The sequence below is a fragment of the Callithrix jacchus genome, chromosome 9, assembly GCF_049354715.1.
Source record: "Callithrix jacchus isolate 240 chromosome 9, calJac240_pri, whole genome shotgun sequence".
Classification (NCBI taxonomy): domain Eukaryota; kingdom Metazoa; phylum Chordata; class Mammalia; order Primates; family Cebidae; genus Callithrix; species Callithrix jacchus.
The window spans coordinates 41,349,933-41,926,648 of NC_133510.1; the positions used below are offsets into that span (position 1 = coordinate 41,349,933).

The window sequence follows — 576,716 nt, forward strand, 5'->3', positions numbered from 1 at the left end:
CTAGTTGTCATAAAATAGTCCAGAGGGTCTACGACTTTAAGGAAGATTAAAAAGTACTGCCTAAAAAGAGCGGTTACCAAACTCTGGCCAAATGTTAAATACAACTTGCAAAAACAGCAACATTGACTTTCTTACCCTGGAGCTTTTCAGCCTCAATTCAGACATGGAAAAGAATTAGCTTCGTGGGTGGCATTCCTCTTTGTATACACAGCATAGTCTTTTAAGACTTATAACCTCATAAATAGCAATTTTATGCCTGTCAGTATTGTTTCGGCTTAAGAAGGTGGGGTTACAAATTTTGCTGGCCTCATTCCAGGCCCCTCATCTTGCTTCCATGGCCTCTGTTGAAGACAACCAGCTTCAGATTCTAACTTAAAAAATATATACACATAAAGACAAATATACATGCACACAGAATGTCACTCAAGTCCTTAATGCTCCTTTCTTTTATTTCCTTCATCTGCAAAAATCCCCACCTTTTATTTTTTATTTTATTTTCATTTTATTTTATTATATGTTAAGTTCTGGGGTACATGTGTAGAGCATGCAGGTTTGTTACATTGTTATACATGTGCCATGGTGGTTTGCTGCATACATCCCCCGTTATCTGCATTAGGTATTTTTCCTAATGTTATCTCTCCCCAATCTCCCCAACCCCTGCTATCCCTCCTCTAATCCCCCACCCCCTCACAGGCCCTGGTGTGTGATGCTCCCCTCCCTGTGTCTATGTGTTCTCATTGTTCAACACTCACTTATGAGTGAGAACATGCAGTGTTTGGTTTTCTGTTCTTGTGTTAGTTTGCTGAGAATGATGGTTTCCAGCTTCATCCATGTCCCTGCAAGGGACATGAACTCATTCTTTTTTATGGCTGCATAGTATTCCATGGTGTATATGTGCCACATTTTCTTTATACAGTCTATCATTGATGGGCATTTGGGTTGGTTCCAAGTCTTTCCTATTGTAAACAGTGGTACAATAAACATACATGTGCATGTGTCATTATAACTGAATGATTTATAATCCTTTGGGTATAGATCCAGTAATGGGATTACTGGGTCAAATGGTATTTCTATTTCTAGATCCTTGAGGAATCACCACACTGTCTTCCACAATATTAACCTTAAATGTAAATGGGCTAAATGCCCCAATTAAAAGACACAGACTGGCAAATTGGATAGAGTCAAGATCCATTGGTGTGCCGTATTCAGGAGACCCATCTCATATGCAAATACACACATAGACTCAAAATAAAGGGATGGAAGAAGATTTACCAAGCAAATGGAGAGAGAAAAAAAAAAAGCAGGAATTGCAATCCTAGTCTCTGATAAAACAGGCTTTAAACCAGCAAAGATCAAAAGAGACAAAGAAAGGCATTATATAATGGTAAAGGAAACAATGCAACAAGAAAAGCTAACTATCCTAAACATATATGCACTCAATACAGGAGCACCCAGACACACATAAAGCAAGTTCTTAATGACCTACAAAGAGACCTAGACTCCCACACAATAATAATGGGAGACTTTAACACTCCACTGTCTATGTAAGACAGATCAACCAGACAGAAAATTAACAAGGATATCCAGGACTTGAACTCAGACCTGGACCAAGCAGACCTCATAGACATTTACAGAACTCTCCACCCCAAACCCACAGAATATACATTCTTCCCAGCACCACATCATACTTACTCTAAAATTGACCACATAATTGGAAGTAAATCACTCCTCAGCAAAAGCAAAAGAATAGAAATCACAACCAACAGTCTCTCAGACCACAGTGCAATCAAATTAGAACTCAGGATTAAGAAACTCACTCAAAACTGCACAACTACATGGAAACTGAACAATGTGCTCCTGAGTGGCTACTGGATAAATAATGAAATGAAGGCAGAGAACTCACCTTTTAAAATTGCATTGCCTTCCTCTCTGTTCTAATGTTGTTCTCAGTGTGGCAAGTGGTGGAATTTTCACCCTAAACACCAAGCAGCATCAGCAGCCTTGGTGCTATTATGTGGTCATTTAAGAATTTTCTTTTAGGCAAGGCACGGTGGCTCACACCTGTAATTCCAACACTTCAGGAAGCCGTGGCAGGTGGATCACTTGAGGTCAGGAATTTGAGACCAGCCTGGCCAACATGGTGAAACCCCATCTCTACTAAAAATTCAAAAATTAGCCCAGTGTGGTGGCCCCTGCCTGTGATCCTGGCTACTTACGAGGCTGAGGCAGGAGAATGACTTGAACCCAGGAGGCAGAGGTTGCAGTGAGCCAAGATCACACCACGGCACTCCAGCCTGGGTGACAGAGTGTGACGCCCTCTCAAAAAAAATTTTCTTTTAAGTCCTAGAGAGAGGTTACATGGAGAGGAACTTTATTGGGAAAGCAGTCATAAAGTTTTAAGGGGATAATCTGTATTGTTTGTGGGCTGATCCAGGTGTCTCTCATTGAATGCCTTAACTAGACAAATTTCATCCCTTATCCTTCTGTCACATTCTTCCAAATTATGGGGAAGAGAGATACGGTCAGGCTACCTCAGTTAATAGAAGGTTGTTGTGGGAATAGATGCAAAAGAGAAACAAACAAACAAAAAACCCTAAGCTACTGTATACATAGAGAACTAGCACCCTCATTTGTAATTGTTCAGTTGCAGTGGGGTAGATCTAATGGTCCAACAGCCACTGTTGCAGGTTGTGGGTCAGTAGGAGGCCAACCCCACATGTGGAAGTCCACTGCATCCCTGACTCTGCTCTTGGGTCTCTGGTCCCCTCTCTCCTGCTTTGTCTTTTCTTAGACTGTCCATAGCTAACTGTCTCTCTTCCCTTTATCAGTAAATAAAATTCATGGCTTTTATTTACTGCTTTCACTCCCTGTATTTTTACATTTTTACCACTCTCCTAACAGGCCATACTCTTTGTATGTCTTCAATTCAAGCTCTCCAAATGAGAGGATGTGATTGGTTTGACAACACTCCCTCTCAGGTAGAATATTTCCATTGGGAAGAACTCTAGAAGCAGTCTTTTGGATGGTCAACCTTTGCCCAGGAGCCTTTCACCTGGGTGAGTAAATGTGGCTGCATTATCAAGAATACATTATTTCGTGAATATTTTTACAATCCTAAAGAAGGAATAGTGGATGTGGAAACTGACTTCATGCTATGTGCATGGCAGACTGTGATAGGCAGGATAATGGCTCCCAAAGGTGTCCAAGTCCTAATCCACAGAGCCTGAAAATATTTTACCTTAGATGGCAAGGGGACTCTGTTGATTTGATTAGGTTAAGTATTTGAGATGGGTGGATAATGCTGGATTATCTGAGTGGGTCCAATGTAACCACAAGGGGTTTTAAAAGGTGGAAGAAGGAGGCAGGAGGGCAGAGAGAGAAAGATTTGAAAATGTTACACTGATGACTTTGAAGGTGGATGAAGAGGCAATAAGCTGAGTAATGCAAGCAGTTTCTAGAATCTTGAAAACAAAAAGGAAGATTTTCCCCTTGTGCCTCTGGAAGGAAGACCTTGATGATACAGATACCTTAATTTAAGCTGGTAAGACAGTGTATTAGTCCATTCTCACACTGCTGTAAAGAATTACCAGAGACTGGGCAATTTATGAAGGAAAGAGGTTTAATTGAGTCACAGTTCCACAGGCTTAACAGGAAACATGACTGGGAGGCCTCGGGAAACTTACACTCATGGCAGAAGGTGAAAGGGAAGCAGGGATGTCTTAACATGGAGGAGCAGGAAAGAGAGATAGTGAAGGGGGAGTGCCTACACTTTAAAACCATCAGATTCCGTGAGAACTCATTCACTATCACGAGAACAGCAAGCAGGGAAATCCACCCCCATAATCCAATCACCTCCCACCAGGATCCTCCTCTAATTCGATGTGAGATTTGAGCAGGGACACAAATCCAAACCATGCCAGACAGTGTCAGACTTCTGATCTTCAGAACTATACGATAATAAATTTGTGTTACATCACTGAATTTGTTGTAATATGTTACCACAGCAATAGGACACTAATACACAGACCCTCAAAAATCTTCTCCCTCGCAAACTCTCCTGTTTATAAAAAGAAAAGAAAATCTTTAATGAGAATTACTGACTGATACATCTTCATTCCATGCTGGGCATAGTTTATTTACCACTTTCCATACTGTGTTCTCATCTTTTGTCTTGGCTCTGGACTAGTCAGAAAGTGTTGATATTCTTTGAAGTTTGGTTGGAGTTGACACTACCTGTCTTCACCCGCTCTCCCACTCTTACGGGGAGTGGGCATATAACCCAAACCTGGCCATAATTGTTGACCCAGGAATAAAGACAAAACACAGCTATGAGACCACCTGGCAGAGCCATGGGAAAAAAATGTTCTCTTTAACTTGGTGGAATATGACTGCAAAGTATTCTTTTCTTTTTTCTTTTTGAGACAGGGTCTCTGTCACCCAGGCCAGAGTGCAATGGTGTGATCATAGCTCACTGCAGCCTCAACTTCCCAGGCTCAAGTGGTCTTTCTGCCTCAGCCTTCCAAGTAGCTGGGACTACAGGTACACACTACCATGCCTGGATAATTTTTAAAAATTATTTGTGTAGAGACAGGGTCCCATTATGTTGCTCAGGCTGGTCTTAATCTACTGGGCTCAAGCAGTCCTTCCACTTCAGCTTCCCAAAGTGCTTTGGTTACAGGCATGAGCCACCACACCCAGCCTAGTGCAAAGTATTCTGTGAGCATGCTATGGATAGTGAGCCACTGCAAAATGAACAGAGTTAGGGTCCTGACTTTATTGCTTTACCTCCTGGATTGAGCTATGCCTGATACCTGTTCCATTCCTGGTCTTTCTAGTTTAATGAGTTACACATTCAATTTGTTGGCATATCCTCTTAGCTTTATTTTCAAAATATATCCAGGATCTAACCATTTTCCACCTCTGTGCTGCTACTTCCTAGTCTCATCCACAATCATCTCCCTGGATCACTTCAGCAGCCTATTACCCAGACTTCCCACTTCTGCTGTTGCCTCTCCTCACTGCTCTCAGCCAGGCAGCCAGGATGATGCTCTCAGAATGTAACTCAGATCACACCATATCTCCATGGTCTCCCCTTTAATTCAAGAGTAAAAATTGAACTCATTTCCATGGTGCACATGGCCCCATGCCATGGACCCTCCTCTGCCTCTTAGCTCTCTGACTTCATATCTTCCAGCTCTTTACTCAGTGGCCATCTCTCCAGTGAGCCTTTCCAGAGTCAATCCATCCTTCCCTATGCTTTAGCTTTCCTTACAGCACTGTCATGATCTAACACGCCCTATATTTTATTACTTTGTCTAGGGACCACCCATCAGCACATTTCAGCAATTTCATGCCTTGCTACAAATTACAAAACAGTGACCTTTCTCCAGGCTAACAATGTAGCCCACTGGGATTCCAGACTTGGCTATGGAGTTCAGGTCTGATTTCAGCCCCCAATTGCCCTCTTATCCGAGTGATTAGCACTGGGTATTGTACAAACTGAAAAATGTATATTGCAGCCTTGTATCTTTTGTCTGTTTCTCCCACTAAAATGTATACAGCCTGAGGTCAGAGATACTTAATTTTGTGTGTGTGTCTTGCTAACTGCCTCAGTACCTAGAAGAGTGGATAGTTTATGGTATGCCATAACTTGAGAAACATTCGCTACAATTATTAAGTTTATAATTTGTATTCTGTGTTTTAGTTAGTTACCCTGACTTGGTTTTCTGTTACCACCAAAATATTCCAGATATACCCAAGCAGTACTCAAATATTTATGTTGAACAGCATTAGTGATATAAAACGCTATCCTCCTGGCCAGCTCATCTTATGGATATTTATGCTTTGAAAATTCTCTCTGATATTGAATGGGAAATCCTGTACATTTTGCTTCCCTGAAAATTCCATACATTTCTTACCTATAGATAGATTAAGCAACATATAATAAATTTAATTCTTCTTTCGTATGACAACTCCCCAAATATTTGAAGGCAGCTATTATTATCCTTGCGTCTTCTCTTTTCTCTGATTAAAAGCCCCTACTTTCATTTTTTAATGCAATGTTGTTTTAAGAAATCCTCATTCTCCTTAACTTCACTTGCATGTCTCAGTTTTTTTCTTGTCTTCATCCAAAATCAGAGCTCAATGCAATACTGACTAAGATTTGATCCATATAAACTACACTACAGCAGAGATGGAACCTCTGTTCGTTTGGTTTGTTTATTTACTTATTTATTTCGAGATGGAGTCTTGCTCTGACACCCAGGCTGGAGTGCAGTGATATGATCTCAGCTTGCTGCAACCTCTGCCCCTGGGTTCAAGCAATTCTCCTGCCTCAGCCTCCCTAGCAGCTGGGATTACAGGCGTGCACCCACTAAACCCAGCCAATTGTTTTGTTTTGGGTGTCTTTTTGTATTTTTAGTAGAGACAGGGTTTCACCATGCTGGCTAGACTGGTCTCGAACTCCTGACCTCAGGTGATCTGCTCGCCTCGGCCTCCCAAAGCACCCGGCCTCTTTTAAAAGATATTCTACTTTCACTAATGCAATTGATGGTTGAATTAATATTTTTGGCAAGTCAAAATACAATAGTAATCTATGTTGCGCTTACCATTAATTAAACCCCTGACATCTTTGTCATGAGGGCTGTTGCTAAGCCATGCTATGTCAATAATTAAACAACAGACACTTCTGACCAAAATTGGCTACATGCAAGTTTGGATCACATATCTGTCTATTCTTTGCAGCTTTGTGTCAGCTTCAGATTTTATAAAATTATTCTATTATCTTTATCCAAATCACTCCCGCTTTTTTCTTCCGAGCTCCTTTCCTTCATCTGAGGGTTCTGAGGAAGAAGGTTGCTAAGCTGTTCTGTATTTGTATGGCAAGTCAGTCTGACCCATTCCAGGAACCACCCATTTCCAAAACCCAGTGTCTTCCAGGCACCACAAGATACTTGAGTTCTTGCCTTGATTCTTTCCTGCTTCAGGAATTTGCTTAGAGCCTGTCTTGTCCTGCCTCTATATGCCTTGTCATGATCTTTTTGTGGTATTGGAGACTTTCTGCTAATCTTTCTCCTGGCAAAAGAAGACCTAGTAAGCCATAAGAGACCGACAACTGCTTGCCAACACTTCTGAACATTAGCTAACCCAAGGTCCCACAACTGTCTTCCGCCTCCTATTGGGATACTCACTATTTCTACTGAGAGCCATATTAAAGAAACATAATTAAACATTATTATTATCTTTCATTTAAAACATGCCAAATGCATGAATACGTAGAAAAGACCAGGAAGACCCAATCAGAAAAGTAGGAGAAACAGATATATTAGGACCAAGAAGGAAAACAATTTCAAAGAGAAAATGGTCAACAATGTCAAATGTTGCAGAGGGGTTGAAGAATTTGAGATCTAAGAAAAACACTACTGTGTTTAATACAGTGTCTGTGATATCTGCAGAGAGGCTTTTAATCCTGATCTTCGGTTCATTCAGGCACAATCACTGCACATCTTGAATACCAATTTAAAGCTGTATCCTTTACTGGATTTAGTGGATCTGTGCTTGGTGTGCAGCTACATAGACCTATCCCATCACATGCAGGTTTCCTACGGCAGGTGAATAGAATAGAAAACTAGAAATTACTGGCTACCTACAAATGACAGAGTGAGTAACTTCCATTGCTTACAGAAGAAAGGAAAAACTCAAAAATCCTTTCTGTTATTCTGTAGAATCAGGGCAACCATGGGATTGTGAGAGGTACATAGGGTCCTCAGGACACCTCAGATCTACATACAGAGAAAAGGCATAGCAGGAGTTCCTAACTGCAGGTTCAGCATCACAGGTTCTGGTCTCTAGAAGATACCCCTGGACACAGCAGTTCCCAGCTGGGTAATTATGGATTGGAGAGGCAATGTAGAAGATATTGATCACTTTCCTACTGGGCAGCATCTATTCTCTTCTTTTGATAACACCAATGATGTTTTAAATAAAAGTGCCCTGCTCACCGAGACGAGAGTGAGAAAGTGACTCAAACAGAACTATTGGAGTTTTTCCCAGAACTTTGAGTCTTGATGTCAGTGTTGCAAAGACAGGAAAACAAACAGTTGATGTTCAACCTTTGCTTCGCTGGACTCTCGAGGTTGTCCTGGCTCCTGTCTCTTCCTAAACCTCACTCTCTACCTCTCTGCTTATTTCAAAAGCTTCCCACAGTTCTGCCAATATATTTCTTTCTTGTGTAATAGTCAGGGTTGGTTCTGCTGCTTGCAGTCAAGGAACCCTTATTGACATAAACATCAATCCAAGAAGTAGAGTAGCCCCCTTTTTTTTCCTCCCAACTCCAAACCCCACTTCCTGAACAGGGACCCTGAACACATCCCCCTGCTTTTTTCCTCTGGTGTTAGAATTAAAGCGATTGCTTCTTCTCTGATCTTGATTCTTTGAAAGCCACTACACAGCCATTTTTCTCATACATTGTGGCTAAAGCCACAGCAGAAAATGGAAAACCTGAAAATTATTTGAATGTAAATTGAACTGAATTTGTAATGAGACAAAATTAGGCACACACGTTATCTGCAAAGGTTGGTAATGAAGTAAAGTTAGACCACGTGACACAAAAAAACAACATAATTTGTTCCAGAGAGAAATGTAGTGACAGATTTGCCAGAAATCCCAACTATAATGATCATGATCATTTTTCTGGCATCACAGATACAGTAAACTCTGAACGGATGCTGAGATATACTGCATTGCTTTCTTTTTGTACCATAGTCAAATATTTCTGCTTATAGTTATACGTTTAAGCAGACCTTATTAATTAGCCTAAGCCAATCATCTAACCTCAAATCTGATTAACAGTCTGCAGTTCTGGTAGGACTTGGGACATGACAATTTTTCATCTAAGCTTTACCCTAAACTTCAATGATATCTATTTGATGAGTGAACATGCAGAGGGCATACCCAGTTCTCAAGTTAATTAAAGGGTGTATGGGTACCTTCTCAATAGATGTGTAAGCTTTGAGAAGATAGAAACCGTCGTGCAATGGAAAAAGCATAGACTCTGGAGTCAGATAGACCTGAGTACACGTCTGCGATTCACACTCTGCTGTTTAACACCTGTATAAATACAGGCAAATGGAACTATTGGAGTTTTTCCTACCCAGCTGTGCCTCTGTTTTTTCAACAGAAAGTGGAGAAAACAATCATTACTTAGTTATCAAATGTTTTACTCTATATTAGTTCTCATCATCATTTATTTGGTTTCTTTTTCATAATGCCTGCTGTAGTGTTTGGCACACAATGAACATGACATAAACGGTAGGCACCATCTATTCAATAACTTTTTATTGAATACTGTGTGCCAGGGACTGCGGTTGGTCATGGGATACACCCATGAAAATAGCGGCTTTCAGTCAGCCTACATTGTCCATCATTAGGAAACATGGATGTTGCTAGCTCTTCGCTCATGGTTACATAATACTGTCATCAGCATTAACTGGAATTTGATCTCTCAGGTGAGATTAAGAGCATTCACGAAGGACTCCAACTGATCAAATTTGAGTGAGGTCCACACCCTGTTCTAATCAATTCTAGGAGTTAAGCTTTTTGCCTATGACTGTTTTAACTTGAATCTGGGACAATCAGCAGTTTTTGTAACAGGGCACAATTGGCACCATTGGCTATATTACCAAGGCCTAGACAGGATTATCATACGTTCAGATATGACCAGGCAACTTTAAGAAACTAAGGTGGACTTTATGGAGCCAATGAAGCCCCTTGGAAAAAACTGGCCTAGTACCTGTATTTAAGGGTTTACCAGCCTTACAGATTGAATAAGGAAGGCCCAGTAAGATTAAAAATATTTTGAGGACCTCAATAAGAGAGAAATTCACCCAAATTTATAGGAATTACAGGCAAAATCTGATAGTAAGTTCTTAGCTTGGCTTCCTAGCCTTGAAAGGTGTTTAAAATTTATATCCGGAATTCCTTATTAAAAGTTTAATCAAAGCGTATCTAAAAAGATTCTATACCATCAATCATTATTTTCACTGTGATTTGGTAAATAATCAGGGCAAGTTTAATGAGACTGGTCCTATTTTGCAAACAAATTGGTTTTATTTTGATTATCTTTGGTAGGAATGGGGGCAGCTGTATGAGAGAAAATTTATGTTCCAGTAGAAAACTATAGTGTTCCTATTATCAAATTCTAGTCTTCCTCATCATCTTTGAGACTTATCATTAAATACTCTGTTCCTGAAGTCCTACAAACAAGTGATAGACAACTTGATATAAATTTCATGAGACAGCATTCATAGCCTCTTATTTGTTGGCAACTCAGGGAGTTCACTGAAATGCTTGTTACCATAGCTAGAGACATTCAGATTGCAAAACAGAAAATAAGCTTTTAGCTCAAATCTAGAAATCCTATCAACTAACTGCCTTCTGGACTTAGACTGAGCTTACAGTTTGATCTAGCCATTAACCGTTATCTTTCTTTGCTTATTTCAGCTCATTTGGTTCATGGAGGACTTGGCCAAAGAGCATACTCCAATCTTTTTGTATTGTCCTCTTAAAAGTCCTCACTGTAGTCTCCCTCATGTTCTGTCTTCTCTCAGAGGTCTTAAATGTATGTTCATAGCCACCGACAGTATGCCAAATGGTCGCACTGTGACTAGAGTGACGAAAACAAAAATGAACAAAAATAATATCTCTCTAATGAGCCTGACATTGTGAATTATGAGTTTCACACTCATAATTCAACACTCAAAAACATAACACTCAAAGACATAACACTCGAAGACGAACTAGCTGTGATGGTGACAGAGAGTGGTGCTGATGACCAAGTTTTGGTCAATCTCTCATAGATGAGAGGCTGATTAAAAAGGGGAAATGTTAAAAATATTTAATTGGAAGCTCATTAGAATGAAACCACTCCAGTCCCTTGGGTTCCTACATAAGCAATAAGAACCCCAACATAAACAGTAAAGTGAAATTTAATTTTAAACAATGAGAAACTGCTAACTAGTCTGAAGAATTTCCATAAGATCATATCCAAATAAGGGAAATGCCTAGCTGTAGCCAATCAAATAATTTATTTTGCTTCTGCATTTAGCTTATAAAAGCCTACTGCTCCTGCTGCAAAGTGGGGCTTTTCAAACCTCTTCTGATTCTGAGGGCTGCCTGATTCATGAATTATTCTTTGTTCAAAAAAACTCATTAAATTTAATTTGTCTGAAGGTTTTTTTTAGCAGCCATAACTACAGCACAAGTTCAGAAAAATAAAGAAACAGTGTGGGATTTAGAAAGGTTAGAGAAGAGATAAGACTTTAATTGGGCCTCCAAGGATGATTTAAATAAGATTTGCTTTAGTGAGGAAAAAAAGGGAGGCATTTCAGATACACAGCATAACTGATGTGTTTATGTGAGAGGGTAGGGAAAAGTGATCCGACTGCAAATAGACCTTACTGGAATAGTAAGGAAATTGTGGATAAAAAAATGAAAACAGTATTGGAGGCAGACTATGAGAACACTAAGAAACAGGTAGATGAGTCTGTTCTTAATGTAATAGTGAATAGGGGTCATATAGGTACTTAAGCAAGGGAGAGACACAACAATGAATGTATAAGGATTAATATTTACAATGGTGAAGAAACTGATCATGAAAATGTTATTTAGAAAATTAGCAGTGAGGCTTGGAACAGTAGGTTAGGTAACAATTACTGATTTTCTGACAGATTGGATATAGAAGCTCTATTATTTCAGCAAAGAGAAATTGCAAAATAATATCAGAATTTCTATAATTAGTGACACAACTGGAATGCATTGGATGGCAGGGAATGGAGCCAGTCTGGTTGGGGTTGGTGGGAGTAATAGATTTCACTTTGATGTGTTGAATTTGGGGAGATGATTTTGGGAGATGGTATATCTCTGACAGCTGGAAGTACCACCCTGGATTTCAGGTAAAAGATTAACATTTAATTTAAAGAATCCAAAAGTCTGTTGATATTTTCATATAACAAAAATTTGTTGAGTCTTTACTAAATGAAAATGTCCGGACTAGGTGTTCTATAAATACAAAGAAGGTACATTTTTTGCATTCACGACCGCCAGCACTTTATTGGCTATTTAGTAAATGCCTCTTGGCTGAAGACTTTCCCATCTTTTCCCCACAGGGGCTCAAGCTGGTGGCATTTGTCATCCTATGGGGTCCAAGGGTCAGGGCGGATGGGGAAGAAAGGGTTGTTTTGCCTCAACTCTCTAGTCTCCTCTACTTGGCAAGGAGTCTTCCTCTTGCATGGTGACATGGGCCATCCATGCTGAGGCAGAGCTGGCAGCTCCAGGGCCTGGGTATAAGGTACCATATTCCACCATTTGAAGGCAAAGGACACCAGGCAGATGGTGGCACAGGCACAGATGTCTCTGACATCTGCCAGGTAGCAGTCGAAGTCACTGATGAAGGTGCACTTGAAGCCCAGGGTCTCCATCAAGCGGCACATCTTTTTTTCCAGGCAGCAGTTGCCCTTGATTTGGAGCTCAAAAGTCTTGGGGATTCCCAGGGTCTTGCCCATCACAATCATCCGCAGCAGGTTAGGGAAGTATGGCGTCATGAAGAGCCTCTTGGGGACATTAGTCAGCTTCTCCAAGCAGAACAGCTGGGGAATCTCAACGATATTCTGCTCCACTAGGCCCAGCTCTGTCTTCAGGATGGTTCAGTTGAGTGCACTTCTCCACGTATTCATTCTGCTTCCTCAGGCTTTCATCAGCCAGAAGTTGGTCGATGGTTTTGGCTTCCCTTCTGTTAGACAGGAGCGGATCTGCTTTAACTCTACTAAACAGAAGAGCATCACTATAGCCTTCTTTCTGTTTCTCTCAGAAGAGTTTGTGTCAGGTGCCAGGGCTGGCCAGGAGCAGCTGGAAGCCCTTTTTGCCCTCACTCTTCTCATCCGTGGGGATGAAACACATGAACTCATCCACGTGGCCAGTCATTAGCCAATCTGGGTAGAGCTCCACTGGCGCTTGGACCTGCTGGGCATAGAGGAAGTCTTGGAGGGTCTTACTCATGGCCCAGCCCTCCACGCTGGGGTAAAAGCTTCTGCCAATGAGGACTCTGCCCAGGGGGTACTCATTCCCTTGGATCTTGACAGGTGGGGACACTATCAGGTTCCCGATGGAATCCATGCTGGCCACTTTATGGTCCTCAGTGTCGTGGATCATGTAGCCAATACCAGGGCTCAGTGAGTATTTCATGGGGAACTCATCAAGACTGGGGGCTCAAGGCATGTTGAGAATCAGGGATGTTGTCTTGTGGGGAGCCTGGGTGTAGCAGAAGGCCATCTCATCCTGGAGCTACTTGCCCAGGCGGCTGGGGTCCTCATAAACAGAGGCCACCTGGCTGTCACTCTTCTCACTCAGCTCAGTCACTGTGTCCACAAAACCAAGCACCAGTTCTATATTTCTCTTTCTGTCACCTTTTTTATTTTTTTTGTCTTCCCTTACACTGAGGTCCTGGAGGCCTTGATAAGGCCCAGCCAAGAGGCATTCTCACAGCTGGGTTTAGAGCCTTTGGGCCCCTTACTCAGTATCCTGGGAACCCCGGGCCAGGAGATTACAGTGGTTATCATCATTGCCGAAGAGATCCTTTCCCCTGCCCCTGGATTCCTGCTTTCGCTCCTCAAGCAGGCACCCAGGCTTTAGAGAAATATAAGGGCCTCTTCCCTGCTGGGTTTATCACACGGCTCTCAGGCCTCAAATCCTTTCACACCTTTATTCTCTTTTTTAACCAAAAACGTTTTTCTTATAAAATAAATTTTGGGCAAACATAAAAAAAAATCCTGCCTTTCAGCATTTCCCTTCAGTTGTGGGGAGATGACAAGGAAACATATTACTATGATACAAAGCAGCCGATGGCTTGTTTGTGTTTCTTAATATTTTCTAACTAAAATGTGAAATTTACACTAAGGATAACATGAAAAAGTGTTTTGAAATATTATGGGACAGCAAAATTTGTATTCAAGGGCTGACATGGCAGCTGAGTTTGACATTTCCTGGAGAAACGTGCACTCGAGACTCTCTGAGCCTAGGCAGTTTTAGGTAGCCTGTGACTGGCTCCAACAGCTTTTCAGGTTTGTTATTATCTTTCCCAACATGGCCTCATGCATGTGGGCAAGCGTCTTGGATAAATATAGCTTTCATTTATGATACTTGTAATTTTTAGAATTAAATACTCTATGTCATTATCTTTTAAATTATTGGAACAACCCACACAAAGCAAGTCTGAAAATGATAAGCAACTAAGTTTAGATTACACAGACAATCTTTTATTCATCTCCTCATTTGACAGATATTCATTAAGCACCTACTTCCTTCCAGACACTGTATTAGGCCCTAGAAATAGATAGTCCTTGACCCTTACAGAGCTTAGAATCTGAAAGGCAAACACATTAACAAATTAATTACAATGCAGTGTTATACTCGTTATTTTAGGGTAGGGAGCCAAGGGAATACATATCAGGAGTAATCTAATCTGGTGTGCAAAGAAAACTTCATTGAATAGGTAAGTGACCTTTAAGCTGCAACTTGAAAGACAAGAGGTATTAGCTGAGCTGTAAGGAGACAGAGAGTATTCCAGGCAAATAAACTAAAACATGTGTCTGCAAGCCTGGAAGGGAGAGGGGAACTGGCTGATTAGAGGACATGGAGAACGTTCTGTGTATTTGGATCATGGTATTGGCAGAAGAGACTGGACCAGCTGAGCCCACAGGTTACTGAGCCAGGTTTACAACGTTGGCCTGTTGGATGCCAATGCTGCTCTCAACATCTCTCAGCAATGCCTGTTGAAGCTTGTAAAGAATCCAGGCTCAACTGCCATTTTCACATGTCCCAAAAGCCAGAAATAAATGGCTCTCTCATTTCACGATGGCAGTATAGTTTGACTGCAAAGGTCTGTAGGTTTGAATAGCAAGAATGAGTGTTTGAATATTGCTAATCCTGGAAATTAGGACTTTCCATAAGCAGCTCTGCTTTGAGATTTAGAGAAGTGAATTCTTGGAGGTTATAAGGGAATTCAGAGGAGATATGTCTGGTGGTTTCTCAAGTTGATCATTTGAAACAACTTGCTGTCAGTGTTCTCTGTATAAACGACTATTTTAAGTTGGAAGTTCTAGTTTATATTATCACTCTGTGAAAATTACTCACATTTTTAGAAGTGGCTTTTTTGAGAACTGAGATTATATATCAGTAAGAGAATCATATTTGGTCATTCTGATATCTTTAAATAGAGGGTTTAATTTGTAATGTTAATCTGATACTTTTCATAAGCTATACCTTGAAAGTATAGGTATATTAGTCCATTCTCATACTGCTATAAAGAACTACCTGAGACTGGGTAATTTATAAAGAAAAGAGGTTTAATTGACTCACAGTTCCACAGGCTTAACAGGAAGCATGGCTAGGAGGCCTCAGGAAACTTACAATTATGGCATAAGGTAAAGGGGAAGCAATCACCTTCTTAGCATGATAGCAGGAGAGAGGGAGAGAGAGAGCGAAGGGGGAAGTACTACACAGTTTTAAACAATTAGATCTCGTGAGAACTCATTCATTATCAGGAAAATAGCAAAGGGAAATCTGCCCCCATGATCCAATCACCTCCCACCAGGCCTCTTCTCCAATTCAACATGAGATTTGGGTGGAGACACAAATCCAAATCGTATCAATAGGTAAGAAGTGACATACCATATGGCACTATTCTATGCATTATCATCTAAAAATAATCAACACATAATTAGAAATGAAGATCTGTGCACATTTTTTTTTGAGACAGAATCTCCCTCTGCCACCCAGGCTGGAGTGCAGGGGCTGAGTCTCAGCTCACTGCAACCTCCCCCTCCCAGGGTCACGTGCTTCTCTTGCCTCAGCCTCCCTTGGAAAAGGGCTAAATGACAGGAGAACTGATAAGGAAAGATTAACCATGACATTATATGGATCTGAGAGGCCCTCACAGATGAACAAAGCAAATAAATCTTGGTGCATTATAGTAGTACAAGTAGCTGGGATTAAAGGGGCCGCCACCACACCACGCTAATTTTTGTATTTTTAGTAAAGATGGGGTTTTACCATGTTGGCCAGGCTGGTCTCGACCTCCTGACCTCAAGTGATCTACCCACTTCGGCCTCCCAGAGTGCTAGGATTACAGGTGTGAGCCACCGCGCCCAGCCAATCTGTGCATTTTTAAGAGCAGTATTTACATTCAAGATTGTATCTTCATTTTACCCTTAGAGTAAGTGAATAGATCTAACACTGTAAGTTCTCAAGGCAACTGTAGGGAAGACAAGGAAAGTTCAGATATTAATCATATTGTGAAACTAGACGTAGCAGGAAAAGAATTGAAATAAAACTCACTGAACCAAAAATAATCCATATTGGAAAATAAAGATTTGCCTAGTCAGATGTGAGACTGAAGTGATATTTGTTTATTCTGAGCTGTATCCTGGCCTAAAATGGAAAGTAGTACTGAACAAAATACTATGTATTTCCCTTCTGGACCAGTAAGCTGAGAATTAAAAGAATATGCCTCATATATTACAAGCACTTCTCCAAAAATTCTTACATAATTTGAGTTTCAAGTTAAGATGAAGCGATTATTCATATTGGCATAAATAATATGAGGATGAAATCGAGGCAATGATTTATACCCTAAGGATATGTATAATATAAAATGACCTGAGGTTATTCAAATAACAAAACATATGATAAACAATTATTCAAAGATTTCTATCACCAATCAGTTATAGGAATTTTATCTTTGAAAATTCTTTTGTTTGCTAAAAATGTTTTCTAATTAAAAGTTTGGTTTATGATAGAAACATCATAAATGTAGAAGAGCTTGAGAAAATTAGGACTTGCCATAAGTAGATTTCCTTTGAAATTCTTGATATTTATGGTGCTAAAGGAATAATGCACCAAGATTTATTTGCTTTGTTCGTCTGTGAGGGTCTCTCAGATCCATATAATGTCATGGTTAATCTTTCTTTATTTGTTTTCCTGTCATTTGGCCCTTTCCCAAATGTCTGAATTGTTTCCCAGCTTTGTTTCCCAATCGAAGCTTCTGTGTCAAACTGCGCAACTCCCACCCTGGTCTCCATCAACCCCACCCTGGAAGACAGCCACCACCCTCTGTTTCCTGCCCACAGCTGCCACTAGCCTGCTCCATGCAATTCTATTCTACAAACAATTTCTGGGGTTTCTTTTTCTCAGTTTTGTAATGTCATTTCCTGGCTTAACTTCCACTATTATTCTCTCTCTCTCTCTCTCTCTTTCTCTCTCTCTCTCTCTCTCTCTCTCTCTCCCCCTCCCACCTCCTTCCCCCTCTCCATCAACAGTTGGTTCTCAACATGGAGGGACTGCTCATGACCTTTTGTGAATTTATTAAGTGAATACACCTTTTGTGTATTCAACAGGCAAGTATTTATCAATATATTGACAGATTAGATTTGTCTTTTGGAAAGACCACTCTGGCCACAGTGTGAAAATTGTCTTGGGGTGGACGTGGCAAGAGACCCAGTGGGATTGTCTGTAGAGCTAGTGAGCTCTGACAGGAGAAAATGATGACTTGAAACAGTTCTGGTAGTAGAGATGAGTGAAATAAATGATTTTGCAGCCTATTGAAGGGGTCTGTCCCCCATTCCCAGGCTTTCGGTAATCGTCTCCTAAAACTTTGACCTCCAAGTTCCCCTTAGAAAACGTCTCTAAGATATATTATCTTAGAGATATATGACCAACTACTCTAGCTGTATAACTTGGGGAAAGGACTTAAACCCTCCATGCCTCAGTGTCTTTATTTGTAAAGTGAGCCTTCTAATATGACTTGCTACATAGGATTGTTTTAAGGTTGAAGTGAGAGATGGTTTAACGTGTTAAGCACAGTGCTTGACCCACAGTCAAAGCACACAGTAAATGTTAGGTACTGAACTACTGCTACCGCCGTTCCTACAACTGAGTCTTTCTTAAGCCACATTCTGAACACTGTTTTTTATGCCTTCAGTTCTATTTACTATATGTGAACTCATATTTAGAAAACAGAATTAAGTAGTTTGGGAGCTGAAAGTTCAGGCTCGAACAATTTATCAGTGCTAGATCCAGAACCAGCATCCTGGGCCCTGACTTCCCAGTTTATGGGTGTTTTTTTATTTATGTTTATTGTATTTGTTCAACCAAAATTTAAGGAAATTGAGGGCTCAGCCCGTCCTCTGATGATTTCCCATTGCTCAGAAGGAAGCTTTGTACCTAAACACACACTGGTAATGCAGAAAGGAAATCTGGTGCTTTAGATTACAAATTAGATTAAATGGATTTATGGGCTAAACAATTTTCAATTCCTGCTTGCCATATAACGAGAGACATTAAAGCACATTCAATGACTATTCTAATACTTTATCTAATGGCTATCTTCCCAGGAGTTCAAAGTCTTTTTGAAGTAATGCTCTAACATTCAGTATTCAACTATTCCTTGGGCAGTTCTGAAAGCGGCAATAATATAGTTAGGGTACCACTGAGTGTATGAATATGAGCACTTCCAAATGGGTTCTTCCTATTTACTGGGACTCCAGGAGAGAATCAGGTTCATTTGCCTCCTTTGTTCTTATGGTCCCCTGTGAGACGTATGTCATCACAACACAGAGGCCTGCATCTTACTGCATAGGTGGAGAGGCCATCTTCTAACATGCTTAACATGGCAGGTTCCCTCAACACGTCAGTGTCATTTCAGGATCCCAGCAGAATTTTGTTCCTTCTGGGACACTTTGTTTTTTCAGTTTTACATAATGTGTTCTCTTCTGTGCTGTTTTCCTCATTTCATAAAAGTCAGCATCCCTCCACATAGGAAGGAAACAAAATCAGTATCTCAAAAACATACCTGCACTCTCATGTTTACTGAAGCATTATGCACAACAGACAAGACATGGAAACAATGGCAATGTCCAATGACAGATTAATGGATAAAGAAAATGTGACACACACCCATACTCCCATAACACACACACAGTGGAATATAATTCAGCCACAAAAAAGAAGGAAATCCTTTCAGTTGTGATTACGTGGGTGGATCTTGGGGGCATTAAGCTAAGTAAAATAAGTCAGAGAGAGTAAGGCAAATACTGTATGATTTCATGTCCATGTGGAATTCAAAGAGTTGAACTCATTGAAACTGAAAGTAAAATGATGTTTTCCCTGGGAAGGGAGGTGGGGAAAATGGGAGATGTTTTTTAAACGGTACAAACTCGGTTATGAGATATGGATCACATATCTGTTCTTATACCACTAACCCATCTATCTCTCTTATTCTCACAAACTCAATTTAAAATTTTTTTCTCACCTATTTTTAACAATTTACCCTGATAAAACCTGGCTGTTAAAAAAAAATTCCTGCAATATCCCCAAAATTATACAACCAATGAAAACAAGAAAGTACAATTGCTGTCATCTTATTATTATAATAGCTAAGTTATGGAATACCTCAAAATTTTCTTAGAATCATGGTATTTTAGAATAGGAAATGTCCTTAGAGAAGTTGACAGTTACAATACAGTGTGGAGTAACTAGAATGCTTTATGAATGGCTCATTCCAACTCAGTAAAGAAATTTTATTTCATTTGTCAGGAAAGGTGTCAATGCCTTGGAAATGGCCAGGAGAGATCACCAAGTGTCCATCAGATTAAGATTGCGATTGTCTAGCTGACTCTGCAGGGTTTAGCTGATTCAATTGGGGTGTGCACCTTGGATTGCTTTTGACAAGGCCATTTTATAAAAACTGTAGTGATATGGTATTACCCTTGTAGAAAACTGGTAAGAATAGGAGTATTTCTCATCTATGGCAAAACAATGGTTTCTGTTCATGGTGATTTAATTTCTTCAGTAGAGAATATGAGCATCTGTAAGCCAATTTCTCATTTGAATCAGTCTCAGTATCTTAAGGGTTTTCTCATTAATCAAAGAATTAAATAGAATCTTTGACAAATGTTCAGTTTGTATTTGTATGGAAATTATGATTTTGCCATTTTGTAAATTATGCTTTAACACAACTTTGTTCTGAAAATGTTTAAAATCTATTAACTGATTTTCTGTCTTCAGTAAATAGTATGCTTTAATATAGTAAACATTATTATATTTTAAGGAATTTGTAGTATTTCAGAGTTTTTATGACAGGCACCAATTTATGGCTATGTAACTATCTGGGGGATGCAGTAGTAAAATGACTAAGCAGACGGTTTAGACCCAGAGTGCTCAGTAAAAATCCCAGCTCTCCCCTTTAACAGCTGTGAGCTCTCTGGCTAGTTAAAAGCTTTTTGTTTCAATTTCTTCATCTTAGGCATGAGTTTGATGTGAGAATCAAATGAATATATATGTGTAAAGCACTTGTAACAATTGCCTAGTTTTACTATGTTTTGTATTGTCATTCTCAAAAGAATCACAGATGAGTTCAACTTCTGAATGCTCAATCTTCCCATGGGGAGAGAGAAACCTTTCAAATATGGAGAAATTATTTTGCCTGTCCAGACATGGGTGAACAAGCCTGTCTCATGTGAGGGTTCACGGAGTAGCTAGTCCCTAGAGCTTCCCCTCTGAGCTGGATTCCAACTTGGTCTCTGTGAGAATTTTGCATTGTCACCTTGGCTAGTCTGAATTGCAATTTCAGTAATTATCCTTCTTGGATATTTTCAATTAGGATGGGTAAAAAAAAGACTCTTGCAAAATTTTTGGAAGGCAAACAGGAGGCAGAAGATGTTTTGTAGTTGACACATCTGTTGCTAGTCCACTGACTCATCTTGCTGGTGTGGGGCAGCAGCTGGGCCTACAGATGCTCTACCTGCCCCTGAATCTTTCCTCAGTTTTTCTTGAAGGTTGTATACCTAGCTCTATTACAAAGGTCCCAGCTTCTGCAAGATACCCTGATCACCAAGAACAGGTTCCAGTCCATTCTTGTGTGATTCCAGCCTATTAGTGAGCTTTTCTTCCCGCCTGTCTGTCCTGGGAACTTCATGCTCCAGCATCAGATACATAGCCCTCCAAGACTGCTTAACCAGCCCCCATGATTGTATGAACAAATCTCCCCTTAATAAATCCCTTTATAAATATACACGTATCTCCCCTGATTCTACTTCTCTTGTTAAACCTGACTGATGCAGAATTTGGTAACAGAAGTGAGGAAACCAGGAAAAGTGTATTCAACTGTTTACTCATTTACTCAATACAAAGGGACCATAATCCACATGTACAAGTTAAATGTCACTTGTCAGAAATGCTTGGGACAAGAAGTGTTTTGAATCTGGTGGCTTTTCAAATTTTGAAATATTTTCACAAGCATAATGAGATATCTTGGGGATGGGACCCAAGGTTATACACAAAATTTAGTAATGTTTTATATATACCTCACATGCATCGTCTGAAGGTAATTTCATACAGTAGTTTTACCAATTTTGTGCATAAAACAAAGTCTGTATTGTGTAACTAGGTGCGGAATTTTCCACTTTAGTGTTATGTTGGTGCTCAAAAAGTCTCTGAGTTTGAAGCATTTTGGATTTCAGATTTTTAGATTAGGAATGCTCGACCTATAATTGTATCATCTACCTTTATCACCTAAAACGTATCATGAACACTTTGTTCTATGTGAATACTTCATCTATTTTTAATGGGTAGATAGTCCCTTGTAATTTATGAACCATAGTTTATTTAATAAAGTACCTAATATGAGCATTCAGATTGCTTCTAATGACAATCCTACAATAAGAATTTCTATACATAGGTATTTGCATACTTTTGTGATTATCCTCTTAGGATAAATTCCAGAAGAGGAGTTGTTTAGTCAAGTGATATACTCAATTAAGTCTTTTATTTATTTGATCAGAATAGTTGTTATGATTTCCTTTCCTACCAGCTGTGTATGAAAGACTCAATTCTTCAGAACTTCCTTGATATTTTAAATCAAGTCATCCTCCATTGAATTTCAGTGGTTTGTTCTGTGAATTGAACTGGATTTATTGTTGCTTTTAGAGATCTCCAAATGCTGTCTATTAAGCCAATTGGCTGCTTTCTCCTTCAGGTGACATCTCCATAGCCAGCTTTTAAACTTTTAGGGTAAATGACTGAAGCCAGAGCCTTTCCAGTTCCAGTTCCCCTGCCCACCTCCAAGAACCTCCACCAGGACCGTCATCCAGGCTGTAAGACTATGCCTAGAGTGAGCAAATAGGCCAGTGCGCTAGCTGAGGAAGTTTTCTGAAAGCAGCTTGCTTGTGGGTAGTGCTGATGTGCTTTCATTCACCACTGTTTGCAAAGTACTAAAGTAATTGGAGATCTTTAGCAGGAAATTCTTGCTGACTGAGAGAGAATGAAGTGCTGAAATCCTTTTAACTCCCACAGCACTTACTCAGAACCATCTGAATGCATTTAAAGTATCTTTTAAAGGATGCTTAGAGGAGTTTGAAAGTTATCACCAGAGCCTACCCAGATGGCAGTGCTCACATAACTGTTTATTTTTCATCCTGTTTAAAAGAGGGTCTCACAGTGCAGGTTTAGAGGTGATGAGGAGCCTCAGAATGACACAATTCATTTTAACTATAAACCATAAATATCCATTAAAATCTCATCCCACCCATACTCTCTTTTTCTTTTCAAATGTAAAGGAATACAACCCTCCTCTTCTCAAAAAATAAAAAACTATGAAAGCTACTTCATTTCAGGTGCAGCAGTTGAAATGGCTTTGGCCTATAATCCATGGCCTTTTCTGTTCAATCTTTCTTCTCTGCTTTTGGTTCAGGAGAATAAACTATATCTTCTTTCTGTAGATATTCACATGTAAGAGAAGGTGTACAATAGCGGTGTTTCAGTGAGTAAAGTGTTAAGGAAGCGCTGGTTAACCCATGAGCACATTTAAGTGTTGAGCCACCAGTATCAATGCAATAGGTTTAAGAGGTTTTATATTTGTCTTGTAGATCAGAAAGAATACTAGAACTGGTGGACTAGAAGATGAAAAAGTGATTGAAATAATGGGTATATGACAAAGATGTAGTAGCATTCAAATAACTCTATTTCAGAAATGTGAAACAGAAGGAATTTTTGCAAGTAAGATTTATTTAAAACACTTGAGAAGTGTCCCACTTCTGAGTGGCTTCTCGAATGTGAGGTTGCTGTCTAATTAGCAAGATAAATTTCAGGGCATATAACTGCGTGGATGCGTTTGTATGCTGGTAGCCATTTAGGTGAAAGTGTCCCTTCCTGTTAACAAGCAAAGCTCCTCTGTCATTTGGAGTCATCTGAAACACTTTTTGGTTTCTCTGAAAATTTTCTGGTCTCTATTATGCATATGATTCAGAAATGAAATGCCGTTTGCCCCTAAGAGCTTTCCTGTTGAGCAGTTTCTTTACGAGTTCCAGTCTGCCAACAATATCAACTATTTTTAAGAGTGAAAACATTGAGTCCCTAGAAATAAAGGTAGTCCTTCATCCTTAGTAATACGGGGCCAGGCAGTCAGTATTCAGGCCTTGATGCAAAGTACTTTCTTAGAAACATTGTCCTGGTGTCCTGGCTGTTTACAGCCAATGATCATTTGAATTTCTCAGGAGTCCGTAACATTTTTTTAAAAAGGTTTGAGGAGAAGGGTAGAGCAAGATGGCCAAATAAAAGGCTCTACCAATGATCCCCCTACCAAGATACCATTTTTTTCTTCAGGTAGAGTCTCTCTCTATTGCCCAGGCTAGAGTGCAATGGTGTGATCTCGGCTCTCTGCAACCTCTGCCTCCCAGGTTCAAGAAATTCTCCTCCCTCAGCCTCCCAAGTAGCTGGGATTATAAGCACCCACCATCATGCCTGGCTAATTTTTCTAATTTTATAGAGGCAGGGTTTCACCATGTTGGACAGACTGATCTTAAACTCCTGACCTCAGGTGATCTGCCCATCTCGACCTCCCAAAGTACTGGGATTACCGGCAGGAGTCACCACACCTGGCCCGAGGACACCAGTTTAACAACTATTAATATATTTGAAAAGCACCTTCATATGAACCAAAAGTAGAGTAAGCACTCACAATTGTTGATTTTAACTTCATGTCACTGAAAGAGGCACTGAAGAAGCCAGGAAAGACAATCATTAATCAACAACACCACTCCTCCCCTTTTCCTCAGTTGTGGCTGCACAGCATGCAGAAAGAGTCTGTGTGCTTGAGGGAGGGACAGCACAGCAATTGTGAGACATTTTACTGAACTTAGTGCTACTCTGTCATAGCAGAAGCAAAACTGGACTGAATTCTGCTGATGCCTGTCCATGAAGGAAGTATGTAAATCAGACCTAGCCAGAGGGGTATTACATATCCCAGTAGTCAGAACTTGAGTTCCAGTGAGCCTCACCACCATGGCTAAAGTACTCTGAGGTCCTAAATAAACTTGAAATGCAGTCTAGGTCACAAATACTGCAACTCCTAGGTGAGTCCTAGAACTGAACTGGGCTCAGAGCCAGTGGACTTAGGAGGTTCATGACCTACTAAGACACCCTCCAGGGTGCCTATGGGAGTGCTTGTACCACCCTTCCCCCAACCTCAGGCTGCACAGCTTATGACTCCAAAGGAGACCCCTTCCTTCTGCTTGAGAAGAGGAGAGGGAAGAGTGAAGAGAACTTTTTCTTGAATCTTGGATACCAGCTCAGCCACAGTACAATAGGGTAACAGTCCGAGTTGTAAGGTCCCCTTTCCAGACCCTAGCTTCTGGACAGCATTTCTAGACACACTCTGGGCCAGAAGGGAACCTGCTTCCTTGAAGGAAAGGACCCAGTCCTGGCAAGATCCATTACCTGCTGAATAGAGAGCCCTGGGGCCCTGAATAACCAGCAGCAACACCCAAGTAGTAGGTTGTAGGTCTTGAGTGAGATTCTGAGGCATCATGGTGGCTTTAGGTATAACCCAAAACATTCCCAGTTGTGGTGGCTATGGGGAGAGACTTTCTACTTGAAAAAAGTAAAGGGAAAATTGAAGGGGACTTTGTCTTGTGCCTTAGATAGTAAGTAGCTCAGCCACATGGGAGTAAAGCACCAAGTGGGTTCTTGGGGGTCTATGGTTCCAGGCCTTGGTTCTTAGACAGCATTTCTGTACCTGCTTTGGGTTAGAGGTGAGCCCACTGCTCTGAAGCATGTCCTAGACTTGGAAACACTCTTCACAAGCTGACTAAAGAGATCTCGCGCCTTACGTGTACATTGATGATAGCCTGGCAGTACTTCCCATGGGCTTGTGGTGATGGCAGCCAAGGGGAGAAAGGCTCCTTTGCCTGTGGAAAGGGGAGGGAATAGAGGGAAGGACCGCATCTCATGATTTGAGTGCCATCTCAGTCTCAGTACAATAAAACACCAGGTAGGCATGTAAGAGTTTTTAACTCCAGTTCCTGGCTCCCAGATGGCACTTCTAGAGCCACCTGGGACCTAGAGAAACTTACTGTCCTGAAGGGAACAACACAACCTTGGCTGGCTTCACCATGTGCTGACTGTAGAACCCTACCTAGGGCCTTGAGTGAACATCGGTGGTGGTCAGGTGGTAGTTACAGTGGGCACTGGGCAAGCCCCAGTGTTGTGTTGGCTTTAGGTCTGACCCAGCACATTCCCAGTGGTAGTGGTCAAAAGCGTGCTTGCATTACCATACACATGGTTCCAGGCAGTTCCGCACAAAGACAGGGACTCCATTCATTTGGGAGAAAGTAAGGGACAAGATCTCTGCCTGATAATCCAAAGATTCTTCTGGATCTTTTTCAAAATCATCAAGATGGTACCTCTATAAGACTCAAAAAAATACAACATTGTTGGGCTTGGAGTGGCCTCTAATGCAGGTACAGCTTTTATCAAAACACCCAACTCCTTTTGAATACTTGGAAAGCCTTCCCTGAAAAAAGTAAGAATACAAAGAAGCCCAGACTGAAAAGACTACAATAAATACCTAATTCTTCAATGCCCAGACATGACAAACACAAATATCCACAAGCATCAAGACCATCCAGAAAAAAATGACCCCACCAAATGAACTAAATATGTCGCCAAAGACCAATCCTGGAGAAAAAATAATGATATGTGACCTTTCAGACAGGGAATTCAAAACAACTGTTTTGAGAAAACTCAGTGAAATTCAAGATAACACAGAGAAGGAATTCAGAATATTGTCAGATAAATTTATCAAAGAGATTGAAATGTAACAAAGAGATTAAAATAATCAAGCAGGAATTCTGGAGTTAAAAATGCAAATGACATACTGAAGAATGCATCAGAGCCTTTTAATAGCAGAATTGATCAAAAAAAAAAAAAGAATTAATGAGCTTGAAGACAACCTATTTGAAAATACATAGAGGAGACAAAAGAAAAAAAGAATAGAAAACAATGAAGCACACCTACCGGATTTAGAAAATAGCCTCAAATGGGCAAATGTGAGTTATTGGCCTGAAAGAACAGGTGGAGAAAGAGATGGGGTAGAAAGCTTATTCAAGGGAGAGGAGAAGATGGCGCTGTAGGAGCAACTCAGGATTTCAGCTCCCAGTGAAAGCACAGAGGGTGAATGGATGCCACATTTCCAGACGGATCTTTATTGCCCACAGACCAGGAGATTCCCAGGTGTAGGAGTCCCATGGGCCACCAATGTGGCTGTTTCGGCTGGCACAGCCATTTGGGCCCATGTGGCTGTTTTGGCCGGTGCCGCAGCACAGCGGCACTCCATACAAAATACACTGGTCTGGTTGCCCTGTTAAACCAGCAATTTGAGATTTGGGAAGGCAGATTAGCACGTTCATCTGATTAAACAGGACTTAAACAGTAAGACAGGCCAGGAGATTCCCAGTCAGCGACGTGGTTTCAGTGAGCGTAGTGGGTTGCTGCACAGAAATCACACAGATCCTGGTGCCCTTTCAGTAGGCGACTGAAACACCTGGGATAGAGTCAACCGTTTAACTTAAAAAAAAGAGCTCGGAGGCAGGAAGCCAGGTGATTAGGCTCGGCGGGTCCCACCCCCACAAAAACAAAGAAAACAGCAATTGGAAATGCTCAGGGTTGAGAGTTTCATGGCAAGCACAGCTGAAACCAGGATGGTGCATCTCTGTGGGGGAGGGGTGTCCACCATTACCAAGACACTACACCCCTATGTAGGTACTCTACCATTGCTGACACAGCCTGCCATTGCTGAGGCAACCCGCCATAACAGAGAGAGTCCACCATTAAAGAGGCGAGGACCATTGCCATGGCAGTTCTAACTACACCCATATAAACAGGACAACAGGGAATTACACACGGCAGCAGGGCAGAGCCCAGAGCAGCTCAGCATAGCCTCGGCAGGCAGGCAGTGACTAGACTGCCTCCTTGCTGGTCAGGATTGTGCAATGGATACTCATAAATAAAGCCCTAACTCCCTGGGACAGAGCACCTGAGGAATAAAAGGGGCTTTATGAGTTCTGCTGCAGCAGACTTAAACGTACCTGCCTAGCAGCCCTGAATGAACAACAGAGCTCACAGCTCAGCACTTGAGCTCCTATAAAGTACAGACTGTCTCCTCAAGCAGCTCCCTGACCCCCATATATCCAAAGAGTCACCTCACAAAGGACTGATCAGACTGATATTTGGCAGGCATCATTCTAGGACAAAGATAGCAGAAGAAAAAACTGGTTGCAACCCTCACTGTTCTGCAGCTGCTACAGGTGTTCCCCAGGCAAGCAGGGCCTGGAATTGACCTCAGCAGTCCTATAGCAGAGGGGCTAGACTGTTAGAAGAAAAACTAAGAAACAGAAATACTTCATCATCAACAATCTGGACGTCCACTCAGAGACCCAACCGGAAAGTCAGCAACTACTCAGATGACAGGTGGATAAAATCCACAATGATAGGATGAAACCAGTGCAAAAAGGAAGAAAAAACCCGAAACCAGAACACCTCGCCTCCTACAAGGGACCACAATCCCTCACCAGCAAGAGAACAAAACGGGACAGAGAATGAGTATGATGAAATGACAGAATCAGACTTCAGAAGGTGGGTAATGAGAAACTTCCATGAGCTAAAAGAACACGTTCTAACTCAATGCAAAGAAACTCAGAACCTTGAAAAAAGATTTGAGGAAATGATAACAAGGATGGACAACTTAGAGAGAAATATGAGTGAATTGATGAAGCTGAAAAACACAACACGAGAACTTCATGAAGCATGCACAAGACTCAACAGCTGAACTGACCAAGCAGAAGAAAGGATATCAGAGGTCAAAGATCAACTCCATGAAATAAAATGAGAAGGCAAGATTAAAGAAAAAATCAAAAAAGGAATGAACAAAGTCTCCAAGAAATGTGGGACTATGTGAAGAGACCTAACCTACGTTTAATAGGTGTACCTGAATGTGACAAAGAGAATGAATCCAAGCTGGAAAATGGTCTTCAGGATATTATCGAGGAAAACTTCCCCAATCTAGAAAGTCAGGCCAGTATTCAAGTCCAGGAAATACAGAGAACACCACAAAGATATTCCGCAAGAAGAGCGACCCTGAGGCACATAATTGTCAGATTCACCAGGGTTGAAATGAAGGAGAAAATGCGAAGGGCCATCAGAAAGAAAGTTTGGGTCACCCACAAAGGGAAGCCCATCAGATTCACAGCAGATCTCTCAGCAGAAACCTTACAAGCCAGAAGAGAGTGGGGGCCAATATTCAACATCCTTAAAGAAAAAAACTTTCAACCCAGAATTTCATATCCAGCCAAACTGAGCTTCATAAGTGAAGGAAAAATAAAATCCTTTGTGAACAAGCAAGTACTCAGAGATTTTGTCACCACCAGGCCTGCTTTACAAGAGTTCCTGAAAGAGGCACTATGCATAGAAAAGAAAAACCAGTACCAGCAACTCCAAGAACATACCAAATGCTAAAGAGCATCAACAAAATAAAGAATCTGCATCGACTAATGGGCAATACAGCCATCTAGCATCGAAATGACAGTATCAAATTCACACATAACAATATTAACCCTAAATGTAAATGGACTAAATGCACCAATCAAAAGACACAGACTGGCAAATTGGATAAAAAGCCAAAACCCATCGGTGTGCTGTATCCAGGAAACACATGTCACATGCAAGGATACACAAAGGCTCAAAATAAAGGGATGGAGGAAGAGTTACCAAGCAAATGAAGGGCAAAAAAAAAAAAAAAGCAGGAGTTGCAATTCTCATCTCTGACAAAATAGACTTTAAAGCAACAAAGATCAAAAGAGACAAAGAAGGACATTACATAATGGTAAAAGGATTGATACAAAAAGAAGAGTTAACGATCCTAAATATATATGGACCCAAGTCAGGAGGACTCAGATATATAAGGCAAGTTCTTAATGACTTACAAAGAGACTTAGACTCCCACACAATAATAGTGGGAGACGTTAACACTCAACTGTCAATATTAGACAGATCAACCAGACAGAAAATCAACAAGGATATCCAGGGCTTGAACTCAGACCTGGAACAAGCAAACCTGATAGACATTTACAGAACTCTCCACCCCAAATCCACAGAATATACATTCTTCTCAGCACCACATCACACCTACTCTAAAATTGACCACATAAATGGAAGTATAGCACTCCTCAGCAAATGCAAAACAACTAAAATCATAACAAACAGTCTCTCACACCACAGTGCAATCAAGTTGGAACTCAGAATTCAGAAACTAACTCAGAGCCGCACAGCTTCATGGAAACTAAACAACTGGCTCTTGAATGTTGACTGGATAAACAATGAAATGAAGGCAGAAATAAAGAAGTTTTTCAAAACCAACGAGAATGAAGATGCAATATGCCAGAACCTCTGGGACACATTTAAAGCAATATCTAGAGGAAAATACATAGCAATAAGTGTCCACATGAGAAGAGTGGAGAGATCCAAAATTGACACCCTATCATAAAAATTGAAAGAGCTAGAGGAGCAAGATCAAAAAAACCCAAAACCTAGCAGAAGACAAGAAATAACTAAGATCAGAGCAGAACTGAAGGAGATAGAGTCAGAAAAAAAACCCTTCAAAAAAATCAGTAAATCCAAGAGCAGGTTTTATGGAAAGAACAACAAAATAGACCACTAGCCAGATTGATTAAAAAGAAAAGAGAGAACAACCAAATAGATGCAATAAAAAACGATAAAGGGGAAATCACCACAGATTCCACAGAAATTCAAACCATCATCAGAGAATATTACAAACAACTCTATGCACATAAACTAGTAAACCTGGAAGAAATGGATAAATTCCTGGACACCTGTGTCCTCCCAAGCCTAAACCAGGAGGAAGCTGAAACTATGAATAGACCAATAACAAGGTCTGAAGTCGAGGCAGCAATTAAGAGCCTACCACACAAATAAAGCCTAGGTCCAGATGGGTTCACAGCCGAATTCTACCAGACACACAAAGAGGAGCTGGTACAATTCCTTTTGAAACTATTTCAAATAATCCAAAAAGAGGGAATCCTTCCTAATTCAGTTTATGAGACAAACATCATCCTGATACCAAAACCCGGCAGAGACTCAACAAGAAAAGAAAACGTCAGGCCAATGTCCATGATGAACATAGACGCAAAAATTTTCAATAAAATACTGGCAAGCCGATTGCAACAGCACATCAAAAAGCTTATCCATCATGATCAAGTAGGATTTATCCTGGGGATGCAAGGCTGGTTCAACATACGTAGGTTATAAATTTAATTCACCACATAAACAGAACCAAAAACAAAAACCACATGATTATCTCAATGGATGCAGAGAAGGCCTTTGACTAAATTCAACAGCTCTTTATGCTAAAAATCCTCAATAAACTTGGTATTAATGGAACGTATCTCAAAATAATAAAAGCTATTTATGACAAACCAACAGCCAATATCATACTGAATGGGCAAAAACTGGAAGCATTTCCTTTGAAATCTGGCACTAGACAAGGATGCCCTCTCTCGCCACTCCTATTCAGTATAGTACTGGAAGTTCTAGCCAGAGCAATCAGGCAAGAAAAAGAAATAAAGGGTATTCAAATAGGAAAGGAGGAAGCCAATTTTTCTCTATTTGCAGAAAACATAATTGTATATCTAGAAGACCCCATCATCTCCGCCCAAAATTTCCTGAAACTGATAAGCAACTTCAGCAAAGTCTCAGGATAAAAAATCAATTGCAAAAATCGCAAGCATTCCTATACACCAATAGCAGACTTAAAGAGAGCCAAATCAAGAATGAACTGCCATTCACAATTGCTACAAAGAGAATAAAATACCTGGGAATACAACTAACAAGCAACTTAAAGGACCTCTACAAGGAGAACTACAAATCACTGCTTAATGAAATAAGAGAGGACACAACCAGATGGAGAAACATTCCATGTTCATAGGAAGAATATGGAAGATATAGGAAGAATCAATATCGTTAAAATGGCCATACTGCCCAAAGTAATTTACAGACTCAATGCTATCCCCATCAAGCTACCAATGACCTTCTTCACAGAACTGGAAAAAAACCACCATGAACTTCATATGGAACCAAAAGAGAGCCCACATAGCCAAGTCAATTCTAAGCAAAAAGAACACAGCAGGAGGCATCACACTACCAGACTTTAAACTATACTACAAGGCTACAGTAATCATAACAGCATGGTACTGGTATGAAAACAGAGATATAGACCAATGGAACAGAACAGAGGCATCGGAGGCAACACAACACGTCTACAACAATGTGATCTTTGACAATCCTGATGAAACAAGCAATGGGAAAAGGATTCCCTGCTTAATAAATGGTGTTGGGAAAACTGGCTAGCCATGTGTAGAAAGCAGAAACTGGACCCCTTCCTGATACCTTACACTAAAATTAACTGCAGATGTATTAAAGACTTAAACATAAGACCTGGCACCATAAAAACCCTAGAAGGAAATCTAGGCAAAACCATTCAGGACATAGGAGTTGGCAAGGACTTCATGACCAAAACACCAAAAGCATTGGCAACAAAAGCCAAAATAGACAAATGGGACCTAATCAAACTCCACAGCTTCTGCACAGCAAAAACAGTCATTAGAGTGAATCAGCAACCAACAGAATGGGAAAAATTTTTTGCAGTTTACCCATCTGACAAAGGACTGATATCCAGAATTTACAAAGAACTCAAACAGATTTACAAGAAAAAATCAAACAAGCCCATTCAAAAATGGGCAAAGGATATAAAAAGACACTTTAGAAAAGAAGACATACATGAAGCCATTAAACATATGAAAAAATGCTCATCATCACTGGTCATTAGAGAGATGCAAATCAAAACTACATTGAGATACCATCTCATGCCAGTTAGAATGGTGATCATTAAAAAATCTGGAGACAGCAGATGCTGGAGAGGATGTGGTGAAATAGAAACACTTTTACACTGCTGGTGGGAATGTAAATTAGTTCAACCATTGTGGAAGACAGTGTGGAGATTCCTCAAGTCCCTAGAAATAGAAATTCCATTTGACCCAGCAATCTCATTACTGGGTATATATCTGAAGGACTATAAATCATTCTCCTATAAGGACACATGCACACGAATGTTCATTGCAGCACTGTTTACAATAGCAAAGACCTGGAACCAACCCAAATGCCCATCGGTGATAGACTGGACTGGGAAAATGTGGCACATATACACCATGGAATATTATGCAGCAATCAGAAATGATGAGGTTCGTGTCCTTTGTAGGGACATGGAGGAATCTGGAGAACATCATTCTCAGCAAACTGCCACAAGAACAGAAAATGAAATACTGCATGTTCTCACTCATAGGCGGGTGATGAACAATGAGAACACATGGTCACAGGGAGGAGAGCACTACACACTGGGGTCTATTGGGGGGAATGGGGGAGGGACAGTGGGGGTGGGGCACTGGGGATGGATAGCATGGGGAGAAATGCCAGATGTGGCTGAAGGGGAGAAAGGCAGCAAATCACACAGCCATGTTTGTACCTATGCAACTATCTTGCATGTTCTGCACATGTACCCCAAACCTAAAATGCAATAAAAAGAAATAAATAAATAAAAAGAGAAAGCTTATTCAAAGGGATAGTAGCAAGAGCTTCCCAGACCTACAGAAAGACATCAATATTCAAGTACAAGAAGATTATGGAACACCAAGCAGATTTAACCCAAGGAAGACCACCTCGAGACATTTAATAATCAAACTCACAAAGGTCAAGAATAAAGAAAGGATCCTAAATGCAGCAAGAGATAGACCCATATATTAGGTCACAAAACAAGTATTAAAACATTCAAAAAATAAAGTAATAGCAAGCATTTTTTCTGACCACAGTGTAATAATACTTGAAATTAATAGCAAGAGGAGTTTTGGAAACTGTACAAACATATGAAAATTAGACAGTATGCTTGTAAATGAGCTGTAGGTCAGTGAAGACGTTCAGAAGAAAATTGAAAGAAAAGTGGAAAAAATTGATAATGGAAATTCAATATAGTAAAACCTCTGAGATACAGTGAAAGCAGTAATAAGAGGGAAATTTATAGCTATAAGTGCCACATTAAAAAAGAAAAAAAGTGCTTCAAATAAACAACCTTGCAATGCACCTTAAGCAACCGGAAAAGCAAGAGTAAAACAAATGCAAAATTAGTAGAAGAAAAGAAATAATAAAAATCAGAGAATAAATAAATTTCAAATAAATATAACAATTTAAAAAATTAACGAAGTTTGTGTTTTAAAAAGATAAAATTGGCAAAACTATAGCTAGACTAATGAAGAGAAGAAAGAGAGAAGACCCAAATATATAAATTCAGAGACAAAAAAGGAGGCATTACAACCAAAACCACAGACATTCAAAGGATTATTAGCAGCTGCTATGAACAACTATTTGCCAATACATTAGAAAATTTACAAGAAATGGATAAATCCCTAGACACATACAACCTCCCAACATTGAACCACAAAGAAATCCAAAACCTAAACAGGCCAACAACAAGTAAGGAGTTTGAAGCCATAATAAAACATCTTCCAGGAAAGAAAAGGTTAGTACCTGATGGCTTCACACTGCTGAATTCTACCAAACATTTAAAAAGCTTCTAATACCAATTCTAATCAAAGTATTCCCAAAAATAGAGGAGGAGAGACTACCTCAAAACTCATTCTACAAGGCCAGTATTACCCTGACAACAAAACTAGAAAAAGACACATCAAGGAAAAATAACAACAACAACAAATCATAGGCCAACCACTGATTAATGTTGATGCAAAAATCCTCAACAAAATATTAGCAAACTGAATTTAACTACACATTAAGATTATTCAACATGACCAAGTGAGATTTATCCCAGGGAACAAGAATGGTTCAACATCTGCAAATCAATTAATGATGCATATCATATAAACAGAATGAAGGACAAAACCCATATGACCATTTCAATTGAGGCTGAAATAGCTTTTGATAAACTTCATCATTTTTCATAGTAAAAACCCTTAACAAACTGAGTATAGGAGGAACATACCTCAATATAATAAAAGCCATATTCAAGAGACACATAGCTAGTATCATACTGAATGGAAAAAAAGTCTTTCCTCTAAGATCAAGAACACTATCTTCACCACTGTTATTCAACGTAGTAATAAAGGACATCCAAATTGGAAGGAACAAAGTCAAATTAGACTTTTTGGCAGATGATGTAATCTCATCCTTGGAAAAACCTAAAGACTCTGCCAGAAAACTTTTAGAACAGATAAATTCATTGAAGTTGCAGGATACCAAATCATCATACAAAAATCAGTAGCATTTTTATATGCCAACAATGAACCATTTGATGAAGAAATCAAGAAAGTAATTCCATTTATGATAGCTACAAATAAAATGAAATACCTAGGAATTAAGGTAAACCAAAAAAAGTGAAAGACCTCTACAATGAAAACTATAAAACATTTATGTAAGAAATTATGGAAGACACAAAAAATGGAAACATGTTTCATGTTCATGGATTGGAAGAATCAATATTTTAAGATGTTTATGTTACCAAAAGAAGTCTACAGATTTAATGCAATCTCTATCAAGATACTAATGCATCCTTCACAGAAATATAAAAAACAATTCTAAAATGTATATGGGACCACAAAAGGCCCAGAATAGCCAGAACTATTCTATGCAAAAGGAACAAAACTGAAGGAGTCACATTATCTGACTTCAATTTACACTACAATGCTATAGTAACCAAAGTGACATGATACTAGCATAAAAACAGACACATAGATCAGTGGAATAGAAAACACAGAGATAAATCTATATGCCCATAGTGAACTCATTTTTGACAAAGGTGTCAAGAACATACTTGGAGAAAGGACAGTCTCTTCTATAAATGTTGCTGGGAAAACTGGATTTCACTATGCAGAGGAATGAAACTAGACCTCTACCTCTCACCATTTGTAAAACTCAAATCAAGATGAAAATCAAATCAAAGTCATGAACTTACGAAACTACTAAAATAAAACATTAAGGGAAACTCTCCAGGACATTGGTCTGGGCAAAGATTTCTCAAGTAATACCCCACAAGCACAGTCAACCAAAGCAAAAATGGACATTTGGGATCACATCAAGTTAAAAACCTTCACAGCAAAGGAAACAATCAACAAAGTGAAGAGATACTTAAGAATGGGGGGAAATATTTGCAAATTACCCATCTGGCAAAGGATTCATAACCAGAATGTATAAGGAGCTCCAACAACTCTACAGGAAAAAATCTAATAATCCAATCAGAAGTGGGCAAAAGATCTGAATAGACATTTCTCTAAAGAAGAAATATGAATGGCAATCAGGGATATAAAAAGGTGTTCAACATCATTGATCACTAGAGAAATGAAATCAAAACTACAATGAGATATGTTCTCATCCAGTTAAAATGGCTTTTATTTAAGGGTCAGGCAATAACAAATGCTAGCAAAATTGTGGAGAAAAGGGAACCCTCATACACTGTTGGTGGGAATATAAATTTGTACAATCACTATGAAGAACAATTTGGAGGTTCCTCAAAAAACTAATAATAGAGCTACCATATGATCCAGCAATCCCGCTCGTAGTCATATACTCAAAAGAAAGGAAATTAGTATATCAAAGAGATATCTGTACTCCGATGTATATTGCAGCACTATTCACAGTGTCCAAGACTTGGAAGCAGCCTAAATGTCTATCAACAGATGAACAGACAAATCAAATATGGTAATTATATACAATGGAGTACTATTCATCCATAAAAAAGAATGAGAGTGTGTCATTTGCAACAACACAGATGGAACTGGAGGTCATTATATTAAGTAAAATAAGTCAGACAAAGAAAAACAAACTTCACATGTTCTCACTTATTTGTGGGAGCTAAAAATTTAAATAATTGAAGTAATGGAGATAGAGAGTAGAAAGATGGTTACCAGAGGCTGAGAAGGGTAGTGAAGAGTGGAGACGAAGGGAAGATTGCTAATGGTACAAAAAAATAGAACGAGTGGGCCAGGTGTGGTGGCTTATGCCTATAATTCCAGCACTTTGGGAGGCTAAGGTGGGTGGATCATCTGAGGTCAGGAGTTCAAGACCAGTCTGACCAACATGGTGAAACCCTGTCTCTACTAAAAATACAAAAACAAAAAACAAACAAACAAAATAGCTGGGTGTGGTTGCTCATGCCTGTAATCCTAGCTACTTGGGAGGCTGAGATAGGAAAATCACTTGAATCCAGGAGGTGGAGGTTGCAGTGAGCGGAGATCACACCATTGCACTCCAGCCTGGGAAACAGGAGCAAAAATGTGTCTCAAAAAAAGAAAAATGGAATGAATAAGACCTAGTATTTGCTAGCACAACAGGATGACTGATATGATTTGATTCTCTGTCCCCACCCAAATCTCATGTTGAAATGTGATCCTCAGTGCTAGAACTGGGGCATGGTTGGAGGTGATTGGATCATGGGGGTACTTTCTCATGATTTAACACCATCCCTTCTTAGTGCTGTTGTTGCAGTAGTGAGTTCTCATGAGATCTAATTATTTAAAAGTGTATGGCACCTGCCCCTCTCTCTTGCTTCTACTCCAGCCATGTGATGTATTTGCTCCCCCTTCACTTTCTGCCATGATTGTAAGTTTCCTGAGGACTCCCGAAAAGCTGAGCAAAGACCTGCAAAACCATGAGCCAATTAAAACTCTTTTCTTTAAATACTACTCAGTTTCAGGTATTTCTTTATAGTAGTGCAAAATGGACTAATACAGAAACTTGCTACTAGGAGTGGGGCATTGCTATAAAGATGCCTGAAAATGTAGAAGTGACTTTGAAACTGTGTAACAGGCAGAGGTTGAAAGAAGGCGGTGGCCTCAGAAGATAGAAAGATGAGGGAAAATTTGGAACTTCCTACAGAGAAAAGTCGCAGGCACTCAATGCCAGCCCTTGAGAGCAACTGCAGGGGCTGTACCCTGGAAAGCCACAGAGGCAGAGTTTCTCAAGACTTTGAGAGCCACCCTGTTGCACCTGTATACCTTGAATGTGAGACACTGAGTTAAAAGAACATTATTTTGCAGTTTCAAGAGTTAATAACTGCCCTGCTGGGTTTTGGACTTGCATAGGCCCTATAGCTCCTTTCTTATAGCCCATTTCTCCCTTTTGGAATGGCAATGCCATTCCCCAATTGTATTTTGAGAACAAGTAACTTGTTTTTCATTTAACAGGCTCATAGGTGAAAGGGAATTGCCTTGTCTCAGATGACTTGGGACTTTTGTTTTAAGGCTAGAATAAGTTAAGACTTTGGGAGACTGTCGGAAAGGCATGATTGTATTTTGGAATATAAGACAATCATGAGATAGGAGCCAGGGGCAGAATGGGGTTTTGTGTCCCCACTAAATCTCAATTAAATTCTAATACCCAGTGTTGGAGTGGAGTCCGGATGGGTTGATTGCATCACGGTGGTGAAATTCTCATGAATGGGTTAGCACCATTCCCATGGTGCTGTTCTCAAGATGGTAAGTGACTTATCATGAGATCTAGTTGTTTAAAAGTGTGCTTCCACTTTGTCTTCCACCATGAGTAAAAGCTTCCTGAGGCCTCCTCAGAAGCAGAGGCTGCTGTGCTTTCTGGATATCATGTGGAACAATAAAGCTCTTTGTTGTTCCTTGAACAATTAAATTATTCCAAAAGATATGCAGGAAGCTTCCGCTTTGCTTTCTGCCATGAGTAAAAGCTTCCTAAGTCCTCCTCAGAAGCAGACTTTGACATGTTTTTTGTATATCCTCTAAGCCAATTAACCCTCTTTTCTTTCCTTTATTTTTATTTTTATTTTTTATTGCATTTTAGGTTTTGGGGTACATGTGCAGAGAATGCAATACAGTTGCATAGGTACACACATGGCAGTGTGTTTTGTTTGCTTTCTCCCCTTCACCCATATTTGGCATTTCTCCCCAGGCTATCCCTTCCCACCTCCCCCTCCCACTGGCCCTCCCCTTTTCCCCCCAATGGACCCCAGTGTTTAGTACTCCCCTCTCTGTGTCCATGTGTTCTCATTTTTCATCACCCACCTATGAGTGAGAATATGCGGTGTTTCATTTTCTGTTCTTGTGTCAGTTTGCTGAGAATGATGTTCTCCAGATTCATCTATGTCCCTACAAATGACACAAACTCATATTTTCTGATTGCTGCATAATATTCCATGGTGTATATGTGCCACATTTTCCCAATCCAGTCTATCATCAATGGGCGTTTGGGTTGATTCCAGGTCTTTGCTATTGTAAACAGTGCTGCAATGAACATTCGTGTGCATGTGTCCTTATAGTAGAACGATTTATAGTCTTTTGGATATATACCCAGTAATGGGATTGCTGGGTCAAATGGAATTTCTATTTCTAGGGACTTGAGGAATCTCCACACTGTCTTCCACAATGGTTGAACTAATTTACACTCTCACCAACAGTGTAAAAGTGTTCCTTTTTCTCCACATCCTCTCCAGCATCTGTTGTCTCCAGATTTTTAATGATCACCATTCTAACTGGCGTGAGATGGTACCTCAATGTGGTTTTGATTTGCATCTCTCTGATGACCAGTGACGATGAGCATTTTTTTTATATGATTGTTGACCTCATATATGTCTTCTTTGTAAAGTGTCTGTTCATATCCTTTGCCCAATTTCGAATGGGCTTGTTTGTTTTTTTCTTGTAAATCTGTTTGAGTTCTTTGTAAATTCTGGATATCAGTCCTTTGTCAGATGGGTAAACTGCAAAAATTTTTTCCCATTCTGTTGGTTGCCGATTCACCCTAGAGACTGTTTCTTTTGCTGTGCAGAAGCTGTGGAGTTTGATTAGGTCCCATTTGTCTATTTTGGCTTTTGTTGCCAATGCTTTTGGTGTTTCGGTCATGAAGTCTTTGCCTGCTCCTATGTTCTGGATGGTTTTGCCTAGATTTCCTTCTAGGGTTTTTATGGTGCCAGGTCTTATGTTTAAGTCTTTAATCCATCTCGAGTTAATTTTGGTGTAAGGTGTTAGGAAGGGGTCCAGTTTCTGCTTTCTGCACATGGCTAGCCAGTTTTCCCAGCACCATTTGTTGAACAGTGAATCTTTTCCCCATTGCTTGTTTTTGTCGGGTTTATCAAAGATTGTATGGTTGTAGATAGGTTGTGTTGCCTCTGATGCCTCTGTTCTGTTCCATTGGTCTATATCTCTGTTTTGGTACCAGTACCATGCTGTTTTGATTACTGTAGCCTTGTAGTATAGTTTGAAATCCGGTAGTGTGATGCCCTCCACTGTGTTCTTTTTGCTTAGAATTGACTTGGCGATGCGGGCTCTCTTTTGGTTCCATATGAAGTTCATGGTGGTTTTTTCCAGTTCTGTGAAGAAAGTCAATGGTAGCTTGATGGGTATAGCATTGATTCTGTAAATTACTTTGGGCAGTATAGCCATTTTCACGATATTAATTCTTTCTAACCATGAACATGGAATGTTTCTCTATCTGTTTGTGTCCTCTCTGATTTCATTGAGCAGTGGTTTGTAGTTTTACTTGAAGAGGTCTCTTACGTTCCTTGTTAGTTGTATTCCTAGGTATTTTATTCTTTTTGTAGCAATTGTGAATGGCAGTTTGTTCTTGATTTGGCTTTCTTTAAGTCTGTTATTGGTGTAGAGGAACGCTTGTGATTTTTGCACATTGATTTTATATCCTGAGACTTTGCTGAAGTTGCTTATCAGTTTCAGGAGTTTTTGGGCTGAGGCGATGGGGTCTTCTAGGTATACTATCATGTTGTCTGCAAATAGAGACAATTTGGCTTCCACCTTTTTTATTTGAATACCCTTTATTTCTTTTTCTTGCCTGATTGCTCTGGCTAGAACTTCCAGTACTATATTGAATAGGAGTGGTGACAGAGGGCATCCTTGTCTAGTGTCGGATTTCAAAGGGAATGCTTCCAGTTTTTCCCAGTAAGTATGATATTGGCTGTTGGTTTGTCATAAAAAGCTTTTATTACTTTGAGATACGTTCCATTGATACCGAGTTTATTGAGGGTTTTTAGCCTAAAAGGCTGTTGAATTCTGTCAAATACCTTCTCTGCGTCAATTGAGATAATCATGTGGTTTTTGTATTTGGTTCTGTTTATGTGGTGAATTACGTTGATAGACTTGCGTATGTTGAACCAGCCTTGCATCCCCAGGATGAATCCTACTTGATCATGATGAATAAGTTTTTTGATTTGCTGTGGCAATCGGCTTGCCAATATTTTATTGAAGATTTTTGCATCTATGTGCATCATGGATATTGGCCTGAAGCTTTCTTTCTTGTTGGGTCTCTGCCGGGTTTTGGTATCAGGATGATATTGGTCTCATAGAATGATTTGGGAAGGATTCCTTCTTTTTGGATTATTTGGAATAGTTTCAGAAGAAATGGTACCAGCTCCTCTTTGTGTGTCTGGTAGAATTCAGCTGTGAACCCGTCTGGACCTGGGCTTTTTTTGTGTGGTAAGCTCTTAATTGCTGCCTCGACTTCTGCCCTTGTTATTGGTCTATTCATAGTTTTGGCTTCCTCCTGGTTTAGGCTTGGGAGGACACAGGAGTCCAGGATTTTTTCCATTTTTTCCAGGTTTACTAGTTTATGTGCATGGAGTTGTTTATAATATTCTCTGATGATGGTATGAATTTCTGTGAAATCTGTGGTGATTTCCCCTTTATCATTTTTTATTTGGTTGTTCTCTCTTTTCTTTTTAATCATCCTGGCTAGTGGTCTGTCTATTTTGTTGATCTTTTCAAAAAACCAGCTCTTGGATTTATTGATTTTTTGGAGGGTTTTTCGTGTCTCAATCTCCTTCAGTTCAGCTCTGATCTTAGTTATTTCTTGTCTTCTGCTGGGTTTTCAGTTTTTTTGATCTTGCTCCTCTAGCTCTTTCAATTTTGACGATAGGGTGTCATTTTTGCATCTCTCTATTCTTCTTATATGGGCACTTATTGCTATATACTTTCCTCTAGAGACTGCTTTAAATGTGTCCCAGAGATTCTGGCATGTTGTGTCTTTGTTCTCATTGGTTTCGAAGAACTTCTTTATTTCTTCCTTCATTTTGTTGTTTATACAGTCAACATTCAAGAGCCAGTTTTTCAGTTTCCATGAAGCTGTGTGGTTCTGGGTTGGTTTCTGTATTCTGAGTTCTAACTTGATTGCACTATGGTCTGAGAGCCTGTTTGTTATGATTTCAGTTGTTTTGCATTTGCTGAGCAGTGCTTTACTTCCAATTATGTGGTCAATTTTTGAGTAGGTGTGATGTGGTGCTGAGAAGAATGTATATTCTGTGGATTTGGGGTGGAGAGTTCTGTAAATATCTATCAGGTTTGCTTGCTCCAGGTCTGAGTTCAAGCCCTGGATATCCTTGTTGATTTTCTGTCTGGTTGATCTGTCTAATATTGACAGTGGTGTGTTAAAGTCTCCCACTATTATTGTGTGGGAGTCTAAGTCCTTTTGTAAGTCATTAAGAACTTGCCTTATGTATCTGGGTGCTCCTGCATTGGGTCCATATATGTTTAGGATTGTTAGCTTTTCTTGTTGTATCGATCCTTTTACCATTATGTAATGGCCTTCTTTGTCTTTTTTGATCTTTGTTGCTTTAAAGTCTATTTTATCAGAGATGAGAATTGCAACTCCTGCTTTTTTTTTGCTCTCCATTTGCTTGGTAAATCTTCTTCCATCGTTTTATTTTGAGCCCTTGTGTATCCTTGCATGTGAGATGGGTTTCCTGGATACAGCACACTGATGGGTTTTGGATTTTTATCCAATTTGCCAGTCTTTGTCTTTTGATTGGTGCATTTAGTTCATTTACATTTAGGGTTAATCTTGTAATGTGTGAATTTGATACTGCCATTTCGATGCTAGCTGGCTGTTTTGCCTGTTAGTTGTTGTAGATTCTTCATTTTGTTGATGCTCTTTAGCGTTTAGTATGATTTTGGAATGGCTGGTACTGGTTATTCCTTTCTATGTGTAGTGCCTCTTTCAGGAGCTCTCGTAAAGCAGGCCTGGTGGTGACAAAATCTCTGAGTACTTGCTTGTTCACAAAGGATTTTATTTTTCCTTCACTTATGAAGCTCAGTTTGGCTGGATATGAAATTCTGGGTTGAAAGTTATTTTCTTTAAGGATGTTGAATATTGGCCCCCACTCTCTTCTGGCTTGTAGAGTTTCTGCTGAGAGATCTTCTGTGAGTCTGATGGGCTTCCCTTTGTGGATGACCCGACCTTTCTCTTTGGCTGCCCTTAGTATTTTCTCCTTTATTTCTACCTTGTTGACTCTGACGATTATGTGCCTTGGGGTTGCTCTTTTTGCAGAATATCTTTGTGGTGTTCGCTGCATTTCCTGTAATTGAGTGTTGGCCTGTCTTGCTAGGTGGGGGAAATTTTCCTGGATAATATCCTGAAGAGTATTTTCCAGCTGGGATTCATTCTCTTTGTCACATTCTGGTACACCTATCATACATAGGTTAGGTCTCTTCACATAGTCCCACATTTCTTGGAGACTTTGTTCATTCCTTTTTGTGCTTTTTTTCTCTGATCTTGCTTTCTCATTTTATTTCATTGAGTTGATCTTCGACTTCTGATATTCTTTCTTCTGCTTGGTCAATTCGGCTATTGAAACTTGTGCATGCTTCACGAAGTTCTCGTATTGTGTTTTTCAGCTCCTTTAATTCATTCATATTCCTCTCTAAGTTATCCATTCTTGTTATCATTTTCTCAAATCTTTTTTCATATCTTTTTTCAAGGTTCTTAGTTTCTTTGCATTGATTTAAAACATGTTCTTTTAGCTCACAAAAGTTTCTCATTATCCACCTTCTGAAGTCTAATTCAGTCCTTTTGTCACAGTCATTCTCCGTCCAGCTTTGTTCCCTTGCTGGTGAGGAGTTTTGGTGCTTTCTAGGAGGCGAGGTGTTCTGGTTTCGGGTGTTTTCCTCCTTTTTGCGCTGGTTTCTTCCCATCTTTCTGGATTTTATCCACCTGTCATCTGAGTAGTTGCTGACTTTTCGATTGGGTCTCTGAATGGACACCCAGATTGTTGATGTTGAAGTATTTCTGTTACTTGGTCTTCCTTCTACCAGTCTAGCCCCTTCGCTGTATGACTGCTGAGGTCCACTCCAGGCCCTGCTTGTCTGGGGTGCACCTATAGCATCTGCAGAACAGTGAGGGGTGCTACCAGTTTCTTTTTCTGCTATCTTTGTCCTAGAATGATGCCTGCCAAATGTCAGTCTTTTGGATATAGAGGAGTCAGGGAGCTACTTGAGGAGACAGTCTGTACTTTATAGGAGCTCAGTTGCTGAGCTGTGAGCTCTATTGTTCATTCAGGGCTGTTAGGCTGCTACGTTTAATTCTGCTGCAACAGAACTCATAAAAAAACCTTTTTTTTTTCCCAGCTGCTCTTTCTGAAGGGGTTGGGGCTTTATTTTTGAGTGTCCGCTGTGCTGTCTTGCCCAGCTAGGAGGCAGTCTAGTCACTATTTGCCTGCCGAGGCTCTGCCCTGCTGGCGTGAGATTCGCCCTGTTGCTGCAGGCTCTGCCCTTCTGCTGCGGTCTCTGCCCTGCTGCCACGGGCTATGCCCTGTGGCGGAGTCTCTCTGTTGTACCGGGTTGCCTCGGCAATGGTAGGCTGCGTCAGCAATGGGCGTGTACCTCAGTAGGGGCTGATTGCCTCGGTAATGGTGGACGCCCCTTCCCCATGGACCTGCCCTTTAAGGGTATCTCCTCACCAGGAGTGTTTGAAATCGTCGTTTTGTTTGTCGCACTGCGCTACCCCAAATGCTGTGTCCCTGGGATTTCCTGGGCTGGCTCACTGTCCAAGTCCCGTTCAGTCTCAAGTTCAGCCCTCTCAGGTCTCAGTTTGCCAGTTCAACAGGGCACCCGTAACGTGCACTTTTTTATGGAGTGCTGTGGAGGGCCTCTGCGCTCTGGCGTGGGCCGCAGCCACATCGGCAGCCAGCTACACCAGCCAAAACCTCTGCCTGGCATCCCGTGTCTCTTTTATACCTGGGAATTTCCCCGTTCTGTGGGCAACTAAGATCCATCTGGAAATGCGTCCCCGACTCACCCTTGCTGCGCATCCAGCGAGAGCTTCAATCCTGGGTTGTTCTCCCCTCCCTTTTTTTTTGAGAGGGAGTCTTGCTCTGTCACTCAGGTTGGAGTGCAGTGATGTGATCTTGGCTCACTGAAATCTCCACCTTTCAGGTTCAAGAAATTATCCTGCCTCAGCCTCCAGAGTAGCTGGGATTACAGGCGTGCACCATCACACCCAGCTAATTTTTGTGTTTATAGTAGAGAAGTGTTTTCAACATGCTGCCCAGGCTGGTCTTGAACTCCTGACCTCATGCAATCTGCCCACCTTGGCCTTCCAAAGTGATGGGATTATAGGCATAAGCCACCACGTCCAGCCCCTCTTTTCTTTATCAATTATCCAGTTTCCAGTATTTCTTTATAACAGTGTGAGAATGGACTAATAAAGTGACTATAGTCAAAATAATTTAATTGTAAGCTTTAAAACAATTAAAACAATATAATTGGATTGGGCCAGGCATAGTGGCTCACGCCTGTAATCCCAGCACTTTGGGAGGCCAAGGCAGGTGGAAGACCTGAGGTCAGGAGTTTGAAACCAGCCAGGCCAACATGGTGAAACCCTGTCTCTACTAATAATACAGAAATTAACTAGGCATGGTGGCGTTTGCCTGTAATCCCAGCTACTTGGGAGGCGAGGCAGGAGGATCACTGGAACCTCAGAGGTAAAGGTTGCAGCTAGCCAAGATGGCGCCACTTCACTCCAGCCTGGGTGACAAAGCAAGACTTCATCTCAAAAAAAAAAAAAAGAATATAATTGGATTGTTTGTTATGCAAATGATAAATTCTTGTGGTGATTAACACCCCATTTACCCTGATGTGAATATTATACATTGCATGCCTATAACAAAATCTCTCATGTAACTATAAATATGTACCCTTACTATGTCCTCACAAAAATTAAAAATTAGAAAAAAAAATCTTATAGGAGAAAGAACGTGAGTTCAGAGGAAGGTTGCTTTCAGTTTTAGGGGTTGGGGTAGTTTAGCTAATGAAAGCAAGTTAAGATGCCTAGCATGCATTGCTTGATGCAGACCTCTAACTCTGTCAGAGAAATTTTGAAGGGTTATTAGACTTCCTTCATCTTACAGATAAAGAAAGTAAAGACTTTGACATTTTCTTTAGCTGTAAATTTTGTTATGTCTATTTACTCAGTAAGTGTTCAGTAAATACATGTGCAAAGAAATAAGGGTAAGGGTAAAGGGATCAGATGAATGATGGAACAAAAGAAATACTGTAATAATTTGTTGTCAAACCTGGCTGGAGGAAGTACTGAAGTTAATTAAATACCTTTCTAATGAAATACTGCACTAGTTTTCTAGGTTGATTAGGAGGCATCGTATTCTTGTATAATCCTTCAGGATCTTTGAGAACATTAGTCACCTCTATACTTTAGGGGCTCTGAAGGGTCATTTGTAGAGGTTTATGCTAGATAGAATGTGAGAGTATGAGTAAACTATAAACTACACCACCACCTCCAGGAGCTTATGAACTAAGTCAAGTGGCCTCAACAGACCCATTTGTTCAGGATGTGTAATCTCTGGATTCCAGATCTGATGCCAATGGTGTGGATTCATTGTTTAAGTAAAAAGATGTATGTATTCTACTAAGACACTTTCAGTTGCTTACCTGGTGCCATGCATTAGATGGTACTAAATGGACGAGTAAGCATGGCCTGGGACTTTGGAATAGAATGCCCTCTTTGCAGAACTAAGTAGCCCATTCGTAGTGAACAAAACTGTATTCCTGACCTCTCAACCACTATACTCTATCCACTTAGTCTTCCACTTTTTTTGACCATGCATGCTCTCATGGCTTTTAGCATGCAACACTGGTGTATGTGTATTTATTTGTAAATTGTATTGTTCTATTGTTTTACTAATATGTAACACTTGCACAAAACTGATATTTAAAGGGATAAGATAAAAATAAATCAAATAGATGTCTATTGGTTTCTTCCTGCAGAAAATAGGGTGGGTAAAACTCATATGTAAATTATTTCTAGCCATCTCTGGACTATGTTCATGATACCTCACTTTCAAGCCCCACCTGAATATTCTGTTTCCTAATACTAAATTATACATTAAACCTTAAATAAAACATACTAAATAACAAGGGAAAAAGATGGAAAATAATAAAATAGGTAGTATATACAAACACACCCATACACACATGCACCAACAACAGCAGCAGCAAACAAAGAAGCAGCTATGTGCAGCTGCTCCGGTACTCATTTCTATAACCCATCACAACCACAAGGTGGTTGGTATTTATGACCTCCTTCTTCTGTTACATATCCCATGTTTCCTTGCCTATCAGCCAGGAATTTAGCTGGCTAGAGTTCTTACCCAAAAAGTCTAAACCTTCAGTTCCTCTTTTCTTTATTGGTTGCTATAGTTTTCAGTTAATATTTACTAATAGAAAAGGAGGTAGTAAGAGTCATCACAGAGTATCTCTTGGGTTCCAGAAACAGTCCTCCCTGTCCACATTTTCTAGCATTAATTCTGTTTCCTCTTGGTTATAAAGATCAGCCACCCAGCCAGAAGAACTCTCTCCTTCCTTGCCTGTTAGCTTGGTGTTAATGAGAAACTCAAAATGATCTGGTAGTTTCAAACTTCAGCTCCATGGAGCCATTGTTGTAAGGATTTCTCTCTTGGGAACCAAGACCTCAGAAGAGCAGGTCTTGTAGATATAGATTCAAAAATTCTTCAAATGGGTTATTTATATAGTAATGAGAGAAGTCATTTTCACTTCAACCAATTTGTTCCTAGACTCATGAATTCTGGCCATGGGAGAAACAGCACCCTGTATTGTTCTTTAGTTGAAAGAAATACACTAAATCCCATATGACAGCACCATATATTCTCAGGGTTTTAGGTTTTTTGGTGCTATTGTCTATGGAAGTTGTAAATTTTCATCTCCATGTTATTTTTGAAGTATGTAACAATACAACCGATTTTAGTATACTAACCTTGATCCTGTGACTTTGATAATTTCATTTATTAGTTCTAGTAGTTGTTTTATAAATCCCTTAGGAATTTCTACATAAACAGTCATGTTTTCTACAAAGAGAGAGCTTTACTTCTTCCTTCCTCATCGTTTTTTAAATTTCTTTTTAATTTTTTCCTTAGGGCAATAGCCAAAACCCCCAGTACAATGTTGAAGAGAAGTAGTGAGAGTGGGTATCCTCTAAGGAGGCTGCACTGCATACTGCTTAGCTGGTTCTGGTGTCCTAAGTTCAGCGAAGAGGGCTGGGACTCAGACCTCTAAGGAGTGCGGAGTGCTGGCTGGCTGTTGCAGGTGTGTCCTGAACCTGGATCTGGAGGCATTAAAAAGAATTACAAATTGGATTCAACTGCTGCTACAAGGAAGAACTGCTGCTGCTAAGATGAAGCATTGCTAGAGGGATGGGCACAGAAAGAGGAAAAGAGGAAAAAGAAAACCTTTCTTCATCCTTAAATGTTCATTCTCCCTCTGGTGCTTGTATTTGGAAAAAAACAGAGGCTAATACAGAATCAGCTGGCAGAACAGAGATGCAGTTTGCAGAATCCCAAATGCAGCTTAACAACACTAAGGTATTGAAGAGTGGATTCGGACCTGAGAGACAACAATTTAATAACAGGCATGCAAGAAGTATGCATAATGGACTTATCAGACCCAGGAATATGTTTTCTTGGCTCCCAGAGTGAGTCTTAGAAGTCATTAGAACTTGACCTCTGTTTTTGTTTTGTGCTTTGGTTCTGCGATTTGTTTGGGAAAGACTCATGCTCTCACACTTTCGCTGTGCTCTGAGATCTGTCTCCTACTGAGATGACGGAAGCTTACCTCTGTGGATTTAAGCTTTCTACCTGCAACCTCTTTCTTGTTTTACTTCTAGTCTAAACTTAGCCCATCTCAGCTTTTCTCCCTTATCCTTTTTATTTATTTATTTATTTTTTTGAGACAGAGTTTCTCTCTGTTGCCCAGGCTGGACTGCAATGGAGTGATCTCAACTCACCACAACCTCCCGGGTTCAAGCGATTCCGATTCTCCTGCCTCAGCCTCCCAAGTAACTGGGATTACAGGTGTACCACCATGCTCGGCAATTTTGTATTTTTTTAGTAGAGACGTGGTTTCACTGTGTTGGCCAGGCTGTCTCAAACTCCTGACCTTAGGTGATCCACCTGCCATGTCCTCCCAAAGTGTTGGGATTACAGGCGTGAGCCACCATGCCACGCTAATTTTTGTATTTTTTTTTTTTTTTTTTTTTTTTTTTTTCAGTAGAGACAGGGTTTCACCATATTGGGCCAGGCTGGTCTCGAGTCAGGTGATCCACCTGCCACGGCCTCCCAAAGTGTTGGGATTACAGGCATGAGCCACCACACCCGGCCTTCTCCCTTATTCTTTTCCCACTTTCTTGACTCATTTAAACTTCCCTCTACAAAGGATTTTATTCTTGGACCTGAAAAACGAAAACTTCTTTTTAGCATCTCCTGTGTTAAATGATATGCTTCCATTCAATATACTACTAGAACAGCAATTTTACCTCTTCCTTCCTTTTTCGTATTCATGCATACACATTTACACAATTTGTGAGCATATGCACACCTGGAAACTTGAGTGTATAAAGCCTGACATTTTTGGCTTAGAGGAGTGAAGGGAATTTCTCACCATTGCACGAGGAGAAAAATTCAGTTAATATTTAGCCTTCACATTGGCTGATTCTAAAGATCTTTTACTTCCCATTTTCTACTCTATTACTCCTCTCTTTTTTTAATACTAAGAATAGTAACTCAACTTACAATACTTCATTTTTCAAAATGTTTTCACCTATCTTGCAGTATTTGACAATCACAACTCCTCTGGAAAGAGGACAGATCACATTATTTTTTCTATGTTACAAGAGAGGAAACTTGGCTTAAGACATTTTCCAATAGAAGAAAATTATTTCCAATAAAAAATGTTCAACTAGTTAGTAATTCTGTCTCCATTTCAGTGCAATTTTAATTAAAGCTCATTTTCAAAACATTTTTAAATTAATGTTACATCTATAATACCTTCAATTTATTTTACTTTCACTGCCTGTGTACTACTGAGCACTGTCTGTGCTTTTGTAGATTGTATTATTTTTCAGGGGAGCATGTGTAAGGATGCAAATGTCTTTGCTGCACACTTCTAAGTCTGAAACTTATCAGTTCCAGACAAGGCCATTATTGGGAGTAAAGTCAGGATAAAATTTGTGTTGAATTTACTTGTAGGAAACTTTAATGTCTTAGAAGTTTATTCCCCACAGTATTAATCAGTACATTTACATTTTTATTCTAGTTCTCTCTTTTCTCTACTTTCATTATTTGGTGGGGGGGGGTGCTGTGGTCTGAATGCTTATGTCTCTCCAAATTTCATGTGTTGAAACCTAACCCCAAAAGTGATGGTATTAAAAATTGGGACCTTCAGGAAGGTAAATAGATGGAGAGGGCAAAACCATCATGAAAGGAAATTGCTCATTTGAAAGAGGCTTAAGGGAACTCCCTGCATGCATCCTCCATGTGAGGACATAGATAAAAGCACCATTGTGCAAGCAGAGAATAAGTCCTCAGCGGACAGAATCTGCTGGCGCCTTAATCATAGATTTCCCAGTTTCCAGAACCATGAGAAGTAAAACTTTCTGTTATGTAGAAGTTATCCAGACTAATATATTTTGTTATAGCAGCCTGAACAGACTAAGACAAGCAGGGGACATATCTTTTAGGATATCTGGTTCTTCACTTCGTGAATTGTTTAGGAAAGAAAAATATAAAATAGAGGGTATGCCCTAATTTCTTACTGCAGTGTTTACCTTGCATTATCCCAGAGCTAGGAGTGTACAGCTCACAATCATTTATGAATCATCCTAAATATCTTCTCTTCTGTTTCGCAGCAGTGGTGTGAGGGTTTCTAACACCGTGTCCTTTCAGGATCTTCTTTTTTCTTTATGAAGGGGAGTAGACAATTTGCGTGATCACTTACAACTCTAGTCTTGAGCAGTGAACTGCCAATCACACCACAATTTCTTAGCTATATTCCTGTCAATTTAAATCACAAAATTTAAGCAAATAAATTCTCTAAAAACCAGCAATTTCATCCTCATTCCTATGCCCCTGGATACATAAAATCATGAGATGATTTTATTGAATGTTTACTACTGTCAGCTTCTCCTGCCTTACAAACCTGACTTCACCGTGATGGCAAACTTATGTCAACCTGGCTACCTAGCTGCGCCATGGTGCCCAGAGAGTAGGTTAAGCAGTTTTTGGATGTTTCTGTGATGGGTAAATGTTAGTCGCATTTAAATCAGTGGACTTCAAGTAAATCAGTTTACCCTATCCAATCAATTGGAGTCCTGAAGGGAATAAAGACTGATCTTCCCCAAGAAAGAAGAAATTCTGCCAGCAGACTACCTTGAGACTCCAGCTGCAGCAATTCCAAGTCTCTAGTCTCTAGTCTGCCAGTTTACCCTGAAGATATGGATTTGCCAGCCTCCACAATCATGAGAGCCAATTCCTTAAAATCTGCATCCCCCATATATATATTTCTCTCTCTCTCTCTCTCTCTCTCTCACACACACACACACACACACACACACACACACACACACACACACACTGTTGTTCCTATTTCTCTGGAGAACCCTGATTTTCTTAATCTTCACAATAATTGTTGAGTATTATTATCACATTTTCCGAAGATAAAACTTAGAGATATTAAATGATATTCTTATGATCATACAGTTAATGTGTAATACGACGAGTATTTGAAGCTCTGTTGTTTGCAAAGTTAACGTTGTAAATACTATGGTATATATTTGCTCTGTAGTGCTACACTATGCCACACTATATTACAATACAAAGTTAAATAACCATCATTAAAACTTAAAAGTGCACTCAAAGATCCAGTGGCATCTTACCTTCCTGAATAGTTTTGAGTTACATGCCATAACCCACATGTTCTGTAGCATGAACTAATGAAACGGACATCGGAGATCCTTTTGCCTGGGGGATGTTTAATGGTGTTGCTCAAAAAGTCCCACTTCACTCAGCTATTGTGACATCCATTTTAACTTTGACTCAAGCAGAAAGAAATTCTTTCCCCCAAATATTTTAAACATCTTTTCTCTTAATACCTTTGAAAACAACACTTATAACATGACTGTATAAGAATATACTACAGATTACATTACATTAATTATATTAAACAAGGGTATATTAAAAATTCTTCAATTTTACCATTCCAACAAACCAAACATTTCATTTTTTTAGTTTTCTTTTCAGTTTTATACAAGTTAAGTGATAGTAGACTTACAATTTTTATTCTCCTTTCACAAAATAAAAAATTATTTTAATAGAGGGAAGAAAAGTGCTTCTTTTTTTTTTAAATTTCAGAAGGAAATTTCAGCATCGAGAAGAAAATATCGGTGTTGAGCTGTGCCTGAAACTTGATACTTTGTGTACCAAGCACCTAAGGCTAAAAATAAAAATTAAAAAATTAAGCTGATCTAAGATCATTTTCTTTGATTTAGTTCACGTAATTAGAACCTGATTTGTACCAGGAGTAAGTAAAGTCAGGAAAACCCAGGAAACACTGTTCTCCAAGCCATTGAGAACATTATCTACTCTAAACTTAAATTTAAGCCACCTGTGTAAGCTTCCCAGCCATTCAGTAACCTGCTGATTTGTATAAAGTACCCTGAGAATAATCAAGAAGATAGACTGTAAGGAAAAGCTTCTGTTAAATAGAAAAGGCAAATCAATAGAAAAATGTGGTGCTGGAAAAGCATAAAAAGCATAGTGGATTATAGCAGAGGGATATAATTCTTCTTTTGTTCTTCCATAGACAAAAGGGAAAAAAAGGAATGAGCCTATGCTCTGGTTAGTGGAGGCTGGAATTTCATGGCTAGGTATATCATGTTATATCATGTGGCCATCTGTTCCGGTCCTATGAAAATTAGTCCTTTGGGAAAACATTAAGTTTCACAACATCCTAAGAAGTGTTTCTTGCAAAATGGGTTAAAATTGGCTTGAGATAATGCAGTCACAAGTATGAGACTGATGAATGCCTCCTCTAGGAGCTGCTGGGGCAGCCAGCAATGAGTCATGGGAATTGGTATTAGCTCTGGTCAGAATTTGACATCTTCACTAATGATCTGGAAGAGGAAGTCAATGGCTTATTAATGAAATCCACTTATAAAGTGGAATGCTGGATTGGTTGGATGCAAGAAAGCAAATAAATTAGTGATATTAGTAAAATGAGATGCAACTTATGGAAACGTTCACTCATCCTTGAAACAGAAAATCACCATCTGGAAGTCATTTAATGAGAGCAATCAGTCCAGAAAGCACCAATGCCAGGGGAGGCCTGGAGATGATGCCAGGAAGAAGGTTAGACAAAGATGGGAGGTTGAGCCAGAACAATCAGAGCTTCTCCTGGAAAGACCTCATGACACTTAGCCAGTGTCGCGGAGCTTTTCACAGCTCCTGACACCCAGCCAGAATCTCTGAAATCCACTCTGCCTCTGCCTGGTAGCCAGCCTGTCCTCTGACTTCTAGCGCCAGCTGGAAAGACGGCTCCAGATGGGCTTCTCATTACTGTTTTCAACAAGGCAAGGTTGATGGTGTCCAACATTTTGCTCCTTTGGGTCCATTAATTAGGCCAAGGCCAGAGGTGCAGGTCCAGCACCAGTATGAAGGATTGAATAGTGTGCCAACTGGGGCCAGGAAATGTCTTCCTCTCTCGCCCATACTTTCATTCTAAGATAGGCGTGTGCTATATTCACAGTCCTGCTGCGTGTGGCGTCAGCTGCTTCCATCACCACATGGCTTGACCACTGACCTGCTGAAGTTTTCAAGGTTGCAGCACTTTGAGTTCCTTTTCCTGACATCTATGTGCCACCACTTCCATGTCCTATGACCTCCTGAGGCACCATGTGGAATTGAACAAATGTAAGTGTCCACCAGTGAAAACCTGTGATTTAGAAAGGCCTGGGTACAACCATCTGTTTCCTCCAGTTCCAGGAACACCCAAGTCTCTCCTCCAGGTCTGGCTAAACTCCTCCCTCTCATCCCCTCTCTACTCTGGTAACTCGAGTGTGAGCTTATCAAAGGCTCATAACCTTCCTCTGATGTAAATGGAGCTCAGGACTCCCAAACTAATGACCTTCTTTCCGTCTTTATGATGTCCTCTCCTCTGTAGAGCAATAAGACACAGCCAATTTCTCTATCACATCACAACATCTTATAATTTCGGCTCATATTAGCTTTCCAAACTCTTGAAAAAAATAGGTCATTTCCTTGTGAAAGCCAAAAAGTCCATTAAATGAGATTTTTCCAACATAATTTTCTTGGGCCATCCAGAGAGCTTATTTCAAATTTATTGTAACTTAACATTCGGAAGAGTTATGGGTTACTGGGTGAACCTGGATGTGAATTGTTACATGATTATTAGATTACCAAATAAGTGGTAACAATAGGCAGAACTGTTATGGTCCCAGCCTTTTAAATCAGAAATACCTGATGGGCCATGAATTTGAATGGAGATAACCTGAATCTGGGCTCTTCAGGGTTAAGGTTAATTGATCACTGTTATAAACCTGAGGTGGAGAAATAAGGTCCTGCTGGTGCCTGCTCACATCACTTTAGTCCACACCCCCTTACCCCCAAAGCTCTGTTTCGGGCACTGAATCCAGCATACACACCCTTTCCTGCTCTGTGACATAAAATGACCAGTTTCAAGGTGCAGCCTTCTGAGAATGCAGTGTTGTGGACTACATCCAATATGAATTTTAGACAGGAGAAGTCTTCACTTGGTTCATAGTCCCTACCAGAGCCAGAAACTTCACTTGTCAAATGTCAACTGGTTGCCACCATCAAGCATTTAAGAGAAAAGGTCTGAAATTTCCCAATCCCTGCAACCTTTGCCTCTGTTGTTCCCATCATGAAGCCTCCACTTGCTCCACTGGTCTTTCCTTTTGAGCCTTTACAGCAGCAGCCGCTGAGATTACCTTTAATGTCACCCTCAATTAACCTGACAGGATACAGCCCTCTCAAACCTCTCCTGGGACTAAGAGAAAAGAAGAGACTTAGGGTGGGAAACTGAAAAGGCTTTTATATTCCTGGCTCTTCTGCAGGTAAATCTCTCAGAAAATTGCTGTTTTATTGTTTCCAGGCACTGAGCTCACATTACACCAGCCCAAGCCAGGAAGGCTCTGTCAGGCCATCCATCAGCTTTTACAGGGTGAAAACCTTTGGGAAACATGGAAACCACTCAACAAATTGAAAACATTAATGAACGGGTTCAAGTAAACACCAAATCTTCATGCCTGGATATTACCTTCCGCTTTCTTCTCTCAGGTAAAAACAACATGAAACTCTATTGTAATAGAAATGAACAGGAAAAAAAAAAAAAACCTCAGAAAGGAAATGTGCCTATGTGTGTGTATATACACAGGACACAGAGCCAAAAGCATGGGGAATTTTGAAAATGTAGTTCCTGTCAACCTTTCTCAGAGAAGCCATTCTTTCCTCTCTGGAAGCTGGACTGTATACAACCAGCAGCATTACTGTCCCTACCAAAGTAATGGGGTGTTGGATATTTATCCATATACAAGTGAGTTTTATTACTTAATTACTTACTTTTCAACCATACAATGTTTGAGTAACATTAATTGCCCAGAAAACAACATTGACAATTTAACCTAAAGACAAGAAAGGACTCTCACTAGCTAGTCTTCTTTCAAGTTTGGAATATGTTAAGCAAATTTTATGATACCTAATGGATTTGGGCTATTATTTCACTGAATTACATTAATCACTACAAGACCAAGAGATACTATTTGCAGATTTAGCTAATGAAACTATAGGATATCCAGTTAATTTTGGTTTTTAGATAAACAAGTAATTTTTAGAATAATAAATATTGTGTGGAATATATACTAAAAAAAAGTATCTGAAATTCAATTTTAACAGGCCATATTGTATTTTATTTTGCAATCCCACAAAAAGACCAGTTTTACCCAAAATGCTTCTAGTGTCTGTATGCATCAGTACTTACCAAGCAATCTGGCTTGCAAAGCAACTGTTTGTTCACAGTTAACCTGACCATTTGGATGTCATTGAGGAACATTTTTTTTTTTTTTTTTTTTTTTGGAGTATAATGGTATGAACTTGGCTCACTGCAACCTCTGGAGGAAGATATTTAGAAAAAAATGAGCAAGAGTGAAGGTTGACTATGTTGTCCTTGCTCCTCCATGTGTCACAGTTTACTGCTCTTTAATCCTTACTCTATTTTCAAATAATAAGGATTAGATAGGTGCTTTTTCTCAGAAGGACTCCTTGACCACAGTCATTTCTTAATCATTCTGAAATAGAAACTTGAACACATACTGAAAGAACAATATGAGAAATAAGAATTTTATGCTGATATTTTGAATTGACAAATTGTATCTGGAAATTTGTTGATTATTTTCCAAAAATAAGATTTCCAATTAGGCAAGTGATAGTGTTTCATTTAATGATAAGGAGAATATCTTGAATTTAATTTTTAAATGCTTTTTCTCACTCTTGTTAAAGTTTTCTAAAGATTGTCTCCATCCTAAGAAGTTAGTATTTTTAGTTTCCCATTAAGAGGAAAAAAATGTATTTTTGACTTGTAAAACTATTATCATATTTAAAAACTGTCTTCCAAAATATTTCTGAGGATATTATGTTTATTGAGTGAAACCTGTGGTAAGTAGAATTATACCACTCTTTATTAGAGTTGATTAAATGTAATTGAATTCAAAATATCCTAAAACTTACAATAAAAATAGCATCCAGTGATGTTTTTTTAAAATTTACTCTAGTTCAAAACTAGTGGCCTTCTAGCAATGATTCATAAAGGAGCAATATGGGAGGATGGGGTGCTTATTTACCAATTTTTAAAGTCTCCATATTATAATGTAAATATTATTCATGGTAAACTTTCAAAATTCAATTCGAATTAATTACAGACAATATCATTCATTCATAAAATGTTAGATTAAAACATCTGTAAGGTTTTTATAGGTCAAAATTGGCTGAATATCTGTAGTTTTTCATGGTTCAGCCAAATAGTTTTTAAATTTCAGTTTATTGAGATATAAGTTACATATTATAAAATGCACTCAAATTAAGGATACAGTTCAAAGAAAAATGGACACATTTGTGTTATCCCTACCACAATCAATATATAAAACACTTCACCACCCCCAAAATGTTCTTGGGTCTCTTTCCAGTGAGTTTCTACTTCCCACTCCCTTGCCCTAGGCAATCACTGATTTATTTTTTAATATTAGAGACTAGTTTTGTCATTGTTATGATTTTATACAAATTGAATAATAAAGTATGTACTTTGGGTATTTAGCTCCTTTTATTCAGACTAATATGTTTGACATTCGTACACATTGTTTTATTTATTGGTATTTTAATATTTCATTATTTTATTAATTGCTGAGTGGTATTGAATTGTAAGAATATGCCACATTTTTTTTACCCACTAATCTATTGATAGACCTCTGGATTGCTTTTAACTTGGGTCTATTACAAAGCTGCAATGATTATTTGTGTCCAGTCTTTGTGTGAATACATATTTTCATGTCTGTTGGGTAAATACCCAGGAGTGGAGTTGCTGGGTCATATTTAACTTCTTAAGAAACTGTCGAACTATTTTTCAAAGTGTCCCATTTCACTTTCCTACCAGTGATGTATGAGAATTACATGTGCTCTATATCCCTGCCACACTCAATAAAAACACTTTAAAATTTTTTAAAAATTTTTTATTGCATTTTAGGTTTGGGGGTACATGTGCAGAACATGCAAGACAGTTGCATAGGTACACACATGGAAGTGTGTTTTGCTTCCTTTCTCCCCTTCACCCACATCTGGCATTTCTCCCCAGGCTATCCCTCCCCACCTCCTCCTCCCGCTAGCCCTCCCCTTTTCCCCCCAATAGACCCCAGTGTTTAATACTCCCCTCCCTATGTCCATGTGTTCTCATTTTTCATCGCCCACCTATGAGTGAGAATACGTGGTGTTTCATTTTGTTTTTGTGTCAGTTTGCTGAGAATGATGTTCTCCAGATTCATCCATGTCCCTACAAATGACACAAACTCATTGTTTCTGATTGCTTATAATATTCCATAGTGTATATGTGCCACATTTTCCCAATCCAGTCTATCATCAATGGGCATTTTGGTTGATTCCAGGTCTTTGCTATTGTAAACAGTGCTGCAATGAACATTTCGTGTGCATGTGTCCTTATAGTAGAACGATTTATAGTCTTTTGGATATATACCCAGTAATGGGATTGCTGGGTCAAATGGAATTTCTATTTCTAAGGCCTTGAGGAATCGCCACACTGTCTTCCACAATGGTTGAACTAATTTACACTCCCACCAACAGTGTAAAAGTGTTCCTTTTTCTCCACGTCCTCTCCAGCATCTGTTGTCTCCAGATTTTTTAATGATCGCCATTCTAACTGGCGTGAGATGGTATCTCAATGTGGTTTTGATTTGCATCTCTCTGATGACCAGTGATGATGAGCATATTTTCATATGATTGTTGGCCTCATATATGTCTTCTTTCGTAAAGTGTCTGTTCATATCCTTTGCCCAATTTTGAATGGGCTTGTTTGTTTTTTTCCTGTAAATCTGTTTGAGTTCTTTGTAAATTCTAGATATCAGCCCTTTGTCAGATGGGTAAACTGCAAAGATTTTTTCCCATTCTGTTGGTTGCCGATTCACTCTAGTGACTGTTTCTTTTGCCATGCAGAAGCTGTGGAGTTTGATTAGGTCCCGTTTGTCTATTTTGGCCTTTGTTGCCAATGCTTTTGGTGTTTTGGTCATGAAGTTCTTGCCTACTCCTATGTCTTGGATAGTTTTGCCTAGATTTTCCTCTAGGGTTTTTATGGTGCCACGTCTTATGTTTAAGTCTTTAATCCATCTGGAGTTAATTTTGGTGTAAGGTGTCAGGAAGGGGTCCAGTTTCTGCTTTCTGCACATGACTAGCCAGTTTTCCCAACACCATTTGTTGAACATGGAATCCTTTCCCCGTTGCTTGTTTTTGTCAGGTTTATCAAAGATTGTATGGTTGTAGATATGTTGTGTTGCCTCTGATGCCTCTGTTCTGTTCCATTGGTCTATATCTCTGTTTTGGTACCAGTACCATGCTGTTTTGATTACTGTAACCTTGTAGTATAGTTTGAAATCTGGTAGTGTGATGCCCCCCGCTGTGTTCTTTTTGCTTAGAATTGACTTGGCTATGCGGGCTCTCTTTTGGTTCCATATGAAGTTCATGGTGTTTTTTTCCAGTTCTGTGAAGAAAGTCAATGGTAGCTTGATGGGGATAGCGTTGATTCTGTAAATTACTTTGGGCAGTATAGCCATTTTCACGATATTAATTCTTCCTAACCATGAACATGGAATGTTTCTCCGTCTGTTTGCGTCCTCTCTGATTTCGTTGAGCAGTGGTTTGTAGTTTTCCTTGAAGAGGTCCCTTACGTTCCTATGAGTTGTATTCCAAGGTATTTTATTCTTTTTGTAGCAATTGTGAATGGCAGTTCGTTCTTGATTTGGCTTTCTTTAAGTCTGTTATTGGTGTAGAGGAAGGCTTGTGATTTTTGCACATTGATTTTATATCCTGAGACTTTGCTGAAGTTGCTTATCAGTTTCAGGAGTTTTTGGGCTGAGGCGATGGGGTCTTCTAGGTATACTATCATGTCATCTGCAAATAGAGACAATTTGGCTTCCACCTTTCCAATTTGAATACTCTTTATTTCTTTTTCTTGCCTGATTGCTGTGGCTAGAACTTCCAGTACTAACACTTTTAAATTTTAACCTTTCTAGTGAGAGTATTGTGGTATTTCACTGTAGTTTTAATTTGCATTTTCTGATAATTCCAAAATGTTCAGTACATTTTAATATGCTTACTGGCCATTCACCAGTCTTATTTTGTAAAGAGTGTGCTTGAACACTTTTTCCAACTCTTAATTAAATTGCTTGTATGATTATTATAACTTCTTTATATATTTCATAAAGGAGTACTTGGACAATATATGTATTAAAATGTTTTCCTCCAATCTGTAACTAGTATTTTATTTACCTTTTTTAAGTGGTGTCTTACAAACAGCAGGAGTTCCTAATGTTGATAGTCTAATATATCAATTTTTTCCTTTTAGTATTCATGTTTTTTATGTTCAAAAAAAAATCTTTGCAGAGCACAAGTTCACAAAAATATTCTCCTTAGTTTTTACTCTAGACTTCGATAGTTTTAGCCTTATTTTGAAGTCTATGATTTATTTGAAATTTTTTTTATTATGTATAAAGTAAGGATTGAGGTCCATTTTTGTTCCATATGGATATCACGTTCTCCTAGCATAATTTCGTGAAAAGACTACACTTTTCCATTAAATTACTTTTGGCCGTTTTGTCAAAGAGCAGTGAACGATATACGTGTGGGTCTACTTCTGAACCTTTTTTATTTTGTTACATTGATCCATAACGTTATCATTATGCTAATATCACATTGTATTTTAATAACCGTTGCTCTATGCTAAGTCTTAAATTCAGATGGTAGAATTCCTACAACTTTATTTTTTCAAAATTTTTTGCTTTTTCTAGGTTATTTATATTTCTACATAAATTTCACAGTGAGTTTGTCAAATCCTACTCTCCCTCCCCAAAATAGGAAGACTTCTAGTAGTTTAATTGGAATTATATTGAACCTATTGGTCAATTTGTGAAGAACTAACAAACCTAGCAATATTGAATTTACCAATGCATTAGAAGGATATATGTCTCTTTATTTAGGTCCTTAATGTCTCTCAGTGATGTTTTCTGGTTTTCTGTTTTTCATGGGGGCAGAGGTTGTTCGTTAGATCTGGAATTAACAATCATGCTTTACTTAAAAACAGGGATATATTCTGAGAAATGCATTGTTAGGAAATTTTGTGGCTGTGTGAATGTCACAGAGTACTTACACAAACCTAAAGGATGTAGCCCAATACACACTTAGGTAATATGGTATAGTTTATTGGCTCTAGGTTACAAACCTGTATAGTATGTTACTGTACTGAATACTGTAGGCCATTGTGACACGGTAGTGTTTGTGTATCTAAATGTAAATACATATCTAAACATAGAAAAGGTACAGTAAAAAATACAATATAAAAGATTTAAAAAAATGGAACACCTGCATAGAGCGTTTACCGTGAATAGAGCTTGCAGGACTGAAAGTGTTGGTTTGGGTGAGTCAGTGAGTGGTGAGAAAAGGTCAAGACCTAGAACATTACAGTACACTACTGTAGATTTTAAACATGGTACACTTATACTATACTAAATTTATTTTTAAAATATAGTTGACCCTTCAAGAACACAAGTTTGAACTGTGTGGGACCACTTATATGTGAATGTTTTTCAATAAATATATTTTAAAATGTTTTAGAGATTTATAACAATTTGAAAGAACTCACAGATAAATCACATAGCCTAGAAATAAAAAAAAAAAAAAAAATTAAAGGACAGACATGGTGGCTCACGCCTGTAATCCCAGCACTTTGGGAGGCCAAAGTGGGCACATCACGAGGTCAGGAATTTGAGACCTGCCTGGCCAACATGGTGAAACTATGTCTCTTCTAAAAATGCAAAAATTAGTTTGGCACGGTGGTGGGAGCCTGTAATCCCAGCTACTCTGGAGGCTGACACAGGAGAATCACTTGAACCCAGGAGGCAGAGATTGCAGTGAACTGATATCATGCCACTGCACTCCAGCCTGTGTGACAGGACAGGACTCCGTCTTGAGGAAAAAAAAATTTAAAGGCATGTCATAAGTACATAAAATATATGTAGATGTTAATCTATTTTTGTCACTTACTACCATAAAATACATACAAATCTATTATAAAATGTTAAAATTTATCAAAACTTATGTACACAAACACAGACTGTATATGGTGCCATTTGCAGTTGAGAGAACTATAAAAAATGCAAAGATGCCATATTAAATCATAACGGTGTAAAGTTAACTGTAGCACATACTGTACTATTGTAATAACTTTCTAACTATCTCCTGTTGCTATTGCAGTAAGCTCAAGTGTTGCAAGTATCTCTTAAAAGTCTGTGATGCTAATCATTTCTGCAGTTTGTCTTTCCAGTAAATTACACATTGCAGTAAAAAGCGAGCTCTCAAAGTTCTCACATGTCTTTCATGATATTTAATGCAATACCATAAACTTTGAATAACACCATGGGACCCATACAAAGAGCCACTAGTGATGCAGAAAGTGTTCCTAAGAAACAGAGAAAAGTTATGACATTACAAGAAAAAGCTGAATTGCTTCATATGTACTGTAGATTGAGGTCTGCAGCTGCAATTGCCAATTCGGAAAGATGATTCATCTTGTAAACAGATGATGTAAATTTATGGTATCAAGAAATACAGTACAGTATTATAAATGTATTTTCTCTTCCTTAGGATTTCCTTGATAACAAAATGTTATGTTCTCTAGCTCTATTGTAAGAATACAGTATATAATACATATAACATACAATAAATATATGTTAATCAAAAGGTTTCTGATTGATCAGCAGTGGGCTATTAGTTAAGTTTTGGGAGAGTCAAAAGTTATATGAGAATTTTCAACTACTCAAGGGTTGACAGCCCTAACTCTCTTATTCAAAGGTCAACTGTAATTGTACTACCAGGTCACTGGGCAATAGGAACTTTTCAGCTCCATTATAATTGTAGGGACCACCATTGCATAAGCCATTGTTTTTGGCCAAAACGTTGTTAGGCTCAGAATGACTGCATTGTATTAAATTATCACTAAGTAGTTCATGTTTGTTTATGTCATTGAAACTGTTGCTTTCTTAATAAATTTTCCTATTTTTTTGTTGCTAGTAGTTAGAAATTGGTTCTGTGATCTTGCTAAACTTGCTTATTCTTTCTAGTAGCTTTTTCAAAGGTTCTTAAGGATTTTCTACATACAAGACCACATAATGTGCTAATAAAGGCACTATTACTTCATCCTTTCCATTGCATATTCATGCTTTTCCTTTTGTTGCTATTTGCACTGAATAGGACAATGTTAAATAGAAGTCAAGAGAGAGCATCCATGATTTGTGCCCAACCTGAGGAAAAAAATAATTAATCATTCATCATTTGCTATGATGGTAATAGTAGTTTTTATACAGGCACACTTTATGGCATTGGAGAAGTTCCTTTCTATTTCTAATGTACTTAAAACTTCTTCTCAAATGGGCGTTTTCAAATGTGTTTTCTTCATCTTTGACATATTAACTTAATGATTTCTAATGTTAAATCCACTTTGCTTCTGGAATAAACATCAGTTACTCCATTACAATCTCAGAATGTCTTGGGATTCACATTACATTTTCTTCTTCATTCAGATCCTCATCTGGTCTGCATTGATCCTTGCCTCAATAAATCACTCAAAATGAAGACACACTGTTTCTGCTATCCTGCCCTAAGAATTTTTCAGCCAAACCCATAAGTAAATTAAGCCTAAAATTAGTAGATAGAAATAAATAATAAAAATAAGAACAAAGTGTATGAGGATAGACTGGAATAAATTGAAAAGAATAAATTGAATTTATAATTTGAAACATTCCCATAAAGAAAATTCCAGGAGCAGAGGATGTCGCTAGTAAATTCCGTCAAATATTTATGGAAGGCGTAATAACAACACTGTGTAAAATCTCTCAGAAAATAGAAGAGGAGGGTTCACTTTTCAACTCTTCTCTAAGCCTAGAATTATATTATTAAGAAAATCAAACAAAGATATTACATGGAAACAAAACTGAAGACCAAAATCCCATATGCACACAGATGCAAAAATTCCAAATTAAATATTTAAAAATCAATTTTAGCGATATAAAAGAAAGTAAAATATGATCATGCTTTTTTTAAGGAGAACTTGTATTGATACTTTGGGGTGGAAGCAGAGCAGGAGGATGTGTCTGGATGGAGTACTGGAGAGAATTCAGCTCATAACAAGAGAAAGGTAAAAAGGTCTGGAGAGATTGAGAAATGAGAGAAATTCATAGCTGGGAGGGAGGGAAGTATTCTAAGCAGGAAGAGTCAGGGTGGAACATAAGAAGTTGCCAGGTTTTAGGTGAAATCAGAAGGCCTTAAGTGTTTCCACATTTTTCATTAACATTGAAAAAAGAATTTCTTTCTCTTTTTTTTTTGAGACAGAGTATCACTCTTGTCACCCAAGCTGGAGTGCAGTGACGTGATCTCGGCTCCCTGCAACCTCCGCCTTTTGGGTTTAGGTGATTCTCCTGCCTCAGCCTCCCTAGTAGCTGGGAGTGTAGGTGCCTGCCACCACACCTGACTAAGTTTTGTATTTTTAGTAAAGACAGAGTGTCACCATGTTGGCCAGGCTGGTCTCAAACTCCTGGCCTCAGGCGATCCACCTGCCTCAGACATGTGATCAGAGTTAGCATGTGAGTTGTAACTATAGCTGATAGTTATCAGTGTGTTTTGCAAAATAGTTGTTAAAATATTGAAATACTTATGTAAAATATTGATGAAAAATAATCCTATACTGCCTTAGCCTGTCTCCTTCCTTGGGACCTTCTCTTCTAACTCTCTAATAAAAGGTTAATGCCTAACCTGGCTGGGGGCTCTCAGAAGCTAGCTCCAGAACCAAGGCTGGGCTCTGTTTTGATTGGTCAATATTAACCAGTGTCCATGCCGAAAGTCATTAAACATAGAAGTATGAGTATTACCTTTGGATGTGATCCTTACAGATCTTGGCTACAGGAATACACAATATCAGTATTTTTTACATTGAATAAGATTTGTGTTGTTTTACTGTTGTTTGTTTATTAGAGACAGGGTCTTGTTGTGTGGTCTAGACTGGAGTGCAGTGGCATAATCATAGCTCACAGTGGCATCAAACTCCCAGGTCCAAGCCATCCTCCCACCTCAGTCTCCCAAGTAGCTGGGACTATGCCACCATGTCCAGCTAATTTTATGTTTTGTAGAGATGAGATCTTACTATGTTTCTCAGACTGGTCTCAAACTCCTGAACTCAAGTAATCCTCCCACCTCAGCCTCCCAAAGTGCTGAGATTTCAGGTATGAGCTACAGTGCCTGATTGATTTGTATTTTTTGTAGAGACAGGGTCTTACCGTGTTGCCCAGACGGGTCTCAAACTACTGGACTCAGGCAATCCTTCTGCCTCTATACAAAATAGTCTTTTAAATAACATTAAATCACATTTCATACTATAATACATAAAATCATATTAAAATATGGAAAAATAAAAGGTAAACACATGACAACATTACTTTTTTTAATGAACTCTTACTGTATTTTTCTGAACCCCTCTCTCATCATTAACCAAGGCTAATTTTCCATGGATGATATAATGCTGATATTTCTTTCCTATTCACTTCTCAAGAGTGATAAAATTAGGCCTTTCTGCTTAACTTTTTGAAGACCAACCATCTGATTCCAAATTCCTCTGTAGGATGAAATCAATTTGCTGTGACTTACTACAAATTGAGCAAAAGACAGTCATCTTCAGACTTGCAACTTTAAAGGAAAAAAAAAAGATTCCCGTGAAAATCCTAGAAAAAGGCTATCTTTGGAAAAATATGTCTTTATTACAGCTTCCTAGTATTTTGCTAGTTCATTTTCACCATACGCTCAGCTTCACAAAAGTTTTTTTAAATGTTAAGCAGACTGAGAAAGGGGATAAACATAAAATAGCTAGTATTAGTAACCATGGGGAAATATGAAAACTTGTTTATGAAGTAAAACACTTAAGCCATGAGATGATGAAGGTTAACGTTTTGGAAAGAAAAGTTATTAAAGTTTCTTTGAGAAACAATTTAATCCTGGCAGCCAAATTAGAAACAACAGAGGAGCTGGGTGACTCATTGGCCAGAATTCCTTACGCATTCTCTGGCACCAGGAATTGGGAGGGTTTATAGTCTCAATCCTACAACTGCAATGAGGCATTTGTGAGTAAAATTAACTGTGGTTGTCCAGAGTAAATGCAGGTTAGGCTGATAACCACATTCTCATTCAGAGTAAATCAATAGATCAGTCAGTAGTCAGGGATTGAAAAGCAGATATTTAATAGTCATTTGGTGGTAGTCATCCCATTTTACTACAATGTCAAGAAATAGCAGCAGTGAGAAAATTGCTAAGGAAAAAAAGAGAGAGAAATCTTTACCCTCATCAGCACATATCAGAACTGACGTGTTGAACGTGCCTTGCTGTGGCACTCTTCAAAGCTCTTGACTTAGCGCTTTTACCCTTCACAACCACCCTCTGAGATTTGCTCACAGTCTAGAAAACTGGAACCCAGTCTAGGAATGATTGGGAGTGAAAGGCCCAATTCTCGGTACATATCTTGACCAGAAACCATGTAAAGGAAAATAATTCATTCAGGAACTGGTTCAAGTGGTTTGTGAGAGACAGGAAAGTTCTTCTTCAAAGTTTGTATCTTAGAACTGCATTATAAGGAGTTACAATTTCTTGCTCTATGGCCATTATCCACGATTAGCATAAGCATATACCCATGTATATACATGATCTAAATCAGCTGTCTTAAATCAGCTGCCTTGACTCTCACTGGCATGTCTGTACAGAACTGGGCAACCTCCAAACCCTGGTGACCCTCCTGACTTTCTCTTGACTAGCTTCCTCTTCTTCCTTATCTTTTTTCCCCCTTTATCTATTCAGGAAATTTCCAAGTTTTTAGCCAGTGTGGATTTTTCCTGAAGTTATATACTCGTTTCCAACAATTTAGTGGCCTGCACGGGGATTCTATTTTCCCTCTGGGGCAGTCCTTGGTCCCTCTTGTGGGGAGGTGCCCTGCCGCCCTATTGTGCTAGCCCCAGCGGAGCGAGCCAGGACTTACCTGTACGAGGAACAGATTTGGATTCTCAGCAACGCAGGGGAGAAGGAGAGACTTGCAAGACCACAGTGACTGGGAGACCCTGTGCATGAGCCAAGGCAGGGAAAACTGCAGGAGGGCAGCAGAGTACTTCCTTGGTGGTCAGCTCTTGAAGGGAATATGTGTGTGTGAGTGAATAGTTAGAGTTAAGATGGAGTGAATGTGGGATGAGTGTGTATAACATTCAGGAGGGAAAATGGAAGGGAGAAAGGTTATCTCCTGAGGAAAAGGATACAGGCAAGGTATTTCTGATGTAAGAAATTGAGGACAGGATAGGCGAGACATCCTGGATCTAGAGGATCTGGGGGATTGGGCCTTCTGGGAAACAGACAGATGAGACATCCATGGTCCGGGAGATCCGGGGTATTGAGTCTGCTGAGAAGTTTTTTTCTCTGGTTTGGGGTGGGGTGGGGTATTAAGTCTACTTAGCACCCTATATGAGAAATACTTCTAGTAAGACTGGGACAGGAGGTAAGGCAGGAAACAAGTGAGATGAAAGTGATCTAATCTCTCCTGACAGTCTATTAGGACTCAAGCTGAAGTACTGGAAAGAGAATGAAAGGCCCAAACATAAGAAAAAGCAACTGATGATCAAATATTATTGCTTTCTTTGGACCCAGGAGCCAATCTTAAACCCTGCTGTTTTCTGGCCAAAATCTGGCTCAGATGGAGACTGGGTCTGCCAACTCTTAATAGTGTATGTTAACAACAAGGGTTTGGCGTCCTCAGAGGAAATAGAGTATGCCCTATGCCAGCAGCCAGGGCCTGTTTCTCTGTACCCCTTGAAGGACTTAAAACAATAAATAGTTGTGGCCAAGAAGTTAGACAGAGAAAGCAACCAATGAGACCCTTTAAATCATCTTCCCCCATTTCTAACTCCTAATGCGCCCACCACATGGCCACAGACAGAAGTCCCGCCTCCCACTGATGGATGATCTGGAAGGAGTGGGCAAATTGATCAGTTTTTAGGTCCCCAGCTATATACCTGGACTGAATTAATGTCCATCTTAGATATTCTCTTCTCGAAAGAGGAACAAAACATGAGACGCAGGGCTGCTATGGTAGCTTGGGAATGAGATCATCCTGCTGGCCAAGAAAGCCTGCTGCAGGCAGACCCCAGGTTCCCTGCTCAGGACCCCCACTGGGACAACAATAATGCTGCCTGCAGAGAGAAGAGAAGGACTTGGGTAAGCGAATTATAAGAGGATTAAAGAGTCAGCATCCAGACCTCACAACCTTACTAAGGCCTTCGATGTACAGCAGGAGAAAGATGAAGGACCCAGAGAGCAAATGAGGAAGTATGCCGAATTAGACCCAGAGAGCCCTCTAGGGCAAGGTATATTAAAATTACATTTTGTTACAAATAGTTGGCCTGACATTGCTAGGAAGCTGCAGAAGATAGATGGAAGAACTGGTCAGTCTTGGAAGAACTTTTAGAGTAAGCACAGAAGGTATATGTGAGAAGAGAAGAAGAGAGACAAAAGCAAAAAGCAAAGATTTTCTGGCAGAACTCACCTGGGCAGACTATGCCAAGGACCAAATTCTGACCGGTGTCCTGAAGTGTGATACACAGAGAGGGAGAAGGTGAGATCAAAATGGGATATGGGGCCAGGCGCGGTGGCCCATGCCTGTAATCCCAGCACTATGGGAATCTGAGGTGGGTGGATCATGAGGTCAGGAGTTTGAGACCAGCCTGGCCAATATGGTGAAACCCCGTTTTTACTAAAAATACAAATATTAGCCAGGTGTGGTGGTGCTCTCCTGCAGTCCCAGCTACTCGGGAGGCTGAGGAAGAAGAATCACTTGAACCCGGGTGGCAGAGTTTGCAGTGAGGCAATGTTGTGCCATTACACTCCAGCCTGGACAACAGAGTGAGACACAGTCTCAAAAAAAAAGGTTGATGGGGGGACATGGGAGGACCATAGTATGTGTTGTAAAAGGTGGAAATGTAGAGCAGATGAGGATAAGCAAAAGCAGAAGAATCCTGGAATAGAAGAGAAAGTGGACAGGATAGATATTACAAATGTAGGGAAACAGGCCATTTTAAGAGAGAATGCCCTGAAATCGAGGCCGCAGAGGAAGTTCTTCCACTCATGCTGGCTTTTGGGGAGGAAGGATAGTGGGAGTTGGGGCTCTTTCTTTTCCATCTTGAGTCCCACCAAAAGCCCTTGATAAATTTGGAGGTGGGACCAAACCATGAAGAAATAACGTGTCTCATAGATTCTAGAGTGACCCGCTCTTCCTTTTGCTTCTCTCCAGAACACTTAAATTTCTATTCTGAAGAATTATTAGTATTTGGGGTAAAGGGGGAAGGATTCACGGCCAAGATTTTAGAAAATGCAGAGGTAAGATATAAAGATTAAATGACTAATATCCAATTTTGCTAAACCCCGAAGTAGGTACTAACTTATTAAGAAGAGACTTGATGCTGAAGTTAGGCCTAGGACTACAGGTAGGGCCAAGGGGATTCTTCCCCTCTCTACATTTGTTGACTACTGTAAATGAAAAGAAAATTCACCCTGATGTATGGTCAAGAGAAGGAAGTTGAGGGAGGCTCCAGATTCCCCTGACACAAATTCATTTAAAGATTCCTGGGGAAGTGGCTAGGAGAAAGCAGTACCCAATCCTCTTAAAATGTCGGATAGGATTGAAACCTGTTATTTAGAGATGGGCTTTTAGAGCCTTGTATGTCTCCATATAATACCTCTATCTTGCCTGTCAGAGCCTGATGGATCCTATCAATTAGTACAGGATCTTAAAGCCACAAATGAAATAGTACAAACCACTCATCCAACTATGCCAAACCCATCTACTATTCTTAGCAAAATTCCCTGTAGTCATCAATGGTTTACTGCCACAGATTTGAAGGATGACTTTTGGGCATGCCCTCTGGCTGCACACAGTTGAGATCTGTTGGCCTTCGAATGGGAGGATCCCCACACAGGGCAAAAACCACAGTGCCAAGAGACCATATTATCCCAAGGGTTTGCAGACTCACCAAATATTTTTACTCATGCTCTAGATAAAATAATAGAGAACTGGAGATCCCAACATAGTTACATTTAATTTGGTACATGGATGATATTCTTATAACTGCTGAGGATACAGAAAAGGTGAGTATTACATGTATGTTTTAAATCACCTGTATTCAAAGGTGCTATGGGTTTCAAAGGAAAAGCTTCCATAAGTTGATCCAGAGGTTAGATATTTAGGTCATCTAATTAGTGCAGGCAAAAGAAGTATTGGGCCTGAACAAGTTGAAGGGATTATGTCTTTACCCTTACCCGGAACAAAACATGAGCTCAGAAAGTTCCTAGGGCTAATTGAATGTTGCAAATTATGGATTGACTCCTATGCATTAAGAAGTAAATGTTATATAAAAAACTAACTTAAAGAGGACCAGACCCACTCATATGATCCTCTGATGAGATGGATCAAGTGAATGAACTGAAGGCACATTTAATGTCTGCCCGTGTCCTGACCTTGCCTTCCTTAGAGAAACTTTTCCAACTTGTTGTGAATGTAGATAATGGAGTAGGCCTGGGGGTGCTCACCCAAGACTATGGAAGTCACCAGCAGCCAGTTGTCTTTCTGTCTAAAGTCTTGGGTCAGTTGCCAGTGGGTGGCCTCAGTGTATCCAATCTGTGGCAGCTACCACCATATTAGTAGAAGAAAGTAAAGAAAATTACCTTTGGAGGGTATGTGACTGTGAGTATGCCCCATCAGGTTAAAGCTATTTTAAATCAAAAGGCAGGAAGATGACTTACCAATTCTAGAATTCTAAAGTATGAGGCCATTCTGCTTCATAACTTAACCATAACAACTGATTGCTCACTCAACCCTGCAGGTTTCCTAACTGGAAATCCATTGTTACAGATGGAGCATTTATGTCTGGACCTAATTGATTACCATACAAAGGTGCGACCAGATTTGTCTGAGACCCTTTGTAAGACCAGATGGCTTGTATTCATAGATGGGTCCTCACAAATGTTTGATGGGAAATGACAATGGGTACTCAGTAGTGGATGGAGAGACCCTTGAAGAAATTGAATCAGGGCAATTACCCAATAGTCACTCTGCCCAGGGTTGTGAATTATTTGCTGTTAGTCAAGCTTCGAAATACTTAGAAAATAAAATAGGAACCATTTATACAGACTCTAACTATGCCTTTGGAATCACATGTACATTTGGAAAAATTTGGGCTGAAAAAGGTCTGATGAGCAACCAAGGCCGAGAGCTTGCTCATGAACCATTGGCTGTGTTTTGAACAGTCTCCAATTAGAGAAGAAATAGCTATTGTACATGCCCCTGGACATCAACATGATTTTTCATTTGAAAGTCAGGGAAACAACCTTACAGACCAGGTGGCCAAAAAGGCAGCCGAGGCCGCCGAGCCAATGTTTCATCTAGCTCCCTGCCTTCTTTCTCCTAAAATAGTTCCTATTTTCTCTTCTATTGAGAAGGAGAAACTGACAGAAATTGGAGCTAAGAAAAATTTGGATGGGAAATGGATTCTCCCAGACCAGAGGGAGATGCTCTCTGTCTCTTATGAAAGAAGTCTTATCTTCACCAAGGAACACACCAGAGTTCTCCGGTCTTGTATGATGCAGTTCTTAGAGTCTGTGGATGTATTGGGATTTACACTCTGGCCAAGCAGGTCACAGATGGCTGTTTCATCTGCAAGAAAACAAACAAGCAAGGCTCTAAAGCAATTATCATTGGGTGGAAAAACTCCATGGTTAAGGCCATTCCAAAGTGGATTACACTGATATGCCACCAGTAGGCTTTAACCTTGGGTGGAAGAACTCCATGGTTAAGGCCTTAACCACTGGTGGAAGAACTTTCATTGGGTGGAATAACTCCATGGTTAAGGCCATTCCAAAGTGTACAAGTGGATTACACTGAGATGCCACCAGTAGGCCAATTGGTGATAGTTGATCATCTCACTTATTGGGTAGAAGCTATTCTTTTCTTGAAAGCTACTGCTAATAATGTAGTAAAGGCCTTAGTTGAGCATATTGTACAGAGATTTGGATTAATAAATAACCTTGACTCAGGCAATGGAATGCACTTTACCACAGATATCATTAAGAAATTGGTCCAGACATTAAACATAGAATGCCAATATCATATTCCTTGATATCCTTCCTCAGGTATGAGAGTAGAAAGAATGAATCAGACACTTAAAAATCACTTAACTAAGTTAATTTTAGAAAGCCTCTCATTGTGGACCAAATGCCTTCCTGTTGCCTTATTAAGGATCAGGATGGCTCCCTGGAAAGACATAGGTTTATCTCCATATGAGATGCTATATGAACTACCTTAATTACATTCCTCAGCTGATGTTCCTACATTTGAAACAAAAGATCAGTTTCTTAGAAATTATATACTTGGTCTCTTTTCCACCCTCTCCCCTCTTCAAACCAGAGGTCTTTTAGCACAGTGACCACCTTGGAATTTCCAGTACACCAACATCAGCCTGGAGATCACATCTTCATTAAAGAATGGAAAGGAGGGAAGCTTCAGCCAGCTTGGGAAGGACCCCATCCTGTGCTGCTGACCACCGATACTGCCATCCCCACCGCCAAGAAGGGATGGATCCCCCATACTCGGGTCAAGAAGGTATCTGCTTCCTCAGGTTCCTGGGCAATTGTTCCCGGACCAAACCCTACCAAGTTAAAATTAAGAAAAATTTGATGTATTTCTACTTCTATTTTTCTTTCCTTCCTTTTGTTACTCCTCATTTATCATTAATATAACTAGATCAGATTCCCCTCAAAGTTATAACCTTTGGTGCTTGCCTTGTGGAAACTTACGTAGTCAAAGACAGTTAACTTCCTCAGAGAAATACTTATGCTTTGGTCCCCTAATCGATTTGGCAGTTCCCAGTCCTCACTGATGCGTCAGGTTACAGTGCAGGAGTCAATTCCTTGTTCCTACTGACTGGCAGCCATACAATAGCTGGGATTACCCAATATGGAGGCTGGACTTCTGCTGGAGGAGTTTGTACTCATCTCAGATCCAGCCTCCACTTCACTAAAGGGACCTCTTCCTCTGTTGCAAAATTTACCAATGCAACCCTATCCTCATTTCTATCATGATTTCTGCAATTACAGGTAGAAACCCTGTTATAAATCACCTTTACGGCGTTGGGGAAAATGTAAACAGGAAAGATCCTGTAGGTATGTTTGAAATATGCCTTCTTCCCTTTCTTCCTTCCCCTTCTCCAACCCCAGCCATCTCAGCCTTAGATTAAACATCAACTATTCAAATTATTCCCACACCTAATGATAAAACAAAGGTATCAGTAGTGCAGATAAATGATCTGAAACAAACCCTAGCTATTGAGACAGCAAATCAAGATGCAAATGCCTGGTTAGAATGAATTAAATATTCTGTCTGCACGCTAAATAAAAGTGACTGTCACACTTGTGCGCATGGTAAGTCAGAGGCACAGATCGTCCCTTTCCCACTGAAGTGGTCCTCTCACCAGACAGATCTGGAATACATGAGTCTTTCAAGATTCCACCGCCTGGAACAATGAACTGTGCCAAGCTCTCTCTCTCTGCTATATCCTGAAGTCCAACACCCTGTGAGTCAGCCCCCAAGGGCTGTTAAACCGCCATCTTTCAAGGTAGAGTTTACTTTATGCCTCTTATGACAGAAGGAGAACTTCATATTCCTTGGAAATTCACAGGAGACAATGAAGTAAGGCACTTCCAAGAGCTAATGCATCAGTCTTCCATCAGCCATCCCCAAGCGGACAGATGGTGGTATTGTGGGGGACCTTTACTGGACACTCTGCCAAATAACTGGAGTGGTACTTGCACTCTAGTCCAGTTGGCTATCCCTTTTACCTTGGCATTTCATCAACCAAAGATAGAGGAACCCCACCAATGACATATAAGAGGAGCCCCAGATGAGTCCTTTGATTCTCATGTGTACTTAGATGAAATCAGGATCCCAAGAGGAGTTCCAAATCAATTTAAAGCCAGAGATCAGAGAGCTGCTGGATTTCAATTAACACTATTCTAATGGGTGACAATAAATAAAAATGTAGACTGGATAAATTTTATTTATTATAATCAACAATGATGTGTTAACTATACAAAAGATGCTGTTAAAGGAATCCCAGAACACTTAAGGTCTACCAGCCAAATGGCATGGGAAAACAGGATTGCTCTTGACATGATGTTAGCTGAAAGGGGTGGTGTTTGTGTAGTAATTAAGACCCAATGCTGTACTTTCATTCCAAATAACACAGCTCTAGATGGAATTATCACAAGAGCCTTACAGGGATTTATGGCCATACCTAATGAACTAGCCAGAAATTCAGGAATAAATAACCCCACTTCAAACTGGTCAGATAACTGTTTGGCAAATGGAAGGACACTTTGGCATCAGTCCTCACTTCCCTGGTAGAGGTATTAGATATGCTTCTTCTTGCAGGATGTTGTTATACCCCGTGTTGGAGGACATGTGCAAAGGCTCATAAATACTACCCAGCTAACCTATCTCCAACTCCTCTTCCACCCTATCCAGAGAAATTGCTTCTATAGGAAGACCAAGCTGAACAATGAAGCAAGGACCTATTAGATAAGTTTGAAGAAGAATTATGAAATAAAAAGAGAAGGGAATTGTGAAAGATGAGAAAGTTCTTCAAAGTTTCTATCTTAGACTACATTATAAGGAGTTATAATCTATTACTCTATGGCCATTATCCGCTATGCATAAACATTTACCCATGCATATATATTCTCTAAATCAGCTACATCTTAAATCAGCTACCTTGACTCACTCCAGCATGACTGAACAGAGCTGGGCAAGCTCCAAACTCTGGTGCATGCCATTCCTTATTTGGAAGCCCTCCTGACCTTCTCCTAACTAGCTTCTGCTTCTTCCCTGTCTTCTTCCTTGTCTTCCTTCCCCTTTATCTACTCAGGAAATTTCCAAGTTTTTAGCCAATCAGGTCAAGCATAGAATATGAGGTCCCATTCTGGCCAATGGAAGTTGGACACAGCAGTAGGGCAATTGTGTCAGGTTATGAAAATTATAAATATCTCTGTCTCCTTTGTTCAGGTGTGGTCTCATGAAAAGACTGCTGGCGAGTTGCACCTTTTCTGCAGAAAGTAAACTAGCCATCCATTGTGAGCAATACATTGTCTTGGTGTGGGTTCTTCCTGATGTTATAAACTCATTTCCAACAAGTTGGAGAATCAAACTTTTGCTATTGTTAGCAAACACAGATTCAATTAACTCTTCTGATCCATAAACAATTTATTTCAATTTGGAGGCCAAAAAACCCCACAGAAAACCCCTCATATTGGGTTTAGTGATGACTAGTTATAGTTAAAACTATATTAATTATCGGGGCCCTTATTTTTGCCTAGATTTCTTTAAAATGGCTTTTAGTCAAATTTTTCATAAATTTTTCAGATTTTTCAGGTGTCAATATTCACAGAAATACTCTAATATGGTCATAGAATCCTTGTATGGTAATTTTCAATTATCTGGTACTATATTTGCAGAACAGTAAAAACTTTTATGGAAACTTACTTAAAAATATCTCAAAGTACAAAGAATGTAATCCTCTTAGTCCTACTTAAAAATGTATCAGTAATACATTTATTCAAATGGAAGTGACAACGTCTAAAGCTGTAAAAACACTTTGTAAGTGCTTGACTTTCATTTATGTAGAAGATGCATCTTATGTTTTAGAACCCATGCCTCCTTGCAGCCATCTTCCACTGGCTCAGGGATGGTAAAGGGGTTTTCACTCACAGGCCAACTGATTAACAGAGAGTGGCAGTCTGGGAGGCAGTGTTGAGAGGGATTTTAAAGTTGCACCTGGAGTTAATGTGCAAAACCATCACAATTGGTTAGTCATGTTTTTTTATGTGCACAGAGAGTCAGTGGATTTGTGGCATGTTCTAGGGGTTTGCTATCACTGTCACTCCTGATGGGAGCTGATATCTGAATTTTGGGTCAAGTATGAAGGGAAGATACTAACATTTGAGTGTTTCTACAAATACAGTAAGGTAGCAATGACAGCATTGCCAGGAAACTCATTTTCTTACAAGTAGGTATAACGCTAATTCTCTGAAAAAAAGCTCTTAGATGAACAAAAATGAGTTTCTAATCTCTTAAACTATGTAACAGAGAAAGAATGAAATCACTGACCAAATGGGAGATGAAAGAGATAGAGGATGTGAAAGAAAGCGTGAAGCCAGAATCTGCTTCTATTTTGTCTTTTAACTGGAAAGGCCACAATATTCAGCTCTTATCCAAGATGTGCAAAAACAACGACTACAACAACGAAACGTGGCTGCCTCATTTATAGTAACATGGCCACAAAGAAAATCTAAAATATAGTTAAGAAGGAGTTTTTGTAAGCTACTGTGGAGCCTGAAAAGATTCATCCGTATTCCTTTAGATTAACTCACACATGGAAAAATAGTCCAAGAAATAAGAGTTAGCAGCACAGCGAGGAAAGATGGGAGATTGTAATTTCTCAAGGGAAAGTATCTGAACTTAGATATAATCTTTATTTCTTGGCAAAAAAACACAAAAAACTAGCATGGTAGATTTTCCAACTTCTTTAATAACGTAAGATGCAAGCCATGTCATTGACTTATGGCAAGTATTTTATTAGGTCCTGGGTTCCCTGAGGCCATTAATTTTGGCTGTCCCAAGGTCATTGTTTGCCAGGAGTATTTAAAGTAGTTGGAGATAATTATATGAAGAGAATTGCTGGTCAAACCAGGCCTGGCTTCACAGATGTGCAAATTTTGAAGTTATACAGAGCTCTGTACTTAGGTGAACTCAGTGCATGGAAGGACTTCACTCTTGGTTGATGCTCCATTGTCACCATCCTGAGATTCTTAATAACTTTAGAGCAGAGGTTCTCTCATTTTTATTTTACATTGGGCCCTACAACTTATGTAGCTAAACATGTTCATTGCATGTTATTTGTATGTAACATGCATATTTTAGGCCTGCTGTCTGTTTTAGCCATGTTTCTGTGTGATCTTTGCATGTTTTGCACACGTGGTTTCCACATTGCAAGTTTTTTCCATGCCACAGGCATGTTTTTGCATGTTTTAAACATGTTTGTGCATTCTCTGATTGCTCCAGACATAATGCTTGCAATTAGTATCCATGTTATTGGCATTGTTTGCACACTATATGTGTGCTTAAGGCATGCTTTTCACATGTTGTTTGCATGCTTTTGGTACATTGTTTCATGCTCTTTGCATGTTTTAGTGCACTTTGTATGTGTGTAGTGCACATGTGGTATGCATGTGACATACATGTAGTATGCATGCAGTGTGCAGAGTATGCATGTTGTACATATGTAGTGTGCATGTTGTGTACATGGTATGTACATGTAGTATGCATATAGTGCACACAGTATGCAAGTTGTATGCATGTAGCAGGCATGTCTCACACATGCGGCATGTATGTAGTACACATTTGGTACACATTGTATGAATATTGTAAGAATGTTGTATCTGTGCATGTAGTACTCACATAATAGGCATGTAGTGTGTGTTTTTTCCATGTTGCCTTTACGTTGTGGGCATGCTGTTTTTCTCCATGTTGTTTGTATGTTGTGGCAATGCTGAACGCAAGTAGTATGCATTTTGTTCACATGGAGTATGCATGTGTGCACGTTGTTTGCATGTAGTGTGCATCTGGCATGCATGTATTTAGAATGCATGTACTACACATGTTTGTTATGGTTTGCATGTTTTGCATGTGACATGGATGTTGTATGCATGTATGTGTGTCATGAGTATGTTGTAGGCATGTTGTATGCAGTAGTGTGCATGTAGCATGCATGTTGTAGGTGTGTTGTATGCATTTAGTATGCATGTTGTGTGCATGTAGTGCATTTTGGGGCAGAGTTCACACATGTAGTATACATGCTGTAAGCATATATCATGCATGATATGCACATACATGCATGTTGCATGCATGCAGTATGTATGTGCTGTGTATGTTGTATGTTTTCTGCGTGTTGCATACATGAATGCATTTGTATACATTTTATATGTGTATTATGCATGCTTATGTATGTAATGTGCATGTTGTATGCATGTTTTACACATGCTGCATGCATGTTGTATACCTGTGCTATGGTTATTTGCTGCACCCATCCACCTGACATCTAGGTTTTAAGTGACACATGCATTAGGTATTTGTCCTAATTCTATCCCTCCCCTAACCTCAGGTGATGCACTTACCTTGACCTCCTAAAGTGTTGGGATTATAGGCATGAACCACTGTGCTCTGCTAGCAAAGCAGATTTAGTTAACATATATGCATGAAAGTTACCAAAGAATTGTGACTCAAGGAGGCAGTTAGAATTGAGGGTTTATATACCATCTTAGGCTAGACAAAGGAAAGGGCTTCATTTCTGGAGGAGAGGGATAAGATGAGGGCAAGGATTTGAGGGCAGCATAGGGATTAAGGAAAGGAAAGTTTGGTAAACAAGGGTTGTTTAGTATGTTTGTTACACAGATAAGCATCTTGTCCAGTACTAAGAGTTGTCTCTGAAGTAGTTCTTTTTTGAGTATGAGAGGAGATATCTTTAAAAACAGAAATTTATGGCCTGCTTTTCAACAAAAAGTGGGAATACAGAGAGCTAGTTGCCTTCACCTCAAAACAATCCTGATACCAAACTGGTATGTTTTGGGGAGGCGTATTCTGTTCCTTTTCATGCCTTTAGTCTCCAGTTCCCCAGAAGAGAGAACTGAGACTCTGTGGCTCAAGGCCCTCACCATAAACCATAGCATTAGACTGTTTAGTCTCCAAAACTCTAGGCAAACAGACATGCCTATGAGGCAAGGGGCCTAGAGGTGCTCTCCCAATTGCTGAGGGCAAAGGCTAGACCTTTTTGTTCAGTAAGGTTCTTTGCTGCATAAGTATAATGAGCACACCTCCCATTACTTATTACTCAAATTCAAAATTATAATACAAATAATGACCAAGCATATTTCATTTGACAATGTGCTGGAGTAAACTCACACTGGTTCACAAAAATTAATTCTTACATTCTTGGGAATTTTGTAAGCCACTTGTTAAACACACTTTTATAAAAAAAAATATAAACCATTTTTATACATTAGATTTAAAATGAATATAAAAATGCTCAAAACCCATCACGTTTTAATTATTTCACCGTTAATATACTCTTGGTCTTATTTATAGCTGCTGTACCTGTTTGGTGAAAATGCTGTAGAGTAATGTGCTATTATATACATCTTCCCATTTCTGTGTTCAGTGAGGTCACATTGGTTGCATAAAATAAAACATGGTGAAAATATTTGCACCATGGAAATCAGCAAATGCTATGAATCAGGATTTTAAAAAATATTCTTTGATTTGGAGAAACATTTCTCTGCTCATTCAACTGTGACTAGAGCAGTTAAGAGTATTTTATAGGCTACAACAACATTGGAATAAATGTCTGATACTTTATTTTGAAATATAAAGTACATCTAGAGCTCTTGATCCAGATGGAATAATTTTCCTTAAAAAGTTTAACTTTTCATTCACATTTGTTTGGTATAAGTCTGAGTTCTATTTAAAATGTAAATTTATACAATGGCACTTTAGTGCTTCCTTTGACATTTCCTGTAAGTTGTAGAGGTTGTATAAGACACTAAAAGTAGCTTTTTGATTTATGTATAATTAAAATATAAAATAAAATGTATGTTATTAAAATTGCATTCAGATAAAAATCGTGTTCTTATATACACAATAATTTATAAGACTTTGAATATTAGCTTTGCAATGTTGCAGCAGTTTTCAAAGCCAGAGATTCCACTCTTTGAAGAATTCTGGCAAATCCTTGATATTAATGTGGTTCAGGACATGCTACTCCAATATATGACACCATGACATATTGAATATTTTAAGCCAAAGGAATTCAAGAAATGGCAGATGCAAGAAGGACTTTCTGACCTTCCTATGAAGCAGGTCATAAGACGCTCATGTGAGAGGTGCCTTTTCTATCTTCTAAGGAGATTGCCCTTATTTCCAAAGCTGGAGCAATGCCCAGATAAATATGAACAAACAGGCCTTGCTAAGGTTCCCCCAGTTTACACCTCTTAGTTCATGCCCATTTTTATCCTATCATACTTTTCCATGTTTCTTTATTCTTCAGCAAACCTACTTTGAAAACAATCAGGTTTAACTATTTCTTAGGGTCTTCAATTCCTTATGAAGTCTCCCATGTCACATAAAATGTATATTAAACAAATGTGTATGCTTTTCTCTTGTTAATCTGTCTTTTGTCACAGAGATCCAGCCAGGAACCAAGAAAGGTAGGAAGGAAAAGACGGTTTTCCTTTCCTGCAATATTTTTTCTTGCAATGTACATTTGTATACTTTTATCTTGTAGTAATATACTAACAGAGTTTATTGCCTGAGTGCCAGAAAATGCAAGGTCACAAATAATTTTTGATACTCGTAAATTTTATTGCTGTGCAGATGCCACAGAGAGACTTTATGGATGGAAGGGAACACAGTTTACCTTCATGAAGAGCCCCTTTTTTTTCCTGCGGCTGCAGCATGCTCCCACTATTGCTTCTGCTGCCACCATTGCTGCCGCCAGTCTGGGCCAAGGTCTGGGCACAGCCCATGGCTGCCCTACACCTGCCTTGCCAGGTGTTGGGCCAGCTTCTTAGAGCACATGTTGTCTGCTGTACCACAGGCCCATGGGGTGGGGGATAGTTTAATTTTTTTGTTCTTATTTCTACTTTTCTGTATTTTGTTCAAGAACAGTAATATTTAAATAACTAGACCACAAAAATTATATTTTAATGCAAACTATATTATTATATCTTTCGTAAACTATATGTTACCTTTGTAACATTGCATTTGGACATTTATGTAGGTTATATTTCAATAGAGGATATCATTATGTTGAAAAAGAGCATAGGGGGCAGTGTTTGTTAAAGCTTGGTAGACTTTATTCAGGACCATTGTGATAGTTATAGGGACCACTGCAATGTAGTCCTTCAGTGGGGAAGAGAGATTGGACTCAACTTCAAATACAGAAAGAACCTCTTATGCTCCATATCTCTTGCCAAACTGACTTAGTAGCATTCTTTGCTAAAACTGGATTTTACAAGGAAGTACACCGATGCCCTAGGAAAAGGTTCAGAAGAATAACTACAGTTTGGTCAAGCAAAGAATCTTTGACACCAGTAATCTGAAATTTGTTGTGTTACAATATGTTGCCCTTGATTTGTTTTTAGTTGTGTCCTGATCTCTTTCAGAAATATGATCCATCTTAATTTGCATGAGTGATTTAATCTATATGAGCCTCAGAGAGGCACTTCTACAATAATTTATGTTTTATTATAAATTGCTTTGAGTGGACACAAAGTGTTTTAGGAGGTAATATTGCTCTAATTATAAATCCTTTAAAAATAATCAGAGGCTAAGTAACAAGAAATAAATCTAATTTACTTTTGGGCCCCTTTATTAGCCAAGATGGGTGTTGCACACTTTGAGAGAGAAGCAGATGGCTTGATGGGTTGGCATATCAATGTAAACCTCTCTCTGACATCAGTACTTCTATACTTTTCCTACAACACAGAGCGATATTGAATTAGGAGATCATAGAGCTCTAAAGGAACTCATTTTAAAAAACATTTACTAATTGATTGTCCTTGAGAAGACTTGAAGTATTTCACTATTTTAATTTAATCTCAAATTTGTCATCTGAGCTAAATTGAATGCAGATACCACTGAACCTAGAGGATTAGATAACCAGGAATCTCGCTTTGAGGTTTCCTTGATCTTTTCTTTTTATGATCTCGTTGGGGTCTCAGCCCTGAGTCCTGTACTATTCTCCACTGTCATGGAGCACTCTGATACTGTTTTCATCTAAAAAAGGAAACAACTCCAGTAAGAAGGGGCTGATCAGGGCTTTTCCTTGGACAAGGGTGACTTAAGGATGATTTGAGGAAGGAAAAAAGACTTTCCCTTTATAAAAGTCTACCACTGGCTGGGCGCAGTGGCTCATACCTGTAATCCTAGCAGTTTGGGAGGCCGAGGTGAGTGGATTACCTGAGATCAGGGGTCCAAGATCAGCCTGACCAACATGTTGAAACCCTGTTTGTGCTAAAAATACAAAAAATTACCCGGATATAGTGGTGTGGGCCACTATATCCAGCTACTCTGGAGTCTGTGGCAGGAGAATCACTTGAACCCGGGCGGTGGAGGTTGCAGTGAACCATTGCACTCCAGCCTGGGCGGCAGAGTGAGACTTTGTCCCCTCCCCCCCAAAAAAAGTCTGCTATTAGAGCCTTTATTTTATTTTTTGAAGTAGGGTCTCACTCTGTAGTTTAGGCCAGTCTTGAACACCTGGCCTCCAGCAACCCTCCTGCCTTGGGCTCCCAAACTGCTGGGATTACAGGTGTGAGCACAGGCTGTAGTTTTTAAATAAATTGCACCTGGCCTAGAGTCACTTTTGGGGGTTAAGACATTCTCTCTAGAGAGTCTCTGTTAATTATAGGTAAGGATTGATACATTGATTTTTTTTTTTTTTTTTTTTTGAGACAGAGTTTCGCTCTTGTTACCCAGGCTGGAGTGCAATGGCGTGATCTCGGCTCACGGTAACCTCCGCCTCCTGGATTCAGGCAATTCTTCTGCCTCAACCTCCTGAGTAGCTGGGACTACAGACACGCACCACCATGCCCAGCTAATTTTTTGTATTTTTAGTAGAGATGGGGTTTCACCATGTTGACCAGGATGGTCTCGATCTCTTGACCTCGTGATCCACCCGCCTCGGCCTCCCAAAGTTCTGGGATTACAGGCTTGAGCCATCGCGCCCAACCTTTTTTTTTTTGAGACGGAGTTTCACTGTTGTTACCCAAACTGCAGTGCAATGGCGTGATCTCGGCTCACCGCAACCTCCGCCTTCTGGGTTCAAGCAATTCTCCTGCCTCAGCCTCCCGAGTAGCTGGGACTACAGGCGCGTGCCACCATGCCCAGCTAATTTTTGTATTTTTAGTAAAGACGGGTTTTCACCTTGTTGACCAGGATGGTCTCGATCTCTTGACCTCGTGATCCACCCGCCTCGGCCTCCCAAAGTGCTGGGATTATAGGCTTGAGCCACCGTGCCCGGCCTGATACATTGATTTATTACATCTACTGTGATTTCAGCAAAGATAATTTCACTATCCCAGCCAGCTGTTAACTTAGCTAGACTTTTATGGTGTTAAACACACACACACACACACTTGAGCAGCTTTGGGTCATCCAACCTATACTTAGCATATTGTAGCACAAAGTGTCTTCTTAATACATTTTTATTAAGTTGATAGGCAGGGAAAGAGGAAACACTATCGTGTGTTATGTTAGGAGATAGACTCAGGTGTGTCTAGATATTAAGGTCTGGATGGTAAGGTCACCAAGGATGAAAGGTTTTGATGAAAGAATGAAAACATTCATGGCCAGGATTTCCAGTTTTATTTCTCAGTCACTAATTTCAAGTCACCAAATAAAGTGAAAGTGAAACGTATTTTGAGTTACAATAAGTTTATCTTAATTCATTGAGTTTTCAACTGTTGAGATATGTCTTAAAATTTTTTAAAAAGTAACTTTTCAGCACCCGGGACAACAGCAGCGGCGCCGGAAGAGATGCCGTCCACCCGCCCGGCACTCTCGTCCAGTCGCCGGCTTGAAACTTTGAAACTAAAAAAAAAAAAAAAAAAAAAAGTAACTTGTTATAGTGAAGAGCCACACAAATACACATATAGTAGAATAATTTCTGGATTTTATTTTTTATGTCGGTGAACTTTTTAAGGATTTAAGGAGGATGAAAATAAAAGGGTGACTTTTTATTTTCCCTTTTTCTATCTGGATGTTTAAAATTCCTGGTAACTTCTAACACTGAGCAATGGAAACTTACAAGGTGACTGAAAGAACTAATAGAATTTTCAGACCTGGAGAAATTCTAGTAGTCATCACTCTGAGACGTATTATTATAATCAGTATTGAAAAAAAGAAAACAATCTTTCAGATAAATTGGAAGTTTTGGAGCCACAGCCAGAGGCCCTAATACAACTCCTCCCCATCCCTGCTTCTTCCCTGCCCAGTACTGAATTAGCAGGACAGTTCACACACGCCCACAGTCCAGGAAATAATGAGACCCAAGTGATCCAGTTGGATAGAAAAAGTAGTTTGCTTGGCATCTTCCAAATTATCTTGAGTTTAAACAAACAATAAAATAAGAAATGTTTCAGAAACCAATTCAGCTCCCAGGCCCAAACCAAAACTCGAACCTGGGACTTTTTGTAAGTGCGGACCAAGAAATGGGCTGTAAAGTTAAACAGCCGGTGGCGACTCTTGAACATCCCCGGGCAGGGAGAGCAGGATGTCGTTGTCTGGGGATACCCCTTCTCCTGGCTTTGGGGAAGCTGCTCTCTGTCCCCGCAGGTTCCTCCGCCGGAGGCTGGGTCCGCGGGAGACAGCGCCTGGAGGGTGAGAGAAAGCCCGGGCAGGAGAGCACGAAGCCGGCGACTTGACGAGAGCGCCGGGCGGGTGGACGGCGTCTCTCCCGGCGCCGCTGCTGTTGTCCCGGGTGCTGAAAAGCCGGGAACTTCCCGAGAAGCAGCGGCACTTTTCTCCCTGGAAGGTGGGTGTGGGGGTTCCAGGCTGCGCACCTGTAAACCGCCTGGTCCCTCGTGGAGGGGTCCGCCAGATGTGCTCTTCCCCAGCCCCATTCGGGGGAGAACAATGGGGGCTGGGGCATGAGGGTGAGCACAGCCGGGTACCCCGGGGTGCCCTTCCCCGCCTCTCCCGGACAGCCGCGCCCCGCGAACCCCGCTCCACCTGCAGGCGAGGCGGCCGGGGGCAGAGGGCGCGGGGCTGTGCGGGGAACCAGCCCTCGTCCCGGGATTGGGGGGTGGAGGAGAGAGCGAGCGGGCATGCGCAGTGGGGCGGAGGAGGTGGCGATGGCCGGGGGAGGCGGGGGGACTGCTGTTTATTTGCAGCTGGGCCAACTCGGAGGCACAGGCGGCGGCGGAGCGCCTGGCGCTCGCGGCAGGTCCAGCTGCCGCAGCACCATGTCGGAGCTCCCCTCCGGGTAGCCGCCGCGCGCCGCCGGGGCCCCGGTAGTGGAGGATGCCAGACGCCCGGGAGAGGCCAGGGCAGCAGCGGCGGCGGCGGCGCGATGGTGGTGATCACCTCTGCCCGAGGCGGCGGCGGGGACCGCGCACCCTCCCGGCGGCGGGGCTGCGGGCTCGCGCGGGCCGGCGCCGCGGCGCTGCTGGCCGGGGCGAGCTACCTGTGCTACTGCCGCTCCCTGCAGGGCGAGTTCGTGCACGACGATGTGTGGGCGATCGTGAACAACCCCGACGTGCGGCCCGGCGCCCCGCTCCGCTGGGGCATCTTCACCAACGACTTCTGGGGCAAGGGCATGGCCGAGAACACCAGCCACAAGTCCTACCGGCCGCTCTGCGTCCTCACCTTCAAGTGAGTCGGTCCCCCACCTCGCGCTAGCCGCCGCCGCCGCCCCTACCCTCCGCCCTCCCTCGGGCCGGGAGAAGTTGCGGGACTGGTTTGGGGGCATTTCATTTTTGCCGCCCTTTCCCTCCACGCCTTCCTCCTCTCCGGGCTGTGCAGGGCACTTTGCTCCGGGATCCAGGGCCCGGCTCTTCTGGGCTCTCGGGGTGGTTCCGGAGGCGCCGGCTGGGGAGTTGGGATCGAGTTTCTCAAGTGTCTGCGCTCTCGGCGGGCTTCTCTCTCCAAGCAGGGCTGGGAGCGGGCTGGTGGAACCGCCTCCGCACCCTATCGCCTGCCGGATCGTGACCAAGTGGGAACAGCGCGGACCCAGAGGTTTCCGGAGGGGTGGCGGTGGTGGCGATGCTTCCAAGTTGAGAATTTCTCGGAGGCTGTTGGGCAGCTTTGCAGATGAGAAGTGTATCAGCCCCTTAAGGTTTTCGTTCAGATGAGACGAGGCGGGAGCCTTGAGCTGCCAGGGCTGCGTGGGTTTAGGGGAGGAGCGGGAAAGGTAGCAGAAGACTCCCCCTGGCCCCCGCCTTGCACCCTTGGCTGCTCCTCGAGGCTCACCAATCTGCCAGACCGCTCCAGATCTAGACTTGTAGAAGGTGCAGAGCGAAGGAACGCAGACCATAGGCTTCTCCAGGGATCCTGGGGTCCCAGCCGAAACAGTTTTTCTTTTACAACCTCAGAGTCATGATTCAGCATTTCTGGTGTGAATAAGTGTAAAGAGAAGGGAGAATATGCCAGGTTTTTGTGGGGTGGAGTATTTTCTTGAATTTAGCTAGTTTCAGAGGAAAAAAGAGAAGCGCTCATTTGAGGGAAGTGCTTACACATCAAGAGCTTGACTCAACCCTTTATAATGTGGCTCAGCATTTAAGCTCATTTTAATGCGCTGGTCAAAACTGTTGAAATAATATTGGTGCGGTATTATGGCGTTTTAAGCCTTTTTCCAACGGGTGTAATAGGAACCCGTGTTTATGGTAATGATTATTTGAGACTGGGTTGGCCGCTTGAAAAGCCTGTTCTGGCTGGGAGGCTTAGGTCTCTTGACAGGTGTCTCTGATGACTCAGAAAAGAAACCATAGCAATCGGCAACAATTCATGGTGTTTTGACTTAAGTCTTACACTGAAAGTTTAATGGTTTTAAGGAGAGTGAGAAAATTACACATTTGACTCTGAAGAGAATATAGACATTTGTCCTCTTAGAAAGCTGTTCTGGATTTCTACTGAAAGATAACCTAGGCTAACCTCGTTATTCCGTTTCCCAGGTGTTTCTTAAAATCTCCTTAGATGGGACAAATATAAATGTTTCACTTCTAGATTGACCTGCTTTTTCATTTATTACAGTCAGGGTTGTTGGTTAATTTCAGGTGTGCAAGTTCACAACATGAGATGTGCTTGCTGTCTTTTTAACAGCCATGGAGACCATCCTGGTCACAGGTCTGAGTACTTTTCAATTAAAAAGGGCAGAGTCAAATGTCTGTGCCTGCTTGCTGGAGAGTAGGGCAGGGTGTTTTCACTTCTTGACTTTCTAGAATGTTTTCTTCTCTTTTCTATGTTTTCGCTCTCTCTCTTTCTTTCTCTCTCTCTCTCTTTATTTTGATGTGGGATCTTACTCTGTCCTCCAGCAAGGAGGCAGTGGCATGATTATAGCTCACTGCAGCCTGAAACTCCTGGGCATAAGCAATCTTCCTGCCTCAGCCTCTCAAGTAGCTGAAACTACTGGTACATGCTATGCACCCAGGTATATTTAAAAATTTTTTTTGTAGATATGGGGTCTTCCTATGTTGTCTAGGCTGGTGTTGAACTCCTGGCCTAAGCAATCTTTAAGTCTCAGCCTCCCAGTGTGCTGGCTTGTGTGCATGAGCCACCGCGCCTCACCTAAAATGTTTTATTTTTCTTTGTAATGGAGACAGCAGGCACAGAAAAGAGAAGGGTGGAGGAAGTAGACAGAGGTAAGGCCATCTATTAAGAGGAAAATTAGCTAGAGGTTGACAGAACAAGAGCAAAGGAGAGTTGAGAGGTTTGGGAGGAAGAGAGCTGAGGGACTTGTGGTAGTCATTGATTGTAACAAGCAGCTTGGTATTGAAGAGGCATGGCTCTCTAGATATTGTATGCTACAGCCTATAAAAGATACACTCTTTTTTTGAGAAGACTGAGTTACAAATCTAGAAAGAGCAACACAGCACTAATTGGAAAGAGACAGCTGCCTCTTCAGAAAGAGAATGTTAAGTAGTCTTTCTGTGCTTACATGTACTGATTTAAATAAGATTGGACAGTTTTCTCTATAGTCAGCCGAGGTGAAACTGCATCTTCTAGTGCAATAGCATGAAGCTGGAGGACATCAATGACTTTAGACCCACATAATTCTACAGGATGGTACAAGGAAGGACAGAAAGCCACATTTATTAACTGTTCACTATGAACCAAGCGTTGGCCTAGATACTTCACATAGATTATGTCTTTGTGATTTTTATTTTAGTGAAAACACAATTCAAGGGGCCCTTTAAATATGTGCAAACCATTTTAACTGAATTTTAAATAATGCTTAAGTGAAAAACTTTGAGATTTCAAACCCATTTAAAAAAACTTTTAAAAATATAATTGTGCATTCCCATGAAGTTTAAAGTAATAATACAGATTCCTTATGCTCTGTCCATTTCCCCCAATGGTAGCGTGCTGCATTACTATGGTATAATATTACAACCTGGAAATTGACATTGATGCAATCTACAGCATTTAGTCAGATTTCACCCATTTTATATGTACTTCTATTTTTTTTAATTTTGCTAAGTGTGTATTTAGTTCTGTGCAGCTTTATCATACGTGTAGATTTCAGAGACTACCTCCACAGTCAAGATACAGAACAGTTCCATCCCAAGGATCCTTGGTACTTCTTTATTGCAGTCATGGACACCTAATCTATAACAACTACCTAATCCATTATCCCCTCACCCTGCTCCATAACAGCCATGAATCTATTCTCCATTTTTATCATTTTGTCTTTTTAATACTGTTGTATAAACAGAATCACATAGCATATAACCTATTGAGATTGGCTTTTTTCACTCAGCATATCTCTGGAGCTTCATTCAGGCTGTTGCATGTATCCATAGTTCATTCATTTTTATTGCTGAGTTGTATTCCATTGTATAGATATACCACGGTTTGTATAACTATCCACCTGTTGAGGATATCTGGGTTGTTTCCAACTTTTGGCTATTACAAATAAAGCTTCTATAAAAATTAATTTACAGGTTTCTGTGTAAACATAAATTTTTATTTCTCTGGGATAAATGTGCAGGAGTCCGCTGGGTCATGTGGTGGCTGCACATGCATATGCTTTATATGAAGCTGCCAAACTGTTTTCTGGATGTTCCTACCAATAGTGTCTGAGTAATCCAGTTTCTGTGCATCTCTGCCAGCACTTTGTATTGTTGCTGTTTTTTACTGTAGCCATTCTGACAGGTATGTAGTGATATCACATCTAAATATGTACTGCATTAATTTACCATTCCCTAGTGGCTGATGATATTAAACATCTTTTCATGTGCCCATTTTCCCTATTCTCTTTGGTAAATGTGCCTTTGTGTCTTTTGCCCGTTTTTAAGTGTATTTTTTTAATGCCAAGTATTTAAGTTCTTTACATATTCTAGATATATGTACTTTGTCAAGTATGTGATTGGTAAATATTTTCTCCTACTCTGTAGCTTGTCTTTTGTCCTCCTCAAAGGATCTTTCCTAATGCAAAACTCTAAACATATGTTTTATTAAAACATACATTTATTTTTGATTCATCGAATGTATGTCACACATACTGAGAGCTAGAAATTTCCTTAAGAATAAATGTAATTTATAGATGCATAATGCTTATTGATATAAAGGTGCTTGTTTGTGTACTAATAAATAATAAAGGTACTTACTTAGGTGGCAAAGATACTAATTATATATTTTTTCAAATAAGGAATTAGCTAAAATTTGAAATGAGGAAATGGGTTATCAGACCATCTACTTTACCAGTTTTGATGGCATGGGACAATGGCATATGAAGGCAGCTTACCAAGATGTGGTGGCTTTGCACTACGTCACTTTAGCTAAGTTGGGACTATGTTTCCTAGAATTGCTTTTGCAGGATGATCTGGGTTAGGGCTAACCATAAGAAAAATTTCTGCAAGATTTGGAGGGTGAAAGTGAAGTGGCCATGATCGCATTCAGAAGGTTGGCATGGGTTTTGTTGCTGCCAGGCCTCGTGCACATTGTCACAGAAATGCTGGTGAACCTGCTGTTGGTTTGCAGCAGCAGCCAGGCCCTCAGCTCCTCCAGTGCTTTCTCTTTCAGGTACTAGGAATCATGTACAGGTGTGGTATGCAGCTCTGCAGGAAGGAGTGCCAGACTTTTTGCAAGCCACTTGCATTATTACAGTTGGAGCCTTAAAGGCAGTGGGAACCAGACATATATTTTAGCTCATCCTTGTGGGTTCCAGCTTGCCCTTGCTTCTTCCTCCTTCAAGTCCATTTACTCTCTCTTCCAGAATGGCACTGCTGCTCTGCTGGCTTTCAACTTGAGTTATAGACACAGAAGCATCACACTTACATAGGCTATTTAACCAGCTCCAGCAATTGTAAAAGGTCAGATCCCTGTAATACATCCCTTCTTCTGAATCAGTCTTGGTAATTCTGCTTTTCTAGTCAAACCCTAACTGGTACAAATGAACATCTCTTTGTGTTACTTGAAGTGGATTTAGAATTATAATAAATTTCTGTTTCCAATCAAATCTCAGATTTTGTCTTTTCATAAGATCATGCCCAAGGGCATTCAGGAGTATTTTTGGACCATAGTTGTACAGAGTCAAAACATCTGTGACTCTGTAGCAATAACTTTCTTTTTAAGATTTTGCTTCTTTATCCTTCTCTGGCCATGACCTGTTTGTAAGCCTGAAATCAAGAAGAATGCATTAAGCTACTCTGTAGACAGTGAATCGACACAGAACCAAACTCTATGATGTCCATAACACCTCCCTGGAAAAAATGGTCCTGAATGGTTTAAAAGAAACTTAACTTTTTAATTGTATACCTCCCTTCTCTTGGGAAGAAGGTATTGCTGAATTGTTTACAGTGCCATTTCATTCAGTAAGCAAGTGGAAGTCTGCTTCAACAAGCAAGAACCAATGATTTTTTTTAATGTTAAAGATGGAGAAACTAAGCAAATTAAAGGACTTTAAACTCCTGATTATCTCTCTATGTGTTTAGCCTATTAGATTATATTTGCTATAATACTTTATTTTATTAAGGGCTTCTGGTGGTATTATGAACTGTAAGAGTGAAAGTGGGTGGTTTAAAACGTCAGAGATAAAAAATAGAACATCTCAATATGCACAGCTGTAGGAATTTGCAACATTTTAATGCTTGATCTTGAAAGTTTTTTGCAACAGTTTGCATCTTTTAGTTACAAATAGTATTCCAACTGCGAAAATAAACACTAACTAACCTTCATGCCCACAACCTTAAATAAATGTTGATATGTTCCTTTTGGTTCTATTCCTTTTCATTTGACTTCTGTGGAATTTCATTTGATACAGCCTGTTGCTACACGGCTGATAAGTTTTCTAAGTCCATCGTAGAAAGCAAATGAAGATTCTCTATGATATGTGACTAGATTGTCTGGGATGTTCAATGACAGAAATAGTCAAGGGCAAATGTGATTGGAGGCAAGAAAACTTTTATAAAGAAAAATGAAAAACTGCCTTTGAAAAATTTTTGCCACGCTAAGGTTATCTTGGAAGCTCCAAGAAGAGGAGGTTGTGGTTATAATCTGGTAGGATATGCTTTAGACTACAGTCTGTAGTGTAGGAGGGATGGAAAGTGAGAGGGATATATTTTTGGACTCACGAGGGTTTTTATAGGTGAGTCCCTGAATGAAGGCTGGGAAGTCACCTTCTGAAGCAGTTTATTATTACCAACCAGTGTCTTTTCTATCTTTCTTTGGAGCTACATTCATATTTTTTCTAACTTTGAGGATGTTGTCATCTCACGTAAAGAGAGGGGTAAGGAATGTCTGATCATGCCCACACAATGGCAGTGTTCCTTTCCCAAATGATAAGATATGGTTTTTGTTCCATAGCATCCTTTTTGATCTGCCCTGTGGCTACCTCTCTGACCTTAGTCTACCATTGTCCACCTCATTCTCTGCACCAGCATTCCAGAGCCCTTGTTCTTTGCACAGGCAAAACCCACTCTACCAAAGGCCTTGCATGTGTTGATGGTTCTTCCTGAATGCTTTTCCCCAGATCTGTGCAGGTCTTGTGTGCTCACCACCTTCAATTTCTGCATAAATGTCACTTCATCCCAGAGGCCTTCCCTGGTGGCCAGGTCGTCTAAAGTAGCAAACACTCCTCTGTGTTTTACCCTTGTTTCCTTATGCTGCTTTGCCTTAGTATTCCTCTGAATGATGCTGTCTGTCATTATTTTTATTGTTGATTTTTACCTCCCATCACTACAGTGTAAGCTCCGTGAGGTTTATCTGTAGCACCTAGAACTAAGCCTGGCTTGCAAAGTAGGGACTCAAGAATAATCACTGAAAGAAGGAATTTTATTTGTCAATTAAAAATAAATTAATTTTTTAAAGAATGAATAAATCCTTTTTGTGAATGTTCAGATTATTCAGGTCAATACTAAGGTAAGGTTACAGAATTATAATGTAGAGAAAAAATTTACTTGGTTTCCTTTTTGGCTAATTTACCTTTGTTCTTTCTCTCGCAAAGAGAAAAGTGGAGGCAGACTAGGAATTTCCTCAGATATATACAGAGGATATCAGTGGATTCTGTTTACTGAAAGATTCTGAAAGGTATGACTGTGACTTTCTATTGTAACTTGCCGGGACTGTAACTCTAGGTAGAGATTGAAGATGTGTAGCACTTTTGGATCTTACTCTTCTTGGGTGGCATATTGAAGTACAGATGGTTGGTAGATGCTTGCTGCAAAGTTCAAGGTGAGAGACAATAGCTGTACCTTCAAAATCCAGAATTATAAGGGGTTCTCACAACATTCTGATCTCAGGGTCCTAAAATTCATCTATGCTTTCTATAAGGAATGGCCTTGTTGAAGTAAATAGAGTACAAGGACCTGAAAATATTTTATCAGAGAAACTAACATGACTGATTTTTTTCTTGTCTTTGTCCTGGATTCTTGGGGGGGAAGTTTCTGATCCCTTGGAATTTCCAAAGTGAAAGGAATGTCATTATTATTCATGATGGACTCCTGGGATCACACCTAAGTTTATGTTAAAAAGGAGTTGACTCATGGTGGGCTCATAGATGGTTACAGGATGAGGACTGGTTGTGGTATAATGAGCAATTATATGATTAGAGGATTGGGGCTGCAAGGCATGTGATATTACTCCTGTATCCCAACCTCCTAGGAGGGAAGAGGGGCTGAAAATTGAGTTGTTATGTGGTCAGTGTTTCAATCAATCACGCCTACATTTTGGGACACCCAATAAAAACTGTGGACACTGAAGTTTGCTTGAACTTCCCTGGTTCATTAATCAATCATAGGTTGATGTGCTGCGAGGGTGAAGCATCCTGAAGAAACAGAACATTTATGCACAGGACCCTCCTGGACATTGTCCCATAGGTTTCTTCCTTTGACTGGTCCTAACTTGTATCATTTATAAGAAAACTATAACCATAAGTATAAGGGTTTCCAAATTTCTGTGAGTTGCTCTGATGAATGATTGAAATTGAGAGTTGTGAGAGGCTCTGATTATGTGTAGCCAGTTGGTCAGAAGTACCAATGGCCTCGGGAACTTGTAGCTGATGTCTGAAGTGTGAGGAGTTTTGTGAGGGACTTTTCCCTTAGCTGGGAAGTCTGTGTAATTCTGGGGAGTTGATGTCAGGCTGCATACACACAGGTGCTCCACCAAGCACACATCTTTAAAAGAAAACAAAGTGTTAAAAATTGACAGCTCAGTTAAAACTGAAATATTTGGCCTTGGTCTGTTCTAATTTTTATTATTTGCTGGCCCTCTTTGTGAGGATTTTCTTCTACCTTCCAGATATGTTTACTGATCTTCCTGCCCTCAGTTTTCTTACCCTTTCTTTGGTACAATTATTACTCTAATAGCTGTACTATTACTCTAGTACTAATGTGACAGTGACAACAACCTTGCTTCCCATGGAGCAGCTTTCCCATGGGGCAGCTTCCTCATAGCCAGATAAGGATGTGATGCATTGGACTCAAATCAAAGCCATGGATTTTGCTTTTGCTGCAGAGTGTCAGTCTCCCCTCTGCACTGTTGTTTGCATCGGTGCCTGGGAATTACATCGTTTGGTACTTCAGATACATTAAGTGATGATGATTTGCTGATTTATTCCTGCTACTGAAGGGAATGCAGAAGAAGAGCAACCAAAATGATTGAGGGCCAGCGGGATTTGCCTTAGAGGAAAAATGAGAAGAACCAGATGTTGTTATTTATTGGTTGAGTGATCTAAGAAGACTATGGAAACCCCTTATAAGCATTTGAGAGCTGTAATGATGGCAAGAGGGGTGGGGGAAAGAAAGATGAACAGTAATAGAGGTAGACAGGAGAATGTGCTGTGTCCTTAGCATTGGGCTGTGGAAACCCACACAGAAAGCATTGGAGAACCCATCACTGTAGACACCAGAAACAGATCATAAAGGGATACTTTTCATTTTTTCTTTACCCTGGTTTGTATATTTTTGGAAAAGAATGTATGTTGCATCATGACTGAGAAACCTGGGCTTTTCTGGCAAGCTGGGCAACCCTGGCAGCCTTTCCTTAAGCTTTGAGACCTGTCTCCCATTGTTCTGAGTATCACCTGGCTTTGAATCACATGGGGTTGTTTGGGGCAGATCTCTGGGCACTAATTCAGATCTATTGCCTTGGAATATCTTGGGATGGAATCAGCGAATCAACAGGTATAGCTACCACTCCAGATGATTAAGATGCTTGAGAACCACTGGGACTCATGGGGGCCCATGTTTAATGAAGTTAAGATGCCAAAATCTCCCTGGCATAATGTAGAGAAAGGAATGCAAAGGCTCACTGAGATAGGAATGTTGGCATACGTTTATCACATGCCACCTGCACACACACCCTCTCATGCCTCCATTGTATTCCCAGAGAGGGCCAGATGACTTTCCCTTTTCTGAAACTTTGAGAATTACATTGGTGAAGGAGCACCTGCAACTTCAAGAAGCTCTTTGGTGAGTCTCTTCTGTAGGCCAGGTGTGATGTGGGAGATGCTGCCATTGAGGTGGACTTTCTGACTTCATGGGGTGATGGGATCCAGGAGTACCAAAGACCAAGTGGCAGAGTTTAGCTGCCAAAGACAAGCTGAATGCTTTGACCATGATGGGCTTCTGGGACACAGTGGTAATCAGAATGTTTTGACCTACAGCAATCATTGGTGGTGGCTAATGAATCATATTGTCCTGAGGAATGAAGCACATGAGCAGCCCTCTAAAATTTTGCTTGATCTTTATTCCAGGAAAACTCCAGGTTCAGGACCAGGAATCAGGCTTGGGTCACCACAATGGAGAGTCATGATGTCTTACCCAGTTTGCAGACTTATGCCAGTTCCTTGAGGTAGAGCCATTTGATTGACGTGGAGTTGGGGTCCTTTTGAGGAAGGACTCTAGTATATAGCTAGCGTGTGTCTCTATTTCACAAATATAGACTGTTACTTTTTTTTTTTCTTAAACCAGAGCTATTGTCAAAGAAGAAACTTAAAAGAGAGTGATGGACTTTATTTTAAGCTCCATGTTGTGGGAGTGAGGAGGCAGAGGACAGTCAATGGGTCTTTCTTCTCCCTTTCTTTCCACCCCACAACCCCCTTTGGTGCCAGATTGTGTGATCCTGTGCCCTTTCCTGGGAAGGGATATGGCAGTGCTGCAAACCAGCTTATCAGATGGCTGAGAACTCATGGCCCTACCTTTCTAGACAGTTTTACAGGAAAGCAGAGAGAGTTCAGATGGAGAAGGGGCAATTTGGGTTCATATTTGCCAAACTCCGGAAGGTTTTCAGTTAGTGAGAGATGGCTATTAAGATTATTTCAGAAAAAAACTATTTTATTTCCTACTGCTTGGCCTGGTTTTAAATGAAGAATGAAGGCTACATCAAGTAAAATGAGAGATTCTTAGAGTCAAAAGGGAAAGATGATCCCATGTCAACTTAATGTAAGTTCAGTCAATTTTTATTTAGAATCTTTTGTGTGCTGAGTGAGATGGATACAATGACAAAAAGAAAATTAGTTTCCTATAGTGTATGAAAAAATACTCAAAACATTTGAGGAATATAGTTAATGACTTTTTTAAAAACTTGGTTAAGTTCTTTCATAAGGGTACATTCAGGGTGATATGGAACCTGAGATTGTTCTTTTTAGATGGTATTTCATGTGGGTTGTCATTTTTCTTCTGTGTGGACATTTCTAGTTATCCAAGTACCTGATGTAATTTTAAGTGTTTAAATGTGTACTAGCTTCAGTGTTACTTCCTATTTGGAGCTGAAGCCTGCCTCTCAGTGCTTTGCATATTAAAAGTTGAAAATTTAAATGCTAAAAGGGTCAGGCTAATCTTAGAGTAATTGAGGGAAGTGAGGTGGATGTGAGGTTATGTTGTAATACTTTCCATTTTAGGCACATGGGAATATTCTCCCCTTCCAGAAATATGCTTTGTTCCATTTTTCTTCAAGCAGTCATTTTGACTGTTTTATTGCCCATGTGTGGTAGTCATGTAGGCTCAAGAAATCTTTCACTTTCCTCTTGACTGTACCAAAAAAATATTGTGTGCATAATGATAAATGAATGCTTTCAGGTTAGGAGTATGATAGGAATTAGTAGAGACTATGGCAGTTTGTGAGCCCTTGTCCTCTTGAGATGGGCACACAGATACTTCCATTTAGCCATGTAGGCCCAGAGTTGTCAGGTCCTCTAATATTTCAAGAGAAGCTGGATTTTTCTTTTCTTTCTTTTTTTTTGAGACAGAGTGCCACTCTATTGCCCAGGCTGGAGTGCAGTGGCATGATATCGGCTCACTGTAACCTCCGCCTCCTGAATTCAAGCAATTCTCTTGCCTCAGACTTTCGAGTAGCTGAGATTACAGGCACATGCCACCATGCCAAGCTAATTTTTGTATTTTTAGTAGAGATGGGGTTTCACCATGTTGGTCAGGCTGGTCTCAAACTCCTGACCTTGTGATCCACCTGCCTTGGCCTCCCAAAGTGCTGGGATTGCAGGCATGAGCCACAGTGCCCGGCTGAAGGTAGAAATTTTTATGTGAAGCCACCTGTTTTTAAAATGCTGGTAAATAAAAAAAAAGTATGAAAGTGAAACAGAACAACCTGCAGGCTAAACTTAGCCTTTGGGAAGCCAGTTTGCAACATCTTTATTGACTTGTGGTTTTTCCCTAGGGAGCAACTTAGAGTAAGTGCATTTCTTTAGTATTACTTTCATTCATTCATTCATTCATGTGTATTCATTCATCCAAATGCTTATTGCATGATAATAATGAATGAGGCATTGTGCTAAACACTGTGGAAATAGCCATATATATGCCAAAGATCTTTTCCCCTGGAGAACTTGGCATCATTTCTGTCATCTTTCTCTAGAGTGAGCATCATCCATTTCCTCAAACCTACATTCAAGAGACATCATTTCTGAGGGTCTTACCTCTCCACTTAGCATCCTGAAGTTCTTCTGGGAAGGTACTCTGTGTTTAAAAACACTCTGAGGGTCTGCTCCCCCACATTGGATACCACCTATCTTGCCTCTCCCATCCTCAGGTAGAATACCTCCCTCTTCCCTATCTCTGCACCTGGTAGGTTTCTCCATTGCCAGAATTCTTTAACATTTAATTAGCTGTTTAATTACCTTGCCTGCTCCTACTACGCTGTTAATTCTTTGGAAACAAATGCCACATCTTACTTCTCTTGGTATCTCTGGACCTTGAATCATATCTGACATGTAGTACATGTTTAATAAATATCTGATTGTGTAAATTGAAATAAAAATTGTTTGACTTGTGCAGTTCCCTGTCTGTCTGGTCTGTTTTGATAACCAAGACACATTAACTGTTTGGGTTGAAGGCAAATAAAAGCTTCAGGACATCATCTATGTTTTAATCTAGACTGCAAGTATTTTGTTCTCTTGTATATCCCCATGTGAGTATTTACTCTTACCACTATTCTGTCTAATCCTGTTAGAATTAGCTAACAATTTCAGCCATTTAAACTCTTTGTGAATGTCAGCTAGTCTTCCAGTATGTTAACTCTCCTTCCCAGATAAAGACATGTTATAATCTTGATAAGAATATACTGTATAGTTTTATTAAACCTTTGATAAAAATATTGGATAAAGGCCAGGTGCAGTGGCTCATGTCTGTAATCCAAGCACTTTGGGAGGCCAAGACCTGCGGATTACAAGGTCAAGAGATTGAGACCATCCTGGCCAGTATGATGAAGCCCTGTCTCTACTAAAAATACAAAAAATAGCCTGGTGTGGTGGTGGGTGCCTGTAGTCCTAGCTACTCAGGAGGCTGAGGCAGGAAAATCACTTGAACCTGGGAGGCAGAGGTTGCAGTGAGCTGAGATTGCATCATTGCACTCCAGCCTGAAAGCAGAGCGAGACACTGTCTCAAGGAAAAAAAAAAAAAAAAAAAATATATATATATATATATATATATATATTATATATATATTTATGACAGAACAGAGGTAATATCAGAACCCTGTGACATACACTGAAGATTTCAGTCCAAGGAGACATTGATTGATTATTCACTGTTCTTGGTGTTGCTGCAAATCTGTCTTAGGCTATCTTGTTTGCAGGGAGATTTTGATAAATGCCTTTGTTAAAATAAAGATGCAATGCAGCTATCACATCCCATTTTCTATTAAATTATGAGGTTAATCAGTGAACCCCCTTTTTGTGAACCCATATTGTCTCTCAGAATCAGATTCTTTTCTTCATGATCACAACATGTAGGATATGCTAGAACCTTTTGTTAGCATTTTGTCTCAAGCTCACTTGTCTATAATTTGGAGAATTCACTCTCCATCTTTTTAGATATTTAAAAAATACTCCTAACTGCAGATTCAGGTTGATTTCATAAGGCTTAGATTCACCAATGTTAGGTTCCAGGTAAGGGACTTTCACACCATTATGTCTACTGCAGGGGCTCCTCATTCAGCAATTTATTTTATATTTTGGCATCTAACTGAATTTACTTCAAACATCAGGCATTCTGGTGTGTACCTTTTAAAGCTTCTGATGCATGAGCCATACCTTCTACAAGTGTGTTTTTTCTGTAACCCCACAGATGCAATTGGGTGCATTATGTCCTGTTATTAAATTTAAGGCAACCTTCAGAAGTCTCTCTGTTTGGCATTTCTGTCTCACAAAAGTATTTTTTTACAATCTTGACTAAGCCTTGACTAAGTTCAAGAAATAATAATGTGGATAGTGCCTGGATATTTTCAGATATGATGCATATGAACCATGAAGGTGACTCATGCCTACCATTTTGTGCTGTTTTTTTGTAGTTGTTTGTCTGTTTTTTGAGACAGAATTTCACTCTTGTTGCCTAGGCTGGAGTGCAGTAGTGCACTCTCGGCTCGCCACAACCTCCGCCTCTCAGATTCAAGTGATTCTCCTACCTCAGCCTCCTGAGCAGCTGGGATTACAGGTGTGCACCACCATGCCTGGATAATTTTGTATGTTTTAGTAGAGACGGGGTTTCTCCATGTTGGTCAGGCTGGTCTCGAACTCCCGACCTCAGGTGATCCACACACCGCGGCTTCCCAAAGTTCTGGGATTACAGGCATGAGCCACTGCGCCCAGCCCTTTATACATTTTTTGGAAGGAGAAAGGGATATATGATAAATACCTGATAAGAGTATGGTAATATACTAACAATGCCATCCTTAATAATGCTGTTTAGATTTCAAATGGTTGAATAATAAATACTTTGCAATAATAAGCCTTTTGTCCTCTTCTAAGAAACGGTGCTATTATTTTTAATCCAAATTTATCATCTAAATTTTAGGATGCTTGAGAATAGTCAAATTTATCAAGGGTTTGGTTTGTTAGATGTCTTGCCTTTCTCACTATTGCCATTTTTACAATTTACACTGTGAGATGCATTCTTGTACATTTATTCTCCATCTTTTACATGGAAAATATATATTTATATATATATTATATGGAGAATATATATTTATATATATATTATATGTACATATATATGTATTTATATATATGCTTGTATATATATTTTTTATATATTTTGTATTTTATACAAACTTTTCTGGTTACTTCCTTATGGAAAATTCCTGGAAGTGGAATCGTCAGTCAAAAGTATAAACCTTTTGAAGCGTCTGATGCATGTTACCAACCAAAAGACCTTCCAATTTGGACATCTACCAGTTGGATGTGAGATTGCCTGTTTTCTCTCATCATCGTCACTGGTGTGAATGAATTTTAAACGAATGGCTTAGTTGGTATGGAAAGCTCAGCCTGATGAAGTGGAAAACAGTGTCAAATCAGCCTCAGAGGGGTGGGCTCCTAAGGAACTGTATCCGAGTACTCCAAGGACTGGCACTTGGTCTTGCCTTTCCTTAACAATTCTCCCATCCCAAGCTTTCTGATTTCAAACAGCCCTGCTGCCTTGCGTGTGTTCCTACACAGGAATGTCATGCTGGTCTCCCTGCTTTAGTTGGACCTGTGAGTTCTCTAGTCCACTGCTTATTCCTTTTTCCCTCTGGATGGGTAATTTCCCACTAGGTTCCTGTATTGAGGATGCTGCAGTGTGTGCAGTCTCATGGGTCTGCCAACATACAGCTGGGACAAATCTTGCATCAGAGCCCTGGAGTTGGATCCAATACAACAATTCATTTTTCTAGGCTTAGTTAAGACTCTGATTACTTCAGTGGGAGTGAAAGTGGAGTTTATTAGTAAGTATGACATTTGCATTCATATGTCCAAATAAAGCTTGAGATGTTTAAAATTCTGTAGATTAAAGCTGTGCACAAATTACGTCAATTATTTAGAATATGCATATGTCATCTCTAAAGATGACTTTTTCATTCTTAGTTGTTTTGGCAAAGAGGAGCTGTTTCTATAAGAGAAGCAGACCAAAGGCCTGAGAATTGAAGACCTGGGATTGCTGTTTTGGTAAAATGGACTAGAGTACAGACAACTATAGTCGGGACCACTTAGGGTATTGATACTCCCTGAAAAGAACCATACCTTGCGCAAGTGTATTTTTTCTGTAACCCCACAGACTCAATTGGGTGCATTATGTCCTTTAATTAAATTTAAGGCAAGCTTCAGAAGTCTCTCTATTCTGCTTTTCTGTCTCATGAGAGTATTTTTTTTACCATGTCGAACAATTGTTTTTCCTTCCCTTTGCTGTTCTCTTTCAGTTTCTTTGCAATGGTCTTAGAAATTAGGTCCTGAGATCTGTGGGAATTTTTGTTAAAATCATTTCATACACATTCTGGAATATGATGCTTTTGCTCATATTTTCATTTCAGCTGCAGCTGGTAATAGAATGTAAGTTCCCTAAAGCTTCCTTTGTGGGGTGGTAATTAGATGAAGCTTCCAGATGCATAATCTGGAAACCTGGTTTCTGGTGGCACCATGGGTGAGAGAACATTTGTCCCAACTGTGACCACAATCATAGTTTCATGGTTTCTGTTCATCTCCAGTGTCTGTGACTCTGGCCCACGGCCCTTTGGACTTTCAACACTCAGTTGCTTAGGAAGAGCCAGCAATGAAAGCAAGAATATTAAGAGAGTGTATTTGCATTAGCCACAGAGTGAGGGACAAACAGGCTCAGCACCTGTTTGCCTCCCTTCTCAGTGAGACCAAAGTTCCCTGAAGTAATATTGTGTTTTATATGCATGGATTTCTGCACATGGGACAATTCTGAAACAGGAAAAATGTGATACATACCCGAAGATAAAAATTAACCCAATGTTGGGAACCATTTAAAAATCATTAATCCAATAGCTTATCTTTTTAAATGATGGATTCCCTCTGCTTTCCTTGTGCTTATGTTGAGTTTGTAAATGCAGTTTTTTTCTTTTCTTTTTTACAGGCTAAACATATTTTTGACTGGTATGAACCCATTCTACTTTCATGCAGTAAATATAATTTTACACTGCTTAGTGACTCTTGTGCTGATGTACACCTGTGATAAAACTGTCTTCAAGAATCGTGGACTTGCTTTTGTAACGGCATTGCTTTTTGCTGTGCATCCTATTCATACTGAGGCGGTAAGTGTAATTGGATCTTAATGAAATAAAAGAATATGTATATATGTGTGTGTATGTATACATGTATACACACACATATATATACATGTATATAGGTGTGTATATATAGATATGTGTGTATGTATATATATACATGTAAGCTAAGTTGATCTTTTTTCCCTTTTAAAACCATGTGAGTCACGCTACTCAAGTGCTTATATTTATATATAAATTATTTTGTTTGACATAATTTCCTTTTGAGTGTTCAAATTGGTTTTATTGCACCGCCTGGATTTAGCTGCTTTTCTAAATAACTGCTGTTATTATTACAGGTAGTAATGAATGGCCACAGTTGGTTCAGTTTTGTATTTGCAGAAAATTTAAGTCCTAATGTGTTTTAAGCAGCAAGGGCCATTTTGAGGCACTTAGCCTGCTGAGTCATTGTTCCTTCTCCACATTTATATTTTACCTTTTCTCACTCTGCTTTATATTTATAATGTTTATTATGCAGAACTGTAAGTGCTGGAAGAGGACTATAAAAAGTTAGACTGACATTCTTCAAGTTAGAAAGACAGACTTAGGAGCCTTATATATTGTTTCCCAAGTTACTTAATAGGAAGGGTAGTTATTGTATGAGTGATGAAAAATGTATTTAAAAGTATTGGCTGGGTATGGTGACTCATGCCTGTAATCTCAGCACTTTGGGAGGCTGAAGGGGGCAGATTACTTGAGGTCAGAAGTTCAAGACCAGCCTGGCCAACATGGGAAACCCCATCTCTACTAAAAATAGAAAAAAACGTAGCTGGGCATGGTGGTGGGTGCCTGTAATTCCAGCTACTTGGAAGGCTGAGGCAGGAAAATCTCTTGAACCTGGGGGGTGGAGGTTGCAGTAAGCCAAGATCGCACCATTGCACTCCAACCTAGGCAACAGAATAAGACTCCATCTCAAAAAAAAAAAAAAAAAAAAAAAAAACAGTATTGATAGTTTGAAACTATGGTGCTCTTTAAAATATCTATTTAATCATTTCTTGAATCAGACGGCATTTTTAAGCTACTTTGTTTCCCATCTCAGTAAACACAGCTGTTTGTTTTATGTGCTTATGGGTAGATGAAGACTTGATGAGAGGTCCATGGGCACCACAGTTTTATAAGACTTTTCCAGAGCCTTAGCTTGTATCTCTCTGGACACGTCCCTTATGCTGATCTGCCTGAGAATACACCTGCAGTAAAAATGTCATGGTGGTTCCCTTTACCCTTTCTCACTTGCCCTCTGCTCATTTTAACAAAGTTAAGGAATACCTTGCATACACCAGCATCTTACTATGCCCCAGGTGTACAAACCTCTGAGGCATCCTCCAATTAAGTGATCACAAACCCAAAGTAGGGCTTTACATCTTTCCCAACTCATATCTCTACGAAGAATACCACATGGCCTTAGAAGTAAGGTAGGGTGGCCTGTGTTAGTGTTCTGAATTCAGAAGTGACATAGTTGTCATGGGGATGCATGATAATATGTGTATTTGAATGGACACAAAAAGTCTGATTTGAGTAGTTGGTTTGATGATGAGAACTAGTTTGCCATTTAGACTATATGATGGGCAATTTCCACCAACAAAATTCTAAATCTGTAAGCTCAAAGTTTTGACAAAAATATATTTTGATGGGGTGATAAAGCAAGATCACATTATAAAAAAATTGCATGGTTGAAGGTCATTTTTCCAACTCTTTGTATTTTTGACTGAACAAGGTGCCTTTAAGTGGATGAGTCTGAGGCATAAGTAATATTCTTTGTTGAGTCTCAGTAAAGCCTATCTGCTGTACTTAAAAGAAATCATGACAGTAAATGACTGTAATGACAGGTGACTCAAATTATGGCTATGTTTAAATTCTTTGCTTTCGATCAAATTAAAGGAGAACTTGATTGCATTGTCAGCTGGTAGATCATTAAAAATTATGTAAGGTGATAGATCATTATGTGATATTTGCCTATAATTTGGAGTTCAAAGAATAAATTCATTGCTATAACAGGTCTACTTCCATTTTCACTTATTTATGTGAGCAGCCTATGAAGATGAAAGCTAGGAATAGTTAGTATGCTGCTGGCTATCAGAGTCTAATAAAAGGTAAGATTCAGCCACAGACAACTGAACTTATTGAAAAGAAATCCGCTATACCTAGATTATTAAGAGGTAATTTTTAAATTTATTATTTATCACTTTCTGCTTTATTTATGATATATCAAACACCTGTGAATTAATAATTAGAGTAGTAATCCAACACTGAGAAGCTTATGGTCAAAAAATTTAAAATATAAATTTAATTGTGTATATGTTTAATATAGGGAGAAGGATGATAAATGCAATATTCTTAAGCATAACTCAAAGCATAACTATGTAATTCACAAAAATGGTGAGGGGGAAGTACAATGAGTGTGAGTTCAAGGAGAAAGGGTATGAAGTATCTACCAATTAAAGAAGAGTCTATTCATGTTTGGGTAAATGGAAGATGATGAGCTTCAAGTTGCTATAGTGTTCAAATTCCACTTTGTAGATTTAAAACAGGAACATTATGGCCTCATTTTATTTTATTTTTTAAATTTTTTATTGGATTTTAGGTTTTGGGGTACATGAACAGAGCATGCAAGACAGTTGCGTAGGAACAAACATGGCAGTGTGCTTTTCTTTCCTTCTCCCCTTCACCCACATTTGGCATTTCTCCCCAGGCTATCCCTCCCCACCTCCCTCTCCCACTGGGCTTCCCCTTTTCCCCCCAATAGATCCCATTGTTTAGTACTCCCCTTTCTGTGTCCATGTGTTCTCATTTTTCATCACCCGCCTATGAGTGAGAATATGCGGTGTTTCATTTTCTGTTCTTGTGTCAGTTTGCTGAGGATGACGTTCTCCAGATTCATCCATGTCCCTACAAACGACACAAACTCATCATTTCTGATTGCTGCATAATATTCCATGGTGTATATGTGCCACATTTTTCCAATCCAGTCTATTATCAATGGGCATTTGGGTTGATTCCAGGTCTTCGCTATTGTAAACAGTGCTGCAATGAACATTCGTGTACATGTGTCCTTATAGTAGAACGATTTATAGTCTTTTGGATATATACCCAGTAATGGGATTGCTGGGTCAAATGGAATTTCTATTTCTAAGGCCTTGAGGAATCGCCACACTGTCTTCCACAATGGTTGAACTAATTTACACTCCCACCAACAGTGTAAAAGTGTTCCTTTTTCTCCACATCCTCTCCAGCATCTGTTGTCTCCAGATTTTTTTAATGATCACCATTCTAACTGGCGTGAGATGGTATCTCAATGTGGTTTTGATTTGCATCTCTCTGATGACCAGTGACGATGAGCATTTTTTCATATGATTGTTGGCCTCATATATGTCTTCTTTCATAAAGTGTCTGTTCATATCCTTTGCCCACTTTTGAATGGGCTTGTTTGTTTTTTTCCTGTAAATTCGTTTGAGTTCTTTGTAAATTCTGGATATCAGCCCTTTGTCAGATGGGTAAACTGCAAAAATTTTTTCCCATTCTGTTGGTTGCCGATCCACTCTAGTGACTGTTTCTTTTGCCGTGCAGAAGTTGTGGAGTTTCATTAGGTCCCATTTGTCTATTTTGGCTTTTGTTGCCAATGCTTTTGGTGTTTTGTTCATGAAGTCCTTGCCTACTCCTATGTCCTGGATAGTTTTGCCTAGATTTCCTTCTAGGGTTTTTATGGTGCCAGGTCTTATGTTTAAGTCTTTAATCCATCTGGAGTTAATTTTAGTGTAAGGTGTCAGGAAGGAGTCCAGTTTCTGCTTTCTGCACATGGCTAGCCTGTTTTCCCAACACCATTTGTTAAACAGGGAATCCTTTCCCCATTGCTTGTTTTTGTCAGGTTTATCAAAGATTGTATAGTTGTAGATATGTTGTGTTGCCTCCGGTGCCTCTGTTTTGTTCCATTGGTCTATATCTCTGTTTTGGTACCAGTACCATGCTGTTTTGATTACTGTAACCTTGTAGTATAGTTTGAAATCCGGTAGTGTGATGCCCCCCGTTTTGTTCTTTTTGCTTAGAATTGACTTGGCTATGCGGGCTCTCTTTTGGTTCCATATGAAGTTCATGGTGGTTTTTTCCAGTTCTGTGAAGAAAGCCAATGGTAGCTTGATGGGGATAGCATTGATTCTGTAAATTACTTTGGGCAGTATAGCCATTTTCACGATGTTAATTCTTCCTAACCATGAACATGGAATGTTTCTCCATCTGTTTGTGTCCTCTCTGATTTCGTTGAGCAGTGGTTTGTAGTTCTCCTTGAAGAGGTCCCTTACGTTCCTTGTGAGTTGTATTCCAAGGTATTTTATTCTTTTTGTAGCAATTGTGAATGGCAGTTTGTTCTGGATTTGGCTTTCTTTAAGTCTGTTATTGGTGTAGACGAATGCTTGTGATTTTTGCACATTGATTTTATATCCTGAGACTTTGCTGAAGTTGCTTATCAGTTTCAGGAGTTTTTGGGCTGAGGTGATGGGGTCTTCTAGGTATACTATCATGTCGTCTGCAAATAGAGACAATTTGGCTTCCTCCTTTCCAATTTGAATACCCTTTATTTCTTTTTCTTGCCTGATTGCTCTGGCTAGAACTTCCAGTACTATATTGAATAGGAGTGGTGAAAGAGGGCATCCTTGTCTAGTGCCAGATTTCAAAGGGAATGCTTCCAGTTTTTGCCCATTCAGTATGATATTGGCTGTTGGTTTGTCATAAATAGCTTTTGTTACATTGAGATATGTTAAATCGATACAGAGTTTATTGAGGGTTTTTAGCATAAAGGGCTGTTGAATTTTGTCAAATGCCTTCTCTGCGTCAATTGAGATAATCATGTGGTTTTTGTTTTTGGTTCTGTTTATGTGGTGAATTATGTTTATAGACTTGCGTATGTTGAACCAGCCTTGCATCCCCGGGATGAATCCTACTTGATCATGGTGAATAAGTTTTTTGATTTGCTGTTGCATTCGGCTTGCCAATATTTTATTGAAGATTTTTGCATCTATGTTCATCATGGATATTGGCCTGAAGTTTTCTTTTCTTGTTGGGTCTCTGCCAGGTTTTGGTATCAGAATGATGTTGGTCTCGTAAAATGATTTGGGAAGTATTCCCTCTTTTTGGATTGTTTGAAATAGTTTTAGAAGGAATGGTACCAGCTCCTCTTTGTGTGTCTGGTAGAATTCGGCTGTGAACCCGTCTGGACCTGGGCTTTTTTTGCGTGGTAGGCTCTTAATTGCTGCCTCGACTTCTGACCTTGTTATTGGTCTATTCATAGTTTCAGCTTCCTCCTGGTTTAGGCTTGGGAGGATGCAGGAGTCCAGGAATTTATCCATTTCTTCCATGTTTACTAGTTTATGTGCATTGAGTTGTTTGTAATATTCTCTGATGATGGTTTGAATTTCTGTGGAATCTGTGGTGATTTCCCCTTTATCATTTTTTATTGCATCTATTTGGTTGTTCTCTCTTTTATTTTTAATCAATCTGGCTAGTGGTCTGTCTATTTTGTTGATCTTTTCAAAAAACCAGCTCTTGGCTTTATTGATTTTTTGAAGGGTTTTTCGTGTCTCAATCTCCTTCAGTTCAGCTCTGATCTTAGTTATTTCTTGTCTTCTGCTGGGTTTTCAGTTTTTTTGATCTTGCTCCTCTAGCTCTTTCAATTTTGATGATAGGGTGTCAATTTTGGATCTCTCCATTCTCCTCATATGGGCACTTATTGCTATATACTTTCCTCTAGAGACTGCTTTAAATGTGTCCCAGAGGTTCTGGCATGTTGTGTCTTCGTTCTCATTGGTTTTGAAGAACTTCTTTATTTCTGACTTCATTTCATTGTTTACCCAGTCAACATTCAAGAGCCAGTTGTTCAGTGTCCATGAAGCTGTGCGGTTTTGGGTCGGTTTCTGTATTCTGAGTTCTAACTTGATCGCACTATGGTCTGAGAGGCTGTTTGTTATGATTTCAGTTGTTTTGCATTTGTTGAGCAGTGCTTTACTTCCAATTATGTGGTCAATTTTAGAGTAGGTGTGATGTGCTGCTGAGAAGAATGTATATTCTGTGGATTTGGGGTGGAGAGTTCTGTAAATGTCTATCAGGTTTGCTTGCTCCAGGTCTGAGTTCAAGCCCTGGATATCCTTGTTGATTTTCTGTCTGGTTGATCTGTCTAATATTGACAGTGGAGTGTTAAAGTCTCCCACTATTATTGTGTGGGAGTCTAAGTCTCTTTGTAAGTCATTAAGAGCTTGCCTTATGTATCTGGGTGCTCCTGCATTGGGTCCATATATGTTTAGGATTGTTAGCTCTTCTTGTTTTATCGATCCTTTTACCATTATGTAATGGCCTTCTTTGTCTCTTTTGATCTTTATTGCTTTAAAGTCTATTTTATCAGAGATGAGAATTGCAACTCCTGCTTTTTTTGCTCTCCATTTGCTTGGTAAATCTTCCTCCATCCCTTTATTTTGAGCCTTTCTGTATCCTTGCATGTGAGATGGGTTTCCTGGATACAGCACACTGATGGGTTTTGGATTTTTATCCAATTTGCCAGTCTGTGTCTTTTGATTAGTGCATTTAGTCCATTTACATTTAGGGTTAATATTGTTATGTGTGTATTTGATACTGCCATTTTGATGCTAAGTGGCTGTTTTGCCTGTTAGTTGTAGATTCTTCATTCTGTTGATGCTCTTTAGCATTTAGTGTGATTTTGGAATGGCTGGTACTGGTTGATCCTTTCTATGTGTAGTGCCTCTTTTAGGAGCTCTTGTAAAGCAGGCCTGGTGGTGACAAAATCTCTGAGTACTTGCTTGTTCGCAAAGGATTTTATTTTTCCTTCCCTTCTGAAGCTCAGTTTGGCTGGATATGAAATTCTGGGTTGAAAGTTCTTTTCTTTAAGAATGTTGAATATTGGCCCCCACTCTCTTCTGGCTTGTAGTGTTTCTGCCGAGAGATCTGCTGTAAGTCTGATGGGCTTCCCTTTGTGGGTAACTTGACCTTTCTCTCTGGCTGCCCTTAGTATTTTCTCCTTTATTTCAACCTTGTTGAATCTGACGATTATGTGCCTTGGGGTTGCTCTTCTTGCAGAATATCTTTGTGGTGTTCTCTGTATTTCATGCATTTGAGTGTTGGCCTGTCTTGCTAGGTTGGGGAAGTTTTCCTGGATGATGTCCTGAAGAGTATTTTCCAGCTTGGATTCATTCTCTTCGTCCCCTTCTGGTACACCTATCAAACGTAGGTTAGGTCTTTTCACATAGTCCCACGTTTCTTGGAGACTTTGTTCATTCCTTTTTGCGCTTTTTTCTCTAATCTTCATTTCTCGTTTAATTTCATTGAGTTGGTCTTTGACTTTAGATATTCTTTCTTCTGCTTGGTCACTTTGGCTATTGAAACTTGTGCATGCTTCGCGAAGTTCTCGTATTGTGTTTTTCAGCTCCTTTAATTCATTCATATTCCTCTCTAAGTTATCCATTCTTGTTATCATTTCCTCGTATCTTTTTTTAAGTTCCTTAGTTTCTTTGCATTGATTTAATACATGTTCTTTTAGCTCACAAAAGTTTCTCATTATCCACCTTCTGAAGTCTAATTCCGTCATTTCATCACAGTCATTCTCCGTCCAGCTTTGTTCCCTTGCTGGTGAGGAGTTTTGGTCCTTTCTAGGAGGCGAGGTATACTGGTTTCAGGTGTTTTTTTCCTTTTTTCGCTGGTTTCTTCCCATCATTGTGGGTTTATTCGTTTGTCGTCTGCGTAGTTGCTGACTTTTCGATTGGGTCTCTGAGTGGACACCCAGATTGTTGATGATGAAGTATTTCTGTTACTTGTTTTTCCTTCTACCAGCCTAACTCCTTCACTGTACGACTGCTGAGGTCCACTCCAGGCCCTGCTTGTCTGGGTTGCACCTCTAGCAGCTTTGGCACAGCGAGGGATGCTACCCGTTTCTTTTTCTGCTATCTTTGTCCCAGGATGATGCCTGCCAAATGTCAGTCTTTTGGATATAGAGGGGTCAGGGAGCTGCTTGAGGAGACAGTCTGTTCTTTTTAGGAGCTCAATTGCTGAGCTGTGAGCTCTGTTGTTCATTCAGGGCTGTTAGGCTGCTATGTTTGATTCTGCTGCAACGGAGCTCATTAAAAAAACCCTTTTTTTCTCAAATGCTCTGTGTTGGGGGGTTCAGGCTTTATTTTTCGATGTCCTTTGAGGTGTCCTGCCCAGCTAGGAGGCAGACTAGCCACTGTTTGCCTGCTGAGTCTCCGCCCTGCTGTTGTGTGATTCGCCCTGTTCCTGCAGGCTCTGCTGTGGTCTCCACCACGCCCTGCGGCGGAGTCTTTTCGTTGTAGCGTGTTGCCTCAGCAACGGCAGGCTGCATCAGCAGTGGGCGTGTATCTCAGTAGGGACGGGTTGCCTCGGTAGTGGTGGACGCCCCTCCCCCACAGAGCGTCTCGGACCGTCTGCTTGGGATAGTTTGAAATCACGGTTTTGTTCGTCCCACTGGGTACCCCGAACGCTCTGTCCCTGCAATCCCCTGGGCTGGGCTACTGTCCAAGTCTCGTTCAGTCTCAAGTCCAGCCCTCTCAAGTCTCAGGTTGCCGGTTCAACAGGGCACCCAGACAGGCACGCCCTGTGGGGATTGCTGGGTAGGGCCGGCCGCCACTGCCCCGGCTGCCGGCTTCGCCAGGCAGACTTACTGCCTGGCGTCCCATGTCTTTTTTATACTTGGGAGTTTCCCCGTTCTGTGGGCAGCAAAGATCAGTCTGGAAATGCAGCTCGGACTCACCTCTTTGCGGATTCAATGAGAGCTCCAATCCTGGGTTGTTCTCACAGCGCCATCTTGAGTCCTCTCCCTACGGCCTCATTTTAAAATGTCAATAGCTACGACCGATCCAAGATGGCCAATCACTAACAGCTCAGGATTGTAGCTCCCAGTGAAAGCTCAGAGAACGAGACGACGCCACACTTTTAGACGAATTTTCGTCACTCACGGATCAGCCGATTCCCAGTGGAGGAGCCCCACAGGTCGCCAGCGTGACTCTTGTGGCTGCCACAGCAGTTTTGCTGGCGCCTCGGTGCAGCAGCTCTTCATGCAGAGCAAACAGGACTGCTACCCCTACTGACCGGAGTTTGGAGCTCCGGGAAGTCAGGGCCGCTTGTTGCAGACTCAAGAGGGAAGCCAGACCAGAGATTCCTGGGCAGAAGAGCACCATCAGTTTGATCGCTGCTATTTAGGCCGCCACAGTGGCTTGCTCGGATCCCAGCACTGGGAATCAATAAATCGGACATCGACTCAGAAACCAAATTAGAAAGGCGGTTCATCTACAATGAAGGGAAAAAAACAGCCTAAGAAGGCCGAGTATACTCAAAATCAGAACCCATCAGCAACGGAACAAGCCCTGATGGAAAAGGACTCATCAGCAACCGAACAAGCCCTGATGGAAAAGGACTCATCAGCAATGGAACAAGCCCTGATGGAAAAGGACTCATCAGCAGCAGAACAAGTCCTGATGGAAAAAGAATGTGTTCCATTATCTGAAATAGGCTTTAAAAGGTGGATGATGAGAAACTTCTGGGAGTTAAAGGAACTTGTTCTAACCCAATGTAAAGAAACTAAAAACTTTGAAAAAAGGTTCGATGAAATGATGAAAAGAATAGACAATATAGAGAGGAATACAAATAAACTTATGGAGTTGAAAAATACAACACGAGAACTTAGTGAAATATGTATAAGCTTAATTAGCCGAATGGATCAAGCAGAAGAAAGGATATCAGAGGTTGAAGACCAACTCAATGAAATAAAACAACAAGGCAAGAATAGAGAAAAAAGGATAAAAAGGAATGAGCAAAGTCTCCTAGTAGAAATATGGGACTATGTGAAAAGACCTAATATACGTTTGATTGGTGTACCTGAATGTGATGGAGAGAATGAATTCAAGCTGGAAAATATTCTTCAGGATATCATCCAGGAAAATTTTCCTAATTTAGCAAAGCAGGACACTATTCAACCCCAGGCAATACAGAGAACACCACAAAGATATTCCTCAAGAAGACCAACCCCAAGGTACATAATCGTTAGATTCGCCAGGATCGAAACAAAGGAGAAAATATTAAGGGCAGCCAGAAGGAAAGATCAGGTTACCCATTAAGGGAAGCCTATTAGGCTTACAGCAGATCTCTCAGCGGAAACCCTACAAGCTAGAAGAGAGTGGGGGCCGATATTCAATATACTTAAAGAACAGAACTTTCAGCCCAGAATTTCATATCCTGCCAATTTAAGCTTTACAATTGAAGGAAAAATAAAATCTTTTAGGAACAAGCAAGTACTCAGAGATTTTATTACCACCAGGCCTGCTTTACAAGAACTTCTAAAAGAAGCATTATACACAGAAAGGAACAACCAGTATGAGCCTTTCTAAAAATACACCAAAAAGTAAAGAGCATTAACATAAAGAAGAATTTACATCAATGAAAGGATAAAATAGCCAGTTAATATCAAATGGCAGTAACCCTAAATTTCAATCGACTAAATCCCCCAATCAAAAGATACAGACAAAATCTAATGGTATATCTAAAGATATACAAAGACTCAAAATAAAGGGTTGGAAAAAAACTTACCAATTAAACGGAGAGCAAAAATAAATAAAAAGCAGGAGTTGCAAGTCTCACAATTAATAATATAGATTTCAAAGCTACAAGGGTAAAAGGATTAATGTAATAATAAGAGATATTAACACCCAGACACACAAGACCCATAATGAGATTTAGATTCAACGAGACAGAAAATTGATAACGATATCCAGGACTTGAACTCAGATCCAGAACAAATAAACTCAATAGAGCTCTCCATTTTAAACACACAAAATATCGGCCATTTTTGATACCCATTTTAGGAATGAAGTAATATTTCTTTTTCCCTCTTTTTCTCTTTTTCCCTCTTTTTTTTCTCTTTTTCCCTCTCTTTCTTCAAAAAAAAAAAAAAAAAGAAGAGGGGGAATGTGACATAGCTGGCCTAGAATTAGAACCAGTACAATGCCATTTTAAAATGGGAAAACTGTTTCCATTCTCCTCACAATGACTGCTAGCCATGGCTTCTAAAAAAAAAAAAAAAAAAAGTCAATAGCTACAATGCATATGAAGTTAGATCCTTCCAAGTATTTAAAATTATGATGAAAATTTTTTGATGCACATTGAAGAAAATAAGAGTGATACTTAAGATTTTAATGTTCTTTTGGGATAGAACATGAAGAAAAATAAGGACTACTACTTCTAGACATATAGAATATGATGCTGGGCCAATGGCATGTTTTAATATAAAACCATAGACAGTATTTTATTTCTGACAAACAATTCTTCAAGTACAATTGGAAATCTGTGCTTAGAGTATCTTGGGGACAATTGCTATAGAAAAGAACAAATGAGTAGGACAATAACAGTTTCAATTCAGAGGTATCAGAGAGAGAGTGCATAAAACACAGGCAGCCTTTGGCAGTGTGAACAGGAACTGGTTAAGGTTGGGTCCTAAGAAAAGAGGAAAATCCTATTAGCAAAATGACCTTTGAAAAAGCGTTTTGACCCGTTTTTGTACTAATTGAAAACAATCCATAGGAACACAATGAAAGGGACAGAGGAGTCGGAGAGCTGGAAGAAGAAGGCAGAGAAATTTAGCCTGCAAAACAATTTCCATGACAAAGTGAAATTGGAGGTCTTACTGTTTAGTCATAGATTTCAATTCATGTTTCTAAGTAGGAGGAGGACAGAGAAATAGAAAGATGTACTTTCCAGATGACATAGAGATAAATAATAATAATAATAATTATTATTATTATTATTTGAGATAGGGGCTCACCCTGTTGCCCAGACTGGAGTGCAATGGCATGATCATATCTGACTACAACCTCCATCTCCTGGGCTCAAGCAATCTGCCCACCTCAGCCTCCCTAGTAGCTGGAACCATAGGTGCTCACTGCCATGCCAGGCATTTTTTTTTTTTTTTTTTTTTTTTTTTTTTTTAGTAGAGACAAGGTCTTGCTATGTTGCCTAGGCTGGTCTTGAATTCCTGAGCTCAAGCAATCCTCCTGCCTTAGTCTCCCAAAGTGCTGGGATTACAGGTGTGAGCTACAACACCTGGCTGTAATGAATTTTTTTTTTTTTAAAGGCCTTGGCTTTGTGGGAGAGGCAATTACTGGGAATTATCTCCTCTTTGTTAAAGAAGAACAAAAATGGGATCATAAATTATCTCAGAAAAGATGGAAAATTTAAATTTTCTAAGTAGGGTTTAATTTGAACACATTGATATGATTAAGAATTTGCTTTATTAATTATGTGATCAACAAATAATTAATGAATACAAATACAGTGTCTGCAAAAGATTGGTTCCAGGACCCCTAAGCTACCAAAATCAGAGGATGCTCAAGTCCCTTAAATAAAATGTTGTAGTATTTGCATATAATCTACATACATCCTCCGGTATACTTTAAATTATCTCTACATTCCTTATGATACTATGCAAATAGTTGTTAGACTATATTGATTTTTATTTATATTATCTTTATTGTTGTATTTATTTACTTACTGAATATTTTTGATCATCAGTTGGTTGACTCCAGGGATATGGAGGGCTGACCATACTTGCTTGGTGTAAGGCATTCTACCTGGGGAATATGTGGGTGAATAGCAGGATCCCTATCCACAATGTCACAAGCTCATTGAAAAGCCGAAGAGCATACATATAAATAGATGCAAGATAAAGCAATATGTTATAAAACAAAACAAGAACTCTAGCAGAGAGCAAAATTATTTTTAATTTAAGTCAATAGGGACAAATTCATTTATTTGCTCAATCTTTCAGTGAATATTCAAGTGGCTATAATACAGTGACTATAAGATAGTCACTCAGTGCAGAGATATAGCAATAAATGAGGTGGACCCAGAACGTTTCTCACTTAAGGCTCTGAGATTACTGGAATGATTTCCTGACAGTATATTTATCGGGAAATTTGTGTTTTTATGAATCCTGAATCATGACAAAAATCAGTAGAGACATTGGGAAAATGGAGGAAGTTACTGTAACTCTTCTATGATAATTAAAGCTTAGTCATCATAGAGACATTACAGATTTGCAGAAATGCACTTAGGTCAAGTTGAGAGCCAGGGCAGGAAACGCTGATACATGGAGTTGAAGGTTAAGGTCAACATTTCCAGAATTGGGATAGGAAGACTTAAGAGAAAATTAGTTATGATCTAATCTAATCAGTCCATCTGGTTTTTAGCTGTTGCTATGTGTTAATTGCGTGTTTCTGGCCCTGTCTGACATTAATGGAACTCATACTTGCAGATAAAATAAATATCAATAGGCTTGTACATATATAGTATACTTCATACAAATCTTATTGGTGATATTCCAAAACACAAGTTTCTAGAGCAAATTAACTCCTAATTTGCAATTTGTGTTAACCTTGCTAGGGTTACCTTATTTGAATTCTATCCAATTACGATCACTGATGTTTCTCCTTCCAGTATTTGAATATTTGTTGGAGGCTGCAGTTCCTAGGTTACAGCCACCATATTTGTAATGGAAACCTGTAGTTTGAGGCTAAAATACATGCTGACCATTTGCATGGATTTTTCACTATGAACTGACCGATTGCTTTTGTACTTTCCAGCACCCTACAATTCAGCCTACATTGTCATAAAATCAACTGGCTCCTGCTTAATGTTCCATCTTTGCTTCCCATTGCCCCTCCACACTTCTTTATTTACTCCATGCTCCTCATCACCTTAGGCCTTCCCTTCCAGAAGCACCCCATATAGCTCCAGACCTCTCTTTCTTTGCCATTCTTGCATGCTCCACCTGCAAAGCATTTTTGTTCCTTTCCAGGCCTAGGCTGAGCATTTCCTTGTCTTGAGCTTCCTGAAATCGTCCTTGTCTATCTTTAAGTCACAGTTTACATGGCCAGACCTGTGAAGCCTTCCTAGATCCTACAGTAAAAATTAATCTCTTCAATCTTCTCTTGGTAATGGTTTATTTTCTTATGATGCATGTAGTTTCCTTGTGTGCTATTTAATGTCCTCTTTTGACTCCCCACTAAATGTTTGACTCCCCTGAAACATTTTGAGGCTGATGGTATGCTTCCAACTGACACAGGATCTGGCCAAGAGGAGCCACTTGGAAGACATTTGCTAACTGGACTTAAAGCACACAATTACTGAACATGATGACATTGACTAATTGAATCATAAGGAATGGCTGGTCTAGACGTATAGTTGTTAATAACTATTATGGCACTCATTTTTAGATATCTAGCCTTTTGCCCCAAATACCTCAGTTCAACAGGGATATAGAATAGGTGTTCAATGCATGTTTAGTGGTTTGGACTGGCAAAAGAGCCTATCACTGTTACACCAATATTTCAACACCCTCTTTGAGCTTCTCCTGCAAGGGACACTATATTCTTTATATCTGGGCACATTCAGCTGGCACACTCGGTGGTCGCCTCTTCCAAACTGGCTGCAGTGCAAGAAGCTGGGCTGCAGGATGCCTTTAACACATAGTTAAGCTTGCTTAGCTTGTGATTGCCTTATTCCAGCTTGCTACACCTAGTAACAGCTTGCAAGTCTCACTGTTGGCTGCATCAGTTGTGCTGTGATGAATGCCCTTCTGGGTCCGGATGCTAAGGCTTATCTTAAGACTGTTGCGGCCGGGCGCGGTGTCTCAAGCCTGTAATCCCAGCACTTTGGGAGGCCGAGGCGGGTGGATCACAAGGTCAACAGATCGAGACCATCCTGGTCAACATAGTGAAACCCTGTCTCTACTAAAAATACAAAAAATTAGCTGGGCATGGTGGCGCGTGCCTGTAATCCCAGCTACTCAGGAGGCTGAGGCAGGAGAATTGTTATATTGAAATATATGATTATAATATATTATATAACTATAATATAAATATATATTACATAATATAATACATATGATATGTAACATAATAATGTTATATAATTTATAACATGTTACATATGATTTATAGAGCATATTATATTAAAAATACATATATAAATAATATATGATATATAGTATATTATATGCAAATGCATAATGTATAAGTTATAAAAATGTACAAAATATATATGTTTAATATATTATACATATAGTACATAATAGATACAGTATTATAATTGATTAGGTTATGACTTATATAATTATGAATCATGGTATAATATAAATTAGAATAAATTACTATGCAATATAATTTTACAAAATATTGCTACACATAACATTTATTATAATTTATTAGTATGATATATATTTATTCATGTTTTTCTATAATGTTCCTTATCTTGAGTTTGATGTTTTCTCGTGATTATATTCAGGTTACATGTCCCTGCTAGAATACTGCATAAATGATGCTTTCTTCTCAGAAATAATGATTTTAATTTGATACCACAGTTAACACATAGAGTGATATAATGCATTTTTCCCATAGTGTTTTTTAAAATTTTTTCATCTAATAAACAATTAGCAAATAGTCACTTTGAAGCCCTGCCAATACTTTGCACCTCAAAAACTTTCATACCCTAGGTTTAGCATCAGTTGATACTGTTGAAGCTTCTGCTTGACCCAGTCTTTACTCTTCGGGAAGCAAAATGGTTATTTTCCAACCCCACTGCTCCCTCCACATTCATTAACTGGTTTTGTAATGAAGGAAGAAGTCTCCTTTCTTTCCCATTCACTTACTTGCTCTGTGCATGTATGTACATTTGTATGTATCCATTTATTAATTTCTGTATATACAATTATGCATTGCTTAATGATGAGGACATGTTCTGAGGATGAATTGTTAGGTGATTTTGTTATTGTGCAAACATCATGGAGTATACTTATACAAACCTGGGTGGTATGCCTATTGCTCCCAGGCTACCATACTGAAGACCATAGGCAACCGTAACACAATGGTAGGTATTTGTGTATCTAAACCTATCTAAACATAGAAAAGGTACAATAGAAATATGGTATTATAATCATGTGGGACCATCATCATATATGTGGCTCGTTGTTGACCTGAATGTCATTATTCGATGCATGGCTGTATTTATTATTAGTATGGACTAATGGATTTCATTTTCAATAGTTTGTAATATATTATTGTCTTCATTTATTTCAATATTGTTTCTGGCTTCTGTGCCCTTTTCACTGTCGATTTATTAGCATTTTCTTACTTTCTGACATAAAATGATCCAAGTTCCTCTTGAATTTCCCCAGCCTCAGCCCTGGTACCAGCCAGTTTTCCAAGAAGATGATGTTCTCTTAGAAATGGTTTGTGGTTAGTGCCAAGATGGCCTTTGCTACTTAAGTATTATATTTATAGGCTTTTTCAATGATAGAGCTACGAAAAATATGCACACATGCACACACCCACACTTGCATACATATACTCACATATGGCAATCGTGAGTTCAAACTTATTCCCCTTTTTGTTTATTTATTTTTTGAGACAGGGTCCACTCTGTTGCCTAGGCCGAGTGCAGTGGCACAATCACAGCTGACTGCAGCCTTGACCTCCAGGGCTCAAGCAATCCTCCTGCCTCAGTCTACTGAGTAGCTGGAACTACAGGCCTGTGCCACCATGCCTGGATAATTTTTGTATTTTTTTTAGAGATGGAGGTTTGCCATGTTGCCCAGGCTGGTCTTGAACTCCTTAGCTCAAGTGATCTGCCCGTCTTGGCCTCCCAAAGTGCTGAAATTACAGATGTGAGCTATCCTGCCTGGCCCCATTCTTGTTAAAAGTATTGATTCTCAACTTACTTTTTTCTAGTCCTCTGTAAATATTGTCTGCTCCATTAGCATTATAGTACCCAGAAGAACAGTGTCTGGCTCTCAAATATTGCTCAAAAATTTTAAAAAATAAATTAATAAATGAATAATTTTTGGTGCTATGAATTGACTAAGAAGACAGCTTAAAAACAAGGTGTGGAAATCTTGCCCCTCCTATCTTCTTATTCCTTAAAACTCGTTATTAAATGTATATGATAATCAGAGGTGGTTAGTCATATAGCAGAACTTGAAGGACAGTGAGTTTTCTGTTTTATTATGTCTTTCATTTACCTAAAAACAAATACATTTCTGTAATATATTTGTGTAATGGTTTTCTGAAAGTAATTGTCCAAGGTTTTTACTTTTTATTGTTTTAACTTTCAAGGTGGCTGGGATTGTTGGCAGAGCTGACGTGTTAGCATGTCTGCTGTTTCTGTTGGCCTTTCTCTCCTACAACAGGTATGTGTGACTAAGAGTGCCTTTCTCTGTGATTGCAACTGTGCCATGTTTTAGACTGTGAGCATGTGCCTGAGAGGAGAGAGGCTTCTGGTTGTGAAGTACTCAGCAAGCTTTCCAGGGACCAGGAATAGGAAACTTGCTCCTTATTCAATGCTGGGCTGTTTTCTCTTCCAATCCCATTCTGAACCACTTTGTAGCATCTTAAAGGGATTGCTTTCCCAGTGCTAGGAACCTAAGCTCTTGTTTTTTCATTCCTTTTATTTGTAGTTTCTTACTGAGAATTGAATTTGGAATCTTAGCTCTGAGCCAAAATGTATTTGATGCAGTGCTCTCTTTTATTTTTCTATGATTTGCTTAATTTTTCCTTTTCATTTTGGTCTTAATTTTTTTCTCTTTCTTAGCCTCACCAAAGTAACTCAGAGCTTAAAATGATAAAGCAGAGCATAAAGTAGTATTTCTTGACTGTAGTTTTTCAATTTACATATAGTTTCATCAAAATACAGAAGTTTTTTGTGTTGGGAAACTCAAAAGCATTAAAATAATTTTCTATTATACTGCACCTTTACCATAAATCAATCAGATTCTCATCTGAGTCATGTCATGTCCATAGAGATAAAGGAGAGAGTTAAAAAGAGAATGTGAAAGGGGGCAGCATGGCCTATGATATGGTTTGGCTGTGTCCCTACCCAAATTTCATCTTGAATTGTAACCCCCACAAATCCCATGTGTCATGGTAGGAACCTGGTGGGAGGTAACTGAATCATGGGGGTGTGTCTTTCCAGTGCTGTTCCCATGATAGTGTATAAGTCTCTTGAGATCTGATGGTTTTAAACCGGGAGTTTTCCTGCACAAGCTCTCTTTGCCTGCTGTCATGCATATGAGACGTGACTTGCTTCTCCTTGCCTTCTACCATGATTGTGAGGCCTCCCCAGCCATGTGGAACTCTAAGTTCGATAAACCTCTTTTGTAAGGCTCAGTCTCCAAAATGTCTTTATCAGCAGCATGAAAACAGACTAATACAGCGTAGAAAAAGGGGGCAGGTCAACCACGTTGCCCAATTTCATAGAGATATGCCTGATTAAGCATTTGGTGGCTCTGATCTTTGGATCAGTTCATTGACCTATAGTCTTACAAACCCCAGTGACTGAGGAACACTGTTTTAAATCAGTGGTTCTCAATAAGGGTTGATTTTTCTCCTCTTCCTAGACACTACCTCCTCTACCCGCAGGAGACATTTGGCAATACCTGCAGACGTCTTTGGTTGTCACAACTTGAAGAGGTGCTCATGGCATCTAGTGGGTAGAAGCGAAATATGTTGCTGAACAGACATCCTGCAATGAACAGGACAGTCCCTACAACAAAGAATTCTCTGTCAGGAAATGCCAATGGGGCTGAGATTGAGAAACCTGTTAAAAACCAGTTTAGACTTTGGGTCAATAATGAAATGAATTCAGTCTTAGGAAGTTTTGTTTTGTTTAAAGGGTGGAACATTTTCTTAGCATAGTGCAATTCTTCTTCTGCCCCTGGCTTTGCGACTTCCTACTGCATTCTTAATCATATGGTGTGAGTGTTATGAAATCTGAAAATATAAGCCAAAATTTAACAGTCAATTGTTTCTTGTTTACTCTGGCATTAAAATAGAAGGAATAATTGCTTTGGAGTTTAAACTTGTTCTCTCAGCCCTGTTCTGTGTGGTTAATATATTTGGGGGCATGATTAGGCCTGCGGCGTATCCATATCTGTATGATAATGAGACATGTTATTACAGATTTGTTTTGCATGCCATTCTTACTTTCAGAAATTAAAGCTATAGACCAACTCAATAGAAAAAAAAGCCTATCTACTGCAAATTTTGCATATAATCTTATGTGATTGTTCTAAGACACAACACTAAGGAGAAGGCATCTGAGCCACAGAAATATTGGCCTTTACTTCAAAGGAATAGAAGCCAATAGGTGTGGTACCTGCTGAAAGGAACCACAGTGATTATTTCTTGGTAGGGGGCCAGTTCTGTTATACAAGGTGAAACAAAGGCTTAATGGCACTGAAGAGATTTTGAAAATCCTTGTTGGAAATTAAACTGAGAAAAAAATAAATTTTACCTAAGATATCCTCATAGAAAAATGAATTTTAAAATTTTGGCTAAATGAATTTAGCCAAAAGAAAAAAAATAGGTTAAAATAGTTGCATTTTCATCCCAGAGAGAAATGCTGAGTATATTTTGGCATATATATCCACTGGCAACTTTGTTTTATGTATGCAAGCATATAAAACACTTCACTAACATAATGATGGTGATAAACACTTGATGTGTAAACGAGTCATTTGTTTAATTCCCCCCTACAACAGTCATCCCTTTTCACACTAAGGGAACTGAAGCACTAAGAAGTAAAGTAACTTGCCCCTTATTACCCTGTTAATTAACTGCTGTGGTTAGCAGGGAACCGAGGGAACCTGGCTCCTGAGCTTATGCATATGGTTTTGTAACTCGATTATTCACTTAGAATGTATTCACTTAAACATCTTTTCATGTGACTAAGTATGTCTCTCTGGTAGAATTTTAAATGGCTTTTTAGTGTTCATTTATTACCTACCATAGTCTGTGTATACTGTGATTAAAGAACCAAATTTAGTATTGTTGGGATAAAGGCCCTTTAAGAAATCTCTGCTCACCTGCTTAATTACTTAGAATACAAGGAAAATGACATTAGATCTTATCTTTAACAGGTGGTATTTCTTAGCAGCCCACATTCTTTCTGAGATTGAAAGAATCTCCAACTTGTTTTTCAGGAGTCTGGATCAGGGCTGTGTTGGGGAAAATTTCCCTTCCACGGTGTCTCCCTTCTTCTTGCTGCTCAGTCTGTTTCTGGGGACCTGTGCGATGCTGGTGAAAGAGACAGGCATCACGGTGTTTGGAGTGTGCTTGGTTTATGACCTCTTTTCCCTTTCCCACAAGCAAGACAAGTCGTAAGTCATTTTAAAGTTTTGATATCAAACGGCGTGACATGGGCAGAGAAGAATTACTTAAAACAATAGTTTCCAAACTTCCATTTAAAAAATACAAGTATAACATTTTATTGAATGTCATCTTACCTCAGACTGTCTTGTAAATAATGAAGCTTATTTCATTAAGATAAATGCATTATATATGTTCAAATGCTTCACACTTTCATATAAATCAATGAGGACTATGAAGTTTTTGTGAGCCCCAAATTTGGAATTGAAAAATCTCTATGGTAATTGCAAGTTTATATTGCTGGCTTGTTTTGGTTGCATGCTGCTGAGCAAATCTTGATTCGTGTAAATAACTGATTGCAAATGGTAACAGCTTTTAATAGCTTGCTTTGGATCCCTGTATTTGTATGAGTGTTATCCATCAAAGAGCCCCTTTGCCTGCTCTTCTAATGGTGCTGTTACCTAAGAGTTTCAGGAACGCCCACTGGAATTTCACAAAGAGCCAGTCAACACCATGCAGGAGTATATACACGTCATATTCAAATTAATGAACAAGCATATTTAGTAGCCCAATTTACTTTTAAAAATTTAAGGCACACTTATTTTGTGTTGTAGCTTATAGATAATAAGGATCACTAAGGCACATTAAAAGTTCAAACACATACTATAATTTCCTTCCCCATCAAATCCATAATTACCAGTAATTTTGCAAGCAGACCCCATTTTCCAGTAATTATAAGGTCCTTACTTTTAAACTTTTAAAAGATGTAGCTATTTTATTCTTCTGCCTTATCAAATAAGGAATTTTATCTTAAAAAAAATCCTGCTTTTAAAATCCCGTTTCCTACCTCTTTATACTTCTTGACATAAAGATAAAAGCAGTGCTATTGAGTGGTAACAAACTGAGATGAGTCAGGAAATTCTGATCACCTTCCTGCCTGGAAGTGTGATAGTTGGGATAATTTAAAAAGAATATAGTGCTGTGTTGGGTCTTGGTAAGTCTCAGAGGCTTGTGAAATCATGGAGCCAAATAATCACTTTGACCCAAACTCATGCCGGGAAAACCATGAGCCAGAGGCACTCGCTCCCTTTGGTCTAAATGACGATGCTTTTCCTCCCTATCCTCTAACCAGTGGGAGTAATTGCATTGCCCATCTTACTTTTCAGAAAACAAACTATAAACCCCTTTCTACTTCCTTCTTGCATCTACCTTGTTTCAACCTCCTTCTTTCTGCTGCACCTCACTGACGGCAAAAAGATAAGACAGCTGACTGCAGATGCGTTCTCTAGTGTGGTCCAGTCCAGAGCTATTTTAATGTTGTCATTGAAGTCATGTCTCCTCCGGTCTTGGGATTCTCCAGCCCACAGGTGCCTACACCTCCTTTTTTCTTCTTCATGTAGTCACTGTTGAGCCAGGCCTTTTTCAAAGGGATAATTGTCTCTTTTCTTTCTTTGATAATCTTTCTTAAACTTCATCAAACTAAACAGCCAGAAATTCATTGGGAGGGTAATACTGCTGACAGAAGTCCTACAGCTTAGTATGTTTTTTTTTTTTTAAGAAACTTTTAGCTTTCACATCCAGCAGTGCTGCTGCCTAAGTGGAGGCATTCATTCTTCATGCATTTATCCACCCATTCAACACATACTCATTCTGCCTTGCCAAGAGCAAGACAGATATGGTTCCTTCCAGCAAAAAGTACATAAGGTGTTGGTGGAGACAGACATTATGTGAGTAATTCGATGAGTGATCGATTACAGTTGTGAAAAGTGGTAGGCAGGCACCAGAGGATGTAACACAGAGACCTGGCCAAAAATGGTTGATATCACCTAAGGGCTCGCCCCGTGCTAGGCACTGTGCCATGCTATTTGCTAGCAGCAACCTTTATCCTCATTTTACAGAGGAGAAAACAGAGGCACAGAAAGTAATCCTCCCCACAGTCAGCCAGCCCACAGGGAGCCAGGAGTTGGACCCATGTCCATGTGGCTCCAGGTCCACAGGATTAGCCCTGAGCACCATTGCCTCCCAGGAGGAACACATGACAGGGACTCAAGAGACCTCGCAGGACATCTGCTGCTCAGGCATCATGAGACAGTTACCCAGCTCAGAGGTTCTGAGTATTTGAGGAATCATGGACTCTTGAGAATTTCACAAAGTTTTGTCCCCAGAGGAATGCACATATATGCAGAGTTTTACACAATCACTTAGGGGTCTACTCCCCAGTCCCCACTTTATCTGCTAATTTAGAGTAAACGTCTTAGCACTAGGTGGTTCTTGAAATCTTTCATTGTATGATTTGGGAAGCAGGAAAGAAACAGTAATAGAAACAAAATGCTGCAAGTACTTTCCTACAAGAAGTACAATTTATTCTTAAATTTTAAGATTGGGCCACATAGATGGAATGCGATTTTTTTCTATTTGACATCATCTTTAGGAGAAAAGATTTTCAGGGAAAGATCAGCTCCTGAAAGTTATCTTTCTTTTTAAAAAACTTAGGATATAATTTCCAACGTCTAGAAAGTAACATTCCTTGCCCACAGTCCTTAACCTCCCTCTCCAGAGGAATTACAGTCCTGAATTTGGCACTTTTCATTTCCATGATTGTTGCTAGTACTTTGCTTCATATACACACATAGCAGTGAATATCAAAAGTATTATTTTACGTATTTGCAAACTTTACATAAATAGTATCACTTGCCTTTTTTCCCATTTACCATTGGGCTTTTGAGATTTATCACTGTTGATTTATGTAGCTATATTTCATTTATCTTGACTGCTATATAGCATATAATTATCATTATTCATTTTTCTGGGTTTGGAATTGAGGTTTTGTCCACATTTTTGCTATTATAAACTATGCTGCAGTGAACTTTCTGTGCATATATTCTTGTGCAAATACATGAAGCTTTCTTTCAGGCATAACCATGGAAGTGTAGTTGCTGGGCAAAGGAAAGATGCACGTTGACTGCATCGCATCCCAAGGCACTGCTCCTGAAATGCTTCTAGCAGGAATGAGAATCCCCTTTGTTTCACTTTCTGACCATCCCTTGGTAGTATCAGATGTTTAAATTTTTGCCCATCTAGTGGTTATGAGTTATATCTCAGATAATTCGTAATAGAAAAAAATGTAATTATTGGATGGTTCAGCTATCAGAAAAATCTTACTAAATCATAATAATGTAAATCCTTAATACCACTTCAACCAAATATTCTGAGATAAACCTATTTGGAGGGTAAGGGGTGAAGAAGTGTGTGTGTGTGTGTGTGTGTGTGTGTGTGTTGGTAGCCATCTAAGAATGACTCAGTTATAGTGTTGTATAGTAAGTCAATACGATGTTTTAAAATTGAAACAATATGTATGATTATGTTGTTTTAATAATATGGCAATAAATGTCAGAAACATAGGAGCTAAAGACTTGAGAATGATTGTTTCCAGGAAGCGGGACTTGTGGGTGGGCGGGGTACTGCTCTCTGTTGTTGCAAGCCTTGTCATTCTGTTTGACTTCGTCTTCCCTCAATTCCATGCATAACAGGAGCAATGGGGCCCTCTGTCCACGCAGTCCACAGCAGCCCAGGAGTGACCAGTCCTCCTCACTGCCAGGCCATCCTCACCGAGAGAATGGGAAGCACCAGCGTTTCCCTCACAAAGGAGCTTGGGGTGGCTGCCACTCTCCACTGCCACCGGAACCCAAGAGCAGTGGATTCCCGGTGTCCCCACCAGCTGTGTGGTCCATGATGAGGTACTGGGCCAGGTTTCTTGATTCCTGCATGTTTTCAATGTCCAGCATCACCTAGCGCAGCCTGGATGCCTGGGGAAGTGAAGCACTGAGGCAGCACTCTGTAACCTCCCTCTCTTCATACTTCCCTCCTTCCCTTCTTTCTGTTCCCCTTTCCCTCTTTTCCTTCCCTATAACACAATGGATAAGAAAGGAGTAGTTAGATGAAGCAAGTGGAAGCCCTGCTGTCTGCCTGTGATGAGGTGTGGGTCTGTGCAGCTCCAGGCATCAGAAGGCACCCTTTGTTTCCTGGGGGAGGAGGGTGTTCTCCCTCCACTTCTCCTGCCTCTCTCTGTTCTTTGTGCTTGATCTGAATTTATTACAATGCAAATATGGGAGGAAACCAAGAGGACTCTTTCTTTCTGAAATGTTTTTGAAGATGTCTGAAAATCTTTACTGCATATGATTGTCTTTTCTTCTTTATTTTTTAATATTTTGACATAGCCATGAAAATTAGCATGGATTTATCAGAACAGGTGTTGCTCACTAACTTAGGTTGTCTCCAAAATGGCTCAGGCCATGTGCAAGTCAGAACATAACAAATATATGCTAAAAGATAAACTTAGGCACATTAAAAAGCTAAAGAGTTTATTTGAGCAGACAGTGATTAATGAATTGGGCAGCTCCAGACTTCTGAGGTTTGGGGCTCCCCTGCGGAGGCAGGAGGGAAAGTTTTTACAGGGCAAATGCAGAAGCAGAGGAAATATTTGATTGGTTAAAGGGGAGCAGTATCCCTATGTGGATCATTCGAGTGGAAAGTTCCTAGTTAGAGGTTAGTGGTTAAGCTTGATTTCATTTTACCATTTACACTGAGTTGGGTTTCTCTGCTTATGTAGGGATGCAGGTTGCTAGAGACGCCTCAGCCTAATGACCTCCTAATTATTTTAACATATGGAAATTCCATTCATAGAATTAGCACTTTACCACTTCAGATTGCTGTTCTTACTCTTCTGTGTAGCCCCTTAGAATTCCTTCTTTCTGTAGTCTTGGTTTTCAGTTATTCTCACCTTTGCCTGTGTTATTTTTTTATCTTGCCCTGTTCATTCATTCTTTTGCTCATTCATCAATAAATATCTGTTAAGTGGCTGAAAAGTGCCAGGCATGTTCTAGGCACCAGGATTGTCCTGGTAAATGAGAAAGACAAGGTCCTTGCTCTTGTTATAGCTTTCCTTCTAGTAGAAGAAGGTAGATAATAAATAATCAACAATGAATGAACAATGTGAGTGCTAAGAAGAGAGTAAGGCAGGATGTGATGGAGAGAGATTGCTTAGCCTGAAGGCATTTGGGTTGGTTGGCCAAGGAAAGCTTCTGAATCCTCCTGAATGAGGTTAGGAGCCAGTGAAGGTGTGCAAAGATCTGGCAGAGGGTTCTGGGCTTGAGGGTTATGAGCAAATTGGGAGAAGAAGGGGCGAGGGCAAGGATTGGGCAGGGCACAGGTGAAGGGCTTTGCTGGCTGTGGAAGCAGGTTTGGATTTTATTCTGAGGGGAATGGGAAGATGTTGAAGTTTTATTATTATTTTTTTTAAGTATAGACAGACATGATTACATTTCTTTTAAAAACATTCCCTCTGGCCTCTTTTGTGATGCAGGATGTTGGGGAAATCACAAAGAAGGGAAAAGGGTTAGGAGGCTTTCATACAAGCTGAGTGAGGGAAAGGGAATCTTAGCTGAGTGTCATGGAAACTGCAATGAAGAGATGAGCTGGATTTGAGATACACTTCTGATACAGACCCAACAGGACTTGCTAGTGTTTGTGATGATGGGGAGAGGGAAAGGAAGGAAATGAGGATTTCCAAGTTTCTGGCTTAACCAGGTGGGTGGATGGTGACATTAGTTACTAAGTGGAAAAATTAGGGGAGTAGTAGGTTTTCTGGGGGTTGGAGAGAGAACAAAATCAGAGTAATGCAGAAATTCCTGAGGAGAAGGGAAGAGGAATAAAGGGTAAAAGCATTGAAAAAATCTTGACATTTGTGTTGAGGGCCATAGAGGGAAAGAAGGTGAAACAATTGGGGAAATTGTGAATTTTTTAAATGGAGGCTAAAGAGGCGAGGGAAAGGAGTACAGAGATCATTGGAGACATTCAAGATGGGACAGAAGCTGGGCTGCCACTTGACTATGAACTCGTTTGGGGCAGGTTCCTGTCATGGTGTGTCACAGATGGGTTGCCAGCTCCTGTCACAGGGTCTGGCCAATAGGACCTGCTTAAATAATTGCAACATAAATCAGTTGATGAGTGGATGATAAGGAAGTGTTGGAAATTAAGCATAGTGGAACATTTCCGATAAATTTGCCAATGAAGAAATGAGGAAAAGGTTGTTAGTGGGAAAAATGTTCATTTTTCTTTCCAGTTTTATCTTAAATTTTATGGACGTGTGTGGCTGTGTGTGCACATGCACACGTGTGTGTGTATTGTTAGATAACCAGCACACACCTGTTATGTGCTGCTAATTGTTTAATAACTGGCTCTCCAAAGAAAGGGACTCCTGATCTGTAGTGTTTGCTGATGTAAATACTCCTACTGTGGCTGATTTCAAGCTATGAGTGTGACTTCACTGACCATGGCGCCGTGAGGGCTGAGTCATAGATGCAGCGTTTCTATCAGATAGATGCAATAGACAAATAACCTCAAAAGCATAGGTCATAGAAAAGTGAAGCAAAAACCAACTCAAGAATAATGAGCTTTGAGTATTTAGCACCTTGTTTAAAATATGATGTATTTAATTTTGTTTATGTCATTTAATTTTCAATAATGGCTGTTTTTTAAATAAGTGGCTTGTAAAATTCCTACAAATTTAATAGTCAGCTCTTCTAAACCAGTGTCAGCACTAGGAGTGTCAGCTCTAGGACAGCAGTGAGAAGATCCCTCAGGAGGGGGAAGAAAACTTTCTATTATCCAACTACTGAGTACCAGCATGTCCCATATGTTATCCCATGCAACCACTGTGGTATCTCTTTTAGGCTAAGTATTGTAACTCCCATTGCTATAAGGAAACTGAGGGTTAGAGGTTAAAAAACCTTGTCCAAGTTCACATAGTAAGTGGTAGGGGCAGGATTGGAACCCAGGCTGTTTGACTCCTAAACTTGTGCTTTGCTCATTTACTATGCTCTAAAGTCCAGAGTCCAGGGCTAGGGCTAAGCTTTGGGGAAGAAGCAGGGTGCTTGTATCATTTATATGTGGAGCTGGCTTCTCCATTGAACTCTCAGCAGGTACAAAGATTCTTGCAGTCACCTCTGGTTCCACAAATGAGACACCTCTTGACTTGCTTCAATATGGGTTATTGGTGATAATATATCAAGCGAGGTGACATGCTTTATAGATTACTTTTTCATTTTTTTTAACCTCAAGTAGCAGGCTATTTTAGAAAATGATGATTGGAGAGCAGTAGATAGCACAGCTGGAATTGGGCCAGATTCTCACTAAGTTAATGTGTTTGTGGGCCAGGACCATCTTCCCTCCATAGAAAGGAAAGTTGTCATATATCTTTGCTCTTTGGGAAAAAAAAGGTGTCATACATTTGAGTATAAATTCAATTACTATTACAATTACTTTAGAAAACTGTGCTTGTACTTTTGTCAGAAGGTGATCAGGTAAAGCAAGTAAAAGTTGGAAGAGACAACGTCATCGTAGTTCTGAAGATCTCTGACTCTGTGGACAGAGCATTTAAATCGGGGCTCCATCACTTACTTGATCCTGGACAAGTTATTTGACCTCTGTGAGCCTCATTTTTCTCATCTATCAAAGGGGAAAATGATAGCAGCACATTACTGACACTGGGTGTCAACACTAAAAGCATTAGTACACATACTAAGCATGTAATTGGTGCCTGGCATACCGTGGCCACTCAGCACATGGAAGCCAGCAGCATCATTATAATTAGTTTAGTATTCTGAATACTATTTTCCCTGTTTGGGTTTCTGAACACTGGGATGCATGGTAAAAATGCTCAGCCTGCAATATACAGGCAGGAAATGAGTTTGTTTTTGTTTTTTTTTTAATGGTTCAACTTCAAAACTATTAGGACATAGTCATATTGGATGCATTGGTGTGAGGTTGACAAGAATTGGGCTAAATGTTATCAGGCAAAATATTGTTTTCAGAAACTAAGTAATAAAGAGAAAAAATCTAAGCCCAGGAAAAAAATCCTACTGCAGATCATTATTTGGTTTGCCTGTTTTTATGTGATTTAGTGATTGACTTATGGTTAGAAAGTATAATGAAAGGCCTAGAGTTGAGAGTACCTACTCTAAAATCAGATGACATTTTAGTTCATGCTTCTTTTACTGAATTACTCCATGGGAAATGAGAAATATTTTATGTGTATACACCCCCCAATGTCTTAAATACATCAAATTCATGCACACATGGACACATTTTCCCTTTCACATTAGAAAGCCTAGTGAATTCTAAATGAAATCCCTACCTTCATTCCATATACATCAGGTATATACATACTTACATATGTATAGTCATTCTTCATATATACTTGATTGGTTTCATATTTAAATGACAATGACCACAATAGATACTAAAGACAGTTCTCGGCTCAATAAATTCTTGGACATTTCCTTTTTCCTCTGCTGCCCTTCAAAGTATGGTATGGATCATTCGTTCATTCAGTACTGTTTGCTGAGCACCTACTATGTGTCAGGCACTATTTTTGGTGCTGGGAATATGGCAGTGAAATAAAGCCCTATTCTTATGAAAGTTTATGGGATGATGATTATGATATTTCTATATAAAATGAACTCCTTTTCTACTTTTTTGGGCAAGTTAATGATTAGATTTTCATTTCAGTGGCTTTTAAAAGTTTTTTTTTCTGTAAATACCTTGCACATAGGCATGCAAATAAAAAAACTACAACAAATTTAGGACTAGAGAACAGTTTGGCACTAAAGTGAATTGTAAGGTAATTAAATTCAGGGGATGTAGGGACGCATGTAAATATTTTGACCTTCAATGATAAAATGGGTAACTGATCTTTTAAGTGTCATTTTTATGTTTTATTGCTGTAGACCCTGTATTGCACTCTTTTTCCCCCAAAGTAAGAAAAGCTGTGCAAATTAAACTCCTGAGGTAGGTTTTTGAACTTTTATGCCACACATTTGATTCTATGCATAGGGAAAATGTGTTCCAGATTATTACCGGCCTCATACCATCTTTGAGAGAAACCTAGTGAGCTAGTGATATGAGATTTGCAGGTGATAGAACAAATCTGTGTTGAAAGCCGGCATTATTGATGAATAGGGTTCTCTTTCTCCCCCTTATACATCCTATTCATTGATTGATCTCAGATGAGTCATTTTCAGTCTCATTCAGCTGCTGCTTTCAAAAATGAAACACCTGAATAAGAGGTGTGGAGTTAACTAATGGGTCCACACAGAAAATACATGTAACAGTTAAAAGTGAAGTTTGTAGGTTCATATTTATTTAATAAATCCCACATCCCTCATTTAAAAATCTCTTAAAATACAAACCTCAGTGATGCACATTAAAAACACAAACCACCTCATGGAAGCAGATATGAACCAAGATCTTATTTGAAAGGATCTTTGCGAATTTTTAATTGCTGCTAATAGCTTTCTCCTTGCTTTCCTTCCTTTGTGTATAGATGAGCTGGGCCACATTTTACTTTGGAATTCGCTCTTCAATGGCATACATAGTTAAATCTTTAAATGTAGTTTTTAGATGATTGTGTCCAGATTACTGTGAGTTATTTTCAGGAGGTAGGAGCATGATGGTGGTAGATCCAAGAAAGAAATAACTTTTAGGCTCAACTATATAATGACATTGACCAAACCAACCAGTATGATTAAAGTTACGTATTATGAAACAACTTTATAACTGTTGGTACTCAGGGTCTTATCATTCAGACATAATACCCAAATGACATCCTTCTTGATCTTTGTCCATATGCATCCCTGAGCTTTTTCCATTCTTCAGTTTCTTTTTTTTTTTTAGTTTTTTGTTTCTTGTTTAATCAAGTTTTTGAGATGGAGTCTCGCTCTGTCGCCCAGGCTGGAGTGCACTGGTGTGATCTTGACTCACTGCAATCTTTGCCTTCTGTGTTTAAGCGATTCTTAGAATTTGGCCTCAGCTTCCCAAATAGCTGGGATTACAGGTGTGCCACCATGCCCAGCTAATTTTTGTATTTTTAGTAGAGACGGGGTTTTGCCATGTTGGCCAGATTGGCCTTGAACTTCTGACCTCAGGTGATCCGCCCACCTCGGCCTCCCAAAGTGCTGGTATTACAAGCGGAGCCACTGTGTCTGATCCAGTTTCTTTTTAATGTAGTGAATTGACCACAGATTTTGCTAAGACCCTGTGTTCTTTGGTATTAGGTCAGGACTACAGGCACACTTCGTGAATGTTAAGGCACTGGAGAGGGGAGGTGGGTGATTTCTGCAGGCAACTGACCTCCTATGGAGAAGGAAATCGTTTGTTGAGAAGGGTAAATGAATGGTAGTGTTTTGCTATGGGTGTGACAGAAATGGCGGGAAGTATATTTTAATAAATAAAAATAATAAGGTTGGGCATTGTGGCTCATACCTGTAATGCCAGCACTTTGAGAGGCTGAGACGGGAGAATCGCTTAAGCCCAAGACTTTGTGGCTGTAGTGAGCCGTGATCTCACCACTGCACTCCAGCCTGGGTGACAGAGCAGGACCCTGCCTCTAAAAAGAAAACAAAGTTAAGTAGAAAACTTATTTTCGAAAATAAACCATCAGTGTCACAAGTCTTCTGAATTCTGAACTGTGTTGATTGGAATAGAGTCATTACTATGCCTTTAACGTTCTTCAGTGGATTATTTACCCAAGCTCGTTTCCCAGGTCTCATTAAAGTAGCTTTTCCCAAATACAGAACTTGCCAGAAAAGTGTTTTCTTTGGTGGCTAGAGAATTTGAAGAGAGCTTTTTGTTTATCCTATTACTATTTCTTAGCCATTAATTGAGAGGGATGCCATCCCTTCTCAACCAGACCCACAGTATGTGATAAAACAGAAATCATTTTTATGAGTTCATCTGAAAGCTTATTAGAACTCCACATTGGTTCCTGAACGGAGCTCAGCACTAAAATGGATCATTTCAATAAAGTGCTTGTTGGCCTCATTCAGAAGTTAGCACTAAAAGCTGCTTCTAAATAAATCACATGCTAAGGAGGCAAAAATTCCTTTTAATTTACGGGTAGCAGTTGGTAGTTTCTAACTGCTGACAGTCCCGGGTTCATTCTGCTTCATCTTGATTGGGTATCGGTTCTTGGCAATATTTGATCCCCTGTGAATTTCAATCAGTGGATGATAAGTTCTTTCCTTTCTCAGTGTAGAGTAATCAAGTCTGGATGCACACGGACATATGTTGAAAAAGAACGCTATCAGAACATAGGCATTTCTGGTTGGCATGCAATTCCATCACTGTCACAATAGGCTGTTGAAAGAGGATCTCAGGTCTCATGGCTTTCCATCAGCTCAGCAGGCACCATATGGAATATTCAACCTCTGGCCTGTGTGGGTAAGAAAGTGGCAGCTGACTTCAAGGCCACCAAACAGCTCTCTTCTTTTGCAGAACACAGCTAGTGCTCTTACGGTGCTGTAGGGAGTTAGCTGCTGCTATCTTCACCCTCTTAGTTAATGCTACTGTCACCAGTTTAATTTTGTTGTCTTTATCTTTTTTAATGTAACCTACTGACAGTTTGTGGAGTGATTGTAATAAAAGCTGTATCAGTTCATCTTAACATTGTAAACACTCAGGGGATATATAAATATTTTTTCATGAGAACATTATTCTATGCCAAGTCATAGATCATTGTGGTTTCACATAATTTGGTGGGCTTTCCAGGTTGTTGCTAGGAAAATTACCTGGCACAGGTTTTGATCTTGTGCTATGTATTGTAGACTCAATATGACAGAACCTTAAAGATAGACATGCTTAAATAAAATATATCTTTTTTAAATTCAAGAGGTTTGTAAGGACATTTTATCCATCAGAAGAAAACTAGAATTTTAGAAGTGGAAATGATTTGAAAATTCTCTTAAAATTCAGAAGCAAGCATGATGATCACGATTTTCATCATCGTCCACATTATGAGTACCACTATAGCACTCCCAATGGCCAGGAACCATGCTTCAAATTTTACATTTAGCTTTTAATTTTACGGATAATTTTAATTCTTACAAAACCTATGAGGTTGGCAGTGTACATTACCAGTAAAGAACATGGACTCCTACCAGAGCACCTGGGTTCTAATTCTGCTCCCACTGCTTACCAGGCATGTGATCTTTTGCAGTTTGCTTACGCTGTCTATGTCTCAGTTTCCTTGTGTGTACTATGGCCTATCCCATGAGATTACTGTGAAAAACAAATGAGGTAGTACATACAACAGCTTACGATAGCTCTTAATTGTGGATTTTCATAAATGGTAGTGCTAGGATTTAACTCCTCTTTCCCATGTTTATTTTACGCCAAAGCCAATGCAGAAGAATTACTGTTTAGAAAGCTTTTCTTTTTACAGCATTCACCTTTTCTTTGCTGTGTCAATGAAGGAAAGTTGTATAGCGTTGGTTTGACTTTATGGTATTTGGTTACTTTACCTCATTTTATGAGCTTACAATATTTTAGAGGGAAATAGATTATAAGAGAGAAACATTCCTGTCCTTTAAAGGTTAACAGGATAATAGAATCTTTACAATAATACTTAACTCTTAACTGATGAATGCCATCCTTGTTATAAGATGTCTCAAAAGGCACACAGAGTTGTTCATAGTTTCTGAGACTAACAGCTGATCTTTTAAAATAATTTTTCATATATGTCGAATGACGATCACTTCAATAAACAAATCATTAGGTTGAAAAGCAAATAATAAAGACTTATTTTACTAGCTTTTTAGATAGATGACCTTATAGTCATATGGGAGGATGTGTTTCATTTTGTAGGTTTATGAATTTTTGATACTATTTATATTATTCAAGCTATGATCTAACTTTATATATAAGCTTAAAAATGCATATTGATTTTGAAGTCAGCCTAAGTTACAGTCTTCATTAGTGACTTGTCATTAAAGATTTGCCCTTAATGATTTAACCTATATAAGTATTGGTAAAATGAATGTTAAGTATACATTTTTAAGAGATGAAGGCAATTAATATATATAATTTGGAAAAATAAAGAATACAACCAAACCTAAACAGCCAGCCAGAGTTGGATGGCAGAAATGAATAATGTTTGTGTCTTTTGTTAAGAGCTAGACATGCTCTAGGTACCTAATCAAAAACCAATATATTTCATTGTTTGAGTTACACAGTAGAGCTTTTGGTTCCTGACAGTTAGGACTTTATCAGAGATATTTTTTTCAGTTTTCATTTGGCTTCCTTAAGTAATTTTTCTTTGTGATTATGAAAGTAGTGTGACTTTGCGAAAGGAATGATGATCCACACCGCAATTACGATGAAAAAAAGCTTTGATTTTAAAAATTGGTCTCTTTCATCATAAAACTTCAGTTTGACTTGGCGTGCAGAATCAGGGAGAGATGTGCATTTATCCCCAATATAATTTGTTTCTCCTTTCTTTATAACTGCCAACGTTATAAAGGTAAACCATTCAGATAAGTCAAAATTGGGTACCAATCTCCAGATATTTTTAAGCAGAAAATGTAGATGTGATCATGGTTGATGACTAAGAGAACAGAATTTCTTGAGCATAAAAACTCTTTTCATTGTCTCTCCTTATTGTTTTTGAAAAACCTGAGCAATAGAGAGTCACTGATTGGTTTTGGGGTATATGTGTGTGTTTTCTTTTTTAGAGAACAGCTATTTCTCAGGTTGTGCTAGAGACAAAGAAGTGAGAGACAGCACAGGGTAGTGCAAGAAGCCTGGCCAGTGGGAAAACTGGGTCCTACTTGAATTTCGATTTGCAATGTCCCTTGAGCCAATTACTTTCACTCCCTAGATCTTGGTTTTTCTTATCCATGAAGTGACACATGGGAGACAAGCTGGTTGATCTCATGTCATTTGCTACTCTCTGGAAAGTCTATTATCTTCAAACTCTTAGGAACTGTACTGTCAGTTTTCTTCTTCTTTTTAAATGACCATACTCCATTGGCCTGTGTGTAGTTAGAAATTGTGTGAGAGTTAGAGGTTGACCTAAAATGAGATACCATAATGAGAGACTCTTGTGACTACACAGACTTTGGAGAAACTTTTGCTAGTGCTCTTTTTGTCATTTTTCTCTTTTCCTTTTCCATTGTTAATCTTTGGCTACTTAAGTCCTTGGAACTTAGCTCAAATGCATTGATGGAAAATGTCAATATTTAAAAAAGATTAAGCTCCCCCTTGCATGTCTTTTGCCTTTAATAATTATAATGTAGTAAAGTTGAACATTGGCAAAGTAATTTTTAAAAGGTGGTTTTTGATATATTTAAATTTAATTTACATTTATTAAAAACTTACTATATGTGTGTGTGTGTATATATATGTGTGTGTGTGTGTGTGTGTGTGTGTATATATATATATATATATTTAAAGGGGAGTTTATTAATATTAACTTACATGATCACAAGGTCCCACAATAGGCTGTCTATAAGATGAGAAGCAAGGAGAGCAAGTCCGAGTCCCAAAACTGAAGAACTTGGAGTCTGATGTTTGAGGGCAGGAAGCATCCAATATGAGAGAAAGGTGTAGGCTGGGAGGCTAGGCTTGTCTCTGTTTTTCAGGTTTTTCTGCCTGCTTTATATTCACTGGAAACTGATTAGATTGTGCCCACCAGATTAAGGGTGGATCTGCCTTCCCCAGCCCACTGACTCAAAGGTTAATCTCTTTTGGCAACACCCTCACAGATATGCCAAGGTTTAATACTTAGTATCTTTTAATCCAATCAAGTATTAACCATCACAGACACTCAGCATTAACCATTACAAACCCCATCTCCTCAAAAAAATTTTTTTTTAATGGGCTGGCCATGGTGGTGCACACTTATGGTTTCAGCTACTTGGGAGGCTGAGGCAGAGGATCACTTGAGCCCAGGAATTCCTGGCTGGAGTAAGCTATGATGACACCACTGCACTCCAGCCTGGGTAACAGTGTGAGACCTCATCATTTAAAAAGAAAGAAAGACCGATAGAGGCTGGGTGCAGTGGCTCACACCTGTAATCCCAGCACTTTGGGAAGCCAAGGCGGGTAGATCACAAGGTTAAGAGTTCAAGATCAGCCCGGCCAACATGGTGAAACTCCATCTCTACTAAGAATACAAAAATTAACCTGGCGTGGTGGCACATGACTAATCCCAGCTATTCGAGTGGCTGAGGCAAGAGAATCGCTTGAACCAGGGAGGTGGAGGTTGCAGTGAGCCAAAAGTGCATTACTGCACTCCAGCCTGGGTGACAGAGCAAGACTCCATCTCAAAAAAAAATAAGATGGAATTTTCTTAATTTGATGAGTGCAGGACTGCCTTGGTTCCAGTGTCATACAGTCTCTCTATTCAATTGCCTATAAGAGATAGAATAGAATTACTGTGCTCTGACTCACAATTTTCAAAAAAGAGACTGGTTGGCCCAGCATGGATTAGCTTAAATCTTGGTGGGGAAGTCATACAAATAAAAGGATAATTTCACTCAGGATGGTGAGTGCAATGCTAGAAGTATATGCACAGAATTATGGGATCACAGGAGAGGTGACCTTAGCCAGCTTGGCAAGTTTGGCTCAAGCTGAGTCTTAACAGATGAGACAATGACAGTCTCTCCAGACAGAAAGCATAGCTTGGGCAAAGACACAGAGGGGTGCAACTGCAGAATGCCTCTGTGTGTGTGTGTGTGTGTGTGTGTGTATACATTAATTCATGCAACTAGGAGCAGCTTAGGGCGTGAGCAGTGGGAGATGAGGTTGGGAAGGTAGGCGGGAGTCCTGTCATGGAGGAACTTGGGAGTGAAGTAGATGACAGTTAACAGGGTGGAGGCATATTCATCTGAATTAGATTCCTGTGTAGGAAAGTCTGATCATGAGGCCTGATGGAACTTACGATTTAAGTGTGAAGATGAGAAAATTCAAAGCATTTGATATTGTTATATTTTTGAGAATGATAAAATGATACTTCTGAGATTTTTATCATAATTGAATCCTGCATATTTGTGAAAGCTCAGTATTTTGTTTGTTGAGGTTGTCTCATATAAAAAATTTCTTTGCCCATTTTTGAAGTTTTGTAGAATTTTCACATTGAAGAAAAAGTAACAGGAGTCTTGCCGGTGCATTTGTTTTCTTAGCCCACGATAGAGGGCAACTGTGTCATGTATCCATACCTGTTAATTGGCTTGAGTCTTCTCAATTGATGATTGTCTTCTATAGAGCAGAAAATAATGGATACTTCACAGGGTTGACTATCTATTTCTATTATTCATTCAGTTTGCTGAGTTCATCATTTTGATCTTCGGTTTCTGACTAAAATCATCATTTTTTCTTATGTGTGTTTTGTCCAAGCAGCTGTTGTATTTTGTACGAGAGCAGGTAATTGCTTTTCTTCTTGGCAAAGAAAATGAGCAGATGTGAAGTAAATATCTTTTTCTGGCTTGATCAATTGGAAGCTCTGCAACCTAACATTGACTGCATTTTCCTAAGTGATATAGCAAGCGCAGCTCAATGTCAGACTGTAGCTATTAACTGCCAGGCATTCACTTTGGCCAAGGTAAATTCTGATCAACTCTGTGTGTTAGACTCCTAGTTTTTAGAGCTTGAAGAGTAAGAAACAAAGTTCAGTATTCACGTAAGGAAAATAGAATGTTGACTAGAGGGGCACTGTTGATGCAATTTTTCCCAAAAAGCGATTTTAGAATTTCCTTCATTGTTTACATTTAACAATAATGAAGTAGTGGCATGCTCAGGGATTAGGTACATGGATTCTGGAGTCACATAAGTGGGTTTAAGTACACAGTTTTTCACTTATTAGCAGTAAAAAGTTGAATTTACTAATTTCCAGATCTGTAAAATAATAATAATTGGTAACAAGTTTTGTAAATGATGTGACCTATGTAGAGGCTCTAGCATGGGGCCCAGTGCAACACGAGCACCCAATTAGCACCTACTGTTGTACCCTAATCTGAAGATAGTCAGTCTTCCTACAGTTGGGGGAGAAAGGGGATGGATAATAAGTTGCCTGTTTAGTATATCTGTGGTGCTACTTTTCAATGTCCGGCAAGATTGGCTTTGTTATTCATGATCTCTTTCCCATTGAAAAGAAAAAGGGAGCCACTATGGAACACCTATTATAAGCCAGGAGGTAAGCATGGTTCAGCTCATTAACTGTCACCACGTCCTTGGGAAGTAGGTCTTCCCACATGTGGAAGGCAAGGCTTGGGGAGCTCAAATCATTTGCTTAGCAGGACACAGCTGGAGAGTGGAAGTCCCAGGATGTGAACCCACGTGCATCTGATTCCACTGTCTAAGCTGCCCCAGGCTGCAGAGGTAAAGCCCTTACAGTGTTTTCTTGAGACATTTAGGAGCAACTTCTAGAAAGAACTGTTGAGAAAAGCAACATTCTCCTGGGAGCAGGAATCTTTACCCTTTTCCCTGAGTGGCTTTCCCCTGTTTTGCATGATGGGTGCTGGTGCTCTGCCTGGCTCTGAGCGATGGCCTCATTGTGTTGGAGAGAAATAGGATGTCTCTGTTCAGAGCACCCAGCTCAGCACTTTTCAGAAAGTCTTTCTTCACCTTAAAGTGAAATGTAGGATGTGACGTGTCACATTTCATCTGTGAGCAGTATTTAAATACAATTTTTAAAAAGCTCTCTGAAGCAGCAATGAGCCAGCTGTTGAGGGATAGAGGCAATCCTAGGCTTCTGATTATTCTGTCTGCTGAGTTTTATGTTGGATGGTTGTACTGCTCTTTGGTGGAACTTCTTGCGTGTGACATTTCTGAGACATGGATTGTATGTATATGTGTGTATCTGGTTAAGTTTTGCTTTGTGGACATTTCAAAGTTAATGCATATCTGTGCAAGCCTTTGCTGTGGGCATGCCAGCACAGTGTTGCACGTAGTCATGGTGGCACACTAATGTGTCACTAACTTTTTATTCTTGTTTTGTTAAGAGAGTGAATTTAAGTAAGGAAAAGGTTGCTTTTCTTTATTTCTCCTTTTTCTGTTTTGAAGAAATTTAAATTATTCAAGAGAGTATAAAAAAATGTAAAAACATCCATATTTCTATTGAGTCATATTTTTTCCAGTTTTGTTTTTGTTTTTTTTTTGTTGTTGTTTTTGTTTTTGCTTTACCTAAGGAGTGAAACTGTACTGGTAGAGCTCAAGTCTACCTTAACATAGCCTTTGCTTCCATTGCCTTTGCTGTCTCCTTAGGGGCAATGCCTGTCCTGGGATTTCTGTATATTGGCTGCTTTCTAAGGCCATAACGATCTCATGTAAATTATGCTTCACCCTTGGTTAATCTGGTCATATAGTTGATTTCCCCAGAGAGAATGGATTGGAAGATCTGTGGCCAGGAAGAAAATATACCCACAGGGATCCTCAGGTGTCCCCTTGTCTTAATCTCCTTAACCTACAGTCCTAATAGACCCATGGAGAATCTATGAATGCAAAATAACCCAGAGAGAACTTCTTTTTTTTTTTAAATTGCATTTTAGGTTTTGGGGTACATGTGCAGAACATGCAAGATAGTTGCATAGGTACACACATGGCAGTGTGTTTTGCTGCCTTCCTCCCCTTCACCCACATTTGGCATTTCTCCCCAGGCTATCCCTCCCCAGCTCCCCCCACCACCGCTGTCCCTCCCCTATTCCCGCCAATAGACCCCAGTGTGTAGTAATCCCTTCTCTGTGTCCATGTGTTCTCATTTTTTATCACCTGCCTATGAGTTAGAATATGCGGTATTGAGAGAACTTCTTTTCGAAACCCTCAAATTACGCAAGGCTGACTCAGAGATTTGTCTTCTTTACTCGTACTGTGCTTTGTACTTTGTTTTCACCTGCTGCACAGTTGATGCTCAGCCAGAGGTAGGTGTATGTGGCCCTCTTGACCTCCTGATTGGTCCTGAAGAGGCATCTGCACCAACAGTGACTCTTAGCAATACTCAATGCACACGTGAGTCTTTGCACGCAAGTTACAAATGCAGTCTTCCTTCCATGCCTGTTGACGTTTATGCTAAAGTGTTTTATTAAGTGGTCCTGCTTCAATGAGCATACTTTCACAAGAATTTATTAAACACCTATTACATGATGAGGTAATAGTTCTCTTACTGCCTAGAATCCTGGATTCCAATAAATAATTCTCCAGAATATATGGAGCATAATTAGTAATATAGCTGACATTTGTTGAGTGGCTACTATATTTGCCTACTGTTGTAAACACTTTGCACAATTTAACTCACTTAATCCTTATAACAACTCTATGTGCTTGGTGCCATTCTTATCTACATCTTAGAACTTCAATAATGGAGTCATGAGGAAGATCAGTAATCTGCCCTGCAAAACTGCAGCTAATAGCAGAGAACCTGGAAATCAGGCCCCTGCAGCATGGCTCCTGAGTCTTAATTCACTATATATTTCCTCTGCAAACAGAAAGCTTGTTTTGATGAGAAATCTCATAACTTCAAAAAGTGATCAGGTTAAGGATGGCACCTACTTAAAGGATGCTGAGGATTCTGTGCCTTCATGAGGGTCTATGTTCTGAATGTGTGTTGCTGTTTTCCTCTATCATGGGCTTTACCTCTGCTCTCCTAATCTAGATTCGGCTTAGTTCTGGGGTTGAATGTGAAAATGGTTGGTATATGATTAGTTGTTTAACAATTAGATATTTTTAACTAGCACAGAAGAAGTTAATGCTTATAACAGAAGCCAGGTACTAGTGAGAAACAGAGTTCACACACACAGATTCTGCAAGTTATGTTCTGACTGTATTTATGCAGAGTTAGAATAGGCCTGGCAATTCCAGGTAATCAGTTTAATCGTTAAAAGTGGCAAAGAGTGTCCTGAGGCCGAAGGAGTCATGCCTCCTGGAAATATTTACTGTAACAGCTTTTGTTCTAAAAGGCAGAAGAAGAAAATAAAAACTCCAAATAACCAATTACTGAAATTAAAGCAAAATTAAGTTATATTTTTTTAATGAGCTTTGTTAAAAATTGCTAGTGGCAGCCCAATATGAAAGGCATGAGAAATGTGGCATATTCTTAAGGTATTTTGCTCAGGTATTTTAAAACTGTGATTCTATATGTGGATCTATCTATGTCTTTATCTAGACATCCCCCGTTTGGTTTGCAGAACTGTCAAAATAACTTATGATCTTCTGGATTATGGGCACAGGTTACCCACCTGCTTACTGTGGCAGCCCAAAGGTTGTGCCAAATGGTGGGATATGCAGGGAGAAGGACTGGTATCCTGGGAAGGGTCAGAAGTTCATCCATACGAGGAGTTCTTGTGTCTCCTAGAACCCACTTGAAAAAACCAGAGCATGCCAGTTATTCTTCAGGTTAGTAAATGCATGTGGCCTTTATTAGAGACAGCAAACTCAGCAGGGTATTTCAGGAGAAATAAATTATCCCTGTGATTAATTTGTACTTTCCTGGAAATTAAGAGACATGTGGAAATGTAAGAAGACAGAAGGCAGCATTGGATTAGGAAAAAGGGAATCATATTTAAGTAGATGCCTTTTGTCTGCTCAGTGGGAGAGCAGTGTGCCAACATCTATTTTAGGACACATTCTGTACCTGGGCAAAGTAAAAGGGAACGGGGATTTTTGCATTATGAAAAGGCACAAAGACCTAAGCAGTAATATCAGAAGCAAGACATTTTCCCCAGTAAAGTCTTGGATGTAGATCTTCAAAGAAAAACAGGTCAACAACTTCAAGTGCATTAATGTGTTGTGGAAACTGCCTTGAAAAAATAACGGCCTTGCATTGTCAAAGCAAACACTTGGGAAGCTTCCCAAGTAAAACAATAAAATGAGCAGAGCAATATTGAAACCAGTGAAGAAAAGAGCGTGATGTGTTGAGTTCAGAAACATTATTGACGGCACAGAAATGGAGAGAAAGACTGATAAGTGAATAGAGAAGTAGCTCATAAGAGATTCAAGCTCACATTGAGGCCTAAAGCCAAACTGATTGCAAATTTTGTCAGGTTGCAGCTAGGAGAGCGACAAGGCAGAATGTGTTCAGAAGATGAAAATTTTTATCAAAAGCTGTTAATTCTAGAAGGAATACTGGAGATAAGAGTGTGGTGAACAGCTGGCACCTTAGCCTGACTTTTGCAGCCTCCCTATGTCACTAAAATGGCTGTCAGCACATTGGCGTTCAGCGTAAAAATAATGTGATAGTAAGTAAAGAACGTTTTAGAGGATATTAAGGATTTCCCTTGATTATGGCTTTTATGTCAACCAAGGACATTCTCATAAGTGATTCAGTTACATGAGGGAGGCCCTAGGCTTAGCCCTGACTCATGCAGTTACTCCCTTGGGATTCTGAGAAGGTGGGGAAGGAGGAGATGAAGACTCTGTGGGGTCAAATTGCCTATTTCCACCACCCACACCATCTGGGACTGGCAAGTTACTTAATCTTTCTAGACCTCAGTTTCATTATAGGGAAAATGGGACTCTCTCATCAGCATCTCTCTCATAGGATTGTTATGATGATTAAAGAAGGTAATGCGCAGGGCCTGACATCTCATGTTTCATGTTTTGCATGGGGAAAATAGAGTTCAGAGACAATAACTTGTCAGGAGTAACACATGCAGTCACTATTTAAATCCAGGTCTTTCTTGACCCAAGTCCATGTTCACTTCACTGGGAAGCTCAGCATATATAAGAGAAGGTACTGAAGCATTGTTGGGAATCTCCAGCTTCATCCTGGAGACTCTTGGGCATAAAGAAATTATGTGGATAAGAAACCAGTTCTAGTCTGTGTTGATGGACTCACTTTAAATGGTATGAGAAGCCTGAATAAAGGGGAGGTGGGGAATGTGGCCTCCTCCCTCTGGACATGATGGTGGGCATTGTTTGCCAGAAGAGTGATTTGTCATGTCACTCTGCACCAAGATCCCTTTAATGATGACAAAAGGACACCCACACCCCTCAGCATGGCTAATAACAGGGCAGACTGTAATTTTTTTTTAATTTTGATATGCTGAACACTATGATAAGTGTTTTGCTGTTTAATATGTAAAGAATCTCTTTTGAGATCAGAGCTGTTATTATCAACATTTTATGGATATGGAAATCCAGGCCAGTAAGTAGTGGGACGAGGTCTACAATGGGGATTTGTCTGGCCTTCGAGGCAGTCTCTGAACGATGCTCTCATGGCGTCTTTTCTCTTGGTGTTCGTAAGCTGATTGCCTTCCAGCCCGTCTGATTATCCTTGTCTCCCACTGCTTTCCTACTGGAAGGGCTCACTGCAGCCGAATGGCTCTCCTCATTCCCACTGAAATATACATTATGTTTCTGGTTGCCATGGTTGTCTTTTGTTGTCATCTACCTCTGTACCTTCACCTTTTCCACTCACTCAGTAATGTCTTCTTGTCCAAAGTCAGTCCTTTGAATACTCTTTCCTGAGCCCCAGCTCAGGCTGGTATCCCCTTATTCTAAGGCACAGTGACTTTAGTATTGCTTTACTGACTTTGCAATTATCACTTGCTACCATGTAACCTTTATTATGTGTGCCCTTTTCAAAATCGTTTTGAAATCTTTATAGTGTCTTTTTAAAATACTGTGTATTATACATAATTTATACAGAATTTAATTCAATTGACTAATTTCAGGATAAGAAAGTTCTAATCAAAAGAAATAATCATAATACATATCTTTGTTTATAGGAATAGAAGTAAAGTTGCTTGAATATTGTAGGAGAGAAAAAGGAATGAGCAGAAGAAAACAGTAGCCAAGAAAAACTGTATAGTAATGGAAAGAATATACAACCATATGGGAATTGATATTCTGGGTTGGAAGAATTAGGTCAGCTGTGTGCCAAAAATCTTTAAGTGTGTAATAAAAAGTGGTAACTACAATAACTAGACAAATCTGTGCACATTTGGATAGGCATATAGCAGTATTTCATTTCCTTGTTTTATATTTAAATGGATCCAAAGTGTGAACATTTTTTGTATATTGATACTACCTGCTTATCTGACTTAATTCAAGTAAATGAGAAGAAGTAATAAAATTAACGTTAATTTCAGAGACTTTACTCATTTACTACATTTTCCTATACTACTATTTGACCCATTTATGCCTATTGTTCCAATATCGGAACACTAACCATGTGGGAGTTATTTATATCCTACTGCTCAAGGTCACTGCCAAAGTCTGATTGCAAAAATTCAAGAAATTGCAACCTCAGGCATAAATGGGCTAAAAAGGAGCAGACAGTTTCTGAGCAGTTTCTTTTCTTCTACGAGCTTAAAGTTTGCTCTCTACTGCTTTGCTGTATGTTGTTTAACATCCAGTTTTCGGCCAGGAACAATGCGCATGTAATTGCAGCACTGTGGGAGGCCAAGGCAGGTAAATCACTTGAGACTGGGAGTTTGAGACCAGCCTGACCAATCTGATGAAACCCTGTCTCTACTAAAAATACAAAAATTAGCTGGGCATGGTGGCAGGAACCTGTAATACCAGCTCCTCTGGAGGCTGAGGCAGGAGAATTGCTTAAACCCGGGAGGCAGAGGTTGCAGTGAGCCTAGATTGCACCTTTATTTTATTTATAAATAAATAAAATAAAATCCACTTTGCTAGGCTTTTAGATTATCATCAACCCATTTCTTTGCTGAATTAAACTCTCTTTTAGTAAAAACTCAGGTTCACGGACAGAAAACTGCAGAAAATAGATTATTGTTCATTTGACTCCATGACTTCTTTCAAATTCCAATTTACAATGTTCCTCAAGAAAATATAGTACCACCCCTGTTCAACTTAATGTTAAGAGAACGATCCTTGCAAGGGAACCTACTATGACTTACATAAAACAGGGATTTAAAAAAACTCAAGCTTAGTACTAACAAACACAACAAAAATACAGCAATGTGAGGGCCTTTTGAACAAATGCTGAGTGAGATTTTCCATTTTGATTCCTCCCCGTTTTATACCCTAACTGAATTAGTACTATGTTGAGAGTGAAGATTTTGGAACCTAAGAGCTGTTATTATTACCGAGTTTCCTGGCTTTTATTCTAATTGGGAACAGCTGAAGAAAGAGCAGGTGAAACCTTTGTTGGCATCAGGAAATAATTAAATTGTCTTACTGCCAGTAGGCACCGTCCTCACTGCAAATGGCAATGCTGTCATCCTCCAGTGATCCTTCTCAGGGATGGTTCTAAATGTAGAGTGTCCGCTTTCTTACAGTAAATCTGACTTTTGGAGAAGGAAGAGTGGGAGAAAAGGATCAATAGCATCTCCTGGTCTCTAGGCATGAGTATTATTTTGATGAAACTTTGAAGCAGATGTGGAAAGATGACCTTGCAAAGCCCCAACTCGGAATTTTAAGTGACACATATTCCTAATAAGACATTTAGCTTAACCTGTCTGCCTCCTAAGAAATGTGGCAGTTTTCCAGGAAATTCATGTTTTAAAAAAGCACAAGCAAGAATATTCATGTGTGGTATAGTTCTTTGGCAAATTGCGGGAGTTACGCTGCATGCAGGGGTTTGATTTGTCAGAAAAGTCACAAAACTCACCTTCCTGTGTTTATTTTTTAAATCTAACTTTCTCAAGTAAAATATTTTCAAAGTCCTTGAATTTGTTAAATGAAAATAAGTAGATTTGGATTCAAGTCTATATGCTGTTTGTGCAACTGCACCCTTCTGCAAAGGCTCGGAGTCTCTTGTGTGGCTTACTTCCCCCCATTTCTTGCTCTTGTTGGCAGAGCTGCTATATGGAATCAGCAGGCTCTTGCTGTAAGTAAGCACTTAGTAAGTGCTTATAAGTAAGCATAGTAAGTGCTTAGTAAGCACTTCTGATTCATGGTTGAGGAAAAGTTTTAATGAGAAGAGGAAGTTGTATTTTTATAGAAGGGTGTCTGCTCTGTACCAGACATGGTGTTAAGTCTCCACATGAATTCCATGAGTGCAGAGATCTTGTCTTTTTATTTTATCTTTGCGTCATCAGCATCTAGAATAGTATCTGACACATAGTACACGTGCAGAAAATACTTCTTGGGTGAATGGAAGGAGACATAGCGACTCACAAGAAAAAAGAGATGGCAGATTCAAATTAGGATCATTGGAGGGGGATTATCTGCAAAGGGACTGTTTACACCAGTGAGGGCACTGCCCATGGTAGTCACAGCAGAGGAACTGTTATCACCCATAACCTGGGAAGCAAGTGTCCCGCACAAGTCATCGTGACAGGAACCTTTGGTCCAGGTACCAGTCAGCCTGAGGTGACCTGGCAGTGACAGAGCCTGGCCGTGAAACACCCTGAATTCTCTTCCTCCTGTCCTCTGCTCTCAGGCCAAGTTCCCCCTCATGCATGAAACTAGAAAGCAGAAGGTAGGGAAGTTTGCTGATGTGACCACATAGGCTGGCCTTCTCATAAGGAACAGAGTGGAGATTGCGTCTGGAGCACAAACTGGAGAGATCCAGAATACACAGGAAATTCTCTGCCTCCAAGGAGCTCCCCATCTAGTAGGGAGACAGTAGAGTGAGCAGATATTCCAACATAATTTGAACATTGATGACAAATTATTGAGAACCCTCACAAGAACCCTATGAGAGAGGTTATTGTGATGACCGCACAGAGTGAAGCTAAGAGACAGAGTTTAAGGCATTTGCCTAGGTCACAGAGTTGAGAAGTAAATGAGTTGAGATTTGAACATGGGGAGTTTGTCTCCAGAGTCTGTGCTTTGCTGGATTAGAAGAGTTAACCTGTGGTTTAGAGCAGTGCTTTTTAAGCCTTCATGGGCATGGGAATTTTCTGGGGATGTTGTTTTAAAATGATTTCTGGTTTAGCAGGCCTGGGGCAGGTCTGAGAGTTGGCATTTCTACCAAATGCTGTTCATCTGCTTTGTGTGGTGAGGGATAGAGGACTCAGATTAGAATCGTGGGGTCTGCGTCCTAAGGATAAGACCTAGGTAGTCATTCCCTTCCCTGATGTGTGAAATGAGCAGGTTGGATGATTTTTAAGGTCTATTCAAGCTTCTAAGCCCTGCACTCCCTAGCTTCACACATGTGAGCAGCTCCCTTTAGCTGTCATTGGCGTTTCCCTGGCTTTGACTGTCGGGAAGGCTCCGGGGAGGGAGGCCGGTACGCGGGTTCTCCTCCTCCCCACATGCTGAATTCAGATCATAGCTCCTGAGCTTCTGGACTGACAAGGTGTACTCTGCTTTCAGCTCTTTCCTGCCAAGTCTGAGATCTCTCAGCATCTGGTTCCACTCCCTTCCCTTCTGCCCCATGAATCCTCACTCCCTGTCACAGCAGATTAGGGCACTGGCTCTAACAATGGAAACTGATGCTCAAGGTGCCACATTATGTCATTTATCTTGCACAGTATAATTTCAGCCAAAAGTTGTAACATTGGTGTGCATCACAATAAAGCTCCTACTTTTTCAAAAGTGGTTTCTACTATTGGACATGCAGAAGATACTTAATGTTGTATGGCCAGTCAATGCTTCACTTAAAACTCCTCCTTCTTAAATTAGCTGGGCATGGTGGCGCACACCTTGTAGTCCCAGCTACCTGGGAAGCTAGTGGGAGGATAGCTGAGCTCAGTTCATGGCAATAGTAAGCGATGATTGTGCCAGTGCACTCTAGCCTGCTCAATAGCAAGACCCTGTCTTGAAAACAAAACAAAACACAACAAAAAAACTTCTATTTCCCAAATTCATTCTCCTTTTGCTGTAACTGCAGAGTGCCTGTCAATGGGAAGGAAAAACATAAATCCTCTTAATATTTGACATTTAAAATATATTTCATGGTTTTGGTCCCCCAAGTTTCCATACTTTCTCTCTGAGTTGGGGGCTTCTGCATCACTGTAATCCATAGCTGTACATGCAGTATGCAAAAGTCTCTGTATTTCAGAAAATCAGCCTGGGACCACAATACTGAGCTTTTGCTTATCTTTTTCTTTTTGCTTTGATCATACAGTGCTATGGCACAGGCTCAGTAAATTACACATCAAATCTTACCAGATGCAGAGCTCCTGAGACATTATGTGTTATGGCTTTTGGATTGTATTTTGACATTTTGGGCTGTTTATTTAATAATTGCATTTGATGATGCCCTTGGCCTCATCAGGACAGAGCAGCAGAGCCCCTGCTGTGCTCAGCAGTGCCTCCTGGAAGGTTGTGGAGAAGGTTGTTTGCTGTTCTGTTTTCCTGTGTACATAATTCATTATCTCTTAACTACATCTAGTGCTACTTATGTAGATATTTGGAAAGGATAATCTTTTATGTGTGCAGTTAATTTCTCAATCTAAATAAGTCTTCAGAGCTTTTCATCTCTAGATTGACAGTATTGCCTTGGCCTTCTGATTTTTTTTCTGGTCTGTTTTCAATGATGTTTTCTTTATGTGCTGTGCTGTAATCACAGCACATGACAATTATTCCTCTTGTGGCTGGAAAGCACCATGTTGGTATGGCCAGTATTTCACCAGGGATGGGATTTGGGGATTGTTAAAGGGTAAGGGATGCAGTAGTGTCAGATGTTAACATAAAAGTTGTAATGAGATTGGAGAGAAGACAGGTCAAATTCCCAAACAACTGAAGAGAGTCTAGGGTTGGTTGCCCTCTTGGAGGAAAGCAGTCGGTCTGTACTTCTGATTATATGCTTGTCTTGGCCATGTGCCCTGTTTCCTCTTGAGCTCACAGAATCAGACATAGATTGAAAGGACTTTATTAAAAATCTAGGGAGAGCTTCTCTGGGGTTATATTAAAATTGGGAGATGGCTTGGAATCTCTGTAACTAACAGAGTAAATATTGTATTTTAATGTCCCCGATGTCTATAAAGAGCAGCTTTCATGTTAATTGCTATTGTCTTAAAGAAAGATATCAAATACAGCTAGTGAGCTGGTTTGAGACATTGAACAGGCAGAAATGAGGGCAGAAACCTAGAATGATTTCATGAGACAGGCTGCTTCCCACCCCCCTCCTTAATTCTGTGCACCTCTGGCTCAGTAGCCTAGCAGCGCAGGGTGGTGTTCCCCTGGGACTGACTGCATTGTTTTTTCCCAGAGCAGGGTTAGATGAACCAGAACACAGTGTATGTTTTTTAATTCTGCTCAGGCCAAATATTTGGCAACCAACCCAGTTAGGCTGTGGAATCCTGGGCTTAGGTGGCTCTGTATATAAAGTCCTGGGTCTTTAAACAGGAGAAGCCAGAATGGAATGGAATTCTTCTACTAGCAGGCAGCCTATCTTTAGGATTAGAATGTACTTCTTTGCAGTATCATTAGTAGAGAGAAAAAGGTAAAGTGTTGAATTTGAATACTGAGTTTTAGCAATTAGATGTCTTAAATGTTATTGTTTTTTTTTCTCAGGAAGTCAGCTACAGTGATGACTGTGAAATGTTATTTATAGAATATTGAATGTTGTAGCAGACCATTGTGAAATAGCAGATCAAATAAATACTTTTCCTGAAATGTCAAAAACTTCATTACTGGAGCATCTTGTCTCCATAGAGCATGTAATTAATTATGAACCAGAAGTAAATATTTTATAGAACTTTAATCATTTATCTGGGTGCCATGTTTTATAAACATGATTATTCACTTGTAGTCTTTCAATTCTGCCTTTATTACATGATGATCTGCTAGTTCAGAAAGAGAAATTTCCACATTAAGAACTTGGCAGGGCTGGGTGTAGTGGCTCATGCCTCTAATCTCAGCTACTCAGGAGGCCGAGACAGGAGAATCACTTGAACCCGGGAGGCAGAGATTGCAGTGAGCCAAGATCATGCCATTGCATGCCAGCCTGGGCAAAAAGCAAAACTCTGTCTCCAAAAAGGGAAAAAAAGATCCTGGCAGGCCTGGCATGGTGGCTCACACCTGTAATCCCAGCACTTTGGGAAGGCAAAGTGGGTGGATCACATGAGGTCACAAGTTTGGGACCAGCCTGGTCACCATGGTGAAATCCCATTTCTACTAAAAAAAATAAATAAATAAAAAATAAAAAAATTAGCCAGTGGTGATGGTAGGCACGTGTAATTCCAGCTATTCAGGAAGCTGAGGCAGGAGAATTGCTTAAACCCAAGAGGAGGCTGTAGTGAGCTGAGATCATGCCACTGCACTCTAGCCCGATCAACAGAGCAAGACTCCACTCAAAAAAAAAAAAGAACTTGATGGATATACAGCTAAACTTTACGTTGAATTTCTTGTTATCATTTGTAGTGAAGCATTTGAACTGTGTGGTATTTTAGGTCATGTCATTGGTTTACTTTTGTATAATCTATTTATTTTACTTTAAAAGTTAAGTTTTGAGTAGATAGATAATTTTATTAAAATGTATGTAAAGTTTGAAAGATCCTCATGTACTGGGTGTCCTGCCAACCCATTCTCTTCCCCACAGAGTTAACATTATTGTGAATTTAGTGTTTATTTTTCTGTTACCTTTCTTTATGGTTTCACCACATATTTGTATTCCTATATGATACATGCATGTAGATGAATCATAAAATATATATTATTTGGTGGCTTGCTGTTTTTATGCAACACTGTTTCTGATATTCATCTTTGTTATTGCTGGCAGCTAAATTTCAGTCATTTCCCAGCTGTGTAATTCACTATATAATGCTGTATAAGTTGGATAATGGCTCTATGACTTATCATTTAGAATGTGATGGAAGGAAATTCAGGTTTTTACTTTTTTTCTGTCAATAGTGCTTTTGTGAACATTTTTTACATTTCTCATATATATGTACATGGATTTCCTTAGGTTGTATTCTTACAAATGACATTTTTGGGTCATAGGGCATGCAAATCTTCATCATTATTAATTAGGCCATATTTCTTCACCCAAACTGGTTGTAACAATATACACCACACTCAGCAGCATCTGCCTGTTCATGATTCTCCAGGCTCCTGCCAACGCTGGTATGTCAGACTTTAACATTTTCAAACTTAATGTGAATGAAATATTTTCTTACAGTGTTTTAACTTGTTTTTCCCTAATTACTAATGAGAGTGATCACAGAGTCCCGTGATTATTATTGGCCACTTGGGATTTTTTCCTGTAAAGTGCCTTTTCAGGTTTCTTGCTGATTTTTCTTAGGGTTGTTAATGTAGATGAATTTATCATATCAGTCTATTCCTCTAAGATGTGCACTATATTCTGGTCTTCTCTACCTTGAGGTCATGAAGATGTTCATATTGTTTTCTAAACATTTCTGAAAACATACTTTTGACTTTTAAGTCTAAAGTCTTCACTTTACCTGAGTCCCCCTTTAATTTTTTCCTTCCTTCGTTTCTTTTTGTTCTCTGTATGAATTAATAACCAAATATCTCAGTATGATTCATTAAAGCTCCCAGTTCTTTCTCACTGATCTACAGAGCCAAAACTGTCACAGATTAAATTTCTACTTATACGTATCAGTTTCTGGTTTCTCTCTCTCTCTCTCTCTCTCTCTCTCTCTCTCTCTCTCTCTCTCTCTCTCTCTCTCTTTTCTTAGAGACAGTAGAGGCAGGGTCTTGCTTTGTTTCCCTAGCTTGCAGTGGCTATCTTAGCTCACTGCATTCTTGAACGCTTGTGCTCCTGCAATCCTCCCGCCTCAACTTCTGAGGGGCTAAGATCACAGACATCTAATTTTTTAAAAAGAAATTTACAGATGGAGTCTCACTATGTTGTTCAGGCTGGTCTCTAACTCCTGTGCTCAAGAGATCTTCTTGCCTTGGCCTCCCAAAGTGCTAGGATTAAAGGTGTGAGCCACCACTCCTGGCTTGGTTTCTTTTTTGTGTTCCTTTGTCTTCCATGCTAATACTACCTAGTCTTCATTGTTGAAGCCTTAAAACAATTTAAATAACTGTCATAATAACTGCTTTGTAGCTTTTTATAGTTGTCTTCATTATTTTGTGAACTTTTGCTGTTCTGTTAAAATTTTAGAAGTTTTTATTGGAATTATGTTGAGACTATATACATCAATGTTGGGAGAATTGACATCTTAATGATGTTGAGTTTTCTTATAATGAATAAAAAATCGGATATGCTTTTCCAGCAGGCAGGCTGTCTTTATGTGTTTTATGATTTTCTATGTAAAGCTCACATCTTCTTAGGCTCCTTAGTTTTTAAAACGCTTATAAAAGGTATTATTTATAATTACATTTTTAACCTTTTAATGCTAGTATATAGAAATAAAATAGATTTTTTGTGTCTTAGTTTTCATATTTAGCAACATTGCTAAAGTTTCTAGTCCTTTTCTTTCCTTTTTTGAGACAGAGTCTTGCTCTGTTGCTCAGGCTGAAGTGCAGTGCTGTGATCTCAGCTCACTGTAACCTCAGCCTCTCAGGTTCAAGTGATTCTCCTGAAACAGCTTGCTGAGTAGCTGGGACTACAGGCATGTGTTGACACCTGGCGAATTTTTTTGTATTTTATTTTTTATTTTTTGGAGACAGAGTTTCACTCTTGTTACCCAGTCTGGAGTACAATGGCACGATATCAGCTCACCGCAACCTCCACCTCCCAGGTTCAAGCAATTCTTCTGTCTCAGCCCCCTGAGTAGCTGGGATTACAGGCATGCACCACTACTCTTGGCTAATTTTGTATTTTTTGTAGAGATGGGGTTATTCCATGTTGGTCAGGCTGATCTTGAACTCCCACCCTCAGGTGATTCGCCCAGCAGGGCCTCCCAAGGTGCTGGGATTACAGGCATGAGTCACCACGCCAGCCCATTTTTTTTTTTTTGTATTTTTAGTAAAGATGGGGTTTCATCATGTTGGCCAGGCTGGTCTTGAACTCCTGACCTCAGGTGATTTGCCCACCTTGGCCTCCCACAATGCTGGGATTACAAGCATTAGCCACTGCACCTGGCCTAAACTTTCTAGTTCTAATAGTTCATATGTAGAATGTTTTGGGTCATCTACATATACAATCATATCATCTTTAAACTACTTCCTTTTTAACTTTTATAATTTTTCCTTATATTTTTGCCTTGTGGTTCTGTCTCAGACCTACAATTAGTGAACAGAAGTGGTAAAATAAGTCAGCTTTGTCATTACCTGGTCCTTAAGAGATTGTATTATTGGTTACCAACCAGTTTCATTGTTATCGGAGAGTACAGCTTTTAACGTATAAATCTTTAACATGTATTTAGACTTATTTCATGGCTCAATAGGTCATCAAACCCAATTGGGCCATAAAACCCAATAGATCACCGCCTCTCTTTTGCATACAATCAACATTTGTAAAAGTTTCATGTATTTTCTGCATTGCAGGTGCAAATTTTTGCACATTATAAACTAGCAGTTGTCAGTATATCATCTAGGGACCCTGAGGGTTCCCCAACACCCTTTGAAGGCATCCATTAGTTCAAAATTATTCTTATAACAATACTAAGTGATTATTTGCCTTTTTCTCATTCTCTCATGAATGTACAATGGAGTTTTCTAGAAGCTACATGACGTGATTGCAACAAAATGAATATAGAAGCGGATAGTAGAAGGATACAATAGGCATCTATTAAGCCAGATGTTAAGGAGATTTGCAGAATGAAAAACAAAATTCCTTTACCACTGATTGTTTTTGTTTTAGAAAATATAGTAAAATTTCATTAAATTTATTTATGTTAGCAAAAAATAAGCTTATCATTATTTAAAAATTATTGAAGACATATTTTCTTAAATTATAAGTTTTAATTTCTTACATAGCAAATATCAACAGAAATAACCTCTATATACAAAATCATTTCAGAGTTCTCAATAATTTTTCAGAACGTAAAGGGGGCCTGAAACCAACATTTTTAAAAAGTACTGGTCTATAAGAGAAAGCTGGTTAATGGTGTTATTTAAATCTTTGATGCTGTTATTGATTACTCTTTTGGTCTTGTTGATCTCTCAGTTGCTGAAAGGTGTTAAAATTTTTTCATTAATGTAGGTATTTTTATTTCTCCTTGGAATTCTGTCAATTTTGCTTTACATATTTTCAGGCAGTGCTGTTGGGAGTAAATATATTTAGAAATATAATACCTTCTTGGTGATTTGAACCTTTCTCATCAGGCAGTAATAGTCTTTGTATTAATGTATATTATGTCTAAAATAGCTCATTTGTTATGCTATGCTGGATTTATTTGGGTTAGTGTTTGCCTGATATATTTTTCTATCTTTCTAAAGTTCTGGTCCCTGTATTTCAGGTCTGACTCTTGTAAACGAAGTAGAAAGTTATTCAATATGTCAATAAATACAATAGCTCTCTCGTGACATATTATTATTGATAACAATAATAATAGCATCCTATTAATTATCAAGTAGTTTATTCCCATCTTGTTCTTATAAAACTCACTCTTTCAACACACACATACACAGAGATACCTCTTTTTTTTTTTTTTTTTGAGTTGGAGTTTTGCTCTTGTTGCCCAGGCTGGAGTGTCAGCTCGCTGCAACCTCTGCCTCCTGGATTTTCCCAGGTTCAAGCAATTCTCCTGCCTCAGCCTCCTGATTAGCTGGGATTACAGAAATCTGCCACCACACCCAGCTACTTATTTGTATTTTTAGTAGAGATGGGGTTTCACTATGTTGGCCAGGCTGGTCTCCAACTCCTGACCTCAGGTGATCCACCTCAGCCTCCCAAAGTGCTAAGATTACAGGCATTAGTCACCACCTCTGGCCCACATACCACTTAACAAACACTTTCTACTAAAACTTATTTCCTAAATTTCCTGAAGTAGGTGTAAGATAGTGACACCCCTTTAGTTTTGTATATTTAAAATATCATTATTTTACTTGAATTTTTGGAAGGTATTGTTTAGGCATGTATTTCTGACTTGACAGTTATTTTTTCTCAGCTCACTGAAGCCAATGTTCTGTCTTCTAGCTTCTAATCTTGGCTTCAGTAGGTCACCAGTCTGCCACTTTTTTGTTTATAATCAGGATTTTCCCTTTGACTACTTTTAAGATCTTTTGTCTTTGGTCATCTGAATTTTCATATTGGTAGTCAACATGCGGATATATTTTCATTTATCCTGTTTGGGATATGTTAGGAGTCCTGAACCTATGGAATGGGCTTCTTGCTAATCTGGAGAATTTGTGGCCTTTGTCTATTTTAATACTGCCTTTATTCATTGTTTATGTTTTTCTCTGGGTCTCATATTAAAGCATGTTAAACTTTCTTACTCTCCTCCATTTCTATTAGCTCTGCCTTCGTATTCTATCTTCTTGTCCCTATATGTTGTTTTCTAGATAATTTAAGTCTAATTTCACTTGGTTAATTCTTTCATCAGTTTGATTTATTGTGTTCATAAACTTGTCCATAGAATTTAATATTTCAGTTATACTTTTATTTCTAGAAGTACTTTTTGTTTATATTCACATCTTCTTAGTCTTTTTTATATTACTTTCTTTTTTACACATATTTACAGATTTTCTAGACATTGTAGAGTGAGAAGATGTGAAATTCCTAAGAGCAAACACACTGGGCCATCTGGCACCATATTTATTGGGAGAAACCCACAGAAACAGGAGGCTGTGCCAAGGTGCCCACCTCCCTCTCCCACCAACTATGGAATATGCTCAGGAATCTAGTATGGGGAATTTTAAGACACAAGGAGAAAGAGTGTGGATTTGGGGTTGTGGAATGTTTAAGCTGGAAGACTGGGATAATACCACTCCTCTCCTAGCATGACACATGAATCGAGTTCAAACATGATAGCATTATGACCTAACAAAACCTTGGCCTCTGCTCTGCCACCTCAGAGTTCATGGTCAGGAGAGCACCAGTAGATTCATTTTTAAATTACTGAGTCCCCAAGATGGGCTTGTTCCTTGAGACATGCAACCCTGGTTCAAAAGATACTCACTAAGCTGTCAGTAAAGAAGCATAGGGCTCATTCAGTCCACATGGTATCTGTAGTTAGAGGAACAGATAGAGGTGAATTTCTTATGCTGGCAGTACTGCAGCTAGATCCTCCTATGGAAAAACAATCAAAACTGCCAGATAAAATATTTTTTAAAATCCACTTTGTGAATATACTGATGAGCTAAACCAAAAATCAGATGAAAGCAGGACATTGAAAAGATAAGAAGACTATTAACACATTGTGGTTGAGTTGCCTAGGCCGCGGCCTTGCAGGCCTTGCAGAATAGAAGAAAAGGGCCCAGTGACCACTCAAGATGAGTCAATCAGAGGATCCTTTCTCACTGCATAAGGCTGGGATTCACACACCCTCACTGTGAGGTCACCGTAAAGAAATTTCACTGATGTAAGCATTGACATTGTCTATGTAGGGGAAAGATCTCCCTTGAGGATATATAATCCCAAACCAGCCAGCATAAGGTTTTATACCTTGAATTCATATCACTGTATTTTCCAAAAAAACTTCAAGTGGAAATTTAATGTACTCCTGGGTTTTGTACTATCCCCAGGCAAATGAAGCAAATCATATCATGCAACCCAGATATCCAAGTCTTCACAGAGAAGAATTTCCAAGAAATATGAGCTCCGTGCTATAATTTAAAAATGCACAAGTGAACAAAACACCTTGAGAAAGCTTACAGATAAAAACCAGATGCCAAAATTAGACCCACAGACTTTGTAAACAGGAATTATCTGAAATAGAAAATAAATTTCTGTATTTTGTTAATTCTACAATGCCACCAGTTTTCAAATGCATTATTATATTATTTACAACAAAAAGGGAGAAATCACTGACAATTACAACTGTAAGCTGCATTCCAGTCTCAAAGAAGCCAAAATGTGGCTTATTATTTCTTTAGGTCATAGCATTTCTTTTTATTTATCTACAAGTTTACTGGCTCATCTACTAAGTCCACTCTGAACTTTTTTGATACTATATTTTCAGGTGTAGAATTTCTGTTCAGTACTTTTCAATATAATTTCTGGTTTTGGGTGAGATTTTTATTTGTTGGTTTATTATGGGCATGTTTTCATAGGATGGTTATAACGGCTGATTTTAAATCCTTCTCTACTAATTCTAATATTTGGGTCTCTATAGATTGCCTATTCTCTAGGCATGTTTGGATCATGTTTTCCTGTTCTTCATGTGTCTAATGATTTTGGATGGTGTCCTGGACATTGGTAATGATATATTTTAGAGACTCTTGATTATTTTATATTCCTCTCAATATAATTGATTTTGTTTGTTTTAGTAGTCAGTTAATTTGGCTGAACTTGAACTTCTCAACTGAACTTCTGCACTGGGATGGCATCTGAAATCCCTGCCGAGATCTTCCAGCCTTAGCAGGGCTATTTGGAGTTCTGCTTTACTCATGTAGGCCGGAAGTCAGCCAGAGATTTGAGCAGGGATTATGCAGAATTGGGGACAGTCTTCTGTCACTCTCTTCTTTATGAGATTTCCTCCTGACTTTACAGTTATCAAGCTTGCTCGATTCTGTCTTCGGATTTTTCAAACTAGTAAAATAAGAGTTTCTATCAGAATTCTAGCTGCCCTGCACAGTGGAGCCCACCTGTCCCTTCCTCTCAGATGAAAAGCCATAAAAAACAGGAAACTTTTCATACTGTTCCCATATTCAAAGTATTTGTTCCCTTCTGGTTCCTGCCTGCTTTTGATCATTCTCCAGTACCTTCAAACACGTATTCTCAATATTGTTTACAGAGTTTTAAGTGATGGGTTTTTCTGTTGGTTTGCTATGGTGAGAGGGTTAGTTCAATATAAGATACTTCACCATTAGCAGAAGACATATTACCTCCCAATACTTATTTTGACATTTTAACTTATGCATTATACCAAGGAAAACAGTATTTGAGGAGTTTCATTTATTGCAAGTGATCTGCGTTGTATTGTAGAATATTTCTTTCTGGTAAGTATTTGTCATCACCCAATCATAAATCACATGCAAGTTCAAAGTACAAGTTTCTTAACTGAAGCGTAATTGTCATAATAATCGCTTGTATTAGTTGCCTATAATGATGTGCATGTCTTTTTCTGTGAAAGGAATTATAATTCTCAATCCGACAAAACTTTGCAATTCCCTTTATAATTACTAAATGCTTATACCTCTATCACGTTGCAAGTGACTGTTTGGAATAGTATTACCGTATGTCTAATGTGAGTCATTTAAACTAAAGAATATAACTGCTAACTCACTTCAAACCCTTAGAATTTGCTAAGCTAATTTGTTAAACTAATAATTCATTTTTACTTTGGGACACAGGTTTGTGAAACTCCGTGCATTAATAAAACTGGCTTTTTTTTTGTTAAGTTAGGAAGAAAGTTACATTTTCAGTGGAACACTGCCTTAGTAAGCAGACCTTGATAAGGTTGCAACTGAGGCTGAGCCATTAAAGGCAATTTTCACAGGCACTATTCAATTCAGACAGAGTGGATTTCAAACTGAGAAAATTATTTAGGCTAAAGAGAGGGCTCTTTTCTCTAGTCTAGGGCAGTGCTCTTTCGACATTTTGGTCCACTTACTCCCTAAGTTTATTTTAAAATCCCATGAGCCCCTTCTCACATTTATATTGATGCCTAAAATTTTTCATTGTAAATGCTCAATATTTACAAAGAGTGTAATTTTCCGTATATTAATGTTGACAGTTTAGTATAAAATTGTTAGATCCTTGTTTTAAATATGTCAAATGAAATATAAATACTAAAAGTGATTTATCTACCATTATATTTAAAAAATATATCAATAAGCTCCTCTTTTATTTCCTGGAATTTTATATTATTCTTTTTCCACTTTAATATTTTTATGCCATTTAGCTTATAGAATTTTATTCTAATTTTATACAATTTTATGTTTTTATTAATCATTGTATATTTCTTTGCAATAAAAAAAATCTATAAACTAGTATGATTTTAAAATTTTCTGTGTCCGTAGACTCTAAATATAACATTTCTTCTGTTTTAATTATGAATATCATTATTAATAAACAATTTATCAAAACAGTATTAATGTTATTTTTTAATGCTTTGAGGCAGCATAGTAATAGTAGTTAAAAGCGCAGACTCTGGAACCTGAGTAAATAGCTTCAAATCTCAACTCTAACTCTAGTTGCTCTAGACTTTTTGTTGCCTTATCTGTAAATGGAAGTTCAAAATAATGCTAGTCTCTGAGCATAGTGGCTCATACCCATAATCTCAAAGCTTTGGCAACCTGAGGCAGGTGGATCACTTGAGGCCAGCAGTTTAAGATCAGCCTGGGAAACATAGCGACTCCCTGTCTTTAAAAATTAGCCAGTTGTGGTGGTATGCACCTGTGGTCTTAGCTACTGGGGAGGTTAAGGCAGGAGGTTTGCCTGAGCCTAGGAGTTTGAGGCTGCAGGGAGCTATAATACTGCCACTGCACTCCATTCTGGGTGACAGAATGAGACCCTGTTTCTGAAATAATAATAATAATACTGATATAATTTGGCTGTGTCCCCATCCAAATCTCATCTTGAATTATAGTTCCTATAATCCCCACATGTTGTGGGAAGGACCTGGTGAAGGGTAATGAATCATGGGGGTGGTTTCCCTTTTGCTGTTCTCATAATAGTAAGTGAGTTCTCATAAGATCTGATGGTTTTATAAGGGGCTTTTCCCCCTTTGCTCAGCACTCATTCTCTCTCTTGACACCCTGTGAAGAGGTGTCTTCCACCATGATTGTAAGTTTCCTGAGGCCTCCCCAGCCACTTGAAACTGTGAGTCAATTAAACTTATTTTCTTTATAAATTGCCCAGTCTTGGGTATCTCTTCATAGCAGTGTGAGAATGGACTAATACAAATGTCAACCTAACATAAATGTTACAAGGGCTAAATCTGTTCATATATGTAAAGTGCTTAGACTAGTTCCTAGGCCATAATAAATACAGTGTAAGTGTTTGCTTTATTTTTCTGCCCATAGTTATTAAAAGTAAAAAATAAAATGTTATTGAAATGCATTTCAATGAGATGGATATGTTGTTCAATTAGCTTATGTATTAAATGATAACTATTAGTTATTGCTGGAGTGAATCTGGATTTCATCATGGGTGTCACAGTTTTTCATTTATATGCTTATAACGAGAAACCTTTTCATATAGACGGGTAGATGAGAATGAAGGGAGTCTTGTTATAGCAAAATCTCCTAATTCTTTGAATTTTTTGGATTTACTGGTCTTTCATAAATATCATTTTTAATGATCTTTCAGTGAATGGCTTCATTAGATTCTGCTTAAATTTTGTTGAAAGCATTCAGTTAGAAATCATCTCACTTGCAAAATGATTTTTCTCCAGTATATGTAGTCATTTTCCTTTGCAACACCAATACTTGTGTTTCTAATTATACCTTTTCTGGGTGCCTTGAGAGAATTTATCATTCAGGACAGTAAACTATTGTAAAACAGTATGGCTAAAAATACTATTTTTTTAAAAAGAAAAGTAAGGGCTAATGTGAAAGGAAAGAGAACTAGAAATGACTCCTGATTACACTCTCTCTGAGAGTGCAGAGTGATTCTGGGCAGATCTGTTTCGGAAAGTCTTTGCGTGGTGCTGATGCATGTACTCCATTGTAAAGAACATGACCATTGGGGCCATCCTTTTTCCCTGGGGAGTCTGAGCCCAGGGCATATCATGCCCAGCACTTGCTAATTTGAATTTTGACTTCTGATCCTTGTCGGGATGTGGGTTTGGGAGAGAGCCAGTTTGGTTCTGAAATTGTGGTCCACAAATCCCCCAGATCCTTTTAGGGAGGTTCTGTGAGGTCAAAACTATTTTTATAATAACACAAAGACATTTGTCATTTTTGCTGTGTGGGTAATTCGCACAGACAGTTCACAAGCCATGGTAGGTAAAATAACTGGCCCTTTATCATGAATTAAAGCAGCGGCACAAATGACCAGGGTTTGTATATTTTGGCTCACATTTGTGGTTTTAAAAAGTCCTGTTTTCATTTAAGAATACCCTTGATGAAGCAGTAAAAAATTTTTAAATGGAATTCTAACACCTGAGTATATATCTTTTTAATATTCTGTGTAATGGAATGGGCAATATGCATAAAGCACTTATGCTACACACCAAACAACGTCATGAGGAAAAGCATGTGAATGATTGTTTGAATTGCAAGCTGAACTATTCACTATTTTTCTTTTAACAAAGCATCGTTTTTGCTAGAAAGATTTGCTGACAGACTATTGTCTTAGTCCATTTTGTTCTGTTATAACAGAATACCACAGACTGGGTAATTTATAAAGAACAGAAATTTATTCTATCACAGTTCTTGAGGCTGCAAAGTCCAAAATCAAGGTGCTGGTAGATTAGGGCCTGGTCTTCCTGCTTCCACCTTGGTGCTTTGAACACTGGGCCCTCCGGAGGGAAAGAATGTTGTGTCCTTACATGAGGAAGAACGGTAGAGAGAGAGAACCCACTGCTGCAACTCCTGCTTATAGCAGCATTAATCCATTCATGAGGGCTCCACCCTCATGACCAGCACATCTCCCATTGCACCTCACCTCTCAACATGGTGGCATTGGGAATTATATTTTCAGCACATGAATTTGGGGGAACATATTCACACCATAGCAATTACGATTATTCAGACTTTGGTATTCAAAATAGGCATTTTTCTTCAAAATGAGCAATGAGGCTGGTACTTCAGTGAAAACAACTAATAGTATTTATTGCTAGTGTTAAAATTCAAGTTTTCCAGGGAACATTTGGATTTTGGTGCAAACTTGTAACTTCACTGTGAGTTTTATAGCCTACCAGTACCAAAAGACTTTTGATAAGATCAGTGGTGATGCATGATATTAGCAAATAGGATTTTCAAAATATTGTGTAATGAAATGTGTAAACATTTTAAAAATGTATGTAAATCAGTGACCTAATATTTTTCAAATCGGCAGTCCATGATGTTACAAAATCATGCATGGGTGTGTTAGTGTTCTCCACTAACACAAATGTTCTCCAAACGAATGGAGAACATTAGTTTCTGTTCTCCAGAGACACTGAAGAAATAGGATCTCTCTCTCTCTGTCTTTTGCTTGCTCTCTCTCTCTCTGTGTGTGTGTGTGCACGTGCCTTTATGTAGAGAGGTTTATTTTAAGGAACTGTCTTATGTAGTTGTGGAGGTTGGCAAGTGTAAAGCCTGCAGGGCAGGTGTATAGGCTGGAAATGCAACAGTTGATGTTGTAATCCCAAGTCCCAAGGCTGGTAGGCAGCATTTCCACATTTCCATGTTGCAATCAGAATTCCTTTTTTTTGGGGGGCGGGCATGAGTCTTTTTCTCTTAAGGCCTTCAGTTGGTTAGATGAGGCTCACCCACATCACAAAGAGTGATCCATTTCACTCCAACTACTGATCTAAATGTTAGTCACATTTTTTAGATCTCAAAAAAAATACCTTCACAGCAACATATAAGACAGTGTTTGAACGAACAACTGAATCCCATAGTCTAGCTAAGTTGACACATAAAATTAACCATCGCAATGGGTAAAAGATTCATTCAAGTCGAAGACAGACCAGTAGATTTGACATCACAAATAAGCTTCAAGAAACCACCACTTGTTGAATATTAGTATCAAAGAAGGAGGGCTGTGATTATCTAAAAAGCTGTTAAGATAATCCTCACTTTTCCAACTATTAATACATCTGAGCAAGGGTAGATTTTCCTCTTATACTTCAACTAGAATAACATATAGCAGCAGATTGAATATAGAAGAAAATACGGGAATTTAGTTTCTGTTATCCTCTATTAAGCCAGATATTTAAGGAGATTTTCAAAATATTTTTAACATTCTATTCTTTTCACCAATTTTTTTGTTTTAAGAAACACAGATTTTCAAGATAAAGTGTTTTTAATAGAAAATAAGTTTATTATTTTAATGCATTAATAAATTTTTAAAAAGTTTTCTCTTATATATAACACACTTAAAATTTCTTTTCTCAGTAATATTTGAGTATAAAGGAGTCTTTAACACTGTTGTTTGGTAATTGGTACATTGATAAACAGAAGGTGATAGATTGGGAAAAGAGTTACTTCTTATTAAGACACCACATGTTGTGGTTAGATGTTTCCTTGAGGGGTTAGCCTGTTTGAACATTTGAATATTTTAATGAGTGTTTTAGCATAGTGGTCTGCACATTTATACAACCATAGTGTTAGTGGTTGTTTAACATGATGTAAGATAAATGCTGTGAAGTGAGCAGGCTGGTTAATTTGGGGAACTTTCTTCCACATCAGATGTAGTTGAGGGGAAGTTCGCGTTATGTTGGAGAGCGAGAGAGCAGTCTCCTCTTATGAAGAGCCTCTCCAAGATGACCTGCTGATTCTGGGTTGCTCCTTAAAGTGACTCTGAGAGCTCTTTGCCAATTAATTGCATGAGGAATTTCAGCAGCTTTTTAAAGTCCTGCCTCTGGGCCTCAAATCCCTGAACATCTCCAACATCTGCTCCAATTATTCAGTCCTCCTCACTTTGTCATAAGAATGTTAGAAACGTCATGCCAGCTGCAGTTTTACAGTCTGAGTTTAACCAATGACACCAACATCCATCCTACATCAGCATCCTTAATTTTTCATTTTGGAACATGGAGGATTATGTACACAGTATCAATCAATATGTTTGAGAGGAAAGGAGAGCATAGAGCCAAAAGCACAAGTAGAACTCATAGTTTTACTTTAATAATCCCTTATATTATCCCTTTCCAAATTATCACATATAACTTGTTCCTGAATAAATTTTCTTTCTTACATTTTAAAAACATTAACTTTAGCCAGGTGCAGTGGCTCAAGTGGATAATCCCAGTATTTTGGGAATCTGAGGTGGAAGGATTGCTTGAGGCCAGGAGTTTGAGACCAGCCTGGGCAACATAGCGAGACCCTGTCTCTACAAAAATAAAACATACCCAGGCATGGTGGTGCATGCCTGTAGTCCTAGATACTTGGGAGGTTGAGGCAAGAGGCTCATTTGGACCATGTAATGTAGTTTGAGGATGCAGTGAGCTATGATTGTACCACTGCACTGTAGCCTGTGTGGTAGAGTAAGACCTGGCTCTGAGGAAAAAAAATACATACATATATATATATATATATATATATTTATGTCTATATGTATATGTAAACCATTTTTAAAGAAGGATATATATATATATATACACACACACACACACATATATATATCCTTCTTTAAAAATACATATATGTGTGTATATATAGATATATATGTATATATTTATGTATATATAGATATATATGTATATATTTACATATATATGTATATGTAAATCATTTTTAAAGAAGGATATATATATATATTACATGTATATATATATCTATATATATCTATATCTATATCTATATCTATATCTATATATATATATATATATATATACATCAACCTGGATATATATATGTATATCCTTCTTTAAAATGGTTCAGGTAGATCATGACAAGGACATTTGTGATCCAGGTTGATGACAAATACCAGGCATCTGCCTTACTTGGTTTCTCAGCCACGTGTTTCCTGAGAGATCCCTAAAATAAAAGCGTGGTTCCAATGACTGCAAGAAAAGAGCAGCCTGCAGACTAATTGGCATGCAGCTGAGAGCAAGAGCAGCCAAAGTGACTTACAAAAGATCTGCTGTGTCCTCACAGGCCTGGAGATTTCCTGCAGACCCTGGCAAAGTGGTTCAGGCTGTGTTTGGAGTAGCTCAGTCTGAAAGCCAGTTCGATTGTGGCAGCTGCTTGATTAAAGAATGCCATTCAGTGGAAAGGAGGGAAACAAACGAGAAAACAGAAATAGACTCTATGTACTGATTGTTTGACTAGAGACAGACAGAGAACCATTACCAGTGAGTTTAATAGGGTATAGCAGTATCAGAACAACCTACCTTTGGCTGGTCATTCCACTTTATTGCAGGGCGTTTGCCCCCCGTGCTTTGGATTTTCTCTCGTCTTTATTTTCTCTCAAATGATGGTGAGACTCATGTTCTGCAATTGGAAAGCACGTTAGGCTTTTCCATGTTTTAATCTCTACAGCTAAACTCCTATAGCAACCGCAAGAAACCTATCCCACAGGTTAGTTAGTACATAGTAAAGAGTAAGAGGAATTATTCAAAGCCTTTTAAAACACATCTAAATAAATATAAAGGCAGTATACAAATTTTAAACACATTTGGGAAAACAGAGGCATGTCTAGAAGAGTGTTGTCAAGTTGTGATTGGCTCCATCACCAGCTGGCATCTTGTTCCTACCTAGGAAAGAAGGCCAGAGAAAAGACAGAGAGGCTCAAGGAAGTGGGATTTTTTTCTGATTTCTTTTCTAGTATTTTCTGTTTATTTTGAAAATCTGTGAAATTTTTTATTCAACATTGTTTTTCTGAATGTACTCATATTTTAAAAGTGGAACATGGAAATGTATTATTCTTTCTTATTTGTGTTTAATATGGAAATATTTTCTCTTTTTTTCATTTTAACTTCTTACCCATATTGTTTTGTTTTTCTTAGCTCTCAGGGTATTGCTCTGAAGATTTTTATGTGAATTATCTCACTTGATATACACACAGCCCTAAGAAGTTGTTGTTATTACTTTTATTATTTCCATTTTGCAGAGGACTCTGAGAAGCCAAATGCCATTAGTTCCTGTTCACATCTGGTGACGTCAGCATTTGAATCCAGGCAGCCTGACAACATCGCCCCACTCCAACACTCTTGCCAATCTCTGAAACTTTTCTCCAAATATTCAAATTTAATTGCCTCTTATTATACTCGCTTTTTGAATGTATTATAGATCGAACAGAGTATTTTATTTTTTGATTTATAGTGCAAAAATAAACAAAAATAGTATTTAAAACATGTATTTCTCATCCTGACATTTGACTCTTGTTCAATATTCTTTCTTGATGATTTTTCTCTCATTGTATAACTAGTCTGAAAGGATATTCTCTTTTTTTTTTTTTTTTTTTTTTTTGAGGCAGAGTTTCGCTCTTGTTACCCAGGCTGGAGTACAATGGCACGATCTTGGCTCACTGCAACCTCTGCCTCCTTGGTTCAGGCAATTCTCCTGCCTCAGCCTCCCGAGTAGCTGGGATTACAGGCACGCGCCACCATGCTCAGCTAATTTTTTAATTTTTTAGTAGAGATGGGGTTTCACCATGTTAACCAGGATGGTCTCGATCTCTTGACCTCGTGATCCACCCGCCTCGGTCTCCCAAAGTGCTGGGATTACAGGCTTGAGCCACCACGCCCGGCCAAGGATAGTCTCTTGACAAAACAATATTTTCTTATATTTCTATGTATAGGAGAATAAGAAATTACTTCACTCTCTCAGAGGAAAACTGAAATGAAATTTTGTTGGGACTTGGTCCTTGATTTAGATGCTCATTTCAACTGCAAAGGTTCAAACTTTGGGAATCTCTGTTGTTGCAGAGGGTCTATCTCCTATTATCTGAAAACAGGTTAGTGTAAGGGCTCAAGATGGTACATTCTAGGTTTATATTTGAGCTTGTTTGTGTGTGTTTCTGGCATGGAAAATACCATGTCTTTAAAATGTATTTAACAAACCCAAGTTTTCCCAACGACCTGCCAGTCTGGTGTACTGGAGCACTGTTTGGAAGTGTGCATTGTGGCTCAGTCCTGAAGTGGACTTTATGGGTCAAACACTTTAAAAGTAAGAGTTGATGAGCTTAGAGAGTTTCATTGTGTGCAACACTGGTTTGTTTTTGGATTTTCAAAGGGGGCTCAGTGATTAAGAACTACTGTTTTGGATGATCTCTGAAGTGACTTTGACAAATTATTTGTTCCTCTGATTTTTGGTGTCTATTATAATAAACACTTTCTCTGTGCCATTCACGTGCATTTATTTAATAAATAAAGTACACTACATTTTTGGTAGCTTTCTTTAACTTCTCATTCCCTGGCTGTATTCATTCATTCATTTATTAAGTTCTTACTGTGCCAGGCACAGTACCAAAGTAAAGCAAAGTCAATCAGAGTACCTCATTATATATTCATTATGCAATTTTTTGCTTTTCTGTTTTAGCTGTAATCACATTTTCTGTATTTGTGTGTCGTCTCCTTCTGGAAGTCAAGGTTTATGTTGTTTTCCTCCCTAACATATCCCATAGTACTGGGCGCACTGCCAGGCATATGAAAAGATCTTAGGCAATATTTCTTGAATGAAGACATCTCGTGTCTCCTCAGAGTATCTCATTTTTCAGCAGGGGTTCATATCATATCTTCCATGAATAAGTATTCACCAGAAATTTGAGTGTCTGACTTGGTTCTGTGAGGGGCTAGAAACAAAAAACACTGTGGCTCTCCAGCCTCTAAGACCTTGTAGTGTAGAAGAGCAGGAGAGAGGACCACATTTGAACGTCAATTTTTAAGTGTTGTGGCAGGTGAAAAATGGAGCAAGGTAGTGCACAGCAGAAAAGGAAGGGTAGTTCATACAGATGAGGCTGCGGGACGATGTGGAGGAGGCAGAGGAGAAAGAGAACATGGATAAAGAACAGGATCAGTAAGAAAGGAGGATGGCCAGATGTGCAGAGGCCAACCCAAAAATAATGTAAGAGTCTGCAAAATCGTCCAGGTTTCAGTGGTGTCTTCTACTGCCTTGCTATTAAAATCAGGACTCCAGTGGAAGAAAGCTTGGGGCTATCAGAAGAGATCTTCAAAAAGGAGAAAGGGAGGTGCTGAGGGTCATTGTGACACTCTGGACTTTGTAGCCTCGTAGTAGAGGACTCCTGGAGAGAAGCAGAGGAGGATGAGATGCTTGCAGAGTGGATAGACAAGAGTGGAAGGGGCTGGCAGGGAGCAGGAGTGAAGATACATGAGGCAAGATTCTGCAATAGATTGCATATAGTAGCCAAGCAAGCTTTTTTTTCTGGAAGGAAATGCAGACAATATGTTAGCTAGATTACGTTTATGGCTTAGAGACTTCAGGAGAACCAACATGGCAGTAATGGAGGCAGAAACAGATCCAAGGAAGAAGCTTGGGTGAGCCCTCCAGCATGATTCTAAAACCAGGAAGTCCCAAACATATTCCCAAGCCACCTCTTACCACCCACAAGGTAAAAAGCAACCATTCTGCAGGGAGTTAATTTTCTGCCTAGTAATTGATTGCCATCAGCTCTGATGGTCCCCAAGGTCCCCACGCCAGACCAGTTCTCTTCTTCAGGGTTGGAATACTGTGACCTTCTTCTGCCATCACGAAACTCCCATGTTTTCCACCTATGGTAGAATACATTTTTCCATGTCCTACTTTCAATCCTGTTTTTGCAGTTCTCCCCTCTCCAGGCCAGCTGTTTTTTATATTTGATTTTAAATCATTCTTTTCTCTTTACTCTCCACTGCTCCCAACAACATCTTTCATCACCCCACAAAATGGTGTTCTAGAAAGAGAAATTACAGCACAGAGATAAAAGTTTATCAGAAATACCCACATGGAATGGCATTGATGGAATTAACAGTAAATTCCAGGAAGTTGATTCTAGCCTCAGAGTGTAAAAATAATTATTTTTATAGATGTCTGTTCCCAAGTGGTTTAAGATTCTTGGAGTCGGTGTTTCTAGATGAAAGCATCTACACCAAACCCTGTTAAACTAGTTCCATAGTCACCTGGGCACATGCCTACATTTCAGCAAAGAAGCCAAAGTGTTCACAGAAGTAATTACTTCCCGACTGAATTCTGATGCTAATGCCACTAACTCATTAGCATTGTGGCTCGTTCAGGAGCCAGTATATACTTTTAATTACTTTACATCAAAGATAAAATGAGTGCGCAGTGGTTGGGCAGAAGGAAAATGCTTTTATGTCTCAACATACAGGAAATAGGGATTATATTATTTTTGCTCTTGTCTCTGCCTTTAATGTTCTTGACTGTGCAAACCCTTGCTTTTTGGAAAACACACACGTCCCTTCCCACCTAAACCTTCCTCTTCCTGCATAGCCGGGTCAGAATTCAGCCTCTCCAGGAAGCTTTCCTTGACCACACCATTGTACTTCTCTGTGAGCTCGGTGGCCTGGTTTGTGTCATTTACTGACAATGTACAGCATGTAAAATTCTGTGCCTCCCTTTGAGCCAGTATGCATACACACCAACCCCTAGTAGATTGATTTTATTTCTGGTAAGCTTTGGGAGAACTGTAGGAAACATATCCTGGAGAACTAGTGAAGATGGGATAAGAGAAATATTATAATTAGAAGCACAACTTTAAATAGTTTTCTTTTATAGTTTACATGATGCTTTTTTTCTTCAGCCTGAAGCAGACATTCTTGGGAATTAGACATAAAGTAAGAATAAACAACATGATTTTGGGGGCTCATTCTGCCCATCCTCAGATGTCTTTAGGACAGGCTACACCTAGTATAGGGGAGGAAAAAATTTTTTTCTCTATCCTTCACAGTTCTCAGATGGGACAGACCCCTGTAAAAAAAAAGATTGACGAGTGAGAAAGCAGAAGCTTAATAAAAGGTATACCTCATGTGTACACAAGAGAAATGCAGAGAAATGAGGACATCTCAAAGAGATGGCTTTGAATTCAGGTTTAAATACTACAGCCCTTTGAAACAAGAAAGAAGGGTGTGGAGAAGCCCAGTAATGGGGAGTTGACCTGGACAAGCAGTGTAAGCAAGGGTAAGATTTTCTGTGCGGATCTCAGTGGATGTCCTCTCCACTGATGAGTCTCCAGTGATTGCGTCTTCCTTTTCCTGGTATAGATGGGGAGACACACTTACAGATGGAGAGTTCCTTTATGGATGTAAATTTCTCTTACCGAAGAGTGATTTGTATTCTGTTTTCCGAGCTTTTCCTGTATCTGCTGTTTCTTAAAATAATCAGCTCAAAATAATCCTTATGCCAAGGCAGCTTATTTTGGAATGGCATATTCTGGTCTCTTACACTAGCTGAGGACTAGAGAAGAGTTCCCTAAGCTTGGGCGATGGGCCACCTGTATACTCGGGATTTGAAGAGACCACGGTGGTAATAGCGTCAACCCCTCCACGAGCATCTTCCACTGCATGGTGCTGTCATCTGTGTTTGGCGTCTGCTCTGAACTCCCTTTGGCCTGGTGCTCGTGCCTCCTGAGGCTGCTCATTTCTCTGGGGTGAGCACTCTTCTTTCACCAGTAGCCCTGCAGATATTTATAGGCAGCGTTTTGTCCTCCTAAATAATTTCTTTTTCAGGATAAACCTGTTCACATTTTCTAGCTTTTTTTCAAATAATAGTTTTTTCTTATTATTCTGATTGCTTTTCCTTAAATATGCTGCAATTAAAAAATGTCTCTAACCCCTTTCCAGCCAGAACCTCCCTCTTCCAGTAATTTGCCAAAATGACGAACACAAAGGGAAAGAGGAGAGGCACCCCATAGATGTTCTCTAGGCCTTTTGGAAAACATGGAGTTGTTCCTTTGGCCATGTATATGCGAATCTATAAGAAAGGTGATGTTGTAGACATCAAAGGAATGGGTACTTTTCAAAAAGGAAGGCCCCACAAGTGTTCCCATGTCTAAACTGCAAGAGTCTACAGTGTTACCCAGCAAATGTTGACATTGTTGTAAACAAACAAGTGAGGGGCAAGATTCTTGCCAAGAGATTTAATGTGCATATTGAGCATATTAAGCACTCTCAGAACCCAGGTAGCTTCCTGAAATGCATAAAGGAAAATGATCAGAAAAAGAAAGAAGCCAAAGAGAAAGGTTCCTGGGTTTAACTTAAGCACCAGCCTGCTTCACCCAGAGAAGCGCACTGTGTGAGAACCAATGGGAAGGAGCCTGAGCTGCTGGAACCTGTTTCCTACGAGTTCATGACATAATAGGTGTTAAAAATTAAAAGACCTCTGGACTATAAAAATGTTTCTCTTCATTGAGTAGAAGTGTGGTGTCCTCTCCCCCAAAGAGAGGTTTAAAGCAAATTTTAACTGTGTCCTAATCCGTTATGTAATGTCTTTACTCTTCAAATGTAGTGTATTTCTTGCTGAAAGATGTGAGATAGCTTATCGTGCAACAAATTATTCGATTACTTAGAAAATGGACAGGTGCTATATATGAAATATTTGTACTGGTTTGAAGATAATCCCTTTAAATCATCAAGGAAGAAATAAAATAATTTTCAAAAATAGAAAAATCTCTAAGAAAGTGAGAGGCCCAGCGTTGAATTCTCCTGGAAGTGGAGTAGAACCAGTGCCTTCCCCCTTATGGACCGTGGTTTTGCTCATCCAGCCCAGTGTCAAGCCTTGTATAACAGACAGGTTATTCCTGGATCATAGTAAATGTGCTGTCAGCTAACTCTTCAAGGTCTTACATTCCTTTTTGGCCTCATTTTCTTCCACTCATGCCCTCTACCTATGGAGTTATAAATCTTAGAATACCAAAAAGAAAATTGTCCAGTTACATTTCAGTGTATTAGATTTGGCCTCTAATACACTCATAAGGGAATTAGAGTGTATTAGAGGTTTCTGGGTTTTGATTGTCACTCATCATAGTAGCTCTCCCTGCCCTCAAAGTTGTACCATCTCTGTGAGCTGTGGATGTTGAAGTGACCAGGTTGGCTGTTCTCTTGTAAAATGACTTATCTGCTTATGTCTCCAAGATGCACTCCTTTCCATTCTGACGTTCTGTCATTCATCTGTTCATTCATTCATTCATTAGTCCTTATAGGTGCATGGCTTGAAATTGAGCCACTTTAGTTTTTGATGATAGAAAGCTAGACTTGCCAAAACTTGCTGTTTTCTTTTATTTTTTTTATTTTTTATTTTTTTTTGTAGGTACTTTCAAAACTTGGAAAAATTATTTTGGGAGTGGCATTGTAAAATATCATTATCTTGAAATTGTGAACATAAGAAACAATATCTGTCTCAAATAGTTAACATAATTTTTCTTATCTGGGGTCACCTGGATACAGTGATATGACCTGAGGTGATAGCCAGTCCTCATTCCTTCTCTTCTTTTTTTTTGTATAGTATAATCTCATGTTTATTTTTAATTTTTATTTCTATTTATTTATTTCTTTTCTTTTGTTTTTCTTTTTTTAATGGATTGGAGGTTTCAGTGGGATGGGAGAATCACAAGGAATCAGGTGTTCAGAGGAATGTGTTGAGTAGAGGTGAGGAACTAGGATGTTGGAAAGTAAAAAAAGGAGAGAAGGAGAGGAAGAAAGGAAGAAAAAGAGGGAGAGAGAACAGGAATATTGTTTCATTCTAAAAATGGGTATTAATAATGGCCAATCAATATTTTGTGTATTTAAAATGGAAAACTCCATAAATATTTATTGAGTTTATTTGTTTTGGATCTGAGTTGAAGTCCTGGATATCCTTATTAATTTTCTGTCTCGTTAAGTCTAAATCTCATTATGGGTCTTAGGTATCTGGGTATTAAGATCTCTTATTGGCAAACGATCCAAGATGGCCAATCGCTAACATCCCGGGATTGCAGCTCTCAGGGAAGGCGCGGAGAACTAGAGGATGCCACACTTTCAGACAAAGTCTGGTCGCTCAGGGAGCAGAAGATCCCCCAATGGTGGAAACACACGAGTCGCCAGCGCGACTCTCGTGGTCAGCGCAGTGGTTCCGCCAGCACCCCGACGTGGCAGCGCTCGGCGCAGAGTAAACAGGACCCGTACCCCTTCTGACCGAGGTTTGGAGCCCCGGGAAGGCAGAGTCGCCTACTACGGAAACAAGAAGGAAGCCCGACAGGAGAATCCTGGGCAGAAAAGCACCATCAGTTTTAACGCTGCTGCTCTGGCCCTGGGAACTAACAACCTGGACATCCACTCAAGAGACCTAATCTGAAAATTGGTAATTTCAAAGACGACAGGAGGATAAATTTACAATGACGGGAAGAAACCAGCGTAAAAAAGCTGAGAATACTCAAAGTCAGAATGCCTCTCCCTCTAAAGATGATCACAGTTCCACATCAACAATGGAACAAGGCTTGATGGAGAACGAGCGCCTCCTGATGACAGAATCACTCTTCAAGGAATGGTTAATAACAAACTTCGGTGAGTTAAAAGAACATGTTGTAGCCCAACATAAAGAAACTAGGAACTTTGAAAAAAGTTTGATGAAATCCTATTGAGAATAGACAACTTAGAGAGGAGTATGAGTGAATTAATGGAACTGAAGAATACAATACAGGAACTCCGAGAAGTATGCACAGGTTTAAACACTCAAATTGTTCAAGCAGAAGAAGGGATATCAGAGGTCAAAGTCCAACTTAATGAAATAAAATGTGAAGAAAAGATTAGAGAAAAAAGGATAAAAAGGAATGAGCAAAGTCTCCAAGAAATGTGGGACTATGTGAAAAGACCAAATTTACGTTTGATAGGTGTACCTGAATGCGACGGAGAGAATGAATCCAAGATGGAAAATACCCTTCCGGATATTATTCAGGAAAATTTTCCCATACTAGCAAAGCAGGTCAACATTCAACCCCAGGTAATACAGAGAACACCACAGAGATATTCCTCAAGAAGAGCAACCCCAAGGCACATAATCGTTAGATTCACCAGGGTTGAAACGAAGGAGAGGATACTAAGGGCAGCCAGAGAGAAAGGTCAGATTACCCACAAAGGCAAGCCTATCAGACTTACAGCAGATCTCTCGGCAGAAACTCTACAGGCCAGAAGAGAGTGGGGGCCAATATTCAACATCCTCAAAGAACAGAACCTTCAGCCCAGAATTTCATATCCAGCCAAACTAAGCTTCACAACTGAAGGAAAAATAAAATCTTTTATGAACAAGCAAGAACTCAGAGATTTTATTACCACCAGGCCTGCTTTACAAGAGCTTCTGAAAGAAGCATTACACACAGAAAGAAACAACCAGTATTAGCCTTTCTAAAAATACACCAAAAAGTAAAGAGCACCAACATAAAGAAGAATTTACACCAATAAATGGATAAAACAGCCAGTCAACATCAAACGGCAGTAACCCTAAATTTAAATTGACTAAATTCCCAATCAAAGGACACAGCCAAAACCCAACGGCATGTTACATCCAGACCTGTTTCACATGCAAGGATATACAAAGACTCAAAACAAAGGGATGGAGAAAGATTTACCAACCAAATGGAGAGCAAAAATAAATAATAAATAAATAAAAAGCAGGAGTTGCAATCCTTGTATCGGATAAAACAGATTTTAAAGCAACAAAGATATAGTGGTAAAAGGATCAATGCAACAACAAGAGCTAACGATCCTAACACCCAGATAGGAGACTTAGATTCAATGAGACAGAAAATTAATAAGGATATCAAGGACTCGAACTCAGATCCGGAACAAGTAAACTTAATAAATATTTATAGAGCTCTCCACTTCAAATACACAAAATATACATTCTTGTCAATACCACATCACACCTACCCATAAGTTTAAATGAAACATTGATTGGCCATTATTAATACCCAATTTTTTTTCAAAATAAAGCAATATTTCCATTTACTCTCCCTCTTTCTCTTCCTCTTTCTTCCTATCCTTTACTTATTATTTTTTTTCTTTCCTTCTCTCAAAAAAAAAAAAAGAAATCAACTTGTAAACCTCTAGATCCAGGTCGGCAATGTCTCTTTCATTGCTTGATTTCCTTTCTTCCCTTCCCTCCCTGCCTTCCTCCCTCCCTCCCTCCCTCCCCGCTTCCTCCCTTCCTTCCTTCCTTCATCCCTTCCTTCCTCCCTACCGTCCTTATTCCCTTCCTTCCTTCTTCCTCCCCCCCCCAAAAAAGATCTCTTATTATTGCATTGATCCTTTTACCACTGTATCTTTGTTGCTTTCAAATCTATTTTATCAAATGTGAGAATTGCAACTCCTGCTTTTTGTTTATTTATTTATTTTTGCTCTCCATTTGGTTGGTAAATTTTTCTCCAACCCTTTGTTTTGAGTCTTTGTGTATCTTTGGATATACCATTAGGTTTTGGCTCTATCTTTTGATTGGGGGATTTAGTCGATTTAAATTTAGGGTTACTGCCATTTGATGTTAACAGGCTATTTTATCCATTCATTGATGTAAATTCTTCTTTATGCTGATGTTCTTTACTTTTTGGTATATTTTTAGAAAGGCTCATACTGGTTGTTCCTTTCTATGTATAATGCTTCTTTCAGAAGTTCTTGTAAAGCAGGCCTGGTGGTAATAAAATCTCTGAGTATTTGCTTGTTCATAAAAGATTTTATTTTTCCTTCAATTGTGAAGCTTAGTTTGGCAGGATATGAGATTCTAGGCTAAAAGTTCTGTTCTTTAAGTATATTGAATATTGGCCCCCACTCTCTTCTGGCTTGTAGCGTTTCCTCTGAGAGATCTGCTGTAAGTCTAATAGGCTTCCCTTTATGGGTAACCTGGCCTTTCTCTCTGGCTGCCCTTAGTATTTTCTCCTTCATTTCAATCCTGGTGAATCTAACGATTATGTGCCTTGGGGTTGTTCTTCTTGAGGAATATCTTTGTGGTGTTCTCTGTATTACCTGGGGTTGAATAGTGTCCTGTTTTGCTAGATTGGGAAAATTTTCCTGGATAATATCCTGAAAAGTATTTTCCAGTTTGGATTCATTCTCTCCATCACATTCAGGTACACCAATCAAATGTAGATTGGGTCTTTTCACATAGTCCCATATTTCTTGGAGACTTTGTTCATTCCTTTTAATCCTTTTTTCTCTATTCTTGTCTTGTCATTGTATTTCATTAAGTTGGTCTTCAACCTCTGATATTCTTTCTTCTGCTTGATCCATTCTGCTATTTAAACTTGTACATATTTCACTAAGTTCTCGTGTTGTATTTTTCAACTCCGTTAGTTCATTTATATTTCTCTCTATATTGTCTATTATTTTCAGCATTTTGTCAAACCTTTTTTCAAAGTTCTTAGTTTCTTTACATTGGGTTAGAACAAGTTCTTTTAATTCCCAGAAGTTTCTTATCATCCACCTTCTGAAGCCTACTTCAGATAATGGAACATAGTCCTTTTCCATCAGGGCTTGTTCCGTTGCTGATGAGGAACTACAATATCCTGTAGAGGGAGAGGGGTTCTGATTTTGGGTATGCTCGGCCTTCTTAGGCTGGTTTTTTCCCTTTATTATAAGTTTATCCATCTGTCGTCTTTACCATTACTGCCTTTCTAATTAGGTTTCTGAGTCGACGTCCAATTTATTGATTCCTGGTGCTGGGATTCAAGCAACCCACTGTGCTGGCCAAAATAGCAGCGATAAGACTGATGGTGCTCTTCTGCCTGGGAATCTCTGGTCTGGCTTCCTTCTTGAGTTCGCAACAAGCGGCTCTGCCTTCCCGGAGCTCCAAACACCGGTCAGTAAGGGAACCAGTCCCGTTTACTTGGCATGAAGAGCTGCTGTGCCAAGGTGCTGGCAAAACTGCTGTGCCGGCCACAAGAGTCGCACTGGCGACCCATGGGGCTCCTCCACTAGAAATCTGCTGGTCCGTGAGTGATGAAAATTCGTCTGAAAGTGTGGCATCCTCTCGTTCTCTGAGCTTTCACTGGGAGCTACAATCCTGAGCTGTTAGTGATCAGCCATCTTGGATCTCTCTCCGCTGTTTTCTTTTAATAAGTGCATCACTATTTTCTTGTCAAAATATTACAATATTACTATGTTTTGAAAACCAAGAATGGATTTACAGATATCAAAGTAGCTATTACTGAGTTTGGTAAAATTTGAAATGATTATTTTTAGTTCATATCAAGTACCAATTATAATAACTCAACCTAAGTGTATTAGTCCACTTTCATACTGCTATAAAGAAATACCCAGGACTGGAAAATTTATGAAGGAAAAGAGGTTTAATGAACTCATAGTTCGACATGGCTGGGGAGGCCTCATGGGAAGAACCTGACCCCATGATTCAGTTCCCTCTTGTGACACATGGGGATTATGAGAGCTACAGTTCAAGATGGGAGGACTGAAGCCAGTAGTTTGAGACCAACCTGGACAACAAAGTGAGACTCTGTCTCTACAAAATATTAAACATTTAAAAAATTAGCCCGGCATGGTGAAGAGTTCCTATAATCTCATCTATTTGGGAGGCTAAGGCAAAAGGATCCCTGGAGTGCAGGAGCTTAAGGTTGCAGTGAGCTATGATCACACCACTGTACTGCAGCGTGGGTAACAGAGCAAGACCCTGTAATACAATTTAAATGAAAAATTTTGTAAATTAAAAATGCTTCCTAATATTAAAGAGAATCTTACTAAACAATAATATGTGTGCCTGGAAGGAGAGAGATCAAAGTTACCAAATGATGGCCAGGCGTGATGGCTTATGCCTGTAATCCCAGCACTTTGGGAGGTTGAGGTGGGAGGATTCTTGAGCTTAGGAGTTCAAGACTAGCCCTGGCAATGTTGTGACACCCATCTCTACGAAATAAAAATAAAAAATTAGCTGGGCCTGGTGTGCACCTGTAGTCCCATGTACTCAGGAGGATTGCTTGAGACTGGGAGGTTGAGTCTCCAGTGAGCCATGGTAGTGTCACTGCACTCCAGCCTGGGTGACAGTGAGACCCTGTCCAAAAAAAAAAAAAAAGTGCCAGATGAAAAACTGGATATATTTTGGACCAGATACTGCATTGGTTTAAACTTTGTTTTATCACGCATGCCAAAGATGAGTTATAATCACCAAGGAAGTCTTACTTGCTTTTGAACAATACTGATTTCTAAAACAATCTTTTGAATACAATTCTGGAAGTTTTCTGTTATACCTTATGTACATTGGTTACATGTCTCTAATTTGTCTCAATTACATTTGGAGTTCTTAAAAACAATGTGATATTCAAAGTAGTCATAGAAGATATTTTGTGCCTTGATGGCACTTTTTTCTGTCATATAACCTTGCAAATTTTTTGTAAGATGCATGAAAATTTACTTTAAGTTGCTTTCACCTTTGCTGTTTTCTCAGAGCTTGGTTTCTCATTTTTATGTTATAGATTATTTAAAAATAAGATATGAAATTCATAGAAAGTCATAAAATTGTGACTAACCATGCAAAAGAATTGTGCATGAGCAAATGTTTCCGAGTTGAAACATCACAGGTGTTCAGAGACATTCCTCTGCACAACTAACTGTTACCTGACCTCCTGTGTAATTCTATTAAAAGAGAGTAATTCAGTTCCTTAGTCACAAACCTAGTTTCCCCTTCTCCTCCCACTTCTGCCTTGGAACACCATCAGGCATTACTAAGCTGAACATCTTGGGGGGTCCATAATTAAAGATTCAACATGTGTACATAAACCCAGTTGATCCTCTCTGAGTCTTGATGGTAGATTTATAACCTCGCCCATGAAAAGTCAAAATTCTCTTTCCCGTTCATCCTAATAAAGCAGCAGGAGTTTCCTGAAGGGAATGCTGACAAGCCTAATTGTTCACAGCTGGAGAGTATAGGATTGTTCCAGCAACGCAGTTTTAACCCTCTCTTTCCCCATTTCCCTCTGGACTTTGAAAATAAGTGTTGGTCTGCAGGGATCTGTAACACCGACATTCAGATTTTCAGGATAGTGAGCATCTGTTCATACTCTGCAAGACTTGTGAGACATTGACTTGGATTTGATTGTGTAGTCATGATTAATATCTGAGGTCCATGTTTCAGGCAAGCATGTAGGTACTGAAGTGTGACTGGGGGAATGAATCAAATAAGATACTGGAGCAGATGAAGAACAAAGATCCCTTTTTACTGCTCTATGAAGTTTTCCTATAACTTGGAAACATAAGACCAAAAGGGACACTTTATTTGCAAACATCTCCAGAGTAGATATGATGGGACGCATATACTAGGTGTGATGGCTAACTCTTGTGTTGTAGGAGCGAAAGCCAGCGTTTCCTCCTGGAATGTACTGACAATAGCTAGATTAACAGGAGAAAATGGTATACACAATTTGATTAACACACACAGGGCAAAAATCACAGAAGAGTGGAGATTTGGGCATCATCTGGACCCATTGGGGTCCGGATGCTTATATACACTTCCACATAAGGCAAGGGGAAAATGGGGAATCAAGGTAATATGAAAGATATTAAATTATTTTTAAAGGAAATAAATGCGCCTGGGAGAAGACAATACCTGGTGATGAAATCTGTCCAAGTGTGGTTACATTCCTCAGTGTTCCTCCCTCCGATATGAGTTTAGTGAATGAAAACTCAGGGAAGGGACAAAAGGCAATTGTTTTCTCCTTTGGTGGGTCCAGTCTTTAGGCAGATAAAGGAATATCAGAGCAAAGTTTCTTCTGCCTTGTGATTTCCAAGGAACTTTAAACTTAAAGAATAATCATACAACAGTATTCTATTTTGGGGTGACATTTTTTGGATGTTAACTTGGCTGAACCACAGGGCGCCTATGTTTCTAAGTTATAGGAATACCTTATATTTGGTCAAAAATTATTCTGGGTGTTTGTCTGAGAGTTTTCTTCTTTTTTCTGGTTGGGAGTCACTTTTAACTCAGTGAACTTTGAGCAAAGTGGATTGTCCTGGTAATGTGTGTGGACCTCATCCAATTAGTTGAAGGCCTGAATAGAACAAAAAGACTGGTCTCCCCTGAGCAAGAGAGAATTCTCCAGGCTGCCTTTGGACTTCATCTGCAAAATCAGCTCTTCCTGCCTTCACATTCAGACCCTGGGGCATTGGCTCTCCTGTGTCTTTGGCCCACCAGTCCTTGGGCTGGAACCCTGGCTCTCCTAGAGAGAGATCACCCTGCCAACGTGCCATGCACATTTTGGACTTGCCAGCCTCCATAATCACATGAGCCAATTTCTTTTAATAAATCTCTTTGTATAGACACACATACACATCATCCTATTGGTTCTGTTTCTCTGGAGAACCCTCATAGACTAGGTGATTTGAAAAGGTAATTTAGACATTATACCACTTAAGCAACAGAGAAGACCTTACAATTCCTGATCATTGTAATCATCCTCAGACACTTTATGAGTTATGAGAGGGTATTGTAGTGGACACTGGGAATGCAGAAAGAGGCTTAGAGTATAACCAGGAGAAGCAGGACAGGCTCATATAAAGGTAAAAGACTGTCCAAAGCAGATGCTACACCAAGGGCTAAGTGACAGGTGGAAGAAGTGAAACTTATCTAGTATGTGATATGTGGTGGAACCTGTATTCAGACTATGTTCTTGATTTTTTTCAGATTTTCCTTCATTCGCTTCACAAATACATATTGAGAACCTATCATATGCCAGGTATTACTCAAAGTTCTGAGAATAGATTGGTAAACAATGCAAGCAAAGTCTTCTGCTTTCATGAACTTATAATTTTAGTTTTTACAGTGAATGAGGATGCTGTACATATAAACTTAAAGTGTACTTTTATAGGCTTTCCTGGTTTTCAAAATACTTTATATCTTTTTATTTCATGTTTCATCTAATAATATTCCTTCTATGTCATAATAAGTTGCTATATGTTTAAGTTTTATTCTAATGCAAATTATAAATAAGAAAATGAAAAATTTATAAATCTCAGAATACTGTTAATTTGCACAAAATATTTTCTCCATATATTAGGATTCTTTCTTCTGTTTATTTCCTACCCTACTTCAATAAAACTTAAGTATCTGATGTAACATGTGAATGGTCCTAGGAAAACATAAGCATATTAATTCCTTAAATTTAAAAAATTAAAACTGTAGGTTAATAAAATATGAATAAACCTTTGCTTTTTAATATTTTTAATAAGAAAACAAGCAAAAACAAGCAATAATATTAGGCTTGTTAATGTTGCCTCAATCTTTGCAGAGCAAAAGATTTCTTTTAGTTTTCCTCTGTTTCTCAGATTATTATTATTATTATTACTATTGTTTTTGAGACAGAGTTTCACCCTTGTTGCCCAGGCTGGAGTGCAATGGCACAATGTTGGCTCACCACAACCTCTGCCACCTGGGTTCTAGTGATTCTCCTTCTTCAGCTTCCCAAATAGCTGGGATTACAGGCATGTGCCACCACACCCAGCTAATTTTTTGTATTTTTAGTAGAGATGGGGTTTCTCCATGTTAGTCAGGCTGATCTCGAACTCCTGACTTCAGGTGATCTGCCCGCCTCTGCCTCCCAAAATGCTGGGATTACAGGTGTGAGCCACCTCGCTCAGCCCCTTAGTATATTATTAAAAATTAACATGAAAATGAGTAGCAGTGTCTTAGGCTCTTGATTAGATTCCTATTTCAAAGGTGGGGTAGCTGGAGTTGACTGTTTTGGAGTTCCTGTCACACCCAGAAGTTAAGTTTCTAAAGCTGTTAGTCTTTTCCACTTATTCTTACATTTGAAACATTTAACAATATATTATTCTTTTGTTTCCCTTCTTCCCTATTAAAGCAGTAGTCTTCTATCCTTGTGTAAACTACAGTGACTTAGAGCCAGACGTATGTGGCTGGCTACATCTTTTCCCCAAGCAAAAACTAATACAGATGTACAGGAATGAAATAATAGTGCTTCTGACACTGAAGGCTACGATGAAATGTCAAAATAAAGAGCAAAATTTATTTTTATATTGTTTCACAATTAATTAAAATACTTTATTCTTGTCCAAGATGTATTTAAATATATCTCCTTTAGGAAAATACCACTGGAAGGTAATAGGAGTCATGGAAAATAACTACCATCCGTCAAGAGAAAAATTTGGAAAAATCTCAAAGCATGGGAACATAATATGCAGCTGGTTCATGCTTCAGTGAATTATATTTATTTCAGTCCTGGGAAAGTTGCATCCTATTTTCTCAACAGGTCCTAGTAAAATCCATCACAATATCTCCTTCCATAATTTAGGTTGAAGACAGGTTTATTAAAAAAAAAAAAGGAAGCATTTTAAAATTTGTCAGAAGTAAATCTTACTGATTTACCTCAGTGGTGGCAAAGCTGTTTTTATTTTGATGTATTGTGAAGTCCTTTATAATACTTTAACTTTTAGGTTATGTCATAATGTATTAAGTAGTGACTCCCCAAAAGATCCATATACAGATACTTAAAACTGGTAGATGTGACCTTATTTCCAAAAAAAATGGTCTTTGCAGATGTAATTAAGTTAAGAATCTTGAGATGAGATCATCCTGGATTATCCCCAGATTCAATCAAGAGTGTTGTTATGAGAGACTGAGGAGAGGAAGACAGAGGAGAAGGCAATGTGAAGACAGGCAGGGATTGGAGTGATGTGGCTGGAAGCCAAGGAAGCTGAAGAATGCCTGGAGCCACCAGGAGCTGTGCAAAGAGGGATTCCTGGGGCCTTCAGAAGGAGTGTGGCCCTGCCAGCAAATTGAACTTCTGGTCTCCAAAAATGTGAGAAAATTGACTGCTGCAATTTTTTGTTTTGTTTTGTTTTTTGAGATGGCGTTTCGCTCTTGTTGCCCAGGCTAGAGTACAATAGCAAGGCTCACTGCAACTTCTGCCTTTCAGGTTCAAGCAATTCTGCCTCAGCCTCCCAGGCAGCTGGGATTATAGGTGCCCACCATTATACCCGACTAATTTTTGTATTTTTAGTAGAGATGGGGTTTCACCATGTTGGCCAGGCTAGTCTTAAACTCCTGACCTCAGGCCTGCTTCGTTCTCCCAAAGTCCTGGGTTTACAGGCGTTGCAGTTTTAAACCACAAAGTTTGTGGTAATTTGTTACAGCAGCTGCAAGAAACTTACAGCCAGCCTTACATGGGTTTCATAGATTAGCAATATTTGAAGAAAGAAAACAATAAAAGATAAAATTTAAAAAGCAATATGGTATAACAATTATTTACATGGCATTTACAATGTATTAGGTATTATAAGTAATCTAGATATTATTTAAAGTGTATGGGAAGATGTGTGTAGATTATATGCAAATACCTCATTTTATATAGGGGATTTGAGCATCTGAGGATTTTGATATCCCCAGGGGTACCTGGAAACAATCCTCTGAGGGCACTAAGGTACGACTGCAAAGTTTTGTTGAGTAACAATTATGTGTTAGTTGTGATGCAAGTCATTGGGGAGATTGCTTCTGCCTGCAAGAAGCATACATGAGCATAGAGAGGTAGATATGGGGATGGATCGTTACAGCATATTGTGAAAAACGTCTGTTAAGGACGGTATGTAGAAAGAAAAAGATACAAATGGAAATGTGGAAAGAATGCTGACCACCTTTTTCTGAACAATGCCAGTATTAGTTAAGCTGCAACTAATATTTGATTTATAAATTGAAAGCCTTTATTTTAAATAATTCATTTTTAATACACCTATTAATATATGAAAAGAATGTAATTAATGACCTAAAGGTTTGAATTTGGTGAATTTTTAAGCTGGATTATACTTTGTGAAGCAGATGTTTCAGTCTGCTCTACAAATACCAGGAGAACTCAAGTGTAACATCTAACCTGCTATGAATCTGCCTGGGCATTTTAATACCTCTTTTCAACCCAAGCTGTCAAATTTTTTCTCTTATCAAAATGTATCTCTACTCTTACAAGGGAATATATTAGCTAGAGACTTGTCATACTAATATTTATCACTAGTACATAAAAAATGACACCAGTAGAGTGCTTTAGTTTTTAAGCTTTATTGAGGTGTAATTTACATACTGTAAAATTCACCCATTTTCAGTGCACAGTATTTTGTTTCTTTGATAAATTTATAGAAGCTAAAATTGATCCCACAGCAGTAGAAAGTAGAATAGTAGGTATTAATGTTAGAGGCAGGGAAGGGTGAGGAGAGAAGGGGATAGAGAAAGATTGCTTACAAATTTTCGATACAAAATTACAGTTAGGAGGAATAAATTCCAATGTTCTATAGCACTAGAGCGTGACTATAGTTAATAATAATTTATTATATACTTTCAGATAGCTAGAAGAGAGGATTTTGAATGTTCCCAACACAAAGAAAAATGTTTGAGATGATAGATATGCTAATTATCCTGATTTGATCACTACTCATTTAAATATGTGTATGTATGTCTTTAAATATCCCTCTGTACCTCATAAATATGTATAATTGTTAGGTGTCAGTTTTTTTTGTTTGTTTGTTTTTTGTTTTTGAGGCGGAGTTTCCCTCTTGTTACCCAGGCTGGAGTGCAATGGCGCGATCTCGGCTCACCGCAACCTCCGCCTCCTGGATTCAGGCAATTCTCTTGCCTCAGCCTCCTGAGTAGCTGGGATTACAGGCACGCGCCACCATGCCCAGCTAATTTTTTCCTCATGATCCACCCACCTCGGCCTCCCAAAGTGCTTGGATTACAGGCTTGAGCCACCGCGCCCGGCCAGGTGTCAGTTTTTAAAAACAAAAATGTTTAAAAATTTCAGAACTTTTAGAGCTGTGCAAACCTTACTTCAATTCACTCTTAGAATATCCTCACCACCCTAAAAAGACCCCTGATGGGCATTTGTAGTCAGTTTTCACTCCTAATCCCAGCCCCAGGCAACCACTCATCTATTTTCTGTTTTTGCACATTTGCCTTTTCTGGAATATTTCATATAAATTTAATAATGAAATATGTGTTCTATTGAATCAGGTTTCTTTAACATAGCATAATCTTTCAAGGTTTATCTATGTTAAAAAATGTATTAGTACTTCTATTTTTTTTTTTTTTTTTGCTGAATCATGTTCACTTGTATTTTGCTTATAAATGTTGTATTTATCCATTCACCAATAAGTGGACATTTGGATGGTTTGCATTTGGAGCTATCATGAATAATCCTACTCTATATATTCACATACAAGTGTTTGTGTGGATATTTGTTTTTAAATTTTTTGAAAGTGAATTCCTAGGAGAGAATTGCCATGTAATATAGTAAAGGAATATTTTTATTTTTTGCGAAACGCTTCCGAACTAGTTGTACCAGTTGCCATATCCTTCCAGTAATGCATGAAGATTCCAGGTTCCCACATTTTCACCAGGTCTCCTTATCGTCTACCTCTTTGATTATGGCCTTCCTAATGGGTAGGACGTGGCATCTCATTTTGACTAATTACTGATGATATTGAAGCTTTGAAGCTTTCAGGTAAACTTACTTCATTTTTATTGGTCCTCAAACTCAATTGTGTATTTTCTTTTCTAACCAAGCATGGCATAGGACAAGCAATAAAGGGGGGAAAATGGTAAGAAGAATGAAGGAGAAAAGCAAAATAAAGATGATGTTGAGGGGAAGTAATGACAGTAAAGTGGTATGATTATGGGAAAGGGAGGAAAAGGAAGATTATTAAAGAGAATAAATTGTATAGTTTGGAAAGCGAAAGCATATTCTTACAATGTTATCAGTGGGGCTTAAAAAGACACAAGCACCCTGAAAACATTGGTAATAAAGTGAACATTCTTTGTTGAGACTGACAATGTATACTGAAGTCATTCATTTATATCACAATGTGCTCATGAACTGAGAGTGCTTTTATTATTAATTACACTTGTCTAGTCTCTACAAAGAGAATATTCCTATATTTTCATAACTTCTTTCTTCAATTTTTTAAGGTCTTCTCTAATACCTTTTACAGAGGTGATGTGCCACCCTCTGGACACAGCAGTAGGTCCACTGGGGCATCTTACTGTTGACTGAACAATCCTGAATTTCATGTTTTTCTTTCCTTCCAACACACTTCTGTTGGTATAGTGCACTCATTTGTGTCCTTTCTCAGCCCTCCAGTGCACCAGTTTTGGGAAGCAGTTTTTCGGTTTCTTTGTTTGTTTGTTTGTTTTCCTACTTTTGTGTGCATGAGTTGTTACCACATGACTTCATCATCATGTCTTATGGAACATCCTGAGAAGTTTCTCCATCTGTTCTAATACCTGAGTGACTGAGAGTTGTTTCCTCGATTCTGACTTCAGGTAATGGTCAGTTTGACAGTCACTGTAACCACCCAACGAGTTCACCTTGCCTGCTGCCTAGACAGAGCCGATTTCTCAAGATGGGAATTGCGATGGAGGGAGAGTAACTCACACAGAGTCCACCTTGTGGGAAACCAGTTTTATTATTACTCAAATCAGTCTCCCTTTCGGGGATCTGAGTTTTTAAGGATAATTTGGCGGGTAGGGGCTTGCGAAATGGGGACTGCTGATTAGCTGGGTTGGAGATGAAACCATAGGAAGTCAAATTGCATTTTTCTTGTTGTCTTCTGTTCTTGGGTGGGATCTCAGAACTGGTTGAGCCAGATTACTGGGCTGGGTGGTGTCAGCTGGTGCAACAAATGCATGGCCCTGCAAAGTATCTCAAGCACTGATCTTAGGTTTTATAATAGTGATGCTATCCCCAGGAGCAATTTGAGGAGGTTCAGACTCTTGCAGGTAAGGCTGCATGATCCTTAAATTATAATTTCTAATCTTGTAGCTCATCTGTCAGTCCTACAAAGGCAGACTGCTCCCAGGCAAGAAGGGAATCTTTTAGGGAAAGGGCTACTATCAATTTTCTTTCAGAGTCAAACTATGAACTGAATTATTTCCCAAAGTTGTTTGGGCCTGTGCCTAGGAATGAACAAGGAGAGCTTAAAGGTTAGAAGCAAGATGGTATTGCCTATGTCTGTTCTCTTTTGGTGTCATAATTTCCTCAGTTATAATTTTTGCAAAGGCAGTTTTATCACTAGAAAGAACCCAAACCTTAGAGTTTTCATCTTAAATCGATTATTAAATCCTGATATTAAGGGGTAACATATTTTCCCAAAATGTCATAAAACAAATATATATTCATATTTTAAGTTTTTTGTGAAACACAAATAGGAAAAACACAAATATTCTTCAATGTTTAATTCTGTTTGTCACCAAATTAATATATTTGTTTATGTGAGCTGTGAATATCAAGTGCTATGACTGTAGTTAATAAAGCTACGTATAAATATGAATGTCAGATCTTTTGAAATGGATAGTATGATCTATAAATTTACTCCATTCATTTGTAAATTATCCATATTGTTTAGGAACTCTTATTTTGGAATTTCCATTTCCATTAGTGCCGGTTTATGAACCAAACAAAAAAGCTGATCTCATTACTTTATTGTCACACTTCATATATAAGGTACTAAAGCAATATGCCTTAGTCATTGAGATTGTAAATAGAGATTCATATCTCACATATTGCCTAGTGCTTGGTTTAGCAGGTTTTCAGATTCAAATAGCACATTTTCCTTCCATCTCATCTCATAAGAAAAGCAATATGTTTAAAACAAAAAATTCACTGATTGCAGCAGTTCCTTCCTCTGAGCCCATTACTCTATTTCACTGAATTTACTATTAAGCCCCTTTTCCACATTTTACAGCAAATTCTCCAAGAGGCTCTGGGATGAGTCAGTTTTTTTGTGTGATGTAGTTACTTCTGCAAATTATGTTATAACAGGGATTGGTTTCCAAAGGTATTTGACCTGAGTTCCATTTATTTCGTTATCTGATTGGAATGCCAAACAGAGTCAGCACAGATACACCTAAATTTGGACATAGCTGCTGGGGGTGCAGTCTTGTTCAAGTAACAGGGCTTAGTTAAATGTGCAATGATCTACCTTGTAATAATCAAGAACACATAGTTATTACAGTGCAAGAGAGATGTGAAGATTTAAGCAGCTTACTCCTACTTACTGTGACAATTAATGAATGTCTGACTTCTAGAGGAGTGGAATCCTTCACAGAGGATGAGAGAGGAACACAGAAAAATTACGGAAACACAGAAAGGAGCACATTTACTCATTCATTTATTAAAACAACCCTGCAGAGCCATTATTATTACTTCTAAAACATCTAGGCTCACATAATTCATTTAAATTCTGAACGTTCAAGAAAGTATTAAAAATCTCTGTGCCTCAGACTTCTCATCTTTGTAACTTATAAAAGCAGTAGAAATTGGAGTAAAATTCAGAGCCTAGGGCCAGCCACATTGTAGATATTTTACTTGAAAAGGGTATATTTGGTAGGATTTAGGTGCAGCTGCTATGTTAAAATAAATAAACAAAAAAAAAAAAAAACAGTGGCTTAAGCAAGATGGCTTATTTTTCTCTCATTTAAATGAATTCAAGTGGTTCACACTCTGAGGTTGGTATGATGGCTCTACAAAGTTGTCTGGTTCTCTGCCAAGTTTCTTCAAGTTCTCTGTTCTGCCATTCTGAGGTTGTGGCCCTTATCTGTGTGGTCTAAAATAGTTACCAGTGCTCTGGCCACTACATTCAAGCTGAGAGAGACAGGATTGAAGTAAATAGGGTTGAAGACAGGATTAAAAGCTGCAAATAGGATTCTTCTCTATCCCTTAAGAAGGCTTTTAGGCACGCCCATGTGACACTTTTCTTGTATCTCATTGATCACACATGGCCACCAGGGAGGACAGGAAATGTTAAACTTTTAGCTGGTCAGCAATGAATCCAGCTAAAAAGTGGGCTTCGTTCCTAACAAAAAGGTAGGGGAAGGGATTGGGGGTTGGGTCTTAATATAACTATTATTTTAAAATTTTTTACTTAGTAGCTCAGGCAAGTTGTTGAGTCTTAGTTTTCTCCTGTATGAAATGGGAACAATCCTAACCTCAAAGGAATATTGTGAGTATAAATAATGGAAGATTATACATGTGAAGCACCCATAGGTAGCTGCTGTGTCACATTAGCTCAGACATTAGACTTTGGCAAGCCCCAGATTAGACCTTCCTGACTTTGGAGTCATCACTGGGCAGGAATGAGGACACCTGAGACTTGGTCAGTCTGCTACTGATGGGCGTGCCCCTCACAGTGATGCCCCCTGGTGGCAGAGACAGCATGAGGGGATTGACATATTGCAGAACTGTTCTCTAACAGGGAGCAGATGTCTAATAACCGCGTTTGTGGGAGTTGCATAGGACCCAAATAACTTGGTAGAATCACAATGGCGGCAAAGACGTTTCAAGAGTATGGTATAAGATTTCCCAACAACCGATTTGTTTAATTTGAGAGAAAAAGGTATAAATCATTCCTTAGTCTTTGAGATGTTTAGAGAGATGGGAAGGAGTCTGAGAACTTTCCAAATTGTCTGGTTGACCTTGAGTTGCTTAGGAAGAGCATGGTTGTATCCTTAAATAATTCAATCCCTGCTGCTACTTGAGCATATCACGTAGAGTTTATCCAGGTGACAATCAGCTCCATTACAAATCAGCACCTGCTATCCGGGGTACCCTGCCTGGAAATACTTGACTGGGGACTCTTTTAAATGTTTTAGACATTATACCCCTTTCCTCCTAAATATTTCAGTGTATGTTTTCTTAAATCAAGTCTTTATAGACAGAATTATGTTCCCCCAAAAGTCATACTGAAGCCCCGACTTCCAACGTAACTGTATTTGGAGATAGGCCCTTTAAGGAGATATTAGGGTTAAATGAAGTTGTAAGGGTGGGTCCCTAATCCAATATGACTGGTGTCCTTCTAAGATGAGGAAGAGACATCGTAGTTCTTTCTCTCACCACACATGTACATGCGTAAAAGAAAGACCCTGAGAGGGTATAGTGAGGAGGTAGTTGTCTGCAAGTCAAGAAGAGAGCCCTCACCGGGAACCCACCCTATTGCTCCCTCCAGAACTGTGAGAAAATAAATTTGTGTTGTTTAAACCACCTAGTCAGTATTTTGTAATGACAGTCCCAGCTAATTAGTACACGAGGACATTCTTCTCAATAACTGCAGGACAATCATCAAAATCTGTTAACACTGATACAATACTATGGATCTAATTCAGATTGTGTCAGCTGTTTTAAGAATGTCCTTTATAGTAAAAGGCATCTCAGATCATGTGTTGACTTCACTTACCATGTCTCTTAATCTTGTTTAATTTGGAAGAGTTTATCAGTCTTTCTTCCTCCTTTTAGCACTGAGACTTTTTATGAGCATCAAGCCAGCAATTCTATAAGATGTTGCTCAGTTTGTGGTTGTCTGGTTATTTATGATTATATTTGGGTTATGCATTTTGGGTAAGAATACTGCAGAAGTGATATTGTATCCTCAAGTGCATCATATAAAATGTCTGTCCCCTACTGATCATGTTAACTTGACCACTTGGTTAAGATGTATCAGTTTTCTCTGGTGTGAAGCTATTTCCCCCTCTTATAATTAATAAGTATATTGTGGGAATATGAGATATATTTAGAAACTACAAATGTGCTTCCATTCACTGGTTTTAAAATCCACTGTTTTCTTGCTTATTATTGTGGTTGCCAAATGATGATTTTCTAATCCCAATATCTCATATACATTTATTACTTAGCATTCTACTAAAAAGAAGAGCTTTTCCTTCTCTCCCATTTATTTTTCATACAAAATTGGCTTATATGTATTAAAACATGTTACAATCCATATTCTGATTCTCATCACACTATATAACTCTCCAAATTTAGTGAAAATATATTCATTTGCTCCATGTGATACAGCACTAAGACAAAAACACTTCAAATAATTTATAAAGAGATGAGATTGTTATAGCTAGAATGGATTATGTGATGATGAAAAAGGATAAATGAAAGATGATGGTCTGACTTCTAGGTTGGGTGTAACAGAGAATGTGAGAAGACATTCAGAAAAGATAGTGGTGAGTTGAAATTGAGAAAAGCCTAACCCAGGGACATATAGCTTGATGTGGGAAATGGAAGCTCAAGGATGGTGTCTGGATAGGCAGTAGGGGTTGGAGGGCAGCCCTGGCAGGAGAGGGCTCCTGCTGGCTCAGGGAGCCAGGTGGATGCATCTCTTCCCAGCATCAGCTCCATCTACAATGATGTAGTTACAATGGGTAGCCTGAAGTCAGCCACAGAGGGAGTATTTACACCACAGAAATGAGCAAATGATAGAGATCAAATCTTTCCCTCACTCCCTCCTCATGTTACCACTAGAACTAGTTTACCAGCACACTCCTTTAGGATGCACTGGCATGTAGTATGTGACAGTTAAAATCCTGAAAGTGAATGAGATCATTTATGCATAGGGTTTAATAAAAAAATATGTTAGTGAAAGAAATCTGGAGTTTCAGCATTAGGGGCGGGTGGAAGAAAAGCCACAGAAAAGCTTCAGAAGGGATTGGAGAGAGGTTGAAGGGTAATCAGAGGCAAAGGTGTTCAAAGAATCCAGGAGAGATTTCCAACCAAGATGATCTGATAAACAACGTCACGTGTAGTCAAGATGTCTAGTAAGACAAAGACCAAATATGAGTTAGTTAGGGTGCTGGATTGCTTGGTGATCTATCTTATTAAATGTTTTAGTTTAGTGACTTGAGCAGGTGCTGAATTGGGTTCAGTAGAAATTCAAAAACTGTTGAATAGGGGAATGGATAATGGTAGAGCTTTCAACATCAAGAAAAGTGGCTTTCCCAGGCTCACCTTTTTTTTTTTCTTAACAATCCTGCTATATAACATAGTCTACAGTTTTAAACCACAGTAAACATGAGCTAAAGAGTAGTTTGTTTACCTTCTATAGGTGCATTAGCTTACGTTGCTTTTAAAGTGGGGAACCTATCTTAGAAAATTTGAATTTTGGTATTGTGGCTCTTTATCACTTTTGTCAGAATAAATAGCATAATACATAAAAACAATTTTTAGTAAGTGATCGCACTAATTTAACAGGCTTTTCAATATTACTTGCTGTATTGCAAATCAGGTCTCTTTTTTTCTGGTTGAAAATTATGTTTTTTAATAGAAAATAATGCCTCTTAGAGTAATTTGCTTTTTTTAAATTCAATGGTCAGGTTTGTGAAATTTGTTTTAGAACCATAGGTATATAGAATGAGATATTGTTCCTTTATTTTTTGCCTTTTTAAACTAATGTTAATTTTGGTAGCAAAGCAAAACTCAATCTTTTAAGCACTAACATTTTTAGTATATTGCACTTAGTATTAGTTTGTTGGTTATTCTCTGCTTTTCTGGAAAGTTTTTTTATTTTGGAAATAATTTTGGCAACAAAGGATACTATACCATTGAATTTGAACAGAGAAAAATGTGAAAATTATGTAAAAATAAATAGGATAGATTTAAATTCTGAGGTAGACTGTTTTGTACTGTGCCTGGGAATTTTTTTTTTTCTCCCAAGTTGGAGGGCAGTGGTGCCAACACAGCTCACTGCAGCCTTGACCGCCCACACTGCAGCCTTTTTTTAAATTATTTTTTTTATTGCATTTTAAGTTTTGGGGTACATATGCAGAACATGCAAGATAGTTGCATAGGTACACACGTGGCAGTGTGATTTGCTGCCTTCCTCCCCTTCACCCACATCTGGCATTTCTCCCCATGCTATCCCTCCCCAACCCCCCAACCCCCGGTCCCTCCCCTATTCCCCCCAATAGACCTTAGTGTATAGTGCTCCCCTCCCTGTGTCCATGTGTTCTCATTGCTCATCACCTAGTTTCTTAGGTTGGCAGTGGAATTCACACTGTTTGAAATAAAAGGAAAAAAAGGTTTGTAGAATTTTATTAACAATAGCATGGCATGTCTGAACAGCAAGGGACATGTTACCATGCTTTCTACTTAACTACTGAGTTGGAAAAAATTCTTAATGTTCACTATAACCAGTCATTTGCAGTTAACAGTGTTAGAAAATAATAATTACAGCCAACTGTGTGTGTGTGTGTGTGTGTGTGTGTGTGTGTGTGTCTGGGGAGGGGAATCCCATGCCTTATGCTAAGTGTTTTCACTGTATTTTCTTATTTAATTCTCATTACAGCTACAGCTCATAGCCACTACTTACAGCTCATAGTAGCACAGTCAATATTTGTAGCCAGCTCTGACTCTAGAGAGAGAGATCTTATGCAGTATTACACATCAATGATCAGTGTATTTTCTGAAGAGTGGGAAATTGTGTCAAAAATAGGAATAAAAAGAAACAGAAGTAGTTCCTGATGACCTTAGTTCTGGTATTTCTTAACATTAGGAAATGAATCAGATGTTAATTTGTTTAAAGCAACTTAGTACTATACTAATTTAGGATTAAAAATAAAGAGAAAGCCTTTTTTGCTGTTAAAGTTGTTAACTTTGAATGTGATGTATATAGTCAAATGAGATAAACTAAATATATTTCCTCTACGAGAAAATTTTTCTAAAGTTATTTACTGTTAGTTTTGCTCAAGCTGTTAGGAGTTCACAGACATTTGAGTTTCAAAGATTCGTTTTAGTCTTTTTTTCTCTTGTCATTGTCAATAAAACTGCTTTGGAAATTCCAGGTTTTACCTAGAGAAAGAGCAAAAATGGAAAATTAATTTTTGTTAACCTCCTGTTCCACCAAAACTGGTTTCGGTTTTCCTATTTCAAGTGATGGGAAGGGTTGGGCATGGCAGCTCATACCTGTAAGCGCAGCACTTTGGTAGACCAAGGCAGGCAGATCCCTTGAACTCAGAAGTTTGGGCCAGCCTGGCCTAAATGGTGAAACCCTGTCTCTATCAAAATACAAAACATTAGCCGGGTGTGGTGGCCCATGCCTGCAATCCTCCAACTTCCGTTTCCCAGTTAGGGGAAACGGAAGTTGGCGGATTGCTTGAGCCTGGGAGAAAGAGGTTGCAGTGAGCCAAGATCACACCACTGCCCTCCATGCCTGGGTGACAGAGGGAGAACCTGTCTCAAAAAAAATGAGTGATAGGAAATAGACTATCTTCAGTTTAGCCATAAGCTTTCCTGTTAGTGCAGATATTTCAACTATTTAATAATTAGCAGAGGCTATTTGCAAGCTTTGCTTCTGTCAGGTATGTTACATTCTTTTTATTTCTCTTCTTGTATAAGATTTTCTGCTTTTTCTGAAGGTTTGAATTGTCTAAAAGCAAAAATTATACAGTCGCATTTGGCAACACTTTTCAGAAATACTGTGGCAAGAGAGACCATAATTTAGTGTTTGTTTATGTTACACACAATTGACTGCAGGTCTCTTGAGTATACGCATGTAGACACACAAAAGCATATTTAGCATTGAGGCTTATGTGAAGTTTTGATGAGTATAATTTAGGTTCAGGTGCTTCAGGCTTTTTTTAAAATTACTTCTCTCTGGATTGGGACAATAATGTTTATTCTAACTTTTTTTTTTTTAATCGTCTTTCTACTACATTTTGGGATCCTGTATTAAGTTTCTGGATGCTTTTTTGGGAAGAGTGATATAAATGTATTTGACTTTGCTTTTTAAAAGTCAGAGTTTCTACTGATTTCAGTTTTAAAACCTTTCATTGAATACTAAATTTTGTATCGTACATTAAAGGAATAAAGCCAGGAGTTCTGGTAGTTGAGTTGCCATCAAGGGTAACCATATCCAGCTTATGCTAAATTCTCTTTCAAAATAAGGTAACTGCAGAGGTGCAGATGTCGAATATATGTTTTAATATCTATTCATGCTTTGAGTTTAATGTTCTTTAGTAATGAGGTGGCATGGCACAAGGAAAAGACATAGGCTTTAGAACTAGGTTAGCTTGATTTTTTTAAAAAATGTTTCTTTTATAATGCTTATCGATTCACAGGAAAATTTGGAAATAGTACAGAGATTCTCTATCCCCTTTGTTCAGTTGCTTCCAATGGTTATACTGTACATAACTACAGTACAATATCATAACCAGAAATTTTTTTTTTTTTTGAGACGGAGTTTCGCTCTTGTTACCCAGGCTGGAGTGCAATGGCGAGATCTCAGCTCACTGCAACCTCCGCCTCCTGGGTTCAGGCAATTCTCCTGCCTCAGTCTCCTGAGTAGCTGGGATTACAGGCATGCACCACCATGTCCAGCTAATTTTTTATATTTTTAGTAGAGACGGGGTTTCACCATGTTGACCAGGATGGTCTTGATCTCTTGACCTCGTGATCCACCCACCTTGGCCTCCCAAAGTGCTGAGATTACAGGCGTGAGCCACCATGCCCGGCCCCATAACCAGGAAATTGACATCAATGCAATGTGTGTATAGTTCTATGCCATTTTATCTTATCTATTTATGTAAGCACCATCACACTCAAGATATATAACTATTCTATCAACCCAAAGATCTTCCTTATGCTGTCTCTCTGTAGTAACACCCACTCTCTACCCCACCACAAATCCTAAGCCCTAGCAACCACTAATTTGTTCTCCATCTCTGTATTTTCATCACGTTGAGAATGTGATATAAATGGAATTATACATTATGTGGTCTCTTACAGTTGGCTTTTTTTTTTTTTAACCATAGTGTCTTTTAGAGTCATCCAAGTTGTTGAATGCATCAATAATTCTTTTCTGAAGATGGACTACAGTTATTTAACCATTCACAGATTGTGGTACATTTTTTTTTTTTTTTAGTTTTACACTATTACACCTAAAGCTGCCATGAGCATTCATGTATAGGTTTTTGTATGGGCATAAATTTTTTATTTATCTGGGACAAGTGGGTTGTTTTTCTTTTTGTGAAGTGAGTTGCCATATACCTAAGTCCTTTATTTCAGTAATGGTTGAAATAATGGTTGAAAAATTGAAATTCTAATTCTAGCATTCTCTCTTAACTTGCTAACCAGAATATCTATCAAGAGAGACATTCCTTCATGGAATATTTGATTATTCTGGGAGGAAGATACAGTTTATAAAGGCAAAACAAAAATGCTTGATTCTTTCATTTTCTTTACCTGTTTTTGTTCTTATTAATGTTCAAATATCCCACCATGGTCTGTAGGAACTACCTCTAAGTTTTTCATATGACTTCTCTTGTCATCCTTTATATTCCGGATATTTCATGTTCATCTTTTTCTTTCCTTTTTTTTTTTGAGACAGGGTCTCACTCTGTCGGCCAGGCTAGAATGCAGTGGTGGAGTATGGGCTCATTGCAACCTCCACCTCCTGGGTTCAAGTGATTGTCCTGTCTCAGCCTCCCAAGAAGCTGGGATTACAGGCACACACCACCACGCCTGGCTAATTTTTGCATTTTTTGGTAGAGATGGGGTTTCACCATGTTGGCCGGGGTGGTCTTGAACTCCTGGCCTCAAGAGATCTACCACCTCAGCTCCCCCAAGTACTGGGATTACAGGTGTGAGCCACCATACCTGGCCTCATCTTATTTATTTCCTACCTCCCACCTGGAAACAGCCATTTGTTCAAGACCTTTTGTTTCTTTTTATTTGTAAATAATTTTAGGACCCAAATCAGGGCATTGTGGTGCTCATTCCTACTGGATAGCTCACTGTTTCTAGGCTTCTTCAATGGGGAGTTCTGTCAAAATCAATTATCTTTTAAAATTTGAAAATAGATAATGAGCTCAGCCTGATATTTTCTATTCAAATTCAGAACTATAAGGGTTTTGCCTAATCTCATTAATGGTACATTTCTAGCTCCCTTGCCACCACTGAAGACTCTGGTTCCTAATGACACCAGCATAATTACTTATTTGCTTTATTCCACATCACTCCCAGAAGTCTCAAAATAACAACACCATCATTAACAGAAACAAAATGATTATTAAAAATAGTGTGTGGGGTTTTTAATAATTCTTTTTGTTATTCAGGTATATTGAATTAGGTATGTATGGTCACATGACTGAGATTTAAACCTGCTTTATATAGTTTATGATTATGGACCATTTGTTTCATATTTTTTTTTCTTTTATTTTATAATCATGTAAACACTGCTTCTAAATCTACAAAACAAGGTATACTAGAGAGGTCTGTTCAGTCCTCTCCATCCGGTTTCATCCCTCTACTTATAGGTTACCCTTTCTTCTTTTTCTCCTTCTTTTCCTCTTTTTTATTTATTATTATTCTCTCCTTCAGTTTGGTTTAGCTTTAATTTAATTTATGTAGCTTCCCACTGTCTTGGATAAATGATAGTATGTTGTACACATTTTTCTTTTATCTGCGATCACTCCATAGCAGTATGTTATTAGTTCATCCCTGTGAATGTCGGTTGTGGAGGAATTCTATTAGGATAGCCCATTCCATAAAGGTTTCTGAGCTGGCCTGACTTATTTTTGTTTGTTCTTTGATCTTTAGTTCTTATATCTGATTTTAGAGATATAAGAACTTTTATCTTTCTTTATTTTTAATTTTTAAGAAACTTTAAAAAATAATAGTATTTATTGACTTTTGTTCTGACTGTAGAGGTATTTCATGTTACTTGCTAAAAATTCAGAACTACAGAAAATTATAAAATAAAGATTAAAATAGATGAATAATATCAATGCCCGGGGAAACCTCTATTTTTGTTTTGGTGCATAGCTCACTAATCTGTTGTTGTACAAACATACATTTTAACAACTGAATGAATATTGAATGTGTTGCTTTGTCGTATGTTCTTTTATTTTTTGTTGGTAATATATAATGAGTGTTCCTACCTGGCATTATTTTTCTAAAGATAATTTTAGATTGCTAGAGTGAAAGCACAGAGAACGAGAGGACACCACACTTTCAGATGAATTTTTGTTGTTCAAGGACCAGGAGATTCCCAGCAGAGGAGCCCCACAGGTCGCCAGTGCTACTCTTGCAGCCAGCACTGTGGTTTTGCTGGTGCCCCGGCGCAGCGGTTCTTGGTGCAGAGTAAACAGGACTGGTTCCCCTTTTGGCTGACATTTGGAGCTGATTGAAGAAGGGATTCAGGAGGGAAGCCAGACAGGAGACTCCCGGACAGAAAAGCACCAAGAATCTTGATGCCGCTGTTTTAGCTAGCGCAGCGGGTTGCTCACATTTTGGCCCTGGGAGTTAACAAGTTGGATGTCCATTAAGAGACCTAATTTGAAAGTTGGTAATTACAAAGACGACAAGTGTATAAATTTACAATGATGGGAAGAAACCAGCATAAAAACGCTGAGAATACTCAAAATTAGAATGCCTCTCCCTCTACAGAGGATCACAGTTCCTCATCAACAGGGGAACAAGGCCTGATGGAGAATGAATGCATTCCGTTAACAGAATCAGACTTCAGAAGGTGGATAATAAGAAACTTCTGTGAGTTAAAACAGCATGTTCTAGCCCAATGTAAAGAAACTAAGAACTTTGAAAAAAGATTTGACGACATCCTAATGAGAATAGACAATTTAGAGAGGAATGTAAGTGAATTAATGGAACTGAAGAATACTATACAAGAGCTCTGAGAAGTATGCACAGGTTTTAACACTTGAATTGATCAAGCAGAAGAAAGGATATCAGAGGTCGAAGACCAACTTAATGAAATGAAACGAGAAGACAAGATTAGAGAAGAAAAAGTAAAAAGTAATGAGCAAAGTCTCCAAGAAATATGGGACTATGTGAAAAGACCTAATTTACATTTGATAGGTGTACCTGAATGTCATGAAGAGAATGAATCCAAGCTGGAAAATACTCTTCAGGATATTATTCAGGAAAACCTTCCCAACCTAGTAAGGTGGGACAATACACATCTCCAGGTAATACAGAGAACACCGCAAAGATATTCCTCAAGTAGAGCAACCCCAAGACACATAATTGTTAGATTCACCAGGGTTGAAATAAAGGAGAAAATTCTAAGGGCACCTAGAGAGGAAGGCCAGGTTACCCATAAAGGGAAGCCTATCAGACTTACAGCAGATCTCTCAGCAGAAACCCTACAAGCTAGAAGAGAGTGGGGGTTAATATTTAATATTCTCAAAGAAAAGAATTTTCAACCCAGAATCTCATATCCAGCCAAACCAAGCTTTATAAATGAAGGAAAAATAAAATTTTTCACAAACAAGCAAGCACTCAGAGATTTCATCACCACCAGGCCAGCTTTACAAGAGCTTCTGAAAGAAGCACTACACACAGAAAGGAACAACCAGTATCAGTCATCCCAAAAACTTACCAAAAGATAAAGAGTATCTCTATAATGAAGTATTTATATCAACTAATTGGCAAAATAGCCAGCCAGCATTAAATGACAATATTAAGTTCACAAATATCGATATTAATCCTAAATTTAAATGGTTTAAATGCCCCAATCAAAGACACAGACACGAAAACTGAATAAAAAGTCAAAACACATTGGCACTTTGTATCCAGATCCATCTCATAAGCAAGGACACACAAAGACTCAAAACAAAAGGTTGGAGGAAGACTCACCAAGCAAATGGAGAGGAAAGAAAAACCAAACAAACAAACAAAAAACAGGAGTTGTAACTTTTGTCTCCGACAAAATAGGCTACAATAGTAACCAAGACTAAAAGAAGCAAAGAAGGACATTACGTAATGATAAAAAGATCAATGCAACAATAGGAGTCAATGATCATAAATATATATATACCCAATATAGGGGCACAGATATATAGGACAGGTTTTCAATGACTTATAAAGAGACTTGGACTCCCACACTAATAGCGGGAGACTTTGACACCACATTGTTAATATTCGATGGATCAACATGATAGAAAATTAACAGAGACATTTATGATTTGAACTCAGACCTCGAACAAGTAAATTCAGTGAATATTTATAGAATTCTTCACCCCAGGTCCACAGAACATACATTTTTTTTTTTTTTAGTATCACATTACACCTATTTTGAAAGTGACCACACAAATGGAAGCAAATCACTCTTCAGCATTTGCACAGCATTTCACAGATTTAAATGAAATATTGGTTGGCTGTTTGTTATTTTCTTTCCTTATTCCTTCCTGTCTCTGCTGTTAAGCACAATCAGCATAAAAGAGGTTTTTAATACCTATTTCTAGATTGCATTCCAGCCTGGGCAATAGAGCAAGACTCCTGTTCTCTCTCCCCCTTTTCTCTTTCTCTTTCTTTCTTTAAAAAAAAAAAAAAAAAGTGCCAAGGTTGAGGAATCCTGGTCTGGAATGTTCTCAGCTTGCTTTTTTCTAATTATAATAAATAATACATCTTGGAAATCTTGGCAGGTTAGCTGAGATCTTTCCCAAAAAACAAACAAAAAAAAGAATGTGATTGCTAATGGTTGAAGAAATGTTTGTTTGTTTGTTTGTTTTTTGAGACGGAGTCTTGCTCTGTCACCAGGCTGGAGTGCAGTGGCACAGTGGCACAGTCTCAGCTCACTGCTACCTCTACCTCCCGGGTTCAAGCGATTCTTCTGCCTCAGCCTCCTGAGTAGCTGGAATTACAGGCACATGCCAAACACCTGGCTAATTTTTGTATTTTTAGTAGAGAGGGAGTTTCACCATGTTGGCCAGGATGTTCTCGATCTCTTGACCTCATGATCTGCCCACCTCGGCCTCTCAAAGTGCTGGGATTACAGGCATGAGCCACTGCACCCAGCCAATGTTTGTGTTTTTATGTATGTTGCCAAATCGTTATTCAGAAAAAATTAACAGTTATATAAGTTTTTACTCCTATGAGAAGTCCATGATTTTTTTCTATTTCATGGTAGCCATGTTAGCATTGTGTTCTGTTATGGTTTTTTAAATGTAGTGTTTATAAATAGTGAGACACCAATGTTGCTTACTTAAGTTCTTTAGAGCATCTCACATTTGTTTCCAAAAGATGAATTTATGGATTTTCTTTGCTTTTAGATGTTGCTTCTCATTACCATTGGCACCTCTATTAGTTAAGGTAAGAACAGTGGCTCACATGCAATAGAAGCTTATTTCTTGTTCACATAAAGTCTGAAACAAATGTCCCTGATTAGTGGCAGCTCACCTCCACACTGATTCAGAAACCCACTGTCCCGTCATTTTGTGGCTCTGTATCTTCAAACAATGGATGTAGGTCAATATGCTTGTCTTCATCAAGTAGGAAGAGAATGCTTGGGTGTTCAAACGTTATGGGAAGATTTTATGGGCCAGACCTGGAATTGTTGCCTGTCACATCTACTCACCTTCCCTTGGCTAGAACTCAGTCACATGACCAACTCTAACTGTAAGCAAAGCAGAGAAGTTGTGTGCTCAGGAAAAAGAAGCATTATCTGGAGAACTGCAGGCCAGTCTCTGCCACAGTATAGTAGCACTTCTCTATGCTTTTATTTTGTTTTGGGAATGAAAGTCAGGTAATTGTAAGTTTGAAACATTCATTTTGATTGCTCAGAAGCAACTTTTGTTCATCTCTGATTCTTGTATGTATCACGAATAGATGAAGTTGTTTAGTACATGAGTTTCAGAACATTGCAGAAATATTAGTTTATTAAATTTCTAAACTAAAGTAATTCCCTATATCTAGTACCACACCCTAGACATACTATTCCTAGCTTTTTCCTATATGTACAGACCTGTGATAAAGTTTAATTTGTGAATTAGGTACAGTAAGAGATTAACAACAATAACATAATAAAATAGACCAGTTATAGCAATATGGCAGCATCGCTGCTCTTGCACTTTGGGGGCATTATTAAGTAACATAAGAGTTCCTTGAGTATAAGCACTGTGATGCTGTGACATTCGATCTGATAACTGGGCTGGCTGCTAAGTCACTAATTGGTGAACAGAGTGAATATGCTGGACAAAGGGAGGATTCACTTCCCAGTTGGGACCGAGTGGGATAATATGAGATTTCATTATCGGACTCAGAGCAATTTAAAAGGCATACAATGTAAAACTTATGAATTGTTTCTTTCTGGAATTTTCCATTTCCTATTTTTGGACCACAATTAACCGCAGGTAACTGAAACTGCAGATGGTGGGGGGAGGCTACTGTAGTGTAATGACGGAATAGTTGTCTTTTGTAAATGAAGAAATTAAATCATTTAGTTGTCTGAGAATGGCTCATACAATAGCATTAATTCATGTATCTTGTATGGGTTGCTTGTGCTTCTATGCATATTTTATGGCACATATTTTATGTATGAGAATAACTGCAGGATGTACCTATTAGTGAGTAGGCTCATTGGTCCTGTTAAGATGTGGTAGGAATGAAAACAAATAAACAAAAAAAAAAATCACAAGATACTAAACAGACATACAGATAAAGGGTTATTTATGCGGCAAATTTGATTTTACTTCTATTTGTAATAACCTTGATCCTTTACATTGACTAGACAAAAAAGAGAAACAGCAAAATTAGAGACCAGTTCCTTTATTTATGCTGTTTCCTCGAAGTGGATCTGAAAATCCTAATTGCTTAAAATGATCAGTGCTTTTAGGCAGAGGGATATCTGTTTGCCTGTCAGTGCTTTCATTTCCACGGAAGGACCAGACTTGGATCTTGTCTGCATCTTCTCTGAAGGGCCTGATGTGAACTGTATTGTTTTGGCCCTCAAATCATATTATAGGAGGACAGGATGTTTTTCTTCTTTACACACTGTGGCATGCCAGCCAACTCTGTCAAGAGTTAATGACTCCCCAGCTGTCCACACTGATGTGGCCTGGCTTCAGGGTTCATTCCAATATGCCCATGAAATGTTTCATTGGGCTGCCCGAGGGTGTCATCTTCTATCAGTTTCTCCTAGAGTGCTAGTTGGAAAATTGGTAATCAAGCATGGTTTTTAATTGCCTGCCTAATGGAATTAGCACTAGTTGCCATGTCCTCATGTCTTGAAGAGAGACTGTGTACGGTCATCACCCCTGGAGATTACCTTTCTCTTGTTTGAAGGTGGAAGGTGGATGAGCTCCCTGGAAATCGATCTCTGACTGACTATGGCAGGAATGCAGGAATCAGGTTTCCTACTTGAGCAAAGGATGCATTAAAGTATATGCTCTGGAGTTTGATTTTCTCCCAATTACCATCTATTGCATTTGTCAGTCTGAAGTATTCACTTAACTTTCACGCTTTGGTTCTTTTGCCTGAGTAAGAGATCACTGAGTGCTGATAATAGTGATAGGACCCAGAAAATTGGAGCCTTCATGTTTGAAGAGAGTGGGAATCATTTTAGATAATCTTACAGTTGATAAAGCTTGCTTATACAAGGAAAAGATGATAAGAGAAAGTTATGTAAAATGGGAACACTCACAAACTTTTAAATTAAGTTCTAACCAATATTTAAAAATTAAAATGAATATCTGACACACATAGTAGTGTATAAACAGATAAATGTATAAAAATTACAAGTATGAGGTTTTAGAATTTTGGTTTTGTTGAATGTTTAGGTTATTTGCAGCTAATATTGATCATTTAGGTACTATCGCGTCCATCCTCTATGGATATGGTGTGCTTTGAAATGAAAACCAGCAAATTCTTTTTAATTAATGCTGTAAGCTTGATTCAATTTTTTTTTTCTTTTTTTTTTTGAGACAGAGTCTGGCTCTGTTGCCAGGTGCCAGGCTGGAGTGCAGTGGCGGGATCTCAGCTCACCACAACCTCCGCCTTCCAGGTTCAAGCAATTCTCTGGCCTCAGCCTCCCAAGTAGCTGGGACTACAGGTGCACGCCACCACACCCAGCTAATTTTTGTACTTTTTAGTAGAGACGGGACTTCACCATGTTGGCCAGGATGGTCTTGATCTCTTGACCTTGTGATCTGCCTGCTTCAACCTCCCAAAGTGCTGGGATTACAGATGTGAGCCACTGCGCCCGCCTCAATTTCGTTTTTGAAATATCAGCTTCTGTTACAACCAGGCAGGTTTATTGTCCACTAAACAAAGTCATTATAATTCCATTGATTGCACACAGAGGGGAACTCTGTATAGTCTTAATAGTTATTAAACCCTTGTCTCTTCCTTCCCTCCTTTCCATTTGGTTACTTTTTAGAACAATGCTATTAAAAATACCTTATATTGGCTCATCCAAGTTAGATGAAAAGATTTGTCTGACAGCTGGAAAGCGTGAGAGAGAAAATTCTAGTTCTTATGTTTTCAGATTTAACAAGCTGAACCAATTAGTACATATCTTCACCAGAGAAACATTCATTTTTTATTAAACCCTTATTCACAAGGAACAGAAAGTCATGGAGGGCATATATGTATGTACGTGTGTCCAAGATAAGGAGAAACCACTTTCTTCTTTGATTTTTGCAGAACTACCCTTAGCAGTCTATTCTACTGTACTGTACCAACTTACCAGAGGATGGCACACAGTGTGACCAGGTTTTTTGCAGGACTGTCCCAATTTTAGTACTGAAGGGGTCTTATGTCCCAGGAAGCTCCTTAGTACCAGGAAAACTGGATGGGTTGGTCACCCTTGATGACAATCCAGCTTCATGTATGAAAATCTCTAGGATCTGGAAACTTTAGACTGGAAAACTTTCAGAGGACTTTCAGTTGGACTTGAGTTAAGTTTAAAACAGGAAAATTGTATTTGTTAAAATAACAGTCTCAAATTTGACCCTGGTATTTGTGGAGTTTGTAAATGTAGTATTAATACTTGCATGTTAGGATTTTTTAAATACAGTTTGATGAATTAAATGACTACTGTACAGAGTACCATGGTGAATCTGCCTGGGAAACTTACCTGAATTAAGACAGAAACCACAGCTATTCTTCATTTGAACATTACATTACTTTGCACATGGTCAGGTGACTGGAAATATAACAACAACACTGCCATAATATGTCATTGAGAAAATGAAATTGGCTACAAAGAAAATGGAAACATTAGATTAAACAAGCCTCTGTGAAAGTCATTAGGACAATGAAGCTGTCTAGTGGGTGATAAGTGGTAATCATAGTAGATTAGGACTGCTGCTGGCCCATAGGGAATCTTTATTCAAAATAGAAATCATGGTGGGCATGAGGCATGGTGGGTGTGTGATGTTTGAGGTGACGGCGTTCTTGCTCTTTTGAGTGAATTAGGAAAAGGCCCCCTTTCTTTAGGGCAGGTGCAGCCAGTGCCTGGGCACCGCAGGTCATTGAGCAGAGCATGGGCTGGATTTGTGCCCTCACAGGCCACCCCTCTCCCTCCTCCTGAGCATGCACAACCTGTACAACCATTGCAGTGCCCGACTGCAAACTGAACTAAAGGAGTCCTATCAGCAGGAACACTGTTGAATGCCACATTATAGCTTTGTCTTCTAGGAAAATGTTTCGTTCTTTTTTTCTTTTCCTTCCAGGAAAGAGGATGCTAGCTAACAGAACCTGAGAGTGATTAAATCCTTTTCTGTACTAATCCTAGGTGCATTCCTTTACTCATTTGTTTCTTGTTGTCTTTTCTGGTCTTGAAGGAGAGGCCATAGGGTTTGAATATTTTCAGCTGATTTCTGGTTACTTTTCTAATAATGCTACTTGGAGTACCTTTATGTGCTGGGCATTGTGTTGAGCCACTTGCTTATATCATCTCATTGAAATATTTTTGACAACCTTGTAAGGTGGAAATTATTTTGACCCAGGGAGGCTAAAAGGCCTGCCTAGTCTCTCAGCTTATAACTGAATGAGCTGGAATTCAAACCCAGGTTTGTATGACCCCAGAACTGGTGATTGCTTTACCACATCATTGCCTCTGTGTTGTCAAGAGTGCTGTCCTTTGAGAGTGTAGCCTGAAGGGACCCTTAGAAGTCCCTCTGGCAGCCAAGGCATCCTACACACTCAGCAAACTGCAATGTTATAAAATTATCTTCTCATGTTTTTCTTTGGAAAAGATAAGTAAAATATAAATAAATGTGAATAAATATGTAAATATACATGTATGAATAATCTGACAGGGACTGGAGTTTCTAGTTCTTTTGGCAACTTTTCTGCTTAGGTTTTTGATGTTATGTTTTAAAATGAGACACTTAGGTCTAGAAGGAAATTAGAAGAGTATTTGAAAAATGGTATGAACGAAAGCAACATGCCTTTAAAGATAATCATGTAGACTTAATTATTATGGATTTCCGATTTCCACAATATCAACAGACATTTTATGCAAATATTGACCTCCTGACGGTTACCTGAGCGGCGGTTGTCTGTATCTATGTATGCTCTATGCTAAGAGTAGCTGCGATTCTTATTTCTATTTTGAAATCTTAGTTATACCTTTCTCCTCAGGAGTGTTCAAAGCAGGTAAGTATTGGAATTTGAAAATGAAACCAAATTGACTAGATTTGAAGCCTCACAGTTTCACTTTTTTTTTTAAAAAAGCATAATGTATCTGCCCTCAATGTGAAAAAATAGAGTTCCAAGTGAAATAAAACTTGAATCCCCTCAAGGCAAGATTTTTATAAGAAAGTGAATTTATTTTACAGCTGTTTGCCAATATGTTGCAGCCATGACTGGATCCCCCACTTTCTAGCCTTTGTGGCTCTGACAGGCAACTATCCTATCTTAAATTAAAAGGGCATCGGGGTGGGGGCCAGGAAAGTCAGCTGTTCTCTGGATGGATTTGTTTGGACCAAGAAAAGGTTTCTTTTCCTCTGCATTGTTTGCCTCCTTATAAAGGGTGTTGTGTTTTATGAGGCCACCTACTTTACTGTAGGCCTTTCACAGCAGTGCAGCAAGGTGATCCATTTCAGGAGGAGCTGTGGTCTGCAGAAAAGCCCAGGATGCCAAATGTCCTGCTTGGCCCCTGAGAGAACTCAGTGTGTACATGCGTCTAGAGCTTCTGGATCTATTGTCTGTTGTTATGAGAGTTGCTTCAGAGCATGTGAATGAGGATGAGATGAGAGGGGGGCTACGGAGGGTCCTAGATTGAAAGCTGGGTTGGAGAAAGTGAATTTGTGAATGTTTAAATGGGACTTTCTCCTCTCTCTGCCCTAAAATGAAGCTGCCTGGATCTGGAGCACAAACCCCAGCCTATATTCTAGTGTAAAGGTGGGATAGAAAGTGAGGTGGGGGGAGATTCAACTGGGCTGACCTGGCCTGTATTCTACACGGATACAAGAGATGAAGGAGGCACTGATCTGTAATACAGAGTGAATCCTTCCACTAGCAGCGGGTCCAATCAGCGTCCTGGGAACTGATCCTGTGGTTTGAAACTGTGGGACCGAATCAGAGCTGGAAACACGGCAGGAGGCTACGGAAGCATTTTCTTCTGTGTGTGCTGCTGCAGGAACTTGATGAGCCCTAAAGACAGGGATGGCACCAGGTCAGCACTGGGCCAGGATGAGGGGACAGTGAACTGTCTGGGTGAAATCATGGATGGCTGAGCCAAGGGAGATGGAGTCACCATCAGTCATGTAGGGATGTCATACTGCTGCTCACACTTCCAGGAATTGGAACTTCCACTTTAACATTCTTTTATTCAAATTTTAGACATGTGACTTTGAGACACTTTCAGTAGTGCCCCCAAATATAGGAGAAGAGGGCTAACTCTGCTGTGTGTGCCGAGAGCTGACATTGCTTAAGAATAGGCTGTGCCCACTCTAGTCCCTGTGCAGCTGCAGCTGCCTGGGGTACCTCTTCCCTTGGCCCCACCCCAGGCCCTCTCCCCAGGGCCAAAGAGGGAGCCTGGACATTCCAAGACACTTTCATCTTCTCTGTCTCTTCAGGCCTAGGTCTTTCCCACAGCGTCTCTTCCTTTTCCAGCCCTTGTTGATTTCTTTCTTTAGTACTTGATCATGTGCACCCCTTCTGGGTAGTGGAGCAAGCTAAAAAGGCCCTATGGTGTGTTGTTGAGTGTGAACTCAGGACCAGAATGCATACAGTCAAATACCAGTTCTGCTAATGGCTGGCTGTGTGATCCTGGGCAAGTTAATTCCTTTTTTATGCCCAGTTTCCTCATCTATAAAATGAGAATAGCAATAACACCTGCTTTATAGTTGTTATTGTATGCACTTAAAGAATTAATGTGTTTAGAACAGTTTCTATCCCACAGTATGCACTCAATAAATGTTCTCTGTAATTTACAAGTTAAATGTATGTATTTATGCTTTCTCTATATTCCTTCAACTCAATGTCCAATTGGGTATTGCTGTTTGAATAGTTTGACTTTTATTGTAGTGATAAAGTTGTAGTAGACTTTTTGTTAATTTCTTAAGTTCATCAGGTATCCTGAATTCCTATCCCCCCCTTTTTTTTCTTTTCTTTCTCTTTTTCTTTTTCCTTTTCTTCTTTTTCTTTTTTTCTTTTTGAGACAGTGTCTTGTGTGGTTGCTCAGGCTGGAATGAATTGGCACGATCTCAGCTAGCTCACTGCAACCTCCACCTCCTGGGCTCAAGCAATCCTCCCACCTCAGCTTCCTAAGGAGCTGGAACTACAGGTGTTTGCCACCATGCCAGGCAAATTTTTCTGCATTTTTAATAGAGATGAGGTTTTGCAGTGTTACCCAGGCTGGTCTGGAACACCTAAGCTCAAGCAATCTGCTTGTCTCAGCCTTCCACAGTGCCGTGAATACAGGCATGAGCCACCATGCTGCCCTGGATTCATGTCCTTTTAAATGTATGTCACTGATGTGTACAAACATCAGTGATAATAGTATTTAAATGTCAAGCATCTTCCTAGGACCGTAAAGACAGAGACTTTCTTGGAAATGACGTGAGAGGCAGCAGAGCTTTTGTGGTTAAGGGCACATACTGAACTTATGACAACCTCTCTTAGTACCTGTGGAACCGTGGGACAAGTTATTTGACAATTTATGCCTCAGTTTCCCCACTTGCAACATTGAGATATGAATAGTGCCCATCTGACAGGATTGTACTAACGATTACAGACATTAGAACCATGCCTGGGGCACAGTAGGTATTCATGAAATGGTAGCTGCTACTGCTGTTAATGTCATTGAAATTAAAGCTGAGAAGAACAGAGAGACCAAGAGACACAAGAGAATCTCTCTTTTGGGGCTCCAGCTGATGATGGCCTCACTGCCCATAATGGCTGCCAGCCCTACAATTTGAGGCAGGAAATCAAGGCAGGAAACAGGTTTTGGACAAAGTCAGATAATCGTGTTTTACAATATTGGGCTTCATGGTCATTTGACTTTATAACCCTACAGCTGAGGTAGGAGGCTGAAAGGTTGAGGAGGAGACCAGAAAAACAGGAATTGCAGAAGTGTGGGCTGCAGACCTAAAGATGTGCTCAGATACTCTTATCTAAGGAGGGAAGGGGTTGTACTAGGTCTGTTTTGCCTCTACTTTCTCTAAATACAGGTTTTGTGACTAGCCTGGAGAGTGGGCTGTGAGATAAGTTTGAGCTGCAGTTAGTTGGGCTAAGCAGGGAGGAGTTACTTATTTTTGCTTACTATGATTTTTCTTAATGACCTAGTCCTAATGTTAACTATTACTTATTCTATTTAAATTCTGTCTTTGATTTTATTTTCCTCATTAACAGAAAGTGTATTTCATTAGTTTACCCAGACAGTCCCAGTATCAAGTACTCTTTTTACTAGCTTAGTTGTACTTAAATTTGTCAGTCCATGTATCCCAGTAAAAGGTTCAGAAATATGATAGTACTATTGACTGTTTTAATCTTTTTTTAGGGCAAAAGTTTACTTGTGCACTTACACAAATGTGTATTGCAAGCAGCAGTGATTTTATTGCATGGATTATTTAGTCTCTGCTTTGCAACAAGCTTGGATGGATGGAAATAAGGGAAAACATACAGTAAATGTGTGGTCAGAGAGACCAGTGATGCAGCAAAAAGGCATTGAATTGGCCATCAGGAAACTCAATCCTGGTGCTGGTCCCACTGCTTCCTAGGTCTAAATCTGTACAATGGGGCTAGTCCTCTCTGTTCTGTCCACTGCATAAATATCTCTCAAGGATTAAATGTTAGAATGAATGGAAAAACTCTTTGACACATAAGTGCCGTACAAATACATACTATGTATCCTCTTCTAAAGGGAGTTTATTTGGCAAATTAAATATTCTGCTTAGTGGAAAGTTTTTACATATACCAAATTAACAACCAACTAACAAAAGATTAAAGTACAGTAGGAACATACTTAACACCTAAATCATACTGCTAAGTAAACATAACACGTGATTTTCTCTTATTCTTATGATTAGGTTTCTCTGTATACTTGAGCCAGAACATCTTATCTGTTTCCAAATCTGGTATCTAGAAATTTCCAAAATAGTTGTCTACTTCTTGGTGTTCACCATTTCCCCATGAGGCTGCTGGACCTCTTGTTCTTTGTTATGGACTTCAGAGTCAGCACTCTACCAATATCATGCAATGCTGACACTGTACTACTAGAAATCAGATGGGGTTATCTCTCTGTATTAAGCCCTCCACTGACTGTCCATTGCCATCAGAATAAAATGGGCCATGAAGACCCAGGGTGAAATGGCCTCTACCTACCACTGTAGTCTCTGTATTTACCACTGTACCAGTATTAGATGTTCCAGCCATATGGACTTCTTTTACTTTCTCCCTCTGAGCTTGCCCTCTCAATCTTAGGCCTCTGTCTGTATATCATATTCTTTCTCTTTGTACCGAATTCACTTCTCAGCTTCCTCAGGTGTCAGCTTCATTGTCACTTGGAGCAAACTCATCTGTCCCATTCCCTATTTCTGCTGGTTGCTTATCTCTGTGGGGCAGGCTGGTTGGTCATCTCACCACGCAGTGACACCCTCCCAGCTCTGCTCTTTCTCCTTATTGCCATTTTTTTCTCACTTAGAATTTTTGAGTCCACAGTCCATGGATGGAGCTTGTGTCTCAACCTGTAGCAATCACTACATGAGTTAACCTTTAAATGGGTGCTTATTAAAAGGACTTTCAAAAATTGTGTACTGCTTAACTTCATTCATTTGCATGAATGCCTTCACTGTAGAACTCTATGAACTGAAGAAGATATTGAAATGATCTTTATCACTTTTAATTAATTAAAAGTTGGTATGGTTTGAATGTGGAATCCTCTCCAAAATTCGCATGGAAACCCACAATTGTGGTAGTATTAGTGAGACCTTCTGGGAGGTGCATAAGTCATGGGCCTGAGCCTTTGTGAATTGTCAATGCCTTTGTAAAGAGACCTCAGAGAGAGTTCATCTCTCTAGCTTTTCTACTCTTCTGCCATGTGAGGATGCAACAAGAAGGCCTTCACCACACCTACCAGATGCTGATGCCTTGATCTTGCACTCCCCAGCCTCCAGGACTACAAAAAATAAATTTCTGTTCATTTAATTTAGTCTGTGGTATTTTATTAAAGCATCATGAACAAAGACAGAAGTCATTGTGTTGTTAACATGCAGAAATGCAATTTAACAATGATCTGTGTTGAAAACATGCTGAATAAACCAGCTGTATTTTACTTCTATGCTGTATAGAGTAGTGAATGCTTGATTTGGCTTTAGATTTGGGTCTCACCTTTGCCTCTTTCATAAGATCCTGTGTACGTACCTCCTCATACTTACTCATACTTATATGAGGGCATACAAGTATGGGCAGGGTTAGTATGAAATAAAAATGGTAAGTGTTAAATTCATGCTCTAAATGAAAAGACCTCCTAAACAGACTTTGTGTGAACAACAAGGCTGTTTATTAACCTCAGTGCAAGTGGGCTGAGTCCAAAAAGAGAGTCAGTGGAGGGCAGTGGGATAGGAGTTGGTTTTATAGGTTTAGGATAGGCAATGGAAAGTTACAGAAGTTACAGTTCAGGGCAGTTTTTGCAAGCTGGGAGGGGGTCATAGGGTCTGGAGTCATGAGATTGACCTATCAGTTGAGCAAGGTCAGTTACAAAGTCCAGTTGCCTTATCAGTTGAGGCAGCAACAAGGAGCAATAAAGAACAACTCAAAGTTAATTAGGCACCACAGGGGTTGGCCATTCTTTTTTAGAGGTTTTCCAGTTACTTCAGGCTTTCTAGTTCCAGGAACTCATCTGGAGGTGTACATGCAGTTTAAAGAGGTTACCATGCAGTCCATGGCATAGTCAGTCAGCCTAAAAGACCTTACAGTAAGGTGCTTAGCACAGTTATTGATGCCTATTAAATGCATTCAGTAGCCACCATCACTAATGAATTGAAACTTCCCTTGGATTGTTAATGAGAGACAAGGGTGATATCTGACATTTTTTGCTATTAGTTGTAGAAAGAATAAAAAACTAGGGCTTCTGACTAAATTAATCATAGAGAGAATAAAAATTAGATCTTCTGAATAAATTGCTGAAACTTAAACTCATTGACCTTTGCACTGAAGGATCATGACCTTTTTGCAGGCCAAGTAACATTTTTGGGCCTCATTTTTTCCCTCATCTATAAAACGACATGAGTTGTTTTGATCCCTTCCACCTCTAATTTTAATTTGCAGAATGGTTAAGAGAACTAAAAGTATTTTCCCCTGTGCATTCTCTGTCTTTATTTTCATCATTTAATATATGATAACTGAAGTAGATGTTTCCTTGTAAGTAACTGGAATTCAGAGTTTAAAATTTCTGAAAGGAAAATATATCATAGTCTTAGAATGATGTACTGAAGGTCAATTTGAATGTCTGAGTAGATAGAACTGAAATATGCATCATTGTTTTCTTAGAATAATAGCTCCTTCCCTCAGAGTCTTCATCTGAATATCAAAGGAGACTTCAAAGGTTGTTCTGCTCCTCCACGGAATGCCTTTGCTTATTAAGGTTTAGATGAGGCCCTTCATGGGTTCAAGGAAAATACGTTAAAGTGGGAACCCATAGACACTTAAGTTTCCTTTATTGTTAAGTGTCAAAAGACACTTAAAATTCTTTTGTTGTTTTTGTTAAGCTTATACATTTTCTCTAATGTGAGCTGTGTCTTTGCTATATTCTGATCAACTGAGAAATTTTTTCTTGTGTTTCAAAGAGAAGCAGTAATTTTGAATTTCTGTTGAAAAATCTCTGATTTCTTTCTTTCTTTTATTTGGAGATGGAGTTGGGCTTTCATTGCCCAGGCTGGAGTGCAATGGCACGATCTCAAATCACTGTAGCCTCTGCCTTCAGGTTCAAGCCCTTCTCCTGCTTCAGCCTCTCAAAAGCTGGCATGCACCACCACACCCAGCTAATTTTGTATTTTTAATAGAGATAGGATTTCTCCATGTTGGTCAGGCTGGACTTGAACTCCCAACCTCAGGTGATCTGCTCACCTCAGCCTCCCAAAGTGTTGGGATTACAGGCACAAGCCACTGCACCCAGCCTAAAAGCTCTGATTTCAAAAAAATTTTTTGGTCAGAACATGTGAATCTTTATTAATTTCCTTTTTGCCTTGAAAGGCCAAAGAAAGTTAAGTCAATTAAAATTGATGTTCTAGAAGAAATTTCATGAATCACCTTTTATAATTTGTTGCTATAAGCACTTACAATTCATTTTATCTGAGATGTTTGCTACCTGGAACTGAAATACGGGCAAAAATTATCAGGTGTTTATAGATTCTGAGAAGAGCTGGAAAGACTAATTTTATATCTCCATTTAAATGATCAGTGTTCCGGGTAAGGGAAATGGTGCTATTCAGGTGGTTTTTCTCTTCCAACTTACTGTCACATTCTAAGCTGTGAGCACTTTTATTTTGTGGTATATCTACCATGAGAGGGTAAGTAAAACACAGAAAATAAATAGGTGTTGACAGGAGGCAGGGTAGATGTTTATAATTTGATTTGGCTCAGTAAGCATTTATTGATCATCTTGCTATATGTGTTAAAAATATTCAAATGACACTTATAACACTGCAAGGAAAACTTTAAGGTGAGGGTGGGTCTATTGTAATTGATACAGGGACCACTGTGACAGAAATTTACAGTAGTAGAGAGAGTTTGGGCTCAGCTCTGAATATAGCATGGACAAGTGGGAATTTATAGACAATGAGCAGGGTGTGGTGGGTTGGGGGGTGTCAGTGGATGGAAAATTACTAAGAGAAAACTCCATGAATAAAAAGGAATTCTGGCTATATAGACCTAATGGGATTCTTTCTGAAGACAGGCCAGGGTGATGAGACATCACCTGGGGGATGGTGGAGGATGAAGAACCTGATGAGCTATTGACGGTAATCACATATTGAGGGCAGGGGGTTCTGACTAAACTGATAAAGTGGGATTCTTGCTAAAACTGGATTTTACAAGAAAGTGCACAGGCGGGCCAGGGAGAAGGTTCAGGAACCTGACCAGATTTTGGTCAAACAAAGAATCTTTGTCATATGTATCAATTATTAATTGACATAATTCTGTATTAACAAAGGTCATTGATTTATAATAAGCATTTATTTAGCACTCAAGATTATGGGTTGGTGGATGATTTTGATTGGCTGGTTGTTGTGATCTTTGGTAAGATCTCTCAATAGGACTTGAGGACCAAGTGACTAAGGAAGGTAAACTTGAACTCTATTTGAACATGATGCATTGGAATGGTGGATGGGAGTAGTCGGAAAATTTTGGCATGTGGGAGCATAGATTAAAGAATTTACTATGGCTAACCTTAATCTTTTGCTTTACTTGGCAAAAATCAGAAGTTTTTAAAACTGGAGTTTTGTAATGCCAATCACCTCAATGCCAATAACCTCAATTAATGTTAAACTGTTTTTTCATATGCAACTGCGAATTATGAAAGACCTACTCAAAGTGGAGGGTCAACTAATATTTGACTTTTCATGAATGCTTTGAGATTCCTTTTTTTTTTTTTGAAATTGGGTAGGTTTCTTCGTTTTTCCTTGGTCATTTTTGCTGTCATCAGTTGGTGAGAACATCCAAGGATCACAATATTTTAGACCTGAAATGGACCCTGAGACCATTTGTTCCAACATTCATTAATAAAGGAAGGAAGTGAAGCTCATGTAGATTTATTTTAAATCATATGACAAGTTAGATGGGAACAGAGGAATAGAACCCCGGACCCTTAGTTCTCATTCTATTGGTTTCACCAGTGGTCTGGTTTTGTTGTTGACATGTTGTCTGGCTTTGCAAGGAAAATAATGGAGAACTTGATTGGAATTGGAAAAAATTAGTAATAGCATTTACATAGTAAATTGTATTTTGAAGACAATTTTAGGTACTTTATCTTATAGTTGAAATGAATAGCTGAGAAAATCTGATGTCATATTTAAGTATTATTTCCAGTTTTAGGTCTCCTTCTTTAGAAAAAAGAAATTATAATGTTCTTCCTCATGAAATTGTTATAAGTGGTGAACAAGTTGCTACACTTATTAGTGTCTGGCACATATTAGTTTTTTATTATTGCTGTTAGTAGTATTGTTATTGAGTGTTGTTATTTGCTTCTAGTTTATAGATTATGTGTATTGGACTCTGTGGAAGGTTTCACTGTACATTTTTGGTTTGGGTGGGGGAAGAAGAAAAGATGCAAAGAATTTAGCCCTTAGAGTGCTCCCTGTCTGAGCTTAGGGATCTCAGCCTCTGAACTAGTGTTTACCAAAAAAGAGGGTCATGTTATTTTGGCTTACTTTCTCATTTACTGTTGGTTACCAACTAGAAATAGAAATCTTGAAGAGATCTTTTTTTCCTCCACTGCTCTCTGTACCAGTTTAGGCTTTCATTACTTTGGGATGTTACATTTTAACAGGAGATTATTTGGTGCCTTCAGCTTCTTGAGGAAATGGAATTTCTCCAAGAATTTCTAAACTAGGGGACACTTTACAAATATAACTCAGTGAAATAGCCATCATAGCAAGCTTTCAGCAAAACAAAATTTGGAGAATTCGCCTAAGTTTAACATTGAAAAAATATCCTAAACTTTGTGGTTTGTTGTTCTATAGAAAGGAAAACCACTGCTAATTTTTCCACTCTGTTAAAATAAGCAACAGAGGCAACTTGAGAAAGGAAGTTTCCAGAAGCAGATCACCCCAGAAAGTGCCTTTTTATTCAGAAGTATGGCCTCTCCAGCCCTCCCCAGCACCGTTTTCATTTCCCTTCAACCATTCTCTTTGCCTTTCTGCTGCCATTGATACATCCTGAAAAGGAACAACAGAAATAACAAAGGTTGGTCATGGTCGAGTTGGCCTGAAAATAGTAGACTAGAGGCAGAGCTGAGAGAAGGACGCTTAGCAGGGCTTTCTTTACCTTTTAGGTCCACAGATCCAGTGGACACTGAAGATCTAAGTCAAGGACTCTGCCTCAGAAAAATACACACAAGATCTTGTGTACAGTGTCAGGAAGCAGTGGACTCCCTAAAGCCCATTCTGGGACAGTAGCTATGCCCGTGGGTTGTGAGCGCTGACAGTATCTCTGGCTTTCTTCCCTGTCAAGCTCTCTGTTGGCAGCTAAGGAAGATGAAAGGGATTTAAATGCAGTGCTTGAGGATGGATCCAGTCCAGAGCTTGCTAAAAGCCAACTCTTTTGTGTTTTTTGGACTTCTCATTTTCTCCACTCATTAAATACTTGAATGGCCAGATCTAAGCATATATCACTTCCACAGCTCTTTATGGACCAGGCAGAGAAAAATGGAGGTGAGAAGGAAACGTGAGGCTCTCACCTCGTCACAGTGCCATTTGTTATAAAACAGGACCCACATGTGTTTTGCAAGCAATCTTCAAGGTGGATAGACATTTCTTTGTAAGATACTAACCCACTCTGGTTTTACAAAAGGATTTCTCACCATACAAATATTCCCTTTGTGTAAAGATAACTCAAGCAGATTTTAATGCAAAGTTTGTTGGGGAAAACCCCTTTGAGGAAAAATTGGATTAAAAAAAGAAAAAAAACAATGGAAGTGGGTAATAAGGATGAGGTGGGAAATGCTTGCTGGTTGATGTGATTTGGTTTGACTTTTGTTTTTCCCCTCCACTCTGTATTTTCAGTGTAGAATTTTACATGTGGGTGAAAATGACTTATGACTTATTTTATGTTTTCATTTGGGGCTTGCTAATAGCCTCTTTTGATTCCCTTTCATCATCTTTTTTTTAAAAGCCAGCCAACCACATGTCTTATACGTAAATATCCAGAGCTCCCACTTCATATGAGTGAGTAAGCTACAGTAGGGCAGAATCTACACAAGTTCCTGCCCCTCTAGAAGCTGACGTTCTTGTAACCTAGTTTGGTCCCAAGAACCACAGGCAGGTGAGAAAATTATTCATTGCATCTGGGTGAGCTCTAATCCCAACACACATACTTATAACTTTGTTACCTTACAAAAACTACTTAACTGGCCAGGCACAGTGGCTTGTCTCTGTAATCTCAGCACTTTGGGAGGCTGAGGCGAGTGGATCACCTGAGGTCAGGCGTTCAAGACCAGCCTGGCCAACATGATGAAACCCCATCTGTACTAAAAATACAGAAATAAACTGGGTGTGGTGGTGGGTGCCTATAATCCCAGCTACTGGGGAGGCTGAGGCATGAGAATTGGTTGAACCTGGGAGGTGGAGGTTGCAGTGAGCCAAGATCACGCCACTATACTCCAGCCTGGGCGACAAGAATAAAACTCTGTCTCCAAAAAAATAAAATAAAATAAAATTAACATCCCACTACCTTGCCATCTTCTATTTTTAGAGGTATTTTGTGAGTGGAAGACATTGTAGCCTTCAAATTATGTTAAGTAGGTAAATAAGCTCTTTATTTAGTTTGAGATTATTCCCTATAACCAGTGTAACCATATCGTTTTCAAAATGACTGGGTTATTTGGGGTTTGATGGGATAGTAATTTTTTATAGCTAAAGGAGCTAAGTCCTGTTCTAGATATTCTCATTTATTCCTCCCAACTTTCCTATGAGGTAGACTATTATTGTCTCTTTTCTATAAGTGAGTGAAATAGATGTACAAAGAGGTTCAGAAACCTGCCTGAGGTCTCCGGGGCTCTTAGCAGCAGCAGAACTGGGAATGGAAACCCAGGTGTTCTGGCTCCAGAGGCCCTGCTCTCAGCATTGTTCTCTGCAGCCTTCTTTAGAGCTGCAGTGTCTTCACCTCGAAAGGAGAACATTGTGTCTGGTAGACACTTACACTTATCTAAGACTTCTTTTTCTTTCCCATTTTAGGTATCTGACAGCAAGCAGCAACAGAAATTTTCTGCTTACCATGAGACCATTTTTTAAAAGGGCCATTTTGGTCCTAAGTTATGTAAGTATATATATGCTTTTGAAATATGTGATAAGGAATGTTTTCACTCTATCTCAGCTCAGAGATGTAATTGAGATTATTTAATAGAATTGGCAATAGACTCTAACATCATGACCTTAGGATCAAACAGTTGGCTTGCCTTAATGTTACAAAGTGTCAAAAGGTATATATGAAAGCATTCCAGGTGTATGTGGATTTGATGACACGGACAATGTAAATTGCAGTATTCTGAGTCCCTTTCAAGATGCTGCGACTGAGTTTTCTCAAGAGGAGGCAGTGAAAACCTGGCTGTATCAGTTGCTGCATCACACACCACCCCAAGCTTTAGTAGCTTAAATATAACAACCCTATATTTGTCCTACCTGCTTTAGTTTGGGCAGCGTTCAGCTTTTCAATTCTTCTGATCATCCCGATTTGGGGTTGAGGTTCCTCCATCAAGTTTATTCAGCTCTCATCTGAGCCAGGTCATTTCCATTCTCCTCTATGTGGTATCTCATCCCAGAGAACCTCTCCCTGTGGCTTCTTATTCCAGAGGTGGAGTCAAGACTTCCTTGCAACATGGCAGCTGGTTTCTAAAAAAATGAACTAAAATTTGCTGGTCCTCTTAAAAATTAGGTCCAGAACTGATATAACATGCCTTCTACATGTTCTGTTGGTCAATACAAGCCAGCCACAAGACTAACTCAGATTTAAGGGAAGGGGTGATTGACTTCATTCCTGGTTAGAGGAACAGAATGGACATGCAAAAAAGGTGTAGATTATTGGTGACATTCTCACTGAACCTTCTTATTTTCTGAAGGTGCTTGTCATTTTGTACTTCCGTCTGTGGATAATGGGAGGATCTATGCCCCTCTTTTCAGAGCAGGATAATCCAGCTTCATTTTCGCCTTACATTCTTACAAGGTTAGTATAAATAATTTTTTTGAATTTTACTTGGTATTTATTAGATAATTTTGAGTAATCTTAAGTTGTAGGCTGACTTTGCATATTGAGGAAAGACTGTGGTCTATCCTCCATGTGAGGAAGAAAGAAACTCTATACATTTGGAATTCTTTTCAGTAGATGACGCTATTTGGGCAGTATTATTGCTATTGTTTCCTTTGGTGCGTATTTGTTTATTCAACACATATTTTACTGGACAATGTCTTAGTTTATTTTCTGTTGCTATAAAGAAATACCTGAGGCTAGGCAATTTATAAAGAAAAGCATTTATTTGGCCCACTATTCTGTCATATGGAAAGTTAAGATTAGACATCTGGTAAGGGCTCAGATTGCTTCCATTCATGGCGAAAGATGATGGTGAGCTGACCGCGTGCAGAGATCATGTAGAGAGAGGAAGCAAGACAGAGGGGGGAGTTGCCAGGTTCTTTTTTTTTTTTTTTTTTTTAAAATTTTTTATTGGATTATAGGTTTTGGGGTACATGAGCAGAGCATGCAAGACAGTTGCGTAGGTACACACATGGCAGTGTGCTTTGCTTTTCTTCTCCCCTTCACCCACATTTGGCATTTCTCCCCAGGCTATCCCTCCCCACCTCCCCCTCCCACTGGCCCTCCCCTTTTCCCCCCAATAGACCCCAGTGTTTAGTACTCCCCTTTCTGTGTCCATGTGTTCTCATTTTTCATCACCCACTTATGAGTGAGAATATGCGGTGTTTCATTTTCTGTTCTTGTGTCAGTTTGCTGAGGATGATGTTCTCCAGATTCATCCATGTCCCTACAAACGACACGAACTCATCATTTCTGATTGCTGCATAATATTCCATGGTGTATATGTGCCACATTTTTCCAATCCAGTCTATTATCAATGGGCATTTGGGTTGATTCCAGGTCTTTGCTATTGTAAACAGTGCTGCAATGAACATTCGTGTACATGTGTCCTTATAGTAGAACGATTTATAGTCTTTTGGATATATACCCAGTAATGGGATTGCTGGGTCAAATGGAATTTCTATTTCTAAGGCCTTGAGGAATTGCCACACTGTCTTCCACAATGGTTGAACTAATTTACACTCCCACCAACAGTGTAAAAGTGTTCCTTTTTCTCCACATCCTCTCCAGCATCTGTTGTCTCCAGATTTTTTAATGATCGCCATTCTAACTGGCGTGAGATGGTATCTCAATGTGGTTTTGATTTGCATCTCTCTGATGACCAGTGACGATGAGCATTTTTTCATATGATTGTTGGCCTCATATATGTCTTCTTTCGTAAAGTATCTGTTCATATCCTTTGCCCACTTTTGAATGGGCTTGTTTGTTTTTTTCCTGTAAATCTGCTTGAGTTGTTTGTAAATTCTGGATATCAGCCCTTTGTCAGATGGGTAGACTGCAAAAATTCTTTCCCATTCTGTTGGTTGCCGATCCACTCTAGTGACTGTTTCTTTTGCCGTGCAGAAGCTGTGGAGTTTCATTAGGTCCCATTTGTCTATTTTGGCTTTTGTTGCCAATGCTTTTGGTGTTTTGTTCATGAAGTCCTTGCCTACTCCTATGTCCTGGATAGTTTTGCCTAGATTTCCTTCTAGGGTTTTTATGGTGCCAGGTCTTATGTTTAAGTCTTTAATCCATCTGGAGTTAATTTTAGTGTAAGGTGTCAGGAAGGGGTCCAGTTTCTGCTTTCTGCACATGGCTAGCCAGTTTTCCCAACACCATTTGTTAAACATGGAATCCTTGCCCCATTGCTTGTTTTTGTCAGGTTTATCAAAGATTGTATAGTTGTATGTATGTTGTGTTGCCTCCGGTGCCTCTGTTTTGTTCCATTGGTCTATATCTCTGTTTTGGTACCAGTACCATGCTGTTTTGATTACTGTAGCCTTGTAGTATAGTTTGAAATCCGGTAGTGTGATGCCCCCCGCTGTGTTCTTTTTGCTTAGAATTGACTTGGCTATGCGGGCTCTCTTTTGGTTCCATATGAAGTTCATGGTGGTTTTTTCCAGTTCTGTGAAGAAAGTCAATGGTAGCTTGATGGGGATAGTGTTGATTCTGTAAATTACTTTGGGCAGTATAGCCATTTTCACGATATTAATTCTTCCTAACCATGAACATGGAATGTTTTTCCATCTGTTTGTGTCCTCTCTGATTTCGTTGAGCAGTGGTTTGTAGTTCTCCTTGAAGAGGTCTCTTACGTTCCTTGTGAGTTGTATTCCAAGGTATTTTATTCTTTTTGTAGCAATTGCGAATGGCAGTTCGCTCTTGATTTGGCTTTCTTTAAGTCTGTTATTGGTGTAGACGAATGCTTGTGATTTTTGCACATTGATTTTATATCCTGAGACTTTGCTGAAGTTGTTTATCAGTTTCAGGAGTTTTTGGGCTGAGGTGATGGGGTCTTCTAGGTATACTACCATGTCGTCTGCAAATAGAGACAATTTGGCTTCCACCTTTCCTATTTGAATACCCTTTATTTCTTTTTCTTGCCTGATTGCTCTGGCTAGAACTTCCAGTACTATATTGAATAGGAGTGGTGAGAGAGGGCATCCTTGTCTAGTACCGGATTTCAAAGGGAATGCTTCCAGTTTTTGCCCATTCAGTATGATATTGGCTGTTGGTTTGTCATAAATAGCTTTTATTACTTTGAGATACGTTCCATCGATACCGAGTTTATTGAGGGTTTTTAGCATAAAGGGCTGTTGAATTTTGTCAAATGCCTTCTCTGCGTCAATTGAGATAATCATGTGGTTTTTGTTTTTGGTTCTGTTTATGTGGTGAATTACGTTGATAGACTTGCGTATGTTGAACCAGCCTGGCATCCCTGGGATGAATCCTACTTGATCATGATGAATAAGTTTTTTGATTTGCTGTTGCAATCGGCTTGCCAATATTTTATTGAAGATTTTTGCATCTATGTTCATCATGGATATTGGCCTGAAGTTTTCTTTTCTCGTTGGGTCTCTGCCGGGTTTTGGTATCAGGATGATGTTGGTCTCATAAAATGATTTGGGAAGGAGTCCCTCTTTTTGGATTGTTTGAAATAGTTTTAGAAGGAATGGTACCAGCTCCTCCTTGTGTGTCTGGTAGAATTCGGCTGTGAACCCATCTGGACCTGGGCTTTTTTTGTGAGGTAGGCTCTTAATTGCTGCCTCAACTTCAGACCTTGTTATTGGTCTATTCATAGTTTCAGCTTCCTCCTGGTTTAGGCTTGGGAGGACACAGGAGTCCAGGAATTTATCCATTTCTTCCAGGTTTACTAGTTTATGTGCATAGAGTTGTTTGTAATATTCTCTGATGATGGTTTGAATTTCTGTTGAATCTGTGGTGATTTCCCCTTTATCATTTTTTATTGCATCTATTTGGTTGTTCTCTCTCTTTTTTTTAATCAATCTGGCTAATGGTCTGTCTATTTTGTTGATCTTTTCAAAAAACCAGCTCTTGGATTTATTGATTTTTTGAAGGGTTTTTCGTGTCTCAATCTCCTTCAGCTCAGCTCTGATCTTAGTAATTTCTTGTCTTCTGCTGGGTTTTGAGTTTTTTTGATCTTGCTCCTCTAGCTCTTTCAATTTTGACGATAGGGTGTCAATTTTGGATCTCTCCATTCTCCTCATATGGGCACTTATTGCTATATACTTTCCTCTAGAGACTGCTTTAAATGTGTCCCAGAGGTTCTGGCACATTGTGTCTTCGTTCTCATTGGTTTCGAAGAACTTCTTTATTTCTGCCTTCATTTCGTTGTTTACCCAGTCAACATTCAAGAGCCAGTTGTTCAGTTTCCATGAAGCTGTGCGGTTCTGGGTCGGTTTCTGAATTCTGAGTTCTATCTTGATTGCACTATGGTCTGAGAGGCTGTTTGTTATGATTTCAGTTGTTTTGCATTTGTTGAGCAGTGCTTTACTTCCAATTATGTGGTCAATTTTAGAGTAGGTGTGATGTGGTGCTGAGAAGAATGTGTATTCTGTGGATTTGGGGTGGAGAGTTCTGTAAATGTCCACCAGGTTTGCTTGCTCCAGGTCTGAGTTCAAGCCCTGGGTATCCTTGTTGATTTTCTGTCTGGTTGATCTGTCTAGTATTGACAGTGGAGTGTTAAAGTCTCCCACTATTATTGTGTGGGAGTCTAAGTCCTTCTGTAAGTCATTAAGAACTTGCCTTATGTATCTGGGTGCTTCTGTGTTGGGTCCATATATGTTTAGGATCGTTAGCTCTTCTTGTTGTATCGATCCTTTTACCATTATGTAATGGCCTTCTTTGTCTCTTTTGATCTTTGTTGCTTTAAAGTCTATTTTATCAGAGATGAGAATTGCAACTCCTGCTTTTTTTTGCTTTCCATTAGCTTGGTAAATCTTCCTCCATCCCTTTATTTTGAGCTTTTTTGTATCCTTGCATGTGAGATGGGTTTCCTGGATACAGCACACTGATGGGTTTTGGATTTTTATCCAATTTGCCAGTCTGTGTCTTTTGATTGGTGCATTTAGTCCATTTACATTTAGGGTTAATATTGTTATGTGTGAATTTGATACTGCCATTTTGATTCTAAGTGGCTGTTTTGCCTGTTAGTTGTTGTAGATTCTTCATTATGTTGAAGCTCTTTAGCATTCAGTGTGATTTTGGAATGGCTGGTAATGATTGATCCTTTCTATGTGTAGTGCCTCTTTTAGGAGCTCTTGTAAAGCAGGCCTGGTGGTGATAAAATCTCTGAGTACTTGCTTGTTCGCAAAGGATTTTATTCTTCCTTCACTTCTGAAGCTCAGTTTGGCTGGATATGAAATTCTGGGTTGAAAGTTCTTTTCTTTAAGAATGTTGAATATTGGCCCCCACTCTCTTCTGGCTTGTAGTGTTTCTGCCGAGAGATCTGCTGTGAGTCTGATGGGCTTCCCTTTGTGGGTGACCCGACCTTTCTCTCTGGCTGCCCTTAGTATTCTCTCCTTTATTTCAACCCTGTTGAATCTGACGATTATGTGCCTTGGGGTTGCTCTTCTTGCGGAATATCTTTGTGGTGTTCTCTGTATTTCCTGCAATTGAGTGTTGGCTTGTCTTGCTAGGTGGGGGAAATTTTTCTGGATGATGTCCTGAAGAGTATTTTCCAGCTTGGATTCATTCTCTTCGTCCCCTTCTGGTACACCTATCAAACGTAGGTTAGGTCTTTTCACATAGTCCCACATTTCTTGGAGACTTTGTTCATTCCTTTTTGCGCTTTTTTCTCTGATCTTGGTTTCTCGTTTTATTTCATTGAGTTGGTCTTCGACTTCGGATATTCTTTCTTCTGCTTGGTCAATTCGGCTATTGAAACTTGCGTTTGCTTCGCGAAGTTCTCGTATTGTGTTTTTCAGCTCCTTTAATTCATTCATATTCCTCTCTAAGGTATCCATTCTTGTTATCATTTCCTCGAATCTTTTTTCAAATCTTTTTTCAAGGTTCTTAGTTTCTTTGCATTGATTTAATACATGATCTTTTAGCTCACAAAAGTTTCTCATTATCCATCTTCTGAAGTCTAATTCCGTCATTTCGTCACAGTCATTCTCTGTCCAGCTTTGTTCCCTTGCTGGTGAGGAGGTTTGGTCCTTTCTAGGAGGCGATGTGTTCTGGTTTCGGGTGTTGTTTTCCTTTTTGCGCTGGTTTCTTCCCATCTTTGTGGATTTGTCCGCTGGTCGTCTGCGTAGTTGCTGACTTTTCGTTTGGGTCTCTGAGTGGACACCCAGAATGTTGATGATGAAGTATTTCTGTTGCTTGGTTTTCCTTCTACCAGTCTAGCCCCTTCGCTGTACGACTGTTGAGGTCTGCTCCAGACCCTGCTTGTCTGGGGTGCACCTCTAGTAGCCGTGGCACAGCGAGGGATGCTACCAGTTTCTTTTTCTGCTCTCTTTGTCCCAGGATGATGCCTGCCTAATGACAGTCTTTTGGATATAGAGGGGTCAGGGAGCTGCTTGAGGAGACAGTTTGTACTTTATAGGGGTTTAATTGCTGAGCTGTGCACTCTGTTGTTCATTCAGGGCTGTTAGGCTGCTATGTTTGATTCTGCTGCAACACAGCTCATTAAACAACCCTTTTTTTTTTCTCAAATGCTCTGTGTTGAGGGGTTTGGGCTTTATTTTTGGATGTCCGATCAGGTGTCCTGCCCAGCTAGAAGGCAGACTAGCCACTGTTTGGCTGCCGAGGCTCCGCCCTGCTGTTGTGTGATTCGCGCTGTTCCTGCCGGCTCTGCTGTGGTCTCCGCCACGCCCTGCGGCGGAGTCTCTTCGTTGTAGCGTGTTGCCTCAGCAACGGCAGGCTGTGTCAGCAGTGGGCGTGTATCTCAGTAGGGACGGGTTGCCTCGGCAACGGCTGGCTGCGTCAGCAGTGGGCGTGTATCTCAGTTGGGACGGGTTGCCTCAGCAACGGCTGGCTGCGTCAGCAGTGGGCGTGTATCTCAGTTGGGGCGGGTTGCCTCGGCAACGGCTGGCTGCCTCAGCAGTGGGCGTGTATATCAGTTGGGGCAGGTTGCCTCGGTAGTGGTGGACGCCCCTCCCCCACAGACCGTCTTGGACCGTCTGCCCGGGATAGTTTGAAATCGCGGTTTTGTTCGTCCCACTGGGTATCCCAAATGATCTGTCCCTGCAATCCCCTAGGCTGGGCTACTGTGCAAGTCTCGTTCAGTCTCAAGTCCAGCTCTCTCAAGTCTCAGGTTGCCGGTTCAACAAGGCACCCGGACAAGCGCGCCCTGTGGGGATTGCTGGGTAGGGCCGGCCGCCGCCGCCCCGGCTGCCAGCTTCGCCAGGCAGACCTACTGCCTGGCGTCCCGTGTCTTTTTATACTTGGGAGTTTCCCCGTTCTGTGGGCAACAAAGATCAGTCTGGAAATGCAGCACTGACTCACCGTTTGCGAATTCAACGCGGGCTCCAATCCTGGGTTGTTCTCACAGCGCCATCTTGAGTCCCCTCTCCGCCAGGTTCTTTTTTAACAACTGGCTTTCATGGGAACTAATAGAGTAAGAACTCACTCACCTCCAGTAGAGGACATTATCCTATTCATAAGGGTTCTGCCCACCTCACCCAAACACCTTCAACTAGGCCCTCAATGCTACCACACTGGAAATTACATTTCAATATAAGATTTGGTGGGGATAAATAAACCATATCCAAGCTATAGCAGGCACTTACCAATGATAACAATCTATTGAGTGATCCATGTGGCCAATGTTACGAATAAGTGTAGAGAAGTTTACAGAGGTTGACTGGACATCATAACCATTTGTAAAATTAAAGTAAATGGGGTGGTCGGAAATGGCAAATAGAAATGAACAACAGTTTTTGCTAAGATACAGCTAATTACGCCTTTTGTCCTTAAGAGTTCTGAGGGTTTGGGGTCAAGAAGTGATGCTGATCAACAGCTCTGATTCACTGAATAGGATTTTAAGTCCTTAGCTATTTGCTGTGATGCATAGCTGAGGCTTTCAGGTATAATTATATTTGACAGTTTCAATAACTTCCTTTAGAATATATTGTTGCTATAATGTTTTAAGAATTAAGATGCCTTTCTTTCAGCTGGAACCACCATCTTCTAATAATTTTCTATAATGAGGAACACAAAGGGAAAGAAGAAAAGCATCTGAAATATGTTCTCTAGGCCTTTTAGAAAACATGGAGTTGTTCCTTTAGCCACATACATGCAGATCTATAAGAAAGGTGATATTGTAGACATCAAAGGAATGGGTTCTGTTCAAAAAGGAAGGCCCTACAAATGCTTCCATGGCAAAACTAGCAGTCTATAATGTTATCCAGCCGGCTGTTGGCATTGTTGTAAACAAACAAGTTCAGGGCAAGATTCTTGACAGGAGAATTAATGTATGTATTAAGCACTCTTAGAACTGAGATGGCTTCCTGAAATTCATGAAAGAAAATGATCAGAATAAGAAGGAAGCCAGAGAAGCACACTTTGTGAATGAGTGGAATGGAGCCTCACCTGCTGTGACCTATTTCCTATGAATTCATGGCATAATAGATGTAAAAGGAAATAAATAAAAGATCTGTGGACTGAAAACAATTAAAAATAAAAAAATTAAGATGCACTCTTCTGAAATGTTCATAGTTTTACATACCTTTAATGTTATCTAATATCATTTTCTTGGTAGCAACCTTCACTTCTTTTTTGTATTTGCAGAGACATGATAAATCTTAAATCTTGATCTATGGGTCATTTATGTTTTAGTTTACTCATATCTCTTAGAGACAACAGATTGGTAGATTTTGGAAATCTTTTATTATTTATTTATTTTTATTATTATTTTTTCTTCTTTTTTTAATTTCATTTTAGGTTTTGGGGTACATGTGAAGAACATGCAAGATAGTTGCATAGGTACACACATGGCAGCCTTCCTCCCCTTCACCTATATCTGGCATTTCTTCCCTTGCTATCTCTCCACAACTCCCCACCCCTTGCTGTCCCTCCCCAACAGTCCCCAGTGTGTAGTGCTCCCCTCCCTGTGTCCATGTGTTCTCATTGTTCAACACCTGCCTATGAGTGAGAACATGCGGTATTTCATTTTATGTTCTTGTGTCAGTTTGCTGAGAATGATGTTCTCCAGGTTCATCCATGTCCCTACAAAGGACAGGAACTCATTGTTTTTGATTGCTGCTTAATATTCCATGGTGTATATGTGCTACATTTTCCCTGTCCAATCTGTCATCGATGGGCATTTGGGTTGATTCCAGGTCTTTACTATTGTAAACAGTGCTGCAATGAACATTCGTGTGCATGTGTCCTTATAGTAGAACGATTTATAATCCTTTGGATATATACCCAGTAATGGGATTGCTGGGATTTTGGATTTTTTTTGTTGTTTCTTTTTTTGAGATGGAGTCTTGATCCATTGCCCAGGCTAGAGTGCAGTGGCATGATCTTGGCACACTGCAACCTCCACCTCCCTGGTTCAAGCAGTTCTCCTGCCTTAGCCTCCCAAGTAGCTGGGACTACAGGAACATGCCACCACACCCAGGTAATTTTTGTATTTTTAGCAGAGAGGGTTTCTCATCATGTTGGCCAGGCTGGTCTCGAACTTCTGACCTCAGATGATCCACTTGCCTCAGTCTCCCAAAATGTTGGGATTACAAGTATGAACCACCGCGCCTGGCCTAGATTTTGTTTTTCTGCCTGACAGTGATCTTTGATTTATATCATTAATTAACTTCTATGTTTGAATTAATAAATTTCTACTACTTTCTTAGCCTTGTATGCTTTTCTTTATTATTTCTAGTATTTTCTTCTCTTTCTTCATTATATTTATTTTTTATTTAAAAAGGATATCTTACAATTTGATTGTCACATTTTTATAATAAAACTATGTCACAATTGTTTTCATTACTTCCAAAATATGTTTGTATTAAATGAATCTTGAATATGCTCTCAGAAATAATGTGATATCCAACTTCTGGTGTTGGTTTACTTCTTCTCAGCAGTGTAGAATCTTTATAAATTGTTGTATATCTTACATTTAAAAATTCTTGTTTAATATGATCTTCAATTACTTCTCTAACCGAGCTTTCTGTTCGTGTTGCAATCTACTCACCGTTTTTAGATATCTCTTCCTGGCCTTCAAAATCTCCAGAGCTCCTTGTGCAGATATTTTTATCTGTGCTAGCTCACTAATATATTGTCTTGTGTTCTGTAGCTCTTTAAATAACTACCTTTGTCTTTAAGAGAAAAACCATCTTTGCCGTATATTCTTGCATAATGGTTCCATTTCCTTTAGCTTTGGGTAAGTTTCATTCCAAGACTATTTGAGCATTCATTCTTATCTTTGAGTTAGACATAGCCTGTTCCTTGAGCTTACCAGTCTCTCAACACCAAGATGGACAGTTAAAAAGAGACAGATGGAGGAGAACAAGAACATACTGATGTCAACTCACCAACCAATTATTTTATTCCTGTCTCATGTCATAAGTAAAGACGTGTGTGCCCCAAGGTCCTTGGTGTTAGGAAAAGTTGCCTTTGATATCTAACTTACTGCTCTCCTAGCTGTAACATCTTAAGGACTGGGGGCATTAGATAGTGGGGTTTTTAATCCCTGCTGGCAGGAAAAAAAAATTCTTTGGTGAAACTCGTGGCTAAATTAGTACCTTGAGCCAGTCATTTGCTAGATTCTGCCTTTCGCTTCCAAGATGTACATATACTTTTTTTTTTTTTTGAGACAGAGTTTCGTTCTTGTTACCCAGGCTGGAGTGCAATGGCACTATCTCGGCTCACTGCAACCTCCGCCTCCTGGGTTCAGGCAATTCTCCTGCCTCAGCCTCCTGAGTAGCTGGGATTACAGGCACGCACCACCATGCCAACTAATTTTTTGTATTTTTAGTAGAGACGGGGTTTCACCATGTTGACCAGGATGGTCTCGATCTCTTGACCTCGTGATCCACCCGCCTCAGCCTCCCAAAGTGCTTGGATTACAGGCTTGATCCACTGCGCCCGGCTCGTACATATACTTTTCAAAGGGATCTGCTATGTATTTTGTCCAGGACTTTCTGTCTGTGAATCAGTCCACCCAAATGACTATAACTCAGGCAGTTCAATTAATAAAAAGTGATGGAATAGAATATTCTAATATCCGTATCTTTATATTCTTCCTTTCCTTTCTTTTGAAAAACATCTTTCTGTTCTTCTGTTTCAAATATAAAATATCATCCTGGCCAAGATGGTGAAAACCCGTCTCCAATAAAAATACAAAAATTAGCCAGACATGGTGGTGGGTGCCTGTAATCCCAGCTACTTGGGAGGCTGAGGCAGGAGAATTGCTTGAACCAGGGAGGTGGAGGTTGCAGTGAGCCAAGATCATACCACTGCATTCCAGCCTGGACAACAGAGCAAGACGCTGTCTCAAACAGCAGCAGCAACAACAACAACAAAACAAATATAAAATATGTAGATACCTAGATAAATTTCACTGACATTTGTCATGAATGGCTTTTCTCATTTCTCAAACCAAGATGGCCACATTAGAATTGACTCTTTTGAGCATCTAGAAAATGGTCTCTAATTCCTTTCCTGAGTAAAGTTTCTACTCAGCTTGCATAGTTCTTTGACATCTCATTTGCTGGTGATACTTAAAGTGGACCATCTTGGTTTGTTTCCTAGTTCGATTGGTTTTTCTTTCCTTCTTAGCAGCTGTGCAGTTTAGCTGAGATTTGGCTGGCTCTGCAGTCTGTTGTGAGTAACTATGGGCTTGTCATGTGGTTATGGCAGTCTGGCTCCCTGATGCTTCATCTCTTTTACTGAATTTAAGAACTTTGCACATCTTTCAGTAGCATTTTTGCTTCTATCTCGCAAGTATTGTTTCTTCTTTTAAAGTAGGTATAATAAGTTATTATCAGGTGAGAGTTTTCGGTTTAGCTTTTTTTTTCCATTTAGTAGCTGTTATGGTTATTAATTACATGTAATTTTTAAAAATCCTAATAACATTTAAGAGTAGCTTGGTCAAGCCTTCTTTGTTTCAATTGATTTCTTACGATTTTGCTTGTGAGATTCTCTCTTTTACATTATCTATTTCCATGTGTTTAACTCAGACAGAATACCCTGTCATTTTCTGCTTAATTAAACTGAGCTACAAAATCATTATGGTATGCTTATGAAAAACCTTTATTAAGCAAAATTTCTAGGACATGAGAACAAAACAAAAGATGATTGTTTGACATTCACAGTAATGTAGATCATTATGTGACGAACTGAGAGGAGTGAAACATTCATAGGCTTATTATTTGCTGCTTACTATATTTTACAACTTTATCATCTTAGAATTTAATGTACAGAAACCTGAGAGTTGTGATTTCTTTCCTCTCTAGTGGAAAAAAATAAAACTTAAGATGTTAGTTTTATTGCCTTGGAACACTGGAAAAAAAATATTACTGATTTGCCAATCTCATTCCCCTTTATTGTTTCATGAAGACTGCAAAAATCCCAATTATTACAAATCAACTTGTATATGTGTATACATTTGTAATAGACCAGCAGCCACTGATCTACTTTCTGTCTCTGTAGATTTACCTATTCTGAACATGTATATAAAAATGGAATCATATAATAGGTGGTATTTTGTGACTAGCTTCTTTCATTTAACAGGTTATCAAGGTTCATCCATGTTGTAGCATATGTGAGTACTTAATTCCTTTTTATTCCCCAGTAGCATTTCATTATATGGCTATACCATATATCTCATTTTTTTTTTCCACAAAAATGGACATTTGGGTTCTTTCTTTGGCTACCAGGAATAATGGTGCTATGAACATTCATGTTTAAGTTTTTGTGTAGATACATGTTTTGATTTCTCTTGCGTGTATACCTAGGAGTGGAATTGATGGATTATAAATGTTAACTTTATGCTTCACTTTTTGAGGAACTGCCAGAATGTTTACCAAAGCAATTGCACCGTTTTACATTCCTACCAGTGGTACGTGAGGTTTTCAGATTCTCTATGTGTTTACCATGTGTCTTTTTGACAATGTGTTTTATTATAGCCATGTCAATGGGTAGGGAATGGTATGACATTGCAGTTTTGATTTATTTATATTTTTCTGATGGCTAATAATGTTGAGCATCTTTTCATGTACATACTAACCCTATTGCTGCCTTCTTTGGAGAAATGTTTATTGAGATCCTTTGTTCACTTTTTAATTGGGTTGTTTGTCTTTTTACTTACAAGTTGTAATAATTTTCTTAATATATTCTAGATACAAATCTCTTATCAGATTTATAATTCATAAACACATTTTCTACCTTTCTGTATGTTGTCATTTCATTTTCTTGACGATGTCCTTTGAAGCACAAAAGTTTTTAATTTTGATGAAATCAAATTTATTTTTGTTGTTTCTAAGATGTATATCTTCTATATCTCAGAAGGCTTTGCCTAACTCAAATTATTTTCTGAACTGTCTTGGTCAAGTATGTTTCCCATGTTTATGAGTTATAGAAACCTTTAGTTTTTGCTGTGTATATGTAGGAAGATTGTGTTTTTAATATTTAAAAACATATACCTTGAATCAGTTGATATTAACAGCAATTTGGAAGCCATTGAGAATGTGACTTTTTATTTTTGACCATTGGGTATGTCAAGATGTAAGGTAGATTCACTACAGAGTTGGATCATCATTATTCCAATGATGGATTTGGAGATAATCATTATTCAGGATACACTGGTGACAATGCCCTTAATCTTTTATCTTTCCTTTTAAATCCAGAAATTTGATGTATTAGCTGTCAGTCAGTTCTTTGTAATTGACCAATAACTTTTCCAACCTGTAATTAATTCAGATTATATGGATCCATTTAATGGCATGAGACAGAATTTTAAATGCTTCTACTCTCCAATTGAGAAGAACAATATAAGTAGAAACTGAAGAACAAAGGAGACATTGTATCTTGATCACACAACTTTCTTTTGATAAGCAAGTTCCCCAGGGACCAACTGTCCATTTTGTTGTCCCTGACACACAACCTGTCAGTTGTGATTAGTGATGACTGTTTCCTTTCTTTCATTCCTCTCATCCAAGCAGTCCCCTTGTCCTGTGACTGCTCTTCTTAATCGCTGGAATTCATGCAATCATCTCCAGCTCCACTGCCACCATCTTTCTGAAAGCACTCATGATCTCTGGACTATGTTCCTGAAATAGCTTCGTAATTTGTCTGTGTTCTCGTAGTATGTTCTCCTCAGGTCCTCCATGTCATTTTCAAATGATATTTCTAGCTGGCTTAATATCTAGAAGGTCAGTGGTTTCCTATGCCCATTAGGATCCATGAAAAGTAAGGGATCTGGCCATTGCCACTCTCTGTACACCCATCTCTTGGCACTCCTCTGCCCTTCCTCCCTAATCTTAGACGTTGGCCATAGTGAACTGCTCCAGCTCCCTAAATGCACCATTGTCTCCTTTTGCCTGAGAGCCTTTTCACATGCAGCTTTCCAGTCTTATGATGCCCTTTCCTCCATTCTTTGGCTATTTTTGCTTCTAGAAGATCTTTCCTGAACTTTCTTACTCAATCTTGAATATATATTTCTATTCTATTTCACTACACTTTATTGTTATAGACTGTTCATCAATTTTTCCTTCCCATTTAAATGTGAATTTCTCAAGAGCAGAAACCATATCTTATCTTTCTTTATGCCTTTGGCAGGTTTTCCAGTGCTGAGCACAGGACAGAGCCATGATAATTGTTTATTGTTTGATGGATGAATGTGTGACTGACTCTGCTTCATAGGCCTGCTGCTTCTATGGACACTACACTACCTTTACTTTTTTTGTTTCTGAAGGCTACTTTGCACTACCACCTCTCAAGTTATCCTTGTTTTGCTTTTTGTTGTTAAGATATTTTCAACTCCATGTGCTTTTATGCACCCTGGTATGGAGAAAAAACTCTGCTCTGTCATGAGAATGACCCACACAGTGCAGTGATAGGCTTAAAACACATGCAATTATGGAACCCCAGTATCATCTTGAGTCTTCCTCTTTGAGATTTAAAGACAACTGGCTTAAGTTCTTTCCCACGTGCTCGAGTGTTCATTGCCCTCCTCAGGATTTATATGCTTCCCTAGAAACTTATATTCTCACAGGACATCTCCCATTCCATTTTCTTTTTCCTGCTAAACTCTACATCTGGTCACTGTTACATTGCCCATGGCCACTCTCATTTCCTTATCTTGTGCCAACCAAGTTACGATGGGCATAGACCTTTCACATTAATATCCCCTACAGTACCACTCATGTAAGGCAGTTGGATACAAGGGACTTTATGGAAATCTTGAGACAAAGAGCAGAGCTACATCGCAGAACCATGCCATAGGTAATGTACATTAATCATCTTGCACAAAATCCTTCAGTATCTCTTCCACTGGGGACTTCTCAGTGGCTATTTTTTTTTTTTTTTTGGCAAGTCCCTTGCTTCAGTTATTTGCTTAGCCCTACCTCTCTCCTTTTTTGATCTACATTTTCTGTTCCTCCTTTGTCCAAATTCCTAATAATTTCTCATATAGCACCAGACTATACAGACCACCTGTGACTAAATTATCTCTAAAATCTCACACACCTATGTCCCACATAGGTGAGATGAGGCTATGCTAAAGCAATAGCAAGCTCCGCAATTAAAATGACCAAACATGAAAAGGAGGATGGCTGTGGGTCCAGCCACTTTCTAGGGAAGCTGCCTTCCAACTGGTGACTCTGGGTTCTGAGCTGCTTGTATTTCATAGTCCTGCCATCTGGAATGGCTAAGTCAGTGTAGCAGAGGGAGAGAAAGCTAGTGGGCCCTAACTTCTTATTTGAAACTCTGAAATACATAATACAAAAGCAGAGAGAATAATATAATGAACTCCATGTTTGTCCCTATCACCCAGTTTTACCATTTATTAGCTACGCTTAATCTTGTTCTATCAATACCCCCACTCACTAACATTCTCTCTTGTTTTCCCTGACCCACCATGAACTGTTTGGAAACTAGTCCCAACTATAGTGCCAGTTCAGTCATCATTATTTTGGCATACAATATCTCTAAAAGATATGGCTGTCTTTTATATGGTAGCTAAAAAAAAACATACTGCAACCATTCTTTAATATCATTAAGTCTTCACTCCACCACACAGCTTATAAGTGTTTCAGGCGCAAGAGACCTATGTCACCTCTGCTCAGTCCTGGAGGCCAAAAGTAGTCAAGTGCCCCCTCCAAATGCAAAGGGGCTGGAAAGTGTAGCCCCCCTGTGTAGCCCCCCTCAGAAAAAAATGAAACAGACAGAATGAATACATAATTCTATGTCTCATACAGCCTGCAGTGGTGTTTTCCTTTGAAACAACAACAAGACAATGTTGAAGAAGATCGTTTTCTCTCTGAGGGAAATTCCAGGTCTGGCTTTTTAGAAATATCTTTTTCTCCCCTCTATTCACATATCAATAAGGATCTGCAAGCCTGTTTCATGAACCCCTGGAATCGAATGCCTCAGAATCCTGGGCCCTCGTGGATCTCCATCCGTTCTGTTTACCTACAATATTTATTAGCAGGTCTAAGTCCCACCTGTTTGTGAATGCTCAGATCCCTGCTGCTTCTTCAGAAAGCTTTTCCTGCTAGAAAACTTACACTGACTGCTTTCTCCTTCTAGTCTGTATGCTTAGTTATTTATACCATCATATGAATTCCTAAGATCATTTTTTCTTAACGTTTTGCCATGATCTGGTCACTGAAAGAATGGATGCTTTGACTTTGCAGCTGAGAGAGGGAACCTGGTGGCTTTGTAGTGTGAGAACTCCTCAAGAGAACAGGTCTAGGGGAGATGACTGGGATAACCTGAGGCCCAGGTGTCTCATCTCAGGAAAAGAGGTGACGGTTTACAGAAGTCAATATCAGAAAGTTAGGGAGGGGCTGGGCATGGTGGCTCACACCTATAACCCCGGCACTTTGGGAGGCCAAGATGGGTGGATCACTTGAGGTCAGGAGTTTGAGATCAACATGGTAAAACCCCATCTCTACTAGAAATACAAAAATTGGCTGGGCACCATTGTACATGTCTGTAATCCCAGCTACTCAGGAGGCTGAGGCAAGAGAATCGCTTGAACCATGGGAGGCAGAAGCTGCAGTGAGCTGAGATCATGCCACTGCACTCCAGCCTGGGCGAGAGACTGAGACTCCTCAAAAAAAAAAAGAAAAAGGCATCACATACAGGGCAGTTGCGGGGGAGCCAGGGGAAGGACAGCAGGGCATGGGGAGGGATAACATGGGGAGAAATGCTGGATATAGATGAAAGGGGAATAGAGGCAGCAAAACACCTGGTTGTGTATGCACCTATGCAACAGCCCTGCATGACCTGCACATGTACCCCAGAACCTAAAGTACAATAAAATAAACAAATAAATAAAACAAAACAAAACAAAAAGAAACAGAAACAGAAAGTTAGGTAGGAAGATGCTCTAAATGCAGATTGAGGTACTGAATAGTTTGGCTTATAGCCCTATGGATGACAACTGCCTGATGGCCCTTAAAATTATCTTATGGTCTTACTAGGCTTTGACTCAGAGCCTGATACTGAACAAATCCTTAGAACATTGTTGAATAAATGAATGGTGACCTTGGTTACAGTCAGCATCCTTAGAAAAGATTAAGCCTTGTTGAGCCATTCTTCTCAGAAGGTTGTAACGCACCTGGTATTTCAGTCCAGGCACCAGAGAGTTGACCATAAAATTAGTTGCGCATCATCCCACCTCATTCTCCAGGCCTTGTCCAATTTTCTGTCTTCAAAACCATCTGCAAGGGTCTGTCTACTTGTAACTTTATAAAAACAGCAAAATGTTTCTTTGAGAATGATAGAATTTATATTGGGAAATATCTGGTTAACTTGTACAATACATATATGACAAAATAAAAATACAATACAGTGTGGTTCTGATGTTAATTTCCATTTTCTTCTCTAGAAAGGTGGTGGGGGCCTAAGTTAAGGGTGACTTTGGAAACTCTCTGCCTGGACCCATCTGTCCCAGTCCTGTTTTGTCAGCTTGGCTCTCTTACTTACCTCCTCTGTCCTTTAGTTTCTCATACCATGAAATCTGAATGGCTGTATTTGTGTTAATCACAAAGAATATTATCTTTTTCGTAGTTGCTCTAAATTTAGATTTTATTAAATTGCTCTTTCTTTTAACAACTAAGACAATTTTGCCCTCATAGGTCTAAATCCCTCCATCTGTCCTATCCCACATGGAATTTCTATAGGAACAAGAGTCAGAAGTTTTCACAAGAGGTAAAAGAGGGTGAGTAGAGTTAGATACCACACAGTGAAACTGATGGACAACAATGACAAGTCTGGAGGGTAGTTGGGAATTTTGAGAGTGGAGGGGGCCACAGCCAAGGGGAGAGAGGTGGGTTTAGAGTAGGAATCTAGAACCAAAAAGATAAAGCCAAGGACAAGTTAATGTGGGCAGAGGTGGAGGATGGATAGGGCTAAAGACAGATAAATTGTCTAGATCAGTGCTGTCCACCAGGGTTGCTGCTGGTCCATGTGGCTACTTAGCACTTCAAATGCTGATTCCAGTGAACGTATGCTGGAAGTGTAAAGGCACACTGCATTTCAAAGACTTAAGAAAAAAAATGTAAAATATCTCATTAATAATTTTTACATTGATTATTGAAATGATAATATTTTGGGTATATTCATTGAAACAAAATATACTTCTGAAACTAATTCATCATGTTTCATTTTATTCTTTTTAATGTAGCTAATAGAAAATTGAAAATTATATGTACTTACATTCTCTTTCTGTTGGATGGCCTAGAACCAGCACTGTGCTCCTGGCTTGACTTCATGCCAGAAGAAGCTAGAAGGAAGGGTGGCTGGCGAGACATGAGTGGCATGCGCAGCAGACGCAGCACTCTCTGCAGCCTCTGTCTACCTCTGGTTTGTTAGCCTTTTCCAATTTGCAATGTTGTGTTTTGCTCAGCTGATTCTGAGTGGTGGGAAGATTTTATTGCACTCTGCCTTAGAATTATGTCAATTTAGAATTTGATTCTCTTCTGAAAAAAAATGAAAATATTCTTCAAGACCCAAGACTATAGGTGCTTATGATACTTCTTGTAAATTAGCACTCAAAATCGTGCTGTGAGTAGAGCCTAGTTTATCTCAGCTAGGTTGTCAAACCTGGATGTGCCTCAAAAACACTGAGGAATCATGTTAAAGTATGAGTTCTGAAGTCCAGATGCCCAGAGTTTCTTCTTCCATGTTTTTTATGGACTTGGATTTGAAAAGTGATGGAATAGATTTTATGTGTAACCTGTCCTGTCAGAAAAGTGTTGTTTGCTTCCAGATTTGCTCTTCTGTTTCTATAAGTATCTTCAAAAATGTGATCCTTTGACCCCCACTCTTGTAAATCTGAGATTAAGGATAAAAACAAAAGCCCAAGTTAAGTATGGCCTCTGGATAGGGCTAGAGCCTGCAGTAGAAATATCATTTCCACTACCACAGCCATGCTCTGCTGCCTAGTAATTGGTTTTGTTTTACCAGTTTGTAAGGGATGGGACATAAAGCAGTCCACACTTGATGGAAGAAGTATTGCATTTATCACATTGGAGATGGTTGTCTTTCAAATCCAGAAATGAGATAACAGAGGTTTTTGGTGAAAGGATATAAAGGCTGTCTCTCAGCATCGTATTTTTTCATGAGATTTGGTCCAGGATAAAGAACCAGAATAGATTTGCTTGAGTGGTAGAACTGTTTCTGCTGTTAAGAAATACAGACAAAGGCTTGTATTACTTTATAGGAAAAGATCAAGATAGGAAAAAACAAGATAAAGCTAGAATGCAACATCTTCCAAATTCTAAAGAGGCTTCTTTCTCATCTTTCCATTTCGGTTGATGGTTTCAAGGAGACCCAAAGCTTAGATCTTGATTGTTACAACCTAGGACTCCGTGTCTTCCTCATAGTTGTATCTCTTATGGCCCCTAACATGGGGCTATCTCATAATAACCTCCGAACATTGAATTAAAATGTTTCTTTTTGTGAAATAATACATTGTGTGTTTATTTTTTATTTTTTTTTGAGACAGAGTTTCGCTCTTGTTACCCGGGCTGGAGTGCAATGGCACGATCTCGGCTCACTGCAACCTCCGCCTCCTGGATTCAGGCAATTCTCCTACCTCAGCCTCCTGAGTAGCTGGGATTACAGGCACATGCCACCATGCCCAGCTGATTTTTTTTGTATTTTTAGTAGAGACAGGGTTTCACCATGTTCACCAGGATGGTCTCGATCTGTTGACCTCGTGATCCACCTGCCTCGGCCTCCCAAAGTGCTGGGATTACAGGCTTGAGCCAACTGTGTGTTTAAAGAGAGCTGTGCAAAATAAACTGCTGTGTTCTTGATTCAGCAACTAACAAGGCCTTCAAAACATGTTAATAGGGACCCTTAAAACATGTTATTTGGAAATGAAACTGAAGCCGTTCTGTTCTGTGTTCTAAAATCATTTAGAGCAATGATTCCCAGGCCTGAGTGAATATGGGAATCAATCAAGGAAACATGTTTAATATAAAGATTCTCTGGTTCATCTCACAGAAATTCTGATTGAGTAGGGTCACAAGATTGGATGACAAAATCTTTGTGTCAAACAGCAGCCTACATGACTTGGGGAGCCACCCATTTTGAGAACTCTGGGCAAAAATTGTGTCCTCTGTAGCTGAAGAGTTCTCTGCAGGGGATGCTGCCCCCGTTATGTCTTTGTATTATAATATGTTCATAGAAAAATAGCTCCTTGGGGATGAAAGAGATTATCAAGGTCAATGAGCATAGTTTTCCAAACCAGAATGACACTGTGTAGTCATAATTTATTTAATTTGTCACAAGAAAAGAGAGAGAAGAGGGAGCCACGTGAAGGAGCTTGTGGCACTAGCAATTTTATCTCAGGACTAGGGATGGCTTGCTGGAAAATGCAAATGGATCACTCACTGATATTTTATTTGTTGACGAAAACCCATCTCATCCTTTAAATCTACATATTGTTTTTCCATTGCAACCTTAAATCCCTGAGAAGCTGGTGAAAGTTAGAGGAACACTTCTTTTATTTTCTGCTAACATTGAAACATAAAGGCCAATATTGCTTTTCACACTGGAAAAAATGCCAAGCCTGAGCTTTTATTTAAGGATTCTGTTTCCTGATGCTCTAACCAACATTTTCAGCAGTGCAATCAGTCTGATGTGTCGTTAGAGGAGATTATATATGGATTTTTAGTTAATGTCAGCCCTCCTAGGACTACATGAAAGCTCCAGTTCTTCTGGGCTGCACTGATGGAGTAATAAGTGAGGGTCTCAGGCGGATGCTTCTCCATGAGACGCCAGTATTTCACCCACCTTCTTTCCTTTCACCTCTCCGCATTAATAAAGAAATGCTAAAGGAAGACCATTTGATGCCATGGGCAATTAATTGTATTTGGAACCAGAAAACTCTGTCATGTGTGTGCTGGAGTGGGAATTAAACAAATTACAGCCTCTTTAAGGCAATTTTCTTTGCAGCAAGAATAAGCATAATCCCCACTTCATAGAGATTTTGCTGTCAAATAATCCTCATACACAAATGCTTTATAAACTAGGAAATGTTGTACATGCTATATTTAATATTGTATGAAGTTCATTAATAGACCAACAGGGTTCTTATGTAGAGACCTGGAAACCTAAGCCTGATGTATAGTCAGCAGTCAGTTCATGCCTCCTCAGTGAACGTTGAGCCTGTGCTCAATGAGAGAAAGTGTTTTGGTTTGAAATAAACATGTTAAATGCTTTAATAGAGAGAAATATACCTTAGGCCAAAAATGTGAACCACATATAAATTTTACAGAAACTGTATTGGCTTTATGCAGACATATGAGTAAGAATTTGCTAACATTCTTAGATGTTGAACTCCATTTTCTCTACTCTGGTGAACTCTCTATTAATAAGATTACTGTATTAATGGCACATTTAAAAGGTCAGAAAGATTTAATGACATTTCAGATTCACTTTGTAGTTTATCCATGGTAATAAGAATTCTCATTTTAACTATATTCATTGAAGTTTAATGCAAAATAAGAATAAAAAATAAGGTTGGCATAGCCTTAGGAGGATGTTTCTGTGTGAAGGGAATGCCTATATATAGCACTGGGTGCTGAAGGGGGCTACAAAAAGGCAGAATCTTCCATCTGTGCCTTTCAACTACATACCTGGACAACTGCAAGCCTAGCAGATGATTTTTATTGGGTTATAGAAACGTATATGATTGCCCCAGGCCAAAATAAAACTATAAATTCAAGTATTTCCAGATTCTAAGGCATTACTTTATTATCAGGCTGATTTCTTAAAACCCACAGAATCCATTTATTTTAAAACCTGGATGTTAGGGAAATGATTATACACAGACATAGTCACTGCTCCTGAGGAGCTTCTGTTTTAGTGGGGTGGACAGGCACATTAATGGACAGTTACAGGGCAGTGTGCCAAGCCCCCGTGTGACGTGAGAATCTACACACACTGGGGCTTTGCACACTGTGTGTGTAAATTCCCACCTGGCCTGGGAAGGGGTGATATGGAAGGGTTGTCACAGGGAGTGGTATCTGCTCTGGGACCTGAAGGATCCAGAGGAGTTGAAGTCCAGTGACCTGTGAGAGTTGATTCCAGATGAGGTGAGACAGGTGCTGCTGTCAGAAATATGAAACTTAGGGTGAGGCAACTGGTGTGAAGATGAGAGAAAAAGAGAGTCTGGGGACAGAACTGATAACCACGCTCAGCCTCCATTATGAACAAGCACAAGAAGCTCCTGAGCAGAGAGTGCAGGTAGAGCAAATGCTAAGAGAAGCAGGGCAGCCAGGAAGAAGGCCTGTAGCCTTCATGGAAGGGTACTGCCGTTCTTGTAGCTCCTTAGTTTTGGTTCCCTAAGAATGTTGGTTCTACTCTGAGTTTTCTGTCTTTGGATTTTAATGGGATTTTTTTTTTTAATTTTCTATAAGTTAATGGGATACAGGTGGTATTTGGTTACATGACTAAGTTCCTTAGCGGTGGTCTGTGAGATTTTGGTGCACTCATCACCTGAGCAGTATGCACTGCACCATATTTGTAGTCTCCTCTCCTTTGCCCCACTCACACTCTTCCCCCCAAGTCCCCAAAGTTCGTTCTGTCATTTTTATGCCTTTGCATCCTCACAACTTAGCTTTTACATATCAGTGAGAACTTAATGATGTTTGATTTTCCATTCCTGAGTTACTTCACTTAGAATAATAGTCCCCGATCTCATCCAGGTCACTGCAAATGCTGTTAATTCATTCCTGTTTATGGCTATGTAGTATTCTGTGATATATATTATATATGTATATAATATATAATATATACCTCACAGTTTCTTTATTCACTCATTCATTGATGGGCACTGGCCTCGGTTCCACGATTTTGCAATTGTGAATTGTGCTGCTATAAACATGTATCTTTTCCAAATAATGACTTCTTTTCTTTTGGGTAGATATCCAGTAGTGGGATTGCTGGATCAAATCGTAGTTCTGCTTTTAGTTCTTTGAGAAATCTCCATACGGTTTTCCACAGAGGCTGTGCTAGTTTACATTCCCAACAGCAGTGTAGAAGTGTTTCCTGTTCACTGCATCCACATCAACATTTACTGTTTCTTGAGTTTTTGATTATGGCCATTCTAGCAGGAGTGAAGTGGTACCGCATTGTGGTTTTGATTTGCATTTCCCTGATGATTAGTGATCTTGAACATTTTTTTATGTTTTTTGGTCATTTGCATACCTTCTTTTAAGAATTGTCTCTCTATTCATTCCTTAGCCCACTTTTTGATGGGATTGTTTTTTTTTTTTGTTTTGTTTTGTTTTTCCTTACGGTTTGAGTTTGTTGTAGATTCTGGATTTTAGGCCTTTGTCAGATGTATAGATTGTGAAGATTTTCTCTCACTCTGTGGGTTGTCTGTGTACTCTGCTGACTGGTCCTTTTGCTGTCTAAAAGCTCTTTCGTTTAATTAGGTCACACCTATTTATCTTTGTTTTTATTGCATTTGCTTTTGGGTTCTTGGTCATGAAATCCTTGCCTAAGCCAATGTCTAGGCAATGTTTTTCCAATGTTATCTTCTAGAATTTTTATACTATCGGGTCTTAGGTTTAAGTCTTTAATCCATCTTGAGTTGATTTTTGTATAAGGTGAGAGATGATAATTTAATTTCATTCTCCTGCTCGTGGCTAGCCATTTATCCAGCACCATTTATTGAAAAAGGTGTCCTTTCCACACTTTACGTTTTGGTTTGCTCTTTCAAAGATCAGTTGGCTATAAGTATTTGGATTTATTTCTAGGTTCTCTATTTTGTTTCATTGGTCTGTGCACCTATTTTTGTACCAGTACCATGCTGTTTTGGTGACTATGGCCTTATAGTATAGTTTGAAATCAGATAATGCAATGCTTCCAGATTTGTTATTTTTGCTTAGTCTTCCTTTGGCTATGTTGGCTCTTTTTTAGTTGCATATGAATTCTAGAATTGTTTTTTTCTAACTCCGTGAAGAATAATGGGGATTGCATTGAATTTGGAGATTGCTTTTGGCAGTCTGGACATTTTCACAGTATTGATTCTACCCATCCATGAGCATGGGATGTGTTTCCATTTGTCTGTGAGTCATCTGCTATTTTTTTCAACAGTGTTTTATAGTTTTCCTTGTAGAGATATTTTGACACCTTGGTTAGGTATATTCATAAGTTTTTTTTTTTTTCCGAAGCTGTTGTAAAAGAGGTTGAGTTCTTGATTTGATTATCTGCTTGGTCACTGTTAGTGTATAGAAGAGCTACTGATTTCTGTACATTAATCTTGTATCTGCAAACTTTGCTGAATTCCTTTATCAGTTCTGGGAGCTTTCTGGAGGAGTCCATAGGGTTCTCAAGGTAAATGATCATATTGTCAGTGAACAATGACAGTTTGACTCCTCTTTACCAATTTGGATGCTCTTTATTTCTTTCTCTTCTCTGATTGCTCTGGCTAGGACCTTCAGTACTATGTTGAAGATGAGTGGCGAGCGTGGGCATCCTTGTCTTTCTCTAGCTCTCAAAGGGAATGCTTTCAACTTTTCCCCATTCAGTATTGTGTTGGCTATGGGTTAGTCCAAAATGACTTTTATTACCTTGAGGTGTGTCCCTTATATGCTGATTTTGCTGAGAGTTTTAATCATAAAGTGATGCTGGATTTGTTGAATGTTTTTTCTGCATGTATTGAAATGATCATGTGATTTTTGTTTTTAATTCTATTTATGTGGTATATTACATTTATTGATTTGCTTATGTTAAGCCATCCCTGCATCCCTAATATGAAACCCACTTGATCATGGTGGATTATCTTTTCAATATGTTGTTGGATTTGTTTAGCTGGTATTTTATTAAGGATTTTAGCATCTATGTTCATCAAAGTTATCAGTCTGTAGTTTTCTTTTTTGGTTATGTTCTTTCCTGGTTTGAGTATTAGGTTGATTCTTGTTTTATATAATGAATCAGGTGGGTTCTTTTTCTCTATCTTGTGGAATAGCATCAAAAGGATTGGTACCGATTCTTTATTGAATGACTGGTAGAATTCTGCTGTGAATCCATATGGTTCTGGGCATTTTTTTGTTGGCAGTTTTTAAATTACCATTTCAATCTCACTGCTTGTGATTGGTTTGTTTAGGGTATATAGTTCTTCCTAATTTAAGCTAGGAGGGTTGTATTTTTCTAGGTATTTGTCCAGCTCTTCTAGGTTTTCTAGTTTATGTGCATAAAGGTGTTCATAGTAGCCTTAAATGATCTTTTGTATTTCAGTGGTATCAGTTGTAATATCTCCTGTTTTGTTTCTTAGTGAGGTTGTTTAGATTTTCTTTCATCTTTTTTTGGTTAACGTTGCCAGTGGTCTATCAATTATATTTATCTTTTCAAAGAACCAGCTTTCTATTTCATTTATCATTTGTACTTTTTGTTGTTGTTGTTTCAATTTAATTTAGTTCTGCTCTGATCTTGGTTATTTCCTTTCTTCTGCTGGGTTTGGGTTTGGTTTGTTCTTGTTTCTCTAGTTCCTTGAAATGTGACCTTAGTATGTCAGTTTGTGCTCTTTCAGTCTTTTTGTGTAGGGATTTAGGGCTATGAACTTTCTTCTTACACCATCTTTGAGATATCCCAGAGGTTTTGATAGGTTGTATCATTATTGTCATTCAGTTCAGATACTATTTTATTTTCATCTTGATTTTGTTTTTGACCCAGTGTTCATTCAGGAGAAGATTATTTAATTTCCATATATTTGCATGATTTTCGAGAGTTCCTTTTGGAGTTGATTTCCAGTTTTATTCCACTGTCGTCTAAGAGAGTGCTTGATATAATTTCAATTTTCTTAAATTTATTGAGGCTAATTTTATGGCCTATCACATGGTCTATCTTGGAGAAAGTTCCATGTGTTGTTGAATAGAATGTGTATTCTACAGTTGTCAGAGGAAATGTTCTGTATATATCTGTTAAGTCCATTTGTTACAAGGTATAGTTTGAATCCATTGTTTCTTTGTTGACTTTCTGTCTTGATGACCTGTCTTGTGCTGTCAGTGGAGTATTGAATTCCCCACTATTATTGTTTTGCTTACTATCTCATTTCTTAGATCTATTAGTAATTGTTTTATAAATTTGGGAGCTCCAGCGTTAGGTGCATATATGTTTAGAATTGTGATATTTTCCTATTGGACTAGACTTTTTACCATTATATAATGTCCCTTTTTGTCTCTTTTACCTGCTGTTGCTTTAAAGTTTGTTTTGTCTGATATACAACTTGCTACCCCTGATCAATTTTGGTGCCCATTTGCATGAAATGCCTTTTTCTACCCCTTTACTTTCAGTTTATGTGAGTCCTTATGTGTTAGGTGAATCTCCCGAAGGCAACAGATGGTCAGTGAGTCCTTATCCATTCTGCAATTCTGTATCTTTTAAGTGGAGCATTTAGGCCATTTACATTCAGTGTTAGTATTAAAATATGAGGTACCATAGCATTCATAATGCTCTTTGTTTCCTGTGTACTTTGGGTTTTTTGTTTTCTGTTTCTGCTTTTTAACTCATATATTTGTTTTATGGGTTCTGTGTAATTTATGCTTTAAAGGAGTTCTGTTTTGATATGTTTCCAGTATTTGTTTCAAGATTTACAGCTCCTTTTAGCAATTCTTGTAGTGATGACTTGGTAATTGTGAATTATCTCAGCATTTGTTTTTCTGAAAAATACTGTATTTTCCTTTATATATGATGCTTAATTTTGCTGGATACAATATTCTTTGCTGATAATTGTTTTGTTTGAAGAGGCTGAAGATAGGACCCCAATCCCTTCTAACTTGTAGGGTTTCTGCTGAGAAATCTGTTATTGATCTGATAGCCTTTTCTTTAAAGGGTACCTGGTGCTTCTGTCTCTTAGCTGTTAAGATTCTTTCCTTCACCTTAACTTTGGATGACCTGATGACAATGTGCCTAGGCAAAGATCTTTTTGCAATGAATTTCCCAGATGTTCTATGTACTTCTTGTATTTGGATGTCTAGGTCTCTAGCAAGGCCAGGGAAGTTTTCCTTAATTATTCCCCCAGATACATTTTCCAAGCTTTTAGAATCCTCTTGTTCCTCAGGAACACCAATTATTGTTAGGTTTGGTCATTTAACATAATCCTAGGCTTCTTGGAGGCTTTGTTCATATTTTCTTAGGCTTTTTTCTTTGTCTTTGTTGGATTGGGTTAATTTGAAGACCTTGTCTTTGATCTCTGAATTTCTTCTACTTGTTCAGTTCTATTGCTGAGACCTTCCAGAGCATTTCACATTTTTTAAAGTGTGTCCAAAATTTCCTGAAGTTTTGATTGTTTTTTCTTTAAGCTATCTATTTTCTTGAATATTTCTCCCTTTACTTCTTATATTATATTTTGGATTTAGATTTCCTTGCATTGGGCTTTGCCTTTTCTGGTCTCTCCCTGATTAGCTTAATAACTAACCTCCTGAATTCTTTTTCCAGTAAATCAGGGATTTCTTCTTGGTTTGAATCAATTGCTGGGGAAATAGTGTGATTTTTTAGGGGGTGGGGTATGTTTGGGAGAAGAGGGTCTCCCTTTATTACTTCTGCAGTTGGGGCACTCACAGTTTTGGGGGCTCTCCCAGGTCCTGCAGGAGCAGTCCTCTTTCTTCAGAGGGTCTGTGGGTCCTCTTGGGATTGCTGATTTGTTCTTGCAATCAATCTGGAACTAAAATTCACAATGTGAGCCCCCGCTCACTGCTCTGTTCGGAGCTGCACTCTATTCCTGTCTCCCATCCACCATGATCTCTCCATGCATCTCTTCTGGGAATTTTAAAAATAGTTTCTACCTTTAATTGAGCTTGACTAATTGCACCATTTGTCCTTATAAGCCAGAAGACTTTCTGTTAACAGAACATAATGAGAAGCTGGTGAGAGTTGCTTGGCTCTCTCTTACTCTTTTGTTGGGTGTTTGGAAATAGTCTTACTATCTCTATTCCCATGTCCTGGAGCAGCAAGCGTTCAGGACTACTGATGGGTCTTGGCCCTGGAATGCCTCACTGGGGGCACAGCACTTATCTGACACCTTCTACTTTGCTGCCTTTTACATGATCTATTCCACTGGGGTTTGCCTGTGGCTTTCTAGTGCCAGCCTTGTTTCCTGGAGATCAGGTCCTGCTTCCAATCATATATCCTTGTCTATAGATGGTTTTTCTTGATTTCCTTTTCTTTTGTGTTTTCTATGCTTGTTCCACATTACCATTATGAGGTTCCGCCATGTTGTTGCATTCATTTTCATTGATAAATGCTTTCCATCACATGGATATTCCATAATGTATATATCCGTTTTACTGTAGATGGACATCTGGGTTGTCTCCAGTTTGGGACTATTAAGAATAGTCCTGCCATGAACAATCTTTTAAATGCCTTTTTGGTAAATATATGTGTGCAGTGCTGTTGGGTGAAATTGCTTAGGAGTGGAATTGCTATTCATGAAATGAATTTATTTTGCTTTCATGAAACTTCCTAAAGTTCTCCAAAGTGGTTTAATCAATTAACAGTAGTGTTTCAGAGTTCCAGTTGCTCCACATCCTCACTAACACTTGATATGATATTATTTTATTTTAGACTTTCTACTGATAGTTATTTTATCATTTTTATATTATACATTTTGAATCCTGTATCATAACTGTTCTTCAAAGTGTCATGTTTATTTACAATTGGAAGGAATTACTCTTGGGTGGCCCTGCCTGGACTATCTCCCATCTCTCCACCTACTTGAATTCTGTGGAGATGCTAGGATGCCTTCCTTTCATCTTCCATTTCTCATTAATCTGTCATTTCTTAGAATTCTACTGAAGTTTGATGTTTATATTACACTGTTCTCAGCTGTGTAATGTGCATGTATTCTTACCAGCAGTGCAGTGAAAATGCTCTTGTGAAGGCAGAAGCTAGATCATACTACCCTTTAGCACCTAGAAAAATACAGAGTAATTACTCAATGTTTAATGAATTCAAGTGAAGTTTCCCTGTGCATTGAGGAGGATAATGCAGGAAGTAGCTTTCTTTGGATAGTCCTGGAGAAGTTTATGGGCAGGGGAAGAAGAGGCTATAGACAGTAATTACTAGGTAATGCCTGTGTATGCCTATCATGACTAGGGCACAGTGAGGCAGAGACCCTTTGAAACATCAGTGGTAGTTCAGGAGTTGTGAGGATGAAAACAGGCAACAGCATGAGAGGTAGCAGGACAGATCACCAAAACCTAGTGGTGAAATGGTAGGAGTTTTTGCAGGGTGTGTGCATTAGGGGGAGTGGCTTGCTTCTTCTATGCCTGCTGCTCAAAACCCTTAGCAAAAGCATGCAGACTGGCAGGTCATGGGGAGCGTCTTTGGCTCCAACCCCATGGCAGTATCTACAGTTGAAGGTTAATAGCTGCTGAAGCCCCAGTGGGCATGTGTTACCATGTGCTCTTTCAGCTTTGCGTCTGCAGGTGTCTTGTGTTAATCAGCTCAGTTAGACCTTCTGCCTTATTGCAAGGACAGAGGGCTTCCTGTATCCTGGGTTCTTGCCCTAGTGTACCAGAAAAATCAGATTACACATGGGCTTGGAGGATGGGTGCAAGGTTTTATTGAGTGGTGGAAGTAGCTTTCAGTGAGATGGATGGGGATCCAGAAGGGAGATGGAGTGGGAAGGTGGTTTTCCCCTAGAGTCCAGCCGATTGCCCACCCTGGCTGAATTCTGTCATTCCAACATCAATGTCCTGCCAGTGCCTGTTTGCTGGTGTCTGTCAGTGTGCTCTTCTGCTTCTCTGCTCCTCTCGATCTCCAGACACTCATATCTGTGCCCACTAGGGTCTTGGATTTTTATGGGCACAGGATGGGGGCATGACAGGCCAAAGTGGTCTTAGAAAATGCAACATTTGGGCAGAAACACAGGAGTGCTTGTTCTCGCTTCGGTCTGTGGGCACAAGCATGGGGGTGAAACCCTAGGCAGGGACCCTGCCCTTCTCTGCCCAGCACTTCCTTGCTCATATGTGCCTCACTGGTGGTATATCAAGAGTTGGCAAATGCCCTTCCTAAGAGGAAATGAGTATGTACAGTGGACCCAATGTCCCGTATTTATAAAACAATAAAAGATTTTATAGGTGAAAGTAGAAGATAGATCCTTTGAGCAATAACTTTTTACAGAAAACAAGCAAGAATTGTATATTTCTGCTTGCACTACATGATTTTCTCACATGTACGTATCATAAACATCTTTCTAAGGCAAAGAAAAATGGTAGGCTCATGTTATTTCTTAGCCAGATGATAGGTTTTTGCTGAGGTGGAGAACAGAATTCATGTATATTCTTGCACTTAAAATGCTCTGATTTTTTTCTCAATAAAAAGGAAGATTTAGATGTGAAGAGCCACAGTTTTGTTAGGTGCCATTTGATGAATGCCATTTTACCCCCCGCCTCAGATTCAGCTTGCCTTTCCCTTTCATGTTTTTCTACCACAAAACCTCTTCACTCTCTTCTGGCTTATCAATGAAAATGCATGACTAAATTGTTTTAACTGAATTCCTGTGCTGTATATCCCATTTTGTTGGCAAGATATTCCAGTGACTTTCCCTCTGTTCACAGAATTTGTGGTAGAAAATTGGTAAATAATTCATTTTGGTTTGTACTTGTTTTTAAAAAAAGATAACAGCGGGACAGAGATATATGACAGATTATTTTTTTCTGAAATTATACCAGAAATAAACAAGATGATTTGCTTCAATGTAATTCATAGTGAAAGAATTAAAAAGAGATACCTTAGCTGTTCATTACAGCTAGCTGAACTATCCCCCCCACCCCTACCAGCAGGGTAATTAGCTTTTGGAGTGATTCCAAATGGCTACTTTGTTGTTGTTTTGTTTTGTTGTGTGTGTTTCTTTTTTCTCATTTTGTTTTGTTTCATTTTGAAATAAAATGTTGCCCCAGGCTGGAGTGCTGTGACACAATCATGGCTCACTCCAGCCTTGACCTTCCTGGCTAAAGTGATCCATCTTCTCAACTCAGCCTCTGCTACAGGTGTGTGCCACCACACCCAGCTAAGTTTTTTAAGAATTATTTTTGTAGAGATGAGGTCTTACTGTGTTGCCTAGGCTCATCTCAAACTCCAGGGCTTGAGCAGTCCTCTCACCTTGGCCTCCAAAGGTACAGAGATTACAGGCATGAGCTACCAGTCCACCTGGCCTACTTTACTTTTTTAACCTATTTGGGTCATGATGTGTAAAAAGACACAATGAACTTTTTTTTTTCTTGGTAATATGTAAATAACTGTGGAGATTGCAACTTTAAAAAATTTTTGTTATATTTGTTTTTTATCGATATAATATTGTACATCCAGAAGACATAAAGAACTGAGGTCAACTTGCAGAGCAAGGACAAAATGTAAATGCAAAATTAAATAATACATTCTACATAGCGCTTCTGGACATTCCATAGTCAAGCTGTAGGTGGAAATAAGCAAGTGTTTCTATTGCAATTCTATTACCTTTTTTCCCTGCTTAAAAAGTAGAGAAAGTGGCATGAAGAACCCTGCATGTATGCCATCTTCCACTTTCAATAATAATGAATCCTGGCCATCTTGTTTCATCTATATCATACCTACTTATGCTCCCTTCTTAGTTATTTTAAAGCAAATCCCAGACATCGTCTTATTTCATATGTGTGTATGTTAGTATATATTTCTAAAACAAAATACTCTTTAAAAATAGTGCCAAAATACTATTATCATGCTTTAACAGTGATTGTCTCCAGCCAATTCTCTCTATATCCTGTCAGCATTTCAGTTTATTCTGATTGTGTCCTAAGTGGACATTTTTAACAGTGGTTTGTTTGAATTAGCATCTAAACAAAATCTGCACTTTGCTTGATATGTCTCTTAAGTTTCTGTTAATTTGCAGATGCCAGCTCCCTCCTTCTCTTCACATAGTTATAATGTACTTGTTTAAGAATGTGGGCCAGCCAGGAGCTGTGGCTCACGCCTGTAATCCCAGCACTTTGGGAGGCCAAGGTGGGTGGATCACGAGGTCAAGAGATAGAGACCATCCTGGTCAACATGGTGAAACCCCGTCTCTACTAAAAATACAAAAAATTAGCTGGGCATGGTGGCGCGTGCCTGTAATCCCAGCTACTTGGGGGGCTGAGGCAGGAGAATTGCCTGAACCCAGGAGGCGGAGGTTGCGGTGAGCCAAGATCACGCCATTGCACTCCAGTCTGGGTAACAAGAGCGAAACTCCGTCTCAAAAAAAAAAGAAAAGTCGGCCATTTGTTTCCCACAGTCTGGATTTTGCACACTGCATCCCTGTGGTGTGATGTGACATGTTCTATTGTTTCCTGTGTTTGCCTGTAAAGTGATTATTAGATTTAGGACTTGAGTAGTTCAGGTTTGATTTTGTTTTTTCTTTTGACTTCGTAGGCATGGTGTATACTTCCATCAGAAGGACATCAGGCTGTTAGTCTCCCTTTCAGTGATGTTAAAATTGATTAGTCAGTTCTAGGTACCTGAATTGGCCTATTATAACTATTATAAATAAAGTACCTCATCAGCTTTTCACTTACTAATTTAAGCAGTCATTGATGATCATTGCCATTGATGATCATGCCTAGATATTTCATTTCCTCAAGAAAAGGAAAACAGTTTTAAAGTAACTTTTAAGAGCTGGGTGTGACTGAGAGACAGAGTTGCCTGATTTTTCTTCTAAGTTTGATGGTTCAACACTTATCAGAAAAGCTAAGTCATAAAGAATTTTTACTGGGCTGACATCAGCCTGGAAGCTCTGTGAAAAAAAGGAGCCCCAAATGATCCAGTCACCTTCCTGTGGAGATGGCATTCTCAGGCCACATTTTTGCAGGCCTGCGCCTAAAAGATAAACAGCAATTTTTTTTTTTTTTTTGCATTTTGCATTTTGCGTTTTCTTTTGTGAAATAACAATGCCTGGACTTTATCAAACTTTCAGTATATACTATCTTATTTGTGTATTACCTTTTAGTTAAAAATTACAACAGAGGCAAAAGAGTTGAACATTATTGAAATATCCAGGCCTCTTTCAACCCACGTCTTTGTTGGGGTTTGAGAGTCTGAGCAGTAAATAATCTCCCTCCCTGCCTTACACCCTGATGGCTGTAGATGATTTTCCTTTACCACTGACCTTCAAAGAATAAGAGGGAAGGGGAGGAGAGATCTGAGAAGGTGTTCCAAACCAGTAGCTATTTGTTGACAGGAATTTGGGGTGAACCGATGCTCCACCCTGGAAAGTGACTTGGATATTATCTCATCTAACATCGTTGCCAATCCAAGATTCCTCCTAAAAGAACCTGACAAATGAAGGAGAATCTCTCTTCACACTCTGTACTCTTATGGAGTTCATCTGTTTCCTTCTGCCTTTTTAATTCAGTGTGTCCTAATTTCATTATTGGACTGTACATTCCTTGAGGCCAAGGAATTTGTCTGATTCTTCTGTTTAATCCCAAAGAAGTTGACAAACACAGTCAGATATAAACTAAAGCCGTGAAAGCAAATTTTACTCTATCACTACTGACAGCAAGGGAAGGAGCAGAGCTTCATTCTGATTTGTGCAGAGGGGATTCGGCCTTTCAAAGGAAGGGTGAGGGAGTGGGTGGAGTGGGGAGGTTCAGGAGTCTCAGAAAAGTGAAGACTTGCAGAGCATTGGTCCCCGTAGATGCAGTTAGGCTGGCTGTGTCTGCTGATAGAGTTATCAAAGTTAAAATACTGTGCTTTCAGAGACTGGGAGACAGAGCCCCTGTCCTTCCTGATGATTACATTTCATAGGAATGGCTCTCCAGTCCTTGATGGAGATGCTTCTGTGTTGTAAGAGATAAGTATTCACAGTCATAAGTACATTTTTGTAAATGCTGTAAGAAAAGGAGATTGGGGGCCTGTTGTTAGGTGTTGACTAGAGTGAAGAATAAATTCACCTGACACCATTTCTCAGGTAGGCATTTAACGAGGGGCTGGGGTCATCCCAGGGACACAGCCTTATGCCGAGGCCATGCTAGAGTTTGGTCATATCCTGGTGCAGGTATTTGGACAAAGTCATTATGTGCATTTCTCAAGGGTTTAGAACACTGGTTAGTGAATGTGTTGACTGAATGAATTTAAATAACTTCAATTTTCTCTATCCCCAAAGTGAGGGGAACAACTAGAATGCCTTCCACTTTACCTTAGTGCCTATCCATTGTCCCTGCATCCACTTGGATGTCCTTGTCAGCCAGGACACCTGCAGTTTCCTTCCTTCAAAGGTCCGGCCCCTCCATTTGTGAATAAGTGATATTATCTTGATACCACAAATATTTTGATTTTTTGAAATAATTCAATATAGATCAGTGTATTATAAAATTGGTGAAATATTTTCAAATTCACTGCAGGATTCTGGGCACTATTAAGAAGGGATGGTTCAAATGTCTCTTGTCCATATAATTACATCTGAAATAGAGTGGCATTTCGGTCATGGACTTTTGTCAGACTTCTCCTTCATAGCATTTATTTCAGGTTGTAATATATTTATTTGTATGATAATTTAAAAGTATTTGTCATAGAAACTGTATCTGTATTTGTTCACTGTTAAAAGGTCAGCACCTCACAGTGGCTAGAACCTATTCGATATATCCCAAATCTATCAATTTAATAAATAACTGAGTAAATGGCTTTCCATCTTCCTTTGTCTGCTTCTCCAAGATAACTTTGACTGGATAGAAATGCTATTTAATTAAAATATGGTGACTGCATGCTTGCAGAATGTCATGGTTCTTGAGTAGTGTTATCAGTGATTGTTTTTCTCTTTATAGATTCCTCACCTATTCCTACCTCTTGGCCTTCAACGTGTGGCTTCTGCTTGCACCTGTGACCCTGTGCTATGACTGGCAGGTCGGCAGTATTCCTCTGGTAGAGACCATATGGGACATGCGGAACTTAGCCACCATCCTTCTGGCAGTTGTGATGGCCTTATTGAGCCTGCACTGCTTAGCAGCCTTTAAGGTAATTTTCTCAAAAATAGAATGAACTCTGCATTTGAAGACAGATATTCTGTGCCCACAATGTTCTTTTTTGTGCAGGTAGTCTGGGTTTAAATTAAATATTTTTTATTTGTGTACTTAATTTTTTTGTAGCTAATAATAAAATACCATGGCCACCTTATAGATTTTTTGACTGTTTCTACTAACCGTGTATTGAATCTGAAGCCCAATGTTTGTAATGAGAACTTACTGCCATGGTTGGCTAATTTTTGAAGTAATGTATTTGATTTAATATAAGGATAAATGAAACTGTGATAAATAACCTATTCATAAATTCTTAAAATATGGTTAAGACTCTACTTTCATGAATGACTACCTAAGGTAGTTGGGTGATTTCTCCCACCACCTCGCTAAAAAATATAAAACTGTGCAAAATTATTAAATACAGCTTTTTCAAAAAATGACCAAAGACCAAAGACAAATATGCCAGTTCATTCTCACACTGCTATAAGGATGTACCTGAGACTGGATAATTTATAAAGGAAAGATGTTTAGTTGGCTAACAGTTCTGCAGGGCTGGGGAGGCCATAGGAAAATTCCAATCAGGACAGAAGGGGAAGCAAACATGTCCTTCTTTACAAGGTGACAGGAGAGAGAAGAATGAGTGCCCAATGAAGGGGAAAGCCCTTTATAAAACCATTATATCTAGTGAGAACTAACTCACTATCATGATAACAGGATCGGGGAAACTGCCCCCAAGATTTAATTATGTCCACCTGGTCCCTACAACACATGGGGATTATGGCAGCTACAATTCAAGATGAGATTTGGGTGGTGATACAGACAAACCATGTCAGCAAAGAACTTGAAAATGTTTACTTATGAAGAATTGTTACTGCACTAAATAAGATGCTTTTACCTGAAGGTCTTTCCATCCTGTCAGATCTAGCAATAAAATCTGTACGTTTGTTGGTTGTAATTGGCTGGTAAACTTTGGAAAGTTTTACAGTTTTGGAAAAATTTGGTTTGGGAGAGAAACAGAGCAGCTAGAATTTTAAGGAGAAAGTTTTGGAAGAAAGAGAAATATAGAAAGGCAGAGGTAATATGCTCTCTGTTCAGCCATGGCTGTTAAATGTCATATGCACAAGCAAAATTAAAAGCCCTGGGAGACTTATTTGCTGCAAGTTTGAATGCATTCTTCAACTCATACATGAGTTCAGCAGCAGAGATTGGAAAAATTATTGGCTTCAATTATCCATGTGTGTGACCTCTACACAAATCATTGGCTGATCACAAAGTCATGTTGGCACAAGAGACATTCCCAGAAATCCAGACAAAAGAAAAAAAGAACTGAGTAATAATTTCAGCATTCTGCAGAGAAACAGATTTTCCAGTTTGAGTCTATGCAAGTTCATCAAATGTATTTAAACAGGAAAATCAATAATTTCAGAAGAACAAAACAGAATCCAGAGTCCCTACAATGTAATGCCCAGTTTAACCAAAGATGATTGAATATGTGAATAAACAGGAGTGTATGACCAGATTCAGTTGTTTTTCTTTGAAAATGTTAATAGGAAGTGGAATAGAATTAAGAATTCAGAGCTAAACCCACACTAATGGGACCATCTGATTTTTGACATAGTTGTCAAAGTAATTCAATGGAGAAAGGATGGTCTTATAAAGATGTAACTTAATATCTGTAAGGAAAAATTATGAATCTTAACCCTTACCTTATACAGTATACAGAAATTAATTCTAAGTGGATGATAATCCTAAACAAAAAAAGTAAATTACACCAAGATTTCTAAAAGAAAAGGAGAAAATCTTTGTGAATTTGAGTTAAGCAATTATTTCTTAGAACATATAATGTGAAAACTGTAAAAGAAAAAGTTGATAAATTAAACATCATCAAAATTAAATATTCTATTTATCAAAAGATATTGTGAATTAAACAAAGAGACAAGCCACAAATTGGGAGAAAATATTTGTAAAACATAAATCTACAAAGGCATTGTATTTGGAATATTTAAAGTGCTCTTAAAACTCAATAGTAGGAAGACAAAAAACTAACTAAAATGGAGAAAAGATTCAAGTAGACATTTCATAGAAGAAGATATACAAAGTTTTTGATAAACACATGAAAAGATGCTCAGCATTGTTAGTCATTAGGGAACTTCAGATTAAATCCACAAATTATATTCTCACTATAATGACTATCATTAAAAAGATTTCCAATACTGAGGGTTGGCCAATGTGGAACAACTGGAATCCTCATACATTACTGATAGGAATAAAAAGTGATTTCGGCACTTTGGAAAAATTTGGCAGTTTCTTAAAAAGTTATACATAAAATTAAACAGCTCTACCCATCTGCACCTACTGTAAAGAAATAAAAACATGCCATATGAATGTCTTATCTCTGAATATTCATACAGCTTTATTTATAATAGCAGAAAAATTGGGAAATATCTAATGACCTAACCTGCAAATGGACAAAATCAATGGGATAAATTATTCAGAAATTTTAAGGAACAAACTACAAATACATAAAAAAAATGTGGGTGGACATAGATGAACATGGTGCTAAGTGAAAGAAACCAGACATGTAAGACTGGATGCTAAATGATATGGTTTGGCTGTGTCCCCACCCAAATCTCATCTTGAATTGTAGTTCCCATAATCCCCACATGTCATGGGAGGGACCCTGTGAGATGTAATTGCCTCATGCGGGCAGTTACCTTCATGCTGTTCTTGTAATAGTGAGTGAATTCTCACAAGATCTGATGGTTTTACAAGGGGCTTTTTTCCCTTCACTCAACACTCGTTCTCTGTCCTGCCACACAAGATCTCTACTTCCTCTTGGTGAACCTTTCACCGTGATTCTAAGTTTCTTGAGGCCTCCCCAGCCATGCAGAACTGTGGAGTCAATTAAACCTGTTTTCATTATAATTTACCAAGTCTTGAGTATTTCTTCATAGAAGCATGAAAACAAACTAAATACACTATATGACTCCATTAATGTGAAATTCTAAAAAAGGCATAATTATAATGACAGAAAATGTGGGATTGGAGGTTGACTGTAACTTAAAATAACTTTTTGAGGTGTTTTATGCTTTTTAAAATGTGATTGTGGTAGTGTTGCTGAACTACATGAATTTATCAAAATTTACCAAAATATATACTTAAAATCGGTAAATGTGTTGTATGGAAACCTTATCTCAATAAAGTATAAAAAACTTATTAAATGTTATAAATAGGTAAAAGGCTGGAATGAATACACCACTGATATTTAAACACAAAATATAAGGACGATCTGAAAACTGAATGAAAAAATTGGAATGATTAAAACACCTTTTAAAAAATTAAGGTGAAAGTTATGTAAAATACAATTAACTATTTTAAAGTGTACAATTTAGTGGCACTTAGTATATTTACAGTGTTATACAACTGCCAGTACTTTCTAGTTTCAAAACTTTTTTATTACCCCATAAAACACCTTCTTATTCATTAAATAATCACTCTCAGCTTTCCCTGCCTCCATCCTATGATGGAGGCAGGGAAATCTAATCTGCTTTCTGTCTCTATGAATTTACCTGTTTTGGGTATGGAATATAAAAGGAGTGTGAACCCAAAATGTCTGAGACTGGGCTCAGCCAATTTTGAAAGTTTATTTTGCCAAGGTTAAGGACACACCTGTGACACGGCCTCAGAAGGTCCTGACTACAAGTGCCCTGTGTGGTAGGAGTACAGTTTGCTTTTGTGCATTTTAGGGAGACATGAGACATTAGTCATACATGTAAAATATACATTGGCTCCATATGGAAGGGCAGAACAACTCAAAGGGTGGAGGCACTTCCAGGTCATAGGTAGCTTTAAAATTTTTCTGATTGGGAATTTGTCGAAAGTTATTATCAATAGAAAAGAATGCCTGGGGCCTGGCATGGTCTGTAACCCTAGCACTTTGAAAGGCCTAGGCAGGCAGATCACTTGAGGCCTATTTCTCTACATCCCAACCAACACTTGTTATTTATCTTTTGTTATTTTAATTCTAAGCTATCCTACTGAGTCTGAAGAGGTAATTTATTGTGGTTGTGATTTGCATTTCCTTAATGATCAATGAGGATGAGCATTCTTTCATATGCTTATTGGCCATCCTTTTTTTTTTTTTTTTTTTTAATTTTTTATTGGATTATAGGTTTTGGGGTACATGAGCAGAGCATGCAAGACAGTTGCGTAGGTACACACATGGCAGTGTGCTTTGCTTTTCTTCTCCCCTTCACCCACATTTGGCATTTCTCCCCAGGCTATCCCTCCCCATCTCCCCCTCCCACTGGCCCTCCCCTTTTCCCCCCAATAGACCCCAGTGTTTAGTACTCCCCTTTCTGTGTCCATGTGTTCTCATTTTTCATCACCCACCTATGAGTGAGAATATGCGGTGTTTCATTTTCTGTTCTTGTGTCAGTTTGCTGAGGATGATGTTCTCCAGATTCATCCATGTCCCTACAAACGACACGAACTCATCATTTCTGATTGCTGCATAATATTCCATGGTGTATATGTGCCACATTTTTCCAATCCAGTCTATTATCAATGGGCATTTGGGTTGATTCCAGGTCTTTGCTATTGTAAACAGTGCTGCAATGAACATTCGTGTACATGTGTCCTTATAGTAGAACGATTTATAGTCTTTTGGATATATACCCAGTAATGGGATTGCTGGGTCAAATGGAATTTCTATTTCTAAGGCCTTGAGGAATCGCCACACTGTCTTCCACAATGGTTGAACTAATTTACACTCCCACCAACAGTGTAAAAGTGTTCCTTTTTCTCCACATCCTCTCCAGCATCTGTTGTCTCCAGATTTTTTAATGATCGCCATTCTAACTGGCGTGAGATGGTATCTCAATGTGGTTTTGATTTGCATCTCTCTGATGACCAGTGACGATGAGCATTTTTTCATATGATTGTTGGCCTCATATATGTCTTCTTTCGTAAAGTATCTGTTCATATCCTTTGCCCACTTTTGAATGGGCTTGTTTGTTTTTTTCCTGTAAATCTGCTTGAGTTGTTTGTAAATTCTGGATATCAGCCCTTTGTCAGATGGGTAGACTGCGAAAATTTTTTCCCATTCTGTTGGTTGCCGATCCACTCTAGTGACTGTTTCTTTTGCCGTGCAGAAGCTGTGGAGTTTCATTAGGTCCCATTTGTCTATTTTGGCTTTTGTTGCCAATGCTTTTGGTGTTTTGTTCATGAAGTCCTTGCTTACTCCTATGTCCTGGATAGTTTTGCCTAGATTTCCTTCTAGGGTTTTTATGGTGCCAGGTCTTATGTTTAAGTCTTTAATCCATCTGGAGTTAATTTTAGTGTAAGGTGTCAGGAAGGGGTCCAGTTTCTGCTTTCTGCACATGGCTAGCCAGTTTTCCCAACACCATTTGTTAAACATGGAATCCTTGCCCCATTGCTTGTTTTTGTCAGGTTTATCAAAGATTGTATAGTTGTATGTATGTTGTGTTGCCTCCGGTGCCTCTGTTTTGTTCCATTGGTCTATATCTCTGTTTTGGTACCAGTACCATGCTGTTTTGATTACTGTAGCCTTGTAGTATAGTTTGAAATCCGGTAGTGTGATGCCCCCCGCTGTGTTCTTTTTGCTTAGAATTGACTTGGCTATGCGGGCTCTCTTTTGGTTCCATATGAAGTTCATGGTGGTTTTTTCCAGTTCTGTGAAGAAAGTCAATGGTAGCTTGATGGGGATAGTGTTGATTCTGTAAATTACTTTGGGCAGTATAGCCATTTTCACGATATTAATTCTTCCTAACCATGAACATGGAATGTTTTTCCATCTGTTTGTGTCCTCTCTGATTTCGTTGAGCAGTGGTTTGTAGTTCTCCTTGAAGAGGTCTCTTACGTTCCTTGTGAGTTGTATTCCAAGGTATTTTATTCTTTTTGTAGCAATTGCGAATGGCAGTTCGCTCTTGATTTGGCTTTCTTTAAGTCTGTTATTGGTGTAGACGAATGCTTGTGATTTTTGCACATTGATTTTATATCCTGAGACTTTGCTGAAGTTGTTTATCAGTTTCAGGAGTTTTTGGGCTGAGGTGATGGGGTCTTCTAGGTATACTACCATGTCGTCTGCAAATAGAGACAATTTGGCTTCCACCTTTCCTATTTGAATACCCTTTATTTCTTTTTCTTGCCTGATTGCTCTGGCTAGAACTTCCAGTACTATATTGAATAGGAGTGGTGAGAGAGGGCATCCTTGTCTAGTACCGGATTTCAAAGGGAATGCTTCCAGTTTTTGCCCATTCAGTATGATATTGGCTGTTGGTTTGTCATAAATAGCTTTTATTACTTTGAGATACGTTCCATCGATACCGAGTTTATTGAGGGTTTTTAGCATAAAGGGCTGTTGAATTTTGTCAAATGCCTTCTCTGCGTCAATTGAGATAATCATGTGGTTTTTGTTTTTGGTTCTGTTTATGTGGTGAATTACGTTGATAGACTTGCGTATGTTGAACCAGCCTTGCATCCCTGGGATGAATCCTACTTGATCATGATGAATAAGTTTTTTGATTTGCTGTTGCAATCGGCTTGCCAATATTTTATTGAAGATTTTTGCATCTATGTTCATCATGGATATTGGCCTGAAGTTTTCTTTTCTCGTTGGGTCTCTGCCGGGTTTTGGTATCAGGATGATGTTGGTCTCATAAAATGATTTGGGAAGGAGTCCCTCTTTTTGGATTGTTTGAAATAGTTTTAGAGGGAATGGTACCAGCTCCTCCTTGTGTGTCTGGTAGAATTCGGCTGTGAACCCATCTGGACCTGGGCTTTTTTTGTGAGGTAGGCTCTTAATTGCTGCCTCAACTTCAGACCTTGTTATTGGTCTATTCATAGTTTCAGCTTCCTCCTGGTTTAGGCTTGGGAGGACACAGGAGTCCAGGAATTTATCCATTTCTTCCAGGTTTACTAGTTTATGTGCATAGAGTTGTTTGTAATATTCTCTGATGATGGTTTGAATTTCTGTTGAATCTGTGGTGATTTCCCCTTTATCATTTTTTATTGCATCTATTTGGTTGTTCTCTCTCTTTTTTTTAATCAATCTGGCTAATGGTCTGTCTATTTTGTTGATCTTTTCAAAAAACCAGCTCTTGGATTTATTGATTTTTTGAAGGGTTTTTCGTGTCTCAATCTCCTTCAGCTCAGCTCTGATCTTAGTAATTTCTTGTCTTCTGCTGGGTTTTGAGTTTTTTTGATCTTGCTCCTCTAGCTCTTTCAATTTTGACGATAGGGTGTCAATTTTGGATCTCTCCATTCTCCTCATATGGGCACTTATTGCTATATACTTTCCTCTAGAGACTGCTTTAAATGTGTCCCAGAGGTTCTGGCACGTTGTGTCTTCATTCTCATTGGTTTCGAAGAACTTCTTTATTTCTGCCTTCATTTCGTTGTTTACCCAGTCAACATTCAAGAGCCAGTTGTTCAGTTTCCATGAAGCTGTGCGGTTCTGGGTCGGTTTCTGAATTCTGAGTTCTAACTTGATTGCACTATGGTCTGAGAGGCTGTTTGTTATGATTTCAGTTGTTTTGCATTTGTTGAGCAGTGCTTTACTTCCAATTATGTGGTCAATTTTAGAATAGGTGTGATGTGGTGCTGAGAAGAATGTGTATTCTGTGGATTTGGGGTGGAGAGTTCTGTAAATGTCCACCAGGTTTGCTTGCTCCAGGTCTGAGTTCAAGCCCTGGGTATCCTTGTTGATTTTCTGTCTGGTTGATCTGTCTAGTATTGACAGTGGAGTGTTAAAGTCTCCCGCTATTATTGTGTGGGAGTCTAAGTCCTTCTGTAAGTCATTAAGAACTTGCCTTATGTATCTGGGTGCTCCTGTGTTGGGTCCATATATGTTTAGGATCGTTAGCTCTTCTTGTTGTATCGATCCTTTTACCATTATGTAATGGCCTTCTTTGTCTCTTTTGATCTTTGTTGCTTTAAAGTCTATTTTATCAGAGATGAGAATTGCAACTCCTGCTTTTTTTTGCTTTCCATTAGCTTGGTAAATCTTCCTCCATCCCTTCATTTTGAGCCTTTGTGTATCCTTGCATGTGAGATGGGTTTCCTGGATACAGCACACTGATGGGTTTTGGATTTTTATCCAATTTGCCAGTCTGTGTCTTTTGATTGGTGCATTTAGTCCATTTACATTTAGGGTTAATATTGTTATGTGTGAATTTGATACTGCCATTTTGATTCTAAGTGGCTGTTTTGCCTGTTAGTTGTTGTAGATTCTTCATTATGTTGAAGCTCTTTAGCATTCAGTGTGATTTTGGAATGGCTGGTACTGATTGATCCTTTCTATGTGTAGTGCCTCTTTTAGGAGCTCTTGTAAAGCAGGCCTGGTGGTGACAAAATCTCTGAGTACTTGCTTGTTCGCAAAGGATTTTATTCTTCCTTCACTCCTGAAGCTCAGTTTGGCTGGATATGAAATTCTGGGTTGAAAGTTCTTTTCTTTAAGAATGTTTAATATTGGCCCCCACTCTCTTCTGGCTTGTAGTGTTTCTGCCGAGAGATCTGCTGTGAGTCTGATGGGCTTCCCTTTGTGGGTGACCCGACCTTTCTCTCTGGCTGCCCTTAGTATTCTCTCCTTTATTTCAACCCTGTTGAATCTGACGATTATGTGCCTTGGGGTTGCTCTTCTTGCGGAATATCTTTGTGGTGTTCTCTGTATTTCCTGCAATTGAGTGTTGGCTTGTCTTGCTAGGTGGGGGAAATTTTCCTGGATGATGTCCTGAAGAGTATTTTCCAGCTGGGATTCATTCTCTTCGTCCCCTTCTGGTACACCTATCAAACGTAGGTTAGGTCTTTTCACATAGTCCCACATTTCTTGGAGACTTTGTTCATTCCTTTTTGCGCTTTTTTCTCTGATCTTGGTTTCCCGTTTTATTTCATTGAGTTGGTCTTCGACTTCAGATATTCTTTCTTCTGCTTGGTCAATTCAGCTATTGAAACTTGCGTTTGCTTCGCGAAGTTCTCGTATTGTGTTTTTCAGCTCCTTTAATTCATTCATATTCCTCTCTAAGGTATCCATTCTTGTTATCATTTCCTCGAATCTTTTTTCAAATCTTTTTTCAAGGTTCTTAGTTTCTTTGCATTGATTTAATACATGATCTTTTAGCTCACCAAAGTTTCTCGTTATCCATCTTCTGAAGTCTAATTCCGTCATTTCGTCACAGTCATTTTCCGTCCAGCTTTGTTCCCTTGCTGGTGAGGAGTTTTGGTCCTTTCTAGGAGGCGATGTGTTCTGGTTTCGGGTGTTTTCCTCCTTTTTGCGCTGGTTTCTTCCCATCTTTGTGGATTTGTCCGCTGGTCGTCTGCGTAGTTGCTGACTTTTCGTTTGGGTCTCTGAGTGGACACCCAGAATGTTGATGATGAAGTATTTCTGTTGCTTGGTTTTCCTTCTACCAGTCTAGCCCCTTCACTGTACGACTGTTGAGGTCTGCTCCAGACCCTGCTTGTCTGGGGTGCACCTCTAGTAGCCGTGGCACAGCGAGGGATGCTACCAGTTTCTTTTTCTGCTCTCTTTGTCCCAGGATGATGCCTGCCCAATGACAGTCTTTTGGATATAGAGGGGTCAGGGAGCTGCTTGAGGAGACAGTTTGTACTTTATAGGGGTTTAATTGCTGAGCTGTGCACTCTGTTGTTCATTCAGGGCTGTTAGGCTGCTATGTTTGATTCTGCTGCAACACAGCTCATTAAACAACCCTTTTTTTTTCTCAAATGCTCTGTGTTGAGGGGTTTGGGCTTTATTTTTGGATGTCCGATCAGGTGTCCTGCCCAGCTCGAAGGCAGACTAGCCACTGTTTGGCTGCCGAGGCTCCGCCCTGCTGTTGTGTGATTCGCGCTGTTCCTGCCGGCTCTGCTGTGGTCTCCGCCACGCCCTGCGGCGGAGTCTCTTCGTTGTAGCGTGTTGCCTCAGCAACGGCAGGCTGCGTCAGCAGTGGGCGTGTATCTCAGTAGGGACGGGTTGCCTCGGCAACGGCTGGCTGCGTCAGCAGTGGGCGTGTATCTCAGTTGGGGCGGGTTGCCTCGGCAGTGGCTGGCTGCCTCAGCAGTGGGCGTGTATATCAGTTGGGGCAGGTTGCCTCCGTAGTGGTGGACGCCCCTCCCCCACAGAGCGTCTCGGACCGTCTGCCCGGGATAGTTTGAAATCGCGGTTTTGTTCGTCCCACTGGGTATCCCAAATGATCTGTCCCTGCAATCCCCTGGGCTGGGCTACTGTGCAAGTCTCGTTCAGTCTCAAGTCCAGCCCTCTCAAGTCTCAGGTTGCCGGTTCAACAAGGCACCCAGACAAGCGCGCCCTGTGGGGATTGCTGGGTAGGGCCGGCCGCCGCCGCCCCGGCTGCCGGCTTCGCCAGGCAGACCTACTGCCTGGCGTCCCGTGTCTTTTTATACTTGGGAGTTTCCCCGTTCTGTGGGCAACAAAGATCAGTCTGGAAATGCAGCACTGACTCACCGTTTGCGAATTCAACGCGGGCTCCAATCCTGGGTTGTTCTCACAGCGCCATCTTGAGTCCCCCCGGCCATCCTTATATATTCTTTGAAGAAATGTCTATTTAGGTTCTTTGCCTATTTGTTAATTAGATGGTCTTTTTCGTTGTTGAGTTTTAAGAGTTATTTATATATTCAGGATATTAACCCCCTAAAAGATACTTGATTTGCAAATACTGTCTCTAATTCTGTAGGTTGTTTTTTTACGTTCTTGATAATGTTCTTTGATGCACAGAAGTTTTTAATTTTTATGAAGTCCAATTTAGCTATGTTTTTCTCTTTCAATCATGCTTTTATTGTCAAATCCAAAAATGCATTGCCAAATCCAAGGCCATGAAGATTTATGACTATGTTTTCTTCTAAGAGTGTTGTGGTTTTAGCTCTTATATTTAGATCATTGATTCACTTTGAGTTAATCTTTGGGTATGCAGTGCAATAGGGATCCAACTTTATTCTTTTGCATGTGTTTATCCAGTTATCTGCATCATTTTTTGAAGAGGGCATTCTTTCCCCCCAAACACCTTATTTTAAAGTAACCTACTGATACATCTTTTTTGTAAATGAATTTTTATAAAGCAAAGATAATGCAAATAACCATCCTCAAGAAACTCTGGCATGCCCATTAGTTACATAACTTCAGCTCAAATTTCACCTTCTTAGTTAAAAGGAGGTTAAAGGCCTTCTTTAACCACCCTATTTAAAATACAGTAATATATTCTCTACTTATTTCCTTATTTCTCTTCTACTTTTTAACTCCCTTCACTTAAACTTCCAGTTCTAAAATACTATATAGTTTGGTTATTTTACTTATTGCCTATTTCTGCCAACCAGAACATGGGCAAATATTTTTTTCTGTCTTGTTCACTGCCATACTTCTGTCACTAAGAACTTGTCCCACTCAATATTTATTACCTAAATTTTATTTATTTCTTACCAAATTTGCCATTCAGTGTCTGTTATCGAAATGAATAAAACTGCAAAAAGTTAGCAATTCTGTTCAATTAGGTTTTAGTCTAAAGCATCTTTTCTTGTAAGTGACCTATATCTAAAGGCTTGCAAAGTACCATGCTCAACAGCTGCATGAAATATTTGGGGGTGAATATGAGGTTTGTTTATCTGACCTTAGCTCCTGGTTTGGCATGGCTGTTGTATTGTAACTGATCTGCAGAAGCACATACAGTGGAGCCTGAATGAGTATGTAAAAAAGGGTTTTTCTTGACTTTTCCCAGCTAATTAAGGGGACTGGTGAATTCCCACAAGCTGTCATCTCGGTCAAGTGTGTTAAACATAAGCTCTCATGATGGCAGTAGACCCTGCATGCAGGCAAGTCTTGGCCCTCCCCAGAGTGTCATTGATAACATGATGAATGAATGGAAACTTCCTCTCTGAAAGGCTGTTAATCCTTTTCTTTCAGGGAGTTTGTTTCAAAATCACTTTAATGCATCCTAAAAAATTAGCAGAGCATTCCAGCTGTGGGGATAGTTAAGATTGAACTCTTCTGTGGTGACTTTCATCTTGAAAATTCTTTGCAAACATTTACCTAGAGCCGCTAGCAATTCTTGACCAGTTACACGCTCCACATTTTCATCTTTCAGAGGTTGGAGACAGAGCTTTGCTCGTGTTTTTGTGGCCTGGTTTTGCTTTTCTTGATCTGCTTACACACAAGAAGGGAGAGAGGAATTAGGCCCTAAGAGTTAGGTTCTCCTACTAGTTAGTAACCTCTTGAAGTGGGAGTAATCCTATTTTTTGTGTGTGTGTGATGATGAATTACTAAGGACATAACGTTAAGGGCTTTGACTCAAAGGCAGTAAACAGGAGGATTAAACTTTTATGAACATAGACACATTACACATTGCAGACTATTCCAGGACACTTCCAAATCTGGTTGGACTATTTCTATGGATAAGCAACTGAAGAGTAGATGTTTTACTTTTGACAAGATCTTATCAAGAATAGAGTGGGAGAAGCAGAATACAGAATCTAAATGTTCCTTTCTCTAGAAATAATCACACAATGAATTTAGATTGTTTTCAGTTTGTCCTATTTTCAGGGCATACGAAATTTAAGATCTCCTGGAGTAGTTTATTATTTATCACGGAAGAGCTCAGTTGGCATCTTTCAGAATTTTAGAGTAGAGTTTATCTCATTCTGTGCCTCTCCTTTATCTTTTCCACTGTGTATTCTCTAAAAAGATATTTGAGCTTATCTTACATAATGTAGAGACCAAACTAGAAATTTCTTATTGGATCAAGTTGTTTTTAACAATGAATTTTAAAGTGAACTAATTTGCTGTGACCCTTCGTGATGAGGGTAATCACTCAGTGGGAATGTGTGTACAGTTAGAGATAAAGAATATTTAAACCACAAAGGCTGAATATTTCATTCTTTCCTATGAACAGTGAATGTGTTTGCCCCAGGAGAGCCATGGCTGAAAATGCAGTTGGGTTTTTCTTTATGGGTCTTACAGACTTTATGTCAGACTGCTGACATGCAATAAAAAGTGACATATATCAGGAAAGTAGCCAGTCTAATTCGGATTATTTAGAGGAGTTAATACCATTAGTCAGTCCTGTTCTTTATAGTTCCCAATTTCCCGTGTTCTCTAATGTGGTTTCCCTGCATTACAGAGGAAACACCATTAAATTATATTTAAGAGTAATTTATTTGGTATTGGTTCTTTATTACATTCTCACAGTGTCTTGAGATTTTGAGGTATTTTTCTACCTTTTATAATATTGTAGTATGCTTGTAAAAGGAAAATCTGAGACAAAAACAGGGGGCTACTGATACCTGGCTTTCTTAATGATACCCTCAATAATGAGATGTCTTTTGAGAATGAACGCTGAGCAGTGGAAGTCCTGTCTCTCCCCTTCCCTCACCTCATAGGTATGGGTTTGAGGGTTTGGGGTTTTATTTATGTTTTAAATGTTTAGTAGGGTGGTAGTTTTGCAACCAGCACAAATCCTAGGCTGCAGCACTGAGCCCTGGAAAACAAGCCAAATATTCACATCCATGTGGTGAAATATCTGCAGCCTAACTAGCGGAGGTGACTGCTAGCAACAACCTGGTGGAAATGGAGGGTGGGGCTGGGGTAGGGCTAATATATCACCTAACTCAGGGAGGGCCTTCATCATCTCAGGAATCTCCCTTCATACCTGTTCTCAGCTTTGCTCTGGATTTATCTCCATGCTGGTCCATGTCACAGCTCCAATCAACCTACTTACCACAACAGCACACAGAGAGCTGATAAACAGAGACTGTCAGCCTATGATCTCTCTTTAAATAAGATTCCCACACATCTCAACAAGAAAGTAAGATCAAAACAAGAGCCACTATTGGAAAGTTGTTATTTGCATATTGGCATTCATTCTTATCTCATTCCAAAAAGGACTTGGAGCAGCTTATGGGAATAAACACAATGCTATAGGATAGACCAAGAAATGGCAAATTATTTTTTAAAAAAGAACAAGATTGCAAATATTTAGAGCTTTGCTGCCCATGCAGTCTTTCACAGCTATTCAGCTCCATCATTGTTGCATACATTTTCCAGTCCCTGGGATACAGCATTGTACTACCATATACCCATATGGGTGAACTGAACACACTTGCAGATTTTTGGAAATTATTTTGCATTTAGCTCAGCCAAATAATAGGTTATGGTATTATTATGGCACATGGATCAGTAAATTCCAGAATAGCAGTTATGAAGCCTGGTAAAATAAGCATCATGTTTTAATATACTGAATAGTAAAATAAAATTGAACTTGGGGAATGAAGATCGCATTTAATAGTGATTGGCTATAGGCCAACACTAATTTTTCTTTCTTCTTCTGGCCTAAATTCCTTTTTCAGTTCCCATTCTCTGCAAACAGTACATTCTCTATTCTTTTTGTAACCTCAATTCATGAAAATCCTCTTCATGCTATTATAGGTCCAATCTTTCTAGCCCATTTACAACCCATCCAGCTTGTTTTGCTTTGAGACCACTGCAGTATTTGATAGATGGACCCTGATGATGCCTTGCCATGGTCCTTCTGTCCCTGACCACCAGTGCCATGAGAGTAGCCATTGTATGAGATGCTGTTCTGTCTGAGACTTGACCAGCCCAGTTGATGCAGCCTCTTCTCCCTGCTCCCAGCTGGCTTCTCCACCTGCCACCTTTTTCCTGTGGTGATAAGATTCTGCTATTTGGGTCACAGTTTTCCAGCTCAGTAGTTTTAGTCAACTTTGGCCTGTAGGCCATGCTCCAAAGCTGAGGTTTTCCTTCATATTATTTTTCTGATAAGAATTTGAAGATGAGCTCACCACTTCATTTGATGCCATGTTAGAAAATAAAGAAGTTGGATCTGCACCTCATTTCAAAATGGAACATATTTAAAGATCATTGTACTGACCTTCCCACATATTTTATGTCATTGCTTTGCCATATATGACACATACTGTATCAGACTTACGATTGTCATTTGATTTCATTTTGTAGTCTCACATTAAATTCAATAATTCATTTAGTTCACTTTAAATTTACCACCAACCTCAAGTGGAAGCCAGTCCCCTCTGTGTTGGGGGTAGCTCTTGTATGCCTGTTGAGTTGAGTTGCCCAGATTCCACACTGGGAGGAGGGAAGATTGTGGAGGGCTGTGATTAGCATTGACCTGAGTCTGAGGCCAGACTTTGCCACTGCCCAGCTATATGAGCCCCTCACTGATCCTCCTTGCACCAACCGTGGTTGGACCAGGGAAAGCCACGTGAAAGACTCAGTATGGAAGCCAGCATATGAGGAGCCCTGTGTTGTCCCAGCATCATGAAATTGTCACAGCTTATACCTAGGAGTACAGTGAGGGATCCTGTCTTCATTTTGTAGAAATATCAGCCTTTATGAAAAAGATCCAGTTGAATACCTTTTCTTAAGTCGATATATTTTAAAGTCCAGGCATGTTTCCGTGACCAGAATCTATGTTTGATATTGCTGTTGCTTATGAAAGTTAATGCTCTCCTCTCCACTCCCTTCGTCCTCTACCTTGAGTGACAGGGAGCTTCTTTAACTTCTTGACATAAGAGGTAATGGTAGTAACACACTTCGAAATGCAGATTTTAAGTGCAGAAGCATCGTTTGGGAAGTTAGTATGTTCAAATATAACAGAAGGGCAGTTTTCACTCTGTTAAAACTGAACATTTATCAAGGGGAAGAAAGAATGGAAAATTTAGTGACTTATTTAGAAATGGCTATTGCAGTTATCACCTAAAGCTCTAAACTTTAGAAAGATTATGGATGTCTTTGCAGGCATGGTGACTCATGCCTGTAATCCCAGCACTTTGGGAGGGTGAGGTGGGTGGATTATCTAAGGTCAGGAGTTCGAAACCAGACTAGCCGACATGGCGAAACCCCATCTCTACTGAAAATACAAAAAATCAGCCGGGCATGGTGGTGTATGCCTGTAGTCCCAGCTACACAGGAGGCTGAGGCAGGAGAATCACTTGAACTAGGGTAGCAGAGATTACAGTAAGCTGAGATTGCGCCATTGCACTCCAGCCTGGACTACAAGAGCAAAACTCCATCTCAGAAAAAAAGAAAGAAAGAAAGAAATTAAAGAAAGATTATGGATGTCTTTAATGGTATTTGAAAATTTTGTGAAAATAGGCAGGATTTAAGAAAAAAATCATTTTTGTGGTGGTTGTTCATAAAACATCATGCTACCATCGCTGGATACTCTATTCCCCTCTGTGCCAGGGGTTGGAACAAAATGGACACTAGAAATGCAACCCTTTCTTCAGAAACTACCTGAAAATCAGTGGTCCTTGAGCAGTCTTACCAAGGCCTGCCATTTTGTCACTTATTACTATGCCACCTATAAAATTATTCTCCTTGTTCTGGAACTGAAACTTTTACAAATCCTCTTTCCTCATGTCACGTGTAATATACCATTCAGTTGTACCTGGAGCACTCTGCTTGGCCTTTGATCTAGGCCTGGCAAGAGTTTTATATGTCACTAAATAATTTGTCTTTTTCTTTGCCTCCACCGGGCGATTGCATTTTCACAAGTCACACTATTTAATACAAAAATGACTTACCTACCCCTCTTATATTTATCCCTCAGTTGGAAGACTCATTGAATTTATTAGTGAGTCTTAGATAGTTGTCTAATGGAAAAATAAGTTATGAGACATCACTAACAGCTTTAGTTTTTTCTACTGATTTTTATGCTTGCGATTCTCAGTGAGATTGCATAGTCATATTATTATTTGCTTTTACTCAGAGCAAGTGCCACCTTTTGAGAAGGAATCTTAATTTTTGCACTTGTTATTTATCATAATGATTCAGCTCATTAACACTTGCGGACAGTTCTTCTGATTGTTATTAAACAGTTACACAGGTCAGAAGATATTTTTATTACATCTAGAACCATTCTATCCTTTCCATTTCCATGCAGGACATGCGATTTGTATTTAAAGGAGCACAGCTTTTTCCATCTTGCTCTGAGAAAATCCTGAAATATGTAATGAGGAGTCCCAGAGACAAAAGCAGCTAAAACAAGTCTATCTAGAGAGAAAGCTTACTGGAAAGTGTGCATTGAGTTGGAAAACACAGAGGAGACTGTAGTGACTGCCAGATTCTAGGTGATTAGCTGTTATGAGCTTTCAAGTTTATATGCCTACATTATCACACAGCAAAACGCAGATGAATATTTAAAAATTTATTTTTCATCTGCAATGTAATAAAAATAAGTGAATATATAAGTGAACAACAACCTAGGGTTGTTCAAGAAGGAAAGTGCCATCTATATACATGCATCTTCACACTACCATCTCAAATTCAACATTCTGGAATTTAACTCTTGAATTTTCCCATTCGGTGTGTTGCCTCAATAGCATCTCAGTGCATTCTGATAGTTGCCTGAGCCAAAATTTTGGGGATTTCCTTTTTCTTCTTTCTCTGTCTCTCTCAAATTTTGTATCTCATCCATCAAGAAAATTCTATCAACCATATTTTCAAAATGCATCGAGACACTGACAGCTTCTCACCACCTTCACTGCTTTCACCCTGACCAAGCCACCATCATCACTCTGGATTATTGCCATAGCCTGCTAACTGGTCTCCCTGCTTCCACCCTCACGCCAAGGTTCAGTCTATTCCAACACCGTGGCGACGATGATTACTTTAAAATGTAAGTCAGATCATGTCCTTCCTGTGTTTCTTGTGTTTCAAATCTTCTGGTGGTCCCTTATTTCTGTGACAGCAATAGTCATAACCTTTATAATGACTAACAGGTTCTACATGCACTGGTCCCATCCAACCCCTACTTCACTGTCTCCCTTGCTACTTTCTGAACTCATTTTCCACTATGAAATGAGTATTATGGCTGACTCCTTCACCTCTTCCAAGTCTTGCTTGCTTGCCACCTTTTCAGTGCAGCCTACCACTGTGTTTAGAATGGCAGGCCAGGCACAGTGGCTCATACCTATAATCCCAGCACTTTGGGAGGCCAAGATGGGTGGATCATGAGGTAAAGAGATCAAGACCATCCTGGTCAACAAGGTGAAAACCTGTCTCTACTAAAAACAAAATTTAGCCAGGCATGGTGGCGCGTGCCTGTAGTCCCAGCTACTTGGGAGGCTGAGGCAGGAGAATTGCTTGAACCCAGGAGGCGGAGGTTGCGGTGAGCTGAGATCGCGCCATTGCACTCCAGCCTGGGTAACAAGAGCGAAACTCCGCCTCAAAAAAAAAAAGAATGGCAACCTACTTCTTGCCCACCTATAATTTTGATTATAGATACCTCTTACCAGGCTTACTGACTCACTCTCTTGTGGTCTCTTTCTCTTGTTTCTCTCTCTCTCTCTGAGATCTCTCTCTCTCTCGTTCTTTTGTCTGTTTTTCTTACTGATGTTTTCCAAAGAGCCTAGATAAGTACCTGGAAAATACAAAGGAGACTAGAGTGATTGATTGCTAAATTCTTTAAGTGTTTGCCTCTAAGTAAGTACAGTGCCCAAAGAGACTATCTTTTTAGATGGCAATAAAATATCTGTTGAACGAATGAATAGTCCATGACCAGGTTTTAACAAGCGAACCATTGATGAGGATGGGAAAATTTGGAAGAGTGCTTCGACAGAGCCCATGAACTGAGGTAGAGGTGTCTGATGGTTCCCTTCGTCATCTGCCTGCTCCTTGTACTTTGTGTCTCTTGTAGGCAGAGGCATGACTAATTGCATGACTAACTGGAGTGAGCCACCACATACCCAGCAGTGTGATGGAAATGGAAAATGATCTTAAAAACTGACAGTTTTCTGTGACAAGGGGAAGAAATTTGTAGGGAATATTTAGGTATAGGACAGTGCATTTGGAGATGAAAAACATAGTGGTAAGCAGTAAGATAAAACGTTAGAGATTTAATTGACCACTCATTGTTTCAAATAATATTAAGAGTATGGAAAATAAAGATATAAGATGATCCAGGCTGCCTTGAAGAGCTTGGTTTCCTCCACTTCCACTGTGTCCACTCCACCCATGAGAACACTATCCTTGTAAACACTGATGTGATTTAACAAAGCCAAGAAACCTTCCTGTGCTCAGGATTTATCTCAGCTGGAGCCAAGACTATGCAGATGGGTGGCTTAACAAAGTTCTCTAAATGTATAGTGATTTTTAGTGTGGAAAATGATCATCAGCTATTCTTCATCTCTACAAAGGACTGACTAGCAGAAAACGTATTTCTTTATTTCTTTTTCTTTTCTTTCTTTCTTTCTTTCTTTTTTTTTAAATTTTTTTATTTTTGAGATGAAGTTTAGCTCTTGTCGCCCAGGCTGGAGTGCAATGGTATGATCTCGACTCATTGCAACCTCCACCTCCTGGATTCAAACAATTCTTCTGCCTTAGCCTCTCAAATAGCTGGGATTACAGGCACCTGCCACCATGCCCAGCTAATTTTTGTATTTTTAGTAGAGACAAAGTTTCACCATGAATTCCTGACCTCAAGCTTTTGTATTTTTAGTAGAGATGGGGTTTGCTCATGTTGGTCAGGCTGGTCTCGAGCTCCCAACCTCAGGTGATCCACCTGCCTCGACTTCCCAAAGAACTGGGATTATAGGCCACCATACCCAGCCCCAGAAACTCTATTTCAATTGTAGCATGATAGCTATAGTTTAGATGCAGTCAAATTGTGTTTGTCAGATGGCAAGTTAATTTTGGGGGTGGGGGTGGATTATTGAAACTCCTATAGTGAAAACTTTTCTTAACTTCATTCTTCTAGAGCTTTTGTACCAGCATTTCTTAAAATATGTCGTAGCATCTTACAGACTATTAAGTAAGGTTACAGACTATTAAATAAGGATTCTGCCTTTCTGCATTTCACGAGCACTGGGTTTTAGAAAGTTAAACGTATTTCTTTACTGGGAGGCCTAACAAAGCCTTTACATTGCTTGAAGAGAATTGTGAGTTTCCAAAAGTAGTGTATCATGAATCACATTCCTCAAATTTATTTGAATTTGGAAACCCTTTTTAGGGACTTCTTGTGGATAAGTGTTCTTGCAATGTACTTTGGGAAGTATCGACTTTGATATATAAAGGTGCCTGGGTCACTGGACCTTAAGAGTTTATTTCTGGGCAATGTTTAAACATTTCCTTGCTTACCTTCTTTGTATCTCCACAAACAACCACTACCACAGCATCAACAAAAACATTTCCATGTTATTGCCTTTTTAACAATACCACCTGAAAAAAGATTCCTTTGAAACCATTCCTGTTAAAGTTATAGTTTCTAACAAGGCAACAGTAACTTAAGACCTTGAAACCAATTATGGATTTAATTCTATGGAGGCTCTCTCCATATGTAGATGTTTGATTCAATAGTGTCTGTGATTGCTGAGAGTCATGATGGATGAGGCCATTCATAAAATGTTATAGTTTGGGAAGGCAAGGCAAGTTTCACCTAGGAGAGCTCATTCATTCATATATTATTAGTAAGTGACAGTTTTCAAAGCAAGACCAAAGTAGCACCACATATATCTCTCCACATGTATTTTTTCTTTTAACTGGAATAAGCTAAAAAATTATATATTCACCTGCTTAACATAATTTAAAAGAAGGCACCCAAGTGAGTTTTCTTGGCCTTTTTTTAGTAGAAAGTGAGATGGGGCTGCCTCAGAATGTTGTTACATTCTCCTCAGTGGGAACCTTTCATGGGAGGTTCTTATAAGAGAGCTGAAGGACAGAGAAAGGACTTCCTGGAGCTTTCTGAGAAGCCAATGTGTGACTGCTAATAAATGCTTGCACTTTTTAAAAAAAATTGAGATGGAGTTTCACTCGTTGCCCAAGCTGGAGTGCAAAGGCACTATCTCAGCTCACCGCAATGTCTTCCTCCCAGGTTTAAGCTGTTCTCCTGCCTCAGCCACCCAAGTAGCTGGGATTACAGGCGTGCACCCCTGTGCCCGGCTAAGCTTTTGTATTTTTAGTAGAGATGGGGTTTGCTCGTGTTGGTCAGGTTGGTCTCGAGCTCCCAACCTCAGGTGATCCACCTGCCTCAGCCTCCCAAATGTTGGGACTACAGGCGTGAGCCACTGCGTCCAGCCATGGTTGTACTTTTAACATAATTTATTCTCAGATCTGCTCTCATTTTTGTATCCCAGCTGGTTTCAATTGCAGGGGGCACCGGTTACAAAAGAACCTGGCAACTTTAAATGGCCAAATTGGCCCTGTTAGCTTATAACCCAGGATTCTGAGATCTGGTATAAAAAAGTGATTGATTGGGAAGAACATTTATGAATGTCAGCCTCCCTGGCATTGCCTTGAAAATTCTCTCCATTCCAATGCACCACTGTTCCTTTGATTTGGGTGACTTTGGCCAACGAGAACTAGTTTTCTGCCTGTTACAGATTTTGGTCCTCACAATGACAACGTCTTCACTTGGGTAATAAGTTAATGCCAAGGCTTGTTGAAGAAACAAGTTTGCTCTGTTTCTTTTTTCTACAACAGTTTATTTTCTACTACCTTCTAATACTTTTCCAAGAAATATTTAGCTCCCAACTAGTGACTATTGGATTAAGTTCTTACTTTTATCTGTGTGTCAAGCCTCATGTAGATCATATAAACCTTGCTCTCTTTATGTACACTTTAGAGATTTGAGCTGTTGTGATTTGGTGAAAATCAGTCGTATTATACTTGCAACTCCCATGCTCTGAAATGATGAAGATAGGTGTGTGGATGTCTGAACTCAGAAAATTACAAGCATTTGATACTATTTTAAAACATGGGACCTTTGTTTCCATCCTTTGCTACATTTCATTAGCCCATTAAATTTGACCTTTTAAGCTGTGGCAGGTAGGCTGTTTGAAAACACAGTTCAAGATGAAGAAGCATTATTCCATCATGTCAGTTATTTGTGAAAAAAGCCTTTTAGCCATCTTTGTGGAAACAAATGATCCATCATGTTTCAGAAGTAAGAATGTGGGTCTTATCCAATGAGATGCAATGTATTTTGATTATAGAAGATATTTTGGATTTTGGATGAGTACATTAACAAATAATAGGAATAAAATCTACCATGAAGAGTAATTCCTCTAGAAGTTCAATCATGCAAGCAAATCTCATTTTTTTCCTCTTTTTTTTCTAGCTCTTAAGAGAGGACCCACTACATTTCTTGTTACATTCATGTGTTGTATCCTTGAAGTAAGCCAAACATATCTCTGTAGTTTGATATAGTAGAATGGATGATTACCTTTAGGAAGTGCTGCTTTAAGACATTTAGGTCTTCACTAGGAAAGTGAAACTGTATGGTACTTTTTACCATACTTTCTCCTTATTAATTTTAGATTGTAGAACAAAAGGACTATCTTCTATATGACAATTCCAAGTAGATAGATGAATCGTGCATTTTGGTGAGTGTGCCTTGCTTTGTGAAAAAGTAAAACATTTTGTCACTTTCTTAACAGAAAAGAAGTGATCGTCCTGCTTTGGAAGACTTTGCCCAAGAGATTTCTTCTTAACATAAACATTTGAGCTAGAGTCATAGTTAGAGGACCACTTCTCTTGGGCATGGATATTTCCTTGGAACAAAATGATTTATAAATATGTATCCGATTTATCCTTTTCCTTTCTTTCCTCTACTTCATCAAAGCTGGATGCATTCCTGGCATTATTGCATGTTGAAATCCATCTTGGGTCTTAATTGAATCTTTACAGAGGTAATAAATGATTAAGCGCTCCTACCTCCCTTCTGCACTGGGTCCCCTTATTAAGTTAGAGTTCTTGACCCAGGATTCTGTGGCATCACTCATGCCACAGCCATCTCCATTTTGCCAATCAAAGTTGGATGTGTTCAGCATGATGCTTCAAAGCCTTGACACCTATGCAAGCTGGCTGTCTCTTTCCACCCCCTACTCCAGACAGGTTCCCAGTACAGGGCTGAGCTTTTGCTCAGATGTTCTCTCTTGGTTATCACAGACACCCATCTAGTCCACCTCAGGGTGTAGCCCTCCCACTGAAATCACGAGTGTCAGATGGGGGTTCTAGGTATACCTCACTCAAGCTCTCCTTTCTTCCAAGTCTTTCCACTATCTTGTATCTCAATGCACAAGGACACCTATCTCTTAGGGCAGCATCTCTCTTTGGATTTTCCAAATTCATCTGCCTGAGTAAATACTATAACAGATATGTTACAAGATTCAGTGATGATCACAGTGTTACATTCCTGAAAAATTCATCATAAGCAGTGGAACATTATAGAGAGAAGCTTAGAACAATAGGAAGTTAGGAGTGTGTGTAGATTTAAAATCTAGAAGGCCTTTGACCCACTTACCTGTACACCTAGCTTATTCATTGAACCACTGTGGTCACTAGAATGTGGATGCTCCTTCACTCTCCTTACTGAGAAGGGCAGTTGCATTATAGTATTTGATTTTGTACGTATGTCAAAGGTGATTATTGTCCTCCCCTCAAACCCTCTCAGATGTAATATTGACTTACAAGTCAAAAACTAAGGTCAGTCAAATAAATTATGTTTTATCTCATTGTAATCAGAGGACCTGTATATGTCCATTCTTTTATAGGATGAGTGTCCAGATGAGTGGATGAGGCCAGGGGCAGTGGCTCACGCCTATAATCCCAGCACTTTGGGAGGCCAAGGTAGGCAGATCTCTTGAAGTCAGGGGTTCAAGACCAGCCTGGCCAATGTGGTGAAACCCTGTCTCTACTAGAAAAATTCAAAAATTAGCCAGGTATGATGGCACATGCCTGTAATCTCAACTCAGGAGGCTGAGGTGGGAGAATCGCTTGAACCCAGGAGGTAGAGATTGCAGTGAGCCAGGATTGCACCACTGCACTCCAGCCTGGGTGACAGAGCAAGACTCTGTCTCTAAAAAAAAATGTAAAAAAAAAAAAAATGAGTGGATAAACCATCTCAAACCATTCAGACATGCATTTCTAACTGAGTACTTGACAAGAAATACATCTTCTGCACCACAGATCCTATTGCATCCCTGTGGAGTGTAGAATAACATCTTGTGCTTGCATTTATTTGGCAAAGCAAATCGATGGCACCCTCTGTTAAAGGTCCTCAGCAGTGTCTCACTTGACCACCTTCAGTTGCGGGGGTGTATCTCCCATTGGTGTGTTTCTGCTATGAAATCAGAAGGTATTGAAGGGCTGAAATTTCTCCCCACACTTGGCATTAACTTTGGATACCAAAGCCACCTGGACTGTGGGAAGAGGACAGGCTTCAGAGTGACTTAGACCTCAATTTGAAACCTTTGCTTCTTACTGATTGGATCAGTTTAGAGAAGCGTCTCATGCCCTCTGGCCCTCAATTTCCCCACCTACAATGGGGATTATTATACCCACTTTGTAATATTATCAGATTTCAGTGGTCCCATTTAAGTCAAGTGTCTGGCATATGGTATACACTCTAAAGATATTTGTTTTTCCTCCATTCTCTACCACTTGTAATCTACTGGGTAGCTTATGTTGTCCACCCCCATACCCCATCTATGTGAAACATGCATATAATAACTTATAAGTTAAACAGGGCTTTAGAAGATGTCTTGTCTTACAGCTCTCTTCCATCTCTTTAGTCTTTGTCATGCTTTTTTAATTCAATGCATAGCTTTTTAATGCCTTTTCAATTTTTGTTCAGAACCACAGAAATGAAAAAAGTTTATTTCTGATTTTTTCTATGTCATCATAAATTCCTGTAACAGTTGCATTCTAATCAGGAAAATATTTCTTCACCAACATTTTTCTAATTTACTTAATTTCCTTATCTCCTCACTAGTGCTTGCTGAATTTAATGCAAGTAGAAATTTTTGCATTGGACTGATATTTTTCAATAAAGTGCCTTCTAAATGTTTTTTTGCTTTTATTTTTTAAACATTTAAATACACCCTTAAGCAGAATATAACTTACATTTCCAAGTAAATTATGAATTAGTTTATTCTTAATCAGAGTAAAGCAATCTGGGAGCTTCATGATCCTACCTCATTTTACTCTGAAAGGTAATTGCTGTTGTGGGATAAGTTGTTTTAATCTCAGGAACTGGTGTTTGCAAGAAGGATCAGACTGTTGATTAAAAACAAATCAAACAAAAGACTGTGCAAAAAAAAAAAATGCAGTTCAGAACCAAATACCAGAAATCTAAAATGTCAGTTTATGATTTTAATCGGCCTTTAGTGCTCTGTTCATTAGTGCATCTGGCAGAGCCTCTTGGCAAAGAAAGTTTGGCATGGGAAAAAGCAATGTGTAAATTGGCTTGGGGAAGACATCAAGTATACAAGTCTACTTTTGTCTCTGAGGGGGTATAATTTCTTCATTTATTTCCTCTTTTAAAAATTTACTCCCTGTGCATTTATGAGTAAATTTTAGAGCTCATGAAAGCGAGGAAATGATATCACCAGCCTGAGCCAACTAGAGTGTGGGTTGGCAGCTCTGCTGTTGAGATCCTGAACCTGAGCCGTTTTCTCTTCCAACTCAGTGTATCCCATTGATTTCAGACAAGAAGAAAAAAACACAAATAGCACCCTTTCCATGTATACATTTGAGATGTGGGTTGTGCTTGTGTCACAGGAGGACTGTCCCTAAACACCTTGCAGTGTGGCCTTGTGGCCACTGGGGCCTGAGTCAGGCTCCCACTCACCAAGGTATGTGACATCTGTTAACAGGCTCTGAGAATAAGCTTTAACTCTTCTTATTCTTTTTTACCCCTAAGATTGCCACAGGATTCCCTTTGTCCCCACAATACTCTCATGGAGCTCAGATTCTAGGTCTCATTTGAGTCATAAGTAGTGGTTTGTTGCATTTAATCATTGTCATAGCAGTAAACACTCAAAACTTCCTCTTTTCCAGCTGCTGAGAGATTGGTTTCAACCCCATTTGCCAGATAACAAAGCTCTCTCAGATTGATGTTGGTCTTTACCATTTCTATATAACATTTTAGATTTTTTATAGTCTGAGTGGCCTTAAACAGGATGCTTTGCTCAAAGGCTGAAACGTAATGGAAAGACAGTGATGTACAGGACCGAGCTGGGGGTATACTGGAGCCGGCTCCTAGTGGCTCACACCAGCCCGAGCTCTGATCCTTCTCTGGAGTTCACAGTTCTGCCCTGTCCCCCCCATGTTCTCACTCTGCTGGTCAACCCTCCAATGTCCTGACAGGAAACATGTGGTACGGCCAATGAAGTGATTGAAGAGAGTTTATGAAGGGATCATTTGCTACCATGTGGGTAGCATTCGTGAAGCCGCATGCAATGGTAACACCTACCAGATGGCTTGGAGGGGCAGAGGTGGGGAACAGCCACCAGCACCTGCTGAGAGCCATCGCCGTGGAGATAAATCCAACTGGAGCTGTGCCTGTAGGTAGGCGAGCCTGGCCTCTGCCAGATTTGGAGGTGGGAGAGGCTGTTAAATGAAAGCAGACACAGCAGTGAAGGCCAGGTAGGCAACAGGGCAGCTTAGGTCTCAGTGCAGCTTCCCAGAGGGAGTCAGTCAAAGGCACATTTGTGCAACGCTCAGGCAGAATCCAGTTGCCCATAAAAGCCAAGTGCTTTCTCTTCCTCTAGCTTTGCCTGGCCCATAGTGGTCTTGAAAGTGTTCTTGGATTCTGAGTGTGAGTGTTGAGGATGAAGTTGGTTCCCCATCCATCAGATGCTGTCTGTATTATCTTCAACCTTGATAGCTTCAGGAAACATAAGGGCTTTTGCGGATTCAAAGTTCACAATATTTTAAATAAACCTGAGACCTGGATTTGCTCAAGTGGAGGCTGACAGTTACATTTCCTGTAGACAGCAGTAGGGATGTTATGCCAGGAATCTAGATAAATTTAAATATGCATTGGTGACTACCATCAAGCAATCCATAGTCTCAGGGAGGAAGCGGACCCAAAACACAGATATAAAAAGGAGAGCCTAATAAGTATTCAGCCATACTAGCTGTCAGCCTGGCAAATGCCTTAACCCCAGGGCTGAAGGGGGGCTTTACTGTCATCAGCTTCCCTGTGGATTGATAAATTGGAGGCAGAAAGCTAGATCCCAGGGCTGCCAAATAAATCCTTAGGATTGAAATATAGCTGTGTGATACATAGAACCATGTGAACATACTTGCGCGCTAAATGCAATGTACCATTTCTCTGAAGCTTGTTTAGAAATGAGAAAAAAAATGGTAATGATGACAATGATTACTATAATAAGCCATTTTCCAACTCTCTGGAAGAGAATGACCTGCAGTATGTATCATCTGTGTTGAATTGGGCAGGAAGGAGTCCTGTTTTTATTAATACCCACACACTGCTGGCTAGGGTGCACACGTGTATCAAAATGTGTGTGTGTGCATGCATGCACACGTGTACATGTGCACGTGTATCTTTGTCTGTGAACTGCACTTTGAAAGATGAATTGAAAGGATGAAGAAGAGGGGATGAACCAGAAGCTACTAGGCTAGATGGATTCTGCAGTTGGATTTCCTCTGAGGCAATTTATGGCTTTGAGAAAAGCCCTGCTCTTCCCTTAGCTGCTTGGCTTGATGTGTGTCTGTGCCAATGGTGACTGAGTGATTCTCTCAGCACCCCCAGCCTGGTGTTAAGACAGGATTTTCACCTCTTTGTAGCTCAGGGGGATGCTTTTCTCTCTTCTTACCAAGCGAGACAAGAAAAATCAAATCTAACACCGGTAATAGTGAATCTATCACACATTATTTCTACAGATATAATAGCTATCAATTCCTTTTCTTTTGTCTAGTCGATTATCAAATTAAAGCTCAGAGAAGTAAATTATTTTGTCTGAAGTCACAGTTAATCAATTGCCATGTATTATAACAGCTATTTATTAGCTGTCTTAATTCTCATAGCTCTTCCCTCCCTAGTATCTTTGGGAATAAGTGAATTTCCATTTGTTCTTCGTCCTAAAAATGAATGCCCATGTGTACTTTGGAAAATACTATGAATGTTCTCTTTTTTCTTCTCATATGGTGTCATCTAAATCTATTAGGCTAAAAGAAACTATAAATTATTTAGCCAATTTTGTCACATCAGTGATCCACAGGATACAGAATTGGGTTCCCTCCCAGTCTGTCTCATCCTAGGATATTTAGCCATGTCCATGATGCATTTTTTTTCTCCAATTTTAATGAAGCAGGAAAGGCCATGAAACAAACCTCTTAAACACCGAACTGGGAATGAAGTGGTGATTTATTCGGCCAGGAGCTGCAGTGGCATAGATGCCTAACAGCCGAGCTCCCCAACAAAGAAAATCCTTGCCCTTTTAAAGGCTTACAACTCTAGAAATTACATGTGAAAGGGTCTTGATCCATGAAGTAGGTATGGGTATGTGACTTAGGTGGGGTTTGAACCTGTTTAAGTAAAACCATGCCTTCCAGAAAGATTCCTCCAAACCATACCTGTGATCTACAGGAGTGAGATTAAGGGCAGCACCCGGTCTGCCAGCCTTTACTTCTTCTATTGAAATGCAATGTAGACGTCTAGGGGGAAGGGCTCTTAGAGACTTAAGAGGATTAAGGCTCTCCTTCCTCATTGCAACTTTCTACTTGGCAGACTGACTTGTTGCTTAAATAAGTGTGTTGTTCTTGAATATTTTTAACCTCTCTTGACTGAATGGGGATAAGGAAAGACATAGAGTATTGGCATCCATTTAATTTGAACATAGACAGTTTTTTCATGAGCATTAATTTTCTCAGAATGAAATAAAATTATGAAACTTTATTGAGTTTGGGCACTGTACTACTGTCTTCAGTTTCCTGCTTTAAAAACAAAGGAAAACACCCCACAAGATTAACAGTATAGGGTGGTGGCCTGTGTGTAAGCTCACAGCTGACAACTCTCAAAAAATGGACTTTAGGTTCTCAAGAAATCTTTGTAATAACCTAACCACATTCAACCCTCAGGCATACTTGCCTCATTTTGTAGTTGAGGCACCTTGAGGATGGAAGGGATAATATTGCCTATCCAAAGTTACCAATGGTATATTGGTGGCAGGGTCATGACCTGAATTTGGACATGGACCTGAACAGTCACTCATTTTTCTTTTTTTGAGATAGAGTTTTGCTCTTGTTACCCAGACTGGAGTGCAATGATGTGATCTCGGCTCAACACAACCTCTGCCTCCTGGGTTCAAGTGAGTCTCCTGCCTCAGCCTCTTGAGTAGCTGGGATTACAGACATGTATCACCATGCCCAGCTAATTTTGTATTTTTAGTAGAGACGGGGTTTTCCATGTTGGTCAGGCTGGTCTTGAACTCCTGACCTCAGGTGATCCATCCAACTTGGCCTCCTAAAGTGCTGGGATTACAAGTGTGAGCCGCGGTGCCTGGTCACACTTACTTTTCTTTCTTTGCATTAGGGACCCTTTAGTCACCCTTCATTGCCTTTAGGTGAAGGTCAGTTCCACAGGAAAGTGTGCAAAATGCTTATTATCTGCCACCTGCTGACATGTCCAGTCTTATTGCCTGCTTTGAACATTCTATATCTTCTCCTAAAAATGTGCCTAGCTGTGACCACCCCTCACTCACAAATTTGTCTTCCTTGTAAACACTTATTGATTTTTTCAAGCCCAGACATCACCTCCACCAAAAAGCCCTCTCAGCCTGCTCCCTTTCTTCTACCCAGTTTTTTTCTCTGGCCTGGTACATTTATTCACTTAATTGATTTATTCAGCAAATATTCACACTGGGTACTGAGCTAAGCACAAGTTATGCACCAGTGAACACAAATGAGGAGCTCTCTGTGCTCATGAAGCTCACATTCTAGGGGGCAGACACAAAATAAAGGCAATAAACACCCAGATACACACGTAATTACAACTAGAGTGATGTCATGAAGGAAATAAAGACTGTATTGGTGTCTGAAGAACCTGGTAGAGGAACAGATGAACATGCAGCCCTGTGACTTTTCAATGTGCATGTCAGTCTTCTGGGGGAGGCTGATTGCTCTTCTCCCATCTCTGCATCCCCAGCAGCAGTCTGTGCCATGGGCCTTCTGCTCACTACGGGCCTCGAAGAGTGAGGGGAAGAAAGGGAGGTTGGCTGTGCTCCCAACTGACGCCCACCACTGAGATGAAGGTGCCTCCCAATATGGTGGCTGCCTGGCACTCAGGGCTTTGTTGAGTCAAGAACATGAACACCCACCATAGTGAGGAAGATGCTTTGTGAGATGTTGACCATTACCTGTGGAGGTCTGTCCTGCAGACCTTGACTAAATGATGGATGATTAAATGTACTCTCACACCATTACAGTGATTCAAGTGGGCTAGGGATGGTTGTCGGCTGCTTCCAGAGGGTGAAATGCAGCCAATCAATCAAGACCCCTTGGGCATCCACACATTTATTCAGCAGAGATTTTGCAACAGAGGTTCTAAGTCAACACACTTGTGGATAATTAACACGGTTAAAGGAGTGATTTTAGGAATGACAAAACCTAAAGCTTAGGGCCCAGAGTAAACACTGTTAATGGGTAATTTCCCTTTGATCTTCCCCTGAAAGGACCATCCAGCACAAAGTTTGCATGAGTAAACAGAGTAGAGACAAAGGGATGTGGGGTAAACAGACTTAACTAGGAAAGCCTCTTATCCTCTCTATGTCTTTCCTATGCTAATATAATGGACCAGCTGTCTTCAGCCTGCCCCAATAAAACATTTCCACCTTCCAAAAGGTTTAAGATGAGTCTATAACTTTCCCTAATATTTTGCTAAGCCACCACCCCAAGTGAATTCCAACAACTTTGGAAAGGTAAGACGGAGTGATACTGGGGATGTGAAGAGAAGCCTCTTTCAGATCCCTAATAAGGACTGTTTTCCCATAACCTTGATGAAGGGGAGTGGAGTGGCTCGTTGGGTAAAACGGTATCTAGGGGCATGGATAAAAGCCTGATCATTGTTCTGCTTATACCTGCACTATTAATTCTTGATGCTTAGGATGAATTACTAGGGTGTATTACATTCTTTTTAGAAACTTTTTTGGGAAGACGTGAATAATTTTATAAAAAGTATTTTAACTTTTGAGGCATCGAAAGAAGTAATCAACTATCTCTGTAAAATAAAAGTGTCCATATAAAAAGGGAATATCAATGTACTACTCAATAATAAGCTCAGAGTAAATGAGGAACGTTTGACAAGACACTTCATTCTTTGGGATTTATTTTCAATTTTAAGAAGAAATACTTGCTCTTGATATATAGGATTCTTGTGAAGATTTTTTTTTAATTGTGTACTTTAAGGTAATGCTCATACAGTGCTGGTAGAAATGTAAATTAGTTAAGCCACTGCAGAAATAAGCTTGGAAATTTTTCAATAAATTAAAAAATAGAATCACCGTCTAACCCAGCAATCCCACTACTGAGTGTATGCCCAAAGGAAAGTAAATTATTCTACCAAAAAGATACCTGCACTTATGTGTTTATCACAGCACTTTTCACAGTAGCAAAGACATGGAATCAACCTAGATGCTCATCAACAGTGGATTGGATAAAGAAAATGTAGTACATACACACCGTGAAATACTATGCAGCCATAAAAAAGAACAAAATAATGTCTTTTGCTGCAACATGGAGGCAATTAAGGGCCATTATACTGAGTGAATTAACACAGAAACAGAAAACCAAATACCACATGTTCTAACTTATAAGTCGAAGCTAACTCACAGACATTAAGATGGCAACAATAGACATTGGAGACTCCAAAAGGAGAAAGGGGGAAGGGAGGCAAGGGCTGAAAAACCTCCTGTTGGGTGTGGTATTCACTCTCTGAGTGACAGAAACAATAGAAGCCTAAGCCTCAGCACCACACAATATACCCTTGTAGTAAACCTGTACATGTACCCCTGAATTGAAAATAAAAATTTAAATGTAAACAAATAAATTATAGAGTTTAAATTCTCAAATTGAAATGTACTTTCTAAACTCAAGCTATAGTATGAATTGGAAAGATAACTTGCAGCTTTTAAATAAAATGTATTTGTTCTTTCTTTCTTTTACCCTTTTTGGTCAGTTTTGGTAGATCATGAGTTGCAGACTTGTTACATAATCTTTTTTTTCCTTCCTTTTGATTCTAAAGGATACGGTTCCTTTAGGTCAAAATGAGATCATTACTTACAAACCTATTAATTATATAAGGGCAACTGTCCAAATCATATGGAATCACTCTCAGAAAATGTATTACTCTATATATTTTAGTCAGTAAAACAAAGATTTTAATAAAATCAAGGTGACAAGTATACCAAGATGTTTAAAATATTTATACTTTGTGTAAAGTATTTGTAGCTTTTATTAGGAAGTTTTATTTATATTTATGACATTCTTTTACTTATTCTTTTCCAATTATTAAAAGTAATAGACTTTAAAATGTGTATAGGAAACATTAAAAGTTGAAATATGGGCAGTCTATTTGGTTTTCTTCTTAAACTTAAAAAGTACATATTCTTCTGTTTTAAACGTAACTCTCTTCAAATATGTCCAGACCATAAATACACATGGAAATACAAATGAGTTTTTACAATGTCTTTGCAACATATTACCAGCAATAAACAGAAGGTTTTTTGCTGCTAATTGTGACAGAAAAAATCTTTGCAAATATATATAACAACAAAGTAGGTTCTTTATCAGTTGCATTAATTATTATAACAATTTTTTGTTCAAAAAAATCAATGATGTAAATACTTGCTTGCCAGCATAATTGGAGAGGTGTGAAGGTGTGCTTCAATTCAAACGATCCCTTCTCCATTGGTGTCCCACATTTTATTAGTATTTGATTTCCTTGATGTTTAACTTTGCTTCTCCTGGTGAAATTTTTAAAGAAAGTACATTGTATTTTGGGAAGATATAATTAGATTATCTGCAGTGCCTTACTGTGTTTGATTTTAGCCAGTTGCTTTGCTCTTTGGAAATGGGCTGTCTGGAAAGACAAGGATTCTGAACGGAGGCAAAACCAAGAAGCAGGGTTGCTGTAAAGCCAGCCCTGAACAACGAGCAGCAGTCACTGATCGTATTGTGCCAATATCCATGTATCTGGGTGGCAAATGTGTGTCAGGGGTACATGTGTGTTGACATGCCAGCCATTTTAGCCTGTCAGCTTTCTCTGTTAAATTCAGCACACCGGTCAAAAGGTTTATATTGGTCTAATTTATTCGTTTCTTTGTTGAGAACCTGCAAATGAAGGAGATGGTTAAATGCTGCCTGAAGTGGAATTAAACAGAATTTAATTTATCCTTCACCGTTGTGTGTTTCAGAGACTGGAGCACAAGGAGGTTTTAGTCGGCTTGTTGTTCCTGGTGTTCCCGTTCATTCCAGCCAGCAACCTCTTCTTCAGGGTGGGTTTTGTGGTGGCGGAGAGAGTCCTTTACATGCCTAGGTAACTATTGCACGTGTTTTCTCTGACGAGACCTGCACTCTGTTACATTCATAGTTCCAGAGAGACAGTCTTTTGTGTGTAGACCATTAGATCCTCATGGGACAAGGGAGGTTATTACCTCAGCTTTAAAAACAGCTACACAGAAGGCTGGATGAAAGCAGGTGTGCACACATGTACTCTTGCTTACAGTGGTTTAACCTCAGTTGCAAACTTTATACTTTAAATGGGAAATATTGACTTGAGTATATTCAGGATTTTAGTAGTAATTATTTATCACTACATCTATGTCTACATATGTTTTATTAAACACAATTAGAATACTTTTCTAGAAATAGTTTTTGACTTGCATAAAAGTATTATGTTCAGTAGCATGACTGTAATTAACTTCTTTCTTTCACTCTTTTTTCTTCGATTTAGAAATGGAAGCAATCTCAAGAAAATTTATCCTTGAGGAAAGAGAAAATGATCTAAAAATTAGAAAGGACATTCAAATGTGTGTGGTTACATGATGCCACTTAGCTCTGAATGTTTGCCCTGTGCTGAGGCTTGTCCGTGCTCGTCTTACTCAAACATGTTTGTTCCAAGGCCACTTTTCTTTTCAGATGCTTGAAAATGTCTGAATCAGGAGACCAAGCCTTGGTTCTGCCATATATTGGTTGAGTGACCTTGAACAAGGCGCAAAATGTTTTTTGCGCCCAGATTTTCTCATTTTTATAATAGAGGTTTTAGTAAACTTGCTAAAATTAACATTTGGGTTTATGATATTGACTTTTAGAAAAGTTCATTCTTTTGTAAGTATGAACTTTCCTAAAAGGTGCTGTCATAAACCAAAATGTTATGAGGAAATGAGTATTTTTTATGATATTATACTAGAAATTTTAAAACACATAGATTTAGAAATGAATTTCATAATCTTTGATTCATTCAAAACAAATACCTAACAGCTTTATTAAGCATTTGCAGCATATGGTTCTGACTTGTTTAAGGGGCAAGGAGCCCTTAATTTGTTTACTGCGTCTTCAGCACAATTTGAGAAGGAGATGAGTGCTTGATGAATCCTACTCAATGAGAACAAAAATACAACATAATTCTTTATATTCTACATGGTTTAAGATGAGAGTTTTGTGAAGACTTGTTACTAATAAGAAATATACCTGTAGTATAGAAGGCCAAAGAGTGGCATCGATCTGTGTTCTGGATATGTTTTTGCTTAGACCAGTCGAATATATCTTAGCTTTTCTTTGTAGTACTGATGATTCCAAATGGAATCATTCTTCATTTGATATTCATAGAGCCCCTCTGGCATAAATGCTCTATTAAAATCTAAAGCTACAAAAGTTAGTGAATCTCAGTGTCTAGCCTCAACGAGTTAACTGCAGATTAACAAAATTGAATCTCTCATATTAAGCATTTAATAGGTCCTAATATTTTATAAATACTATTGTGTTATAATCAATAATGCTATTTTATCATTAATTGCATCAAAACTTTTGTTGCATTTTTTGTTATATTTCAGTCACTATGCTAAGTATGTTATATTATGTCAATTAATTCACACTGTAGTAGTGGGTCACATCCTGCCCTGAATTCACAGGGCCTGCATTCAAATTCTTATTTAAATATGATCTTGATTCCTCTCTCAGCTGTATAAAATGTGGATAGTAATAGCACCCAACTCAATGACATATTGTGATCATTAAATGAAACAATTATAGGACCAGTAGTGATGGCTCATGCCCCAGCACTTTGGGAGGCCGAGGCAGGGGGATCATTTGAGCCCCGGAGTCTCAGACCAATCTGGGCAACATGGTGAGACCCTGTCTCTACAAAAAATACAAAAAATTAGCCAGGCATGGTGGCACATACCTGTGGTCCTAGCTTCTTGGGAGTCTAAGGTCGGGGATCTCTTGACCACTGGAGACTGAGGATGCAGAGAGCCATGATCATGCCACTGCACTCCAGCCTGGGCGACTGAGCCAGACACTGTCTCAGAAAAAATAAATTTAAAAATATGAGATCATTATATTATAAAACTTAGTGTTTTGTATTATATTTGGTCAATAAACACTTAGTATTTTTATTCTTGATATCAGTTCCCTGAGGTAACTGATAACATTATTGCCATTTTACAAAACTAAACCTGGGCTCTGAGAGGTTAGTTAAGTTACCCCAGCTGGTGTAGCTGGTGAGTGGCAGAGCTGGAACACAGACCCCTGTCTTCTACAGATCTCTTACCTTCCAGGCTGTATGGCTTCCCTGATAGGAATATCTTAATATTCTTCTAAATTACAAAATAAGAAGAAAACCTAAACCTAGTAAAGGACTTTTATCTCAAATCATGTGGTAATCAAGCTTTGATACTTCCAAGAGCCCTAAATCTAGTTCTGCAGGAGCTTGGGGTTCTGGGTGACAAAGATTTGCAAGCTCAGCAAAGTATCATCTAGTTTAGATACAGGAGAATAATTTGTGAGGAAATAAAGGCAGAGTATAGGGCTGGAATTTTTACCTAGAGGTTAAAATTGGATTATTCTGTAAGAGCCCTTAGGTAAATGTTATGGAAGCTCATAGTATTGTCACCAACCCTTTGTGGGTATTTTATTGTAAGGGATTCCTCTTGCGCAGGTGGATATGTCCTGCAACCCCCAGGGTCATGCCAGCTCCGGCTCTTCCCAGGCTGCCAAATCTTAAATAGACCTTTCGATGACCCAGTTTTATTTTTTCCTAAGAAGAAAGTACCCTTTTTCCTCTAGGAATAAGATGATTTGGGTTAAAATAAAAGTGCTGACTACAAAGAAAGCATCAATATTACCAACAGCAAGTGCCTGCCTCATGGAACCAATCTCGGTTTTGCTTTGTTTGCCAAATTCAGAAGGAGGCACCCCAAATAAATTTCAGTAAATTAGTCTTCATTAAAAAGATGACTGTTTTTTTTTTTCCCCAAGTTTCTACATCTGTACCTGACAGCATTGTCACTAAATCATGTTTTTCTGAGTGTTTCTCTTTACTGACTAGTGAATACTGGACTAACATATATCATCACTGTGCCCAGCCAAGCTACTTCCCCCTCCAGAGATGCCATCTCAGCAGCCGCCAGAGTCACCCAGGCAGAGGGTGGAGGTGCTTTCCTACCCCAGAGGTGGTCCAGAGGCTGATGAAAGGGTTAGATCACTCAGCCAGGTTCACAGTCCTGACCTCATTTGAGAGTTTAACTTAGATTTGGGAAGACTGACACAGGAGGAAGCTTAGGAATATTTGAATGGGATGCTATACCTCTAATGAATCCGTCTTTCTTTACACTCATCATTGTAACTAATACTGAAAGGGAGCTGTGTTCCTTATGGCCCTGGATTCTACTGGTATCTAAAACTGTACAATTGAGGTGGTACAGGTTGAGTTAAAAATTAAAGTCTGGGTAAGGAAACTTCTGTGTTATGGCTTTAGAGAGTCTCTTATGACTTCATCAAAGCCATTTTATAAATAAAAAGTTTTCTTTGAAAATGGGGGACTAGGAAAAGATTTTTACCTACCAGTGATGAGCAGCCCCTGTCTCAATGGAGAATGGCAAATAGTTGAGCTAAGAGCTTCTAAAGTCTTCCCCAGAGCAACGGAGGAGTTTGCAGATGCTGCAGGCATCCCGCGAATGCCTGTTCCGTTTAATAAACCTACATATACACTTTGAGAATGGTAAGAACGTTCTAAATCTTTTTTTTAACCCAGGTATTACATCTTCATGAATCTCCTTCCATCCTAACCTTGACAAGAAACAGCCATTTCCCATAGCATTAGTATCCAGGCTCTTTGAGAGAATATATATATATATATATATGTGTGTGTGTGTGTGTGTGTGTGTGTGTGTGTGTGTGTGTGTGTATATTAGAAATATATATATATATTGTACTCAATGACATCCTGAAAATACAGATCATCACTTTGATGCAAAAGCTCTGTGTTGTTTCAGAACCTTTAGTGAACAATAAGAAAATGAAATCAAAACTCAATTGGTAATCTTTCTGAAGAATATGAATTTCCACTCATCAAATGTTTGTTTCAAGCTATTATGAAGCCAAATCCTAGCTTTAGATGTTCACACATGAATGTCACAGAAGTCATGTCCAGCCTCACTGAAAGCCTGGGTGAGTCTCTTCAATCCCAGGGGGCTGATTTGACCATTTCACAAGAAAAGTGCAGGGTGAGTCAGATCAACAGTGCTCTGTTATCCTCTGCCTTTATGCCTAACAATGAACAAGCCACTTAAATCTTATGGCTTATGTTTCTCCATCCTAACCCAGAAAAGGTGTGAAATATCACCTTCTTCTCATTTGCACTTTGAAATATGTGGATAAAAGGGACAGAAATAGGCTATCTGCTTAGCACTGCGTTGCTTTAGGGTCAGAGTTTACCACCAAAAGAAACTGGAATAATCTTTTCTTCTGGTGACGAAGCCAGTTTTGTGGATCTCCTTTTTGAACAGGCAAGAGAGTTTGGGGCTGAAATCATTCTTTTATAGAAATTTTGATCTTTTATTTTTTTTCTCAACAGAAGTATATAATTTCATGGCTATCTTTTTTGTATTTTATAGAAACTACATTAAATTGCTATGATGAACTAAAATGTCTTAGAATTGATGAAGCAGAAGTAGTTGATGATAGCTCTCACATAAAGTTACAGAAAGTGACTGAATATTCATTCACAGGCCGGATTGAGGATGGTTTATTCATTTCAGTGCCAGAGAGCAAATTCCTGTGCTACTGTAGGAAAACTTGGATGAGCAGAGAGAGGAAATGAATGAATGGGAATAAGTGAAGGCAAAAACAGTATTTTGGGATACAACTGATCAAGAATGACTGAGAAAGAAATATAAGGCTTCCACATTGGAAAGGAAGAAGTTCAATTCTATTTGTTTGCAGACAACAAACATACAATTATTAAACTTATATATGTAGGAAACCCTGAAAACTGCCCCAAAAAACAGAACTAATAAATGAATTCATCAAAGTTGCAGGATACAAAATTAACATACAAAAATCAGTAGCTACTCTATACTAACAACAAACTGTCTAAAAAAGAATACGGTCCCATTTGCAATAGCTAAAAAAAAAAGTAATAAATTTAACCAAGGAAGTAAAAGAGCTCTATACTGAAAGCTACAAAACATCAATGAAAGAAATTGAAGAAATAAAATTTGATGAAAAAATTCTGTGAGAAATAAAATTTTTTGAAAAATAATATTCAATGAAAGAATAAAACTGGAAAGATATCCTGTGTTCATGGATTTGAAATTCTCATAGTACAATACAGTAGAGGGGCAGAAAAACAACATAGTGAGCCAGTCATTGAGCCAGTCAACTAAACTCTTAGGAGAAAGGTTGATGTGCAGTTTTCAGGTAAAAGTTTGATGCACCAGCTTTGTGAGGATGTGTGTGCTTATGTATAAGTAGACATATGTGTTGGCTAAATAACTCAAGTCCACTCAATTATTCTTTAGTTTCAGCCATGAATCCATTCTTTATGCATTTTTATTATGGTCATCTTAAAACAACATGATTCTTTTTTCACAGCAAAAGATGAAAGGAGAGGGGGAAAGGCTGTGCATTTTTATACTAGGGAACAGTGATGTGGGAGCACCATGTGATCTGAAGACAAAGAATGAAATAAAACTTAAGGATACCATTGGAAGGGAATCTGTAGCAAAATGCAAAGTTCATGTAATGAAAAGTAAAGAAGTCAGCCAGGTATGGCAGTTCACACCTGTAATCCCAGCACTTTAGGAGGCCGAGGCAGGTGGATCACTTAAGGTCAGGAGTTTGATACCAGCTTGGCCAACATGAAAAACCCTGTCTCTACTAAAAATACAAAAACTACCTGGGCGTGGTGGCACATGCCTGTAATCACAGCTACTTGGGAGGTTGAGGCAGGAGAATTGCTTGAACCTGGGAGGAGGAAGTTGTAGGGAGCTGAGACAGTGCCATTGCACTCCAGCCTGGGCAACAGAATGAGACTCCATCTCAAAAAAAAAAAAAAAAAAACAGAAATGAAAAGGAAACTAAAAAAGTCCTTTTAAAAAATCTCAGTGACGTATTCTGATTCTCTTAAATATGGTATCTTCCATGTTACTCACCACAATGTAAAGAAAGGCTGAGTCTGTCAAATTTATGCTATTTGTCCCCATGCCTCCAGTCTTCAGTGGGACAAGGCCTTAGTGTCAAAAAGTCAAAGACTCTCTGCTGGTTTATTAACCTACGTAGGGGTTCAAAAGTTGATTTAAGTTCTACCTCAGAATACCATAGGATAAGACTAGAAAGATTTTATCTTGAATGTGTGTGTGCCCTTTCTCTTGCTGTGGCAGCATTGACTGCTCTGTCCAGCCATTTGGGACCTGAAGACAGAAGATGGTGTGAGAGCTAGGAGTTAAGTCTTGTCCAGAGAAGGCTGCTCTCGAGGGCAGCGCCCAGGAAGGGAGGGACCTGGGGCTGCACCAGATTCCTCTTGTGCAGGTAGATATGTCCTGCAACCCCCAGTCATCAAGGGCTGTGAAGCAGTGCTATGGGAAGGTCGTGACCAGGAAGGGAAGCAGGAGGACTTTGCTGAGGGACTCTACTAAATGTTTAATAAAAGCAGAGATTGTAGATCACAGACAAATATAATATTAGAACAGAACAATGGTTAGAATGAAGTGAGCAGAGAGTAGGTCAAGGTGCCTATGGGGCTGAAGATCCACTGGCCAAGGTGTTGTGCTCAATCAGTTGTGCTGGGCCAAGGGTACAAAGCACAGAGAAGTTTGAATAATTATTGGACTGGAATTCTGCCCTTAATATTACCAAACTCTGTTAGTTACAAAAGATGAATCTTTGTGTCTGTTAAGCCCTTAAAGGTGAATAGCAAATGTCTTGGAAATCAGGATTTGAAAGTAAAATTTTCTATAAAGCAGAATTTAGATTCAGATGAGACGAAATACAATAATATATGTGAGAAATGTTATAAGCTATGCCAAGTCATTCATTGCAAGTCATGATTTCAATCTGCCCTGTACAAATGAGGAGATTGGGTGAATCAAAGTCAAAGGAAATCAAAGAAACATAAGTGTAGGCCTCTCTTTTCTCTTCCTCTGTAGTTCTACACACCTCTTTATTTCTTTTCTAGCCTTATGTGTTCAAAAGTGAGCAACTTGAAAGTGAACAAACCTAGCACTTAGTAAGTTAGCATTCTGCAACACCATGTTGAAGGAGGTTGTGAAATGTGCCTCTGTGGGTGGAAGAGAGAGACTCAATTGCAAGTGCCACACACCCAGTGCCCTACCAAGTGGGCTGTGACTTTGCAGGAATGTGGGTGGACCTAAGTATTGCCATTTTAGCCTCTTGTTCATCAAGGTCCTTTGTTGTTATCGATGAATTTCTTTCTTTCCTTTTCTCTTAATAATGTTCGAGAATGCATCTCAAACCAGACTCCTTATGCAGATTATAGTAATCTTAACAAATCCTACTTACTCTTTTAGCAAACTTCTTTGTCTTGCTCACATCAGGGTTATGTATCTGTGTTTTCTTATAATACTCAGCATGGTAGATGTTGGTTACAGAAAGTATTGTGGGGAGTTAAAGAACAATGGACACATGATGAGGCCTATGCCTATGCGGTCGGGTCTGTATTAATTCATGAGAACAGAGGAGAGGAGGGCAACAAATAGCACATTACCCAGTATGCCTTTGCTTCCAAAGTGGAGATGCTGGACTCTCAAATATACTTGTATGTGGAAGAAGAAATGATAGAACTCAGATTCTCAAGATGAGCAGACAAAGTGGTTTTTCTAATTTTTTAGAGGCAGTTTTAGAGTCACTTAGCTTTAGCCAAAGGCCTTCCAAGCCTAGATGAAAATTTATTAATAGTTGAGACTACTCGAATCAGGCTGGGGGAAAGAAGCCAGTCCTAGAGTAAAGGCACCGAAACAGCCAGGCCCTGAATATGAACAGTTCTGCTGACAAACGGTCATGGGTCTTATCTTCAAGCTCAACTTGGATTGATTGACTTTTAAGTTCACCTTTGTTTCCGTGTTAGTTTCTCATACTTTCAACCACAGTGGTTCAACTATGCTTATGAAGCTGCTCCTGCTATGTTTTAGTTGCTTGGGGTTCAGCATGGGAGGCTAGGGAAATACACAGAAATATCTTTGGGGATTCTTTTCTTGGAATATGAATAGAAGATTCTCGCTTGCCAATATATTTATTCTTCTGGAAAATTTCCTCAACCATTGAGTGTGTGAGACAAAGAATGAGGGGGAAAGTGGGAACCCTAATCAGATTGGAATGAAACTAATTAGGAGTAGGTTTCACTTAGACTCTCTGAAATTGGGAATTCTTTAAAAGAATATAATGGTAAGATTGCCTCTGTCTTGTATTAGTAATGCTATTTATAGATATTCTTAGTGGGTTATTACAGCTCGTGGACAAATTAAAAGGTAGAATTTCAGTTCCACTTAGTAACAGAAAGATACTCTTTGTTACTTGTAATTAAACAGAAAATGAAGCCATAGCAAATATCATAAAATGTCTGGGCCAGAGGTAGAAAGCTGTCATTTTTCCACTTCTGTGAATTCTGCTGTAAATGTGAATGGGCAGTGTTGTTGTTTATTGTAAATCACTTAAAAGCTTCTGGATGAGTTTCAGGAAAGTACATTTGTACTAACTATTAGGCAATGATGTGCTGCTAACAAAGTTCCCAAATAACAGATTTAAAGCATTTGTTATTCTATTGGGAAAGGACAAACATTGGCGGTTTGTATTTTCTGTTAAATTCTCTTTGAAAGTGCATCATAAAAGCAGAAGGAGAAATGCAGGTGTTTTTGGTTGTTTCAGTGCTGCATGCCTAGCAGCTTGTCAATAAAATCAAAACTGGAGATAGCAGCAACCTGTGAAGGAGAGAGGTGTCTTTGTATGTCAGATCACTGCATTCTCAAACGTGCTTTGAAAATGCATCTTAGTACTGAGCTAAACCACACAGTCAGCAGCCTGAGTTTGGCTTTGGGCTCTCCAGGTTATGATTTTGTGAAGTGTCAGTGTTTCTACTGGCTCTTTTGTGCGTGGCGTGATGGTCTCTGATCAGCATCCCAGAACCTCCTTCACCAGACTGACCAGAGACTCTGGTTTCATCTCCACGAAGGCCAGAAAAGCTTGTCATTTCTCTCTGGCTTGACTTCCCACTTTCAAAAGGAGGCGTTGTCCTGCCCCTAGCGATGGAGAGAGTGTTTCTCTCCCCAGCTGCTGAGATCTGCATTCAAGCAGATGTTGAAAGATGAAGTTTCAAAGTGGAGAAACATCTCGATCTCTATGATATTTGTGTCAGATTTTTAAGAATGTGATACTCTCGAAGAAATTTGCAAACCTAAGTAGAGATTATTTTATATGGCTTAACATTTCTTTAAACCATATGTCAATATAAGGATATTTGATTTAAAACGTTTTCATGTTACTTGATACAGGTGCTAACTGAAAAGGAATGTGTTATTCTTCATTCTGGTTATAGCAAGGATCTGCAAACTATTGTCAACCTAAGAGGAAGAAGCTGAGGCAAAATGAATAAAGTAGAGTTTATTTGGGCCAAGGCTGAGGATCCCAACCCAGCAGAATAGATTCAAATTGCCCTGAATTTACACACTCCAATTAGCAGCAGTTACAAGTGTATTTTTAAAGGCAAAAGGGGGGACAGGGAGTGGGCTGATACAAAGTTCTTTGTCAGGAATTCTCATTGATTTACAATGAATAACATTTGATTAGTGATTGGCTATCCATTGTTAAGCTGTAGGGTGTGGGTTATAGTATCTTGTGTGATGTTATTAGGTTACTTTATAGCCACTTGCGGCAATAACAAGCAGTTTCAAAAGGTGAATATACAGCTTAAAAAGGAAGATAGGATGTGATTGTAGTCTCATTTTAATGCCTCTCTGGGCCTGATAATTAAAAGGACTTAATTCCTCAGATTAAAGGGTTTTGGTTTTTTTTTTTTTTTCTTTCTTACAATATATGGTGCATGAGCCAAATGTTCACTGCCTGTTTTTATAGGTAAATTTTACTGGTATACATTCTTGCTCATTTGTTTACATGGTGTAGATGGCTGTTTTCGTGCTACAAAGACAGAGTTGAATACTAACAGCAAAGACTACATGGGCTGAAAAGCCTGAATTATTACTGTCTGGCCCTTGACAGAAAACGTTTGCCAATCACTAGAATATAGCATGTTGCAGATATTAGGAGACCAGAGAGACCAATGGGTGAAATGGGAGGATTTTACTTAGATACATCAATTTAGTGGATTCGCATTTGAAAACTGAGCAAATGACAAAGAAAATAGGGTACCTTTTATACACCTAGGATAATGCAGCAGTGAAGCCAGAACAAAGAACAGTTAATTAATTTGTAACATGTTTTGTGATGTACTTTGCATTTGAAAAGTAACATCTTGAGAAACACATTCCAGTTTTTATTTGCTATGTAGGTTTTATTTGCAGCAGGTCAGCAAGAAAAACGGGAATTTTTAGAGGCCTGGGAACTTTGCTAAGAATGTGGGGAGGATAGATGAGAGTTAAATGGTTGGCAGGAAGATAGTTTAATATTTTGCCCTAAACAGAGCTGGGGAGGGATTATTTTAAATAGCACACAACACAGCGAACTTTACTTCATTATATAGTAACTACAATTATAAGATTTTGTTTTACTATTATTACTATTATTTTTCTTCTTCAAGCACAGCATTAGGGCACCAAGCCTCCAGATCTGACCCTATTCCTAGCTTCTGGGGCTGTGGGCAAGTTACTCATCTCTTCTAAGCTTTAGTTTTCTCATTCATTTATGAAATGGAGGATACTGAGGATTAAAATTTTTAAATAGATAAGATATTTGAAACCAGTACCATCCTTGCCCCGGGCCCTAAAGATATTGTGGACAGGCTCATACAAAGCATTTAGCACAGTGCCTACCACACAGGAAGTGGTCACTAGACACACAAACATATAATGCAGCTAAAAATTTGCATTGTTGCCTTCATTATTCTTCTGCCACTTTGTGGCCATTGCTTCGGAGTTGTTGGAATCCCAGTGTTCTCCTTCCCCTTTGTTATAAGTAAAATTTCAATGCCGCAAAAGAAATAGCACTCAAAGATAAATTCTCTCAGCAAGGCAGTTTACTTCTCTAGAAGGGTACGGCTCATGGATGGAGCAATGGTGGCCACACGGTTGGACAAGCAGGGAGGAGGTACTTGTGCCTGATGGGGGTCATCCCTACTGCTGTGTTGTTCCCCTGCTGGCTAGGGTTAGACTGCACAAGCTAGACTAATCCCAATTGACTATTTTAAAGAGAGCAGGGGTCCAAGCTGGAGTGGTAGGGTGGGTGTTTTGGTGGGAAGGACGCTTATGGGCAGGTCAGAGCAGATAGCCAAATCTTTAACCTAGGTCAAAGAAGGTGACCAGAGCAGGTGACTGGAGCAGGTGACCAGGATGAGTCAGGATGGAGCCAGTGGCCGAAGAACAGATGTGAACTACTGATTAGAACTGATGGAGAAGGTTGTTTATTGGAATTGCAAGGATGTTAAACTTTAAAATAAAGGATTAAAGAATAAGAGAGCTGAATTTACTGACATACTGATTCTTTTAAGAGAAATTTAGGGCTCACTGTAACACCTTTGTTCTGCCAGATGGTAGCTCTGTTCCTACAAGGAGGCAAAAAATGACTATTGAGATGTCATGAATGCTGTAGTCAGGAAGAAAGTAGGTGATACTGTGTGATGAGGTGTTAGGAACACAGGAATCAGCTGGCCAAGTCAAATCCCCTGCAGCAGGACAGCACATGGAGTGTGGGCTCTGGAGTCTGAAATTCCTGGGTTTATATCTTTGCCCTATTATTTACTAGATGGATGACCTGTAAACCAAAAAGTATCTGAGCCAGATCTCAATCAATTTGGAGGTTTATTTTGCCAAGATGAAGGACATGCCTGGAAGAAAGGAACATGGAATCACAGAAACAATCTGCAGTCCGCACCTTTCTCCAAAGATGATTTTGAATTCGTAGTATTTAAAGGGGAAAAAGTAGACTGGAGGGGAAAGTGGGACTCTATGGTCACATGACTGAATCCACATGTTGGCAGAGAAATGAAGCAGGTAGGGGAAAAGTCAGTTATGTATTCTTCTCATGCTCAGTACATCAGCACTTTACGTAAGATAAGGTGAAGCGAGAGTAGCTGTCTGTGGAGATAGTTAAGCCTTTATCTGTAGCTAACTGCTTAGGAACAAAAAGAAAGGTAGTTTCTTGCATGATTCAGCTTTGAACTTTATTTTTTTTTCCCTTTTGGCATAGCGAATTGAGGTCCCAAGATCTAACAGTATCATAGACTTAATTGAGCAAGCCAGTTAATCTTCCTTTTCTTTAGTGTTTTCATGGGTTCACCATTAATGAAGGTGATCCATAGGGTTGTAAGGACGTATTGAAATCAAATATATAAAGTGCTTGGCACAGAGGACAGGCCCCACAACTGTTAGCTGTTAGTGGTGTTGCTGTGTAGGCAGGAGTGGAGAAAGAGCTGGCATTGGAGATGTGGGTATTGGTGTGCCACGTTCCTATGCATTTCAGGTCTTCTTCAAATGTCAGTGAAGATTTCTGTGACCACCCACATTAAAATCTCAACCTCCTCCTCTCCTTGACTTTTCTCCATGTAACATGCCCTGTTTTTTTCACTTGGTCCCTAGCTATTTTTCCCCACCCATGTGCATTCTGCAAGGATAAGGATTATTGTCTCTTGCTCACTGTTTTGTTCTTGATATCTGTAACAGTGTTAGGTACACAGTTCAATGTTTGTTAAGTATGATGAATGAAAGAACAGAGCCAAGAGGGCTTCATGGAGCACCCTGCTCAGTTTGGGTTGGGAGTGGCTGGGGCTGGAGAAACAGGGGGCAAGCAGCTCATGAACTTGAGCAATTGTGGTCAGACAAGTAAATGACACCAGTAAGGTTAGTTGTACAATATAAATAAGATTTATAGAAAAGCTCCATACCTTTAAGCTTTTATAGAAAAGCCCCATCAATATAAATCAGGTTATAGAAAAGCTCTGTACCTCCAACTCTCATTGAACTAGAGAGTTGTGGAAGTGAGAAGAGGTTTTTGGTTTGGGTTTTATCTCTTACATTAGAGACTCTGTTCTGACAAATGCAAGGCTCTTGCAAGATGTCTGTAGCAATCAAATGCAATGCTTGTGGTAAGGGGAACATGGGTCTCCTTAGCTCAAATCATCCTCCTCAGTGGGAAGTAGGATGTTGACTCTCTTTGGCCAGACAGTGAACCCTAAACTTGATAGAGCTGTGCTAACCGACTTATAGGACTTGAAGAAAGAAATTAGAGTTCCACCTTGCTTCCCAGGGTCTCCCTAGTCAGAAACCTCAGATGTTTCTCTCTTGTTTTTCTGCTATTGATACAGAGAACAGAAGGTGGAGAAAAAGTTTCTTAAGGAGGTGTGTTTAGGAAATGAGAATATTTAGTTGTTTCTATTAACTAGAGCAACCTGATTCACTAGACTGGAGTTGTTTGATTGTGGGGCCTGTGTTTTATTATAAATATATGTTTAGTGCCTAGAATATTGCCAGCAACATAAGATAAAGAATGAATAAATAATAGAACATGTATATGGGCTATATTTACTTGGAGCTGTATTAATACTTCCGATAGTAATAGTTTTAATATAGGATGTCTTTACACAAGCTTGCTTCTTTCTTAAGATAGTCTGTAATAATTTGTGGTTATTGTTTTTGGAAAGAATCACACCTGTAATCTTAGTACTTAGGAAGGCCAAGGATCACTTTAACCCAAGAGTTTGAGTCCAGCTTGGGAAATATAGTGAAACCTCATCTCTACAGAAAAATACAAAAATTAGTTGGGTGTAAGTTGGCAAATGCCTATATTCCCAACTACTGGGGAGGCTAAGGAGAGAGGATCCCTTGAGCCCAGAAGGTTGAGGCTGCAGTGAGCCATGATCATGCAGTGAGCCCCCACCATATTCCAGCCTGGGAGACAAAGTGAGACCCTGTCTCGAAAAAGAAAAAAAAAAATCAGATTTCAACTAAAATACACATATCAATAATGGGTACACATATAGAACTAGAAGCTTATATTCTTCTACGTCCAAGTGGCAGGCAGGAAATATCTCTTTGGGAGCAGAGATGATGTGAGGGACCATGTAGCACCAACCAAAAGCTTTTAGAGACGTAATGCTGATATGCAAAGTGCTACTCAGATAACACGTGAACCCTGTGTCTACCGGTGAAGCTAGCATGTCAATACAGCTTGTCTGCAATGAGGTCCAAGTTGTGAAGTTCAGTAGTCGCCCTGTGGGTAGATTTTCCAAAGTGTAAGGGCTTCAGCTGGCCCTGGATACAGAGAACAGTCCTCCTGGGTGACCAGCATTTCTTCCAGGACCTGACACGGAGCTTTCAGACACGGTCCCTGCAAAGCTATGATGTGATCTGCTGGAGCAAGACTCCAAATTTGGACACATGGTGCCAATAGGGTTATACAATGACGGTGACATGAGGGAGTTTGGATCAGAGAATCCATTCAGGACCCCAGACTTATATGTGGGACTTCGCATGATGCCTGAGCCGCTGAAATCCAGGGCACTTTGGGCCTGCAAGATGACTCTATCATTCTCTACACTGAAGAAATAGCAAGAAATATTTCTACAAGAAATAGCAAACATGCTAGTGCAGTTCTTTAGAGAACCAGCACGTTAATGTTGTCCGAGACAGGGGAGTCTATATTTGTTTCTCTAGCACAGGACAAGCTTCATTTGAAAGTTACATAGGAGATAATGTTGGCGGGAACCCCTTGCACCCCCAAAGTAATCTTTTTCCTTCCACCCTGTTTTCCAGCATGGGCTACTGCATCCTTTTTGTGCATGGACTGAGCAAGCTCTGCACTTGGCTGAATCGATGTGGGGCCACCTCCCTGATTGCATCCACTGTGTTGCTGCTGTTGCTTTTCTCTTGGAAAACTGTGAAACAGAATGAAATTTGGCTGTCAAGAGAGTCCCTATTCAGGTATGACTAGACAGATAAAAGTAAATATCTTCCTGTTTATTTCTTTGCTTACAAATTGTTTCCAAACAAATGAGGTAACATGGGCCTGGCAGTATTTGCTAAGGAAAATTGTCTATAATAAAGTTTTAAGTGGAAGATGTGATTTTATGTGGGGTTTTAACTTTAGATTTTAAAAATGATATATAAAACTTAACATGAGCATTTAAAAAATTATATATAAGACTTAACATGAGCTCATTTCAAGTGAATTTATGAAAAGAAGGCTCCTGGGAAAGTTTTTGAGTCTGTGAATTCAAATGGAAACAGTTTTAATGATGAGCGGGGCTGTAAAATCCGCTATAAACAAAATGAAACAGATAAGCCTAATTTCATTGTCCAGTCAAGTGCATGCGAAAGTGAGCACATAGCCAGAGGAAATTCAGTACCCTTCTTTAGAATATTCCAGCATGCTACGTCATGATCTGGGACCTAGTTGCTTTATTTTGAACATTCTTTGAGACTGCCACTCATGATGCTGTGTTTCTGGGGCTTAGCCTCACTAAATGCCACAGCCCTGGAGACCTTCACCTGGCTCTCTTGGCTCTGCCACACCTGAAACCCCAACAATATTTGCCCAGTACCCCAGGAATCCCCCGTCTGGGCCTCTTCTAAGCTTCCGTCAATTGACCTAATTGGTCAATTTAGTCAGCATGATTTTTACTTGGCTCCCGGATTAGCTGGTGCACAACACTTATTCTTTGGGGGCAAACGATTGAAGCAAAGTTGGTATCACTTAAGAAAAGGGGAAACTGCTGTAAGACGCTAGGGAAGCACACAGAATTGAAGGGAAGTGAAGAATGCCCATACCCGAGACAGGAAAGCGGCATCTGGATAGTTCGTCTTGAGCACCCTCTCAGAAACAAACAGGTAAACTTAACACCAGTTTTTTGAATCTACACATCAAAGTCCTAGGAAAAGAAAGTTTTCTGGTTGAACATAAGATTAGGTAACATGCCTGCCCCTTATTCCTAGCAGAACACTGAGATGACTGATCTGACCAAGAAGCCCCCTCTGAATTCCATGGAGGGAGTTAAGGCAGGCAGAGCCTCTTGGGATTCCACCCAGCCTTCTCAAAGTGAGACAAAAGGGAATTTCCCAGCAGGAAATCCAAGCACTGCAAGAAGGGGGAGTAGTCTCTGGGCTGCCAAAAACAAATGAACGAGTAAATGAACGAATAAGACAGAGGTTTGCTGAACTCTTGTACTATTTTAAAACAATGTATTTTATTTTGTTTTATATGTTTAAAAATGTTAAGTTGCCAAATAAATACTTGGCAATTTAACATTTTTAAAATATAAAACAAAAAGTCAGTTTGGCATGCATATCCTATTTATTCATTATTACGTATCATTGTGATCGTTGTTATGATCCTTTCAGCATGTATCATAGGAGCTGTTGCAATATAGTGGTTTTTGTGTGGATTTTTTTAATGCATCTTTTTTTGCCACACAGATCTGCAAAATTACTCTTCAGTATCAGATTCTGTTAAGTCTCTGTCATACCCTTTCTATTAAACACGATTCTCACAGACCACAACAGACTCATTTCTTCCTTCTGCCTCATGCTAACTAAGGTCATTCTGTAAACACAGGGGTATTGAAGTTCAGTAATATAACTTCCTCCGAGCCTCTGTTGGCGTAATTTTTTCTTCCTTTCTCTTTCAATAGTCGGAGCTTTTATGAGAAACTTTTAAACAATTCTGCCCTGTGTTAAACCTTTTGCCTGAGTAAAGGTACTAACAGTGGTTGTATTTTCTAATGATGTTGACTGCTTAATCAGAGTAATTTTGGGAATGGATTTTGGCAGGCTTAGTACTCAAACCCTTTACAGCTGATCTCAATGATGTAAAAAAAGAAAGAAAAGATAGTTGATTGGCCTTGCATCTGGAGCTTCTATTCTTTTAGATGGAAGTATGTAGTATCTTATCAACTGATGTCTAAAACACAACCACATATTGCTTAAAGAGATTTTGTAACTGAAGAGGCCTTTAGTGGTCAAATGGAATTTTGTGTAATGTGCGAATCAAAGCTATTGATATTTTTTAGAAATCTTTGCCTATTATCATTTGTCTATGTCCCAAGAAAACTTTTAAGAATCTGAGACTTTAAAAGACTATTAAAACTGTTCTTAGCCAGGCGTGGTGGCACCTACCTGTAAACCCAGCTACTGGGAGGCTGAAGCAGGAGAACTTCTTGACCCCGGGAGGTGGAGGTTGCAGTGAGCTGAGATGGGGCCATTGCACTCCAGCCTGGGCAATAAGAGTGAAACTCTACAAGGCCAGAACAGATGTTTATATGAATTCATTTGTGCTAAGTAATGTTTAAATTAGTCAAACAAACATTTACTGAGAATCCATGAGGCACTCTTAGGTTACTGGTTGAATGTGGGGTCTAGAGTTAGACTTTCAGGCTCTGCTCCAAGTTCTACCATTGAATAGCTGTGTGACCTTAGGCAAGTTACTTAACCACTCTGTGCCTTAGTTTCTTCATTTTACAATCTAGAATACTGGTTTTTGTCTCCTGAGTATAGTATAAGAATAAGATAGTATGTGAAAGACACATAGGACAGTTTCTGCCATGTGGGCAATGCTGTGTAAGGTTTTCAGATTATTGCTGTGCAGTGTGTTCTAGGATGAAGAGAGAGAATGTGCATAGAGGAGCTGGGACTCTGCATGGGAGGCAGACACACGAGCACATTTCATTATACTGTAGTATTAAACTCAGAGCACTATGTAACTACAGGCAGGTGGGTAGTGACTAAGACCAACTCAGGCCGTCAAGGGTCATTCTCTTGCAGGTCTGAGCTGAGTATTAAAAGAGGAATAAAACCTAAATTAGCCATAATGGCCCAAAACAGGAGCTGTCTGAGTTGAGTAAGAAAAATTTGCAATAATTCTAGAGATGGTGATACCCTTGGCAGAGTCCATCTTCCCCCCGTTCCAGAAAATAAACCCATAGACCATTCCTAAAACATATGGCCTCACTGAGACCTCTCTAATTAGCTGAGATGGTTTTGCCTGGCCATTCCATGAGCAATATTACAGAATATCTTAAGATAGAACTTTGCGTTGGAGAAAATACACATTTTGTCAAGCTCTAGCCTTTCCAGCTGAGGCCTCCTTTCACACAAAAGATCCAACTGTGTGATGTATTTTTAGGAGATACAGATAGTGTTCCTGCACAGTTTTATACAGATGCAGTGTTCCTACACAGTTTGATTTTATTTATTTATTTATTTTCGGGACGAAGTCTTACTCTGTCACCCAGGTTGGAGTGTAGTGGTGTGATCATGGCCCACTGCAGCCTCGACCTCCCAGACTCAAGCAGTCTTCTCACCTCAGCCTACCGAGAAGATGGGACTATAGGCGTGTGCCACCACTCCCGGTTAATATTTTTTTTTTTTTATGATTTGTAGAGACCAGTTATCACTGTGTTGCCTAGGGCAGTCTCTTCTCCTCAGCCTCCCAGAGTGCTGGGATCACAGACGTAAGCCACTGTGCCTGGCCAAAACCTTGTTCTTCTGTGAGCAAAACCATATGCATACAAAGCACAAGAATCCAGCACTCGTGTCTCATCAGAGATGTGGACAAGGTAAATTGTCTAAGCTGAAATAGCCTTTACAGAGGCCAAGATTTGAACCCAAATCTGGTATAAAAATCAAAGGGCAAAAAATAAATAAATAAATAAAAATAAAAATCAAAGGGGGCATAAACTTTGCCATACCTATATTTTACATTGTTTTTCACCTAAGCTAGCTCAAGTATAAATAGAGAAAGATTTATGATCATAGTTACAAGGCATGTTTTAATTCTTATAATAAGAAACTGTTTTATGACCTGACCTGGTAGGTGGATCACTGCATAACTCTGGTTGGGCCTAGTAACAGCCCAGAACCCTACATTGGTTTAAAGTAAATAAATGCCATAATAACATGATTTGATTAGATTGAACCCTCTTCCCTCTCTTAATCTTTAATATCCCTAGAAAGACAGAGACAAATATATTTCCTTTTGTATCCAGCTCAGGATCTCTCTAAATCCCATTCCTGAAGGGTTTAAGTGATCACAGACCAGCAATTAACCATTTATAGCCTAGATCATCTTCCTATTCTGTAGGAAAAACAGTAGTTCTCTCTCCTCTGAACTGCTGAGGCAGAGAGTTTAGAATACCTCCCAGGGAAAAGAATATAAACCAGGTACTGATAGATTTGTCTGTAAAGGCCAGATAGCAAATATTTTAAGCTTTGTGAGTCATACAGTCTTTTTTGCAACTATTTAACCCTGATGGTGTCTTGCAGAAAAGACTAAAGACAAAATGTAAACGCATGGACACATTCGTGACCCACAGGCTGTAGTTTTGCGTGCTAATCATATAAACATTGTGATAGTGAAATTCTAATGGTATGTCAGTCTTATGGTGCTGATTTGGCAGTTAAGCATCACATGTTGATCAACCTCAGGATTGATTCTGACCACTTATTGGCCTTGGCTGAAATTATCTGTTCAACTATTTACTGGGTCTGTGACCTTACAAAAAGATCTTAATCTCTCTGAGCTTCAGTTTCCTCATCTGTAATATGGGAGGCACCGTATTACTACCTATTTCGTAGGTTCCAGCAAGGACTAAAGGAAATGATTCATGGAAACTGGTGTTTACCCCAGCATTTGATTTCAAGTAAGCATTCCATAACTACTGTCCATCCTGTGTGTGGCGTCATCAAATCTCAGGTCAAGGCAGGGGTCAAAACCGAGGACAGCCACAAGTTCTTTTTACTTTCCTTTTTGCTAATCTCTGACTGAACACTATTAATATTTTTATCATGTTTGTTTTATAATTAGGAATTCAGGGATGGTCCTCCTGACCTATTGTCCAATGATGCCAACAAAACAAACTGATGTTCTAAAATCTTGGAGATGACACCTGATCAAAGCAGCTTTTTTGTTATTGATCAAGTCTTCCGCAATAAGAGGCATGAGAAAAATATGTGAAGTGCATGAATTTAAAATTCTGAATTGAAAGGAAGCTGTTTATTTATAATCACTGTTGTAATTATTAACAGGGTTTTGGTTTCAGCCATATAATTTATGAATATTATATTTCCCTGTGGAATAAATATGGGCAAAACTGGATGTTTCCATGATAATAACTAGAAGTATGAAATTGGAGCATCAAAAAAGCCAACAGGGAGACTATTCCTGGAGGGCAGAGTGACCTGTCCAGTTAAGTTCCAGGGAAAGTGTTGCCTTTGGCTTGTTTATTTTCCTTTCATCCACAAACTGTTCATTGTGAACTGACAGCCTAGAAAAACAGCAGAAAAGTATCACAGAGAGAACATAGAGGTCAAAAACAACAATGGGAAAAAGCAGTGTGTTCATGGGATTTGAGTGACTCCACCCACTTCTGCTTGCCTGTTAGGAACATTATTACTTCCTCCTGCCCTCATCAAACAATGCACTGATCTCAGCAAGGGCCATGTTTCCACAGGCCCAATTGTCTATTTCTCCAGTGAGACGTAAATCAGAATTACTGTGTTAATCACACAGAGGAAAGGATCAATTTCAATAAATATGCCAGTTGTATTCATTTCTATAATTACGGTTACCTTCAAAACTTACTGCTGCTACCATGCACTATTTAGTTCTAGATAGAACAAGTCAGAAATTTTCCTTAATAGAAATTTGATTATTGATGCCATTGCTAACATGCTTACCTGGATCTTGCTGATATGACTAAATTTAGGTTGGATGCTGTTATTGAAAAATTAGATTAAAATCCTAGCTGTCATACATTTTAGTGACTTTTTAACATTCAAATAAGGAGATTTTTTTAAACCATAAAGGTGTCATAAATGAAAGATGGTGTTAATATTTTAGCACCCACCCCCAAAAAGAACTATCCACAATCTATATAGGAAATGCCTTTGGCTGTTGTAGAAATGCAATACTGTCACTTACGACAGGACCACTGCCCCTCTCTGAGGCTTGGCTCTCTCCTCTTTAAAATGAGAGGAAGACAAAGGGAGTGAACTTGTCACCAGAGATCCTTTGGGTCCTCCTGTTCTGTGCAGTGAGAGGATTCTGATTCCATTTAGCACAGGTTCTCAGAAGGCCATGAGGAACGTAGGTAACAAAGGCACAGATACACATATGGGACTGCATCGAACTAAAAACCTTCTACACAGCAAAGGAAACAAGCAAAAAACTGAAAAGACAGCCTGTGGATTGGGATGAAATATTGGTAAACTGTATATCCAACGAGGGGTTAATATCCAAAATATGTAAGCAACCCAGACAACGAAATTGCAAAACAAAACCCACAACTAATATGATTAAAATTGGGCAAAGGACCTGAATAGACATCTTTGAAAAGAAGACAAGTAAATGGTCAACAGGTATATGAATAGGTGCTCAGCGTCACTAATCATCAGGGAAACGCAGGTCAAAACCACGATGACATACTGCCCCACACCTGTTACAATGGCTATTATCAAAAACACAAGAGATAACGAGTGTTGGGGAGGATATGGAGACAAGGGAACATTTGTATATTGTTGATGGGAATGTAAATTTGTACAGTCATTATGCACAACAATATGGAGAGTCCTCAAGAAATTAAAAATAGAATTATCATGTGATCCAGCAATCCTTCCTCTGGGTATTTACCCAATGGAAATGTAATCAGTCTCTCAGAGATATCTGCACTCTCATGTTCACTGTGGTGTGTTTTAAATCTCTGATGAAGCTGTATGTAGGTGTGGGGTCTGCTGCTTTCAGATGATCTGTTTCTTTCAGCTTATTATCTGGCTTCTCAGGTGCCCATCAGATCTCTCCTCTGGAGAGGTCCTCAAACTCCCAGCCTGTGGATTTTAGTGGCGTGGTCTTTGCTGGGTGTTCAGGGGCTATTTCAACAAAAGCTCAACAAAAGTTAAATTATCCTAACAGTTCCCCAACAGGCTTTAACAGGTTGTATGGAATTCTCCTATTAATATGACCTTTAAGTTAAAAGTTAAGTGTAAATATGTAATCTGAGAGAGTTAACGCAACTAACTGGGCAAGTACAACTGCCCAGAAACTAGATTCTCATCCTGATGTTCTTCTCTCTCATCAGTTGTCTGCCTGTCCATTTAATCCAAAATAAGTTGCAGGCATCTTGTTTCGTTTTATTTTGTTTTGCTTTTTTCAAATAGCCTTCAAACCCATCTGTCTGTATGTTATCATTCCCTCTACCACCTTCCTTCAAGTGACAGAACAGAAACTCTAGAACCAAACTCCTTGGGTCCGAGTCCCATCCCTGCCAATTGCCAGCTGTGTGATCTTGTGCACCTTGTTTCTGAAGCAGCTACAAATGACACAGCAATCCCTTCATGCTCCCACCTCTCCTTGTATCATCTTCAAATTGTTGATGTCACCCTAGGCAGATGGGCCCCAGGGTAGACAAGCATCAGGCAGAATGTAAAGCCGGTAGGCACAGCCACTCAGTGGCATTTGGACAGCCTTACTCTTGCTGCTGACTTGTGAACAGTATGCCCTCCCTCATGATCAAGAGCTTGGGCTTCAGTGATTGATACAGACTGAATCTTTGCATCCCTTCAAATTCATGTATTGAGGCTGTAGCCTCCAGTTTCACTGTATCTGGATATAGGGCCTATGAGAAAGTGATGAGGGTTAAATGTGGTCACAAGGGTGAGCCCCTAATCCAGTAGGGATGGTGCCCATATAAAATGAGAAAGAGGCACCAGAGCTTTGTCTATCTGTGTGCACACACCATGGAAGGCCATAGGGGTCACAGCCAGAATGCGATCATCTGTGAGGCAGGAAGAGAGCCCTCCTAAGAAACGAAATCAGCCATAACTTTGATCTTGAACTTCTAGCCTCCAGAATTGTGAGAAATAAATGCTTATTGTTTAATCCTCCTAGTCTGTAGGTTTTGTGCTTTGTCATGGCAGCCTGAGCAGACCAGTACATTGATCATTTAAACAAGGTTTTGAATGTCTCTGAGCAAAGCCTCATTTTCTTATCTGTAGAATAATTATATCTGTGTTTAATTGTTTTAAAAACTGGCCCAGGCCTAGTATAGGGAAAGGTTAATTTCAACAAAACTTATTGGTAGGGAGGCCAGTCTATAGTGATCCTTTTTGTAATTATTTATTTTGGTAGACAATCTCAATTTTTTTTTTAAAAAAAGAAGAAAATCTTTAAGTGAATGAATGAAGGGTAGAAGGAAAGAAACGAATTGATGTGAACATGCAGGGCTGTTCTCCAAAGAATCAGCCATCACCATGTCCTGCCACCTGCCACCTCTGCCTCCTGGATGTCTCCTGAATCCTTCTGTTCCCCCCATGGCCCCTGCTGAAGTTATGACTATTCTCTGTCTTTCTTTCTTCTTCACTCTGCTCCACTCCTGTCCCCTCCCTTTCCCTCTTCTCTCCTCTCTGAAGTTCCTCAGCAGCCCCCCGTGAGGTCTCCCTGCACTGCATCCAGAAGACTGCTCAGTCCTTCTCACTTGCTACCCTGTCCTTTACATCTCTGTTGGAGACTCTGCACTGATTCCCTGCTGCTCTTCAGATAACCCCCTAGAAGACTCCAGTGTGATTCACAGGGTCCATTAGATTCTCTCCACTCTCAGACGTAGCCTTTGATGGTCCAGCCACTCTGAATTTTTTCCAGTCCCTCAAAAGCCCCATTCTCTGTTTTCTTGGGGCCCTCTGCATAGGACATTTTGCTGCCTCTTCCTCCAGAGGCTAATGTCATTTCTTCTTATCCTTAAAGTCTCAGCTTCACCATCACTGCCTTCTGGAAGCCTCCTCTGATCCCATTCTGGGATAAGCCTACTCTACTTCCTTGATAACCCTGCTCACCTATTGTTACACATCATTTTGTAGTCCCCTCCACATACGTCTTCACCCTCGTGAGCTCCTTGCAGGCAGGGACTCTAACCATATTGTATCCCCAGCACCTGGCACAGTGTGTGGTACTGAAGGGACTCAATCACTGTATCTGGGCCTGTGAGAAAGTGATAAGGGTTAAATGTGGTCACAAGGGTGAGGCCCTGATCCAGTAGAGGTGATGCCTATAAAATGAGGAAGAGGCACCAGAGCTTTGTCTGTCTGTGTGCACACACCGATTAGAAACAACTGTAGCATTTACTTCGGCTTAGAGAAATGCTTGCACACTGATTTCATCAAGCCATCTCACTTCTGAAATTTATCCTTTTTCATGATTCTGCTTGGGCCTACATTGACTTTTGCCTTTTATCCACCACTTTCATTCATACAGATTATATGAGGGCCTGGCATGTCATAATTATCTCAAATAAGCCTGACTCTTATCACCCTCCACTGTTGAGTAACTAACAATGCACACTCCCAGGCCTGGAACGTGTTTGTTTCAGCACAGCACCCCGAGAACTGTGCAGTACCAGGGAGGCAGCGATGACCTTGTAGATGGGAGGAGAGTGAGAGTCTAACCAGTTGCATGGGTTTCCACATCAAAGGAAACAAGAATGGTGGGAGAGAATAAAGGGAAAGAAGACAGAGAATAGACACTGCGTGCTGCCTCTCATGTTTTGCAGAGCACGTTGTGGTTATGAGCTGTTCTCATCTTATGAAAACCATTAAATCTTTTTTGTTTCTGGTTCTTTATTGTACAGTCAGAGGTTGCTTAGGCTATTCCGTCAAGTCTTCATGAAAAAAAAGACTGCCCAGGAGACATATGCAAAAGGGAGAAAGGGCTGGCCTAATGCTGCAGTTCTCCCTAGAAGGAAGAGTGTTAGTCATCAGCCTCGGCAGGGCCTAACGGTGCAGCAGCCCCAGTGTGGGTGCATCTTCTGCTGCCTGCACCCTAAAGTGGAAAAGCCAGACTGGCCTGTTAATGGCAAGCTTGTGTGTGTGTCTTGCTGTACAGTGTGCTCTCAGGTCTACCACTGGGCCCTGCTACACTCCCAAAAGAAAGCCTTGAAAAGAGCGACAGAGTCTCACCCGGGCTCCAGCTGTGTCTCTGGCACATCAAAGGCCCTATGTTTATATGCTAAGGGCATTTTGTTCATACACAGTTAGCATGTTTGTTCAGCTATGCATAACGTATACTGCCTTCATGGTTTTCTAAAGAAAACAATGTTTAGTAAATTATATAATTCATAAATTTTGGAAGCCTTATTTTAGGTTACAATGCCTTATTCTTAGAATACAATGGACATTTCAAATACAGGGACTCAGTAAAACATAAAGGAATCTGACAATAATATTCTTGGTTGCTTTTTGAACTATTTATTTTAGGTCTGGAGTTCAAACTCTGCCCCACAATGCCAAGGTTCACTACAATTATGCCAATTTCCTGAAGGACCAAGGTCGGAACAAGGAAGCCATCTACCACTACAGAACAGCCCTCAAGTAAGCGGCATACAGGGAGGGTGTTGGCCTTTGTGCTTTAAAAACGGTTGTTTATTTCATTTGTCCCTCCCCGTATGTGGAGGGGGTGGTTGTTTGGGGTGGGGTAGCTCTTGGACTCTGAGTCTTTTGGCTCAGTATTCAAGTCTGCTATTAATGCAGATGCTCCTCCTTGCATCTGACTCTTGGTGTTTTCTTGCACAAGTTTTCTTTGCTACACATTACACAATGAACTGTTAAATACACACACACACACACATATATATAGATATATATATATATACACACATGCGAACAAGAGTTGGTTGACAAAAACATACCAGTAAGTTCTCATAATATTATTGCAATGAATTTTAATGGTATGCATATAGAAAGCCCTGGATATCTCATGCCTGAAAGTATTTACATGAAAACATTTGATTATAGAAATGAAATGCCCTAAGTTGAATTAAATAGAAAGAAGATGTTAAGACAATTGATTACTATGTTGGGGATACATTAATATTGTGTGTGTTTGTGTGTGTGTGTGTGTGTATATGTGTATGTATATGTGTATTAACATTCTCCTTATAGTCTTCCAATGGAAGAGAGAATAGTAAACATATCCTTAGATATGGCTTCAAGAGAAACTAAAAATTTGAGTTCTTCCTTACTAGCAGCAATCTGCTCGTATCAGAAGTGGGAAGTACCCAACCAGCCAGTTATAGTAGCTGTTCGGATACTTCTGCTTCAGGTTCTCTTTTTAATTGCAGCTCTGACTTTCAAGATGGTTTTCTCTCAAACATCCCAGATAATAATAAATGTACTTGATCTTCAACACATGGAGACATAACAACTAAATATAGCCTGGCAATCTCCAATTATCGACAAAATAAAGCAAGGTGAATCCTCTCTTTTGTTGAATACCGTGATGCTCACAGAAGCCTTTTGAAGATGTTTTCATGCCTCCGCAGATTGGCTATCTACAATTGGTTGAAATTTCTGAAACTGTTTCACTTTGGAATATGTTTAAAACATCTACCAACCAAATCACGCATTTCACTAAAGTGTCTACTAGGATTGTCTCAAGGCTTATTTTCACAGTCAGTGTCATTATGTTTATACAGACATATTGCTTATCAATCAAAATGTTTTAGACTTTAGGACCTGTTACTTAATATTTAATATGGCAAATATGGCAGAACTTTTTTTTTTGAGAGGCTGGAGTGCAGTGGTGCAATCTTGGCTCACTGCAACCTCCACCTCCCAGATTTAAGCGATTCTTCTGCCTCAGCCTCTCACATAGCTGGGATTACAGACATGCGCCATCACGCTTGGCCAAATTTTGTATTTTAGTAAAGATAGGGTTTCACCATGCTGGCCAATGTGGTCTAAAACTTCTGACTTCAAGTGATCTGCCCACCTTGGCCTCCCAAAGTGCTGGAATTACAGGCGTGAGCCACCCCACCCAGCCTAATATGGCAGAAGTTTTAAACCATATATATCAAGTTTGCTATCAAATATTTTCCCAAATGTTACAAGAATATACGTTCCAGAGGAATAATTGTATCAAAGCTTTATGTTGAAGAATAGAAGATTTTTAGTATAGAATAGAAGGTAGTTTTAAGATTTAATCAAGAATTCTATTCTTTCATTAGATGACAGTTTCCAAAATGTTCATAATGCTTATCTCTGGTGGGTGAGATTATAGATTAATTTTTTTCTTTATATTTTCTAGTGTGTTCCAGATGTTCCAACAATGAACATCTATTTCTTGTGCAATGAGGAAATGTCATTTTTAAAAAGTCATATTCCTTCAAGGGTACATATAAAGTATATTTTGGCTTCAATAATGAATTAACATTTAACAATTTTAGATAGCATTCTTGAAGGGAAGAAAAAGGCACTAGGTTTGCCTGAAACTTACGTGATTGGTAGGAAGTGTATCAGTATCTTTTTAATTGAATGTATTATAACAGACTGTGTTCTGTCAAGTTCAAACAGAAAAATAAGGCAGACCCTCAGGCACAGCTTGGAGCAAAGGTATAAATTAAACAAAATTCTCTGGCAGTTGATTTTACAGAGTTATAGTAGCTGGTTGGGTACTTCCGCTTCTTTGCTGTGAAACAATACAAATAAATGTTTGCTTCAGCAACTGTGCCTCTGGAAGCAATATGTCCCTTGAGACATGGGACAAAACAATTAAAGCTATAAATATATTATAGTAATTAGTGAAACAGTTCATGCTCTCAGACTAGATTCAAAATACTCTGGTTAAAAATATCATCATTTTCATGTGGATAACTGTGGCAAATTTTCAACGGATGTGGGTATTTTTGTTTGGTTTGGTTTTTTAAAGAAATAAATTGTCAATCTTTGTGTTAGAGGGAAAATGAAAATACCAGAGTTGTTCATCATTTTGATGATTATTTATTCTTGGTGACTGGAAGATTGCCCTTATTTTGATGTTGCTATTTCTTTGTGGAAGTTGCTGAGACAGGGATTCCTCTCCCTCCCAGCTGCTCCACCTCTACTTCAACTTTAGAGGATCTGATGTCTTCCATATTTGCACACAGCAAGAAAGAGAGTGATTAGGGAAATGCAAGGTTAAAGGCGCTATTATCTGAAATCAATTCCAGCAATTATCCATTACTGCTGTAATGACTGAATAGCTCTCAAAGGCAATGGGGAAATTAATCATAAAGGTTGTACCTGTACCAGTCTCTTTTTGGCTGGCTTACAGGGCTAAAAATAGCACTATAATAAGTTAGTGATTATGTATGGCATGAATATTCTGTTTCTTTTAAACTTTTTTTGTTTTTTGCATAATGTAGAAGTCCCACTGGCTTCTTTCTCTTTATCTCATTTTTAATATTTCTGTAGTATAAGGGAAATCTCCCCTGGAAAATATTGCATCTAAGATCATGTATTCAGTTTCAAAACTCATTTCTTAAATCCTCAACAAACACAAATGTTAGCTTTCCTTTGCTGTGAGGGGTCGCTCTCACATTTATACCTCCTGCAGTAATATAAAGCCTGGGATTCTCTGTGTTGGAGATTTGGGAAACCACTGGCAGATTTGCCATATGTCTCCAGAGCTCTCTGACCATTCAGTTACCCTGGAGAAGGTTTCCAACATTCCACCTTGTGTGATGGGAGTAGAAAGTCCATAGATCATCTAACAATTCAGCCCTTCCTACACAAAAACTTCCAAGAAATACATCAGCTAATAAGCCCCAAAAGAGAAATAGTGATGCTCCCTGAATAAAGTGAAGATATTGATGTGTACTTTCCATGTGTGTACTTTGTTGAATAGCTTAAAAAGTCAGTTAAAAGTGGAGAATCATAAAACAAATTAAGCAAACTGTTATTTTATTTTCCCCTGAAATTTCAAATGTACATCGATTTACCAATCTTCTGATGTCACATCAAGTCCTTCTCTTTAAAAATCTTCTGATTAGAATCTGCAAAAGCCACCTCCATAATTCATTGCTATGAGTATCAGTTTTGATATTTAAAATTGGAATAAAAATGTAAAGAAATTTGCAAAGTAATTTGAGTAGACTGAGATTTTTCTCCTCCAGTCTTTTACAATTATTTATTTCACTTGCATCTAATTCAACAGTGATTTTTTTAAACATTTTCAGAGTATTTACTTATTTTCTGTAGAAATAACTCCTGTTGGCTGTGGCCATATGACCCTGCACGTGCCCGATCTCATCTCATCTCAGAAGCTAAGCAGGGTCGGGCCTGGTTAGTACTTGGATGGGAGAAACATTCCTTTTCACACTTAAATTTCATCAGTTGGCAAGACCAGGCTCTTTCTTCTGGTATAATTAAATTTTGTATTGTGCTCTTAATGCTCCCATACAAAAGAAATCTCCATTCACTATTTAATTGCTTAACACATGGGAAGGAATAGAACTAAAATCTTTCTGATTAGAATGTTTAGGGCATAACATAGAGACTTGTTATGCTAATAGTGCCTATTGATATAATTCTTTGTATTCCCTCCTGTGTCCATTAGACTGCAATACATGTATGTAGACAAAGAAAGTAATAACGAGTGAGTACCAAAGAAACTATCATTAGAATCTAAATAAATAAACTATCATTTGAATCTAAATGAATCTAAGCATGTCTAATTAACCACTGTTCGCTGATGTCTTGAGTATATCAGTAAGACTACTTTATTATAATTTCTTTTAATAATGCTGCTTATAAAACTATTCTCTGTCATGTTCAAACAGAAAAATAAGACAGACCCTAAGGCACAGCTTGGGGTGAAGTTTGAACATGTTTTAAAAATCAGCAGTCAATGAGTATTTTAGAAAGTCCTTCATACAGCCTATTTTAAGTGAACATTTAAGATAACTCTCTCATGACTACAGGTGGACTTGGAAACCAGCTGCCATTTATTTCTGGAAGGAACTAAAATTTCAATACCATTTGTTAGCCATGTTTAACAAATGGAGATGTGTTCTTCAGCTGGTATGGTATTTTCATGTATAAAATTTCAAATATGCTTTCTAATATCACAAGTAGACATGAAATTATTTTTGTTTCTTCTTGTTGATGAAATTACTTTCTCACTATATATATGCTGTGTTACTTAAATCTGGCAGTTTTATTCATAAGTTCAGGAAATCAAACATTATTTCATTTAAAAAAAAAACCTAGAATTTAAATCACATTGCGGCCATACTTATAAACTGAATTTCAAAATGAAATCTCCATAATTTATTTTCAGAAATGTTTCACTCTCTGTGGCTACCTTTTGTCTGCTTTAGACCACTTGTTCATTTTAAAAACTCTCTTATGTCTGGTTCCCCAGAAAATAGAATCCAAGGCAGAGCTTTGCAAGCAGGAAGTTTGTTAAGGAGCACCCTCAGGAACACCAGGGCAGCAGGAGAGAGCTGTTGAGTAGAAGGCAGTTCCAACAGAGGCCTCAGCTGATCCCATGGGGAACTCTGGAACTGGAATGTCCCCTTAGAGGTATCATGAATGGTGGCAAGAGATTTACCCTATACCCTCCTTTCAACCAAGTGCTGCATCCAGAACAGGAGTGTAGCCTTGAGGAGGCAACTCCCTGAGCCTGAGAGCAATGCCCAGAGAGAAGCTGGACTCTGAGCTGTCAGCAGCCAACAACCCTAGCAGCTGGGGATATACGAACTTCAGCCTTAAAGCAAAACTCGGGATGGTGCAAGAAAGCACCCACCACAACAGCTGGAATTTCTTGTAGTAAATAATGGCATGTTTAGCAAAATTGGGTTGAGATTTTCTGTTAAAAATAAGGATAGGTAAGCTGCCTACCTCATGGGGTTGGAGGATTACAAGATAATCCATATAAAAGGCTTAAAGCAATATCCTTAAGCAATGCAGGCAGTGGCACCCTCAGTAAATGTGACTGATGCAAACAGAATCCAGCCACATCCTTCCACCTCCACTGTCCTCCTGCCTCTCACCTAGACTTTAGCACTGTGCTCTTAACTGGTGTCGTAGTTTTCACCTTTGTCCTGCTTCCCTTCAGTCTGTTCTCAATGTAGCAGCCCTAGGGATTTCCACTAGCAGCAATCTGGAGCTCAGAAGGCTCCAGCCACCCCACCTCACTCATAGGGAAAGGGGGACCCTGCAGCAGCCTCCATGCACACCCTGTACCACCTGCCCCCTTACTTCCCTGAATCACCACCTGCTGCTCTTCTTGCTTACTCAGCTCCAGCCACACCAGGCTGCAGGCACGTGCATGCCAGCCACGTCACCTTCCTGTTTCAGGGGTTTGGTGCTCTATTCTCTCCTCCAAGAACCCTTTCCCCCTTACCTCAATGGCTGCCTCCTTCACACCCTTCAGCACTCCTCATACATGTCATCATCTCCATGAGGCCTGCCTGGGCCACCCCACAGAAGTGCGCAAGCACCACCTGTATCCCCTGTTCCCTTCCTTTGCTTCATTGTTCTCCATTTATCACCCTCCCCTATACTCAACTATTGTTTAGTTAATTGTCTGTGTCCCTCCTCTCCCTGGTAAACCGCATGAAACCAGAAATCATTGTCCTTATCCCCACCTTGGAGGAGAGTGCCAGGAACATAGCACTGAGCAAACATTTGTTGAGTGGAACAATGCTACATATAAACATCTTTATAGTGTGGTTTTTTGTTTTTGTTTTTGAGATGGAGGCTCACTCTGTCACCTAGGCTGGAGTGCAGTGGTGAGATCTCAGCTCACAGAAGTCTCTGCCTCTGGGATTCAAGCGATTCTCCTGCCTCAGCCTCCCAAGTAACTGGGATTACAGGCACCTGCCACCATGCCTAGCTAATTTTTGTATTTTTAGTAGAGACAGGGTTTTACCATGTTGGCCAGGCTGGTTTAAACTCCTGACCTTATGTGATCTGCCCATCTTGACCTCTCAAAGTGCTGGGATTACAGGCATGAGCCACTGCACCTGGCCTTACACTGTGTTTTTAAAGTATGTGAATTACCTGGAACTTTTTAATAGGTAACAGAGTTATAATGTAAAATCTAAATGCCATCAATAGCAGAAGATCCTAAATTACTTCTATCTTTTCCTCTTCTTGGGTGCCAGACTGGCAAGAGATAGACTTGAAATAGATAATTTCATGTCAGCTTGGATGGGGCATGACACCCAGATATTTGGTAAAACATTATTCTAGATATTCCTTCAAAGGTACTTCCTGGATGAGATTAACATTTAAATCAGTAGACTTTGAGTAAAGCAGATTATCCTCCAGAATGTGGGTGGGCCTCATCCATCCCGTTGAAGGCCTTAATAGAACAAGGCAGACTTCCCTGGAAGGAGAGGAAATCCTGCCCACAGACTGCCTTCTGGATGCTTACTGCAGCTCTTCCTTAGGTCTCCAGCCTGCCAGCCTACCCTGCAGATTTTGGACTTGCCAGCCTCCACAATTATGAGAGCCAGTCCTTAAGATAAATCTCTCCGTAAATATAAATATACACATCCTGTTTCTTCTGTTGCTCTGGAGAACCCTGACTGATTCAGATTTTCCTCTCTTACTACCCTGCTCATTTTTTTGCCCCTAAGGCTGATCTCTCCTGCTCAAGATTCCATAATTCCCAGTTTCTCAGAGATCTTATTTATAATCCTCTGTTTAAATCCTTTGCTTCCTATCCTTCACCTGGCATCTTCCCATTAATATTTAAATATTCTCAAGTTGCTCCTACCACCATCAAACAGACACAGGAGCCTCTCTGTATGTCTTGTTTTCCTCCTCCTGCCATTCGTCTGTGTACTTCCTTATCTCTATCCTACTTTTCAAGTGTCAAAACTTCCCAGAAAGTTGCAATGTCTTCCTTATTTTCTCTCATTACTCACTCAACTACATTCTGGCATCAGCTCCCTCCCCACCCCTGAAACTCCTTTCCCCAAAGTCACCAGCTACCTCCATGCAGATAAATCCAATGGACAGTGCTTGAACATCAAATTATCTGACTCTTAGCAGGATTTGACTTTGTTGACCATTCCCTCCTCTCTAAAGTAATTCTTTTTTAGTATCTGTGACACGATGCTGTCTTGCTTCTCCTGCTCTTTCTTTAGACTGTCCTGTCTCCACCAACCCTTCATGGAAGAGTTCTCAGCACCCTCTCCTCCTTCCCTACACCTTCTTCTCTTCTCAGACTTTGCTTTCTAAGGGGTTTCTTCAGTCCCAAAGGCTTCAGTTAGCATCTGTGTATATGCTGGCTGACCCTCAAATCTATGACTTCACCATCATCTTTCCCCTGATGATCTACCCAGCTGAACATTTCCACAAATTGCCCTCTGCTCCTCAAACTCAACGGGCCATCTTCTCCCCAAAACCTGCTCCTTGTCCTTTGTTTCTCCTTTCCATTCTGTGTTTCAGCCAGAATAAAATCCTTTCAGTTTCTCAAGTTCTGTTTGGTTTTGCTTTCTCTGTTTGGAACTCTTTCCTTCCTCTTCCTGCTCTTACCCCTCCCTTGCACTCTCAGTCCCCTCTATTGCTGCCCCTGGCAGTAAAGCATCATTGCTCCTGGAAAAAACCTTGGTGAGTGCTTCTGGCACCACTCACTTGCCCTCCTACAATATGCTCTTGTCAGCTCCGGCTCAGCTTTACTGCTCTGTCTGCTCTCTTTACAGTGCCTTAGAGTCCATTGGTCTTCCTGTCTTTCTTCTACCACAGTTCTTGAGGGCAAAGACAGCTTTCTCTTTACTGCTGTGTGCCCATAGCAGACAGCCTGGCACACTGTACATGCTCAATCAGTGTCTGTGAAAAGAAAGACTGGACAAACACAATGCATAAAATCTCTTATCACAGGGCCCTTGGAGTCAGAGGACAACTCCATAAGGACAAGTAGTGTTTGTCAATGGCAGGGCTGTTGATATTTTGCATTACAACTTTCCTTTGTGCAGAACTGTCGTATGCATTGAAAGATGCTTCACACCCCTAGCTCCTGACCATTATCTACCAAGAGTGCTACCCACTTCCTGCAGTGGATATTCAAAATGTACCCACTCTCCTCCCCACTCCTTATGATCTCCTTCCTTGGCAGTTCTTAATTAGGAATACAGACACACTTTTCCTGCCCACCATTGTCTCTTATCTGAGAGAATTCATCAACCAGAGTGCACTCATGCCAGGAAGTGTTAGTGCAACAAGGATCCCAGGTGCACATCGACCTGTCACACAGGAACCACACAGGATTTTGAATGTCCTTATAACCTTGGATATAGCTTTTTCAGTTACACGTGTCTGGAATTCCATTTGGTGTTGAGCATATTGGAAAAACTTGGAGAAAATTGCTCTGGTGCCTATGGGGATCATTTGCTTCAGATGATGAAGGATTGGCAGGCTTTGGAGGGAGTGCTTGACAAAAACATTCCTACATTCTTAAAATGGAGAGGGTTATTTGTCCTTCACATCTGAGAACTCTCAGCATAGGAGAAGCAGATGGATACAGAATGACTTGAGTGTTCACTAGGTTAGTGATTAGTGATGAAGAAATAATGGATGTAATTTTGACTGATGGGAGCAAGTTGAAAGCTCTCAGCAACAGTGAAGAGGGTGATTTTTCAGAGGATGAAAAATCCATGTGAGGAAGGAGAGCTGGCTGCTTCAGCCTGACATGGGTTCATTAGGGCTATAGAGGGAGCCAGTTAAACCACCCAGAGGTCCTACAGCTGACCCCAAAATATTAAATGTATGTAGTGTAACTGGTGTGATGATAGATATTTTTATATCCACCATCTCATTTGTTCATGTAGAAGCCCATCTGTTCACAGAGAAGGTCAATATATTATTAAGCTTACTTTTTAGAGAAAGCAACTAAGCCACAGACATAAATCCAAAAATCACATAGCAAGAATGCCTCCCATGGCTTCTGATTCCAAATCCAGTTATTTTTCCACTCCACCAAAGCAGTTTCCTATCCATCCTGCCACAAAAAAACAAAGTTCACCCCAAGCCTCTGAGAAAGATTAATTATGTTCACCATTTCTATTTAGAGGAATAGAGAAATACTTAATTCAGTAAACTTCCCAACCTCTAGCAGTAACTTCTCAGGAATCAGATTCAGCCATTTAAAATGATTCATTTCCTAAGGGCACTGGAGAGCCATGGCTTTACTCTACATAGTCTTGGGAAATTGACTGGGAGGAGTCCTTTTAGATCACTACTGGAGGTCATCCATTGTGCGAGGTCAGATGATTTAGCTGGCCCCTCTTGGAGAGCACGTCACATTTCCCTGAATTGCATTTGAGACTTTTTCCCAAGGCTATCTGTAGTGGATCAGAAGTACAGTGTAAGATGAAAGTGGTAGGACTTATTTGCTAGGTGTTAATGGTAATTTCAAACAATTAAACAAGCAGACCAATAAAATGATCAGTTTTATTCAAGTGCTGTTTAGTAACATGATGACTTAAATTGCCACAGATTAATGTGGTTGAAAATAACTCTGTCAACTCCTGAAATGAAGATTATTTTGTAGATTTTTCAGTCCAGTGGAATTCAAGTTCTATGGTGGAGTGTTTTTCTCAGTCATGTTTTTCTTTTTGACTCTTATTTTCTCAACAGGAAATAAAAAATAAACATCTGACCTTAGCTTAGTTAACCTCAAATAAATTAATGTGTGGTATGAAAATCAGACAAGTATACACACCCTGAAAATAAATCAGGGTGTTTATACTCTGAAAGGAAATTGCAAGCTAGAGCACATCATTCAGTATTTTTTGAACAATTAAATGCCATATAAGGCACTCAGATAATGAAAAGCAAACAGCATTCTTAACTTTGGAACGGATTGAACAAAATTTGAAGTAAATAACTGACATAAAATTCAAAACTAGATTTTATTCACGTACAGCTTATGTCTATGGCCTTTTAGTTGAGGTTAAAGCTTAAGAAGGGTAAATCAGAAAGCATGTATGTACATCTTACACACTTACTGAGTGTTGTTAATCCCAAATTGCTTTCTATAATACTGTGCTTTTCAGAGATACCATGATTATTTTTTACAGCAGAAGACAAATTCTTTGCAGTGAAGATTCTGAGTAGCCAGGCTTTCTGGGTATTGAGTTTCTTTCACTTCTGCCACTGAAAACTAGTTCCTAAGAGATCATAGCTGAATGATTTAGCCAAAGAAACAAGAAGATGAAAAGAAGAATTATTCCAAATGGAAGCTGTCATTTGTAGCAGTATGTTTATTTGCTGAATGTTGAATGACAAATGAAGTTTGAAAACAGATTTACAGGAGCCAGCTGCCTTCTAACACTTATGAACACAAGTGCTTCTGAGACGTCTTTTCTTTTCTTTAAAAGATGGGGTTTCACAGTCTCCCAGGCTGGAGTGCAGTGATACCGTCATAGCACCCCACAGCCTCAAACTCCTAGGCTCAAATGAATGAGATGGCTTTTTTCATAATCTGTTATTTACTTAATTTCTCTGTTTCTCTTTCCTTGACTATAAGATAAATACTACAGTATTTCTACTTAAGGAATTTTGAAGGGTAAATGAGACAATGTCTGAGAAGGCACTTTAAACATGTAAAGTAATATTTACACATCCTGGGTCCTCTGGAACTCATTTTCTTTTGTCCCGCCTTCTGTGTTTTGGCTTAGACAAGTGTTTCTTCCCAGGGACTTTCTCCTATTAACATGCTGACGCTCATTCTTCAGACATAAGATGAGAGGAATAACATCCTTGACTGCCTGCTCTATTAATTCTACTTAAGGAAATGCTACTAGATAAAAATTAAGCACCCCTAAAATGCTTAAATAGATATTATGTTTATCTAGAAACTGAACTACCCATTGCTTAAACACGAATTTTTCTTCAGCCCATAGAACCACATCTCTATATGTAAGTGTTTGGTTTTGGTTTTTTATTTTTATCTTTTATTTTTTGGTAGAGACAGGGTTTTGCCATGTTGCCCAGACTGGTCTCAAACTCCTAAGTTCAAGCCATCAAGCCTTGACCTCCCAAAGTGTTGGGATTACAGGCATGAGCCACCTCGCCCGGCCCCATACATTTCTTTTTTAATGAGGAAATAATAAGCTTCCTTGTACCCCAGAACAGTTGGACAATCTAACTTATTTTCTTTATAATAAATTTTTAAAATTAGATTCATCAAAATAATAATGAATAGCAAAAGAATCCTCATAAACAATTCAAATATTGAAGAATACTGTGAGAAGGAAAATCCAGTGAGTGTTCTTACAAACGGGCCTGAAGAAACAGGCCTGAAAAACCACCACTGTTCCAGTTCAGCACATCTTTTGCTGAGGTTTTCTGCGTGGGGAAGGGAATAACCACTATCAGGACATTTGTAAAACATACCTGTAGAAGCCAAAGTCAAGATGGACTTAATTTATTCTGACAACTGATGTAGCAACATACTCATCTCTTAAATGATTCATCTTTCCAATAGAAAATTCCCTTCCTGGAGAGATCAGGATTGAATTAGACTCAGCCTCATTCAAACACGAATTTAGTTAAAAGTAAACACACAAAATAAATTTTGTCCTTGCATAGGTCTGCAGTAAATAGAAAAGTGTGTTTTAAGAAAATATTTACATCTGTATTTTTTTTAAGATATTTTTTCTTACCTGGTTATTAAGAATCCTTTTAATGAAATTCAGCTTGGTTTCATAAATAATGCAAAGCTTGCTTGTGATTAGGTGAGCCTCATCAGATACCCAGAGAGAGATAGGATATGCTAGCAGGCCCTTAGTATTGCCAGGAATAAGCAATAGCTACAAATTTTCCAGGTGGAGGGCTTTGCTTGGTTAAAGAATCAGTGAGCCCCTGTAAATATCAGCAGTGCCCTTTCTTGAAGAGTTGGGGCTCTTTGCCAACACAGAGCCTCTTCCCTGACTGTAGATAGTACCTCCTCCTGAGCATCACATTTTTTCTGCAGCTGCAAGTTGGTTCTTAGAGCACAAGGTATAGTGCAGGCCTTCTCTCTTATCGTGCTTCTGTTTCTCTTTACTTCTCTTCGCTTTAGTTTTTAAGAGTTCAGGGGGGCTTTGCATTCTATTTCTGATTTGAAGGAAACAAAAAAGAAAGAGAAAGCCATTTCTGAAGTCAGTGACCTTTGAAATATATGACTGTTCATTTAAATGGCAGGGGGGTCATGAGTGAATATAAAGTTCATGAAGTTGGGCTTAAAAACTTGCTGGAGATGACCTGCTGCATGCAGAGCAAACAGGCATCTTGCATGGGTGAGCCCATGTGGAAGGTCTTATTGAATTTATCCTGTCCTATTCTTTAGTGTTTTCACCTCAGAAGTTCATTTCAAGGGCTCAGAGACTTAAAGAAATAAGAAAAAGAGAAAGTCTTAAGAAATTATCTCCTATGAGAAAAAGGAAGACACATGTGCCAGATTTGCTTTCTGTTCTGCTTGCTGTAAAGGAAACAAGGGGTATGTGAATTGTCCTCACCATGTGCACTGGACAGCCCTTTAATCTTTTGAGGGTTCAAGTGTTTTGCTTAACCTAAAAAGCAAACAAAAACCAAAGCTTCTTTAGAAGAATTTGAGTCGTCGCTATGATGTGCTCTGTAATCACTTCCAAAGTAATTCTTAGACACAAGCGTCACAGGACACTTTTCTGGGCATGGAGTGAAGGGACAGGTGCAGAAACATATTTCGTCCTCATCATAGCCACATATCTTCTAACAGCATGTCAGAGAGAGCACCAAGCGCTAGTTTCCCAGGAGCTGAAGTTGTTGGATGTAATGGGGCCACTATCAGAGACCCTTACGTTGTCTGAGCTAATTAAATGCCATCAGAGAGAAGCAAACAGCAGCCCATGTGCTGGCTCAGTGCGTTTTCTGCCAGACTTCCTCTAAACATCTCTCTCCTATCAGCCTCCAAAGCCTCTGTGAATAATTAGGGCTTTCAGGCTTAGGGAGGATGTAACATTCATTTGAATTGATTCTAGCCTTTGTCAGTCAAGAGGAACATTACAGAGTGCCTTCCTAGAAATATTGGTTCTGAGGGATGTTTATAGCTGTTCTGTAGGGAGTGGGGAAGGGTCAAATAAACTTAAGAGACTCTGGGTAGAGCAAAGATTAAAAAGCTGTGCAACTTGTCTTTCCTGTCCTTTTAATAGGAACCTCTTCTGTCCCAGAATTAAATTGATCTTTTAGAAGGTATGGAACAGGGGGCAAGCGTGGCATTTGATTGTCAAGGGGCTTGACAAGTACAGATCCTGTTTTTATTACTTGGGCGTTATCTTGGCATTTCTACATTAAAAGCCAGCTCCACTGGCTTATTCTCAGTACTCTGGGTGACAGAGATGGAACAAATCCACTAGACTGCTATGTCCACTCTGAATACATCAGAAAAGATTAAATTATGGAGCTGTGTGGATTTGGCTTCTTTATAGTTTTGAGTTTAGGAAATAAACTGGTTCCCTTCCTACCTTAATCAGCATAAATTTGATGAACTGATGTCTACCTCATCCTCCTTTACATTTGCTTTTGAACATGGGGAATGCTATTTTTGACTTCATTGTGTCTTTGTTTTTTTAAGTGTTCTACGTTCTTAGTATTTTCTGTCTGAGACTGTACCAGGACAGGTAGAACCAAATTGCAGTGGGAGGGGGAAAATGAGATAAAATAGAAAAAAGTGAAGGGGAGGCATTTTGGAGGTAAAGTTTATTTTAATAGGATGATGTTATATATCATCCTTTCTCAGTCATGGCAGTCTTACTAATGCTCCAATCCAAAGATGTTTATGGGCTGGGTATGGTGCCTCATGCCTGTAATCCCAGCACGTTGGGAGGCCAAGGCAGGTGGATCACCTGGGGTCAGGAGTTAAAGACCAACCTGGCCAACATGGCGAAACCCTATCTCTACTAAAACTGCAAAAATTAACCAGACATGGTGGTGACGCCTTTTGGGAGGCTGAGGCAGGAGAATCACTTGAACCTGGGAGGCAGAAATTGCAGTGAGCCGAGATCGTGCCATTGCACTCCAGCCTGGGCAAAAAGAGCAAAACTCCCTCTCAAAAAAAAAAAGAGATGTTTATGAAGATTCCACCCCAAAGGCTCGCTCAGCATCTGCTGTAAATAGTAGACCCTGCACAGGGAGCTGCTCAGAAGCCCCACCAGGCCAGAAACTGCGGCTAGAAATTCAGTACCTGATGCAAGGAGGATTTTCTATCACAAGAAGTGGAAAGTAATCTTATTACATGTCTTTAACTCTGGTAGATCCACATACTATTTATTCTTGTACCAATTAGGAGTCATTTAATTATAAATATGTGCTTCCCTGACCTCATTATATACTTTTCAGTTGCAAAAATCAACCAGTAAGATTGTACACAAACCATTCAAGTACAAGAAAAATTCAGTGTTTCATTTTGGCTATGCCATACCTGGAGGAAAAAGAACAAATAAATTGTGCCCAGTTTAGAAGTTTTTAACTATCACAGCTTAATGTTTTTAACTTTTCAGGTTGTATCCACGCCATGCAAGTGCCCTGAACAACCTTGGAACACTGACGAGAGACACAGCAGAGGCAAAGATGTACTATCAGAGGGCTCTCCAGCTCCATCCACAGCATAACCGGGCTCTTTTCAATCTGGGGAATCTCCTTAAGTAAGTGGAACATTTACTATTCATCAGGAGGCCCTGAGATTCCAAGAAACCCTTTCTTTCTCAACACTCATTTGATTGTGCTGCTCTTCCCTCTTTCTAGAGCTGTATAATTAGAATTTTCAGACTTTGGGAGTGTGTAACATGCATCTCAATTTCTATTTTTTATCAATCAAAAGATGTATATCCCAGAGTGTCTTTCTGGAAATACAAATTCTGGAAGATTTTTATAGATTGCCTCTAAAAAGGTAAAAACAGAAAAGTATTATATGGTCAGATAAACTGAGAACATGCAGAGTTAAGCAGATCATTTATTTATTGCAAGAAGTTTTAATATGCCAGTATTCTTTGTGAATCTTCAAGAAGGGACTGTGGAATAGTCATTTTTGTCTTTTGTGTGTGTGCAGAGGAAAGGCATTTCCCAAGACAAATATTCCATAATATACTTTAGGAAAAGCAGCATTCTCTGAAAGTATAGAAATGGTTTAACCACACTTCTACCCAGTTTGTGTTATAAGCGGGAAATAAAGTGAGGCTTGCTGGAATTAGTAGTGTGAATCTTTGTAGTGATAACTTTGGTGCTTAGGAATAATTCTCAGATATAATCTCTAGTGTTTGCTTTTTACTTGCTGCCCTGATACAGGTTGATAGTGTGTTTAATGTTACTGAAGACTATAGTAAAGGGTGCTTTTGCATCTTGTGTGTTTATTAATGTAGTCTAGGCATGTTGGTGATGATCCTGACAATGATAGTAATAACAGTGGCGGTAGTTATGGAATTTAGCTTCTAAACTAAAAGAAAAAACAGGTTAACAGACATCAAAAATGGAAATTTAAGAGGTAAAAATGACCAGAAGTGGAGAGTAATATTATGTGTATCTGTGCTCATTAGATGCTGACAATCCACAGGCTTGCCAAGTTAGTTTCCATCTCCCAGCTTCTGGAGGGCACATATGGCCACCTCTCCAATACCTTCAAGGCTAATGGTTCACTTGTTTCTTTCTTCCTTTGCCTAACAGGATTGTCTCCATTGCTGAGTAACTCAGTATGATGCAACTTCATTGCCTTCCTTTTACTCCTTGACTTTTACGGATTCCCATAGACACTGAATCTTTTTACTAAATGTACATGTTGATGCACATTTTTATTTTAATCTCATTTGAACAGAAGCATTGGAGTGGGTTTATCACAGAGCAGTCTAATATAGTATAAACTGACAAGTGCTGTCCTAGGTCTGAAGTTGTATGTGTAAGAATGGCTTTACCCATGTGCAGGAACACAAAATCAAGGAAACACTACACAAAATAAATGAATGCCAAGAAAGTACAATTAAATAAAGTGAAAGAAATAAAGTGGAGGTCAAAAACTAAATAAAATTAATTTTTCAAGTTTGATAACATTGTTAAAATTTGATAAATCTGAGAATGATGAAAAACAACTGATAATGGGCCAGGCACAGTGACTCAAACCTGTAATCCCAGCATTTAGGAGGCCAAGGCAGGTGGATTGCTTGAGGCCAGGGGTTCAGGAGCAGTTTGGCAAACATGATGAAACCCCATCTCTACTAACAACACAAAATGTAGGCGGGTGTGATGGCATGAGCCTATAATCCCAGCTACTTGGGAGGCTGAGGCACAAGAATTGATTGGGTGACAGAGCGAGACTCTGCCTCAAAGCAAAACAAAACTTTCAACTACTGATAACATGGAAAAAAAATTTAAAAAAAAAAGGGCATTACATAATGGTAAAGGGATCAATGCAACAAGAAGAGTCACCTATCTTAACTATATATATAAGTATCCTAAATATATATAGTATATTTATCCAATACAGCAGTCAGATTCATAATGCAATTTCTTAGAGACCTAAAAAGAGACTTAGACTCCTACACAATTATAGTGGGAGACTTTAATACCCCATTGTCAATATTAGATCAATGAGGCAGAAAATTAACAAGGATATTTATGACTTGAACTCAGATCTGGACCAAGTGGACCTAATAGACATCTACAGAACTCTCCACCCCAAATCAACAGAATATACATTTTTTCTCATCACCAGATAGCACTTATTCTAAAATTGTCTACATAGTTGGAAGTAAAACACTCCTCAGCAGATGCAAAAGAATGGAAATATAACAAACAGTCTCTCAGACCACAGTGTAATCAAATTAGAACTCAGGATTAAGAAACTCACTCAAAACCACACAACTACATGGAAACTGAACAACCTGCTTTTGAATGACTACTGGGTAAATAATGAAATTAAGGCAGAAATAAATAAGTTGTTTGAAACCAATGGGAACAAAGACGCAATGTACCAGAATCTCTAGGACACAGCTAAAGCAGTGTTAAGAGGGAAATTTGTAGCACTGAACACCCACAGGAGAAAGCAGGAAAGATCTAAAATCCACACCCTAACATCGCAATTAAAAGAACTAAAGAAGCAACAACAAACAAATCCAGAAGCTAGCAAAAGACAGGAAATAACTAAGATCAGAGCAGAACTGAAGGAGATAGAGACATGAGAATCCCTTAAAAAAAATCAATTTGTAATTAGCAAAATAGATAGACTGCTAGCCAGACTAATAAAGAAGAAAAGAGAGAAGAATCGAATAGACACAATAAAAAATTGTAAAGAGGATATCACCACTGATACCACAGAAATACAAACTACCATCAGAGAGTATTATAAATACCTCTAAGCAAATAAATTAGAAAATCTAGAAGAAATGGATGCATTCCTGGACACATACACCCTCCCAAGACTAAATTAGGAAGAAGCCGAATCCCTGAATAGACCAATAACAAATTTAGAAATTGAGGAAGTAATGAATAGCCTGCCAACCAAAAAAAGCCCAGGATTAGATGGATTCACTCTCGAATTCTACCAGAGGTAAAAAGAGGAGCTGGTACCATCCCTTCTAAAATTATACCCAGCAATAGAAAAAGAAGGACTCCTCCCTAACTATTTTATGAGGCCAGCATCATCCTGATACAAAAACCTGGCAGAGACACAACAGGAAAAAACAATTTCAGGCCAATATCCCTGATGCACATCAAGGTTGGTGGGTATGTAAATTAATTCACCCATTGTGGAAGACAGTGTGGCGATTCCTCAAGGGTCTAGAACCAGAAATACCATTAGACCCAGCAATCCCATTATTGGGTATATACCCAAAGGATTATAAATCATTCTCCTATAAAGACACATCATGTATAGGTTTATTGCAGCACTATTCACAATAGCAAAGGTTTGGAACTAACCCAAATGCCCATCAATGATAGGCTGGATAAAGAAAATGTGGCATATACACACCATGGAATATTATGCAACCAAGAAAAAGAAATGAGTTCATGTCCTTTGCAGGGACATGGATGAAGCTGGAAACCATTATTCTCAGCAAACTAACACAGAAACAGAAAACCAAACACCGCATGTTCGCACTCATAAGTGGGAGTTGAACAACTAGAACATGTGGGCACATGGAGGGGAACATCACACACTGGGGTGTATCAGGGGGGTGGGGAGAGAGGGGAGGGATAGCAGGGGGTGGAAGTTAGGGGAGGGATGGTATTAGGAGAAATACCTAATGTAGATGACAAATTGATGGATACAGCAAATCACCATGGCACATGTATACCTGTGTAACAAACATGTACATTCTGCACCTGTATCCCCGAAATTAAGTATAATGTAAAGAAAGAAAAGAGAGAGAGAGAAAGAACAAAAACAAAATGAATTATCTGGGCATGGTGACTTGTGCCTGTAGTCCCAGCTTCTTGGGAGGCTGAGGCACAAGAATCTCTTGGGCCTGAGAGGCAGAAGTTACAGTGACCTGAGATCTTGCCATTGTACTCCAGCCTGGGCAACAGAATGAGACTCTGTCTCAAAAAAAAAAAGAATGATGGAACGGAATCCTAAACCATTTGTAGATTGTGGAGCAGTAACATATACAATAAATTAATCGATGTGAAATTTTTCATGAATAAATTTTAGAGCTGAAAAATTGACAACATTTGAATCACAGTACACTGAGACATAGTTCTTCCAATGTATTCCTTTCCGTATGACTAATACATTGGTCCTATATAGGATAAGAGGAGCACCTGAAAGAATCAGGAGAATATAGACTAGAAAATAAAACACATTCAGTGTGCTTCTTTATATATGTGTGTGTGTGTGTGTGTGTGTGTGTGTGTGTGTGTGTGTGTGTCTATATATATATATTGAGACAGGGTCTAGCTGATTTACCCAGTCTGGAGGTCAGAGGTGTGATTATGGCTACTGCAACCTCTGCCTCCCGGGTTCAAGTAGCTGGGACTGTAGGCATGCCCAACCATGTCTGGCTAATTTTTTTTTTTTTTTTTTTTTTTTTTTTTTTTTTAGAGATGGGGTTTTGCCATATCACCCAGACTAATGTCAAACTCCTGGGCTAAAGCAATCCATCTACCTCAGCCAAAGTATTGGTATTATAGGTGTGAGCCATGGTATCTGACCTGCTTCTTTGTGTAATTATAGCACAATACAGATTTTAATTATTGTTAAGTCCATAATTTGTAATTTTATTTGACCTACCTTAATATACTACTCTCCTTTTTCTTACTTTTTGTCTTGGTAAAAGTAAGAACATTCAACAGTCTTTTTCCATGCCCAAATCCCTACTAACACTGATGTTAAAACCATGTATTAAAAACAAGAAAGAAAGAAAACCAACTAATAATGAAGAGAAGTACACAACTGTGGAAGAAAAATAATTTAGTACTAAGAGACTCTTTTTAAAAAGAACAAATCAAATAGCATGACAAAAATTAGTCCTATTTATTGTAGATAGCTAAATACAGGTGAATATGATGCTGTTATTTCACTCTGCTGTTTTTATGAGCACATATTTCTTTATGTCAAGTTCTAAGAACTTGTGTTTTCATGAGTCCTCATTGTATCTGTTCTCATTAAGAGCCCAGATAACATACTGTCTGTGTAAAATCCTGTAAATGTCTTTTGGGGTACCTAGATTATATAGCTCCAGTTTCAAAATTCCTGCAAATGAGTATTTCATCCATAGAAGCCAAATATAAAGTCTTGGCTACAAAATGAGATTTCTTGTTAGGAATGCTATTCCACGGTTACGATCATAATATGGTGCTGAATTTGGCTCTGCTTGAAAATGATGGCAGATATTCTTATAAGTTTTATTTTGCTAAGACCTGAGCAAAAGATGGCTGTTCTAACTTTCCTTTTACAATTCAGATCATTTCACTGCTAACAGCTTAAATTAGTACATGTGAGTTAAAAATGCATTTTGGAATTTGGCAATGGCTACTTTTCACAGTAAAAGGAGTTATTGGGTAACCAACATATAATTATCCCCCCTCTCTTTTTTAGTAAAAATTAATTATTGATGATGATCTAAGTCAACAAAAGCGCTTTACATTTGTATAAGACTTCGCTGTTTTCTGGATGCCTTTTTTTTTTAATGACGCCCTTCCAGTGAGTCTTTACAGTGAATTGAAAAGAAGAGAAAACACGGTCCTAGGAAGTTAACAGAGGTCCAAACAAGTTACCCTTGTTTACCTCCTCTTGCCTTGTACTCTATAGAGCAAAGTGGCTGTATCTGGGTGTAGGTCAGGCTTAGAATCCGGTAGATTAAAATAATGATAAGAGCTAACACTGAAATGCTGTCAGCTTTACAGATAAGGTTCTTCTAATATTCATTATTTAATCTTTAAAACAATCTGTTAGGAGATATATTGCCTTCCTCATCCCCATTTTACAGGAGAGGAAACCAAGGTTCAGAGGTTTTGTGTGACCTTGGCTCAGGCTGTGGCAGAGCCAGGATTGAATCCCTGCCCTTGAACTCCTTTTCCTGTTCCCTTTCCATTACCCATGCTGCCCAAATAGCTTTCCAATCCAAACATTACGTAACATTAAATTATTTAATGGCATGCAGTTGCCTTTTGGGAGAAAGGATCACCCTGCAACTCTCTTAAAGAAAGAGCAAATTTGATTTACATAACCCTGAGGTTATGTTGCTAAGTAACAAAGAGAGGAGACCCAGAAAATAGCACTTAGATAACTGAGCATTTATTTCTGTATACCTTAATACATTTCTGAGCCATAGCAATGGGCCAAAAGCAAAAAGAGGATAAAAGCACTTTAAATTTGGTTTGACTTAATGTGTTTTACTATTTATTCACTTTAAGAGCTACACAACATTGATCCCTCTGTTGAGTTAACTTTTGAGTTATTGAGTTAACTTTAAAAATTGTACCTTTCTATGTAATCTGCAACTTAATGCTCCTTCTGAGAATCCAAGTTATCCCTTTAGGTGTGAGGAGTTTATATTTGATAATCCCTGAGAGGAAGCCCTATCATTATTCCTGTTTGATGAATAAGGAAACTAAGATTTGGAGAAATAAGTAACATGCGGAAGTCCCATAATGAGGAAATAGACACAGAATGGAACCAAGATCTGCCCTGTCCCTTCTGCCTGTAACCACCACACTCTACTGCCTCCTTGTGGCCCACCTGCAGGCTGGGCTACATCCTCCAGCACCACTGCCCAGTACACATGAGAGCCATACGTGTAATTTACAATTTTTTAGGTAGCCATAATTTAAAACATTTTAAAAAGTAAAGTTATTTTTAATAATAGACTTCATTTAACCCTAATATATTCAAATTATTATTTTAGCATGTAATGAATATTACAACCATTTAAAAAATTATTTATGTTAAACATAAATAATTGAAAATATTACTGAGATGGTATGCATTCTTTTTTTTTTAAATGAAATCTTTGGAATGCAATGTGTGCTTTACACTTACAGCACATCTTAGACCAGCCGTATTTCAAGTGTTCAGTAGCCACGTGTAATTTGTGGCTACTATATTGGGCAGCACAGATGTTTATTAATAACCTTGACTTTGCAAGAACTATGAGTCTTTGTCCAGGCCAGAAGCTCTAAATAAGATGTGACTCTGTCAGAGCATCCAGACAATCTTACAGCAACTCATTTGAATTCTTGGAATTATGACAGATGGCTTTAGACCCATTCATAGCAGTAGACTTCACTGAGTGTTATCCAAACATATCTGGCCCCTTTTATGAGCATTTCACTGGACTTTGCAGCTAATGTGTTATGATGCTGTGCAGCACATTTACAGTGTGAGAGGTTGATAAGAAGCAGCTTTCCATGCCAGCATTCTTAATTTATATTAATTCTTGTTGGCTTTGCTTAGAATTTAAAATGTCAAAAAAAAAAAAAAAAAAGGAAGAAGAAAGAAAATAGGCAAGATTAGCATGAACTCTTTATGGATGAACAGAGCGAAAGTCCCTGGTGGCTTGAGAGAATATAATAGAATATTTAAATGCAGAATAGGGGAAAAATATTTCTGTGAATGCTTAGTTAAAATAGCTGCTGGAGTTTATTACTGAAATGGAATATAAAAAGAACTTCATGAAGAACCAGGTCATACCTACCTTATTGCCACAGCTGCCATTTATTCACATAATAGAATATGAGTGTTATGTAGGTATTACAATAAATCTTATAATCAAAACTCAGAGGAAAATGTAATGGAATGTCCAATAACTGAACTATATGGAAGATGAATTTGATAACAGCCTACACTTGTTTTACTTTATTCTGATCCTTTAGAAAATGGAATATCTAAAAAATATTAGGAGACAGAAGGGTAACCATTATCTTTAAATGCTAGGGATATATTTCCTAACAGCTTTGGTACTAGCCACACAACCATTTATTTCATAAAAAGGAAGTTGATACAGTCAAGACGGTAGTCCTTCTCTATTTTTTAACTGAAGCCCCAGAGAGTAGAGAATGCCAGCCATATGGATAAAACAAAACTTTTCAACACCCTTACTGCCACAATAGTATGTCAGCTTTGGATGGGTATTCTCTGCATTCTCCTCTTAGCATGAAATTCTACTTCCCACCCTCCACCCCTGTGGTGGTGACCTGTTCCCTCCACCTTCACTTATCTCTAGTCCCAGTCTCATTACACTTGCTCCCCTTCATCTTTGTCCAAATCATGTATGTCTCTCTCCAGCTCTTTCCCCCTGCTCTATTAAAGCCCAGCCCAGCATCTCCTAACACCATCCTCATCACTGCCATTTCACAATTGCTTGTACCTTCTTCCATCGTCCTCAGGGACTTGAGCACCAGGGGAGTGACTCTCCGTTGTTCACCAACCTATGCTGCCCTCTTCAGCAAACAGACCCATCGCACAGTTCCTGTGCTTCTGTCCCTCCAAGGCCCCCCATTTATGCTCTGCCTTGGCATTTGCCAACATGGCCATGCCACTGACTTTTTAATTATGTAGACTTTGTCATTCTCTGGCACTTGAACTCTGGAATGTTCCTCTTTGAGCTTAACATTTTACCTCTGTCCTCCCTTCCCTTTTCTCCACTCTCTCACTGCTGCTGACACTTTGAAGGAGTCATGATTATGACCTCCCACCTCCTCGCTCCTCTCTCTGCTTAGTTGGCTTCTGTAAGGCTTGAGCCTCCACATGCCTTCTATGACAGGTGCTCTTCTCCTCCTGCTCCCTCTTTCCTGCCAGCCCTGCATTTGACCACTATTAGAACCTTTCTTCTGTCTGATTTTTGTGTTCATAATTTGTCATCCTTTCTCTAATTTATCTGATGTGTTTCAGTAATGCACATGATGTCAACTTAGACTCTTTCATGCGTTTACCATCATTTACCTGCCTGACCAGGCCAACCCAAGTTACTTCACTACCTGTATTTTGCTTTCCCTAGACTGATATTTCTCAACTTTTTTTTCATGATCATACTTACCTCTTTTAAGGAGCATTTTAGGATATTTTTCTTATTATCTTTTTCCTCAATTAAATACTCAAGGATAAGAATTGTTACATAGCAGTGAGCTTGGAAAGACTACAAACCATTGTAATGTCTATTCAATTCACCACCACCATCCCCACCCCAAGAAGGAATTTTCACTCCTGTAGAGAATGTAGGCTGTAGACTGTCATCCAGTCTATCAAATGATAGAGGAAAAAACAATATAAATCTGAGTTGAATGGGATCCTTATATGGAAAACAAAATTAGGATTAAGGATAAGAGCTGTTGAAGATTCATTCCTTATGTCTTTTATAATAGACCGTAAGATCTGTTTCTCCTGTTTCTCTAATGCACGTATCCTCTGCTCCCCTCTTCAGTGCCCTGTCACACCCAGGAGACAGCCTCATCCCTTACTTTTACTTAGACTATTCAGATCATTCACAGCTCCCTTTCTTTCTACCTCAAAATGTCCTGCATGTTCACAGATTCCTCCTCATTTTGCTCTCCCATAGAAGAAAGACTTATTAGTATCTCGCCTTTTTCATGAGGCTAGTGTTTACACCTGTGTTTATGTGTTTTTTTTAATTGAGGCATAACTAACATGTATTAAAATGCACAAATCTTAAGTGTTCAGTGCAATGAGTTTTGACAATTTTATGTGCTCTTATATTTATTCCCAAAATAACGGAGGCAATTTCTGTCACCCTAGAAAGACCTCTCATACCTCTATCCAGTAAATTTCCCCATCCCCTGAGACAATTACTATTCTGATTATTTTTAAATGATAAATTAGTTTGGCCTAGAACTTTATTTTAAAGTGATAATTTGGTATGTATTTTTGGCATCTGGATACTTTCACTTTAGCACAATTTTTTAGTCTTATCCATGTTGTTACATATTGCTTTTTATTGCTGAGTAGTATTCTATCGTAGTAATCTAATATAATTTGTTTATCCATTTACTGTGGGTGGATACTTGGTTTGTTTACAGGTTTGGGTGATTACAAATAAAGGTGTTGTGAATATTCATTTCCCAATCGTTGTATGCTCATTTTTTGGTAAATATGTAGGTATACAATTGTGAGTGTTTCTTTAATGTTTTCAGAAATAGTATTAGTATGTTCTCATATTGCTAATAAACACATACCTGAGACTGGGTAATATATGAAGAAAAGGGGGTTTAATGGATTCACAGTTTCACATGGCTGAGGAGCCCCCACAGTCATGGTGGAAGGTGAAGCTGAAGCAAAGGCACATCTTACATGGCAGCAGGCAAGAGAGGGCGTGCAGGGGAACTTCCCTTTATAAAACCATCAGATCCCATGAGACTTATTCACTATCATGGCAACAACATGGAGAAAAAACCTGCCCCCATGATTCTGTTAACTCCCACTGGGTCCCTCCCACAACATGTGGGGATTATGGGAGCTACAATTCAAGATGAGATTTGGGTGGGGAGACTGCCAAACCACATCAGTTGAGAAACAGTTTTCCAAACTAACTGTGCTGTTTTTCACTCTGTCAACAATAGGGAAAGATTCATTTGCTCTACCTTGTGAAGATTTGGTGCTGTGTTTTAGCCATTAGTGGTCATGAGTGTAAAATCCACGTGTTTCTGATTCTATTTCTCCCCTCATCTATTATCATAGGCTCTCTCTTAGGTCTTCAAATTCTCCCCAGTCCACAACTTCAGCATGCCCCAGATCCCCCTAGGGGATCTTTCTCAGTTGAGGTACTCCCTCCAGTTGTTCTCCTCACTTCTTGCTTTTGATCAAATTAGCAAGAAGAATGGTTAATGTCTGGTGATTCTCCTTATCCCCACCTGTTCACACAGCTGTCTACTGCATGCAGCTGCTCTGTCAGCTGTTACTCCCTTAGTTTCTCTGCAGTGAAGAACATGACACTGTTGATCTCCTTTTGATTTTGAAGCTCTTTATTTCATTGCTTCTATCATAGTGCATTATTTTGCTCTTCTAAATCCAACATCTGCTCTTCCACTCTCCCTATAAATTTAGGGACAGCTAAGAAATTCACTTTATATCCATTGCATACACACATAGAGTTCAACTCTTAGCATTAAGGGTTTCCATAGTCCTACCACCTTCCTCCTTATTCTTCACTCCTCTTCCTTTCTGTATAAACCCAGACCCCAGCCAGATTGACTATTTGTTAATGTATGAGAAATACTAACCTGCCAGGTTACATTTGAGAGGCTATGGCTGAGGTTTTAAACTCAGAACTTTTATAGTTCATTGAAAATGTGGCTTCATATACATTTTTCTTATTTCATGGTCCATGGCTGTCCAAAATGTTATCTGGGAAATAAGGAGAATGTCCACCTACTTACTCAAGATTTGGCAGTTATTTGTATGTAAACAAATTGCTAATGGTTAAAGTATTTTTGTGAGTCTCTCCCCCCCACTGCAACTCTACTGATTTATGCTGTGATTACTAATGAGTTGAGCTTGCATTGTTTTAAATCCATCATGTGCTTTGCAAGGAAAGTACCCTTTCGTGATGACTCCAGTAAACACGGCTGAGACCTGAAGACAGAACTATCCAGGACGTGCTGTGGGTGGGAGCAATCTTTGAGGAACACCCTGGTTTTTGTTTACATTCTCTTGAAGGAATTGGAATGTCATCATTTTCCTTCCTTGCATAAATATTTCTAACAGAAGATAATTGAACAGGCCAGACTGCTTTGTCGAGAACAAGAGTTTTCAGTAGTCTTCCCTGTCCTGAAAATTACTTTCCTGGAATCATTTGTCATCTTGTCCCCTTGAGCTCCTGTGCTGCCTGAAAGACTTGAGATGACTCAAGGTATAGGTGAAAAAGGAATAAATTTTGGAATGACTCAAGATATAGGTAAGGCCAGGCACGATGGCTCACACGTGTAATCCCAACACTTTGGGAGGCCGAGGCAGGCAGATCTCATGATCAGGAGTTTGAGACCAGCCTGGTCAACATGGTGAAACCCCATCTCTACTAAAGATTTAAAAAATTATCTGGGTGTAGTGGCGCGCATCTGTAATCCCAGCTACTCAGGAGGATGAGGCAGGAGAATCGCTTGAATCCGAGAGACAGAAGTTGCAGTGAGCTGAGATCACACCATTGCACTCCAGCCTGGGCAATAGGGCAAGACTCTGTCTCAAAAAAAAAAATCTAGGTAAAAGAGGAATTTTTTTTTAAGAGAAAAGTTCTCTCTATGTTGCCAAAGCTGGAGTGCACTGGCTATTTACAGGTGTGATTATGGCACACAACAGCTTCAAACTTCCAAACTTCTGGGCTGAAGTGATCCTCCTGCCTCAGCCTCCTGAGTAGCTGGGACTACTCTTATTCAATTAAAAGAATAAGAGAAATGTGGATAAATATCAGAAATTTCTTTCTGCACACATTTGTCTTACTTTAGGGTACCAAGTACTTGAACTTTTTATCTAAAGCCCAGTGGGAGATCAACTTTACGTAGACACTTCAACGTGGCATATAGGCTGTTAGACAGGATTGAAAGGCTTTTAAATCTAAAAATGCTCTGTGTATGCAGGAAGAGAAACAGGAAGGACAGAAAGAAGAATATGCACATGTTCCACCCCTGCCTGTGGCCTGCAGGGTGTGTCCCAGGAAGCACGATGTCAGGCCCCTTCCCTTCTTGGTGACTCCTTAGCAATTCTGCCAGCCAACCTCCCACCCATTTGTACCTTCCTTAAACAGGGCCCAGTTCCCTTAGTTTAGTGTTTTCATGCTGTGCCTCTTGTCTGCCGGGCAGCATAACAAGGCTCTCTGCCCTCAGCTTTCTGGCCACCCTCCTTTTGCAAGTGACAGGGACAACAGTAACTGGCACTTAAATGGCAGTCTGCTCGTCACTTCTCAAGTCTCATGAGCCTGCCCACACCAGTTGTCTAGGACTAGGAATCAAGTGAGGAGTTGAGGGCCAGGAAACTGTGACGCCAGTGCTTTCTGCCGCATCAGGCTGCCCCACCACCACCTCCTGTGTCTTCTCAAGACTAGCAGCTGAGCTGGGAGAGCTTAGCGAGTTTGAGTCTCAGTTCTACTGCATAATTACATGTGACCTTGGGAAAGGATTTTAGCTTGCAATACCTCCAACTACTCATGTATAAAATGGAAATAATACTGGTAACTGCATCTCTCATGAGTACTAAATACAGTAATGCATGTAAGTCCTTAACATAGGACCTAGCACCCGCTAAAGATAAAATAAGCTTTAGCTATTATTAATTATCCTCAGCCCGGGGACATAATTTCTCACTTTCAATTTGAAACTCAGGTTCTTGGTATAAAATGAATAATGAATCAGAAGTAGATAATGCATTTCCTACCCCTGCAGTTGAACAGCTTGGGAGAATTTAAACCTTGCTGAGACTCAGTTTCCATCTCTCTCGCTCTCTCTTTTTCTTTTTTTTTCGTTTTGATGCAGAGTCTTGCTCTGTTGCCCAGACTGAAGTTTAGTGGCCTAATCTCGGCTCACTGCAACCTCTGCTCCCCAGGTTCTAGCAATTTTCCTGCCCCAGCCTCCTGAGTAGCTGGGACTACAGGCATGCAACACGATGCCTAGCTCATTTTTGTATTTTTAGTAGAGATGAGGTTTCACCATGTTAGTCAGGCTGGTCTTGAACTCCTGATGTCAAATGATCTGCCCGCCTCGGCCTCCCAAAGTGCTGGGATTATAGGCATAAGCCACTGCACCTGGCCTCCATTTATTTGAAACAAAGCGTGAAAATATGTGATCTTATAGAATTCTCTAGCTGCTAGAATCTGTGGTTTTAACTACGACTACAGGTTTCTGGTCTCTTAACTGAGAAGTATAAGAAAAAGACCAGAGAAGAACTTGAAAGTTCCTTTTCTCTCCAGAGGAAGGACTTGCATTGTAATCGCATCCTGCCTCTACTGAAAAAAAACCCACCCATGATGCTTCTGGTAGAAATTCGAGCTGGGAATGTTGCTGAAGAGGAGCAAGGAGCAAGTGGAGCTAGCATTCATTGTCTCCTTCTATGTGCCAGACACTCTGCTAAGCACACCACTCACGTCCTTTTATTCCACCCTTACAGGAACCTAAAGAGGTAGAGATTATTTAATAATAAGCACATTTCTCTTTGGCCACTGGGGCTCCTAGAGATGAAGCATCTAACACATCATTCAGCTGGTAAGGGCAGAGCTGAGATTTAAACAGCCACAAGTCTGAGCCTAAACCTGGGGACATGCATTAAACTGCATCATCAAAGCATCCCTTTAGCAATGGGATAAATGAATCCTGACTAAATTAAGTTTTTCTCAGCTGCCTTCCCTTTTAGGTCCCTACCTGGGAGCGTTGTTTTTACACTTTCCCTCAATCCCGAAAGGATGTAGCATATATATTTGCATACACTTTGAAGTGAAGCTGGCTTGGGGCTAGTTTATTCCAGTCCACCTCCGTGCACATAAGCAGCCCTGCAGATGCAGGAGGAAGGCACAGCGGGGCAGCTGTTCCGCTGCCTGGGTGCACAGCAGTGACCTCATCCAGCTGGCAGTAGACACCAAATGACCAAAGGAGAGGACTTCACGACTAACATTTCCTCAGGACCTATTCTGTGCCATGTCTGGTGTGAGGGCTGTGTGTGTGTGTGTGTGTGTGAGAGAGAGAGAGAGAGAGAGAGAGAGAGAGAGAGAGAGAGAGAGAGAGAGAGACAGAGACAGAGACAGTTGCATCTCCATTTCTGATGCCCTACTAGTAGAGCTTTCTATCTTACCATTTCTCAGTTTCCAGGTGGGAGTAGGGTAGGATGGGGGGTGGGAGGGCGACAAGTGTCCTGTTCTCTGAATGTTAACTACTTTTGCACCAGCCTATCTAATGAGTATAATTGTGAATTGAAAACTTTTTTTGAGACAGAATTTTGCTCTTATCACCCAGGCTGGAGTGCAATGGTGCAATCTCAGCTCACTGCAACCTCTGCCTCCCGGGTTCAAGTGATTCTCCTATCTCAGCCTCCTGAGTAGCTGGGATTACAGGCACCCCACCACCACCACCACGCCCAGCTAATTTTTTTATTTTTAGTAGAAATGGGGTTTTACTATGTTGGCCAGGCTGTTCTCGAACTCTTGACCTCAGGTGATCTGCCCACCTTGGCCTCCCAAAGTGCTGGGATTACAGGCATGAGCCACTGCATCTGGTGAAAACATTTTTAAAAATTCTTTACAACCACATAATATGAATCTGTGTCCTCCAGACAGTTACCTGTGGCTTCTGTAAAAGGTCAAGCAGCAAAATTAGGGCGAGCCCCTACTAAACTAGATGCTGTATTGCCCAGGTGTGCTTAGTAAACTTGCATCTAAAGGAAGCTACAGAGAATATAATCTGATTTTTTCTTTCTGTACAGGAATGATAGAACTGCAGAAAAATGTATGCTCTGTAAAGATTCTCTCAGTCAGACGTTTACAATTTGACTTTCACAATTCAGTTTTTTAGAATAGCTGGTATAGTGAATATGCCAAAAAAAAAAAAAAACAACAAAAACATGATCTTTTTCATTGGTGAAGAACATCAGTTTTGAATCCAAGAACAACAAACACCCCGACAAAGGAATAGTAATTAAGAGGTCTGCCCTGCATTCCAAGTTCACACTGTGGTTAATGGGAAACTTTACTGCTGCCAAGAGGGTGGCCAAATCCATTTATTTCTGTTACTGGCATTTCCTACATTCTCCCCAAATGTCAATACTTTTTCAAAGCAAGCATCTGCTTTTGGTTTAAGTGAATATGTCACGAGATGTTAGACAGGAATCCAAAATTTTTCTAAATTGACAAATGTACCCAGTCCTTAATTACTAAAAGAAAAATGCGACAAAACCTTTTTGCTTTTGCTAAATATCTGCCATGACATGGAGCCACGAAAATGAGATGATGCAAATGTTTTTACTTAACACACAGGAAAAACAGCCCCACTGCTGTGTAACCAAAGGGAAAATTCCCTGTGAAATACAAGTGTTTAACGGCAAAATTTGCACGTTCTGAACAAGATCTAATTTCTACTTAACGTTTCTCTTATTAAATCAATGGTGATGTCACTGGCCCCATGAACACATTCTCAGGAATTTGTAGTCTTTTGGAAGTTCCTGGGGAAAACATAAGAGAGTTGAGTTTTGCTGCAAAATATTAGGAGACTTTTATTTGTGTTATGACAGATAACACAGGAGCTAAGACTTGGATATGCAATAGAAGACATTCACATAGAGCCCCTGTGAGAGAGAAAACTGCCTCTTCCAATAGCAGTATTGCCCCAGAGTTCCACTCTGCCCAACCCATCCCGACACATTTGCTGGTACTAGGAGTATCTCTCGCTGGGGCAAATTAACAGCCAGTGCCACCTTTCTCTTTCGCTCAGATTGTCTCACGGAAGTCTTCTTTATCATTTTTTTGTTTGATTGTTTTGTTTCTTTCTTTTTTTTTTTTTTTAAGCTTTCAGTGTCCTATTATATTTAGCCTCCTATGCAGGTTCAATTGATCAGGCAAATCCTGCATGCAACCAGGGCAGAGTTTCTTAAAGTGTGGGCTAAAACGTCCATGCTAAGCAGAATCACCTGAGAGGCTTAGAGTCCTAATGATTCCTGGGCCCCACCCAGACCTGCTGAATCTTATCAGTCCTGGCATTCTGCATTTTACCAAACACCTGGAGGGTTTTACACACCAGGATTTCTGAAGTATTGATCTAAGGGAGAAGTAAAGACAAAATATTTTAGATCACAAAGGATTATTATCGGTTGTCAGCTGGTAACACTGTTTAGCAGCTAAGGAAATCCCAGATGCTGCAGGGCAGTGATAATGCTGAATCCTCGAGCAGTTTTATGCTTACCTGCACTTTTTACCTATCCAGAGATCCCTAAGAGTTCCATGGGTGCCAGTTGAACCCCCTACCAGACGCCCTGAGAGTCCTTGTTGTTCTTAGTGTCTTCAGTATCACGAGTTCTTAAAGGGATTCAGAGTTTTCCTTTCTGTGACTCCAAAATCAAAGTGTGTCTATGCCTGATTGGACAGGGTATATACACTGATGTTCGATTTTATCTATTTTTCAGCAGTCATGGCTAGTTAACTTAGGCCTTACAATATAACTCAGAGAAACAACCCATGGACTCGGTCAGTTTAGAGGAAAAAAAAGTTATTTTAATATTTTCCCCCTTTGAAATCGACCTGTCAGCTTGGTCTAAATGGCTCAATTATATGTAATACAATGCTATATGAATTTAGGTATGATGATTATTGGACTAAACATCTATTGCGATGTCAGACACAAAGAAAAATTATTCTGATGTGTAACCTAAGCTTTTTATGAGTGATTTGAAGTGTGGAAGGATATTATTTAAGAGAGACTATGTCAAAAACACCACATTCTCCTGGGTTTTAAAAATTAATAAGAATAGAGGAGATAGGTTTCAATGGGTGATTTTTAGAAACATTAAATGAGATAATAATAAAAGCCAAAACATAAACAGTACCTACCATGTGCCTGAGATGCATGGGGGTCTGAAAATTTGCCTCAAGAAACACAGCTGGTAAGTGGTAGATGTAGCTTCAGAAGCCAGTCCTTCTTGTTTTTGAGTCTGTGCTTTTAGCTACCATATAGTGGTTAGGTGGATAGGCTGCTTAGCAGTATGCTTGTTATGGAATAGATTTTCAGTCTGTGGATGCTGTGCTTGTGATTTTCTTATGGTTCTAAGTTAGCCATAGGCTGCCTCTGTCTTTCTTAGGATCACATCTATAATACTTAGAGAATTGTGGAAACAAAAACATAACGTGGGGAATCATATTGTCACTTTTTGTCATCACATTTTACCCAAATATTGGAAAACTTGTTTAAGGAGATTTACAAAGATCTAGAAATAAATAGTAAAATTCTGGTTTAATTAAAAAAAAAAAAACGAATGCAGCAATTACTCAATTTCTACTCCATGCAAGTCACTTTTCTAGTCTCTGGAATAGGAAAAAAAAAAATAAGATTAGTAAGATGTAGGTTCCACCTATGAAGGAACTTAAAACCTAGTGGTCACAGACAAATTGTATAACATTTAAGCGAGTGAACACAGAAATGCCAAGTGTGGCCTCAATGGAACAGTCTAGATTTGAAATTCTAAATTAGAGTCTGGGTGTTATCGAAGCTGTGTGATTGGGGACAAATCACTTGAGCTCTCTAGGGGTGATGGTGGTTGGTATTTTTGTCTCAATCTTTGAAAGGGAGATAATTATGCCAAATGTATAATGCTTAGTGAGAAGTAGAGTAAATTACTTAGCATGGTCCTTGGCAGAGAGTCAGTGTTCAGGAAACAACTACTGTGAAACATGCTGCTGGAAAAGCTTGTCTGCATGGCACAGTCAGTGTTAGATGGACCTGGATCCTGCTCCCAAGAGGCAGTCGTAGATGCCCCACATGTGCTTCCCTAGGGCCTTGGAGAAGGAAAATGTCGAGGTCAGAAAGGGGTTTCTAGGTCGCAGTTTCCTACTATATATGTTTTAATGATGATAGAAAAAAAGGCTGAAATATCAGAAAGGTGATATGTATGTATATATATGCTTCTAGTTTTGTTATGTGGTTTTAGGTGCTTTGAGTTGGGCAAGTCAGGGAAGGTATCACTGGGAACCAGAGTTTAATAGGAAGGAGGGAAAAGCCATCTGTGAAGTGGTGTGGCAGGAACAGCAGGCTGAAAGGCAGAAGACCTAGGGTTAGTCCCTTCTTTTTTCTTTTTTTTTTTTTTTTGAGATGGAGTCTTGCTCTGTCACCAGACTGGAGTGCAGTGGCACCATCTCAGCTCACTGCAACCTCCGCCTCGCAGGTTCAAGTGATTCTCCTACCTCAGCCTCCTGTGTAGCTGGGATACAGGCACCTGCTCACATGCCTGGCTACTTTTTGTATTTTTAGTAGAGATGGGGTTTCACCATATTGGCCAGGCTGGTCTCAAACTCCTGACTTCATGATCTCCCCTCCTCGGCCTCCCAAAGTGCTGGGATTACAGGTGTGAGCCACCGCACCTGGCCTAGTCTCTTCTTTTTGCTTAGGAGCAGGGCAATCATAAAAGCTCTCTGAATCCCAGTCTTTACTACTGTAAATTGAGGTTGGAGTCTATCCATAATTCTCAAATCTGGATAATTGTCATATTCATATAGAAGGCATCCTATTAAGTGGCCAAGCCTCAGAGCACTAAAGTCTTCTTTAAAGCACATCCCGTGATTTGTTAAGGTGCAGTGAAGACAGTTAATGAAGTATGTTATTGTTAGGTTCTGCAGAATAGATGCCAAAGGCCACCCGGTTTTGCTGGAGTATGCGTACCTGAGTATGTTTGCAATGCTGGTCAGAACCATTTGTAGAGGATTTTAGCCTAAGAGTTTATCTGTAGGTAGTTGAACATTAATAAAGATTTTTTTGTATATGAGAATGTGTTGAAAGCAGTGGTCTAGAAAAAGTTTTCAGTTGTCGGTACGTAATAAAAGGAGAAGAATGAGGGAACTAAACAGATGTGTGAACCAAGGTATTAGCAAGCAAAACTGAGTAAGGTGCTGAGTACAACTGTAATCATTCAATACAACTATAGGACTGATTTTTAATACGGGATAGTTTTTAGAGAAACGTGTTATATGTTATAATGCAGATATGAAAAAGGGATGTTACTAACATCAGAAACAATTTGAAATGAAGATTCAATCTCACATAATAAACACATTACTACATAATCAAGGAAAGTTTATTAGGTGAATTATCTTCTCTACCTTATTGTGTCAAAGCCATACCTATTCCATAAGCTCCCATCAAGGGGTGAGCAAGAGAGACTATAGAAGAAACATTCTCTTCAATCCTCTCCCTTTTAGAAACAGTAACAAATCACCACTTATCAACTTATTGGCTTTCTTTTTTTTTTTTTTTTTTTTTTTGAGTGAAGGAAAGAAGAAAAAAATGAGTAAAGGAGAGGAAGAAAGAGGAAGAGAAAGAGGGAGAGTGAGTGGAAATATTGCTTTATTCTTTAAAAAAATGGGTATTAATAATGGCCAATCAATGTTTCATTTAAACCTATGAGTACGTGTGATGTGGTATTGACTAGACTGTTTATTTTGTGTATTTAAAGTGGAGAGCTCTATAAATATTTATTAAGTTTACTTGTTCCGGATCTGAGTTCAAGTCCTTGATATCCTCATTAATTTTCTGTCTCATTGTATGTAAGTCTCTATGTATCTGGGTGTTAGGATCATTAGCTCTTGTTGTTGCATTGATCCTTTTACCACTATATCTTTATTGCTTTAAAATCTATTTTATCCGATATGAGAATTGCAACTCCTGATTTTTATTTATTTATTTATTTTTGCTCTCCATTTGGTTGGTAAATCTTTCTCCATCCCTTTGTTTTGAGTCTTTGTGTATCCTTGCCTGTGAAACAGGTCTGGACGTAACATGCCGTTGGGTTTTGGCTGTGTCTTTTGATTGGGGGATTTAGTCGATTTAAATTTAGGGTTACTGCCCTTTGATGTTAACTGGCTGTTTTATCCATTTGTTGGTGGAAATTCTTCTTTATGTTGGTGCTCTTTACTTTTTGGTATATTTTTAGAAGAGCTGATACTGGTTGTTTCTTTCTGTGTGTAATGCTTCTTTCAGAAGCTCTTGTAAAGCAGGCCTGGTGGTAATAAAATCTCTGAGTTCTTGCTTGTTCGTAAAAGATTTTATTTTTCCTTCAGTTGTGAAGCTTAGTTTGGCTGGATGTGAAATTCTGGGCTGAAGGTTCTGTTCTTTGAGGATGTTGAATATTGGCCCCCACTCTCTTCTGGCTTGTAGAGTTTCTGCTGAGAGATCTGCTGTAAGTCTGATAGGCTTGCCTTTGTGGGTAACCTGACCTTTCTCTCTGGCTGCCCTTAGTATTTTCTCCTTCATTTCAGCCCTAGTGAATCTAACGATTATGTGCCTTGAGGTTGCTCTTCTTGAGGAATATCTTTGTGGTGTTCTCTGTATTACCTGGGGTTGAATATTGACCTGTTTTGCTAGTTTCGGAAAAATTTCCTGAATAATTTCCTGAAGGGTATTTTCCATCTTGGATTCATTCTCTCCGTCGCATTCAGATACACCTATCAAATGTAGATTTGGTCTTTTCACATGGTCCCACATTTCTTGGAGACTTTGCTCATTCCTTTCTATCCTTTTTTCTCTAATCTTTTATTCGCATTTTATTTCATTAAGTTGGACTTTGACCTCTGATATCCCTTCTTCTGCTTGAACAATTCGAGTGTTTAAACCTGTGCATACTTCTCAGAGTTCCTGTATTGTATTCTTCAGTTCCATTAATTCACTCATACTCCTCTCTAAGTTGTCTATTCTCAATAGGATTTCATCAAACGTTTTTTCAAAGTTCCTAGTTTCTTTACGTTGGGCTACAACATGTTCTTTTAACTCACCGAAGTTTGTTATTATCCATTCCCTGAAGCGATATTCTAGCATTGGGATGTGCTCGTTCTCCATCAAGCCTTGTTCCATTGTTCATGTGGAACTGTGATCCTCTTTAGAGGGACAGACGTTCTGACTTTGAGTATTCTCAGCTTTTTTACACTGGTTTCTTCCCGTCACTGTAAGTTTATCCTCCTGTGGTCTTTGAATTTACCAACTTTCAGATTAGGTCTCTTGAGTGGGCGTCCAGGTTGTTAGTTCCCAGGGCCAGAGCAGCTGCGTTAAAACTGATGGTGCTTTTCTGCCCAGGATTCTCTTGTCTGGCTTCCTTCCTGTGTCCGTAGTGGGCGACTCTGCCTTCCCAGGGCTCCAAACCTCGGTCAGAAGGGGAGCCGGTCCCGTTTACTCTGTGCCGAGCGCTGCCGCACGGAGGTGCCGTCACAGCTGCCGCGTTGGGCTCTGGTGTCGTGCTGGGGGCCCTTGTGGGTCCTCCAAACCTGTTTACTCTGCTCTGAGAGCTGCGGTGCGGAGGCGCCAGCAGAACCACTGTACCAGCCACGAAAGTCGCGCTGGCGACCCATGTGATTCCTCCACTGGGGATCTTCTGCTCTGTGAGCGACCAGAATTTGTCTGAAAGTGTGGCGTCTTCTAGTTCTCTGCGCCTTCACTGAGAGCTGCAGTCCCGAGATGTTAGCGATCGGCCATCTTGGATCGGTCTCCAACTTATTGGCTTTCTTTACAAAGAATTTAAAGGTGGCACGTGATGTTTGTTAGCCTGACTGATTGGTGCTTAATGACACTCAGCGGCTCCCAAGCAAAAGGAGAATCATCCAGGAGTACACAGCCAAGAAGAAATGTCCTCTCTGCGGAGTCTTTACATGTTGTAATACTCACATACTAAATTAATTACATGATGAGGTGTTTTTCTTAAAGTCTGTTCATTTCTCACAGGATTTTTTTATTGCATTTTAGGTTTGTGGGTACATGTGAAGAAAATGCAAGATAGTTGCATAGGTACACACATGGCAGTGTGATTTGCTGCCTTCCTCCTCATCACCTATATCTGGCATTTCTCCCCATGCTCTCTCTCCCCAACTCCCCACCCCCTGCTGTCCCTCCCCTATTTCCCCATGACAGACCCCAGTGTGTGATGCTCCCCTCCCTGTGTCCATGTGTTCTCATTGTTCAACACCCACCTATGAGGATAACATGCAGTGTTTGATTTTCTGTTCTTGTGTCAGTTTGCTGAGAATGATGGTTTCCAGGTTCATCCATGTCCCTACAAAGGATACAAACTCATCGTTTTTGATGGCTGCATAATATTCCATGGTGTATATGTGCCACATTTTCCCTGTCCAGTCTATCATCAATAAGCATTTGAGTTGGTTCCAGGTCTTTGCTATTGTAAACTGTGCTGCAATGAACATTTGTGTGCATGTGTCCTTATAGCAGAACAATTTATAACCCTTTGGATATATATCCAGTAATGGAATTGCTGGGTCAAATGGAATTTCTATTTCTAGGTCCTTGAGGAATCGCCACACTGTCACAATGGGTGAACTAATTTACACTCCCACAAACAGTGTAAAAGTGTTCCAATTTCTCCACATCCTCTCCAGCATCTGTTGTCTCCAGATTTTTTAATGATTGTCATTCTAACTGGCATGAGATGGTATCTCAATGTGGTTTTGATTTGCATCTCTCTGATGACCAGTGATGATAAGCATTTTTTCATGTTTGTTGGCTTCATGTATGTCTTCTTTTGTAAAGTGTCTGCTCATATCCTTCACCCACTTTTGAATGGGCTTATTTGTTTTTTTCTTATAAATCTGTTTTAGTTTTTTGTAGATTTTGTAGATTTTGGATATTAGCCCTATGTCAGATGGGTAGACTGCAAAAATTTTTTCCCATTCTGTTGGTTGCTGATTCACTCTAATGACTGTTTTTTGTTTTTTGTTTTTGCCATGCAGAAGCTGTGGAGTTTGATTAGGTCCCATTTGTCTATTTTGGCTTTTGTTGCCAGTGCTTTTGGTGTTTTGGTCATGAAGTCCTTGCCTATGCCTATGCCCTGAATGGTTTTGCCTAGATTTTCTTCTAGGGTTTTTATGGTGCCAGGTCTTATGTTTAAGTCTTTAATCCATCTGGAGTTAATTTTAGTGTAAGGTGTCAGGAAGGGGTCCAGTTTCTGCTTTCTGCACATGGCTAGCCAGTTTTCCTAACACCATTTATTAAACAGGGAATCCTTTCCCCATTGCTTGTTTTTGTCAGGTTTGTCAAAGATTGGATGGTTGTAGATGTGTTGTGTTGCCTCCAAGGCCTCTGTTCTGTTCCTTTGGTCTATATCTCTATTTTGGTATCAGTACCATGCTGTTTTGATTACTATAGCCTTGTAGTATAGTTTGAAGTCCGGTAGTGTGATGCCTCCTGCTTTGTTCTTTTTGCTTAGAATTGACTTGGCTATGCAGGCTCACTTTTGGTTCCATATGAAGTTTAAGGTGGTTTTTTCCAGTTCTGTGAAGAAGGTCATTGGTAGCTTGATGAGGATAGCATTGAATCTGTAAATTACTTTGGGCAGTATGGTCATTTTCATGATGTTGATTCTTCCTAATTATGAACATGGAATGTTTCTCTATCTGTTGATGTCCTCTCTTATTTCGTTGAGCAGTTGTTTGTAGTTCTTGAAGAGGTCCCTTACGTTCTTTGTTAGTTGTATTCCTAGGTACTTCATTCTCTTTGTAGCAATTGTCTCACAGGATTTTTTAGAGATGATGTTTTTTAGCAAGAATTTGGGTTCTTGGTGAATAACTTTGATGATAATCTTTCTATTGTGTCACATGAATGTTCATGGACAACCTCAAGCATTTAGGTTCTTGGACTGTATTGGGTGATCATCTTACTGAGTTCATATGCAAAAGATCTAAGTTTCTATTCTAACTGATGTGAGTCATGACATATGAAAACAATTAAATCATTGCTATGAAGATGTTGTGGGTTTTTTTTTTCTTTTCTCTGCCAATTTGAAGAATATCTAAGCTAAATTATGTCCCAAGGGACTTAATTTTCAGCCTTACTTTTCAAAGTCTGAATTTTTCTTTGAACTTTCAGAGGATTTCCAAATTAATGTTATTAAAGATTTATGAATTTTTGGAGGAAGAGATCTGCTAACCATAAAACCAATAGCCAAATTAGTAGGATTCAAAAATGTATTTTATTTAAAACACGTGCTAATGGAAGAATTACATCAAGGTATATTTTAGAATAGAAACTTGAGTGTATGTAAACATAGTGGACTTGCATGGAGTATTGCTCGTACTCTTTAAATGTTTGTCAATGAAATGAGTGAATCGATAATAAATCACTGAGGAATTAATTAACTTGTAAGCCATCCAAAGACAATCCACTTAAGGGCACAGATGTTATACCTGTTCTCAAGGACAGGACTTTGCATGGAGAAGAGCACATTAGGAATTAGATAGACCCTGATAAGGTGGACTGCCACCTCCCCTGCGAAACAGCTAAGTACTTGACATATAACAGATAATGATAAATATTTGCTTACTTGAATTGTTAAATCCAAGGTCTAGGTTGGAAGCATGGCATTTATTCCCCAAGGTCTGTAATAGGAAACTCCCTGCTAGTTGAAATTGCCTTGTGCCACCTTATTGCTTTATTGCTTCTAACACCTAAGAACTCAAACTTATCTAGTGAATATTAGTTTTCCCTCTACATAACTTAATACTCAGAAACTGGAGCTGTGGGTGTGGGATGTGGAGGATGGAAGGGATTGTATCAGGAGCTACTATCAGCTGCCTTTGATACCTAATGGGACAATTCTGCTGAAATTTCAGCATGCATACAGATCACTTGGGAATCTTTTGAAACTGTAGGACCCAATTCAGTAGTTCTGGATGGGGCCTGAGATATTCTGCATTTCTCACATACTCTCAGGTGATGTTGTCTAAACTGGTCTATGAATCACACTTTGAGTAGAAAGATCATTTGGGGTGGATTTCTAAGAAGTTAGAATCAGCAGATATAGTATGATGGAAGAGCACTCAGAATAACTTGACTTTCCTGAATTGAAAATTTCTCATTCGAAAAATGAGTGTAATAATAGAACAATAATATCTATCATACGTGATTGTTATAAGAAATGCATTAAATGTTATGTGAAGAGATATGAGAGCATATGGTACATAGTCATTGCTAAATCAATGCATAGTAAAAACATAAGCACACAACTGTATATTGGTAACTGTTAAAGATGAGGGGACGTTGAGGCTGTGTGCTTGCTATAGTTCAAAGGATTTCCTTCTTCACTGCAGAATCACAATGTCTAGCACTTAATGAAAGACCAGTATCTGTGGAATGTATTAATAGCAAACTCAATCACTTCTAGTACTGTACATTTTTGGTCCCAAAGACATTGATATCAGGATAATGACCCAATGTCTCCTCATTGGATTTAACAGGAAAGAGAACTTTGTCTAACAGGAAAGAGAATTTTAACCCAATGAAATGGTCATGACTTTTGGGCCTTGATTCTTCTTTAAAAGGAACTATCATCACTGGGAGAAGAATTAAATGAGGAAGACTGAATTAGCTTCAATTTTTAGTAAAAATATGATGATAAAATGTCTCATTATTCTTTACCAGCCGGTGGACACAGTGATCTCTAATTTCATAAATTATGTATGGAATATTTTCTCTCTTAGATATAAAATCAAAGATTAGCATTGGCAGTTTGGCCTGATTTGTACCTGGTAGGTACAGCCACACTTAGGGGCTCAGCCTGCATGGTGTGACCAGTACTACAGAGACCCACATATCTTCATATAACTGTAAACTGGCTCTCATGCCACCCAGACATTGCTCCAAAATTGTTCTCACTAATAAACCTGCAAAATATTGAATATAACTCTCAAAAAGTGCGCAGCAAGCCAGGCACAGTGGCTCACACCTGTAATTCCAGCATTTTGGGAGGCTGAGGCGGGTACATGGCCTGAGGTCAGGAGATCGAGACCATCCTGGCCAACATAGTGAAACCCCATCTCTACTGAAAATACAAAATGTTAGCTGGGCGTGGTGGTAGGCTCCTGTAATCCCAGCTACAAAGGAGGCTGAAGCAGAAGAATCACTTGAACCTGGGTGGCAGAGGTTGCAGTGACCCAACATCCGGCCGTTGCACTCCAGCCTGGGCAACAAGAGAGAAACTCTGTCTCAAAAAAAAAAAAAAAAAAAAAAAAAGAAAAGAAAGAAAAAGAAAAGAAAAGAAAAATACACCACAGGAAATAGAAGGTAGAAAAAAGTGGATAACCTGAAGTGTAATTTACATCTTTACCTCTCTTTCCATGGAGAATTCAGAGACAGAAAGAAACTGTTAGCACCCTGAGACTGTCTATTTTAATTGATATGCAATAAAATCCAGAGTGAATCAGCTAACCTTTGCTAAAAGAAATGAGATTTTTAGAGTCTAATCAGAGGATTGAAACAAAGTGTTATTAAAAGATGTTCTCCCCCATCCCTCCATTATTATCTATAGGTCCCAGGAGAAAAAGGAAGAAGCTATCACCTTACTGAAGGATTCCATTAAATATGGTCCGGAGTTTGCAGATGCATATTCAAGTTTAGCTTCATTATTGGCTGAGCAGGTAATTGTTTCACACAGTAGTTTTTTTCAATGTCATTGTTACTTGTATAAATTACTGTTATACAGATTTTTGTACTAATGGTTTAACTTGTAAATTCATATTGAACAACCAATCTCTAGGTCAGTTTCTTTTGGACAGAAATTAAAAGCCTAATTTTCTCACTCTAATAATCTCTGTGTAGTGTAGATAGCCTTTAAACAAACATGGGCCATAATTGGCCATTGATATGTTCTTTATCACTTTGGCACAGAATCAATCAAGAACAAAGTATGATATTTGCTGTTTTTATTACTACTTACTTATAATATTTTTTTGAGGAATTGCTAGTGGTCTGAGATCTCTGCACTCAATATGGAGCCATTTGGTCATCCTAACTATTCTGTTTTAATATCTGTTAGAATATTACAGAGGCTTGTGAGACAGGCTCTTAAGAGAACATTTCTTATAGCATAAAATAGACATGTATTTTCAGTCCCCTCCTTCTTTTTACTCGTGTCTAAATGATTTGATACCAGTTTTCAGAGTCTTAGATGACCCCTGCTACAGGGAAACTGACATAAGTTGTCTTCTCTCTAAATCGACGATATAGTTTTGTTGACACACATAGTACCCTTGATAGACAGTAGATTCTGCTACCATAAAATTGCCAGATTATCTTTAAAACTCAAACTCAACATCTCTGCACATACTCTGCAGCATTCAGTTGGCTTAAGGGTAATAAGTGGTTTGACACTGTATGTAAGTTTCATAGGGAGCAATTTGCATCAAAAATTCTTGGAGGCTCCAGCAAGAAGCAAAATTAGGATATTCTATGAATATTTAAGTGACAGAAAATATAAACCTAGTTTTTTGCTCTTTCTCCCTGTAGGATAGGTGGACTTTAGATTAAAAATCTGTGTCTATGCTAGATGATTTTAATGCATGCTTTAGTACAATGTGTAAACTAAAATGGTCATGGCTGTGGTCTGTGCTATACACTGGCAGTCCTCAGCTGCCCTTGGCTTGTGTTGAAACAGACACAGGGGCTGGCTCCATCAGTGTTGCTTTGTCTCACCTCACCCCGGCTCCTTCCTTTTCATGAGACCCTTCCCTGCCTCGAACTGGCTAGTTGTCTTGCAATTACTCAGATGTGCCAAGTGTGCTTCTCTCTCACAGCCTCTGCACCAACTGTTCTTGCAGCACTTCTCAACTAGATGGATATCTTAGCGTTTCCTAGATATTTTATACCATGCTGCTTTCTGACTAAATGTTACTATGAGAGGTCTTCTGTGATGACCCTTTGTAAATAGCAACCTTTCCCTGCCCATCATGTTCTCTACCACCGTGTCCTGCCTTATTTTCCCTACAGTATTTATCACCATCTAAAACATATTTATTTGTTTATGGACTTTCTGCCACCATTAGAATATTTGACTTTAAAGAATGGTGATGTATTTTATTCATCTGAGCTCATTTTAAAAATGATCAAGATGTTTAATGTTGGACTTTAATTTAGTTCCTTCTGTAGTATCTGCATTCATCCTTACTATTAACAAATTTTGTAGCAGATGGAAGTTTAAACAGGATAGCATATATACTTTATCCTTAGTTATCTTTAAGGAGTGTCGGATGGCGTATTTAAAATCAATTACTTGATAAATTTAATCTTTTGTGAACTGCAATGGCAAATTGCTATCAAGTTATTGCGTTTTACATAGTTGAAGTTGTGAACAATTAAGAAAAACAAATGATGACTAGGATCATTATCTTTTCTTACATACAGATGTCTCATCTTTTTCTTTTTTGAGACTGAGTTTTGCTCTTGCTGCCCAGGCTGGAGTGCAATGGTGTAATCTTGGCTCACTGCAGCCTCCGCCTCCCAAGTTCAAGCGATTCTCCTGACTCAGTCTCCTGAGTAGCTGGGGTTACAGACACCCGCCACCTCACCTAGCTAATTTTTTGTATTTTTAGTAGAGACAGCATTTCTCCATGCTGGCCAGGCTGGTCTTGTACTCCTGACCTTAGGTGATCCTCCCGCCTCAGCCTCCCAAAATTACTGCGCCTGGCCAAAGGTCCCATCTTTTAGCAATTTCTTGTCCTAGATGTGAATGTAGAGTGCTGTGAGATCTAAAAATGTAACTGAAAGATTGGAAGTTTCTTTTTCTGCTTCTTTGGGCAATTGATTTGAGCATTAAAAAAGACAGAGCAGCTGTTAGGCATAACTCAGGACTGCCTTCCTTTATCTGACTTTCAACATCCCATCTTCATATTCTAAACTATTTAGTCATAAAAGTTCATCGGATGTGCAAGCAAGGCACAAACTGTTAGAGAAAACCCCACCGAACTTAACAGTTTTTGGTAGCAAATAAATTCATTTCTTGGTTGCACAACTTTATTTAACAGCATCCTGGCATTTCAGAGTCCCAGAGTACATGAAATCAGTATTGACAAACCTTGGTCAATGTGTAACACACGGTGAAGCCATCCCCTTGGTCAAGCGACTTGTCCTCCATCGATACCATCTGTCCACATACACGGCCCGCACGGACTGTGGTTGTGGTCCAATCTCACGCTCAGAAGCTCTCTCCTACACTCAGCTGAAATCACCCATTTTTCCAGGCAGTTTTTCAGAAGCTGGACAAAGGATTCATTCTGTATTTATATCAGCCTGACATTTCTGATTTTCTAGGATGTTTTAGTTTTTCCTGCTATGTAGTGTACTGACTACCATTTCCAGCTCTTTCATTTGGCACACTTGATAAGAATAGTTTTAGTTAAATAACTAGTTTATCTCTTTGATTTTTAAAAATGTTGTGAAGATCAGTAGCCGAGAGGAAGCCCTGCAGCATATCTGTAGAAACTTCTTTCCAGGTTGACCTTTATCTTATGCCAGATTCCTTGGGTAAAGTTATTCAAGCATTCGTTAATCTGTTGAATTATATTATCATCTAGCTCACCTCTCTCAGTCTTGTCTGCAGGGATGTTGTGAGACACTTTTTCAGACACCTGCCGAAATCCTTCCCCTGATGTAAGGTTGTGAATCTATAATATCAAAAAAGGAAACTAAGTTTATTTGGTATGCCTTGCTCTTATTATAAGCATGCTGCTGTCTGTTGACATCATTTCCCATCCTCAGTGCCAATAAAACTATGAATGTAATAAACCCTTCTAGGATAGGATTTGTTGGAAATTAATATTGTGTTCCTTACTCTGTTATAACTTGCAGAGAGAAATTTAATCTGTTTGTGCAAAGTAGGGGATTTGACAAATTTGAAAAATAGATTAATGAGTTGAAAAGTCATTACATGGTGGAATACATTAAGGCCACCATGGAGCCCAAGTTTTAAATTGATAGATAATAGGAAGTAATGGTAAATATCTGAGGAGAGCATTCTGAAATATGTGAGGAAGAAAACCTTGTGGAAAATACACAATGTATTTGGCTTTTATTTGCATTCTGCTATGAGTAGTTGAGAGCCTTGTTTGCAGAAGAAGGTGAGAGAATGGATAGACCATCATGGAAAAACATTTCCTTGGTACATAGGGGCTGTTGGCATATAAAAGTTCAAAGGAAAAGAAAAACAGAAAACTGAGAACTCCAGGTCAGAACACCTGAGAAACTGAGAAGATTTATGGCCACTGATAGACATGGAAAAGCCAGACAGAAGCAAGATTTTATGTCCTTATTTAAGGAAATAAGATTAGTGACAACATTTTTTCCAGTTAAACTAGTAATATAAATATATGAAGGAAAGTGTGAAAAATCAGAGAAAATAATGTACATCTTTTATTTATAATATACCTGGAGACAACAAATATTTCATTCTTTAATGTTATGTATGTCTTTTAAATATATTTATGTGTTTCATACTAATATTTATATATTGTTTGTATCCTGTTCTTTTCACTTGCCATTAAATGATGCATACTATTACATGTTTCTTCATGGTGCTCAATGACCTTCATAAATACCACTTAAATGGCTGCTTACTGATTTATCAAAATGATTCACTGTAATACACCTAAAAATATCTCAACTGTTGGGACACTTGGATTCCTTTTTATTTTCTTTTGTGGCATTGAACTTTTTCTTTCTTAGGGCTTTGTTGAAACAATATTTTGAATCATTTCCTAATGATACATTTCTAGAATAATTTCCATATCAAAAAATACATTTCATGAGTCTTGAGACATGTTACCAAATTGCTTTCTGAAAGGCTACTTCAAACATACTCTGCCACCAGCAGTGTGCAATCTTTACGTTTTTAATTTAATGGAACATTTAAATGAAAATAGCATATGGACCAATGAGAGTGAAAGAGATCAGGGCTAGAAAAATAGGATCTAGGACCAAAAAAAATGAAATCATATTATAAGCATATGATTTCCTCATGGAGAAAATGAAGAATAGTGTAGGGAAATGCCCTGAAGAATTTTTTTAACCTTCTCATTTTACATAAAAATGTATAGTACATAGAATTAAGTGGCTACTCATGGTCATTCACTAATTTGCAGCAGAACCTAGACTGAAACCTGGTCTCGAAGCTCCTCACCTGCTACTGTTGCACTACATGATGCTGGGGCCCCATGAATAGACTGTGGTAATGGGCCATAGTTACTGAGGTTAGGCATGGATGGGGTAGAAAAGAAGTGAGACAAGAAACCCAGAAGGATGAGTTGTTAGAGAAATTAGGCACATAAAAATGTCCAGAAGAAAGTTGATGCCACTCTGTGTCTACTGCAGCAAAGAAGTCAAGAAAATTGAGAACAGAAGATAAACTCTTAGCTTTGAAGTCAGGGTGGTCTCTGGCCTGCTGTTCTCTTTGTTCCTCATTAGCATTCAGAACTGGCTGTACTGCAGCTTCACAGATAGGATTGTAAACATTTATAAGCCCACGATCATTTTTAACCATCCTACTCTTGAATAGATTATATAGCTTTGCATTACAGTAGCAGTAAAGGAAATAAAATTAACATTGTTTATGACTCTGGCCACTGTAAATTATGCTAGCCCCAGTTTTATAGCCTATTGAAAAACTAAATTAATTAAAATGGTAGCACTTAAAATAAAATATTTTTCCTTCATATATTTTGAAATATGACCTTACCCAATACAAGAGTGAAAAGAAAATTGGAACAATAAAACGTAAGTTGGAACTATGTTGCAAATAAAAAGTCTGGGATCAGTTTCTTTCCTGCAAATGCTATATTCTGGGAACATTCAGCTATATACCACTGTCTGTGTGGCTAACTCAACTTGGAGGAAGGCCCTAACTTCAGAATTTATTGATGTAATTATTGAGCACATATTTATTGAGCACCTAGTTGCCACCAAGGACCAGAGTGTTGAAGCGGCAAGTTATGTATGTAGATACCCTCATGGAGTGTAGTATAGAAGGGAAGGTTACCCCTAAGCAAAGATTTACAGCTCCCTCCCCTGTGTCTAACACAAGGGTAACAAATGTACAAAGGGAAAGCACCAGTGAGAATGTTAAGGGGACCTAATCTAATGTGGGAAAGGAATCTATGGGGAGTGGGGATGGTTACCAAAGGGTGACCTTTAATCTGGTATCTGAAGGACTGACAGATATACACTGAGTAAAAGTGAAAGGAAAAGCTTTCTAGTAAGAAAGAATGGACCCTCTAAGGTCTCTGAGGTGAGGAACATGTAGCTTACTTCTAATACGTCAACTTAAAATAATGAGATGTATAAATTAATTTTCATAGATTTATTAAAATCTATAAAAATAGGCTTTATTTCTTATAAGGGAAAAGAGAAAGGAGAGCTGTATTTCTTACAAAGGGTTGTAGCCTGCCAGCTGGCCACCTTATAAACTGGGAAGCGTAGCCTCTAGCTGAAAGCAAAAGCAGGCACGTTGAAGGAGGAAGGGCAAGACAGGAATTTATGCTGAACGGGCTGGCTAACTATACATGTTCAACAGATTATAGGAGGAGCTGTGAATATCTATGAAGGGGTTGCACATGTGAAGTAAGCAAACATATATGTTACATACATCCCATGCGCACTTTGAGGTGGAGACATAACATTTAAATGCAGAGTCACCCTCTGCACAGTCTACACGGACCAGCCAGAACCAGTCCACAGTCAATGGTTTCTTAGCAGGAAGGAATGCTGGTCAGTTGTGTTGAGACCGCAAAAAGGGAGGGGAGCCCTGCTGGCGCATGAGATCGTTAGTTGAAATTAGCAGTGGAGCAAGTCTTTCAAAAAGGCTAGTTTCTGTTCAGTTCTTAGGAAAGAGAGTCTAATGGTAGTTAATTAGCAAAGGAGTGGGTATAATGGTTGAGTAACCTTACCTCTGGTCATGGCTGGGAACTGCTTTTTTAAGGTTTCTCTGGGGTCTCCTTGGCCAAGAGGGTGTGTGTTGAGTTAGGTAGGGGACTTAGGATTTTATTTCTATTTCTCAAGTAGAAAGAAAGTCACGTGTCTGCAAGTATAGAGAATGAAGACAAAATGACAAGAGAAAAGTCTAAAGAAGCAGGAAGCTGTAATTATATGCGGATGTGGTTTTCACCTCTTTTCCTTGTTTCAGGACTGCATTATACCCTGTAGTTGCTCACTTTTGCCACACTTTCTCTTTAGCATTTATTGTATTGTTCTTGGCATTCCTTCCTTAAAGTGGTCACTTCTTGTTTGTGTAAATTGTCAGAGTAGTGTTGATGATGATCTGCTGGGAGATGAGGAAATCTAGGATTAGAAAATACCTTGTCTTTCCTTGGTGGGGAAGAATGCCAAATTAATTGATTCATTTTAGTTGGATAGGAAAGAGAATTAGACATCAAATATTGATAGCATGTTTCTCATAAATATTCATGCTGATGGCATGTGGGTAGAGGGACTGTCTTATAAAGAAAGCGAAAACAAAGAAGAGGGTGAGAAAACAGTTGTCTCTGTTGGGCTGCTGTGTCTTGAATAGTTTCTTGGAGAAGTCATTGACATGAGTGTAAAGATCTGTTAGTCCATAATTTCCAGGTTTGTAATAGTAAATAAAACCATTTGACTAATAAAAAAAATACTTTAAGATTCTGTGTGCTTTAAATTATTGATTAGAGTGAAAGCACTTCTAGAAAATCAGTTCAGACACATGATGATGTCATGGCACTGGCACCATTTTTTTCTGTTGGCCCTTTACTGCTCTGGAATACCACTCTCTACACCTCTATACCTTGAATACACATTGTTACAGGCCATCTGTAATCTGTTTGCAAAGTGTTGACTGGAGACCCCCAGGGTCCATGAAGGTTTATGTGCTTTTCCTAATAGTACTAAGAAGTAATTTGCCTTTTCCCTCGCATTCTCTCATGAGCATACAGTAGTTTTCTAGCAGCCACAGGATATGTTCACAATTATGAAAATGCTATTAAAATACTCTCTCCTTTTCTTTAGATATTCCAACCAAATATATGTACATAAAACAGACTGAACATAGAAGTAGGTATGAGAATCCAGCTGTCTTAAGTCAGACATTAATGAGATTTACAAAAATATAAACTAATGCCACTATTCTCCCTATTTTTTGCTTTGAAAATAATTATTTTTATATAAATATATTTATGTTTGAGTTTATTATTATTTTAGGTCAAGTAATACATTTTTTCTCAGCTTTTTTTCCAATATAGTAAATATTGATAGGTGTAGTCCACATAAATGAAAAGTTCTTTGGAATTCTCAGTAACTTTTAGAGTTCAAAGTTATTCTAAAATTAAGAAGTTTGAGAATTTCGACATGCAGCCAATATCCATTTGTCCCTTGAGTTACTGGAACCTGAACTATAAAGTTTTCGAAACGTACTATTTAGCTCAAGACAGTAAACTATAGTCAAGGGTCCTTTCTCAGAACATCTATTTTTCACTTTTCCTTTCTTGAAGTAAAAAGTGTGCTATACTGGGTAATTATAGCATATAAAAAGTGACTGTGTTTTAGCTCTCTCCCAAGGCCCATTTTATTTCCACCCTACTGAAAATGCTTTAAGTCTTGGAGAGGAGCCTATGGTTGCATGCTGCCCATTTTTAACTGCTGCCCTCAAAGGCCAATTTCACATGATAGCTGGGGACACTGGTATACAGCAGACAGTATTAATATGTCACAGCCATTCCCTGGGTCACAAATATTTTTAATTAAAGTTGTCCTATAAATAGTTTATATTCATTTCCTCTGGAACTTACAAGTCAGTAGAGACTAGAAGTGATCAGACTTAGGTCAGGACTTGTAGCCAGTTGAATTAAATGAAAGCGAGTACTTGAAATTCGGCTTCAGGGATTAAATAAGAGAGCTACTTAAGAAAATGCATTACCCTTCTAGACAAGGTGGAATTTACTTTAAAAACCTACACGGTATTTTCTCCCTGGAGAACTGGTTTCATTGTTTTATGAGTAGAGTTGATCATTTCTTGAATTGATAGTCAAGTGAAATGAAGAGAAAGACAGATCTTAAAGACATTTTCTTAGTGCCTTGAAACTGCCATTGAGGGTCACTGAAGGTACAGGGCTGTGATTCATTGCCCTTGACACACTTGGTATTTAAATTTCACTATTTCTTTGGATTTTGAAAATATTTCTAGTGGAAAATCAGCTCAGCTCATGGATGCAAAAATAAGAGAGAAATAAGATGAAAAAGATAATCTCTTTGCCTATTTTGGAGGAGCAAGAACATGGGGGAAAAGTATTAGATAACGGTAAAGCAGTAGTTGCACTTAAAAACTGTCGTTTACTGTTGTATTTAACTTCAGCAGCTGAGACTGAGGATATCAATTGCATTCCTTTCAGAAAAAAAACACCTTCTACCTTAACTAGTTTGGTCATAAAGATGTTTTTCAGATTTTGTAGCCACAGACAGTTTTCAAGCACATCTGTGTAACACAGCCACTGACGGTAATAGTGATCTATGTCATTGGGCATTTGGATCGTGACAGGCATACAGCATCTAACCCTAGGTGTGGGTACCACTCTTGGCTGCTTCCCACATACCTTGTGCTTCTCCTTCCACAGCTACATCATTGTCTTTTTCTTGTCTGAATTCCACTCAGTGGTGAAGGCAGGGATTGTGTCTCTCACTCACTGTTCCATTTCACCGTGTAAATGCATGCCACGTGCGTGGTGTTAAGTTTAGCTTGAGACAGCTTCTGTCTCATCCTGTCTTTCTCAGGTCTTTTGACTGAAAAACAGAGCCTCTTCTCCCTCAAGGAATAAATGCTTTTTAAAACCATTTAATTTCTATTTTGGCTAAATAAATTACTATTATTCTACAGTGACCCGTGATCATATTTTAATTAAATGTTTTAAACCTCTGACATATTCGACAGGCTTTTTTCCTTTAAATCAAGTTTCAAGTTGAAAATTAAGTCTTTTTGACCTCAACTACGTGGGATTCTACAGAGGGTTTCTGCAGCATCCAGAAGAGTGTATAGATTTATTGGTCATGTTAAACTGTGAGAGGCATTGTCAAATGAGTCATGTCTAGCCTTTGAATTATACTTTATGGATACATGATTAATATATGTTCCAAAATTGTAAGAGATTTTTTAAATTCTTATATGTCTTGGTATGTTATCTGTCATAATTATGATTATGTTAAATTATTATAGGCCACAGGAAAAAAATTTTGTCAATTACATCTTGAATCATAACTGTAGTTAACTTTTCCATAGTTAATTGCTTAATTGTGATACATTTTCTAAAGCTCTTGATAAAGAATTAATATCCTATAGTTGGCATGTCTTCAAGGAGGTTCACAGAAAGGATGAAAAGAACCCTGACAAGCATTCTTGAATACAGGTTTCTGATAACTTAAAGATCACATCATTTGCACTAAGAATTCCCAAAATTCTAATGGAGAGACTGACTGGGTTATAACACTTCTGACCCAAGCAAGACAAGAATTAATTGAATACCAAGAAAATACTTCGCCAGATTTTCATACTAAATCAGCCAGCATTAAAACGTTTTAAGTATATAATTTAAATAAACTCCTGGTTGAATTCAAATTACCTATGATGGCTCACCTAGTAAACAATGCTATACATCTGAATTGAAAAACAAAATTGGTATTTGAGAGGATCTAAATTCAGTATTAAGCATATATACTCACAAAGACCCTAAATGGCCTCCTGGTCCTTTCTAAATCCTTCAGGCTTTCATTGTTAAAAGTTCTGTATCCCATAACTCATCATAGGAGGGATAAGCTGATCCAGGTTACATTTTTAAAATATTTATTCATATGGTGACTATTCCAAATTGCTAAAATGGTTGATTAATATTTGGTTGGTCAAACTCATAATCCTGGGAAGACGATCAAAACTTGAGTTACATTTCTGCTACCTGATGGGCCATTTAAACATTTTTAGAGAAATTTCATTTAACTGTCATTTTTAATACGTATTTTCTGGTAATATAAAAGTTTTTTCATACAAAACTCTGATGGTGAAATAGTAGCTAAAACATTATTAGAAAGTGTGTTTCCCTCGTGGGATATCCCTAGAAAAATCTCTAGCAATAAATGCACTTGTTTCAATGGACAAGTTGTAGAACAATAAAGTATTTCAGATACAATAGCATTAGGCAAAGGTAACTGAATCAACTAGATTGCCTTAGTCAAAAGTATTTCTGTGGATAATCAAATCCACTTCCAGGGTAAAACAGAAGTTGACCCTTCTAAAATGGTCGCTAGAGGGCCTATGCCCCTAATAACAAAACCTCATTTATCTTCTGCTCCAGAATTCTGATATGACTAAATGCTACAAGGCTTGAATACATCATGCCAAAGTGTACTTCTGCTAGATTAAAAAAAAAAAAAAAAAAACTTTTCATGGTTCATTCAGTGACTGTGGACAATCAAACCCTTCATGGTCTAAAACCCAGAAATTGGATCTTCTGAAATGATATCAGAAAAAGACTGCCCTTGGCTGGGCACAGTGGCTCACACCTGTAATTCCAGTACTTTGGGAGGCCAAGGCTGGTGGGTCACCTGAGGTCAGGAGTTCGAGACCAGCCTGGCCAACATGGTGAAACCCTGTCTGTACTAAAAATGCAAAAATTAGCCACTGGGTGTGGTGGTGTGTGCCTGCAATCCCAGCTACTTGGGAGGCTGAGGCAGGAGAATTGCTTGAACACAGGAGACAGAGTTTGCATTGAGCCGAGATCCTGCCACTGTACTCCAGCCTGGGTGACAGAGCAAGACTCCATCTCAAAAAAAAAAAAAAAAAAAAAGATTGCCTTTGCCACCTACACTACAGCAAAACTTTGGGGCCTCAAAGCTTGGGTTCATAATCTCACAACTCAGAAGGGCCCTCCAGACTCTTAGAACTATACATGCATTAGAAACCTTAAGATAAAGCTAACCAGGAAAGTTTCACCCCCAAAACAGATGACATCCTAGACATGGACAGCTTTCCCAAGATCACAGATCAAGACTCCTCTGCTATCCTCAGACTTACTTCTCTTAATTTTTTCCATGCTTATGCCTCTACGAACAATAAAACTTTAAAGGGGGATTTGTGTACATCATAAGGTATAATTTTATTCATAGAGAACTTTGCAGCCAGCATTATACATTTACAATCTTAAGCCTGGGTAGAAAAGATAAAGGACCTATGTGAGCAAAAAAATTTAATGGCATCTTTATTCTTCTGTAATCAGAAACAGAACATTGGTTCATTCCTTTTCACCTATATCATCGGTTTAAAAGAACATTGCCAGGGATCCTTCCCTCTTCTAGTGAAGTTTAAACATGGAGTTTCTTTAAACTCTTCTAGACATAATTCTTAGGCCACCTTTTTCATAATTTAAAGGGGACATGTCCCTCATAATAGGCTTTATAATGGATTCCACTATAAAGACTGTGATTACACAACAGACATCTTTAAGTTCTCTTGCTAAGGTTGTGCTGGATAATAAAATTACTCTAGATTACCTACTAGATAAACAGAAAAAAAACCTCTACAGTGACTGATACTACTTGTTACATGTAAATAAATACATTGAATATTATAGAGATTTGGTTATAGGGTGTTAATAAACAGACTGCTGGGTTAAAACGAGTAGACTCTTTGTCTGGCTCATTCTTTGATCTATTTCATTTTAGATGGTTTGATTCATGGAGATGCTGACTAAGGAGCATACTCCAAACTCCTGATATGATCCTCTTGATCATTATAATTGTCTCTCTAGCACACTATGTTTTCTGTCTTTAATTGAGATGACAAAAACTCAAAAAAAGTGTGTTCTCATAAAGACTTCATAACCAATAAATAATGTACTGAGACCAAAACTCTAAAATAATGGGAACTGAAAATGGCATTAAAAGTCTAATGATCACACTCACTTAAGTAAAATCCTGACCACAAGAAAGAAATTGTTAAACATAATTGGGAGATGCTGTTACTTTGGACTGAGTTCATACTCTGGGCTCCAGCAGAACAGAACAGACCAAAACAGAGTCACTCATGCTACATGTGACATAATCAAACTAAAACTTTAAAAAAGTCCCAGACAGGTAAGTCCTAAAACAGATCCACGTTTTCTTTCTCCTCTACTAAAAGCAAGATATTCTACACAGAGAGGTCCCCTCTACTCTCTTTCAAAAAAAAATAACCTGAAAGCCTGGTTTCCATCTTACAGAGCTCACTGTTCTGCTATTTCCCAGTGAGACATAAGACCAAATAAATGCCTTTACAATAGTGGCAGAGTGACATCAACACCTACAGTTTTGGTTCAACTCTCAATTTTGAGGGGAGCATTTTTAAATTTAGCCTAGAACTGCCTCCTTGCATATTTTAAGCTTGGCCTAAAAGTTTCTCTGTACATAGTAAACTGTAACCGAACTGAGTGCCTGAACAGACCACTTTGTGCCTATTACTCTCTTACCAATCAGACCATCAAGGCAGCCAACTGTTCAAACTATGTTCAAGTAAGACAAACAGTGAGCTGTAACCAGTTCAGCCATTTCTGTACCTCACTTCTATTTTCTATAAGTCGCTTTCCTTCTTCTGTCCGTAAATCCTCCCTCACCACATGGCAGTGGCAGAGTCTCTGAATCTGTTCTGGTTCAGGGGGTTGCCTGATCTGTGAACCCTTTATTGCTCAATTAAACTTTGTTACATTCAATTTATCTAAAGTTTTTCTTTTAACGTTGGTGTTCATGAAATATTTGTCAAGGAAAGGGAGGGAGGAATGGGTTGGATGAGGAACAGATGGATGAATACCCAAAAGTATTACTGTTTCTTTTGATGCCAGAGTCATGTTTATTTCCAAAAATACTGCTTTTATTCAGGGCTCCCCAATTCCCTGTTGGCCCACTGAAAACCTGGCTACCTGACTCCATTCTCTGTCCCCATGTAGCTATGCGATTTGGGGAAAGTAAGGATAAACGCCAGCATGATAACCCCAAGTGCCAACCATGTGCTGAGCATTGTTCTGAGCGTTTCAAATGTTTCAATAGATTCAATCCTCAAAACAGCTCTATGAGATAAGTACAGCTGTTATCCTTCATTTACAGTTGGGACACATAGCGGGTAAGAAAGGTTGCACAGACAGTAGATGATGGGGCTGAGATTTGAATCCATGTAGTCAGGCCCTGGGAGCCTCGTTCTTAACCACTATGTCGTACTTCTATAGCACTCAGTAAATGTGTGCTGAATGAATGGATACATGAATAGACACCCTAAGGTACTCTCTAGATGTTAATTTTCTCAGGCTGTTATGTATGTAATGTGTGTTCTGCCTGTCTTCCTTTCACACACACACACACACACACACACACACACACACACACGTTGTCACAGTTGTCAGTCCCTTAATGGACGAGTGCTTCATAAAGCTTTTCTTCTCTTCACAAAATTGAAAGGAAATATCTTGAGATTTTTATTCATCTTTAACTTTCTTGAGTTTGATGATTTGTTGAATTTGGCTATTAAAAACCATATTTTCAGAGACACGGATCCTTATTTTTGCTGGACTGTAGATGAAGTTTGACAAACCACATCTTGTTCCTTAATGTTACCTAAATGTATGAACTCAGATGGCATTGGTCCTTCTACAGAGGGTAAAGTATATGTTTCTTTCTGGGTCAAATCAGATTTTGGCTTTTTGGCTTATTGTTCAGCCCTCAGTGTGAATATCTAACACATAATCACAAGCTTAAGGTGTCATGTCTTAGGAAATTGTTGCTCTCCATTCCTTGGTCATGTGTCTGGTTGAATGCTCAGTAGGAGTAACTTGAGATAAGGTTTTGGAAAATGTCCATATTCAGGGCATATATTTATTTTTAAAGCTGGCATGTGCTTTGTGACAAATTACTTTCTTTTACCTGATCTTCGAAGCAGTGCTAGGAAAGATGACATTGTTAACTTGTGGGTAAATAAGTCTTAGTATCTGGGAAGCTTTGATGAATTAATTAAATTTTACCTTCTGTTTTGTAAAGGAAAGTGTCATACAACAGTCTGTAATGGTTGTGAAAAGTGTATCTAAAAGGGCTGAGCACATTGGCTCATGCCTGCATTTTGGTGGCGGCATGAGGTGGCCGGATCACTTGAGGCCAGGAGTCTGAGACCAGCCTGTCCAACATAGCGAAACCCCATCTTTACTAAAACTACAAAAATTAGCCAGGTGTGGTGGCACACAACTATCGTCCCAGCTACTCAGGAAGCTGAGGTGGGAGGATCACTGGAGCCTAGGAGGTGAGAGTTCCAGTGAGTCGAGATCATGTCACTGCACTCCAACCCAGGCAACAGAGTGTGACATTGTCTCAAAAAAAAAAGAAAAAGAAAAATGTACCTGAAGAGTAACTCAGAATTATTAAAGTTTGTTAAAGTGAATCTTTAGACGAGCAGAACACAAGAACAATTAGAATTGGAGCTCCAGAATGAGAGATGTGGCGATTGACCTGAACCTGGCCACACAGGGTGGAGGTATACCCTTGAGAGGACGTGTAGTCCTGTTGGAAGAACAGCTCAGAGGGGGAAAGCATGGACTGAATATGGGAAGTAGCCAGCAGTCTGGTGGGCTGTAGACATATTTCAAGTAAAGAAAGAATAGGGCAGAGCCCTCCCCATCGTCTGCATCAGCCTCCCCTCAAAAACCTCCCAAAACAAGTGGTACAGGATAAAGTACAGGTAAAAAGAGTGCCATCTATGCAAATGCAGCTATCAAACAAATTCCTCAGACCTCCCTGCCTCCCAGCCAGATTGCGGCCTCTGAAAATATTCCGCCGTGTTTGTATCCCCTGTTTTCATATGAAGAGTCACCAGGGCGAGGGGCATCCTATTCGATCAACTATTTTCAGGCTTTTTTTACTGGTAGGCATGTGGTACAGGTCAAATCCTTCCTAATGTCCCATTTGAGAAAACATCTTGTTTGCCTTAAGGGAAGTAACTAAATACAGATGTGAATTTTGGGTATTTATACGCAGTTAATGTTGCATTTAATTCAAACGAAGTTCATAGTGCCTTATCTCAGTGCCTGTTGTGTATTAGGCACTTAGTAAGATTGTTTGGCTTTTCCTGCTCCTAATATTTAGTTTATTGTTGTATTTGAAAAGCTTTTTTGCTTATTTTGTTTGTTTATTTCCTTTTAAAGGAGAGGTTTAAAGAAGCTGAAGAAACATACCAGGCAGGAATAAAGAACTGTCCAGACAGCTCAGATTTACACAACAACTACGGGGTTTTCTTAGTTGATACTGGTAAGTGAAATTAAAAAGAAAGTGTTCTGCTGAGATTAGCTAATACTATTTATCAAGCAAAATGGAAGGCAAATAATCCTTCGAAGTAAAATTCACTGGGCTTGGCAGGAAGCTCACACTATTGACAGTCGTTGTACCTTGGGGCTGTCATTTCTCTAAATCTTCAAGCTCAGTTCACTAAAATCTCAGTTCTCATACTCATTTCTCTAGGAAAAGCTCCTCAGGTGACAGGAAGTAGCCTTATTATTTAATGAGCCCTGGTCTTCTTTGTATATTATGTATATATATAAATCCATGACAATAAAACGTTTCTCTACAATGATGCAGAATCTGCCTCTGAATCTAGTCACTGGCAGATAGTAAATACTTTTCTATAACATTTTTTTTAAAGCTTCCAGAATTGTTCTATCATTCCTTCCTTGATATACATTGTAGAAACTGCATTATTAAAATATATACGATGCTCTTATATGACAGGTGCTATGTAAAACACTGACTTGATCTTATTTAACGCAAAACATTACTGGGCATGAATTCCCTTTTCATTATGATGTATACAGGGCCCCTGTACTGTTGGCATGCAATGAACACATATAAGTAATGAAATTATATTTGAATGTAAGGCCAAAGCACCGCTTCGTTCTTGTTGACTACTAGACTAGCTGCTCTGCAGTAAAATTTAATTTTAACAGTTTTTCAATATGAAATGCTTAAAAGGGTTTTATTTTCAAGGGTATTTGGAACTCTCTTGTTTTACAGAATATAAATTTACATTCTGATACGTCTAAGAAACTTACCTTAGTTTTGCATGTGTAAAATTATTAGGTAGTGCCACCTGCTGGTTTATTGGCCACATAATACTAAATTGTCTTAAAAATACAAAAACCAGGAGAAATCTCTAGTTGGGCTGGTCTAGCCCTCTTCCTTTCACTTCAGCCACAGTCCCACCCCAAAAGTGATAACTCCCTGACCACTCTGTGGCATTGAGTCTTTGCTACAGAGACAGAGACTCCTAGGGGCCTACTACTCAAACTTGTATTCAAACAGATGCACTTGAAAAGGTTTCTGTGTAGATAATAAACATGCCATTGTATTTGAAACTTTGCAGTGTCTTAAGTTTGGTCACTGAATGTAGTTTCACCAGGAAGCTACTCCAAAGAAACTGACCAACTAGAGGGTCCTTCTGGTTCTGGCCTTACTCTCACTTGCCCTGGGATCTTTATCAAGTCTCTGAACATCTTTGCACTTTAGTGTCTATATCTGTAAAGTGGAAATTTTGTGTGTGTGGTTTTTTAAATATCTCTTAAATCCTGATAAATAGCTAAACAGTGTCAGAAGGCAGCTAAATTGTATAAAATACCTGTGAAAATTATACAAATAAAAGTATTTAAAAATATACAATGCATTGAACAAGTGCATCGTGGCATTATTATGTTGGAAGTCCATTAGATAAATACCTTTAAAATGAAAATGCATGATTTTAAAAGAGATTTTCACTATAAAGCTGCTATGTGTTATTTAAAGCAATACTTCAATTGCTATGTTGCAGTATAGTTCATTAAGACTGACCCTTAGAATTTGCTTCTGGACAGTTTTATTTCTATGGTAGCCTGTTCTATTTTTTTGTATAATGAGAGCCAGTTATATCTTGGATAAATAACAGTCACTGATAATCTGAAGAAATCCTCTTAGCAAGATCAATGACCAGAAAAAACTTCAACTAAAATAATATATATAATAAAAAGAATAGATTTTAGTTTTTACTGCCTTTTTGTTAATTTTTTTGGAAGTATGAATGAACAGTGAAATTGTTAAAGTTAGGCAATGGCCAGGATGAGAAGCTGAAATCCAAGCTAATTTACATATTGAATAATTTTGGTACGAGTCTATAATAATGAGAAAGAATTATAAGTCCGAAGAGAAACTGAAAAGTTATTTTTATAATAAGACATGTTCTGCTCTTACCGACCTATCACGGGTTACAGGCTTTCCAAAAAAGGCAGTGGCCCATTACCAACAGGCTATCAAACTCAGCCCCAGCCATCACGTGGCCATGGTGAACTTGGGAAGACTCTACAGGTCACTGGGAGAGAACAGCATGGCTGAAGAATGGTACAAGCGGTAAAGGTCCCTTTCTTTACTTTATAAGTTGGCCAGAAACCTCAGCAATTGCCCATCAGCATCTTAGTTAATTGGAATAGGTGTGCTCTCAAAATGCTAGCAAATTTTGCCAATTCAGGTGATACAAACTCTTATCTCCAAAGAAAGCAACCACAACAATATAAATGGGATCGTGATTCATGACTTTGGCTTGCTGGTTAGATTATAATGCTAAACCAAGGCTGAAATTTAATTCCCACTTTAGTCAGTTTGTTGTTTTCTGAAGCCATGGATTGCAACCCCAATCATAAATAGCAATTTCAAAGACGGGAATAATGAAAGACTATGCACACATGAGAACAAATCCATCATAATTAATGGGAAAGACCCTTGGGGCTCAGTTTCTGTATTGATAGGTCAATAAAACATTCTTACGTTCCAAGTATGACATCATGATCATTTTGTATGAACCTTGTCTTTGACCGGGAGTGGTGGCTCACGCCTGTAATCCTAGCACTTTGGGATGCCAAGGCAGGGGAATCACCTGAGATCAGGAGTTCAAGACCAACCTGGCCAGTGTGGTAAATCCTTGTCCCTACTAAAAATACAAAAATTAGCCAGGCGTGATGGTGGGCACCTGTAACCCCTGCTACATGGGAGGCTGAGGCAGGAGAATCACTTGAATCTGGGAGGCAGAGGTTGCAGTGAGCCAAGATTGTTCCACTGCACTCCAGCCTGGGCGACAGGGCAAGACTCCATCTCAAAAAAAAGAAAAAATACCAAAAAGCTTGTTCTTGATATAAAAACAAAGACCATATTAGAGCAGAGGTTCAAACCATGGATAGTCATCCCTAAATCTAAGCTAAATCTAAGCCTAGACATTTGGAAATGTACCTATTAGAAGAGAAATGTCAATTAGCTTTTCTCCAAACTCAGCGCCCTGCAGGTAGCACACAAAGCTGAGATATTGTCACCTTTGGGAGCGCTGTATTACAACACCGGCCGATACGAAGAGGCTTTGCAGATTTACCAGGAAGCAGCAGCACTTCAGCCTTCTCAAAGGGACCTCCGCTTGGCACTGGTGAGTAGGATGGAAGAAAATGAAGCTGGCAGCCTAAGCACAGCCAGCCATAGAGAGAGCTGTAGTCCTCAAGCCTCAAAACTGGAGCTGGAATACTGTAATACATGCACTGTATGAATATTCATGCAGCCAATGTTCAAGCCATTCTCCAAAAATACCATGGTTTTGTTTTGAAATAACTTCAAACTTATGAAAATGTTGCAAGAATAGTAAAAAACTCCTGTATGCCCTTTTATCCAGATCCAATGGTTTGTAACATTTTGATGCATTTATCACTCCCTTGTGTATGCATGTAAATTTGTATGTATATACATGTATAAGTGTGCATACTTAGATATGTATGTTTGTATATACCTATTATTAGTATGTGTTATTTTTTTCCTGAACCATGTGGGAATTTGTTACAGATATCATTCCCCTTAATCTCTAAATACATATGCAAATAGTTTCTAAGGACATTCTCTAACATATAGTTATTAAACTCAGGAAAATGAACATGCATACCAACAAAATGTTTATTTCAACGTTTAGAACGTCGCTCATTCTTTTCCTTAGATCTGCAATAAATCAAATTTGTTATCTCGCTGTAAACACACTGTTCTGATGAAATCAGAGGAAATTCTTTCTCTTCTGACATATTTAGTCAACCTTTTTTAAAAACCACAAGCCATTTCATTGGATATCTTTGGTGTTTCTGCCATTCACACACAAATGCGTGCACAAAACTAAATAAAGAAACAAACAGCAAGAAGTCAAAGCCTGAAAACTGGTGATTCAGCCTTCTCTATGAGTCACTAAATTGATGCTGAGCATGTTTGTCAGGAGTGCATTCTGAATCCTTCTATTTAGGATGCTTTATTTGATAAGGTAATGGATCTCTGCTAACCAAGGCCCATGTGGTTTTGTAGGCTCAGGTTTTGGCCGTGATGGGTCAAACGAAAGAAGCTGAAAAGATGACCAATCACATTGTGTCAGAGGAGACCGGGTGCCTTGAATGCTATCGCCTCTTGTCAGCAATCTATAGCAAGCAGGAGAACCATGACAAGGTAAATAAGGACACTGTTTAGAGTTCTTTGGATTCATAGGTTAAACCTGGGGTGCACCTAAGTGGTTCTCCAGTTTGCACGTTTATGCACCTGAGAAGTCTTAAATCTTATCAGTCAGCATATCCTATCTGATATGGAAAACTTTTCACAGATATCCCCTTAACACCTAAGTTGTCCCTTTGAAATAATATTATCTTGGCTTATCCTTAGTGTAAAGCTTTTATGTGGTATTGTCTCAGTTTCTTTGCAGCTAAGTCTAAAAAGATCAAGACTAACATTTGTATGCTTTATTATTTTGCATTTTCCTTCTTATATATTGTTTTATGTAATTCTTATAACAACCATGCTTTATAGGGTTGTTAGGAGGATTACATAAAACAATATATATGAAGGAAACACAAGGTGACCCGGTGTTGCAATTGTTATTGTTTATCTCCATTTTAAAAGTCACATAATCAATAAATTTATAAACTGACTCAGTGAAATAATTGCTGAAGTCTCACTATGTTCTGGCCAGTGTGGTTGGCATCAGAAATAAAGTGGTAGGCAAAAAAAAAAAAAAAAAAAAAAAGAAAGAAACAGAAAGTCACTGCCCTTGTCTTCATGGAGCAAACCCATAGAAAAGAAGATTCAACGAGTACTTACAAAACAAATGTAGAGCCATAGCTGTGCCCAGGGATGTCATGAAGAGCTGTCCCAAAGAGCATAGAATCTGGGGACCCAATAAGTCTGGGAGGCCAGATTTCCCCATGAAGTGATGTGGAGGTGGGAGCTGGATGAACAATAGGAATTATTAGGCAGAGGAAGAAGCAAGGAGGATTTGGGGCAGGGAAATGGCATATACAAAGCCCTGTGGCAGCAGCAGGGGCCTCTCTGAGGAGTGGGTGAGAGGCAGCGGGAGCACTGTAGGAACACAAGCAAAGGCTGCTGGGAGGAGACTCCTTGGGGGCCAGGCCAAGGGTTTTGTTCCTTACTGTGGGAGAAGCTTTGGGTTTTTGTGGAGAGGAGCAACATGATCAGATGTTTGCTTTGAAGGGATCTTTGGCTGCAGGGGCAGTGGGTGCTGGGGGCAGGGTGGGCACTAGGACCTGAGAGGGGCTGGGGGCTGGTAGAGTGGTCCAGATGGACACATGGTCAGGGCAAACATCTGAGGCCAAATCTTGTTTTCTTTCAACTTCCTATAAAGTAATCAAGGCTATTTTATTGCCACTCATCTTTACATGAGAAAACTGGAGTATAAGAAAGTTATTTTGTCAGGGCCACTAATTCCCAGTGAGAAACTCAAAGATAATGACGAATGTATGTACATTTGAGACAAGGTCGTCCTTTGTTGCCCAGGCTGGAGTACAGTGGCATGATCTCAGCTCACTACAAGGTCCACCTCCCAGGGCTCAAGACATCCTCCCACTCAGCCTCCCCAGTAGCTGGGACTACAGGCACACACCACCTCACCCAGCTAATTTTTGTATTTTTTTTTGTAGAGACAGGGTTTCTCCATGTTGCCCAGACTGATCTTGAGCTACTGGGCTCAAGCAATCTGCCTGCTTCAGCCTCCCAAAGTATTAGGATTACAGGTATTAGCCACCACACCTGACCAAGAATGTATTTTGATTTTCACACAACGTACCTGCTGACACATAGGAACAAAAAGTATAAATTTCATCAGTTAAATGAGTTTTTCTTTACCTATTCTGCATTTATTCTTTCTTAATGTCCAACCTCTGCAGGCACTGGATGCTATAGACAAGGCTCTTCAGCTGAAACCAAAGGACCCAAAAGTCATTTCTGAACTTTTTTTCACAAAAGGAAACCAACTAAGAGAGCAGAACCTTCTTGACAAAGCTTTTGAGGTAAAACTCTTCATAATATTGTACCATCAAATTCACAGATTAAAATTAATACTCTTTCCATCTTTAAGGAAACGTACAGTAAGATAGATCTAAGATCACTGGCATGTTTGTGGAGTGAGTGAGTCTTTTGACTAATTGACTCAAAATGTTGTTTCTTTTTTATCATTGAGCATCCGGCCCTTGACTATTCAGGGCCAGATTTATTTTTCTGAATAATCACCTTTAACTTGATGGTGACAGTGTTCCACATTTTGGCCTCAAACTAGCTTCTCTCTATCTAGCTCTCTGCCTGCAAAAACCTTCTATTCCAGCTCTACTAGTACCTGAAAAGCCTTGGACATTTCCACATGTCCTTGAAATGCCCTGTCTTGACTTAGAGGATGAGATTTCTACTCATCCACCAAGATGCAGTCTGTCCTCCTGCCTTAGGAAGCCCTCCCTGACCATCCTTACTCCTGGTGACCTTACTTCTGAATTCTTAAAAAGCATGGACTGTCTCATGAAGGTACCAGTCACTTGAAATTGTCACAAATTACATTGTATTATTCGGTCCCTCCCCCAACCCCCGTGTGTGTGTGTGTGTGTGTTTGTGTGTGTGTGTGTCTGTGTGTGAAGGAATGCACAAATCCTTGCATATTTTATCTCCCCAATTAGATTGGACTTTCCTTTTACAGAAGGACTGCATACTCCTTTGTTCTAAAACAGTGTTTTGCATCTTATAAGGTGTTCAGTATCTACAGCTTGGGAATAAAGCTTGTTCACAGGTTGAAATCAAGAAGACATTTACAAGTAGAAATATAAATGTTACAATGTTACATACTCTATCCTTATATCTGGTAAAGCCACACATTAGTAAAGTCATAAAATTACACTAATTATATTATAGGAAAAGTAAAATCTCAAATGATATAATTGTGCTGGGAAATTAACAAGTGAGTAGCTTTCAAAATATTATTAGAAAACACATGGAAAGATATTTGGGAAAGTTGATTTGAATATGAACCCTTTAAAGAAAAACAGAAATTATGCCATTTTTCTCTGAAAAATTGTAAGCATTTTTCTCAGAATTTGTAGGGTTTGTTCTGCCTTTTGAACATTTTCAATATCTACATCTTATTTATAACTAATGTAAACATTATTAATGACATAATTGTCAATATTTATGGTATGTATATATCATAATATACTGTATTGCAAGCAAAAGTATTTTCTGGTTGCTTGACAGTGGCTCAAATAATCATTATAGAGTGACTACATTTATGAAGTTAGGAATAAGGCCATTGGTAGGTTATAATAGCTAAAATGCATTGGCACTTCGTGTATGATTCATATGTATTATGTAACTCAATCTTCACAAGATTCCCATAAGAAAGGCATGGTCATTATCATCATTTTATAGTTTCGTAAACTCAGGCTTAGAGGTCATATCTTGGTTGAGGTAAGAGAAGTGGGTAAGAGATGGCGTCAGGTTTGAATCCAAGAGCTGGATTCCTACACTACATTTTCATCTCTGCTGAAATAAATTCATCCAAGAAACACACCCTCCCAGTTTATTTTAGCAGCTTTTTGAAAGTATAGTTTCTTAACATTTCTTTCTTTCCCCAAAAACTGAATTAGAGGAGAATGGACCAGATTTTACTTGATGGATTAGTTTGGTCATAGTCTTACTAATGAAAATAGCAAGGAACATTAAAATATATGCAGATACTTAGCTTCATCATTAAAGACAATACCCTTAATCTGCAGCTTTAATTCAGGTGACCATTTGAGACTCAATGGTGAGCATATCTTTGATGCAAAACATGCATACTATAAAAATTTACCACATATCAGAGATACTACATTTATTATTTTTTATTTTTATTTTTTTAATTTTTTATTGGATTTTAGGTTTTGGGGTACATGAGCAGAGCATGCAAGACAGTTGCGTAGGAACACACATGGCAGTGTGCTTTTCTTTCCTTCTCCCCTTCACCCACATTTGGCATTTCTCCCCAGGCTGTCCCTCCCCACCACCCCCTCCCACTGGCCCTCCCCTTTTCCCCCCAATAGACCCCAGTGTTTAGTACTCCCCTTTCTGTGTCCATGTGTTCTCATTTTTCATCACCCGCCTATGAGTGAGAATATGCGGTGTTTCATTTTCTGTTCTTGTGTTAGTTTGCTGAGGATGACGTTCTCCAGATTCATCCATGTCCCTACAAACGACACAAACTCATCATTTCTGATTGCTGCATAATATTCCATGGTGTATATGTGCCACATTTTTCCAATCCAGTCTATTATCAATGGGCATTTGGGTTGATTCCAGGTCTTTGCTATTGTAAACAGTGCTGCAATGAACATTCGTGTACATGTGTCCTTATAGTAGAACGATTTATAGTCTTTTGGATATATACCCAGTAATGGGATTGCTGGGTCAAATGGAATTTCTATTTCTAAGGCCTTGAGGAGTCGCCACACTGTCTTCCACAATGGTTGAACTATTTTACACTCCCACCAACAGTGTAAAAGTGTTCCTTTTTCTCCACATCCTCTCCAGCATCTGTTGTCTCCAGATTTTTTAATGATCACCATTCTAACTAGCGTGAGATGGTATCTCAATGTGGTTTTGATTTGCGTCTCTCTGATGACCAGTGACGATGAGCATTTTTTCATATGATTGTTGGCCTCATATATGTCTTCTTTCGTAAAGTGTCTGTTCATATCCTTTGCCCACTTTTGAATGGGCTTGTTTGTTTTTTTCCTGTAAATCCGTTTGAGTTCTTTGTAAATTCTGGATATCAGCCCTTTGTCACATGGGTAAACTGCAAAGATTTTTTCCCATTCTGTTGGTTGCCGATCCACTCTAGTGACTGTTTCTTTTGCCGTGCAGAAGCTGTGGAGTTTCATTAGGTCCCATTTGTCTATTTTGGCTTTTGTTGCCAATGCTTTTGGTGTTTTGTTCATAAAGTCCTTGCCTACTCCTATGTCCTGGATAGTTTTGCCTAGATTTCCTTCTAGGGTATTTATCGTGCCAAGTCTTATGTTTAAGTCTTTAATCCATCTGGAGTTAATTTTAGTGTAAGGTGTCAGGAAGGGGTCCAGTTTCTGCTTTCTGCACATGGCTAGCCAGTTTTCCCAACACCATTTGTTAAACAGGGAATCCTTTCCCCCTTGCTTGTTTTTGTCAGGTTTATCAAAGATTGTATAGTTGTAGATATGTTGTGTTGCCTCCAGTGCCTCTGTTTTGTTCCATTGGTCTATATCTCTGTTTTGGTACCAGTACCATGCTGTTTTGATTACTGTAGCCTTGTAGTATAGTTTGAAATCCGGTAGTGTGATGCCCCCCGCTGTGTTCTTTTTGCTTAGAATTGACTTGGCTATGCGGGCTCTCTTTTGGTTCCACATGAAGTTCATGGTGGTTTTTTCCAGTTCTGTGAAGAAAGTCAATGGTAGCTTGATGGGGATAGCATTGATTCTGTAAATTACTTTGGGCAGTATAGCCATTTTCATGATGTTAATTCTTCCTAACCATGAACATGGAATGTTTCTCCATCTGTTTGTGTCCTCTCTGATTTCGTTGAGCAGCGGTTTGTAGTTCCCCTTGAAGAGGTCCCTTACGTTCCTTGTGAGTTGTATTCCTAGGTATTTTATTCCCTTTGTAGCAATTGTGAATGGCAGTTCGCTCTTGATTTGGCTTTCTTTAAGTCTGTTATTGGTGTAGACGAATGCTTGTGATTTTTGCACATTGATTTTATATCCTGAGACTTTGCTGAAGTTGCTTATCAGTTTCAGGAGTTTTTGGGCTGAGGTGATGGGGTCTTCTAGGTATACTATCATGTCATCTGCAAATAGAGACAATTTGGGTTCCTCCTTTCCTATTTGAATACCCTGTATTTCTTTTTCTTGCCTGATTACTCTGGCTAGTACTTCCAGAACTATATTGAATAGGAGTGGTGAAAGAGGGCATCCTTGTCTAGTGCCGGATTTCAAAGGGAATGCTTCCAGTTTTTGCCCATTCAGTATGATATTGGCTGTTGGTTTGTCATAAATAGCTTTTATTACTTTGAGATACATTCCATTGATCCCGAGTTTATTGAGGGTTTTTAGCATAAAGGGCTGTTAAATTTTGTCAAATACCTTCTCTGCATCAATTGAGATAATCATGTGGTTTTTGTTTTTGGTTCAGTTTATGTGGTGAATTACGTTTACAGACTTGCGTATGTTGAACCAGCCTTGCATCCCCGGGATGAATCCTACTTGATCATGGTGAATAAGTTTTTTGATTTGCTTTTGCATTCGGCTTGCCAATATTTTATTGAAGATTTTTGCATCTATGTTCATCATGGATATTGGCCTGAAGTTTTCTTTTCTTGTTGGGTCTCTGCCAGGTTTTGGTATCAGAATGATGTTGGTCTCGTAAAATGATTTGGGAAGGATTCCCTCTTTTTGGATTGTTTGAAATAATTTTAGAAGGAATGGTACCAGCTCCTCTTTGTTTGTCTGGTAGAATTCGGCTGTGAACCCATCTGGACCTGGGCTTTTTTTGTGTGGTAGGCTCTTAATTGCTGCCTCGACTTCTGACCTTGTTATTGGTCTATTCATAGTTTCAGCTTCCTCCTGGTTTAGGCTTGGGAGGATGCAGGAGTCCAGGAATTTATCCATTTCTTCCAGGTTTACTAGTTTATGTGCATATAGTTGTTTGTAATATTCTCTGATGATGGTTTGAATTTCTGTGGAATCTGTGGTGATTTCCCCTTTATCATTTTTTATTGCATCTATTTGGTTGTTCTCTCTTTTCTTTTTAATCAATCTGGCTAGTGGTCTGTCTATTTTGTTGATCTTTTCAAAAAACCAGCTCTTGGATTTATTGATTTTTTGAAGGGTTTTTCGTGTCTCAATCTCCTTCAGTTCAGCTCTGATCTTAGTTATTTCTTGTCTTCTGCTGGGTTTTTAATTTTTTTTGATCTTGCTCCTCTAGCTCTTTCAATTTTGACGATAGGGTGTCAATTTTGGATCTCTCCATTCTCCTCATATGGGCACTTATTGCTATATACTTTCCTCTAGAGACTGCTTTAAATGTGTCCCAGAGGTTCTGACATGTTGTGTCTTCGTTCTCATTGGTTTCGAAGAACTTCTTTATTTCTGCCTTCATTTCATTGTTTATCCAGTCAACATTCAAGAGCCAGTTGTTCAGTTTCCATGAAGCTGTGCGGTTCTGGGTTGGTTTCTGTATTCTGAGTTCTAACTTGATTGCACTATGGTCTGAGAGGCTCTTTGTTATGATTTCAGTTGTTTTGCATTTGTTGAGCAGTGCTTTACTTCCAATTATGTGGTCAATTTTTGAGTAGGTGTGATGTGGTGCTGAGAAGAATGTATATTCTGTGGATTTGGGGTGGAGAGTTCTGTAAATGTCTATCAGGTTTGCTTGCTCCAGGTCTGAGTTCAAGCCCTGGATATCCTTGTTGATTTTCTGTCTGGTTGATCTGTCTAGTATTGACAGTGGAGTGTTAAAGTCTCCCACTATTATTGTGTGGGAGTCTAAGTCCTTTTGTAAGTCATTAAGAACTTGCCTTATGTATCTGGGTGCTCCTGCGTTGGGTCCATATATGTTTAGGATCGTTAGCTCTTCTTGTTGTATCAATCCTTTTACCATTATGTAATGGCCTTCTTTGTCTCTTTTGATCTTTGTTGCTTTAAAGTCTATTTTATCAGAGATGAGAATTGCAACTCCTGCTTTTTTTTTTTGTTTTCCATTTGCTTGGTAAATCTTCCTCCATCCCTTTATTTTGAGCCTTTGTGTATCCTTGCATGTGAGATGGGTTTCCTGGATACAGCACACTGATGGGTTTTGGATTTTTATCCAATTTGCCAGTCTGTGTCTTTTGATTGGTGCATTTAGTCCATTTACATTTAGGTTTAATATTGTTATGTGTGAATTTGATACTGCCATTTTGATGCTAAGTGGCTGTTTTGCCTGTTAGTTGTCGTAGATTCTTCATTATGTTGATGCTCTTTAGCATTTAGTGTGATTTTGGAATGGCTGGTACTGGTTGATCCTTTCTATGTGTAGTGCCTCTTTTAGGAGCTCTTGTAAAGCAGGCCTGGTGGTGACAAAATCTCTGAGTACTTGCTTGTTCGCAAAGGATTTTATTTTTCCTTCACTTCTGAAGCTCAGTTTGGCTGGATATGAAATTCTGGGTTGAAAGTTCTTTTCTTTAAGAATGTTGAATATTGGCCCCCACTCTCTTCTGGCTTGTAGTGTTTCTGCCGAGAGATCTGCTGTGAGTCTGATGGGCTTCCCTTTGTGGGTAACTCGACCTTTCTCTCTGGCTGCCCTTAGTATTTTCTCCTTTATTTCAACCTTGTTGAATCTGACGATTATGTGCCTTGGGGTTGTTCTTCTTGCAGAATATCTTTGTGGTGTTCTCTGAATTTCCTGCATTTGAGTGTTGGCCTGTCTTGCTAGGTGGGGGAAGTTTTCCTGGATGATGTCCTGAAGAGTATTTTCCAGCTTGGATTCATTCTCTTCGTCCCCTTCTGGTACACCTATCAAACGTAGGTTAGGTCTTTTCACATAGTCCCACATTTCTTGGAGACTTTGTTCATTCCTTTTTGCACTTTTTTCTCTAATCTTGGTTTCTCATTTAATTTCATTGAGTTGGTCTTCGACTTCAGATATTCTTTCTTCTGCTTGGTCAATTTGGCTATTGAAACTTGTGCATGCTTCGCGAAGTTCTCGTATTGTTTTTCAGCTCCTTTAATTCATTCATATTCCTCTCTAAGTTATCCATTCTTGTTATCATTTCCTCATATCTTTTTTTAAGTTCCTTAGTTTCTTTGCATTGATTTAATACATGTTCTTTTAGCTCACAAAAGTTTCTCATTATTCACCTTCTGAAGTCTAATTCCATCATTTTGTCACAGTCATTCTCCGTCCAGCTTTGTTCCCTTGCTGGTGAGGAGTTTTGGTCCTTTCTAGGAGGCGAGGTGTTCTGGTTTCGGGTGTTTTCCTCCTTTTTTCGCTGGTTTCTTCCCATCTTTGTGGGTTTGTCCGCTTGTCGTCTGTGTAGTTGCTGACTTTTCGATTGGGTCTCTGAGTGGACACCAGATTGTTGATGATGAAGTATTTCTGTTACTTGTTTTTCCTTCTACCAGCCTAGCCCCTTCGCTGTACGACTGCTGAGGTCCACTCCAGGCCCTGCTTGTCTGGGGTGCACCTCTAGCAGCTGTGGCACAGCGAGGGATGCTACCCGTTTCTTTTTCTGCTATCTTTGTCCCAGGATGATGCCTGCCAAATGTCAGTCTTTTGGATATAGAGGGGTCAGGGAGCCGCTTGAGGAGACAGTCTGTTCTTTTTAGGAGCTCAATTTCTGAGCTGTGAGCTCTGTTGTTCATTCAGGGCTGTTAGGCTGCTATGTTTGATTCTGCTGCAACAGAGCTCATTAAAAAAACCCTTTTTTTCTCAAATGCTCTGTGTTGGGGGGTTCGGGCTTTATTTTTCGATGTCCTTTGAGGTGTCCTGCCCAGCTAGGAGGCAGACTAGCCACTGTTTGCCTGCCGAGTCTCCGCCCTGCTGTTGTGTGATTCACCCTGTTCCTGCAGGCTCTGTGGTCTCCGCCACGCCCTGCGGTGGAGTCTCTTTGTTGTAGCGTGTTGCCTCGGCAACGGCAGGCTGCGTCAGCAGTGGGCGTGTATCTCAGTAGGGACGGTTTGCCTTGGCAACGGGAGGCTGCGTCTGCAGTGGGCGTGTATCTCAGTAGGGACGGGTTGCTTCGGCAGTGGCTGGTTGCGTCAGCAGTGGGCGTGTATCTCAGTTGGGGCAGGTTGCCTCGGTAGTGGTGTACGCCCCTCCCCCACAGAGCGTCTCGGACCGTCTGCTCGGGATAGTTTGAAATCGCGCTTTTGTTCGTCCCACTGGGTATCCCGAACGCTCTGTCCCTGCAATCCCCTGCGCTGGCCTACTGTCCAAGTCTCGTTCAGTCTCAAGTCCAGCCCTCTCAAGTCTCAGGTTGCCAGTTCAACAGGGCACCCGGACAAGCGCGCCCTGTGGGGATTGCTGGGTAGGGCCGGCCGCTGCCGTGCCCCGGCTGCCTGCTTCGCCAGGCAGACTTACTGCCTGGCGTCCCGTGTCTTTTTTATACTTGGGAGTTTCCCCCTTCTGTGCGCAACAAAGATCAGTCTGGAAATGCAGCTCGGACTCACCTCTTTGCGGATTCAACGAGAGCTCCAATCCTGGGTTGTTCTCACAGCGCCATCTTGAGTCCTCCCCCAGAGATACTACATTTAAAAGGATACATGTTATTCAGACCAAAGAAAGTGCTTGAGGGATAGGTAACTCTGTTTAAACATTTGAAGAGTTTTCATATGGCAGGGGAATAAAAGTCTGTCTAATGAATAAAACTATCCCCTGGTAACGCTGATGTTCTTAAAGAAGTGGTGATCCATTTTAAGAATTGCAGCACAGGCTAAACTACTAGGTCAGTTATATTTTAAGGGTTAAACTGTTTAGAAGACTATTCCCAAATTCTGTGATTATACAAAGAATTTTCTTACTAACTCCATTTGTGGTGAAAAAGCCCAAAAAGTTCAGTTTTCTTATAGGCCAAGGCCAATTGAAAACGATGTGATATGAGAAATCACCTGAATTCCGTGCAGGCATCCTCAGTCTCTCTAAGTCCAAAGGTTAGCTCTGCAGGGAAATTACACATTTCAGTTTCCTCCACTTTAGTATCATCAACTTTGAAAAATAATAGAAATAAACAGAGTCTCCTGTGAACTAGTAGCAGCTGGTTTATTGTATTAATACTTTAAATTTTCTCATGTGAAGAAAGTGGTTTCTGCAATCCTGCAGCGTTAAAGATGGGTCTTTGTTTCCTAACCTAAAGATATTTCTTATGTATTTAGAGCTATAAAGCAGCTGTGCAACTAAATCCAGTCCAAGCACAGGCCTGGATGAACATGGGTGGCATCCAACACATCAAGGTAGGAGAATAATTCACTTCCACATGGACTGAGCCTTCCCTCTGTGTTTTCTCTTTCCTAAAGGATTGAGAAACTATTATCAATTTCCTTTTTGAAATCATTTAAATACCAAAAGCATGGGTTTTTAAAAGTGAAATAGCTCAGTTTATGTTCACTTTGCATTATCTAGATATTGAATATCATGAAGGTATTTTTAAAATAAATATATATAAATTAGATTTTATGATTTTTCTAACCATGAAGAAAATCATATGTACTTAACAGAAGTATCAGACATCAGATAAGATCTGTTTATGGGAACTAAATCCCTGTTCAAGCTCAGTATGGCTTATTTTCTTCCCAGTTTAACTCACTGTCAAAATTGAAGTGTTACTTAGAATATTACTTCCTATTTCTTATATCTAATATATGTTTTCTCCCTAACTTTTTACTGAAAAGTAAACTTATTCGTTTTGTTTTGTCGTTCCAAAAGAAAAACATTACTTTTGGGTGAGTCTTACCAAGGATTGAAAATGACCTTTGGGGGACTTTTATCTGTAACTAATGCAATGAATGATTCACCATCATTCATTTATTCATTCATCCATTCATTTTATAAGCATTTATGGCTAACATCCTATATGCCAGGTCCCCTTCTAGGCACTGGGAATCAGTAATGAACCAAGAAGACAAAAATTCTGTCCTCATGGTACTAGTAGGGGGAGTTAGGTGATACATTAATACAAACATACATACGTGAATGCTTAATGCATATATATATGCAGATGTATGTATAAAAAATATATTAGATGGTGATAAGTGCTAAGGAGAAAAAAGAGAAAGAAGATTGGAGTGCCAGGGAATAAGGGCTAAAATTTTAAGTTCAGGAGGTTAGGAAAGGCCTCAGTTACAAACTAGCTTTTGAGCAGACACCTGAAGGAGTGGGCCATGTGGCAACACAGGGAAAGAGCACCAGCATGTGCAAAGGCCCTCAGGTTTGAGCGTGCCTGTTGTTTAAAGAACAGTGAGGAGGCAACATGGTAGGGGGAGAGCAAATAAAAGGAAATGGGAGAAGCTAGGGTCAGATCATGCAGGCCTTCAAGGAGTTTGTAGGGACTTGGGCTTTTATGCCAAATGAGTCAGGGTTTTTGGAGGACTATGAGCAGAGAAATGCCATGATCCAACATGTTTTTAAAGAACTACTCTTGTTTAACTGATTTTCAGTCTCTGCACCGATAAAATGGCAGTGTAGTGATTAGAATTTGAATAAAGCCCTAATGGATTTTACTGTTAAGTGGAAACTGATCACTCTTGGAAGCACACACAAAACAAGATGACCCATGATTACACAAATGGGAGGGGTTAATGGGATAATTATCCTGCAGCTGACAGCTTTGATCTGGTAGATGGTGAATTCAAGCATGATATTTATCAGAGCCAAATTGCCCAAGCTCTGATCTTAATAATATTCTAGGGTGTCCAGTAATATCTAGTTGGGAAACAGAATGATCTTACTTTAAAAGAGTAAAATGATAATTTTAAATATTTTTAATCATATTAAATAGTTACATTTTCATGACATCATTTTGGTCCAACATGGATTATATATACAATGATGGACCCATAAGATTAAAATACCATGTTCTTACTACATCCTTTTTGTGCTTTGATATGTCTAGATACACAAATACCACTGTGTGTGTTACCATTGCCTACAGTATTCAGTACAATGTGCTTCACAGGTTTATACATTTTCTCCTCCCCTTTTATCCCCATTCCCCTAATTTGAATTTTGTGCAGTGGTTCTACTTAATTACAAAGGAATGGTACTAACCCCATGAGGACACTAGGAAATGATAACCTCACATCTTCCATTGGTTGAATTGAAAATTTGTTTTTCTGCCATTTATCCTTACAGTATAACTCTCCTCTTTCACATTCTCCAGCTGATCTGGTACTTAAAACAAATGGAGTCTCCAAAAGCACCAATAGACAAGGACAAACTTACACATACAGATAGGGTTTCCATATGAGAACATTAATCTAAAACTGGGCAGAGGGTCAGTTTCTTAGTTTCATGCTCTGCGAGAGTTTTGTGATGGATCAGAATGTAATTGCTCTCTTTTCCCCGACAGGGAAACTATGTGTCTGCAAGAGCGTATTATGAGAGAGCTTTACAGCTGGTTCCAGACAGCAAACTGCTGAAGGAAAATCTTGCCAAATTGGATCGCCTAGAAAAACGATTACAAGAAGTTCGAGAAAAGGATCAAACATAGCACCGTTTGACCCAACCTCACAGGATAATGTGGTGCCGCTGAAAGGGGAAAGAGTGATGGAAGCCTTGCTTTCACATCAGTAGGGGGACAACTAATGAGATTTCCTCTCATTCCGAGTTCAGAGTGGCACATTTTGGGACATCTGCTGGTAGCTCAGTGCTGAAGAACTTGCTTTTCCATGAAGGAAGACGAAAACAGCAAACAAGGGCATGAAGGTCTGAGAAGGAAGGAGAACGACAATTACACATTTTACAGATTTTTGTTTGGTTTAACTCCAGATTTCTCTTGATAGGTCTCTGTGCTTTTGACACATGGAGATCTAATTCTGTTTCCTAGTTTAGACATTTATGTCCCAGAAATACAGAAGCTTGAAATGCTACGAAGGCAGAGCTTCTATTCTTTGGGGGATGAAATATTTCAAAAATGGATAAATCCTCTGGGGTAAGCCATTTGGAAAATCCTACCAATAACTGGCTTAATTTTCCAGAACTAGATGTGAGTATCAATAGCTTTTGTAGAACCTTCCAGAATATTTGGGATAAAGGGCTATTGCTAAGTGAGCTTTATCTAATGTCCCCCTAAGAGTATTACTAGTGGTTTTTTGAGGAATAAAAGGGAAGCTCCTGGAATCATATGTGGATACCTTTATCCCTGCGGGAAACTCAAGGAGCTTGGTACCCCTAATTCTCTATGGAAATGTTTAAAACTATTTTAATTTTATTACAAGTATTACTAGAGTAGTGGTTCTACTCTAAGATTTCAAAAGTGCATTTAAAATCATACATGTTCCCGCCTGCAAATATATTGTTATTTTGGTGGAGGAAAAAAAAGTATATTCTACATAAAAAAGTTAAAGCTATTAACTGAGAGAAATGTCCTACTTTGTTATCTTATTGTTCAGGCATCATGAGATTTATTATTTTTTTGGAAAATATATTTAACCATTGAGGAACCTTTATGATGTATCACAGAAATCTTCATAGACTCTAACTAGATTAAAAAATAAAAGAGCTCTATTTATTTCTGTTCCCAGGCTTAATGAGAATTCTGGGCTTAGAACATCAATGATTAAAACCTAGAATTCTTTGTTTTGAGAATATTATGGAGAATGCTCTAAAAATCTAGGGTAAAGATCAAATTCATAATTTTAAATATATATATTTATATTTAAGAGATAGGAAAGGCAAAGTTGAACTCACAATTTGACATTTATTTTTAGTGTTATTTATTTCATAACTTAAAAAATATTTAATATATATAGACACACACTTCTTTTTTCTCTATACAAAGTGGTTTTAATATCGGCTCTCAGAACTGATCTTACAAAATGTAAATCTAAATTGTAAAATAGTTCAATTTTAACAGTCTCTCCCCAAATTTGTTTTGAGTATTCGCTTGCTAAAGAGATGTGAGGAATAAGCCTTCAGTGTTTTGGCAGTCATATACTTTGGAAGTGAAGAAATTGGAACACCTGCTTCTAATTTGGTCTTCTTCATTAAAAGCAAAACCAAAACACCCGAGGCAGTACTGTTTATAGTGCTGAGCCAGGTAGCACACAGGCATAGTAGCCCAAAGGCTCAGATAATTCACATGCTCAGGCCAGGCAGGGTAAAAATAGCCTTCTGCTTCTTCAACCCAGTATCAGGATGCACTACCCCAATGCTATTGTTTTGTCAAAGTAAGTCTAAATAAACAAGAATAACTCTTCCAGAAGGCATGGCAAGGGGAGTATTTTAAATGCAAATGGTTACAGAATTTGAACTAGCATGCATCTGTTGGTGTTCATCAGTAATCCAATAATGTATATATTACCACACTGACCGTTTGTTTCTAATAGTCTTTCCATGGTTTGTGTCATAAATGTATTCACAATCTTCATTAAGATATATTCTTCCTCCCAAAATCATAGCCCTAGGGTCAAGAAACATGCTCCAGTATTTATTGTAAAATAACAACCCCACCCTCAAACTGAAAAAAGCATTAAGCCCTAGTTATTAACAATGTCTAGGACTTCATTCCAACCTTTCAGAATAATCTGTAATGAAAATTCATGCTTAAACATTTAATGGAAAAGACTGAGCCCCAAAGGTGCTTTCCTATCTCCCCCAATTTTGAACAGCTATTATGCCTTACCTGAAGTGCTGATAAAGGTAGGAGAGTACATTTGTTGGAATAACAGAAATGGTGATTTTAGCCTAAACGTTTCTGAGGGTAAAGAGTCACATGACCTTCAGGAAACTTTCTCTGCCTCCTGGAAGGTGCTTTCCTATTTCCCCCATCCTTCCCTACCCCTTTTCCCTTTTCTTGCTTTCTTTTTCTCTCACTGTCACTCTGTCTACAAACACTGGCATCGTTCTAACATTCAGAGTAAGCACTGTTTTTCAAAAAAGTAATTATTTATTGGATCAGATTCTCTTATCCCAATACCTTCACTGAGATACAGCCAATGAGATAGTTTCACAGTTAAAACAGTGCCTATAAGAAAATTAATCACATACTATTTTTCAAAGATATTAAGCATATTTTGTAAGTATTCTTATTTGGTCTTTGTAACATGAAATAATACATGGAACTTATCCTATAATAAAAATGGAGTGCCCTGGCTCATCACAGAGGTGCATCTAGTTTGCCCTTAATGAAAGTATGCTTGCTGTGTGGATTGATAGCACCTTCTTGAAATGGAGGAGCACAGCTGGCTTCATGGATGTACAATTTTGGTAGTCACACAGGGCTCTGCACTCAGAAGCACCTGAGCTCAGTTGAATGTCTGTTTAATTTTTACTTATTTATTTTTTTGAGACACAGCCTCACCTTGTCTCACTTTGTCACCAGAATGGAGTGTAGTGGCGCCAACATGACACTAGCCTTGGCCTCCCTGGCTGAAGGCATCCTCCCACATCAACCTCCCAAGTAGCTGAGACAACAGGCATGTGCCAGCATGTCCAGCTAATTTTTGTATTTTTTGTAGAGACAGAGTTTCATCATGTTGCCCAGGCTGGTCTCCAACTCCTAGGCTCAAACGATCTGCCCACCTTGGCATCCCAAAGTGCTGGGATTGAAGGCATACACCACAATGTCCAGCTGAAATCTTAATAAGTCTTAACGATTTTTGAGCAAGGGGTCCACACTTTGATTTTGCTCTGGGTTCCCAAACAGGTCCTGGGTAGGAAGGAAAGTGGCTAAGGACAAAACAAGAGTTGTTTTGGCCTGGCTGAACATTGGAACCAATGATCAGAGTTTCATTTTATGGTTGTGTTACTCTGAGCAGATTTGCTGTATTTTTGCCACCTACATTTAGAGTTCCTCGTGTATATATCATCCCTTTTTGTCCAGTCCATCTAAGGTCTCCTGTGTTTGTACCTAGAATCAGTTCTTCTTGCCTTCAAAATCCCTGATAAGTTGCATTTCTTTATTTATCCTTTGATATAGAAGCCACAAGAATGGCTTTAGCAGCTTATTTTACTTTATGAATTATTCATTCAGGATTTTTTAAATGATTAAGATGCTTTCAATCTATTGACTGTATTTATAAAACATATTTCAGTGATATAACATAGGTGAACTAAACCAAAGATGCAAATACCTTGGAGGAAAATAAATTTTATTTTAGATAACCCTGAGATATATCCTTTTAGGGTTGTTTAATTTGAAGCCTATCACAAAATAAAGAGAATTGTTGCACTTTAATTTCAGCCTCCTATGTACTTCATAGCCCTTAGCGTAAGATTCTGAAATTTGTCATAGGTGGTACCCAGTTTGATGCAAGGTTCTGTAGTGGTTTTGCATATGTCTCTGTGCAGTCAGACTGAATGAGATAATCCAAACCGTCCTATCAAAACTGACCCACGATAACTGTCATTTGAGGGGAAACGAAGCAAATGTGGGTTTCCTCTTCTCATTGTTAAACATTCCAGGTCCTCAGATTGAAGAGATACATTAGCTGATAGTTGACATCTGTTCCCTAACACATAGTGGCTATCAACACGGGCTGCACTTGGAATCACCTGAGGACCTTTCAAAGTCTTTGCTGAATTACCCTAGCTGTCCATGTGGTGATTCTAATGTGCAGCTAGGCTAGAGAACTGCTACAAGGCTGACAACTGTAATGGGAGTATGTAACTTTTACAAAATAGAGGTTTATAATCTTTTACAATTTTTGCTTTTAAATCTATACTAAAATGAGCCAAAGAATTCTTAAGAATGATTTATGGCCCTATCGGTTGGTTGAGGCTATCGTTCCATGATTGACAAATAGGTGGTTATGTGGGGTGGTTTTGCACTTGTGGCAACTGGACTACAATTTGGCCTTAAAATTACAGAATTCCTGGTTCTCAGATGGAGAGCAATTGCCTTGAAATTTGCATGTACCAGACTAAGTGCCCAATATATGACTGATATTGCGATGACTCATGGAAGGTGTCCCTGGCATAGAGTTTATGCCTACATCTCTATCTTTATTTTGGGCACACATGAGCTTTTGTTAATTATTTCTTATTCGTACTTGTTAGAATCTGTTTAAATTTAAAAAAACGCTTTGATTTGTGGTGGATTCACCTTCTTAATAAATATAGAGGATTTTAGTAGCAACATTCAAAACAAATATAGTTATAGGTGATTTGTTTGTTTTTAATTTTTTTCCTGGTTTCCAAATTACATTTACTTTGATGTGCTTATATGTTGGTATCTCCCAATTATAGCTTAACTTTTCTATCTAAATGATATGTTTTGACACTTAAAAAGAATAAGTACATGTCAAATCATGCATTTAGGCTGCAGTTGAATAAGATAAAAGCTCAGGGTGCCAAAAATAACATAGAGAAATATTATAACATTTTATGATTATTCTTGAAGTTTTTGATACAAATGGAAAATATGTTGAATAGTTCTTCCAAAAAATAATATTTCCCTCAATATTTTATTTATAGCCACGTAACTTAAAGAGAGCGGAAAATAACTGTAATCAGAAGCATGGTCTAATATCAATCTAAGTGGCCCAACAGAGTTCATAAGATCTTTACAACAATCAATTGGCTATTAAAATATTTTATTTTTCTCACCGAGGATTTTTTTCAATTAAAATCTTTAGGGCCTGTAACTCATAAAATCATCATCCACCACAATATATGGTCATTATTGGTTTGTAAGCATAGATAACCATTGACTCCCACCTGGAAAGACATGTCTATTTCCAAACATCCAGGAGTTTCTTCTCATTCTCAGTAGTACACATTGTATATACATACATATATATATATATATGTATGTATCACATTTGGTAGTTTTCAATGTGTGTGATGTCCTTTGGGGGTTATCTTGTTGATCCAGAAAGGGGTACACTAGCCCAAGAATGAAGACCTCTGAGTTCTAGTTCTAGCTCTACCACTCAAGAGACGCCTCACCTGGGCAAGGTAGCCAGTGTCTCAGTCACGTTTACCACACATGAAAGGACCGGCCGGTTGGATGTATCCATTAAGATCAATGAGTCACTCTAATGGTTATTTTTGAATCTGGATTGAAAAAACACTATGCATCTGATGAGATAATTCACAAATGCTTCCCTTTTTTAAATGATACAACCCTAAAAGTGACAAAATTGCCCAAATGCTTGAACATGGTAGAATTAGTTACTCTTATTTTACGGTCTACACACTTAAAAATTCCTACAGTGATTGATACTTTACTGGAAAGAAGATGAGGTGAAACTTCCTCCCAAGGAATTAAAATATCTGTAGAAGCCATGGCTTGCTTTTACAATCTGGAAATCATTTGATTTGCTGTAATTCACAGAGATCCCTCCTTTTGTGAGGGGGAAATGACTTGCGTCATGTTCTTTGTTCATAATGCTTTTACTTCCTGTTTTGATCAGTTGTATGTAAATGTACATTTTTGTTACTTTGGCTGTGCCTGTTAGAACTTATTTCCCATAAAGTATTTCTCCCATTGAGTGTAATGATGTATACTTTGCCTAGGTCTTTCCGAAATTAAATTTATGTAAATGTCTATTTTCTATAAAATATGATGAAAATAACTATGTCTGGTTTCAATCTCTCAAGTGCTTCATGGTTAGTACCTACTGGTACTATGTCACCAGGAATGTCTGTTTCAACAATTTTTTTAAAAGTACCATCTTCCTTCCTTCTTTCATTCATTTACTCATTTCATTGCATTGATCTGTGTGCTTCCTGTCTGTGCCCTTTCCCTTCCTCCACACAGTGCCAATTCAGTACTTGCCCACTCCAGATCTGCTCCCCCATCATGCTTAGATGCCTCCATCTCTCTTTTCACAGAGTAAATAAAATGTGGAAAGCAGATATCCCCCAATGCCCTGCACTTCATCTATACATTAACCTGTACATAATTCTATCCTTTCTTTTCTCCCATTATCACAATAAAAGAAGAGAACCCTAGGTTCTGGGTTTTGCCTCTTATGGAACTTCATTCCATTCCTTAACTCCTTCATCTTTTAACTTCTTCTTTTTGCTGGCTCTTGTCAATTTGTTAGTTCTCCTATCTTAAAGCACATACACAGGTAATTAACATCAAAACAATTTGGGAAAAAAAACCTTCCTCTATTTCATTCTGTCTGTAGCTGCTATCATGTCTCTCTCTGTCCTTCACAGCCAAGCTTTTTGAATAGCAGATCGCAGTTGTCCTCTGCTAGTGAAGGTGTCCAAATTAATGACAGATTTGCTGTACATCACAAGTCACCACTTTCTGGGGGTAGTCCAACCCACTCCTCTCCTTGATATCCTTTCCTTTTCTGAAGTTATTTTAAGCATAAAAAGAGAATTCTTCCATTTGGATACTTTACTATAACTACAAATTCAATTTATATTTAAGCCATTATTAGAAAATTTGAGTCTAAAACTAATGGCCTGGCTTATTTTATTTTATTTTGTGACAGAGTTTTACTCTGTCGCCCAGGCTGGAGTGCAGTGGTGTGATCTTGGCTCACTGCAACCTCTGCCTTCCGGGTTAAAGCGATTCTCATGCCTCACATACACAGGTAATTAACATCAAAACAATTTGGAAAAAATTGTATATAGCCTCCAGAGTAGTTGGGATTACAGGCATGTGCCACCAAACCCAGCTAATTTTTTTATTTCTAGTAGAGGCAGAGTTTCACCATGTTGGCCAGGCTGGTCTAGAACTCTTGACCTCAGGTGATCCATCCACCTCGGCCTCCCAAAGTTCTGGGATTACAGGCATGAGCCACTGTGCCTGGCCTATGGCCTGGCTATTAATGGTTTGTAATTCTTATTCAATGGCTCTTTTCTCACTTCTTTTAAAGGAATTATTCTGTAAGGCCTGTAAGGGACTAAACCTCTGTATATAAGAATAGGATCTCAGTTGAAGCTGTGGGTTTTGAACTCTGGAAACAAAGGGAGTTGTTCTGTAACAAGAAATGAGACAGTGCCCAACCACATGAAGATTCCCAGGTTTGAAACAAACCACAGAATATCCTGCAAAACAGTGTGCCATTGGCAGAAGAGTGAAAGGGGACAACAGCTGTGGGCCTCACGGAAGGGATGGCCATCGTACAACCAGCAAGTTGAGCACTGCTGGCCTGACTCTTCCTGCACAGCACATATTCACCTTTTTGTTCTTTCCCTTTTATTTCATAAAGGCTTTTTGGTGGCTTTCATCTTACCTCTTGCTAAAAAGAAAGAGGGCTTTGGACCCATCTGGGGGCTCTGAGCTTTTATTGGAAAACAATGTGGTCCTGGAGCTGGTACAGTGGTTCAAATGGTCACCCCTGTGAAATGACCACAAGAAGGAGAGCGGTGAGGGCCTCTGGTCAGGCAGCCACCACACCTGGACATTCCTGGACAGTACTGAAGCCTGGAGGTTCCATGTTTTATTTTCACAGGAGGGCTGCTTACCTTAAGAGCACTCTGGACACCCCCTATCCCCTAGACACCCATGCATGAAAGCAAGGAGTCATCTACTCAAACTGTCATCCAAGGTGTCTTTCCTTGAAATCAATATTTTAAAGAAAATAGTGCTACTCTGAAGAACAGCACAGTCCAATATAACTATTGGTGATGACAGAATGTTCTGTATTTGTGCCATTCAACATGGTAGCCACTAACCACAGGTAGCTGCTGAGCACTTGAAATGTATCTAGTGTGACTGAATGTTTAACTTGATTTCCTGTTAATTTTAATTTGAATAGCCACATATGACTACTGTCTGCTACATTGGTCAGCGTAGCTCTAGAGCTTTTTAGTGTAGTGGAACTTGGTATGTAAGAATCACAGAAACGACCCTGGACGACATGATGAAACTGTGGCTCAAATACGAAAAATTAGTGGGCATGGTAGCATGCTCCTGTAATCCCAGCTACTTGAGAGGCAAAGGTGGGAGGATCACTTGAGCCTGGGAGGTTGAGGCTGCAGTGAGCTGAGACTGCACCACTGCACTCCAGCTTGGGTGACAGAGTGAGACCTCTTTGAAAACAAAGAAAAATCACAGAAGCTGCTTTTGGGTTCATGAGACAAGAAGGTTTGAGATGTGTGTTTCAAGTTTGAGTACCAGTCACATTTTTTAAAAAAACTACGTTTTTTTTTTCTTTTCAGAGACAAGGTCTTGCTGTGTTGCCCAGGGCAGAATGCAGTGGCTATTCACGGGTGAGATCCCACTACTGAACTGCAAGGGAGTTTTGAACTGCCCTGTTTCCAACCTGGTTCAGTTCACCTTTCCTTAGGCAACTTGGTGGCGCCCTGTTCCAGGAATATCACCATATTAATACCAAACTTAGTGTGGAGAGACTCCAGATTGGCATAGTGCCCTACAACTCAGAGCTCCTGGGCTCAAGCCAGCCTCCTGCCTCAGCCTCCCCAGTAGCTGGGACTACAGGCCACATGCCACATCACCAGGCATCATTCACTTTTTTTAGGCTTTTCATCCAAGGGTGTCCATTCACCCTCTGCTCTCTCCTGCAGTCACAGAGGTCATTGTCCCCAGTAGATTGTCACCTGCTTTTACCTGTGCCTGCATTCTCTCCACCTTGACTGCCTCTGTGTTCCCATCTACCTGTTCATCTCCCACCTGTCCCCCTTAGCTTATTTATCCTCCTACCTCAAGAAGCTTTTATTTCTATTTTACGTGAAAGTAAAATGTTGCACTTAAAAGTAAAATCCTCCAACTGGTGCTGGGGGACTGGTGTCCGGGTTATTTGATATATATAGAATGCCCATTTAGCCTTGCCCTAATTTTCTGACAAAATATAAGACCATTACAAATTCTGGCTTTGTCTTCCAGTTTCAGCCTAACTTGTTACAAAATAATATTCATGGGGAAAAGGTGACATCTCACCAATAGATTAATTTCAATGATCTTAAATGATGGATCCTACAGCTTTTGACCCATTCTGCTGAAATGGATACAATACTTGCCACCCAGAAAATGATGGCAGCTCAAGAGTGATCTTTGCTAATCACTCTTTGAAAACTCTTGAGGATCAAGAGCTTCAACAAGCTTCTTAGAAGGGGTGGTATTGTACTAAGCTTCAGGAGCCTCCTCCTTTCAGAAGTCCTGCCTGTGTTTTGCGTGGGGGACTAGCTTCATTGCCCTCGAGCCCAGACGGCACTCCCCAGCCTGGGACAGAATTCGCAGGGCTAAGCGTTCCAGGCCACTGATTGGCTTGCTCTGGATCTGCTGGCAAAAACCTCTGCACACGTGCGAGCACCCCTCCGGCCCCTGAGGACACCTTGCGCCAGTCTCTAAGGCTGGATGGCGGGGCGCTGTGACACCGGGGGTGACCAGAGGGCGGTGGCAGCTCACAATGATGGATCGTGAAGAGGGACACCTGCGAACCCAGGTGCCACGGCAGGTGCTGCCCATAGGCCCTGCAGGAGGGCATAAAGGACGCGGACCCCGCCTTCTCCGCAGAGTTTTCGCAGCCTACAGGAGGGGAGGACGTGTGAGGCGGTGCGTGAGGATATGGGTGTGCTGGCCAGTGCCGGTTTGTTGCTACTGTTAGTCATGGGCCACCCCAGAAGCCTAGGTGAGCCCAGGCCCCTCGTTACCGGGACTGTGGAGGAGACTGAGCATTCTGGGGAGGGAAGACTTCATTACTCCTTGCTGCAGGAAGGCCGGGTGGTATAGGCACACCTGAGGCATTGGGAAGAAAGGGTGAGGGGATGGTGCACGCCCAGATGTCCCCAAAGGAAGGCCTGGACCAGATTTCCTTTTTGAAACGTTTTAGATTCTAGAGTTCAAGTTTTTAGGCACACGTGATAACTATGTGTGTGCTAAGGAGCCTGCTCCAAGGAAACCTAACCAAGTAGAAGTAACTTAAAGTCAAGTATCTCCCTTTCAGAGTAGTACATGTCATTTCCCAATGTCTTTGTTTCGTTTTGTTTTGTTTGTTTGAGACAGGGTCTCGGTCTGTCGCCCAGGCTGGAGCGCAGTGGTGCAGTCATGGCTCCCTAAACCTCCAGGGCTCATGTGATCCTCCTGCCTCAGCCCCCGAGTAGCTGGGACCACAGGCATGTGCTACCACATCTGGCTAATTTTTGCATATTTTTGTAGAGGTAGGGTCTTGTCACTTTGCCCATGGTCCTAAACTCCTGGGTTCAAGCGATCAGCCCACCTGGGCCTCCCAAAGTGCTGAGATTACAGGCGTGAGCCACTGCACCTGGCCTCTGGTATCTTTAACCCAACTTAAATGTGCATCTTCCCAGAGTAAGCCCCAAGTCACCTACCAGAGGCAGTGCTGGCTCCTTCCTATCCAGTGGTAGCACAGACTGAAAAGGAGTAGGCAGGAGGCAAATTCTGGTCAACCCAGGTGACTTTGGGATATTCTGAAGAAAATATGGAGAGAAGAATGTGATAGTCTGCAGCTAAGTGATATCAGCACGGCTGGGCCAGGCCAGGAAAATCCAAACAGAAAATCTTGGTAAAGTAAAGTAAACTCTTAAATAAGGCTCTGTGTGTGCACACACACACACGTGCCCTCTTCTACACAGGACTGAAGTGTGGAATTCGCATGGTCAACATGAAAAGTAAGGAACCTGTTGTGGGATCTGGATTCTTCTCTAGAATTAGTAGTTGGAGAAATTCACCAGTGGCTGGACATCCTTGGCAGGTCAGTACAACAAAGGCATTGATTTCTTAATGAGAAAACGGTGAAATATTTCTTTTGTTTCAAAACCAAGAATCCAGGTTGATATGTAGTTTTTCTCCTGACCCCCACTAGCTCTCTACCAAAAAGTTTACTTCCAATTTATGTCAGTATTTTAAGAATATTATGTCTGATTAGAAGAGTTGATATCCAGTGTTTCTGATGGAGATACATCTGTGGAGAGACATATTAGCTGCGTTTGTAACTTTCTTCTTGGGTAGGTCTCCCTAAAATTAAATGAGCACCATTTCTGTGGAGGAAGCTTGATTCAAGAAGATCGAATCGTTACAGCTGCACACTGCCTGGACAGCCTCAGTGAGTAAGTTGTAGATTTCCATTACTTGTCAGGCCTTGATTCCTGGCTATGGGACTGGGAGATTTGTTGCTCTAAATAGGTTCATTCTCAGTCCCTTTCTTTACTTTTTTTTCTTTTTCTTCTTCTTCTTCTTTTTTTTTTTTTTTTTGAGATGGAGTCTCACACTGTCACCCAGGCTGGAGTGCAATGGCATGATCTCTGTTCACTGCAACCTCTGCCTCCCAGGTTCAAGTGATTCTCCTGCCTCAGCCTCCCAAGTAGCTGGGATTACAGGTGCCTGCCACAAAGCCCAGCTAATTTTTTGTATTTTTAGTAGAGATGGGGTTTCACTATGTTGGCTGGTCTCAATCCCCTGACCTTGTGATCCACCTGCCTCAGCCCCCCAGAGTGCTGGGATTACAGGCATGAGTCACCAAGCCAGGCCCCTTAATTCCCTTCTTAATTTTGCCTCCCAGTGTACCCACACACTGATCTTCCTGATTCCCAGAAGGGTGTGTCTGTCCCAAGATTTTCAGTGCTTTCTGTTCTACTGAATAGAGACTTTAAACAATCCAGGACATCATCTATAATTTATGAATTTAGTTCTTGGGTAGAGGCAGTGGTTACTTATTATAATAAAGCATGAACAAGAAATGTTAAATGGAGGCTCTAGAGTTTTGATCATCTGGGTTTAAATCATTAGGAGGGAAAAAAACTGCAGAAATTACAAATACTTGACCAGATCAAAAGAGGGTATGTATAAGAGAAAAGGAACAGTTCCAGAAAGCATTTTTTATATCCTGTTACAAATGGCATAGCATGTGTGAACTATGGTTTGTATATGAAAGAAGAAAAGAAGGCAATATTTAAATACTTGACTCAGAAAAATGGAAACATAACTGAAAACCATAACTTTTTCTAGATTAAAAAAATTTATGACTATTGGTAATGATAATAAGGAAAACCTTCTTCAAAGACCTGGGGATGCTTAAAGGTAAATTAATCACTTTTTCTTTAATTACATCCCACCAAGAAATCTTGCCTAAGGGAAACAACTACTTATGAAATATTTTCCTTTGGTTTTAGGAAGCAGCTGAAGAATATAACTGTGACATCTGGGGAGTACAGCCTCTTTCAGAAGAATAAGCAAGAACAGAATACTCCTGTCTCAAAAATCATTATCCATCCTGAATACAACAGCCATGAATATATGAGTCCTGATATTGCACTGCTGTATCTAAAACACAAAGTCAAGTTTGGTGAGTATGGAGCGTTAGAATATTAAAAATCCAATGGGGAAAAACCACTAATTGTATACAAGTTGACTTCAATTTCTGTGTGGCTGTCTAGTAATAGAATAGCTAAGCTTTGTTTCTTTTAAAAATAATTTTGTTCAACCTATAACCTATTTAAAAACTACTGTACAGGCTACATGTCCCAGCCACGAATTACTTATGCTTAACAGTCAACATTTTTCCCTTTCACTTATTTCTATTGATACATATTAGATGTACATATTGTCAGGGTACATGTGATAATTTGAAACATTCATATAATCAAATCAGGATATCTATCGCCTTAAATATTTATAATTTTATATGTACTAGGAACACTTGAATTATTTCTCTTCTAGCTATTTTGAAATATACAAACAATGCATGCTAATTATAGTCATCCTACTGATCTATCAAACATCAGGTCTTATCTCTTCTAAGTGTATATTTGTAACCATTATCAACCCCTCTTCATCCTCCTCTTTTCTCTACCCTTCCCTGCCTCTCATAAGCACAGGTTTAATCTCTGTTTTCATGAGATTCAATATTTTAGCTCCCACGTGAGTGAGAATATGTGATACTTGTCTTTGGCTTATTTCACTTAACATCCATGTTCAGTTCCATCTGTGTTGTTGCAAATGACAAGATTTCCTTCTTTTTATGGCTGAATAATGTTCCATTGTGTGTATATACTACATGTTCTTTCTTCATTCACCCATTGATGAACAACTTAGGTTACGTCCATATGGTGGCCAATTGGCATTTTAAGGACTTCTGTGTCTTTGCTGGACTACATTCTACCTACCTACCTACCTATATTCATCTCTAACCAAAAAGCTTTAACATTTGAAAACGTTTTCAGAGGCTTCTTTCTGTAATTACTGTAAAAAAGATATCCAACACACTCTCCACACAGGTAACACAAATATTCTGGGTAAAACACTAAAAAACCTTATTTTAAAAAAATGCCAAAAAAGCAAGTATGTTAAGTGACCAAAACCAAAGCACAAATCCAGAGTAGTTAGCCAGGGCACTGCCCTTGAGGGATCAGACTGATCTTTAAGATCCTAGAGATTTGCCTGGCCATGAAAGGAGCTGTAAATAACCTGGAACTTTCTGAAAGGTGATGCTTTGAAAGGTAGGGAGGAGGAGTTAGGGGAGTTATGTTACATAAAGTAAAGGGAATAAGGACACTTACTCATGTCAACCTTGGCTCTGGAGAGAGGGTTCTCAGAAAAATCTGTAATCATGAGCCAGTCCTCTCTCAGGTTTGATGCTGGAATTGACATCACCTGTGTGGCACAAAAACTCCAAGGCAAGATTTTAAAGTGGTTCCAGGTGAGGAATCAGACTCTGGCAGAAGCAAAAGTAAATCCTCTCTGAGATAATGAAATTTAAATCTCAGGTTCAGTATATTCCCATAAAGTTTTAATGAATTCAAGCACACAACCATGCAGAGAAATTTGCATTGAAGATAGAATCTGAAGCATTAACAATCAGAAGCAGACTTTCAAAGGTTACAAATTTCATGATAGAGAATAGAAAATAGTATAGTAAAGCTTAAAGAAGTAAAAGAGTATTGAAAATGATTGAACCACACAAAACAATTAGATGGAAGGAAAATTTGAAAAGAAGCTAATAAAACATGAAAATATAAAAATGTAATTGGAATTAGAAACTCAACAGAATATTTATCTACCAGATTACATTAGGTGTATGGAACTAGACAATCTGAAATAATTACCCAGAAGTGACAATGACGGGGCCGGGCGTGGTGGCTCACAGCCTGTAATCCCGGCACTTTGGAAGGCTGAGTGGGGTGGATCACGAGGTCAAGAGATCGAGACCATCCTGGTCAACATGGTGAAACCCTGTCTCTACTAAAAATACAAAAAATTAGCTGGGCGCAGTGGTGCGTGCCTGTAATCCCGGCTACTCCAGAGGCTGAGGCAGGAGAATTGCTTGAACCCAGGAGGCGGAGGTTGCAGTGAGCCGAGATCGCGCCATTGCACTCCAGCCTGGGTAACAAGAGCAGAACTCCATCTCAAAAAAAAAAAAAAAAAAAAAGAAGTGACAATGAGGGTAAGAGACAGAGAAGACAGAGTGTAGTAAACATCCAATTTTAAGTTTAGAGAGAATATGGATATTAGAGGAGAGAGACTGTAATTTAAGATAAAGTGACTGAGAATTGACCATAACTGATATCCAAATATTTAGATTTAAAAAGCCTAGTGACTCTAACTATGATACAAAAAATAATTTTATTTCTAGACATGTGGGTAAAATGTAGCACACTAAAAGAATGTATTTCAAAAGAATCTAATAGGAAAAAGACATGTTAACCAAAAAGAAATGTTATTGACCTTCTCAATAACAGTAAGTTAATGTCAGAAGATAGTGGAACAAGATGATCCAAATACTGAGAATAACTCAAACTGGAATTGTATATAAGAGGAAATTATTGCCCCAGTTTTTCTCTCCTTTATAGCAAATCAATGCTAGTTATGTCCATTTCGTTTCCTCAATTCTCATAGTTGAATGTATTAGGTTAAGATGTCTGTTCCACATTTAAGAGGATCAAACATTCACTCTGTTGTTCCATAAATTTGGTCTTGTCACAGTCACTAATGACCTCTATATTGCTAAATTCAAAGTAACTTCTCAAATCCCATCTTTCTGGATAAGAGTTTTTTAGCAGAATTATTCATATGTTCTTCTTGGAAATATTTTCTTCACTTGAATTCTGGGAATTCATTAGTTATTCTCCTACCCTATTGTACCCTTTCTTAGTCTTCTATGATTATTCCCCCTCTTCTTCTTGACTTCATATTGTTAGAGTACCCCAGTCTCAGCCCTGGACATCTTATTCTCTAGTTGTGCTCATTCTGTTAGTGATCTCATCCAGAATGAAGAATTTAAGCACCATCTGCTACTTGAAGACTACTCTTAGCCTAGGTTTCTTTATATTACATATGCTTCTGAAATTAGTGGGATTCTTGTAACCAGTTGTCAACTGGTCATCCAACTGGATAGCTAATAGGCATCTCAAATTAATATGTTTAACACAGAATCTCATGGATGCCTACCTATAGCCTCCCTCATTTCAGTTAATGACAACTTCATCCTTCCAGTTAATTTGGCTAAAAAACTTTGGATTCATTTTTTATTATTCTTTCTCTGACACTGTACATCCAAAGAGTCATAAAATCCTGTTGCTTCTGCCTCACTCACTTCACAATTTTGCTATCTCGTTCCAGGTGATACTACTGTCATGTCATACCTGGATGAATTTTAGTGGTCTCTGAAATTGTCTGAAGCTGCTTCTGTCTTCCCAATATTTGTTATTAACCTAGTGACCAGAATAATGCTTTTTAAATACATAAATCAGGTTATGTCACCCTATTCATACCACTTCAATGGTTCTTTGTTACATTTAGATGAAAACCAATGTCATTATTATCTGAATACCCTCTTTCCTAGTCCTACATGTAACCTCTGATTTGTTTATTTTTTACAAAACCTTTTACTTAATCTGTTCCAGTCATCCTGGTCTCCCACTGTCCCCTAAACATATATGCATGACCCTGTAGCAAGGATTGTTTCTTCCTCAAATGCCTTCCACCCAGATAGCTGCATGATTCTTTTCCTCGGCTTCAAGGCTTTGCTCAGATATCACCTGCTCAATGAGACTTTCCATGATCATCATGTTTAAAATAATTTTTCCCATGCCATTCTCTCTCATCTCCAGACTTATCTCCTTTATCCTATTTTTTTCCATAGCGTGTATTTACCACTGAACAACTTATATTTACTCTCTGTTTTGTCTGCCCTCGCCCAACACACAAATGCAAATATACACACTTGGATAGGCTCTACCCAGAGATATTTTTCTTTCTGTTCATTCATTGAGACCTAAAAGAGTGCTTACCCATGGTATTTTTATCATCTTCTGACATTCACTTACTGCTGTTGAGAAATCAATAACATTCCTTTTTTGGGTAATATGATTTTTTCCTTCTAGATTTTTTTGAGAGCCATTATTTGTTTTTTGTGTGCTACATTTTCAGCATGTGTCTAGATATAACATTATTTTTTTGTATCATAGTTGGAGTTACTGGACTTTTTAAATCTAAAGATTTGGATATCAATTATGATCAATCCCTCAGCCACTTTCTCTTAAATTACAGTCTCTCCCCACCAATATCTATATTTTTTCTAAACTTCCCAGGTTCTTTACAGTTCCTTTCATGGCCAGGCAAATTTCTAGGATCTTAAAGATCAATTTCATACCTCAAAGGTGGTGGTGTGGCTAATTCCTCTGGATTCGTGCTCAATAACTGTTGAATGAAAAACTACCCTTTCAAAACAAAAGCATAGTCTAAAATGTTGATAGATTAAGGGGTTCGTGGTGGTGTGCAGAAAAATGGGTTATGTTTTTCCTTGTTTTACCTTTTCTGCATTTCTCTAAATTTCTGTAAATACAAAGCAGTTTTATACGGGGAAGGCAAAACTTAAAATATGTCATTATTACATTTAGAAAGAAAGTATAGAACCCATGAAATCAACAGATATCACTTTTCCAAATATATTCAACATGACTTATTTATCCATGAACCTCATGCCTTTGGTGGTGTTTTCTCAGGAACTGCTGTTCAGCCAATCTGTCTTCCCCACAGTGATGACAAAGTCGAACCAGGGTTGCTTTGCTTGGTCAGTGGATGGAGCAAGATTTCCAAGAGTAAGAGATATCAAAATAACTTAACACTTCTTCCAGGTCTCTGTATGTCCAGGGGAAGGAGAAATAATTTTGTTGACCATGCATCAAAAGGCTTATACTTCTTTTTTAAGGCTATTCATATCGCTCCTGCTGCCACCAATTTGGTTAGGTATAGCAGATAAAGGAAGCTGGATGGAACTGTGATAGATGAGGAGGAATACGGGAAAAGGATGATCAGGAAATAGTAACAATGGTTAAGCCTCTTTGTCTTTAATATTGTGACCTTTTTAAAAAGTCAGACTCATAGAAACAAAAAGTAGAAGGGTGATTACCAGGGATATGAGAGAGGGGAGGGGGGGAAGATGTTGTTTAAAGGATGTATATGTGGAATTACATGACAAGTAAGTTCTGGGAACTCAATATACTACGTGGGAACTATAGTTAATATATTGAATACTTGAAATTTGCTAAGAGAGTAAATGTTAAGTATTCTCACTACAAAAAAGTTAACTCTGTGAGGTGATGTAATATTAATTAGCTTGATTGTGGTAATCACTTTACCATGTATACACATATCAAAACATCACTTTTGTACTTCTTGAATAAATACAATTTTTGTTTGTCAATGATACCTCAAAGCTTGACAAAAATACATTGTGATTTTTTTTATTTTGTAAAGAATTTTTGGCAGGGCCCAGTGGCTCACACTTGTAATCCTAGCACTCTGAGAAGCCAAGGCAGGAGGGTAGGAGCCCAGCCATTTAAGACCAGCCTGGATAACATAGAAACACCTTGTCTCCACAAGAAAAAAAAAAAAAAATTAAAATTAGTCAATTGTGGTAGCATGCCTGTAGTCCCAGCTACTTGGGAAACTGAGGTGGGAGAATCACTTTCTCTCAGGAGGTTGAGGCTACAGTGAGCCATGATTGCCCCACTGCACTCCAGACTGCGTGGCAGAGGGACACTTTGTCTCAAAAAAATAAAAAGATTTCTATAAAGCATTGCTTTATTGACCAAAGTTTTCCTCTTGGGGAAACATTTGTTTAAAGAATCCGCAATTAAACAATTGCCTATTTTACCTTAAAAATCTGCTTAAGTTTTTAAAAATGTCCTCTTTCACTTATCTGATTTTTAGAAGTGAATATGATTCACACTGAAAAACAGTGACTTCCACCTGTGGTTAAAAATCTGTTTGAAATAGTTTTAAACTCTTAAAAGATTTTTAACCACAGGTGGAAGTCACTGTTTTTCTCATTAATTTGTTTCCATGAGGATATTGTGTACTGACATATCTGCCCTCTCTCTACAGCATCAGAATATTCAAATGTCCTACAAGAAATGGAACTTCCCATCATGGATGACAAAACATGTAATACTGTGCTCAAGAGCATGAATCTCCCACCCCTGGGAAGGACCATGCTGTGTGCCAGCTTCCCTGGCAGGGAAGTAGATGCCTGCCAGGTACAAAAATATAAACCAGCCTAGTTGTTCAGTAACATGTGATTGAAAGTAGATTCTGCCTTTCCTCAAAAGAAGCTTGTGCTTATTCTGTTACTGGATCAAAATTCCTTTTCCCTTCATCTTTCCATCTGATTTCTACTAAAAAAGTATACTTGACCTGAGCAGAAAGAATTATTTACTGTCTCCATGACCATTCCTACCTCTCCACTTCTTTTATTTTGGTGGGCTGGGGAAAGGGGTTAGTTTCAATGTGTTCAACCCAGTGGAATCAAGCAAGATCACCATTTCACAATCTTAGTAGGTGCAGCTCTGAATTCTTCATTTCACATGTTGTTAAGCATTGTGGATTTTTTTCTTTCATGCAGAATATATTTGTACAAAGTTTGACCAAAGATGCATAGCTTTAGTGACTGTTGTGTGAGAGATACTGCGAATGACTACACTCTCCCAAGACTGACACAACTTCACAAAGAATAGCAATCTTCACAACATATTTAGAGGGACAAGGAGGTCAACTTGTGAAACATATTCGTTTTAAGTTTTAGACAGGTCTTCCAAGTAAATTATCTTCTCTTTTAAGGTGGAGCAGTAAGGAGTCATTATTCTTTGCCAGAAAGCAGCTTGAAAATGTTGTGGGAAGCTCTCTGAAATTATCTGTTGGAAGGATTTTTGAGTTTTTCTTCAAGGGGGTAACAGGAGTTTGGGAGGGAGGAAATTGAAACTTACACTTATGCCACTTTCTAATTTAGAAAATAGATAGGCTAAAGTTGCTTTTTGCTATCTGTATTCATTACAGGCAATCCTTCTATGGCTGAAGCCCTCCACACCTTTTGAGGAGAGTTTAATCTGACACAAGGTTGCCTGAAACATACTCTTAAAGCATAGATTCTGGAACCGTACTGAAGATGTAATCCTAAAATCTTGGGTTCTTTATTCTGTAGCATGAGAGCCAATGTGGTCCTTTACATACATCCCCAGGGACAAAATTAGGTTTCCCAGGCTTTCTGTTTTTAAATCCTTGAGGCCTCGAGCTATCTTGGGGGATCTATTCACTGTTGCTCTATAGGACTGGAAGATGACCTAGTTTTTACCAGCAATTCCAGGTGACAAACTATAGTAGAAGCATCCATGTGAACTACCTCCCTTCTAATGATTTTTAGAATGTACACAGTAGTTAAAAAAAAAAAAAAAAAAAAAAAGCAGGAAGAGAAATCATTAGCCTAACAAGATTGCTGACAGTAAGTATAGCGATTTTATCTGGAAGAAAAGATTGTGCTTGAAACTAATGATAAGGACACAAGAAAACAGATAAACGAAAAGTTGACAGATGCTGACTAGTGGACCTCTTTGCCTCTACCTCTTTCGACTTTGTGGAGAGTGCTGATGTTTGTGGAACTGATGAAACATTTTACTGGCTATTTTCAAATTTTCCCTTTTTTTGTACCATGAAAGGGGGACTCTGGAGGACCACTGGTTTGTAGAAGTGGTGGAATCTGGATTCTTGCTGGGATAACTTCCTGGATAGCTGGTTGTGCTGGAGGTTCAGCTCCTCTAAGAAACAACTATATGAAGGCATCACTTGGCATTTTCTCCAAAGTGTCTGAGTTGATGGATTTTATCACTCAGGACCTGCTCACAGGTGGGTGAATTCTTTCTTCCTCATCTCATTCTAACTCAAGGGTAGTTACTCTGCTATGTTGTGATATTATCAGAACTAAGCTTTAGAACAAAGCAAGAATATGGCTGGTTTTAAATTCTTAATCCAATGTAGATACTTTTGTCTCTGAAACCCTGAGTACAGGAATCTGTTAATGTAACTTGAACAAACCAAATCCCTGTATAAAATTTTCATGAGATGCCTTTTTGCATTTATGAGATTTTATTAACAGACCTTGAGAATAGACTCATCAGGGGATTCTGTCTTCATTTTTTTCAGTTAGCATGTTTTTTCTCTGTACTATTAAGAATACTAAAAATAAATCGCTCATCTTCCACTTTGTCCATTCAACTTTGTTAATTTTACTTGGCAACGATGAAAATGTGAGGCCTTGGAGAGTTAATTTGGCTCTGTGACAATGAAATCTAGATTAGGAAAATGTGGGCCTTGGAGATACCAAACCTGTCCTCTGCAGAATGGAAGAGGCCTGAGAGAATACAGCTTTCAGGAACAAGTAGTTGAATATTGAAACCTAATATTCTTTTAAATGGCAAGACCCAGAGCCCAAGAACATAGCCTTCTCGCCATCCTTCATCTGTTTCTCATGGCAGTCCAAGGTCAGCCACTGACTGAGGCTTTTAGAAGTAGCACTGTGGATCTCACCGCAGACCAGCACTTCCTCAGACTGCTGCAGACTCCCCTTTCGTCTTAGATGTGAAAGTCCTCTTCACTGCTCCACTGCAGGGGAACAGTTCTCTTCTAGTAGCAATTGTGTTCCATTCGATCACCTGGAAGGGAAGGCTGACAAGGTTTAAAAGCCCTGAACAAAGGTTAATGGTAACAATAAGATTTTACAAAAGCAATGAAATCCAACATTGGTAGTTAATTCCAGTCAAATGAACATCAGAATGTGATAAGTGATTTACTTAAATAATGCTCCCTTAGGATAATCTTCTAAGCTTCTCATCCTCTATTTTCCTATTTTTTTTTCCTAGTTCATTTTCTCCTATCCCTTTCCAGAAATGGCTATGCTCTTAACCCTTAAAAATCAGAAAATTGAATCTCTCACATCTTATTTTTAAAGCCACACTAGCCATCAAATCAAATAAATTACTTTCTGCTTCCACGTAGTCCTTTAGCCTTTTTTAAAAGACACAGTGAGTCGCTCACTCTAAGAAAAGATTCCCTCTGCATTGATTTTAGTAGTAGTATAAATTATAATTCTTAATATTCTTTCAACGTTGCAGTGTTAAAAACTTTTCATTTAAATGATTATTATTGGGAAAGGCATTGACTCTTTATACCTTCTACAGGTTTGAATCAGGGCCAACCCCTCAAAAGTGAGCATAAGATGTATAACAAGGGCCCTGAGTTCTGTTCAAGAAGTGAACGGAAGCCAGAGAGGAGAGGGTATGTGAAGTTCTAACTAGAGAAGGAAGCTGACTTGAAGAAAAGTCATCAGAGGAACACAAACGGAAGGATTGTACCATATTTATTACCTGAGTTTTGTTTAAATTCTTGAATGTAAACTTTAAATGTCCTGCTCACATTCCTATATGGGTTCCAGCATTTAAAACCCAACCCTGACATCTAAAACTTTTGAGTGAATGAGGGAGACTTGCCATGACATTGCTAAAAGTTTTAAATCATATTTACTTTATTTATTTTGAGATGGAGTCTTACTCTGTCATCGAAGCTGGAGTGCAGTGGCATGCAATCTCAGCTCACTGCAACCTTTGCATCCTGGGTTCAAGTGATTCTTCTGCCTCAGTCTCCCAAGTAGCTAGAATTACAGGTGCCCACTACCATGCCGACCTAATTTTTTATTTTTAAGAGAGACGGGGTTTTACCATGTTGACCAGGCATAAGCTACTGTACCCAGCTTATTAAGCATCTCTTTTTTTGTTTGTTTGTTTTGAGACTGAGTCTTGTTCTGCCACCCAGGCTGGAGTGCAGTGGCATGATTTTGGCTTACTGCAACCTCTGCCTCCCAGGTCCAAGCAATTCTCCTGGCTCGGTCTTCTGAGTAGCTGGAAATACAGGAATGGACCACCATACCTGGCTTGCTTGCTTGTTTATTTATTTATTTAAGTAGAGATAGAGTTTCACCATGTTGGCCAGGCTTGGTCTTGATCTCCTGACATCAAGTGATGCACCCACCTCAGCCTCCCAAAATGTACTTCAGCATCTTTATACAAAGGTATTTAGCCTTACCAGAGACAGCCTAGAAAGAGATGGGAAAGATGGATAAATGTTACATCGAAGAGCTGTTTTTAAAAATGTTGATTTTGATTCAAATTATGAATTCAGAAATCTTTTTAAAGTCTGTTTGAAAATCCAGGGTCTAAATCATAGCCTCTAAAAATATTTTCATTTCCATAAATATCAATAATATAAATTGTACAGCTTCAGGCTGACCTCTGTATCATTTTGAAATGTTGTTTATAGGTCGGGCAAATGATCAACTTCTTTCCCGTGTTTTTGAAGATTGTAAACCTCAGGGGACAGTGTTATTTGGAGAAAGTAGGAAGATTCGTTACCCCCATTCCAAAGGAGACAACTATTCTCATAATTGGTATGTATCCCACATAGGAATGATTCCTGGGGCTTTTCCTCCCATTAAATGGGGCAGTTTAAAAGACACTATTGTAGCAATTTTTTTTTTTTGAGACAGGGTCTCCCTATGTTGCCCAGGCTGGAATCGAACTCCTGGGCTCAAGGTATCTTTCCACCCCAGCCTACTAAGTAGTAGGGATTACAGGGGCATCCCACCATACCTAGCTTACTTTGGAAATTTTATCTATCTCCAGTTCTAATATAAAAGTATATATTTCATCTGATATTTTTGGGCTGGTGAATATTTACTCATCAATATGAATCATCAACCTGAATAGTTATTAAAGTTTACTTGAATTGATGTATTCAAATAATGTAATACAGCATTTGTAATGAGATTGCTGTGGGATTTAGTGATTAGTTCCATCGCACTTATTTCTATAAACAAGCAACATATATAAATATTTTGCTTAGCATCACCTAGAAGATGGACAATAGTTCATGTCCTATAAGCTTGAGTATCTTTTTACAACTACATACCCTGTACTCTAAAATATATCTAAATATAGCTAAAACTATCTTTAAGCTTTAGAAAATCATTCTGCAAGTATCTCATTTTCTTAAGTAATCTAAATTCATTTTTAAAATTATACTGAGAATTGAATAGTGTACAACAAAGATAACAGTTCTACGAGTTTATAATCTGGTAGAAAGAGACAAAAATAACTATACTACAAAATAAGAGGAAATAAGCTTTATAATCCACATCATCCAAGAATGTGCACACTATAAAAAATAGAAGCTAATTATCTTTGGTGTGTTTTTTAAGGTGTGTGTGTAGAGTGGTTAGAAGTGTGGGGAGAGATAGAAATGTTTTAGTGAGAAAGATGGTATTGAAATGAGGTGTTGAAGGGTAGTTACGATTTTATGGCTCATGAGGTCTTTGGTAGCTCTAATATTGAAGATTTCAACAGATGGAGATGAGGCAAGAGGTCATTCTAGTCCAAGGGAGTTAGGTATAAGCAATATCGAGGAGGTGGGAAGATTGGAGTTGTTGGGGTTCTGAGGATCCCAGCGTGGCTGGACTGCAATGTGAATGGGAGCTGGGGTAGCAGTGGATGATGGGGATAGAAAGGATGGTTGGGACTTAATTGCAGAGGACCTTGAGTTCCATGCAGAGAGATTAGACCTTATGCTATAACCAATGGGTATGCTAAAATTAAAATGATTATGACTTTCAGAACTAATGTAAAATGAATACAAATATTTCAAGTACAGATAGAAAAGATGTGGCTTAATTTTAGCTCACAATTTAAAAGGCTTAATGGTCTAAACTGACTTTGTCTCAGGTAAACTTGTAATGATAGAGAATGCCAATAAAGCTTTTGTCACCTTTGCTTAAGCTACTAGAATGATATTTAGAACAAGAACTTAGGAAACTCTTTTATTAGAGTCTCAGGGAGGGGACCTCTGGGGTATAATCTCTAGACAGGGAGATTGATAAGCTAGAAATGATCTGAAAGACAATGACCAAGATGGGAAAAAATCAGAACAATGTTTTGAGAGGTATGGTTGTCTGAACCATAATACTTTTTGATCCAAACAAGACTGAAGAGGAAGAAAGAAGTGTCTCAATGTGTCTTAGAGGCTACTAGAGAAGCAGAATTAGACTTGTTCTGCGTAATTGCAGAGCTGAGAACTAAGATCACTGGGTAGAAGTTAGGAGGGAGTTCAATCCAATATTAAGTCATTTCTTGTTTGAGTGATTTCTGAAATGAACTAGCCTGCTTCAGGAAGTAATCAAGTAAGAGATGCAGATGGCAACCTACTTATCCCCAAACACAGTGGCCAAACTTTGACAATGAAACATTTCAGAGATCTCTGCAAGAAAAAGTTTCATGAGAAGGAGGGTTATTGTAGAAATAAAAATCAGATAAAATTCTGTAGCATACGGAAACTCAAACTTCATGAATTGAGCAGAACTGTAGGATCAGAAGCCATATTCATAATGCCTTAAGTGATTATTGAAAATTTGGCATCCAAACAATCAACAAATTTTTATCGAACCCTTGGGATGTGTCAGACACTGTCTTAGGTGCTAAAGATACAGCAGGGAATGAAGCACACAAAAAATGCTTGCCTTTGTGGGGCAAGTTAGAAGGTAGAAATGGAATAATTTTTAAGTGTTGCATACAATAGTAGAAGGTAGTAAATGCTACACCAAAAAAAGAGGGGAGCAAAAAAAGCGGAGGTAGAGATTGAGAGTATACAATATCAGGATAGTTAGGGAAGACCACATTATAAAGATGATACTTGGGAAAAAAAGACTTGGATAAAGCAAGGGAGGGAACTATATGGTTGTTTTGGAAAGGAACACTCCAGCCAGAAGGAATGGTAGGTGTGAGACAAGAATGCATTGGTTATTGAGGGAACAGCAAAGAGACCAGAGAGCCACAGTTGAGTGAGTGGAGAGGGGCGGTGTGGTCAAATTCTTTAGGACTTACAGGGCGTGAAAAGGAACTTCAGATTTTACTGCAAGGGATCTAGAGAGCAATTGGAAGATTTTGAAGAGAGGAAGATCATGATATGACACCTTTTTGAAAGATCCTTTTTGTTACTGTGTTGCAAACAGACTGTAGGCAGGTAAGGCTACAAGCTGGGAGACCAGCTATTGCAATAGTCCAGGTAAAAGATGATGTAATCATCCAGGTAAAAAACTACATTTGTAGAGGTGGTGAAGAGTGGTCGGGCCATAGGATTTGCTGATGAGTTGACAATTTGGGTTTTGAGAGAGAATGAGATCCTGATATGGGTAACCTAATATTTGCATTTTAGGTTTTGGGATACATGTGAAGAACATGCAAAATTGTTGCATAGGTACATACATGGTAATGTGGTTTGCTGCCTTCCTCCCCAGCACCTATATCTGGCATTTCTCCCCATGCTATCTCTCCCTAACTCTCCACCCCGATGTCCCTCCCCTAGTTCCCCCCCACCCACGGACCCTAGTGTGTGATGCTCCCCTCCCTGTGTCCATGTGTTCTCATTGTTCAACAACTGCCCATGAGTGAGAACATGCAGTCTTTGATTTTCTGTTCTTGTGTCAGTTTGCTGAGAATGATGGTTTCCAGGTTCATTCATGTCCCTACAAAGGACACAAACTTATCATTTTTTATGGCTGCGTAATATTCCACGGTGTGTATGTACCACATTTTCCCTGTCCAGTCTATCATCGATGGGCGTTTGGGTTAGTTCCAAGTCTTTGCTATTGTAAACAGTGCTGCAATTAACATTCGTGTGCATGTGTCCTTATAATAGAACAATTTATAATCCTTTGGATATATACCCTGAGCTGTTGGAAGAATAGAACTGTTGTCTGAGATGAGAAAGTTGGGGCAGTGGCTTTTAGACAGTAGGGTCAAGAGACACATTTTGTTTATTTGATAGAGTAGACTCAACTGTGCTTAGAGACAGAGTAAGAGTCAAGAGTCATAGGAAACACATAGAAATGTGAAGAAAGCTTTCTGAGAACACAACAAATAAAAAAAGTTTGGCATTGAAGAGAAGGAAGAATAATTCCTTTTCTGGGAAAGAAACAAAGAAGGTAATCTATAGAAAAGTTGAGGGAATTTACACTGAATGTCTTAGTTATTACATGAAATTTTAATTGCTTCAAGTTTAGAAGATGATGTAGAGATAAAATAGTTCAGATATTAAATAGTTTGTAGAGACTAAAGTAAGGCGTCAAACAGAGATTAATAAGAGTTTCAGTAGCAATACAACCCAATTAGTATTAGCATCTACTTGTACTATATTTCAACAAATCAGGACAAAAACTTTATTGTAAAATACACCTTCAATAGGAGAAAACAAAATTCCCAAGATACGTTCATTTAAGGCTGAGTCACCGAAGACTATCTTCATTGTAAGGCTAAACAAGGCATAAACCCACCCACCGAAAAAGTTACATGCCGTAAAGTACTAGATGTAGGGAAAGGTAAAATATTCTTCAGGAATTTGAACCACGAGTTAACTCGAGCAGATCTACCATCTAAATTCATACCTCGAGTGTAGTCCAAATTATGTCAAGTAGAAAAATTCAGTACTATGAAGTTGATAGTGCACAATGTGACTGATGGAAGCGTATACAGATTCTGCCCAGAAGAACTCTTTCAATTCAGGTCTACAGAAATCATAAGACTCCTTTGCAAGATGAATTCTAATTTTAGAATGTTCAAATGTGAAAAAAAAATGTGTTTTAGAAATGAGGTATAGGGCCAATTTGCACAGTTAGTGACTTCCTCAGCATGCTAAGTAGCCTTAGATAACGAAAGGGTTTTGTAAATTCCAACTGGAGCTAACTAGGAAATCACAAGGGAAACAGAGATAATATAAAGAAGGAGGAGAGCCCCTCCAAGCCTCTCTGTATTCTGGTAGGTGGTAGCTAGATTCTCAGAGATGACAGATATCACTCGGGTTGCCCTCCTTCCTTTCATACCAATGGGAGACATTGCACTTCTCAGCACCTAGATCAGTGCCTGGCACATAATAAATGCTCCATAGGTTATTTGGATTAGTAAATCAATGATTAGTTTGGAGATCCCTCTCTCACTTAGCTTGACCAGACCTCAAAATCCTTTTAAAACAGCAATTACTAATAATCAAAGTTGGCATAGATTTGAAACCTATTTTTTGTCTTTGATCTAGAGATTTTGAGGCCAAAGATAATTTGATGAAACAATTTGAGAAAGTACTGGCCTTTGAAGCCATAAAGCCTAAACTACAATTCCACTTACATAAGAGATGTGATGAATCTTTTATTATTAATGCCAGTTTTCCCATTTGGAAACAGGAATCATTTCTCTCCTGCCTACCTCAGAAAGACGTAATGAATCTCAAAAAGGATGATAGATGTGGAGTGCTTTTTTCCAATTAAGTGCTTAGCAAGTGAGCTCTATGATATTTTAGACAGCTTATTATTCCATCTATATTCAGGATGATGGACTTGAATAGAAAAACACTAAAGATTTTTCCATTAAGGAAATGTCTGGCAAAACCAAATTATTAGTGTTTGCTTTTTGGAAACTGAGCATAAAAGACTTGTCTAACTCCTAAAGCTACTAATATTAGTAAAGGGTAGTGGGGCTGTTAACAGGTCTAAGGTAAAGACTGTTGAATTTTGGAAAGACAATAAAGTCTGATATGTTAGGTTTTAGGTAAGATTGCTTTGCATTCAGGTGAAGGTGAGACATGGAAGAAGCTAGGATTCATGGCCCATTAGGATTTGTTTTCTTAAATAATAAATTTATGTATGAAAATAAAGGTAATGGATTATGTGTCAAATTATATAAGACTACTATCACAATGTTTCGATATGCTTTTAAAAAAAATATTTTATTGCATTTTAGATTCTGGGGTACATGTAAAGAAGATGCAGGATTATTGCATAGGTATATACATGGCAATGTGGTTTGCTGCTTCCATCCCCATCATCTATATCTGTCATTTCTCCCCATGTTATTCCTCCCCAACTCCCTACCCCACACTATCCCTCCACTAGTCCTCCCCCACAGACCTCAGTGTGTGATGCTCCCCTCCCTGTATACATGTGTTCTCATTGATCAACACCCACCTATAAGTGAGAACATGTGGTGTTTGATTTTCTGTTCCTGTATTAGTTTGCTGAGAATGATGGTTTCCAGGTTTATCCATGTCACTACAAAGGACACAAACTCATCATTTTTTATGGCTGCATAGATTTCCATGGTGTATATGTGCTACATTTTCCCTGTCCTGTCTATCATCAATGGGCATTTGGGTTGGTTCCAAGTCTTTGCTATTGTAAACAGTGCTTCAGTGAACATACACATGCATGTGTCCTTATAATAGAATGATTTCTAATCCTTTGGATACATAACCAGTAATGGGATTGCTGGATCAAATGATATTTCTATTTCTAGGTCCTTGAGGAATCGCCACACTGTCTTCCACAATGGTTGAACTAATTTACACTCCCACCAACAGTGTAAAAGCATTCCTATTTCTCCATATCCTCTCCAGCATCTGTTGTCTCCAGATTTTTTAATGATCTCCATTCTAACTGGTGTGAAATGGTATCTCAATGTGGTTTCGATTTGCATTTCTCTAATGACCAGTGATGATGAACATTTTTTCATATGTTTGTTGGCTTCATATATGTCTTCTTTTGAAAAGTGTCTGTTTATATCCTTTGCCCACTTTTGAATGGGTTTATTTTTTTCTTGTAAATCTGTTTTAGTTCTTTGTAGATTTTGGATATAAGTCCTTTGTCAGATGGGTAGATTGCAAAAATTTTTTCCCATTCCATTTGTTGCCAGTTCACTCTAATGATTGTTTCCTTTGCTGTGCAGAAGCTCTGAAGTTTAATTAAATCTCATTTGTCTATTTTGGCTTTTGTTGCCAATGCTTTTGGTGTTTTAGTCATGAAGTCCTTGCCTATGCCTATGTCCTGAATGGTTTTTCCTAGGGTTTCTTCTAGGGTTTTTATGGTATCAGGTCTTATGTTTAAGTCTTTAATTCATCTGGAGTTAATTTTAGTGTAAGGTGTCAAGAAGGGGTCCAGTTTCTGCTTTCTGCACACTGCTAGCCAGTTTTCCCAACACCATTTAGTAAACAGGGAATTCTTTCCCCATTGCTTGTTTTTGTCAGGTTTGTCAAAGATCAGATGGTTGTAGATGTGTGGCATTGCCTCCAGGGCATCTGTTCTGTTCCATTGATCTATATCTCTGTTTTGGTACCAGTACCATGCTGTTTTGATTACTGTAGCCTTGTAGTATAGTTTGAAATTAGGTAGCATGATGCCTCCAGCTTTGTTCTTTTTGCTTAGGATTGTCTTGGCTATGAGAGCTCTCTTTTGCTTCCATATGAAGTTTAAGGTGGTTTTTTCCAGTTCTGTGAAGAAGGTCATCGGTAGCTTGAGAAGTATAGCATTGAATCTATAAATTACTTTGGGCACTATGGCCATTTTCACAATATTGATTCTTCCTACCCATGAGCATGGAATGTTTCTCCATCTGTTTGTGTCCTCTCTTATTTCCTTGAGCAGTGGTTTGTAGTCCTCCTTGAAGAGGTCCTTTACATCCTTTGTTAGTTGTATTCCTAGGTATTTTATTCTCTTTGTGGCAATTGTGAATGGCAGTTCACTCGATTTGGCTCTCTGTTAATCTGTTATTGGTATATAGAAATGCTTGTGATTTCTGCACATTGATTTTGAATCCTGAGTCTTTGCTGACGTTGCTTATCAGTTTGAGGAGATTTTGGGCTGAGATGATGTCTTCTAAATATACAATCATGTTGTCTACAAATAGAGACAAGTTGACTTCCTCTTTTCCTAATTGAATACCCTTTATTTTCTTTTCTTGCTGAATTGCTCTGGCTAGAACTCCCAATACTATATTGAATAGTTGTGGGAGAGGGCATCCTTGTCTAGTACCAGATTTCAAAGGGAAAGCTTCCAGTTTTTGCCCATTCAGTATGATATTGGCTGTGGATCTGTCATAAATAGCTTTTATTATTTTGAGATTCATTCTGTTGATACCTAGTTTATTGAGAGTTTTTAGCATAAAGGGCTGTTGAATTTTGTTGAAAGCCTTCTCTGCATCTATTGAGATAATCATGTGGTTTTTGTCTTTGGTTCTGTTTATGTGGTGGATTACATTTATAGACTTGCATATGTGGAACCAGCCTTGCATCCCCTTGCATTCATCAAGTAGGATGAAGCCTACTTGATAGTGATGGATAAGCTTTTTGATGTGCTGTTGCAATTGGTTTGCCAGTATTTTATTGAAGATTTTTGCATATACGTTCATGGATATTGGCCTCAAGTTTTCTTTTTTGGTTGAGTCTCGCCAGATTTTGGTATCAGGATGATGTTAGTCACATAAAATGATTTGGGAAGGATTCCCTCTTTTTGGATTGTTTGGAAAAGTTTCAGAAGGAGTGGTACCAGCTCCTCTTTGTATGTCTGGTAGAATTTGGCTGTGAACCCATCTGGACCTGGGATTTTTTTGGTTGGTAAACTAACTATTAATTGCTGCCTCAATTTCAGCCCTTGTAATTGTTCTATTCAGAGTTTCGACTTCTTCCTGGTTTAGTCTTTAGAGTGTGTAAGTGTCCAGGAATTTATTTCTTCCAGGTTTACTGGTTTATGTGCATAGAGTTGTTTGTAGTAATCTCTGATGGTGGTTTGTATTTCTGTGGAATCGGTGGTGATACCCCTTTATTTTTTTATTGCATCTATTTGATAATTCTCTCTTTTCTTTTTTATTAATGGCTAGTGGTCTATTTTGTTGATCTCTTCAAAAAGCCAGCTCCTGGATTTATTGATTTCTTTAAGGGTTTTTTGTGTCTCTGTCTCCTTCAGTTGTGCTCTGATCCTAGTTATTTCTTGTCTTCTGCTAACTTTTGAGGTTTTTTTGATCTTGCTCCTCTAGCTCTTTCAATTTTGATGATAGCATGTTGATTTTAGATCTTTTCTTGCTTCTCATGTGGGCACTTATTGCTATAAAATTTTCCTCCAGACACTGCTTTAAATGTGTCCCAGAGATTCTGGTATGTTGTGTCTTCATTCTCATTGGTTTCAAAGAACATCTTTATTTCTGCCTTCATTTCATTGTTTATCCAGTCAACATTCAGGAGCCAGTTTCCATGACGTTGTGTGGTTCTGAGTTAGTTTCTTAATTCCGAGTTCTAATTTGATTGCACTGTGGTCTGAGAGACTGCTATGATTTCCATTCTTTTGCATCTGCTAAGGAGTGATTTACTTCCAATTATGTGGTCAATTTTAGAGTAGGTGTGATGTGGTACTGAGAAGAATGTATATTCTGTGGATTTGGGGTGGAGAGTTCTGTAAATGTGTATTAGGTTTGCTTGCTCCAGGTCTGAGTTCTAGTCCTGCATATCCTTGTTAATTTTCTGACTCACTGATCTGTCTAATATTGACAGTGGAGTGTTAAAGTCTCCAATTATTATTGTGTGGGAGTCTAGGGCTCTTTGTAGAACATTAAGAACTTGCTTTATATATCTGGGTGCTCCTGTATTGGACACATACATATTTAGGATTGTTAGCTCTTCTTGTTGTGTTGATCCTTTTGCCATTATGTAATGCCCTTCTTTGTCTCTCTTGATTTTTTTTTTTGGTTTAAAGTCTATTTTATCAGAAACTAGGATTGCAACTCCTGCTTTATTTGCTCTCCATTTGCTCGGTAGATTTTCCTCCATCACTTTGTTTTGAGCCTATGTGTATCCTTGGATGTGAGATGGGTTTCCTGGATACAGCACACCAATGGGTTTTCACTTTTTATTCAATTTGCCAGTCTATGTCTTTTGATTGGGATATTTAGCCCATTTACATTTAAGGTTAATATCATTATGTGTGAATTGGATCCTGCCATTTTGATGCTAGCTGGTTGTTTCGCCCATTAGTTGATGCAGTTTCTTTATTGTGTCAACACCCTTTACCATTTGGTACATCTTTGGAGTGGCTGGGACTGGTTGTTCTTTTCTATGTTTAGTGCCTCTTTCAGGAGCTCTTGTAAAGCAGGCCTGGTGGTGAAGAAAACTCTTAGCAATTGCTTGTTCTTAAAGAATTTTATTTTTCCTTCACTTATGAAGTTTAGTTTGGCTGGATATGAAATTCTAGGTTGAAAGTTCTTTCCTTTAAGGATGTTGAATATTGGCTCCCACTCTCTTCTGGCTTGTAGGGTTTCTGCTGAGAGAGCCACTGTGAGTCTGATGGGCTTTGCTTTGTGGGTAACCCAACCTTTCTCTCTGGCTGCCCTTAGCATTTTTTTCTTCATTTCAACCCTGGTGAATCTAATGATTATGTGCCTTTGGGTTGCTCTTCTTGAGGACTATCTTTGTGGTGGTCTCTGTATTTCCTGGACTTGAATGTTGGCCTGCCTTATTAGATGGAGGAAGTTCTCCTAGATAATATCCTGAAGAGTGTTTTCCAGCCTGGATTCATTCTCTCCATCACATTCAGGTACACCTATCAAATGTAGATTAGGTCTTTTCACATAATCCCATATTTCTTGGAGGCTTTGTTCATTTTTTTTTTAACTCTTTTATCTCTAATCTTGCCTTCTCATTTTATTGCATTGAGTTGATCTTCAATCCCTTATATCCTTTCTTCTGTTTGGTCGATTTGGCTATTGAAACTTGTGTATGCTTCACAAAGTTTTTGTGTTGTGTTTTTTAGCTTCATCAATTCATTTATATTCCTCTGTAAGCTGTTTATTCTTATTAGCATTTTATGAAACCTTTTTTCAGGGTTCTTAGTTTCTTTGCATTGGGTTAGAACATGATCTTTTAGCTCAGAGAAGTTTGTTATTATCCACCTTCTGAAGCCTGTTTGTGTCAATTCATCAGACTCATTCTCCATCCAGCCTTGTTCCCTTGCTGGTGAGGAGTTGTGATCCCTTGGAAGAAGAGAGGCATTCTGGTTTGGGGTATTTTCATCCTTTTTGCACTGGTTTCTTCCCATCTTTGTGGATTTATCTACCTGTGGTCTTTGTGGTTGGTGACTTTCAGATGGGGTCTCTGAGTGGATGTCCTTTTTGTTGCTGATGAAGTTATTTCTTTCTGTTTCTTAGTTTTCCTTCTAACAGTTAGCCCCCCCTGCTGCAGGAATGCTGGAGGTCCACTCCAGACCCTGTTTGCCTGGGGATCACCCACAGGGGCTGTAGATCAGTAAGGGTTGCTGCCAGTTTCTTCTTCTGTTATCTTTGTCCCAGAATGATCCCCGCCAGATGTTGGCCTGAGCTCTCCTTTATGAGGTGTCTCTTTGGGTATATGGAGGTTGAGGAGCTGCTTATGGAGGTAGTCTGTCCCTCAGGTTCTGAACTGTGAGCTCCATTGTTCTGTTCATAGCTGCTGGGAAGGTACGTTTAAGTCTGCTGCAGCAGAATGCATAATTGCCTTTTTTTCCTAGTTGCTCTGTCCTGGGAAGGTGGGACTTTATTTGTAAGTTCCTGTCATTCTGCTGCCTTTTTTCAGAGATACCTGCCCAGTGAGGAGGTAGCCTAGTCACAGTCTGCCAGCAGAGGCATTGCTGAGCTGCCATTGGCTCTTCCCAACTGCTGTGTGAACCTCCTTGCAGTTTTGTTTATAGGAGTATAGTTAGAACTGCCTTGGCTATAGCAGTCTGTCTCAGTAATGGCAGACTGGCTGTAATAGTGGTCTGCCTTGGTAATGATGGACTACCTCAGTAATGGCAGTCTGCCTTGGTAGTGGTGGTCTTCCTCTGTAGTGGCAGTCTGCCTCAGTAATGGTGGATGCCCTTTCCCTGACAGAGCTCGACTGTCCTGGGTCCAGCTGTGCTTGCCTGTGAAACTCTCAATCCAGAGCATTTCAGATTGCTGGTGTTTGTGGGAGTGGGACCAGCTGAGTCAGATCACCTGGCTCCCTGTTTCAGCCCCCTGTCTTTCAGTTGAATGGGTGACTCTGTCTCCCAGGCATTCCAGTCACCAGTTGATACAGCACCCAGGTTTGTGTGAGTTTTTGTGCAGAGACCCACTGTGCTGGCTGAAACAGCCATTCTTTGAGACTAATGGTGTTTTTCCACCCAGGAATCTTCTGGTCTATGGGCAATACAAATTTGTTTGGAAATATGGTGATCACTCACCTTCTATGTTTTCACTGGGAACTGCAATCCAGAGCTGTTCCTATTCAGCCATCTTGGATCTCACCTCTCTCTTAAAGACAAAGATTGCTTCAGCAGGACTTCCAAGGGAACTGACCACTGGGCACTGGGTTCTACTTTTCACCTGTTTCTCCTCCATCCACTGAGCCCTGACATGTAGGAACAGCACTACCAAGAGCTCAATTTGCTTTTTAAAATGTTAGTGAAAAGTCACAGCTGACCTTACTGGGAGTTAAAGAGATGACATTGTAACCCAGGGACTATGACTTAGGATGACTTTGGACTTCGTGGCTGTTTAAGGTTAGCATGTACTACATGGTCAATTCATAATTCATTAGAATCATAATTCATAATTCAAGCTCTGGATAAATATGAAAATTGGGCCAATAGCTGAATTTTGGGTTTCTTCCATTTATAGATCAAAATTCTAGTATTTTATAACAAAATGAAATTTAAGGGGTGGTTTCTGGTCATTCTCCAATTAACACCCATCTATTTATCAGATAAATGTTAGCAATTTGAGCACAAACAAATTTTTCTCACAGAAAATGTTCTATTGCCTTTTATCTTCTAATATTATATAAAATTGTATTTTTGAGCTAAAGCCACAGGTATTAGATTTTATTTATCAAATTTGACTCTGCCTTTTATTATATTTTTTCACCTTCCTCTACCCCAGCTTATATATTTGGAAGATAATAGTACCAGAAGATAAAATTATCTTGCTAAAATTTACAAGTTTAGACACGGAAAAGCAAGTTGGATGTGATCATGACTATGTATCTTTACAATCAAGCAATGGAGTGCTTATTAGTAAGTATGTTACATTTGTTTTTATTTATCATTTTAGAGTATCTAAAAGACCCAAGAGAAACTAAAAGATCTAAAATAAAATTTCTGGCATCTGCTTATGGAGATTCTTTATTTCTTTACTATCCTAATAAACTTGCTTTTACTTTACTCAAGAAAATAAAAAAATAAAATTTCTGTACCCAGGGCAATCATCCTATTGTACATACTATTCCTTTCTAGAAGGGTTAAGGGGAGGATAAGTAAGAGTGGGGACAGTGAACAGCACACTGACCATTCTCTTCAGGGTTTACTAAGTTGGACACCAGATACCACATTTATTTCTCAAGTTCAATAACAGTATTGAATGTAATTGATGTCGCAGTTGTCAGAAACTTCCTTTTGAGGCAATTTTTTAATCACGAAAGTGGGTACATGTTTACCAAATTTGGTAAATACACATGAGCAAAATGAAGAAAATATAAACCATTCATAACCCCGTCACCTAGAGATAATCTCTATTAGCACTGTGACATGTATCTATTTACACATATACTTTGAATTTTACATTGTTTGATATAATTTTTTTCTCATAACACGATCATTCAATTTCTTTTATTGAATACCTCTTTAAGCATAAACAAAACCGATATATCTAATTTTGTTGAAATACTACATGTTAAACATGATAGAAGATCTCCACAGCTGCTATAGACCTTGATCTCTAGGTCTTCACAAGACCAACAGTTAGAACAAACATCTCTTCATACACATTTGACAGAAAGCTATAGACAAAGTGTTGTGCTAGGCGTTATAATATTTATTGACTAAATTATTTCATGCTCAGGCCTGCTATTTACACAGTAATTATTCTTTCAGCCAGTCATTTGTTAAAAATTACCTGTATATAAGCTATCATACTAGGTACTGGACATTTTTCAAGAAAAAGAACTCTGCCCAAATAGTTTGTAGTTTGAGGTAATCAAAGGTGTAACACAGAGAATGCTGTTAGAACAGGGAATGTGCTGCGATGATTCAGAAAAGGTGGCTCTTATTTCCAGTGGTTGTCTGGTAGAGTTTACGGGAGAGCTGAACTTTGAGTTAGGCCCCGAAGAGTGAGTAGAATTTGGACATGTGAGATGGGGTGAGAAGGCGAATGGAATAGCAAAGTCACTGAAGCAGGGAATGTGGAATGATTAAAGGACCACTAAAGAGCTTAGTGTGTTTAGACCAGAGAGCTTGTAGAAGATGACGAAAAAAACCAAACACGTGTAAATTTCCACCACTTCTTAGTAATGTTATTTTACTTTCCTTGTCTTCTTTTAAGGTAAGGTCTGTGGAAATATATTGCCTTCACCATTGCTGACAGAGACCAGTAAGGCCATGATTGCATTTGTTTCTGATACAGAAGACAGTGGCAGTGGCTTTGAGCTGACTTTTACTGCTGTACAGAACTCAGAAGCAGGTGAGTGTTTCATGTGTTTACTTCCCTGTCATTTTCCCTTGATGTGGGGATGAGGAGGAGGAAATGCCTTTGGCCATTCACTTTGAATTTCCCCAATGCTTCCACAGGGTCAGGTTGTGAGAGTGTGGTTGTATTGGCAGAAGGGACAATTCACTCTGCCAAGTATCCTGATTTGTATTCCAGTAATGTAAGGTGTCATTGGTTCATTTATGCTCCAGAGAATACATTATAAAGGTAGGCAACTGAGAAATCACTTTACTTCATAGAGAATTTAGTTACATTAGTTAGGCATAACTTAATTCATCTCAATGGTTAAACTGCCATTATGACTAGAAGTTTTTGCCATTTGCCATTTTTTTTTTTACTCTGAAAATTAATTGGGTGTGTGTAGTTTTGAAGACTTTCAGTGGTTTAAAAGTGTACACAACAAAAAGTAAGGCTCCTCCTCAGATTCCCATCCTACCGCTAGAGGCAAACACTGATAACTTACTACAGTGTCCTTGGGAGGTATTTTGAGCTTTACTAATGTACATGCATGCGTGCGTGTGTGTGTGTGTGCATGTACATATGCTGCTTGGCAATGTCTTGTTCACTGAAAAATATCTTGAAGATCTTTCCAGATGAGCCCAGAGAGATCTTTTTAATAACTGCATAAAATATTGTATGATATGTCAGAACATGTTAAACTAGCTCCCTATTAACAGATGTTTACTGAGTTTCCAGTCTTTGCTCATATCAGCCATGGTGTCATGAATATCTGCCAGCGTCTTTGGACACATGCAGTTACGTATATGTCTCAGAAGCAGACTTGCTTGCTCAAAGGGTTTGCTCATTTAAACCTGGTAGTCATTGCCAAATTGCCTTTCAAAGAGACTGCAGTTATTTACATTTCTATGTGAAGCATATCAGAATGTGACAAGCAGCCTTTAAATACACAGAGGAAAATCCTTTAAGCTTCTCTCCTCCTCTTTGAACGTTTCTCTCCTTATGTTTCATTTGTACAGTTGGCATTTGAGGACTTTACTGTTGAATTTAGTCACAACTGTAATTATGATGCTGTTGTGATTTTTGCTGATTCTGAAGAAGAGCACAAGTTAGGTAGGTAGCAGTCATCCTTTAAATATGAAAGTGTTAGACTAATCAGAGTAATTGCAACATCAGCTGGCTTCCTTGGGTACCATAAGGTAGAGTGAGAATGTGAATTTCTTGCTCTAGAAACTCAGAATGCCATACTTTAGCTTTAAAACTCATAAGCCAGCAACTAATTCACCAGTAAAGTTTTTAATGGAAATGTGCAAAACGTAAAGATTATTTTAGACTATATGTAAGGTGAAAAGGCAGTCCGAAGAGAAAGGATAAAATGGTAACAGTGAGTAAATTTTTGTCAGTTATTTAAGATAAATTTTAAAGCTTCTTCTTTCTGTATGAATTTCTTCTGTTATTGATATTTTGGTATTTGTGTCAGAGAAAAGTAACCAAAAGCCATAATTTCTATGTGGGTCTGACAATTAATTTTAAGATATTCAAAACTTCAAATATACTTTTAGTTGTGACCTGACAATTTACTGAGTATGAAGAATTAACATCCAGCCCTCTAACCACTTTTTTAAGACCTAGTATTTGTCCTTCAGGTAGGGGTTTGTGTGGGTAAGAGGCCAGGTTTATAGATGGACTTGTAATATTTATTTAGACATTAAGGGCAGGTTAGTGAGAGCACAATGCCATGATTCTGCAGAACAGTGCATGTATAGTGTGAGGTTTCCGTGAAAGTGACTTCAAGTGTTACCTTTCTAATCAAGTATTCTTATATCCTGTTTGGAAAAAGGAATACACAAACATGGGTGTTTTCTTTTCGTAACCCACCTCTTACTGTCTGCAAAGTAATAACCAGTTGAGTTTCTATGCATGCTGGAAATAAAATGTCCTTATTTATGGAGCTTTTTCTGTGCAGTTAAAATTACAGTGCATTGTTATTATGAAACTAACATTTAATTCTCATGTGAATGTAAGGGTGTGTACACAAGTAAAAGTTGGAGAAAACTAAAGTAGTTGATTAGAAAATTAATTGGGTGATATTTTATTCTGTGTTCTGACTTTTTAAAATAATAACTATAAATCAAACTTCCCTAAAACTTTTCAGCTAACCTTTGTGGAATCTTGACCATCACTTCAATATTCAGTTCTAGTAACATGATGGTAACACATTTAAAAGTGATGGTATAAATTGTTTCCAAGGCTTTAAGGCTAGATTCACCTTTTTGCCCTCAGGTGAGCATAGACACTTGTGTATTAAGGACTTTTGCTTATGAAAATGGTTACAGGGAAGATAATTTAGCCATCTTTACCTAAATGTAGGCTATCAATCCCTTTTGTAAGCATAACGAAAATGCAGATTTCTGGGTCCACCCCCAGAGACATAGCTTCTGTAGATCTGGGATGAGGCACAGGAATCTGTGCTTTAGGATACACCTTAGGTAATGCTCAAGAAATGGCATCCACGGAAACATGAAGATTCCACGTACCACATAGAGAAAGAAGAGAATTAGGTTTAAAGTATTCTGAAATGAGATTGGCTCCATTTTGCCAAGTTAGAGGGGTTTGAAGAATTAGTAGGTATCCCAGCATTCTGGAAGATAAAGTACAAGTTATTCAGACAAAAAGAATATCATATGCAAAAACCCTAACAAAAGAGAATGGACAATGTATAAGAAAACTTCAAATAACTCAACATGGTTTGAGTTTTGGAGGGAATAATAGAAAAGGCAGGATTTAGATCATGTTGAACATGAGGCACTAAATTATAAGTGCCAGAGTAATAGGATAGCTAGCTAACATGTATTGATTACTCGCTCTGTAGCAGGTATTGACTAAGCATTTCACATGCATTATCTCATATATTCCTCCTTACATACATAGGAGCTATGTGCATTGCTCTCCTTTCACCAGTGAGGGAACTGAGGCACTGTTTACGATAGCAAAGACCTGAAACCAACCCAAATGCCCATCAATGATAGACTGAACAAAAAAATGTGGCACATATACACCATGGAATACTATGCAGCCATAAAAAATGATGAGTTCGTCCTTTGTTAGGGACATGGATGAATCTGAAAACTATCATTCTCAGCAAACTGACATAAGAACAGAAAATCAAACACCACATGTTCTCACTCATAGGTGGGTGTTGAACAATGAGAACACATAGACACAGGGAGGGGAGCATCACACACTGGGGTCTGTTGAGGGGGACTACAGGAGGGACAGCATGAGGTAGGGAGGTTGGGGAGGGATAACATGGGGAGAAATGCCAGATATAGGTGACAGGGATGATGAGGGCAGCAAACCACATTGCGTTATATGTACCTATGCAACAATCCTGCATGATCTGCACAGGTACCTCAGAACCTAAAGTACAATAATGAAACAAAAAGTTGAGTAATATTCCCAAAGATGCACACCTGGCAAGAGGTAGAGTCAGAACTTGGTCTCTCTGACTCCAGAGTAATCTGGACGATTATTAATGAACTTAAATGCAAGAAAAGTACTGAAAAAAATCTTTGTAAAGAATTTATTCTAGATGTATTGTTTGATTATATTTATTGTGGAGATGGAGTATATGAAGAAAGACAAGTCCAGTATTACAGTTCTCTTAGAGGGATAGACATATATAGACACACACACACACACACACACACATATATATATATATATATATGTATTTGTATCTTTATGTATATCTATATACATATACATATCTATATATCTATATAGAGATCTCTCTATATACACATATATAGAGAGATCTCTCTATATACACATATATAGACACACACACACACACACACACATATAGAGATCTCTCTATATATATACATATATATCACTATATAGATTTTCTCTGTCACTCTATATATGTCACTATAGAGAGATTATATATATATACACATATCTATCTATAGATATATATACATATATAGAGAGAGCATCTCCTCTCTATAGGGACATGTGTGTGTGTGTGTGTGTGTGTGTGTATGGAGAGAGAGAGAGAGAGGAGTTTATTATTAACTTACACAGTCACAAGGTCCCTCAATAGACTATCTGCAAGCTGAGGAGCAAGGAGAGCCAGTCCCAACCTGGAGTCCAATGTTCGAGGGCTGGAAGCATCCAGCATGAGAGAAAGATGTAGGCTGGGAGGCTAGGCTTGTCTATTTCATGGTTTTCTGCCTGCTTTATATTAACTGAAAGCTGATTAGATTGTGCCCACCACATTAAGGGTGGATCTGCCTTCCCCAGCTCACTGACTCAAATGTTAATTTCTTCTGGCAACACCCACACAGACACACGAGGATTAATACTTTGTATACCTCAATCCAATCGACACTCATTATTAACTTTCCCAAGTATGATTTTCAGGATCCTAGCATGAGTGGTGAGGTGAATGGTAGAAGCCACTAGATGATAGAGAAATGTAAGAACAAGACCATATTGACTGTCAAAATCACTTAGTACAATTTAAGACATGTAGATATTAGCTTGTGGGAAATTCAAGTGGGGATATCTAAAAGTCTTAGGTCTAGGATTCAGGAAAGAGATTTAGACTGAAGAGAGAAATTTGGAAGTCATCTACATGTTGATGAATAAAAATAGAATAATGAACATTACCTTGGCAATATCTTTTCAGGCTAAACAATGAGATCCTGAAAAAAAAAAGACAATGAAAACAGATAACCATTGATATATAAGGAAAACTATGAAATTAGTATCAGGAAGCCAGGGAAGGAAGAAGTGCTTAAAAGAGCCAGATGCAGCAGGAATATTAAGAGATGCAAGAAATCGCATCTCTGGGATCTGGCATCTAGTGTATGAATGGTGATGTTAGTGAGATCTACAGAAAGTGGCTTTATGTTTTACCAGGGTAAGCAAGTGGGGTCAGTTAGTGTAGCTTCTCTAATTCTTTTCAGTTAATTTTTTTTTCTTCTAGAGTCTTCCAACAAAACTGAAGCAACACCAACTCCCCAAACCAATCCTGTATCTACTGCAAAAGCTATTCTGCAGGGTGAGTTGATAGCATATTATTACTATCTGTTTAATCTCATTTATTCATTAACTAGACATCTCTTTTGGAAGTCCTTATCTTATATTTGTTATAACACCACAGTGAAGATGAATAAGTCTTAATATTTAGGTTAATAAAACTTCCTAAGTTTATTTGGGTTTATAGTTAGACTCGTAAATAGAGGCAAGAACAAATACGCTTTACATTAGGAAGAAAAGGGTATAATGCAATCTTTTGTCCTCATCTATTTCTTTACAAACTTAATATCTAAAATGACTTCTAGGGTCAGAGTGGGACAAAGGGAGAAAACAAAGGTTTTTTGTTTTTTTTGTTTTAAATTTGCACTGGCATCTTTTAATTTCCTTATGCTCTATGGCATCTAGGCAAATACTATGATCCCTCATTGTTCCACATGCATGGGTTGAATATGTTCAAGAAAGTTGCACAAGGAGCTATTAGAGGAGAAAATACCCACTTCTTGTGGGGTGGGGGGTTGGAGAAGGCTTCCAAGAGATTAACACTTGAGCTGTGGGTCTTACCAATTCCTGATAAGAGAACAGCATTTAGATGCCAAAACAAATGTAATATGTTTGAAGATTGATATGTGGATTCATACAATGAGAACAAGAACTAAAACAAGATACAGTAAAGAACCTTATGTACTGGGCTAACAAACTTGAAATTTTCCTACTAGAATGTAAGTCCCATGAGGGGCCAGTATTTTTATCATTTGTTCCATTCCACCAATGTTTAGAACAGTGCCTAGCAAATAGCAAGCACTAAATAAACGTTTGCTAAATGAATAAATAAAATTCTGTAGGTACCTAAAATTCTGATTGCCTATCATAGTCACCTTGGCAGGCCTCTTCAAATCAGATTTTTCAGTGGTTGGTGAGTTTTGGGAATCAGTATTGTTATAAATCCCATCTGATGTTTCATAATCACTGTTATTAACTATGGCAATCTATTAGAGGAATGTGTTCCAAATTACTGAAACCTTATGGGTTGTTGGTTTCATCTTTACGGTAGATGTCTGTGGCATCCCTCCATTTAGTTTCCAGTGGCTTTCCAGAAGAATTGCAGGAGGGGAAGAAGCCTGCCCCCACTGTTGGCCATGGCATGTGGGTCTGAGGTTTCTAGGTGATTACCAATGTGGAGGTGCCATCATTGACCCAGTGTGGATTCTGACTGCAGCCCACTGTGTGCAATCGTGAGTGAAACTGGTATTTTAACAACCAATTTAGCACATGCATGTATAAGCAATGCCGTAGGCTAACTACTAAGATCATCTAGACTATTCTAAAGTGAGAATCTTCTTTCGGTATTTATCCTGCATAGCCATCTAGCTTCTATTTAAAAAATGTCAGTGAAGAAAAAGTTCATCAAATCTTGACTGCTCATCCCATTTACAGAGATCTCTTATTATGTTGAGCTGAAGTCTGCTTCCTGATTGCAGAAATCCATTGGTCTAATTGTACTGTAGTTCCAAAACCTAAGTTGGTTTCTTCTTTCACATAATAGTTATTCCTATATTTGAAGACTCTTCTCACATTTCTCTTTAGTTTACTCTTTAAGCTAAGTGCTCATAGTTCCACTGTTGGTTCTTAGTAATTCAGATGCCTTACCATGCAAGGCACCTTCCACTAGATTGGTTTAGGATTGTTCTTTGAAAATATGGATCATCTCAGTGGAGAGCACAATAGAATAACCTACAACTTGATTATTGCATGACTGGGGAACTAAAATTTAGTTAATATTTAAATGTTCTTAAATAGTGAAGTATTCCATGATATGAAATAATATACATATTTGTGGTTTAAAGAATAGTTATTAATGTTAAATGAACATTTGTATTCCCAGTCTCCAGTTTAGGAAGAATCTTTATACTTACCTTTTTAGACCCCTTAGAATCCCTCTTAGAAATACTATGCTAAATTTACAAGGGAGAAAACTAACAAACCCATCAAAAAGTGGGCAAAGGATATGAACAGACACTTCTCAAAAGGAGACATTTATGTGGCCAACAAACATATGTAAAAAAGCTCAATATCACTTGTCATTAGAGAAATGCAAATCAAAACCACAATGAGATACCATCTCACACCCGTTAGAATGGCAATTATTAAAAAGTCAGGAAACAATAAATGCTGGCAAGTCTGTGAAGAAATAGGAATGCTTTTACACTGTTGATGGGAATGTAAATTAGTTTGAACATTGTGGAAGACAGAGCGGTGATTCCTCAAGGATCTAGAATCAGAAATGTCATTTGACCCAGCAATCCCATTACTGGGTATATACTCAAAGGATTATAAATCATTTTACTATAAAGACACATACACACATATGTTTATTGCGGCACTATATACAATAGCAAAGACTTGGAACCGATCCAAATGCCCATCAATGATAGACCGTATAAAGAAAGTGTGGCACATATTCACCATGGAATACTCTGCAGCCGTAAAAAAGGATGAGTTCATGTCCTTTGCAGAGACATGGGAAGCTGGAAGCCATCATTCTCAGCCAACAAATGCTGGAACAGAAAACCAAACACCACATGTTCTCACTCATAAGTGTGAGCTGAACAGTGAGAACACATGGACATAGGGAGGGGAACATCACACACCAGGACACAGGAAAGGGAACAACACGAGGTGGGGGAAAAGGGGAGAGAGAGCATTAGGACAAATACCTAATGCATGTTGGGCTTAAAACCTAGATGACAGTTGATAGGTGCAGCAAATCACCATGGCGCCTGTATACCTATGTAACAAACCTGCACATTCTGCACATGTATCCCAGAACTTAAATATTAAAAAAAAAAATCAAAAGAGAAAAAAATGCTATGCTAAATTTCTTAAATTCCCTTAAACAGCATATCATTTGTTTTTTCTTGATTTTGATCTTTATGTAACAGAACTGCCGTTTATATTCTTGTGTCTTACTTTATCCTCACAATACCTTGTGTAGATTAAGCCATATGACTGTGTGTAATTTGTTTTCAGTTCAGACTAGTTAAAGCAATCCTTTGTGGGTACGTTCTGGGCACTGGTATTTTTGAAAAGCTTCCCAAATGATTCTAATGTGCTGAGCGTCAAGAAGCACTCTCTGTCTCTCTCTGTCACAGACTGAAATGCAGTAGCATGATCTAGCCTTACCTCAGGGGATCCTCCCACCTCAGCCTTCTGAGCAGCTGGGACTACAGACACATGCTACCATGCCCCTAATTTTTTTTTTTTTTTTTTTTGTAGACATGGTGTCTTGCTATGTTGCGCAGACTGGTCAAGCAATCCTTTACCAAAGTACTGGGACTACAAGCATGACCCACTGTGCCCCACTTCCCTAACCCCTTCTTGACCATTTATTTCCCTGCCTGCTCCCAGTAGGCTGGCCTCATGGGCCTTTCTGCTACTTAGACATGCTGAGCTCATTCCTGTCTCAAGGTCATGGTACTTGCTGCTTCAGGACAGCTCATGTTTAGTTGTCAGGTTTCCTCAGACTCTTCTTGGCTGTAAGCTTCTAGGACTATTCTTGGTCATTTTGAGGAGATCTTATCTGATTGTTTGTAAATTGTCCTTCAGTTTCGTTTGTCTGAAATTTTTGTCAAGGTTTTACTAGCATTATGGATTTTGGGGAGGAAGACAACAAAAGTAACATACTATTTTTCTCATATATCAAGGGTACATAAAGTCAGCATGACTTATCACGGATGTTAACCTTGACCATCTGGCTGAGGTAGTGTTTACCAGGTTTCTCTAATGTAAAGTTACATTTTCCCCCCTTTCCATATTTACTCTTGGGAAACAAGTCAGTAAAGGTGGCCCACATTGAAATTGTTCTATCTTTGGCCATCGTGAGCTCTTCCAGAGCTCAAGATCAGCGTTTGGCTTCTGTGTCTCTTTGACACACCCTCATCCTTTTGTCATTCTGCAAGTTGCTCCAGGTCTGTCTTGTGTATTTCCTACTTAGTTCTAGCACCAGCCACTTTTCCAAGGAGCCATGGTTCATTTTATTGGAGAATGTTATGATAAATCATGATCTGATGTTGGGTATACTAGTTGCTAGTAGCACGTTATTGGTTCTAGGCTTTTTCAGCAGACAGAGCTAGAAGATATAGGTATGTATACTATCCCATGTATATAAATCTATCTGTCTATATCTATATTAAGCTAAATGTGAGTTCATATGATATTTTCAACTCTAATTCAGTACCACCTGGTTTTGTTTAGGTCTCCTCCTCTTTACAAAAACAACTTATTTTTGTAAGAATTCTATCAAAGTGCATTGAATGTACCATGGAAAAGATGTCTCAGGTGTAGCTGATTAATTTGAGAAGATTAATGTATTAAAAAAAATATTAGTATTGAGTACAGAGACACAGAAAAAGTTTTGGTAGATTCCCTTTTCAAATTATATGGTCTATTCTGAAATTTATGTGATGAGCCATGACACCTTGCAGCAAGATACAGAATGTAACAAAACTATTTTTCCCAAGATAGATACTCAACTTGATGAATCAGTTGAAATTAATAAACAGCTGTAAGTGTTTGAGAGCCACATGTTAGTCACAAAAATGATTTGTATTTAATTTTATTTGTGACTTCTTAATTTCTTTAACAATATGTATTATAATAGTAATGCTTTTGGGGGAAAAAAGGCAGTTAGAGAAGGTTATCAACAAGAGCCTAAACTACCCCTCCATTTTCCTATCATACTTTTTCTCTAGATGTCATCAAGAATGGTTTAATTGTCTGATTTTCCACTAATATTTAAACATACATGCATATATCTTTATAGTATTTGTATATATCACATACAGTTTTATTTTTGCATATAACATTATGTCTTACATTTATACTGGTATGGTGAATGTCTGTGTGCCACAGTTTTTAACTCTTCACAGTTGCCTAATTTATTTGACCAGTGAAATATCTTTTTAAATCTAATCCTTGAAGTGTGTGGATCTTTACATCAGGAGTGTGCTAATATGCCAGTGTAACAAAAGCCCTATATCCCATGTGTGCCCTGCCTTTATGGGAACTCTTCATCTGACTTCTTTACAAACTCATTTCTCCCTGGCTCATCTTCATCAACCTTGTAGACATCTAAGATTCTACTTTCTGTTGAAGGGGTTTTCCAAGTATCCAAATCTATTGGGAAGTGGAGTTTTCCACGTGGAAAAAAAGGCAGTTTAGGGAAATATGCAAAACCTGGGAACTGAGATAGACTTCATTTTTGCTAAATGTCACCAACTGCCACACAAGCTGACATTGTTGGGTACTACTCCAAAGACAATCAGGAGAGTTGACATCATACCACCACCCAGATAGCTTCCCTGGCACCGGTTGACCCTAGGATTAATTCTCAAACTTCAGCATACTCCAGAATCACCTGGAGAGTTTGATTCTTTAAGTCTTGTATGGGGCCTGAGAAATTCCTGGGGGTGGTGGTCCACACCAGGAAAACCTGGTGTTCACATCTTGTTAATTCCACACAGGTTTTTGTGCTCACTGGGACTTTTAACTTACTTTAGGCAACCAAGCTCACTCTGCAGTTATTATGTATCTGACTCTTTCTAAAACTTACATTACTACTTAAACTTCAGTGACCCTTTCTGTGACAAAGCCTTTCTTTCTTCCATAGCAGTAAGTGACACATGCCCCATTGTTGGGTTGGGGATAAGACCTTAAGCCTATAAAAGATGAAATTTTATATGGGAGAGGGGAAAGGAATGGTAAAGAAATCTATCAGTTGATACCTTGAGCTGTTTTCCCACTGTTGTAAAAATCTCAAGCTTTGTGGTGTCATAAAGTGTCTGCGGCTTTGTCATGGTTCTCCATTAAACTGAAGGATATTTGATGATTGTACATGTAAAACATCACAAGAAACTGTGGTCTACATTGTCAACCCTACCATCATTTTTGTAACTTCACTGTATTGTATACACTCTCTTTTATATAAAGATGTGGGGTAGATTTAAGAAGTTTGTTTCTTCACTACCAAGTAATTATTTAGAGGGTGACTTTGAAAAAGTTTAATCCTTCCATTAGTGTGCATAGCAGATAATAAGAATGATAATGGCTACCATTATGGAGTCATTACCATCTACCAGGTACTTGCCAAGCACTTCACTTGAGTTAGCTCCCTTAATAAAGGCATATTGAAACATGAGTAAGTCAAACCCATCATGCAAGGAATTGAAATGAGCACGGTTATGACTCAGGAGAAGGTGCCTACACATATCAAAAATCTTTACCTAAATTTTCTCCGGTCTGGGAACAAGCTGCAGTCCTTTTTTTTTTCCTCTTGTGCTCAGTCACCCTGTTTTTGAGGGCTCTTTTCTCTACACCATCGTTCTCAACTTATGTTGGGGAAAATATCTTGAGCAGAATACAATGGGAAAAGAGTCTCAACCCATTTCTGTTCAAAATTCATTTTTATCCCTTCCTGTCTGAACAAAAACTCTATGGAATCAACACCAATGAGCTCTGTGGGGAAAAAGAACAACCGGCTCCCTTCGCTCTGCTGGAAGCTGAAGGATGCGAGGCCCCTCTGTAGTAGTGCATAGAATTCTAGCTTTTTTCCTCCTTTCTCTGGATATTAGGCTCAGAGAGTATACTGTGTCTCTATGTGAATATGGACAGTTAGCATTCACCAACATGTTTCTGTCTACTTTCTCTTGTTTTAAAAAAGAAAAAAAAATGGGGTTATAGAAGGTCAGCAAAGGGTGAGTTTGAGATGCTTGGGTGAGTTAAGTGGGCATTTTGACAACATGGCTTCTTCTTTGGCGTGTTTGTGATGGTTAACAGACATCCTTGCAGTTTAAGATGACACTTTTAGAATAAATTCTCTCCTAATGATGACTTGAGCCCTGCCACTCAATGGGAGACTCAGCAGAACCTGAGGGGTCGTCTTTGGAATTGACATTCTCTATTGAAATTTTGTTCCTGTTCATTTTTTTTTTTTTATTTTTTATTGGATTTTAGGTTTTGGGGTACATGAGCAGAGCATGCAAGACAGTTGCGTAGGAACACAAATGGCAGTGTGCTTTTCTTTCCTTCTCCCCTTCACCCATATTTGGCATTTCTCCCCAGGCTATCCCACCCCACCTCCCCCTCCCACTGGCCCTCCCCTTTTCCCCCCAATAGACCCCAGTGTTTAGTACTCCCCTTTCTGTGACCATGTGTTCTCATTTTTCATAACCCGCCTATGAGTGAGAATATGCGGTGTTTCATTTTCTGTTCTTGTGTCAGTTTGCTGAGGATGACGTTCTCCAGATTCATCCATGTCCCTACAAATGACACAAACTCATCATTTCTGATTGCTGCATAATATTCCATGGTGTATATGTGCCACATTTTTCCAATCCAGTCTATTATCAATGGGCATTTTGGTTGATTCCAGGTCTTTGCTATTGTAAACAGTGCTGCAATGAACATTCGTGTACATGTGTCCTTATAGTAGAACGATTTATAGTCTTTTGGATATATACCCAGTAATGGGATAGCTGGGTCAAATGGAATTTCTATTTCTAAGGCCTTGAGGAATCGCCACACTGTCTTCCACAATGGTTGAACTAATTTACACTCCCACCAACAGTGTAAAAGTGTTCCTTTTTCTCCACATCCTCTCCAGCATCTGTTGTCTCCAGATTTTTTAATGATCGCCATTCTAACTGGCGTGAGATGGTATCTCAGTGTGGTTTTGATTTGCATCTCTCTGATGACCAGTGACGATGAGCATTTTTTCATATGATTGTTGGCCTCATATATGTCTTCTTTCGTAAAGTGTCTGTTCATATCCTTTGCCCACTTTTGAATGGGCTTGTTTGTTTTTTTCCTGTAAATCCGTTTGAGTTCTTTGTAAATTCTGGATATCAGCCCTTTGCCAGATGGGTAAACTGCAAAAATTTTTTCCCATTCTGTTGGTTGTCGATTCACTCTAGTGACTGTTTCTTTTGCCATGCAGAAGCTGTGGAGTTTCATTAGGTCCCATTTGTCTATTTTGGCTTTTGCTGCCAATGCTTTTGGTGTTTTGGTCATGAAGTCCTTGCCTACTCCTATGTCCTGGATGGTTTTGCCTAGATTTCCTTCTAGGGTTTTTATCGTGCCAGGTCTTATGTTTAAGTCTTTAACCCATCTGGAGTTAATTTTAGTGTAAGGTGTTAGGAAGGAGTCCAGTTTCTGCTTTCTGCACATGGCTAGCCAGTTTTCCCAACATCATTCATTAAACAGGGAGTCCTTTCCCCATTGCTTGTTTTTGTCAGGTTTATCAAAGATTGTACGGTTGTAGATATGTTGTGTTGCCTCCGGTGCCTCTGTTTTGTTCCATTGGTCTATATCTCTGTTTAAAAATATGGAACGCTTCACGAATTTGCATGTCATCCTTGCGCAGGGGCCATGCTAATCTTCTCTGTATCGTTCCAATTTTAGTATATGTGCTGCCGAAGCGAGCACTCCTGTTCATTTTTAAATTTTCTTTTTGTTTCACTGGAAAGGAAAGATGATGCTTAGTTTTAAACATTGAAAGTGTACAAGTTGCTTTGTTACAATAAAACTAAATATGTACACACACACACACATACACACACACACACACACAATTTTACCGTTGAATGAGGTATGTTGAAAAAGAATTTCAGTAATGTTACTTTTACTGAAGACACTGTATTAAAAAAAATGGAATAATTAGTCTCCAAGTAGAAGTTATGGTATATTGGTGGCAGTAGAGGATTTCTTCCCTCAGACACTTTTTCATCTAGAGATCTTGATATGGTAAATTAATAGATAATTTATTCAAACTTTTTAATATCATTTTGAGGTATATCAAGTATACAGAACTTTTCACAAAATGAACATCCACGTAACCAACACCCAGTTAGAGAAACAAAATACTAGTACCCAGCAGCCACTGTCGTGCCTCTTTCAGTCACCACTCCCCTAAAAGTAATCAGCACCCTGATTTCTAATGCAATAGTTGAGTTTTGCCAATTTTTAAACTGATAAATCTTTTTTAACTTCCGTTTCATAATTCTGATTTAATAAAAGATGAAAATCTGAGACATGACCCAGTGAGATCATAGTTTGGCAATTTTGAACGTTAAAATATAGACCAGAAGCTGCCTTGTCACAGACATAATTTTTAAAAATATGCTCATAACATCACTGTGAAATTAAAATAAGCTTTAATTATTTTCATTTTTCCTCCACAACCTAGAAAAGACTGCTGATATTTGGTAAGGTCTCCAATGACACTTTATGGCTAAAAGAAAGGGGCACGATACATGATCGAGAGCCCCTCTTCACATAGATCAGAGAGTGTGATGTGGCTTCCCTGGTAGGGAGATTGCAGAGGCAGTCGGACAGGGGACTGTTGCCTTGCTGAACTGAATGGTCCATGTTAGTAGGACTAGATGTTGGTAGGGTGGTTTCCCCCATGCTGTTCTCATGATAGTGCATTCTCAAAAGATCTGATGGTTTAAAAGTATGTGGCTTCCTTTGCTCTCTCTCTCTCTCTGTCTCCTGCTTTGCTGTGATAAGACATGCTTGCTTCCCCTTTGCCTACAGCCATGATTGTAAGTTTCCTGAGGCCTCCCGAGCCATGTGGAACTGTGAGTCAGTTAAACCTCTTTTCTTCATAAATTACCCAGTCTCAGGTAGTCCTTTATAGCAGTGTGAGAACAATCTAATACAAATGGGTTTCATGTCAAACTTTTGCTGTTCTTCTGTCTCCAGGAAGAATAATCCATTCTCCTGGACTATTATTGCTGGGGACCATGACAGAACCCTGAAAGAATCAACTGAGCAGGTAAAAAGAATATTTTTACAGGTCATTCTACCTGTACTCTAAATGTTCTCACATGCCAAGCAATACCTTTATCTAAAATATGTAATTAGTTAATCTCCCAGGACCCTTTTACACTTATAATTTATACCCACATTTAAAGATGCAATTTGAGATTACACTTTCACTTGGGAATTACACGAAGTAGGTCAGAATTGCAAATTTAGGCGCATGGACACAGGTTTCCAAAGCTTTGTTTCTCCAGTGCCACCATTATCCAGAAGGTTGTTCAAAGCCTTCTGCAAATCGTAAATCAGGATTGCTTTTTTATAATACAAAGTCTTCTTTGTTGCTGATGTATGTAAGTGCAGAGATTTAGGATTATTTTGTACTATCAACAAGGAAGCAGCTGGGTTCTTTGACTTTCTTATCTTGGAATTTGCTTGCTTGCCACTGATACAGGTGAGAAGGGCCAAACACATAATAGTGCATGAGGACTTCAACACACTAAGTTACGACTCTGACATTGCCCTAGTACAGCTAAGCTCTCCTCTGGTGTACAATTCGGCAGTGAGGCCAGTATGTCTCCCACACAGCACGGAGCCTCTGTTTTCCTCCGAGATCTGTGCTGTCACCGGATGGGGAAGTATCAGCAGAGGTAAGCATTTTTTGTCACACAAACATTAATGCCAGTTATTTTTGAAACTAGGTCATATAAATGATATTAAGCAGCATCCGCTTCTTCCCCTCTTCTTTCTAGAAGACAGAGACCATGTTTTATTTAGCTATAATAAATAAGCAAACAAATTGAGAATGAGCTGTTTAAAACTTTTCCTTCAGGGTAACTTAGATTATAAGTAGGCCAGATTAGCAGTCGACAAACCTTTACTGTAATGGGCCAGATAATAATCCTTTTAGGCTTTGCAGGTCATCTGGACTCTGTCACAACTATTCAAGTCTACTGTTACAGCATAAAGCAGCCATTGGCAATATGTAACAGAATGGGTTCCATTAGAACTTTACACATTAAATTTAAATTTCATTGTCATGAAATATCACTCTTTGGATTTTTAAAATGTATAAACCATTCTTATTTCATGGATTGTGCCTGTGTTTGGGGGTGGCACAGAATTTATCCACTGGCTGTCCTGTGCTCACCCCTGGCTATGGTATAGAATTCTTAAAGTCTTAGTAAAACACTGAAAGAAATGAATGGTTGACATTTGTCTTTTGCTTCTTATATAATATAAGATTATTTTCTTTATATATTTCCTTTCTATATGTATTTGGAATCTTTGAGTTTGAATGGGGAGGGAATTTATACGGTGTTGATATTCACAGCTTACTGTGCTATGTGAAGCCAAATTGCACTTTCATAAAAACCTTCACACCTAACACAGGAGGAGCTTCTATCATCCCCATTTTACAAATGAAAAGGTTGCAACCCAAAGATTTAAGTAACTTGCTAAGATCCCATAACTAACAAATATCAAAGCGAGGATTTACGATCAGCATGACTCAGCTTATAAGCATTCTTAATGGCTTCTCATATTTACAATCAAATCTGAACTCCTTAGCCTAGCTTGGAAAGCTCTGCATGATTGGGCCTCTCCACTTACCTCTACCACATAATTTCCCTCTTTTGTTCTTCCGGTTAACCTTCAGATACCGTAGCTTTTCTTCTTTCTCCTTAACACCAAGCTTGCTTTGCTTTCTGAAGTTCCCCATTTTGTGTCCTTCTACTTGGAACATGCTTATTACAATCTTGTCACAGCTGCCTGCTCATTATTGCATTTTGAACCAAAAATCACTTCCTTTCTTGGCCCATACTGCTGCAGGAGGATGGGCCTCCCATTGCATTCTGCACTCCCTGGTTTTATCCTCTCATTGCACGTTAATGGACTTGGCATGATTTCATGCAGTCATCTTCTACATCTCGCCCACTAGACTGACAGCCTCTTAGAGGCTGTCATTGGCCACTCTCTCCCCAGGGCTAGAAGCATACATGCCATTCAGTAAACATTTTTTGGCTTACCAGCTTCAAAGCCCTTGAATAAATGTGCCTGCTCTCTAACACCTTTGACTTTTACTAATTCCATGACTGCCAGGCAACTGAGAGGTGGTTAGTCTTATAAAAGATGCATTTATTCTTTGAAACTAGGAAAGGAAATGAATGTTAATTTTTTGGGATATGGTCAGCCACACAAAGGGAGATGGTCCCTGAGAAGAGGATTTTTAGTATATTAAGAAGAATGCGAGATTTAGATTTGAATTTAGGCTTGAGCCTAGTTCTGTCCCATAAGAGCTGTGAGATCAAATTTTCAGAGGTCTGGCTTTTTCATATGTGAGATCAGTGTGATTAACCTGATCTCACATATGAAAAATATTGTTGTATTATTGGGTTAGAATAAAATCTTCATAAATATTAAGGTACTAAATACATTTAAAGTAGTTGTTATTAATACTGACCTAAAAGGTATAGGGCTATAAAATATTAAACTTAAAAAAATTGGCCATAAATCTAAAATTATAGAATGGTCATGAAAAATACATGTTAACACAGGCCTGCATAAGGATCAACTATGAAAAGAAATTATTTCATGTTATCTTAAATTGAGATGCAATTAGGCTTCAATGACAGTAGAAGAAAAACAGGATTATGATTTTTGTTTATATTAGGAAATCATAAGCATATTCGTAAGCAAATATTTTTGTAAATATATAACCATATATTTATAATTGTGTGTCATATATAGCACCAATTCATATCTTGCTGAATTTCTCTTCCTGAATTCTTATGCAGAAATATTTGATATATTAACATTTAAATTGAAAATAAGCTAGAAAAAAGTGTTTCTGGTTTTATTCTCCTGCCAATGGCCTCTCTTTACAAAAATACCAAATCTGGAAATGAAGACATGTTACATAAAACACTTGTGTTTTTTAAATTGAGTATTCTACATCAGCTCAGGCCAAACTGAATGACTGCAGTTATGCTGGGACAGAGCTAAATCTGAACTTAAATATATTTCTAACATCCCTTGCTGCTTACTTCACCAAGTTCTCTCTGAATGTTGCTTCATTAGATGGTGGCCTAGCAAGTCGCCTACAGCAGATTCGAGTGCATGTGTTAGAAAGCAAGGTCTGTGAATACACTTACTATTCTGCACATCCAGGAGGGATCACAGAGAAGATGATCTGTGCTGGCTTTGCCACATCTGGAGAGAAAAATTTCTGTCAGGTGAGAGGATTCTGGTTTTATACAGGAAGGCAGAAAATTGCCGTCTGCTGGAGAGTGTCTATAGACTTGAGAAACCACTGCTGAAGCCACCAACTTGTCCTGTGCTTCAAATATCACATCCCTGCATGAAGACCAGAGGGGCAACAGAAAGCATAAGTGAATTAACCCAAATTTGCTGAGATGTCAGAGAGTGGCCAGAAGCAGCTGTATAGTGAAAAAGGAGAAAGGACAGTGGCTTCATAGAGGAGCTGGTGAGTAGGTAGGAAATGGCAGAGCTTCTAAGCAGGCCCGAGCAAGGGAAGATGTGTTCAGGTATAATTATGTAGGCTTTGGGAAAAGGAAAAAGAGATAAAAGTTCTAAACTTATGTGTCCTACTTATGACCTAAAAGTTTTATCAGGTTAAATTATCATTCATCTCTGTACTCTGTTAATTTTCTACCACAAATTAAAATAATCACAAAGATGTGCATTGGACAAGCTTGATAATGGCAAGTTCATAATCAGCTAAGAACAAGAATAGGAATGAACAGATGTAGAATGCCAGCTTTAATGCTCACAAAGTCAATAGAGGAACGTGTGTTTAGATATACAAACGAGCTAAGAGTTTCTAACACTCTGTGTGCCCAACTCTAATCCGTGGTTTGATTTTGGGGCTACCCACCTAAGGGAAAGTTTGAGTCCGTAGGGCAGCCAAAATCCCCCAGACTTATCACTCCCACTGGTCTGGGGTAAAAAGGAAAGAAGAACAATCTTTAGTTTCTGCAGCTCTTCAGTAGTTTTCCCCATCAATAAGTCAAGAAACATGAAGCAACAGATTTCACCTCCATGAGGGAGAAACAACGTTGCATTAATCTAAGTGGATATCCTTCCATGTGAAAATATGAGAGAGTGGATGATGTCCCCTTTAACACTGAATATAAGTTTATTGTCATTAACACCTTACTTTTATGGTGTCAAGCATTGCTTACATTCTGTTTTAATTTTGCATATCTTCATTTGCATTCCCCAGAAGGAGTCCCTGAGACAAGGATTCAGGTACAATGGTATGTTTTAGGAATTATAGATAATCACTGGTAGGAAAGAGAGGAGAGGGTACAGGAAAGGGAAGGCAGCCAATCTACAATGCATTATTAAGCCATCTGCAATAGAGAGGGCCTAAAGCTTAATCCTACAGGAAACTCAGGGCAGTGATGCCAAGTACACGTGGTCGATTTATCCATCTGAGGGGTGAGGGAGCTGGGATATTTATGTACTATCTTCCCTGGAGCCATAGTTTGAGGGCTGCTGTGGGAGCTGGCGGTTAATCCCTTAGGATTTCCCATACTTTAGGATTGCCTCATGGGTGGAGTAGAGAATGGGGAAGATTGCAGGCACAGAGCCAGCACATGGGCTGGAAGATCTGAGGAATATAGGAGGTGCACTCCTGCTATCTCCTAGAGTACATAAATGTTATCTGATAAAAATCACAAAAGTAGTCTGAATTAATATGTTAATTCTTCCCTTTAGTCTATTGTAGGATTTGAGGGATGGCTTTTCTTTCTTCAACAAGAAAATCACAACTAAGTCTGTTGTCTTTTACATATTTGACAGCAACTAACATTACAGTGTAAACTGTATGGAAAGAAAAAGAATTTGAGAGGATCTTAGAAAGGTCGATGTCACGGGTGACCTCAATATCATGATCTCAGTTGGCACTTATTTTTTCAGTTATATAAAACTGTCACTTTGGCTGCAGCATGATCGAATTTACTGCCCATACATAGGAAGAAAACTAGAAGCTTAGATTCTAATAAATATGACTAGCTTTCTATTACAAAGTACACTGAGTTACTAAAAGGGTGACTTTAGAAACTTGTTTTGGTAAAATAGTCTCTAATATTTCTATCAGGTAATTGATTTTTATTCTCTTGTGTATCCTTATAGATAATAGACCTGCTAATGTGCCTTCTCATTCAGGAAGGTAGGCATAATAATATTGGAATGCAGAGACATGCTGTTTTCAGATATGCAATGTAGTATCCTACTGTTCTTTGCTAACTGGATTTCAGATTTTTAAATTCTAGTTTCTTTTTAAAATTTTTAATATTGTGGGTATATAGTAGGTATATATATTATATGGGGGACATGAGATTTTTCATACAGCTATACAAGGAATAATAATCACATAGGGTAAATGGTGTATCTATCATTTGTATTACAGACAATCTAATACTATTTTATTTTTAAATGTACAATTAAATTATTATGGACTATAGTTACCCTGTTGTACTATCAAATACTAGATTTTTTTCATTATAGTTTTTTTTTGTTTGTTTGTTTGTTTTGAGACGGAGTTTCACTCTTGTTACCCAGGCTGGAGTGCAATGGAGCGATCTCGGCTCACCGCTACCTCCGCCTCCTGGGCTCAGGCAATTCTCCTGCCTCAGCCTCCCAAGTAGCTGGGATTACAGGCACGCGCCACCAGGCCCAGCTAATTTTTTTTTTATATCTTTAGTAGAGACGGGGTTTCACCATTGCGACCAGGATGGTCTCAATCTTTTGACCTCGTGATCCACCCGCCTCGGCCTCCCGATGTGCTGGGATTACAGGCCTGAGCCACTGCGCCCGGCCCATTATAGTTTTTTGTACACATTAATAATCCCCACTTCCTAGCCTCTGGAAACCATTTTTCTCTACTCTATCTCCATGAGCTACAATGTTTTGGTTTTTAGCTCCCACAAATAAATGAGAACATGCAAAGTTTGTCTTTCTTTGCTGGGCTTATTTCACTTCACATAATGACCTCCAGCTCCATCCATGTTGTTGGAAATGATAGGATCTCATTCTTTTGTATGGCTGAGTAGTACTCCATTGTGTACATGCACCACACTTTCTTTTATCTGTTCATCTGTTGATGGATACTTAGGCTGCTTCCAAATCTTGGCCATTGTGAATAGTGTTGCAGTAAACATGGGGGTGCAGATAACTTTTCAATATCTTGATTTCCTTTCCCTTGGGCATATACCTAGGAGTAGGATTGTTATATCAATTGTATTTATATTATTTTTTGAGGAAAGTCCACATTAATCTCTATAGTGGTTGTACTAATTGACATTCTCATCAATAGTATACATTGGTTCTCTTTTTTTCCATATCCTTGTAAGCATTTGTTATTGCCTGTCTTTTGGATAAAAGCCATTTTAACTGGGGTGAGATAATATCTCAACATAGTTTTGATTTGCATTTCTCTGATCAGTAAAGTTAGGCGCCTTTTCATATACCTGTTTGCCACTTTTATGTCTTCTTTTGAGAAATGTCTGTTCAGAGTTTTTGTCCATTAATAAAATCAGATTATTAGATTTTTCTATAAAGTTATTTGAGCTCCTTATATATTCTGGTTATTAATCTCTTGTCAGATGAGTACTTTGTAGAAAGGTTGTCTTTTGGCTTTGTTTCCTTTGCAGTGCAGAAGCTTTTTAACATATGATCCCATTTGTTCATTTTTTCTTTGGTTACCTGTGCCTGTGGGGTATTACTGAAGAAATCTTTGTCCAGTCCAATGTCCTAAAAGTTTCCTCAGTGTTTTCTTTTATTAGTTTCATAGTTTGAAGTCTTAGATTTGAGTCTTTAATCCATTTTGATTTGATTTTTGCAAATGGTGAGAAATAGGGGTCTACTTTCATTTTTCTGTATAAGGACATCCAGTTTTCCCAGAACCATTTATCGAAGCAACTGTCCTTTCCCCAATGTATTTTTTGTACCTTTGACCAAAAAAATGGGTTCACTGAAGATGTATGGATTTATTTCTGGGTTTTCTATTCTGTTCCATTGTTCTGCAAGTCTGTTTTTATGACAGTACTGTACTGTTTTGATTACTATAGCTTTGTAGTACAATTTGAAGTCAGGTAATGTGATTCTTCCAATTCTGTTATTTTTGCTCAGGACGGCTTGGCTATTCTGAGTCTTTTGCAGTCCCAAATAAATTTTATGATTATTTTTTCTATTTCTTTGAAGAATGTCATTGCTACTTTTTCTAACTTCTTTTCATCTGCAAAGTCATAGATCTCTGTCTTCACAGAATAATATACGTCCTCAGCCACACTGATTGCCTTCTAACCTCCCAACTGGCCATGTCTTGACTGTCTTAGAGTCTTAGCCAAGATATATCTTTTTCATAAAATGTTCATCCAGGTTTTTGGAAAGCTGGCTCCTTGTCATCGTTTATGTATTAGCTCAAATGTTATTGAAACTGCATACACATACATGCACATGTAAACACAAATATATACCTACCTTTATTCTCTACCTTCACTCTGAGTATTTCCTTTATAGCTACTATTACCATCTTATTTGCTTATACTCTGTCTTACTTGGTATGTCTGGCTCACAGCATAAAATAAATTTTTAATAAAGAATGTTCATTTGTTTTCTGAATATTTACCATGGGCTAGACCATATGATAAGCAAAAAGAGATAAATTAGAGGTTCCCTATATTCTGGAATGTTTGTAATTGCCTGAAAAATTATGTATTGGCTATATGTTGGTACTGAAAAAAATCAATGATTTAAATAAACAAAACACTTGCCTAGATACATCAGACAATTGTCCAACTGGAAGGGGGTCTTAAGTATAATCATTATGTAAAAAAATTAGGCCCAGAGGAAATGATAATTGTTCTACATTACAGAATTTAACAGAAGAAACCTTAAGTTGGGACAAAAGAAATACAGTAATGTGTTTTTCTCCCAACTTAAGGTTTCTTCTGTTAAATTCTTTATATAAAATAGATGTTTCAAATGTGTTCTGTCAACACAATTTATCTTATAAGAAGACAAAGGACTTAGTTTTGTCCTAAATACATTTGTGTCCATTTACTTCCTGCAAAAGACCTGATTAAAAATTGGAAAGCCTACTCTAAAAAAATGAAAATCCTATGTATTAAGGCTTGCTTTGATGTATATCGTTTATAAAATTTCACTGTAAATTAAGCAAACCTTTACTTAGCATGTATTATGCACTGGGTATTGTGGTAGGTTTCCTGGGATACAAAGTTGAATAAGATGCAATGCTTACCGTCAAATGGGCACATGTTGTAAATAGTAAGAGACATAAACAAGGGCACATATTGTGCTGCCATCGATTTTCACATTGAACCTGAAGAGACATGTAGAAGATGTTAGTGCTAATTAATAGATGAATATGTGTGATGTACATAGTTTGGTTCCCTTAATAACAATACCACTGTTTTCTTCAAAATCTTTCTGCTTATACTCTGTCCATTTAAACAATGCAAATATTGAGAGGAATATTAAAAAGAGACACTTCCATCTACGTGAACTTCTTGGTGCTTTTGGGGTAGTATTTTACATTTTGAAATAATGTTTAATCATGACCAAAGCAGCCATATCTAAGACCATAAAAATAACTGCAAGTTAAATTTCTATGTGTCTTTCCTTGAATTCAGTAGTTGTATAAGCTAACTACTAGACTTGTTTAAGGTAGTTCCATTAATAAACATTTATCAGTTTGGTGGAAAGGAAAGACCATTGAATTTTAGCAGGTGACATGGGCTCCGATTTCACAGCTGCTACTACCCATGTGTGTGAAATAGGACAGGTCACTTATTTCTCTAATTAAAATTTTTCACATCTAATATCCCAGGAAGTTAAATTAGCTCAGCCTTTAAATTTTTTGAAATTGTTTAATTTTGCAATCTGCAAGTAAGCAAAAATAAAATTATAATACTAGAATTAAAATACTTTTTTGAAGAAAGAGTTTTGCTCTGTCACCCAGGTGGTAGTGCAGTGATGGCATCTCAGCTCACCATCACAACCTCCTCCCAGGTTCAAGCGATCCTCCTGCCTCCACCTCTTGAGTAGCTGGACAGGTGCACCACCATGCCTGACTAATTTTTGTATTTTTAGTAGAGACGTGGTTTCACCATGTTGGTCAGGCTGATCTTGAACTATTGACCTCATGATCCACCCACCTCAGCCTCCCAAAGTGCTGGGATTACAAGCATGAGCCACTGCACCAAGCCATGAATATCTTTTAATAGATATAAATCAACCTCTAAGGTTTTTTTTTACCTCACCATTAACACCCTAGTTTCTCTGTATGTCATAACTCTACACTTTGATCTGAATAGATTGTTTCACGAGTGACCAGTGATAGGGAAAACATTACCTATAGAGTTTATCACCCAATGATCCTAACCCAATTTCCAAAAAAAAAGGCAGCCCATTTCTTGTGTTGAATTCATTTGAGCACTGTGCAGTTTTCTAATTAAATTTTTATTTTAAAAAGATGTAGCTTGAAATCTTAAATATTACAGTTTTACTAATTGATATTATTTAAAGACTATGTCCTTCTGATGGGGCTGGGAAGACTTAGTAATTGTTTTCTCATTATGTGAACTAGGCTTTTTCTCCACCCTGGAATCCAATTACCATTTGATTGTTCACAAATTTTGTTTCCTTTTGCAAAACAGTGAATACACAGTATGTAAAGATGCAAATTGACAAAGACCAAATCTTTAAGAAATTAAACACATTACAAACACATTATTAGTTGTTGTTCTTCTAAAAATTAAAAGCAGGAGCTTTGGATTAAAGCAGTTTTCTGGAACATGTTTTCTTGGTGTTTCAGGGAGACTCTGGTGGACCACTAGTATGTAGACATGAAAATGGTCCCTTTGTCCTCTATGGCATTGTCAGCTGGGGAGCTGGCTGTGTCCAGCCATGGAAGCCGGGTATCTTTGCCAGAGTGATGGTCTTCTTGGACTGGATCCAATCCAAAATCAATGGTAAATTGTTTTTAGATGTTATTAAAACAATACCTCTTTCGTTAGAATGGGTTTGGGAACAGTGAGTGTGGTATAAATTAACATGAAAGAGAAAACCATAGAGTAGAATTTCATTTAGTTACTAAACACACTAAAATGCAAGATTCTGCAAAGTAAGTTCTCTCATTTGTAGAGTTAGAGTAAAACCGACTTTTCCCAAAGCCGCCTTAATCCTGGATTTCTTTTGGTAGTGGCTGTTTTGATGCCAACTATATTTTGTCCTCGGGCTTTCATCTTTATTTTTAACAAGTTCTCCCCAAATACAGGTCCTGCTTCACTTCAGACAAATAAGTGCAAAACCTTAAAACAGCAATTGCCACTGCCCGCACCTTTGCCAGACAGTGCATCTTGGCCAGGTAATAAATGTTCACATTATCCCATTAATACTTTCTGACAAAAAGCATTGTCTATCTAACTTTGCTAAATTTTCTGTGGACCACTATAGCCTCTGCATTTTCCTTCTGGTTGGTAGTTTTTGCTGAAAGTGGGGGTAGTTATTATGATTTCATTTCCACCCCAAAGCTGGACCTATTGCAGATTTTTAAAAACTCTTGTGGTTGTGAACAAGTGCTTGAATATTGGAGAACTACATAGAATTATTTTAAACTCCGAGCTGTTTACTTATACCTGAACAAAAGTCCTTCTATATGCAAGTATCTTGCTAGGTAAAGACTCTGGGTATGAGATGACCAAGACTGGCATCAGCATTAGAATTTTTCTTAATTCTTCCACAGATCTCATTGTCTGTTTGATAATAGGATTTTGATTTTTAGTCAAAACTAACAGCAACTGGAGGATTAGATATCTGTAATAGACTTGCAGAAAGATGGAAGTTCTATTTTATTCATTTATTCCTTTATTTAGAGACAGAGTCTTGCTCCATCACCCAGGCTGGAGTGCTGTGGTGCAATCTCAGCTCACAGCAACTTATGTCTCCTGGGTTCAAACAATTTTCTCCTGCCTCAGCCTCCAGAATAGTTTGGATTACAGGTGCCCACCATGACGCTCACTAATTTTCTGTATTTTTAGTAGAGACAGGGTTTCACTGTGTTAGCCAGGATGGCCTCCCTCTCCTGACCTCATGATCTGCCCACCTTGGCTCCCAAAGTGCTGATATTACAGGCATGAGCCACTGCACCTGGCTGGAAGTTCTATTTTATCATCACTCTTGGTTTCCAAATGGTCAGTCTTTCCTTTGTAACCCACATTTTCCCCTTCCCCAATATACTCGACCCCAGTAAACAACTACAAAGAGTTAAAAGAAAATGTAAGATAAAAAGAATTCTAAGAGTGATAACTTTGAGTAGAAGAAAGAAGATGGGATCTAGTGCCCAAAAGGAGGGGATGGTCTTAGATAGGAGCAACATACACTTCATCTATGGTTAATGGATGGAAGGCAGGATCTGGAGGCGCCCATGCAGGTATGAGGTGCATGGGTATAGGTGAGGATTGGAGCTTGTGGAATTTCTCTTCTGATTGATTGCTTCTTCTTCTTTTTTCTTTTTTAGCAGATGAAAGGAGGGGTTGTGCAAGAAAGTTTGATTTTTAAGAGAAAAAAGGATGAAATGTTTTTCTAGAAAATGCCATAGTGAATAGAAAGATATAGTAGAATTGCTTGGGAGCATAAAGGTCCCCTGAGATGAATGATCATAAATTGAGAGAAGAGAGCAGAAAACCCCCAGTTAGCTTAGTTGTGTATCTTCCTCTGGAGACACTGAGGTGCAGAGTAGGTGGAGCATGGATTTAATCAAAGTGGAGTGTTCCCAAGTATGTGAGGGTAATAAGGGAATTCAAAGTGTATGTGAGGAAATGGTTGAAATGATGGATCATTGGAATTTAGGATAGGTAAGAAGTGAAATAAGGATGAGAGATTTGTTTGGGACAAAGGTAAGGTGGTAGAATAGGTAAATTATGGTCCCAAAAGGTGGAAGGGGTATTAAGGGAGGCTGAAAAGATGGAAGATTGTGGTTGGAGAAAATGGTTCCTGAAACTGAGATTACAGAAGGCTTCAAGTTATTGCTATTGATCAATTGTCTAAGGGCTGACCATAAAGATAAGTGGCTGAGGTCAGGTGCAAGACAAGATCATTGGAGGAAAGCTGAGGAGCTGAAAACTTCAGTGCTGGAATCATCATGTGTATAGTGATTGAAATCAGAAAGAACTATGACAAGAAAAGTGTTGGAGAAAATGACTGCTCAAACATTCCAGGAATGAGGAGTGGACCCAGGACCATTTGTCTGGCAACATGAGTCAAAGAGTAAAAGATATGCAGAGTTAGGTAAAAGTAAACCTGGACTTGGGATTGAGACAGAGAGCAGACTTGGGTTCAAGATCCTAAAAACTATTGATTTCAATGGACTGAATGAAATGAATGAATTCAGTGAGTGCCTAAATAGGTTAATCCACGTAATGCACTTAGAACAAGGAGGGTCTGATCTGAGATAAGGGTCCATAAATGGTGATGATACTGCCATCTAATGTATTTTTCAAATGATTTCAATCAGGCTGTTAGAAAATGAACATTGTGGCTGGGCGCAGTGGCTCATGCCTGTAATCCCAGCACTTTGGGAGACCAAGGCTGGCAGGTCCCGAGGTCAGGAGTCTGAGACCAGTCTGGACAATACAGTGAAACCCTGTCTGTACTAAAAATACAGAAAATTATCTGAGTGTAGTGGTGTGTGCCTGTAAGCCCAGCTACATGGGAGGCTGAGGCAGGAGAACCCCATGAACCCAGGAGATGGAGGCTGCAGTGAGCCAAGATCGCATCCTTGCACTCCAGCCTGGGTGACAGTGCGAGTCTGTCTCAAAGCAAACAAAACAAAAAAGAACATTCTTAAAATGTAAAGAAATTGTTTCTCCTTTATATACATTCAGAAATAGTTATGCATGCCAAAGAACTTTGAAAGTTTTATATACAGAAGGGTGTTGCTTTGTTTTCATTCTATGATTATTTTAGGAGACAAGTTGTTAGGACCATGCCACATTTAACACCCACCCACTCCTGCCACTTACTTTTCACACTGAGGAATTAATGAATCTTAGCTTTCTTCAGATTGTTACTCCCATTAAAAGTCTTGACTTGTTGGTAATTCATGGCTCTATGTGATTTCCGGTCAGATTTGTCACAGGGGATTCCTATAGAGAGGGAGGAAAACTAAAAAGATTAGAAAGACAGGTTGGGGCCCGATGGAAAGATCTTGCGAGCTGGACTATGTTAGTTGCTTTCAGCAGGAAAACAAGTTGATTTTTTTTTTTTTGTTTTATACACCATTCCCCGTTGGTAGGGCATAGTGAGGGAAGATTATAGGCTGAAAGATCATTTAGTTTACTATTATATCAAAACAGTAAATATCTGATTAGATTCTTGTAGCCATATAGATAAAAAAGAGGACTAACAAAGAAATGGCAGAGAACCAAACAATGGAGTAGAATGCTAAAGTTCTATAGCACTTCATTTCCCTTATTCCACTTGTCACTTCTCCTGTTAATAAAAGCATGTTTACGTACCTCCTCCTCAGTTACTGTATTAATTCCTCTAGGACAGACCATGCATAGTAATGTATGTATTCACTAATACATACATTAAAATATGAACATAGAATATTTCTTTTTAATTTCTCCGAAAGTTTTTGTCAAAGCAATAGACATAAAGGAGAAGAAAGAGTTAAGGATGAAGCCCAGATGAGGATATAAGAGAAGATGGTTGCTGAGTCAGTGGGTCAGGAAAAAACTGGCATCCAAACTGCAGCAGGTGTCCTGAAGGTCCAAAGATGGCCTTGGACTTAGCAAGCTGAAGAAGTGAGACATCTCGATATATCCAGAAAATGATCTTTTTCATGACCTCAGTTACAAGTTCAAATGAATGTAATCATTTGTCCCAGCAAGCTCAGCTAATTTAGTGAAGCTTTTAGGAACAGGTCTTCAGGTGCATCTCAAAGAAGGAAGGAAATGAAAACCTGCTGGGAACTGTGTATTTTCTAAGAAACTTTAAAAAAATTCATTAAAAATTAAATCAAAATAATTGGGATATAAATTATACCTCTATAATATTATTTCAAGAAAATAAGACACATTAAATGGAATTTTCTTAACAGAATAATTTGTAACTGACAGAAACAAAGTCTCAACTTTCTTCTTGCAAGCCTAGGTTTTTCAGTCTTGTGATAGAACTTTTTTACTTTGCCTTGTTTATGTTGGTCCCTGGTGTCTATGTGTTCTGAATTGCAGGTTGTTGCTCTGAAGCAGAGCTAGAAAAGCTCAGAGGATTTTTTCCCATTCCACAATATCCACTGAATTCCAGAGGAAGACTGGAATGTTCTTGGGTGCTCCGAGTTTCACCAAGCAGTATAGCAAAATTTACCGTTGAGTATCTGTCACTCCTGGGGTCTCCTGTGTGTCGAAACTCAGTTCTAATTATTTATGAAGAAAGACCCAGAAAGAGAAAGATGGCAGGTAAATCTTTCCTGGCATATAAACTTGGTGCTAGGAGTCTTGTTCGTGTAGGCGGCTTATGATCAGGAGTGAGTCTGACTTGGTAACAATGCCACCAAAATGTTGATCCATGTAATAGGAATGCTTTTTCCCTTGTAAGCAACCTTAACATTTTCTTTTTTTAAAAAAATATACTTTAAGTTCTGAGATACATGTGCAAAATGTGCAGGTTTGTTATATAAGTATACATGTGCCATGGTAGTTTGCTGCACCCATCAACCTGTCATCTACATTAGGTATTTCTCCTAATGCTATCCCTCCCACAGCCCCCATTTCTCATTGTTCAGCTCCCACTCATGAGTGAGAACATGAGGTGTTTCGTTTTCTGTTCCTGTGTCAGTTTGCTGAGAATGATGATTTCCAGCTTCATTCATGTCCCTGCAAAGGACATGAACTCATCCTTTTTTATGGCTTCAGAGTATTCCATGGTGTATATGTGCCACAATTTCTTTTACCAGTCTATCATTGATGGACATTTGGGTTGGTTCCAAGTCCAAGTCTTTGCTATTGTAAATAGTGCTGCAATAAATGTGTGCATGTGTCTTTATAGTAGAATGATTTATAATCCTTTGGGTATATACCCAGTCATGGGATTGCTGGGTCAAATGGTATTTCTAGTTCTAGATCCTTGAGGAATCACCACACTGTCTTTCACAATGTTGAAAGACAATTACACTCCCCCCAACAATATCCTGCTTTTCCACATCCTCATCGATGTGGTGACGTCACGCTCTCCCGGGCCGCGACCGATCCGCGGTGGGCGAGGGACGGACATTCTTGGTGAGTGGGACCGCTCTTCTCGTCCCGCCCGCGGGGGCCCCTTGCCTCTCCACATCCTCTAGTATCTGTTGTTTCCTAACTTTTTAATGATCGCCATTCTAACTGGCATGAGATGGCATCTCGTTGCAGTTTTGATTTGCGCTTCTCTAATGACCAGTGATGATGAACTTTCTTTTTCATGTTTGTTGTTCACGTAAATGTCTTCCTTTGAGAAGTGTCTGTTTATATCCTTCACTCACTTTTTGATGGGGTTGTTTTTTCTTGTAAATTTAAGTTCCTTAGCACTTTGGATATTAGCACTTTGTCTGATGGTTAGATTGCAAAAATTTTCTCTCATTCTGTAGGTTGCCTGTTCACTCTGATGATAGTTTCTTTTGCTGTGCAGAAGCTCTTTAGTTTAATTAGATCCTATCTGTCTATTTTGGCTTTTGTTGCCACTGCTTTTGTTATTTTAGTCATGAAATCTTTGCCCATGCCTATGTCCTGAATGGTATTGCCTAGGTTTTCTTCTAGGGCTTTTATGCCTCCAGCTTTGTTGTTTTAGCTTAGGATTGTCTTGGCTATCCAGGCTCTTTTTTCACAAGCATTCCTATACACCAGTAACAGACAAACAAAGAGCCAAATCATGAATGAACTCCCATTCACAATTCCTATAAAAAGAACAAAATATCTAGGAATACAACTTACAAGGGATGTGAAGGACCTCTTCAATGAGAACTGCAAATCACTGCTCAAGGAAATAAGAGAGGGCACAAACAAAGGGAAAAACATTCCTTGCTCATGGAAAGGAAGAATCAATATCATGAAAATGGCCATATTGCCCAAAGGAATTTATATATTCAGTGCTATCTCCATCAAGCTACCATTGATTTTCTTCGCAGAATTAGAAAAAAAAAAAAAACCCTTAACATTTTCAAATGCTTTGAATTTAAAAAGCAAATATACTTAATGTGGAGAGAGAGAGAGAGAGAGAGAGAGAGAGAGAGAGAGAGAGAGAGAGAGTGTGTGTGTGTGTGTGTGTGCACGTAGGGAGGGGAGAAAAGGCAAGAGGGTTCAACTTTTTCAAACATAGCAGAACCATGCCAGAATGCTGGAAGAATATATATTGTTATATGGTAAAAGAGCAAGTCAGAAGGGGAGGAAGATGAATTAAAAATAAAGCAAAAGATATTAAAGGCTTTTAAAGTGGCAGGATTGAAAGATCTGCTGAAAACATGCCAGCCCTCATTTTTCATTTCATGCACAGAGAAACCTGTTTTTGTTCAACAAAACAAACTTGCCTACTCTTGTTTGCACAGGTGTGATGAAAGCTTTTTGGCTTGCAGTAGGGAGGGAGGTGGGAAGGTGATTGAAAAAATTTGGTCAATAGGGAGATCTGGAAAGACAATAAGCTTGTGTATGTCATTGTGCGTGTGTGTGTGGTATATACTTATGCATGATTCCAAAGTGCATAGAGGCCAGGGAAACTGCTCTGAGGGTGAGATTGTTTTCTCCGAATAAACTCTGAGAGATGAAATTACTGGGTTAGAAAGCAAAAATGTGTGCTTAAAGAATCTTTATAAGTACAGTCTAATTTAGACCACAGTGACTAATTAGCCTATCTGCTTGGCACATTTTCCCCCTAGAATCAGATCACCTCCTCCATCCCCATTGATTAAAACTGCTCCAGGGCTTCTTGCACCTGGAATAAAATTCACACTCCCCAGAAGAGTCCTTCTCCCTCAGCTCACAGCTCCCAATACCTCTCATTCTCACCTTGGGGCCATTGTCTGTCTATTTCCAGCACTTCAAAGAGCTCTTTCTCATTCTCATGCCTCATGTCCTTCAATTGTTGATAGAAGGTTACCTTCTTAATGAGACCAAGCTTGACTGATGTAAGTTGCATCATACCCCTGCTTCCATACTTCTCAGTTCCCGTTACTTAGAGCAGTTACTATCTTCTAACACTGGGGTCTCCCACCTAGTACCAACTCATGGCCTGTTAGGAACTGAGACACCCACCAGGAGGTGAGCAACGGAAAAGCATTACCCACTGAACTTAGCCTCTTGTTAGATCAGTGGCAGTATTAGGTTCTCATAGGAATGTGAACTGCACATGCGAGGGATCTAGGATGTGTGCTCCTTATGAGAATCTAATGCCTGATGATCTGAGATGGAACAGTTTCATCCCAATACCATCCCTCCCACTGTTTGTAGAAAAATAGTCTCCCACAAACCCGGTTCCTGGTGCCAAAAACATTGGGATCCTGGGTTAAAAGGTTAGAATCTAACACATTATGATTTTTTTCCATGATTATGGTTTATCTGTGTCTTCTCTATTGAATGTGAGTTTCATGAGAGCTGGAACTTTTGCCTGTGTATATCAAGAAGTCCTAGTGCCTAGAGCATGCCTGACATATAGAAGATACTTCATAAATAAGTGAACGCAAGAATAGTCACCTCCTCAAACAGGGCTCTTCAGTCTAAAGTAGCATCTTCCATTCCTTTCCACAGTCATTGTCTCTTACATTGGCTTTCATTTCATCAGTAGCTTTGATCTCTCTATGAAACCATCTTCATTTACCTAAAATGAAAGCTTCATGAGAGCAGAGACCTTGCCATCTGTTCCTTTCTCTATACTTCCAAATGAGGTCCACACCTAAGAACTTGGAATATTTTCTTTTTCATACATTTATGCTGAGTTTGTTTTTTTGTATGAAGATTTGTTAAATTACTCTTCAGAAAGGCTATCTTACTGTTCACTACCATTAGCAGTGCCTAGGATCGTCTTTTACCATGCCCAAAACCTAATATGTTAATTTAAAAGGGAATTTTCCTTTAAAAATAATCATTAATGGAGATAATTTCTTTTTTGATTTTGTTTTTATTTGTCTTAAGACATTGTCTCCCTAGGTTGCCCAGGCTGGCCTTGAATTCCTGGGCTCAGAAGATTCTCCTAGCTCAGCTTCCCAAATACCTGGCATGTGCTACTGTGTACAGCTTGTTTTCTAAAAAATTGCCATTATCTTTTATTTTTAAAATTTGCATGTTCTTTTTATTGCTTTATAATACAAAGATATTTTTCCTTTATCATATTTATTCTTAATATGTTGTCATTAGGTTTATCCTTAATGCTTTCCTTTGTCATTCATTTGTTCTTAATGCTTATTCTTAGTATTGTCATTTGCCTTTGTGTTATTATGTTAATATAAAAATTTTAATTTATTTGTTTAAATCTATCCATACATGTCTTTGATCTTGGAATTTTATCTCATTGCTTTCATACTTAAAAATTGACTCTCCATTCTGAGGTCAGAATCTTTAATTAAAAAAAACTTTTTAAATCATGCTGAAATATATTTTCTCATATGATAAAGTGACTCTATACCTGCTTCCTTTAAAAAAAAAAAGTCTTTTTTTCCCCTCAATTCATATCACTACTTCTATAATATCCTATATTTGTATGTAGGGAGACCCATTTTCTGGGGAAACTTGACTTTATCATTATTGCCTATTAAAAACCATGCTTGACTTCATTGTAGATTAACTGAGGAAGTCCTATAATTTTCCAACCTAAGATTTCTTTAATTTTAGAAATAGCTTGAACCTTGTGGAATTGCTCTGTTCCTTCAGATTATAGCTAGCAGAACAGCAAGACTGTAATAGAAATATTATCCTTTACTTAAGTTGTATAGCATTCTTTACTGTAAAATGCCATTTCTCCCTGTTAAAGGTAGCAATTCATTTAAAAGTTACATTCACTTCTATTTGCTACAAATAAATATTAGGTCATTCTTCACATAGTATTTCACCACCATATACTTTAAAATGACAATAAATGCTTTTTCTTTTCTCTTTCTTGGCTCTAATCCCCTCCCTCCTTTCATCCCTACAGATATTTGTGAAATACCTACTATGGGCCAGGGACCGAGTCATCTTGGTTCTGATGATCCAATAATGAAAAAAGTAAAATTTTCTGCCCTTATCAAGTTTATATTCTAGCAGGGAAAAGATACATAATAAGTTAAATCTATGCTATCTTAGATGGAAGAACTAAGGAGAAAAGAAGTACCACAGATATAGGTGCCACATAGTTGTATGTAGTACAATCAGCAGATATCTTTCTGAGCAGGTGACATTTAAATAAATATTACAAAATGATACTGAATTATTCTTAATGTAGACGAGTTTGATCCTAAGAAATTCACAGGTTCTTTCCACACATGCTTAATCATCCTTCTGAATCATTTTAGAATTATGATTATAATTTTCACCTCTATCTTTGACTTAGGTTCTCAAAGCAATCAATAGAAGACTGATGATAGGGAAATGATAAATTTTCAGGTAGATATTTTTTCCATCATAAATCTTCATGGTGAGATATTTTTAATAAGTAGGTTACTTTTCTAGGAGAAAAAGGGCACAACGGTCATTTTAAAGATAAAATAATTTACTACCTACTGTCCTTCAGGAAGTGCTATAGCATAGTAGATTATGATGAATATCAGATACATGAACCCGAGGTGAAGATCCTAGCTTCCCACCCTGCTAGTTTGTAACTTTGAGTGAGTCACTTGTATTCTGGAGTCCTGTTTCCTCATTTTACAGAATAGAGTCAATTCCTAACCTGTGGGTTAAATTAAGTGCTCTGCCTAAAATATAGAAACTGCTCTAAAATTTGCATTCTTATTTTTTACTAGAGTTTACTTTTTTAACCTAGGTGGATTATGTGGGAGAAGACATTACCCAATGACTTTCATGAGTCCTGGACCACTGGTGAGGGTGACATTCCATTCTCTTGTACAAGGTGCACTTGGCATAAGCTGTATTGTCTTCAAAGTCCTAGGTATTTGGTTACTTTATAAACTTATAAAGGTTAAAAAAAATACTACTGTATTTAGGACTATCTTAAATGCATACAGCATTTTGAAGGAAATTATGTTTCTGTGGGGAAATAAGTATATGTTTGAAAGCAAAATCTATTTAAGTCACCTAATATTTGATCAGGGTCAAAAGGGAAACTGTTCAATGGATAACTTGATTGAATTGTATATGATTTCTGAAAATGGCCAAGATAACGTTGGTTGCAAGATAACTTTTGACTGTGGTTGCGATTTTATACCACAAGGAATGTTTTTTGCAGCAGTAATTCTTGTGGCTCAGAAGATTTTGGGTTCTGAATCTAAACTGGCTGATTAGAATTTTCTTTGTAGTGATATCATAAGAGATTAGGATAAGTTTTGAAAACCGCACAAATATTATAGATTATAGCACTATAAGTATAAATGATGTAATTCAGAGGTGTCAGATTGAACTCTGGAACATGTAATTAGTTAAGATTTATTTTTTATTCTTGATGTAGAAAACTGAAAGCTAGTTTTTCCCCTTGACACCTAAAAGCATTGCTGATAATATATTTTTCTAGACCTGTGTATACTGTACATTTGGAAAAAGTTAAATGAGTAATAAAATATTTGTATCATATGAAAATTTTCTCTTTGAAGAATATATTAAGAATGCTGCCTTCAAATGGAATTAGGCAGTTAACAGGTATTCTCTATAGTTGTTCCCTATAATCTTTCATAGAACCAAGACTATGTCAGAGATCATTCTGGGAGATGTGCTTGTTTCCTACATCTTTTGAATATTTAAGAGGGAGAGATTTTTCAGTGAAACGAACCACCTCCCAATAATTACTTGCTTTCCTAGAACAATGAGGGAATAGAGCTGCTTATTTGATCTGAAAAGGCTACAGGAAGCCTGTTTAAAAACTGGTTTTAGGGGGGGATGATCCAAGATGGCCGAAAGGAACAGCTCCAGAGTGCAGTTTCCAGCAAGAACAATGCAGAGGGTGACTGCCTACCACATTTCCAAACAAATTTTCACTGCCCACAGACCAGGAGATTCCCAAGCCAAAATGCACCACGTTTTCAGCATAGCAGTTTCAGCTGGTGCCAGTTTGGTGCACAGCAACTCACACAAATCTGGGCAGCCATTGCAACTGGTGCCTCAAATACCTGGGAGACAGAGCCTCCCATTCAACTGAAAGGGAGGGAGCAGAGACAGGGAGCCAGGCAATCTGGCTCAGCAGGTACCACCCCCACAAAACAAGCAATCTGAAATGCTCTGGCTTAAGAGTTGGACCCAGGATGGTCCAACTCAGTATGGGGAAAGGCAACCACCAATACCGAGGCAGTCTGCTACTACCGAGGCAGTTCACACAGTAGCTGGGCAGAGCCTGTAGCAGCTCAGCAACACCTCTGCTGGCAGACTAACTAGACTACTCCATGTGGGGCAGGGCATTTATGAAAAAAGGCAGCAGCATGAGAGGAACTTATAAATAAAGCTGACCTTCCTAGGACAGAGCACCTGGAAAAAGAGGCAGTTATGAGTTCCACTGCAGCACACTTAAAAGCATCTGCACAGCATCTCTGCACACAACAATGTAGCTCCCAGCACAGCACTTCAGTGCCTATAAGAAACTGTCTCCTCAAGCAGCTCCCTGACCCCCCATATACCCAAAGGGACACCTCATACAGGAGAGCTCAGGCTGACATCTGGCAGGCACCCTTCTGGGACAAAGATAATAGAAGAAGAAACTAGCAGCAACTCTTACTGTTCTGCAGCTCCCATGGGTGATCCCCAGGCAAGCAGGGTCTGGAGTGGACCTCCAGCAGTCCTGCAGCACAGGGGCCTATTAGAAGGAAAACTAAGAAACAGAAAGAAATAACTTCATTGTCAACAAAAATGATGTCCACTCAGAGACTGCATCTAAAAGTCACCAACTACCAAGACCACAGGTAGATAAAGCCACTAAGATGGGAAGAAACTAGTGCAAAAAGAAGAAAACACCAAAAGCCAGAAGGCCTCTCCTCCTCCAAGGGATCACAACTCCTCGCCAGCTAGGGATCAAAGATGTATGGAGAATGAATCTGATGAATTGACAGAAATAGGCTTCAGAAGGTGGGTAATAACAAACTTCTCAGAGCTAAAAGAACATGTGCTAACCCAAGGCAAAGAAACTAAGAACCTAGACAAAAGGTTAGATGAGATGCTAACTAGAATAAACAGCTTAGAGAAGAATACAAATAACTTGATGGAGCTGAAAAACATGGCAGAAGAACTTCGAGATGCATACACAAGTTTCAATAGCCAAATCGACCAAGCAAAAGAAAGGATATCAGAGATTGAAGATCAACTCAAATAAAACAAGAAGGCAAGAATAGAGAAAAAAGAGTGAAAAGAAAGGAATATGGGATTATGTGAAAAGACCTAATCTACATTTGATAGGTGTACCTAAATATAATGGAGAGAATGAATCCAAGCTGGAAAACACTCTTCAGGATATTATCCAGGAGAACTTCCCCAACCTAGCAAGCCACACCACCATTCAAGTCCAGGAAATACAGAGACCACCACAAAGATATTCCTCAAGAAGAGCAACCACAAGGCACATAATCATCAGATTCACCAGCGTTGACATGAAGGAAAAAATGCTAAGGGCAGCCAGAGAAAATGGTCAGGTTACCCACAAAGGGAAGCCCATCAGACAGACTCACAGTTGATCTCACAGCAGAAACCCTACAAGCCAGAAAAGAGTGGGGACCAATATTCAACATTACAGAAAAGGACTTTCAACCTAGAATTTCATATCCAGCCAAATAAGCAATATAAGCAAAAGAGAAAGAAAATCCTTTATGGACAAGCAATTACTGAGAGATTTTGTCACCACCAGGCCTGACTAACAAGAGCTCCTGAAAGAAGCACTAACCAAGGAAAGAAACAACTAGTACCAGCCACTACAAAAACGTACCAAATGGTAAAGACCATCGACACAATGAAAAAAAATGGCTCAACTAACAGGCAAAACATCCAGCTAGCATCAAAAGGGTGGGATCAAAATTACACATAACAATACTAACCTTAAATGTAAATGGGCTAAATGCCTCAATCAAAGACACAGACTGGCAAATTAGATAAAAAGTCAAGACCCATCACTGTGCTGTATCCAGGAACTCCATCTCATGTGCAAGGACACACATAGACTCAAAATAAAGAGATGGAAGAAGATTTATCAACCAAATGGAAAGAAAAAATAAAGAAAGCCAGGGTTGCAATTCTAGTCTCTGATAAAATGGACCTTAAACCAACAAAGATCAAAAGAGACAAAGAATGGCATTACATAATGGTAAAAGGATCAATGCATCAAGAAGAGCTAATGATCCTAAATATATACACACCCAATACAGGAGCACCCAGGTACATAAAGCAAGTTCTTAATTACCTATAAAGAGACTTAGACTCCCAAACAATAATAGTGGGAGACTTTAACACTCTGCTGTCAATATTAGACAGAACAATGAGACAGAAAATTAACACAGATATCCAGGACTTGAACTCAGATCTGAACCAAGTGGACCTAATAGACATCAACAAAAATCTTCACCCCAAATTCACAGAATATACATTCTTCTCAGCACCGCCATCACACCTGCTCTAAAACTGACCACGTAATTGGAAGTAAATCACTCCTCAGCAAATGCAAAAGAATGGAAATCATAACAAACAGGGCAATCAAATTAGAATTCAGAATTAAGAAACTAACTCAGAACCACACAGCTTTATAAAAACTGAACAACTGGCTCCTGAATGTCCACTGGATAAACAATGAAATGAAGGCAGAAAGAAAGATGTTCTCTGCAAACAATGAGAATGAAGACAAAATGTACCAGCATCACTGGGACACATTTAAAGCAGTGTCTAGAGGGAAATTTATAGCAATAAATGCCCACATGAGAAGCAAGGAAATGACACTGTTGTCAAAATTGAAAGAGCTAGAGGAGCAAGATCAAAAAAACTCAAAAGCTAGCATAAGACAAGAAATAACTAAGAGCAGAACTGAAGGAGATAGAGACACAAAAAAACTCTTCAAAACAATCAATAAATCCAGGAGCCGGTTTTTTGAAACAATCAACAAAATAGACCCCTAGCCAGAATAATAAAAAAGAAAAGGGAGAAGAATCAAATAGATGCAAATAAAAAGCAATAAAGGGGATATTACCACTGATTTTACAGAAATACAAACTACAATCAGAGATTACTACAAACAACTCTTTTCACATAAACCAGTAAACCTGGAAGAAATGGATAAATTCCTGGACACTTGCACCCTCCCAAGCCTAAACCAGGAAGAAATTGAAACCTTGAATAGACCAATAACAAAGGCTGAAGTTGGGGCAGCAATTAACAGCCTACCAACCAAAAAAAGTCTATGTCCAGACAGGTTCACAGCTGAATTCTACCAGACATACAAAGAGGAGCTGGTACCATTCCATCTGAAACTATTCCAAACAATCCAAAAACAGGGAATCCTTCCCAAATCATTTTATGAGGCCAGCATCATCCTGGTACCAAAACCCAGCAGAGACTCAACAAAAAAAGAAAACTTCAGGCCAATATCTATGATGAACATAGACACAAAAATCTTCAATAAAATACTGGCAAACCAATTGCAACAGCACATCAAAAAGCTTATCCATCATGATCAACTAGGCTGTATCCTGGGGATGCAAGGCTGGTTCAACTTATGCAAGTCTGTAAACATAATCTACCTCATAAACAGAACCAAAGACAAAAACCACATGATTATCTCAATAGATGCAGAGAAGGCCTTTGACAAAATTCAACAGCTTTTTATGCTAAAAACTCTCAATGAACTATGTATCTCAAAACAATAAAAGCTATTTATGACAAATCTATAGCCAACATCAAACTGAATGGGCAAAAACTGGAAGCATTCCCTTTGAAATCTGGCAGTAGACAAGGATGACCTCTATCATCACTCCTATTCAATATAGTATTGGAAGTTCTAGCCAGAGCAATTTGGCAAGAAAACAAAATAAAGAGTATTCAGTTAGGAAAGGAGGAAGTCAAATTGTCTCTATTTGCAGATGACATGATTGTATATTTAGAAGACCCTATCATCTCAGCCCAATATCTCCTCAAACTGATAAGCAACTTCAGCAAAGTCTCAGGATTCAAAATCAATGTGCAGAAATCACAAGCATTTCTATACATCAATAACAGACTAACACAGAGCCAAATAATGAGCAAACTCCCATTCACAATTGCTATAAAAAGAATAAAATACTGAGGAATACAACCAACAAAGGATGTAAAGGACCTTTTCAAGAAGAACTACAAACCACTGCTCAAGGAAATAAGAGAGGACACAAACAGATGGAGAAACATTCCATGCTCATGGGTAGGAAGAATCAATATTGTGAAAATGGCCATAGTGCCCAAAGTAATTTATAGATTCAATGCTATACTTCTCAAGCTACCGATGACCTTCTTCACAGAACTGGAAAAAAAACACCTTAAAATTCATATGAAAGCAAAAGAGAGCTCTCATGGCCAAGACAATCCTAAGCAAAAAGAACAAAGCTGGCGGCATCATGCTACCTAATTTCAAACTATACTACAAGGCTATAGTAATAAAAACAGCATAGTACTGGTATCAAAACAGAGATATAAACCATTGGAACAGAACAGAGGCCCTGAATGCAATGCCACACATCTACAACCATCTGATCTTTGACAAACCTGAAAAAACAAGCAATGGGGAAACAACGCCCTGTTTAATAAATGGTGTTGGGAAAACTGGCTAGCAGCATGCAGAAAGCAGAAACTGGACCCCTTCCTGACACCTTACACTAAAATTAACTCCAGATGGATTAAAGACTTAAATATAAGACCTAATACCATAAAAACCCTGGAAGAAAACCTAGGCAAAACCATTCAGGACATAGGCATAGACAAGGAATTCATAACCACAATACCAAAAGCATTGGCAACAAAAGCCAAAATAGACAAATGAGACCTAATTAAACTCCAGAGCTTCTGTACAGCAAAAGAAACAATCACTAAAATGAACCAGCAACCAACAGAATGGGAAAAATTTTTGTAATCTACTCATCTGGAAAGGGCTAATGTCCAGAATCTACAAAGAACTAAAACAGATTTACAAGAAAAAAACAAACCCATCCAAAAGCAGGAGAAGGATATGAACAGATACTTTTCAAAAGAAGACATATATAAGGCTAACATACATATGAAAAAATGCTCATCATCACTGATTATTATAGAAATGCAAATCAAAACCACATTGAGATACCACCTTATGCCAGTTAGAATGGTGATTAAAAAATCTGGAGACAACAGAAGCTGGAGAGGATGTGGATAAATAGGATACTTTTACATTGTTGGTGGTAGTGTAAACTAGTTAAACCATTGTTGAAGGCAGTGTGATGCTTCCTCAAGGACCTAGAAATAGAAATTCCATTTTACCCAGCAATCCCATTGCTGGGCATACACCCAAAGGATTATAAATTATGCTCTTATAAAGACACATATACACATATGTTCATAGTGGCACTGTTTACAATAGCAAGGACCTTGAACCAACCCAAATGCCCATCTATGATAGACTAGACAAGGAAAACGTGGCACATATACACCATGGAATACTATGCAGCCATAAAAAATGATGAGTTTGTGTCCTTTGTAGGGACATAGATGAATCTGGAAACCATCATTCTCAGCAAATTGACACAAGAATGGAAAATCAAACAATGCATGTTCTCGCTCATAGGGTGGTGATGAACAATGAGAACACATGGGCACAGGGAGGGGAGCATCACACACTGGGGTCTGTTGGGGGGAGCCAAGCGAGGGACAGCAGGGTGGGTGGGGATGTCAGGGAGGGGTAACATCGGGAGAAATGCCAGATGTAGGTGATAGGGGGATGGAGGCAGCAAACCACATTGCCATGTGTGTACCTATGCAACAATCCTGCATGATCTGCACATGTACCCCAGAACCTAAAGTACAATTAAAAAAAAAAAAAGAAAATGGAAAAAAATGTTTCTCATTTTTTCTGCTTCCTTTTCTTCTAGGTCCAAAAGACAGTAAAATAACCAGACTTCGCCAAAGTTCAAACAGAGAGCATTTGGTCCCTTGTGAGAATGTTGTTCTGACTAAGCCAGCAGGGATCATGCAGATCCTAAGAAATTCTCACAAAGCTACTATGAGGTAAGGAAGGAATGTTTATTATGATGGAAGAAGTGTGTGGAAAAAAATCAGTAGACTGACTTAAACATTTGATATTTGCTTAAAATATTATTCTTCACCTGTTTTCCATAAAAAATAGACTCTTAGGTAACCCCTCATCTATGGCGTTTAATATGGAAACAAAACAAAACAATGTAAGAAAGTTCTTGTTGGTAAATTGTACTTTCTCACATCTCTACAAAGGACTGATAAAATGTATGTAAAATATTTGGGCACATAGTAGATAATAAATGGTTTGTGGGAGTTTGGGGCAAATTCTGGCACATGTAGGTCCTTCAGATCTTATAAATGTTCGATCAAAATGTAAAACAATGCACACAATTGGTCAACCTTTCACCAAAATGTATGAACTTTACAAATTTTGGCAAATTAGGTATTAGATATTTTAGAGTTGATATAATTTAAAGTACAAATCTTTTTCTCTCACAACCATAACAAAACCGACATAAAAGTTAACTCTCACTGAGAGTCAATAACATTGATGCATTAATTTCTGAGCAAAATAACTAACAAAACATTCTGTTTGGAAATCTTTTGACTTTGTTTCACCTATGCCTTAGTTGCCAATGGTGGTTAGTGGCACCTTTAAATCACATCATTCAGCTTAATATTATCAACTGCCCTATGAAGCTAACATCTTTGGTCTGTCACGGACATCTGCGTGTTTACAAAGGATTTGGACCAGGAAAAAAATTAATAGGTAACTAATTTCCCATGAAGCACTATGCTACTGATTTTTCTCTTATAAAACATGTTTAGATTGTTTTATATTCAGTATGTGGCTCACATGTGACATACACTAAAGTCTTACCTGATGTTGAAATAGACTTACCGTTAAACTTTTGTCAGATTTAAAATTAAGCTATAAAATCATCTCAGTGGTTTAGTTAAAAACAAAATGCAACAACGTTTCTTACATGGATCACACCTAGATAAAATTTGCTGAGAAATGCTAAAAATAAAGAATGAGTGAAGCAGTTTTAGACAAGAACAGAAGAAAATTAATGCTATATATTAATAAGGCAAAAGACATTACATGAGCTTGTCAATTGGTGGTAATTAGAAACCTGGTTACTGTGACTTAAACTCATAATTTTCAGAGAAACCCAGAGAAATGCAGATGCACTGCTAGTTCAACAATTGAACTCCACCAGCGCTAAAGGTATTTTGATTATTTTGGCTTTTCCTAACGGTTGCATACTGGTTATTTCATCTCTTATCATCACACTGAAGGAAGAAGGGGAAGCAAGGGTTATCCCTATCAGGAAAACAAACATGTTTCCAAGAATCCTGTAGCCTACTTAAATCTCTATCCAGAATCGTCACATGGCCATGCCTGACCAGAGGGTGACTAGAGAGAAGGGAAATGGAAAAGGATTTTGGGTGGTCAACCGTTTCTGGACATCATGGGATACAGAAATCCAGAGTTCTAGAATCTGATGGTCCTTGGTCCATATCTCAGTTCTACCATATACTAGTTGAGTGATTTTGGGAATTATCTCAAATCTTTCTAAGGCTCAGTTTCTTCATTTGTGAAACGAGACACCCCACCACCATGCACACTATGGTCTATGAATTCTCAGTTTACTTAATCAAGGATACAAATATGTGATGAAGTAAAAGCCCAGAGAAGGAGGATGTATGGCTTTTTGCTGGCCTTTGCCTTCCTAAGGAGGACCCAGATACCAGTGTCATTCTCTATGCAGGTAGGGTCCTCTTAGGGTGGGCAAAAAAAGCCAACTGCTAAACTGTTGTCTTTTTTTATTCTTCAGATTTACAATACCATCCTAGAAGTAAGTGCACTAAGAATCTTTGTGTTTCTATCTAGGAGAATGCTGATGAGCACTGAGTTTTCTTGGTTCCTAAGCCAATTTAGCACCAAGAAGACCACAGCTTCTTGTGGGGAGACTGCAGTATCTATGAAAATGATGTATACTTCTACCTTTCTTGCTGTACAGAACTGTTACCATGCACTGCCTCACCAGGTTGTTTTGAGAATTAAATAAGAGAAGACATATTAATCTCTAAGAAATCAAGCTTGTGTTATATTTGGATTAGAAATATTTATTCTGATTCCTGTTCTTAAAATTGTGCTGCTTGGAGGAAAAGTTTAGACTGTTTCCCTATTGCCTCTTCTGTGGGTGTCAGGGCACACAAAGATTGGAAAAACAAAGAAATAAAGAAGACGGCAGGGAAGGAAGAGTACATTAGCAATGTCAGTTATTATTTATAATGTTAATCAACTACATATCTGTTCTTTACTTAGAAATAATTCATAAAATATACTATTTTATATTTCCTTCTCCCCAAAAGTTTTATGACTATTTCAATTTCTCCAAGGTTTATAAGCTCTGGGGTAGAAGGAAGAAAAAAATACTTCTCTTCTACCCATCTCTCCGGAGGAACAAATCCTGTGATCAGAAGTTTAGAACTTAGTCCAACCTCTCAGTAGGGGAGAGGGACTGGAAATTGATTTAATTGCCAATTGCCAATGATGTTACTGATCGTGTCTATGTAATGAAGTCCCCATAAAACCCCAAAAGGAGAGCATTCAGCGAGTTGGGTTTGTGAACACAGAGTGCTGGGAGGGTGGTGTACCCAGAAGGAACACTGAAGCTCTGTGCCCAGCCTCCATATCTTGCCCTACATGTCTTTCATTTGACTGTTCCTGAATTATATCCTTTGTAATAAATTGGTGAACACAAGTACAAGTGTTTCCCTGAATTTTGTGTGTTGTTTTAGCAAATTATCAAACCTGAGGAAGGGATCGTGGGAACCCCTGATTTATTGCTGGTCAGTCAGTAGCACATATGACAACCTGGACTTGCAATTGGCATCTGAAGTGGGAAGTGAGGGTACTCTGTGAAACTGAGCTCTTAACCTGTGCCGTTTGTGCTAACCCAAGGTAGATAATGTCAGAATGGAATTGAATTGTAAGATACCCAGGTGATATAGGGGAAGAAATCCCATACGTCTTGGTGTCAGAGGTGAAGTACTGAGAGGAGCAGTAGTTGTAGTAGAGATAGATATTATTCCTTTAGTTGGTGTAAAGAAGTTGCTTTTATTTTATTTTTTCTCAGACCATCTTAGGTTTATTGACTGGAACTCTGGCAATGATACTGACAAAAGACAGATTAAAAATAGAAAAACTGGATCTTACTAACACATGTATTATGCATATGTTGAAAAACTCAGTGGTGAGTAACTCAAAAGAAGTGATTAGAACTTGGTCGTATATAACACCCGAACAAAGGAATAGCTGAGAGCAGTGAAAACATAAAGGGAAAGGACTTTGAGCTTCTAGAGGTGGCATACTGTAGGAAGGAGAATACACTGGGGACAGTTGTAGAAAACAAAAGTTCCTTTAGAAGGATTTGTTATGTAGATTCCTCCGGTGCCACCTCTGGGCTGATAAGAGTCTAGATCTGTCTCTAATTAAGAATTGTTCTGCCTTTCCTAGTGGAGACAGTGGGAAGGCAGAGAGTTTTGCTTGTGTCTACATTTTTTTAATTGCCTTCCACTCAAAATCATCCTTGTATCAGAGTGGTATACTCTGAACCACCTCTGGGTTAAGTCAATACTTGACCTCAGCAGATAATTTGATAAACATTTGACAGAACCAAGTAGAATTTATCCCAAGAACACAAGGATAATTGAATATTAAAATGTATTACATATCAAGATTTTCTAATTTAAATTAGAAAAAATAGATGCATAACTAGAAATAACACTAAAATTTAAGATTTATTATTCAAACTATGAAACTTTATTATGCTGTGGGTGTGGACAGACACAAACATACAAAGATTTGCGTAGATAAATGTACTGTATTCCAAAACTGAAAGACATAACTCATATTAATTCAACACAAATTTAGAAATGAGTTTTCCAAATAATCCAAATGGAATTTTTTCCAGGATGGATGAAGAGGAAATTAAAAAGCAACTCTAAAGTTTATCCTGTAAAATAAATAGCACTAGCTGAAAATCTCTTGAGGGAAAAAAAAACCAAAATGGGTAAGGTAGAATTGCTCTGTCAGATATTAAAGTATACTTTAAAACAATGGTAATTAAAACTATCAGAAGAAATGTGATTGAAAATAGATTAGAAGGAGAAAATTTTAAATTATTGTATGAGATTAGTTTGGCATTAACGATCAGAAAATGTATAAAATTATTCTTCACATCATGCAACAGCTTATAAAGGAATAGTTTTCCTAAGACATTTAAAGTGGAAACTATTGGTAAACATATGAAGGAGGACTTTCTCATATAAAAGTAGTAGAAAAAACAAATTATCAGTAAGTTCCTGTGTAATTAAAAACTCCTCTGCATCAACAGAAAACTAAAAAGTGAATACATGGGATTTTCAACAATGCTAAGAAAAGTTTGAAGTAATTAATATAAGTGTTTATAGATCAATAATAAAAAGCTAAAATTTGTCAAGTTTATAGGCCCTAGATACCTTTGACTTAGTCTTGATTAAAGTGAAACCAGAGATCCTGAGCCTTCTGTTTTCCACTTATTTTTCAAAAGGACACACGATTGACCCAACTGTTTTCGAGAATACAAAACACAGGATTAACCATTAGCCACTTTTGATAGATAAGAAAGATTAGTGAATATTTACATACCAGTTACTATACAATCTAAATTACATCTCTTGTTTCTTGTCACAGTGCAATTGATTCTCTGGCCATCTCTTTACTAAAGAGGGCAAAGTTTTTCTGATTGAAAAAGGGACTCAAGAAGGAAACCAGACCAGATATTCCCAGGCAGAAAAGTGCCGTGAATCTTAATGCCACTGTTTTAGCCAGTGCAGTGGGTTGCTCAGATTCTGGTGATGAGGATCAACATGTTGGACGTCCACTCAGAGACCTAATTTGAAAGTCAGTAATTACAAAGATGACATGTGGATAAATTTACAATGATGGAAAGAAACCAGCATAGAAAGGCTGAGAATACCCAAAATCAGAATGCCTCTCCCTCTACAGGGGATCACAGTTCCTCATCAATGAGGGAACACGGCCTGATAGAGAATGAGTGCATTCCATTAACAGAATTAGGCTTCAGAAGGTGGATAATAAGAAACTTCTGTGAGTTAAAAGAACATGTTCTAGCCCAATGTAAAGAAACTAAGAACCTGGAAAAAAGGTTTGATGAAATCCTAACAAGAATTGACAATGTACAGAGGAATATAAGTGAATTAATGGAACTGAAGAATACGATATGAGAACTTCATGAAGTGTGCACAGGTTTTAACAGTCTAATTGATCAAGCAGAAGAAAAGATAACAGAGGTCGAAGACCAACTTAATGAAATGAAACAGAAGACAGGTTTAGAGAAGAAAGAGTAAAAAGGAATGAGCAAAGTCTCCAAGTAATATGGGACTATGTGAAAAGACCCAATTTACATTTGATAGGTATGCCTTAATGTCATGAAGAGAATGAATTCAAGCTGGAAAATATTCTTCAGGATATTATCCAGGAAAACTTTCCTAACCTACCAAAGCAGGACAATTCTCAACTCCAGGTAATACAGAGAACACCGCAAAGATATTCCTCAAGTAGAGCAACCCCAAGACACATAATTGGTAGATTCACCAGGGTTGAAATAAAGGAGGAAATTCTAAGGGCAGCTAGAGAGAAAGGTCAGGTTACCTATAAAGGGAAGCCTATCAGACTCACAGAGGATCTTTCAGCAGAAAGCCCTATAAACTAGAAGAAAATGGGGGGTCAATATTCAATATCCTCAAATAATTTTCAACCCAGAATCTCATATCCAGCCAAACTAAGCTTCATAAATGAAGGAAAAATAAAATTTTTCGTGAACAAGCAAGCACTCAGAGATTTCATCACCACCAGGCCTGCTTTACAAGAGCTTCTGAAAGAAGCACTATACACAGAAAAGAACAACCAGTATCAGTCATCCCAAAAACTCACCAAAAGGTAAAGAGTATCTCCATAATAAAGAATCTATATCAACTAATGGGCAAAATAGCCAGCAAGAATTAAATGACAATATTAAACTCACAAATATTAATATTAATCCTAAATTTAAATGGATTAAATGCCCCAATCAAAGACACAGACAGGCAAATTGAATAAAAAGTCAAAACCTGGGCCAGACACAGTGGCTTACACCTATAATCCCAGCACTTTGGGAGGCCGAGGCAGGTGGATCACTAGGTCAACAGATCAAGACCACCCTGCTCAACAAGGTGAAACCCCGTCTCTACTAAAAATACAAAACTTAGCTGGGCATGGTGGTGCGCATCTGTAGTCCCAGCTACTCGGGAGGCTGAGGCAAGAGAATTGTATGAACCCAGGAGGCAGAGGTTGCAGTGAGCTGAGATTGTGCCTTTGCACTCCAGTCTGGGTAACAACAGTGAGACTCTGTCTCAAAAAAAAGAAAGAAGAAAAGTCAAAACCCATTGGTACACTGTATCCAGAGCCATCTCATAAGCAAGGACACACAAAGACTCAAAACAAAGGGCTGGTGGAAGACTTATCAATCAAATGGAGAGAAAACAAATTAAAAAATAACAGTTGTAACTTTTATCTCTGACAAAATAGACTTTAATAGTAATAAAGACTAAAAGAAACAAAGAAGGACATTACATAATGGTAAAAGGCTAAACGCAACAACAGGAGTCAGTGATCATAAATATATATGCACCCAATATAGGAACACCCAGATACATAGGTTCTTAATGACTTATAAAGAGACTTGGACTCCCACACAATAATAGCGGGAGCCTTTGACACCACATTGTTAATATTCGACGGATCCAAGAGATAGAAAATTAACAGGGACATCTATGATTTGAACTCAGACCTGGAACAAGTAAACTCAGTGAATATTTATAGAATTCTTCATTCCAGTTCCACAGAACATACATTTTTCTCAGTATCACATTACACCTATTTTGAAAGTGACCACATAATTGGAAGTAAAACACTCTTCAGCATTTGCATAGCATTTCATAGACTTAAATGAAATATTGGTTGGCTGTTTTTTTGTTATTTTCTTCTCTTATTCCTTCCTGTCTCTGCTGTTAAGCACAATTATCAGCATAAAGGAGGTTTTTGATACCTATTTTTGGATTGCATTCCAGCCTGGGCAATAGAGCAAGACTCCTGTTCTCTCTCCCCCTTTCTCTTTCTCTTTCTTTCTTTAAAGAACTAGAAAAGAAAAGAAAAATATAACAAGTCCATAGGGTAAACTTTATCCTATGAAGTTACTGTAAATGTATGCAGCCATTAAATAAAATATTGTCACATATTTTTAAAATAAAACCCCCTAAATGTAATATTGAATGAGAAAACCAGGATGAACTATATAATTCAATTTTTTAAAAAAAGTGAATAAAATACAGGTCCTAAAAGAAAAGATCCATATGTTTAATTGAATATCTTTAGATTACAAGATTATAAGGAATTTTTTTCAAATTCTCCAAATTTTCTCCAGTGACTAAATAAACATTTCTAATTTTAAGGCTATAAATAGGTAAAAGGAGAAGGAAAAATATGTCGTCTTCTACAGGCTGAAACAGATTCATAGTGGAGCAGTTATAGGGAACTTCATGACAGTATTCAAACTAGCAGCCTAAATAGTTCCCTCACAAGAGAGGGAACCAGAAGAGATTATATCATCTTCTGAATGGTGCTTTAGAAATCTTAGGGTAGTGGGAGGTTGAACAAAAATGCCACTATCAGTGTTCATTTAAGTCACAGAAGACCTTTAAGAATTGCACTTTTTAAGAGACAGGTTTATGCTATGTTGTCTAGGCTCAAGTGCCGTGACTATTTGTAAATATGATCATAGCACACTGCAGCCCCTTAAACTCTTGAACTCAAGAAATCCTGTGTCTCAGCCTTCCTAGTAGCTGGGACTACAGGCTCACACCACAACCCTGGCTCTTCTAAGAATTGTTGTCTGAAATGTTTGATTTTGACCAACTAATGGGTTTGACTTCTGTGCAATTACTGCAACTTGCCTGTTGTAAATTTGGCCACTGTAGATAAATGAAGGTTATATGTAGCTAAAGTTCATGTATACTTGCTAAAAATAATTATTATATTTTAATTTGGTGACAGTAATAATTTTCTAGTTCTCTGAGGACCCAGTCTTAGACCATGTCACCCTTTCTTACAATATGTAGTTTTTAAAAAATGTGCCTAAGTTAATCAGATTTTTTTAAACACTTTACTCTCTATTTTTCTGGATACTTGGAATATTACAATAATACAGTCAGAAATTTTTATTCCTAGCATTAAAGTTTCAAGGAGCTTTTCTCTTTTGAAATTCACTTCCTGAATGTACTAATATCAAGAGTAATTTGTCCTTTTTTTCTTTACTTGTTTTATTAGTTCATATGTGTTAGTTGTAACCAGATTATTGAAAGACACACTTTGTCCATTCCTGTGGTTTCAGCAAAAGCACTAATAGTGTTATGAAAATTGATAATTATTGCAAATTATGGAAATTGGATATCATAGAGAAACATTTGCCATTATATTTAATTGTGAACATTTATTAGAATACCCTCAGTACTTAAGATTAATCCATTCACCCTGATTTTTTAAATGAGTGAGCTTTGCTGTAAGAAGTGTTAGAAAATTAAAACCAAGAAGAAATGTGCATCAAATTTAAATTATATAGGTAAAATATACCTTAAGGGACTAAAATGAAATAGAATAAAATCTCATATTTAAACCTATAATTGAAGAGTTCGAGGTCAGACTGGGCATCCCAGTGAAAAACCACCTCATTGAAAAAAAAAAGAGAAGATGGATGGTATGTATCCCGGAAGATGGCATGGTAGGAGCAACTCAGGATTGCAGCTCCTAGTGAAGGCACTGGGGGTAAGTCCAAGCTGCATTTCCAGATGGATCTTTGTTGCCCACAGAACGGAAAAATTCCCAGGTGTAGGAGAGGCATGGGATGCCAGCGCAGCTGTTTCAGCCGGTGCCACAGTGCAGTGGCACTCTGCACAAAATGCACTGGTCTGGGTGCCCTGTTAAACAAGCAGTCTGAGATTAGGGAGGACAGATTAGCATATCCATCTGATTAAATGGAACTTGGACAGTGAGCCAGACCAGGAGATTCCTGGGAAGCGACGTTTGAGCTGGTGCAGTGGGTCACTGCACAGGAAATCACACAGATCCCGGTGCCCTATCAGCAGGCGACTGAAACACCTGGGACAGAGTCAACTGTTCAACTTAAGAAAAGGGCTCTGAGGCAGGGAGCCAGGTGATCAGGCTCAGCAGGTCCCACCCCCACAGGGACAAACAAAACAGTGACTCGAAACACTTGGGGTTGAGAGTTTCACTGTGGGCACAGCTGAACCCAGAACGGTGCAGCTCAGTGGGGGAGGAACGTCCACCATTATCAAGGCATTCCGCCCCTACTGAGGTACACTCCCATTGCTGACGCAGCCTGCCGTTGCCATGACAGCAGGGTGAAGCCCACAGCCAAAGGGCGGGGCCCATGACAGTAGGGTGGAGCCCACAGAAACAGGGTGTAGCCCACAACAGCAGGGAGGAGTCCACGGCAGCAGGGCAGAGCCCAAGGCAGCAGGGTGGAGCCAAGGCAGAGAAATAGTGACTAGACTGCCTCCTAGCTGGGCAGGACAGTGCAATGGATACTCATAAATAAAGCCCTAACTCCCTGAGACAGAGCATCTGAGGAAAAAAAGGGGTTTCATGAGTTCTGCTGCAGCAGACTTAACAGCCCTGAATGATCAACAGAGTTCACAGCTCAGCACTTAAGCTCCTATAAAGTACAGACCACCTCCTCAAGCAGCTCCCTGACCCCTGTATATCCAAAGAGTCACCTCAAAAAAAATTGACCAGACTGACATTTTGTGGGCATCATTCTGGGACAAAGATAGCAGAAGAAGAAACTGGTAGCATCCCTCACTGTTCCGCAGCTGCTACAGGTGTACCCAGATAAGCAGGGCCTGGAGTGAACCTAAGCAGTCAAACAGCAGACGGGCTAGACTGTTAGAAGGAAAACTAAGTAACAGAAATACTTTATCATCAACAATCTGGGTGTCCACTCAGAGACGCAATCAAAAACTCAGCAACTACTCAGATGACAGGTGGATAAACCCACAAAGATGAAAAGAAACCAGCGCAAAAATGAGGAAAACACCCAAAACCAAAACACCTTGCCTCCTATAAAGGACCAAAACTCCTCACCAGCAAGGGAACAAAGCTGGATGGAGAATGAGTGTGATGAAATGACAGAATCAGACTTCAGAAGGTGGGTAATGAGAAACTTCCATGAGCTAAAAGAACATGTTCTAAGTCAATGCAAAGAAACTAAGAACCATGAAAAAAGATTCAAGGAAATGATAACAAGAATGGACAACTTAGAGGAATATGAATGAATTGAAGGAGCTGAAAAACACAAGAACATCGAGAAGCATGAACAAGTTTCAACAGCTGAATTGACCAAGCAGAAGAAAGAATATCAGAAGTCGAAGATCAACTCAATGAAATAAAATGAGAAACCAAGATTATAGAAAAAAGTGCAAACAGGAATGAACAAAGTCTCCAAGAAATCTGGGACAATGTGAAGAGACCTAACTTACATTTGATAGGTGTACGCAAATGCAATGAAGAGAATGAATCCAAGCTGGAAAATACTCTTCAGGATATTATCCAGGAAAATTTCCCCAACCTAGCAAGGCAGGCCCATATTCAAGTCCAGGACAGAGAGAACACCACAAAGATATTCCACAAGAAGAGAAACCCCAAGGCACATAATCGTCAGATTCACCAGGGTTGAAATGAAGGAGAAAATACTAAGGGCAGTCAGAGAAAAAGGTTGGGTCACCCACAAACGGAAGCCCATCAGACTCACAGCAGATCTCTCGGCAGAAACACTACAAGCCAGAAGAGAGTGGGGGTCAATATTTAACATCCTCAAAGAAAAGAACTTTCAACCCAGAATTACATATCCAGCCAAACTGAGCTTCATAAGTGAAGGAAAAATAAAATCCTTTGTGAACAAGCAAGTACTCAGAGATTTTGTCACCACCAGGCCTACTTTACAAGAGCTCCTGAAAGAGGCACTACACATAGAAAGAAACAACCAGTACCAGCCATTCCAAAAACATACCAAATGCTAAAGAGCATCAACAAAATGAAGAATCTCCATCAACTAACAGGCAAAACAGCAGCTAGCATCAAAATGGCAGTATCAAATTCACACATAACAATATTAACCCTAAATGTAAATGGGCTAAATTCACCAGTCAAAAGACACAGACTGACATATTGGATAAAAAATCAAAACCCATTAGTGTGCTGTATCCAGGAAACCCATCTCACATGCAAGGATACACAAAGGCTCAAAATAAAGGGATGAAGGAAGATTTACCAAGCAATGGAGAGCAAAAAAAAGCAGGAGTTGCAATTCTCGTGTCTGATAAAATAGACTTTAAAGCAACAAAGATCAAAAGAGACAAAGAAGGTCATTACATAATGGTAAAAGGATCGATACAACAAGAAGAGCTAACGATCCTAAATATATAAGGACCCAATACTGGAGCACCCAGATATATAAGGCAAGTTTTAAAGATTTACAAAGAGACTTAGACTCCCACATAATAATAGTGGGAGACTTTAACACTCCACTGTCAATATTAGACAGACCATCCAGATAGAAAATCAACAAGGATATCCAGGGCTTGAACTCAGACCTGGAACAAGCAAACCTGATAGACATCTACAGAACTCTCCACCCCAAATCCACAGAATATACATTCTTCTCACCACCACATCACACCTACTCTAAAATTGACCACATAATTGGAAGTAAAGCACTCCTCAGGGAATGCAAAACAATGGAAATCATAACAAACAGTCTCTCAGACCATAGTGCAATCAAGGTAGAACTCAGAATTTAGAAACTAACTCAGAACCGCACAGCTTCATGGAAACTGAAAAACTGGCTCTTAAATGTAGAATGGATAAACAATGAAATGAAGGCAAAAATAAAGAAGTTCTTCGAAACCAGTGAGAACGAAGACACAACATACCAGAATCTCTGGGATGCATTTAAAGCAGTCTCCAGAGGAAAATATATAGCAATAAGTGCTTATATGAGAAGAGTGGAGAGATCCAAAATTGACACCCTATCATCAAAATTGAAAGAGCTAGAGGAGCAAGATCAAAAAAAGTCAAAACCTAGCAGAAGACAAGAAATAACTAAGATCAGAGCAGAACTGAAAGGGATAGAGACACGAAAAACCCTTCAAAAAAATCAATAAATCTAAGAGCTGGTTTTATGAAAAGATCAAAAAAACAGACAGACCACAATCAGACTGATAAAAAGGAAAAGAGAGAACAACCAAATAGATGCAATAAAAAACAATGAAGGGGAAATCACCACAGATTTTATAGAAATTCAAACCATCATCGAGAATATTACAAAAAAACTCTATGCATGTAAACTACTAAACCTGGAAGAAACTGATAAATTCCTGGACTCCTGTGTTCTCCCAAGCTACACCAGGAGGAAGCCGAAACTATGAATAGACCAATAACAAGGTTTGAAGTTGAGGCAGCAATTAAGAGCCTACCACACAAAAAAAGCCCAGATCCAGATGGGTTCACAGCCGAATTCTACCAGACACACAAAGAGGAGCTGGTACCATTCCTTCTGAAACTATTCCAAATAATCCTAAAAGAGGAAATCCTTCCTAAATCATTTTATAAGACCAACATCATTCTGATACCAAAACCTGGCAAAGACACAACAAGAAAAGAAAATTTCAGGCCAGTATCCATGATGAACATAGACGCAAAAATCTTTAATAAAATACTGGCAAGCCAATTGCAACAGCACATCAAAAAGCTTATCCACCATGATCAAGTAGGATTCATCCCAGGGATGCAAGGCTGGTTCAACATACGCAAGTCTATAAACGTAATTCACCACATAAACAGAACCAAAACCAAAAACCACGTGATTATCTCAATTGATGCAGAGAAGGCATTTGACAAAATTTCCAGCCCTTTAGGCTAAAAACCCTCAATAAGCTTGGTATTGATGGAATGTATCTCAAAGTAATAAAAGCTATTTATGACAAACCAAAAGCCAAAATCATAGTGAATGGGCAAAAATTGGAAGCATTCCCTATGAAATCCGGCACTAGACAAGGATACCCTCTTTCACCACTCCTATTCAATATAGTACTGGAAATTCTAGCCAGAGCAATCAGGCAAGAAAAAGAAATAAAGGGTATTCAAATAGGAAAGATGGAAGCCAAATTGTCTCTATTTGCAGACGACCTGATAGTATACCTAGAAGACCCCATCGCCTCAGCCCCAAAACTCCTAAACTAATAAGCAACATCAGCAAAGTCTCAGGATATAAAATCAATGTGCAAAAATTACAAGCATTCCTATACACCAATAACAGACTTACAGAGAGCCAAATCAAGAATGAACTGCCATTCACAATTGCTACAAAAGAATAAAATACATAGGAATACAATTTACAAGGAACGTAAGGGACCTCTTCAAGGAGAACTACAAACCACTGCTCAACGAAATAAGAGAGGACATAAACAGATGGAGAAACATTCCATGTTCATGGTTAGGAATAATCAGTATCGTGAAAATGGCCATAATGCCCGAAGTAATTTATAGAATCAATGCTATCCCCATCAAGCTACCATTTACTTTCTTCACAGAACTGGAAAAAACCACCATGAACTTCATATGGAACCAAAAGAGAGCCCGCATAGCCAAGTCAATCCTAAGCAAAAAGAACACAGCAGAAGGCATCACACTACCAGACTTCAAACTATACTACAAGGCTACAGTAATCAAAACAGCATGGTACTGGTACCAAAACAGAGATATAGACCAATAGAACAGAACAAAGGCATCAGAGGCAGCACAACATATCTACTACCATACAATCTTTGATAAACCTGACAAAAACAAGCAATGAGGAAAGGATTCCCTGTTTAATAAATGGTGTTGAGAAAACTGGCTAGCCATGTGCAGAAAGCAGAAACTGGACCCCTTCCTGACACCTTACACTAAAATTAACTCCAGATGGATTAAAAACTTAAACATAAGACCTGGCACCATAAAAACCCTAGAAGAAAATTTAGGCAAGACCATTCAGGACATAGGAGTAGGCAAGGACTTCATGACCAAAACACCAAAAGCATTGGCAACCAAAGCCAAAATAGACAAATGGGACCTAATGAAACTTCACAGCTTCGCATGGCAAAAGAAACAGTCACTAGAGTGAATCAGCAACCAACAGAATGGGAAAAAATCTTTGCAGTTTACCCATTTGACAAAGGGCTGATATCCAGAATTTACAAAGAATTCAAACAGATTTACAGGAAAAAAACCAAACAAGCTCATTCAAAAATGGGTAAACGATATGAACAGACACTTTACAAAAGACATACATGAGGCCAACAAACATATGAAAAAATGCTCATCATCACTGGTCATTAGAGAGATGCAAATCAAAACCACATTGAGATACCATCTCACGCCAGTTAGACTGGCGATCATTAAAAAATCTGGAGACAACAGATGCTGGAGAAGATGTGGAGAAATAGGAACACTTTTACACTGTTGATGGGAGTGTAAATTAGTTCAACCATTGTGGAAGACAGTGTGGCGATTCCTCAAGGCCTTAGAAATAGAAATTCCATTTGACCCAGCAATACCATTACTGGGTATATTTCCAAAGGACTATAAATCATTTTACTACAAGGACACATGCACACGAATGTTCATTGCAGCACTGTTTACAATAGCAAAGACTTGGAACCAACCCAAATGCCCATTGATGATAGACTGGACTGGGAAAATGTGGCACATATACACCATGGAATATTATGCAGCAATCAAAAACGAGGAGTTCATGTCATTTTTAGGGACATGGATGAATCTGGAGAACATCATTCTCAGCAAACTCATACAAGAACAGAAAATGAAATACTGCATATTCTCACTCATAGGCGGTGATGAAAAATGAGAACACATGGACACAGGGAAGGGAGTACTACACACTGGGGTCTATTAGGGGGAATGGGGAGGGACAGTGCGGGGGGAGCAGGGGAGGGATAGCCTGTGGAGAAATGCCAAATTTGGGTGAAGGGGAGGAAGGCAGAACTGGGGAGGAAAGCAAAACACACCGCCATGTGTGTACCTATGCAACTATCTTGCATGTTCGGCACATGTATCCCAAAATCTAAAATGCAATAAAAATAAATAAATAAATAAATGATAAAAAAATTAATTTATAATTATTCAGACCACCAACAAATTTTTGTAGGAATATGCCAGGCCCTGTTCAAAGAATTGAGGATTGAGCAATTAACAAGACAGTTACTGCCATAGCAGAACTTACAGTCTAGTAATGGAGATAATCAATAATCATATAAAATATATAGTAAAAAAATGTGTATTATATTAATTTACGGTATTAGTCAATTTTTATGTATCTATGAAGAAACACCCAAGAGTGGGTAATTTATTATGCAAAAAAAGTTTGATGAACTCACAGTTCCACATGGCTTGAGAGGCCTTATAATCATGGCGGAAGGTGAAGGAGGAACAAAGGCACATCTTATGTGGTGCAGGCAAGAGAGCACGTGCAGGGAAACTGCCCTTTATAAAACCATCAGATCTTGTGAGACTTATTCATGATCAGAAGAACAATATAGGAAAAACCCATGATTCAATTATCTCCTGCTAGGTCCCTCCCAAGACACATGGGGATTATGGAAGCTACAGTTCAAGATGAGATGTGGGTGTGGACACAGTGAAACGATATCTGTTACAAAGAAAAAAATACAGTGTGCAACAAAAATATTTAACAGAGGAACCTTGTTTACTTTGATGGAGGATGGGGAAGGGAATCAAAGAAAACTTGGATTTCTCTTTTTTAGCAAGACTCCACAGAAGTTATTTCTACTCACTGTCTCCCCTTTTGCCCTCTCATTTTTCTTGCATTTATTCTCATAGGGCTTTATTTTTTCCTACCATTTTATGGACACTGTTCTTGCTGAAGCTATCAATGACTTCCATAAGTCCAGATTTAATAGTTCCCTTCTCAGTCAGGATAGCAGCCTTTGACGCAGATGAGCTATCCCTCATCAAACTTCACTTGTTTTGGTCTTCAATAAAGGAGACTTCACTGGTCTCCTTCATAGTCTTGGCTCGTTTTTCCTCATTTTCTCTACCGCTATCAGTTGAGGTATTCCAGGACCCAATCTTTGACTCTCTTATTTCTTTACCTAAACTCATTCTTTAGTGGTCTCACCCATTCTTTAGCTTTAAATACCATCTATACAGTGATAACTTCCAAATTTAGGTCACCAGTCCCAGATTGTTTATTGAACACTAGCACTGTATATCCAAGCACCTCCCTTTCCACTTGGCTAATAAGCAACTCAAGCTTAACATGACCAAAATTGAACGCTTGATTTCCTACCTCTGCCTCCAAGCTCTTCTTCCACCAATCTTTCCCACCTCAGTAGATGGCAATTCCATTTTGCTAATAATTACTCAGGCCATTAAGCTTGGTCATCCTTGACTTCTTACATTCCACATCAAGTCCAGCTAATCTGTAGATCTTTCTGTAAAATAGATCACATGCTACTACTGAGCAATTCCACCATAACTTTCTGGTACAAGCTTTCCTTTAGCCAGTTTTACTTGTAACAGCCAAAATAATCATTTAAAAATGAGTAATTGAGATCATCTTTATAAACCAATGTTTTCACAACTCATTCACAGTAAAAGTCCTGATAATGCCTACAAGATGCTATGGGATCTGGCTCTTGACTACCTCTTTGATATCTTCCTCTGCCATTTTTCCCAGTGCTCACTTCATACACAGCCATGCCAACCTTGCTGCTGTTCCTCGGCATGCATTGCCCCCTGCTGTATCCGTGAAACCTATAACTAAGCTCAGTAAATAGTGCTAAAGAATTGTTTATTTGAATAAAGGTAATGACATTTCTGCTGAGGCAGAGTAGGAGTGGGAAACAAGGAGGTAGCTCCTTAGCAGATGAATGGGTAAGAAATGTATCTATTTTGCTTAGGAGAATCCCCCTGCCTGAGAGCTAATGCATGAGTAGGCATTAACTCAGGAAAGAGACTCTTATTATATACATATTCATTCTGTTTTTCAGATAAACATAGAAAACCTTTAATGTAGACATGTTTTTAATGACAGAAGAATTATAATAGATTTATATACCCCATGTATGAGGTTTATTAAAGATCTGACTCATTTATGTTCTTAAGATTACAGATAAAATATGCTATGAGAAATTATGGTATGTCTATGTGAATACAAAATATAGAGCCAATATAATTTATATGGGGTAGTTAGTAGCATGGAAAGATGGTCACAATAAGGCAGGGAAAAAATGTTATAATGGTATAAAATAGCATACAAGTTTTTAAACATATATATAGCATAGGAAGACTGCAAGATTCACATTAAAACATGAATACTGATTGCTTAAAGGAGGGACTATAGGAGACTTATTTTTGAGACAGGGTCTCACTCTGTTTAGGCTGGAGTGCAGTGATATAATCATGGCTCACTGCAGCCTCAACCTCCAGGCTCAGGTGATCTTCCCACCTCAGCCTATCAAGTAGCTGGGACCACAGGCACACACCACAACGCCTGGCTAAAAGTTTTCGTTTTTTGGTTTTCTTTTGTTTTGGTAAAGATGAGGTCTTGCTGTTACCCAGGCTGGTCTCAAACTCCTGGACACAAGCAATCCCCCTGCTGTGGACTCCCAAGTTCAGGAATTACAGACATGAACCACCATACCCAACAAAGCTTTTTATCTCCTCCTTTGGACTCTATTCCATGAGAGAAAAAATTTAAGGCAATGATAGCCTTGGGAGCTTGCTGTGCCCCCTAGCAACCCGTCTCTGCCTGGCCTCACAGGGGTACTCTGGGAGGTCAGTTAGAGGTACTGCAAAAAGGCCACATGAAGAAGGAAATCTCCAGCTGAACTTTGTAACAATTTGAACTGATTGAGAAGCCTCCTGGCCAGAATTCAGGGAAGGGTGTGAATTAGGTGTGCAGACCCCACAGGCAGGGAAAGAAAAGCAATACCTGATTTTGCAGCTGGGAGATGGAAAACCTGGGACAAGTTCTCAGCCATGCTAACCCACTGCCTTGAAGGAGACTCAGTGCTGTTGGAAGGGGCACAGTGGAAGTGAGACCAGCCCTGTGGAATGCGTGGGAGCTGGGTGAGGCCTGTGACTGTCAGCTCTCCCCAAATTCCCTGACAACCTCCTAGGAACATAATTCCATTGACCTGCAAACCTCACTCCCATCTCCCACAGCAGCTTCCCTACCCACCCTGGTCACTGAAGACAGAGGACACATATTCTTGGGAGTTCTAGGGCCCTGTCCGCTGCCTCTTCTTTCCCATATGACCACAGGTCATGCTCTCTGGAAACTGCCACCTTCTTTCAGGCCAACCAGCACAAAAATAGTGCATTAAACCACCAAAGCTAAGACTCCTCACAGAGTCCATTTCACTCCCCTCCCACCTCCACCAGAACAGGTGCTGGTATTCATGGCTTAAAGACCCACAGATGGTTCACATCACAGAACTCTGTGCAGACAACCCCTATTACCAGCCCAGAGACTGATAGCCTTGCTGAGTGGCTAGATCCAGAAGAGAGTTACCAGTTGATTCAGCTCAGCTCTCAAGAAGCCACATTCATAGGAAAAGGGTGAGAATACCACATTCAAGGGAACACTCTGTGAGGCCAAATCTGAAAAACAGACTTCAGCCCTAGACCTTCCCTTGGACAGAGCGTACCCCAATGAGAAGAAACCAGAAAAACAACTCTGGTAATATGAGAAAGCAAGGTTCTTTAACACCCCCCAAAATCACACTAGCTCACCAGCAATGGACCCAAAACAAGAAGAAATCCCTAATTTACCTGAAAAATGATTCAGGAAGTTAGTTATTAAGCTAATCAGGGGGCACCAGAGAAAGGTGAAGCCCAATGTAAGGAAATCCAAAAATGGCACAAGAAGCAAGGGGAGAAATATTCAAGGAAATAGTGTACATAAATAAAAAACAATCAAAACTCCAGTAAACAAGGGACACATTTATGAAAAATACTATGGAAAGTCAGCAATATAATAGAACAAGACAATTGAAGAATTGTATTCAGAGCTTGAAGACAAGGTCTTCAAATTAACCCAATCCAACAAAGACAAAGAAAAAGGAATAAGAAAATATGAACGAGCCTCCCAGATGTCTTGGATTATGTTAAACAACCAAACCTAAGAATAATCAGTGTTCCTGAGGAAGAAGAGAAATCTAAAAGTTTGGAAAACATATTTGGGGGAATAACTGAGGAAATCTTCCCTGGCCTTGGTAGACCTAGACATCCAAATACAAGAAGCACAAGAACATTTGGGAAATTCACTGCAAAATGACGGGTGAGGAGGATCCAACATGGCCGAATATGAACAGCCCCAGAGTGCAGTTCACAGCAAGAACAACGCAGAGGGTGAGTGCCCACCACATTTCCAAACAAATTTTCACTTGCTACAGACTAGATTCCCAGGTTGAAAAGCCCCACATGTTTTTAGCATGGCAGTTTCAGCCAGTGCCATGTTGGCACACAGAAACACACAAATCTGGGAGGCTGTTTAAACAGGCATCTGGAACACCTGGAAGACAGAGCTTTCCATTCAACTGAAAGGGAGGGTCCAGAGAAAGGGAGCCGCGTAATCTGGCTTGACATTTACCACCCCCACAAAACAAGCAATCTGAAACGCTCTGGATTGAGAGTTTCACAGCAAGTGCAGCTGGTCCCAGGAGACTAGTCAGTGGGGGGAAAGGTGACCACCACTACCAAGGCACTCCACCACCACCAGGCAGTACACACAGCAGCTGGGCAGAGCCTTTGGCAGCTCAGCAATGCTTCTGCTGGCAGACTGTGACTAGACAACTCTGTGCAGGGCAGGGCATCTATGAAAAGAGGCAGCAGTATGGCAGGAACTTATAAATAAAGCCAACCTTCCTAGAAGAGAGAACCTGGGAAAAGATGTAGTTATGAGTTCCACTGCAGCAGACTTAAAAGTACCTGCCCAGCATCTCTGCGTGGAACAATGGAGCTTTCAGCACAGCACTTCAGCTCCTATAAGGGACAGACTGTCTCCTCAAGCAGCTCTCTGACCCCCATATACCCAAAGGGACACCTCATACAGGAGAGCTCAGGCTGACATCTGGCAGGTACTCTTCTGGAACAAAGATAACAGAAGAGGAAACTGGCAGCAACCCTTACTGTTCTGCAGCACCAACAGTTGATTCCCAGGCAAGCAGGATCTGGAGTGGACCTCCAGCAGTCCTGCAGCAGAGGGGCCTATTAGAAGGAAAACTAAGAAAGAAATAACTTCATCATCAATGAAAAGGATGTCCACTCAGAGACCCTATCTGCAAGTCACCAACTGCAAAGACCATAGGTAGATAAAGCCACTAAGATGGGAAGAAACTAGTGCAAAAAAGATGAAAACACCAAAAACCAGAATACCTCTCCTCCTCCAAAGGATCACAACTCCTCACCAGCTAGGGATCAAAGATGGATGGAGAATGACTGATGAATTGGCAGAAACAGGCTTCAGAAGGTGGGTAATAACAAACTTCTCAGAGCTAAAAGAACATGTGCTAACCCAATGCAAAGAAACTAAGAACCTAGAAAAAGGTTAGATGAGATGCTAACTAAAATAAACAGCTTAGAGAAGAATATAAATGACTTGATGGGGCTGAAAAACACAGCACAAGAACACAAGAACAACACAAAGCATACACAAGTTTCAATAGCCAAAGCAACCAAGCAGAAGAAAGGATGTCAGAGATTGAAGATCAAATTAATAAAATAAAATGAGAAGGCAAGAATAGAGAAAAAAAGAGTGAAAAGAAAAGAACTAAGCCTCAAAGAAATATGGGACTATGTGAAAAGACCTAATCTACGTTTGACAAGTGTACCTGAATGTGACAAAGAGAATAAATCCAAGCTGGAAAACACTCTTCAGGATATTATCCAGGAGAACTTCCCCAACCTAGCAAGCCACACCACCATTCAAGTCTGGGAAATACAGAGACCACCACAAAGATATTCCTCAGGAAGGGCAACCCCAAGGCACATGATCTTCAGATATACCAGGGTTGAAATGAAGAAAAAAATGCTAAGGGCAGCCAGAGAGAAAGGTCAGTTATCCACAAATGGAAGCTCATCAGACTCACAGTGGATCACCCAGGAGAAACCCTACAAGCCAGAAGAGAGTGGGGGCCAATATTTAACATCCTTAAAGAAAAGAACTTTCAACCTAGAATTTCATATCCAGCCAAACTAAGCTTCATAAGCAAAGGAGAAAGAAAATCCTTTATGGACAAGCAATTTGAGAGATTTCATCATTAACAGGCCTGCCTAACAAGAGCTCCTGAAAGAGGGACTAAACAACGAAAGGAAAAACTAGTACCAGCTACTCCAAAATGTACCAAATGGTAAAAAGCATCAATACAATGAAGAAACTGCATCAAGTAATGGGCAAAACAACCAGCTAGCATCAAAATGGCAGAATCAAATTCACACATAACATTATTAACCTTAAATGTAAATGGGCTAAATGCCCCAATCAAAAGACACTGACTGGCAATATGGATAAAAAGTCAAGACCCATCAGTGTGCTGTATTCAGGAAACCCATGTTACATGCAAGGACACACATAGGCTCAAAATAAAGGGATGGAGGAAGATTTATCAAGCAAATGGAGAGCAAAAAAAAAGCAGGGGCTACAATGCTAGTCTCTGATAAATGGACTTTAAACCAACAAAGATCAAGAGAGACAAAGAAGGGCATTACATAATGGTAAAAGGATCAATGCATCAAGAAGAGCTAATGATCCTAAATATATACACATGCAATACAGGAGCACCCAGGTACATAAAGCAAGTTCTTAATGGCCTATAAAGAGACATAGACTCCCAAACGATAATAGTGGGAGACTTTAACACTCCTCTGTCAATATTAGACAGATCAACGAGACAGAAAATTAACAAGGATATTCCAGGACTTTAACTCAGACCTGGACCAAGCAAATGTGATAGACATTTATAGAACTCTCCACCCCAAATCCACAGAATATACATTCTTCTCAGTACCACATTGCACCTACTCTAAAATTGACCACATAATTGGAAGTAAATCACTCCTCAGCAAATGCAAAAGAATGGAAATCATAACAAACAGTCTCTCAGACCACAGGGCAATCAAATTAGAACTCAGAATTAAGAAAGTAACTCAGAACCGCACAACTTCATGGAAACTGAACAACTGGCTCCTGATGTCCACTAGATAAAAAATGAAATGAAGGCAGAAATAAAGATGTTCTTTATAACCAATAAGAATAAAGACACAATGTACCAGAATCTCTGGTATGCATTTAAAGCAGTGTCTAGAGGGAAATTTTATAGCAATAAATGCCAACATGAGAAGCGAGAAGACCTAAAATTGACACCCTATCATCAAAATTGAGAAAGCTAGAGGAGCAATATAAAAAAAAACTCAAAAACTAGCAGAAGACAAGAAATAGCTAAGATCAGAGCAGAACTGAAGGAGATAGAGACACAAAAAAAAACCTTCAAAAAATTAATAAATCCAGGAGCTGTTTTTTTAAAACCATCAACAAAATAGATCACTAGCCAGATTAATAAAGAGGAAAGGGAGGAGAATCAAAAAGATGCAACAAAAAACGATAATGGGGATGTCACCACTGATTCCACAGAAATACAAACTACAATCAGAGATTACTACAAACAACTCTATGCACATAAACCAGTAAACCTAAAAGTGGATAAATTCCTTGACACTTGCACCCTCCCAAGCCTAAACCAGGAAGAATTTGAAACCTTGAACAGACCAATAACAAGGGCTGAAGTAGAGGCAGCAATTAAGAACCTACCACACAAAAAAAGTCCAGGTCCAGATGGGTTCACAGCCGAATTCTACCAGACACACAAAGAGGAGCTGGTACCATACCTTCTGAAACTATTTGAAACAATCCATAAATAGGGAATCCTTCCCAAATCATTTTATGAGATCAACATCATCCTGATACCAAAACCTGGCAGAGACTCAACAAAAAAAGAAACTTCAGGTCAAATTCTATGGTGAACATAGATGCAAAAATCTTCAATAAAATACTGGCAAATAATGGCAACAGCACATCAAAAATCTTATCCATCATGATCAGGCAGGTTTCCTTACAGGGATGGATGGCTGGTTCAACATATGCAAGTCTATAAATGTAATTCACCACATAAACAGAATCAAAGACAGAAACCACATGATTATCTCAATAGATGCAGAGAAGGCCTTCCAAAAAATTCAACAGTGCTTTATGCTAAAAATTCTCAATAAACTAGGTATCGAAGGGACATATCTCAAAACAATAAAAGCTATTTATGACTAACCTACAGCCAATATTATACTCAATAGGCAAAAACTGGAAGCATTCTTTTGAAATCCAGCACTAGACAAGGATGCCCTCTCTCACCATTTCTATTCTATATAGTATTGGAATTTCTAGCCAGAGCAATTTGGCAAGAAAACAAAATAAACGTATACAATTAGGAAAAGAGGAAGTCAGGTTGTCTTTATTTGCAGATGACATAATTGTATATTTACAAGACCCCATCATCTTAGCCCAAAATCTTCTGAAACTGATAAGCAACTTCAGCAAAATTTCAGGATACAAAATCAATGTGCAGAAATCACAAGCATTTCTATATATTAATAACAGACTAACAGAGAGCCAAATCATGAGCAAACTCCCATTCACAGTTGCTATAAAGAGAATAAAATACCTAGGAATACAACTAACAAAGGATATAAAGGACCTCTTCGAAGGGAACTACACACCACTGCTCAAGGAAATACGAGAGGACACAAACAGATGAAGAAACATTCCATGCTCATGGGTAGGAAGAACCAATATCCTGAAAGTGGACATACTGCCTAAAGTAATTTATAGATTCAATGTTATCCCCATCAAGCTACCAATGACTTTCTTCACAGAACTGGAAAAAGCCACCTTAAACTTCATATGGAACCAAGAGAGCCCACTTAGCCAAGATAATCCTAAGCAAAAACAAAGCTGGAGGCATCACGCTACCAGATTTCAAACTATTCTACAAAGCTACAGTAATCAAGACAGCATAGTACTGGTAGCAAAACAGAGATATAGACCAATGGAACAGAACAGAGGCCCTGGAGGCAATGCCACACATTGACAACCATCTGATCTTTAACAAACCTGACAAAAACAAGCAATGGGGAAAGGATTCCCTGTTTAATAATGGTGTTGGGGAAACTGGCTAGCAGTGTGCAGAAAGCAGAAACTGGACCCGCTCCTGACACCTTACACTAAAATTAACTCCAGATGGATTAAAGACTTAAACATAATACCTAATACCATTAAAAACCCTTGAAGAAAACCTAGGCAAAACCATTCAGGACATAGGCATAGGCAAGGACTTCATGACTAAAACACCAACAGCATTGGCAACAAAAACCAAAATAAACAAATGTGACCTAATTAAACTCCAGAGCATCTGTACAGCAAAAGAATCATTAGAGTGAACCAGCAACCAACAGAATGGGAAAAAATTTTGCAATCTACCCATCTGACAAAGGGCTAATATCCAGAATCTACAAAGAACTAAAACAGATATACAAGAAAACAAAAACCCACCTAGAAGTGGGAGAAGGATATGAACAGACACTTTTCAAAAGAAGACATATATAAGGCCAACAAACATATGAAAAAATGCTCATCATCACTGATTGTTAGAGAAACGCAAATCAAAACTACATTGAGATAACATCTCACACCAGTTACAATGGCAATCATTAAAAAATATGGAGGCAACAGATGCTGGAGAGGATGTGGATAAATAGGAACACTTTTACACTGTTGGTGGGAGTGTAAACTCATTCAACCATTGCAGAGGACAGTGTGGTGATTCCTCAAGGACCTAGAAATAGAAATTCCATTTGACCCAGCAGTCCCATTACTGGGTATATACCCAATGGATTATAAATCATTCTATTATAAAGACACATGCACATGTATGTTCATAGTGGCAGTGTTTACAATAGCAAAGACCTTGAACCAATCCAAATGCCCATCGACAACAGACTGGCAAGGAAAATGTGGCACATATACACCATGGAATACTATGAAGCCATAAATAATTATGAGTTTGTGTCCTTTTGGGGACATGGATAAATCTGGAAACCCTAAGTCTCAGCAAACTGACACAAGAAGAGAATATCAAACACTGCATGTTCTCACTCATAGGCAGGTGATAAACAATGAGAATACATGGACACAGGGAGGGGAGCATCACACGTTGGCATCTGTTGGGAAGAGAGGGAAGGACAGCAGTGAGGTGGGAATGTCATGAGGGATAACATGGGGAGAAATGCCAGATGCAGGTGACAGGGGGATGGAGGCAGCAAACCACATTGCCATGTGGGTACCTATGCAACAATCCTGCATAATCTGCACATGTACCCCAGAACCTAAAGTACTATAATAAAAAAATTCAAAGATGAAAAAAAAAGATTATCACCTAGGCACATTGTCATCAGGTTATCTAAAATTAAGATGAAGGAAGGAATCTCAAGAGCTGTGAGACAAAGGCACCAGGTAACCGATAAAGGAAAACCTATCAAATTAACAGCAGATTTCTCAGCAGAAACCCTACAAGCCAGAAGAGATTAGAGTCCTATCTTCAACCTCCTCAAACAAAACAATTATCATCCAAGAATTTTGTATGCAGTGAAACTAAGCCTCATATATGAAAAAAAAGATACATAAAATTGCTGAGAGAATTTGCCATTGTCAAGCCACCACTACAAGAACTGCTAAAAGGATCTCTATATCTTGAAACAAATCCTGGAAACCTAACAAAACAGAACCTCTTTAAAGCATAAATTCACAGGACCTATAAAACAAAAATACAAGTTTAAAAACAAAAACCAATGTATACAGGCAACAAATAGCATGATGAATGGAATGGTACTTCCTACCTCAAGACTAACACTGAATGTGAATGGCCTAAATGCTCCACTTCAAAGATATAGAATTGCAGAATGTAAGAGAACTCACCAACCATCAGCTGCCTTCAAGAGACTCACCTAACACATAAGAATTTGCACAAACTAAAGGTAAAGCGGTGGAAAAAGACATTTTGTGCAAATGGACAACAAAAGCAAGCACAAGTAGCTATTCTTACATCAGACAAAACAAATTTTAAAGCAATAGCAGTTAAAAAAGGCAAACATGGACAGTATAAAAACCCTTGTCCAACAGAAAAATGTCACAATACTAAACAGATATGCACCTAACACTGAATCTTCCAAATTTATAAGACAATTACTAATAGACCTAAGAAATGAGATAGACGGCAGTACAATAATAGTGGGGGATTTTAATACTACTCTGACAACACTAGACAGGTCATAAAGATACAAAGTCAACAAAGAAACAATGGATTTAAACTATAACTTGGAACAAATGGACTTAACAGATATAAACAGAAAATTCCATACAACAATAGCAGAATACACATTCTATTCAACAGTGAATGGAACTTTCTCCAAGATAGACTATATGATAGTAGACAAAAGAAGCCTCAATAAATTCAATAAAATCAAAATCATATCAAGCACTCTCTCAGACTATAGCAGAATAAAACTGGAAATCAACTCCTAAAGGAACCTTCAAAATCATGAGAGTACACGAAAATTAAATAACCTGCTCCTGAATGATCATAGAGTCAAAAATGAAATTAAAATATTCTTTGAGCTGAAGGACAATAGTGACACAACCTATCAAAACCTCTGGGGGACAGCAAAGGCAGTGCTAAGAGGAAAGTTCATAGCCCTAAATGCCTACATCAAACAGTCTGAAAGAGCACAAACTGGCACTCTAAGATCACATCTCAAAAAACTACAGAAACTAAAACAAACCAAACCCAAACCCAGCAGAAGAAAGAAAATAACCAAGACCAGAGCAGAACTAAATTCAAACAAACTAACACATAATACAAAAGATAAATGGGTCTGGGCACAGTGGCTCATGCCTATAATCCCAGCACTTTGGGAGGCCAAGGTGGGCAGATGAGGTGGTCAGGAGTTTGAGACCATCCTGTCCAATATGGTGAAACCCCATCTGTACTAAAAATACAAAATTAGGTGGGTGTGGTGGTGGGCACTTGTAATCCCAGCTACTTGGGAGGCTGAGGCAGGAGAATTGCTTGAAACCAGGAAGCAGAGGTTGCAGTTAGCCAAGATCATGCCACTGCCCTCCAGCCTGGGTGCCAGAGCAAGACTCTGTCTCAGAAAAAAAAAAAAAAAAAAAGATAAATAAAAGTCTGGTTTTTTCAAAAAGATAAATAAAATTGATAGACCATTTGTGAGATTAATCAAAAAGAGAGAAAATTCAAATAAGCTCAATTAGAAATGCAACAGGAGATATTACTACTGATATCACAGAAATAAAAAAGATTATTCAAGACTATTATGAACACATTTATGTACATAAATTAGAAAGCCTAGAATAGAGGATAAATTCCTGGAAAGATACAGTCCATCTGGCTTAAATCAGAAAGAATTAGATACCCTGAACAAGCAGTGAGATTGAAATAGTAATTTAAAAATTACCACCACCACCACCACCAACAAAAACAACAACAACAAAAAAAACAGCTGGATTTACAACAGAATTCTACCAGACATTCAAAGAAATGTGACCAATCCTACTGACACTATCCCACAAGATAGAGGAAGAGAGAACCATCCCTTAATTATTCTATGAATCCAGTATCACCCTAATGCTAAAATCAGGAAAGGGCATAACCAAAATAATAAATAAATAATGCAGACCAATATCCCTGATGAATATAGATGCTAAAATCTTAACAAAACACTAGCTAACCTAATTCAACAACATATCAAAATGATAATCCACCATGATTAAGTGGGTTTCATACCAAGGATGCATGGATGGTTTAACATATGCAAGTCAATAAATGCGATACAACATATAAACAGAATTAAAAACAAAAATCACGTGATCATCTTAATAGATGCAGAAAAAGCATTTGACAAAATCCATCATTGCTTCATGATGAAAACTCTCAGCAAAATCTGCATACAAGGGACATACCTCAAGGTAATAAAAGCCATCTAAGACAAAACCACAGCCAACATAATACTGAATGGGGAAAAGCTGAAAGCAAAGACAAAGATGCCCACTCTCACCACTCCTTTTCAACATAGTACTGGAATTTCTAACCAGAGCAATGAGATAAGAGAAAGAAATAAAGGGCATCCAATTTGATAAAGAGGAAGTCAAACTGTCACTGTTTGCTAATTATATGATTATTTACCTAGAAAACCCTAAAGACTTCTCCAGAAAGTTTCTAGAACTGTTAAAAGAATTCAGCAAAGTTTCTGGATACAAAATCAATGTACACAAATCAGTAGCTATTCTATAAACTAGCATCAACTAAGCAAAGAATCAAATAAAGAACTCAACTTCTTTTATAATAACTGCAAAAATAAAATACTTAGGAATATACCTATCCAAGGAGGTGAAATACCTCTACAAAGAAAATTACAAAACACTGCTGAAAGAAATCATAAAGAGCACAAACAAATGAAAACACATCCCATGCTCATGGATGGGTAGAATCAATGTTGTGAAAATGACCATACTGCCAAAAGCAATCTTCAAATTCAATGCAATCCCAATAAAATACCACCTTCATTCTTTACAGAATTCAAAAAAATTCTAAAATTCATATGGAAACAAAAAGTCTCAAAACCAAAGCAACACGAAGCAAAAAGAACAAATCTGGAGGCATCACATTATCTGATTTCAAACTACACTATAAGGTCATAGTCAGCAAAACATCATGGTATTGGTATAATAATAGGCATATAGACCAATAGAACAGAATAGAGAACCCAGAAATAAAGCCAAATACTTACAGCCAACTGATATTCCACAAAGCAAACAAAAACATAAAGTGGAGAAAAGAGACCCTTTTAAACAAATGGTGCTGAGATAATTGGCTAACTACATGTAGGAGCATGAATTTAGATTATCATCCCTTACCTTATACAAAAATCAATGCAAGATGGATTAAGGACTTAAACCTAAGACCTGAAACTCTAAAAATTCTGGATGATAACATTGGAAAAACCCTCTAGACATTGGCTTAGGCAAGGATTTCATGTCCAAGAACCCAAAAGGGAATGCAACAAAGACAAAGATAAATAGCTGGGACCTAATTAAACTAAAGAGCTTTTTACATGGCAAAAGGAAAAGTTAGCAGAATAAACAGACAATCCACAGAGTGAAAGAAAAATTTCAAAATCTATACATCTGACAAAGAACTAATATCTAGAATCTACATCTAACTCAAACAAATCAGCGAGAAAAAAACAATCCCGTCAAAAAGTGGGCTAAAGACATGAATAGACAATTCTCAAAAGAAGATACACAAATGGGCCAGGTGCAGGGGCTCACACCTGTGGTGGTGTTTTTTAAATTTTTATTTGTTTTTTTGTATTTAAAAAATTATAGGCCAGACATGGTGCCTCAGGCCTGTAATCAGCACTTTGGGAGGCTAAGGCTGGTGGACTACCTGAGGTCAGGAGTTCGAGACCAGCTTAGACAACATGGTGAAACCCTGTCTCTACTAAAACTACAAAAATTAGCCAGACATGGTGGTAGGCACCTGTAATCGCAACTACTTGGGAGGCTGAGGCAGGAGAATCACTTGAACCCAGGAGGCGGAGTTTGCAGTAAGCAAAGATCGCACCATTGCACTCCACCCTGGGTGATAAGAGTGAGACTTCATCTCAAAAAAGTATATACAAATGGCCAACAAACATATGAAAAATTGCTAATGATCAGGAAAATGCAAATCAAAACTACAATACAATTACCACCTTACTCCTACAAGAATGGCCATAATCAAAAAATAGATGTTGGTGTGGATGTGGGGAATAGTGAACTCTTCTATGCTGTTGGTGGGAATATAAACTAGTACAACCATTATGGAAAACAGTATGGAGTTTCCTTAAAGAATTAAAAAGTAGGACTATCACTTGACCCCACAATCTCACTACTGGGTCTCTACCCAGAGGGAAATAAGTCATTATATGAAAAAGACACTTGCATACACATATTTATAGCAGCACAATTCACAATTCCAAAATCGTGGAATCAACCCAAATCCCCATCAATCAATGAGTGAATAAAGAAATTATGGTAATTATATACTATGAAATACTACTCAGCCATAAAAAGCAATGAGTTATGGCATTCACAATGACCTGGATGAGACTGGAGACTATTATTGTAAGTGAAGTAACTCAGAAATTGAAAACGAAACTTCATATGTTCTCACTCATAAGTAGGAGCTAAGCTGCAATGATGCAAAGGCCTAAGAATGACCCAGTGGACTTTGGGGACTCGAGGGAAAGCTTGGGAAGGGAGTGAGGGTTAAAAGACTACAAATAGGGTACAGTGTATACTTCAGGGGGTTATGGATGTACCAGAATCTCACAAATCACCACTAAAGAACGCACTCATGTAACCAAACACCACCTGTTCCACAATAACCTATGGAAATTAAAAAAATAAAGACAATGATGAAGGTAAGATCTTAAAGGAGGTAAGGAATCTGTGATATGCGGTTTGACTTGACTTTGGTTAACTGATATTATGAACACACAGGAATATCCTTGCTGCTACACATTGCCTGGTAAGTCACATACTGTAACTTCTGTCATAACATACAGATGTTAAGGGCCTGATTCTAGTTGCTTTATACTGAAATATGGACTCATGTCAGGAGTGGGAGAGACCTCAGTAAGATTAGGTAGTTGTGAATAAGGAGGGGGCTCTTTACTTGATGAATGGGTAAAAAAGACATCCGCTTTCCTTATGGGAATCTTTCTAGTTATTTGAAGTCTATTCATTGTCATTCTTTCTATATATTTTATGTCTTTTAGACAATGTATATATTTTGTCTTTCTTCTTTGCTGGATTATTGCATTGTGATTAAGGTGATAAGATTATAGATAAAGTAAATCAGTATTTAGGTGGCCCCAGTGTTAGGTTAGATAATACCTACAGCATTTGGAATAGGCCCAAAATGTCACTTAACGGCTCTTTTTTTCCCCTCTTGTCCCTGTGAGTCATCTAAATTTGCTTAACTTGTAAGTGTTGGAAATTTGAACTGTATGTGCTGTGAGGATACATTTTAAGAGCTTGTGATCTACCCAGGGAGTTAGTCTAACCAAGCACTCAGATCTATGTAACCTGCTTGCCTTGTTTTCTACTCATATTTTATAATACTGAAGTTATATTTTATGCAATTATGGGGGAAGTGAAATGTTACTGTGGTATTTGCAAATTTAGAGAATTCCTAAAGGTCTTAGGTCACATCTCTTGAATATCAAGTGTCAATTCATGTATCTCTAGACTGAAGATGATAATACCTATTTCTTATGATCATGAAATCATAAGATCATGTATGAAATAGGAGTGATGAAAATGAAATGTAGATGTGACTTAATGGGTTACAGTCTGTGATTTAAGGTCAAAGAATTCAGTCTGTTTGCTTTTGAACTGGGGGATCAGTTTTTCCAAACAAAAGTAATTTAAACATACATAAGGACCTGTGGGTACAAAGAAACAATAATAAAAATAAAGTATACTACAGTTTAGGTTTTCATGACCTACTTACAGACATTCCAGTTAGATTCAAGTAACTCCTCTTCTCGATTATTGTATTTTTTTCTCTTTGCTTCCTGGATGTCCAGTACTGAATTTGATTCCAGTGATTTCTGGTGAGATCACATCTCTCAATTATCTTAACAGTTATCTCAACATGCTGAATTACTCTTGGACTTTTTATACCACATCAGGAAATAAAATGAAGGCCATAATTAAAGACTTTATAACAGAAGAATCTTGGAACTGTGATTGGGTTTACATCAGTTTTTATGATAGACTATATCAGCAATCAAGCTTACTTTGTAAATTGATCTTTCTTAAATGGCCTACACTAACTGGAACTAAGTATTTATATAATGAATATGCATGTAAAACATGAACTACATTGGCATTGGGAACAATAGCATTTGTTGTCAGTGATTTCTCATTAGATCCTTTGTCCGAATCCCAGAGCATTACTGAGTACAGTGGGATGAGCATAAGATCACACTCACTGGATCTTGAGTCCTTCCAAATCCTGGCTTGTCTTGACTTTTTAGTCCAAAAATTCCCATCTCATTTTATCATTAGTTGACACTCTAATTTTGTTTTTCTCCAGAAACCATATTTTTTAAAGGGTTTTGTTTCCTAAACTGCATTTTTAGATGGTAACTTTTTTTTGAAAACGTATTTATTCAGTGGTACCAGTATCAGATTTCATACTCATAGTAGAGGTGGCCCTATTTAGACCTCAGATAAATTAAAATGGAGAAAAGACCAGTTAGCTGGAATAACATTTACTGATGAGTGGTGCTGAGGACTGAGAAATTAATGGCTGGAGGTGCTGGGAGTCAAACCCAGGGCCTTGTACATGTGAGGTACCTGACTACCATTGAGCTACACTTGCTTAGCAAGCTTGAGTAATCTTCAGAAATGTATTGGCCACATAGTGTCTGTCATGCTTGAGTATTTGGCAGTATTCCATTCTGAGACTAACTCATGGAGGGACATTTTTTGAAAGATTTTGTAATCCAATATTGCATCAACTTCTCTAGTTGCCTCTCAGTTCTGCCACTTAGGGCACCACTAAAATCCATTTATTGCAAAGGTCAAGAGGAGCATTTTTGATGCTTGCTTTTTCCAGGGACCTTGACCCCTCCTATGATAGTCCCAGGTTTATAACGCTAATAAGTTCAGAATTTTGCTTTGAAGTTCTAAAGTTGCCTAACTTTCCTATCAGTGAGCATGGATCTTATTAGACTCTAAAGCAATTAGAGCACAGAGGAGGGAAAGATTTATAAGTTCAAGCTATTTGTTTTCCTTAAGTTTAACATGAGGTCTCCATAGCATCACACTCTTCAACCCTAATTTCTGTCAATACCATTTCACCAAAGACCCCAGAAATGTACTTGTTGAACAAATGGCATTTAGCATTCATTGCAGAGGAGAATACACACCATGGAAAACCATGGGGTATCTCAGTAAGGAGGTATTAGAGAAACCTATTAAAGTGCTTGGGCTTTGGGTAATTTTGGAGAGGGTCTAAGGAAATGGACTGTTTTGAATTGGTTGCTGTCAGGAAGTAGAACAATTTTATGATGGCTATCTCAGTCAAAAGGAGGCCTGACTAGAGTAAGGATAAAACTATAATTGGTAAAGCAGAATCAGTTCCTCATTTTAGCCAAGAGAGGGAGGAGTGTGGTGTTTTGGTGGTTACATAGACTAGCACCATCCCATCTGCTGTTGATGTTCTGTGAGATGGTCTATGTCCAATAGGAAAAAAACATAGTCCAGCTATGAGCATCAGACCTGGTTCTGTACGTCAGGGACTGCTCTTCTCTTTCTCACTCCTTAATATTCTCCAACCAGGTAACATCAGTTCTCTTTAAAAGCTCAGATTAATCAAAATTTCAGAGCTATCAAATGATTGCAAATGAGACAACTTGAATTTCTGCAATGAGATGGTATAATTCTATGTAACAGTGAAGGGATTTGCATTTATTTGTGAGCTCACACAATTTTGTTTCAATGAAACATGCAATTTCTGTAAAGATTTTGGACCTAACAAATATAGACCCCTGTTGCTAGTCACCCTGCTTCCCAGTTAGATTGGCTATCACCCCATTCAAGCTGCTATAACAAACACCATAGACTGAGTGATTTGCAAAGAACAAATATTTATTTCTCACATTTCTGGAGGCTGGCAAGTCCAGGATCCAGGTGCCAGCAGATTTAATGCCTAGTGAGGGCTCACCTTCTGGTTCTTAGGCACAGCCCATTCTCACTGGGTCCTCATGTGGAGGAAGAGGCCTCTAACCAAGCACACTGTGTCTCAAGTTTCACTTCCTAAATCATTCAAATACTACCTTATCTGAGAGCTCTATCATATAATCTAAATAGCTTTCCTTCATTTTTTCTTCTAGGCATTGATCATGGCCTGGCAGAATACATCTTCCATTCATTTATAATTTGCCTCTTTTACCAGAATTAAAATTTTCCTGCAGCAGAACTTAGTCTCTTTTGTTCTTGCTGTATCCTCAAAGTCTGAAACACTGCTTGACAGAAAATATTTTACTTTTAAAAGAAAAAGTGGTAAAAAATAACCCTGAATGAGGGAAGAGCTTGGTAACTTAGGGAACTGTCAAAGGTCAGAGTGGCTAGAGATTGAGTGAGGACAGACCCTTTCTCCAATTGTGCAGCTCAGGCTAAGATAGTGAGTTTAGATATATTCCAGCCCAATAGGAGGTCATCAAAAGCTTTGATGGGGAGTATTTTAAAGGCTGATCTGGAGTGACAAAGTGAATTGTGTGTACAGTTATGAGGCTCTTGTCTACACCTGCACTGTCCAATCCATGCTCCTATTTACATTAAGTTCCTATTTACATGTAGTAAAAAGTGACAATAGCCACATTTCAAGTGCTCAGTAGCTACAGGTAGTGAGTGACTACCATATTGAAAAGCAAAGATATAGAAAGCTCTATAATTGTAGAAAGTTATATTGTATTTTTGTAGATAATAGGTGATGTTGCTTTAGAGGATGACAATAGTTGAATGCAACTGAAGAAGATCGATCTGGAGATAGAACTGAGATTTCCTGATGCATTAAATATGGAATTGAATATGCAAATCAAGAATGACTCAGGTTTATGACATAAGACATTGGAGGAGGCATTTATGGAGATGGAAAATATGACAAGGAGAAGATTCATAAAGAGATATCTATTTGGATCATACTAAAAGCATTGCTATGATATATCCAGGTTGAGTTGCCACTAGATAGCTAGAGATAGAACTCTTGAGCTAGCAGAGGATTTGGGGCTATAGCTATCAATTTGGGACTTTTCCATTTTCTCACTAATTTATTTTATTTATCCTTTATCCTACATCATTGGTCTTTTCTATCTTTCTCATCAGTTTCAAACATGTTCCAATATCATCTATCATTTAAAACAAACAAAAATTAATGTAAATTTATGATTACCCCATTTCTCTGCTTCATTTTATAGCAAAATTTCTCACTTTTTAAAGGGCTGATAGATTTAGAAAGTTTATGGAATTGGCCAAGCCCAGTGGTTCGCACCTGTAATCCCAGCACTTTGGGAGGCTGAGGAGGGTGAATCACAAGGTCAGGAATTCAAAACCAGCCTGGCCAACATGGTGAAACCCTGCCTCTACTTAAAATACAAAAATTAGCCACCTGTAATTCTAGCTACTCAGGAGGCTGAGGCAGGAGAATTGCTCAAACTTGGGAGGTGGAGGTTGCAGTGAGCCAAGATCACGCCATGGCACTCCAGCCTGGGTGACAGAGTGAGGCTCTGTCTGAAAAAAAGAAAAGAAAGTTTATGGGATCAATGGCTTAGAAGGTCATGGTGAGATCAAATAATTATAGCAAAGAAATATTAATAGACTTAGACAGGAGGAGATGATTTAGAAAGTGGGATGTTTGAACTAATTTCAGAGGTGTCAAATGATTACAAATTCAGAGCAGCAATAGTAAAGAATTAAAAGATAAAGGGAATCATAGAACCATAATATTAGCCGAGTTTCTCGAGCTCTTCACAGTTGGTGTGCAATCTAGTTATTAAATATTTTGAATATCCCCTTGGTTAAACAACAAATTTAAGGAACATTGACAAACTGGAATGCATCCAAAAAGCACAATGAGCAGGATGTAGAAGAATGTGGACATCTGGGAAAATTTACCTTGGAGAAGAGAGAAGACAGAAGGATCATAGTTCTTCTTTTTAAATACTTACGGAATTCTTATGGAGAGGCTCTCAGACCATAAATAAAACTTGTTCTGCTTAATATTATCCAATACTTATTAAATATTTACTATTATCCAGGCATAGTCCTAAGAACTTAGAACCCAGTCTCATGAAGATGAAAACTCTTAATCTTTTAACAATCTTATATCAGTAGTTTACATTATTTTCATTTTAAATATGAGACAACCCAGCCACAAAAATATTGAATTACTTGCCTCCAGTGACACAGCTAATAAGCAGAGAATGTGGGACTCAACTGAAGCACTCTGTGTTCTTGGCCACTATTCTAACCACGTGGTAGTCATCACATTGATGCCTTTTGACACAAGGAGAGGAGGAACAGTCTAGAAGTTAGATCAGTTTAAAAGGAGAAAATGCTGATAAGTTCCAGGTCATATCTTCAAGACTAGTAATTATACATTTGGGGTTATTTTAGAGGAAGCTCTGTATTAGGAGAAATATTCAACTTAATAATCTAGGAGTCTATATTTAAACTAGCCTCTTTTCCAGCCACCTATCTTCAACCTACAGGCTTTATAAATACATTATCTGTATTTCTTTCTAAGTCGTAAATGAAGTACTGTACTTGGCAGAACCAAGGATAGAATCACTTTATAAATATGTTATCTGTATTTCTGTCTTAAGTCATAAATGAAGTACCATACTTGGCAGAACCAAAGATAGAATCATTGCCATGCCATTTAGACCTTCCCTCCAGGTTAACATTTCCTGTATGGTTATTTAATCACCTGTGGAACTTCCTAGACAAATAATTATCTACGTACCATTTGCTATCTGTTCACAGGAACATCATCTGGCACTTTATTAAGTGCTTCACTGAAGTCAAGGTTCATTAAGTTCATTCCATTCCCCCTAGCCACCATCTAATTAGCTCTTCTAAAAAATGAAATTAGGTTAATTTAATGTGGCATGTTAAGAATCTCATGCTGCTTCCATGACCACTGATTCCTCCTCCAAGTGTTCAAAATTTTCTTCTGTGATCCTTCCTATGGCATTTTGGGGTTTTCATCCAAATAGAAACTTTTATTTCATCCAAAATAAAACTTTATACTTGTGAAAAAGAAGACATTACATGTCACTTTTAAAGCTTTTTAGTTCCCCTACAATGCTTGATTTGTCCTTCATTATTTTTCTAAAGATTAGGAGCCACATATTTAGGATATTTTAAAACATCCAAGGACCAGGTACAGTGGCTCCTACTTGTAATCCCAGTACTTTGGGAGGCCAAGGAGGGTGAATTGCCTGAGGTCAGGAGTTTGAGACCAGCCAGGCCAAGATGGTGAAACCCTGTCTCTACTAAAAATACAAAAATTAGCCAGGTGTGGTGGCAGGCACCTGTAGTCTCAACTATAGGACAAGAGTCCAAGACCAGCCTGGGCAACATGGCAAAACCCCATCTCTACAAAAAAAAAAAAAAAAAAATTAGCTGGTTATAGTGGCATGTACCTCTAGTCCCAGCTACTTGGGAGGCACAGATGGGAGGATTGCTGGAGGCTGGGAGGTCAAGGCTACAGTGAGCTGAGATCATATCACGGCACTGCTGGGTGACAGAAAAAAAAATATGGTTTTTCTAGGAGTTAATCAGTGGTTAGCAAAGAAAAAGGAGGTGTACAGATCCTATTTACAGATGACTAAATCAATGATTGCTAGCACAAGGTACCTTGGCCTGAAAAGAAGCAACCTTAAGATTTCAGAGAAAAGCAGGTTGATCATCCTAGCTCTTACACATGAAGAATTGTTAGCTCTTTTTACTGCATGTATAAATCCTGAATAGACAGTTTGGGGTTTCCTTTAAATGATGCAATATCACACTCCATTGATGGCTGCCTTCTATGTAACTTTCTTGCCTTTTACCACCGAGGAGACACACTGCAGGATTTCAATTTCCAAATGGTTTGGCAAGATGTAAATAATTATGCAAACAACTATAGTTAGACACCTATCCTTTCCTCATTCTACTATTTCAAAAAAATGGGGTTAAAAACATATATAAAGTATAAAAGTAAAACTTCAGTTATACTTATACTTGGGTTTTATACTTATAAAGTATAAAAGTAAATCTCCAATAATCTCTCCCTCATGAAAAATTACTAGTATCTTTTTGACACAGTTCACTAAAACTTTAAGAGTTGAAATTCCCACCTCTTGTGCTATTCCATCTCTCTCTTTCTCCTTCTGCCTTTCTAGATCCTTTTTCTCCCTGATATGAGACAGAGAAGCTAAAATATTATTGCTGTGTTTCTCAGAGTAATAGAATTAATTCTAACCTTGATAGTATTTGTCCTTGAATTGACTATTGCTTTAGTACAGAAGAAAAACTTGATTTAAGAGAATACTACTTATCTGTTCTGAGTGACATTCTGTATTAATTGCTATAGAGGTTGTAAATGTGAACAAAAGTGTGTTCTTAAATTCAAAGGGCTTTACAGGGTTATGGTGACCCTAAGAGAGATAATAATTATAAACACACTGACTTTTCTCCTTACAGTTTAGGCAGTTTTCATTTGACCCTTAAAACATTATTGTGAGGAAGATAGGACAGATACTATTTTACAAACTCTTACAAATGAGATAGAAATTTTAAAAATCCCGAAAAGATGGCAAATAACTAGACAGACAAATTGTTATAACTAGATAAATGTGTTCTAATTATAAATGTGTGTGTGTGTGTGTGTGTGTGTGTGTGTGTGTTTTGCTCTAGCCACCTCCCACAGCTTATCCTTGGAAAGAAAGTACCTTGGCTTAGCAAGGTATCTGTCCCACTGATCTATCATAATGTTTAAAATGTCACTTTAGAAATTCCATACTCTGGTGTCTACAGGAGTTTTCATTAGAACAGTCTTAGAAATGAGAACAAAATACTAAACACTAATAATACGTAGGTAGATAACTTTACTACATAACTGAGCTCCTTAGATAATGACAGGTTGGGCACAGGTATGGTGGCTCTTGCTTGTAACCCCAGCACTTTGGGAGGCCAAGGCACAAAGGTTGCTTGAGGCCAGGAGTTTGAGAACAGCCTGGGTAACATAGGGAGATCCCCTCCCCACCACCTCCACATCTCTACAAAAAATCAATTAGATAGAAGTCATGTCACATGCCTGTGGTTCCAGTTACACAGGTAGCTGAGGTGGGAGGATTGCTTGAGCCTGAGGGGTCAAGGTTGCAGTGAGCCATGATCATGCCACTGCACTCCAGTGTGGTAACAAAATCCTGTCTCCATTGACAGAGAGAGAGACAGAGACATCAAGAGCGAGAATGAATGAAAGGTTGGGGTACCTGTCCTGAACAAAATGGGAAAAGTTTTGATGGAAGGGAAGAGACACAGACTGCAATAAAGCCCTGGACACAGTAGCCTGAGGATCCCTGTTAAACTGAGTATAGGGTACAGGTGGAGTGAATGTTTAATAGGGGAGAGAAATTTACTTCACAATTTTGCTTCTATTAATACCTAAACCCTGGGGCTCCATTTCAGTTTCCAGTAGACCTATGTTGGAAATTCACCTCCAAAGTACAAGTTTCCCTCACACACCACCAAATACATAATGGTCTTTTAAAAACAAGTCAATTTTGGTACCATCTACTCAGCTGGCATTTACCTTCCTTACCTGGTACCATGCTCATTCTTAGAATTAAAGAAAAAAGGCCAGGCATGGTGGCTCACACCTGTAATCCCAGCACTTTGGGAGGCCAAGGCAGGGGGATCATGAGGTCAAGAGATGGAGACCATCCTGGCCAAAATAGTGAAACCCTGTCTCTACTAAAATACAAGTGTGGTGGTGTGCACCTGTAGTCCCAGCTACTCTGGAGGCTGAGGCAGAACTGCTTGAACCCAGGAGGTTGCCATGAGCCAAGATTGTGACACTGTGACATGGTAAAAGCCCCATAAAACTGCATACCTCAACTATACCTCAGCTTTCTGTTGAAACTGCTCTCTGTAACCCTAATGTGACAGGCAAGCAGTTCAAACCCATGCCATCTTGGCCCCTGCAACTTGTAATAAGTAATTAAGGTCTGTAATTTCCACCCATACCCAGACAATGTTTAAACTAATGCTTATCTTGACTTCTGTAAACTACTTAGGTAACCATCAGAATATCCAAAGTCCCCTGGCCCTTGGAATATCTGAAGCCCCTCACCCCCACTGCATCCCTCACCCTCACCCCTGAGGTGGTTTACAGACATAAAAGGTCTTGACATCCTCCTTTCAGGGCCATGGGTTGGAGAGACACAAGTCCTCTGTGGCCACCAGCAATAAAGACCCTGCAATTTGACATACTTTTGTCTTGGTGTTGACTTTCTCTGCTCGCTCCAGTACCACATTTTTTGGAGGCCGCAGCGAGATTTATCTTTGTCCATCACCAGACAAAAGCTGTCTCAGAGTCTCACCCAGGCGGCCACTCCCACCTCGGGGACCTCTGGGGGAGGCACCCTTGAGATGTTCCAGGGCCCCAGAGTTCTGGCCCCATGGAGGATGGGTGACTCCCCAGCTGATATTCACCCAAAATTCCTCAGGGTCCCAGAAACCTCCAGAAGTCAGTCAGGTCTAGGGACTGGTCCATCAAGGGGGCCTGAGTCAGGGGACAGGACTCGGTCATTGCAACTCTGACCAGGCAAACCTACCATGAGACATCACTGGAGACTTGGGTAATTTAGTTTTCAGTTGTTTTCCATAACCTCGGTATGTGTGAGAGAGCGAGTGTGTATATATGTAGTCCCACAGCTGGAAGGCCATGGGGCTTGTGAGGGCCTTCATCCGTGGTTCTATGGGGATGTCATAAGGCATAACGGTGATTCATCTCAGGACTGAAAATTCTGAGTGACCAGGCCCAGGATTTCTATGGGTAGACGTTAGCCAAGATGCTCTGAAACATCCCTCCAGGGACGTGGCCAGGCAGGCATCAGACTGGTCTCCCATCTGGGGGGCACCCATCCTTTGTCTGTCAGTCCTATATGTGGTTCTGTCTTCATTGTAGATTCACCAGTTTTGTTAGACTCCTATTGGCTGATATACAGTGGTTTAGGCCTGCCTCCCTTGGAGTGGAAGATATTCTACAGTGAGCAACAGACCACTGGCTGCAGGGGACCTTTACTGAATTCATGCCCTAGAAGTAACTCCGTTCTCCTTCCTTCTACTCTTCTACTACTGAGGCCTCACTTCTTCTGACTCTGCCATGTGGCAAATAGCTTTAGCCCTATCTCTTTTTGTTTTCTTTCTTATTATATTCATTGTGGCCTGTAAGTTCTCTCAGCCACCCCCTCCAGGACAGGAGTATTTCTACCTGTGTTGGGTATAATTTCCTTCTCCCTTCATCAGCTGATGTCCAAAAGAAAATTCTGCCTGCTACATCTCGGGTGTAGTTTTTTCTCTGTCCTGGGAAATCAACTCCTAGGCAAAAAGGTGCCAACTCTTCTTGGCTGTTTGGGGTGGAAACAAGATAACTGTCTGTTCTGTCAAAAAGATATTAAGTTTTGTTACATCCAGTGCTCTGAAGCCCACCCCTATTCAGTTTTTTGGCACCACCCTGACTACTGGGAGGTGGGGTGTCATGGCTTAATAAGGACAGACTGGCAAATCTCTTGTCAAGTCTGTACGCTGTGGTGGATTCAAAATTCACACCCTGTGGATCTCCTAGTTCATTTGTTTTGCCATTCTCCAACTTTCCCCAGGCCACTGGATGTCAGGTGTCATTTAAGAGAAGACCATGCCTGAGCAGCACTAAGCCTATATAAGGCCTATTACCAGCCCCTCTGGGGCTTCTTAGGAGACTTCTATCCTCGGTCTTGGCCCCTTCCACCTGTTCCCCTGGCCCATACAAAAGAAAGACCCATTAAAATAATTGTTCTTTCCTTACAAGATTTAGCTGTAGAGGCACTTTTAAAACCGGTCCAGGAAAGGGCAGAAGACGAGTATAACGCCTGCCAAAATTGAAAATACTACAAAAACCACAAGACCTGAGTTACTATGGGGAGACAGAAAATGGAGAGTGAGAGAAAAGAAAGTAGGGGAGAAGAGAAAGAAAGGCGAGAGGAGAGAGAGAGAGAGAGAGAGAGAGAGAGAGAGAGAGAGAGAGAGAGAGAGAGAGAGAGAGAGAGAGAGAGAGAAGAAAATAAGGGAAGGAGAAGAGAGAGAGAGAAAGAAATATGGAAAAGAGAGAGACAGAGAGAAAGAGAAGAGAGACAGACAGAGAGGAGGGAGAGAGGAATTTAATGCTTTTCAGAGTCCCTGTGTGCGAGAAGCATCTTTTTTTGCTGACTGCCAGCTCTGCCCAGCTCGAGGAACTCATAGTCACTGCGGGTTAAGAAAACTTTCTCACTCTGTGCAATCCAAATACCCTGTTGGCATACTAGCTAAGATATAGGGCCTGCAACTGCAACGTTGTCAGTTCAAATCCTCAGTGAAGCCAGTCCTAAATTAGGGGAATTTAAAGGCTAAGGGAAAACCAAACGGAGTTGTCTAGTTCTCCCAGCCTTGTACCCCGCTCCAATCCATGATGACCAACTTCAAGGTTGGGTTCTCAGGCCAATATGGGGTGAAATTAACCCCTGGAAAACTCTGCTTTCCATGTGAACTAGAATGACTGTCTTTTGGAGTTGGGGGGCCAGATACTGGGACCTATGACCCAAAAATTACCCAGGCTGAGGGAAAATGGTCACAGAAACTCCTGGATATCCTTATCAGTTTCTATAAGTCAATGAACAGTTGGATTTAGTCCAACGACCTCCCTCCCCCTGCCCTGGGGCTGAAGCATTGCATAAAACAGGCTGGACTTCAGGTCATTTTAGCTGGGCCAAAGAAGGGCCCTACCATGCCGGCCATTCTCCCCACCCCAGAAGAAGATCTAGAATTACCTCTGCCTTACTTTAGACCCTCTGAACAGGGGTCCCAGCACCCCTCTCCAGACAGCACTGGTAACCAGCCCTTGTCCCCACTCCACACCAGTAGCAGGGCTCCATACACACCCAGGGTGTTACCCCTCCAGGAGACACCCCCAATGGAAGAAGGTAGCTGGGGCCACCCCTTCTTTGTCCACATCCCCTTCTCCTCTAGTGATTTATACAATTGGAAGACTCAACACTCTCCATTTTCTGAAAGGCCCCAGGCACTCACAGGGCTCCTAGAGTCTGTCTTACAAACCCACCACTCTACTTGGGATGATTGTCAGCAATTACTCCTAGTACTATTTACCACAGCAGAAAGGGGCAGAATTAGACAAGGGGCCCATAAGGCCATCATTGGAATAGGGGGACGCTCAGCGGAGGACCACAGGAGCAAATTAATGACTTTCCCTTCCACCTGACCCCAGTGGGATCCAAACATCTCAGCGGGTCTACAGGCTCTGAACAATTTTCACCAGTACCCACTAGAAGGGGTTATGGGAGTGGCCTGCAAGCCCACTAACCTCTCCAAGGTAGGAACTATAATTCAGGGCCCGCAGGGGTCGCCGGCTGCCTTCCCTGAGCATCAACAAGACGAATATCGCACCTACAATCCTGTTAACCCTGAGACTCCAGAAAATCAGCAGGCCATCAATCTGGCTTTCATTTTCCAGTCAGCCCCAGATATTAAAAGAAAGTTACAAAATTTAGAGGGATTCCAGGAAATGAATTTGTCCCAATTGCTGGAAATTGCCCAAAAGGTTTTTAACAATAGGGACACTTCAGAAGCCAAACAGGATAAAAGAGTTACTAAAGCAGTAATAGCAGGAAACCCAAGTTATCCCACAGGGACAGAGAACCCCACAGGGGATTCACTGGGGTCCCTGGCCTAGGCTAGGATGCAACCAGTGTGTATACTGCCAACAGGAAGGCCACTGAAAAAATGAGTTCCCAGAGAGGAGAAGGTGAGAAACAGGTCAGGGAAAGCCACCAAGGGCCATTCTATTAGAAAGCCAGGATTGATGGGGCCAGGCCTCTTATTTATTAAGCCCCCAGGAGCCCAGGGTCACTTTGAAGACTGGGGGCACTCCTGTCAGCTTCCTAGTCAACACTCAGTCCTTACTCAGCCTCTAGGACCATTATCCAGCAGAAAAACAATTATCCAGGGGGCCCCAGGAAAAGCCACAACAAGCCCTTGGATCACCAACCAATTCATTGATCTGGGGAATGGCACCATCACCTACTCCTTTTTAGCCATTCCAGAGTGTCCGTACCCACTCCTAGGACGGGACTTACTCCACAAACTTCGAGCAAATATTTCTTTCAGTGAGGGTCAGGCTTGCCTCTCAAGTCCTCCTCCCTTGGCATCAGGTCCACCTCAGTAAATCCTCATCACCTGTGCTCTGTCAGATGAGTATCTCTTGTTGAAGCTTTATCCTCAGAGGCAGATCAACCACCACCATCAGACCTCCTCTGCCAACTCCAAGAGAATGTACCCAGAGTGCGGGCTGAGACAAATTCCCCAGGCATGGCAAGTCACTGTACCCCAATCATGGTCCAGCTATTGGAAGCGATAACTCCAGTCCAGGTATGACAATATCCCATGAGCCAGGAAGCCAGATAGGGAATTGCTCCACATATAACCAGACTCCTAAAAGGAGAAATTCTTACTACCTGTAAGTCCCCCTGGAATACCCCCTTGCTCCCCGTCTTAAAACCAGGCACAAAGGACTATCGGCCTGTACAGGACTTACGGGAGGTAAACAAATGAGTGGAAACTGTCCACCCTACGGTTCCAAATCCTTACACCCTCCTAAGTCTCTTGGGTCCAGAACACCACCATTACACTGCCTTGGATCTCAAGAATGCATTCTTTTGCATCCCACTGGCCCTTGTTAGCCAGCCCATATTTGCTTTTGAATGGACTGATGCCGATATTGGGGTCTCGGGGCAACTCACTTGGATAAGACTGCCCCAGGGGTCCAAAAACTTCCCCATTCTGTTTGATGAGGCACTTAGCCAAGATCTTGCCACCTTCTGAGCTGAGTTCCCCGAGTACCCTACTGCAACATGTGGATTACTTGCTCTTGGCTACAAAAACCCAAGAGGTCTATAAAGAGACCACCCAGTCATTATTAAAGACCCTATAGACTTTGGGTTACCAGGTCTCAGCTAAAAAGGCCCAACTCTGACAACCGAAAGTTACTTACCTGGGCTTTATCATAGAGAAGGGCAACCAGGCACTGGCACCCAGCCGAGTCCAAGCGGTGCTGCAAATACCCATCCCCACCACAAAATGCCAGGTTTGAGAATTCCTTGGGGCAGTAGGGTATGGCAGGCTATGGATTTTGGGATTCGCGGAGCTAGCCAAGCCCCTGTATGCCTGCACTGGAGGAAATCAGCCCTTGACTTGGACAGAGATAGAGCAACGGGCTTTTGACAAGCTTAAGACTGCCCAGACTGCGGTCCCAGCCTTGGCCTTGCCAGACATCTCTAAACCCTTCTGGTTATTTGTGCATGAAAAACAGGGGGTCGCCAAAGGGGTGCTCACCCAGATGTTGGGACCATTGTCCTGGCCAGTTGCCTACCTTTTGAAAAGACTTGATCCCATAGCCTCTGGGTGGCCAGCTTGTCTGAGGTCGATGACAGCCACAGCCCTGTTAGTCAAGGAGGTGGACAAACTAACCTTGGGGCAGGAGTTAAATTTAGTGGCACCCCATACGGTGGAGTCACTACTCCGTGGAGCTCCAGGAAAATGGATATCAAATGCCCGCATAGTTCAATATCAGGCTTTACTTTTAGACCAGCCCCACATAAAGTTTTCAAAGGCTACAGTTTTAAACCCCCCCATGCTGCTACTAGACAGTGAGCCAGAGGAGCCCATACACGACTGCCAACAGACAATGGACCTCCTCCATGCTGCTCAACTGGACCTCACCGACATCCCCCTGCAGAACCCAGAGGAGGTACTGTGTACGGATGGCAGCAGTTTCATGGTCGACGGAGTCAGGTATGCCGGGCAGCCGTAGTCGCCCTAGAGCAGGTTGTCTGGGCCCAGGCTCTTCCACATGGAACCTCGGCCCAAAAGGCAGAACTCATAGCTCTGACAAAGGCCTTAGACTGGGCAGAGGGAAAAATTGTTAATATCTACACAGATAGCCAGTATGCCTTTGCTATGGCTCATGTACATGGAGCCATTTATAAAGAAAGAGGACTACTTACCTGAGAGGGAAAAACCATCAAAAATAAAGAAGAAATCCTAGCCCTACTAGAGGCTATATGGAAGTCCAAGGCAGTGGCATTAATACACTGCAAAGGACACTAGAAGGGAAATTCACCAAAGGGAAGAGGAAACAGGGCGGCTGACCTACAAGCCAGACAGGCAGCCTTGGGACCAGTAAAACCTCTGATTCTTCTTGTAACTCTGCTAGCCCCAACCCTGCCCCCTACCCCTATGTACTCACCTGACGAAGAAAACTTTGCTAAAGAACTAGGGGGCACACAAGATTCCACAGGATGATGGATTCTACTGGACACAAGGATTGTGGTCCCTGAGGCTCTAGGATGGGTCCTAGTCAAGGACACACACCAGGCCACTCACTTAGGACAGAGCAAACTAACTGAGCTGCTAAAAGCCAAACACTACATTCCCCACTTACAAGAACTTATCAAGAAAAGTACTGCTCGGTGTAATGTATGTTCCCAAGTAAATCTGGGAGGGAACAGGTCTAGCCAGGTAGGAGTAAGACTCAGAGGGACTAGCCCTGGGGAGCACTGGGAAGTGGATTTCACTGAAATAAAACCCCCAGCAAATGGCTATAAATACCTCCTTGTGTTTATAGATACATTCTCTGGGTGGGTTGAAGCCTTCCCCACTAGGTCTGAGACTGCTTTGGTGGTCACAAAAAAAACTATTACAGAACCTTGCTCCTTGGTTCGGCCTCCCTGTAATGCTGGGGTCAGACAATGCACCTGCCTTTATTGCACAAATTTCTCAGGGCCTACCTAAGGCCCTGGGTATATCCTGGAAATTACACTGTGCCCATTGTCCCCAGGGCAAGTTGAATGAATGAACCAGATCATTAAAAAAACACCTGACAAAATTTATCCTAGAGACCAGTGAAAACTGGGTCAGCCTCTTCCTTTTGTGCTCCTCCGTGTCCGATGCACACCCCATCAGAAAGGCTTCTCCCCTTTTGAAATCATGTTTGGCTGGCCCCCTCCCTTACTCCCCAGACCAATGTATACTGTGAATGCTGAAGTCCATTACTATACACTCCTTAAGTCTATACAGTCTCTCCAGTCTGTTCAATCTCAGATACAACAGCTCATTAAGGACACCTGTCCCACCCCATTGAACCTCAAAGACCAGCCAACACAGCCCTTCCAGCCCGGAGACTCTGTCCTTGTTAAAAGATTTGCCACCTCTAGCCTCACTCCCCATTGGAAGGGACCCTACACGGTTATCCTGACAACACCTACCACACTCAAGGTGGACGGACTAACGTCCTGGATTCATCACACCTACGTTAAGACTGACCCACCGGAAGGACAATAGAGTGTCAAACACTCTTCCCCTGATTCACTAAAGCTAAGACTCATGCGCTTTTCATGGTCACCACCCTCGCCACCCTAATCCGTGCTGTAAATCCCTATAGCAACTGTCCCCCATCCCAGAACCCACCTGCTATCAATGGGTCCTCACCGAGGGCTCCACTGGAGGATATGGTAGCTCCTTAACTGAGAAGAGATCTACCCTAGTCAACTTAACCCGGGAGCACATTCCAAAGAACCCCATGACCTTCTCCCTAGACCTCTGTGCCCGCCTGGGCCCCAACCTAAATTTCAGAACAAGCGAAGGTGTAGCTGGGTGCAGCAGTACAGGGGCAGAGCAACAACTCCAGACTATGGTATTACATCTATGCCCAGGATCCATCCCACAAAAAGGATGGAACTGTGGAGACTTAAATGAATTCTTTTGCCCCCATTGGGGTTGTGAAACTATCTCCACTATATCAGGGTACACCAAAAACAGACTCCTTCATCTCTTTAACTGAGACTCTCCCCATCCCTATGCTATACCAGGTTTTGTAACTCACTCAAGGTAACTGTAACTACCCCAGATGGTAGATGGACAACGGGGCGAACCTAGGGTCTCAGAGTATATATGAGTGGGACATGGGAAACATCTTTACCATCCAGCATATAACCCCACCCAGACCCAAATGCCCTATAAAACACATTGCCCAGGTCATACAAGAACAAGAACCCCCCCTAAAAATACAAAGCCCCCTCATCCAGTCAATCAATACCCACCTTAACAACCTTCCCCTACAACCCCAACTCGGCTTTAAGAGGACACAACCCTGTTAACGTTGTTGTCCTCGACTCACCACCTCCTCAACAAAACTAACCCAGATTTGAGAAAAGACTGTTGGCTCTGTCTAAACCCTCAACCGCCATTTATACTGGGTTGGCTTCCCAATTACCTGCCAACCTGTCCAATTCTTCATGTCTGAAGCCCCTCACCCCCACGTCCGCCCCTCGCCCTCACCCCTGAAGTGGTTTATGGGCATAAAAAAGTCTTGACACCCTCCTTTCGAGGCCACAGGTTGGACAGACACGAGTCCTCGGTAGCCGCTGGTAATAAAGACCCTGCAATTCGGCATACTTTTGTCTTGGTGTTGACTTTGTATGCTTGCTCCAGTACAACTCCAGACTGGCGGCTGGCGACAGAGCAAGACTCTGTCTCAAAAAACAAACAAACAAACAAAAAACAAAAAGAAGAAAAGAAAAAAGGTGAATTCTAACATCCCTTCTACTCGCTTTCCTCTCTGTTCACTTACTAAGGCCACATCTTACATCTGCTATTCTTTTTTCCATACTACTCTCTCAACTCCTTTCTTTCATATTTGCCAGAAATTTAAGGTCGTTTGGGTTCCTCTCATTAAAAAAGTTCAACAGAAGTGTGTTGCAACACCTTAATCAAAGTTTAGGGCTAAGCTCTTTAGCGTTTCTTTACCCACGTTCTCCGCTCAATCCTTCATACCCTCATAACCACTGAAATGAAGGCTATGAATATCTCAATTCTTAGCACAGTGCCAGGCATGTAGGTGTTCAAACAAATGTTAAATGAATCTTAGTTATAACAGCATTGTTTGTAAAACTGTGAAATTTCTAAAAAGTAGATTCCTAAAATGTAATAACCTCATAAACTTTTTAGTCTGCAATTACAATTCCTGAAATCTTCTATTCATGTAAGACTGTACTACGAAATTCTAAAAACCAACATAAAGCGTAAAAAGCCACTCGGAGGTCTATGAAATTTACCATGTTCTGTCTTCTTTCAATTCATTCATAATCTTCTCTCAAGATACAAGAAGCAAAATTAGTTTATGTTGTACCTCAGAATTGAGGTACACACTCATTAGGTTTCAGGATCTTTAAAGTTTTATCTTGTTTAGGAAACTGCTTACCTCGGAAGGGCAAACTGCCATTTCTCTCCATCTGGGGACCAGGGACGCAAGGGAAGCCCCCCTAAACATCACTTCCACATCCCCATATTATGCTGAGGAACTTCTAGTTGACTCCTTAGGCATTTCAGCAGTGTTTTTGGCTGGTCCTAGGAACTGAGGAGAGGTATAGAAAGGGAGCAAGTGCACATTCCTGGCCCCAAAGAGGTTACGCTGCGAATAGAAGCAGGCTTGGAACTCGGAACTAAAGTGGTGACTGCATAATAATACACTGATGGGGTGGGGGATGGGGAGCTGCAGGCCGTTTGTTACTTCGGGAAAGCAGTTTCCAGAAGGCGAGAGTTTAAGTCAGACCTGAAAGAGGCTGATTTGTAATAATTTGCAGGAGGCCACTGGAGGCAGAGACCTGGGTTTTCCACTTAGGAGATCAACGTCTCCCCTAGTGGAAAAGTGGGAGGTCATACAGGGACTGGCTTCTGAGTAGTCCAAAGGTCGACCTGGGGAAAGACTGATTTTGAGGTTTTAATAGGTAAGTTTGGGGACATCATTGATGAAGGTGGGCAGGAAAGGAGGCTTTTTTTTTTAACATTAGAGTAAAAAACAGATTCGATGAGATGGGTAAAACACAAATAGGAAAATTTAAGAAGAAGCATGATTATGACTGCTATGTAAAAATAAAATAGCAAGACAGAGGTTCTGGAGCTCAGGAAATGAGCTAGAGCATGCTATAATTTAGGTCTAGGTAGTGAGGATCAGGAATAAAATGGTAGCTGAGGAAATTTCAAAGTTGAATAAGTAGTAATAAGTATGAAAAAAAGCTAAACTACAAACATCCACTCTTTAATTATTAGAACCAAGAATTTATTGTCTTTTCCCTTCCCACTTCTCACCTCTTCCTAACTTACATCATTATATTCAAGGCAGCTTATTGAAGACACTGTTCAGCACTCTCCACCTTATCCCTTACACAGCTTGCCTTTGCTTTTCTTCCCATTTCACTCTTTCGCTTCATTTATTCACATCATTTTAGTCCTTGAAAGACCCCACCCAATTACTAGATCAGAGGGAGGCAACTAAGACTCTCACATCTCCCAAATGACCTCCCAGAATGGCTTTATGGTATTATAATAGGAATGCAGGAGTTTTGATTTTTCTTTTATTAATATTTTGCTTTCAAGGAATTACAGGAAAAAACCATATTGCATGCCAGAAATGCTTAAATTCTAAATATTTCATCTTAAGAGATGCCTTCATGTAATGATTTTAATGCATTTTAGAAATTCAGGTGGGGGACAAAAGTATAAGACAGGAGTTAGATGTTTTGAGTGGGAGGAGTACACTGGGGTCATTATTGAATCAGAATTATTATGCACTTAAGTATATAAAAAAAAGAGTGAAATGAGTACTAAACTATGCAAATTTATCCCTTATCTTTAATCTTTATTTGCATGACTACATTTTAAGCAGTTGTTATCTTCATGTACGTATTTGGTATTTTTTCAAATATGAATTGATTAAACACAATTGCTATTTTGTTATCTATTTTGCTAACATAAGAACTTCCTGTTACCATGTCAGATCTTTGGTATTTTGTTATCTGTTTTGCTAACATAAGAACTTCCTGTGTTACTATGTCAGATTTTTTTTTTTTAATGGAGTTTTGCTCTTATTGCCCAGGCTGGAGTGCATTGGCACCATCTTGGCTTACTGCAACCTCCACCCCCTGGGTTCAAATGATTCTCCTGCTTCAGCCTCCAGAAAAGCTGGACTTATAGACACCTGACACGAAGCCCAGCTAATGTTTCCTATTTTCGGTAGAGACTGGGTTTCATTACGTTGGCCAGGCTGGTCTCAAACGCCTGACCTCACGTGATCTACCAGCCTCCATCTCCCAAAGTGTTGGGATTACAGGCATCAGCCACGGCGCCCAGCCTCTAAGTCAGATCTTAGTCATTTCCTTTTATTTAGAATCCCGCCCCACTCCTCCTCGCCTTCAGTTTTCAGTGTTTGGATAATATGCTGTGAATACATTTGAGCACCCATTTCTTTATTCAGCTCATACCACTGAAAGATACTACTCATAATAATATTGTTAATGAAAAGATGGGAACAATTTTATAGCTTGTTTTACATATTGCAAAATTTTGCACTGTATTGATATATTATTAACGTTGCCTCTTTGTCTTAAGCTCCCCATGGAGAATTTTTAGATTTTCAGTACACTCCACAGGGTGGCCAAAGTAGAACTGGCTCATCATTGAGCATAGGTTCAGTTAAAAACAACAATCTGGCTCTGAGTTGAGCACAAAGAATCCAATAAATATTAATGGATTAATTTTCCAGTATCTTAGCCTTGACTTGCCTGGAAGATTTCCCCTCCTTAATCTATTTATTCTCTTTCTTTTCGGTATCTACTTCATTATTTAAATGGGCAATTTAGGGTTAGGCAGTTCTGGATAACAGTGCCTTTCCTGTGCCCTTTCTGGAACTTCTCTCGCCCTTTTGCTGTGCTAGGAAGCCCAATTCACAGCCGTCATCACCACTAAAGTTACACCCAGGGGTCACCTCAAGAAGGAAACGTTTTCTGTAAGAATTTCTATGCCAGTGAATTGAGGAAGGCTTTAAAGATAACAGAAGTGACACGCATTTCTATCAAACAATTCGACCCTGCGTAAATCACAGAAATTCCGGGAAGGACTAAGGACGTCCGTGGATGATTCTGCAGCTCACAGGCACACAGGGTACGCTGGGTTTACCCTCCCGGGCCCCGGCGATCACGACAGGTGCGAAGCCCGCCCGGGAGGCATAGCTTGTTGTCCCCGCAGAGCCACGTGTGGCGCCGGGGACCGTCTGTGGCCCTGACACCTTCTCGAAGCACGGAAGGCGACTGCCCGCAGTGTCCTCGGTTGACCGCGCAGAGCCTGCGCGGGGGCGGGACTGTGGGAGGGGGCGGGGCCTGCCGTGCGTCACCGCTGTCGTAGCCGCCGGACCGGAGGACTGGGTGCCAGGGTGAGCGCTAAGATGGCCGCCCCGGCTCGGGCTGGTGAGTGTGCGCCGGGGCGCGAGGCCGCAGCGATTGGCGGAGTGAGGCCCCCTGCGGGAGCGGACGTGCGACGGCGGCCCCCGAGGCCGGGAGGCAACTGGCTGCGTGTTCCCGCCACGCGGGGCGCTGGGGGGTCCTGAGGGAGGGGGAGACGGGGGCTTTGGGCGCGCAGAGGGGAGCCAGCCGAGGGGCGCGCGGCCGCGGCGGGACCGGCGATTTTTGAATTGGCGCCCCTGGGAAGTTTCGGTGGGTCCTGCGGCGCCTCGGCCCGGTACCGGCGGCCGCCTCACGAGTGCCCGGAGATGCTGCGGCCAGAGGCAGCGGGCTGGAGGGGTAGCTGGGGGAGAAGGGACGCGGAGGGGCTGCGCGCTGACCCCGGCCCCAGCGTCGCGGAGAGGCGGCCGCCGGGCTGGCGCGGGCGGGCGCTGTGTGGATTACCCAGTGCCCGGGTCCAGCCGCATCCCCCCCGCCCCCGCCGCCGGGATTACAGCGAAATGATGTTCTAAGCCCCGGGGCGCTTCGGGAGGGCGGTTCTGGCGCTTGGTTTAGGAGGAATGCGCTTCCCTGCGTCTTGCCCATCTCCTCTCCATCGATCTGTCCCGGCGCTGCCAGCACCTGCTGCCGCTTAAAGATCCCAGTGCTTGAGAATCAGTTTCCTGAAACCATTCCCGATGGCCTTTGATGAGAAAGAAATGCCAGAAGACTGAATTCATTATGGGGGATAAGAAACCTGTCAGTGTGGGCGGAGGGGAACCTGTTAGTATGTTAAATGTTAAGAGTAGGTTAGACACCATCCCCTGCCCCCAGGAAAAAAGAAAGTGAAACACATAGTAATCGTTTCATATGCAACTTTGAGCTGTTGAAACAAAGTGAAACATAGTAATTTTTCAAATGCAAGTTTCAGCGGTTGTTAAATTCTACTGATAACTGCCAGTTTTAATATTTGAAGCAAAACCATTTAGGAATTCTTGGGAAATTCACTTTTTTCTCAGACCAACCCCCAAATTTCCCACTCCCACCACCTTTTAAATCTTAATTTTTGTATCTGGGAAAGAAACGGGGATTGTGAAATTAACATGGAAATAAGACCTTCAGGTCCTGCACTTGAATTCCTTATTATCTGTTAAGTAGCTGCCTGTGGGGGTGAAAGTGAGTTTTCGGGCCTGGAATTCCATTTCGAGTTGTGTTCAAAACGAGCCTTTGGTGTAAACAAGGAAAAAGAATGGGTTGTTCACTGTGGTGAAGTTCGGAAAGCCAAATAGGAGTTAAGTACATGCTTATTTCATAATCTCAATGAGATTCAATATTCAGTTGCCTTGAAAGAGAGGAAAGTTTGTGTTCTTGGAACCCTAATCGTTTTGTCCTTAATTTAGCATCTTGGGATATTTGAAAGAGGGTTTAAACGCTTTGGCACTTGCAAGTTTTCTCTATCCGTTCTAGCGTTTTTCCTACTAGCCATTAGTTTTGCATATGTTCGATGTCAAATTTTTTAATCCAGTATTTATCACTGTGGATTATCCAAATTCAAATGTGGAGATATTCTAATATCGAAAAATTAGTCCAGTGCATACAGTTTAGAAAGTTGAAATGTTTTGACTACTTTGTATACCAGTCTTGTTTTTCTTCCCAAATGTTAATTGTTTGAGATTTTTTAGCTTAAAAAAGTTTAAGTGATACGTGAACCCACATTTAGTCTAATACAATGGTATACCTTTTGGAATACTTAAGATGGAAAATCTGTTGAAGATTTGGGTTAGATATTTGAAATAAATTTTCTACCCAGTTGTCTTTCTTCTTTTTCTACAGACTTATCTTTTCTGTACTACAAAGAAAGAAATAAAGTGTCATATACTCAACCAAAGTTCTCCTCTACACATTTGAATCTTACTATCACAGCGTTTTGGTTATGCATAAAAGAACTTTCTGCTCATTGGGTTGTTTGAAGGCAGAGTCTGTTTTATTTGTGTATCTCTAGTACCTGACTGCTTAACATGGGGGAAAAACCCCTGTGAAAGTTTGTTAAATTGGGGTTTTGAATAGTAGAGTTACAAAAATTTGGCTTCTTGGTAGCCCAAAAAAGAAAAAAAAAAGTGCTTTGAAGTTTTCTGTCCTTCCTGCAGAACAAACATGGGTGCCAGATTCTAATGGAGTTGTCTGGTCCAGGGGGATTAGCGAGAGGCTGGGGCATGGGCTCAGGAGTATCAAGATAGGAAATAAACTGTGTGCCTGAATAATTTCTGAATTCAGTAATGGGGAACAGTTTTGCTATTAGGCCCAGCCTAATAGCAAATAGGTGACAACTGAAATATATGAGGATTCTACAAATAAGGACTTTCCGGCTAAAAGATTGTTGTAAAAGGTGTAACTGATATTCACAGCAATTTTAGACACCATAAAATATTTTATTAGGAAGAATTCGTTTTTAATGAAGTTTTACACATTATAGGAGAAAGCTATTTTGTAGTCTAACAATATACTTGTTAGGCCAGATCATAGATATGCTAGAATGACAGAGTCTAGGCATTTTATACACAGAGCATTTGAATTCAATTTTTGAGACCCACGGTAGGATGCTCAGTTTTTCTTTCATTGCTACGAAGTTAGCTGCAGTAGATTGATGTGTATATGTTGATGTCTCACTAATGATAACTGTTTCAGAATAAAATTACTTGTTAAGTAGGGATGGGGTGAGAAATTCAAATAACCTGGAGGCAGACATTGCTTTCAGGAGGTTTGTCTTACAATGTGTTCAGCTAGATTCCATCTCTGCTGCAGGAGAGGCGTGTTAGAGACATAAGGAAGGCCCAACGGAAAAGAGTGTCCTTTATTGTTTAATGAGGAGTCTCAAGCAAGATCGGGGTGATTATAGATTCCAGATCTCTAAAGGAAGAAAGAATAACCAGGGCCTTTCTTTGGGATAAAGGAAAGGAAATACATCATTATTGACATGGAGAGGGGCCAAAGCACATAATGGACATAATAGCAAACCTAAGAGGGAGCAGGGAGGGTTTGAGAGCCCATTGTGTTATTCGTTCAGTAATTTGCTCATTCAAAAATATTGAAACCTTTTCTGTGTACCAAGCTCTATGCTTGACCCTTGGCGTTTTACAAACATTTCTTAAGAGGATAGAGTACTATGGTGGTTCTGTGAAGTAAATGGAAAATGGAAAACTGCTTATACCAGTGGGTAAGATTTACCCTAATTACTACAAACTATGGGTAAAGTTGTTTTCATTCTTATTCAAATGCACTGTGGTGGTCAGTAATTCCTAAGGCCTACTTCCTATCGAAATTACCAATTCCTCCTGTCTTTTATTATGGAAAATAACAAATCATACAACTTTTAATAGCCTGTAGGGGATCTGTTTAGTTTGTTACTGTTTAAAGAAAAATGTTTTGTTATAGAAATTATCTTCATTAAAATAAATAGTTAGCATATTCTCCCTCTGGGAGATTTCAAGAAAAAAATTTTTAATGAGATGCTTGCTGTGACATTTTTATTTTAAAATTTATTCTATTTTATGCCCAGTGGTACTTATATTTCTTCTTTCTTTAATAGAGGTAGAATGTATATGTGCTTGTGTAAAATATGCATGCCCATTTCTTATGAAAATAGTTTATATCCCAATTATGAAGAGTTTTAAAAATTAAACATTCACAGTAAGATTTGTTAAAAACCTTAACAAAAGTTGTTTGAAAAGTGGTTCATCATATACAAGAGTAGAAAAGTATCTATTGTTCCAAAGTTTAAAGATGTTTATGTGCTATCTTAAGAAGTTTAGATTTAGCTTATGGTCTTTGAAGACTTTAAACAATCTTAATGTTTATAAAAACATGGCTATTTTAGAAATAAATTGATATTTATAAAATTGTGATTATAAGACACTAAGATATAAAATGTAAATATTGTATGATGATTATTTGGCTAATTATGAACTATGGTAGGGAAGCTTCTTAATAGTGAATGAAAATGTTATCTCAGTGTCTATTCAGATTTTAACATATAGATTCTTTTTTTCTTTATTTTCTTACATTACACAGATATATACATTAATTATTTTTAGGAGTGCATTTTAGCCATTTCCTTCATTCTGTCACTTTATTAAATAGCAATTTAATTTAGCTTTTTTGTTTGTTTGTTTGTTTGTTTTTTGATGTTTATTCTTCATGGTAACTTCCCGACTTGTATTAATTTTTTTTTTTTTCTGAGACATAATTTCGCTCTTGTTGCCCAGGCACTCACTACAACCTCCGCCTCCCAGGTTCAAGCGATTCTCCTGTGTCAGCCTCCTGAGTAGCTGGGATTACAGGTATGCACCACCACACCCAGCTAATTTTTTGCATTTTTGATAGAGACGGGGTTTCTCCATGTTGGTCAGGCTGGTCTTGAACTCCCTACCTCAGGTGATCTGCCTGCCTCAGCCTCCCAAAGAGCTGAGATTACAGGTGTGAGCTATTGCACACCACCTTATTAAAATATTTTTTAAAGAAGGAATCTGAAAATTGAGCTACTAATTACACCAATTGGATCTATATTACATTATTCATACCATTGACCTTTGCTACCTGATATCCTCTTGTAAGAACCTCCAGGGCCTACAGCTGTATAGTCCCTTTCCATGCTTTCTTTCAAATTGTCTTAATAAACTGAGGTAGAAAGGGAGTGGCCAGTTGAAAAGTTTATTATGTCAAAGATAACTAAAATTTACAGTAGAATATTCGTTTTTGAAGTAAAACAATTTAGCTACCCTTCTGATTTTTCAGTGATTCTTGTAGCTTTCACGTAGCTGGGGACTATAGGCATGTACTGTCACATGTGGATTTTTAAAAACTATTTTAATAGTGATGAGATCTCACTATATTGCTGGAAAAACATCCTTTTTTTTTTTTTTTTTAAATAGAGATAAGGTCTTGCTGTGTTGCCCAGTTTGGGACTTACTGTTTTCTTTCTTTCTTTTCTTTTCTTTTCCTTTTTTTTTTTTTTTTTTTTTTTTTTTTTTTTTTTTTTTTTTTTTTTTTTTGTGATGTTTCCACTCGGCCACCCAGGCTGGAGTACAGTGTCATGATTTCTGCTCACTGCAACTTCTGCCTCCCAGGTTCAAGCAAGTCTTCTGCCTCAGCCTCCAAAGTAGCTGGGACTACAGGCGTGCACCACCATGCCCAGCTAATTTTTGTATTTTCAGTAGAGACAGGGTTCCACCATCTTAGCCAGGCTGGTCTCCACCTGCCTCAGCCTCCCAAAGTGCTAGGATTACAGGTGTGAGCCACCATGCCCAGCAAGACTTACTATTTTCAACCTCTGCTTTTTGTTGTTTGTTTGTTTTTTGAGGCAGAGTCATGCTCAGTCACCAAGGCAGGAGTGGAGTGCCACAATCTTGCTCACTGCAACCTCCACCTCCCAGATTCAAGCGATTCTCCTGCCTCAGTCTCCTGAGTAGCTGGGATTACAGGTGTGTGCCACCATGCCCAACTAGTGTATTTTTAGTAGAGATGGGTTTTCACCATATTGATCAAGTTAGTCTTGAACTCCTGACCTTGTGATTTGCCCACCTCAGCCTCCCAGTGGCTGAGATTAAAGGTGCCCACCACCACGCCTAGCTAATGTTTGTATTTTTAGTAGAGATGGGGTTTTCACCATGTTGGCCAGGCTGATCTCAAACTCCTCAAGTGATCCACCCACCTCGGTCTCCCAAAGTGCTGGGATTATGGGCGTGAGCTACTGCACCTGGCCTGTTTTCAACCTTGGATTCAAGTATCATAAAGAGAATGGCCTGCAGTTAATGCTAGCTGGTTGCTCCAAGGATTTGGTAGCCTGAAACAATATGGCTATACATCTATACAATCTTCATAAAGCCCTGAAAGAATTTTCAGGTGAAAAGATGATATTTGAGATATAGTCTTTTCTTGACCATAAAGAGCCTACCCAACAGTTAGGTGGCAGAGTAAGGATGGGTGCACACGTAATAACACGTATTTAAAATCCAAAGTACTTTAAGAAATTAGAGAAGGTTGGGCATAGTGTCTCATTTCTATAATCCTAGATTTTTGGAAGACCAAGGCAGGAGGGTCACTTGAGGCTAGGAGTTTGAGGCCAGCCTGGGCAAAATGGTGAAATCCCATCTCTACAAAAAATATAAAAATTAGCCAGGCCTGGTGGCGTCTGCCTGTAATCCCAGCTACTTGGGAGACTGAGGTGGGAGGATCACTTGAGTCTGCAACAATGGAGGTTGCAGTAAGCCGAGATCATACCACTGTAGTCCGGCCTAGGTGACAGAATAAGATGCTGTGTCTAAATAAAAAGAAAAAAAAAAAAGGAGAAGATATTATTTATTATTTTTTTGAGATGAAGTTTTACTCTTGTTGCTCAGTCTGGAGTGCAATGGCGTGATCCCGGCTCACTGCAATCTCTGCCTCACAAGTGATTTTCATGCCTCAGCCTTCGAAGTGGCTGGGATTATAGGCGTGCACCACCATGCCCAGCTGATTTTTTATTTTTAGTAGAGATGGGGTTTCACCATGTTGGTTAGGCTGGTCTCGAACTTCTGACCTCAAGCGATCTACCCACCTTGGCCTACCCTGGGATTCTAAGTGTTAGCCACTGTGCCCAGCTGAGAAGATGTTATTTTTGACCAAAAAGACTTTATGAAGGAGTTGGACCTTGGAGAATGAAGATGAGTTCTGGAAATTAGCTGAGACTGACTTTTTGGCTGGCATGCACATGACAGGTAGAAGGGTAAAAAGGCAAAGAGAGGTTAGAATCTGATTGTGGAGAATTGTGAAAGCAAGACTAACAAATGTATATGTTTTTATTGAAATATTATTTAAACTGCTATTATGAAATTAGTCACAATCAGCATTTTTAAATGAAACAAGAAATATCAGCATACAATATTCTTTTTTGTGCTTTGAAGACAGGGTCTTTCTCTGTTGCTGAGGCTGCAGTGCAGTGGCACCATCATGGCTCGCTGCAGCCTCGACCTCCCCAGACTCAGGTGATCCTCCCACCTTAGCCTCCCGAGTAGCTGGGCTTATAGGTACATGCAACTGTGCCAAGTGATTTTTGCATATTTTGTTTCACCATGTTGCCCAGGCTGTTCTCGAACTCCTGAGCTCAAGCAGTCTGCCCACCTTGGCCTCCCAATGTGCTGGGAGTTTGTATTTTGAGCATGAGCCACTGCGCCCAGCCAGGATTCATTATTCTTTTTTTTTGAAACTGTCACCCAGGCTGGAGTGTAGTGGTGTGATCTTGGCTCACTGAAACCTCACCTCCTTGGATAGTCTTTTGAGGAGTTTGCATGTTTTTTTGTATATATGTTTAAAAGGAGACGAGAATTCATTTTTTATACATATCTGAAAAGGAAGTAGAAATGAGTTTTAACATAATATGAATAAACAATACAAATCCACTGTGCTAGAAACTTTTTGTTTTAAATAGATTGCTGGTACGAAATAGAAATCTCCAGTAAATAATTATATAAATAAGTATATATCTTAACTCTCAAATTTCTGTGTATATTTGAGAAAAGTCATAGTTAAAAACATCTCTTGGTTTTTAGTTACTAAAATTATTTCCTAGAGAATTTCTTTTTAAATTTAAGAATGGAATAAATACAATGCTAGAAATTTATCTGATGCATCTTCTTTATATATATTTGTATTTTGAATATGTATAGTATAAAGTGTTTTAATAAGTCTAGTTGTCTGTTATACTGGAATAACACAAATAATGCCACAGAAAGAACAATAATAATTTCACGATTACGTGCGATATTTTTATTTTAAAAATTTATGTTTTGAGTATTCCAAAGATGCATATATTAATACTTTATTGATCTGCTCATTTTTAAAGCAGAGCAAGAAAAGATAAGTCTTATCTCTTGATCAGAATCCTAGTTTTGAACCTATGAAAGAAATACATGCCTCCATCCTGGGATTTTGATAGAGTTTTAAAATTAGTTTATTTATTTATTTTTTTTATTTTTTTGAGACGGAGTTTCGCTCTTGTTACCCAGGCTGGAGTGTAATGGCGCAATCTCAGCTCACCGCAACTGGGATTACAGGCACGCGCCACCATGCCCAGCTAATTTTTTGTATTTTTAGTAGAGACGGGGTTTCACCATGTTAACCAGGATGGTCTCGATCTGTTGACCTCGTGATCCACCCACCTTGGCCTCCCAAAGTGCTGGGATTACAGGCACGCGCCACCATGCCCAGCTAATTTTTTGTATTTTTAGTAGAGACGGGGTTTCACCATGTTAACCAGGATGGTCTCGATCTGTTGACCTCGTGATCCACCCACCTTGGCCTCCCAAAGTGCTGGGATTACAGGTTTGAGCCTCCGCACCCAGCCTAAAATTACTTTTTTATAATGTTTTGTAAATACTTTTTTTTTTTTTTTTTTTTATGATGGAGTCTCACTCTGTCACCAGGCTGGAGTGCAGTGGCATGATCTAGGCTCACTGCAACCTCTGTTTCCCAGGTTCAAGCAATTCTCCTGCCTCAGCCTCCTGAGTAGCCAGGACTACAGGCACACACCACCATGCCTGGCTAATTTTTATATTTTTAGTAGATATGGGGCTTCACCATGTTGGCCAGGGTGGTCTCGATCCCCTGACCTCATGGTCTGCCCACCTCAGCCTCCCAAAGTGCTGGGATTACAGGTGTGACACACCGCCCCCAGCCTATTATTACTCTTCTAGGGTATAACAATAGAAAACAATATAGGAAGTTGGCCAACCCAAGACAAATGTGACATTCTAGCTGTTGACCAATTTCTAATGGAAAATTCAGAGAGAAATACAAATGTGTTGCCAGCCATGCTTGGGGAGCCCAGGTTGTCTGGTAGCTGTGCTGCGGCTGCAATGTTAGGGCCCTAGCTGGTTAGTCTGCAGAACCAGACAATATTATTGTGGAGGCTCCCTGGCCACAAAACAGTGGGTCCTGACAGCAGTGCATCTTAACTTTAGGTCTGTACTGTTCCTGTGGTGCAGGGGCTCTGAGACTGTTTGTTCAAGGGCTCACAAATGATCTCCCCACATCACAATAAATATTAAAGATTATGATCCCAGTGATATAGTCTTTATCTGGCAAATAAATGAATATATTTAGGTGAATGAAACTGTCTGTCTTCAACAGTACACATACCACTAATAGCTTTTCATTTTAAAAGCTGCTTTCTCCTTCTTGGTATTTTTAAAAATAAGTGATTAACAATGCTCCCCTCTCTTTACTCATCTATAGAATGGAGATAATGATGTCTTAACATGTGTGCATAAGCTTCTGAACATAGCACCTAGAGCCCTGGAGTTGCTCAAAGGCGGTCTCCTTCCTTGCTCTCCTCTACTGATAGATCACCATACCTGCTCCCGAAATAAAGATATAAAGTTTTGAAGAATTTTAAAGAATGCTTTTGAAAATAATTTTTTTCTTTGATTTCATCTGAATCGTGTTTCAATGTGATATTGAGACATTATCTGAAAATTTCTTTCTCAGTTTAAAAGTTGCTCAGTATTAAAATTCTGGTACTTCTAATACTGGTCTCCTGAAAGTAGTGAGATGGATGAGAATATTGCATAATGTCCCATAGCTAAATGATTAGATATAATGTTTTCAGTGTCTTCAAAGTAGCAGATCCTTCTATCTGCTCAAAAACTTGGTGAGCAGGACCCTTCAGTGAATTTAAGCCTCATTTTCTTTTTCATCCCCCAACTTTACTTTTGAAGAGGTAAATCGCAAGAAGTCATCCTTAAAAGGCAATTTTCAGACTTTTATGTGTTCAAAATTATTTAGAAAGTTTGTAATCAAATCTTAGAATCATAATTTTGAGTTTTGATTTGGTGAGTTTTATAAAATTCTACATTTTTAAAGCAATGCCAGACTTAATGCATGTTCCCTAGACATTTCCTTGAAAAACAGTGTACAGGGAGTAAATATAACTTTCAGAGACCATTATATAAGGGTATAACATCTAGTATTATAATTGTAATAATGCACTGAATCATTATCTTAAGGCACCATGAATCTTAATAATCATTTTGTTTAGTGTTATGAAGGAAAGAAAATATATAAATTAACATTTTTCTTGGGGATTAAAATTATTAAGGGAAATCCCTGTTTTCCAATAATTCAAGATAATAAAAATTTTTAATATAGATTAGAAATGTAAGCTAGGCATGATGGCTCACGCCTCTAGTCCTAGCACTTTGGGAGGTGAAAACAGAAGGATTGCTTGGGCCTGGGAGTTTGAGACCAGCCCAGGCAACAAAGCAAGACCCCCATCTTTACAAAAAACTAAAAAAAATTATCTGGGCATAGTGGTGTGGACCTGTAGTCCCAGCAAATTCAGAGGCTGAAGACAGAATCATTTGAGTCTACAGTTCAAGGTTGCAGTGAGCTATAATTGTACCAGTGTACTCTAGCCTTGGTGATAGTGCAGTACCATATCTATAATTTTAAAAAGAACAAAAAGAAATGTAAAAGAATATATTTTTAGTAATTATGAAAAATGACTATGACCTCATTAAAAGAGGTATCTATTTCCCTGCTCCCTTATGACAAATACTGTCAACAGACAACCTGGTAATAGGAAGAAGTTACTTCTGGAACATGGGAAGCAGTGATTTGATACTATTAAAACCTGTCTCTACTCACCCTGGCTTCTCACAATTTTGTCCTCATGGTGATCTATCCTGTTGCTTCTGGAAAAACATATTGAATTAGGTTGATATGGATAACTTCCATGTTTTGAACTTTTGCTATACAACTTAATATCTTTCATCTTGCTGAGAAGTGCTATACATATTTCTGAAGTTAAATAATTATTTCAATACTTTCTTATATTTATGCCACTTTATCTAAAAGTTGAAGTCTAAACACATACCTTTATGAGTTTTTCATTGATGGAGGTCTACAGAAGAGTTCAAATAAATTAAGGTTCAATGTTGATTCTTTATCTTATAAAGTTACTACAAATAACCGAGGAATTTGAAGCATCATATATTCAGTTTTCTGTACTTTCATGACCTAGTAAAATCCTGTTCTTGTGTAAGTTACTTACACTAAAGCTAATGTGAAAACTGGGCGAGGAATGGTTAATCTGGCTTTGTCATGTAGTAGTCATGCTATCTTGGGTAGGTTATTTAACTTCCCTGTGCCTCAGTTTTATTATTAATAGAAAGGAATAAGAGTACCCTGCCCACCTACTCAGCACAGGTGAACATTCAGTGAGAATGGGGACTGCAGGAACTGTAGCTAAGACCTCTCCACTCCCAAGCCCATGCATTTCCATGCTGGTTACAGGGGTCTGTAACCAGTTTCTCCAGTCTTTAACTGTTCCTCTGCCAGTACACCTCTGCCAGAGGTGTTACTCACCTTCCTCTTGCTGTCTTTTCAATGCTTCCATCCTGCTAATCACTAATCATGGCTCAGTCCATCATTTGCTTTCTGTTCTTTTATAACCAAGTCAGAGAGAACATTTAGAACAATGCTTCTTAATCTTGGCTGTACAGTATAATCTCTGGGTTGCTTAAAACTCTCTCTCTCTCTCTCTCTCTCTCTCTCTTTCTCTCTCTCTCTCACTCATACACACTTCTAGGCCAGGTTGCATTTTTGACTACTTAAGTAAGACACAATCTGAGGAATAGACAGCTGGCATCAGCATTTTCCCCCTTCTTATCTTGCTTTATGCATTTGATTTTAATTAAACTTATGTTGAAATAATTTTAGATTCACATGCAGTTTAAGAGATAATACAGACATCCAATATACTTTTTACCTAGTTTCTGTTACTGGTAACATCTTTTAGGATACTAATACAATCGAAATATAGAAAATTTCTATCACCCCAAGGATGCCTAGTGTTGCCTTTTTTTTTTTTGAGATGGAGTTTCGCTCTTGTTACCCAGGCTGGAGTGCAATGGCGCGATCTCGGCTCACCGCAACCTCCACCTCCTGGGTTCAGGCAATTCTCCTGCCTCAGCCTCCCGAGCAGCTGGGACTACAGGCACATGCCACCATGCCCAGCTAATTTTTGTATTTTTAGCAGAGATGGGGTTTCACCACGTTGACCAGGATGGTCTTCATCTCTTGACTTCGTGATCCACCCATCTTGGCCTCCCAAAGTGCTGGGATTACAGGCGTGAGCCACCATGCCAGGCCTTTTTTTTTTTTTTTTTTTTTTGAAACAGAGTCTCTCTGTCACCCAGTCTGGAGTGCAATGGTGCAATCTTGGCTCACTGCTACCTCTGCCTCCAGGGTTCAAGCAATTCTCCTGTCTCAGCCTCCTGAGTAGCTGAGACTACAGGCACACACTGCCATGCCTGGCTAAGCTTTTGCACTTTTAGCAGAGATGGGTTTCACCATATTGTTCAGGTTGGTCTTGAACTCCTGACCTTAGGTCTTGAACTCCTCCCAAAGTGATGCCCTTTTATGGCAACACCCACTTTACTCTTTCCCAGACCTCTGGCAACTACGAATCTTTTCTCTATTTCTAGAATTTTGTCATTTCAAGAGTTTTATGTAAAGGGAGCTGCATGCTATATAACCTTTTGAGATTGGCTTTTTCACTCAACACAGTCCCCTGGAGATTCATCCAAGTTGTATTGTGCTTGTTCAATTGTTATTTCCTTTTAATAATTCATTCATTTTAAAATATGAATAGTATTACATGGTATAAATGTACCACAGTTTGTCTAATGGTACTTCTGTCAAAGCATATCTAGGTTGTTTCCAGCTCTGGGCTATTACACATAGAGCTCCTGTGGAAATTTGTGAACAAGTTATGTGGACGTGTGTTTTCATTTTGGCGGGATAAATGCCCAAGAGTGCAATTTCTGGGTTATATGGAAATTGCATATTTAGTTTTTTAATAAACTAAGCTGTTTTTCCATGGTAGTTTTACCATTTTATATTCCCACCGGCAATGTATGAGTGACCTAGTTTTTCTGCATCCTCACTGGCATTTGGCATTGTCTTTTTTTTTTTTTTTTTTAAAGTTAGCCATTCTGATAGCTGTGTAGTGATAGTGATATCTTATTGTATTTCCCTAGTGGCTAATAGTATTAAACATTTCATCTACTTACCATTTTTTAACCTCTTCAGTGATAAGCCTCTTCATCTCTTTAGCCTATTTTCTAATTGAATTGTTTTCTTACTGTGTGGAGTTTGAGGATTCTTTATATATTCTGCCACTAATCCTTTGTCAAATATGTGGTTTGCAAATATTTCTCCCAGTCTTAGCTTGTCTCTTTATCCTCTTAACAGGATTTTTCACAAGGTAGAAATTTTAAATTACATGAATTCCAGTTGCTCCATTAAAAAAAAAAATAGTTTCTCCTTTTGATGTCGAGTTTAAGCATTCTTTGTCTAACCCCAGATTTTACCTTTGCTCTTCCTAAAAGTTCTATAGCCTTACCCTTGCACTTTATATTTAACTTCGTGATCCCTTTTCAGTTAATTTTTGTATATGTAAGGTTTAGGTTTAGGTTTCTTTCTTTCTCTCTCTTCTTTTCTTTTTTGTGGTCTAAGGGATCTCTAACTGCTCTAACACCATCTGTTGAATTGCTTTTGTGCCTTTGCCATACATAAAGTGAGCATATTTGTGTGGGTTTATTTCTGGAATCTTTTTTCTGTTGAGCTATGTATCTATCCTTTCACATACTACTACATATTATTGTAGCTACATAGTAGGCTTTATATGGAAAAAGTGATTTCTCCCAATTTATTCTTGGTGAAGATTGTTTTAGGTATGCTAAGTCCTGTGCTTTCTCATATAAATTTTAAAATAAGCTTGCTATATCTAAACAACCCTTGCTGTGATTTTAAGAGGAATTGCATTAAAACTATAGCTCAATTTGGGGAAAATTCACATATTTACTATGTTGAGTTTTCTAATCCATGAGTACAATACGTCTCTCCACTTATTTAGGTCTTCTTTGATTTTCTGTCACCAGAATCTTGCAGTTTTCAGCACACAGATCTTATATTACATGTTTTGCTAAGTGTATACCTAAGTATTGCATTGTCTTCACTGTAATTTTAAGTGGCATTTTATTTAGGTTCTACATGAAATGTGATTGACTTCTTTGTGTTGACCTTATATCTGGTCCTTCCTGAACCTAGCATTTCTCCTGGAAATTATAATGTGTAGCCAAGGTTGAGAAGCACTTTTTTAGATAAAGACCAGTGGTGACATTTAATATCCTTAAAATCTTGTGATTTCCAATTTCAGTTCCATTCTGCAGTCCTTGTGTGTATACCTGCATGGTTCTGCCTCCTAATATCCACAATCATCATTACAGACATTTCCCCTTCTTTTCAGCCCTTCTTTCCTTACCTTCTTGTCTTGATCCTTTTTCCTGTTCTCCTAGGACTTTGCTTCCTACTTAACACCACCTGGTATCAATGGTAACATAAGAATTTTTTCTCTTCCCTCTAAGAATTGAGTAACATCTATATCTGTACCTATTCATTTCTTTTCACTGGGAAGAGTAAGGGATGACTTTTTTCCCCATTAAAGACAAGACATTTCCTACCTATGATTTCCAGCGTCATTACCTTTATGTGAATATTTGGGCATACTTCTTTCATGTGTTTCCTGTACTATTCTGTTTGTATTTAAGTAGTTGTAATAATATACCTAGTATAAGTTTTATTTTATTGTACATTTTCATTTATAATTTTCAGCATTGCTTCATAATATTAAAGACTTTTAGAATATAATTTTAATGAATACATGGTAGCCTTTCCAAGAAATGGATTGTTTCCTTTAATGATGCTGGATTGCCTATCCTTGAATATATATTTTTCCCAGGTCTAGGATTGCCTTAAAATAAACTTCCTAGAAATAGAATTGCTGGATTTAGGGTATAAATATTTTAAAGATTCTTGACACAGTTCTAAGTTGTAAACATAGCTGGATGGACTGTAACTTGATACATCCTTTTGTTGTCTTTTCAAAAATCAGGCAATGTAGCAATAGTTGCTATTTTTTAAAGTACATGTCTCATAGTCCAACAATTCTACTTTCCAGGAATAATGGCAAAACTGTACAGCTTTATTATCTGGAATGCTTGATATAGCTTATAAAAATAAAGAGCTACTAGTCTAAATGTTCATTAGTGGGATTTAATAAATTGTGATACATTCATTAACTGAATGACATGAGTTGATGTGATCATAATCTAATAAATGAAAAAAATCAGAATAAGAAAAGCAGTTGGTAGACTGGACACGGTGGCTTATGCCAGTAATCCCAGCACTTTGAGAGGCTGAGGTGGATGGATCACCTGAGGTCAGGAGTTTGAGACCAATCTGTGCAACATGGTGAAACACTGTCTCTATTTAAAATACAAACATTAGCTGGGCATAATGGTGGGTGCCTGTAATTTCAGCTACTTGGGAAGCTGAGGCAGAAGAATCTCTTGAACCCAGGAGGTGGAGGTTGCAGTGAGCCGAGATTGCGCCACTGTACTCCAGCCTGGGAGACAGAGTGAGAATGTGTCAAAGGAAAGGGGGGGGGAGAGGGAGGGAGGGAGGGAGAGAGGGAGGGAGGGAAGGGGAGAGAGAGAGAGAGAGAGAGAGAGAGAGAGAGAGAGAGAGAGAGAGGAAAGAAAGAAGGAAAGAAGGAAAGAAAGAGGAAGGAAGGAAGGAAGGGAGGAAGGAAGGAAGGAAGGAAGGAAGGGAGGAGCCAACTGGTTAAAAAACAATATGTTGGCAGAGGGAAAATGGTGTAGCTCAAGAAAATCTGACAGAAAGTGAAGTGATAGAGCAATGATTATCTGTATAGGCAGCATAGCATAAGATTTGGATGTGCATAGGAAGGTAAGTAGTAAAAGAACAGACAAGTTTCAAGGAGTTCATAAAATTTTATTAAGAGCAGTAAAAATAAAGAACAAATTATTGAAATAAATGAGCCAGGATAGTAGATAGGCTGAAGTATTAAAGTATGTAAAAGTCTGAATCAAAACAGCATGGAAAACAAACATGCATCTGTGTGTGCTGGAAAAATTTAAAGTACTACAAATGTGATTCTTCCCCATTCCTCACATGATGAAGTTGAAGAAGGAAGACAGGTATACTTTTCTCTACTGTCACTTCGGATTCAACAAGGTGATGTCCTAGAGGCACATGGACAAAGGGCAGATGTGTTTTTAAAAAATGATTATGAATGAGAAACCAAGAGCCACACATCTGAGTATATGGCATATGTTTCTATTGTCCTGGGAGGATATGGTAATACTTGGAGCAAACTGGTAACATATAAATTGGGCTGATCCCTTTTGAGTAACAGATAGCATTTTCTGGAAGACTTAATTAATTGCAGCATTTTAAAGAGTAATGTTGGCCAAGTGCATGGTTAATATCTATAATCTTAGCACGTTGCGAGGCTGAAGCAAAAGGATCGTTTGAGACCAAGAGTTTGAGACCAGCTTAGGCAAAATAGCAAGATCCCATCTACCAAAAAAAAAAAAAAAAAAAAAAATTGCCACGTTAGATGGTGCATGCCAGTAGTATTATACTATCTAGTTTGGAGGCTTATGAGGCAGGATCACATGAGCCCAGGAGTTAGAGGTGGCAGTGAGCTACAATTGCATCACTGCACTCTACCTGGATAACAGAGTGAGACTTTGCCTCAAGAAGAGTGGGGGTTACTGTTAGGTCAAAGTAAATATTTCCAGAGCTGTCATTGAAGAGCAAACAACATAGACAATATTATTATCAATCCTGTAGATTAAATGGTATTTACCTTTCTCTTTAACATCCTTTTTAATTAGGAGAGTTTTCATCACCAATCTGGTGCCAGATAAAGATGATAAAACAAATTTACCTTACATGTATGACTGCTGGATGGGGAACAACTAAACCTCATAGTGAGTATATGCACCACCTCCTCCAACATTAAAATCCAAACAAACATATGTGATATCTAAGGATACTCTGCTTATTCATTTTCAGTTTTTCTTGATTTTTAATATGAATAATGGTGTGAAAAGTCTTTTAAAATAATGAATCTAAAGGTGACTTCCTTGGTTTTAGGTTATTATAGTCATGAATACCCGTTTATTGATACTTATAAAAACTTATATTCAAGAATATCTAGTGATTTTATTACTTAATATTTGTAAGTCTCATTTCTATGTAATTACTCTCCAATTGTACTATAAACATATGCAAACTCAGACACCCATACACAATTGTTTTTATAACAGTGAAACTCAAACTTGAAGGTATGAGCCAATTTCTAACCACGTGAGGCATTTTTCTGAAACGATGGATTGGTATGAATGGTAAGTGGGTGGAAAAGATTATGTAAAAATAGCCCATGTAAAGATCAACCCATGAGTTTGGCTTCACTTCTACTGTATTGTACAACTGAGTTAACAAGTTACAAATATCCAATAGACTAGAGTGAATCAGAATGTAGTTTCCACTGTCAGCCTCTAAACATAATGTGTATTCAGCAAAGTCAAAAGAATGAGAGCACAATGAAACCAAGGGAATTATATCGATCACTTTATCAACAACTGATTTGGGTCTAAACTTTTTCTTTTTCCTTCTATGAAGTGATATTATTTTTCTCTCTTCCTAGAATTGTAGTGAAGATAAAAAGAATGCTTACAAAATAGTTTTGGTGTTTCTGTTGTATAAGCTAAAGTGGAATAATATTAGGTCTTTATAAATCACCTAACAACATCGTTCCAGTGCTCAGAGAGAAAAATTGCGGGATTTACCCTGAGAGTCTATCTATATGTAGGGCAATCCCTGTGTTAGCCTTTAAAAGCAACTGCCTAGGTTTATATGTGTTTTTATTCTTTTGTGCTAGAGGATGAATTTTCTTAAATAGTACAGCAGGCAAAGTTATCTCTGATCATTAGTACCTCTTGCCAAAGCCACCAGGGTATGGATACTGAAAACACCAATATATTCAGAAGAGCTGCAGGATCATCTTCCTGCATGGTAATTCAAGGATTGCATTGATGAGTCTGGGAATTTTCCTTTCAGCGTGTCTCACAAACAGGCATTTATTGATCCATAAAGAGGGAAAGATGCATGTTAGTTTTAAAAAGAAAGGCAAGAAGAATAAATACATTGCTAAGTTACTTTAAAAACAGATGAACTGTGATTACTAATTTGATAGTTGAAGTGAACTCAGTTCTCTAAAGGAATTATTCATTACTTGAATGAACTATGTGAAATTGCTGATATTCAATATTTTTTGACCTACAAACATGATTATTTATTTTCTTTCTTTCTCTCTCTCTCTCTCTCCCTCTCCCTCCCTCCCTCCCCCCCTTCTTCTTTTTCTGAGATGGAGTCTCACACTTGCATTCTCACTCAGGCTGGAGTGCAGTGGTACAATCTTGGCTCACTGCAACCTCCAACTTAAAGGTTAACGTGATTCTCCTGCCTCAGCCTCCCAAGTAGCTGTGATTACAGGCATACATCACCATACCCAGCTACTTTTTTTGTATTTTTAGTAGAGACAGGGTTTCACTATGTTGGCCAGACTGGTCTGGAGCTCCTGACCTCGTGATTTGCCCACCTGGCATGAGCCATCACACCCAGCAGATCATTTCTTATGATTCAGCTGCATAACTGAATTAGGTGTCTGAGTGCACATACTGCTGGTAGCATTGAAAACATAAAGAAGTTTTATGTAACTGAAAACCATCTCCGGGCATTTATATAGATGCTTGAAAATTTCTTCATCCAGTCTATAGTCAGCATTAAGTGAATTTATACTAAACTAAACCTTATCTTTCAGTCTCTCCTTGAAGGTATAGATTTAATCCTTTTGAGAGATCCGTCACACCAACCAATTACCTGAGTGGCCATAGTTTTCTGTTAGGTTATGGGCAGAAATCAGAGAGATAAGAAAACAACCTGTGCCCTGCCTGACCATCATGGGCAGCTGGGGTTTGTGTCAGCCAGGTATCAGGTATTTGGGAGAACTTCTCTTTTTGCTGGTTGCAGGGAGATTCTGGAAGATCACTGCAGTGTGCCCAACCTGAAAAGTGCAAGCCTGTTGACACTGTGAGGTGAGGCAGCAGTCACTGACATCCCACTGCACTGTCTTCACAAGAATTTCTGCCTGCAGTGATTGGATCACATCTGTCATTGGAGGAGAAATGTGATCACTGAAAGAGCATGGTACAATTGTGATTAGAAATGGGAAAAGAGGCCAGGCACACTGGCTCACACCTGTAATCCCAGCACTATGTGAGGCTGAGGTGGGTGGATCATGAAGTCAGGAGTTCGAGACCAGTGTGGCCAACATGGTGAAACCCCATCTCTACTAAAAATAGAAAAAGTAACTGGGTGTGGTGACATGTGCCTGTAATCCCAGCTACTCAGGAGGCTCAGGCAGGAGAACTGCTTGAACCTGGGAGGTGGAGGCTGCAGTAAGTGGAGATCATGCCACTGCACTCCAGCATGGGTGACAGAGTGAGACTCCATCTCAAAACAAACAAACAAACAAAAAAAAAAAAGGAAAGAAAATAAAAAAGATAGTAGTACACCTGAAAAATGAGTGTCTTGTCAGTGCCGAAATATTCAGCATTACTTCCACCCGTCATTGTCATTGCAGAGGTTGGTGTTGGTGTGTTTGTACATTCAATATTAAACATTGGTCACAAAAGTTAATGTTGTTTCATGCCTCCTGGGAATTTACAATTTGAATTGTTCAATTCGTATCTTGCATACCATGTGTATGTCATATATTTTGAATAGTATTATATACACTGGTACTTTTTTTTTCTACTTTGGCAAACACTGGAAGAAAAGAAGGGCAATATTCTATCCATATAATTCTTAACTTTACACACAGGGATACAGGCTGGAAACTTCTCTGAGCACAAATAGATAGGTATGGTCCCTGCCAGTTTGACATTTGTGATGAGGAGTGGACATTTAAGAGATTATGTTTCAGGCATATCAATTGACCTTAACAATTTTAGATAAAATCTTAGGATATTTAATCTGTTTATAAGGTATTTAATTTATCTGAAGCTCAGGTTGTCTCAATCCCCTTACCTCTGTAGGCTGTAGCCAAGAATCAGGGAGGTACTAAGGAAGGTCACTGAGCCAGAAGAATGGATGTCAAAGTCCATCACAGAAATCTGGAATATAGAATGAGTAGGAGCCCGAGGCAACATTTTTTTTTATTTTACACATTCCACCAAAATTTATTATTTGGTTTCCAATAATGCAGTATTCCAAAAGGGTGTATGGTTCAGCTTGAGGTAAGCACATGTATAATCAAATGAGACAGCAATTCATAGGGAAATAGAAAAATTACATATATATATTCAAACAATTTCAAAAAGCTTAATATTCAGGGCTTCCTTCCTATAGAACTCAATATTGTGAGTAGATCATAAAAGTTTGAATTATGAAGCTGCCATTTCTGTAGATAAAAACATCCTGAAAATTAGCTAGTTTATGTGATTCAGCCTAATACTTGTAATTACAATAATACATCAAGATGTTAGGTTCAGTACATCCACATTATGAAAATTTTGCTCTTCAGAATGAAAGTAAAAAAGCTGATATACTTAAATTAGGAATTCTTAACTCTTGGACAAAATGGTTTGTCTCCCAAATATTTCTGTCTATATTTAAGGCTAGAGGTAACTGAGGCTTCACTGAAATTGGTTAATCTTTTTCTAATAAATCTCCATTTAAAAGTTGGAAGGCAAGTATGGGCACAAGATATCTCTGTAATGATATTAGAAAATAAAACCTGCCAGGACCAGGCGCGGTGGCTCACGCCTGTAATCACAGCACTTTGGGAGGCTGAGGCGGGTGGATCATGAGGTCAAGAGATTGAGACCCTCCTGGTCAACATGGTGAAACCCCATCTCTACTAAAAATACAAAAATTAGCTGGGCATGGTGGTGCGTGCTGTAATCCCAGCTACTCTGGAGGCTGAGGCAGGAGAATTGCCTGAACCCAGGAGGCGGAGGTTTCGGTGAGCCGAGATCGCGCCATTGCACTCCAGCCTGGGTAACAAGAGCGAAACTCTGTCTCAAAGACAAAACAAAACAAACAAACAAAAAACAACAAAAAAAGAAAAGAAAAATCTGCCTTTTCTCACTCTTTCTTTTAGCCCCTTTCTCTCTTCTTTTCCTTCAACCTGTTTTCCTCCAACCTCTTTTCCTCTTCTTCTCCACTGCCTGTTGCCTTTTACATTCCCCACTTCTAACCCCATCCCTCCGGATCTCTTACACTCTTTCAGCTTCTCAATTCGTCTCTCTTTTTTCACCTCTGTTAATCTTTTTTTCTTTCTCAATTCCTCTCCTTTTTTTTTTAGTCAACAACCTCCCTCTTTCCCTTTCCTTTCTCCCTCCCCCCCTTTTCTCCCTCTCCTCAATCTCTTACACTCTTTCAAATTCTCATCCTCCTACCCTCTCTCAATCCCTCTTGCTTTCTCAATGCCCTCCATCTTTCTCTTTACCAACCAACCTCCTTTACCCTTCCCTTTCCTTTTCTTACAAATCTTTTCTTTCTGTGTTCCCTCTTTCTCTCAATCCCCTCCCCAACTTCTTCTCACTTTTTCTGTCAACCTTTCCTTTCTTTTGCAAATGCTACAGTGTGATATTATTATAAATGTCCTAGTAATTACTAAAAACCCTCTGCGTGAATATTGGTTTAAAGCTTCCACTTTCATTGATTTAAGTTATACTTTTGGATAAGAACACCAAGGAAAATGAAAGATGAGACTTGCAATAGTGATTCTCTAATTCTTGTTAATCTGTTTTGTACTATTTTTACTTTGTCTTTTGTGAATCTTTCTCTTCTTTTTGGTACTTAACACATCACTTGTCATATTAAAAGTGCTCAATGAATATTTGTTACAAGAGTGGCAAGGCTGCAAGTTTAGTTGACAGACATGTGGAATGCCCACAAGCACCTCAAAGTCAGTACATCCCAAATTGATCTTTTTGTCTTTTTTGGGGGAGTGGGGTGGACAGAGTCCCACTCTATGGTTCATTTCAGCCTATTAATTATATTAAAATATTGCACACATAATGCTTTATAGATAGAAGTGATTGCTTTGCTGAAACAGAGATATCAGATGGCATAGACTGGATAGACTAAAAGTATTTATCCATCAGCTGATTATAAAGTCTGAACTTGTCATGTGAAAAACTGATTTAAAACTTTTAAGGCTGGGTACTATGGCTCACTCCTATAATCCTAGAATGTTGGAAGGCTGAGGTGGGTGGATCATTTGAGGTCAGGAGTTCAAGATCAGCCTGGCCAACATGGTGAAACCCTCCCTCTACTAAAAATACAAAAATTAGCCTGGCGTGGTGGCAGTTGCCTACAGTACTGGCTACTCGGGAGGCTAAGGCACCTCCTTGAACCCAGGAAGGTGGAGGTGAAGGTTGCAGTGAGCCAAGATCATGCCACTGCACTCCAGCCTGGGCAACTGAGTGAGACACTATCCCCCTCCCAAAAAAGACAAAAAGATCCATTTGGCATGTACTGACTTTGAGGTGCTTGTGGGCATTCTACAGAAAAAAATTATTCATTTATTAGTTTATCTCAATATTGCTGCTTACTTGCTGAAACTTTTACTCAAACTAGAGAAAGAAAAAAATGGCACGGAAACACCTTTTCATCATCTTTACTAAATACAGGTTGTTATAGAACAGTTATTAGTCTCAGTTTAAAACCTATCTTCTGCAGGTAATACATAATGGACTTTTTTTAAGGCAAATTATTTTTCAGATGTAATGCCACTGATAACACAAGATTAAGTATCCATCTCTTTTTAAAGTTAATCAGGTTTCAATCTTCAGGGGAAATTAACTTTTGTCTTCACTGGGTAGATTAGAAAATGGTGAATTGTTTTATAAATAAGCAGAATCAAATTAGTCGGTTTTGCTACACCGGGAAATCCAACTCTCACATGATAGTTGTTACCCTGAAAGTAGGTTATCCTGGAGACCAAGGATCAGGTGTAACTAAGTGAACAACAGCCAGCCTCCATCCAACCAGGAGTCCACACTCACAAAGAAGGAAGAGTTGCTGATGCCTTTTTGGCAAATATAAAAAAGCATTTTAGATGTATATTAATTTACTTAACCCTCATAACAACTCTGAGATATCATGCTCATTTTACAGATGAGCAAATAGAGATGCAAAGAGATGAAATATTGTGGCCAAGATCACATGCTAGTAAGTTGCTGATCTGGAATTTTAGCCCAGGAAGTTGTGTCTCCAGTGACCATGATTTTACCCACTACATTATACTTCTTAAGCATGTCAAGAAAGTGAGAGCTTCAAATTGATTTAATTAGACTAACTTTGAAAGTCTGAAAATAAAATTGATTCATTGGAAACTTTTCATCCATCCTTACTTCAGGGGATGGTTTCAATTTAGTGAAATTTCATATTTCAGTAAAGGTTAATTCATTACATAAAACAATGTGATTTTTGCCTTTGAAGCACAGTTTAGTATTGTGATCAAGATTTCCCTGACTCTCCCAGATGTCTGAATTTGGGTACATTACTTCACTACCCCTTGACTCAAATTCCGTATTTATTAAACAAGTAAATACTGGTATTACCTTCTAAGAGTGTTGTGAGGATACACAGATTTTTTAAAAAGCAGTTAAAGCTTTTAAATTATTGCATAAGCATTTGTCATAATTATGCCTTTGTTAGACTTCTAGGTCAATGAATAAGAAAAATCTCAACGTTTGATTATAAAACCTGTTAACAGATAGGTGAAAAAGAACCTGGAATAGGTTTACTCTCCAGCAGTTCATATTTAACTTTTCTTCCCAAAGTCCCCTCTATAAACTCCTGTTCTATGAAGTGATAGGAAAAGATGAGGCATTAATGTTCTTTCTCAACAAGTATTTGAAGGCAAAGTAGGTGTTGGCTTAGGGAGATGAGGAAGACAGATGTGCTTTCTTAGGAAAGAGTAAAACCTGGAAGACAATAAAAATGCGGATCAAATAATAAAAAGCGTTACTTATGGCGGAAAAGGAAGTTTAAATGTTCTTGTCAGGGGAAAATGAGGACACAAAAACTGAAAGGGCACAAAACAACTGCAGGGGTGATAGGCATTAGGGTTGTTAGGGATAATTTCTACACCTTTCATTACTAATAAGGTTCTTATTAGTAATGAAATACGGTGTGAGGAGCTGAGATTCCTTCTGAGGTCTCTAGGTGTCAGTCGCCCTTCCGTATCTCCTTCCTGGACAGAAACCGACTGGCAGCGCGATTACATCTTTGGTAAGTTGCAGGCTAATCTCCGTGTAGCACACTGCTTTTATCTTAACCACGCCTCTTCATTCCCTAAGCACTTCGTAAGCAAAGAAAATATCGCGAGAACCCCACATTGTCTCTCTTCTGACGTTTTCAGCCATGATAGTCGCTTTTATTCTCGCGATAGTTCCGGGTACGCGGGAGTCCCGGCGACCCGGGCTTCTGTGAAACATGGCGGTAGGCTGGGACCGTAACGTAAGGTAAAATACTGAAACCCCGCTGGGTGCTGTTCCCTAGGTTGTTCCATGGCTGCTCAGGGCGTAAATGCAGCTGAGGGCACTGGGAGCCTGTCATGGGCTTGACTCCTTGTCTTCATTGGTGTCTGGAGAGCGGATCGGACGGAGAAGCCGCTCCATCTCCCCTGGGGGCGTTACTGGCAGGACCCTAGGAAACGATGCTACTGGGAGCTCCCCTTTGCCTGGTCCGGGTGCAACTCCAAGGAGTTCAGGAGCTTCCTCGGTAGCCCCTGATTCTGACCCTTTGCTTCTCACAGTGCCCGGTGCCCCGGTGGCTTTTCTAGTCGCAGGCGAGTAGGATCCCAGTCGATCGAGTCCCAGTCCTCTCGGGTGTCAGGCTCCCTACCCCAGTCAAACAAATACCACATTCTTCGCAGCACGTTGCCCTCTTTCTCTTTTTTTAAGAAAGAACGAGGTCTTGGCCTCGCCTGGAAGGAGTTTCGCACCGTGCTCCGGAAAATCAGAAAGAAGGGCAGGGCGAGACGCTAGGAGAGACAGGTCCGACTGTCACTACTTTTCTTCAGCGCAGGAAACCTTCCGAAGGCAACGTGTCAACTCCTGGTGGAGAATAGCCTTAGTCATCGGTAGTATATAGAGTTTACAGGTCGTTGTTTGAGAAAACACTTTTGAGTAACTTTTATATTTAGTATTTAGTGCCCCCGAGACTTAAAGTGACATAATAGCTGTTAAAATGTTGCCAGACTGGTTTTCAGAAGCAATGAAAGTTACGGTTAAAAACAGGATTTATTCATTTGAAGTTGTCATTCAGTATTTCAATTAATTGCCTAGCCTGATACATTGAACTTTAGTATACATCAATTATAAAGAGCAAGGCTGGCTTGTTCACCGAAGAAGAAAGAGATGCTTATTTACCTAATTTGTTTGTTGATATCTTTAAGTTGTTGTAATTATGCCAGTTCTACTGGAAAACATGAGGGGAAAAAATTCTGTTTATTTGGGGGTGGGGATTGGCAGTAGAGGATGGACAGGGAGAGGAGGATTTTTTTTTTTTTTAATGATAGTGAACTTTAGTATCCAGTTGCATGTTATAATGGCTTCCTGGTACAAATCGTAAAAATATATCAGATTTGAAAGGTCTCTCAAAAGAAATCAGGCATAGTCTGGAACAACAACAGTTAGACCAAAAAAAAAAAAACCACAGCCTGCAAATTTCTTTTCTTTGAGGGTTGATGTTGTAAGTGAAAGAAATGGCGATTTTTTTTTCTTTGTTAGAAGTTACTTTTAGGCAGTCAATGCCTGCTAAAAATACTGTTTAACAGTTTCCAAATATTTATTATAATTTTCCCTGTTAATGTTATGGTGGACAAATTATTTAACCTCTCTGTGCCTTAGTTTCCTCATTGGCAAAATGAAATAATAATAATACCTAACTCATAGGAAGGTTGTGAGGATTGAATGTGTTAAAACGTGCAAAGCATTTAGAACAATACCTGGCACACAGTAAACACTCAATGCCTGTTAGCTCTTGTTCTTTTTTGTTTTCCTTTTCTAACATCTATAGTTACAAATGTTGCGGTGTTAGTCAAAATGTAGACTGAAGAAGACACTGTTTAAAATAATATCTTTCTGACCCCAGATTGATTACATACTCTTGATTGGTATGGTTAATATGTCCTTAAACTCTGCATCATCCAGTTGCTTGTTTTCTTAAAGTATTATCCTCTTTTAATGACGAAAGCATAAATTCTTCCTTTCTACTGCTCCATATAGTCTGTGGAAGGGTTTTTTTGTGAGTGAATGCTATAGGATGAATTCCATAGGAGGGTAAATTCCAAAGGATGATAATGGATTAAGGAAGAAGAGAGGCATATTGAATGATCTGGGTGCTGATGTCATTGAGGAAATTATGAATATATCCAGACGTTAGTGGAATATGGCAACAAGTACGGAAGTGAGAGTCAGTGTGTACTGTGGTTTGGAGCATAGTTTCAAGTTCTACCACCTTCTATGTGGCCTGGGGAAATCGTTTGACAGTTCTGTGCCTCATTTCCTCATCTAAAAGTAGGATCTGCTTCACAGAGTCCTTTACAGGATTAAATGAATTAATATCTAAAGAGCTTCAAGTAATACATAGCACAAAACATGAGAGATGGTTGAGAAATGTGGTAAAACATGATACTTCTCTAACTTGGGAGTCTCAGAAATGAACTTAGGATTGGATTGGAACTGCCACCAATAGAAAGTCAGGTTTTATTAAGAGTACAGATAGGACAATTCCTTTTAGGAAAACTAGAAGTTATTGGATACCTTGTTTATGCCAGACAGTGGATTTGCCACCAATAGAAAGTCAAGTTTTGTAAAGATAACAGAGTAATTTCTTATAGAAAACTAAAAGTTACTGGATACCTTGTTTATGCCAAACAATGACTTATACAATAGGGTGGCAAGTATTCAAAATGGAATGCATTTCTTGGAGATAGGTTAGTGCCGAGCTTTCAGGAATGGGACTGGTGGAGTAGCTGAGTGGCAAGGTGCTCCGTTCTAGAGTGATATCTCATGAAAAATAGGGATGGAGGAAGCTAGAGATGGATAGGGAGCCACATTCCAGCCAGACTTTCAAGGGAGGAGTGTTGAATAGGTTGTATGTATTAGGAGATTTGTAAAACTAAGTGCTTGACATATCTTTATGCCTATATATGAATTAAAAGCATTTAGAAAGCTTATTATACAAATACAACATTATTGGAAGTTTTAGAAATACAATTCACTATTTTATTCATTTGTTTAACAGTGCTATACTCACTTTGTGATGGACATTGTTCTAGGTCCTGGGATAGTGGAAAAAGGAAAAATCCTTCTTGTGGATCTTACATTTTTACATATTTGCTTACTTAATCTGACATACTGTTGTGATTTGAAAGATGTGCTACTGTGGTGTTTCTGGAGAAATTTCCTTCCTTCCTTTTCTCAATGAATATTGAATACCTGTTTGCTAAGCACTGAAGATACAGAGATCAAGTTAGACATGGTTCCTGTTCTAACAGTCCACTGGAGAAAACAGAAAGTGAAAGAAGCAATTAGAAATAGTGTCATAAGGGTACAGTGTTCTAGACGCAGATAGACTTTGAGGGCCATGGAAAGTTTTTTCGTCTCCGCCTAAAGGTAGGGATGAGTAGACTGGGCCTTGAAGAGTAAGTAGGAGTTAGTCAAATGAAGAGATGGGGTAGGGGGAAGAAAGAACATTTCAGGCGGAGATAATAGCATATTTTAGGTCTTCAAAGTGATTTATTATGGTTGGAACACAGACTGTGAGGGATTGGGTTTGAAGAGAGGTTAGCAGGACCTGATTTTTGAAGAGCTTTGTAAAACATGTTAGGATAGAGTCCAAGCTCTTAAGTGCAGTGGGAAGGGAAGTTATACAAAGATTCAAAGAGAAATATTATATGATCAGATCTATGTATTAAAAGGACAATTTGTTCTTTAGCATAGAGAGAGAATTGGAAGGTTGAAGACTAGAGGTTGTTGAAGCAATGTAGTGATAAATTGTGGCAGTTGGGACTAGCAATGTATTTGGACATAGGGAATTTCTCAGTGAGCCTGAAGAAGAGAGGACAGGCAGATTTAAGGGAAATTTAGAAATAGCTTAAGTCTAAGGATGTAACCCATGTTTCTGGCCTGTGTGGTTGGGCTTATGGTGTTATCATTAACTAAGATAGGAGATACAGGAGGAACAATTTTGACAGGGCGAAGTATTCATTTTTGGACTTGTTGAGTCTGAATTGTTTGGAATGTCCAAATGAAAATGTAACAGAAGGCAAAGAATTATATATATCTGCAGAGAGATTTGGGCTGAGAATCAAAATTTGGGAGAAATCAACATGAGACTGAAATTGAAGGAATGGGCAATCATTTGGGGAAAGTGTAGAGGTTGAGAGGGGACCTAGTGCAAAATCTGAGAGGAAGATGAATCTGCAAAGTAATCCAAAGAGGGTGTTCCTGGTAGGATGAAAATCGGGAGTGTGATATCACTTTAGAGAATGTTTCAAGAAGAAAACGAAATAATAAACAGTGTACTTTCTCAGAGGTGCAGTTAGATAAGGACTGAGGAGTGTCTGTCCATTTAGTACTAAGGAAATTGACCTTGCTCAGAGCAAATTTAGTTGAGAGGTGAGAGTTGGGTGAGGAAGTAGTCACAGTAGATGAATGGGGAGAACTCATTCTTTTAAGTTGGCTGTAGGTATGCTGCCAGAGATGTATAGTTGGAGTTGGACTTGAGTTTAAGGGAGAGTTCTGTTTTAAGGAGAAGAGACATAAAGATATTTAATATTTTACTCAGAAAGAATGAGTAGAAATTGAAAGATTGAAGAAGGGTCAGTTTTTGTGCAGTTATCACTAAAAAGGTACAGAAAGTAAATTTGATTATCAGAGCTGAACAAGCTTAGCAGGCATGATGTATACCTAACAAACATTCAGAAGCTTAATTTATCAATGGGAATACCAGTTTTATAACTGATGGGGCTGTCAGAAACTGTCATCTGCTTTGTCTACATCATCTGTTTTTCCTTTAGAAAACTAAGTGCATGAGAAAAAAACCGTAATTCGAAGGCTGCTTTGTGAGCATGGAACCAGCAAGGGAAGGTTAGTTGCATGTTTATAATGGCAAAAGAAATCAACTTTTAATGCTTTCAACTCTACTTTAGAGTCGTAGCTCCCTGCTGGATTGATAAGAAGCTCTCCTGGTCAGAGCTTCTTTCTTTTAGACAGTATTCATGTTTACTGCCTATTTTTGATTCTCTGGCCCTTCTTTTTCTTTATGCATGTTCTTTCTCTTGTCTATTCTTTTATGTTAATCCTACCCATTAGATCTCAGATCCAAAATCTGTCTGCTTTCTTCTAGAGACATTATTTCCCTTATAGTGACTTCTGCAACTGTATGATTTATTCTGCTATTATGTGTTGATTTTATTAATAAAACTTTGATTACTAGGAATTCTTTATTATCTATAGGATTACTTATAAATCAGTTATAAAAATTACATAAATGTCTAAAAATTCAGTTATTTGATTGGCTTTATAATTTTAGATGCAGATGACATACTGATGAAAAGGGACTAGCAAGCAGCTATTTTTTAAATAATGTTTGAATATAAAAATAGATAATTTGGGAAATCTAAAGTTATATGTAAAGGCAATTAAAATTCTCTCATGATCTACTTTTAACATTTTTGTATATAGATGTTCAGTTTTGTTTCTTGTATATCTTTTCCTGTCTCCCATAAAATTAGGACCCATGTGACCATCTGGTCTTTTCTTATTTAATCATGACTATTTTATTCTGTCATTAATTTTTTTTTTTTTTTTAATAAAAGATTTTCAGGCCAGGTATGGTGGCTCATGCCTGTAATCTCGGCAGTTTTTTTGGGAGGCTGAGGTGGGTGGAAGGCTTCAGCCCAGGAGTTTGAGACCAGCCTGGGCAACATGGTGAAACAACTTCTCTAGAAAAAATACAAAAATTAGCTGGAGATGGAGGTGCCTGCCTATAGTCCCAGCTACTCGGGAGGCTGAGGTGAGGAGAATCACTTGAGCCAGGGAGGCAGAGGTTGTGGTGAGTTGAGATCATACCACTGTACTCCAGCCTGGGTGACAGAGCAAAACCCTGTCTCAAAAAAAAAAAAAAAAAAAAGAAAAAAAAATTTTTTTATGGTCACATAAAGATGCATTTATTCACCATTATTTGTACATTGGATACCATGGGTCTGTTTCTGTCTTCAGTATTTAAAACTAACACTGTGAGAAATATTCTCATAATCAAATTTTGTTTCAAATGTCAGATTATTGTCATAGGATACGTTCCTAAATGGGCATTTACTTAGCCAACAGAGGAGAGGTAAATATTTATATGCCTATTATTATTATTATGAGTAGTATTTATTATTATTTTTTGAGATGGAGTCTCGCTCTGTCACCCAGGCTGGAGTGTAGTGGTGCGATCTCAGCTTACTGCAACCCATGCCTCCTGGGTTTAAGCCATTCTCCTGCCTCAGCCTCCCGCCCAGCCTATATTCTTGTTAGTAATGTATGAGCAGGCCATTTTACTTAACTGTCATTCATTATTAGAAATGTGTTATTTTTATATATTTTCAATTTAATAGAAAAATTATCTTAGTTTGTATATTTAGACATTATTAGTGTGATTGAATTACTTTTCACTTTTTTCTTGCTATTTAATGTGTTTTTGTATTTAAATTACCTTTTATTAGTAGCTTTTGTCAGGGCATGAATGGGGAAAGGATAAATATGTGGATAAATACTATTTATTTTCTTAAGGAGAGATGAGAATGCTAAATTGTTTCGAGGACATTTGTCAGTTATCCTAAATTTAAAGAAACGTTTTTATCTCTTTAAAGGATTCATTTATTCATTATTCTTTCCTTAGCATGACTATATGAAGGAAGAGGAAGCTTTTCCTGAAGATGAGGCGACTGAATCGGAAAAAAACTTTAAGTTTGGTAAAAGAGTTGGATGCCTTTCCGAAGGTTCCTGAGAGCTATGTAGAGACATCAGCTAGTGGAGGTACAGGTAAGTAGCAGTTCACATTAAAGTTAGTACAATTTCTAAGTGATCCAGTCAACAACATACAGAAATTTAGCCATGAGGAAGAATTTATCAATGAATTCTGCAGTAACTTTGTAAATTACCTGTCTTCATGTCACTCTTTTGGCTCTCATTTTATTCTCATTAATATTCTCTATAGCATCCAACTCAGTACTATCTGTGCCTTTGGCTGCGTTTATTAAAACATTAATAAATTGGCTGGGGTGGTGGCTCGTGCCTGTAATCCCAGCACTTTGGGAGGCTGAGACGGGCAGATTGCCTGAGGTCAGGAGTTTGAGACCAGTTGGGCTAACGTGATGAAACCCCATCTCTACTAAAAATACAAAAAAATTAGCTGGGTGTAGTGGCATGTGCCTGTAATCCCAGCTACTCAGGAGGCTAAGGCAGGGAAATTGCTTGAACCAGGGAGGTAGAAGTTGCAGTGAGCTGAGATTGCGCTACTGTACTCCAGACTGGGTGACAGTGAGACGCCATCTAAAAAAACAAAAACAAATGAAAAACAAAAAAATTAATAAATTAAACCAATGTTACTGCTTTCTGCCCCTTCCTAAATATATGACCTTGAGGAAGTTATTCAAATTTCTGTCTTAGTTTCTTCCATAAAATAGGGATGATACTCATATTTGCCTCCTAGGGGTTACTGTATTATTAATATTTTCATAAAATGCTTAGAAATATGTAAGAAAAATATGTTACTATAACCATATTCAGTATAATTTCTTTCCCCATGAAGAACTAATAAAATAATGTATTTCACATGAGATTGGCATTTTATTTTGTATAATGGATAAGTTGCTCACTATTTCTAATTACTTGTGATTAAGTTTTGTTAATGAAAACAGTGCAAGTTCTTCTTGCAAAATCTATTTAAAGTATTTTGCCCTGGTATATAATAGTTTTCCTTTTTGTCAGATCTTTTACTCAGTTTTGTAAATGAGGTGATATATTTAGGAGATTGCAAAGTAGAAGAGAGTTTTGTTAGATACTTAGAGATGTTATTTGAGTTTCTGGCACACAGATTATTGTGGTTTCTCAGGATCTAAGAACTTAGGTTAGCTTTTTGGTTGTTTTAAATTGGGCTATAGACATGGATGTATTTTTAATAATGGAGCAACTGTTTCAAATGTTTGCTGTAAGGCATGCTTACTTTCATCTTTTATCCTGTCTGCAACACTGCTATATATAAGAAAATACAAATTTTGTCAAAACTATTTAGTGAGACATGCCCTTAAAATTGGAGAAATAAAATGCTTTCTTAGTAGTGCAAATGTTTACGTTTGTATTTGTATATATTAAACCTTTTGAGCTGTATTAGAAAAATATCTGTAATAAACATTTTGAATAAAAACTTTCTATAATGTTCATTCAAATGGAAATCACATTATTAGGCCTTTTCTTTTGAAAATTTAATCTCACTTAAAATAGTTTCCTGTTCTTTGCTTTTTTTAATTTTAATTCTGTTTTTCTTTTGTTGTTGGATTTCCCAGTTTCTCTAATAGCATTTACAACTATGGCTTTATTAACCATAATGGAATTCTCAGTATATCAAGATACGTGGATGAAGTATGAATATGAAGTAGACAAGGATTTTTCTAGGTAATCATTTTTTTTTTCTTGAAATGCCTTTAGATTCAAATTGTTTCAGAAAGAGCCTGTGTTTTAAAAAGAAAAAGTCTAACCTTCTAGATTTGGTTTGTTTTAGCTCTGAAGAAATAGTCCTGAAAAATTCTCATTGATTGCATGCATTAAGTGAAACCTTTTAGAATCATTTAAATAGTGGTTGAATTCTAAAACTGAGGGTCTTTGATTTAGCATGGCTTCATTTCAAAAGGTTAGGGGAATATTTCTCCTTAGATATGTATATTGTGGAAATTGTTTAATATTTGAAACTGGTTGAAATACCTAAGTGATCTGTGTGAGCTGGAAAATAAATTATCTAAAGATACATTGTATACCTTTTTGACTTCATATCTGTAAATTATACCTAAGCTAAATGTTTATGTAAATAAGATTACTTTTAAACTTCTGAAAATATAGTACCTTAATTATACACTTTACATGTATCCATTTGTATTATTTGGATTTCTTCAATGGACTAAAGATAATAGGTTTATAATATTTAGATTGCACCAAATAGGAAGACACATTTAGTTTTCAGTTACAATCCAGGTTCTGCTATTTTCATGATTTTAAGGAAGTTACTAAATCTATACTTCAGTTTAGATAAATGCTTCAATTTCCTTTTCTGTAAATTATAGATGGCAATTATAATATCTTCCTCATGAGGCTTATGAGAATTAAATTAGTCAACATTCGTAAATTGCTGTGTAACCATGAGTAGGTCACACCACTGACTTCTTTTGGACTTCAGTTTCTTTATCTGTAATGTATTATTCAAGATAGCATTGGTTTTCAAAGAGTTTGTTATTGTTTTCAGCACCAATGCAATACTCATCCCAGATGAAGTCTTATGTATTACATAGTTCACTGCATAAGCATGGTGAGGATACGCAGAAGCTTGTCTACTTGGCCTACTCCTGGTTCCTGTCTCCTGAGCCTAAACCCTTGGGTTGTTTGGAGCACGGTTTGAACTTTAGATGACTTTAAGACTTGGCTGGGCATGATGGCTCACACCTGTAACCTCAGCACTTTGGGAGGCCAAGGTGGACAGATCTCCTGAGGTTGGGAGTTTTAAGACCAGCCTGACCAACATGGAGAAACCCCGTCTCCACTAACAATACAAAATTTGCCAGGCGTAGTGGCGCACTCCTGTAATTCCAGCTACTCCAAAGGCGGAGGCAGGAGAATTCCTTGAACCCAGGAAGCAGAGGTTGCAGTGAGCTGAGATCATGCCATTTCATTGCAGCCTTGGCAACAAGAGGGAAACTCTGTCTCAAAAAAAAAAAAAAAAAGAATTTTATGAGGTTCTTAAAATCTGTAATTCCTATTGAAATCAGATGAAAATTATTACACAGAAAAAAAGGTTTGATAGAAAGCACAGGATGGAATTTGATTGTAGCCAGTCTGTTATTCACAATGCTTAGTTCTGGTATTTGAAAATTGATTTGATCAATTATTTGAAAACAAAAGGCAATGAAAAACATTACGCATCAGATGATTTACTTCTGGTAGTTTGATTGCATTTATCTGAGTTACACAGACCTGGTTTCCAGTATGGCACTTTAATGGTGAAGTGGTCTTAAGCCAGGCATTTACCCTGAACACCAGTGGTTTACTTGAAAATCTGTGAAGACATCCACTTATAGCTCCGTGATACAGAATAAAGAAGATCATATTTGTAGAACATCTAGCATAATGTTTGATATATAGTATTTGATAAACAGAGAAGAAAGACAATTTCTAATTCTAGATTTTGAGAGTTTTACTTTCTTAAAGAAACATTCTATCAAAAGTTTATGTAAATAGAGGTTTAAAAGTTAAGACGTTTTTTCTGAGTTGCTTAGAGTTATTGATTATAGAGTTGCCATTAAAGGATACTGTGTTGAAAACCTGTGAAGTCAGAAAGGCTTTTGGAATAAAGGCAAATAGAACTTATACTTTAAAGTGCCTTTGTTTTGGCCACGAGAAATGCAATTCAGATTTTAATCAACATAATTTATTCTGCTTGAAATCCAAGTTTTTAATAGATCAGTTTATTTATATTTCTCTCGTTTTGCTGATTAATTGGTAGATAGTAATGTTTAATATTTTTTCTTTCAGCAAATTGAGAATCAATATAGATATTACTGTTGCCATGAAGTGTCAGTGTAAGTACAGTTTCGGCTTGCTAAATCTCCTCGTAGGTTATGGTTCAAACAATTGCCAATCAAAAATGAAAACTGCTGGTTGTATTTTAACTTTACTTTTCCTTTATAATATTTTAAAATGTTACTGTGGTATTATTTAATAATACAAGGAGTACCTCAGCTTGTATTCTTTAAGTTTATTTTCCATAAAGAAAAGAGATTTAACTTTCGCATTAGTATAATTAAAAGAAAATTGGAGGAAATGTTTGTGAATCAGCATTCTAGTTTATATACAAACTTTCTGTTTTTCTTGTTTGTAGTACTAGCCTTTATACCATGTTTCACAAGCATATCCTTGTGTACTGTTCACTTTACCACCCTTTATGTTTACTCTTGTGTTTAAAAATACAGATCTAGTTCTTTTAAGTTAATAATGATAGGTTACCCACTTTTTTTTTCCTTCACTGGCCTCACTTGGTTATACTAGAATCAGAAAAATGCTAATATGCCAGATAGTGAATGTTTGAATCAATGCTGTTTTCAAAAATAAGGATGCTTTTACATGAAAAATGTTTTATAAGTTACTGCTTAAAAATTATAGACCAAGAACTCAAGAAAATTTTTAACATTTTAAGAGTTTGAAATAATTTTACCCAGTTAAAGATTAGTTTCAATGATGCTCCATCTCAGAACGACCTTGAATCTCTTTTTCTTTTCAACATATTTTTTCTTATATTTGTGGTTTTAAGAGATTAAAAAAAATACTTTATATCTAAACTTGGAGTTAGTGGTAATTCTGAATATATGACATTCGGCCTTATTTTGGATTTTTGAATACTGTTTAATTTTAGACTTTTCCAAGTAAAATTTTTTGTATGTTGATTTGTAGCTTTGTTTTAAGATTTCTTTTAATCTCTAAAAATATTTCTTGCACTTAATATTTTGTTCATTGGCCACTTAATACTTGTGATTAGGTTCTTACTGATATTTGCAAAGCTCTTCAATTCAGTAAAGCTTATCCTTTTTAAATGAGATCTTGAATTATCTTTTTTACTTAGCAAGAAGTAGAAAAAAACATTGCATTTTGGAATAATCTCCACCAAAGCTATATAAAACTGCTGTTTTAGCTTTTGAACAATAAAGCAGTATAGGAAGTAGTTTCACATACTTGGTGAGTTTTTTTTTTTTTTTCCTACTCGGTGAGTTTTCTGTTAGTTGTCTTAATTTGTTTATATTGGGGATGGTTTGCCTCCAACCATAGAATGTAAAACTTCTAAATCTTTTTTGTATGCAGATGTTGGAGCAGATGTATTGGATTTAGCCGAAACAATGGTTGCATCTGCAGATGGTCTAGTTTATGAACCAGTAAGTTTGATTCACATAGTTCTTTGAAATACATGGGTTGAGGAATTGCACCCTTGAAGACAGTTTTTATATCTATTTCTTTTTAGTTTTGTCTGAAATAGTTTTTAGTATAATTATCTTATTTCAAACGTAATCCATAGTCTTTGTAATAAATTCAGGGGGAAAAACAGAAAAGTTATGTTATATACCAAAGTCTTGAGGTGACCATTATTAACAATTTGGATGTAGTACTATTATCTGGTAATTTTGATCTAAGTGATTATTATTAGATACTTTAATATTTGCATTAGATTTTATACTGTTTTAAGAATAATTATTCTATCTTAACTTTGTTTTATTTCTTTTATTTTCTGCCATTCTTTATTTTTGTTTACCATCTTGAAGAGGGACTGCTTTTTCAACTTTTATTTTAGATTCATGTGGGACATGTGCAGGTTTGTTAGCTGGCTATATTGTATAATGCTGAGGTTTTGGGTTGATTGATCCCATCACCCAGGTACGGGGCATAATAACCAATAGTTTTTCATCCCTTTCCCTTCTCCCTCCCTCCCCTCTCTAATAGTCCCCACTTTCTGTTGTTGCCATCTTTATGACCATGAATACCCAACATTTAGTTCCCACTTATAAATAAGAACATATGGTATATGGTTTTCTGTCCTGCCATTCATTTGCTTAGGATTATTGCCTCCAGCTGCATTCATATTGCTGCAAAGGACAGCAGGTTGTTATTTTTTTATGGCTACATAGTATTCCCTGGTGAATGTATACCACATTTTCTTTATCCCATTTACCGTTGATGGGTGCCTAGGTTGATTCCATGTATTTGCTATTGTGAATAGTGCTGCAATGAACATCAGAATGCAGGTGTCTTTTTCGTATCATGATTTATTTTCCTTTGAGTATATACCCAGTAATGGGATTGCTGAGTTGAATAATACTCTAAGTTCTTTAAGAACTCTCCAAACTGCTTCCACAGTGGCTGAACTAATTTACCTTTTTACGAACAACATATAAGTGTTCCCTTTTCTCCTCAGCCTCTCCAGCATCTAGTTTTTTGCTTTTTGTTTTTGACTTGTTAGTAATAGCTGTTCTGACTGGCGTGAGGTGGCATCTCATTGTAGTTTTGATTTATATTTCTCTTATGATTAGTGATATGGAGCATCTCTTAATGTTTTTTGGCCACATGGATGTCTTCTGAGAAGTATGTGTTCATGCCCTTTGCCCACTTTTTAATGGGTTGTTTTTGGCTTGTTTGGTTAAATTTCTTATAGATTCCGTATATTAGACCTTTATCAGATGCATAGCTCGTGAATATTTTCTCCCATTCTGTAGGTTGTCTGTTTACTCTGTTGGTAGTTTTTGTTTTTGTTTTCTGTACAAAAGCTCTTTAGTTTAATTAGCTCCCACTTTTCAACTTTTGTTTCTGTTACAATTGTTTGTGGGGACATAGTCATAATTTTTTTCCCAAGGCTGATGCCCGCAATGGTGTTTCCCAGGTTTTCTTCTAGGATTCTCATAGTTTAAGGCCATTTAAATCTTTACCCATCTTGACTTAATTTTTGTATATGGTGAAAGATTTGCGCCAAGTTTCATTCTTCTGCATATGGCTAGCCAGCTCTCCCAGCACCATTTATTGAATAGATAATCCTTTCCCCAGTGCTTTCTTTTGCTGATTTTGTCAAATTCCAAGTGGGTGTAGGTATGCAGCTTTATTTCTGGATTCTCCATTCTGTTGAGGAGGGACTTTTTGAGATTTCTTTTACAGCAAAAATCTGTAGGTATGTTTTATGGATTCCAGCATGACTGTCTGTATCTTTCTGCTATTATCTTTTATTAACCATTTCCTCTGTTGCTCTGAACTGGGGAAAATCCCTTTCACGTGAGTTTATCTATCCTGTGAAAAATTTGCTTTAGGCTCTTTCTCAAATTGGTTTTGTTTGTATGTGGTCTTGTATAAATTCATAAAAGTTTCCAACATATGAATGTTAATTTAAAATGATTTAAGATGGTAATAAAGATTGCATTCCCATTTTTATGTTTCTTTTGGACACTGAGAATTTGGTATTTACCTATTATAGTCTTGAATGTATTCCCTAAGATTCATTTACACTGTTTCTCTAGCATTCTCTCCATATTCTAACTGTTGTGTTCATTCTCTTTTTTTCTCCACATTTATGAGATGCCTGATTTTATCTTTTATTTTTCTTCCCCCCTACAACTCTTATCTTTCTAGCTGGATTTTAAGCTCCTGAGAATACTTAGTTTTATTCTTTCACCTTTGTAGTTCTCAAAATGTATTGCAAAATGCTTTGCAGGTTTTAGGCAATAATGATATGTTAGAATTATACAGTTGGGACAATATTATTGACTGTTTTCATTGTAAACAGTTTTTGCGATCTCTTCCAGTCATTTATGGAGCAAGAACATTTAATTTAAATTGTTATAATTAAAAGTCATGTCTTAATGAGAAAGTTAAGAACTTCAAAATATTTAGTTGTATACTTTTCATCAGTAATAATAGTGCTTTTAGGAAGCTGTTCCTTCCTTTGTCCTAATTTATATAAAAGTGGTTAAGAATTATGTTTAATATAAAATTATTTAAAATATAATTTTAACTTAAAAACTTTTTGCTCATTATTTTAATATGCAGTCTGAATATTAAAAACCTAGCCCTAATAACTGTACTAGTTTCCAAACCTCGATCTGTATATATGCTATGATAGTTACTATTTTGCTATTTTCTATTACATTTAGTTACTATTTATTATAAAAAAGAATTTTTAAAAGGTGGGAAAGTAATCTGATAGAGCTAAGTTTGTATATTGACTCTTACTATCTGTGATTCTGGAAAAAAGTTGTAACTTTTTGAGCTCCTGTTTCCTCATGTGCAAAAGAGGAAGAGTAGCCACAAATTCATGAGGTTGTTAGGAAGGTTAAATGAGATCATGAATTAGCATAGTGCCTTGCATAGTACCCTTGCACTAAGTAAACATGGTACAGAGCAGGTTGAGGAATTCAGAGGAAAAATCATATAGTCCCCACTATCAATCATTTTATTTATACATTAGCTGGAGAGTAACTGCACAACTTTATTGGTTTGCCATGGTGTGTTTTATAGATTTTAGCATTTTCTTTATGTACTATCTTGTGAAAAAGATTTAGTAGTGTGTTTTAGACAAATTCATCAGGAGGTGTAATCAAAGGAAGCATCAGAAAGATTGGGACAATTTGACTTGGAGCATATGGTGGTATAAAACTTAAACATGAGGCTCACAGTTACATGGGAGGTAGGTTCCAGACTGATATAATTAAAATACTAAAGTCACAGAAGCAGAGCTGTGAACTAGGACTAGAAAAGTGGGTCTTTTTTTTTTTTTTTTTTGAGACAGAGTTTCACTTTGTTGCCTAAGCTGAGGGCATTGGCAAGATAATGTCTCACTACCACCTCTGCCTCCCAGGTTCAAGCAATTCTCGTGCCTCAGCCTCCTGAGTAGCTGGGATTACAGGTGCCCACCACCATACCTGGCTTATTTTTAGTAGTTTAGTAGAGATAGGGTTTCACCATGTTGCCCAGGCTGGTCTCAAACTCCTCATCTCAGGCAATTCACCTGTCTTGGCATCCCAAAGTGCTAGAATTATAGGTGTGAGCCAACGCTATTGGCTGAAAAGTGGATATTTGTTGTTGTATAATTAAATTGTGGATATAACTACTATAAGAAGTTTGCCTTTTTTCTCTGACTCTTGGAAGCAAGAAGTCTGACTTTGAATTGATAAGGATCATGCCTAGATAAGATTTCTTAAGTACTTCCTTGTTGATTAACACATTTAGTAATTACAGTGCTATTTTTTAACTCATTTCAAAAATTGTTGATTCTGTTATGGTATTTTACCAGCAAGAATATGGGCTTTGGATGCTTGAATATAACTCTGTATGTCATTTTCTCCTCCAATACTTGTGAATTTCATGCTAGCATCATTTAAATGATTTTAAGTTCTAAGTTACCATTTTGTACATATGATAAATTGTCAACTTGCATATATTCCTATAAATGTTAACTTTAACAGGAGAATATTTGTGATTCATAAAATTTCTTTATGCTATTTTTGAGTAAAGCTTTCACATTAACATTTTAATTTGACTTATAGAAGATCAATATAAACCGTGAATACCTGTTTTTAACATGTTTGTTTCTTGCTCAAAGAAAAAATGTGTAAATTGTGATGTAAAAGCCAAGAGAATTTGACAATGCTAGTGATTATGTTTTCTTTCATTTCAGACAGTATTTGATCTTTCACCACAGCAGAAAGAGTGGCAGAGGTAATAAGAGAACCAAGTATAGTGGTCCATAGAGAGCTAAATCATATTTTGTCTATTGTAAACTATTTATAGATTAACACATTTCTCTAGGGATTTCTTTGGATGAATTATTAGCAGAATTTGGTACATAATCCTTACAATTTCAAAATCAGATCTTAAAGGCATGCATAATCTTTTCTCTAGTACTCTTTGATTCATAAGTTTTAATTTTTATTTACAATGGTATCAACTATTTAAATTTTTAGATCATGAAGGCAATATATGATCATTTAAAAAATTTAATTTGAATAGAAATGATATGAAGCAAGATTGTCCAACCTTCGGCCTCACAGGAAGGCTTTGAATATAGCTTAACATAAATTTGTAAACTCTTTTTTTTTCAAACAGAGTCTTGCTCTGTCACCCGGCCTGGAGTGCAGTAGCACAATTTTGGCTCACTGCAACCTCAGCCTCCCAGGTTGAAGTGATTCTCCTGCCTCAGCCTCCTGAGTAGCTCGTGTGCACTGCAGGCACACACCACCATGCCTGGCCAATTTTTTTGTATTTTTAGTAGAAATAGGGTTTCACTATGTTTACCAGGCTGGTCTCAAACTCCTGAACTCAAGTGATCCACCTGCCTTGTCCTCCCAAAGTGGTGGTGGTGGTGGTGTTTTTAACTCATCAGTTGTAGTTAGTGTTAGTGTAGTTTATGTGTGGCCCAAGATAATTCTTCTTACAGTGTGACCCAGGGGAGCCAAGAGATTGGGCACTCCTGATACAAAGTAAATGTTAAAGCCCCCTTCTCACTCTGTAAACTAATGCCACTGACTAGCAGTAATAACCAGTGATAAGTATTTTGGGTAGCCTTTTAGACAGACATTTTCTGTGTGTGTATGTATATATATTATATATATATATATATATAATGTGTATATTATATATATATTTCTGTTTTTATATACAAAATGATATATAATAATTCTGATGTATAATCCATATAATATATAGTATATATAGAGTTCTTGTATGTTTTGAGTATATTATATATTTTATAATATATAAAGATGTATATATTTTATATATTTATATATTTTAATATGTTATATATAAAATATATAATTGTTTATATATAGAAATACACACACGCATATACACACACACACAGAAATAAATTGCTTTTTCCACCTAGCAGGTTTTGGACTCATTTCTGTATGTATAGAATGGTCCATTTTATGGATAGATTGTAGTTTATTTAATTGGATCCTTATTGATGGCCATTTAGATTGCTTTCAGAATTCTAATATTAAAAACAATACTCAGTGAACATTCTTGAACCTAATTCTGTGTATGTTTGTATGTGTGTGTATTTCTAGAAATAGAATTTCTTTCTTTGAGGATATTTAATGTTTTCATAGTGCCTATATCCTCCCAAATTTTTATTTCACTTATACTCCAAGAGGCTATATGAGAGTACTTGTTTCTGTACAACCTCAACAACAGCAGGTATACCCAGAATTTTTTTAAATGTATGTCAGTTTGATGGGTGAAAATTGGTACTGTGCTTTTATTAATTAACATTTGCTCATTTGTATTTTTTTGTGAACATGTTTGCCTATATGCCTATTTTGCTTGATTGGCTTTCTTTTAAGAATTCTTTGTAAATTAAAGAAAATAGTACTTTGTTATAAGTGTTGCCGTCTCCCACCCCCATATATTGCTTTTTGTTTTCTAGGTTATGTCTTTCACTTTACAAAGGCTTTATATAGTTCAAGATCATTCCAAAATAATTTTTCTTTACCCATTTTTTTTTCCTAGTTTCTAAGTATATTCCAAGGTTCTTTCTCTTTTAATTTTCAGTTTCACCACTTGAGGGAGTTTTTATGTGAAAGTTGAAATTGAATGTGGGTGAACAAAAGCACTGAATATTAGCTGTCCATGAGCTCTTGGAATTTTTGGTAGAAAGCTGTCCACAGATGAAATACTTTACTTTGATCCAGAAATATTAAAGTGAGATTTCTTATTTCATCTAGAATTATTTTCAATGCTCCAAACTAGTAATAATAAGTGGGAGAAGAGGTTGTGTTTTTCCTATCAAGATGATATAAATTTGCCATCATAGTAGAGTTTTCTACATACCTTCATGTGTGAATATAGGCTTGGGATATTTATTGGCACACTGAAGACAAAATTTTTTTCATAAACACACACATAATACATGCATTTATATATACATATGTATAGTTTGGTGGCATCAAACTCCTTGATCAGTGCCATGCATCAAAAATAGAACTCTGGAAATACAAGACACACAAAAAAAGGTGAAGATTTCCATTTCTGCTGGCATTGGATCCAAAGATTTTAAGTCTTTAAGTGTCTGAATCTGAAGATGGAATCTGGTTTCTTGGAGCATCCTGGATTATCATTTTCTGCTTCTAAACATTCTTGAATAGCTCTTGAATGGCTTGTAGATACCCAAGATATTTATCTTCCTAAATAATGTGCATGCCAAAATGTTCTTTACTTGTAGAATTTTCTAAGAGATTTAAATTTTCTTTCAATTGGTTTTCTATAATACTTAAAATATTGAAGATTCCAATTAATCTCTCTTTAACTGTAAATTTCAAACCCTGGACAGAGCCTTTGTATTTCCTACTTTTTATGTCTAGATTTAAGATTTATTTTATTCCAGCAAAAATAACGTGTATAAATATGACTTGTTATCTTAAATAGGCCTGTTGTACTAATTTTCGTAATAGATAGATGATGCATAAGTTTTTAATCTTCCACTTGCACATCTAGAAAGTGCTTATTTTTATCATTTTGGTGGAATGGTAAAATATTATGAGATTTACATTCGCTTACTTTTTGTAAGTACCTATGTTTATAAGTTTTTTCCAAGTTATATATAGGTATTTATTTTATTAGAGTAGTTAGGCACATATATTCCACCCCTACAGGTTCCCCCATTATCAACATCCTACATCAGATTAGATACAGTTGCTATAATCAGTGAACCTATGTTGACACAAAGTCCATAGTTTACGTTAGGGTTCACTCTTGATGACGAATGTATGTTCTGTGAGTTCTGACAAATGTATAAAGATATGTATCTATAATGGTGCCATACAGAATGGTTTCACCGCTCTAAAAATTATCTGTGCTCTATTTATTCTTCCCTCCTCACGGTATATAATTTTTGTACTTACCAAGTTTGAACTTTACTACAGATGACGTCGAATATTAGTTATTTAAGGAAATAGAATTAAAAGAGATAAAATAGGACTACATCTTATGACACAAAATTATTGCTGAAAATTGTAGGAGATACCATGGCTCAATGGTAGAAATATTGGAGAGAGAAAAATTCTTGTAATGAAAATTAGATACTTGTAGTATGAGTTTATACTGAGTAATGTGCCACTTCACATCCATCAAGTCTGTTGTATAGACCCTTATTTGTCTTACTCTTTGCATCTACAATATTTCATTCAACATTTGACAAAAATAAGAATTTTGTAATTGTGCATGTATGCATGAAAGATGAATTTAGATATTTAAGTGAGTAGAAGCCCTACTTTTGTGGTCCTGACTGCACATCCTTTACTGATGGGATCAAATAGGCTTATGGAGCTCAGCTATTAGACCTCTAGCCTTCCTGCTTCACTTGCTTTCAAGGAAATGACCAAAGAAAACTTGGCATGTTATTTTAGATTATGAAATCCTGTTATAATAAATGTATGGTTTAGTTAAGTCAGCTAAACCTCATCATTTTTTAATAAGAGTCAGCTCTCTTTATGTACCTTACTGTAGTTCTAAACTATTGTTTGTGTCTTATTTAGGATGCTGCAGCTGATTCAGAGTAGGCTACAAGAAGAGCATTCACTTCAAGATGTGATATTTAAAAGTGCTTTTAAAAGTGCATCAACAGCTCTTCCACCAAGGTGAAATCTATGCTTTAAATGTACAGCTATTTATTATAAATTTGTTTTGACATAATTAGAACTAAAGTGTTGGTTTAGTTTTCTGAATCATTTTTCTTAGGAAGTGAAAATAGAATCATTCTGTATTCTAAAGATGCCTTTTACTCTCAAATTTATAGCCTGTGATTTTGATCAATATCATCACACATGTATCATTTCATTTGCATTTAATTTTCTTTTTTACATGTAGTATACCTCCATATAAAATTATATTAAGTTTTAAGAAAAGTTAGTTTTACTATTATGAGGATATATAAACTTTGGTTAGAAAGTTTTAGTTCACTTTTTTTTCAAGGCTATAATTTTTTTTTTTAATTTTTTTATTTTAAAGATTATAGGCCAGGCATGGTGGCTCATGCTTGTAATCCCAGTACTGTGGGAGGCCGAGGTGGGTAAATCATTTGAGGTCAGGAGTTTGAGACCAGCATGACCAACATGGTGAAAACCCCGTCTCTCCTAAAAATACAAAAAAATTAGCCAGGCGTGGTGATGCATGCCTGTACTCCCAGCTACTCGGGAGGCTGAGACAGAAGAAATTGCTTGAACCAGGAGGCAGAGATTGCAGTGAGCCAAGTTTGCACCATTACATTCCAGCCTGGGCTAGAGTGAGACTCTATCGCAAAAAAAAACAAAAAACAAAAAACAAAAAAACTGCTGGATATTCGGAAATGCTATAATCATAAACATAACAATTTAAATTTAAAAATACATGAGAGTTTTTATTTGCTTAGGAAGAAAATGTCGTTGTCTCTTTGAACTTAGGTGGCATGCCTTTCCTTTACTTAGTCATATTTCTACCCTTCCTCCCTCTCCCCACTACCGTGGCAGAAATAAATGAAGAAAGCATGCCTTTTTGGACTAATTTTTTTTGTTTTAGTCTTTCTTCTGTTGCTGGACTAAGTCTTCTGGTTACAGTTGAAGAACCATGAACTTTTAAATTTATGTAAATTTAATAGATATTAAATAAGTATTTTTCCCCATTTTATACATGTGTAATTTTTATAGATGTCTAGACTTCAGGAAACTGCTATTCTATTTTTGACATTTAGGATATTACCTAAAAAATGATCATTAGGGATTTTCTGTACACAGTTTTCTCATCATAAAATGGTAACTATATTGAATATGCTTTAAATAATATTTCTTGTTTTAACAGGGAAGATGATTCATCACAGTCTCCAGATGCATGCAGAATTCATGGTCATCTATATGTCAATAAAGTAGCAGGGAATTTTCACATAACAGTGGGCAAGTATGTTGTTTTCACTTACTGAAAATATAATATTAAACAAGACAGAATAGAAGCTTCCCTTAGTTTTCTGGGAGATTTAGTATATATTAAAACTATAACAGGTGCTTTGTACAGCTAAGTGGAGTTAAGTTCTAGACTCAGATTATTCTAATGGGCTTTTCATGTACACAAATATCTCTTAGAGCATTTGAAAGTCACACAAAACTTGGGATGATCTTTTTTGTGTGAGACGACCAATGTCATTGCAGGATGCCTTGTTTCTGTGGCTGTTGTCCAGTAAATACCAATAGCCACCCCTCCCCAATAATTCTGACAACTCAAAATGCCTCTCTTTACCCACCAGAACAACTTTTCATCCACTGAAAATCACTTAGGCTAGCTTCCTTTCTGACAGAGTAGAAAATATCCCAGGAAAGAAATAGGTAAATTCTGAATATCCATCTTCCCTATGAAGAGTCTGTACTAGGGTGATTTAATTTGATTTTTAACTTTTAATTTTTTGAATAAGATGCTCACTTATGCTATTATTTCATAAAATGAATACACCTGTTAAGAAAATAAAGAAGGAGGTTTTATTTAAAGCAGTTTCTCTATTCCTCTCAGAGTAATATCCCGGGTGGTGAGAGAGATCATCCAAGTAAAATATATAGGTTGAGCATCCCTTATCTGAAAATCTGATGTTTGAAATGCTCCAAATTTGGAACATGCAAAATACTCCAAATTTGAGCATTGTCAACATGGTGCCCAAAGGAAATGCTTAAGATTGTTTCAGATTTCAGATTTTCAGATTAGGGAGGCCTATCTGGCAAATAAAATGTATGTATTCCAAAATCTAAACCTTGAAACTTCTGATCCCAAGCATTTTCGATAAGGGATATTCAGCGTGTAGTATTGTAATTTGTTTATTCAGAAAAATGTCCCTGAATTTGTTTGAAAATAATAGTAGGAACACTGTCAGACTGACAATATGAGTGGAGCTAGGAATAATTTATGACAGTAGACTTTCTTTTAGTAGTAAGCTGGAGGTAATATACTTCACTGTGAACACAGAAAAATTTACCAGACCACACTGCCAATTATTCCAGTGCATAAAGAAATGCTTTATTGAGCAAAGTTTTAGTATACTTTGTGTTAAATATTAGTTAATACGTTTTCCTAATGATTGTATTGCCCTTTTTTTTTAAGTGCCTGGTGTTTTGCTAGGTACCATATTGAACAAATTAAACAATGTTTAAACCTACCAGGGCATATTCTGAAACTTGACAATGGTGGCAGTTAATTGGTTATAAATAAAGAAGGATCTTTTATTGAGAGTTTTGGTTTTCAATTTTTTAGTTAATTGCTAGAATTGGTAACTAGGTAAAGCAGGATTGTGGTAAAGGAGATCTTCAAAGTGATTTTTTTCATTATTTTAACCAGAAACAGGGAAGGATAATACTTACTTGTAGAGGTATAAAGATGTTAAAAGAACAGGTTAAATTTGAAATATAACAGTGTATAACTGAACAAAGATTTATTGCAGGGATAAACTATAGCTTATATACCAAATTCAGCCTACTACCTGTTTTTGTACGGTTCATGAGCTAAGAAGGGTTTTTATTTTATTTATTTATTTTTGTGACAGAGTCTCGCTCTGTTGCCTAGTCTGGAGTGCAGTGGTGTGATCTGGGCTCACTGCAACCTCTGCCTTCTGGGTTTAAACGATTTTCCAGCCTCAGCCTCCCAAGTAGCTGGGATTACAGGCAGCCCACCACCACGCTTGGCTAACTTTTGTCTTTTTAGTAGAGATGGGGTGTCACCATGTTGTCCAGGCTGGTCTCGAACTCCTGATCTCAAGTGATCCACCTGTCTCAGCCTCTCAAAGTGTTGGGATTACAGGCGGGAGCCACCTTGCCGAGCCACGGTTTTTACATGTTTAAATGTTTGAAAATAAATCAGAAGGGGAATAATATAATACATGAGAAATATATGACATTTAAGTTTATGTCCAAAAATAGTTTTATTGGCATATAGCCATGCTCATTTGTTTATATATGGCTGCTTTTGTATTACAATACCACAGTTGAGTAATTCTGGTAGAAACTATATTACTCTTTCATTACTGTGTACTTAGGTGTACTATGAATTACAGCGTTGCGGTTATTAGTTGACAGCATTAAAAGTGCCATGTGTATTCTTGTATTGCAACATTTTATTTATTTATTGTGTTGCTATGTTAAAGAAAATAGGGACTCCAAATTTTGCATTTAAAGAACAGTGGAGTATGGATTATTTGATCAAATTTGGCTGCAGAAGATCCTGCTTATTAAGCAATGACACTACTTACTTGTGCTAAAAAGAATACAGTATATGTTGATAGTACCAGATTGAGCATTCATCACAATATTACCAACCTATAAAAAAGCAGTGATCAGAAAAATTAGAAAATTTAAATTGGAATATCCAGAAACTGTAGAATTTTATCATAAAAAGTGAAAATGAAGCTGTAGTCTTTAAGTACCTCATTATTTACCAACATCCATGTATTGATAAATCTAAGAAACAATGTTTGACTGCAAAAGCTAAAGAAATGAATCCAGAGAAAACAAATTTGCTTTAGACAATTAGATGATTAGCCTTCTTCAAGAAAAGTATTCCAGTAGATGAGGACATTGAGAGCAGTAACTAATAGTCAGTTAAAAAACAAGCCAGGAGGCTGGGTGCAGTGGGTCACATCTGTAATCCCAGCACTTCAGGAGACAGAGATGGGTGGATCATGACCGTTCTGGCCAACATGGTAAAATCCTGTCTACTAAAAATACAAAAATTAGCTGGGCGTGGTGGCGCGAGCCTATTGTCCCAGCTACTTGGAGGCTGAGACAGGAGAATCACTTGAACTCCGAAGGCACAGGTTGCAGTGAGCCCAGATCACACCACTGCGCAGCAGCCTGGCAACAGAGCGAGACTCGGTCTCAAAAAATAATAAATAAATAAAACTAAAAAAAAAAGCCAGGAGATTTTGAGTGATTTCTAAGCTCTTGGTGAGTGGACAGATGTTACTAGACGCTTATTGTTTATTTGAGGAATTAATGCTGAATTTGAAATGATTGAAGAATTAGTATCTACAAATAGCCTGCTTGCAGCAAAAACTATAGGCAAGAATATTTTTTATAGAAGTTGACAGAACACAATTTCAGTGCAACCTAAAGTGGAATCTAGTAAGGTGTGTTACAAATGTGTTATAACTGATGGTGGTGTGTGGAGCAGAAAATAGCCTACTTGGATGCATTTCAAATCTTGTGAAAATGTACTGTATTTAATGCCTACTGTTATTCATTGTATCATCAGGAGTACTTTGCAGAAAATATTTGAATTTATTATGCATTTTAGACTGGTGTGCCAATGGTAAACTTCATTTACCCTTATGGACCAAATATTGTCTTTTTCATGGTTTTTTGTCAGAAATAAAAGACTGAATATTCCATCCTGCCCTACTACACAGCAGTTTGATGGCCTAGCAGGAAATTTTTTGAGCTCAGGACCAAGATTGGAATTTTTCTGAATGAGAAAATTTACATCAGCTACAATTATTGAGCAGAGAATATCTTTGGAAATTTAAGTTTTATGCAGACTTAACAATGTTTAATTCATTAAAAACAATGTTTAATGAATTTAGCCTAAAACCACTGCTTATCTATGAAATTTATATTGTAAAGTTATTTCAATAACTAGTGATTTTGAGTGGTTTCTTTTACTTTTCATGGTTTGATAGCCTTTGCTGTCAGAAGTTAAAGCAAGGATCTTGACTCTATTCTCATACTTGGATATATTTTCTGACCTCAAACTGTGTAGTTCCAGAACTTCAGACATTGATGCAAATAAAAAGGAAATTTCCATGTTTCAAATTCATTTAACTGTACAATTGAGGAAATTTTGCTTTAACTTAGATTGGAAGTTATTAATCTGCAATATAATGACATGTTTAAAGGTAAATAAATATTAAGAGAAGAATCTACTAGAATTCTTTAAATGTCTTACAAGCAATGAATATGCTCAACTCGTACTTGTGAATTCATATTTTCAAAGATGAAATACTTAAAATTTCATTGTAGATCATCATTATCAGATAAAGATTTATGGTCCGTTTTGAAAATAGGGAACGCTAATTCTAAATCCCAGTTTAACAAAATGTAATCTCCCTGCAAAACAGTTCTATTACAAAAAAAAGCACTCAGTTGTTACTATTATATCAATGAAAAGTTTGTGAAAATTGCTTATTCTCATTATGTAACTACATAATACACTGATTTTGCATCTTGGCCCACAAACCCTAAAGTATTTACTATCCAGGTCTTTACCAAAAATGTTTGCCAACCCCCAAGTAGTTTAGTACATTGCTGAGATGAGTAGACTTGTCTGCTCAATCATAGGCTAAATGCATTCTTATGTTATTTTGTACTAAGAAAAATTATATAGCTTAGGGAAGATCCACTTTCTGATTTTAATTAATTATATGCATAAATGGTATTACTTTAATATTTTTTTCTCCTTTCAGGGCAATTCCACATCCTCGTGGTCATGCACATTTGGCAGCACTGGTCAACCATGACTGTAAGTAGTTTCTGACTTTTTTTCAATAAAGATGTACTTAAAAAAAATACTTTGTCTAATACTTCTTTTAAAAGTGCAGATGCAGTGTAGTTGAAAATGAGCTGTTCTGAAGACAGATATTCATCTAAAGGAAAAGATAAATTTTTTAATTGATTTAATCTGCATTTGTATTTGGTCATGGCTCAGGGTTGTTGAGGTTAGGGAGGAAAGCCTAGTGTACTTTATATAACTTTGTACACATTTCTGCTAATTTTTGGGGATAATGAAAAGAATATATTCGCAGTTTATTTCCATTTGCATATTGAAATATGGATGTATAGACATGTATAAAGTATCCAGGTTAGTTTGGTATCATGATTGTCATAAGACTTACATTTTTAAAGTCTGCTTTAGAGGACAAAACAAGTATTGGATTCCACAAAAAATTAGTTTGATCACATTTAACAATAGTATGTATTAAAGATATATAAGATCAGTTTTATTTGGCTGCATGGCATCATTCCAATTCTGCCAATACAGTCCAGTTACTATATGATGATTTGGAAAAAGAGAGATATATATTTTTGGCTTTTATTATTATAGTAATATTTTCTAGAAGTTAATTTGTATATAATTATAAAATTTAGGATACCGCATTTTGTCAGAATTTATACTTTTTTTTTTTTTTTTGAGACGGAGTTTCGCTCTTGTTACACAGGCTGGAGTGCAATGGCGCGATCTCGGCTCACTGCAACCTATGCCTCCTGGGTTCAGGCAGTTCTCCTGCCTCAGCCTCACAAGTAGCTGGGATTACAGGCATGCGCCACCATGCCCAGCTAATTTTTTGTATTTTTAGTAGAGACGGGGTTTCACCATGTTGACCAGGATGGTCTTGATCTCTTGACCTCGTGATCCACCCACCTCAGCCTCCCAAAGTGCTGGGATTATAAGCGTGAGCCACCACTCCCTGCCCAGAATTTATACATTTAATTCGTGTATATTTAAATTTACTTTTCTCAAAGGGATATGGCTTAAAATATTGTATATTTTAAACATTTTCATTTGAGAATAGATAAGGATGTAAACCAGCCTGTAGCATGTACTTTTGAATAATGTAATTACTCTGCTAAGTTGTTTTTATTTTTTGCCTTTTAGCTTACAACTTTTCTCATAGAATAGATCATTTGTCTTTTGGAGAGCTTGTTCCAGCAATTATTAATCCTTTAGATGGAACTGAAAAAATTGCTATAGATCGTAAGTAATAATTACTGTTGGATTTTACGTGGAGAAAATCGTGCTTAATATATATTTTCAGTGTCTTTCTACCTGCTGTTTAAAGATAATCCTTAAGTGTTTGGTGAGTGAGATATATGTGGAGAGAATTTGTCCTAGTAGTGGATGAAATTTGAATGTTCAAAAATGAGCCATAGCACAGAATAAAGAAATTGAAATTAAAAGTTGAAGGTGTTAAAAGGCAGAAGTAGTGGAATTTAAACAGTAGAAATAGCTGAAACGTTAATACATTCATAGGGCATACTGCATTTTTTATATTCACCAAAGAATAATGAAAGAAAGGTTCAACATTATGAGAAGAATAATTTTCTTTGTGTAGGTTCAGTTTTAAAATCATATTTATTATTTTAGAAACCTCTCTGGAGAATTTTACAAATATCAGAAACCTAGAGTTATTCTGGAATGATTTGGTTATTAACATAGGAGTACATTATAGCACAGATAACCTTTTTTAAATGTTCTTTTTAACTTTCTGCTCCATCATTTAAAGTATCAAGTCTATCCAAATATGGAAAGATTTTCTTAGTTTTTTAGCAAATTGTCTATTTTCATGTTGTCTGTGGGTTTTTGATTGCTTCTCTCTAAAATAGTCATATACCATGTTCCAGCTGTTGGACATTTTAAGGACTTCTGAAGCTTATTCAGCTAGTAGGAATTCTATCCTTTGTAAAATTGTAATTAAGGATTTAGTTTTTTATTAGTTTAAGTAGATTTATTAATATTCTATTTAGATTTATTCGTATTCATTACCTTTTAGCAGTGATATAATCAGATATATTAAAGACGTTTAGAATTTAGAATACTGATTTACATTCATGAATATTTTGTGTTCATAGGGAGTGTTTCACTTCAGGAAACCTGAGTGTACTAAATTTAGAAATGTGTGGATAGAAACACTTTGAGATTTATAAGCTTTAGTCAGTATGATCTAGTCTGTAATCTAAGCATACATTCATTCTCCACTGAAATTCATTACATGTTGCCTGAAAGATGCTCATTTGGAAACATACTGGTCAAATGCTTTGTTTCAAGATGCTAAAATGAACTACATATTCTTGTACAGAAGCTCTTCTAAATATAAACAAGTTAATTTTCAAAAAGCTGTTTTTAAGTATACTTCTTTCTAAATTCAGAGAAACTAAGGGGTATTTAGAGTCATATTCTGAAATGCTGTTAGGTGAGTATCACCAGGTGATACAAAGCTTTAAAGCAGGTTGTATGCTTTTCTACTTCATACTATGTTTTATTGGGCTTCTTTTTCCAAATAGAAAAAAATCAACATTATATATCTGCTGTGTCAGGTAACTAGCCCTTTCCTGATGCTCTCCAGAAGTATTACAGAGGTTACTTAGCAATGAACATCTTTAATGCAGTGCAAATTTGGATAAACAAGATAGACTATCCCTGCCCCTCATAGAGCACACATTCCTATAGGGAATTAGATCTTTAGATAATAAGTGTTAGGGCAAATGGCTATGAAGAAAATAAAGGAGATTGCCTGTGATATGAGAAAGGGCATGGAAGAGGCTGTGGTATTTGAAAAAAAAAAACTCTAGTCAAGTAAATAAATGAGCCAAGCAATGATCTCTTTTGAGAGCATTGCAGGCAGCTTTATTATTAAGCTTATGAAAACAAAATAACCTATATGTGCTTCCACAAACTGGATAACCTAACTGCATACTTCTCCTACCCTGCCAGCTTCTCAAATGGCAGGGATAGCTCACTTTCCTAAAGGTAGAGAGGTGGATATATATGTCTTGAAGACAGAACTGTTTAAGAGAGAGAATGCCTATACTATCTAGTTGAGTGGCTTAGCCACACATGATTACTTTTTGCAGATGAATCATTCCTTCCATGAGTGAGAGAGAAGTGGAGAGGAAGGTCAAATTTTCTACTCTTTTTTGTTTGTTTGTTTGTTTGAGACGGAGTCTCACTTTGCCACCCAGGCTGGAGTGCAGTGGCTCGATCTCGGCTCACTGCAACCTTTGCCTCCTGAGTTCAAGCGATTCTCCTGCCTCAGCCTCCCAAGTAGCTGGGATTACAGGCACGTGCCACCACACCTGGCTAATCTTTTTTTTTCAATAGAGATGGGGTTTCACTGTGTTAGCCAGGATGGTCTCAATCTCCTGAACTTGTGATCCACCTGCCTTGGCCTCCCAAAGTGCTGGGATTACAGGCATGAGCCACTGCACCCGGCAGCTTTTATTCTTTTATGTACAAAGGGATGCAAGCTTCTATTTAAATCTGGGAGAATTTTTTCTGCTTAAATTTAATACCATGTTCACCTTGAGTAAAATTGCCTGGGTTCAAGTTCTCACTCTGCCACTTAATAACCTGGACTTTGGGCTGTTTCTTAACATTCCTCTACTTGAGATGCTTCATCTCTAACAGAAAGAAAATAAAAAGATTTACTTGCTTATCTAGTTGAACCTATGGATAGGTGTATCTAATAATTTTTCTAGAATGAAACTTAGAGAATTAACATGTTTTATGTGAATGGGTAATTGTTTACAATTAATTAGTAATTGATAATATACTGGTATTTAAAACTTGTGTCAAAGCTACAGATGTCTAGTGACCATATAAATATGATCCTTTTGGCCAGGCACGGGCCTGTAATCTCAGTACTTTAAGGGGCCTAGGTGGACGGATCACCAGAGTTCAAGAGTTCGAGACCAGCCTGACTAACATGGAGAAACCCTGTCTCTAGTAAAAATACAAAATTAGCCAGGCATGGTGCACATGCCTGTAATCCCAGTTACTTGGGAGGTGAGGCAGGAGAATTGCTTGAAACCAGGAGACAGGTTGTTGTGACCCGAGATGGTGCCATTGCACTCTGGACTGAGCAACAAGAGTGAAACTCCGTCTCAAAAAAAAAAAAAAAAAAAGATCCTTTTGATTACACAGTAACTGCAGGCCATCATTGAGTAGTTTCTTTAGATACCTTCCTGCTGTGATATTGGTTTCTTTTATTTATTCAAAGGCTAGCTGATTTGATTTTGGTTTATTGTATATCTTAAGATACTAGCAGAAACTGAAAATGTGTCTTGTGGTAGTTATTCTCTTATAATTTTATGTTTAGTTTCTGTACTATAAAGAAATGCTGGCCGGGCTCAGTGGCTCACACTCATAATCCCAGCACTTTGGGAGGCCAAGGCAGGAGGATCTCTTGAGCCCAGGAGTTTGAGACCAGCCTGGGCAACATGGCAAAACCCTGTCTCTACTAAAAATGAAAAAAATTAGTTGGACTTGGTGTTGTGCAGCATAGTTGCTATGCAGGAGGCTGAGGTAGGAGGATTGCTGGAGCCCAGGAAATCGAGGCTGCAGTGAGCTGTGATTGAGCCACTGCACTCCAGCCATGACAGAGTGAGACCCTATCTCAAAAAAAAAAAAAGAAATGCTGCTTTTTCATGTTTGATAAATGGATGATAATGATTATAAGGAATATTTACATCACTAGTTCATCTTTTTAAATATCTGTATTGCCCATCTTATGCTGAGAACTTGTTTTGCCAAGTGTAAATATATTGCTTTCATTGGTTCTTTTAAAATGTTTGATTTTTTTGTTAGATATTAAGTTGTACCTAACATTAAATTTGAAGTTAAATGTTTTTATTTTTATTTTTTGAGACAGGTTCTTGCTCTGTTGCCCAGGCTGGAGTGTAGTAGCACAATCATGGCTCACTGTAGCCTTGATTTCCTGGGCTCATGTGATCCTCCTACCTCAGCCTCCTGAGTAGCTGGGACCCACAGGCGTGTATCACTATGCCCAGCTAATTAAAAAAAAATTTTTTTTTTTTGTAGTAATAGGGTCTGCCTCTCTTGACCAGACTGGTCTCAAACTCCTGAACTCAAGCAATCCCTCCCTCCTCAGCCCTCCACAGTGCTGAGATTACAGGTGTGAGCGCCACATCCAGCTAAATTTCAGGTTAAATGTATTTAATAGAAAAATATATTTGGCAGTAGTTTTGTTGCTACTGAATTGATAAAAAGTTTTGTTTTTATTCTAGACAACCAGATGTTCCAATATTTTATTACAGTTGTGCCAACAAAACTACATACATATAAAATATCAGCAGACACCCATCAGTTTTCTGTGACAGAGAGGGTAAGTTGAGTCTGCCTGCTAAAATGATTTGGTGATTTTTTTAAAAAAAAGCATTTTAAAGTCTCCTGCCTACAGAATAAGGTGGCGTTTTACTTGGTGTCTTCCCCCATTTAAAAATTTGTGGAAGTTTTGAAATGAATTCACATGTTGTTTTACATTACTAATATGTCAGAAATTAGTTTTAGTATATTTGAGAGCAATAAAAGTAGATGTTAAAAAATCTGAAGTGTTCTCTGTTGCATTAAGACTTAAAATTGTTAAACTGTGATGACATTATTTTATTCTTGATGTCTTAATTTTGTAATATGTTTTCTCATAAATTGATATAAGCAGTTCCTAATCTGGCAGCAGATTCTTTGAATTCTGTGTTATTAATAAATGTACTGCTCTCTCTGGGAATACATGGTTATTATGGATTAGATAGTAAATTTAGCGGGTTTGCTTTCCTAAATTAATGCTTTGTATTCATCTGACTGATATGAAGGATATTCCACTACCTCAGGGTGGTGTGATCTTGTAAATACATACTGACAACGATGAGCAAAGTGTTGCAACTGGACAGTTTCATAGAATTCTCATCTCTTTGGGGTCATGTTTTCTTATTTTATTGTTTGAATATTCAAATACTTCCATTCAGAAGAGTTCTAAGGTGAAATTTAAGTGCTTTAAAAAATGTTGCTTTCCTTTATATGGTGTTTTCTTTTACTAGCCTTATAACTCATGATGACCATGCCCTCAATAATTGTGGAATTTTTTTGTTCTTAGATTAGGTATTGAAGTTTTTAGGGGTGAAGTGTCATGTGTCTGTAGCTTTTCACTTGGTTTGGGGGATAATACAAGCCCATATAACTGCATATATATGTATAGTTATGTGCGTATATAGTATATACACTCACACAAAGAAACTAGGTAAAGTTTATATATGAACATACTGTGCCTTTCAACATTTCTTTAAGAAGTGGAGTGATTCCATTTCTCACCTGTAAGATTGGCAAACACCTGAAAGTCAGTACATAGAGTTGACAAGGCTTTGGGGAAAACAGGCAAATATGCAGTGCTATGGGAATGCAAAATGGCATAATCTTTGTGGAAGATAGTTTGGCAGTATCTGCAAAAGGACATATGCATTTACCCTTTGAGTCAGCAACCTCACTTTTAGAAATCTATTCTAGAGATACAGTGGCCAAAAATGTGTGTTTCAGGCTATTCATTGCATTGTTATCTGTAACAGTAGAAGATAAAAAGCAATCCAGATGCCTCATTACACAATGGATGAAGAGGCAATTGTTAAAAATCAAATGAGGATGATCTCTATGTACTAACATGAAATTATGTCTAGGATATATTTTTAAAATAGCAAAAGCAAATATATATATATATATATATATATATATATATATATAAAACAGAATATATATTCTATTATATATATATAAAACAGAATATATATTCTATTCTATATATATATATATAAAATAGAAGCCCAGGGCTTTGACTGTCAAAGGATGTGTTTATACTGATAGGGTAACTAAAATAGTTTGTTAACTTGAAAAAGAGTGGAGTAACTGGAAATGATAAAGTGCAGGATGGGGGTTGGGAGGGAGAGGGCTGACATTCATTCGTTCTGGAATCCAAAGTGAATCATTATTTGTCTTTCATTATGTAGATGCCCTGATCCCTAAAACAGCTTCTACACTTATAGGTAGTGACAAATATATTTATAACTCAGCATGATATTGAGCATTTTAGAGCTTTAAGACATAGTCATTATTAGAAACCTGATCAATATGGCTTATAAGGCTGT

The 576,716-nt window shown here is 38.9% G+C and overlaps 3 protein-coding genes, 2 long non-coding RNA genes, 1 other non-coding gene and 1 pseudogene across 24 annotated transcripts in view; 4 read left to right on the top strand and 3 right to left on the bottom strand.

The window, feature by feature from the left end:
* Positions 1-583: 583 nt before the first annotated feature.
* On the top strand, positions 584-64,230 carry LOC144577713 (uncharacterized). Its single transcript, XR_013522240.1, has 4 exons — positions 584-3,056; positions 53,358-53,521; positions 54,744-54,928; positions 63,519-64,230. It is a non-coding gene; the product is annotated as an uncharacterized LOC144577713 (long non-coding RNA).
* Positions 12,192-24,913, bottom strand: LOC100406395 (inactive protein-arginine deiminase type-6 pseudogene; annotated as a pseudogene).
* A 19,830-nt stretch (positions 64,231-84,060) lies between the features above and the next one.
* TMTC1 (transmembrane O-mannosyltransferase targeting cadherins 1) lies at positions 84,061-393,387 on the top strand. Of its 8 annotated transcripts, none has more exons than XM_035255934.3 (21): positions 84,061-84,180; positions 101,165-101,342; positions 118,520-118,593; positions 121,384-121,560; positions 122,716-122,916; positions 125,080-125,286; positions 217,625-217,706; positions 218,506-218,609; positions 253,439-253,628; positions 286,844-286,965; positions 301,862-302,029; positions 312,341-312,454; positions 327,376-327,519; positions 354,288-354,396; positions 369,964-370,066; positions 372,052-372,187; positions 373,103-373,247; positions 374,156-374,293; positions 376,021-376,143; positions 385,030-385,107; positions 387,222-393,387. In XM_035255934.3, exons 2-21 carry the CDS (start codon positions 101,187-101,189, stop codon positions 387,360-387,362), a joined length of 2,712 nt encoding a protein of 903 aa, XP_035111825.3. In that variant the 5' UTR covers positions 84,061-84,180; positions 101,165-101,186; the 3' UTR covers positions 387,363-393,387. The 8 variants fall into 8 exon arrangements, with proteins under 8 accessions (XP_035111825.3, XP_078195133.1, XP_078195134.1 ...); XM_035255931.3 differs by lacking the exon at positions 84,061-84,180 and adding an exon at positions 84,557-85,019; XM_078339007.1 differs by lacking the exon at positions 122,716-122,916.
* Positions 393,388-397,186: 3,799 nt separating this feature from the next.
* On the top strand, positions 397,187-467,511 carry OVCH1 (ovochymase 1). The gene is given in 27 exon segments (XM_078339012.1): positions 397,187-397,371; positions 398,336-398,454; positions 398,712-398,809; positions 399,872-400,044; positions 404,702-404,797; positions 406,086-406,237; positions 407,690-407,876; positions 409,208-409,226; positions 409,228-409,304; positions 410,382-410,469; positions 422,810-422,943; positions 424,247-424,384; positions 424,492-424,613; positions 425,383-425,482; positions 426,525-426,584; positions 426,587-426,652; positions 429,366-429,440; positions 430,470-430,650; positions 439,175-439,247; positions 439,686-439,881; positions 442,310-442,464; positions 449,094-449,250; positions 449,556-449,645; positions 453,517-453,741; positions 459,260-459,385; positions 466,497-466,632; positions 467,232-467,511. Coding segments are annotated over 27 exon segments (3,255 nt in total). The 5' UTR covers positions 397,187-397,307; the 3' UTR covers positions 467,380-467,511.
* On the bottom strand, positions 437,790-437,896 carry LOC118144558 (U6 spliceosomal RNA). The gene has a single exon (XR_004729326.3). It is a non-coding gene; the product is annotated as a U6 spliceosomal RNA (small nuclear RNA).
* On the bottom strand, positions 437,797-516,405 carry LOC144577885 (uncharacterized). 2 transcript variants are annotated; one of them, XR_013522721.1, is made up of 6 exons: positions 516,169-516,405; positions 457,000-457,123; positions 452,302-452,424; positions 447,519-447,599; positions 442,384-442,585; positions 437,797-437,929 (listed from the first exon to the last, which is right to left on the bottom strand). It is a non-coding gene; the product is annotated as an uncharacterized LOC144577885 (long non-coding RNA). The 2 variants fall into 2 exon arrangements; XR_013522722.1 differs by lacking the exons at positions 437,797-437,929; positions 516,169-516,405 and adding an exon at positions 458,814-458,934 and having other exon boundaries at positions 442,447-442,585.
* Positions 516,406-516,472: 67 nt separating this feature from the next.
* The window catches only part of ERGIC2 (ERGIC and golgi 2), a 63,246-nt gene continuing 3,002 nt past the window's right edge, over positions 516,473-576,716 (top strand). The window contains exons 1-15 of one of the 11 annotated variants that reach the window (XM_078339010.1): positions 519,143-519,208; positions 523,444-523,518; positions 524,542-524,658; positions 535,981-536,076; positions 548,256-548,325; positions 550,124-550,266; positions 551,790-551,898; positions 554,023-554,069; positions 555,343-555,413; positions 559,691-559,731; positions 563,550-563,651; positions 564,847-564,942; positions 569,477-569,532; positions 570,667-570,765; positions 574,815-574,912. In XM_078339010.1, coding sequence (XP_078195136.1) covers positions 550,161-550,266; positions 551,790-551,898; positions 554,023-554,069; positions 555,343-555,413; positions 559,691-559,731; positions 563,550-563,651; positions 564,847-564,942; positions 569,477-569,532; positions 570,667-570,765; positions 574,815-574,912 — 825 coding nt within the window. In that variant the 5' untranslated portion in view covers positions 519,143-519,208; positions 523,444-523,518; positions 524,542-524,658; ... (1 more) ...; positions 548,256-548,325; positions 550,124-550,160. Of the gene's footprint in view, positions 516,695-519,142; positions 519,455-523,443; positions 523,519-524,541; positions 524,659-535,980; positions 536,077-543,629; positions 543,691-548,255; positions 548,326-550,123; positions 550,267-551,789; positions 551,899-554,022; positions 554,070-555,342; positions 555,414-559,690; positions 559,732-563,549; positions 563,652-564,846; positions 564,943-569,476; positions 569,533-570,666; positions 570,766-574,814; positions 574,913-576,716 lie in introns of those variants that run through there. The other 10 variants (XM_078339009.1, XM_035255942.3, XM_078339011.1 and 7 more) reach the window with 10 other exon arrangements.

What these genes read in the sequence shown, in the direction of transcription:
- TMTC1 (XM_035255931.3), top strand. Translation starts at nt 84,718, where the DNA reads ATGGTGGTGATCACCTCTGCCCGAGGCGGCGGCGGGGACCGCGCACCC. An exon ending in TCCCACAAGCAAGACAAGTC is followed by an intron (nt 121,561 to 122,715) that starts GTAAGTCATTTT and finishes CTTACTTTTCAG; the next exon opens with AAAACAAACTATAAACCCCT. An exon ending in GGTTTTCTTAGTTGATACTG is followed by an intron (nt 370,067 to 372,051) that starts GTAAGTGAAATT and finishes CACGGGTTACAG; the next exon opens with GCTTTCCAAAAAAGGCAGTG.